Raw genomic sequence first — 529,836 nt, forward strand, 5'->3', positions numbered from 1 at the left:
TTGACAGGCCTGTTGATGATTGTGATACACGAGCCTAAAAGAAAAGTTATGGGAGAGGCACAGAAACTAACTTTGAACTGTAAGCCTTTCCCATGACCTATGCCCCCAAAATAGTAGCTCCCTGCCAACAACCATCCGCAGCCTTGATCTGACCCTGCTCTGAACATTTGGCATGTGGAAGCTGGCCCAGCTGTCACAGAGCAAGCAGATAAACTTCCCAGCGTTTACCGACTTCTCTCGGACTTCTGCATATCCTCGCAATAATCGTCACATAAAAACACAAGTTAGAATTCAGGAATGTGCCAATAACAATTCCCTCATCACGGGCTGGGCTAGATCTCCAAAAGCCTCAGATTCTGAATGCAGCTTCTCCAGGAAAGGTGGTAAGCAGGGTGCCGGGGGGGGGGGGGGGGGGGGGGGCGGGTACAATTGGGCCACCTCTGTTCTTACCTCTTGCCCCTAAGCCCACCTCACTCTGAAGCTCAGGACTGGTCCACTGCAGGTCAGGGAGATAGATATAGGTGTGGGGAGGGTGGGTGAGGAAGGTAATCTCACCTTTTACATCAGCTTCTCCTAACCTTCCTTTGCCTTGGAGGTCCTGCCATTGTCTCACGTTCCCTGTCTCCCTCCTCCCCCACCCAAAAGACAGATTTCATAAAGTTTCATGTAGAAATCATTGAGCATCTCCCTCTACACCATTTATTCTCCCTCTGCCCTTCTTTCCCTAAATCTCCTCCATAACATGAGTGAGCATCTAAGACTTCGGCTGCATGGAGATGTTAAAAAATGTATATTTTTAATGTAATGAGGAAAATGATATATGAAATCTTCCATTTGAAAAGAGAAATTGAGAGTGGCAATGTGGTTTATTTAGGGACCCTTCCCTACAGAAGACCCAGGCAGAAGTCAGACCAGTTTATGCTGAAAAGCATAATACTAATGTATTTCAGTACTTTAGGGAAATTCAGGGGGAAAACCCTCAACCTAGTGTATACAGAGAATTCCCATCGAAAAGACTGGGGTGAGGACAGTAAGGGACGGGAAACCAGAGAGCCCACTGGCCAGGTGAGGTGGAGGAGGTGCTGTAGTTAGATGCAGCAAGACTTTCATTTTTCTTAGAAGGGTCCTCTGCATGAAAGGGAGGCTTGGGCCAGCTAGGGGATTGCCATTTATATTCTTCAGCAAACAGAGTGTCCTGTCTTTGCCGTGCACGTATTAGATGTGGAGGATACGGGGGGGGGGGGGGGAGCAAACAGATGGGGTTCCTGCCCTCATGGAGCTACTGTCGGGAGGGTTAATGCCAGATCTGAATGATGAGGAAGAGTTAGGTAGATAAAGAAGGGAGGACAGGGAGTAAGCTGGGCAGTGAGGCTAGTGCACAGAAGGCACTGGAGTAAGGACAGTGGATTCGAGTAGGGAGAGTGAGACTGGAGGAGTTCAAGGGCACAGATCAGGAAGGACCTTGCTTGTAGACCATGTCCAGGATTGTAGTCTTTATCATACAAGCAATGGGAAGCCATGAACTGTTTAATTGGAGGTGGTGGTCATGGGAGTGATGCGGGATATGTTCGGATTCGTGTTGGAAAAGATTTTTCTGGCTACAGTGTGATTAGGGGTTAGAGGAAAGGGGTAGATTCAAGGCAGAAAGAGCAGGCAGGAGTGTCTTTAGTAGCTCAGGCAAGAAATGATGGTCACTCGGGCTAAGTAGGTGGCAGTGATGGGAAGAGAGATTTAAGAGGCAAAATCCACAGGGCTTGGTGTGTGTGCCTCCCTTATCACCTTCCAGCTTCCTCAAGTGTAAATCTAACAGGAGCCTGCAGGGAGCATGCCCACTGGTGCATGAGAAGGCAGGTCAAAGCTAAATTACATTTGTCTGAGCAAATAGCACTGGTGCTGGATCCAAGGAGCATTTTCCAGCCCTCCTGCATCTTCAGCATGAGCAGACACTGAAAATGCAGTGCGAGGAAAGGAAGCAGGCACCCAGGTTATTTTTAGCAAGCTATAGGAAATAGCCAGCATTCTAATATGAATGCTTCTCATTAAAACCCAGAGCCTAACCCCACCCAGTTCTTGCTTCTAACATCTGCAAACTTCTCTTTTTCCAGGTAATTGACAATAGGCCTCCATGGAAGTCTTCCCAGCATTTCTGCAAAAATTTAGGAAACATTAGGTTTGACACCATCATCGTGTTTGCCAAGACAGCAAAAATCCCAGCCGGCGAAACTTCGAGTGTGATGAGGCGGGACAGTGAGGACAGTACGGAATCACTGATCATTTCAGGATGTCTGTAGCAAGGGTTTCCAATGCGGGAGTTTTCCATCATCTCTGAAGCAGCAGCAGTGGGGCGTGGCTCCTGTGGGGACAGCCTTGGCGATGTAGCAGGGTTTCCTCCTCTTTCCTGCCTTTCCTCTCTGCCCTCAGGTGGTTCTGGGAGTTAAAATTATTTTTTAATACTTTCATTTAGCAACAATAAAAACTTTTTAAAAATCCATTAAGGTGAAAGTGCATAGAATAGTCAGTGTCTCAATTATTACTGAAGCGATCATGTTGCCACCCAGGCCTGCCACGTGCTTGACCTGGGGCATGTTATTAGCTTCTCCGGGTCTTGATTCCCCTGCCCGAGACGTGAAGAGGCATCGGATTAGCTCAGCATTTCTCCAGCTTCAGTCATTTGGGAAACACCTTCATGGTATTTGCCTTCTTGACTTTTCACTTACATAGTTACTTTCTTTACATTTCTCCTCTAAATTGACTCACTTGTTTACTTAAGTCCTTTTTAAAAAATAAGTCATGTCTATCATATCTAGGAAATCATGGGACAGATGTGATCATGACTTTGCCTAACATGTGTAAGCACACAACTAAAATTAAAAAGGGTTCTGCATATATATAAAATCAAACTGCACTCTACCATGATGACGTGTGGGCCCCACTCTGGGAAACTTTGGCCACGCTGATTTCTAAGCTCTCTTGGAGTGTTAACATATGATTGTTCACATCTGGCCTTACCTAACCAGGCTTATTTCTCATGGCTTCCTAAAATAAAACCTCAGGTTTGGACCAATCAATGTCCTCGTTGCTCCTTGTAGACAGTGTGTATGCATTCTGGTTCCTTCATCTAGAATCAATAATTTACTCTGGAAAGAAAACCCTGATGTAAGTAAGAAGGAATAAATTGACAAAGCACATGATTGGATGAACAAACTTCCCTTGACTGCTAGGTCAAACAAGTCCTTAGGGCTGGCATTTATGGGTAAAAGTCAAGGAAGATTGATCATTTATGGGCTATTATTGTTTCCTTGAAAAAAGAGGGTTACCTATTTACTGGGCAAATTTACTGAACAAATTTCTGTGTCTCAAGGGTTTCTTTAACCTCATCTAATAGAGAAGAGATCTGGTTTGAAAGTCATTGGTGAGTAATCACCAACACATTTGGGTAGAGAAATAGGAGGGAAGGGGAAATAACCTACATGGTTTGTGATGGCCCCACAGACCATCACAATAATTACTATAGAAATTAATTAAACAATTAGTTAATTTACAATGTGTTTATTCCATGCTAGACACTGGATATACAATGATAATTAAGACAGTTCTCTACTGTCTAGGAGCTCAAGTTTTGCAGGAGATAGCAAGTAAATAAGTGAGCATGATAAGGCATCACAGGCCCCCAAAGCAAAAGTATGTATAGGACATAATGTGACCAAATGGAGAGGGAATGTCAGTTCTATTGGAAAATCAGGCAAAACGTCCTAGGGGATATAACCTTCATGGTGGGCCTTGAGTTATAAACAGCATTGGTTAGTGCAGGGGGTAATGCCCTTCCAAGGAGAATAAACAGGCAAAATTATCCTGCATATTCAGAAAAGTGAATGCAATTTATTAAGGGTGGAACATCTAGATAGCTGTGTGTGTGTAACAGAGAGAGAGAGAGAGAAAGAGAGAGAGAGAGAGGGAGGGAGGGAGAGAGAGAGAGAGACTGGACTCCAGTGTATTTGAGAAGCTTTTAAAGACTTTTAATCAAGGTGGTGATGTGTTCAGAACTGCGTACTGAAAGCCCACTCAGGCAGCTGGGTAGTGGATAACTGGGTTGAGAGAGGTTCCCAGACTACAGGCAGAGCCCAGCTGAAACACTATTACAAGGGTCCTGGTGAGAGGTGATGAGGACAGCAGCAGTGGGTACAGAGAGGGGGAACAGATCTGAGAAGTTAAAGAGGATACGCTAATGGGAGAGTGGGAGATGTCTAGGAAGATGCTGGGATTTTCAGTTTAGGTGACTGGGTAGTGGTGCCATCCTTTGTCCTCGGCGTGGGCACACAAGAGCAAGGATGCAATTTGGCCAAACAAGAATTTCTTTTGGAACTGGATTCCTTGGGGCCTGCAGAGCACAGTGACAGGGTATGGAGGGTATGGAGCAGTGACACCGGAGTTTTCTCTCCAGCTCTGTCGGTATGACCTTGTCTGACTTTCCAACATCCCCGAGTCTCATGTCTTTGTCCATAAGATATACGGCCAGCCTTGGCTGGATTTGACGTCTCGAAGAGAACAGATACGTGAAAGTGTTTTTGCAAATGTCTTCATAAATGTAAATATTTATGTCTCCAGAAAAGTACAAGATGTAAAAAGCAGAGTCATCAGCACACTTAGCTTATAAATAGGCTGAGCGAGTGGCTGCTTTGCATTGTGACAGAGCAGCCAGCAGAGATTTCTCTGTGAAATTGCCAATATCTCTGCCTGTCCTCTGACCACAGCGGCTTAATTCCTGTGAGACTAAAAGGTATTACTTTGCTCTGCAACAATCCAATTCAAGAAACATCACAACTGTTTATTTTTTCTAAATCTCATTAAATTGCTTCTTCATTCCCACTTGCCAGGGTGGCCAAAACATTCATCTTCAATCACAATCGAGATTCCCACTGGATCGCCCAACAAGCCTGTTTTTCACTGGTGAAATGAGTGGGGTTCAGGATATACCGGCTAGAAATACTACACAAGGAGCCCCACACTGCATCAACAGGGTATAGTAACTGTTCCAGGTTTAGGCAAACTTGTAACACCTGTTAATTCAGACCCAAGGTCTTTGAGATCCTTACCCCCAGAGCTGAGAGGGCATCTGTGCCAGAGGTTTACATACCCAAGACAACTCAGTAGGAGTATCATCCAGGACAAAAAAAAAAAAAATAGGATCTACTTTTTGCTTGTTATTGTGTTCAGAGTTTTCTGGGGAATAATCATGTTCCTATAAATGAGGAGAGTTGTAATGTCAACAGTGTGGGGAGGATCAAGATGGAAGGAAAACCCCCAAACTGTACAGCGGATGGTGGGGCTGGTGAGGAGCCTGAGGGTTGAGTGTACGTGATGGAGCTGAAGTCTGCTGTCGAGAAAGAGGTATGAATAAAGATCTATCTGGAAAAGAGGCCAGCATGGAGAAAAACAGGAATCAGAAAGCACTTTGAGTTAATTAAAATGAACTAAAAAAACCCTTAGTTTATTATCCTTTCTTGCAAATTGAGAAACGTTTGACTTGGAGCCACCAACCTTAGAATAAACATTTCTGGTCAGAGTATTTAAAATGCTAATTCACCTCCTGGGAGGAGAGCGAGCCCACATCTCTCAGAGCAGGGCTTCGAGAGTGACATACGGGTCCTGCTAGTGGCCTGTGAGATGACTGGAGATAAAATTTTAAAACATTTTTCTGTTTTAATAACTACACACTTTTTTGTTGTTTTTTTTTATACTGGTAAGTTTATTTTTTTTCACTTCACCTTTTTTTCTTTTACTTTTTAAAAATATTTTATTGATTATGCTATTACAGTTGTCCCATTTTCCCCCCTTTATTCCCCTCTGCCCTGCACCCCACTCCCACCCTCATTCCCCCCCTAGTTCATGTCCATGGGTCGTACATATAAGTTCTTTGGCTTCTCCATTTCCTACACCATTCTTAACCTCCCGCTGTCTATTTTCTACCTACCATTTATGCTTCTAATTCCCTGTACCTTTCCCCCATCTCTCCCCACTACACCTCCCCACTGATAACCCTCATGTGATCTCCATTTCTGTGATTCTGTTCCTGTTCTAGTTGTTTGCTTAGTTTGTTTTTGTTTTTTTAGGTTCGGTTGTTGATAGTTGAGAGCGTGTTGTCATTTTACTGTTTGTATTTTTGATCATCTTCTTTTTCTTAGATAAATCCCTTTAAAATTTCATATAATAAGGGCTTGGTGATGATGAACTCCTTTAACATGACCTTATCTGGGAAGCACTTTATCTGCCCTTCCATTCTAAATGAAAGCTTTGCTGGATACAGTAATCTTGCCTTGCCTTTCATGACTTTGAATTCTTCTTTCGGGCCCCTTCTTGCCTGCAAGGTTTCTTTTGAGAAATCAGCTGGCAGTTTTATGGGAACTCCTTTGTAGGTAACTGTCTCCATTTCTCTTGCTGCTTCTAAGATTCTCTCCTTATCTTTAATCTTGGGTAATGTAATGATGATGTGCCTTGGTCTGTGCTTCCTTGAGTCCAACTTCTTTGGGACTCTCTGAGCTTCCTGGACTTCCTGGAAGTCTATTTCCTTTGACAGATTGGGGAAGTTCTCTTTTGTTATGTTTTCAAATAAGTTCTCAATTTCTTGCTCTTCCTCTTCTCCTTCTGGAACCCCTATGATTTGGATGTTGGGACATTTGAAGTTGTCCTGGAGTTTCCTAAGCCTCTTTTCGTTTTTTGAATTCTTCATTATTTATTCTGTTCTGGTTAAATGTTTATTTCTTCCTTCTGCTCCAACTTGTTGATTTGAGTCCTGGTTTCCTTTCCTTCATGGTTGGTTCCCTGTGCATTTTCCTTTATTTCACTTTTCATAGCCTTTACCCTTTCCTCTATTTTGTGACCATACTCAACCAATTCTGTGAGTGTCCTGATTACCAGTGTTTTGAACTGTGCATCTGGTAGGTTGTCTATCTCTTCATTGCTTAGTTGTATTTTTTCTAGAGCTTTGATCTGTTCTTTCATTTGGGCTATTTTCTTTCTGTTTTTGGGTACCTGTTACATAGTAAGGGGAGGAGCCTTAGGCATTCACCAGGGTGGGGGCAACCCATCATGGTGTATGTTGGGGAGGGGCCCGAGAGCGAACAATTCCACTTGCTCGGCTCTTGGCTGGCTTTCAGTAACTTCCTCCATTACCCACAAGCAAATTGGGCCCTTCTGGTGCTGATTTCCAGGTGGGTGGTTTTATGTAAGTTCCAGGACCCTGTGGATCTCTCCAACGAACCCTCCTGTGAGGCTGGGAGTTTCTCCTGCCACTGCAACATCCAAAGGTGTGTTCAGTCAGATGTTTTGAAGCTTTATTTCCCTGTGCTGGAGCCCTGGGTTGCACTGCCTGTCCCTCTCCCCGGTTGTTCCTCCCGGTTTATCAGCATGCAAACATGGGACCACTCGTTCTGCTGCCTCACCTGCCCTGGTCTTCCAGCCGCCATCTTGCCATGAGTCCTCTCCACCCAGCTGCCCATCTCCACCCCTCCTACCGGTCTAGATGAATGTTTCTTCTTTAACTCCTTGTCAGACTTTCATATGGTTTGATTTTCTGTCAGTTCTGGTTGCTTTTGTTTTTAGATTTGTTGTTGTCCTTCTTTTGATTGTGTGAGGAGACACAGTGTATCTACCTATGCCTGAAGTTTCCTACATATTTATGACTGTCATCATTTCTCACAAGTCATGGTGTTGTGTATAAGGCAATGACATGACATCTTATTTTAAAATAAATTTGTTTAAGCAAAAAAGTGAGTTGACTCACTTTAAAGAAAAAGTATTAAAAAAACAGGTGATAGAGTATTAAAAAATAGGTAGTGTTAGAATGACTAAACCTTGGGAAACATCAAAAATTGTGATCCTTTGGGTGGAGAAGTGGGAAGGGACATAACCTGCATGGTTTATGATGGCCTACACACAGGTACTTTCTCAGTCAGGTGATTTCCATGGGCTTTTCTCTCATGAAGATTATTCTCTGAAAATGCAAGTAAGCCGAGGAGAGGGTCATATCATAACAAATGATAAGCACATTTCTTTTTTAAAAAAGACTTTATTTTTAGAGAGAGGGGAAGGGAAGGAGAAAGAGAGGGCGAGAAATACCAATGTGTGGCTGCCTCTTGTGTGCCCCCACACTGAGGACTTGGCCCACAACCCAGGCATGTGCTCTGACTGGGAATCAAACAGATGACCCTTTGGTTTTCAGGCCAGCACTCAATCCACTGAGCCACAGCAGCCAGGGCTGATAGACACATTTCTTAATGATCTGCTTATGTTGTGACCAGGACCCGTCTGCAGGGAGAAAGGAAATTCCTGGGCTGCACTGCAGTGAAGGGGAGCGGACTCCAAGACAGCTTTTCAACCTCACAGTTCCGTCCATGTCTTGAGTAGAGAGAGCCCTTGGGTTGTAGCACTTACCTAGCCCAGTGCTGACAAGTGGAGTGAATTCAAATGACTTGAAGGAGATGATGCGCACTCCTTAAGGGTAAACTTGAGGCAGTGCAGCCTTTTTTTTTTTTTTTTGTATGTGGGCGCTGCAGCCCCTAGAACAGTGTTCTGCACATACACAGGTGCTCAACAGTTGTGAAAGAAAAGAATGAACCACTGTGAAAATTGTGCAATATTTTACATATATATTTACCAATGAGTAGAAAGAGCTGAGGTTTAAAATGATAAAAAACTGAGTTCACATCCCGTTTCTTTCCTTTATTTGCTGTGTCAGTTAACCTCTTTGGACCTCATCTATGGGATGGATCTAATCCAGTGGTATTTGGTAAATGATCTGCAACAAGCTCTCTAGGAAGATGAAAAGCTCTGTACTTGTTGATTTCCATGGTATAAATCTTCCCATCAAGCAACTGTTTAACACCTAGCTTGGAAAATTCCTGCAAGTCAGCTCTCGTGAGCCACCAGATACAGATCACCACCTCAGGTAATGGCACCAACCTCAGGGATGACCATCATTCTCAGAGCACTGCCTACCTGCTAAGCTCTGTGCTTGGATTATCCCATTTATTGCTCATAATGATGCTATGAAGTAGATACTATTATTTATCCCTATGTTATTTTTTAAAGATTTTATTTATTTATTTTTAGAGAGGGGAAGGGAAGGAGAAAGGGGGAGAGATATCAATGTGTGGGTGCCTCTCACGTGCCCCCCACTGGGCACCTGGCCTGCAACCCAGGCACGTGCCCTGACTGGGAATCAAACTGGCGACCCTTTGGTTTGCAGCCCATGCTCAATCCACTGAGCTGCACCAGCCAGGGCTATCCCTGTTTTAGGGATAAAGAAACAGTGTTGGAGAGATGAAGAGATTTGTGAACGAACACACAGCTAGCCTGTATGCTATCTACCAGACTGCCTCCCCTGCTCCCTGGAAGTAATCAAAAAGGACAAGTAGCACAGACAGCATTTGCTTATTTAGTGTTACGTTCGTTTCTCCCTTTACCATTTATGTGAAAAATATGTTAGTAGAAAATGTCCTGGACCAGATCCCTGGGAAGGTCTAGTCATAGAACAAGACTGGAAACATTGTTTTTTATTTTTGAGAATTACCTTAGGTATTGGGGAAGGAAAAAAAAAAACAACAATGAAAGAAACTGTGAAGCTACAATAAAACCCAGGTGGATTTTCAAGTAGTGTTTCAAGGATTGAATTATTGTTTAATGATCCATTTTAACAAGTCAAGGACTTGGAACATGGATGCTTACCTCCTCCAACTTCCTGCCCAGTAGAAGGGTTTGTAATGATCTACCAGCAAAGTACTTGAAGGGAGGATGACCATGTGACCGACCCAGTTCTGCCAATGAGGCTTAAGGGAAAGCATGCTAAGGGGCTTCCAGGAACTAGTTTGTTTGCTGAAAAAAAGCAGAGAAGGGCAAGAATAAATTCCACATCTCCCTCCCTACTTTCTTTTTTTTGACATTATCCTCTAAAGATGACAGAGTTGGCGTCTAGCCAGGTAGATGACCTGGAAGTGCCTACCTCTCCCTTTATTATTAGGCAACATAAAGAAATCTTATTGTTTGAAGCCTGTTGCTTTGTATTCTGTAATTTGCAGCCAGACCATCCTACAGCAATGATTAAAATGGATTATCAAATTAACCTGGTTACTAAAGACCCACTATGTCTGTTAGAAAGCTTTTTGCTGTCAGTCAGTCAAAGTCCTGAATCCAACTGGCTTAACAGAGGGAAGTTCGTGACCATGTGTAGCAGGAAGCATGGAGTCAGGGTGGGCTTCAGGTGGCATGCATACCCTTGCTCTGCTCCTCTGAGACTCTCCTATTCTGCTATCCCCTCTGGATGAGTTTGGTCCTTAAGTTAGCTGACTGAAGAGTTCTAAGCACCATGAGCCAACAAGACAATGTCTAGTGGAAAAAGAGGAATAGTCCATTCACGTGTCTTTTCTGGGAAGTGAGGAAAGCATCTTTGTCGGCCATGGTTCATTTTCCACCCTTTCCTAAGCGAGTCCTGGCAGTTGGGAGCAGGATTGCTACCATCCTCCTGGGCTGTATCGGGGGTGGAATGGATTCAGGGGAACCTACAATAAGGAACCAACTCCAAGAGTCAATTGTCTTGTTTTTCCTCTTCTTGGACATCTTTCATGGACCTCAGTGAGGTTGTTTTCTACTTGGAACCTCTGGGAGCCCTAATGAATCTTTCTTTTCTTTTTTAATTTCCTTCTTGGTTTTGAGCATTATTTCGCTCAGGTCCTAGCTGACAGTGTTTCTTTCATTATATTAGTTGGTTTCTCTTCAAAGAATCGACTTTGTTTTTGTGTCTTAATCTCTCCCAAAGTTACAAAACAGTTATTATTTTCTAAAGGTGATACCAGTTTCTTCACCGAAAAAAAAATCTAGATATACACACTACTGTTTTCATGGTTAAAAATGTTTTACTTCTCCTTTGTTTTGAGAATATTTTTATGCTCACAGAGAAAACAGACACCATACCTTTAAGAATGGGTACCTGTCAGATTTTTAAATTGCTACAAATTTACTGAAGGATTAGAGTAATTAAATGTGAAGAAGCTGTTACCTGGGGAACTTCAAGGTTCAATTGGAGGAGTTAGAGGAAAGAAACTGTGTGCCAGGTAAACCCCTTCTTCATTCGATCGAAGCTGTGCCTTCCCACTACCCCTCCTGTCGCCTTTACCTGCATTCAGGTGTGGCCGATTAACCACCAAAGACTTACTTTGTACCTGATTTATGTTGCTTTTAGTCAGAGAGATGCCTGTGAATCCCCTAGAACAGGGGTGTCAAACTCATTTTCACCAGGGGCCACATCAGCCTCGCGGTTGCATTCAAAGGGCCGAATATAATTTTAGGACTGTATAAATGTAACTATTCCTTAACAGTTAAGCGAGAGCTCAGTGCTGCTGCTGGGTAGAAACAAGGTGGAGGACTGGGTTTGGCCCGCAGGCCTTGTATTTGCCACCGGTGCCCTTAGGTGAACCTGGAGCTGGAAGAGCTGTGTCAGCCATTGTAACTCATTCCTCCCTCCCCCCGCCCTAAGGAGACTCAGTGTCCACCATGCTCCAAACAGTCTGTGTTACTGAGGGACTTCGCCGCCACCTCCAACTTCAGGGTGGGATTAAGTCAGTGCGCCTGCAGTCATTGGTCCAGGGGCAGGCACGTGACAGATGTGGTCCAGTCAGGATGACTCTAAGGACTATTTTGCTCAGAATGCTACGCAGGCCCATTCTCCCTCCCTCTGTGGTATGTGGATGGGGAGTTGGGTGCTGCTTACAAGATGGAAGGCTGGGTAGAGACTGAAAACAAAACAGGAAAGCAGATGGAGAGAAACTGAATCAAGCCAGGTCTGCAGCCTGACCTGGCTCTGGACCACCCAGTGATGGGGGCCAAGAAATCTCTTCCTCATTGATTGAATTTTCCTTTGGCAGCAACTTAGGGCCCCAAGATAGAATGGCTTCTCTCTTTGTGTTTATGCGCTGAGGAAGAAGCTGCCCTCAAGAAATTTTGGTAAATAGGTCTACGTGTTTTATAAGTCCAGGTTACTCGAGGTAAATATGTTTTATTGCCCAAGAAAGGGAGGGAAATGAATCCTTTGTGTTTTGAGGGTTGGAAAGAAAATTAGCCTGATTTTAAGCACAGAGCTGCAGGCCTGGGGGACAACAATGTTTTAGGAATTCTCCAGAGGCTGAGCCCGCACCCATTCGGAAGCAGCACTGCTGAGGCATGGGGTCTCTGAGGGGACTGTCCCAGCGGGGGCTTGAAAGGAGCAGGCAATTAGGGCCCAGACGGCTGGGGTGAGCCTGGTGGAGTGGCCATGGAGGTACCTGCCGGCCTGGTCAGCCTTGCTCCCATTGTGGGTCAGCAGTGCAGGGCAAAGGGTGGGGGACCGGTGATCCGCAGTCACGTTGTTTGTTAAAATGCAGAGTCCCAGGACACGCCAGAGTCACTAAATCAGAACCCCTGGGTGCACAGTGTCCCAGCTAATTTTTAGATGAGTATCATTTGAGGATCCATGTCTTGGTGTGAGGAGCATCCAGCTGAAGAATCACAGTTCAATTGTCCCTGGCCAGGCAGGAGAATGGCTGCTCGACACAGGCAGCAAGAAAGCCCATGGCGGGGCTCTAGCAGCTCCAGAGACAGGATGCCACAGGCCAGCACTGTGGGCCTTACACTCATGGGTTAGACCGCCTGCCAATCCTGGGACAGCAAGGACTGTTAAATAGTGCGGAGCAGAGCTTTTCAAACTTTTCCATCTCATGGCACACGTAAACTGATTACTAAAAATCTACGGCACACCAAAAATATAGTTTTTGCTGATCTGACAAAAAATAGGTACAATTTTGATTCATTCACACTGGTCGGCTATTGTTGTGTTCACTGTAGTCATTTTTTTAATTTGACAATCTAAGGAAAAAGAGGTCAGTGCCCCTGACTGAATAGTCAGTTACTGCATGGTTTTTAAAAAATATATTTTACTTATTTACTTGTAGGCAGAGGGGAAGGGAAGGAGAAAGAAAGGGAGAGAAACAGCAATGTATGAGATGTATCAATTGGTTGACTCTCGTATGCCCCCAGCCGGGGACCTGGCCCACAACCCAGGCATGTGCCCTGACTGGGAATTGAACTGGCAGCCTTTCGGTTCACAGGCCAGCACTTAGTCCACTGAGCCACACCAGCCAGCGCAGGTACTGTATGCTTTAAGAATTCTTGCAGCACACTGATTGAAAACCACTGCTTTAGAGTTAATTACCAATTCTTTTGATATTAGGATCACTTTTAGTGTCTCCAAAGACCTTAGACTTTTCTCTCAACTCACTGGATTGCCCTGCCAGCTTTGATGGTGTGGAAATGTGGGATGACAAGCCCTGATACTGTCAGAGACCCCTGGCCTGTGCCAGCGTCACACAGTCCATGCAACAGACCTCATCACAGAGAGGGTGCTAGATCAATGTCATGTACCATTGCCTCCTGCCACTGCTTTGAAAAGTACATACACAGCAGTTTGGCAGGGGAAAGATTTTTACCATTGTTTACGAATGCAGACAGAAGCATTGAATTATTCGACTACTCCAGTCAAGAAACAGGGAGTTTGGGGACATGGGAACCACAGTGGTTTCTACCTGGGACCCCTCAAGGTTAATAATACAAGGCATGGCCTGGGTGGCAGATCCCCATGTGGCCCAGCTGCTGCTTCTTCTATATTTTAGTCCTGAGTGTTCTTCAGCTAAAAAACAACACAAATTCAACAGCAGCAAAAACTTTGAAAAGTGCCATTAGGAAGCGCACAGGGCTGGGACTGGGAGAGCCGATCCTGTTCCAGCTGCACTTCTGTGGCATGCCAGGGTTCTGTCTGGGCCCGCTTCCTCATCTCCAAAGTAACTAGCAGAAACTCACTGCAAATGTCACCTAGAACTCCTAATGTTAGTGTTTGTGTTTTCTTGTCAACTTAAGCCTCTCTAATATAAGGTGATTGGGAAGAACGCTTTAATTGCGCATTTTGTACTGGCGGTTCTAACATTTTTCAGCTTGAGTTTATCTCATTTGGAAAACACTCCTGATATTTATCAACACAGGGAAATTAAGGATGAGGCTGTACTCACCATGTGCAAGCTGGTTTCCACTTGCTGCATTAAATGAGTTGCTAAACCCTGATCCCGTGAAAGGATTAGCTAATAGATTCCTTTTCTTAATTTTGCCTAATTTTAGAGGCCTCCCAAGAGAATGAAAACACATAGTTTATTGGCATTGGGACTTTATTACTGAAATTCTTTACTCGTTATTTGAGAGGAAAGAGATACAAACAGAGATCTAGTTTATCCCCAAAATAATTCTGTGTTCCTACTTGAGTTGATAGAGTAGTTTTAAAAACAGAGCCTCCTCCTTAAAAATACTCTCTCAGTATAAATATTTGTGTGTATATTTTCTTAAACCTTGATCTTTTTCCATTACATGAAATAGTTCTCATTGTTGGTATGCAATTCTGTTAAACAACCCATCATCCTCACAAGAAAGAACGCTGGTAGTTTCCTTGGGGATCAGTTTTTCATCTTCGTTTTAGTCAATTGTTTTATTTTTCTAGGGATAATATGATTTGACTGCCTACAAAGACATGTATTTGAGTAAAAAGCAAACACGATGCATGGTGAGCAGTGAGAGAGTTGACTTACTATGATAAAGGGTTGTCTGGAACTCACCTGACGCACAGAGCAGCTGTGGTTTCTAGGCACTTGTAGTTAAAGTACTCAAAATCTTCTCCTCTTCATGGTTAGAGAATAATTTTTCTTTTTCCCAGAAAGTGAGGTTCCCAGCTGAATCCCACATGGTCTGCCCCAGAACTGTGGTAAATAGGAAAGAGACAAGGACCCACTTCCTTTGCGGCCATATGCCTGCAGAGGCTTGGGAAACTCCTGATAAGGATTGGGTTCTGTCATCTGCAGCTCATAAATCCTCAGGAGTTCCTCCCAACGTCTCCATGGTGGCCCACACAGGCTCAGCGTCTGAAGGGGAGAAGAACGTAGTTGGTTCTTCCCCTGGCTTGTGCAGTTTTCGAGAGTAAGGGCATGTGGGGGCCGGGGCAGGGCTCCCCCTCTTCTTCCTCTCTACAGCAGGGGTCCTCCAACTCTACGGTATATCAGAACCACCTGAATTACCCAGAGAGCTTGTTACATTGCTGGTTTTCAGGCCCCAATGCCACAGTTTCTGATTCCATAGACCTTTGGGGATGAGTTACCTGCATTTTAACCTGCATGCCAACAAGAGGTATATGGGTTAATTAAGTTCAGATAAGCAGGCAGTTAGTTGATACTTGAAATGCCCTCGTCAGAATGCCTATTCAAGGAGTAGTTAGGGAGTTCATAGACACTCTCATCTAGAGCTCGTGTGTGCCTGTGTAGGGGGTGGGAAAGCAGCCTCTGTTATCTTTATCTCCCGTCAACACCAGAGGATTTGTTAGTGAGCATAATGCACTTAGAAATATTTTTTCATTGGTGAAATGAGCGTGGTTCAAGATATGTAGCTAAGCTATCATGATCACGCAGCCATCCCGCTCTTGCCTGAATAGGGTATAGTCATTGCCATAGGTTTAGGCAAACCCACACCACCTGTTCATTCAGACCCAGGTCTTAGAGATCAGTTGCCCCTAGGGCTGAGGAGGTGAGTCTGTGGTAGTAGCTGATCCGTGCTAGTGGTTCACATACCCAAGACAGCTCAGCAGCACGATCATCTAGGTCAAAAAATTTAGGGTCTACTTTTGCTTGCTATTTACTGTTGGCTGTAGAATAATCTCATAATGTTTTAAGTAAATTTACGATTTTGTGTTGGGCCACATCCACAGCCATCCTGGGCTGCATGTGGCCTGCGGGGCCGCAGGTTGGACATCCCTGCAACTGATTATAAAAAACAAAACAAAACTGTGGAGAGCCCAGCATCTAGCACACAGGTGGCAGACACAAGGCCCATGGGCCAAATCCAGCTCTCCACCTTGTTTTATCTGGCCTAGCACCTTGTTTCTACCGGCGGCAGCGCTGAGCTCTCGCTTAACTGTTAAGGAGTAGTTACATGTATACAGTCCTAAAATTGTATTTGGCCCTTTGAAGGCAACCACAAGGCTGATGTGGCCCCCGGTGAAAATCAGTTTGACAGCCTTGATCTAGCAGGAGGGTAGAGGGCCAGGTGAGGAGCAGATATTTTTGGCTGAGGGGACCTGTCCAGCACTTTAAGTCACATTACACAAGCAAGCTGCAAGTTCTGCCAATTCGGACCACAAGATCCTGGAGGGGGTGCCTGAGAGAGCGCCTCGGAGGTGATCTGATGGAAAAGCTGGGTCCAAACAATTAGTGTGGAGAGAATCGCGTAGTTATTTTGGGGCTGGTGTAAGCTTTTAAAAACTTGTTATTGTTTATATAAATTTTCTTCCATATGATTAATTATACTTACACATACCCATGCATCTGGATTATTAAGCACTGGGACTTTGTAAATATGCATTCCACTCTGATAGTAACATTACTTCTGATTTTCAAAACATGACCGTCCCAGCACCACGATATAAACACAACCATTCCCGGACACGCACATGATTTTCAAAGCTGCAGGTCACGTGCTGAACTGTCAGACTGAAAAGAGAAAAAATTCACTTCATGTTGTAATCAGCTTGTCTGCCGCAAATTCCTCCTAAGAAGGGGATTATGCAATGAGTAGTAACAGAACTACTGGGCATTCTCAGAAGTAGCACCCCACATGTTGTGGGTTGGTCACAAATTTTTGGAGGAGGTCAAGAGGATGTGATCACTGGTTGACCCCCTCTCCCAGGGACCCAGGCAATCAGAGGCTCCTCACCCCCTGGTCTGTCCTTGGAATGTACTTCTGCCCACCGTGGGCAGAAGTCACAGTGTTCCAAGGGAGTAAGGTATGGTTGAGACTCAGTGGATGGTATGTGTGTGTGACGGAAACCCAGTAAAGGAACGCATACATATACTTTTAAGAATCTGGTGGGCGGGTGTGGAGGTCTACTCATCTTGCCGCCACCCAAGGCAAGCCTCGTGGGTAAGTTCGCTCGCTTACTGAACCTGCCACCTACCAGTGCGGAGTGGTCTGCCTCTTTCTTTGGTCTCTTGCTGCCCTTTGTGCACCCGCATGTATGCCTTCTGCCAATCAACCAGTTTTTGTTCACGAGCGGATTTCTGGGTCCCATCACTAGAAATTTCAACTCAACAGGTCTGAGATGGGGTTCAAGAATCTTTATTGCTAATAAGTACCCAGATAATATAGATACTGTGGCCTTCAAGACACCCTTTGAGAAAGACCCTTTTCTAAAATGTCTAATCAGGAAATTTATTTCCGTTCAGGATTTAATGGGAGGCAACATCGATCTTTTGCTTTTAGGCTTCCTTAGTGGACGGAGCTAGGATATGTATCAATATATATACACACATACCCATGAACATACATTTTCTATCTACTTACCTATCTAAATTAGACACAATTTCACACCATCGCCTCTAAGTTCAAGCAACACCACTGGGTTTATTCTAATTTCCCCCCTTTCTGTATCTGTAATTCTCTTCCCCAGCTATGTGAAAGCTGCCTCCCAAGATCTTTAATGTATTTCCTTGTTTGCTCAGTTTCCCAGTATGTAAACCAATCTGTCGGCCATCTCAACAAAAAGTATGGCCTGTCTTTATTAAGTAATGTTTATCACTATACATAACATATAAAAACTATAATTATGAAAATTATATATATCAAAAATATGTGTGTATGTGTATATAATATATGCACATATATGTACATATAAAATACTTTATATATAAAATTAAATGAAATGCATTACATATGTATATAAGAAATTATGTAACATATATTAGAAATCCCATATAATACATAAAATATATCAATATAACTATATATATATGATTTCATATGTGTTTTTCCCCAGCTCTGTTACAATATTTTTGACATATAACATGAAGCTTAAGGTATACTATGTGATGATTTGATATACATATCCAAGGGGGGGGACCCAAAAACCCCCAGAATTTATTTATAAAAACTTGTGTATTTATTTACATGTTTAAACTTCAGTCACCTTTAAAGTGCTCTCCATTGACGCAAGATGTGTTTTCCACTGCTCATAACCGTTTTTGAACTCGTCGACTTCGATGCCTTTTAGTGCTTCTGCAATTTTTTGTTTCACCACTTCCACATCAGCAAAATGTTTCCCTCTGAGGACGTTTTTTCATCTAGGGAAACAAAAAAAAGTCACCCCAGGGCGAAATCGAGTGAATAGGGAAGGTAGGGCATGGAGGTCATGTCATTTTTGTCCTGCTCAATACTCAGCACAGAGTGGGCATGTGCGCTCATAAATCACCCATCATGAAATGCGCAAACGGTTGAAAGTCTTCAAAAAAAATTCACAAAGTTGAACGCAGCCTCTCACAATGTCGGCTGGTAACACAGATGGGTCCCTAGAACACTCACCTAGTGGGGCAAGCCTGTACTACAAGGGGCCTGCCCTCCAGAACACAATTCTGGGTGTTTTGGGGTCCCCCCAATATGTTGCAAAAACCATTACTACAATAAGGTTAGCTAACAACACTTCATCCCCTCACATAATTACCATTTGCATACATGGGGATAACATTTATGATGTACTCTTCATCCATTTCCAGTGTTTAGCAAAGGGTCTAACATAGGGCAGGTACTAATTACTGTTTATTGGGTGAAATAATTAATACATTCATTAATCAATACAGAATGGAGGGAAGGGAGATATACATAGGAAAGGAGACCTTAGATTTCAACCTCTGACCCACATGGATGAGAACAGTCCAAGTCTCCCATCCTTAGAAGCCTTTAGGTAATTTTATTTCAAGAGCCCCTGCTCCCAATATAATTCAAGAATAAATCTTTAATTTATTCTCGATAGTGATAACATTGGTATTGCACACCTATCCTGTGTTTACGAGTTCGCACCAACACTCTTTTTTTAACTTCTTGGATCTTTAACTAAACATCAAATTATAAAGCTCCCACATTAAAGAATGTCATCAAATCAAGTTACCATTTCTTATTCTCTGTTAACTTTTCCCAAGAATATCTGCAAAGCTAATTTTTCTCGAAAGTTCTTTTGTGGTGTTTCAAATCCAAATAATCACAAAATGCTCCAAATACGGCATGTGGTGTGAACGTTGAATCAATAAAAATGACGAGGTTAGTAACAATATCCCTGACGGCTGCGGTGGCCCGTTTTAATTTAGAGGGCGCCAGCTACACACGTCAGCGAGATTCAAAGGCTATCGTGTAAACCATTCCGAACCAGGCATCCCTAAGACAAACCTGACGCCAGTGAAGTTTCCAGACGCACCCGGTTCTTGGAACTGACGGAAGGAGCCTTCGCAGCGCTGAGCCAATCTGCTAGTTTTCTTGGCGGCAGATAAAGTATCAGAAATTTCTAGGTTTTCTGTTTCCAGGGGCCCATCGCCGCCTGCACCTTCCGCGGCGCTGGAAACAGGTGAGCCCAGAGGCGGTGCGGAGTAGGGGGCGCGCTCTGTGCTGCGGCCCCGCCCCGCTCCGCCCGGCCCGGCCCCGCCCCATCTGGAGCGCGGGGTCCCGGCGCAGGTGCCGGCGCCAAGGTGCGCGCGGCTGCAGCTCCACGCCACACCCGACAGCGGGCGCCGCTGCAGCGGCTCCAAGCGGCGGAGCGGAGCCGCTTCGCGAGTTGGGGCAGCTCCTACGCGCTCGGCCCGACTCAGCGGCGAGAGCTCCGCCCGGGCGCCGGCTTCCCACGGCTGCGCTCGCCGGCAGGCGCCGAGGGGGCAGACCGACTTCCGCGGACCCCGCCAGTTTGGGGCGGGGAGAGGCGGGCGAGGGGCGAGCGCGGGGGAGCGCCGGGGAGCGCGCCGGAGACCGCCGAGCGTCCCGCGCCCCGGCACCATGCGACCCGCCGCGCCTCCTCGCCGGCCCGGGGCTTCGCTCTCCGCTCGCTGAGCCCCCGCACTCGCCACCCCTGAAACTCGCAAAGACGAGGCGAGACGTTGGAGAACAGCGAAGAGACTGACCCAGACGTCCCCTTCGCCCCTAAAGAGGCTGCGGATCCCCGTTTTCTGGGCTTCTCTAGCTTTACCATGAACCCGTTGCAAGATTGGCTTTAGGACAAATTCGGAAGCCGGAGGGGGGAGTCAAGGCAATTCTTTGGTTGCTAAGGTAATTGTAGTTGTGACAACAATGGGCAAGAAACTAGTGGGGGAAAAGGTGCTTTAAAACGGCATGCCCCCCCACCCCACCCCCAATTCCTCTGTGTCGATGCCTTCTCATCGCCCGGGTGTAGATGCTGGTCTGTGTCGGATGCGTGACAGGTGTCGGGCGTGTGTGTGCGCCGTTTGGGACTGTAGGGGCACGAGCTTACGTAAGTGGCAAGGCGAGCTGGCGGGTGGACTTGTGTGGGATGGGTGCAGGTCTGCACAGAAACCGCGTCCCCGGGCCTCGAGGGGTGAAGCGCTCACCGCCTGGCAGCGGCGTGCGGCCGGTACGTGCCTTTAGAGACTTCCAGTCTTCCCGTGATTTGGGGATCGCAGGTAGGGCAGCCTTACTTCAAAAGCAGACTGTAATTAACTTTTCCGCCGAATAAGCTCACCCATTTGTGGTTTGGAGGAAGAGAAAGCGTGTCGTAGGGATGGGAGCCCAGGTCTGGTTTTGGGGAACTGCAGCAGGAAGGGGAACCGAGGTGTTCGCTCCTGAGAGGATGACAACTAAGCTGATGGCCTGAACCCCGTTATGGTCACTGACAAGCTGCGTAGAAAGTGGCCCAGAGAGACAGGAAAAGTGACCCAGAAAATTTAAATTTGTTCAGAATGAACGCTGCTGTATTTTTTTAAATATGATGGGGTAGGGAGGAATATTATTTCTTTCTCTCTCGTTAAGAGGAGTGGCATTTCCATGCTACAAAATGAATATTTTGGATTTTATTGTTGGCTTGGGATTGTTCCCTTGGCATTAACTAGTGCTTAGGAACTGGATCTGCAGGTAATTTCTAATCAGTACCTTCTAGCAGCCCCGATGTAAAACTGCCAAATACGCAGGATTAGGTACAGCCTAACATTGGTACTTTTTTCTTACCCAGGCGGGGGTGGGGGGGGGGGAACAAGTGGAAGAATGAGAACTGGGCTTGTAAACGTCCAAATGGAGTGAGGGACTGAGCTACAAGAGTGTGTGTTTTGTCAAAAGGTGGTAGGCAGAAAGGTAGCTGCTAGGTTTAGCTTAATATGTTAAACAAGGCTTTTATAGATTCATTTTCATAGGCATATGGGTCTTTACATGGAGTGGGCACTGGGGAGCTGGTGGGAAACTTTCTGTGAGTTGCATATTTTTTATGCTATTTATTCTGCTTATTAATTTACTCATTTTGCAATGCATGGGACTGCCTCGAAGTGAGTTGAGGACGGAGGGGAATGTGGCGCTCTTTGGAGGGTCACCTCTGTCAGCAAAAGCTTGCATGCCGGACAGAGAAACCAAGACTGTCTTTCTGGGGTCTCTGATACTACCGTCAAGCTAAATCGTCGTGTGTCTATGTAAACATCGTGGTACACATATACTCCCCCCCCCAATAACTTGTCCTTGCTTGACAGTGTTGGTAAAGTCTAGAAATGTCAGCTACTGTGAGGTATTTTGATAATGTAGGTAGCGGCTGGTATCTCCTTTCTTATATTCATTACATTGCTTCTTAACTTTACTTCTCTGTCTCCTTCAAAAAACTTAAATTAACATTCACTGATCTATCCCTGAGAGTTTCAGTAAAACAATGCTAGCTTTTCCTCAAGCGGCAAGTTTTTCTTTTCAAGAGAAACACTCATTACAACAGTGCTTTTATTGTTGAAACGTCTCTTTAAATGAGACCGTTATTTATTTATTTATTTATGAATGATTTGTGGAATAAGATAACCAGCATAGATATATTTTAAATAAACAAACATTTCTCGTGAAAGAAAAAAAAAACCAACCATGTTTTACTTGAGGTACAGTTGACATACAATTTTATATTGGTTTCAGGTGTCCAGGGTCATGATCGGACATTGGTAGGCATTGTGCTATGATCAATAAGTGCAGTTACCCTCCAGAAGGATATTTAGGACAACAGAATTTGCCAGTAATTTTGGATGTCTGATGCTCCACAGGGACAGAATTTAATGTGAAAGTAGGATCATTCTGTTTCTTATTTCTCCGATAATCTCCCCTGTCTTTTATCCCCTGGACTTCTCGGGCTTTGCCAGGAACTGCTGAACATTCCGTTTTGTGCCAGGGGTTAAGTGTCAGGGAGATGTGAGTAAGGAGCTCTGTGTCCCATCAACATTTCTCAAAAGAGATGCCCTCCGAGATCTCAGTGCTGGGATTAATTTTCCTTTAGCCTCACAGTTAGCTTGTCTTAATTCATGAGGCTTTGAACCTAGGAAGGCATTTAACCTCTTCATTTTGAGTGCCAGCTGGAAGGAATATATTTACCGAATTTCATCTTCATTGTAACATATGGCATGATATAAATAATTACTACACACACACTGTCCTGCTGTATGGAGAGAAATAGAATTACAAAATAAACCTTCGTGTTCAGTGATATGGATTAACATTTCAAAAAAAACCCAGTGTTACTTTTTCTTTTATTTACCAAAGTAACATATAAGCATTTGGAAATGGCCAGGAAACTACGAAGAAAAAAATATTACTTGCAATTCTCCCACAGATGGCGAACCACTGTTGACATTTTTGCATACGAGATCTTCTTCCAGACTTCATTCTGATCACATTATTCGTTGGATTTTTGCCCCTCCCTTGAGCCCACCCCCAAGTTTCAGATCTGTAAATGGAATCCGGATATGTGCTAAAGGTTTAGAAGATTGCTGCTAGTTTTCTGGGTGGTTTTGATAGATCAGGTTTTAATTTTTGTTAGTGGTCCTTATTTTCAAAGAGAGTAGTTCCTCTGTTTATCCATTTTCTTTGAAAAGCAAGATTTGCACTTTGAGTCAGTAATACTTGAGACTCCCCGTAAGATTCAGGGATTAAAGCTTCAGAAAGGAAATAGAATATTGGCCATTCTGGGCAGGAGGCCTTAGTTTTGGTTTCAATCCCTTCACCAACTCACGTGGCCTTTGGCCTCTGGGCCTCTGGTTCCCCAAAGGGCACGTGACAGTTTCCGATGTAGCTCAGTAGGCTAACACGGTATTTGTTGTTTTTCTGTGTGTTGAGGATAATTTTTGTTTGAAGTGGGCTTTTTTAAACACAGATGGCTGGGGGGTCACCCCCAGAGTTTCTGCTCAGTGGGTCTGGAGGGGAGCCTGAAAATGTACGTTTCTAACCAGTCCCCACCGACTCTGCTGTGAGGGGGCCACACAGAGAACTGCGAGTAAGCCCCTTGGGGCAGCCCACTGTTTGGTTTTTCTCTGCATCCCCCTCTTCCATGCCCAGCGATGCACCTGCCTGCCAGGTGGCGCTCAGTAAGCATTTGTTGAATCACTATCAGTTTTTCTCTACGGGGGAGAAACTTTCTGAAGTGGTCAGAGAAGGGAGATCATCATCCAGCATTTGGAACTATGAAGTCTGTGATGAGAGTAGTGATCAGTCGTGAAACGAAGTTCTTCAAACTGCAAGAAAAGCAGAAATGCCCACAACTTGGTGGTTACAGTGAACATTAGACCTAATGAGGTGCGTTAAATAACAACTCGGAGTACCTGCTTAAGAGGTGACAAACCACAAGGCTTACCCAGTGCTTCACTGGCACCTCCCTGAGGCAATTCATTTTCTGCCACATCTACACTCCGGTAAAGGGAGAGGGAGGAAGTTCGCTATTAATTACTCTAACTACCAAAGCAGCAGCTAAAGAAAGCAGGAGTGCAGGCACCACCCCCCCACACCCCTACACACACACACACACACACACACACACACACACACACACACACACACGGCAGAGCAGTGCCCATCAGGGCACCACAACCGTTCTGTGAGACAGGTGACTTAATTTCCCATTCTCTGAGGAAGTTAAGGGAGTGCATTGTATAGCTAGGAGGGTCCAGGAAGCTGAAATACCCCTCTTTTGGTCATCCTTGTGTGGCTACTTTGTATCTAGAAAGTGAACCCATCCTTTCTACTTAGGTGTTAGACACGTCAGCCATTTTTATATAGGTCAACCTTAAAAAATGTGTAAATACAGGGTCCAGCGCAAATAACACCTTTTTCATTACATAAAAATCTTTTATCACAAAATCATAAGCATGTAATTCTGTAACATAACTCTATCACACTCAAGCACACCATGTGACACGTTAGGTGAAATGTTCAAACCGCTGTCCATCTCGTGCGAGACATTCACGCACCCTGCCAACCACGCTCGATGGCGTTGCTTCTGCCGGACCCTGTGTTTGAGTGTGAGCCGAGCAGCTGCTCCTGCAATGGAGGTTACTCCAGTGAGTTGTGGTGGGGACTCGCTGTCTTGGCCTTTCTGAACACTTAGGTAAAACCATCAAAGGAAAAGCCATCTTGAAGTCCCCGTATTCACTAGTGTCTGTCCTACCCAAGATGCTATTTTCTCGCCCAGGGGAACGTGCACATTAAACAGACCCTTCTGAGACGAGTGTCCTGAGTGAATGTGAACTAGCGGTGCCCCCCCCCTCGGAAATACTCGAGTTGCCTGTGTCGCACTGAGACTAGGCCAGCCCCCAGCCGTGGCAGAGAACTGCGATCAATCGCTCTTCAAGTAGCACAACAGCCCTTTCGAACCCTGTTGTCTTTCTGAACCTCAATTTCCTCACCTGTAAATGGGAATAAAAGTATATTCCTTGCGTGTATGTGGCTACGAGGAGAAAATAGTACACCGTGTAGTGTACAGGGCCGAAGAGGCATAGTAGCTCGAGGAGAAGGACCCAGTCACACTACACTATTTTCCTAGTAATATTAATAATCAGTTGTTGGTTTGCAACCTCAGGAATTCCCTTGGTGAAATCCAAACCCGGCTCCCATACACCGAGGGCAAAGAAAGAGGCAGACCGCTCCAGATTGGTAAGAGGCAGGGGTAATAAGTAAGGGAACCTGTGAGGCTTGAGCGACCGGAACAGTAGATTTCCACTCCTGCCGCCTTGAATCTTAAAAGTTTATACGGAGAGGCCGAGGTTGCAGGCCAGGTCTCTGGTTGGGGTCCATGCAAGAGGCAACCGATTGATGTTTCTCTCCCTCTCTCTAAAATCAATGAGCGTGTCCTCAGGTGAAGATTAAAAAATTTTATTTTAAAGTTTATATAGAGGCCTTAACGGGGTTCAGTCATACACTGACCAAGTGGTCTCAACAACACCTTATTGTGTCAAGGCTGTGTTCTTGAAAATGGCTCCCCTGTGGGAAGAGTGGGCAGAATGATCACTCTAAGATCAGGGAGGGACGGGAGCTTCCAGTTGCAGGGAGCTCGCTCTTGAGTTAACCGACGGTCACATCCTCTCAATGACTTCCTCCATAAGGAGTCTGTTGGGAGATAAGGATTTCAGGGTAATGGTTCCCCGCATTTTTTCTGTCTCTGAGGGACTCCTGAGTCCCTGGGAGAACCTGTTCCATGGTTGTAACAGTGGATTTGAGGAGGCTGTAGAAAGCAAGTTGCCCAGAAACTAAGTGGAGAGGGAGGAGTGGGGAAGGTCGTAGTTGGTGGTAGCCAAAGATGTGTGGGTTTCCTGGAGCCTCAAGGCCACTGTCACTGGAAGGAAGAGACATGAAGCGCAGCGACTGCGGCTCCATCGCTATCTCCGGTGCCAGACGGGGGCCACTCCTGGAGCAAGGCCGTGTCTGTTTTTTTCTATGCCCTTTGTATCTCTTACAGGCAAGGCACATGGTAGGAGAGGATAAACGTTTGCTGAGTTACTGACTTTCAGAGCGGCAGCCAGGGGTGGGTGGAAATGGGAGGAAGGGTGGACTAGTATTGGTGCAGACACATGGGCTGCTTCCAGTGTAGGTGTGTGTATGGCCTGGTCTGTGTGCAGGTACGTAGATGGGTACAAGTATGGATGCGTGGACTGGTACAAGTGTGAATGCAAAGTGCAAATGGTTTTAACCCCCATTCTCGTTTGCCTGATACTGCCTTGCTAGATCCATCTCAAATCCTGTTTTGTAATTAATTATACATTAATCGTTGGTGTTTCTCTTGGGGCTGTGGTCTGTTCTATTTTTTAACCATCATTTTATCCTGTCCCAACACAAAGCCACACACATAGTAAATGCTTGAGAAAAAAATGGTTTCCTAACCAAAAAATTGCCCAGGCTACAAAACTGTGGGTCTGTCCTATAGCGATGGACCGATCTTATGAAATAACAGCACTTATAAAACTTTTTGCAAATCAAACCCTTTTAAGAAGAATTAGGTGGTTTTACTCCCACTTTACAAATGAAGAAACCAAAGCTGAAACAGATGTTCAGCACTTGCCTGACATTAGGTAGTTATTGAGTAGAGAAACCAAGATTTAAATTCAGCTCTCATCTGACCGCAAGTCTCGAGTGTCTCTGATATACCACAAGGTGGCAAATAGACAGAAATCCTACCCTCGAGAAAATCATTTCAGTTGTCTTGGAAATGATAGAAACAAACAAATTAACAATAAAGGATACTAAGTGAAAAGAATATGTGGAATTTTGTAAGATTAGATAGCAAATAGATAACAAAGGTAGTAAATACAGTTCAATTCAAAGAGAAAACATTGTATACTCAGATCTGGAAGAGACAGGCTTTGGGAAATAGAAATTTCATGGTTGAAGAGAGGAAGAACAGCAAGCTTTTCAGGTGAGAGGTATTGATGATAATTGGTTGTTAAACCAATTATTGTTTGCTTTCAGAGTAAGAACCAAGTGTTTGAAACATGAGACCCTCTAATCCATTTTGTATAGAGACACTTTTGTTTTTCTCTGAAAGCCCAAAGGCCACCCATGTGCTGATGAGTGGCATCAGGCACTGGATCCCAGGGTTGGGCAGCGTTAGGGCTGGGGGAGGGCTGAGTTAAAGCAAAGAGTGTACTGCTCCCTTGTTGTTGGCATGTAGTTGTAATTGTTAGCAACTGATTCCGATTAGAACAATGTTGTGTAGATCTATATTGCCCGATCCAAATCAAACACTTGTTTGAGCTGACTGGGTTTTTTTTTTTTTCCTCTTTGTGACTTGTGGAAGAAAGACGACAACTTTAAAAAATGTCCAGTGTATTTTTCTCTAAAGCTGCTATGTACATGCTACTGTGTTCAGATTTCAGACCAAGCAGGAAGATGCCATTTTATTATTTTGCAGGCCATGTGTCCTAAAACAAAGACTGATTCAGCAGCTGGCCAAAATAGAAAGTATGCATTCACAAAGAAAGAATAAGTATATTTATTGTATTTTATATTTCTTTAGGGGAAGGCACTTTAACTTTCAGAATGGCAGGTAGTTTAGGGGCTTGGCTGGTAGTTTCTGCCCCTAACCAGGGGCGTGTGGCTTTAGACAAGCTTCACACTCCTGGTCTGCGTTCTCCCCCGGTGCAGAAGAGGGCTGAGAAACTGTGATTGCTTTGAAGGCATTACTGAGAGAGACAGTGTTCCTGAACATCTCTGGTTTAGTCCACTCTCAGTCTGGGGGTAGCGGGGAGAGTGGCGGGGGTTCCTACCCCAGGTCACCCATTGGTCTAAGGTCTCCAGTGCTCTTCCCTGCTCCTCGCTCTGCTTATGCACATTGGTAGTAAGTCCAAAGAACTTCTCTTGATAATGATGATCAGATATGGCTGTTATCAAGAAGTTTAAAATTATGTAGGGGGAAAAGATGGAGAAGCAGAATGTGGTAGGACAGGCACATGGAGATGGAATGAGGGAGGGGCGACTTCCCACTGAGAGATTTCACTGAAGAGGTTGAATGGATGAGTTGGACACTGTAGGACCAATGGTTTTGGTGGCAAGAGTGTGCTTGAAGCACCTTAGTGTAAGTAATAGGAGAGAGGTACAAAGAATTTTTAATACCTCCTACTGAGAGTCAGGTCCTTAGAAATGTTTCAGGCAGGAGAAGTCTGTTGATGAACTTAAAATTAAAGGGCAAACAGGGATGGGCGAAATGTATGTTGCAAGCAAAACTGTTTAATAAATATGTTTACTGAAAGAACAAAATGAGAAAACAAAGTCGATTATGAGTGGCATTTACCTCACCTTTTGTTGATAATAGAGGATGTGCCACAATGAATTGCCAGTTACTTCTTACTGTTTTTCAGGATATCACTCCCCTGCAGTGAAATACTTTTGGTGGTTTTGCTCTATTACAGTCAGTGCACAATTCCCATGCCCAGATGTTCAGTGAATGCCTTTTAGAGTTTCAGATGGAGAGGTTGACCACCGATGCCTGGATCTTCCCATGGCTCAAGGGCGAGGTGGATAAATCTTGGGATACACTTTATATAACATTCTTGCTGGCTGATGAAGGAGCTCTCAGACATCTCACCACAAGCTCAGGGTGTTTAGCTTCATGTCAGTGTTCTATCAATTCCAGATTTTTGTTTCTTTGGCTTCCTTTAGCTTTCAAAAGCATCTCTGCAAAAACCACTGTCCTTCCCTCCTATTTCCCTTACAACCCCCTCCCCCACTTAAAAAATCTGTTTAATCCCCAGTTTCTTATATTTTCTAATTTTCTTTAACCAGAGCAACCAGTGGGCTCTCAAAAGTATAATTGGAAGTAGATTAGTTTAAGTTGCTTTGCTTACTGGGAATTCATGGGGCGGGGAGAGTTTCCTGTGGTTGAGATTGGTCATGTTGTTAGTTATGTGACGAACAGTGATTGACAGGACTAGAAATGCAAATTAGGGTCAGTTTATTGAGGGACTTAAGTGCCACAAAATGGTGATGATGATGATGGTGGTGGTGGTGGTACTGGTGGTGGTGATTCGGGGCTTTCTTGTATGTGGGTTAAAAAAACTGAACTAAAGCAAAATTCAAATCAACTCAAGCAGGAAGGAGTTTATCTGACTCATATATCTGGGAATTCAGGCATGGCTGTATCCAGGGACTTAAATGATATCTCAGCACTCTTACTTGATATCTCATCATCTTGATTTCCTCCTTCCCTACACTAGAGAAAAAGTATATGGTCATTAATATCTCCACTGTTACATCGTTTCAACACAGGGATGGGATGTTTTTTACTATAGTGTCCTTATCTCAGTCTCTGAGAAGGACCCTGATTAGTCCTGATTAGAGTCAGATGCCTACCTCAATCCAATCAGTGTATCCAGTGGTACAGCATACTCTGTCCAAGATAGTTCACAGTCCCACCCCTCCCTATCAGAGGAGCATATTTGAGAGCAAAACAAATAGTAACTGTGTCCATCTCCTAAACTGGCTGAAGGACTTTGGGCTTTATTTGCTGGGCAGTGGAAAGTTATTAAGAATGAATGTAGAGTATTTTAACCACTCTGAAGTATTTTATAAGAGTTAGAAGACTTTTATTATCAAAATAAAGCTTCTGGATAATATGAGGCATTCCTCCAATGGTGTGTTTCTAATACCCTTTCACTTCTATACCAGTTCTCTCATTCAGTGATTGTTGCCTCTGATCTGTGCACAAGCATCAGGGTGAGTGCGTATAGTGGAGACAGACGCAATCTCTGGCTGTTCCACCATCCCTGTGACCATATGCCTGCAGCTGTATAATTTTTTGCATTGCTCTTTCTGAGATGGCTGAAGTGCCACCTTGCAAACAAGAGATGCTGTATCCTTCTTCCAGAATATTTGCGCTATTAGTTTTTTAAACATAGAATTCTATTATACAACATATTTACAGGAAAGTACATGAATCATTGCTTAATGCATTTTTTTTTATTTTAAACATTTTATTTATTTTAAGAGAGAGGAGAAGGGAAAGAAAAAAAGAGGGAGAGAACATCAGTCTATGGTTGCCTCTCACACGCCCCCTACTGGGGACCTGGCCTGCAACCCAGGCACATGCCCTGACTGGGAATCAAACCAGCGACCCTTTGGTTTGCAGGCTGGCACTCAATCCACTGAGCCACACCAGCCAGGGCAGCTTAATGAATTTTAAATACTATATACATCCATTCTTTCAGAATATTACCATTCTGTCAGAAACTACCTCATGCACCCTCCCAGTAACTACACACTCTCTTTCTCCACTGTGACTACTAACCTGATTTCTATCACTGTATATTCTCATTTTTGAAATACATGAAATACCTATGGAATTATATATATGTATATATTATTTTTTGGAGCTTTTCATGCAAAACATTGTTTGAGAGACTCACCCATGTTGTGATGTATAGCAGTAGTGTATTGTTTTTATTGCTATATAGCAATCCACTTTGTGATACTTCACAAACTGTTTATTCATGTACTGTAGATAGGCATTTGGGACATTTCCAGTTAGTTTAAGGCTCCTGTGAATAACATTGCTATAAACGTTTTTGTATGTGTCTTTTGGTGCACATATAAATACATTTTTGTTTTATATTTACCAAGGCTGGATTGCTGGGACTTGGAGTACATATGTTCAACTTTGGTAGGTAGGTCCTTACAACGAGTTTTCCTAAGTGGTGTATCAATTTATACTCCTGTCATTAGTTGATGAGTATTTCAATTTCTCTACATACTTGTCAACACTTGGGATTGTCAAACTTTTCAATTTTAGCCATTATGTTGGGTGTGTAGTGGTGTCTCATTGTGGTTTCAGTTTGCCCTAGTGACTGATGATTATGTGCCTTTTTAATGTTTTTTTGTCATCTTTATTAATCTTTTGTAGTCCCTATACAAGTTCATTTCCTTTTTTTTTCAATCGGATTGTCTATCTTTTTCTTAATGATTTGCAGGAATTTTCTTTTTTAATACAAATATTTCTACCAGTCACGTGTACTTAAAATAGCTTTTCCTATCCTGAGGTTTGACATTTGACTCTCTTTTGATGAATAGATATTACTTTTAATGTAATCCGATTCATCTGCCTCTTCCTTTATGGTTATTTTTCTCTGTGCCTGCTTAAGAAATTTTTGCCTACCCCAAGGCCATGAAGCTCTTCTCCTAATTTTCAAAAACCCTTTTGTTTTGCCTTTTATCTTTAGGTAAATGAACTCACCTGAGGTTGATTTTTATCTATGGCATAAAGAGGAGATCCGTATTTATTTTATTCTTACACAGGTACAATTAACCCAGCATTACTTATTGAAAAATCTCTTCTTATCCACTGTTTTGAAATGTCACCTTTGTTATAAATCAGGTGGTTATTTATATGTGGGTCTCTCTCTGCTTTCTAGCCCCTTTCATTGTTCAATTTGCCTATTATATTAATGCCACACTGTCTTAATTAATATAGCTTAATAGTGTCTCGATACCCAGTGTATGTCCTCCAGCTATGTTCTTATTTAAGAATAGCTTGGTTATTCTTAGCCATTTTTTTTACTATATAAATTTTAAAATTATCTCTTGATGGGATTTTGATTGGGACTGCCTTAAGTCTCTAGCCCAAATTAATGTCTTTAGAATGTTGGTTATTTCAATTCATTAATATGCTATATCACTTCATGTATTTAGATCTTTCATTTCTGTTAGTGCTTTGTATTACTCTATGTTCTAAAGGTATTGTAAACCTTTATTGAGATATATTTCTAGTATTTAAAGTTATCTTATACTATTACAAATGGTATCTTTTAAAAACATCATTTTCGTTGGTTTGTAATGGGTGTATACATTTTTATATATTGACCTTATATCCAGTGATTTTGCTAAGTACACTTATTAATTCTCATAGCTCCATGTAGGTTATTATGGATTTTCCATGCATGCAATCAAATTACTAGCAAAACAGTGTTTACTTTCCCCTTTGCAATAACTGTGCCTTTTATTTCATTTTCTTGCATGTTGCATTGGCCAAGACCTCTAACATAATGGTGAATAGAAGTGGTCATAGTGAGCATCCTTGTCTCATTGCTAATCTCAGTGGGAAGGTTTTCAAAGTGCAACTATTAAATATTATGGTAGCTGTGTTTTATGCATATCCTTTATCAGATTAAGCAGTTCTCTTACACTCAAAATCCACTAATATTTTCATGAACACATGTTGAATTTGACCAAATGGTTAAAGCAACATTTGCTTGGGATGTCTGGCTCACCTCCTTTTTCCTCCTTTTCTCTTGGATCTTGGTCCCATATGTACTCATTGCCTAGGGAGCTCTCTTTTTAAAACTGTATCAAGCTTTTCTAATTCTTGAGGGTTGTTCTCTTGTAAGTTAGACCCTCATTGCAGGAAGTAGTACATTGTAATTATACTATATTTGTCTTCCATCTACATAACATGTAGAGTAAAACTGTAACAAAACTGTAACAAAAGACCCTCAGACCTATTCACTTGTTATTTTTTGACCAATATTGCGTGTGCCTGATGAGCTTTATGAATATATTTTTTGTTGTCGTCTGCTGTCTGCAGCAGAGGAAAAGCCTACTGTTGCTGCTCCAAGCGCATGCCTCATGGATCATAGCAGAGATGCACTGGTATTTAAATGCCTAGGTTTAGGGGAAAAAGATACTGTTTTTACCTGTTCTTTTAAAAATGAAGGCAGAAAACAACAAAATTCCAAGGAATAAAACTGACATTCTTTTTAAAAAAAGCCAAGAGGAGTGCCTTTCTTCGTGGGTCCTGGGAACACGTCATCCTCTTTACCTCTTAGTCATGCCCGTCTCGTGTATAAAAACTGGCAAAGCTTCTCTGTCACTCCTACATCTTCTCCAGCAATCGCACAAGCTTTCATGTAAAAGAAAAGAATAATAAAATGTTACTTCTGCAGTCCCTAGAGTCAGTAGTACTAGTTAGACAGTATAATCTTAGAACCCATACTTACAAAATGTAAGTTCCCTCATGTGAGAGGAGAGGCATTTAGGATCTCAAGACCCACATTCTAATTCTGGTGCTATTCCTGACTAGCAAGATGACATTAGACTATAACTCAGTCTCTCCAGGCCTTAGTGTTATCCTCTGAAAAATTAAGTGATTGGGCTTGTGCAGGAAACACAAAATCATTTTTTAAACATATTTCTGCTTTCATTTTCACAGAACCTTTTATGTAAAGGACGAAATAGTAAATATTTTGAGCTCTGTAGGCCATATGGTCTCTGTTAGAACCACACAACTCTGCCGTTGTAGCATGAAAGCAGTCACAGACAGTGAGCAAACAAACGGGGGTTATTTATAAAACTTTATGGACACAGAAATTTGACTGTTATGCAGTTTTCTTGTGTTATAAACACTATTCTTCTTTCAACTTTTTTCAACAATTTAAAAATGTAAAGACATTCGTAGCTCATAGGTCGTACAAAAGCAGGCAGCAGGCTAGGTTTGTCCCTCAGGCTCCAGTTTGCAACCTTGAACCAATGACGTCCAAGAGTGATTCTGGAACTCTGTGTTAGACGTTGATATAGTCGTCTTTAAAAAAAAAACATTATTTTTTCTTTCCCATGAACATTGCCCCAAAGAGTCTTACTACTTTCTCTTAGATTAATTAAGAAATAGTAAATAATAGCTTTTATTTTTCCTTTGTTTCTTCCTTGATGCTTCTTCTTCCTTTTTGTAGACCCAAGTTTCTGACCTATATAACAGAAATCCTGCCTGAAGAACTTCTTTTTTAGCATTCTTGCCGGGCAAATTTGCTGGTGAACTGACTCAGTTTTTGTTTGTCTGAGAAAGTTATTTTTCCTTCACTTTCAAGGGATAATTTCACTAGATACAGAATTCTAGGCTTGTGGGTTTTTCTTTCAACATTTCCAGTATTTCAGTCCACTTTCACTCTGGTTTCTTTCAAGATTTTCTCTTTGTCTTTGATTTTCTGCAGTGTTTTTTCTTTTTTTTAACCTTATTGGTATTTTCTGATCTGCCTGGATCTATGGTTGGGTGTATGCCATTCACTTTCCAAAGCTGTCAGTCATTATTCCTTCGAATAAGTCTTTTACTGCTTTTTCTCTTTCTTCTCCTGCTATTCCAATTACACTTCGGTTAGTTACATCTTTGATATTGTACCATAATTCTTGGATGTTCTGTTCCATGTTTTAAAAATTCTTTTTCTCTCTCATTTGTAAAGTTTATATTGAGCTTCATTAAAATTCACTGATTCCTTGGCCATTTTGAGTCTGCCAGTGAGCATTCTTAATTGGTCACAGTGTTTTTGACTTCTGGCATTTCCCTTTTTAAGGATTTCTTTAAAAAAAAAGAGAGAGTTTCTGTCTCTCTGTTTTAATTACCATATACTTTTCCCATTATAGCCTTTAACATATTTAATCATAGTTATTTTGAATTTCCTTTCTCATTTTTTCAAATCTTTACCTAAGGATATGTTTATTGATTGAGAGTGAGAGAGGGAGAGGGGGAGAAAGAAAAAGAAAAACATCAATGTGAGAGAGAAACATTGATGCGAGAGAAACATCAGTCGGTTGCCTCCCATATGCACCCCGACCAGGGACCAGGAATCGAACCTGCAACCTAGGTATGTGCCCTGCCCAGGAATCAAACCCACAACCTTTTAGTGTGTGGGACAAGGCTTCAACAGACTGAGCCACCTGGCCACTGAATTTCCTTCTGATAACTGCGACATTGTGTCCTATCTGGCTCTGACAACTGCATGAAAGCCAAACATGATGTGTCAGATAACAGGAGCTGAGATAACAAGGCCTTCAGTGTGGGCTTTTATTTAATTTGGCCAGGAGTTGGGCTGTGTTTAATGTTTGCTGTAGGTGTAGGTGCCAGAAGCTTAAAACTCCCCTGTTTTAGTCTCCTCTCTTGACTTCAGTTTCCTAAGTACTCCTCAGAGAATTTGGGTTTTGGAGGTCTTTCTGCAGTAATTCACTGTGTTGAACTAGAGCCCCATTGGTGTGGTGGTAGAGTGAGGGAGGAGAATTGTGCTATAACCTTCCAATGAAGAGCAAAAGTGGAGCAACTTTTCTTTAGTAAATGCAGCAACACCACCTCCATTGCAATAGGAGGGAAGACCAAGGACAGGGTGGTTTAGGTGAGGGTGTCCCAGGAGACTTGCCTTCTGCTGGCTCCCATTTCTTCAGTGAAGTTTGAAGTGACCCCATCAGCTGAGACTGTGTGCAAAGTTTGAACAAGCAAAAGATATGAGATAACCGGTCCAGAAAAGAAAATCAAACTTGGTAGGAAAACATTTTTGATTTGGTGAGCAGTATTGATGAACTCATTTAAAGTTTGTGCTCATGAATTTAAAATGCCACTAGTCAGCCTGGTTGTGTGATTTCCTCCTTACCCCTACCCACCCCCCCTACCCCCCAAAGTGTTCGACTACTTAGATGTGAACTTGGATATTCAGGTACTGTGTGGAATTGTGTGGTTCCGTCAATGCTGAGACCTGCCGGATACGTGACACAGAAAGGGGGAGGTGAGGGAGTGAAGGCTGTTTGCAAGGGAGCGAGTGAGTGATTGACTATAATGAGCCAGTGAGAGAAGAAAAAAATTTTAAAAGTTGTAGGTTGACTGTCTGAATTTGAAGAGTGTTTGCAGTGAAAGTAGAGTAATTGAGCTGTACAGTGGGGAGGGGGTAGGTAGGCACTGGTGATGATGAGGTTCAGCACGTGGCTGTGTGAGGCGGTGGCCGAGGGGGGGGGGGGGCGGCAACCGGGGAGGGGGCGTGAAGGCAAAGAGCTCAGGTGAGGAAATAAACAGGATGGAGGAACCAGGCTTTCAATTAGGTCTTTGATTCTGACTTTACCGTCCCTGAAGTTGACTAAGGAGTAGAGTAAACCTCTGAGAACTGCAACCAGAACCCTGTCTTCGGGGAATGAACAGGCATAAGCAGGAGGGAGGTGGGCCACAGCAGTGACCACGGGTAGGAAGGGGCGTAGCCTTGTGATCTGAGCGGCACAAGAGCAGGGACCTGCATAGGAGGGTGGGAGGGAAGTAATTTAAAACAACAATGGACAGCTGGGAGGATGCTTTCCTTTCTTTTCTAGTCTTGAGATATATGGGGTGAGAACAAAGGTCTGCAGGGGGGATGAGTTTGGGTGAAGCCAGTTTTCCATTAAGGTCACAGAAGGTCAAAGTTCAAAGAGAAGGCAGAAGGCCACAGGGGGCATACTGTATACAAAAGAAGAGTTCAAAAGGCAGGAGGAGCCGGTGGGGAGTTGGCAGGGTCTGAGGGTGTACACAGCAGTGTGGGGCTCAGAGCCCTGGTAAGAGGAGATGCCTGGGTGGACCTGAACTTCAAGCAGCGATTGCGTTAAGAGGACTGGGAGGTGCATCCCATGGCCAAGCCCATCCTGTTATGTGAAGAACTTTCTCCTTCTCTCTCCCAGCTTAATTTTTAGGATTACTGTTTAATATAGTGAATGCAAAAATGTTTTTCTTTATTAGTGGCTTTGATAGATTAGCTTGTTTAGGCTGTCAAGCAGCTGTTGGCAACCCAGAGAAGATTGTGTTTATTTATATGTCTTATTTATATGTTTATAGGTCCACAAAGGAGTTGAGGACCTACTATGTACCAGTAGTACCTACTACGTGCTAAGCATTTTACAGTTAGGTATATACTTAAATTTTGTGTATTTACACAATTTTGTTTTAAATTCTTTATATAGATGATTTTACTGGAGACCAAGGCCAACAGATTGCAAAGTCTGTGGGCGCTGGAGTCAGCCCTGAGTTTGAATTTTAGTTTCCTGACTGGCAAGCTGTGTTACTTTGGGCAAGTAACCCATGTTCTGGAACCTCAATTTCCTTATCTGTAGGGTGGGAACAATAACATCCACTTGCTACAGTCCCTTCAAACTTCACTGAAGCACCGCCCAGCTGCTTCTGACGAGCAGGCAAGGCTGAGAACCATCGATATAAATGAGCATGGCAGTGAGTTGCTCACGGTCACACGGCACTAAAGTGAATGGCCAGGATTGAGAGCCAGCTCTTTGATGCCATGACCCTTGCTTTATTCATTACATTGAATTTTTGCCTAAATGCAGTGGAAGTTAAAGGAGCCCTACCTCAGCATGGCTGCAACCTGGGACTGGAGAGAGGGACCAGGTGAAGAGAAGGCGGGCTCCATGGAATCTAGGTCAGTGGTTCCCAAAGTTGCCTGCGCTTCCAAATCAGCTGGGGAACATTTAAATCATAAATCTCTGGGGACCACGCTAGGTCAACTGGATTAGGATTTCTGGAGCATGGGAACCAGGAACATGTACCTTTAGAATCTCCCCCAGGTGATTTTGAGGCTGCTAGTTTGCTTCAGGTCCTTGGATCAGCTTTTGGGAACCACTGAATTCTAACTGAAGTCCTGAAATGATCAAGCAGTTATATCCCAGTAAAATACTGGGTGCCTGGCATTGCCACCAAAATTGGCCCCTGGGGGTTGAGCTTGGTCACCTTGCTTTAAGATCTTTGGTGCATTACCTGAAACAGATACTCAATCTGTCATTGAACATCTGAACATTTGAATATATAGGAAATGTCAAGTAGGTAGTCCCTGCTATAACAGGAAGAGTTATTTGTTCTTTATAGCTGTTTTCTTCCTTCTTCCCCCTTGAGGTTCCTGCCCACTCAGTTAGATTAGAACTATATAAACAAGCTTGTACTACTGAGCTAGCACACATATTGTAAATTTTTCTTCTGAAGTGCTTAACATTGCTAATGTCAGAAAAAAATCCATTGAGTTTTAATGGGCTGAGGCAAACAATGTGAATTTGATGTAGACAGGGGAGAGGAAATAACGTCAACAGAATTCTTATTTGGCAGCATAAATATTCAGACTGTGTTACAGTCAGCACTTGATTACCTCTCCTACAAGATATTTCCCTGAATAGAGTTTTGAGGGCTGGGCAGTAGGAGTGACATCTTAAGGCTTTTAGCTGCATGTGACAACGATTTTAGTGGCATTGTAGTATAATTGTAGTGGTCTCTCTCTTAGGTGAGCATCAAGATTACCTGAGGAGCTCACCTGTTGGCTTTATCTTGTATGTACCCAGTCAGAATACCTGAGGGTGGGGAAGGGCTTCTCCAGAGATTCTGGTGCAGGTGGCCTGGGAATTTCACTTGGCCAAACACTTGGCAGAGAGTAAGACTGCTGGTCCATTTCTACATTCATCTTTTGCTAGAGAGTTTATATGGTTTATTTTATTATCTCTTCAAAAGCAGCCCTGCAAAGTAGAGGGTTCTCATCTTCCAGGTGAAGAGCTGGAAGTTTATGCTTGGGGTGTGGCCTTGGTGTGACCAGAGCTGAGATGCAATTTCCGGTTTGACTGCAGAGCCCCTTCCTTTTGCACATCATTGGGCCTTTCCTACCTGCTCTGCTCAGCATTGCTGTCTGCTGGACCCCAGGCTTTGATTGCTATAGAGAGGCTGTCATTACAAAGGAAAACACCTGGCATTTGTTAGAACTGTGAGCCACAAATGCAGCAGAAGTTTGGAGTAAATTGCAGTTCCGACTTTCAGAAGATTTATTAATCAGAGTTTGAGTCAGAGATGCTCAGTTGTTCTGTTATTCAAAGGGTCTCACCTCACCACACTTCCCAGCCTCCCACATATTCCTTCTTCACTAAATTGCCCATGGGTTCCAAAAGTGGATTCCTGAGCTCAGAGCTGAGCCATTATCAATAAACCCTGGGGAAGACCTTCACGTGTGATTCCATCCATAGGTCTTTGTTGAGAAAGAGTCTTCTTTATTGGGCAGTGTTAATGCCTTATTATCTAGATGAGTGTTCCACAAGGAGTACACTTGCATCTTGGTATAATCTTATCAGTTCTGTCATTTATTCAAAAATATTTGAGTAACAGCTATGTTCCAGGCCCTGTTCTAGGTGCCAGGGATAGATTCTGCCCAGGCCGAACTGGCTTGCTGGTGAAGGAGACCCCCGATGACCAAGGAAACCAAGTCATGAATCCAGAGGGGTGGGAATCCCTGCTATTTCACTCCCCGCATTTGGCTGTTCTCCTATTTAACGTCCTTGAGATCAGATCATTCCCATTTTTTTTTCTCGAGTGTCCACTTCTGGGTCTTCAGATGTCCATGCCTCTGTTGTCACCTAGGCTCGAGTGTCTTCTTCTGCCTCCCCCAGACTCCTCTTGGTCCTTCTGCCCTGATCTCAATTGCCCCCTCCTCCTGTTCTGTATTATCATAACTGAACACCACACATTACAATGTCCTGCTTTTGTGGACATGTCTGTCACCCCTCCTGGACTCTGGACACTTTAATAAGAGCATCAGTGTCTGATTTATCTTTACATCTCCAGGGCCTAGCATGGAGCCTTGTGCGTGGATGCTCTGTTTGCTCCAAGAATAAGTGTTGAGTCCTATGGCACCTAGTGGTGGGTGATGGTATTACAGGAGTTGCTTCAAGGGGAGGAATGCTAAGTCTGGGACAGAAAGCTTACCCCCAGTTCTGTGATTTTTTGTAAAGTTCCACATGAGTGCTGTCATGAATAGAGGCGTTGGGCTAGGATGTAGGCAGCGATGATGGCAGAGAGATGGCATGGAATATTCTGGCGAGTCTTTGAAGGAAATTTAGAAGTTTGAAGTTCTGAGCTCTAGGTCAGAACTGGAGGGAATACTAATGGTGTTGGGTTTTACAGCTACCATCCAGTTGGGGTGCAGAGGAGCTGTGTGGCTTGACTTGGTTCCAACAGCTATTTAGTTGCCGATCAGGTGGGGGAACCAGGCCTCCTGGTCCAGAAGGCTTTCTACTATGCTGGGACCGAGGTTTGTGACAGGTAAGGAAACAAAGGCACAGAGAGGTGAAGTAACTTGCCCCAGATCGCTCAGCTGGTAGGTGGTGGAGCCGGGGTCCAGACGTAGATCTGCCTGAGGACAGAAGCCAGCTTGTAACCACTAACCCAGCTTGTCTCTTCCTGGAGGTTAAGAAACGCATATCTTAACACGTTTTCAGTTTTCCTCTTTTGTTGGCTGTACGCCATTATAGGAAAAGAATATGAACATGTTTCCTTTCCATTGAAATGTGTGTTTTCAGAGAAACACTCAAATTCTTTAGTTATTAAAACCAAAGTCCCTGAATTATTTACTGTGTGTACATACATGGAGGATACATAAGTAACATGAAGGTTTTGTTTTTCTCTACCACTCAATTAAAATACTCCTATTCCTATTGTACGTCATTTAAAAATAAATATTTTATACTATGTTGTAATGAATGAAAATCTATTACTTTAATTTCATGAACTCCAGCTTTGTTGTCAATGAATTTATTCAGAACATCTTTACCTATGTAGGTTTTGCATCCTGTTCTTCCTAACAAGTGCTGACTTAGGGTTAGAAAGTGTTTTAGAAGTGATTCTTTCTAGACGCAGGAAAAGTAAATGACTTGCTTGAGTTTCAAAGTGAGTTGATGGAGCAATGAAAAACGGAAGCTTGTCTCCTGCATACTAGACTCACTGAAGTTCCTGGCTGCACTCACTCAGCCGTCTAAAGTCCAGAGCCCGGGACGTCAGCCTGTTTCACACACAGACGGGCCGCTGGTGGGGGCAGGGAGGAGAGTCTGGGACAGGCAAAGGGAGCGCTGACAGGATTGTTTCTAGGTCACTTCCAGCCTTACTGTCGCAACACAGTTTTCTAGGTGGAAGATAATATACTCATTAAAGTGGAAGTGTTCATTTTAAAATAAAGCAACAGGAGCTCAAAATGCCTCTGTTACATAGACAAATGAGCATACATAAATGGACTCAATTTTTGTTTGTCATGCACAGTCATATTCTATCTAAGGCAAAGGAGTAGGTAAATAAGTATGAATAAAATAGTGTGTTCTTCATTTAACTTTAAAAGCCACTGATTAGAATAATAATCACTATATCCATAGAAATACTGATATGGCCATGAGTAGAGATGATAGAATGATGCTCTTTATTGCTTCATGTAATCTAGCTTTTAAAATGCATCCTAATTCATAAAGGATGAAGAAAGCAAACAACAGGATACAAATGGGATACTTTGGGTAATTAAATAAATCACGAATTCCCATCTCTTCCTCATTATTTGCCCAAACTTATTTTTATGGAATGACCTTTGGTACCAACTTATTTTCTAATAAAAAAATTGTTATGGCCTTTTCTGTCAAGTATGGTATTTATAAAAGTTTCTTTGATGAAAAGCCTGTGAATTTTGTGCAAATAACCCAAGCAGGTTCTTAGATTAGTGATAACATTTGTATAGGACTTTTATAGCTTTATATGATACTTTTACATTCAGATTACTTAACTCTTACCTGTGAGTAGTCAGTAAAATTCACATTTTACTGATGAAAGCAATGTAGACAGAGGTGCCTTGGCATGGTTCTGGGTACAAAGCAAGTGTTCAACATATATATTTTAAAATAAAATTAACATAGGGAACACAATTTCCAACAGGTTATTTAATTTGCTTCAGGTCACCCAGCAAATATATTGTCATACCAAGAATTGAACTGGCTTCTTTACTCGAAAATTCCGTATGTTCTCATTGTATGTTCTCATTCCGTATGTTGCCTCACTGCTGTCTTTTTAGGCATTTTAAAAGGTCAAATTAAAAATAATCATTTTTCTTAATCGAGGTGAAATTCACAAATGTGTGAGTTTTTATTTTGCATCTTAGTCGCCTCTCTTCTGTTATGACTGCCTTTATCATAGCCCACCCCCTGTATTCATAACAGCGCTCATAAAATTAACCATTTTAAATCACACATTTCAGAGCACTTAGTGCATTCACAGAGTTCTCTGAAGCCATCACCTCTGTCTAGTTGAAAATGTCTTGATTATCTGCAAAGGAGACCCCATTTCCATTAAGCAGTATCCCCAATCTTCTCTCCCCAGCTGCTTGTAACTACAAATCTGCTGTCTGTCTCTATAGATTTCCCTATTCTAGATATTTCATGTCAATGGAATCCCATAATATGTCCCTGTTTTAGTCCATTCAGGCTGCTGTAATAAAATACCATGGACTGGGCATCTTATAAACAACAGAAATTTATTTCTCACTATTCTAGAGGCTGGAATGTTCAAGACCAAGACTTGGGCAGATTTGGTGTCTTGTGAGGGCCTGCTTCCTGGTTCATGAATGGCTTGCTCACTCCTAACCATCTCTCTGGGATCTCTTTTGTAAAGGCACTAATCACTTCCCAAAGCTTCTACCTCGTAATACCATTACATTAGGGGTTAGGATTTCAACATGTGAGCTTTGAGGGGACATAAACATTCAGTCAATTGCAGTGATCTTTTGTCTCTAGCTCCTTTTATTCAGCATAGTGCTTTCAAGATTAGTCTATGCTGTAGCATGTGTCAGTGATTTATTATTTTCTGTGGCTGAATTATATTCCATTGTAGGGATGGGCCATATTGTGTTTACCCATTCACCAGTTGATGGACATTGAGTTATTTCCACATTTTGGCAATTGTGAATGGTGCTGTTGTGAGCAGGCATGTTCAAGTATTTGTTTAAATGCCCATTTCCAGTTCTTAGGAGTGGAATTGTCAGGTTATATGATGGTTCTATGTTTAACTTTGTGAGGAACCACCAAAGGTTTTCCGTTTCCCACCAATAGCATACAAGGATACCAATTTACCCACGTCATTTTCAGTGCTTGTTATTTGAGGTTTTGTTTTTATTACCATAACCTTCTGAGTGGGTATGAAGTGGTATCTCCTTGTGGTTTTGATTTGCATTTCCCTGATAAAATATTCATATTTTAATGCATAGAATTAATCATAAGATGAGCTTTGGTAAAGCGTAAAATCAGCCTTAAAATGAGTGGTTTTATTTGTGTTCAGGAGATTACTCAAACCTGGTATATTATTACCCCTGGAGTGCATAGTTCTGGGATTAAAAGTAAAGAGCATGCTGCTTTGGGATTAGAAGGATGTATGTGATCAATAAGACCACAATCGTCCCCTAATTTTTAAAAAAATACTGTTTAAACTTATGAGGCAAAATAAGAAATTCCATCATGTTTTGTTTTCATGCCACCTGCCAAAAGATACTTAGATCTTTGCATTGTGGAGTTCTCTTTATATGATCTCGCATGTCTTAATGGCCTGTTCATGTATTTTTGCAGTGCAAGTGAAGACTCCAGGATGGCTCAGGGGTCCGGGGATCAAAGAGCGGCGGGCACTGCTGACCCGGAGGACAGCACTCCAAACATGATAGTCTACCGCAAAGTAAGGCGCCTGGTGAAGTGCTGCAGTGTTGCCTGTGCGTGTGCGTGCTCTGTGCGTGTGCGTGCTCTATGTAGGGTTGACCGATGGTTGACAGCTCAACAAAACTTTCTGCCTAAACTGCCTGGACTGATAAATGAATGTCGTTTTCTTCTCATGTCCTCTGGTTCTCCAACTCTAAAATTCCAGGAAGTTAGTTTTATTCATACTTGGTATTGAATACTTTACCATTATGTGATTTTTTTTTTCTTTAAACTCAAAGATCGCCTCAGTAATACAGATGGAGATATATTCTCCTTTGGTATAAAGGCCTTACAGTAGCATTTGTTATTCGAGCGTTCTTCGAGCTCATAGTATGTATAAGAACTGGTCTAGATGCTATGGGAGATACACAGGTACGTTTATGTTCAATGTTTACCATTGGTGAGAGATGTAAGATGTACACAGATAACTGTAATAGAGTCCAAGTGTTCATTTCCAGAAGAGAAGTGCAGGTAGATTGTTATATAATCTTAGAGGAGGGAATGAGTACTTCCGGCCTCAGAAGTCAGGGAAGGGCTTGTGGAGGAGTGGTCTTTGAACTCAATTTTAAAAGGATGGATAAGGTTGCTTATGTGGACAGAACATTCCAGGTGGTGAGATGTATTCTGCAAAGGCAAAGAGCTGGAGAAAATGAACAGCAACCAGAACTGGTTAGCTTGCGTGTAGGATGAACTACTAGAAGTGGAGGTAGGATTCTGGGAAGAGAGGCTGGATGGAGCCAGATTTTAGAATGTGAAATCACAGGCGATTTAATCATGGAGAACTTTTATGCTGGGAGTTGTAAAGTCAACAGCTCTTTGGGGTTATGAGTCTTGCCCCCATGTGGCAAATGCATTGATATCAGGGTAGATTGGGAGCTCCAGAAGGGATATTTCCATGTCTGTGGGAAAGGCAGGGAGGACACTAATCTAGCAGGGGACATGCCCTGCAGAACTGAGCAGGACTGAGCAGAGGGACTAAAGAGTCTGCATTAAAAATGACTTGGAAACCGGATGGATATGGAATTAGGAAGTGAACAGAGAATCAAAGACGACTGGGTTTTTTGACCTTGGGTTATAGAAAGACATTGATGTTGTTAATTCAAATAGTGACATTTGGGAGAATACATTTTAAAGGAAGGAAATATAGCACACAACTTTTATTTGTGCACATATCAAATTTAAGGAAATGACTGTGTCTTCTTATATAACTTTTCAATGTTTGTGAAAATTTAAACTAACTGTATTACATATTAAGGAAAACGAATTAATGTTCATTCATTTTACTAAATATTTGAGTTGTCTGCTGGGTTCTGTGTATTCTGTGTGACTGTGTGCGATCTCTGTTAATCATATGAGCAATGCTGAACTAGATATTTCTGGATGATCAGTATGATGAATTTTTCTCTTTTCTGCATAAAAATAGAACTCTCAAACTATTTCTGCTTTGAGTATCAAATTCCTTAATTCTTTGCTTTGCAAGAGAATGCTTTGATGATCTTCTTCTAAGAGAGATGTTTATTAAGTTGTGGTAAAGAAAAAAAATAGTTTAATGGGGCTAGCCAATTAGTGAATGATACAGAATATTAGAAAGACTTTTGTTCATCATTACCTTCTTAATCCACCTCAGACTGGGAGACCCTGGGCCTGGCCTGTAGAAACATGGGTTTGGAGTTAGACCAGGGTTGAAGCTGCAACTCTGCCACTTCTAGAGGTGTGACCTTGAGTCACTTATTCAGCTTCCATCAGCCTTAGTTTCTTCATTTATAAAAAAGAAACATAACTCAGGAGGAGGGATAGTGCCTTGTGAGGTTATTGTGAAGATTTATTTAGATCAAGTAAGTAAGGCATCTTAGCTCCTGCTTGGCCTGGGGGTGGTCCATCATGAATGCTTCTTTTTCTTTTATCTCTAGGGCTTGCAGAGACAGTGATACTGGAGATGAAATACATTACAAAATGCATAAATGTTGATGCTGTTAATAAGGTGACTAAAGCAGGTTCATACAACGAGTAGCTTTTTGAAGACACAGGAAAACATTACAAATATATTTAGTTTATTTAGGAGATTGCAAATCAATGGATTATTAAAGGTTAATAGGAAATGTAAAGGTCATACAATTCAAACACCTTTCCCCTGGAATGTTTGCTGTGATTGTGAAGGGGAAAATTTCTACAAGTTTGTGGGAACTTGATTTTTACGCCTTAGGCAGTAGCAGGGAACTCTTGTTTTTTTTTTGGGGGGGGGGTTAATTGAGAAACAAAGTTGTGAATTGCTATCGTTCTTTAGAGAAATGACGACTAGTCATTTGTTTTTTATATTGGAAATGTATCTTGCTTCCTCATGAGGAATTTGTGGGCAGGGGTATGCATGTGTTCGTTATTTGCCATGTTAGTTAATTGCTATAGAAGGGACATTGGGTATGTTCAATCTATTAGAAAGAGAGGAGACACGCTCATTGCCCAGTATGGGTCCAGGACCTGGAACCCTTTAGAACTAGTTCGGCTGACTTGCTTAAGCCATGGTTGTGGGGGCAACAGAATGTTCACCTAGTTTCCTCTGCTCTCAGTGCTGTAGACTAGCTGTTGGCCAAGGCCAAGACATACCTACTGCAGGACACTGTCCTCAAGGGGTAGATAGAGTGATCCTTGAAACCACAGTCAATTCAAAACATTTTCTGTGGACATCCTCTGTGGAACAATGTGTTCAAGGTCGTAGCTATGAAACCAGACCTTTACTTGGAGATCTGCAACAAAAGTTTACATTCAAAACACTGTGTAAATAGTGATTTCATCTATGATTTCTTTCTCTCGTTTGTTGTTTCTTTCTCTTGTCAGACGTTTTCAGTGTGAAATTTTTGCTCGGTCTATGCCGTGTTGGTTTAGATGCTGACATTTTAAAAGCCACATCTAGAAAAATGGAGCTTTTGGATAGACTTCCAGGTAATAAGCAGGATGATTATGTCCATAATGTTGTGTGACTTTCAAATGCCATTGAGGGTGGTAACCTTCTGACATATGAGTAATGATGGGTGTGTTTCCTAAGTTCACACATTTCAGAATACTCTTCATTTTCTTTTTGTTTTCTATGTCACTAATTGTAAGAAGTTGTACTTTCCCAAGGCATGATTTATTTATTGACTTGAACAGACTTTTTAATTTAGTTTTTCATCCTTCATATTCTCATTTCAGATGGGAGGTGTGTATGAAAAGCGTATTGGCCCGATTAAAAATCTATTTAAAAGAAAAGCTTAATTATTCATTAAGTTGCCTGGACCTGCTAACCTTCTTTATATTCCTGGGTCGAAAAGATCCTTTGTCATTGAACTGATCAATGTAGTAATGATATTTGAACCTGGCTGTGTATCAGATCATTTATGAAAATTATAAAAATGCTGATCCTTCAAAGTATTTTTATTTGATAGATCTGAGCTGGGTCCTAGGTATCTGAGTTTTAAAATGTGGGCATCTCCGCAAAAATTTAAAACTTGAGCTGTATTATGACCCAGTGATTTCACTTCTGGGAATATATTCAAAGAAAACCAAAACACTAATTCAAAAGAATATACTTACCCTTATGTTCATTGCAGCATTATTTACAGTAGCCAAGATATGGAAGCAGCCCAAGTGCACACCAATAGATGAGTGGATAAAAAAACTTTGGTACGTTTACACAATGGAATACTACTTGGCCATAAAGAAGGAAGAACTCTTACCCTTTGGGATAGCATGGATGGACCTGGAGAACATAATGCTAAATAAAATAATTCAGTCAGAGAAAGACAAGTGATTTCACTCTTATGTGGAATCTAATGAACAAAATAAACTAACGAAATAGAACCAGACTCACAGAGAACAGACTGACAGCTATCAGAGGGGAGGGGAGTTGCAGGACTGGGTGAAAAAGGTGAAGGGATTAAGGAAAAAAAAAAAAAGCCAAACCTCATAGACACACTAAAATAAATAAATAAATAAAACGTTTTCAGGAGAATCTGATACCCAACTAAGTTTGAAACACACTTATTTAGTATCTTTTACAACATCCAGGTGGGGTATGCATTACAAAGAAATGGGAAAGTTGGCATTTTGAAGTGGGTTTTGGATTTCATAATTATTTGTACATCTCTCAAGATGTAGAAGAACCAGACTCTTATCATAGAGTTAAAGTTAGGGATTTTAATGTGGGAGGTGGGGACGGGGGTTGGGCAGGGCAGGGGAGAGCAATGGGGGGAAAATAGGGACAACTGTAATTGAACAACAATAAAAAAAAGTTTTTAAATGCACAAAAAATTAGGGATTTTGGTAGCTTCATCTTAAAGATTTTCTAGGTAGGACATCAGTTTATAGGTGAGAAAACTACAGTGTGGAGAGGATGAGAAACTTGTTTAAAGTTCCTCAGCAATTTCCCAGTGATTATGTCCAGGCAGCTGGCGGCCTACTTGCCTCCCCCCTCCCCTCATTAAAATCTTTTTTTTACCACCATAGTGTCAACTGCAAACAACCATTACCGCATTGTTGTGGCTCAACAGACATTGGTGAAATTAAATAAGTGCAAATACTCTGCAGCAGATCTTTTGTTTTTGTGCTTATTCTTGGAGAATTGACTTGGGTTACCACTGAACATTGTAATGCTTAAACCTTCATTCTTCTTGCCGTACTCTTGTTTCCTGCATAAAGACTTTCTGAAACGTGTACTTTCTTTTATAACTGGAAAATTGTTTTGAGTAGGTTACTTTCTGATTTTGTTTGGTTCCCTAGTGGTGTTAACAATGTCTCCTGACACACTGCCAACTAGACTAGTAATTTGATTTGGTAGAACTCAGGGGTATGAGATGGTAGGCGGACAGAGAAAATTGTAGCTTAATGTGACCCAGGCTTGGGTCAGGAGGTGGAAGATGCCAGACAGGGAGCTGAGAGCTCTGGGTATCTGGTCCCAGCTCCCATGCCTACTGGCTCTCTGGATAGGGAACCTTCTCTTCTTGGTCTGTGTCTTATTTTGCCTTCTTCCTTTCCTCTTTCTTTTTTTCCTTCTCAATTATGCCACTTCTTACACACAACGGAAGTAATATATTCAGTGTTCATGTAGGTGGAAAGAAGCATAATAAAATGAACCGTGTGCACTTATCATCAAATTAATAAATAAAATGTTACTTTGGCTTCATTTTCTCCTCTGTAAAGTGAGGGACTTAGAGTAAATAATGTACAAATACCTTTCTGCAGTGATTTCCGTTTTCATTCTGTAACTTTTTAATCTTTTAGAAGTCGATAACTTCCCTGATGTCAAAACAATATTGTGAGACTATGTGTACGTCTTTTGAACTTTTCTTTTGGAAATATTTTAGACATTTCTAGGTAACCCAAATTGGATTGACATCAAACACAATGTAATCAGACATCAGAAGAAAAAAAATTTTAGTTGTAATAATTTAACATTCAACAGTTAAGGTACCTTCTTGGTGGTGTCGTGTTTGGTTTGCTAACAACATTTAAGGTATTTGTTCGGTTATCATTTTGCTGTGCTGATTTTGTGTTAGACGGAGAGCAGCAGCAATGTTTAAACAGCAGCACTGGACATTGTCAGTAATACATGGTGTCATGGATGGATTAGGAGTTTTACAAGAAGAAGAAAACCCAATATTCCTGGATATCAAAGGGATTGTGAAATAGCGTGCCATTGCTAGCTTCTGTTGATTAATGCCTTTTCTGCTAGAAGTTGGTTCTTACCTTTGTGCTGCTCTGGTACCCCAAGGTCACTTTTCCCTAGTGATCCAGGACCCTTGACGTCCTGGACAGAAAATGGGTTAGGCATCCTTCCAGAAAGTAAACGTAGCACTATTTTAGTTACACCGGCGGTGGTCCGCACCAAGAAGGGAAAAATCTAGCTAGGAGGAGGCAAGGGTGGGGAGAAGGCTGGGAATAGGGCGTTATTCTGGAATTCACACAAGGCAGTTGTAGAGGCCAGCACAACTGAGTCAGGGAACCTGCAGGCGCTGGTGCCCATGGCGTGATGAAAATTAGAAACTAATCAGCAAATGTGTGTTGTCCTTTGTGTGTCAGACACTGGAAGATGCTAGGAATGCAAGACGGGGGCTATTCCCTGAATGAACCCACAGGCCAGTGGGGCAGAGATGGGTAACTAGACAACTGCAGTACTCGAGGAGGCCAGCTGAAGGGTCTGGGGGGAGATAGAAAGGTCATGAGGTCCATATCAAGAGAGAGAATGATGGTGTCATAGAAGACAGAGGCTTTGGCACCTGCTTTAAAAATTCTTGAAATATCATTAGAATTAACCTGGCAGAGAAGGGAAGAAAAACTGTAGGAAGCAGAAGGACCAGTGCATGTAAAGGGACAGCGTCGTGATGTTTTAAACCGAGTTCTGGAAACGTTAAGTGGCTGTTCAGGAAGCTACGTTTCCGGATGAAGGGCTGAGAAATAGACCTGGATGGGTAGATTAGGGACAGATCATGAAACCCTTATACATCATGCAAAGAGTTTGGAGGTTGTGCAGGTGTCTTCCCTTCTCACCTCCACAACGTTGCTCAACTTCTCTGTGTGCTGCTTGCATGTGGACACCTACCCAGCTTCTGTGACCTCTGACTTTCAGTTGAATTTGGCCAGTAGAAGCCTGGGAAGAGATGGGAGGGGGGAAGAAGAGCAAAGGGTATTTCTTCCCCTAACTCCTTCTTGACAAGGTCTTGCACTGGCTGTGTCCCTTGACTGAAGGTCATTGTTCCTCTCAAGGTAGATACTCTCCTCTTCTGGGTTCTGACACCCCTTTCCTCCACTCATGCTTTTGGGCCTTGAGGTCGTTCCAGTTTCTGTTAGTTACCTATCTATCTGTAGCAATTTACCCCCAAACTGAGTGGCCTACACACATTTATATGTCATGGTTTCTGTGGGTCAGTGATCCTAGTGCAGATTAGGTGGGTCCTCTGGGTTAGGGTCTCTCATGAAGTCACGATGAAGATGTGGCCTGAGATTGCAGATTCAGCTGAAGCCTCAGTTGGGGAAAAGGTCCAATTCCAAGCTCACGCATGTGGTTGTTGGCTGGATTCAGTTCCTTGAGTGCTGTTGGAAGGACGGCCTCAGTTCCTCACTGGCTGTTGGTCAGAGCCCACTCTCAATTCCTTGCCATGTGTGCCTCCCCCTAGGGCAGCTCACAACAAGCTTGTTTCATCAGCTCGGGCCAGGGAGAGGAGCCAGAGGGGTGGGGATTGGTAGTGGGAGTCTCACTATTTTATAAGCTGATGTTGGACATAGCATCTCATCCTTTCATTAGGAGCAAGTCCATCACTAGGGGAGGGTTTCTGCAAGGACAGGAGTACAGGGGGTAGGGATCTCTGTGGGCCCCTTAGAAGCCATGGACCACACAGCTGTGCTTCCTCATGTCAGAGCTTCCCGAGTGCTCCCTTACGGTTCTCCTGAACCTTTATACTTGGTCCTTAATGAAATAATTCTTCCTCGAATTGTCCCATGTTGTGTGTGCCCTCTGTTTACTGATAAGGCTCTGACTCAGGCAGGTATCCCCAAAACAAAGGGTAACCATTGAGACCGTTTTTCTTCATAAGGAAATTCTCCAGGAAAGGATTTGAAAAGGCAAGCCATTAAGATGGAGAATAGGCTTGTGGAGGGAGAGAAATGATAGGATCGTAGGTAGAGGATAGTTTAGTGATTTTACAGGAACTCAGGTGAGGAAAAAATGATGTCCAAGCCAGTGACAGTGGTTAATGTGCAATAGAAGGGATGTGTTTGAGAGACAGTTTAAGGTACTAAAATCACCAGGATTCGGTCACTGATGCGACACAGGGAGGATCCGAAGGTAATAAGAAGGAATGAGGAAGGGTCTTTTTACTAGGTTGTACCTAGGAGCTGTTTGTTAAAGGTCTCTTGGGACCAATGTGATTTCTGAGCCAGATTCTAACTATGGAACTGGATCGCCTGCCCCTCTTTTGCTTGTATGTAGATAAATCAAGAGTGTCAGGGAAAGAGTATGTAACCGGGCCAGGGTATCTGGGTATTTATTGTGGCTGCACCACTAGTTCACTTTTAGCTGTGCACAAGTTGTTTCCATGTTTCAAGGTTAAGTCCAGTTCTGTCATTTGCAAAGTGAGAGGTCAGCTAGGTTGGGTGATCTCAGAAGTACTTCCAGTTCTAACATTGTAGGTCTTTTATTAACTCAAGAAATGAACATTTTATTATCTGTTTATTCTTTCATAGCCTCCTTTGCTTATTTGCTTTCTTTATGGTTTTCTTTAAATAAGTAACCCAAGCAAAGTTTTAAAAACAAGTAACGCAGTATGTTTAAAGTAAGTGTTTAAAATTTTGGTCTTGACCATTTAGGTTTTTCTTTTATTCTTCTCTTTTTTTAACATCAAATAAAATTCTCAAGACAAACTTTAGAGAGTGTTCTGGGTAACTAATTTAATTTTTCAATATGCATTTTAAGATTCCTTTCATTAAATATTTTGAAGGTTTTTTATTGCTGTAGGAAAAATTGTTGTTTTCCTCTTCCCCAAGGATTAACTTGGCCAAAGGAAAAACTCCCCATCACATTATCTTTGTTGGCAGGACACAGGAGAACGGGCAAGTCTGAGACCAGTGGTATCAGTGTCCGCAGACGAAAGGGATGCTATTTTTAGTGCGGGGAATAGCTCAGTGTGGTTTTATGATGCATTTCCATGAGTATAACTTTCTAATTTGAAAAGCCTTTGGTGTGTTTAAGGCTTCATTTCTTTTTTTTTTTTTTTCATTTTATATCAGAGTCTAAGATTTTACATTTTGCTACTGACACTCCTGTATCCTTACACTACAGAGAACATGAACGGAGCAAGTTCTCCATTCTGAGGAGTTTGAACAAGAAAGACTAAAAGCTAATAATATCGGTGACTGGACAATGAACGTGTTAAAATCATTGGGGGGTAGGAGTATTATATTTTAAAAATCTGTTAGCTTGCCAATACAAATCAAAACTTGAAACGGACAGATTTTTTGTCAGCATTTCCACTTCTAAAAAGTTACTACAATAAGGGAATGAAAAAATATATACAAATGTAGAAATACAGGTGTAAATATTCATCTACTCCAAAAGAATGTTCATGCCTCTGTGGTGAGTGACACACAGAGATGGAAATAAATTGAGTATCTGTTGAAAGGGAATTAGTTCAATAATTGTAGTGGGATAGGATTCATGTTTGGATGACCCCACCGCGAGGTTCTGGATTTCTGTGTTGGTGGACCTAATTATCTTGAAAAGAAGGTGGTGACTGACATCCTGATATATGGTCATATTGAACATTGTTTATTTTAAGACCCTCTAAGACTTTACCATTTTTGTTTTATAAAATTTTGTTTTAGCCCTGACCAGTGTGGCTCAGTTGGTTGGGCACCATCCTGCCAAGGGAAAGGTCGCTGGTTTGATTCCCAGTCAGGGTACATGCCTGGGTTGCGGATTTGGTCCCTGGTCAGGGCACGTACGGGAGGCAACCGATTAATGTTTCTCTCCCACGTCGATGTTTCTTTCCCACATCGATGTTTTTCTCCCTTTTTTTCTCCCTCCCTTTAAAAATAAACAAATAAAATCTTTAATATTTTTTGTTTTATTTACTAAATATAATGGTTGTATGTATTTACTAAAATTATTGTTTCATTGCTCTTTGTTGTTTTCTGAATCTCTGTGCTTCCATCTGGTATCATTTTTCTTTTGTCTGAAGAACTACAATACCTTTAGTATTTTTTTTTAAATTTTTAAAAAAGATTTTATTTATTTATTTTTAGGCAGAGGGGAAGAGAGGGAGAAAGAGAGGAAGAGAAACATCTATGTGTGGTTGCCTCTTGCTCACCCCCTCCTGGGGACCTGGCCCGCAACCCAGGCATGTGCCCTGACTGGGAATCCAACTGGCAACCTTTCGATAGCAGGCTGGCACTCAATTCACTGAACCACCCCAGCCAGGGCCCTTTCGTATTTTCTTTAGTGCAGGTCTATTGGAGATAAATTTTCTTGGTTTAGGTTTGTCTAAAAATGTCTTTGTTTCATCTTAATTTTTTGAAGGGTGTTTTTTCTAGATACAGAATTCTAGGTTGCCAGTTATTTTCTTTCCATACTTGGGTTTTGTTTCTTTCTTTTCTGTCAGTCAGTTAGGCTAGGGGCAGATCACTTTAATCTAATTAGATACAGAGATTACATGCAGCCGGATTTTAGTTCTTGTTAGGGCTAGTATATTTCTAGATCACCTTTACACTCGGAAGTGAGCTCTTCCGATCCCAACCAAAACCCTGGATGTTCACTCCATCTCCTTATTTTTGTCTCTTAAGCTCCGTGAGTTGAAAAAGAACTGATCAGCTACTCAGTTGTGTCTTTTGCTTAAGATTTTGGCAGTGACCTTAAGAGGAAAAGCAGCTCCAATTGCTAGCCTCACCTTCTTAACTGTCTTTTTTCTTTCAGATCTTGGCCTCAAAGTTCTTTGTCTCTTGATAGCTCTTTAATGCCTTCAAACATATTTAAAAAACCATTTTCAGCCTTTCTAGTTACTCTCAACAGGAGGGTTACTCTGAAACATTTAGTCAGCCATTGCTGCAAGAGAAAATCAGAACACTGGCTTTGAAAGAAGATGGATTTGTCTCTATAGCCTCACTTTGCTCTTAAATTGTTTTAGAAAAGAGATTTCCTGGGTGGTTTATTGGTGTAGGATGGTGGTAGTGGTAGAGATGAAGAAAGATGAGAGAAACTTTCAATATATTTAGGAAGTAGAATTGACATGGGAGGTGAGAGAGAAGGATTCAAGGCTGATGAGCAGAATTCAGGCCTGGGTAGCTGGGCGGGTGGTGGAGCCAGTCACTGGAGAAGTAGTAATAGGAGGACGACACTCAAATGTAATGTTACCACGGAATCAGAATGACGTTTGTTCACACCAACCTAGTTCTTCAGAACTCTAGAAAGGGGGAGCATATCAGGTAAATAACTCTGATATGAAATGGGCCCGAAAAGAAGCTTTTACTAGAGGAAACCTTACCTGTCTCCAAAGACCTGGAGAACAGTCTGTATGACACTTCTGAACAATATCGTATTAGTTTCCTAGGTTTGTTATAACAAATTACCACAAACTGCATGGCTTAAAATAATAGAAGTTTATTCTGTTATAGTTGAGGAAGCTGAATGTATGAAATCAAGGTATCAGCATGGCCATGCACCTTTCAGTGCTCTAAGGAAGAACCCTTCCTTGCTTCTTCCTAGCGTCTTGTGGCTATCGCTTATCCTTGGTGTTCCTTGGCTTATAGCTGCAGCCCTCCAGTCTTTGCTCCCATCCTCACGTGGCCTTCTGCTTCTGGAGTCACATGGCCCTTTTTTTGTAAAGAAATTAATTTATTGAATGCTTACTACATACATTTTATCTTAATGAGTTCTCCCTCCAACATTGAGGGTAGTATTATTATTCCACATATCCATTAGAATGTTTGGGACTATAAGTTTTGGACCAATCTCAAAAGGGCTCAAGCAATTGAAGGCATGGCTCCCTTCACAACCAGAAGTCAAGAACATGGGGTGGTTGATCCAGTTGCTCAACAGGCTCATCAAGGACCCAAGATCCTTCTGATTCTCAGCTGATGGTCTTCAACAGATACTAGTCAATGGATTTAGGATCTACTTGAATCCAGTCCAATTCAGATCTCATCTTCACGTAACTCATTACATCTGCAAAGACCTCCTTTCCAAATGAGATCACACCACAGGTACCAGGGAGTAGACTACAGCATACTGTACATTTTGGGGAATAGAATTTAACCCACTGCAGTTTCTAATTTGTCTCTGCCTGAAGCTTAGTGTTCCTTGCAAAAAACACATCAACACATAGTGTATTTGTTGAGCCTTTGCTCTGGCACTGGCAGGGTGCTGTACTTCATTCCCTACCCACTGTTGTATGGGGAATAAAAAGTGGCATAGCACACAGTCCCTGTCCTAGACAACTTTGCAGTCTAGTTGGGGAGACCAAGAATGGTACAAGACTGAGCAAGAGAAAAAACATTTGTTAGCTACCAGCTGTATACCAGATACTGTGCTGGGTGCTGTACATACACTGAATCATTTAATCGTCAGCATGTCTTGTTAGGTAGCTGGTGGTCACTCTGTTACACATGAGGAAACTGAGGGTCAGAAGAAGTACATAACTGGTGTTGGGGTTTGAATCTGGTTTGCTTTATGTTAAAGCTGGTGGGTTTTTTTAAAAAATGAATTGGGGAGAAAATGCAGACAACTGTAATTGAATAACAATAAAAATTTTTAAAAATTTAAAAAGTGAATTATGTCAAAAAAAGATAAACAAAAGCACTCTCAGGCTGTTTGTAATTAATGACAAGAGAGTTGGTGTGGACAGGGTGGGCTTACAGAGGAGGGAGAAATTGGAAAAGAAATGAATTTTGTCTTTAAGAAAGGGTAAGATTTGGCTTAGTAGAAAAGAGCTTAGAAATAATTTTAGGTGATGGAAGTTGTATGGCCAAAGGTGCGATGACAGAAAGCATAGGACGTGTAGGAAACATATCGTGTTACTAAATTTAGGAGTTATACCTGATGTAATAATATCCTCCTTCTTCCTATGGAAACCCTGAAGGAAGAAAACAAAAATTCTTGTTAATGAAACTCAGATGGTAAAATATTGGTAAAGCTGAGCTTTCTGCCAACTGATCTTCATTCTTCCTTCTCTTTGAAAAATAATTGTTTTCTATTTTAAAAGTAATAATTCAATTCTAAAGAATCACAGTACGAACTATAGAAAAAATGTCTTGTATTCCTACCACAAAATATGACTACAGTTAACATTTGTCTATTTCCTCCCAATCCTTTAATTCTTATCAGTAATATACTGTGCATATAAAAATATGATATCTAACTAACATATAATATATAATATGCTATCCTAGTGGGTAACCATAGTGTATGTACTTTATGTATGTATTTTACGTTTCCCTGGCATGTCCTAAGCATTAATCTGAGCCATAACATATCATCATAATCATTGTTTCAAAGGTTATGGAATATACTAAGTGGATAACATACCATAATTTAAGTATTCAGTCTCTTATTTCTTATTAATAGCAAAAGTTAGAATTCCTAGGTCAAAAGGCATGAACTATGTCACAATTCCTGATATACATTGTGTTCTAGAAGGTCAATTTTTTTTTCTGCATAGGCTGGGCTTCCCTGGGTGATTGTTAAAACTCAGTGTCATGAAACTACAGGATGAGAGCGAAGGGTTTTCTAATAATTGGGGCCAGTGTGCTCCTTACTACCTACCTCTGAACGAGATCCCCATCCTAGAGTCTGACTAGCCTTGCAGGGTCACCTTTACCTGAAGAGTCTCAATGCTGGGGTGTTCAGAAATTTTCAACTTGGAATCTCTCTAAGCCATTGGCTATTTCATTCTTTATTTGTTTTTCTCCAGCAACTAACTAAATCAGAATAACATTTCAATCTCTTCCCACTCCCCACGGCACTTTTCCTGCCTGCAGCCACTTCTCCCTGCAGTTTAACCATGGGGTTGCTCCTTATATTTTAAAGCTGAATACAAAAGCACAGTTCTGAGAAGCAGCCAAGTTCTGTAGCCAAGTTTGAGGAATAAAACTTTAAAACAGCTCTTCTGTCACACACTTGAGATGGGAGGCAGGCTTTGCTATAAATAAGTCACATTCCATTTCTATCTCATCCTTTGCAGTCCTCTGGGGTAATGCTTTTTGTATATGACTCTAGCATTCTCTAGCTGCCCACTCACCCCTTTCAATCTTCTGTTTCATATCTCATTTTATTTAAATGTTCAGTAGTTCTGGAATTTAGGGACCTTAAGCAAGAGAAGAGTAGAACTTTCCTTTCATTCTACAGAGTTAGGTATCATCAGATCGAGTGGCTGACTTGTTAGAAACTACACTTTCTCTGTAACATTTTTAGTCGCTGCCTGTATTAGTTTCCTGTGGCCGCTGTAACAAATGACCACAAAACTAGTGGCTCAATACAAACAAAATTCTCTTACAGCTCTGGAGGTCAGAAGTCTAAAATGATTTGATAAGGCTGCCTTCCTTCTGAAGGCTCTAGGGGAGAATACATTTCCTACCTTTCTCCAGCTTCTAGAAGTTTCCCAGGTTCCTTGACACATGACCTTGCATCACTCCTACCTCTGCTTCGGCCAACACATCTCTTTCTCTGACTTTCACCCTCCTGCCTCCCTCTCATTGGAACTTGGGATTACACGGAAACTGCCCAGATAACGCAGCATGATGTCCCCACCTCACAATCCTCACTTTAACGACCCTTGCAAAATCCCTTTTGCTGCAGAAGGCGGCATATTCACAGGTTTGGGGGATTAGGATATGGACATCTTTGGTGGGGGAAGGTATTCTGTATTTATTCTGTCTATTACAATGTTTATCGTAGAAAAGGGAAGGGAAAATAATTTTGAAGTTTTACCTTTTTTTTCATAGCTAGGGAGAAAACGTGCTGAAGGATTGGTTTTCCTTTCAGTGTTCTGGGTGTAGATGTGTGGCAAACCTAAATTAAGTCTGGGACATCCATTTGGATTGGCTGAAGTCCATTTGAGGGCAGCAGAGAGGAGCCTTTCAGTGACCAGGAAGTGAGGAATGGGGGATGGATGTCTACATTAAAAACCTTCCTTCCCTCCTTTCTGCATGCCCATATTAGGCCCTGCTTGGGGCACAAACAGGGCCTTGTCACTGAGGGGAAATGACCAAGCAGGTACATGCAAAATAAGTGAAGGAAAGTCTCTTTTATTGCAGCCCCATGTAGTGTGGCTTCCTTATAGGACTGTACTGTCTCTAGTTACATTATATTTTAGAATATACAACAATTGTGGTATTGAGCAATATAATTAATAAACATGGCCCTCATAGCTGGCCAGCCAGTACAGTAGAAGATTATGGCCTTCTTTTTTTTTTTAAGCAATGAAGACAGTGCTGGCAAATGCAGTTCCCTACACCAGAGAGGAACGTGAGTCTGCTTGCTAACTCTCTGGAGGCCTCTCTTTCTACCATTTTTCATGTGCTGGTGACACATCATGGCCAATAACAGGTGCACAAGTGATAGTGTTGGCAGGAAAACTGCCAAGGAAGAGCATGACCCTGGATGCTAAAATGACTCAAGGCAGATGAGCCCCTCCAAGGAGCTAGCCAAGGAAACAGATGAAAAAGGCTACCTGTCAGTGAGGGGATAGAGTGAGCTTTTTCTATGTGAAAGGAATTATGAGTATCATTAACTTCACTGCCTTCCCAGGAAGGAGAGGTCAGGAATATCAAAAGCCGTCTGCTGTCTTCTGTGGTTGATATGTTGTATGTTTAGGACAGTGGTTGGCAAACTGCTCACCCTTGGGCTTCGTCTGCCCCCGTGCCAGGTTTTGTACGGCACCCAAATTACAGACAGTGTTTACATTTTGAAATGGTTGGGAAAAAAATCAGAAGAGAAGCAGTATTCTACAACACTTGAAAAGTGTGCGAAATTCAAATTTCAGAGTTCATAAGTCCAGTTTTATGGAAACGCAGCCATGCCAGTTGCCACTTGTTTGTGACTGCCACGGAGGAGTTGAGTGACTGTCACAGAGAGAGACCACATAACTAGCAAAGCCTAAAATACTAATTAATTGGCCCTCTATAGAGACATTTGCAGGCTCTGCTCTTGCGGATTTGGAAGATACTAAAAAAGCATCTGTGGACGTACTTGTTGGGACAATATTTCCATAGAAAGCAAGACCCAGTGCTTCATGGCGCTGACTCATTTCTAGGAGCGGATGGAGGAGCCAATGGGAGAATGGGTGTACAAGATAACTCAAACTGGGGTACATTCACATGCTCTAAATATCCAAGTCCTGCCTTTACCGCCTCAACAGTATGTTTCCTCTACGGAAGGGTCACAGAGTTTATTCCCGTACATTACTGAAGATATTTTGGGATTTGGTTGTTTGTTTTTTAAATTAAAAAAGAGCATATTGAGCTGCTGGAAGTGTTGAGCTATGTTCTGAAATACCTCGGTAGGATAAGTGCCAGCTACCCACATTTCAGATGTGGTGTCCAAATGGCTCTCGTTTGTCCAGGACCCACCTGGTCCAGGACCCACCTCATGCAGGCGTTGGGCCAGTGCTCTGACACGTGACTGCTCGTGGGGACAGTGGGGAAGCCTGGGGTTCCACGGCAAGTGCACAGCCACTTCTTCACAGACCACACCCTCCTGGAAGGAACAGGCCAACTACCTGGGGAGCTGCTTAATCGTAGTCTTTTTTCTAGGCCAGAAGGGCTCTCAGGACCTCATAAGGAAACCGCTCTGAACGCTGAGTTACAGTACTCAGTGATACTACCTCCGTCACTTTGGGTTGTTCCTATATCCGCATCATTCTGAACGACGCTGCAGGAAACACGGGAGTGCAGGTATCTCTTTGAAGTGCTACCTTCGTTTCCTTCCGATATGTACCCAGAACTGAGACTGCTGGATTTTATTGTAGTTTTCTATTTTAGCTTTTTGAGGAGTTTTCGTTGTACTTTTCATAATGTTTATACCAGCTTACCCTTCCACGGACAGTGTATAGGATTCCCTTTTCTCCAGATCCTCACCAGCACTTGTTATTTCTTGTCTTTTTGGTAACAGCCATTCTAACAGGTGTGAGGCGATGTCCCATTGTGGGTTTGATTTGCAGTCACCATAACCAACATATGCAAACAAGCGGCGTTGCCCGTGGATGAATGAATAAAGACAATGGGTATGTGTATACACGGCAACATGATTCATCCAAAGCAGAGGAACTCCTGCCATTTGCATTGACATGGATGAAACTGGAGGACGTTATCCACATGCAATAAGCCTGACAGAGAAAGACAGATAATGTATGATTTCACTTACATGTGGAATCTAAAAGAGAAATAAATTTGAACGCATAGAACCAGAGAGTAGAGTAGTGGTTGCCAGGGGAGGGGAGTGGGGGGAAGGGGAGATGTTGGTCAGAGGGTCCAGCCTTCCAGGTCTAAGTTGAGTAAGTTCTGAGGATCTGATGTGTGACGTGGTGATCACAGTTAATAACGCTGTATCGTATGCTCGGAAGTCGCTGAGAGAGCAGATCTTAAGCATTCTCGCCACACACACGTAACTACATGAGGTGATGCACGGGCTAACTTTATTGTGGCAAATATTTCACAGTGTATATGTATATCAAACCATCATGTTGTGTTCTTTAAATGTATGCAATTTTATATGTTGAGTACACTTTTTAATAAATTCAGAAAAAAATAAAATTCCATTTTTAGTTCCTTCTAGCGCTTCATAACTTTCATATTATATTCATGAAAGCTCTGAGCTATTATTTTTCTGTACTTTGTAAATAAGGAAACTGAGACTCAGAAAGGTTAAAAGACTTGTCTAGGGTCAACTAGCCTTGAGTGGCAGAGCCAGACCTTCTGACCTGGGGTCTGGTGTCCTGTACACTACTTCTATCACTTCAGGCCTTCAGCCCTAAGGCCATGTCCCTCAAACATGACCAAACATAGCAGAGGACTGTGCTAGCCAGGGGTGTCCAACCTGCGGCCCTGGGCCACATGCATCCCAGGATGGCTATGAATGCAGCCCAACGCAAAATTGTAAATTTACTTAAAACATTATGAGATTTTTTGTGATTACATGTCACAATGTATTTAATATGTGGCCCAAGACAACTCTTCTTCTTCCAAGGTGGCCCAGAGACGCCAAAAGGTTGGACAACCCGGCAGGCATTTCGTATTTAGGTGTATCCTAATGGTGGTCACCAGCTGACCTCCAAAGATCAATTTCACATCCTGGGTGTTTGGGGGCATTACTTTAAAGTTGTGACTTTGATAAATATAGGGTCCTGTTGAATCTCTTTTTCTTCACCACCACACCTGTTGCTTATGTTTCAGCCCCAAACAAAACAAAACATAACCAAAAAAATGGATTCCCCTTCATGTTCCTCTTACCACATGGCTCCAAATGAGGAAGGGCATAATGCACATGTCCTGCTGAGCAAAAAAGGCTGGACAATTGTAGGGAAAGGCATTGTCAAAGAAGCCTTGTATTCTTTGGGACACGGAAATACATCATTAATTACAACTGCTGTTTCTAGCTGCACAGTTTATTAAAACAGCCTATCTTAGGCAAATTTTAAATACTGGAAGAGAGAGTTCTTGAGCACCTTAAATAAGCACTGTGCACTGGTTTCACCCTGATTTCTACACATTCCTTCTCAGTCTTCATCTCTGGAGTAGCCTCCACCCACCTATGAATCCTTGACTCCCTCTTCTTAGGAGTGCTGTCCAGGAGCAAGTTTTGCTCTCTATACACTGACTTGGGGATTTTCCAAATCACTGCCCCCTCTCCAAACTCTAAATGCCTACATCTAGCTGCCAAAAGCGCATCTCTGAATCTTCATTTACTGCTAACTCAACCGTTGAAACATAACTCCTTGTTTGCCCTTCTGAAACTGTTCTCTCTTTGGGGTCCAGTGGTTGGTATAACATAACTCACCCAGTTAGCATCTGAATAAAAATCCAAACTTGATTCCCTTTGACAAGAATTATCACTCACCCCTCCATGCCATGTAAATGTTTTTATTTTTGTGCGTGTTACAATTCGTGTCTGTTTCCCTGTGATATTGTACATGTTTGGCATCAGGTGGGCAATAAATTCATGTTTGGTTGATGGAACCATTGATTAAGCATTCCTGAAACATACCCTCTTTTCTTTCCCAGATGAGATTTGGTGCCACATGACTTCTTACGCTGGGTAGATGGTGTTAACTCATCTTTGGTGCATAGGTTGGTAGTGTCGAAGCTTTGCAAACATTTATCTTAAGAATGATTGAGCCTGGCTGCCATCCAAGTCATGAAACAATTCTGCTATCACATTCTTCTCCTTGCTTCTTTCTCCCCCCTGCCCCTGTTTTCCACGTTCCTGTCTGTAGGAGAGAATGAGAAGAAACAAGGACAAGAATATGAACCCGTCGTTCTCTCCCCAATTAAAACTATCTTCCCATTTTGTTTTACTATTAAATGAGTTACTTATCTTCTTCCTATGTCACAATTAAAACCATTTCTTCTTAGTTTCTTTCCTTAATTTTTATTGCAGACATGATTCATGTTTACTATAAAAATCAAATTATAGATAAACCAAAGAAGGAAATAAATGTATAATGCCCCCCACACACATTCAGAGAGTTATAATTAATTATTAAAGTCCCTACTCCCATATTTTTTTCTATATACCTATTTTAACACAAATGGAGACAAATATACTTACTATTGGGAAACTTCTTTTCACTTCATAGATCGAGAAGATTTTCCCATGTTAGTAAATGCTCCTTTAGGTCAGGGTTTGGCTATATTTTTCTGTAAAGGGCCAGGTAGTGAATAATTTAGGCTCTGTGGGACGTACTGTTTCTGTTCGAAGTGTCTAACTCCACTGTTGTAGTGAAACGGCAGCCCCAAACTGTATGTAAATGAGTGAGCACGACTATGTTCCAATAAAACTTTATTTACAAAAAACAGGCAGTGGGCCAAATTTGGCTCGTGGGCTGGGCTATAGTTTGCCTATCCTTGCTCTAGAACACCATTTTAAATAGCTAAACAAGATTCTACTTTATCAATACATAACCAATCAGATAATAGCTAATGTTGTTTGAGGCCTTAGGCTGAGGTTGGGTTTGTTCTATTTCCTTTTTCTGCTCCCAACCCTATGAAGTGTAAGTGCCATTCTTTCTAATTGACAGAAGAAGACACTCAAGAACAGGTAGGCAATTTGCTTAAGGTTAGACAGCTTGTAAGTAGAAAAGACACAATTTAAATGTTTTATTTTTTTAGGGTGCAAGATCTTAACGACTTATTATAATTTTATGTACACTGGTAGTTATTTCCTTAGGGTGAATCCCTGGAATTAGAATAACGATGCATTTGAAGCCTTCAGTCTGTATGGCCATGTCGATGGGCAAGGCTGCCGAGTTTCTGAGGTGGTGTGCAACAGGGCTGTGCTCCTAACACCGTTATGTGTGTCACGAACTCTTTTAAACTTTTGCGATAATACCTCTTCACTTTAAATCACAGTAAAAGTTATAGATGCAGACGATCACTTACCTTATGTTTATTCCTCATCTATGTTTCTTCTTAGGTGCATTTCTCATTTATGCCCTTTCCCCATTGTTCTGTGAGAGCATCTGTCTTTTCCATTGATTTGTTGGAGCCTTTCATGAAAGGGGCTCCTTTGTGGTTTAAGTTGGAGTTACATTGCTTGTTAAGAAAATGGCCCATTTACTTTAAAGAGATATTGTCATACAATGGGAGAGAACTAAACAGAGGACTATGCAGTTTTAACGTAATAGCACTAGCAGACTTCTGGAATTAAACAAACCAGCAAACCCCGCTCTAAGATAAGAGAGAACTTACTTCTGTGGGGAAGCTTGTCCTTTTAGTTTTCATCTGTTAAGTCACTAGGATTTGTGCTCTTTAATTGGAACTGCTGCTTTGCTGTGGCCATGGCAACACGTCTGAGCTGCCACGAACAGCACACACCTTGACAAAATATTTTTTTAGCGAGTGACTTTTAGATGGAATTTATTATCGAGCGTATTCTTGGAGAGTCTAGATGAATTAATGGGTGGTAGACCCATAATTATATAATAATAACAGTAATAAAAATAGTGAAATTAACAGTTGCTATCTACTCCTCACTTACTGTATTCCAGCTACAATGTTAAATACTTTATATTATTTCATTTGATCTTCACAGTAATCCTAGGTCATAGATATTACTATTATCCTTATTTTATATGTGAAGAAAGTGAGACGCCACAAAGTTAAGTGGCTTTTCGTGGGCTGTGCAGATGGTAAGTAGTGGAGCTTGCCACTGGCCATGACGTCCTACTGTCTGAGTCCTACAGGCTTACTACAGAATGATCTGGGGGGATATGCTTACTTCAACAATGGTAGTATGTGTGGCAAATATCTTGATTGACAAAGCTCCAGTCAGCATGCTACACTAACACAAAACAGGAATCCATGGACGTAGTGAGTCTGACCCAGAATTTTATAACTTGTGCTCTTATAAAGATCAGGGTTATTATTGGATTTAAAGAGCCCGAAGGGTAGCTGCCCCAATATATTCTCTTGGACTTCTCCTAAGGGCCACCGAATTGGAAGAGGGTGTCTGATGAGGAAAAGGCGGAGTTATAAGGCAGTAGGACAGAAGAACCATCTTTTTTTCTTTCAACATTATTGAGGTATAATTGACAAAATTATGTATTGTAATATTTAATATACTATACTAAATATTATATATGGTATACAACATGGGTATTTTACATGTATACATTGTGAAATGGTTACTATCATCAAGGTAATTGAAACCCACTACCTCACATAGTTAACTTGTCTGTTGGTGATGAGCATACTTAGTATCTACTCTTAGCAAATTTCAAGTATGCAATACAGTATTATTAACTATAGTCACTATACTGTACATTAGATCCCCAGAACTTATTCACCATATAACTGAACGCTTGTACCCCTTGACCAACACCCTCCTACATCCCACACCCCTCAGCCCCCGGTAACTACCATTGTATTCACAGGTTTTATTATGAATTCAACCTTTATTTTTTTAAGATTCCCCATATGAGCCAGATCATACAGTGTTTGTCTTTCTCTGTCTGGCTGATTTTACTTAGCATAATGTCTTCCAGATTCATTTATGTTATTGCAAATAGCAGGACTTCCTTCTATTTTTATGGCTGAAAAATATTCTGTTTTATGTGTAGACCACATTTTCTTTGTCCATTCATCTGTTGATGGACAATTAGGTTGTTTTGATATCTTGGCTATTGTGAATAATGCTGCAATAAACATGGGGATGCAGGTATCTCTTTAACATACTGATTTCATTTCCTTTGAAAATATACCCAGGATTGGGATTGCTGGACCATATGTAGTTCTATTTTTAATTTTTTTGAGGAAGCTCCATAATGTTTCCATAGTGACTGTAACAATTTCCATTCCCACAACAGTGCACAAGAGTTCCCTTTTCTATACATCCTCACCAACACTTGTTATAACTTGTCTTTTTAACAATAAACAACCCAGCAAGTGTGAGGTGATAACCTCATTATGGTTTTGATTTGCATTTCCCTGATGACAAATGATGTCAAGCATCTTTTCGTGTACCTGTTGGCCATTTGTATGTCTTCTTTGGAAAAATGTCTATTCAGGTCCTTTGCTCATTTTCAATCAGATGGTGATGATGATGATTTTTGCTATTGAGTCGTATGACTTTCTTATATTTTTAGATATTATTTATCCCTTATCAGATATATGATTTGCAAATATTTTTCTCCTAACTATAGATTACCTTTTCATTTTATTGATTGTTTCCCTTGCTATACAGAAGCTTTTTGTTATGATGTAATTCCAGTTGTTTATTTTTGCTTTTGTTGACTCTGCTTTTGGGGTCATATCCAAAAAATTATTGCCCAGACAGTATCGAAGAGTTTTTTCCCTGTGTCTTCTTCTAGGAGTTCTATGGTTTCAGCTTTTACATTTAAGTTTTGAATCAATTTTGAGTGGTGTAAGTTAGGGATCCAGTTTTACTCTTCGGATGTGGATATCCAGTTTTCCTAGTACCATTCATTAAAGAGACTGCACTTTTCCCCTTGTGTGTTTTTGGTGCTCTTGTCAAGTATTACTTGACAGGATATGCATGGGTTTATTTCTGGGCTCTATTCTGTTCCTTGGTCTATGTGTCTGTTTTTGTGCCAATATTACTGCTTCAATGACTATAGCTTTGTGATATAGTTTGAAATCAGGAAGTATGGTGCCTTTAGTTTGTTTTTTCTTTTTCTCAAAATTGCTTTGGCTATTTCGGGTCTTTCATATGAATTTTAGGATTTTTTTATTTCTTTGAAAACTGCCATTAGAATTTTGATAGGAATTGCATTGAATCTGTAGATTGCTTTGGGTAGTGTAGACATTTTGTTTAGTATGGACATTTTAACAATATTAGTTATTCCAATGTGTGAACATGGGATATCTTTCTATGTATTTGTGTCATCTTCAATTTCTTTCATCACTGTCTATACTTTTTAATATACAGGTCCTTCACTTCCTTAGTTACATTTATTCCTAAGTATTCTTTTTGATGTTGTTGTAAATGACATTGTTTTCTTAATTTCTCTTTCAAATAGTTTATTTTTAGTGTATAGAAGTACAGCTGATTTTCGTATGTTAATTTTGTATCCTGCAACTTTACTGAATTCATTTATTCATTTGTCAGTTCTAACAGTCTTTGGGTGGAGTCTAATTTAAAGGATTTTTTAAAAATATGTAAGATCATGTCATCTGCAAATAGACATGATTTTACACCTTCTATTTTAATTTGGACCCTTCCTTCTTTCCTTCCTTCCTTCCTTCCTTCCTTCCTTCCTTATTGTTCTGGTTAGGACCTCTAGTACTAAGGTGAATCAGAGTGGTAAGAGTTGGCATTCTTGTTTTGTTACTGATTTTAGAGGGAATGCTTTTAGCCTTTCACTGTTGAGTATGATGTTAGTTGTGGGCTTGTCATACATGACCTTTATAATGTTGAGTACATTCCTATTGTACTTTTATTGAGAGTTTTTCTCATGAAAGAACGTTGAATTTTATCAGATGCTTTTTATGCATATATTGAAATGAGTATATACTTTTTGTCCTTAAGTCTGTTAATGTGGTGCATTACATCAGTTGATGTTGAACCATCCTTGCATCCCAGGGATAAGTCCCACTTGATTGGGGCATGTGAGCCTTTTGATGTGCTATTGAATTTGGTTGGCTAGTATTTTGTTGAGGATTTTTGCATCTGTCTTTATCAGGGATATTGACTACAACTTTCTTTTCTTGCAATGTCCTTATCTGACTTTGATATCAAGGTAATTCGGCCTCATAAAATAATTTTTTTGGAAGGGTTTGAGAAGGATTGGTATTAATTTTTTAAATGTTTGGTAGATTTGACCAGTGAAACCATCTGGTCATGTGCTTTGCTTTGTTGGGGTTTTTTTGATTACTGATTAAAGCTCCTGACTCCTTATTGATATTTTATTCTTTCTATATCTTCATGGTTTAACCTTGGTAGGTTATATGTTAGTAGGAATTTATATCTATTTTTTCTAGTTTATCCAACTTGATATATAATTAATTGTTCATGGCATTGCTCTGTGATCCTTTCATTTCTGTAATATGAGTTGCAACATGTCTTCTTTCATTTCTGATTTTACTTGTTTGAGTTTTCTCTCTTTTTTCTTAGTGTAGCTAAAGCTTTGTCAATTTTATTTATATTTTCTATTACTCTTCTAGTCTCCTTTTTTTTCTACTTTGATTTTTGTTATTTACATCCTTCTGTTAACTTTAGGTTTAGTTCTTTTTCTAGTTCCTCCAGGTGTAATGTTAAGTTTATTTGAACTATTTCTTGCTTCTTAATGTAGGTGTTTATTTCTGTGAACTTCTCTTTTAGAACTGATTTTGCTGTATCCCATAGGTTTTGCCTTTAAGATTCTGTCCTTCTCTTTAATCTTGGGGAATGTAATGATGATGTGCCTTGGTGTGTGCTTCCTTGGGTCCAGCTTCTTTGGGACTCTCTGAGCTTCCTGAACTTTCTAGAAGTCTGTTTCCTTTGCTAGATTAGGGAATTTCTCCTTCATTATTTTTTCAAATAAGTTTTCAATTTCTTACTTTTCCTCTTGTCTGTTTGAAGATTTTTTAAATTTCCCTTTTGATTTCTCCTTTGACCCATTGGCTCTTCAGTAGTGTGTTGTTTAATTTCCACATATTTGTGAATTTTCCAGCTTTCCTTTTGTTACTGATTTTTAGTTTCATACCACTGTGATTGGAATAGATACTTGATATGAATTTAATCTTCTTAAATTTGTTAAGACTTGTATGTAGCCTATCATGTGATCTATTCTGCAGAATATTCTGTATACACCTGAGAAAACTGTATTCTGTTCCAGTTTGGTAGAATTTTCTGTATATATGTTAGGTCTATTTGATTTAACATGTAGTTTAAGCCCAGACAGAAAATCAGTAAGGGAACATTGGACATCCAATTTCCTTCCTACCATTAACTGCTCTACTAACTAATCCCAAACTGTAATTTTAGTCTCCTAAAATTATATGAAGTATTCTAAAATTACATGACATTCCTAGTTCTTTGGGCAAACAGACCTAATCCAACAAGCTTTTGCTTCTCTTTCTCCTTTGTTCAACCTGTTCCATATACTCAGAATATCTTTCAATTTCTCTGCCCCAACCCTAAGTCTCCATCTGTCAGAATTCTGAGCCTCCTTCAACACTGGGATCAAATACAGTTGACCCTTGAACAGCTCAGGGGTTGGGGTGCCAACATCCTACACAGTTAAAAAGTCCACATATAACTACAATTAGCCTGCTGCATACGTGGATCCCCAATTGCAGAGTTGACCCTTGGATGACATGGGTTTGAGCTACATGTAGTCAATTGAAAAATTTGCACACAAGTGGATCTGTGCAGTTTGAACCCTCATTGTTCTGGGGTCAGCTGTACTACCTAAGGATCAATGCCTGACTTTTACACTCAAAAGTGACTTATCTCCTGCTAGTTGATTCTTATGGTATTCATATTACTTTCAAGTTAATTATAACCTACTTACTTGTAGGATAGTTTTTGTGCATGTCTTCTCCCTCCAGCTCCATTGAAAGACCGTTAGGAATTAAGATTTAACTCATATTTGTATTCCCTGCTAGCATGTTTCCTTGAACATAGTAGTCTTCAGTGATAAATGATGACATGCCTTAATCCTGTTCTTAGGGTTCCTGACTCTGGAAGAAAGGAAGCCTCCATTTAGAGCTTTGTTAAGGATTGAACTGTGCCCCCCGCCCCCACCCCATCCATCCTCCATAGCCACGTGTTGAAGTCCTAACCCCCTTTACCTCCGATTCTGACCCTATTTGGAAATAGAGTCATTGCAGATATAATGAGTTAAGATGATGTCGTACTGGAGTAAGGTGGACCCCTAATCCAATATGACCGGTGTCCTTATGGAAAGGGAAATTTGGACACAGACACACACAGGGAGAATGCCACGTGAAGATTGGAGTTGTGCAGCCATAAGCCAAGGAACTAGCAGAAGCTGGGAGAATAGCCTCAAAGAGATTCTGCCCTAGAGCCTTCCGCGGAAACTCCACCCTGCTGACACCTTGGTCTCAGACTTTGGGTCTCCAGACTGTGAGACAGTCAATTTCTGTTGTTTAAGCCACCAGCGTGTGGTACTTTGTTGTGGGAGCCCCAGAAAAGTAATACCAGCTTGGTTTTCCCACCATCCTCACAACAAAAAGAGGGGGTGTTTTAGATGATCATTTTCTAGGTGGAGCTGAGAATTGCAGTGGGGTGGCCTGGGAGCAAAGTCACCAGAGCCTTCTCTGTTTCCTGCAACCCTGGTTGCCAGCTCCGGCCCCAGAGTTTTCACAGTCTCCCGGCTTCTTTAGTACCAGCAGCTCTGCACACAATCTTTTATCTCCAAAATCCCCTCCTCTCATAAGCCCATCTCCGTTATTAAATACTCTTCTCAGTTCCTCTGGCTAAAACCTGTGATCCCTCTTTATTCCATCCCCAGTTAAAGAAATGTCTGGACACCTGCTGTCTTTTGAAAAACAGGAAGATCTGGCAATATCAGACCCTCATTACTGCACAGCGGTGATTGACTAAACCAGAGAGTTTTAACTGGTGCACTGCACGAATTTTTAAACCATGCAATAGCTGACTAACTACTTAGGGGCACTGACCTCCTTTTTGTTTTTTTTTTAGATTGGCAAAAAATTAATATATTTTTTGGTGTGCTGCAGAATTTTGGTAATTAGTTTATGTGTGCCATGAGATGAAGAAGGTTGAAAATCTCTGTATCTCTGGACTAGACTGATGAGCTGCCCCTTAACACAGAGATCGTGTTCTCAGTCTGTCTGTAGCTCAGCTCCTCTCCTGCTGGCACTGGACACTGGGATACTGGCAGGGTACAGGTGAGAACGGTGCCCCGCCCTCCCAGGGGTGGAAGTGCAGAGCTGCCAGTCCTGGGTTCTGAGTCCTACTGCAGGTTGGCATCTGGCTGTGACATTAGCTGGGATGGGGGGCAGCCATGGGAGGCTCCTTAATCTTACTGGGCCTCAGTTTACTAACCTGTGAATGAGATACTAATGGTTCTCACCTCATGGGGGCCCTGACAGAATTAAATGATGCACATGAATAGCACTCCATAAATGTTTACTTGTATTGTTGTGTATTCAAGAAAATCTCTTCAGCATTTATCCAAACTACCTTACTGTTTTTTATAAAGGATGTATTTACTCCTTAGTTTTTCTTTGCTTTGGCCCACCCCCACTAGTTCCACACATACTCAGAAATGTGGTGGTAGTTTACACACACACACACATACACACACCACACACTTACTCATGGCTGGCCTAGCAGGGAATTTAGAGGAAAGCTCCTGGGATCTAACTTGGCTGAGCTCCTGGGCCTCTCCTGGATGCCAAGTACCCAGTGCTTACCTGCCTTCTATGTTTTTTAGGTTCCAGTGACCAAGGGTACAGCTTGGTGACTGGCCTCTGGAGGCCTCCGGAGTTGCCAGGGGGTGCCTCTAATTAGGTACACTGTTGGGCACACAGGTATTTATCCCGGAGGCAAGAAGGGCTGCTGGGAATAGCTGCTTAACATGAAAGCTGCAGTAAGTCCACTGTTAGTCAGAAGCAGGTTACCTATGATTTGAGGCATCCACAAAACCCAGACAAGGAAACAGTGAGCGCTCCTTCACCCCAATTGTTTCCATTGAATTCCCCCTACAGGGCCACTTCCAAGCAGAGCTGACTCACTCAGCTGGTGTTTACTGACTGAATTTTCCTAACCAATAGGGATTGATTAAGCAATTCCTGAGTTCCAGGTACAGTATCAGGTATCACCAATAAATGAAATGATGGGTGAGATATAGTCCTACTTGTAAGGAGTCTATAGTCTGGTCATTGGGAGAGATGGATGAGCCAGTAGTGGTGGTGGGGTTGGGGAATCACAGATGTGGGTTATGGAATCCCAGAGTCAGGGATCTTGGCTCAGCCTTGGGTTGAAACTGGGAGCACCTGGGGGATCATCAGACTTGTCATTATTGATCTAATGCCCCTATAAAATTGAGCTTTGTCAGGAAAAGGGTCGTGATTGTCCGTTTCTAGTGCTAGCCCAGTTGGCTCATAGTAGAGGCTCAAGAAATGTTTGATGAATACGGGAATTAAGTGGCATCGAAGCTGAGAACTGAAGGATGAGGGGTTAGCCAGGAGGAAAGTGCGTGTGTGGGGGGTGGGGGGAGATAAAAGTGGGGAGCAGTAGGAAATAAGGTAAGGAGGAAGTAGCATGTGCTCCTTGCGGGTGACTAAGATTGTAGTTTTGGGAACCAGAAGCTTATATGGTTGGGGTGAAATAGAGTCATTTTGGGGAGGCATGGAGACGGTGACTGTGAGAAGAAAATGTGGAATTATTAAAGGTTTTAAACAAAGGAAAGACATTAAATTTGATGTGCAAGTTTTAAGGTCCAGGAAATGGATTAGAGAGGACATAATGGAAGCAGAGAGGCCAATTTGATGGCTTCCGCAGCAATCTTGATTAGGGATGGGATGGCTGGACAAATTACTGTAACTGAGATGGGAATGTGGATAGATTCCAAAGTGGCTGGGGGTATAGAATTGTCAGGACCTGGTGACTCTCTCTGGAGAAGTAAGCATGATGCCCTCACCTTTAGAGGGTGCTCGAATCATTCACTTACTTGATAAATAACAGAGGAAGAGGAGCAGTGGGAAGATAAAATCACATGTGGACTCACTGCGTTTGAGTTGCCTGTGGGAAGTCCAGTGAGCCGTTGTAAACATCAGTCTTAACCTCAGGAGAGTGATCTGGCTTGAGATACAGGTTTAGACACTCATCGTACGTACTTAAGATCAGGGTTTTATAACCTAGAGGGTCCATATGTAACAATTCAGAAGCCCCATGAACCTTAGAAATTATGTTGACATTTTATTGCATGTGTATTTGTTCTGGCAAGTTAGCTTTGTATCAACTTCTACAAATGTCCATGTCCCCAAATAAGTTAATTTTTGATCTGTGTGGTTATGGAAGCTGGAAGGAGAGATAAGATTTCTCAAGTAGGGTGAGAAGGGAAGGGAGCGGACTGTGCTGTGGGGAATGCTGTTTCGGGGTGGGGGAGGGTCAGAGTGTGGGGATCAGAGGAAATGTTGGCTGAACTGTTGTACAGCGCTTTCACACATTGCTGTTTCATGTCTCCGCAACTCAACTAGATACTTATCGTTTTGCTCTGTGTCAGTTAGTGTTCAGTACATGATACAGAAACTTGGCTACACATTTTAAACAAGAAGGGATTTAATACAGAGAATTGGGTGCTTACAAAACCACTAGAAGGGCGAGCCTCAGGAAGCGCTTTCCAGAACAATAGAGAACCAAGTTCAGAGCACGCCCCTGACGCTGGGACACGGTGGCTCTGCCGCTGCTGCACTGCTTCTCGACCCGTGGAAGGCTGGAGAGCGTGCAGGGACACAGCTGTAGTTCAACGGTCCCCTGTTTCCATGACCTTTCTGGACAGCAGTGAACAGTGCCCCCCATCTTACTTCTACCTTTTAGAACTCTTTGCATGAGTGCATGTACTTAGTGGAACCCAATTCACCCCTGTACTTCTAGATTCATGGAAGTTTGGAAGATATTACTAACTATATCCCTCTCAACCTTATATATAGTGACTTGGAGGAAAAGAAGGGTATACATAGTAAATATTTTAGTCTTAGTGGGCCATGTGGTCTCTATTGTAGCGACTCAGCTTTACCATTATAGTGCAAAGCAGACATAGACAGTACAGAAATGAATGGGCCTGGTTGTGTTCCAATAAAACTTTATTTATAAAAATGGGTGAAGGGGTGGATTTGGCCTGTGGGTCGTAGTTTGCCCACCCCTCTGTAAGCAAGTAAATTCACAATGATTACTGTAGGTTCTTGTTCCAGATGAAGAAACTAAAATCAGAGAGATTCAGGGTCATTTAGCTAAGTGCAATTGAAAACATATTCTGGTTATTTTGGTTTCAAAGTTTATGCTCTTTTTAGCAAACCATGATTCTGAGCCCCCTCCCTTTGGGGAGACTTGTGATGTAACAGGAAATTAAATGGGTGCTTCCTTGTTACAGGCCAGGTGAAGAGCCCCAGGAATGGGGCAAAATGCATTTGTGTACAAGGCCTTTTGGGCAGGAGAAATCAGGACATGTTTCATTGTGAAGTAGTTTGAGCTACGCGATGAAGAAAGATACAACTTTAACAGGTGGAAATGTTGGGGTGGGGGTCGGGGGAACGTAGGGCTCAAAAGAGCATTTCAGATAGAGCTGGAAACTTTAAGGTACGTTTAGGAAAACAGGTAGGAACCCAAACTCATCTAACATTGTGACCTGGGTGTTAGCAGCGATAAAGCTGGATTAGGGAGAGCTTTAGATGCTAGGATGAGGAATCTGGGCCTGAAAAGCAGGAGCGCTGGCATTTTTGAGCAGAGCTGGGATACACACATTACTTCAGGAAGAGTTATCTGGTATTGTGATACAGAATTTTTTGAGAGTCAGAAGATACTGCTAACAAGAGTCCATGTCAGAAGTTATTGCAACATCTTTGCATGAGACTGCACACGAAGCAGTGGTTGTGAGGGGCGTCTGAGCCGTTCCTGGGACTTGGAAACTTACAAATGTAGGCGAAGTAGAAGGATTGCTTTGAAAGTGAGAAATGGGAAGAATAGCAAAACTTGGAAAGCTAGGAGCAGGGGCTTGTTTTCGTACGAAAGCTGATGGGTTTCATCTCGGATATAAGGTGGTGAGGGGAAAAATGGAAACATGGGCCAGGCAATTGGAAATGTGGTCTTGATCTTTGAGGGGGAGATGGTTGGGAGGTGTCATGTACAGCTGGACATAGAGCTGCAGAAGAGCTCAGATGTCCCAGGGAGTGAGGGTAGTGGAGGACGCCCAAAGCAGAGGTAAGGGGACTTAGGCAATCAAGAACCAGGAGGCACTGGGGAGAGGAGAATGGAGTAGGTGGGGTAGGCAGAGTGCTGGGATGGGTGTTGTACTCTTGATGGGAGTCAGGGGAGGAGCTGTTTCCAGAAAAAGGAGTGGCCAGGGGTGTTGCATGCCACAGGGAAGTCAGGAAATACTCACGAAAGTCTGTGGACGTGGATCACACAATCATGGTGGGTGACTGCTGAGAGAACTAACTGCACAGCGTATGGTGAGTACATGGAGGCAGAGGCTGTAGTGTGGACTGTTCTCTTGAGGATTCTGATACCGAAGAGAGGAGAGAAGATGGCAGGTTGAAATATTTGTTTGTTTGAAGTTGAGTAATTCCTTTTAAAATCCTCACCAGAGGTTATATTTATAGATTCCAGAGAGAGAAACACTGATGTGAGAATTGCCTCCTGTATACACCCCGATGGGACCAAACTCAAAACCCAGGCATGTGCCCTGACTGGGAATCGAACCTGCAGCCTTTCAGTTTATAGGATGATGCTCCAACCAACTGAGCCACACCGGTCAGGGCAAAGTTGATTAATTCTTCAGGGCGTGAATACCACAAATGGCTTAACTTTTCAGAATATATCCTGATTTCTCCTTTCCCCCCATCAGGACTTCCTAAAGAAAAAGCGGTTGAAAGAGGAACATCATCTAGTTCTCTCTTGATTTCAGGATTCATTTTGTGGTCAGTTGTTTGTGTCTGACTTGACCCTGCTTTTTGGCTCTGCTGGTGACCTCTCCTGGCAACCTGGAGGTACCAGGCGGATGTGTGCACTTGTTAAGCAACTGCCTCTAGTGGTTGTGGCTCTGCTAACTTTGGAACACATATTAGTCCCAGTCTAAGTCTTCACTCAGTGGGGGGGAAAATAAGTCCCCGACTTTGAAATTTCAGAGTATACATTTGTGGAATATAAAATCAGTGGGTTGATGATTTTTGTCTCACTTCACAGAATTTCTTTAAAATCCACTAGAGAATTGCTGTGCAGCGCTGTGAAAATTTAGTTCTCTCCAGGATCTTTTCTAGGAAAAAAATAGGTGTGCCCAAGCCCCAAAAGGAACTGAGTATATTTTGTATATCAGTGCTTTCTATGGTAATGAACAAAAATAACACATAGCAACAGAAACAGCAAACCAAACAAACTCTGGAGTTTCGGATGGGAATGATTTTTATCAGTCTCAATTAAAGACACATTCTAACTCTTACTTCCTTTTACACCCTGGTCTGTGGATTCCACAGGAAAATCAGTTTCATCTCAAATGGGTTATGACAGGGATGCCAGAAGAGGTAACTTGGATGAATATTTTTTCCTCAGTGGAATTCCTTTGCTCACTCTCATATTTAAACAGCTGTGGTATACTGAAATGGCCCTCAACTGTGTGTCTCTGGAGCTGTTCGGGGATCAGAAGTGTACAGTACTCTTTCACATTTGTATAGAACTTTGGTTTTTGAAGTGTTCAGACATCCATAGATCTCGTTTGACCTCACAACAACTCCGTGAGAGAGGCAGCACAGTGTCACCAGGAAGCCCATATTGCAGATAAAGGAGCTGGGACTCAGAGTGGTTAATCAACTGGGCCGGGGTCATACAGGCTGTGAGCAGCAGATTTAAGGCAGAAGTTCAAGTTTCCCAGCTCCAAATTCAGTATTTTTTTTTTCATTATGCTTTGGGTGGCATTTTGATGTGTGTGTTTTCTTTCATTGTTAAGCCTTTCAGTCTGTCACATCAGACTGGTTTCTCGTCGTACATTGACTGTGGAGGGCCACGAGCAGAAACCACAGACTTTAAATGACAGTTACTCTTATTGGAGGTCTGGCCTTTATTGATCGGAGGTCTCTTGTTAAGGGAAGGTATACATTGATATAAGAGGCTTGTCAGTCTTTCAAACAATGGAAACCTCTGGGCTCCTTGGAGGTGGATGGCTAATGATGATAATTATGGAAGAGTTTGCAAATGTGAAGTACTTTACAAGGCCTGGAGGAGAGGCAGCGGACTGTATGTTTCCGGGGGAGATAGGTTTTTGCACCTGTTATTCTCTGGACACTGCTGTCTTTGGCCCGTTGTCGTCATTATAAATACGTCTGTTTTGCTTCTCTTTTAGGAATGGTCTGTTACGTGGCCTTGTGGTGGCTTCCTGTATGTGTGAGCTTGTGCTTCCGTTAAACTGAATACTTGTACAAATGCAAAACCAAAGTGAGTGGCGTTGCCAATATCTTAGCCCTCAAGTAATCTTTAAATATTCCCAACCCTGGGAGCTGGCCCAAGAAATTGCTTATTCTCTTCTCTGCACCACTCAGCACATAAATCCTGAAGTACTGCTGATCAAAGCTACATAAAGTACAAATCAATAAGCATTTTGTTTCCGTATTTTAGGGAATGAGACAATGGGTGAAAGAGCACTCCTCGATGAGGGCTTAAAGGTACTGCCATTGTTACGTGGATCGCAGAGCCGAGGCTGCTATTTTGCTCGTTTGTTGACTGCGTGTCATCACGCTGCAGTGAGAGGGTTTTTTAAGGCGTTTTATTGAGCTATAATCCACTATCAACAAATCACCCATTTAAAGTCTCCAATTCAGTGGATTTTGGTATATTACATTATTAATTTTTTGAAAATCAAGGTACAATATATACAACACAAAGTCCATCATTTTAACCATTTTTGATGTACAATTTAGTGACATTAGTTCCATTCACGATTTCGTGCAATCATCACCACTACTTCCGGAAGTTTTTCACCACTCCACTCAGAAACTCTGCCCATTAAACAAGAGTGCCACCAGAAACGAGGTTTTGATAACTACCTTCAGCTGTGTGTCAGGGCTTTGAGGAAGGGTTTATTTATTCTTTAGGGAAAGTTCATTCTTTCAGGGGAAGTGCCTGTAGGATGTGACACAGGTTGGGTTCCTTCAGGAGGCAGCCCCTGAGGTCAGTAAGCATGACATGCTCAGGGGATCTCTCAGGGTCAGCGCTTGTGGGAAGGGGAAGGAGGCAGGACTGGGCAGGAGAAGATGGGCTGCCTCATGGTCTTAAGGCCTCATCCTACCCAGCGGGAATGCTCCAGGCTTAGGATGCAGCGGGCCCAGGAAGAGCCACGAGCAAAGGCAGTTGGGGAGGGCGCTGACCGCTCAGTGCAGGGAGCTAGCAGTAGTCCCCGCTGCTGGGGGATGAAATCTTCAGTGAGTTGTTCTCAAAGGTGACTGACCTCTGGAATAACCCAGGCATCCTCAGAAATACTGTACCTGGTTGAACTGACATGGGGCTGAGAAGTGGGCTTCAGGAGTTTTAAAAGCCTCCCCTGGTAATTAAACGAGCAGCAGTTTTGGAGCGCCTGCTTTCAGTCCCAAAGACACGTCAGCATCCTGTGCATCACAATGTGCAGTGCCTGAACTTGGGAGTCAGGAAAATTTGAACGTGGTTCAACCACGTACTGGCTCTGTGAGTCCTTATTTATGTTCTGCTGGTAAGGCATTGCTACCGGGCTATTAGAAGTATGAATAGATGTGCATTTGGGTGGCAGGGCACTTACAAATCAGTACAAAAACAACGAACACGTCCATGAAAATTTGGCAAAAGCCAAGAATGCACAATTAACCAAGAAAATGTTCAAATGGCCTTTAAACCTTTGAAAATGTATTGTCTTCATTTGCCTTTCGTGTCTGAAGAAATGAAAATTAAGACTCTGCGATGGTGAAGGTGGTGGCTGGAGACATTTTAGATTCTTGCTGTAAGTGTGTGTTGGTGTAACGCGTACGGCGGAACGTGCAGGAATATGCACAAACAATCTCAAAAAGTGAATGTCTTTTGACATAGCAAATCTACTTGTAGAAGTTTATTCCGAGGCGATAACAGATGAATGTGTAAAGATGTTTGCGCACAGGTGTAAGTGTTGAGCCTCGTTGGCGACTGTGGAACGTGGGGTGCGGCACAAAGCTCAGTAGGGTGTTGGTTAAATAAGTTATGGTACATACCTGTTCTAGATGGTACCCACATTAAAAATAATGTAGCTGTGCACATATTAACAGAGGAAGGGGGCCACCGTGGACTTGTAAATGAGAGAAGCAGTTAACAAAACACCCAAATGTACTTTTGCATTAAAATCATATTTGCATTGAAAATGTCTGTAAAAAAAATTTCAGATGTTAACGGTAAACTGTTTTATCCCTGAGTAAGAGTTACAGGTGAATTTTACCTTCCACTTCCTATCTCTCCATAATATTTAGACTTTAAAAACATTACCCATATATGAATTTAACTTTTATGAGTTAATTTTATATTCATGAAAAACATAGAGCCATTTCTGAAAATTACGTATTTCCAAAATTATGTGTGCGTGTTTATGTATGTATGTATGTATCTCCACCTATTTTTTTATTTTGAAGATTTGATTTATTTATTTTTAGAGAGAGGAAGGGAGAGAGAAAGAAGGGAAAAGAAACATCAATGTGTGGTTGCCTCTCACATGCCCCCTACTGGGGACCTGGCCTGCAACCCAGGCATGTGCACTGACTGGGAATCAAACCGGCAACCCTTTGGTGTGCAGGCCGGCACTCAATCCACACCAGCCAGGGCTGTATCTCCACCTGTTTATCAGCAGTCCAAAAAGGGAACAGTAAACAATCCAATTAGTGGTTATCCCTAGAATTTGGGGCCACAGGTGATTTTTCTTATGTTCATTTATACTTTATAGATTTTTATAATGAGGTTGTATCATCTTTATAATGAGAAAAAGAGTGGCTTTTATATTCCAGCACCCTTGCCCGACCTACTTTTCTGTCCACTTTTGCATCTGTTTCATGAGAAGGGTCCTTTGGTTAGCATTTCTTTCTCCATGTCTTTCTTCTTGCCTTCTTATTTAAATAATCGCTGTTACATGTTGAATAGTTATGTGCATTATTAAATTATGGACATTTATTCCAACTCTCTCCTTTGTTATCAAGCTGTGCATTTTCACTTTATTCATCATCCCCCCCAATAACTTTTGACCTTTAGATGAGGCATTTCCAAGGACAGCATCTGTCATCTACCATTATGCTTTTGATTTATCTATTATATGATAATATGTCCTCAAAAAATATTGATATTAAATTAAGTCCTTCCCTACTTGCTTTCAGGAAGAGCTTTGAGGTTATCAGATGCACCAGGCAGGTGGGGTACACCACAGAGAGAAGCACTGAGGGCTTCCGCAGGTGAAGGTTCATTCATCCCTTCAGGCCCCAAAGTAAATGTGGCCTCCTCTGTCACCTCATCTTGACTCGTCTGGGGCAGCTGGTGCTGACGGCTCATATGCTTTTTTATGGCTCTTATTAAATTTTATTGTATTTGTCGATATCTATTACCTCATTAGACTTCCAAATAGAAAAGGTGGTAGCTATCCACCAAGATGGCCCCTCAGTGGTCACTGCCTCTTGGTTTCATGCCCTGGACAAATAGATTATAACAGAAGCGGTGATAGGTCATTTCCAAGAATAGGTTATAAAAGACTGAGCTCTTTCTCTTGGGCCACTCAGTCTACGGAAAGCCAGCTCCCCTGTTATGAAGACAGTTGGGCCATATATGGAGAGAAGTTCATGTGGCAACAGCTAATAAAAAAACAGAGGCTGGCCAGCACCCAGGTGAGTGAGCTTCGAAGCAGATCCTCTCCTTGTTGAGCCTTTCGATGTTACAGGCCCTGCCATCAGCACGACTACAACCTCATGAGAGACCCTGAGCCACATCTACCCAGCGAAATGCTTCCCAACTTCTGACCCTCAGAAACCATGTGAGGCAATAAATCCTTGTTATTTCAAATGCTGAGTTTTGGGGTAACTTACTGTGCATCTGTAGGAAACTAGTAAGATTTTGGTACTAGACACGGAGTGTTGACGTAACAGAAAACTGAAGTGTGGTAGAGGCTTTGCGTCTAGGCAGTGTGCCGTGGGGAAGCTGTAAGGAGTTTGAGGAACATGTTCATAACAGCTTAAAGTGCTTTGAATACATTCTCCATAGAAGTTTGGACTTTGAGGAGGCTTCCAGTGAAAGCTTAAAGGAAAATGAGGAAAATCGTATTGGAAACTGGAAAAGGGAGAGTCTTTGTTATACAGCAGCAAAAAATTCAGCAACACTGCGGCCTGCAGTCATGTAGAAAGTAGAAAATTTACCTAATGAACTAGATAATATAGTTAAGGAGGTTTCTAACCAGAGTGTTGAAAATGCCTTCTATTTTTTTTTCTTGTTGCTTATAGTAAAATTTCAAGAAAAAAGAAACTGAAGGCAGAAGTAGACAAAAAACAGCCAGGACTTGCTGTTTTTTGAAGATTTCCATCCTCTCCAGATGGCACATGATGCTAAAATTAAGAAATGGCTTCTGAGCAAAGATCAAATTTGGGGCACTTTTAGGAAAACAAATTCCAAACAAGAAGTGAAGAATGTGACTGTAAAATCTTTTCTTAAGATTGCGAAAATCAAAGATGGAATCTCAGAGTACCGTGCAGTCAGCCAAAAGGTCTTCTAAAGAGATTAATGGTTTGCCTTATAGATCCTCTCAATCAAAAAACAAGACTTCTCGGAAGCTGAAGGATATTGTCCCTCAGCAAAAGCCCAAAGTGAGGAAGGACCACTGCAAAGAGATTTATGGGTATATCTCTTGTCCAATGGAATGAACTCTCAGAAGACACTCAAAGTTGTAGAGAGTTATACTTGAAGATACAACATCAGCTTGGAATGAAAGGAACATGGAGAAGACAGAACGAAAAGGGACATTTGGACCCCTAAGTATCACCAAGTAGGAATCAGGCTGAGAAAACCAGTGAGCTGCAGACACTGCCTTTAATGAAAATGGAAAGATGACCAAGAGGCCAAAACTAAGAGTCCAGAGAGCAAAGTTAAGAGTCACAGAGAATATTCTGAGACCTTAACTCAAGACCTCATCAGGGAACTCAAAACATTTACTTGGCGGGATTTCAGAACTGCTACCTCTACGGGCTTCCCATTTCTCCCTTAGTGAGCAGAAGAAGTGGCTATAGCAGTTACCCTCTGCTCCTCCCACCATTGAGTGTTGAGTGGGTGGGCACAGATAACTTGTTGCATGTGTACATGTCTACAGATTGAGAGAAACCATATTCAAGGATCTGTAGTTCAGGAACTACACTCAAGGATCCTTATCTGTGCCTAGACTTTTTTTTTAGATAATAAGGATCTGGACTTGGAGCTGATGCTATGGGGGGATGAGACTTTTAGGCACCATGGGAGGAATTAGTATATATTGCATGTAAGAGATGTGAATCACTGGGAGCCAGAGGTTGGAGCTATGGTAGGCAGCCTCCAGGACAGCCAGCCCCCAGTGATCTCTGTCTCTTGGCATTCAGAGTCGTTACTCCCCTCCCCTTCCCACAGTGGAGTAGGGTTGGTCTTTGTGACCAAGAGCAGATGTGATGGTATTTCACTTTGAGGTACTTATTGAAGACTGCAGCTTCCGTTTGGGGCATACTCTTCCTCTCTCAGATCACTCGCTGTGGAGAATGCCAGCTGCCATATGCTGAGGATGTTCAGGCAGCCTTGTGGGGAGCCCCATACAGTGGAGACCTTGCAGCCTCTAGTCATGGGAGTGAACTTCCTTGTAAATGTGCTCTCCAGCTCCAGTCAAGGCTTCAGATGATGGAGCCCCAGCTTACAGCCTTGACTGCTACCTCCTGAGATACCGTGGAGAAAAGAATCAACACAGAAAGCCTCCAAAGGGCCCATTTATAAGATTGGCTCTTGATTGGCATCTGGGAACTTGGACTTAGGGAGGGTTCCCTCCAGTCTCTAACTGATGATGAGTGGTTTATTGTGCCCAAACTGTGCAAACAGTGTTATTTATGATAAACACCTGCTTGTAACTTGGAGTCTGGAATTTTGGTATGTGCTAGGCAGAGGGTGTGTGTGTGAGCAGCCCCAGTGGGAACCCTGGGCACTGAGTCTCTAATAAGCTTCCCCAGTAGACAGCAGTTCACCAAGTGTTGTCATAATTTGATGTTGGAGGCATTAAGGCTGTTCTGTGCGACTCCATGGGGAGAGGACTCTTGGAAACTTGTGCCTGGTTTCCTACAAACTTAGCTCTATGCACCTTTCCCCTTTGCTGATTTTCCTTACATCCTTTTACTGCAATAATTCATGAGTAATATTATGTGTGAGTCCTGTGAAGCCTCCTAGTGGTCCCTGAACCTGGGGGTATTCTTGGAGGCCCCCAACACAGAGACCTTGAGCCAGAATCACCTACTCAGAAACTGTGAGATAACAATTGGTTGTTATTTGAAGCCACTGAGTTTTGGAGTAGTTCCCCTCCCCACAGCAATAGATAACTAATACAAGAAGCCAATCATTTCTCTCTCCCCATCACTGAGCTTAGTGTCTGGAACATAAGCATTAAAGAAATATTTGTTAAGTGAACTGCTATTTCTGCCTTTAAAGAGTTTTATATCTGGTTACTTTGCAGGAGAAATTTAAACCCTCCCTGGCTTGGTCATATGAAGCAGACTTTCCTTCCTTTTGTTTGGAAGAACCAGTCCTGGCGGCAGCAGCCTGCCTTACATGGGTTGGCCAAAAAGTTTGTTTGTTTGTTTTCTGTAAGTTGGCTCTTGTAGTACTTAGTTGTCTTTAAGTTTACTCAAAAAAGTTTTGTTAGATTGTTGTGACAGCTGTCATATCAGCAGGCATTAAAAAAACTTATCAGAATTGGTGAATTTTTTGCAAAGCCATTTTAATATTGACAGTAAAAGAAATAGGCAACATTTTCATCATATTATGCGTTGTTATTTTAAGAAAGGTAAAAATGCATCTGAAACACAAAAAATATTGGTGCGTGTATGGAGAAGGTGCTGTGACTGATTGAACATGTGGTTAGCGAAATTCTGTGCTGGATATCTCTTGCTGGGCGATGCTCCACGCTTGCGTTGAAGTTGATAGCAATCAAATCGAGATGTTAACTGAGCACAATCAATGTTCTCCCATGTGGGAGAGAGCCAACATACTCAACATATCCAAGTCAATAAAGTTATTGGTGAAAATGAAAAACGTGTCTTTCTATTTTATGGAAAAACTAAACAGACTTTTTGGCCAACCCAATATTTGTTAGATTCTGCCATCTTCCTTTGGGATGAGCTCCATGGCGTAGGAATTAGTGTGTGACCGTGCTTCCTTTTTGCTACTCACCTTTTCTCACCTTGCCTCCCCCCCCACCCCCATGCCTTGGTGGCATTAGCTATTCTAACTGTTGGAATAAAACCTTCTTCCTGCTGAAAAATTAATTACCCAGTGTTTCAGGGCCTTATAAGATATTAATATTTCTCTACTGAGTCTTGCCTCTTTATCACAGACGGGCCTCGAGAGAAGTTCAGGCAAGTGAGCTTTCTGCTGCTCGTTTTACACCCCCTCCTCTGCACACTACCTTGCAATCGTCTTATATACAAAGACAGCAACCATTCATGTTCAGAAGACCTTAACGTGGGAGAAAACCCTAAAATTTATACTAGAAGTAGACTCCTTAGAGGTCTGTACAGTTTCTTAAAAGTATTTTAATCAGAGGGTATGTGCGCTCGTGCGTGCACACGCCCCGTATTGATTCCTGTGACTCATCTTTTGGTGGTTGTGGAACCTTTTCCCCGCCCTTCAACTTTCCGTGAGTCTTTTCTTTTTCAATTTTAATTTTTATGTTTCAGCTACGACTGGCATTCAATATTATATTGGTTTCAGGTGTGCAGCATAGCGGTTAGACATTTATGTAACTTACGAAGAGATCCCCCAATAAGTCTAGTACTCACCTGGCACCACCCATAGTTACTACAGTATTGTCTTATGCTTCATTCATTCATTTTATTTTTAATCACATTTTATATTCAACATCAGTTTGTGTCAGTCTCAGGTGTACAGTATAGTGGTTAGACACTCATGTATCGATACTTTACAAAGTGGTCCCCCTGATATTTCAAGTCCTCGCCTGGCACCATTCAAAGTTATTAAAATATTATTGACTATATTTCCTATGCAGTACTTCACATCCCAGGACTTAACAGATGACCTTGGTTCCTGTTTTCCTGATCTCAGGGAGATCTAATAGGAGCTCTCTCATTTGATCTCTTTGCCACTTAATTTTTAATAAGTCTTGTCTTGCATCAAAAAATTGTCTATCTTTTTGTCAAAGGATTCTCCTCTCTACCCTTTACTCCCTCTTCCTGAGCATTACCCTTCTATTATTTTGCTTTTCACTCTTGCATTTTCTTTCTTCCTCTTACCAGTTTGTATAAGGATGCTCAGGTTTCTCTAACACTAAGTAGAACACCATCCTTTTTTAAGCTTCACTTTCTCCTGGACCTATAATTCTATGTATTTCCTTTGTTTCGTTGCCAAGCTTCTCAAAATTATTCCCTTCTGCTGACTGCCTCAGCTTCCTCATCACCCACTTAGGGCTATCACGTAAAACCCAGGGTGTACCCCTTCCCACCCTGAAAGTCCCCTCCACCGTATTTTCACATCCAAATCTCTTAACCCTCCACCCCCACCTCACACACAGATGGTTAACTTTCCTGAAGCATTTATTATTGTTGTGGATGCCTTCTTTGAAACTTCTTTTTCTTCTTTATTTTTCTGACACATTTGCCTTGGTTCTCCTAACTACATAGCTGATTATGGACTAATGGACCAATCAACCAAGACTTATCCAAACTGACCAAAATTGGTTTCTGCAATAAGTGGTCCATTTACAAAGGATATGTTTTCTCCCCAGAATTTATCACTCCCCAGAGCTCAATTGCTTACACGGAGTATGAGAACATTGCATCTGAATGTGCTGTTTAGGTACCGACAACTGCAGTCTTATTTATTCTATTTGGATATGACTCCAAAATTCTGTATGTCAAGCTCCATATTTCAACCAATAGGTGAATGAATACCTTGAGCTCATCAAATTCCATGTAACCCAAGCCAAAGTTTTTGTTTTCCCTCCCCCAGACAGCTCCTTCTTGTGACCTATTTTTTTCTGATCCTAGGGTCTGGGTCCACTTTTGTTCTCTCTTCTACCCTCAATTCCAAAGTCCTCGAGCTCTAAATCAGGAGTTCACACACAATATATTTCCCCTATTTTATATCTTTCTATCCCTACTACCACTATTACTTTCTCCTAACTATTGTCTGTCTCCAGCCCTACCTTCAATCCCATACACTTGGGCCCAGTGGTTCTTTCAAAAGTGAATTTCTCACCCCCCTTATGTAACACTTAAAAGCTGTCAGTGACTGTTTCCTGAGGAACAGATGGGGTCAGTGTCCCTCCCCCACTCCTCCCCTCTGCACCCTGTGCCCTCTCCCCTGCCCTGGCTTTCCTGCCTCCGTTGAGCTCATGGCAGCCCCTGAGGTTAGCTTATGTGAGTAGAATCCGGCTTTGAAGGCAATTCTGGGGATCAAACAGACAACCAGGAGTCTGGAGGACATTAACGTTTGCTCAGAAACTTGGGCGTGCCCATCACTTTTGCCTGTTGAAGGCATCCTTCCCTTTGAGCTGGTGGGTTTTTCTTTCTGTGGAGGCTTTCGTGCTTCCCCAGCGATGACACCGAGTTCTTCTGTGTAACCTAGTCGTTTGTTGCTAGTACTCTGACGACACGGTGTGTTTCTGCTCTGCTGGTGCTCAGGGTCTGCGTATGATAATCCGTTAGGACATCAGAATATGATGTTAGGACTGCTATTTATTTAAAAAACTTCTATGTTATGAAATTTTTAAATGTATGCAAGGTTAGAGAGTATATGTAATTTCAAAAATAACTAAATATTCATGTATTAGAAGTACATGCTCCAATTTTTAAGTGACTGGGGAAAACAACCAAAAAGATTTGGAGGCCAATGACATTTATGTAGTACAAGAGATTTTATAAATAGTCTTTAAGATTAATTTTGCATATATTGACATTTGACATTGAATTGACTATTTAAAGAGTTTCTGCTGCCCTGGCTGGTTTAGCTCAGTGGATTGAGCGTGGGCCTGTGAAGCAAAGGGTCACCAGTTCGATTCCTAGTCTAGGGCGCACGCCTGGGTTGCAGGCCAGGTCCCCAGTAGGGGGTGTGCAAGAGGCAACCACATGTTGATGTTTCTCTCCCTCTCTTTCTCCTTCCCTTCTCCTCTCTCTAAAAATAAATAAATAAAATCTTAAAAAGAAAGTTTCTGCTTTGTAGAGAAAAAGTTTAAAATTTAGAGAACCATAAGTTAATAAATTAAAATAACTCATTAACTTTTATTAATTATTAACTTTGTATTAATTTGACAACTCATACATACCTATTATTAAAATTTTATTGTATATTGCAGCTAGTTCTACACATATGGGTATTATTTTTCTTTTAAAACAGGAAAGATATTCATAATTTTCATAAATTCTGTACATTGCTTTTTGAACTTTAAAGGATGTCATAAACATTTTCTTTTATACTAAATATCCTTTTAAAATATATTTTAATGGCATATTTTATGAAGATATGAAAATAACTCATTTAGATAACTTAATTCCTGTACTGTTGGATTTTTAGGCTCCTCCAGTTTTTCCTTCTCTTTTTGCTATTTAAACAGGTCTGCAACACAGGTGCTATTAACCACATTTTATAATCTGGGATGTTTTCTTAGGAGAAACTCGTAAAACTTGCAATTCCCTTTGGGAGTTAAGGCTTTTCACCTCCATCCATTTTTCTTTTTCGGTCTGTTTCTGAGGCTATTTTGTGTGGTGGTAAAGAACTGGACCAGAATTTGAATCAACCACTTACTAGTTAAGTGACTTTGGGCAATTTGCAAACCCCTGTTTGTATCATTTTCCCTCATCTGTAAATTGGGGATAAAAATAATGCCCACATTTCTGGGCTGCTGTGAAGATTAAATGAGTTAAATGGAAAGCATTTACTAGTGCTTGGCATAGCCTAGCATCAGCAAAAATAAATTTTAGCAATTATTACTAATGTATGTCCCTTGTCAAGTAAGCCAAGTTAATGATCAAATAGGTCTATCAAATAAAGCATGATTACATTTTTCAATAAAGCGTGATTACATTTTTCAATTAATGTGAAGCACATATTAGTGACTTCATTTTATCAGTTCTAATATCCAGGAACCATTAGCACAGAGATCTCAATGAGTGGTAGTTTATAGGGAGTGTGTAATCTTGCAGATTTAAAAGCTAAGTAGAAGCCCTTTTGTAGGCAGGTTCATATAGTGGCAAAGGAGGAGGAGATTAAAGCCTTGTTAGAAGGAACTTTTCATTTGTTTTGTGAACAATGTAGTTCATTTACCACATTCTTGATGAAAGCAGGGAGGTGGCTGTTTCAGTTTACATTTGTCCAGCAGCCCAGCGCTGGGCCACAATAGGCACTCAACGTATATTCGTGAAATGAGTCGATATTCGTGAATAAAGAGGTCTGTGCTCTGTTGAATATCTTTCAATGTATGTTGCAAACATAACGAAGGCTTTGTATGATCAACTGACAGTTGACAAAAGAATTCTTGTATGCCGAGAGGGATAGGGCCTCCCCGGCTTTTGTCCTGATTGTTATTGGATTTGGGGGCGAACCACTCAGAAATGATGCAGGTGGCCTTTCGTGAATGCCTCACTCCATGCTGGTCGGGTTCTCTGATTCCTCTGCCCTTCCCTCTGTGTGCTCTGGCCTTATTGCAGCTGCTGGATCTGATCTCGCTGTGAAAATAGTGTTTCCTTTCTGCTGCCCCATGGGGCTCAGTGTTTGATTAACAAGTTTTCCCATTTTCTGAGCAAAATACCTAGGCGAACGCCCCTTGGTTGGTGCAAGGATCTGCAATAATTTGCAACCACCGTGTGAGCTTTGTGTTGAATGGCATGTTCTTTGTAAGGAGGTGGTGTCATTTATAATGCTGGTGTCACGTCCACTGCTTGGGCATTCTCGGCGCGGTGTGTTGACTTCCATGTTGGGTAACGGTGACAGTCAGGAGAGGAATGACTTTGGTTGTGGCTGGCTAACTAAAAAAAAAAAAAAAATCAGACTTAACATATAGATGGATTTTGCCCTCTTCAAAGTGGTGATCTTGGGATAGATGTAATCCTTTGATACTGCCATTGATGTTGTCATTGCACCAAACATTTCCAGAACCCTTCTTTTTAAGTTACCTTTGGGGCGTATGGCCCATTCTCTTGAATATTTTCGAGGCTGACAAATATTCATTCTTTGTAGGAGGCTTTGATTTTTGGATAAAGGAAAGAGTCATCGGCATCGAATCCAGCAGCTGAGGTGGATGAGACCAGAGAATACTGGTTCCACTTGAGGCAACCTAGGGTTTTGGATGCCTCCCTCCCTCACTTCCTCCCTCTGTGCCTCTCATTCCATAGTCGGACCTCTGCTAAAATCTCTATGCTTCATCCCCAGGTGTGTTTATGCCTTTCCGAGGGAGTGTTTCAAAATGTGCACCCATTGGATTATTCTGTGTATATATATCCCTAAGACGTTTTTGAGATTTATCCATGCTGTTTTGCTTTAATTGCTCTATAGCATTCCAGGATTTGAATAAATCAGTGTATTTATCCAGTCACCCAAGAGAAGGTTAGGATGGTGCCACCTTTTTGCTTTACAAATAGCATTGCAGTAAATGTGTGTACACATCTGCTTAGCAAAAGGTGTTGGAGATCGTCTAAAGCAAGCACCGAGAGGAGACACTGCTAGGTTCTAGAACATGCACGTCTTCCGTTTAGGGGAGGTTTCCAAGCTCTTCTCCAAAGCGGTAGCAATCACGCTCCCATTAGCTGTTGCTGCTTCCCTGTGTCCTCCTGGTTTATCAGATTTTTAATTTTTGCCTACTGATTGGCATGGAATTGTGTCTCATCATTTTAATTTGCAGTTCTCTGCGTGCTACTGTGATCCAGCGTCTCTTCACCCATTTAGTGGCCATCTGAGTTTCCTCTTTTGTAAATCACCCATTCATAGCCTCTGTCATTTTTTCTACCGTCATTGGCCTTTTTACTAATGATTTATAAGAATCATTTATATTCTATATATTAATTCTTTCTCAGCTGCAAATATCTCCTCTGCTCTGTGGCTTATGTTTTCAATTTCATATGGTGTCATTTATTCAACAGAAGTACTAAATTTTAATACAGTCATATCGATTTCTCATTTATGGTGTGATTTTTAAAAATATCTTATTTATGAAATCCTGCTCTCTGCCCCAATGTCATAAAAATAATTTTCTATACATTCTTTTCAGTTTTGCAATATGGAATGTGCTACAGTGACCTAGAATTGATTTTTGTGTATAACATGACACTGGAGTCTACTTTTATCTTTTTCCATATGGATGTCCAGTTGTCTCAGTTCCATATATTGAACGCCTGCACCGCCGCCGTACGTCACGCTGCCACATACACGTGGACGTGTCCCGTGGCTTTGCGCTCTTCGTCAGTGGTGTGTTTGTCTCCTATGCTCCCGCTCCTCTAGTTTAGTTACTTTGGGCTTCTAGGTCTGGGTGTAGTTTCACCTTCAGAATGTCCTGACCACACTAGGCTCTTTACACGTCCAAATATGCTGCAGGAGGTGGAAGCCTTGTTTTGCTTTTGTTGGAATTATTCAGCTGGTTTTCAGATGCATCGTAAGAATTTGTCCTCTTATTAGGCTGAGTCTTCTCACCTTCTATAGACATAGTATAGCTGTGTGTATTTAGTTTTTAAAACGTCTTTCAATAGAATTTCATAATTTTTGCCATACTTTTTACTTACTTATTTCTGTTCAATGGTTTCCTAAATCTCCCGTAGTCTGTCTGTATTTCTGTTGTTAGTGGCATCTTTTTAAATCTTTTCCTGGTGTTGCTGGTGTATGGGAACATCATTTGTTTTTATATACCTCATTGACCTCTCATTAATTTTCACGGTTTATCTGTAGATACTCTTGTGTTCCTACGCAGATAGCTATCTAATCATTTGATAATGACAGATCTTTCCCCTTCAGGTTGTGACTAAAGGAAGACTGTTTCTCCAATCACATATTTCTGACCAAAGGCAGGGGGTTCCCCACATTTCAGCTTTCCGGGTCTCTGTGGACACAGACCGGCTGTCCTGCGATATGGTTCAGCTCTGGCATTAGCCGTCCGGAGTTAGCACAGACCCCACAGCTTAAAGGGCTCAGTTCCACAAGACTGCCCCTCTTTCGCTGCCAATGGCAAGTCCCAGTTTCCCACATTTCTGACCAGATGGGCTGCAATCGTGGGTGGCCATGTCCCCTTCCTCGGGCTTGATAATTTGCTCAAAAGGCTCAGGAAAGCTCTTCACTTATTATTGCTGGTCTGTTAGAAAATACACAACTCAGGAACTACCAAATGGAAGAGATGCATAGGGCAAGGTATGGGGGCAGGGAGCACATGGAATTTCTGTGTCCTCTCAAGGCACACTGCCCACCTGTCACCTCCGCGTGGTCACCAACCCAGATGCTCTCCAAACCCATCATTTAGGGTTTTATGGAGGTCCCATTACATAGGCATGATTGAGTATGTCATTGGTCACTGAAAATCTTCAGCCCCTATCCCAACCCCTCTGATACCCAGCACCATCCCGCAAGATTCACCTTATTGGCATAAACTCAGGTATGGTTGAAAGGGGCTGATTATGAAGAACAAAAGATGTTCCCCTCACCTCTACCATTCAGGAAATGCAAGGGTTTTAGGAGGTCTGTGCCAATCACCAGGGACAAAGACCCAAATGTACATATTTTATTGTATACAGTATCACAGTGAATTTTACTTATTTTTCTTGTATTGCTATACTGGCTTGGACTTCTACTATGCCACCTGTTTTTATAAATAAAGTTTTATTGAAACGTAGCCACACTCATATTGTTTATGGCTCATTTTGCATTACAATGGCAGGCTCGACTAGCTTGGACACTGACTTTCTAGTTTGCAAAGCCTAAGTGAAGTATTTGCTCTCAGGCCATTTACAGGGGGTTTCCCAACCCCCTCAACATGGTGTTGAACAGAGGGAGTGACAGAAACCTTCCTGTCTCATTTCCGACTTTAAAAAAGAGAGCTATAATGCTGTGCCTGTAGGTTGGGTGGGGTGTACCCTTTATTGGGTTAAGAGAATGCCCTTCTATTCTTGGATCTGTAAGAAGTGTTTTCTTGCTTGTTGTTTTTTTTTTTAATTTTAAAAGCTAATTGATGAATGTTGAACTTTGTCAAATGTGTTTTTGGCATCTCAGAGGATTTGTTTTCCTCTCCCTTTAAACATAGTTATATTCTCTTTTAGATGATTCTATTTCCAGTTCTTGGGGCTAGAATCCTCCTGTTTAATGTGTTTTTATAACTTGTGAGCTCAGTGGGCCTGACTGTTCTGTGGGAATTGTCTGCAGTGTGGGTTGTAGGAGTTTTTCTCTAGCTCTTCCTGTGCCCATCACTGGCCCAGGACCGATTTTTATGTTAGTTTCCCAGGTTGGGCATTTCGGGGTGTGCAGGTAGCCTAAATTTGTGCCCCAGACAGTCCGGAGCAAAAGTCTGGGGTTTAAATTTTGCAGGCAGCATTTTGTTCTCCTCTCCTGGAGCCAGAGACAGACAAGTGATCAGAGCTGATGGGAGAATGCTTTCCAGCCCATTTCCCCCCTAGTTGCAGCTCTTTGAGGGGCCTCCTGTTGGGCAGCAGCCTCCTCCCTCAGGCAGGCCCCACCAGCTTTGCCTTTTGTCCCCGTGCGCTAGTTCCCTTACCTCCCCTGGATCAATAGTCGTTCTACTCCTTCTTCCTCCCCCGCCCCCAGGGGCAACTGCCCAGTTCATTCCTCCACTTACTTCTGGTTTTCAGTTCTGCTTTGTTTTGGGCACCTGGTAATTTGCCCCTCTTTATTGCAGATTTAACTACGCACTTAAAAATATGCCTGTTATTTCCAGGTGCTTGTAGCAGGAGTGTGTGAATGTGTGTGTCGTCTTAGTTCATTATCTTGCTGGAATGAGAGGCTGCTCTGTAATGCAATGTCATCATTCATCACACAAAAACAAAAACAAAGCAAAATCTAATAAAACAGAAAGCACCCCCCAACCCCCAGTGGGATCCCTAAAGGAACTAACCATGAGCCAGGCGGCGTGTGCAAAGTCCTTTGCTATTAGCTCATGCAATGCTTTCAAAGACCTTATACCTGTTTTTACACAGACAAGTCAAGTAACTGGCCCAGCAGTTTGTGGGAGGCAGAGCCAAGCAAGAAACTCAGCTTTACCATTCATTCCTCTTAAGTGGTCTGAACAGTGGTAAGACTGGGTATTAAGCATGCTCCTTCTCAAGGTGACTCCTGTAAAGGCCAACATTATTTTCCATCTAACGTTTCCAATATATTTACACATTTGTCTCATCGGGTGCTTCTAGAGTACAATCATGATTGTGCTTGTCTGTGAGAATTTGCAGTTGTGGGTGGATTTAAAGAAAAATCTGAAAGCAGTTGATTAGGAGTTTTCAGCACCTAAAAAAGGAACCACAGGGCCATCACTAGTACTTCTTTCTGAGCAATGCAGAGCTCCAGGGAGTCAGTAGGCACCCATTGTTTTTCATGTTGCCAAGATTTTAGAGACATGTACCTTGTTCCTAAGTCTCCTAAGACATATTTTAAGGCTATATTGTCATGCATGTGGTTTCAGGAAGGTCACAGAAGAGATAGATCTTTATATTCCCTCTTACTTTATTTACTCGTACTGTGAAATCAAGGACTCTGTAATGATGGGATCAGTGATCATTATATTTTGTCATGAGGGGGATGAGGATGGCTGACATTTTAATCTCAGTAATGGCTGAGGGTAGACACTGGGGTAATTACTTCACCACAGCTCACCCTTATTCACGATCTGATTTAGCAGCGTCCTGATCGGAGTTGAAAGACAGCCTTGGGAGTTTTTACTCAGTGCTTGTGAGAGCATTCTGGAACACTGAAGGTTTCCTGTTGCTGCCTGAGGGGAGGTGCTCGGGCAGTCCTGGCTTTTTTGAGCCCTGACCCATTTTCTGGGAGAGGTTGAGAAGTGATAGAACTTCTATTCTACCAGCAGCGTAAAGCTATATCACTAAGCTATGAGGTTGTGTTAATAACTTTGCCAAGAATTTTCTCAATGCACTGTAGGCCTATTTGCTGGAGGAGCTGATCTGGCAATCCCCATATATCTGGAGCAGCCAATTATGAATCTGCTAATTAGCTTGATGTTTGGTCTCCCAGCTAAATGAGCTCCTGTGAACTCTGCCAGAATCTGTATTTCCGAATGATCTAATAAGAGGAAAGAGAAAGACTGGGCCAAAGAGGTCATTGCAGGTCAATTTCTTAAGAGTCAGAAATTTACTCAGTCCAAGCGCCTTCCTTTTCTTTTCCCCCAAAATACCAGTTCTTCATCTTTCACAGCTACAAATGTGTCCCTAGGATGAACTAGTTTTGTGGCCCTTTTCTGTTTTCAGGATTGACACTTGGAAAAGCCTATGGCTACATGGCTTGGGGTGTGGCCTCCCCAGGGGGCCAAACTCACCTCTCAGCCTAAAGGAGACCCGCATTTCTAACCTTGGTAACTCCAACTGCTCTCTTAATTCTTCTCCTCTTCCTGGTCAGCATGACTTTTGTAAGGTTCGGCACTTCCCATCTGCTTTTCTTTGTGCGGTTATGTTTTAGATAATCATCAACAAACACTCATGTTTATTGAATGTTTTATATGCCACACACTTTGGAAAACCCTTTAATAACAACAGCTGATATTTATTGAGCATCTACTGTGTGCCAGGCACTGCTTTAGTTCCTGGGAATGTGGAGCACACCAAACAAAGGCTGTTCCTCTTGAAGCATATGTTTCATTGGGCCAGCAGCGAGGCAGTAAAAACCACCAGCAAACAAACATATACTGTGTCAGGTAGTTACAGGAGCTCCGAAGAAGAAGTGGGGGTGGAGAGGTACAGTGTGTGCAGAGGCCGGGCAGGGGAAAGCCTCTCTGATGAAGGGATCTTTGGGAAGAACAGAGTCTCCAAGGAAATGAAAGAACAAGCCCACTTTCATGTCTTCCCCTCCTGTGTGGTGCAGACTCAGAGCCTGTCTGATGTGGAGCACCTCCCACGCTGCGCTGTCTGTGCTAATGGCAGTGCTTTCTCCCAGAGCCCAGCCTCTGCACCTGCACCCTGACCCTTCCCTCCCCTTTCCTTATCCAATTGCCAAAAGCCTTTGACTTGACTTAGAAATATTTGTGACCATAAAACCTCCCTTTCTCCTTCCTTACAGAAAGGAAGCCACTGCCTGGCTGAGCGCTTTGCTGTTCCATTTCAGAATTACCATTGTAACAGCCTCCAAAGTGATCTCTCTTGGCTTCTAGTCTCTCTCTTCTCACCGGTCTGTTACCACCCCAACGCTGGGACATGGAAGCATCATTTAAGAGCTTACTCTGTCCAGGCATGGGATCCTCACAAGAACTTAATGATGCTGTTACTATTATTATTCCTGTTTTACAGATGAGGAAACTGATTCTCTTATCGTCACTCACTGACTCAGTAAGTGGTTAAGGCAGGATCTTCACTCTGGTCGGACCATATCTGAAGGCCTGTCCTAGCCACTCGCCTAAGCTGCCTCTACCCTGTGGCTACATCTGAGTGAGAATCTGCTTTGATCACTTCCTGCTTAACTCAGAAGCCTTTTTTTTAAATCCTCACCCAAGGATAGGTTTATTGATTTTAGAGAAAGAGAGAGAGAAACATTGGTTGGTTGCCTACTGTATTCACAACCTAGGCACGTGCCCTAACCCGGAGTCAGACCCACAACCTTTGGTGTACAGGACAACGTTCCAACCAACTGAACCACCAGCCAGGGCTTGCTTCAGATTCTTTTGTGCTTCCCATCATCTGTGGGGAAAAGTCTTAACTGTTTCAGAATAGTGTTCAAAGTCTTTCATAACTCAGCCATGTTTTGCCTGTCTTCCGGTTTTGTATCTGACAACTGAAGGGGAGCAGAATATACCACCCAAACTGTGCCACTTTGGCATGTGCATTATTTGGAGCTGAAGGCAATCAAGACCAAACAGATTCAGAAAAAAAACCCTTACCTCTCCCTTAACTACCCAAGAAGGAGTTAGATGAGGGCACGGCTCGGAACGAGAACTGTTACCAGCAATACATTTGTATCTGAACGACCTATCTGCATGGCAGGGAACATTTCTAATTACCAAACATCTGCTCTTCTCTTTGTCTTGTGCCTTGCCCAGGCCCCATCCCATTCCTTGGTTCAGGAGGCACATGAGCCTCAACTGCCCACCTTGCCCTTGGCTCTTACATCTTTGGGGCTCCCTTATGTACAATGTGAAATGAATTGTTCTTCCTGTTACTCTGTCTTACGTCAATTTAATTAGACTGGCCAAAGAACCTAGACGGGGGGAAGGGAAAGTTTTTCTGCCTTTACACAACCAGTGCTTGCTGGGAATACCCAGCTGTGTCACGCAGGTAAACACAGCTGTAACTGTGCTCCCAAGGTGGGCATGTTTTCATTCTTTCTCTGTCAACTTACCCTCTTTATGCCCCAGCTCCGACTCTACCTCCTCTCTTACCTTCATCCATGTGCACCTTTACCTCCAGCCTGCTTCCGCTCATTTAGAAGAGGTGTCTTGCCTGTTTTAGGCCCATCCACTTTCAGAAGATGCACGGGGCCTCCTCTGGACCTCTGTAGCTCTCTGAGTCCTGATCCCCAACTTGCCATCCCCCCTGATTTCCCTAGCACTTTTCACGTGTGATCACGAGAAAACTTACACATCCAAAGTGAGTGTAACTTTTCCAAGCAAGGGTCTTGGGAGTCTAGATACTTATTTCACTCAAGCTCCTCAGAGCTCGAAACACATTTAGAGGAGCTCCCTTTTCACCATTGCCTTCCAGCTACCCGAGAAAGTCAATTTTCTTCCTTAATAGCTGCGACTCATGTTCGGGCTCATGATGACATGAACCCAGTCCAGTCACACATCTGAGTCATCAGTAGGGACCCCATTTAAGATTTGACTCTATCCCTAAATCAAATCGGTCCTCCAGGGATATTCACTAGAATGCGCACAGGAAGTTTTGAAATGAGAGTTCTGAAAATGTTTGTTTGAACTGTCAGGGGATGAAACTGGGAGAAAAGCAGGACCAGAATGCTCCTCTTATTTCTTAATCCATTGCCCCTCACTTACCTGCTTCTTAGAGAAAGCAAAGGGAGAAACGGGAAGCATGGGAATGAAGGGGGAAGCATTCACAGGCGGTTTGAGTCACGGGGAGCAATTAAAACCCACAAAAGAGAAAATGAACAACATTCCCTCCTCAATCCAAGCCCTCCTCAGGAGGACTGAGCAGGAAATTTCATTTGGAAAATGGAATGAGACCTGGTCTGGCTCATTGGAAAGATGTATGGTGGGAGGCAGAAGGAATAAGGTAGAAAGACCTAGATGCACTCCTGTAAAGGAATGGCACTTATTTGCAAATAATTCCCCCAAGGTAAGGATGAGAATTTCACAGAGAGGGAGACTGGGGAGTAGAGGGCTTGGTCCAGGTTAGACCGGGATCTTTGATGGACTTTCTTTCACTCTTAGCTACGCGCAACTCCATCGCTCAACGGATGTCTCAGCAGTGCGCTCACTGAGGGCTGCCGTTGAATTTTATTCTGCTTTGTACATTCAGCACTTAGCACTTGTTTGGCACATAATAAGGGCTCAATAAATACTTGCTGAGTGAATAAATAAATAAGTGGTTGCTGGAAGAGGTTCAGAGCTGCATTGTCATTTCTGGTAGTGGCCACCAGGTGGTGCCTTTGTAAGACCAGGAGCAAATGAAATCAGTGGAAGCCTTAGGTCTCACCCAGAACCAGGGAAGAGCATGCCCTCCAGCGATTCTGCATGCTTCTTATCTCTAGTGTTGAATGTGCACCCAGAATGCAGGTAAGCGGCTAGCACTGCCTGCTTTCACTTAGGTCAATTTGACAGGAGGCCCACCAGAATCCTTCAGAAAGTGTTCATTTACAGCTAAACGTTGGGATGTGACAGCAATTCCACCCCAGGCCTGCACAGTGTCAAGTGGGTTCCAGTTGTTCCTAATTATCCCCTGTTCTCCAAGAGAACATATCTTCCCATTGGTTCAGTGTTTCCTCCGAGATTGTTCCCTGAAGCCCTTTGTTTTCATTATTCTGAAATTCTTCCCCCAAGTCATTTATACAAGGCTCAGGCAGCCTGTGGGTGGAAGTATTGGGTACCCCTGCATAATTTAAGCTGCTACCTGGTGGGGACCTGCTCTGTGCCTGTGGCTTAGATGTTGAAATTCTCAGGATGGTTCCACAAGATGGGCATGGCCGAGGCGGCCAGCTCAGCAGGCTTAGGCAGCTTTCCCAGAGTGCCACAGCTAATAAATGGGAGAGAGAGGATTCCAACCCACAGGACTTGCTGTGATCTTTATTGCATTTTATAGAGAGTGGTTTAATTTACCTGTATTAATGAGATCCGGGGACAATAACAATATAACAAAATTCAGATAATGTGTGGCGATGTCTCATAGAGGGAGTGTAGCTCACTATCAGTGTGAGCAGATGCACACAGCCTTGTCAGTTTTCAGACAGTTCCAGAGGAGTAAATACTCAGCCTGAGGCTCCTTGGTGCCCATAAACCTAATTAAATGTACTAGAGATCCTGACTGGCAAGAGCTAGAGATGGAGATGCTGAATGTTACTGTGTGTATTCCTGTGTGTGTGTCTGTGTGCAGGGGGGAGAGAGAGGAGGGGAGGGGATGACCTCTAGAGCCCTCTGCCCCAGCAGGGCCAATTTTGTGCCTGATGTCCTGTTCAAAACTTATCTGTCCTGTATCTTGCTCTCTCAGGTTTCTGGTATACAATAAGTTGCGGTGAATTGGACAAGGTAAATTAAATAGGTAGATCAGCATAATGCAGTTGCTGAACAGTGTTCCTTTTGGGAGAAAATGATGTAACTCAGTTAATGTATCCGCAGGCGTGAGAGATGTTAGTGTAGGGAATATCAGCAGTGACTGACCGGTGAGGGAGGATGAAGGGACGTGAAAACCCAGGCGGTGACAGGGGCTGTGGTTGTGAGAGGATGGCAGGAAAGGGGATGGGAGTATTTGGGGTCAGGAGCACCTCTTGGCATCTTTTATTTCAGACCTTACTCTGCCTTTCCATAGTGCTAAGCCTGATCATCCTGGTTTTTATTATCTGAAGTGTCTTCTTTGAGCCTTTTAGAAACTTTCCAAGTAGTACTGTCTATGATTCATACTTCTGAACACGTAACATGCTAGAACGTGGGCGTTATGTCCACAGTCCTCAGAAGAGCCCTGGGAGGCAGACCCTGATATTCTGTACTCTGACCTTTCTTTTAAATAACGAAATGGAGTTTCAGTGAGGCCATAAGCTGGTTAAGGGCAGAGCCGAAATTCAGAGCCAGGACTACGTGATTATAAAGTCACGCTCTTAACCGCTGTATTATGCTGTGAGAATAGTGGCAAACCGTAAAAGAAAAGCACTCATTATCAGTAATCTGGCAAAACATTTGTTTATTCATTTAATGGTAACTGTGCCAGGTGCTGTAGTAGGAATTAGGGATATAAGATAAATAAAACAGACAAAGTGGGTTGCCATGGAATTTACCTTCGGAGAATACGAGAATAAAAAAGTTTCAAAAACTCTGAAAAGTCCGATTGTTCTGTAGCCATGGTAACAAGTAGCCATCAGAACCCCTTTTAAATATGTTCATTTGGTCAACAACAACTTGCCTTAGTGAGTGCTGGTTTCAAACGCAAACCGGTGTCAGGCCCTCACTTCTGAAAGTCAGCCAGTCAGGGATGGACGCTGTCCAGAAAACCTGCCTCTCAGTGCCAGCCAACCCACAACTGCCTTACCTGAGCACTCACCTGTGCCTCTGAACATCCACCAATCACAGAACTCCATGCTTTCCAATGCCCTCTAGGAGAGCAGCCATCTGTTCTGCTCAGGAAGACCTTCTCACCAGCCTAGGCTCATCCTTATTATTGTGAGCAATCAATTCAGTTGTGCGGTTTGATTTCAGATAGAGTGGTAGGCCCATTGTCCTTTGACAAAACAAACAAGTACACCCATGCAGGTAGTGTCTGGTTACTGGGAAAATAGCACAGGTAAGAGGCTAGAGCAGGACAGGTAGGAGCTGTTTTAGATAGGAAGCTCATCTCAGCCCCTTTGGTGGCAGAATGTTTGCGGAGAGACCAGAAAGGTTTGAGAAGGGTCCGGACATGTATAGAGCGAAAGGTCCTGGTAGGAGAGGGTGCCTGTGTGTTTGCGGAAGGAGGAGAAGGTAAGGCTGGAGAGGAAATGAGTAGAGCTTGGGGATTCGGATTTTGCTCCAAATGTAATGGAAAGGCAGGAAATACCCAGGAATGGACCATGTCCACTGCTTTAAAAATGACGTGTGTGCACATGCACATATATATACACACATAAACACATATTTTGAAGTCAAGTGCAAAGATCCTTTAGACCTGTAACAGTGTGTCTATGCCATTGAACACGTGAGTTTGCACACCCTCCAGTGTCTGCTACCGAAACTAGAACCCTCTCCTACCAGGAGCCCCATAAATGAGGTGATTTGACTACTACTGATGTAGGCCAGTGGTGGGTTGTTCACTTCATTGTGAAGCTTCTGTATTGTCTCAGGTCCTTCTCCTGGGGAGGCTGGGGTCAGAGTAGGGCTCTGAACTATTGTGAAGCCCACCCAAGTCAGAGGAGGGGTTGATCTACTTCCAGAGATACTAGCCAATTATTTTCCTTAGTCATTACCTGCAAAGCTCAATGTCTGTATAAATCATGATTTATCCTGATCTTACAGATGGGGACAGATGCCAATCAAAAGACCAAAATATGCTCATTTTCTTCCTTTTGCACAGTTGTTGCTTCAGGGGCACCCAACTGTCTTTTGTTGGGAGAGTTTTTGTTAGTTCATTCTTGAATCATGGTTTAAATTTGCTTTAGGATATGAATGCCATATATGCTCGTTGTTTTAGTTTGGGGACTTTTGCTGCACTGGGTGATGGCATGTTTATGCTGCTGGCTCTTGCTGGCATTGACATTGGGTTTACACTGTGCAGTAAGGTTGGCCTCACAGTTTTGTGTGAGTGGGTAGGCTACTTTTAATTCCTGGCCACTTTGCTCTTCCAAAAGCATGATCTCAAATTAAGCTGAAAATTACTCGCTTTTTCATCCATTCCAACTATTGAACCTATTCCTTCAGCCACCCTCCAGACCATCTTGGACACTTGGGAATGGGGTTTGCTTATTCGCATCTGAATGGCAACCTGACTTGTGGGTGATCCCTCCCTCGATTGGCAGAATTCTGAGAACCAGTTACATTGAGTAGCAGGAAACAAAAAGACGAGCAAGGAACTAGGATAGCCAAGAGGGCCGCCCTTCCTCCTTTTTCCTTGTTAGTACATCTTTAGTTATCTCTGGAAGGGGAGTTCATGTAAAGGTACAAAATGCTGCGGATAGTGACTTTTATTATTGTCGTGGTAGTAGCACTGCTAATGCTGCACTTCCAAGTGCTGTGAGTAAACCGTTAGAAAAATATTCTCGTAATATGGTTCCAGAGGAGCTGCATGCTGCCGGGACGTGTTGCTAATGTAGTTGTTACTTTAAAAAAACAAACAGCTCAGAGAGACCCTATTCTAAGCCTGCGTCTGTGCTCCTCTAAGTCTGATGTGATTCACCGTGGGCAGCTGAAGTAGCTACAGACTTACTGCTCCTTTGACTTTGTGGTTCTGGTGAAATTCTCAGAATATGCAATTGAAAAATCAGCATGACGTGACTCTCCTCTTTGTTGCTTTTGGTTGTCTAGTAAATCAACAAACAATGTAGTCTTTTTGATGTCTTTCTGACAGTTCCTCCTCTATAGCTCAAGTGGTAATTGAAATATGACATAAACAGTTGTGAAGACAGCTATGACACGCCACTTAGTTTCTAGCATAACACTGACTTTCATAGTTTGGGTTCTGCTGGTAAGTAAGGCAGGGTTATATTGTGTTAAGAATTTGTTATCATTGGGAATAGTCAGCAAGGGAGGGATACTATGTCTTGGAAATGGACATTGCTTGTAAGTCACGATGCATCTGTGAACACTATTAAGTGTCACCTGTAGCAGGAACCAGTTTTTCAAGATCCCTCTTGCAGTGACCACTAGCTCGATCTATACCAGGAAATCCTACAGTACAGTTTCAAGTGCAGCAGTGACTGCATAGTCCTTGCTACCCGAAGACTGTGGGCCTGGCCAGAACTTGTATAATGATGGCCTTGCTGATTATGGACCTTCACTCACCTTGTCACTTGGCCAGGTAAGAAAATTGTAGCCATTCCTGTGCCCCCTGAATTTGCTTCAACTCTTGGGTTTCTTGGTTATGGAGGTATCAAGGTCACCTGGTTTTGGTGATGTGACCTCCTATGAAAGTTCCCAGGGCTTATTCTGCTGGGTTTCTAAAGTTATGTGCTTACAGAAAGGCCCTTCCTTTCACACAGTCCGCATCCAGCACTCGAAAGGGCTCTCGTTTGCTGCAGGAGCAGGAACTGAATTGAACTGCAGATGTGGTGGGAAATGTGTTGCCTGGTTCCTGCTAACTAGTGGTATGATGTGATAAACTGTAATGCAGTACCCGTGGAAGTGCCCTCCACATGTATGTGACGAAAAGCATTTCTCGCCCATAGAGGGAGGGGATTTGGATAAAAAAAAAAAGTGGTGTTGGACTTCAAGATGGGGAGAGGAAGATCAAGTGTTTTGTTCTTTCTGTGATGAGAACCAGGTCACTGCAGAACTGAAAATGTATGCTGAGTGTTATATTTACACTAGGGGCAATGTCAAAGTAGTAAGTAATGATGGAGTTTGGGTTTCTTTCTTGAGTAGGCCAGAAGCCTGCTGTCACAGATGGAGGATTCTGAGCTCCAGCCTTTTTTCTTTCTTTAATTCTTCGTCCTGTCTATTGCTCCCTCATCATTCTAGAAGGGGTTAAAAGATAAGGAGTTCTAAGGTCTTTTTGTTGTCTGGGAAGAAGTAGAGATATCAATCAGTGTCACTGTTTGATAAGTTAAATAACCCCTAGATCACAGGTGGCAAACGCAAGGCCTGCAGGCTGAATCCGGGGCCCTCCACCTTGTTTTATCTGGCTCAGCACCTTGTTTCCACCGGCTGGCAGTGCCAGCTCCTTGCCCCTAGTTAAGGAGTAGTTACATGTATAGAGTCCTAAAATTACATTCAGCCCTTTGAAGGCAACTGCGAGGCTGATGTGACCCCCCGTGAAAATGAGTTTGACACCCCTGCCCTAGATAGTAAAACAGTGTATAACTTCCGTGCTAACATGTTAAAAATAAGATAATTAAAAATAAGCCAGTGGCAATAAAAAAAAGAGGAGAATTTCAACATCAGGACAAAAAGACTGCATGCAATGGTAGATATAAGAAACCCAAATATTTCAGCAATTACATTACATGTAATGGACTAAATGCTATAATTAAAAGACAAAGACTGTCATACAGATTTCTAAACATTTTTAGACAACATTTAAAAGATACGGAAATAAAAGTTTGAAAAGTAAAAATGTGGACAAATACATCATGCAAATACTAGCCAACGAGAAGCAGATGTCGCTTGACTGATATCAATGATCGGTGGACACAGTTGATTATGGTATGGGTTTATGCTTTATGTTGTATGTCTTCATAACATGTTGTATATGTTGTATATCAGAGTGTCTTGTAGTTAGAAAAAGTAAAATAATCAAATTTTATGATTACTGGAAAACATTTCATAATTGTAGCTGATTTTTTTCTTTTTGATAAAGATGTAGGTTTGTGGGATGCCCCGTCCTGCAGAGCTCTCCCAGCCGCCGCAGGTGAGAATAAGTCATCCCGGCCACAGTCTGTTGTTCTGGTGGGAAACGGTGTGGCGATTCCCTCTAGTGGAGAATGCCCGGAGCCCTTCTCCAAACGGCTTTTATTGGGATCGGTAGGGGCAGGGGTATACAGTGTGCATGCATAGCTCATCAATCAATGTCTAAAGGCCGTAGTTACAGAAAACAGATATTATCTACAGATAACAATTGAGGAAACACAGAGATCTACCTCAGGTCAAGGTCTGTGAGACATACTGACAGCAGATGGTTGTAAAGGCATATTTCATGAATCAAGGGGTTCACTCCCTTATGCTTTGAATTTAAACATCTGGTTTATATCAACAGGGCTATACAAAGCAAAGCAAGTTTCAAAGGATACAATGTATTCTTCAGGCCTGATTTCCCAAGGGAACCCCCAGTGTTAGTACTGGGTCATGCCTGCCTCCTGCTTTCCCGGCGTTGCGGTCAAGGCTTACAGGCCTCTTTCAAGGCCTTGCTCACATGGGGCTACAGTCTCTGATACCACAGAAAGTGGTCCCCAGCATAGGTTTTTTACTGCATCTGAAGAAGCTTTTTAATCATAGTGTAAATGATGTGCCATTATGGAAGGTAGGTATTAAAATAGAACATACATGCTTTATTTAAACAATTGTAATTTAATTGAAAACATCTTGTGTTAATAATACCATTATTTCAATGGTGAAAGAGGTGGAGAGAAGGCAGTGGAAATCAAGCTCTCTGGGGATTAGGTTATGCAGCCAAAAGTAGAGTCATTTTTTCCTGACCAGTGACTTAGTTTATTTCTGAGTAAAACAGGTCATTGATGTTCTCTAACTAAAGCAAGCTCTAATTGGGTTCATTTGTAGCTTATAAGAATTCTGGGGCCTGAATAGCACTTAGTTATTAAACTGGAAATTTAGAAAGGAGAATAAATAAGACCACTAGCACCAAAAAATTCTAGGGTTGGAGATTTCAGGGGAGCATATTTGTGCAAAGGAATAACTTCTTTCTGGAAAATTGTAGTTTATAAGCATTAAATAATAAAATTTCCTTCTGAACAGGAAGAAAGGAAAAAAGGAAATTTTCCTTTCCTTTTTAATTGTGACTTTTATGCTCTTTAAGGAATGTTGTTTTACCCATTAGAGATAATCTATGAATACATGCTATTTAAAAAACAACGAGGGAAGAAATATTTCCCATATGCCTGTCAAAACATAATCATTATTAATATTTGGATGTTATGCCCAGTTTTCCTTGTTACTGATATATTAGTATGGTAATTTTGTCCTAATTAATGAACCAATATTGATACATTATCATTAACTAAATTTCAAACTTTAATCAGATTTCCTTAGATTTTACCAAATGACTTCTTTTTAGTCCCACGATACCATCTTACATTTAGCAGTCCTTTCTCCTTAGGCTCCTCTTGGCCATGACGGTTTCTCAGACTTCCCTTGTTTTTGGTGCTTTTGACAGTTTCAAGAAGTACCGCTCGTGTATTTTGTGTAATGTCCCTCACCTGGGCTTTCTCATGGGCTTTTTTGAGGGAAGACCACAGAGATAAAGTGTCATTCTCAACACATCGTATGAAGAGTGCACACTGTTAACATGAGTTATCACTGTTGATGTTGACCTTGATCATCTGGCAGAGGCAGTGTTTGCCAGGTTTCTCCACTGTAGAGTTACTCTTTTATCCCCCTTCTTCATCCCCCCTCTTTAGAAGGAAGTCATTATGTGCAGTCCATGCTGAAGGTTTGGGGAGTTACGTTTCTTCTCCATGATAGCAGAGTAGATACATAAATTAATTGGAAATCTTCATGGAAGATTTGTCTCTCCCCCTTTTACTTACTTATTCAATCGTTTATTTTTAACAGTATGAACTCATGAATATTTATTCATACTTATTTTATACTTTGGGTTATAATCCAATACCACCTCCTTTTTTGTTCCAATTTGTCCAGCTTTGGTCATGGGAAGTTCTTTCAGCTGGCTCCTATGTGCCTTTGGCAAACCCCTATCATTGCATAGACATACGTGTGTGTTTGTGTATTTGCTGAGCACTTTCTACGTTTCTGCATTAGAAACGTAGTTGCTACAGTTGCTTGTCTATTTTCTGCACAGCCATAGAATCTACCATTTCTCCAAGGAATTTGGGGTTCTTTTATTGGAGAATGGTATTGAAGCTAAGATCTGGGTGCTGGATATTCTATTACCTTTTCAAATCAAAATTTAACAGAAACTTGAATTTTTGGAGAAATTTTATTTACAAAATGAGCTTATTGCAGATTCTCCATATTTATCCAACTTCTCAGGAGGCCTAGTAGTCCAATAGTTGTGTATCTTCCCTATGCCAGCCCCTGGGGAGGGAGCAGGAAGTGAGACATTTTAGTGGCTTTCTGGAAGCATGTATTCTTGTTTGTGTCTGATGCAGGGGTGGGGAGTGGGAGAAATAAACCAGTGAATAATTCTAATGAAAGATAAGCAAAAGATAAAGAAAAGGTTAATATAGAGAATGACTTGGGACGGGTGCTCCTTAAACAGTAGTCACTGGGAGGGGTTGCCCGTAGGGGCTACTCTGCGTCACTTGGGTCATGCAGAGGAGGCAATCCTCAAGATCAGGGGGAAGGCTGTTCCCAGCAGAAGGAGCAGTGAAGGCAAGGAACTCATTCAACACGTTGGAGTGACAGAAAGAAGACCCATGGAAGAGCAGCTGGACGGTAGTGATTGAAGAAGAAGGTGGCGGGAGAGGAAGTTAGAGACAGAGACAGGGGTAGCGGTGGTCATCGCGGGGGAAACTAGGTCGAGCGATGTATCATGGGTTACCATACTTGGTGTTCAAACCACTTCACCTTCCCCCCACCCCGGACTTTGCCCCTCTCCCTCAAGCCCTGAATGTCATTACTTTCAGGTTTCTTGGGGGCATTTTGGCCCTTGTCTGCTCTCTCAGTCCTGGATCAGAAGACTTGCTCTGGGAAGTGGCTCTGTGTTGAAGACAAATCATGTCTTTGGATTTGGAAAGTTCTGAATTCGAATTTTGTGGGACCTTGAGGAATTTACTACCTTCTCAGAACTCCATTTTTTTTAGACACTTGCAAGGTTGGAGGTGATACATGTAAAGTGCTTTGGTGGTACACAATGGACGGGGTTTGTTATTTGTAGTCAAAAGTTAATTGTATACCCTGAGAAGAAGTTTCTGGTACAAACTGTGCGCAACTGAATTGTAACTCCTTAAGAGTCACTCCTGGTTACATATTCTCACAAACTGTTAAGCAGATACAGAAACTTGGTTTAAATTTAGAAGTTATCCTTATAGGGGCTCCTGGGCAGTGCTGACTTGCCATTGACCCTTCCCCACCCCTCCAGCCCCCAGCTTCCACTCAGCTTCTAGACCTGCTTTTTGGGTTGTCTGAGGCTCACCTGCCTGCGTTCTATAACCTGCTGCCCACCTGCCTGTGCTGAGTCACTCATAGTCTGCCTGGCACTGGGGGTCCTATCATGACGTGTGCTGTTTGTGATTCCCCGTGTGCTCACCAAGCATTTTATAGGTTCAGAGACTTCACTGAAAGCTAAGGGGGGGGGGGCCTCAAAGAGGGCTGTATTCCCTCCTGCTGGGCCTCCCTCCTTTCCCTTTGTTCCTCTTCTTCCCACTAGGCTTCGGGCGCAAACCACCTCCTCTCCATCTTTCTGAGTCAGCCCTTTGAAGGCCCCATCTGCTACTGCAAATTGGCTAACCAAGACTTTTCTTCCAAAAAAGAGATTAAATCTCCCGAAGAAGAAATTCTATGATTAACATTTTTCTCCATCTTTTTTTTTTTTTTTCTGAACTTGGCTTCCATGTTCCTTGAGTGACTGCTCCAATTTTATTTCCTACAAGAGACCTTTTCTGATTGTCCTATCCAATAGCTTCCTTCTTCCCCACTGACAATGCTTTTCCTCATGGTGTTTATCACTGCTGGGTGCTATTTTATGAGGATGTTTATTGCCCCGTGAGCAAGAACTTTGTCTTAGTCACTCTCACCAGAACACTGTAGGTCTCAATAAAGAGTCAAATACCTACTCTTTGACGGTCCATTGTACCAGGCACACAGAACATAAAGATGAATTAGACTATCAGGTAGGTCATGATTTAGTGTAGAAAAAGAGACAGCCACACACGCACAGTAGATGTTTGGTGGGAGTGTGTGCCACAGGGACCCAAAGAGTGATGTGCTTAGTGTGTTATGGGTGAAGGAGATGAAGGTCTATCTGTAGGAGAAAACTTATGAACTGAACTGGTGGAAGTCTAGCATCTCAGTGGAAGAAACACATTCTAGACAGTGCCGCCTGCACGAAGACATGGAAGGGTGGTACTACTTGCGCTCTCGGGACTTTTCAGATGGAGGGAGCAGGGGAATGTGCAGGAAAGCCAAAGATACAGCTTTTCGGGATGGAACTTGGTGTGTATGCTGAGATGTTACCTCCCAGGCTCTCACTCTAGAAAATTGGGTCTCCTTACCAGGTAGGCCTTATTGGCCTGGACTTCTGTACCTTAGCCCCTAGATTTTCTCTTAACACACGCGGAGATTCTGTTCTTCATTCACGTTTATGGATTCCACCCAAGGCTGCCTGTTGCACCACACCAAGGGGCATTCCTCACATGGTGGCTCTGATTCACCTCTCTTCCTCTCTTCTGCCAAGGACAGACCCCCTGCCTTGGGTCCTCTTTTTCACTTATTTTATGTTTTACATTGTGTTTATATGTGGGGTCTTTGCCTTCCCTCCTGCTGTTTCATGGTTTCTTTGGCTCTCACTCTACTGGTTGCCTTTTGATAACTTTGCATTATCAATGGACTGAGTGCTAATATATGTCTATCATTTCTTTCTGTCACCTACTTTTATATTTTAACAGGGTCACATCAGGTGGAGTCAAGAGAGAGTAGATGAGTAGAAGCCAAGATAGAAGCAAGTTGGCAGAGGAGACGCACACTGGATTCGAATACGTCCTTTGGTGCTGTCCCAGAGGTGTTGCTGCTCTAAGCAACTGAAGCACATGATGCAGTCTTGACTTAGGATGACTATGGTTCTCGGGCAGGTCCCAAAAGGCGGGCTGCGTGCCTTTGTGAGCGTGCGTGAGTGTGTGTGTGTGTGTGTGTTGAGAGGGTATTGGGGTATTTAAACTCTTCCCCAAAGAGTTTGGTAGCTTTGAAGTTCTGGGAGCTCTTAAGTGTCTCCTTTGGTGCTCCAGAGATTCATTGACATCATCCATTCTTGGTTACAGAGGTCAAACTGTAAAAGTCAGCATTTCTCCAGGGAATATCTTTTTTTTTTTTTTCTTTTCAGACTGCCAGGCTAGTGTTAGAGACAGATTTGCAACTTGAATTTTGTTTTTCTTACATTTCGGCTGTACGGTTGAAATTTCAGCTTTGGACTTTTAAACACAGCACATACACACACCTCTCAGTTTATTTTATTTTAATTGCTTTTTAAATTTCCATGTTCAGTGTCTATTTTTAATCTTATGTTTGGCAACCTGAAACTTTTTATTTCTAAAATTAATTCTCTAATGATAGAATTTACATGGCTTGTGATGAAGACGTCAGTTAGGGAAAGTTTAGTATCCACCTCTTAGTGTTTTCTCTTGTTTTGTTTTTAAGAGTAAATAACTTATTTTGTTTGATGTAGGAGGGGGAGGTTGAAAGGCTTTGGGTGTGGTGTAGTGCGTGCATGCATTCACCAGACCGAACAGCTTCCCCCTACCCCCCCATCCTTTTCCTACTGCCTCTTCCCCGCCTCTACTGCCCCACTCAAAGGAGTCATGCTATCGTTAGAAATATCTTCTAATGACTATCTTTTCAGATGTTATTATCATTTCAGAGTTGGCTAGCTGATTACAGGGGGTTCTAGGACAAATGTCAAATAGGATAAGGCTCTTTGAGTCCAGACAAGGCAAGAAACTTATCTCTCTATTGAAGTCATATTCATTTTTATCCATACTGAGCAACTCATGGTCTTCTAACATTAACAAATAATAAGCATTGACTCTACATAGTAACACCATTACTCCCCTAGTCTTGTGGCCAGCTGTCTGATTTTGCTAGATGATCTGATGGCTGAAAAAATGCTCCAAGACTGATGCTCAGACAAGGAGTAAATCCCCATTTTCACTACAGTAGTTGCTTTCTCCACAAAACGCCAGCTTTAGTAGCAGTTTGAGTAGCCAGCTCTTTACATTGCATTGTAACATCATGTACAGCAAGGACTGGGGCTGCCCAGGCACTCCTCTGCTTTGGCAAACTCTGATATCTGGGATTTCTTCTTAGCAACTTTGGATTGTGAAGCCATAGAAGTCCATGATTAAACTGTGGTGTTTCTGCACAGAATAATGGAATCATCAAAAGTGGCTTTTATTTAGTGAGCACTTCCTGTGTCCCAGGTCCTGAGCTAAGGGACTTCCGTGTCTACTTTGTTTAATCCTCACAACAAACTTGGGAGGTGTTACTTCCCCTTTGCACATGAGGACACTGAAGGCCAAACAGCTAATGAGCAGAGCTGCTAATAGGTTCTTTTCTAGCCTCTAATATCTATTAACTCCACCATACAGGCACACTTTGTCCGATTAGTTAGCCAGTCAAGTGACTGTTGTGGGAATGGGTCAAGCGAGAGCTAAGTAATGCCTGAGGACACAGAGTAAAGATAGTTTCATCTCTTGTGGGAGGGTGAGTCTGGTGTTATTTGAGATAACGTCTAACGGATATGGCAGCAACAATGATTAATAGACATATTCCAAATATGATATATATGACCTTTATCTTTCCATCATAGTTTGAGTTTGCAAACTTCAGATGAGGACACTACCTCATGTGTATAAAACTTGCCAGTGGGTGAAGCTGTCACATTTGGAACCTGAATTCCCTGGTAACCACCCTGTCCCCTTTCCCCACTTACATGGGCGCATAGACCACACTCTAGGATGAGTCCCAGAACCACAGTCACCACAGATCGTGATGGTAGTGTTTGCTTCGGTTCCTTAGAGCAGCAAGACCTCGGATGAGATTTGTTACCAGGGAGGAAGACCTGGTTCTTCTTGCCAGTGCCGTAAAGAATTACAGATCAGCCAATCTAATGGCATGCAAGCAGGGTTTATTGGTGGGCCTTGCCCAGGGGAGGGGGTGAAAGGCATAGGTTCAGGGCAAAGCAGGGTAAGGGCGGCAAAGGTAAGGGTGGTGAAAGTAAGGGTGGCCAAGGCTGGGGTGGCAAGCGTGTCTGGTCCTTTGTTCTGAGGACTTACATAGTTGTGGGGGTGGGGGCGAAGATGTTACATGTTGATTACAGGTAGAGCTGTAGCAGCTTTGGGGGGGATACCCAAAGGTGTTTATGGGCTTCATTCTTGGGCACCGTGGGCATGAATACCCAGAAGTGTTAATGGGCTACTTCCCTTGCTTTTAGCCTCCTGTATTAAGTTTTTTGTTAGAGTGCAATAGTGAGGGCCCTGCCTTTATTTCCCTTCTGGCTGCTCATTCTATGGTAACATTCCCCCCTCAAGTAATCATGTAACAGGGTACAGCCAGGGTCCCCCCAAAGCGGGGATTTGTAATGGGGTCCAGAACTCAGGGTGTTCCAGGAATATAGGATATCCCCACCCCCACAAGTCTGGCTGGGAAATGGAACCCATGCAGCAGAGCCAGTGAGAGTTATTTTGCATATCAGTGACAGCAGGATAGCTTCATACCTGATACACAGAAATGGTTATTTTGCATATCAACAAGTCTAGCTAGGGAGATGGGAGTGACTTTGACCCATGAGATAACTGGGAGGCAGCTCCCCTTATAGCACCTGCACAGATGGTTCACTCCACGCATGGGGCCATGCCTGTGTGGACTTACGTAGGCAGCCCAGAAAGGCTGAAAACTGCGGGAGTGCTGGTAGGTGTAGCCGATTATGAGAGGAGTTGGAAATGGAGTTACAGAGGAAGACTCACACCAGGATTTAAGCCCAGACCCAGCAGCCATGCTGAGCTTAACCATGTGGTTTGCGGAGTGGAGAGGGGGCTCCCTTGACCATGCAGCTTAGGAAGCAGGAAAGCAAGATGTAGCAGCCATGCAGAGCTCTCTCTTAGTGATGTGATAGGATGCAGGAGAGACAATGCAGGATGAGGGACAGAGACGTTACAGGGGGACAGTGCGAAACCATACGGGAAGAAAAGGGGTGAGAGGATTCTCGCTGGTGGGCCATGAGAAAGGCCATGTGGTTTTGGATTAAGAACTAGAGATGGCAGCGGCACAGCTGATGGTGCTGGGAACATGGGAGGCCTGCTCAGCCAAGCACGGATTACAGGGAGGAACCGGGAGTCTAGCTGGGCTATGGAATTCTTTTTCTTTTGCTGAGATGGGAAACCCCTGATTGGCTTGACTGGCCTGACTGGGCAAATGTGGGGAAGGAAGGGCTGTGTGTGTCTGTGGGTGTTTTAAACTTTGGAATTTTTAATGGTGATATTCTGCCATTACTCTAAACCTGTATAACTTTTGAATAAATAGTTTCTTTCCTTTTCACCAAACTCTGGCATTGAAAGCCATAATTCCTAACACCTGGCAGTGGGCAAAGATGAAGCTAGTACAGAAGGACACTGGGGGAGGGGCTTGTTTTGGTAACAGTGTCTGGGCCCCCCACAGGTCCATTCTGTAACAATAGGAGCCCAAATCTTTGGGGACTTTGGGTCAGGACTGCTGGGTTGGTGGGTGAGACATGCCTCCCTCCTCCTCCCTGCCTTGGCTCATTATCCTACCTAACATACTGACCCAGGATTTCTCAGGCACAATGAACCCTGATTCAGATTCTTCTATAGCATGTCCTAGGGTGAGTGCTCACTAAATTATTACCCATCTCTAAGTGCTTTCACTTTAACAACGTTACCAAATGTCGCTTTAAACCTAATGTCCCAACAAGCTTCAGAACCACGAATTTTTTCTTAGTCTGTTCTAGGGTTATTTGAATTAGGGAGTCCTTTATTCCACTCTCCAGGTACCATGACTCCTATAAGTCCTTTTTTTCCCCCAAAGGTGAGTCTATAGCACCTTCTTTTCATATCCTTTTAGTGGGAAGTACTTATTTTCCTGGAGACGCTACCACTCTCTGCCTTTCCCTGCAGTGCAACAGACATTGAAATCATGCAGCACTATGAAATGGGGACGTTTCTGGCTGATTTTCCTTTTGAATCAGATTGGAGATTTATGGTCATACTGCATTCCATCAAGCATTTACAAGTTTTTAGGCAATCAGTGCTCTCTTATCAGTGGTCCTCACAGGCAGCGGGGTTAGCCTGCTGTCAAAGTAGACTGACTGCCCTTTGTTACAGGCGCACTTTTCCTTTTGGCAGATTTTTTTCTAAGCAAAGGAAATAGAGATATAAAGTCGTTTCTGTAATCTCTAAAACAACAGACCAAACCAACATCATTCCAGTTTTATTTGTTAAACTTTTTAAATTTCACCAAAATTACAAAACAATTATAGAACTTCTTTTAACAATAGAGAAGAGCTAAAAACCAGTAAATAAAAGCCTCTATAATCCCACCACTCAGAGGTAAGTTCTGATTCTATTCATCTCATAAGATCTCTGCATCTATCGCATTCTCTGTTGCCTATTCATTAAATATTGGGAGACTAGTATTACTTTTATTATTATGGTGTTTTAAACGTAATTGTCCAGAGTTAATCACAGAGATTTAAAATTATGACCATGATAGAAAGTCAGGATTTTATTTTCTCAATTGGAAATTAGAGAATAAAAAATGTAGCAGTGAAAAATTTTTTTCCAAGTGTGTATTTGTGTGAAGTGTTCTAATTTCAACTCAGAGAAAAGCTTTTAACTCCTGCCTCCTTGATTCATTGTTAGGAATAAGTAGAATTGTTTTCCCAACAAAACCTTGGAAAACCCCCAAGTAGAGAGGAATTGTGATAGCAGGAGGAATATGGGAGTGGGAAATGGCAAGTTGAAGGATTTGAATTTAGAAACTGCCATCTTTTGGAATACAGAAGAGCTGGCCGTGGCATTGGCCCCAGACTTTACTTGTCCTTAATAAGGGTTCAGAATGAAGAAGGGGCTTCAAGACACAGGTCAGGATGTAAGGAAAGTTCAACATGATGTTAAATCTCTTATGATATCTTAGGACAATAAGCTTACAGCTTATTGCTTCCCCTGAAGTGAAAAACAGATACAATCTTTTGCAAATGTCCTGATTCCACCAGTAAAGGTGAAGGAGTGAGTGAGCCAGGAGCAGTCAGTGAGAAGCAAACACATGGGTTTGGACATAACATCCCAATAGCCCACACGGAGTGACTGGCTACAACATTTGCCCCTGGGATTGCCTTGGTGATTGCAGTTAAATAGAGCTGGAGATTTGTTTCTGAGCTTTTTCCTCGTGTAGTCATCTGCCTCGTTTTCTGATGGGTTTCTGTTCTTGAAACTCTGAAAGGAAAAACTCCTGTTGACCCACCCTTCCTGTTTCGACAGGAAAGGACTAGCAATTTTACCTTCCATACATAGTCTCTGAAATTTGTTTTGAAGATTTTATATATAAAAAAAGCAATTTAAGAAAGTGGAAAATGTGATAACTTAAACAGAAAAGGGACACTATAAAAAGTACAGCTGAACAGTAGACCCGGACAAAATTGACCAGCTACTTCTGGTCAAGATGACAGCGTAGGCATACATGACTTGCCTCTTTGCACAACCACATCAAAATTACAGCTAAAATATAGAACTACCATCACTCAGAACTGTCAGAAATTGAGGTGAGTGGAAGTCTGATAACTACAGAATAGAAGAAACCACATCCATCAAGACTGGTAGGAGGGGAACAGACATGGAAGGGACTGGCCCCTTACCCGTGTATGGTGGATAAAAATTCAGGAGGGATATCTTGACAGTGAGGAGTCCCAGCCCCACACCAGGCCCCCCAGCCCAGGGTTCCAGTGCCAGGGAGATAAGTTCCCCACAACTTCTGGATACAAAAACCAGGGAGAATTGAGTCGGGAAGAAACTTCTGGAGCCTCGTGCAGTTCCTTTTAGAGAACCCACGCTGGACTCACCTACTCAAACTTACTCCCTCTGAGCTCTAGCACTGGGGTAGCAGCTTGAAAGGCACCAGTGATATACAGGGAGAACTGAAGTATCTGGCATCAAGGTGAGCAGAGGCCATTGTCCCTTTTGTAAACCCTCCCCCCAAAGAGCTGGCAAGCTGGTGCCATATCTGAGATTCCATCAACCTGGCTAACACTCTTGGACCTGCCTTGAAGATCCCCAAAGACTCTGCCCCACCCAACTTACAAGCCCTCCCAAGCTGTTTTTCCATATGAATAACTATCTTGGCTCCTGCCTCAAAACTTCCTAAATACTATCAAACAAACAGTAGCCAGCCTCAGTGAGTCTCAGGCCCAACATTAATAGCAGCCAGCCTAGATTCATAGCTTGGCTTTGCCTGGGAATCTCCAAGCCCAGAACAAGTAGCAGCCATCTCAGATTGCTTTATAGGCCAGGCAGGGGTTCCTGGGCAAAACACAGCTGGGGGCTGACCTTGGTCCGCATCACCCAGGAAACCCCAGAGACTGAGCACCCAGTGAATAGCTACAGACCATGCTGGAGTGCCAGCACCCTGCCCCTGCATAGCTGATCCACCACAGAGGGCAGAGGTTGGTGGTCAGTGGTCCCAGCCAATCCTTGCCACTGACTGGCCTGGGTAAAATCCCTACTATTGATCTGCCAACAACAACCAAGGCTCAACTATAAGAGGAAGGTGTACTTTGCCTACAAAAAGAGTGCATTTCGAGTACTCAGCTTGGGTGATAGGGGAGGCTGTGCCGCTGGACCCTATGGGACACTTACTATATTAGGCCACCCCACCAAGACATGGAGTCAAAGCAGCTCTACCTAATACATAGAAACAAACACAGGGAGGCAGCCAAAACAAGGAGACAAAGACACATGGCCCATATGAAAGAACAGATCAAAACTCCAGAAAAAGAGTTAAATGAAATGGAGATAAGCAATCTATCAGATGCAGAGTTCAAAACAATGGCTATAAAGATGCTCAAAGAACTTATGCTCAGCAGCATAAAAAAGATCCAGTCAGAAATGAAGGATACACTGATAGAAATAAAGAACAATATACAGGGAAACAACAGTAGAGTGGATGACGCAGAGAATCAAATCAATGATTTGGAACATAAGGAAGCAAAAAACAAGCAATCAGAACAAGAAGAAAAAAAAAGAATCCAAAATAATGAGGATAGTATAAGCAACCTCTGGGACGACTTCAAGCATTCCAACATTCACATCATAGGGGTTCCAGGAGGAGAAGAGAAAGAGCAAGGAATTGGAAATCTATTTGAAAAAATAATGAAAGGAAACTTCCCTAATTTGGTGAAGGAAATAGACACGCAAGTCCAGGAAGCACATAGAGTCCCAAACAAGATGGATGAAGAGGCACACTCCCAGATACATCATCATTAAAATACCAAAAATTAAAGATAAGGAGTGAATCTTAAAAACAGCAAGGGAAAAGCGTTAGTTACCTGTAGCGGAGTTCCATAAGACTGTCAACTGATTTCTCAAAAGAAACTTTGCAGGTTAGAAGGGATTGGCAAGAAATATTCAAAGTCATGAAAAGCAGGGACCTACAGCCAAGATTGCTCTATCCAGCTAAGCTATCATTTAGAATTGAAGGGCAGATAAAGTGCTTCCCAGACAAGGAAAAGTTAAAGGAGTTCATTATCACCAAGCCATTATTACATGAAATGTTAAAGGGACTTATTTAAAAAAAAAAAAGATGATCAAAACTATGAATAATAAAATGACAAAAATATAAATCTATCAACAATTGAATCTAAAAAACAATCTAAGCAAACAAGAAGAAGAGAGACAGAATCATGACTACCGAGAGCATTTTGATGGTTGCCAAAAGGGAGGTGTGTGAGGGAATGGGTGAAGAGGTGAGGAGATTAAAATCTGCAAATAGGTAGTTACAGAGTAGCCATGGGGGTGTACAGTACAGTATAGGGAATGGAGTAGCCAAAGAACTCATATTCATGACCCACAGATAAGAACAATGGTGGGGGGAGTGCCTGAGGGAGTGTGGGGTGCTGGGTGGAGGGGGAGCAAAGGGAGAAACATCAGGACAACTTAATAACATAATCAATAAAATATAATTTAAAAAAACAAAAAAAAATGACCAGCTAGATGGTCTTGATAATGGAGTAAAAATATGTGTTTATTCTGTCAACAAGAAAAAAAGAAAGGCAATTAGAAATTCTTGGAAAAACAAAAAGTTACAAAGGAAATTCCAATTCAAGTATAAAGTAAACTAAATGTGAAAGAACTCTGAATAACTGAAGAGGCACAAGACAATAGAATACCTGTGGACTTGATGCTTGGAACTGGTATAGTAACAAAGGATTCTGTCTCCTTTAACTGATCTAGTCTCACTGGCTGGATCTGAGCGAATAAAAATATTTACCTAACTGTAATGTTAGAATCATTTTATTAGTTTTCAATTTTTAGTATTAATCTGTATGCAAAGCATGAAAGATAAATTATATTTACTGAACAAAATGGAAGTGCCATACAGCTCAACATTGTAAAATAATGCTAAAAGTGATAAAATGTGGGAAATTGAAGGGGCTGGAAGGTGGAGTGAAGCACAAGGGTTTACATTTTCTCCTATTTTGTAGTGGATAGTCGAGTGGTACTCTTTGGTTTTGATAAATGGGTAATAGAGATTTAGGTGTATAATTATGTGATTAAAGTAACCAATAAAAGATTATATCATACCGGTGACACAAGGGAAGGAGATACTATATCCTGAAATCTTTTTCTCTCATAATAGGCAACTAATACAAGCACTTAGAGTTTATAGAGGCATACATGGAAGCAAGGCAAGCTCTTACTTCCCACTTTATGTCTTTGTTTAGTTTGTTTTTTTAAATACACATGTGTATCTTTTGAAATTAAAAGATTAACCCAAAGGTAAATGTATGATCTATAAAAAACTGTGATAAGCACTTACGCTAGCAAAAATTTCCCTGTTAGAAGAAAGAGTCTCAAGTGCAGTAAAAAAGCACAATCTGCCTCTGCGTTGTTGACAGGACAAGTGCTTGAATGTAATGGCCCCACGTTTGATAATAAATAGGTGCCAAATCTAGGCAAGTGCAAGCAAAAAGAAAGCGGGCCTGACGCTAGCCTGGGACAACTTCAAGGCAGAACTCATTAAGTGGGCCAGTGGAGATATTTTATAATAATAAAATTTATAGCCCACCAAGAAATTACTATCATCATGGGTCTTTATACATGAAAAACCAGCATTGCATTTGGTAAAGGGAAACTGCTAGGAGATGAAAGAATTAAAAAATAAGGTAAGAGCATGTTAGTACCCAGAAAATTAGAATAATAATTAAATGACTCCATTTAATATACAGGGGGGAAAAAAAGAGTACACTTAACAAATAGTCTGCATCTGTAAAGGAATCTTGAATGGCAGGGCATTTGGCAGCTGGGGTGCAAAGGGGTAGAAGCAGTTTATCCAAATCATAGGTGTTAGTCACTTTCTAGTAGAAGGAAGTTAAAGTTTTATTCCTATGACATTTTCTTATGGTTAAATTCCATAAAATTGAAAACTTTGAGATAAAGATATTATCAGGAAATACTGTCATGATTTTTAACGTGAGCTATAAATTCTGTTCTTCTCACCAAGTCAGTGAGAAGACTGCTGATTTTCCCAACTCAGTGAAACAGAGTGACTCAGCCCAAAAACTATTCTGTTGACCTTCATTTTTCTCCTCCAACCCTAACGCCCTTCCTGCTTCTATAGATTCCAGTCAACATAAAAATGCTGGTGGCATGGCTCACTTCCTGTAATGGATGCAAGTTACCTGCGCAAATGTCAGGTCGGGGGGGTGGGTAGGGAGGAGGCAGGTAGGGGACTGAGAAACATGTGCTTTAAGCCCAGGAAAAGCTTTTCTGGCACTAGAGACAGAAGAAAAATCTACATCTAAGCCAGAAGAGTTTTTTTTTTTTTAAATAGCTTCCAGGTATATACCCGTTAATCAAATAGGATCTTATTACATTCTTAGGACAAGAGATATTTTCAGTAGTACATTGGATACTTAACATAGAATGTTAATGTGCTGCTTTATCAAAAACCTTTAAAGGAGTTTATTAATGGACAACCAGAATGAACATTCATGGTAGCAGTTCCTTACTCTAATCCCTCTCTCCCTCTACTTTCCATAATGTACTGATTTGAAAGATTTGTGAAATCAATACAGACAAATTAACTTCTTGAGTGACTACTCCCCGGTGTCTGGCTGCCGTGCTGAGAAGGCTCATTCTGGGTGGGCTTGATACCAGATGGTATACAAGGCTTATTCTGACACATGGACTGAAAATAGGGCATATCAGTGGTCTGAATCATACCTGTTTCGATGTCTTAATCTATTAAGATCTCAAAGAAGTAGATTTTCCAGTGTGAGGAATTTTTCTTGCTGGATTTTTAAATGCCACTGTTCAGCAATAATTTATTTGAATCCAAACATCAGGGGAGCTTAGTTTTCCCAAACGAAGGAAAGTAGCATTTTCAAGCTGCTAAAACTAGCCCAACACATATTTTTGCTTTTGATTAGTTCCTTAAAAAATTATAGGTAAGAAGGCTGAGACCATTTTGCAAGTGTATTAAGTCACAAAGGCCACAAGAGTATCTTTTAAAACTTATTGATAAAGTTGAGTGGATACAATGTCAGATCCCCAGAGGTTCTTTCAGTGTGTCTAATGTCCAGGACAGAGCATATGCTTATTCAGATTTTCACTGAAAGTTATAAGAGGGGTCTCTCGCATAGAATGGCTCAGAGTGTTCAGAATGCAGGTTCCTGGTTCTCTTCCCTAGTTTCTATTTAGTATGTCCAGGGCGATGCTTAGGAATCTGTATTTTAGCACAGTTTCCAGGAAGTCTGCAGGCATCATCAAGGCTGAGAACCACTGCTAAGGGCCATAATGTTTCTGCAGGCAAACCTGTTTTTCTGTTTTCATTTTATGCCATACAAAGTAGGAGTTTAAGGATTTATTTTTGGTAAAACTGGAACACTGTCTTCAAATTAATAAGAGCCTTGTTGTGTAGGAAAAATAGTCTCTTCACAGTTCCTCTATGAAATTGATCTCAAAAAGACCTGCTGACTCAAATGCTGAACTAATCTGTCCTCTCTCCGGCGGCTGCCTGTCATCACTGCTGACCTTTCGCTTATGTATTCAAATGCTTCCTGAAAGTTAGAACATATTTTCCAAAGTTCCTAATGGAAAAGAACTGAGCCTGTCACTTGGTTTTAAATGGAAGAAATTGAGATAAGACAAAATGGTTTAGATAAATTTTACATCACACAAGGAGAGAAAGAATAAACATTTCCATAATTACTGTCAACTATCTTTCAGGTGAAGGTTTGTGAAATAAATACCTCCTCCCTCCCCAAGCAACAATAAACACTGGATAGAGCCATTATGCCTAATGATTCCTGCTGTGTCAGCGATGAAATTACATTAATTTCTTATAGAAATAGGAAGAATACAACCCTTCAAAAACTGGGAATTGTGACATCAGATCCTGGATTTATTTTTGCCAGTATTTGGAAGGTTTTCTTTTCCCTCTTCGTCCTAACAATTCTTAATTAGCTACATCAGAGCCACCTCTGGCTGGAAGGTGAAGGAGCCGCTGTGCTTGAAGGTGACAGTCTGTACCTTGGCCTGACAACTGAGATTCTTACTTCTAAAATAAGATGAAATCCGGAAGATGGAACGAGTCTAGCTTATTAGTATTTGACTTAGAATCATTGAAAATGCTCCCCGGGAGCATTTGAGATCTTGCTTCCAGGCATGTCATCAGTATAGCTCAGATAAACTCTTATAAAAATGAAAAAGAAAAAAATGTCTCCTGAATTTCCTTCTCACTAGTATTGGGTTCTGTTGTCTTTACTGATAGAATTTTCTTTATCTTCCATTCTTTGGAATTCTAGTGCACAGAATTAGAATAATCCTAATTCTTGGCTCATGACGTAGCATGAACTGTCCATTCACGGCCTATTTTTATTTTTTAAATGAAGGTCTGTGAACACATTGTCTAATCCATGAAGTAACACATTATTTTTTACATCTATTTCTGTAATCCTCTTTTGTCTTCTTCCTCTGCCTCCCCATCACTCTGCCACCAGAGGAGACCACTATTCTCATCATTGTTTGTCATTCTCTTGCTTCATACCCTCTTTGTCTACATGTATGCTTAAGTGATACATTGTTCATTTTGCCTGGCTTTGCACTTTATGAAGAGAGATCATCTCTGGTTGATCCAGTTTCCTGCGACTTGCTTTTTCATTCAGTGTTACATCACTGAAATTCATCCACGGACCTGTCACCGCTGTGGAGTATTTTGTTTTGCGGCTCTACTGCATTTCATCCATAAATTATCACATAATTTATGCTATGATTTATCCATTTTTCTGTCATTGGGCATTTAGGGTGTTTCCTGCTTTCGCTTCCATGACCAGGGCTGCAATGCGGTGCGTGTGCGCCGAGGTTTTCCTTAGGAGTGCGTCTCAAGGTAGCCTGGCAACCTCAGCCGCGCTGCAGGCTGTAGAGTGTTCGGCTGCGCAGGATAACGCGCGAGTGCTTTCCAAAGCGCGTGTTCCGGTTGATACTCCCACCAGCTATACAGAAAAGATTTTGTGAATCCACATCTTCACCAAGCCTTATATTTTCAGACTTACTTAATTTTGTCAATATTGTGGGTATAAATATACTGATATACTTTTAAAATATTTTGTCTAGCACATAGGAAAAGGTAGACAATAAGAGTCATGAGTCCCTTCATGCGTAATTTATGCCTCGTTAGTCTAATGGCACTCAAATTTCTCCCCCCATTATCACTGTATGTAGTTGACATTCTTTTCTCATACTCACTAAAAATATTCAAATCTTGCCTGTACAGTGGAATCACTTGGGAAAGTTTAAAAAGTATTAATGCCTCTAGAGACCCTAATTTATTTATCTGGGGTGCAGCCTTGAACATGGGGGGAAGCAGGGACAGGTGTTGAAAGCTTCCCAGGTGATTCTAATGTTCAATCAAGGTTGAGAATCACTGCTTTAAATTATAGAAATCTTGATAAACAAGTGTAAGCTCAGGGTAGCCTGATGCTGTTAATTTTTCCCCTCTTTCCCAAAGTATACATTTTGGGTTGTTTTGGAGCAGTCTCTTGAATTTGAAATTCTCCAATTTCAAATTTCAAGTTCAGCAACCTTGGAGACTTGTATGTGTGTGTGTGTTGGTGGTAGAAGTAAATGGATGTTCAGTCACAGTTATTATGGAGTAGCAACTGTGCTTGGCACTTATTTATATTTGCAACTGTGGATCTCAAAGGTTAGTGTCTATAAGAGTCACCTAGGAAGTTGTTTTTTGTTTGTTTGTTTGTTTTTGTTTTTTTTACAATGTAGACTTTGATTTAAAGGTTGTGGCTTTTAGCCCAGGAAGCTGTGTGACCACAAGCATGTCAGGTAGTTATGTTGCAGGTGGTTCCTGGAGCGCGCCTGGAGAAAAAGTACCTCCTAATAGTCCTGCAGGGTGGGTGGTGGTCTCCTTTACAGATGAGAGGGTGTGGAGCTCAGAGAAGTTAAGAAACGTGCACCAGGTCACACGGTTACCTACTGATCAGCAAGTCTTCGCTTCGTTTATCTGTAGCCCTGCTCACAGCAAGCTTCCAACAAGGCCCCAGAAGGCTGGGAAGTTTGGGACACCTGTTGTCTCGTCTGCACTTATGCTCATGCTCTTTACTAACCTAGGGATGGCGCTGTCTCTCCAAAACAGACAGACAACAACAACAAACCCCAAAAACTTGACTCTCCCATAAAAATCCACTTCATTCCTGTGAACCTTCAGGTGGGCTGCATTCTGACAGTTCTGGCGTGTCTGGCGTGACTCAATCCGTAGGTTTATAGCCAAATGTTTTCTCTTAGACTTGCAGGTAAAAGTTGCATTTACTTCTGGATATTGATGACTTGGGGCACTTTGAGTTGCAAGGGAGCGAATGCCAAGCCAGGCAAGCAAAAGGGAACTTAATGTAACAAAGAGCAGGGCAAGGACGCCGTTGAAGATCAGGGACGTCTCAGCACTCAGGTCCCAGGCCTCTGTCCCTCTCTGCATCCTTCTGTGACTGGCTTCTCCTACTTAGCAGCAGGTGTGGCTTTTGGTAAGAGTATTGACTTGTCCTTCCCAGCTTCACTGGGAAGGGAGAGCTCTGCCTATCCCAGCTCCTGAGCATCACCTGGGAAGGCTCTGGCTTGGTGTTGGTTCCCTGCCTGACCCAGGATCACTTAACTGTGTGCAGAAGGTGGGCCGTTATGACTGTCAGCCCCTGGTGGGAATGGTGAAAGGAGCAGTTTTCCTGTAAAGGGGGTACTGTGCCCTAGATAAGGAGTTAGGGGGGCTGCTGGGCAGTCAAACCAATTGATGTCCAATTTAGTGTTTCTGTGGCTAATTCTGGAGGGACATATTGACTTTATGTATTTCGCTTTTTGTAGTGAAAGTGTTGATCTGTCCGTGTATACCCATCTCCACTGACAACCAAAGAGAAGGCTAAAAATGTTTTCCTGCCTGCCCTTGGCTCAGAGGTCTTCATTTTGATTTTGAGGTGGATTAATTTTTCTGAGAAAACTATACATAGACAATTGTTTATTAAAAACTAAACTTGCAAAAACATGTGTTATATTTTGATTTATCATTGGCCCTGAAACAATGGCTTCAATTGACAATGACTCCCATGGAGCTTTAGGAATTATTCCTGAACTCATGTGCAGCAAATGGAAATATTTTCTGTGCATGTTTTAAAAACTTACACTCAGTGCATGTTCTCCCCCCAGACTAGGACTTGATCATGAAACTGGGGGCTTCAGCCTGTGTGTTTTAAATTCTGTTCATCTCGCACTGGGTCTGCAGCCGCCTGGAATGCAGCTGTGCTTGTCTGCATGGTGCACAGTGTTGCTCGTGCTTGTGTTCGTAAAAACCTCAGTCTCTCTCAGTAGTGACAGCTCCTTCTCCTGTTGCCCATGAGATGTGCAGTGCTGTTACATGAACTGGCATTGTGATATATGCTCTCCATATACAAAGACGCTCCTCTTGAGAATGTTTGCTACTGGCGGCACATTTCTGTCTGCGCCACATGACATGTCAAAGGTGTATTCCAGTTTGTGTCTCTAGCTGCTGCAAGAAGTGTGTCATAGGGTCCGCGGTTACACTCTCGCCTGCTTCTCTTCCAGTTATTTACCAGGTCGTATGCTGCATAAGAGCCCCTCTTATTGTTGACTGTGGGCGAAGTCTGTCCATCTGTCGATGATGTTCACCATTACGATACTCATTGCTGAGCTGCTCCGTAGGAGGTTTTGCTTCACCATCACCCTCACCCCCTTTAACTGTTCTCATTTTAACTGGTTATCAAACTGGCAGGCTTCAGTTGCAGTGAATTCTTGAATGACTTCCCAAAGACTTCATTTCAAGGACCTTTTGAGGGTCATTTTGTGTTTTGACTTAATGCTCAAAGTCAACCTCTCATAAAACAGCCCAGTCACCCATGACTTCTCTAAGTTCTCAGTATGTTCAGAAAGTTAGAATTTCATTCTTTGTAGTGTCTCCATCTGGCCTGGTGATTACTGCTGCATTAGCTGCCCACGCTTTCTTGGAGTTTCTCGTAGGCTGTGCTGGGTTTCAGGATCAGACCCCCTCAGGAGACTGAGGCATGAATGATATCTATGAGTGACTGCCGTTAAATTTGCCATGATGATTATGTTCGCTGCTATAGGATGCTGCTTATCATATTGTCAGTTCCTGGTTCTTTTTGCGTGTCATCTTCCATGTGCGTATTTCCAGAGCACAGGCATTGACTTGCAGAAGGTGTGGCTGTAATCAACCCAGTTTTCCAAGCCATGCTGAAGCTTCAACAAGGGTCTTAAAAACTTGTTGGACCCACATCTTCAGAAAATTTTCTTTGAAGCGGATGCAATGAAACAGCTGCTGACCGAGCATACATTTTGAGGGGTTTTCTTTGAATGGGAGTATATGCATATCCTCGCTCCCTTTCCAGTGTTTCTGTGTTATGTATTTTAAGAGAGCTGGTTAGAGTTGAGAGTTCCTTCTTTGGTCACAAAATGTTGATAGTAAAACTCTAAAATCACATAGTTATTCATCATCAGGAGCATTTTTTTCATCCGTTAACTCATTTATTCTTTATGACAGCCTCTGCAAGGTAGGCATAAAATGTGTTTTTGTGGGGTTTTCTTTTTTAGCTAAGTATTATTTAAAAGTAATCATAAAACTTTAAAAAGGAAGACCTACCATATTTCTTGGACTATAAGATGCACTTTCTTTCACCCCCCCAAATTTGGGAGGAAAATGGGGGTGCATCTTATAGTCCAAATGTAGCTTACCTGGCTCTCTGGAGGGGGGTGGTGGTGGTAGAGCGGGGCTTTTTTTTTTTTTCCTATTTTCTTCCCCTAACACCAAGGTACATCTTATGGTCCGGTGCATCTTACAGTCCAAAAAATACGGTAATTAGTGGTTGTCCACTCTGATTCCTTCACCTTACAGATGAAGGAGCTGTAATCAGAGAAATTAAGCCCCTTGCTTGTGATCCCATGGCTAGTTGTGGTCCAACAAATGGTTTCGCATTCCAAAGATGGTTTGTGGATAAAAAGCACATTGTTGGAGACCTGATTCTCATATTTTTGACTGTGTAATATTGTTCCAATATTTCACATTTCTGGGCCTTTGTTTCTTTATCTGTGAGATGGGTTATTGTGAATATTACATTAAACTATATCTAAAAAAGCAATTAACCCAGTGCCTAGCATTAATTAAGTATTTAATTTATGTTAGCAGGTCACAACTAGGCTTGTTTTCAATACTCTTTTTCTCAGGGACCTTGGGAAACAGAATAAGATGGTAATTTTTACTATGCCTTAGTTTGGAAGCCTCGCGCGCACGCATTTGTTGTGGCATGTGAAGCTCTTCTAATGCAACTGAGAAGGATTTACCCTGGGAAAGGAGCAGGGACGTCGTTTGGGAGAGTCTGATGAGAGAGAACTTTCTGTGTGTTGGTTCACTCAAAAGCTGACGAGGCCATTTTTCTTATTGCACATTTTCATTTCACTGTTAGGTACCATGACACTTAAAACAAGCTACTGCGTTGGGGTTTTTTGTTTTGTTTTGTTTTGTTTTGAATTTTTATTGTTATTCAATTACGGTTGTCTGCATTTTCTCCCCATCCCTCCACCCCGCCCTATCCAAACCCACCTCCCTCCCCCGCCTCCACCCTCCCCCTTGATTTTGTCCATGTGTCCTTTATAATAGTTCTTGTAAACCCCTCTCCTCACAGTCCCCTCCCCACTCCCCTCTGGCTATTGTTAGATTGCTCTTTACTTCAATGTCTCTGGTTATATTCTATTTGCTTTTTTTCACTTGTTGATTATGTTCTAGTTAAAGGTGAGATCATATGGTATTTGTCCCTCACTGCCTGGCTTATTTCACTTAGCATAATGCTCTCCAGTTCCATCCATGCTGTTGCAAAGGGTATAAGCTCCTTCTTTCTCTCTGCTGCATAGAATTCCATTGTGTAAATGTACCATAGTTTTTTGATCCACTCATTTGCTAATGGGCACTTAGGTTGCTTCTAGTACTTGGCTATTGTAAATTGTGCTGCTATGAACATTGGGGTGCATAGGTTCTTTTGGATTGGTGTGTCACCTGTTCTGACTATTAAAGGGGATCAAAGATGTACCCCTATAGTTAAATAGCTTGTGATGTAACTGGGCAGAGAAGATGCATTTGCAAAGTGAAGAAAGAACTAGGCATTTCACAGTACCCCTCATTTAGCCATACTTACTGCTGAACAAGAGAGGAGCTGAGTATCATAAGGTTGAGATTTTGAGCATACCCCTGAGACTAGTTTCAACTGGGAAAAATAGCTTTTTCTCCTCATGAGACTTTCAGATCACAACTGATCAAGACAGCTGTGCAGGGGATTACGACTTTCTGTTAAATTGCCGGTGGATGCATGATATCTTTAATGTGGAACTGGGGGTAAGAAGACCAATGATGAGCAATCTCTCTATTCTTTCTATTTTATTACCCACCTAGGAAATAAATGAAGAGTATTGAAAACAATATAGATTTTCTTTGTATTTTATCTCTTTGGTATATGGGGACAGCCTGCCTTATTGCTCATATTGGTTAAATTGGTAATTTGTTCAACAAACATTTATTGGGCATCTGGTATAAACCCGACCCAGCCCTAGATGCCATGGGTACAATGAGAAATAAGACAGAGTCTCCAACTTTACGAATCTTACATTTTAGTGCGGGCATTAGGTAATAAACAAGTAAGCATGTAAAGATACAGCATAACCTCAGTGAATGAGCGCTATGGAGACACATAAAACAGGGTGGAATAGAATGGCAAGGTGCGTGATTTCAGACAGAGTGGTCAAGAAAGCCCTCTCTGAGAAGGTTGAGCAAGAAATTAAAGGAAGGGAGGGGAAAAGCCATGCCAGTGCCCTGGGGAGGAATGCTTCAGAGGAGACAAAAATAGCAATTGTGAAGGCAAGGGACATTGTAGGGTGTTTGGAGAATAGTAAGGGGGCCATTGTGGCTGGAGAGGGGTGAGCAAGGGAGAATCTGGGAAGAGATAAAGCTGAAGAGGTGGCCAGCAACCAGAGAACCAGGGCTTTCCGGGCCTTTTCTGCATCTGGTAGGAAGCCATCAGGGTTTTGAGTGGGAAAGAGCCATGATCGGCTTTCTGTTTTATTTTATTTTATTTTTTCACATTTTTTAAAATTGTTGTTCAAATACAGTTGTCTCCATTCCCCCCTCCCACACACACACACTCCACCCCACCCAGCCATCCCCAGTGGATAACCCCTGAGTGGTCTGTAAAGGGCAAGAGAACAAAGATGAAGACAGATAAAGAGGCGTATACACGAGTCCAGGTGGGGCTTGGGTGCAGTTGGTAAGTGATGTGGTGAAAGGTGGTTGGATTCAGGATATGTTTTGAAAGTATTGCTGTTAGGGTTTGCTGACTGGACGTGGACTTTGGCCTGAGCATCTGGCTGAATAATGATGTCATTTTCTTAGATGAGGAAAATGTTTGAGATGCTGTTACATATTCAAGGGAAGGTGGCCATTGCCTATATGAGCCTGGAGTTCCGGAGAGAGGTTAGGGCTGAAGGAATAAGGTTGGGTGTTTGGGGTGCTCCCAATTTGGGGACATCGAGGAGCTAAAGAAGAACCAGTAGAGGGGACTGAGAAGGAGCAACCGCTGAGGATGGGAGGACAATCAGGAAAGTGAAGAGCTGTAAGGAGAGAGGGCCGAGAACAAGGGAAGAGTGAACTGTGCGGTTGCTACTGAGAAAACGAAGACCTTGACCCCCACTTGGATGCTGGGTGTCACAGCGTGAGATCTTGGAGATGTGAATGATGTCAGGGTCAGTAGTGGGGTGAGGGCAAAAACCTGATTGGAATTGGTTCAGGTGGGAAGGAGAGATGAAAGAGGCTGATGTGTAGTTCGAGAGATTTTTTGCTGTGGGAAGGAGTGGGAGCAAATGGCATATAGGATATGAGGTCAGAAATATTTAGCATATTTTTTAAAGATGAGAGTTATTATAATGCATTTAAGAACTAATGGGAATTATTTAGTAGAACTAAAGGAGAAGAGAAGGGTCTCCTTAAGTAGGCAACAAGGGATCTAGTGTATCAAATGGTAGTTTGGGCATTTTGGCTGAAACTAAAGCTTTGCACATTCTGTATTTGTCCAGATACGTATAGGTGAGTATACCTTGCTCCTGTTTTCTAAGAAAAATAAACATTGAGATCATCAGATGAGTGTGAGGAAAGGGCAGAAATATAAAATCATATTTTTAGCCATAGGGGTGCCCGTTGGCCAGGGAAGTTGGTAAGATTGTTGAGCAGAACTAAAAGCCTTTTGAGATTTGTGTCCTGTCTTCATATAGAAGCCTGCCAGTGTAGTCATTTATTCTCTCCAGATGGGGTAGTTTCTCTAGTTTAGGAAGTAAATCAAGGATAATTATAATTAACCAGCATTGCAGTTTTGCCAACTGAACAATATGGAAGTAGAAAGAGGCAGAGATGGATTGGGGACAAAGGCAAGAGAGTAATTATTGTGGAGCATGATGGGCCAGACTGGTGACAAGGAAGGCGAAGCCATGAGGCAGGTAAATGACCGTGAAGAGCTGGTCAAGTCAGTGGATTCAGAGGCCACTGACATTGAACTGGAGAAGTTCAGGCACTGCTGGGAATGACCTGAAAGTACCTTTGAAATAAAATGCTGGCAATTTTCCTCAAGCTTAATCTCAAAAAGAGACCTTCAAAAAATTACTTAGTTTTGCTGCATGCCTGGGGGAAAAATGTATTTTTCAAATATGAATTCCACTCATTTTGTACCAGGATAGTCACGCTGATATTCTTGGGCAGGTCATTAAAATTAGGCAACTATTTCTTTGTCTTCATCCATAAAAGGAGATGAGTAATAAAGCAGAACTGAATACTTAGTAATCGTTAGATTCCACTGAATTCCACTGCTTTGTTGCAGTTTAACTGGCAGGCTAGAATTGCAGGGATGTCCTTTCATTGGGCCACCGAGTCTCACATAAGGAGATAAAGCAGGAAGAGAAGGTCTTGGTTGGCACAACAAAAGCAGCTTTGGTTTGTCACAAATGAGAGACCATTAGACGGATGTATCTATTTGGTGTTAAATAATAGCACACAAAGAAATTGTCCTCCTGTGGATCTGTCACGTGTGTTTATCTTGTGAGACTTCAGTGAATTAAAAAAAAATCTTGCTTTGAAAATATAAAAATGTCTTCATCAAAGATATGACAACTATGAAGTATGTTATATATGTAAATATGTATGATATTACAGATGAATCTTGTCATTTTTATACTCTAGGTTATTACTGGCTAGAACTATTACAATAATCCAGTTTATTTCAACATGTTGAAAAATCTACTGTAAACATTTTCACATACATTGTAGGAGAAATTTACCAATGATTAACATATGTTATCTAGGAGAGTTTTCTGAATTGAAACTGAAATATGATAATTATCACTTTTAGTGAATATCCAGCTGACACACTTTAAAAATGTTCTCTCAGCATCTAGCGTTGGTTTTATTTTGGCCTCCAGCTCGCCTATTTATTTCATTCTAATTTAGGGAATGGAAATTCATTTTTTTCCTTCCATTACTGGTTTTTATAAAATAGTTCACAGGTCAAGGTTTGTGGATCTGTTGGGGGCTTTATCCCTTGGTAACAACTTTATCCCTATTGCCAGCAACTATTTTTTGAAATAATTTTAGATGGATTCCTACAGTAATATATGTTTGGGGGTGAACCAATGGTGTGCAGTATCTTAAGTCTTAATATGAGTGGTGTTTAATTTGGTAGAGGTAGGAGATTCACTCATTGTTTAATTCATCCATCTCTGACATCCCAGTAACATTTCTCCCTTTAAAAATGATCGTTCTATCCCACATATGAATGAAACCTGGTTGTTCTTATCCTTTTCCATCTACTTATTTCAGGTAGCGTGATACTTTCAAGAGTTGTTCATGTTGTTGCAAATGCCAGTATTTCAAAATTTTTTATGGCTGAGTAGTATTCCATTGTGTACAAGTACCACCTATTCTTTATCCAGTGGTTGTCGGAGGACACAGAATGCAAAAAACGAACAAGCAACACAAACTTAGAGACACACGCAACAGTGTGGTGGTTTCCAGAGGGGAAGGGAGGGATGGGGGGGATGAAGAGAGCCAAGGGGGTCAAATATGCCACAATAGAGGGAGACTAGACTCTGGGTGGTGAGCACCCCGTGTAATATACAGATGTTGTATCATAGAATCGTACACCTGAAAGTTATATAATGTTATTAACCAATGCTACCCCAATAAATTTAGTTAAATTAAAAATGTTTAAATGATCTTTCTATTGCCATACTTTTCTTATCCTTGAAACAACTAAAACCCTCAAAAATCACTGGGATCTTCAGGATGTTTATTTTCAAACCTTTGACAGAGCCTCTCTTGGACACTGAGGGTTTTCAAATGGACTATTTTATTTTATTTTATTTTTCCTTTCAGTTGAATTGATCGGGGTGACCCTGGTTAACAAAATTGCACGGGTTTCAGGTGCACAGTCCTGCAACCCATCATCTGTGTATCACACTGACCTTAGAAGGGGGCAGGGAGTGCAAGGCACTTGTGCATCCCGTGGCTTTTGAAAGTGGCCCTCCTTATGAAATCATGCCCCGTGATTGATATGTTCACTATCGTTTACTTTATGGACTGAGGTCACAGTGTCTGCTGTAAGTGGTTGGAAGTATGTCTCCTTTCTGTGCAAGTGAGATTTTTAAATTTGCCATAGAACGTGCAGGGATTGCAAAAGAAACAAATGCGGCAACACCTGATGTGACCACTTTATTGCTGCCTCCGAAGGACGTTTCATCTCCGATGGTGTGTGGTTTGACCGTGGGGAGGGAACAGGTCACGGGTGATTTTACCTTTGCTGCCTCTTCAGGTTTCATGCTTTGTGAATCAAAGGTAGATAACTGTTTGGAAAAGCCCTGTATGGGACCAGAGATTTTTCTAAAGGTTTTTATATCTATCTATATATAGCTCCGTGTGTTACTACTTCAAACTCAGCGACTGGCAACTTTGGTGCCCCTGTATGGTGTTTTCTTTAAATACAGAAGATAAAAGCACTGTCGTATGACTTACGTTTTACATAGATGTGCTTTATTTAATTGTATCATAAGTTTTTCTAGCTGATGTTAAGCTAATGTGGCGTCTCTCTCTTTTCAAAGAATGGCACATCTGAGGAGAAAGCTCTGCCTAGAACATGCTCAGTGGCTATCCACTTAAAGGCTAAAATTAGGTCAGTGTTATTTTGTCTTCATGTAACAAAATTAAAACCCCAAGTGAGTAATGACTTGGAATTTTACTTCAGTACTTAATTTCCTGAAAATCAGATTTTGAGACTGAATATTTATTGTACTAATGAGTAATTATATTTTCTTCCTCCATCCCAGTATTCTTACACTTATTATAATGGGCCCCCAGTCCCATACCCAAAACCACTGGCAAAGCAATTTTTCTTTCTTTCTTTTTTTCTAGAGAGAGGGGAAGGGAGGGTGAAAGGGAGAGAAACATTGATCAGTTCGTTGCCTTTTTGCACAACCCGACTGGCCAGGAGCCAAACCCAAAACCTAGGCACGCGCCCTGACCAGGAATTGAACCGGTCGGTGACCTTTCGCTTTGCAGGACGATGCCCAACCAACTGAGCCACACCAGCCCGGGCAGGGCAGCACTTTTTAATCAAGCACACTAGGATGTCGACAGTGAAAGCCATGAATATTTACACTGAGATAAAGACTGTGATAAAGGGAAGGTTTTGCTTCCTGTGGAGTCTTGGTATCAAACTTAAAAAACCAACCAAACAAAACTTCTGAAGTTTGGACTTGCAGTTAACTCCTGGGCCTGTCCTTGCTTTTCTCTGTGCTATATCTACCTTAGTTATTAGTCTATTTGTAAAAAAAAAAATTAAGTCTACATTGACCATATACTCCAAGTTTGTGCTACTGAAACTGTGGTCCAGAGCTAGCCGCATCAGCACTACCTGGGAGCTTGCCGGAAACACAGACTCACTGGCCCCGCCCCAGAACGGCTGAATCAGAATCTGCATCTTAATAAGTCCCCAGGCGATTCTTGGTGCACATTAAAGGTCAAGTATTACATTGGCTTTAACTTAGAGTTCAAGTGTGGCAGAGCAAAAGCTCACATGGGAACATTTTGCTTTTTAAACCCTTGGAGAAGTAAGTTTTCTGTGTCTCCCCCCTTTCCCATGGCATCCCCTTCTCTCCTAACGACCCTATTTCCTTTTCCTTTTCTTTTTTTAAAATCATTGTGACAACATTTGACTTTTAACTGGGTCATCTACTCCATTTTTTCTTAATGAATTTGGATTTATCTCTTTCATTGTGTACTTTCTATGTACTCTGCCTTGGTTTCTTTCCTTGAATTTTTCTTTAGATTGATAATGTTTTTCTTATCACATTTCTTCCTGTGCTAGTTTGTTACATATTTTATTTCTATATTTTAGCCACCATCCTAGAAATTTTAGTATGCATACTTTACTTATAAAAGTCTAAATTTAGTCAATCTCTTTCCCCTCTTCCCCTCTCCCCAATAACACCTTAGAACATTTTAACTCATTACTCACCCTTGCCATGTATCATTGTATATTTAGTCTATTTAAGGAAAATTATTAGTCACATAAGATTGTGTTATTGTTTAAAGAGGATGTTTATCTACATTTAGCCACATATTTGCCATATTTTTGCTTAATAATGTTTGCATTTTTGACCGTTTATCTGGTATAACTTTTTTCCACCAGAATTTTGTAGACTTGCCTTAAGTGTGAGTCCCTTGGTGACAAACTCTCAGTTTTTGTCTGAAAATGCTTTTATTTTGCTCATATTTCAATCTGTTGTTAAATCTGTCCATTTTGGTTTTTATTTTAATTTCAGTATTTTTTTATTTTTAGAACCTAGCAGGTTTTTTTTAAACTTCTTAATACTTGCTCAGTTGTTTTTTGTAATAGTATTTTATGACCACGTTTTCAAATTTCTTATTGCTTTAAACATATGAAACCTATTACTTTATCGATATATTCTCAATTTGACAATTCCAGTGCCTGACGTCTTTGTGAGTCTGATTCTGCTGGCTGTTACTCTTCTTGTCTTATTTCCTAGCTTTTTTGTGTATGTGTGGATTAATTAACTAATTAGTTGATTCATTTAAAACTGTCAGCTACTCACTTTCCTCATGACTTTATCTGTGGGGATCCTTCCAGGACTGGGTTATGGATGGATTCTTCCAGAAAATATTTGTTTGCTTCTGCTGGGTGCCTGAGGTATTACCAACCATGACCCTTAAGATTAAATTTTCTGCTTCAGGGTGTTTGGGGACCCTGTTTTTTTTTTTTTTTTTTAATAAATCTGTGCTGCAAACGTGCATGAGTTTTGGTTTGTTAGAATAAATCCTTAGGGCTGATTTTTTGTCTTCTTCTTCCATCCGTGGCCAGGGTTTGAGACAGGCACATCTCCTTGCATTCCTCTGGGAGCATGGCTTGCTGAGCAGCTCTTGGTGGTGGCTTTGGGGTGCTGGGGGGATCTCCCTTAGCCACCCTGTCTTTGGAGGGCCCTGGGCCTTGTTTGAGAGCCCTGAGACTTTCGAGCAGTGCTTCTGCTAGCCTGTACGGCTTCTGTGTGAGAACAAAAAGGCTGCACTCTTGTACATGTACTCTAGTGGGCCCATGTGGGCATGCAGCTTGGTAAAAGGGGCACCGGCTAGGTCTGAGCAGCTTTCCCATTTTCTGGGGTCCAGCTGGCTCGGCCTGAAGCCAAAGCTTAAGTACTCTGGAGGTGAACAAGTGACGTCCAGGCAAAAGCCAGCTTCCGTGCTTTCTGCACAGGAATCATACTCTGATGTGTGTGTGTACATATGTGCGTTAAGTAGTCACTTAACGTGGTCAGTACGTTTTTGGAAACTACGACTTTAAATTAAACAACTTCTAACAAAATCAGTTTTGCCATAGGCTAATCGATATAAACAGGAGTTAAGTTCCTAATGGAATATTTCTGGTCACAAAAACATCACCAAACTTCAAAATAAAGACCCAAAACCCTTCTAATATTAAACACTAAAATAAATATGAGCTATATATACATTTAAGAAAGATGAATAACAAAATAATATTGAATATTAACTATAATTGAAAAATAAAATTAAAAAAATAAAAAGTAAGTTGGGGAAACAAGAAAGATGAATAAAGCAAGCAATATGATTCTTCTTTGACCAACCTATTCCAGTCCAGGGTCTTGGGTGCCTGGAGCATCTCCCACAACTCAGGGCTCCTGGTGGAAAGCAGCTCTCGCCAGGGTGTCCTTGCACGGCAGGGCACACTCATACCCACACCTGCACTCCCTCGGACTGGGGCAATGTAGACACGCCGGTTGACCTCATGTGCACAGCTTTGGGACATGGGAGGAAACCGGAGTACTCGGGGAAAACACACGCAGACATGGGGAGAACGTGCAGACTCCTGCAGACAGAGGCCCAACCAGGATTTGATTTTTCTCATCAATGTTATAATGTAACAACGTTGAAGGAAAGGACCTTATTTGAGGACCTTCTGTATACATAAATGTATATGTGTATATATATGTATATGATACTATAGGTATATATGATCTATAAATATATAGCTTACGTACAGAGAGAGAGCAGGTAGATGTAAGAAACATTTTAAAGAGAGAATAGTGTCAGGGTGATGGGCAATGGAATTCGATCCTTTTAGCGCTTTGTAACCCATGAGCCCATATTCATACATCTATGGGAAGCCTGAGGTGTTTTAAATTAGGAGGCAGAGGCTCTGTTCTGAGAAAGCAGTGGTTTACGGTCCTTTCAGGTAATTGCCAGCCTTCCATTCAATTAGCAACTTAATGTGTGTTTTATAAATTAAGTTAGTTTCAAATTGATGTTAATTTTTATGTCAAAATATATTAAGCAGATCACTTTAGAGTTAAGGTTGACCTTGTAATCATTAGAGCAATATAGCATTGTGCTGCGGTTCTCCAATTTGGCTGTACATTGGACCTACCCTGGGAGCTTTATAAATACTGCTGCTTGGGGGTCACCCCCAGAAACCATGATGCATCTGGTCTGGGGGTGGCCTGGACCATCAGTTTTAAAAGTTCCTAAGTGCTTCTAATGTGCAGACAAAGTTGAGGATTACTTGAAAATAGTTAATTATTTAGGTGCCATATTCAAATCCTGGCTCTGCCACTCACTAGCTGTGTGACCTTAGGAAGTTTCATAACGTGGTTCCATATCATCTGTACAATGAGGAGGAGGATGATAATAGCATCTGTATCTCAAAGCACTGTTGCGAGGATAAAATGAGTAAAATATATGCAAAATGCTTAGAGGAATGGCTGGCACAAAACAAACATTTATTATTGCTATTATAAATAATGCTCTTTATAAATATTGCTATTATAAATAATAACTGATAAAAAACTATTAATATTATTGCATATTTTCTGTCACAAAAGCATTTGTAGGAGACTAAAAATTTAAATCAAGTTAAGTTTTGCATAGTACCAATGTAACCTTGGTGTTTGGTTGGTTTTGTTTAAACTTTTTGTTACATAATTTTATTCAAAAGTTAGTTCTAATCACCCTCTAAATTTAGGCAGTATCTGCTGGAATTATTTAAGATATTTGTTTCCAAAAGACTGCAGAAATTAAATCGAGGTATTTGCAGATAAATGATTGACAGCTTGTAGGTAGACTGCAGAAAGTGCTCCCTCTGTAACAACAAGAAAAGTATGCGACAGGGAGCATTTCTCTAAACTGGAAGTCAGTGCCTTCATTATAAATTAACATACGCCACTGTTGATGAAAATGCTCAGAATTTCAGAGGAAATCTTCAGTAATATACAAGGTCTGTCTGGAAAAAGTCCAGCCATTGTTAATATAACAATAACAGGTTGCATGAAATCAATGTAAACTGGCAGCCATGGAGAGTGGACTGGAATGCACGTGTGTGAACAATGACGACTTCACTGTACTAGTCAGTGGGGGCAGTAGACACCCTTGAGTGAGCATGTGTACAGTGTGGCCGTAGCATTCAAAATGACTGAGTGAGTAAGCAATGAATCTGCATCACATTTTGCATTATGCTTGAACATTCCTCTGAGGAAACTATTTTGATGATTCAGAAGGCTGCAGCAATGGGCAACTGGTGATTGGCAGCTTCATAACGACCATGTGCCCGCTTAGGCATCATGTCTCGTGCAGAGTTTTTTCATGAAACATCAAATCACCCAGGTGACTCAGCCCCACTACTGCCCAGATTTGGTGCCCTGGGACTTCTGGCTTTTCCCCAAACTAAAATCACCTTTGAAAGGGAAGAGATTTCAGACCATCCATGAGATTTGGGAAAATAGTACCAGACAGCTGATGGTGACTGGGAGAACTGTGTGAGGTCCCAAGGTGCCTACTTTGAAGGGGACTGAGAGGTCATTGTTCTATGTACAGTGTTTCTTGTATCTTGCGTCTTCTTCAATAAATGTCTTTATTTTTAATATTACATGGCTGGATGCCTTCTGGACAGACCTCGTACATTATATTAGTTTTTGAAGTTGTATTGGTGCAAAGAACCGCACGTTAGGTGCTAGTTTCTCAGTATTTCCTGTTTTTTCTATCCTATATCCTGTATGAGGCTTTAAATGTTTTGTGTTCTTGGTTTTATGTTTATATTTCTCAAATGGATAGAAAAAGTCATCAACAGAGGTTGAATTTGTAAGTCATATGCTGTTTTCCCATTAAATTATTTGGCAATTTCAGAGAAAATTTATTTCCATTTTGATTTGTTTTCAACTAGCAATGCCCCATATTTCAGGTCCTTATATTTAGTTTCTGTTCCTCCTGATGTGAAAACAAGCTTTTTTAAAAGATTTTATTTATTTGTTTTTAGAGAGAGGGGAAGGGAGAAAGAGAAGAAGAGAAACATCAGTGTGTGGTTGCCTCTCACTTCGCCCTACTGGGGATCTGGCCCGAAACCCAGGCATGTACCCTGACTGGAAATTGAACTGGCGACCTTTTGGTTCACAGGCCAGCGCTCAATCCACTGAGCCACACCAGCCAGGGCATGAAAATAAGCTTTTAAATGAACTACCTTTTGACAGAAATTTTTTTAGTAAGGTGAAAGATCTCTTGCCATGTGTATAATGCTTTAGAATTTCTTTTTTGCCCTGGCTGGTGTGGCTCAGTGGATTGAGTGCTGGCCTGCGAACCTAAGGGTTGCCGGTTCAATTCCTGGTCAGGGTACATGCCTGGGTTGCAGGCCAGGTCCCCAGGAGGGGGCACATGAGAGGCAACCACACATTGATGTTTCTCTCCCTTTCTTTCTCCTTCCCTTCCCCTCTCTCTAAAAATAAATAACATCTTTAAAAAAAAAAAAGAATTTTTTTTTAAGAAATCTTCCATGTTCTTTCATGTTCCTTTTAGCCTGTGCCTCCATACTAGAGGTGCCTTTATTCATGGGTAAAGGCATGTGCAAATATAATTTCTGATTATTTATCTCAGTCTGATTTCTGCAATTAGATAGCATTATCATTAAGAAAATTGGTTCCTTTTCCCACTAAATTTAAAAGAAAGCCAGGACTTGTGATATCATGCTAATCAAAACATTTATGAAATATTATTTAATTTCTTTGTTCTCATTGTAAAGAGTCAGTTCCATTAATTCATAAATTTATTTATTTATTATTTCTATACCCCAAAGATAGTATGATACAGCCTTGCACTTAAGGATTTTATAGTCTAGGGAAAAAATCCCCCCCACACACACACTCCTGTGTCGAAAGATATGAACAGCCGTAAGATAAAGGTGAAAACCAAATCCGGCTTTTTTACATTTGTGTTCCCTATAATGTAGTCTGTCTTTTCTTTCCCACAAAATGGGTTACTTTTTATTTTAAACATAACACATGTTCCCTGTAAAACAGAGACAAGAAAGATAATATCAAAGAAAGAGAAAATCACCTGAGATCTCACCACCTAGAAGTAATTAACTATTGCAAGCACTTTGTCATTACAATTTTTTGTGTGTGTTGATAGGCTGATGTTTTTCTTGCAGATATTTTCTGTCTCCGTAGGCTGCTGTTCCAATCCCACACCAGCCTATGCAGGTCATCAGGAGGAGCTCCTGTCACTCCTCAGTCTGGGGTACATTGGGTGTCCTCAGACAGCTATGCAAGTGTTAGAACAGGTAGGTTGATGGGATCATGCTAAAACCTAATTGACCGTCTTTATTTATCTGACTAAAGCCAGTGGGAAGAACAAGAAGTCAGCGATATTGAGGAATTCTCCCCAAAGCATGGCTCCAGTTAATTTTGATGCACTCCCCAAATTCTTCTTTCCAATTCTAAGACTTTGCTTTTTTGGAGGAAAACATACTCCCAGACTCCTACCTAGACCTTCTTCTCTCCAAGAGGTTCTGGCTAGAGCCCTATGAATTTACCTCTATCTTTCAAGCATTTGTATTTTGCTTCTTTTTTTTTCTATAATGCCATTGCTAGGGGCAGTGGAGACCACCGCCACAGCCAGCTGGGGGTGGGGTGGCGGCTCCTTTTGTGATCTGCACAGGCACTGTGACCCTGCATGGCTGGATCCCACTCTGGTCTCCACTCCACGGGGCCAAGAAAGAATAAAATGTTCTGCAGCCATACTTCTTTCCTGTTCGTGTTTTGCCTTCCTCACCCTAACGTTATTACTAATCTTGCTAGTTTTATTTGTCCATTTAGTAATCTAAGTTCTTTTTATTTATCCTATTTAGTATAGTTTTAGTTATAGCATTGGGTCATGTTATACTTTATGCTTCCGTCTGTTTACGTTTTATTTTTTGATGGACATCTCTCTATGTCATTGTAACTATATCAACATAGTTTTTTTTAAAATATATTTATTGATTATGCTATTACAGTTGTCCCATTTCCCCCCCCACTCTACTCCATCCTGCCCACCCCCCTCCCTCCCACATTACACCCCCCATAGTTCATGTCCATGGGTCATACTTATAAGTTCTTTGGCTTCTACATTTCCTACACTATTTTTACCCTCCCCCTGTCTATTTTCCACCTATCATCTATGCTACTTATTCTCTGTACCTTTCCCCCCCTCTCCCCCTCCCACTCCCCTATTGACAACCCGCCATGTGATCTCCATTTCTGTGGTTCTGTTTCTGTTCTAGTTGTTTGCTTAGTTTTCTTTTGTTTTGGTTCTAGGTGTGGTTGTTAATAACTGTGAGTTTGCTGTCATTTTTACTGTTCCTATTTTTTATCTTCTTTTTCTTAGGTAACTCCCTTTAACATTTCATATAATAAGGGCTTGGTGATGATGAGCTTCTTTAACTTGACCTTATCTGAGAAGCACTTTATCTTCCCTTCCATTCTAAGTGATAGCTTTGCTGGATACAGTAATCTTGGATGTAGGTCCTTGCGTTTAATCTTGGGTAATGTAATTATGATGTGCCTTGGTGTGTTCCTCCTTGGGTCCAGCTTCTTTGGGACTCTCTGAGCTTCCTGGACTTCCCGGAAGTCTATTTCCTTTGCCAGATCAGGGAAGTTCTCCTTCATTATTTGTTCAAATAAGTTTTCAATTTTTTTTCTTCCTCTTCTCCTTCTGGCACCCCTATAATTCGGATGTTGGAACGTTTCAAGGTGTCCTGGAGGTTCCTAAGCCTCTCCTCATTTTTCCAAGTTCTTGTTTCTTCATTCTTTTCTGGTTGGATGTTTGTTTCTTCCTTCTGGTCCACACCATTGATTTGAGTCCCAGTTTCCTTCTCATCACTATTGGTTCCCTGTACATTTTCCTTTGTTTCTCTTAGCATAGGCTTCATTTTTTCATCTGTTTTTCGAACAGATTCAACCAAGTCTGTGAGCATATTGATAACCAGTGCTTTGAACTGTGCATCCGATAGGTTGGCTATCTCTTTGTCGCTTAGTTGTATTTTTTCAGGAGCTTTGAAGTGTTCTGTCATTTGGGCCATTTGTTTGTTTGTTTGTTTGTTTGTCTTGGCGCGTCTGTTACTTTAAGGGGCGGAGCCTTAGGTGTTCACCGGGGCAGGGTAACGCTGGTCAATGCGCTGTGATGCTGTACGTGGGGGAGGGGCCAAGTGGGAGCAATGGCGCCCGCCTTACTCTCCTCCGGATTTTAATCTTTCACTCCGATACCCACAATCAAACTGGGCCACTCTGGTGCTGGTTCCCGAGTAAGTGGGCCTGTGCACACTCTAGGCCCCTGTGGGTCTCTCCAACAACCTCTCCCGTGAGGCTGGGAGTCTCTCCTGCTGCCGCCCCAACCCCCAGGGGCGCTTTCAATCAGAGGTTTGAGGCTTTATTTCCCCGAGCTGGAGCCCTGGGTTGGGCGGTGTTTCGCTCCCCGCCGTTCGTCCGGTTTATCTGTGGGCGAATGTGGTACTGCAGGGTGCTACCCGCTGCTCTGCCTGCCCGGTTCTCCGCCACTCTGAGTCCGGCCCTCTGGGTTTATCTGTGCAAATGTGGGGCCGCAGGGTCTGCTAGTGCTCGGACTGCCTGCGCCATTTGTCCCACACTCCGCCAGTCTCAGTCCCGCCACAGCCACGCGAGTCCTCTCCACCCCGGTGCCGTCTCCGCCCCTCCTACCAGTCTGGATGAATGTTTATTTTCTATTTCCTTGGTGCCGGTCCCCCTTGCTGTTCGATTCTCTGTCAGTTCTGGTTGTGCGAGGAGGCGCAGTGTGTCCACCTACGCCGCCATCTTGTTTCTCCAACCTCAACATAGTTTTTAATAGTTACATAACATTCCACTGTATAGCTGTGCTCTTACTTATACAATCAACTATTGGTATAACAATTTAATTATTTTCAGTTTCTCAATATTCTAACTAACACCACAATGAATGTTCATTTACTTGGGGCTTATTTCTGCATGGAAGACTGCTGGAATAAAAGAGGCATCCATGTGAAATATGTATCTCCAGGTCATCCTGCAGAAGAATTGTACCAATTTCCATGCCTGCAAAACAGGGCATTACAATTTTCTTTTCCAGGAGCCATGCCAAAACTGGTTACTTAAAGTCCTTTCAAGCTTTGTAATTAAGATAAATAAAAACATACTCATATTGATTTATAGTTGTTTACGGGTGACACAGAGAATCTTACATTATCTTTCTTAGACTTTGTATGTTAATTCCCTCTTTGTATTTTTGCTCACTTTTCTGTTGAATTGTTTCCCTTGTTGATTTGTAAGGGCTCTGTGCGTAGCAAGAACATTAATCTTTTCCTAGTTTACGTCCTGCAAATTTTCTCCTCAGTTTTCCATTAGTCTTTTAACGTTAGGGTTTTTTCCTTCCAAATGCTAAAATTTATGTAATCATATCTTTCAGTTTTTATTGTTTCTGGGTTTAATGGTATACATAGAAATCCCCTTCCCATCCCAAAGTTAATAAAACTATTGGAAAATGTTAAAAATGCCACTTTTAATACTAAGTGCTCTGCTGAAGCACTCTGACTCTTCCTTTAATCTGCCTGTCCCTCCCTGTGTCTGCTCCACACCGATGTGAGTCCAGCCGGCTACCCGGTTACATCTGCATGTAAAGGCATCCGGGGCTAGCAAACACACCTGTTACTCTTCTTGAAATTTTTTTAATTCTATTCTGGGATGCTTATCTTTTAAATGAATGTTAAACATATTTTTAAAGTTCCAGTGAAAATCTCATTGGTATCTGTGTGTAGATATCATTAAATTTTTTAGCCAGTTTATGGGAAAATTGGCATCATTGTAGTATTAGGCTCACAAGTGGGCATTGTCAGCCTTTATCCCCCTTAAGTGTTTTCAATTTCTTGGTGATGGTGTTAAAATTCTCAAATCCCCCTCCGCCAGGACCCCTCAATGTCCTGGCCTGAGGCCCCACTCAGACTTCCCTTCCTAACTCTTCCGGGCCCCATCTCCAGCTTCACCTGCCCATCCTGGTCGTAGCTTATACCTTTGACTTTGTTTCTTCCACCTTCCGTAATAGTTATTATTTTAGTATTTTCTTCTATACTTTTACTGGTTTTATTATCAGAATTTGTACATCTACTTTACCCCTAATAATTTGTTATTCTGTCAATTAAATATACCTATTTTGTGAATTATCATCTTCCTATTTTTAACAGCCATATATCAAACTATATTTCTCTTCTCATATGCCAAAATTAAAGGAACTCTTAGATACCCTCCCCCAACGGAAGTGTTTATTACCATGCCCCAAACCCACTGGCTCTCCCAGAACTGAGGTAGGGCATTAGGAAGGCTTTTGTGTCCTTATCTCCTCCACCCGCAAATCTGGGGCTAATTGCATTAATGTAGAATTTTAGTTTTAAAATACTATTAACATTTTTCTTTTTTGTGGCATGCTTCCATTGTTTAGCAAATCAAAGCTTTTTAAATGCATTACCAGTTACACTTACATTAATCTATTTTTAATTGTTGTTCAGTTACTGTTGTCCCACCTTTTTCCCTGTTGCTCTCCCCTGCCCCACACCCCTCTGCAGTCTACCCCACTCCATTGTCCATGCCCATTATTACTATATGCGGGTTCCTTGACTTGCCTCTTCCGCAGTCCTCCTCCCCAACCCCTCTGGTCACTGTCAGTTTGTTCTTTGTTTCCATATCTCTGGTTCTATGTGGCTTGCTTGTTTGTTTTGTTGATTAGCTTGTTTGTTTTGTTGATTAGGTTCCACTTATAGGTGAGATCATATGGTATTTGTCTTTCACTGTCTGGCTTATTTCACTTAGCATAATGCTCTCCACTTCCATCCATGCTGTTGCGAAGGATAGGAGCTCCTTCTTGCTTTCCACTGAGTAGTATTCCTGTGTAAATGAACCAGTATTTTGATCCACTCATATACGGATGGGCCCTTAGGCTGTTTCCAGCACTTGGCTATTGTAAATTGTGCTGCTATGAACATTGGGGTGCATAGGTTCTTTTGAATTGGCGTTTCAGGATTCCTAGGATATAATCCCAACAGTGGAATTGCTGGGTCAAAAGGCAGTTCCATTTTTATTTTTTTTAGGAAATTCCATACTGTTTTCCACAGTGGCTGCACCAGTCTGCATTCCCACCAACAGTGCACTAGGGTTCCCTTTTCTCCACATCCTCTCCAACATTTGTTGTTTGTTGATTTGCTAATGATGGCCATTCTGACTGGTACACTTATATTATCTATTTTGATTTAGCTACATTATCATATATTTAACCTATTTTCATTAAAAAAGTACTGCTCAGCACTAATTCTTACATTCTTTATCTTCCCCTTGAAGTCTTGCTTTTGTTTAATTTTTACTCAATTGGGACGCTTTCTTAGAGCTCAGTGTTGGCACCCTTTCTTGAGTTTGTTTCCAAAAATATCTTTTTTCCTCAAATATGTACTTCAGCTGTGTGGTCTTGAATTTTAGCTCTTTTCCTTCACATGTGTGTAAACACTGTTTCGTTGTGATCTGCCCTCCAGTATTACAGATGAAAAGCCTGACGTCAGATGAGTTATTTTTCTTTAAGTTAGTTGGCTGTGTCTTTATGGAAGATGGCAGAATTTTCCCCTTTGTCCTTGAAGAAATCTCTCCAGAATATATGCAGATGACTTTTTAATTAAGCCTAGTAGGATTTCTGAGCTGCTTTGTTCTGAAAGTGCAAGTCTGTCTTCAACTCAATAAATCTTTTCAATCTGAAAACTGAAGTTTTAAAATCAGCGAGGCTCTCTCTACTTAAACAATTATTACCACACATATTTGTTTACCTAAACAACAGCAACAACCAGAAAGCAAAGAAAATCATTAAGTTCTCATTTAGCTCGAGCAAGAGTTAACTTTTTGTCATGTTTGTTTCAAATATTTTTTTTAAGTAGAGTAGATTTTAAAATATTATCTAGAAGACTGGAGTTACAGTAGCCCTTCAGTCATCCCTTAGTAGTTGTGAATTTGAGGATAATGAAATAGGAGGAGTGTCCGAAGCAGCAGAAAGAAGTCTCAGGGGCGGCGGGGAAATAAGCATATTTTAAGGTGTCATGGGCCTTGGATCCTGCATGTGAACATTATTTTCTAAATATTTGCAGCGCACAGCAAGCACAGTAGGAGTATTGCATCGGGATGGTTTGGCTGCAAGTTGCAGAACAACCCTGACTCAAATTGGCTTGAAGTAAAGAAATAGTGCCAGGAAAATGGAGACAACTGTACTTGAACAACAATTAATGAAAAAATAAGCAATAGTTGCCCTATGATAACAAAGGCTACTCAGCTTTGCCTCAGGCCAGGCCCTCATACGGTCACATTGTGGGTACAGCAATTCCAGGTGTACTCACACGTGGGGACACGTCTCCAGACATACGTGTCCTCAAGGAGGAGAAATGTCATTTGCCTTTCATGTTTCTTATGAGGAGTGAGAAAACCTTTTCCAGAACGCCCCTGGAGAGCTTGCCTGTGGGGTCTCAATAGCCAGAATCATTCGCATGTGTAAACCAATCAGTGGTAAGAAAGAACAGAATTTCCAGGACTGCCATAGATGAGTGGTTCCCAACCAGAGATTACTTTATCCCCAGGGGACACTTGGCCAAGTCTGGACCAGACAACTTTGGTTGTCACAGTCGGGGCACAGTGTTGGCATCTAGTGGATGGAGACTAGGGATGCTGCTAAACCCCCTGCACAGCCCCCACAACAAAAAAGTCATCCAGCCCAAAATGTTAATGGCCCCAAGGTGGGGAAGCCTTGTGAGACAAGTCGGAATGTTGCCCATTGGCGTGGAGGGGAGTGCTGTTAACCCAGTGCGGAAGAGGGCATGCGGGTGTCGTCGAGACCAGCGAGAGAGCCCACTACACCCGTGCTCCGCTGATGATGCTGGGCTCCTGCGCTGCTCAGAGAGGGTGCCTCAGAGCTGTGGGTATGAGGTACTGTAAATCTACCAACCACACTGACTGTCATGCTGTTCTGGAATTCATTCCCAGTCTTCTGGTTTGCCAGACTTTCTGCTGAAGATATTTTTAATAAGTTAAAGAGGTAGTTATTAAAAATATCTGAGAGCGTGTGTGTTGTTTGACTAAGGGCCAGAAGTGTCACATGGGGAAAATGTCCTAAATTAGACAAGATTGCCCATCAGTCTTGTACATGGAGACTGGCAGGGTCTGGAAGTCAGATAGGGAGGTCACTCAAACTTCGAAACAGAGAAATTTCCTTGTACTCGCACCTCTGAGCACGGGCTTGAGAATTACCAGAAGTTCTCATCGCCAGAAATGGCGGTAGTCATGTGATGAAATTCCACATTACATAGGCCTTTGCATTTTTTTCCTCCTAAGAACGCAGTGACCTTGGTATTAGGAATATACTAGAACATTTTAATTTGAGCAGGAAAGGAACTTCTGCAAATCCTAGCTTGCCCACTCAACTCTAGAGGGTGACTATTTTCCGCTTTGGGTACCTCACCTGTAGAATAAAGAAATTGAATCACAAAATTGCACAGGTCCAGTAATTCCCTTCAGCTCAGATAAAATATAGATCCCTTTCTCCACTGGCGAGAACGAGTGGGCTTTGACGGCAGCTACGGTGAGCATATGCTCATGCTCTTATTGTTTTCAGCAATCAATGGGAGGAGCATTAGGTAAAATCTCTCAAGCCTGCATATATGTGGTCAGAGCTCACTTACTGATTTTTTCCTGCTGAAACTTGAATATATATATATATTCAAAGTTAATTTTCACCAGCTCAGTGTATAGTATTGTAAATAGTATAGTATTGTCTCCCTGAATCCCAAGTTGTTCTCAAATAATAAGGTAAGCTGGAAAATCTTGAAAACTTTGACCAGGTGGGAAGCCCGTATGGAAGAATCATAGGTTTGTGTACATAATGTTTAATCTCAAATACCCTGGCCGCATCCTTGATTTGTTTCCAGGGGAAATCTACCACCTTGGGCAACATTATCTCTTCCCTGTCAGCATGGATGTATGCTAATTACCTTTAATATGCCTTATATGAGGAACTTCCTTCCTCACAGAACTTGGTGGAGACTCCATATATGTAGAATGGCTGAGAGTAATTATCTCTGTGACAGCAGGCATATGGGCAGGGAATCAAAAATGCAAAAGGAAAAGAAATCAACATTGTCAAGTGCCTGCTACATAACACACCCCCTGAGAAATCTTATGTTAATCATATTAGGTCATTATTATCACCTTCATTTACACATGAGGAAATTGTTGCCCAGAGAGGTGAAGTAACTTGCCCACCATCTCTTCATATTAATTGGCAAAGCAGAGACCCCAGCCCAGGCTGCCTGGCTCCGTATGGTTTGATCTCAGTCTCAGAGCACCTGGGCCCACCGCGTATGAGACAGGGTCCCCCTCCAGAGGTTCTCCTGGGCCATCATCTCTTCAGCAAACACAGGTTATTTCCAAAAGTGCAGAAATTGGGGCTGTGCTTAATAGGATGAGAACCACCGCCAGAAGGGTTTAAAGGACCCTTGGGAGGAAGAACTCTCCTGACTCATAGCATGTTGCCTTTGCTTCATTTCTCAGTAAATGAGGAAAGTTTGCCTTCCTCGGGTTCGCTCATACTTATTTCCCTCCTCTTCTTGCTTATAATGCCAAGGTTGTGGTGTTTATTTCTCCTCTTTTTTCTTAGAGATATACTAATGCTGTTTTTAAAAAAATCTAAGGCATGAACTACGCTGAATGATTGCTGTCCTAGAAAAGACTCAAAGTAAGTTGTGTGCGCATCCAGAAAAGCAACAGGGCCCGCCCATCTCTGCCTCCAGCTCCCCTCCTGATGAGACACGAGGGGACAGAAAGCAGTTTTCTCAAAGCATGCTCCGAGACATCAGCTGGAGGACACCTGTACCCTCCCTTGGTCTAAAGAGCTTTTCTCCTACCATGGTTGGCTTTGTTATTTTTAAAATACGCAGCCTGATCATTGGGGGTTCTTCTCTTTGCATTCATATCTGACTCCTGACCTCCAAAAGAAGTGACACAGATGCTCTACATTAAGGCTGGCATTTCTCCTTTGTGGCACTGGCAGTGTTCTCAGCAGTATTTTGCTGTCTGTAGAGGCTTTCTCCCTTCATCAGAGCATATTTACTTCTTCTCCCCCACAAAAAACCCGCACCCACAACACTGACCAGGAGATGTACGGGTCTGTTTCCGGGCACGCCCCCACACCACTACGGTCGACAGAAAAATTTCTTGTGAGCTGGTTCTGAAAAGCATGGGCTAATAGAAGATTTCTAACTGGAAGTGAAACATGGAAGTTTTCCTCTTGACTCAGTTTCTAATCAGCTAAGTAGTGTCAAATGGATATTTATAGCTAATGAGCAAGGCCCCCAAGCAGTTAGTTGTCCTGACTACTGAATACCTAAACCCCCTTTTCCCTTAAGTATTTATTACTGTGTGTTCTTAGGACCATAATTATAAAATACTCAATTAGGAAGACTTAGAATATTTTGCTCTGAGTGTTTTTGTCTCCATCAGATAAGAGGAAATGCGTTTTTTTGTGTTTTTTTTTAAATAGGAAACAATGAACCATTATGAAATAGTGAAAGAAGAATAAAGTGTAGATACACTCAGCATGGATAAATCTTAGTAATGACTGTGAATGAAAAAGGAAGTTCCAGAAAAACCCAATGAGTATGATATAATTTTTATAAAATTCAGAAGCATGAAAACTTCAACAATACCATCCTTTCCCTCTTTTTAAGAAGGAAATGAACGTGAAATTCAAGACAGTGGTTAGGTCCTGCGTGGGGGTGAGCCCCTAGGTAAACACTGGTAATGTTCTAGTTTTGGGGGTTAAGTCATAGGTTCATGGCTCTTTATTATGTTACTAAAACTAGTTCCTTTGAAGGTGCACACGTGGACCGATGACCATAGTTTCCCCTGATAATGATCAATCTGTTCTGACCATCTAAGATCTTTTGAAATAAGTCACGTGGATGAGCTCATTCATTCCAAATTTGGGGTTTTTAAAGTTTCTGCTGTTCCCTCTTCTTTGCCTCTATAACCATGATCCTCAGGGAGCTGTTAAAAATTATTTAGACACTTGCTAAGTAAAGATGGTATGGACAACTTTATTCAAAGGGGCCTCCTACAGTGGGGTTTTGCAGTAGGGGAGAGACATGGGGCCCAGTTCTGAATACAGCAAGGAGAAGCAGGGGTGTTTATCCAAGGAGCACAGTGAGGGCCAGGGGATGGAAAATTATGAAGGGGAAATGTCAGGGATAAGGAAGATTCTGGCTGCACCATGCAACAGAATTCTTGGTGAAGGCAGACCAGGGCAGTAAGACATTGAAGGTGGGAGAGGAGGAGTTTGATCAGATATTGAGGGTGATCAGATACCAAAGGTGAGGGATTTTTGCTAAAGTATCTCAGCAGGACCCTTAGTAAAACTGGAATAAACAGGCCAAGGATAGAACCCAAGGGTAGGGCCTGGTCAAAAAGATGACTCAGAGGAGCCTGACTCAAGTTTGGTCAAGGAGAGAGTTTTTGTGAGGGCAAGAGGGCCTCTACCAATGGCAGAAACAAAGGTCAGAGCAATCTTGGTGCCACGGGGCAGGCCGGGTGCGAATGGGCAATCCAGTAGGTAGGCGCCTGGGAGGAAGAGTTTGTGCTTTGGACTGAGCAGAGAGAAGACCAGAGTCTTTTTGGAACATCTATTTCTCTGCGTTTAAGATTAAACTGAATTGTTAAATAGAGAGGCAGTTTCCCCACCCCTCTGTGTCACCCGCAGCCTGAACTGCCTTTGGTGGCAGGGTTTTGATTAAATGGTATGCTTTGCTCATCAGCGATCTTTGGGGCACATTTCGTTTATAAGAAATAAATGTGGGTGCCATTCATTTGACTCGAGACTGAAACTGCCAGCTTGTAATGCACTCCTGCTTCCCATTTCCCCCTAAATGTGCTTTTGAGTGTCCGGCTCCTTGTTTGCACAGGCTGCTCCACTGCTGGCCGAGAGGTCAGCTCAGCTCAGCATTCATCACGTATCGCTACGTTTCTATTAAGGCTTCTGCTCTCTTTGGCAGAACTGAAGTGGAACTTCACTGGAAGTGATTCACTGAAATGTTACAAAGGGGAAGGAAACCATCTTACTTACGATTATTGACATTAAGTCGCCATCATCTTTTGTCTGGACAACTGTGAGGTTTCTCTACTCCCATCATGCCCCCACCCCATGCCTTCCCAGCCCATTTCTGTCTCCTCCGCCAGAGTGATCTTTGAAGGCTTAAATTAGACCAGATCATTCTCTCACTTAAAAACTCTCCAGTGGTGTCCCATTGCACTCAGAAGAATATCCACATTTTTATCATGACTAGTGCACTCACCTGTGCTCCCCATGATTAGTGGGCCCCTAATCTGTGGGCCCCTGTCTGTGTTCCCTACCCAACTGGTGCCCCTTTCTCCTTGTTCATTATGTTCTTATCACCCTGAGCTTATTCCCTCCTCAAGGCCTTTGTACATGCTGCTCCTCTGCCTAGAATGTTCCTGCTCCTAATCTTTACAAAATTGTTATATTCTCATAGAAGGGTCTTCCCTGGCCATCCTATCTAATGTAGCCTCACTATCTTATTGCCCCTCTATGTTATCTTCCCTGCATTTACCGCTGAAGTCACGGCAGTTTACAACTGGCCCATTGAGAATGAATTTCCGTGAGGAGAATAGGAATCTCGATTGGGTCACCATTGAGGTTCTGGTGCCTGTTACACAGAAACTGTTGAGGAGGTGAAAGCAGGACTGAGGACTGGAACTCACTCCCTCTTCTGTGTGTCTATCACATACATAATCAAATTAGGTGGTTTCCACTGAGCATGGGGGGACCTTCCCATTTTTCTGTAATGATAGGACACAGTTTGGAAAATAAGTGCACACAGCTGGAAAGACACTATTACTGCTGTGACCCACTCGTGTACATTTAAATAAACATTGCCAAGCGAATTAGGCCAGCATCAGAGTTTATATTCCTGCAAATGGTGTATTCATTTCCTGATGATCAAAACTGGGTTAATTAGTCTACGTTATGTCTTTCCTGTTAGGGATATGATGACTATCTGTTCTATTCAGTTCTTTTTTACTTAGCTGAGAAATCACTGTTGAATTTTAAAAGTGACCCGCCTGGCCCTGTTTCCTAATCTTTTAATGGAATTGGTGTGGTGGGAAAAAATATTTATTAGAACCAGATAATTATATTGTTTTATGTATTTTTCATATGCTAATGCCTTTTCCCTCCTTTGAGGCATAACTCTGTGGCCTAAAGCAGAACGAGCAGGATGATTCTCATCCCTTGCCCCAGCCTCCTTCCCTGGCCAGGGCCAGAATTGCCGTTTTGTCTCCAGCTTGCAGTTGAGCTGTGGTGGGAGCTTCTCTGGTTTCCACGGAACAGTCCTTCCTCCCCCTTTCACCAATTCCTATCTGCACACTAGGACATCAGTTCCCAGTGGGCTGAGGGGAAGGGAGATTGGAAATAGCTTTACAGTTTACTGGTACTTAAACGAGGCATGTTGTAAGATGTTGTACAAGTAGAACACGTCAAATTTTATTAAAAATAAAAAATTAAGGAAATTAATTTCTACAAAATAATGCTCTTGGATTCTCATTACACAGATTTGAAAATGAGGGAATGAGTAAGTGACCACAGTAGCCACCTGGTTGGTCACTATCCACCGGGAGTCAGATAACCTGAATGTGAGTTCTAGGTGGAGAGGAAAGGGAAGGCGTTTGCATATGCTGAGTGTTTGTGCTTGGCTCTCTTCTCGGTGTTTGTACATCTCAACTTGGTTCGTCCTCATGTCTGTCTAGGGCAGATGTTTCATGTCCCACTTAATAATTGTGCAAACAGAGGTTTGGTGTTTAGATGCAACCTGCTCCTAGGTGACAGTGCTAGCTAGGATGGGCACTGAAGTTTTGCAGACAAGATCCACCCTTGGTCCATATCATATACATTCTTTGGCTTCATCACTTAAAAATTAAACTTCTTGCACATCAGTTTCCTCATGTTTAGAAGGGGGCTAAGAATGCTCCATGACCTACCTCCCAAGGTATTTTAAGAACCAAACACAATGTGAGACAACTTTGAAAACTGTGTGGAGCTCTGCAAACGTAAGAACTAACAATAAACAGCTAGGAATTATTTGTAAAAGTCAGAGCCTACATCCTACCGCAGGTCCTTCTCCCTTTCCTCTCTCCACACTTGTTCTCCTAACCTTTCTGTGACTCCTCTGAATCCCTCCCTCCGCAGTGACAACACCCTTCTTTCTGCCAGTTTCAATTGTCCAGCAGGAGGACTGAGCTTAGACGCAGAACGCACCCTCTGTCTCGCCTCCTGTTTGGGCTTCATCTCCCTGTGCTCCCTCCACTCCTCTGAGACCACCAGTTTCTTCACAAGCATATTTGGCACCTTTGAAACAGTTAGGGAAAATGCATCCCTTCCCCTGAGGGGGCGATTTCGCGAGCACAATGCATGCCGGCTTTCTCTTTTGGGCAACAACATGTACAACTCTGTTTGGTCAATGAACTCTGCTTTGGCAAAGGTTGTCAGTGACCTCCTACTGGCAAAAGCCAATAGACACTTTTGAAACTTCCTTTTAAGTCCTTTTTGATATTTGACATTGCGGAAAATTCCTTTGTAGAACCCGCCTCCTTTCCTCAGTGAAGCTGATACCACTGTCTCCTGATTCTCCTCCTGAAGGTCTGGCAGTTTCTCTCAGACCCCTTCACAGCCTCCTTGTCCTCTGGCTGCTACTAGGTGGTTCTGTCTGACTTGAGCCCTCTTTTTTCTCACTCCACACCAAAAAAAAAAAAAAATCTTTAAAACGCCTCAGTAGTGGCTATACATAACCCGAATCCTTTTAGATATCTTATAGCACCCTCGTAATTCCTTTGCACTGTGGGTCTTTGTTGGCAAAGTTAATTGGTTTTTATAGGCAGCCCTCCTTTAAATGGTCAAACTCATACATGGACCAGTTGAAAAAGCGGCTTTTGCTAGAGAAGGTTGAAGGGGAAAGTTCTTTCTATGGAGACCTCCAGGCTAGTGTACTTGGTGGAGTGGAGCATTACCCAGGTGGAACTTGACCTTGCTCATGTTTTTCAAGTGCCCTTGAAATCCATGCAGGATTGGCTCATACCTCCACTGCCACACTCCATGAAAGTCCTCCCTCTTCCCCAGTTCCTCTCACTTCCAGGGGCCCTTCTCTGGGTCATCAGGGCACAGAAGTCCCACTTCTGCTATTTCCACCGAACACACAGACCACTCTTGCTGAGCGTTTGTCAGTGTGGAGGACTTCACTAATGACAGGGGAAAGGGAGTGAATGACACAGCATTTATCAGGCACTAGGGCAGGAATGTCAGTACCAATTTTAACAGACCCTCCAGCCACCCTACCATAAGGAGGGGACTTTCCATTGGTCACCTCCCCAGAGACTCACACTGCACTTTCCTTGTCTCAGCCCCCTCCCTTGCCTGCTCTCAAGCACAGCCCTTGGGCCATTCCCCCTGTTGTATTGGCTGTGCCCCTAGCTCAGACCTTTTGCTGTCAGCAGTGAGGCTTACATAGTTCCCTCCCTAAGAAGAGCTCTGGTCACTGCTGAGGTCACATTTTTCCCTTGCTCCCATGAGGAGGACATTGGGTGCCATTAGCTTCTGTAGGGGCGCTGTGGAGTGAGGGGACCTTGACCAGATGACTGCACCTCCCCAGACTCTGCTTAACTCTCATCAATAAATAAGGAACCGCAGCAGCTGAGCCCCAGCTTCTTTCTGGCTCTACATTTCTGTGACTTTCATCTCAACTGAGGCTGGCTTTGAGAGCGCAGTGTCTTTTAAATACATCGGCATCCATGTGGTATACTCGTATCTGTTGTGGAATCTCTTTTCACTCCATTTCACTTTAAAGAGGATGTAAATAGTTTAGCTGCACTTGGCTATGAAAACGACCCAAGCAAGCAAGACAGAGAAGCCGCAAGGAGAGAAGTTGGGGAGAGGGAAGAAGCCAAGCCGGTTAATTGGTGGTTTGCCGTAGGCCCCTGTTCTCAGATGCCCTCGCTTCGTGGGAACAAGATCACGTTCGACTGCTCTCCGGCCCTCCCAAGAGGCGAACTTGAGCCTTCTGATATTTGAGGGAAATACAGCAACCTAGGGGATGTATTAACTTACCGTTCTCTAAATTCTTTTCGCTAAGTTAGATCATCAAAAACCAACACATTTGGACTGTATTATCTTAGCTGCCCATAAAAAGGCCTTTGCTAAGCTTAGTAGGTAGTTGTAGCTTATGCCCCTTATGAAGCATTGCTGTAAGATAGGGACACTTGTAGAGTGTTTTTGTGTTGTTTACTTTTTAAAAATAGACCTATTAGAATGGTTTTAGCTTTATAGAAAAATTATAACAATAGTTCAGGGATTTCCTCATATACTCTCCATCTTGTTTTTCCTATTATTAACATTTTACATTAGATAGTGTATTCGTTACAATTAATGAACCAATATTGATACATTATTGTCAACAGGAGTCCATACTTCTTTCCTAGTTCCTTAATTGTTACCTTACGTCCTTTTCCTATTCCTAGTTCCCACCCAGATGACCATAGTACATACACTTAGTCATCATGTCTTCATGTCTCCTTAGGTTCCTCTTGTCTGTGACAGTTTCTCAGACTTTGTTTATTTTTTAAGTACAAAAGTGTGTGTGTGTGTGTGTGTGTGTGTGTGTGTGTGATCAGTACAACCACTGTTCAGTCTCGGAAGCAGAACATTGCAGATGACGTTGAAGCCCCGCGTGCACCCTTCTTAATCCCATTCTCCTTCCCTCTCCAAAGGCACCGAGTATCTTAAATTGGATGTTTTGTTCCATGCCTGCTGTGAAACAACTATATATAGTGTTGTTTTGCACATTTTAAGACAATATGAATGTTACCCTGTAAGCCTTGTTCTCTAGTTTGCTTTTCTTTCATAACATTTTTGATCTACATTCTCCAATTTATTTATTTTAATTTCTCAATCAGATGCCATGGTGTGAACCCACTGTCTTATTGAGAGACATTTAGGATTTTTTTCCTCTTTGTTGTTGCTATGGTCTTTGCAAACAGTGCTGAGCACTTACACCTAACACATTGCCCTATGCACATGTGCAAGCATTCTACCTTGGGGTTGGGGAGGGAGGGTTCTGGGTTCTAAATTTTATCTTTGACAAAATAGTTGGCTCACTTATTCATTCATTAAATATTGAGCCCCTGAAATGGTCAAAAACTGATCCAGGGTCTCGAGGTAGCAAAACAGAAACAAACCCTCCCTTATCATGGGACTTAGTGTCTATTTGGGAAGACAAACAGTAGAGAAGTAATTAAAGATATATATGTACTACACAGATATATTATTAAAATAGATCAATAAATTGTGTTGTGTGCCATGAAAAAAGATCATGGTTATTACTGAGAGTCAGTGAGCCTTAGTATTTCTTGTATAATAAATTACCAAAAGAATCCCTGCCAGGAAAAACCTACTCTGAATAGTTACCTTTAGTATATTTATATTTTGTCTTTTTAAATAAAGGGTTTTCTTGTACTTGTATGTGTCTTGTTTTACATACCAAATCATTTTGTTAGTAACTAAGGTAAAAATAAATCTTGGAGGGAAGACAAGATGTTGAAAAGCTGTTGGTCACCCCCACTTTAGCTTTTCAGAGACAAGCAGTCTTCCTTCCCTTGGCGTTTGGAACGTTTGTGTAGGGATCTCGCTGTACCGACATGATTGCTTGATTTCAATATGCAGTCTCCCAATTAATTTACTATCCACCCATCAAAGCAATTTATTCCCTAAATATTCCACTTAGATGTTGATTCTTCTTTTTAATCACCACCAACGCACACACAAACAGAACTCCTTAGCAAGTCCACGTGGCGCTACTGCTATCTTTAGGAACATTCTGTCTTGCCTTAACTACTCTCCTTTTAAAGATATCTAGTTTTCTGTGACACTGTTTACTTTCATTATGCCTTAATTATGGGATTCTGATAACCATGGAGGAGTAGAGAGACAATAAATGGGGCTTTGTGGGTGATTAAATGCAAAAGCAAAACTGAGATGTTTGATAACCACAACAGTTGTTCCTGCAAGTGTATTCCAAAGAGATATTATTGCTATTATACAATAACACAAGCGAGGCAAGAAAAGCCTCCCACAGATCACTCTATTTTTCTCAACGATTGTGCTTTTGAAAGTCGAATCCTCCTCCATTTGATGTTTTTTTATTGTCTGTCTGAGTTGTTGGCTCTCTGTGGCAGAATGCTATTGAAAGGACAAGTTCTCAGTGTGACTATGTCACTTATATAAATGACTGGTGGAAGTGGACAAAAGGTACCTCATTATGAACCATGTGGACCGTACTATATTGTTTGCTGAAGAAAAATTATCCTTGAGCAGCTATGATTGAGCTCAATCTTATAAGGGCATATTAGTTTTTAATGAAAAATTTAGCACTATCAAGCAGAAGTGCATTTGGCTGCAGGTAATAGAACACCGAGACAATGCTGATTTTAACAAGTAGGGTTTCTTTTTTTCTGTGGCAAAGCTAGAGATAGGCAGTTTCTAGGCTTCCTCCAGCTGCATGGCAATGCTGTCAGAGACTGAATTCTCATGGGCTTTCTGCTCTGCTCATCTTAATGTGTTGGCTCTTATCCTATACTTATGCCTCATGGTTGCAAAAAGGCTGCTGTTGTGACTGCAGGCATCATGTCCATATTCTAGGAGTGAGATGTGAAGTGGTGGCCCTGGCCATAATTCTTCCCCTTTATAAGGATAGCAAAAAGTCCCTTCAGAATTCCCCAGTACAGTTGCCCTTCAGTCTGAATGGCTGGAACAGTGTCACATGGCTGTGCCAGTTTTAAGGAATGCTCAGAAAGTCGGGTTTTTAGCTGACATTTTAAGGTTTCACACAAAGTGAAGGACATTACCAAGGAACACACAGGGAATGGATGCTGATGGGGCAACTAACTTCCACTCATAAGCCTACCATATATTGCACATGAGTGCTTTGCTAGTAAGTATCAAAGGTAAAAATGAATGCTATTACCCTGAAAATCAAAAACCATTACATTTCTAATGTCATGCCAGTTCCATGGTTAAAATAAAAATACAGGAAATGCTGGTGCATTGCCCGTATCAATGCACTTGATTATTGACTGCATTGTGTAAAGGATGCTGGTAGAGATAAACTGATTTTGCTTTGTTTCGGAAGATTTTGCTTTTGCTTTTCCCAGCTAAAAATTGAATCTTGAAGATAATTAAGAAAAGTAGACATATGAGCTGGAGATTGTTAATTCTGTATATTTTCTCAGAAAATGAATACTTTGACGCCTTGATTATCTACAGCTGATGACCAGGAAAGGGGCCAGAGGTAATTAATAACTATACTCAGTCTAAAAAAACTCACTTAGGCTGCAAATTTCAATCTAATTTTCCATGTTGCCATGGGTAGAAAAGGATGTTCCTTAATTTCAGGTTTCTCTTTTCTTTTATTCCTTTTCCTTTTTCTTTTCTCTTTTTTTCTTTTTTCTTTTCTTTTCTGTTCTTTTCTTGGTGTTCATCATCTGATTATGTCTTGCTATGTAATAAGCTATAGTTCTGTGGGTTGACTGGACTCAGCTGGGAGGTTCTCACTGGGGTCGCTCATGTTTTTGCTCTCACAGGGTGGCTGGGGCAGGGATCATTTGAAAAGTTGGCTTAGCTAGATGTCCAAGATGACTCGTGTGGCTGGTAGTTGATCTCAGGTTAGACTCCTGCGCATGGCCTCTCCCAGTGGCATGGGCTTCTCACAGTCTGGTAGCCGGGTTCTGAAGCTGAACATTCCCAGAGATCGAGAGGGATGCCGCAAGGCTTCTTTTGATCTTGCCTCAGAAGTCATGTAGCATCCACCTTCCACTGGTTATGCAGGACAGCCTAGACAAAGGGCCACAGGAGTCATGGGCCACCTGGGACCACCTTTGCAGACAAGCTACAACGATCTCCTAGTTTTCCTCCCCTTGGGGATTCAAAAGCCATCAGCAGCCAGTCATAAAGAGAAGGAAGAAGTGAGGATACTGCTGCATGTAGCAGCTAATGGACCCAGGATCCATTAGGGTGGCTAGGGGCTGCCACCCTGTACCCTAGCCCAGGGCATCCTTTCCATGCCATTGTGAAATGTGGCAATGGTGGTTGTGAGTAGAGCTGAAATCTTTCGCTTTATACCTGTACAATTTGTCCTTTCCAGAGTGAAAAGAAGTAAACACTAATTAAAAAAAAATCCTTTTAATATGAATAGTTGCAAACAAAACACAAAATATATGACAACTCTTAGCTCAAATCAAAACCAACACTGAGCTTCGATGTGCGATTTCTATTCTTTATATGCGAGCATCTCCTCTTGTGTTGGAAACCAAGCAGAGAACACTCTATTCCAAAATAAATGAGATCAAAATTGACTTTATTAACAGCATTGTCTTTCTTTGTGCCAAGGCTATAGGGACGCAGATATATATCTGAATGTAATATAGGCTCTTAACTGTGGTCTTGGGTTTTCATCTTTGTTGCCATTTCATGCGAATGAATGGCAACCACAATGCAAATTTTAAGAATCTTTAGGGTTCTTCAGAGATTCCCATCTTACTGAGATGCAGGCAGGTGGTAATTAGCAAACAGACCAAGAGTGAAGAGGTGGAAAAGAGGGTGGGTGTTTTTGCTGCTACAAACTACTAGCTTTCACCATTCGAATGCCTTGGCCTGTGTTGCTGCTGCTACCTGGAACACCCTTTCTCCCCCTTCTCTGCCTGTCAGACTCCCACTCACCCCCAGATGCAGCCCAGCTGGCGGCTGGGCGGACAGGGTGCTCCACAGCCCTGATCCCTGTGCCTGTCACCTTGTATCAGTATTATTGACTCCCTCATTGGACTGTGGCTTCTTATGGACAGGGGCTACCTCATAGTCTGGTGCCATCAGCCAAGAATGCATAGTGTACAGAGGCTCGGGGAAAGTTTGGAAGAAGACATAGTCAACTTCACCAACATTTGGTCACATTTATGATGATTGGTGGCAACTGTGTTAGGTGGCTTATACCTTGCCCTGACCCAAATGAAACAAACAAACACGAAGAACAACAGGATCGTACGAACTTTTCCAGTGTCAAGGATGGGAGAGATGTTGTAACAAGCTGAGATAGTTGTGCTGTTGCTCATTCACCTCTATTGCCTAGAGTGTACACTTCCATATTCTCCAAAGGCTCCTCCATCCTTGTGGTCCGGCTCAGAACCCCTGTCCTCCTTGAGGTCCTCTTGGAGTCTCCCCGCCAGCCCACCCCCAGATTCCTATGGTGTGTCTAATGGGTACCACACAATTGATCAGTTATGCATAACTTAACATTTGCTTTCATTTCACTTGCATATGTCTGGCCTCTTTGCTGACATGTAAGCTCCTGTCCTTAAACGTTTTCTCCATCCCCCAAAGGTGGCTAAGCAGTGTGGATACGTGGCAGACACTCACTGGAACTGCCCTCGACTGCCTGCAACCTGTGCTGTGTGTGGATGCTTGCTGAGCACTAACATTCTTTACACTTTCACGTAGCGGGAATTGGTTCTTTGGAAGGTGCGGGCTCTGGGGGATATCGGTTTAGGGGCATCGTTTTTCTTTAAGCTTAAAGAGCACAAATTGTCAAGAGTTCAGCTAAATTTGTCTCATGGATATATTTTGTTTGAGCTGCACAGGGTCTTTTTAGAAATGATTGAAAGAGTTGTCAACATTTAATGACCAGGAGACTGTATGTAAGAATCCAGAGTTCTAGCATCTCTTAAAAATTTGGAAGATTTGGGAAAATTGGACCTCGATTCCCAATTAGCAATAGCTGATTTGAACCAAGTGGTGACTGTTCCCCTCTGACAGAGGGCCAGCCTCCCTTTCCTCACCCCCTGTGAAATTGCACCTACGCCCTCTTCTTTCATCTGTGTTACCTTGCTGGTTCTGAGATTCATTATTCTAGAAAATGCCTGTTAAATGTACTGTTGTACTACCAAGTACAGGGAGCCCCAGCAGACATGGGCCTGCCCAAGGAAACCTGGCAGGCGAACAGCTTAGCTACGGACTTCTTTCTTATTGTACCCATTTTAGGAGGTATCGGGACCTCTGTGCATCCCTTTGACTTGCCTGTTTTTTCCATCAGGTGGTTTACTTAACAATGAATATAATAGCTTCCTTTTTTGTTGAGAACTTACTATGTACTCATTACAGTTTGAAGCATATATTAACTCATTAATCTCACAACAACCCTGTGCAGTAGAAGATTTATTATCCTCATTTTGCAGATGAGAAACTGAGACTTAAGTTGCCGGCACATGGCCAGGAAGTGGCCTAGCCAGGTTTGAACTCCAGCGCAGGTAGAGGGAGTCACACGTCTTTAAGATTTATCTCCAGGACAATATAACTTTCTTTGAGTGGCGGTTTGGTGGGCTTTTCAGTGAGCTCGCAGATACAGTCATCTGGTGCTTGGGAGTAGTTCTTGCTGCTTGTCCACAGTGCTAATTCATGATGTGAACAGGACACATAGGTGACTGTGCCGAAGTCAAATCTGTTTTGTTGTTGTTGGTAAGCAGTCTGCTCTGAAGAAAGTTAAACTTGGGTGGGGGTCGTAATGTTTAAAGTATTCAATTAATGGGCCCTTAGAAGCCACAACCTTTATTTGTGTGAAATAAAAGAGGAATTAGTAAAGAAAGGAATTTAGTTACATGTTTAATCCTAATCCTGTCTTTGATTCTTCCCTCTGAAGCCACCAATTTGTAGTGCGGAGTCCCCGAATGCTTGGTGGATGGTGCTCCCTTCCCTCTCCTCCAGCTTCTCCTATTTCCTTGGCTTCTTTCCTTACTCTTCTCCTCTCCCCCGTCTTCTTTTCTCTTTCACCTCTGTCTCTGTTTTGAAAATCTCTGCCAAACCTTTATTGAGTGCCAGTGCTACAGGGAAAGTTATGATTGTTTCTACTCGAAAAAAGACTTAGTTACTGGAGGCAGGTATACATACATAAAAAAGAATCACTTTAAAAAAACTTGACATGGTAGCGCCTCATTTTTCATCTGTTAACACTGCTCAAGAATACACACAGAAAAAAGATTCCTGATGCTGGCAAAACAATAATGAATTAGGTCCTCTTATATAGTACTGGTATTAGAAAATATTTTTTAATTTAAAAAGTATGCTGATTTCATATAATCCAAAGTACAAATCAAACTGTTATGTACTCCAAATATATTTTCACTTAAAACACATTAGTCCATTAAATTGTAGGCATATGTTAATACCCTATCCATGAGAAAGTTCCCTGGAGGGAAAAGGGGACACCAAGGTACACCTAAGGGCCAACTTTTGCAGGGAATCCTGGACCAAGGTAGGATGTTTTGCGGTCTATTGGCACTTTGTGTTGCTGCAGAATAGATTTTTTAGAGGCAGTAATGTAGACAGCAGGGAAACAACAGTGGGTAGGTTGAGTCGCTGCTTTGCTTAGAGTAGATAGAAGGAGAATGAGTTTCTTAGAAAATAATTGAGATAAAAATGGATACATATGATAAGAAGCGTCTATATTCTTATCAAAAATGATCTGACAGCCCTGACTGGTATGGCTTAGTTGGTTGGGCATCACCCTGTAGAGTGAAGGGTCGGTCACTGGTTTGATTCCCGGTCAGGGAACACAGCGAGGTCTCGGGTTTGGTCCCCAGTCGGGGCGTGTACGAGAGGCAAGCTGATTGCTGTTTTCTCTCTCACTGACGTTTCTCTCTGCCTTTCTTCCTCCCTTCCCCTCTCTATAACTAACTAAATATATTTAAAAAATGATCTGATAATATATGTCCAAAGCCATCACAGTGCCCATTCTGTTTGATCAAGTAATGCAACTTCTGGAAATGTAATTTTAGGAAATATTTCAAAATATGGAAAAATCCACATGCATGGAAATTATTCATTTTAGTTCTGTTTATAATACCCAAAGTAGGAATTGTTTTTCCTATTGTTTTTTTCCTATTATAGTAAGCCCATGTCCTCAGTAGGAACATGCTGAAGTAAATTAAAAACATTTCCTTGGTGGAATGTTATGCAACAATTAAACGATGATCTTGAAGACTGTGAAGTAATTTTTTAAATGCTCAAGTAATTGAAAAGTATGGAAGTAATTGTGCACTGTGACCCAAACTTTGTAAACATGCATAGAAAAAAAAAGATGGTCAGGAAATACAACTAAATGTTTACAGTTGCTGTGTTAGATGTGAGATTGTGGATGTAAAGTGAATAAACTGTGAAATGACATAGATTTAAACGTTTAGCACTGTGGCAAGTGTCTGACAGAAGCAGGCACTGGAGCTCAGCGTGTTGTGGGAGGAGAGTCAAAGGCTGCTTCACCTGGGAGGTGATGGTGTGGCTGAATTAGGCAAAAGGTCTGGCTTGAACCCAGGGGTCCAGGGGACAGACGCAAAAAGTGCCGCAGAGGTGGGCACAGGCCAGATGACGGCGTCCCCACTGACTTCAGAGTGAAATTTGACCTGTGTCTGCATCCAAACCCTATCCTTTTCACGGCCGGTTTGCCAAAGGGAACACTGATTTTTCTCTTCCTTCTTTAGAGAATTTCTTCCTCTTGATTGCTTTAGCAGGTCTGGGGGTGCTCTCTTTGGGAGCTGCCGATGACCTAGCAAAAAAAAGTTGAGCCGGATGTAGTGAGATGTCTCTGCCACTGGTCTGGTGAGGGACTGGCCTTCTCTCTTCCCCACGGCTTCGGCCAGGGTTACTGTTTTTGGACTCAGTCCTTTTCGTGAATGGGACAGCGGCAGCCGTCACTGTGCAGTCATGGCCGAGAGCACCGACAGTGGCACATGTTCTAGCGCGCACTTTCAAACCTACGGCAGGCATTTTCATTACTCTCCTACTTTATAATTGAGTGTGCAGGGGCTTAGATACGTTAAGTAATTGACTTGAGATTATACAATAAGTCAGTGACTGAAATACAAGTAACTTTAAAACACTTGTTTATTCTTTTTAAAATATCATATTGGCTTTAAAATTGGCTATCTAGTATTTCCCCCTAAAAGTCTACTTGTTTGTAAAATCACAAGGGCTGGGAAACCCTGGATTAGTTTCTGAACCTGAAACTGGAGGCTCATGACTAAGAGCCCATGACTTGGCAGTGGAACAGAACATTTAACATTGAAAATGTTCCAGAAAATCCAGACTCCAAGATTGCCCAAGTTTCTGGAGAAGAACCAATGACTTGGCTCGTTTCTCAGAGTTGAACACTGTGTACAAAATATCTTAGGAGTATTCTGAAAGCGCCATTATTTAAGAGTGAGGAAAGAGCCCTTTCTTGGCTTTCGTACAGTCTTACCTGTCTCTCAGCAAGCCAGGCCCCTTCACCACTGTGGTGCCGCCATTCCAGGCCGTCCTTTCCCACGGGAATCCACGCTGCGATCACCTTTCCGAACATCTCTGTGCCGCACGGTGGGGACTGCTGAGTCAGTGGCGTGCGCTGTATTTAAGTACCACTTAGGAAGAAAAGTAAAAAATCCTCAGTACTTTGAAATGAGTTTTAAATGAATGTCTTGGTGAAAAGTTCTTATCTATGCAATGAAATCCCTTTTGTGCAATTTTAGCTAAGTTCTTCAAAACACAGGAGGGGAAACATCAACTTTTCTTTGTGTCTCCTTTTCTCCCAATAGCAGCAATCAGCAAGCTAACTCTGACCCCTTCCCGTTCTCTTCCTCTTTTCTAAATAGTCTCCTATATTTTGTACATACAGCAACTTAGGGTAGAACATAATAGAAGAAGATGTTTCCCCTAAATAAAAGAATTGCAGAAAATCATTACTATAGTACCCATTGAGTAAAGCAAATCAAATTATGAAAGGTTTTTCTTTTCCCCAGACTGAAATGAATATGCTTGCGCATGTTCCCAAGGCACAGATAGGAAGGGTTCTCAAGAGTGTGCAAGGTCACTTGAAGCCTAGACTCAGAAATGGCACATTAGCACTCCCAGCACATTCCATTGCTCAAAGCAAGCCGTGAAGACCAGCCAGATGCAAAGGGTGCGGAGTCAGGTTCCACCTATGAGAGAAGGGATGCAGCCATTTTTCTTATCTACCGAAGGAGTAACTTTGTCACAGGTTGTTAATAGAGTTAAATGAGTTAATGTAAGTAAAGTGCTTAGAAGAATGCCTGGCACATAGTAATTGTTATTTTGCTGCTATTATTATTATTTTTTTTCTAGACATTTCCCCATTGCTTATTGAGTAGCCTTTAATCTTAACTTTGTTTTGTGTTTTAAAATGATGTAGGAGGAACAGCAGTATCTTTCCAGGCCCTAAAAATGTGGCTGGGAAGGGACATCTGGAGGGGCTTCTGAAGTGACTGGCTATGTTCTGTTCCCTGACCTAGGTGGTAGTGACAAGATGTCCACCTGACCAGAAAGAGTTCCCTAAGCCAGTGGGTCTCAAATTCAAGCACTCATGGGAATCCCCGCTTTGCTGTTTCTCCCTCTAGGGGGTGCTGTCAGGGATTCCCGGGTAGCCTATATTTTCATGCTTTTTCCTTTCTTCTCTGTCAAAACTAATTCCCTTCCCTTGTTCTTACCCTTGCAGTGTTTATCAAGTATGAGTGATATTTCCCTCTTAAAGGAAAGCGGTCTTGTGAATATAGGTGTCGAGTTATATTTCTGTTGTATATGTACAAACAAAAAGCTATAGATAATTATGCTTGCTTATAGCTTTTATGTATCCATACAAGTTTTAAAAATGGAAAATGAAATATTAACACAACATATTTGAAAATTAAAGGCAAGACAAACTTCAGACCTTTAAAATAACAGCATTAACCTAACATGAAAAAAAATTACATTTTTACTACAATGATACCCTGACTCCAAGCACCCTGCACTGTGATACCTTAGCTTTCCTACAGTTTTCTCCGTTAAGATGACTGTAAACCCTTCCGTTTCACAGTGTGCCGTGGCATTACCCGGTCTCTGTTTGGCATGAAAGTATCATTTAGATACCAAGTCCATCTCTGTTCACTTCTCTTTAGCCTGCAAATTGGCACGGCACCTCTTGGTGTCCAGTTGATTATAAACACAAATGTGAACACTGGACTCACCTAGCAGTGCTTGGCTATAAGATCTAATTTAGAGCCTTTCAAATTTTAACGTGCAAATGAATCCCTGGAGGAGCTTTGTAAAAATGTCCCTTGGTTAAGGAGGACTGGGGTGGGGTCCAGGGTTCTGCATTTCAAACAAGCTCTTAGGTGACACTCCCACTGTCGGCCCAGGGACCACTTTGAGTACAAGGGTCTGATTATGCCAATATACATATTTTTAGATTATTTTAACAAAACACACACACACATTTGTCAGTAGAAAATTCACATGTCTAGGAATACGTCCATGGTCCCCTAAGGATCACTGCATTGGAACCCAAAAGGCAGCTAGGTTATCAGAGTGTTACAGAGGCCCTGGAGGAAGCAAGTCCTGCCCCCACATATGAAGCCACAGGTATTGAATGTCATCAGCCAGGAAGCTACATAGGAGGAAATGAGGACTATACAAAGTCCTCTCCGGACGTCCCAGACGTGACCCGTAGGTGACTCTCCTACCAGCGGTGCAGGCTAACTGTTTTTGCTTCTAATAAATCAAATCTCCCTCATTTTACCCGGTCAAAAAATTTTGTACCTTTCCTTCATCACCACTCACACTTTGCCTGGTCTTAAAGTTAAAGATGCATGGAGCTTTCCTTTTCAATTTTAATGTCCTGAGGGCAAGGATGATGTGCTGTTCATTTTTGTGGTTTCACACAGCAGGCATATAAACAGTTATGGAGTTGAATTTATTAGCTGGATAAGTCTTGTGAGGGCCCTTTGCTGTTTGTATAACCAAGGTTTGATTTTCTTAAAATTCTATTTTGCTCTCCCTTTTACATTTCAGAACTTAGTACTTTATTTACTATGTCTGCTTTTTGTTTTCTAGGAGATGTTCCTAAAACTGAAATGACTTAAAGCTTAGTCTCTGATATTTGAACACCACAGTTTCACTCTTGGCTCTCAGGCACACTTTGCCTTTCACTTTGGTCTGAGGATGAAGGTAGAGGAGATAAGAAACATTTATAGAGATTTAGGTGATAATTTGTGTGACCAGGATTATTGATCTTTTCTAAACATTCTCATAGTAGTCTTCTGGAGAGAAGTCCTGCCAGAAGCTACAAGTTTCTTATTAAACTTGTCTTTAATAAGAAAGTACAAGATTATAGAGAAATAAAATGTCTTTTCTATGAGATCAAACAAAACCATGCCGACCTTATCAATTTACTGTTACAAGATGTCTTCAGCATGGGTACAAGTACATTTCAACTCTTCTTTAGGATTGAGAAACGCTCAGATACTGATGAGAGAAAAAGATCCAGAGGTCACAGTACACGCAGTGGGACACCTAGCATATGTGTAAGTTGCGTAGCACTCACGGAACACAGAGAGACCAGGTATGTCACATATGAGTGGTAATGCAATCTTCTCGTGGTATTGATTTGATTTTTATCTTAGTTCTGTCTGTCTGCCTGTCAGTCTGTTTTCCTTTTCATCTACCCGGTCCACCCAGTCCATCTACCCCACCCACACCTACTCACTCAACCCATCCATCCATCCATCCATTTATTAAATCATTTATTTAACCTTTTATTGAAAAATAAAAAAGGCTTTAAAAAACCTACACAAAACAAATATAGCTTAATGCAAAGATTCTTGATGTCTGGTATAGCATTGGCGTGGTCTTAGAACTTTCTAGAAATACACATGTTTGAGCTTCTATGGAGACTTATTAGAGTCTGATAGTTCATGAACTTTGGAGGCAGAGCCTCTTCTTTTAACAGACCTGCCAGAGGATTCCCGTGAGTGCTTGAATTTCAGAACTGCTGGCTTTAGGGAACTATTATCAGGTGGACATTGTTGTCACTACCGCCTAGGTCAGGAAATAGAACATAGCCAGTCACTTCAGAAGCCCCTCCAGTGCCCCTCCCCAGCCACAGCTCCTTCCTCCTTCCAAAAAATAAAAACCCCCAAACCCACTATCTTGAGCTTTATGGTAATTGCTTCCTTGTTTGTACGTAGTTTCATTACTGCATCGCACATCCCCAGAAGCTATGGTTCGATCTGTCCCATCGATATCAACATCTTGTCCGAGGATCTGCAGGTTCCCCTACCACTGCCTTCTTCTCCGTGCCTGTAACTGTTGAAGAGCCCGGCGACCGGCTGGAACTTCCCAGAGTGTAGGTTCGCTGGCTGCACACTCACAGTGTGGTTCAACACGCTCCTCCGCACTTCCTGCATGTTAGCAGCGGAATGTAGAGGTTTTATGAAACCAAAGCTGGATACTTTTGCCAAGACTATAAGTGGCGTTGAGTTTTTTCCTCAGAAGGCACGTAATGTCCAGTTTTATTGTTCCTGTGTGTTAGCAACCATAGATCCTCGATTCCTAAATCTATGTGGAGGTATAAAGTAGCAACATTGTCATTTTATTTTTATTTATTAGCTGGCATAATCTATATAGAATAAATACATGCCACTAAACAGCTTCCCAGTGATAGATTCTTGCATGGAAAGCGGCTCAAACGCTCGTCTTTCCTTCTATTTACCTAGTTTTCAAGACGGTGAATTGCTTCCCTGTCACATTTAGAAGATGGCTGATTTTTAAAAATGTATATTGTTTTGAACTACTAGGTTTAAACATAGTGGGAGGGTATCAAACAAGAGCAAATCTTACCCTTTTTTAAGGCTCATATCGTCCCATTTTGGGGGCAGTGGGAGCCTCTTCACTTTGGTTCCTGATTCCCTTTGATGTGACTCTAGGTCTCTGCTGCCTTCCTTCTTTGTTCCAGGCTTATCTTGTCCCTTTTTTGCCCCAGACCAGGAACCAGCCATTTCTTCAAGAAACCTCTGTCTCTCTTAGTGGGGAAATAATAACTAAAACCACAGAGTAGGCACTTCTGGCTACTTTGTCCTTTTTTCCTGCATCTTTTCCATGATGAAGCTAGGAAATATTTATATCTGTGTATCTTTTAATACCTGTATACAGACACAATTTATTTATATATAGTATAATTAAGTATGTATAAAGGTAAAATACTTAATAAGTCTATCCTGATATTTACAGTTCAGGACTACAGGGTTTTTACTTAACCTGTTTGATATGCCATCTGTACCTCCCTTCTTCCATCTTAAGAATCTTGGTTCTCAAGAACAGAGAGGATGCTAAATTAGAATACTTTGTAATTTACTCATGTGCTCTATTCCACATTATGCACTCAACATTATTACTGCCATCACCAGATACAATAACTAAACAGTTTACTTTTTTGTGCATATGCTATTTTGTTTTTCCATAATACTTTATAGTTATACTCATCTTTGTTATCAGATAACAATTATTACATGCTACATTAAATATTCTCTCTGACTTAGCCCTCATTTAATGCTAATTCTTAATTTTACATATACAATGCTTACTTACCCCCATCTCTGTGTCAATGAATCTATAGTCCTTTGGTCATCTGAAGCTCATTCTTTAGTAGATTCCTTAGGAAGAGGGTCTGATTCAGTTTGCTTGAAATACAATATCCTAGGCTTATTTTCTTTCCTCGAGTACCCTGGATATGTTACTCAATTTTCTTCTGGTATAGATCATTGCTATAATCCAGTTTTCTTTCTCCTGTAAGTCGCATTCTCTTTTTGCCTAAAAGCCCAAATAATTTTTTATTTTTCTTTAAAGCCCTGATATTTTCTTAGTGTATATCTTGGTGTTGGTAGTTCTGGGTCATTGTTCTCACACATGTAGTTTCTTTTTTAACTACATATTAATATGTAGTTTCTAAATTTTTTGTGTTTCAGAAGTTTTCTTCACTAAAATTTTTGAATTTCTTATGTTTCCTTGTTCTATTTTTTCTTTTCAGAATCTCTTATTATTCTTATATTGCATCTTATTTGCTTATCTTGAAAATTTGTCACTTTTTCTTGTAGCATTTTTATCATTCTTAATTTCTTGTGATTTTTAAAACCTTCCATTTCCCCCTCCTATTTATCTTAAGTTATTATGTTTTAAAATTCATTCTTAGGTTCCTTCTAATTAAGTCTTTATTTCTAAAATATCTACTTAAGTTTTGTCACCTCATTTTGAATTTTTTCCAGTTTACATTTATTCTTGTTCCTTTATGTCTAGTATATTTTCTAAGTGTCTTTTGGCATACTTAGAATTTTTTTTATAGTGGTAATATGATTTTTGAACCTATTTTTCTTGGTGTTCTTTTATCGTCTGTGGAAATGTTATATTATTCTGTTTTCTCTTTTTTTTCTTATAAGTAGTATTGTGTGGAATTTGATCTCATTGCTTTGCTCATTTTCCAGAAGTTTTAGAAACTTTACATAGCTTTTTCTAACTTCACTGAAGAGCTTTCTTCAGTTCATGTAGTGTTTTGTTTTTTTAAATTAAAAAAAACCACTTGCCATCTGAAATTTCTTGGTTTCCTTTTCCTTCTTCACTCTTATTTGGATCTTCTGTCTTTTTCATCTTTCTTATTTGTGCTTTGCTCAATTCCGACTTTTCTCCCGGTAGTTTCTGTCCAGGGTGAGGTCTTGTGCTGGGAGCAGGCGTGGGCTCGTCATGGCCCTGTTGGTGGTGTAGTCTTTCCTGCTCGTACAGGGTCCGGCACAAATAATGCCCCTTTTTTATTACAAACTCTTTTATTACAAACTCATAAGCAAGAATTACTTGCAAGTAATTCTTGCTTATGAGTTTGTCACACTTAAGTAATGTCACACTTAAGCACACCAAACGGCATTTTAGGTAAAATGTTCACATTAAAACTATAAATTATTACACCCACATTATTACCCTCCCAGCCACACTCAAGCAGGTGTTACTTCTGCTGGACCCTGTATTTTGGTGTTTGTGGAGTTATCGTGTCACCTAGTTTTGTTTAAAATGTTGTCCATGAATTTTCAATTTTCTGTTTGTTTTCTCTTGTCTGTTTATATATGTGGATTCTAGGAGATCAAAAAAATTATGTTGCTGCATCCACCGCCATCACAGAACTCCCCAGTTTTTAAAATGATGATTATAGAACTTTGGACTCCAGAACTTGAGAGAGAGAGCATTTTTGGAGTTGGGACAAAAAATGTCATTATGAAAAGTAATAAAAAGAATTGGCTTCTGAAATGTAATGGATTATAATGCACAGATGGGTAAACTTACTCTCTTGGTCTTACCCAACTACAGAGCAAAGGGATAATAATGACGATACAGAAGTAAATGTGATCTAAGGCAGAAGTAGGGTAATCAACGCAGGTTAGTCTCCTTTTTAGGACATACACGTTATTTATTTCTTCATCAAGGGAAGAAATGTATGTAGTTCCTTACAATGAACAGATACTGTCTTGAGTATTTAAAAAACATGCCAACCCTTGCCTCCCTGGCTGCTCTCACAACGCTCTCACACACCAGCACCATGTACAGGGGACCTGAGATGATTTGGCAAAGAGAAAGGAGAAGGAAGTGGCTTGCTGAATGTCACTCAGGTGCTTCAAGAACTAGACCTCAAGTCAGCATTTCCTTGACTCCCCCAAGCTTCCTTACTACAACCTTCTGTCTCATCACTAAGTATCAAGAAAATGGGTTCACTGGCCAAAAATAAAACTTGCTGAGGGGGAATGCATGCCATTTTTTAAAGAATTACCCTTTTGTAAAATTCAGCGTTGCCGCTATCACGGTAGAGTGTTTTTGTTCCGGCTCACGCGGCTGTCACCGCTCTTTGACTTGCTGTCTTCCAGACCTCACTGGCTGCTTTGCCAACAAGTTCTTGTTTATGTTCACTGCTGGCAAAGTACTGCCACCGTCCCTGGTTTACATATGCAAAGACGTAATACAATACAGAGTGTGTTGCCCAGAGTTACCCTGCAGATAAACTGAGGATCTGTGGAAACAGACATTCTTTTCTTTTTACGTGTTTTGGGCAGCAAACAACAGCCTCTCTTCTTCCACTGTGGACACGCTGGTCTGTGTGCTGCAGTGCCCTTTCCTCTCCGCTGTACACCACACGCACATGCTTGTACACACACAAATGCACGGCGAGGAGGGGTAGGGGAGTATCCTGCATGGATGTCTTGCGGGGAGGTCTGTCTTTCTGATGGGTCTTCTGGAAAGCGGCAGCCACTTCTGCTTCCCTGCATTTTCTCTTCCCATTTCCCTCCATACTGAGCAGTTAGTTCATTGAGAATCAGAGTGTAAACCCAGTGTCTTCTTTGCTCAACATGTATGGCCTTGTGCCATTTTCTGTACAGAATTTCTACCCGAAGTCTTAAAACCCATTGCTTTGGCGTGTAGGGGTGTTGAATCAGCAGCAACTAAAAACAGACATGTTTAGGGAAAAAGAACTTTTTGTCTGATTGTTATACACATTGGCCCAAGTAATTGTCCAAAGGACTACATGAGGCTGGGGGGCAGGAGGTATGGCCCACACTTTGCCAGGCCTTCATCTTTTGAACAGTTAGTCGCATGCACTAGCTACCTCTCATATCTCCTTGTCTTAACCTTCATCTTTCTCAAATCCATGACACACACTAACCAGCTCAGGCCCTAAAACTCTTGTTTTGATAGGACACGTTCCTACCTAGACCCACTGATGCTTTCTCATTGTTCCCAGATCAAATCCAACCCTCTGCCTGATTTTCATGGCCTTCTAGCCCTACCTTACTGGACAGAGGCTCTAGGGCTATAATGTTCTGTAATCCTCCTCCTCCCACCCTGCCTTCCTCTGTCCCCCTTGCTTTCACTGACTAACATTTTCTTTTCCACAGTTACTGTAAAAAGAGATCGATTCTTTTTAGCTAATGTGAATTGCATCCAACTCTCCTTACATGGAAAAAAGGCACTAAAGTGCTGACAGATACCATCTTGGGGTGGGTGGCGTTCTTGCTGTTTTTTCTCCAGGATGGTCAGAAACAGACTTAACTGCGGAATGGCCATTCCACATGGAAGAGGAGTGGTAACGGACGCTCAATAACTATACCTCCCAGTAGAGTTCACAGCATTGTACATACGTTGCCGCTTACACATTAGAAATCTAGTAGAATATCAAATGGGAAGACAGGATGGGTCAAATACTCTGTCCCCGTTTTTAAAGTACAGCTTGAGTGACAGAGCCGCATAAACATTTTAAAAGGCCTATTAACACTTTTGAAAACATGAAAATAAAAAGGTCTATTAAAAGGAGACTAGAGTTTGGGGGGGGGACACACAGAAGAGTATATAGTGAATTGTATATCTGAAATTGACATAATGTTACTCATCAATATTAATCCAATAAATTTGATATAAAGATTTCTAGAACATAGTAGGCCCTCAAAAACTCCAATCGCCATTATGTATTATTCACAACATCCCCGACAGGGTGTTGATAAAATACCTTTTCCTAACAGAGGTTATCACCTCCAGAGGTGGAGAGATCTGGTTAGGACCATATTTCTATGTGTGTGCCCAATAGCACAGGGGTGGGGGGTGCAGGGGTGGAATTGGGTACGTGGCTTGAGGGAGCTCCGATAGTGTGTACTCAAAAAGGGAGCCTCAGAGAAGCATTTAGATCATTTTTTAAAATCAATGTATCCCCGTAACAATTAGAAGACCTGGCAGCTTAAACCAGTGGTCCAGGAGTTAACCCAGGCCCAGGAGGTTTCTAGTTAAAAACGTTAAAGGAGCTGAATGGGTCACTCTTTACTGCCAGTTTCTCCGTTCTGCTCTCCTCCTTGGCTACCACGCTTCTTGTCTCTTTGGTATAATCCCTCTGTGAGGCCAGAATCCACTGACCTGGCTCTGGGTCTTAGAGCCATGTGGCTGTAAAATGCAGGAGGTTTATGCCAATGGAACTTGTCACACTGGGCAGATGGTGCCATTTACCATGTTGATCGGCGAGGAGCGTTTGCAATCACAGCTGCAGATGGACCGGGCAGCATCTCAGCAGCATCTCAGCAGCATCTCGGGCAGGCAGTGCTCTCAGCGGCATCGCATGCATCCCCTCCACCACACACCGTGGCAGGTAGTTAGCTGCTCTCCTTCTTCGCTCCCAGAGCATTGTGCTTGTGTTTCATGCCACCCATTGGTGGTGCTTATGCTAATCTGTCTTCATGCATGTCCCCTAGGAGGCTGTCAAGTCTTCAAGGGCAAGGGACCTGACTTCTACTCCAGGGATTCAGAGCCTCTGCACTGTGCTCAAGGTCACCACACAGCTGAGTGGTGTTGATGCCAGGTTCCAAGCCTCTTTCATCAACCTCCAAAGCCCAGGCTTTTCATTAGAAGGCCTGGCATGCCATAGAAATCATTATGGTCTTCTGAGGGCAGAACAATAGGCGTGAAATAGTCCATCATCCAGTGATAATTGCAATAGCAACTGTTTATTGGGTTCCATTTCATGGACATTACTTTAGTTAATCCTTCCAAAAATCTTATGCATAGATCATGTAAGCACTATTTTTGGGTGAGGAAACTGAGGTTCACAGAAGTTAAAAGACTTGCCAGCCAGGTCACACAGCTAGGAAGTAGTTCCAGCTCTAACCCAGATGGCTGATAACAAAGCCCTGGGCTGTCTGCTAAGCTTTAGTGCCTGTTGGCACAGATGGGATTGGACAGCTGAGAACAGCCCAGGCGGGGCCCCTCCTTGGTGTTTCTCTCGCTTTGTTGAAGCCCCAACTCTGTAGAGCATTTGTTGCTGCTTTGAATGTAAGAAAACACACAAAGGAATAAGCAGACTTTTAAAACTATATATAACTTGTCATACACCTAAGCCCAATTGTAGAAAATAATTCTCTTATCTGTTGTCCCACTTTTCGTTTGAAGTCAGTGGGGAGCCTGGGAGGGATGGTTGAAGATGATCAGCTATAGCTTCTGTCAAACCCCCAAACTCCCCATACTTTTTACTTAGATTATAGAGAAGGGACTGGCTCTGGTAAGTCCACCCCACCACGTGGGTGATTCTGGTGGGAGTGGGGGTGGTGGTGATGGTGGCAATGATACCCTCTATCAGAGTACTTTGTATTTTCACACATGTTTTAATTTGATCTATCTCAGAGGTAGGTTGACTGACCATTTGCATTTTTACTCCCTTTTTCCTCACATAGGAAGGAACTGAATCTCTAGGGTGTTTACATGGCATGGGGTGGATTCAAACCCAGGACTTCTGTTTTCTGATTTAGTGCACTCCCTGCTAAAGTGGTAGTTTTCAAACCGTGGTATGTGGAGGTGCCTCAGATACTCTTGTAATGAGTGGGGGCAAGAGGGCTTAATGACCTACATCCTGCCTCAGATGGAGTAGCCCTGCTTCTGTCTGATTGACTGATAGGGGGTCTATGTGTGGTTTATGAAAGGGTTCTGGCATTGTAATAGTCAGCTATTACTGTGTAACAAACCACCACCAAAATTTAGTCAGTTGTTACCGTGCATGCATGTGTCAGTTGGAAGGGGTCTTGGCTGGGCTCTGCCAGGCTACTGTGCAGTGGGGCAGCTCTGCCTCCTATTGCAGGTGCTGGGTCAGCTGGGTAGCTCTGCTTCATGGGCCTCTTACCTGCTTGGACCAGTGGCTGGCCAGGGCATGCTCTTCACTTCGTCTTCCAGGCTTAGAGTTGGAACTGGCACACTGTTACTTCCGAAGCAAGTCATATGCAGGGCAGTTCACTGCTCATAATGAGGCTGTGACAAGGGCCTGGAGGCAGAAAGGGGTGGAGAGTTCGGGCCAATAGTGCAGTCTACCATATCTCCCCTTAAACACAGTAACACCACCAGACTGTCTAAATCTGAGAGTGACTAAAATTCTTCAAGCCACCTGTACCGGTAGGATCCACAGGAGGTGGCTGCTGTGTGGTAAAGGACAAGAGATTTGTACCCAGAAACAATCAAGTTTGAGGGATGTTGCTTGTGAGCGACTGCCAGTTTGGGTTGTGGTCAGTGTCATCTTTTTATTTTTAAAAGAGAAAAGACTTTTTAATAAAAAGATTTTATTTGGTTTTTAAGAGAAGGGGAGGGAGAAAGAGAGGGAGAGAGACATCAATGTGTGGTTGCCTCTCAAGTGCCCCCTACTGGGGACCTGGCCCACAACCCAGGCATGTGCCCTGACTGGGAATCAAACCAGAGACCATTTGGTTCGCAGGCCGGCACTCAATCACTAAGCTACACTAGCTAGGGCTCAGTGTCATCTTTTTATCGCATGCTCAGATAGGTCGATATTTCAGTATGTGTGTGTGTGTGTGTGTGTGTGTGTGTGTGTGAGACACAGAGAGAGAGGCTCAGGATACAAAGGTGCCTCTATCAACCTTTTTAGCTTCCATCCTTGTTTTAGCTTAAAGCTTGATTCCACACTTTCCCCTCCCCTCCTGCCCCTGCTCTTCCTCAGCATTCATATTGTTGGTCTATAGAATTAGTTTCTTTTCCACCACTGTCTCCTTGGTGGCTGCTGTCAGCCACACCTCTGAGCTCTAAGCCTTTACCTGCTGAAAGCCCTTCCTTAGTGGTTTGTACCTTCTGACCCTAGCCTGGCTAATTTGCCTTCCGAAGCTGTCAGATTCTGCTAAGATCATTTAATTCTGTCTTCTTCGTAATGTGGTTCAAGAAAAATGGGTAAGAGACCAAACAATGAGAAATCTTCCCTGGAACACAATGTACCCGCAGCGCTGTATTTCATCACTGAAAAAGTAGTGCGGGATTTACCAAGTAGAACACTTCCTAAAACAGATTCCATGCGGTGTTTATGAAGACAGATGCAAGGTATTTAAATGTGCAGAGTTACAGTCACAATATAAAGATTAATTCTGGAGGATTGGGCAGTCAGTCTCCCCATCTTAGTGGATCCCAGTAAGTTTAATTACTTGGGTGACAGTCATTAAACATTGCAGGTCACACATGCCAAGCGACCCAAGACATCTGAGTGGGACCTTGTGGGACAAGTGATTATGATAAAGGAAATAAGAAAATCATCAGGTGGCATGAAAAGGCGTGCCTGCATTCAGTTTAGTCAAAATCACTTTCGATGACATTTAAAAAGAAGGAAAGAATCATAACCATAGGCACTCTATAAGTATGACCACTTTATCTGGTTTAGCAAGTCATTTTCCAATTATCTGGTGTCAAAGCTGAGCGCTGCTACCTGCTAAAATCTATTTCCTTCTAAAAAGATCCCATTCACCTAGATCTCAATTATGTGGCAGTCTTGTCGGAATATGGCAGGATGTGAGAAGGCCACCAGATTGTCACTCCTAGTGACTTAGGGTTTGAGCAGAAAATCTGAGCCACCGGGATTTATCGTCCGGATTCCAGTTGTGCAGTTGTGGGATCTGGTTAAACAGTCAGTGGAAGGTTTGCATCCGTGTCTGATACTGGAACCTGAGGTTGGCGGGGCAGGCAGTGAGAAGGAAAGCTGAACATGAAATGGAGGGAGCAAAGATGAACTTGAACCCTTGAGGACAAGCTAGAACCCATGGGGATGGCTGGGAACCCACACTGGTCTCTTTCTGCTTTTAAGCAGCTTCCGTGTTGGGGACGACCTTCAGGAGAAGCACACTGACCTTCATCAGGGAACTATGCATGTACCTGGCCAGAAGACAAAGAAAGTGAAAGAGATGTTCCAGAAAGGGCTGGACCAGCCCCTTTGCTGCCTCTTGACAACGAGGTGGCCAGCAGATAAATGATACACAAGAGCTGCAACAGTATCTGGCACTTTTCACTGACCTTTCAAATGCCAAGATTGCACCTGCTGCGTCACTGCCTTCCTTCCAATCTCACACAGAATGCCTGTGTGGCCCATGTTAACCTAGAACTATGCAGGAGAAGGAAGCGTGGGAAACACGGTTCTAGCCTAGATAGGCTAACACGATTTAGATCTACCATAGCACATTTGTCACATGGGGTCCACCCAGACTGGAATAATCCCTGTTGATCCACCATTTTATAAGAGCCACTTTTTACCTAGTTTGCCCATTTGGGGCAAACATCAGTTCTGTATGCCTGTTAAGGCTCTACTTACCTAATAAAAGTCTTTTAACTCTTGTATTTGTAATAACATCAAAAGGATTGCTTTAGAATAACTAGTGATACAGTGTAGCACACTGCACTTACAGTCAAATGTGATGTGGCAATGCATAAGTGAATATGAATATTATGTACACATATGTGCACAAATTCAGTACAACTGTTAACATGGTCTAGTCACGATGCCAGACAGTCCCCATCAGTGAAACTCAGAATCAGCAGTCGGTTAGTCCATTGACCAATGTTGATTGAGCACCTTGCTGGGTGTCAGGTGGTTAGTGCTAAAGGCACGGGATACAGCAGTCATGGAATGGTGTTGGAGCTAAGGAGCTTACATCCTATTCCAGGGCTTCTCAGTCACAGCCCTGTTGACATTTTTGGCTGAATGAGTCTCGGTTGTGGGATTGTTCTGTGTGCTGTAGAATGTTAAACAGCACTGTTGGCCTCTGCCTCTACCCACTAGATGCCAGTAAATTTTCCTCTCCCGCTTGAGACAACCCACAATGCCTTTGTACATTGCCAAATGTCCTCTAGGCAAAATCACCCCATTGGAGAACCTCTGTATCAGGGGGAAAGACAGATAGTAAATGCCACTGAGATACTTTCAGGCACCAATAGGTGCTATTAATAGTATAATGTAGGACAACATGGTTACATGACCACGTTCCAAGTGGTTAAGAAAGGCCTTGCGGAGGACTGGCATTTGGTTTGAGATTCAGGCAGCCCTTCAGAGATCTGGGGGCACCATTCCTCAAGCAGAAGGAAGAGCCAGTGCCCAGGCCTGGGTGGGAACACACTTGGCATGTGGGGAGCAGAAATGCTAGGAGCCTTGAAGCACACACACAGAAGGGGGCCAGGAGTGGGTGGGCCTGGACGTGGCGACTTTGTTACAGGGGGCATGGTGCGGAGTCTGCACTTAACCCTGGCTACTCTGGGCGGCTGTGGGAGAGATTTCATCAGGGGAGTGATGTGATCTGATTTATTCTTTAGAAGGACCATGGTGGCTGCTGTGTGGTGGGTAGCCAGATGCCTCATTGTCCTGCAATGTCAGGCACTCTGCTTCCTCCATCCAGTGACCTACGGGGATCCGAGATAACCCCCTGCAGCTGGGTGTTTCCCTCTAACAAGACTGATCAGCGATGGTAGAAAGTGTTGTGTCTCTGTGTCTTCCAGTGGTCAAAATTGGACTTGAAAATAGGACACTTTCATCATCGACATTTCTTGCTTGCAGGCTGCTTCTGTTTATGGTGTGTGTGTGTGTACACAGTAATATCCTTACTACAAGGGCTGCACCCCGGCCTCACCCCCACTTTTAAAAACAGGCCCCCTGCAGCCTTTGGTGAACATCAGCTTCTCCCCAAGGCTATAATTGGGGGACCCTATAGATTTTGACTTTGAATGAAAGAAGTCTGCTGCCCAATTCTGCCCATAATATTTTTTTTATTTTTGATCAAAAAGCCTATACTCTGTGGGTTCTTTCTTTCCATCTACTTCCCTCCCCCCCACACCCCATACCTCCATGAGGTTTCACGCCTTATGGGTTTTATGCCCATTTATATTTGAAATACATAAGCAGAATCATTCACACTCTTCACTCATAGAGGAGGCACTCTGTTTCTCCTGGGCAAGTGATTTACTCTCTTTCTGGGCACCATTCGAATATACCGGGTAGTCCGAGCAGCAGCAGAAGTGCCGAGGCAGGAAGGGTCCTGCTGCGGGCAGCGACGAGATGTGGCACCTGACAGTCTGTGAGCAGGACGGTAGACCCAGCATTCCGAAACACCTCCCTGAGGTCGTGTGTGATCACCAGCCCTGGACACCACCGCACCAAGTCATCCGGGGGCATGTTCTGTGTGGCAGGCCGGCATGGCAATGGGTTTCCCAGTAAAGATCGTGAGACACTGAGGTCAAATTATATATATAATTTATATATAAAATATATTTAGCATAGTTTGTTTAGCAATGCAAGAAAACGTTACATTTTTTAGTTATACTTTACTTCAAAATGATAAAAAATAGGAGTCGTTTTAGTGTGTAAAGAGTTATTTGGGGGGAAAAATTGATCGTCGGAATACGTCTCTAAAGGTTACTCCTCCAAACTTTATTATTTGGCATAGGTTTCAGTGGAATCTTCCAAAAGACATTAATCCATTCTTTTGCTTCAATGCATATTCTCTTGATGGATATTACCTCTATTTCTGTTACGTTGTAAGGTTTCCAGGACACATAAAAAATGGAAGATACATGGTCGATGCAAAATAACGCTACAGAGTAATGACATTGATTTGGGGAGTAGTTTATAGAATACAGATGCCTTTCTTTCAGTTTTCCTGAATAGATATAAAAAGGAAGGGAAGGGACAGCATCTGAAGCTAAGGAGGGGAACATGTGAGCTGAAGGGTAACTCCATAGGAGTCAGATTGAACTTTTTGACACCGTTCCGGAGAGTGGTTGGCTTAGGCCATGGGCAAAAACTAGCGCTGCACGCACTTAGGAACATTTTTTTGTTTCGTTGCATGTTATCGGGCCTTGACAGGAAATCATGCCGCAATCGTCCTGAAGGACAATCAGCACTAGTTTTCCATGGGCCATTTGTGCCAGTGGTAGTTTTGTGGGAGGAAAGATTTACAAAATTGACCATGCATTTGAAAGGTTATTGAGGAGGGTAAGCTTGTGAGTACATGTCCCACGGCTGTCCTTTAAGTTTTGCCCTTTCTGTGAACAGCCTGAATTTTCACGTAGTTTCAAGATTTAGGAAAATAACAGTCATCCATACTCACCAATCAAATTCAGCCAGTATTGACTTTAGCCTTGTATGAGCAAGAACTATTCCTGGTGCTCTCCATGAATCAAAGGATGGGGGAGAGGGAGACGGGGAGACTGACCGCTGTGGCTCTTGTGATTTCTAAGTGAGGATAGAGGTACATGCGCCAGTGACTGTGATACTGCACACGTGTGTATTCTAATGGACATGCAAAAATAACCCAGTGTGTTCAGCAAGGCTTCTAGAAAGGCATAAGTTTCAATCTGGTCGAAAATCAAAGGGTAGAACCTTGGCAGATGAAGCCAGCAAGAATATTCTGAGAGCAAAATTGGCTTGGGCCAAGGTGCAGAGATGGAGATTGCCTGTTTTGTCTTGCGGGACAAGGTTTCTATGATTGGAGCAGTGGGGCAAGTGGACGCTTTGGAGGTAATCCTTGAAAAGTAGCCAGACAGACTTGGAGAGCAATTGTGAAGGTCTCGTTAATGGATTTCTGTTGTATTTTCCATGCAACGCAGGGTCTATTAGAAGGATTTGAGTAAAAGATTGTCATGGAAAACTTAGAGGATATAATTTAGATACAAACTGAAAGAATTTTCCTGAAACTATTGAAGTGTCGTAGATTCTTGGAGCTAAAAAAGGGACAGAGGTTATTCATTAGGTGGTTTTCAAATATTGTGGGAAGCGCTTCCCTCAAATGACATCTTACACAAATGCCTCGTCTATAACACAAATGGAAGAGTCTTGCATTTGCTGTTTTCTCCTTCCTTCACCCCTGTAGCATTCCCCAAGACGTCTGCATAGGAAGCTCAAACTCCTGGGACAACCTGTCTTTTTTAGATGAAGGAGTTCAAAAGCAATGAAAACATATGTTTACAAAAAGACAGGTACAATCATGTTACTAGCAGCCTCATTCGCACTAGCTGGGAACTGGACCCACCCAGGGGGATTAGGCGAACAGACCATGCTGTGCTCAGGCAGTGGAACACTGCTCCCCAGTAGAAGGAGCGACCTCCACATACACATAACAAAGAGGAGGAAGCATGACTCAGCAGAGTGCACACTCCGATTCCATTTACCTGGTGTCCAAGAGCTTGTTAAACTAATCTATGGGGAAAGAAATCAGCTAGTGATTGCTGGGTGGCAGGGGGAGAATGGACTCAAAAGCGGCACAAGGGACTCTCTGGAGTGTTGGAAATGTTCTGTATCTTGTATTGCATAGTTACATTTGTGTGTTTATTATTCATTTGCACCAAAGATGTGCATATCTTACTGTATGATAATTATCCCTTAATAAACAAAAGTTATCAAAAGTCCTGAGAGGCAAAGTTGCCCGGTTCTCATAGCCAGTTACGAGAAAGAGTATGAGAAGCCAGAGCTTCGATTTCCTGCAGTTTAGGTTTGCTGGTCTTCACTGCTCTTCACCATATCGCCCTCCCTCAGAGCCCTGCAGCCTCTTCACCAACATCACAACATCACAACATCTAGGCTGACTCACCCCCACCCCCACCTCCACCTAGCTCAGAAACTTCGCTGTTACTGACAAGCATCAATGTGAGCACCCTAGAGATTCTGACTCAGCTTTTTAATTTCCCCATGGTGAGATCAGAAGTAGCAAAACAACCACACTTTTCTTATACCATGCCTCCCCTGTACTGCCAACCCTTTGGTAAACAGCGCTCTATTCCAAAGCCGTGAGGGCTTGTGAGATTTAGCCAGGCTGGATGGGAATGGGGCAGGGGAGAGGGCGCTGGCAGCTCTCAGTGGAGCCCTGTCTCCCCTGGCGGGCTGTCAAGTCTCAAGGTGCGCTGTGTTGTTGTATAGTGCACAGGCTCAGCTCCCCACACAGGTGTGCAGTTGGGCTCCATTAGTGAGCAGCCGCCGAGTGCCACATGTGGACTCACTGTGCGGCCTGTCTATGAACGGCATCCTTCCAGGAGGAGCGGGGAGGTGGTGGGAGTTTAATACCGCCTTCTCAGCCGTGGAAGGGCTGGGCAGCAGGGCAGCCCCAGTGGGTTTCTGACTGCTCTTCAAGAGGATCTAGTTCTGAGCCTTTGTTTGTGGTCTCTGTGCCTGGACTCTGCTGGGCTACATTGCTCCTTCATAACGTCACACATACGCACATCAGACTCTCTCACTCTCCCGAGAACTTTTCAAGGACTGGGATTGTATCTCCATCTTCTCTGTGTTCCCAGTACGCATTCCCACTACCGTGCCTTAGTCTGGAAAGATGGATCTTAACTGGGAACTGTTTTGCCCCTAGCACCCCATTAAGGGGACATTTTGCAATGTCTGGAGATGTTTTTGGTTGTCGAAAACTTGTGGCAGGATGTTACTGGCATCCTGTGGGTAGAGGTCAGGGATGCTGCTAATCATTCTACAGTGCATAGGACAGCTCTCCACAACAAAAAATGAGCTATCCCAAAGTGCCAATAGTGGCAAGGTTGAGAAACCGTTAAGTAGCATCTGCTTCACCGTGCCGAAGATAATAGGTCAACAACATCATGGACTCTTTGCTTACACAGGGCTGGGTGCGGCCAATGCTTTCCATTATGTTGAATCTCTTCGCTTGAGCTACCATTTCTGATTCTCTAGACATCTTAGTCGAACTCTAAGATGGGGAGCGTCTGAGTAAGGGAGTCACTAGCCAAACTGGGATAACCTTTCGGCAGAGCTGGAACCAGTCCATCTCTTAATCCAGAGTTGCCTTGACTCTGGTTTGGGTGTCTCATTCATTAATCTAGAGCCATGATAATAGTAATAATAATCATTGGCATGAATTCTGGATATTTGCCCGGTCTGCTTACATGGAGTCTCTAGGGCTGGAAAATGAACTCAGATGAACCTTACTTGCCCAAGGCCACACAGCCAGTATGTTTTGGAGCCAGATTAAAATCCAGGTTGCCTGAAGGCTCCCAAAGTCGTCATTTGTCACATATGTTTCCTTTTTAGCTTTCTTAAATTTCACTGAATATCCTCACCTCCCTTTAATAAAATTGATTTTCCCCTTGTCACAGATCCTCTGGGAATCTTGGTCTATGGCTTAATAAATGCAGGCGGGGACATCACCTAAACCATAGAATCCTCTGTTCTGAATCCTAATCAGGCGAGCACTCAGGGTTCTAGCTTATCTTTTTCTTCCCTGTCTACATTTCCTAAGAATCTTTTATTTGTTTAAGGTAAACATTGAAATATAGGGAAAAATGGAATGCAATGAAAAACCAAACACTTTCTAGTTAGGTCGCTAATTATGTGGACTAAGGGCAAGTCACTTACAAATCTCTTATATTTAAAATGATAAACAAGATTTCCTTTCAGATCTTAAAGTTTATCATCGTAGGGCTAATTGTAGTTTTTCTGAGTTTAAAATTTCAGTATTCAACAGCTTAAAGTGTAGGAATTAAGAAAGAAGAACTGTTCATCAGCAAAAATGACAAGTCTCAACACAGTTGGTAGAAATCATGAAATACAGTTTTAAACTGTGCCTGGGGAAGCTACTTCTTCTTGCTCTGAGAGCACTCGCTTCTCCGATGGTCTCCGCCTCAGAGTCTGCGTGTTTTAATGAGGAGACCCGGCGCAGATCAAAATCATGCACAACATAGTATCATCGGACCGAAAGTGTGGCCGGGACTTTGGAAACTATTCGTGGCAAAATCAGACTTGGAATCAGGTAAAGTAGGAGTCACCTTGTGTTTCTGAGATTGGAAAGTATTTGTAATCCTGAAAAATTAATGAGGTTTCCTTAAAATAACAGACCCACTTTGAATTTTAAGCACTGCTGTTTTCAAAAATTGGATCCGCACAAAACTTTTCACGAGCACCTTATATAAAGCAAGGGTGGTGTATCTTAACGGAGACATAAATGTTCCTCGAAACTTTGAGACATATTCAGAAGCTTCAGATGAAAAACATGGAAATGGAAATGCCCTTTTCCTGACTCCATAATTGATGTCCCTTGTCCTTAGTCTTTTCAAGGACTGGTTTATCCCCAAAGTGGCCAGAGCTTGCTTACTTCGGGTAATGACTGTAATGGCCCCAAAAGACCAATAAAGTGACAGAAGATACAGAGTCCTGGTCTATAGCATCCACTTAAAACTTCCCCTCAAACTGCCGGCTGACTCACTAATCGAGGCCTGAATCGGAAGCCAGGTGACCCGTGCTCTGTGGTCTCCTGCAGCCTGAGCACTGGGTGGAGTTCTTCCACGTGCTGCTAATAATAGTAACCGGTGTTTAATCTCTTTGTCAATGCAGTCTCCTTTGCTCTATTGTGTTTTGTGTTCCTTGTGAGCTTTCCATATTAGTTATAAAAATGTCACTCCATCTGCAGCTGCATTTTTCATTGTATAAACTCCCAGGGATCTCATCAATTTAACCTGCTTGTACAGTTGGCAGCCAACCACTATAGGCAGGGACAGGCTTAATCAACGGGTTTTTTTTTTTCTTAATAATGAACTCAATACACAGGGAAGCATAGCAACAAATGAGCCTGTGATTCTAGGTAAAGACTTATTATCTGAAAATCTGTATTTAAATTAAGGGCTTTGTAATGGGATTCTTAACTGTGCAAGAAGATTCACCGTAGGATGTTTCTAAATATCAGTGTGTCCTAGGCATTTGAAATAGAGTTTAATCTGTAAACAGTTTACCCTGGGTTTTAAACAATTCATTGCTGGTGAAAAAAATCTGAATTCTTTAAAATAGAAATAGAAAAGCATTTGCAGTAACTGGCCACTATTGTAGCTACAGAAATACAAAGTGATTTCCTTTTGTGTAATTTTTGAATTATAAATTGTTTATCTTCCCTTAATAACTTTCACTAGAGAAAGAAATCTTTTCCTTTTTCAGTTTGCGTAAAAGTGTCTGGAACATTCTGTGACACAGAGGTTGGAAATTAAAGACTGAATTCAGACTAAAGCTTTTTACCCCACCGCCCCACCCCCACACCCTTATCCAATGTTAAGTACAGGCCTAAAGTCAGACAAAATGATGTGAAAAGAGGAGGTGACAGCGCTGGGGACAAGAATGAGGCTGTCTTCTATAGTGGAGAGACTCCTGTTGACATTCGCCAAAAATTTTTAATGATAATCATTTCCCAATGTTCTCTTTTTACTAGTCAACAACTATAAATTGTATCAACTCCCTTGAGACTCCAAATGCTTGTAACAGAATTAGAAAGTACTCCAGCGTTTCCTTTCAGACATCCTTCGAGGGAAGTCCTTGTTGGCACCCCAGGCTGAGTCGTTCATAACACCCGAAAAGGTTGCCTGCCTTCAAAGGGTGGCATCACAGGGGACTGAACCACCCATCGGGGGCTGAACGGAGCTTTTCCAGGTGACGCTAAACGGTTGGGTGATCATCGTGCACCTTACGCCTCATCAACAGTGCTGTAAAAATGCTAAATCACCTGTTCGTGTATTACGTTTGGGTGCTGAGCTTGTGCCGGCGGGCTGCCTCCTCACCCTTCCCAGCAGCCCAGGCCCCCACTCCATCTCCCTTTCAGGTATAATAGGCGATCTTCTGCCCAACACGTGCAGTGAACACATGGGATCCAGCTACTTCTCTTACACTTTCTGAGAGGTTTAGGGTGAGAATCTTTCTTCCTCTTAGTTTCCCTTTTAGAGACATAAGTCCTCACTTTCCTTACATGTTCATTAGCCTGCATTTCCTAGAGGTTTGTGGCAAGTGTGCTGGAGAAGGGCTGCCTGTTGGGTTGGCTGACCTCCTGACAGAGACCACTGCTCCGGGATGTGGCTGTGCCCCCTGGCAGCCCCATCAGCTGAGAGAGAAAACCCCCGTGGGGTGGGGTGGGCTGCGCCTCCACAGGGACTTCTGGCCCCGACCATCGGCCCCTAAGCACAGGGCAGTGCACAGTTAGAGCGGCTGTGTCTGCTGGGAGTTGTCCTGTGCCTTCTGGGGGGCTCCCCCTGCACACTCAGAGCCTGTGGTGAAGGGGGGTACTCCTTTGCACAGAGCAGACCTGACGATGGCTTTCTGTCCTGCAGGTCAGCCCTGTGGCGTCGTGAGCGCTTTTGTCTCACTGTGTATTCGGTTAACCGATGCCTTTGAATGCCGCCATGCTTTGGGGGAGGGCGCCGTTTGGGCAGTTCTTACTAAGGAAATAGAAAACACGTGAGTTCTCTCGTTTGCATGTGGCAATCTTAAATCAGGGTGTTGGAAGTGACTGATGGTAGCCAAGTGACTATGTGGCTACTTCCGTGGGGCTGTTTGGATCAGAAGAACATTTGTCCTGGCTGGTCTGATGCAGCTGAATCAACAAGGCAAACACAGCTCTTGCCGCTGGCTTGCTTGTCTTTTGAACGACTATGTAAGGTACAAAATGGTCCCCCTGCACTACTGCACTGAAGCACCCAGCCCTGACTCCACACCCCATCACGTCTCATCTTGTCTGTCAGCTTCGGTCCATCCCGTGGGTGGGTGCAGGGGCAGCGTGAGGCTGAGGCTGTGTGTGTGGATTATGCATTACTTGGGAGAGGAAAACGGAATGCTAACTTTTTTTTAGGTTTACTAAGAAGTCCCCAAGTCAAAAGAGCAGCCTTAAAATGATCTTGTTAAAATGCTCCATGCCTTTGAGTTTCCTGTTTAAAGGGACCGCCATGAACTCTAGGGCCTGTCCCGGCGAAGGTCTTGAGAATGTGATTTAAGATTAAAATGATAGGGAAAGTGAAAAAAATAGGAAAAAAAGAATACTTTGGCTATAAAGTCACCAACCTATTAAGCTACCTTGAAAGCTGTGGGTAGAAATAGCAGTATTGCTAAAAAAAATATGAGAGTTGTTATCTTTACTTTGAAATTAATATGCAAAGGAACATTTTGTTTACTACACTAAATCTTCATTTTTCATTTTTAAATTATGAGATTTATGTCACCTAAGTACAGCCTAAATACATTTTAATATTTGTTGTTTAATTTTTTTTCTTAAGCCCTGATTTGAAAACAAGTGATAATTCTTAGGCTGAGTTTCTTGACTTTGAGAAACAAGAATATTTTCCAGTAGAACACGTTAATGATTATAAAGTGTGAGGTAAGGAGAATGCAATATTCACTTAGAGTTTCAGCAGAGTTCTAGCGCAGAAGACAATTAACCAGGACTTTTTAAAAAAAGTTAAACTTGTCATTTTGAGGTAATTGTAGATTCACTTGCAGTTGTAGGAAATAATACAAAGAGATCCTTTATTTCCCCCACACCGACTGTGGTAACATTGTACAAAACCATGGTGCGGTATCACAGCCAGGTGTGCTATCATAACCAGCTGCAATAACCAGGGCATTGACATTGATACAGTCAAGTACAGATCAGTGTTGATGGTAACACAAGCTCCTCTCTGAGTTCCCCTTTTATAGCCACACCCCCTCCCTCCCATGTCTGACCTCTGGCAACTATGACTCTGTTTAGTTTCTATAATCAGTCATTTCCAGAATGGAATCATGCAGTATTTAATCTTTTAGGAGAGTCCCCCCGCCCCAGCACAGTGCCCCGTGATTTCTTCACGCATGAATCAAGGGTTCACTCCTTTGTCTTGCTGTGTAGCAGACCGTGGTGTAGGCGCAGCACAGTCCGGTGAACCATTCGCCCACCGAAGGGCATTTGGGCTGTTTCCCATTTTGCCTGTCTAAAAAGAAAGCAAGCAGGACTTTAAAAAACAGTTATTGATATGCTTATGATTGTGTCTTATTATGGAGTATTTATTGGCTGGGTAGAGTAAGATTAAAGGCTTAGAGTCATTAGGACTAAAATAAATGTTATAAACTATGACAGTCTAGCACAGAATAGCTTGATTTCATAAATGTACTTTATTTATGTATTTAATCAAACTTAAGTTTATTATCAGCCAATGTCCATCAATACAATTTGTAAATGGTTATACTGTGCCTCTGCTTTCATTTCTGTTCTCAACCTAAATAATTGCTCAAAATGCACTATAAATATTCACTTTTATTAAGCATTGCTCACACATCTTATTGTTCCTAGCAATGTGATAGCACACGATTGTGCTGACTTTTCACTGTCAAGCCCAATTGGTGGATGTTTAAAAACATTAAATACCCATGTGCATTCGGAGTCTCTGATGAAGAGGCTTAATTAAATAAACATTGCATTGTGAACAGAAGTGCCAGCACGGGAACAGTCTGTGAAGTTTACAGCTTACTAGTGGATGGTAGGCAATTAGTTGAGGAACACTCAGAAACATGTGGTTCTGTGGGTAGGAAGTAGGGAAGGCCTGTCTGTATCCCCCAAATATCTGTGTGCACCTGTTCACACTCCACGTTAGCCCTGGGGGGGACAGAGAGGCAGGGTGACTTAGGTACACAGTCATGGGGCCAACCCAGATCCAAAGGGAGGGGAAATGAACCCTGCCTCTTGATGCAGCTCCACTGGGCTTTTCCAGCAACCCCTGGGTATCCTACGGTCCAGCTGAATTCTGACATTAACTACACGGAGTTAGCGCAGATCCCACAAGTGAAGGGTGAGTCCCCCGCTTCAGACACCAGCCACAGGTAAAGTATCCCCAAGTTATCCACACTCCGGGAAGCGCAACCTGTAAGATTACAGTTTACTAGAAAGACCACAGATGAACATCCAGATGAAGAGGGAAATGAGGTGAGGGCTGGAAGGATCCTGAGAGCAGAAACCTCTGTCCCCTGGAGTTGGGATGCACCACCCTCCTGGTACGTTCAACAACGAGGAAGCTCCCCCAGACCTCATTATCGAGGCTTCGCGGGCTGGGCATGGTTGGTTAAATCATTGGCCATCAGCAGTTCATCTCAGTCTCCAGCCCCCCTCACCTGCTCAGAGGCTGGAGCTGAAAGTGCTAATAGACCTGTAATCACAGGTGTGGCCAATCCTTCCCTTGAAACTAAGGGCCCACCTTGTGTCCCCTTGGTTGCATAAACACAGGTGTAGTCCAAAGGAGCTCGTTATGCCATGACAAAAGACACTCATGCCACCCAGGAAATTCCAAGGGTTTTTGAAGCTCTGTATCAGGAACCAGAACTGGGGACAAAGGAAAAATATTTTTCTTCTTATACCACAGGGCAGGGGTGATGACAAAGAATTTGTGGTCTCTCTTAGTCCACCACACTGGTCCTCCACAGACTCAAGCTGGCTTGTTACCTTATGCAAAATGGATGGAATTTTAAGCGATTGTTTTCCTATCATTTACCTGGAAAATGACCCTGCAGTCTATTCCCATTGCCATGGAGTAGGCCCCTGGAGAGCTGATGTTGCAGCTCAGGTGTGCGTGCCAGACACACAAACGGAGTTTTCAGAAAAAGCTGTCCAGTTGATGTGCAACGCAGGGGAGAGGATGGTGACGGGAAAGCCTTTGGGGGCAGCCCTCAGTGTTGGACTCTGGTCCCCACTCAGGACCCCTTGGGCAGCCACTTTCCTGATCCCCTCAGTTCTCCCTCCCACTGGGAAGGAGAGCTCAAACTCCTCTGCTTCCCTAAACTTGACCGTTTCCATCATCCCCCCCCACCCTTGTGCACCCTTGTTCTGTTCACCCACACCTGACTCAGACCTAGCTTTTGCCTATTTGTTTTCTTTTGCTCACAGACTATGTTCCCTTGAGCCAGATTCCCAGGTCCCACCAACTCAGAAAACAAAGGAGAGGATGTTGCTAATGACATCAAAAAAGAAGGATATTTGCAAATGTAAGGGAAAAGTGGTTGAACTGGTTATACTTGTCCTTGGAAGGTTTAGCATAGATTTTAGGAAGTTACTTTAAAGATATGCAGTAAACGTTTGCTGCCTCAGTTCAGGGTGAGGGAGTTTTTAGCAAAAAGCAAGTCTCAAAACAGCCTAGATACAATGCAGGCCTGATTCCCCACGGGAGAACCTATCCGTGGGCGTGGGTCCCATGTGCTGGACCTCACTTTCCACTGGCCTCTCTGAGTGGGAGCTGGGCCCACACCATGCAGAACGGTCTCCTATACTGGGCCCCATGGAAGTCTGAGTTGTAATTATAAAGATAAGTTTTTGAAGTGTACAGTAAAATCCTAGGCAGTCTTCAGGCTTAGTCATTCTCTTATGTATTACCCATGCAACTTTTTGCACAGCTACACTACAACTCCGCAGCGGGAACTATTGGCTTCATTTGTTTCTTCCATCACTTTAAGCATCTGATTTGTGCCAGGCACTGTATTTGGTCCTAGTGTTTCTAGGAATGAGGACAGTTCCCAGTTTGTATATATTCTGTATGTTTGTTGCGTGTGTCAATCATTTCGCAGCTGCATCAACACTTTTTTTTTCCTACTTGACAATGATTGTGTAACCATATTCTCTGAGCTTCATATCACATCTCTGGTCAAAGGTTTAGACGCTGGACATGTTTTATTTGTAGTCTTTTCTCTGTCAGTCACAACCTGCCCCGTCAGCTTCTGACAAACTCATTTAGGCCAGAGACTTGGTTTCATTGATCTTAGTATCACAGCGCACCTTTGGTTGAAAGGTGTTTGGCATTGGACTAAAGGAAGTCTGCTCTACTTGGCGTTTAAATCCCTATGGTTTGTTTTCAAAGCTGTATTGTTGTGGTGATTATTGAAAAAGTGACTGACTTTACAAGCACTGGGATGACTTCCTCTTAGAAGGAGGAACCTGGGAGTCTAAGGGGATGTGGCAGAAGCAGAAACAACAGGTGCATCTCTCAGGGAGTAGGGACAGCCTCCATTTATCGGTTCCTGCATCGCCTTGAAGATGCCTTTGCAGCTCTTACATTGGCCGCATTTCTTTCATCTTGGAATTTCAAGATCTCTGGGAGTATTTCCGTCCTGTACCTTGTTCCTACCTTACCTTGCTCTTCATTATTTCTAATCCTTTCAGTGTTCCTGTCCTCTCTCATCTGCTGTTTTGTTTAATGGATTTTGAGACATACTGTAGTTACCCTGCTTTATCTTAGAACTAAGGAACTGAAGGAGTCCAGAGTTTCCCACGAGGTACCCTTTGCTGCACATGAGAGGACCCTAAGAGGAATGACGGAGGCCGCAGCAGGAAAATCGGTCACTGCTGACCACGCTGAACAGTGAAGTCTGTTACTATTGTACTTCCTGGCTCTCTCCTTCAGAGAATTCACTAGACTTTCCCTCTCCCAGACTTCACGGCTGTGCCCAGGCTTACAGTAACCCTCTTCTCTTTAAAAGCCTATGCCTTATACATATGCCTTTTCTAAGTGTTTCCTCCATTCAGAGGATGGGAAGATACTGTATGTGGGGGAGCCACAGGGTCTGGTTGGATGGACAGAACTGAGGTTGCCAATTCTTTTGCCATCAGGTAAGTCCCTAAATTTGGTGGCTCCACTACTTTCTCTGACTACCTTCTGACATGAGCCAAGCTTGCCTGTTAGAGGGAAGAACACTAGCATGCTTGGTGGCCAAATCATATTGGTGCTTTCTAGAAAACATCTTTTATGTGTATATCAAATCTGTCTTTTTACGTTTACCAGTAACGCTGTGGTCTAGACTTCATGGAACTGGGTTTCTCCATGGCAGGTCCTATTACTCTTTCCCAACATAGGCGTAGCATCTCTCTCAACACAGAGTTCTAGGCAACCGCTTTCAGTTGGCTGAAGTCGTCATTCAGAATGAAGCCCGTTTGGCATTCCCTACTAGCTACTCTTCTCTTGCCTCGATCATTCCTCTGCACGGCTTTCCCAACCACTCAACCCTTTCAAGTTTAACATTTAGACTGCTGCCATGATTCCCCTTCCACTGGCACCTGTACCTACATATTGACGCTCTCTGGTGATTTCCTGCCGCAACCATTACCTTTGAGTGTGTTGGCCATTTGCAGAGGATGGGTGTCACGTGTTCCCGCATACACACTCCCCATTCACAAAGGCTTTTGTTCTTTTGTCTCTATTTGGCCCATACCTCTGTCCTCATATGTGGTGGCCAGCGCACCATTCATTAGAAATGGTATTAACAACTCCCTTCCCTGAAGGCCACACATAGTTGTTCTAGAGTCACCTGGCACGGTATTCTAATACTTCAACAGTATTGAGGCTTCAGAGTTAACCCTCAGCAGCATTTCCATTTTCTCTGGTTCTTGGTGCACAGACATAACCATTAATTACATCTCTGGGCACAGAAAATGAAGCTGGAATGTGCCATTTACTATGCTTCCCATGTGTATTAAAAAAGTTTAATGTTTTATCTTGGGTTGCAGTAGCTCATGGACATTGGTAAGGGGCAAGCTGAAACTTTAGGGGCTCCCCAAATTCTCAGATGCTACAAACTAAGGAGCAACTGCTGGGTATCAAGCTGGGTTTCCTCACTAGTCTCAGAATTCCAGTTGTCCCCACACACATTCGAGCTGGGGGCCTTCCATGGATTGTTTCATAAAATCCTTCCTACAGTACCGTCTGTATTAACACTAGTGGAAAGCACTGCATGTACAGTTTGCACTCCAAGAATAGAAGACAAATTTATAGAACCATTGAATGCCGAGGGCCTGCCGGGTACTGTGTATGAGGACATTAGTATGTCGCCTCCCGTTGAAAACCAGAAAGCAAGTGTAAAATTGAGCAGGGCCTCTGCAGAGATACCTTTCCAGTGGCATCACAGAAATGGATATTGTGAGTACACTAAGGAAGCCCATTCTTCCTGTGGTAGAAATCGTGTTTGTATCCTCTCTGATAGAAAGGGATACTTCACTATAATGGGTCTTGACCTGTTTTTTTTTTCTTTGAGGAAGAGTCCTTCTAACTTAGAAGCTGAAATGGCTGGATATTTCATCTTCCTGCTCCCTGGAAAGAAGGTGGAATACGCTTGGCCAATCAGCCCTCTCATTCTGGGCTTTGGATCAAGAGGAAGTGATGCAGAGAGCGAGGAATGCATGCGACAGGTTTCAGGGCAGGGGCATCAAGGACAGTGAGAGAGTGTCCTGGAGTCCAGTGGCTCGAGCTGGCTGCCGCACCTCAGACTGGAAGCCCCGGAGGCAGCCACCCTCAGGGGCTGCCCGATTGTCTAACATGTCTGTCAATTCTCTGTTCTTTCATCTTCTTCCAACACATTCCTTTGCTGCATAAGTAGCCGGGCAGAACTTGTGTTGCTCACCAGCAGTGACCCTGTATAATTCAGTCACTTGTGTGGCTTTGCTGAGTCACCTGGCATACACTACCTTCTGCTTGGACAGTTTAGAGACATCCACAGTCCATATGAATTACTACCTTTTCTTCTGTCTCCGAGAATGTTTGAAAGTTGTTTTATTTATAATGCCAACTTTTAAAAAATTGCTAAAGTTAACTGGATGATAAACTAGGTAGAAATCACTTTACAAGAAGAGGGAAAGCCCAAAATGCTACTTACTATAGAGAACCCACAATTCAGGGTTTTTAAAAAGAGATTTTATTTATTTATTTTTAGAAAGAAGGGAAGGGAAGGAGAAAGGGAGAGAAACGTCGGTGTGTGGTTGCCTCTCAAGCGCCCCCTACTGAGGACCTGGCCAGCAACATAGGCATGTGCCCTGACTGGGAATCAAACCAGCGACCCTTTGGTATGCAGGGTGGTGTTCAGTCCTTGAGCCACACCAGCCAGAGCCCACAATTCAGTTTTATTCAAAGCAAAGAGAAACGAACTATTTTGATCATACTGGAAGAAACTCAGCCACAGGTTTGGAGTCTGTACCCAAACACATGCAGTGAGACAGTGCTCTGCTGATGCAGGTGCTTCGCTGCTGCATTGCCCACTGTGTACTGCTAACCATTATAAACAGGGCCGTGAACCTAGTGTTTGGAAGAACCCTGACAGGGCTACAGTGTCAGAGACAATGTTTCACTTCTCTTCGCACTGCGGGTTCTCTTTGTCTACCTGGGCTTCCTCTTCCGAATGGTTAGTTTTGATGTTGAAGGTCTTGCGAATCCCTTTAGGAGTTCTCCCCTTGATCATATTGGCGACAGTCTTGCATGTAGCATCAAACAAACCTTTGATGTCTAAATAGTTTGTGTCCAGAGTCAGTTCAAAAAGTGTTCCTTGGTCAACTTTCAGGAATTCTTGGTCGCATACAGGGATATCGTCTGCTCGTTTTTCTTTGTTCTCCTCCTCCTCAGGAGGAGGAGGGTCATGCTTGTAGTGGGTGACCACTGGATGACCTTCGCTAATATTGCTGCGTTACCATTTGGTAGAGGAGCTGGGCCATCCTCACCCTCACCATCCATTCCCGTCTTCTCACATGGTCTTGATAGTCACAGAGTGTTTGGCAATTTCAACATCAACTTCAAATACCTCTCCATCGGAACTGGCGACTTAGTTGCAGGCACGGTGCTCAATGTCAGGGAGAGAGCAGGCTGGAGACTGACGAGAGTGAGGCAGTGTCAGCAGAGACACCAGGGAAGGGCAGAGAACGAGGTCCCTCTGAATCACTATTAATTTAACTTTGTGGTGAAAACTTGTCCCATGCAGGAAGCAGGATTATTTTGATTTGAATTTGTTTAACAAGAAGAAAACAAAGGGAAAGAAATCCTGTTGGCACTGACGATTAAAATATAAGAAAACAAAGATATTGATATGGTTTCAGTGAGGCTCCAAAGGTTTATTTCTTAGTTTGTTTTCTCTTATTCATTCAGTAATAGGAACTGGCGAAATCCATGGCAAGGAGAAAACAAGGCATCAGAGAGTATAAAATATTGAATTGGAATAAGTATTAGAACCCAGAACACGTAAATCTTTAACATTCAATCGGAGAGTACTTCACATTTCTCAGGTCGACTTCTTTCCCCACCACTTTGTATTCTGTGTCTACACTTGCATATTTAAACAATAATTTAAAAATCACATAAAAAGTAGTCGGGACTTTTTTCTCATTTGACTCTCAGTTATTTCAATTTGATGGGACTTGTTTAGGAAACCATTTAATGTTGTAAATGCCACCAAGTCATTCCAAAGTGCAGATTAGAAATTCTGTCATCAATTCCAAGTTTAAAAGGTCCTGACATTTCTGGGTGGAACTGGCCTGTGATCATTTACCAGTGACATCTCACGTCCATGCAAGTGGCTTCCCCTGGAGTGGGCATGGCTTTGCACAAGGTGGAGAGAAGCTCATGGGCGCCAACAGTCCTGAAAAGCAAATCACATTTACATGTAGCTTGAGTGCGAGGCAAGATCTTTTTGTAGTGAGAAAAGGAACTATATCCCTATTACTATTTCAGCTTTTATACATCAAGTCTGTATAGTTGAAAAGGGCTTTATAATCACTTCAATTAGTGGTCGCTTACCTAAGCCCAGGGTGTGACGTGACTGGCATCTTTTTCTACAAAAACCGTAGTTAGTTGAATGGAACTGATGCAGGATGCTAACCAGCGGTGAGCTGGTGATGGCAGCGGTCTTACTCTGGACCCTGCAGAGCCATGCTGTTCCCGACCTTTTTAGAGGTCTGGGTAGGGTGAGGGAAGGAGTTGATTATGATTGTTATGAGTGAAAAGGGCACTTCAAAAGCCTCATTGGAAATGTCGACAGAAGTCTGTTACAGAGTTAAAGCAAGGCTTCTCAAAACACATACCTGTGGGAAAGCACCCTTCATACATTAGCCAGCATGCAGCCAGCATCTGAGATCACATTTGGATTTGCCCCTTTCCAGAACTGGCCTGAGAACCTTCAGCTGGGCTTTAGCAGGCTGGATCTTGACCCTGGGGATAGGGGAGAGCTAGACATACGGTTTTGAGGTTCTTTGCAGTGGGCTGCCAGCAGTCCTGTCTCCATCTTTCATGCATAAGCATGGACTTGACCTCCGCTGTGTTTCCTTCATGTGGGGAGAGGTAGGCTTATCATCCTAACTCTTTTCTGTATACAATGTGCAGTCAAGGCATAAGGAACTATACTTGAACATGGCTTTGCCGTTTACTGTTGAGTTCAGACAGTAAGTTCTGTGAGGGCGAAGACCCTGTCGTTCTCTATTTGTGTCGTGAGCAGGCGTGCAGAGGCTTGGGTACATCCTCAGTCTGTATTATTGATTAGCACCTTCACCTGGAGTTTCTGGGGCCATTCTCCCCCTGGTTCGATGGTGACAGGCACAGGGAGGGGACAACACCCAGTTAAGGAGCGTTCACACAGGTCTTTAATACCCCAGCTCCCGTTTTGCTGACTCATCTGTGACCCAGGAACTGCGGTCTTTGTGCAGATCCCATGGCCCTGAGGACTGCGTTTAGGCATTTGGCTCCTCAGCAACCCCAGTTCTCTCTGTCCTCTGCATCCGGCACCAGACCTGCTGCATCTGGCAGTCTTTCCCGTTGCTGACTTTCTCCGTCCTCTCTCTGGTCAGTGGCCAGTCGCAGTGCCCCAGTGGGCCCTTTGACACAACTCTGAGTGTCCACCCCTCTTCGTAGGAGTTGATTTTTCTGGGCAATATCTTAAGCTCCGGAGCTGGGAGAGAAGTAAATATCTGATAACTCCCAGAGTTCGCATCCTTGTGGCTCTCCTCGAGCTTGTCCTCCACTGGACAGTGAGAAAGGGCACAAGGCCAGTCAACGCCCTTGACTCCAGGTGAATTCTCAGACTTGATGCCCTTTCCTGGTGTACTTTTTAAGAGCCCATCACATATTGGCCGTGTCCCCACTTGGGGTCCCCCAGCATGCAGAATCAGCTCTGAACGTGTTCTACTACCTTCCCTCATAGGGCCTTGGCGCCTGTGGTAAACCTTTATACCAGAAATGAGCTCAGGTACCCGTGCTCTGTGTAGTTCCTTATGGACTCAAATTATATTCCTAGATTATGCATTTTACAGTAAAAAAAAAAGAATCCTCCAAAGTATCCAGAACCACACTGGATCCTTAATAAATGCTTGTTCATGATGGGACACCCATTAAATATATGTCGAAGTAACTTGTTTTTCTCTGACATTTCTCTCTCAATCTCCACGGTTAACTGTCCTGCTCTGGGAACCACCTGCCAGTGCTGCTGAGAGAGAAGAATTGGGGTATTTAACGGTCATCAGAGAGTCACTGTTATGGTGCCGAGATTTTAAAAAGCTGCTCATTGTACTAGCTTAAGGGTAAATTACATGCTCCTCTCTTTATGCAACGGTGGTAATGATTTTTTAAATGCTGGTGGGATAGCACTGTAATTAGTGGACACCAGCTTCTATTTTGGTAACAATTTGTTCTTATACCACATTTAAGAGGTTTCTCTTCCCTGTGGTTATAAAAAGGTAAAAAGAAAAAAAAGTGACTTCCTTTTTAATAAGGCATCCCAAGCAGTGTAAGTACCTATGAATTATAAATGAAAACTTCTCAGTGATTAAAGTAAAATACTGGCGCAGTCCCCTTCTCTGCGTCCCTGCTTCATGAGGCCTGCGTGAAGATCACTCAGCGGAGGTCCCGAGGGTCTCTGACATCGCTTCCATCTGTTCCACTCGTTTCTCTGATGTAAATCAGAGGGGACTGAGCACAGCAGAATTCCAGCTGGTGTGAGGAGAGGGGCTCACTCCTCCAGGGTTGTTATCGGCGAAGTGCTGGGGGTTGGAAGGGCCCTGGGCTCCAGCTCTTCACAGACTGGTCCTTGTAGTGATGGCCTGCTACTATAACCCGATCCGTGTTTTGTTCCCTCGGGAATTAATTTACACCACTTAATGCCCAAGGATGCTTCTGTTCCCTCTCGGACATGGGTGGGGCGGTACTGAGCGGCAGGTGAGAGCAGGTGCTGGGGGAGATGTTTCAGCGGTCTTTTACCTTCCAGGAGAGACCTGTAAGCTGAGGAAGCTTGACGACGGTTGCTCCGAAAGAAGAGCTGAACACGATCTCAGGTGGATAGTAGTCAATATTAATTAATATCATTTAGAAGAATCCTTCTTTCCAATTCCTCAGACTCAGCAAATCTCATACTGCATCCATGGTAATGGAGTAAGAAGTTGGTAGTAGAAAAATAGTTCTCAGGGTCCTGAGGAAGAAGAGGGGAAGCCTGGATAGAAAAAAATCTTCTAGTTCTGTTTCTTCCTCGCTGCCCTCCATTTGCCTTCTATTTGATCAGTTGTTGATTAAATAACATTAATTTCTGTTGCAAAATTGTATGTAAGAGACTACTGGCCTCATAATAAAATAAAAAGTATAATAAGTATTACAGGTCATCAGTTCTAAAATAGCTTATTTTGTCAACATGATTAACAGGTTTTGGGGAGCAATTAATATCCAGGCAAAACTAATGAACCCTTCAGCAAATGGAAATGTGGCTTCTGAGCCAAGGGAATAGTCCCTTAGCCTTTCAGAGACTTTTCTCCTGTCAGGTGATGTCCACATTTCTAACTTAGAGTCTCTCATGGGTTTGTTTAGATTATTAAATCATACTTTTCTCTCAGCAATATATGTAACAAAATATAATGCAGGAAAGGTGGTGCTTAATAAAAATCTCCTGTTAACTGTTGATATTTGTTGGCATCAGATTAGAATCAAGGTAACCTCAGGTTAGTCAGAAGCTTTTCAGTCACAGGACTTTCAGCAGTGATAGGTAAAGTAGACCAAAGAAGAAATTGAAGAGACACAACTGGACTCATCTTGGGAGAATTTCAAAATCATCACTAAGACATCGGCTAAACTGGAAAGTTATTTCTGAATCTTTAGCCAATGATGCCCCATGATCAGGTCATTTCGCCATTATGTATTTAGAGAGTATGATGCTTCTTGGTGTATTTAATCTATAAAACCTTCACCCTCAAAAATTGGAGAAGTAGTACAACTATAACAAACACGTCTTAAATGCATGGATTCATGAGGCCACTCTCTTATCGCGTCTGACTGTTTAATGTTGGCTTCAATGACTGCCCACTTACCAAGGTTTTAAAGCCATAACTGACAAAAACCCGAAAGCTATTAGACCTTTAAGGAAAACTTCGCGAAGTTACATCTTCTGTTTTTCAGCACCTTCCCTCAGTGAGCCTTGCCACACCCCCAGGAGAACCTGCTCTTTCGTGAGCTTGCAGATCAACAGTTGGAAGACGGTTGTACTTTTGAGCCTTGAGGTTTTATGTTTTCTCCCCTAAGTCTTTTATCCTGCAAGCGCCCTTTGGAATGATTTGAAATAGCATTCTCCCTTCATTCATAATGTATTGAAAATCTATTTGGAGCAAGGTATTGTGCTAGATTTAAAGATGGACTTCATTCACTGCAGCAAATATTTATTGTGTGCACACCACGTAGCTAAGAACTGGGAATAGAGTGGAGAGCGAAAGAAGACCCCATTCCTGCCCTCTTGGAGTTGTCCGGTAGAGGAGACAGCCATGAACCAAAAATCGCACAAGTGAACGTAAAGTGAACAACTGTAGTGTGTGGTATGAAATGTGAAATGGGAGAGACGCGTCATCTGGGGGCAAACGACTTCCGTAAAGAAGTGGTATTGAGGGGAGCCTGAAGGATGAGGAGATGCTCAGTAAGGAGTGTGGTGCAGAGCCGTCTTGCCGGTGGAGGCAGCAGCTGGTGCCAGCGGTCTGGGCCAGGGAGAGCACAGCACCGCTGAAAGAGCGAACAGGGCCGCCGCTCCGGAGCCCGGAGAACAAGGGAGCTCGAGGGGAAATGAGTGGCATGGAGGAGGGGGAGACCGTGCAGGACCTTACAGCCACTTTAAGGGTTTGGAGATGGGTTTTCTAAGAACGGTGGGAAGTCACTGAAGGGTTATAAGCAGGAAATGCGGAGGGAGCACCAGTGTGGTTTGCAGAGAGTACTCTAGTGCCATTGGAGCGGAGTGGTAACAAGATCAGTTCGGGCAGCAGGCATGCAGGTGAAAGGTGACAGTAACTCAGGTGGACGTCGTGCAGAAGGGAGCCATGAGCGTAGTCTAGATACGTGGAAGAGGTAGACCCGAGAGAAGTTGGAATTTTTCGAGTATGGCTGGGGGCAGGGTTGTTAGAACAGCCCCAAGTTTGCTCAGTAGGATGAAGCTGTGGCATTCACTGAGCTAGGAAGCTGGCATGAGATAAGAATTGTGGGTAAAGCTGAGTTTTACCTTGAACACTTTGAATTTAAACTGTTATTCAGTGTCATACAGTCATGGCTTTTTACATAGTCTAAAGAAATAAATGGCTTTAAAAAGGTCAAGGTGACTAGAGGTAGAGTGAGTGCTCCAGGTACCTCATGTTGCATAACACACCTGACAGTCACGGTTTAAAGCAACATCTGTTTGGCTCCAGTCTGAAATTTCGGTAGAGCTTGGTGTGGACAGCTCATCTGTGGCCCACTTGGTGTCAGCTGGGGTAGCCTAAAGCCTGGGGGCCGGAAGCACCGGAAACCTCGCTCACTTCTGTGTATGGCAGTTCCGTGTATCTCCCAGTGCTGGTCTATAAATTATGGATCCAATGTCCCCCAAGTTAAACTGCTAACATGTTCGAACCCTTTCACTGGGCTTTGTGGTTTGCCTTATTGCATTTGGAAAAAAACAACAACAAAGCATGCCTGGGACTGGTGTCCCTGTATGAACAGGCGAGGACACAGGGACAGAAGGACGAAGGCCATGTGCAGAGGCAGACACTGGAGCTATGCATCTATAAACCAAGCATTGCCAGGAGCCGCCAGAAATTAGGAGAAACAAGGATTCTCCCCTGGCCCCTGTGGTGAGAGCATGACCCCTGGACACCTTGACCTCAGACTTCGGGCCTCCTGAATCGAGAACACGTCTCTGTTGCTTTAAGCAACCAGTTTGTGGCGATTCGTGATGGCAGCCCACGGAAACTAACATAAAGGAGTTAGAGTCAGGATAAAAAACACGGGTAGTTTGTCTGCCGGATGCCAGATAGAAACAGTTTTGAGCCTATTGATAATTGTGTATTATTTTTACTACTTATACCTTCAGGAAATGAGAGCCTAGCATATTTCTTTTCTTAATGTAACAGCTAAGTATTTAGACTGAGAAAGGGGAAATGAAGAGCAAATGGGGTCCCACCAACGTGCCCTCACGTAATGGGCTGGCCCTTCCGTGGGCGCTGGTACTGGTAGAAGGTCACAAGAAAGGAAATGGTAAAACGCAGCCTCACGGGTACAACCTGAGGGCTAGCAGAGTTGCTGCTGCTGTGCCGAAGGGGGAACCTGCTTCCTCCTCTCTGTTATGGTAAATAGGAAAGAAAGCCAGCCTTCCTATGGCAACGGGGGATTTTTAATGAGGTAAAGGAGACAGAAGAAATGTCCCAATGGAGAATGAAGTGTGTCAAAAACAGATTGTGCACGTAATTACTTTCTCAGACCTTCCTGACATTATCAGCAAGATTGGTGTTTTGTTGAAAAAACTTAATTAAAACTTAATTTTTTAAAGTGGAAAATATTCAGCGTGGTTACAGGAGAATTGAAATCAGGGCACTGTGTAATTTTAATTGCCTTTAAGAGATGTGCTCCAGGAAGACTGTTGTGGAGAGGAGGAAGCCACAGGGACACAGTCACAGGTGAGTGGCCGTGCTGAATCCCCAGCATTGGTGAAAGAGCAACCGCTCCACGTTTGGGTGGGGTTCTTCCCTCCCCACCCCCCACCCCCCCCACCCCCACTCTTATGGGTGACAGGACATGAGCTCAGGTTCTGTGTGGACCACCTCAGCCCAGAGTAAGGGGAGCAGCGGATCTGTTGTGCAGTGTCCGGGTCAGGCCACACTTGGGTATACATTGCAGGAAGAATGTTGATTTTTAAAAAAATTAACTCCCCCCTCCGCTGCCTCCAAGATAGAGAAACAGGAAATGGAGGAGGCTAAATCTCACACAGGCAGAAATTTTGAAATGCTGATCTCTGGATCAGTTCTGTCAGAACCATGGGCCTGGTTCTGATTCATTAAACCTGTTTGAGAACCTGTGTATTTCTCTCTTTCTGAATAAACCTCCCCAGGGGATTCTGGGAGTCAGGTTTGGGAACCGCAGGTCTGCAGTGAAAGGAGCAGGGCCATGAAAAGAAGTAAATATGAGCTATGCCTGTTGCTTCTTGAGCCGATGGCTCAGCTTCCTCCATCGAATCGGGGTAATGAGCTTACCTGGTGGGGTTTTGTGAGAATCAGAAAGAACATCGGTGAAGCGGCTGAGACATAGTAAGTGACTAAAAATGATAAAACTGTGTAAGGAGAGATGAGTCAGGCTGCTTGCTAAATTGGGAGACAAGGCAGCTTTCTTCAAATATTTAAAGGGCAGCTGTGTGGAAGAGGTAACAAACTTATTTTTGGTGACCTTTAGAGGTAGAAGTCACAGGGAGATAAATTTTAATGCAGTATGAACTGGAACTTTCTAACGAATGGTCCAGGGGTGACATTGGCTTACCTCAGAGGGCAGCACCTTCCGAATCACTGGAGCAATTATGGCAGCTGCCATATTGGAGCAGCTGCCAGGTGACCACCTGGGTCAGCTCTGTGACGGGATTTCTGGCTTCCTGTGGAGCGGTGGCCAGCATGCAATTGTTTTGCAAACTGTCAGCCTTTGCTTGAAGGAAGTTTTAGCAGAAAGCACATACAAATAAGACATGTAAGAATAGGGTTGCCCTTTCAGGGGTCTCTGCCAAAGACCTTATTGTCACCTTCCCTCGGGGACTTTCAGAAAGGAATGGGACCCTATTTAGGTTCCCCTAAGGACTGGGGAGCTCTACTAGCATTTTAGGGGTGGGAGCTCGATCTATGAAGGATGCCGAAATGCGTCTCAGACAGTGAGAAATTATCCCACCCCAAACGCCAACGCTGCTCTGCTGAGAAACGCTGCACCTTGTCGAAGCCCAGATGGTCACCCCGAATCAGCCCCTGAGGGTTCTTTTTTGGAGCATAGTTTGGAAACCTGGGGTGTGGGAGGGGCCTGGCTGAAGAGTTGCTCCTCCTTCCATCTTTGCACTCCCTGGTGACCACCCTTTCAAGCAGAGTGTCAGGAAGAAGGGGGGCTGCGCCCCTGGCTTAAAGCCGAGTGTGGTGACAATGGTGGGAGGTGAAGGCGGTTGACCTCCTTTTCACTGGGGGCCATGTTTGGATGAATGCTGACCCACTTTTGAGAAGCACAGTTAACTGTTTTCCTGGCTATCCCTCTTGTTATGAACAAGACATTGGGGGACGCTTTGACGTGGGTTAGGGGAGCAGTTTGTGTGCATGGAGTGGGCTTTCCCCGCATGGCACTAACTAGGCTGTGTGGGGAGCAGACGTCTGACTTTGGCCTTGGCATCGGGCTCCAACCAACTCCCATGAAAGTAATTTTAATTAATTTACTATTAGTCCCAGCTAACTCAAATTTCCAAATCTTCCCTGCCTAAATAGATAAATGATACTAGGCGTTCCTTCTGACTGCCTTATTTTTTTAATTATTTTTTGCAAATGCCCGTCTTCAGCTATTATGTTGTTTGCTCTAATTGCTGCTTTCCCAGTAAGCGGGAGAACCCCACATCCCTGCTCCACTGGTGTTCCCCGGTGAGGCTGGTTGTCACAGGGGCCCTTGATGAGTTACAACGGCATGGCCATGTTACCAAGCAGCGTGCAGAGAAAACACTTCTCAGTGCTGCTCTGCAAGCTTAGGAGAGGTGACACAGCATTTGGGCGTGGACAGCAGTAAAAGCCTGGAGAGAACTGGGTGCCCTCCACGAAGGCGGTCCAGAGTGAGGTAGACATTTCGACCATGACGTGGTTCACTCTGCAGGCCTCATGGCTGGCTTTCTGGGAAGCCAGTAAACCAGGCGGAGAAATGAAGTGTTACCTCCCGGGTACAGGGGCCCCCTCTCACCCACCCAGGCCTCCTGGCTGTCACTTTGAGTCACACCCCTGGCTTTCTGGAACTGGAATGATTGTCTCTAGTTAGCTCAGATCTTGCAGCAATGCCAAAGCCAACCTATGACATTGTCTGAACAGCAGGGCACTCTGTTCTCCCGACTTGGTCTCGTCCTGCGGAGCAGCAGAGCAGTGGCTCAGGCAGACAACAGGTCATTTTCTTCCCAGCATTCTCTAGAAGCCTGAGGGGCTTATCACCTGGAATCAAAGACTTGCCTGCACTGAAGAGGATCTTAAAGATCAGCTTCGTCAACCTCCCACCCAGGATATGTCTTCCAGAACTAGCCACCCACCTTGCAGATTAGTAACATCACACATGGTTACTCGATGCATTTGTGTCGTTGCGGGAGAAACGGCTGAGCCCCAGGTGTCATGAAATCCATGGTAGTGAGCTCAGTTCTGATGGAGGTTTACTCTGGTTTCCAGCCTTGATCATTAGCGTTTGGATTCCTTAAGCTTATGATGGGTTTTCTGATTAACAATTATGATTCACTTCATGTTATTTTTTTAAGGTAACATGAAGCTCTGATCCACCTTCAATAGCACTGTGGCAAATGTCCAATAACTGGCAATTTCCTCTTCTACTATCAGCCGTTGAAATCACAAGCATTGAGATGTCTGGAGACGACTCTATCTTCATTCCCTCGCTGCCGTGTTATTTTCTGCAGATGTCATTTCCTATCTAGGTGCAGCTCTGTGCCATGCTGGGAGCTCAGCTCCATGCCAGTGAGGGATGAGGTTCAGTGGGGAAAAGGCCTGAAACAGTTGTTCTCAGACTTAACTACACATTAGAGTCACCTGGCGACCTTTCAAATAATGCCGATGTTTGGGTCCCACTTCTTATATAATTGGCCTTGGGTACAGCCTGGGCTTTAGGAATTTTATAACAGTGTGCAGGCAGGGTTGCAGACTAGCGACTGGAGAGACTGGGCTTCAAGAAGGGCAGCCCAAATGGTGGTGACCAAGGGGGCTTACAAATGGAGTTGTGGTATGTGATAGCGTTTTCAACCTCAAGGTCTAATTGGGTGGAAGCAGGAGTTTTGGGGAGGACGCTTGCTCATTACGTGGTGGGGATTCAGGGACACGATGTGGCTGTTAAGGGTTAGATTGACGGCAAAGACTGGGCAGGTTGACAGTTCTCCAGCAAATAAGGTGGAATCTGCAATTGCAGCAGAAAAAGGTCAAATAAGAAACTCGGACAAGGGCCAGTGGTGTGGGCTGTGTCCAAGCTGTGGTCAAGGGAAAGGGCCACAGCCTCATTGTCCTACTCTCATCGGGCTTGCCGCTCTCAGGGACAGCGAGGCTGACGGCACAGCCTGCCTTCCACCTGGGTGATGGGGATCCTCATTTATCTGCAGGCTCAAAGCTGAGCCTTCAGGCAAACAACGACTAGAGATGCTTATGTCAACCAAGACTGAGACGGTCAGAATCTGCCAGCCTGGGAACAGGGGGAGGCCTAGAGGAAAGGCTGGCTCTGAGTCTGTTGTAATTACGAGGGAGTCAAGAGGACTGACTGGAAAGGTGCAGACGTACTTTGTCGTGTCTTCTCGTGAAAGCAATTTCATCTGCCCAACCAGGCTAGTAACACTCTTCAGCTGTCATATAGGGTGCGTTGAATTAGATAATGTCTCTAAAAATCTCTCTGGATTCCTTAAGAAAAAAACAATCATTTGAACACCATGCACAGGCATGAAAGAAAATGCAATTTAAGCACTGCGCCATGCATAGTGTTCAGTATTCACCTCCAAGTGGACCCCTGGCAACTAGAAGCAAGGGATTCAACATGAGAAGGCCGGATATCTGGCGAGTGGAGACAGGGATGTAGCTCAGGATATGCAGCGCTACAAGTTCGAGATTCTTTTGATTTCCAGGTGCTTATGTCTGTTACTCACTTGACGGCGAGGCGCATCTCTGGTGTAGAAAATCTTGCTTCCTGCACCCTCGCAGCATGGGTGGTGTGCGTAGCACTTCCTCCTTGCTCTGGGAGCGGAGCTCTGGGTGTCCTTCACCGCAGGGCTGTGGATGCGTGCTGCTGTGGTAGCACATTTCTTATTCCGGGGGTTAGCAATGACATGGTATGTTCAGGACCACTTGGGAGGAATTTGAGCTTTTGCCTTGAGATAGTGGGGACCTACTGGAGGTGTTTGGACAGGCGGACAACACGCTGAAGGAAGTATTTTCGGAAAATGCACTTGGCAGTCGTGTAGGTGGAGGATAATAATACTTAACCACTGGCTTGTGTGAAGAGTAAATGAAAAGATACGAGTGAGCGTGAAGATGCAGGACCCCCTTCCCCGATCCATTCTTGGACTCTCTCTGTGGGCTGGTACCCCCAGGGACACACACATTCTCTTGGCCAGTGTCATTAGTTTTCTAGTGCTGCCATAGCAAAGTACCATAGACTGGGTGGCTTCAACAGCAGACATTTAGTGCCTCACAGTTCTGAGGCTGGAAGTCCAAGATCACCACGCTGGCAGCCTTGGTTCCTTCTCAGGGCTGTGAGGGTAGGTTCGGCTCCAGGCCTCTCTCCTCAGTGTGTAGATGTTGTCTCATCCCTGTGTCTTCATGTCCTCACATGGCCTCCCCTCTGTGTGTGTGTGTGTGTGTCCCCAAATTCCCTCTTCTTCCAGGGCATCAGTCCTAATGTGTATGGTCCACTCTAATGACCTCATTTTAACTAAAGTACCTTTGTAAAGACCTCACCTCAAAATATGGTCACATTCTGAGGTCCTGGAGGTTAGGTCTTTAACATATGAATTTAAATGTGAGTGGAAAGGGGAGACGTAAGTCAGCCATTGGCAACTAGTTTTTTTGGAGACATTCTCTTTTAGGGCCTTATACATAGGTAATTACAGGGTACTTAAGTGTGTTTCAAGAACCAATAACCCCCTCGTCTACACCCTGTAGGTCCAAAATTACATTCATCATCCTTTGGTACCTGTTATTCCATCACTAGAACTACTCGGTTAAGTAAAGCAGTGTTTTAAGGTAATTTCTACAAACATGCACTTCTTTTACATTAGAGGAGTAATAATAGCAGCCAGTGAACTGCTGGGTGCATTTGTTACAAACAAGTACTAGTGTATGATCTTTACTTAGGGAAGCTAAGATGTGGGTTATAGTAAAGAAATTTTAGAATATTCCATACAACACTATGGGAAATAACAAGGGTGGTTGGGGCCAGTCTGCCTGGGTTCAAATCCCAGCTCTGTCCTTTTCTCTCTGTGTGGCCTTAGGAAAATTACTTAACCTCTCTGATTGTCTTTCTTCATCTGAACAATGGGCAGCATAATAGCGCCTCCCTCCTTGGTTGTTTAGAAGGTAAATGAACTAACACATGCAAAGTGCCTCGTCTGTAGTCAGGTTTTGGTCGATGTTAGCTGCTACCATCGTCATTATTGTGATGATGCTTCATGAATTACAAAGCACATCCCTGCTTTCTTCTTTGTCCTTATGACGACCCTGTGGAGTATGAGGAAGTAGTCCTGTCTCACAGATGAGGAAACCAAGGCTCTGAGACATTAAGTGAACCATCGCAGAGTAGATCACACTGAGGATGCTTCTTGGAAAAGAAATAGAACTCAAAAAATACAAGCTTTTCCCCAGAAAGGTGAAGCCAGGTGTGGGCCTTGGAGCAGAGCAAGGGTGTAAGCTGCTAGGAGTGAGGCATCCTGGGAAGAGAAGTGATGGAGAGGCAAACGTGGGGTGAGAAGGATCTCAAAGAACTTGGCCTCTTGGTCAGTGCATCACAGGTTGTGATGCTGTCTAGTGGCTGCACTTTGAACCCTTCTCTGCTATTTGAGGCTAAAGGCAATCTTTGAATGTGATGGTTTTCTAGATGTGGAATACAGTTACCTTAGACTTCCCAGTGCTGGACCAGCTCCACCAGGTAACCTCCACATGTGGGGTTTATGGTGTTTCCAGTGTTCACCATACAGCCCATGATTTTTTTTTTCTAGAATTCCTAGTGATACACTTAGTGCACTCAGCTGAAAAAAGCTCCTCCCTATTTTCTGAGGTGTGGTCCTTACCAAGGGGATCCATATTGCATCCTCTAGCACGCACATTGAAAATAAATGGGGGAAGTCACTGTTCTCTTAGTGATGAGGCAGGATCATAGGAGGACATTATTAATGTGACCTGTATTGCCAACTTAGAATTTTGCAAATGACCGTAAAGTTGACCAGTCTTGCTAATTTCAAAATTTTAAATTCAATGTAAAGTGCTTTATAAAGTTATTTTTATCATATTGAGTTATAGTCATTTATTCATATGGCTTTTAACCCATTGGATTATGAGTCAACTCATGGGTGAGCACTAAGACCTACCAGAGAGCTCAGTAATACCTGGGAAATAGTAGTTGTTCATAAATGGTAAATATTGTTCAATTGAATTAAGAGATTAGATACAATCTAAACCACCTCCCCAGGAATGCCTTGAAGCACAGTGAATTCAGATTCAAGGATAGGAATTATTTTGACAAACCCAATGTGCTTTGATAAAGGGAGAATTACAGCTATTTCTGTTTCCTCTTCCTATCAAACAGCCTATGAAATTGGAAGCTAATGTGAGTCATCAGGTGTCGGACGGGCACCAGACTTATTGGGTGATTACTTCGTGAGGTATATAAATGTCTAATCACTATGTTGTACACCTGAAACTAATATGTGATAATACTGCATGTCAACTGTAGCTGACAATAAATTAGAAATTATAAATAACTAAATAAATGTCACCAAATGCCATAGAAGAAGGGTGCCATTTGGTTGACAAATGGTTCCTGTTGTTTAATTGCATGTGGCAGAAATGAACAGAGGTGGTGTAAGGTGAAGAAAGACTCAGTCTTGTTGGTGAGTTACTTATTTTGACCACTGTTGTGGGCTGATTTGTGTCTCCCCCCCAAAAAACTCATATGTTGAAGCCCTAACCCCCTAGTACCTAGGAATGTGTATATATTTGGAGATAGGGCCTTTAAAGAGATGATTAAGCTAGGGTGGGCCCCAATCCGATTTGACTGGCATCCTTATAAGAAGAGAGCAGTTGGGCGCATAGAGTGACACCAGAATGTGTGTGCTCATAGGAAAGGCCACACAAGGACACAGCAAGAATGTACCATCTGTGAGCGAAGGAAAGCGGCCTCAAAAGAAACCAAACCTGCCAACACCTTGATCTTGGACTCCCAGCTTGCAGAACTGTGAGAAATAAAGGTCTGTTGTTTAAGCCACCTAGTCTGTGGTCTTTGGTCGTGGCAGGCCTGGCAGACTAATACGGCCACCCACTCATCAGCATTTGCAGGATCCAAGGATTAGAGAATGTGAGAAATAAAGGGGGGTGATGGTAAGGGATGCAGACCTTTGCTTGTTTAATGGAAGTGTTTTAAGTGTCACCGTGGACCATGAAAAAATCTGTGTGAATTTTACTTGTATGTCTCAATTCTGATCCCAAGAACCAGTCTTGGAAGAGGCTGGGTGAGATCTTCCATACAGGTGCCATGAGCTAGGTGGCTCAAAACAGAAACTGTGGCAAAGTCATTGTTAGACTGTTCTGTTCCCAAGAAGTTTCTGCATGTTTCTGGACCCTCCTCCTCCAACTGTAGCAAGTAGTGAAACGACTGGAGTGCTGAGTAACGAGGCCTTTCACGTAGAATCTTATTCATGGCCAGCCTTGCCTGAATTAAACTATTTCACCATATCTACCAACTAGAGTGCTGGATAATGAATGAGAAAAACTAAATGGGAGTTCTTTCTTATACTGTATAATGGTATTTCTGTTTCCTTTGTTTTCCTCATACTCTTACATTCTGTGGGGAACACATGGGAAGTGGGAGCTTCTATCCATAAGTGTTTAACTTCAAATCATTTCATCTCTTTTGTTCTTCCTCTCAGCTCTTCCACTGTTTTTATAATATACTCAAGGGCTAGATTAATAGCACGGCAGAATTCTGCTATGAAATTTGAGTGATGTGAATTCTTTATCAAGATTTCAAGAATAAAATCTTTGACAATGATAAAGCCCATAATGCCTGCTGTATGCACTTGACATTGTCGATTTACATTAACTAGAAAAAAAAATGTTTAATTAGTACAGCAGTAAAGGGGGGAAGTGGAGAAATGACTGCTCTTCTGTTACCCATTTCGACTTATTTCAATTCTTTAGGAAAAATACCTTTGATGGGCTTTTCAGAGTGTAAAAAGAATTATCAGGAAGGATGCTTCAAAATAGAGATAATGCCGAATTACTCTACAAAATGCAATCGGAGGAACTTATGAATTATAGAGAGTGGGGAGGAGAGAGGTGAGATGTGACAAGAATAATGGGTCTGGCTGACGTGACGTCTGGAGTGAGGGACAAAGGAGCTCAGCCAGGAGAGAGTCCCTAAGGTGCAGGACAGGGCAGCAGAGAACTTTGCTGTTTTTTCCTCCGCCAATCACACTCCCCAAAGCCTTAAAAAAGACTACTCTGCATACTAGAGCCTTGTTTCTGGAAAATTAAAACCCTGAAGCTTTCCAAATTAGAGTTAGTATGAGGTGGCAAGAAAAGAATTCTTGCAGGAGATGAAATGCAAATGAGGTTCTGTGGGACCAGCACATGGAAGCTAACAGATGACAGAGACTGTAAACCCACCAAGAAGCCACACGAGTATGTGAGCCTGGGGAGGGTTTGGGTTGAGCCATTAAATATTCGTGCATTAATAGTAACACCTAGAAAGCTGGAGACCTTGGGAAAAACCCAGGCCAGGCCACAGACTCTTGGGCTTAAACAAAACTGGAGTCATAGAAGCTGTGAAATCCCTACTCTGAGGGTAGGGAAAGAGTACGCTTCTGTTCAAGTACCATTTAAGACAAAGGCTATTAATCTTTTTTGGGAGATTGTGGCAAAAGGAAGGCATGCAAAGCAGGAGGTAAACAAGATGAAAACATTCCATGTGTTGGCGGTTAGTCATCTAAGAAGGTTTTAGGAAAGAAAAATAAGAAGACCCGTTGCAGCTGGCAAGCTGGTTGATTAAACCTGCGGTTTTCCAGAGTCCGCTGCCCCTCCTAGTCTGCAGCCTGCCTTTCAGTCTGTAGCATGTTGTACTCTTTTATGCAAAGAGATTGCTTGTGAGGGTCAGGGGGAGCCCAGGAGTGGATGGTATTTCTTCCTTCTGCACCCAGGGTTTCAGAACTCCACTGCTCTGCGGTGGTAGAAAGCAAGCCAAGTCTTTGGGTTTCAGATTGTTTGTTTTGCTCACTGTATCAGGTAAAACTCAGACGAATATTTCATCCAGCCCCTGTGAGGATGCTCACAGCAGCCCCTGCCTGCCCAGCCATGGGGGAGGCATGGACAGGAAGTGGGAGGAGAGAGGAGGGAGAGAGAAGGACCTGGAATTCATTGTTGGAGACCTTCTCCACGTCAGTCACCTTAATATGTCATCTAATGGAATCCTCTACATTCTGTACTTCATAGATGGAGAGACTGAACCTCAGAAAGACTGAGCAAGTAGCTCATAGTTATGAAGTGTCATTTCCCCGAAGCAGTGTTCTGTCAGCAGAGAGAAATTTCATCCCCGAACCCTCCCTCTCTCCATTTCTCCATTCCTCCCTCCAATCCCCCTTCCTTCCTTCCTTCCTTCCTTCCTTCCTTCCTTCCTTCCTTCCTTCCTTCCTTCCTTCCTTCCTCCCTTCCTTCCTTCCTTCCTTCCTTCCTTCCTTGTTGTGGTGTATCTTGAGATGAATAGTCGTAACTCTTAGGTAGTTAGAGGTACATTTTGAACAAATAATAACTTATTTAAATGGGTAGCCAGATTTTATTCTAGAATTTTAGCAAAGGTAACATGTCTGAAGTTACTTTTCAGTAGGCCTGAAAAGCTGCTGTATGACGGTGACTGTGGTCATTTATTTTCTAGTCACACATTCGGGGTAAGTTGGCAAACCTCTAAAGAGGACGTGGCATCAGCAATCAGCGAGGGCCGGGCTGGGACCAGAGAGGAGGGCGCTCGTTATAGTTCCACCTCTTCTGTCTAAGGGGCACGTACTTCCACATTAGCTCAGCTAATACTTGGTGAGTTCCAGCAAGCAGCCAAGAACCGTGCTAGGTGCAGAAAAGCAAAGAAGCCAGGGGTCTTCTTTTGAGCTGCTCACCATGTCTGGAACATGAGTCAGGCTCAGGCAAGGAAAAATCACGTAACCTGTGTGTGTGGCAGTCTAGAGATGCAAGAGGGGCTTTCTGGAGACTTTGGCCCAGCAGGTGATGCACTTTTACAGGGACTAAAGTGTGAGAAGGAGGAATAAGCAGTTCAGTAGTTGCTTCATGAGCAGAGATGTGCAGCAGTAGTTTCTTTTGGCCTCAACCAGTGGGCAGTGTGCACGTAGTGATGCCTCATACCCAATAGCTTTCTCTTGGCTCGTGATTCAAACGAGTTCTGCTGGGTTTCCTCCGGGGCCCTGCATTTATTTGTTGTGGTCTGGTGGTTTGTTCTGGCAAAATGTACGGCATGGATTTTTATAGCTTGCTTTGTACATGGGCATCCTTCCACCCAAGCAACATGTTTACAGACGCCAGCCCTTCGTTTTCTGAAAATACTGCTGAAAAGAGCAACTGTGCTGGGACGTGCCATGTGTTTGGGGAGACCAGGCAGCCAACCACCAGAACTCGCTCTTCCTGATGTTTTTGCTCAGAATCACTCTTCGTCGTGCCTGGCTCTCCAGCATTCTGAAATCCCAACAGGGCCTGTTTGCTGTTGACACACTGTTATTTTGGAAGTTAAAACCCTTTCAGGCAATTCCTGCCATGCTTAATGTAATAATGCACTGATATGGTCACATACTCTAGAAAACCCCTTTTTATAAACTCCTTGTATTACTGACTTTCAAAACTCCTTGGGGTGCATATTCTGAGATCTTTGAGTTAATCAACAATAACTAATCTGAATTTTTAAAAATCAATCCTTGCCCGAGGGTATACTTATTGATGAGAGAGGAAGAGAGAGAGAGAGGAACATTGATCAGTTGCTTCCGTTACACGTCCCGCAGGGATCAGACCCACAACCTAGGTGTGTGCCCTGACCGGAGATCACATCTGCAACCTTTTTGGTGTACGGGGCAGTGCTCCAGCCAAATGAGCCACCTGGCCCGGGCAACTAATCTGAATATTTTAAAATTCATCTCTCCTATGCAAGTCCCTTCAAACTACTCCCTTTTACTATCCCCATTTTTGAGAGAGAGAGAGAGACCCCTTCACACCTTACTGGTTCTCAACAATGGTCAGATAATTTTCTCTTCTCTGTGACTTCCATTATCCTCCTGCCTTCAAAATCTTCACTTCTGGTGTAGTTTCCTGTTTCTTTTACTATATTCCTTACTTTCAGAAACATATAGGTAAGTGGAAATTAAACAACTTCCAATTGTTTGTTACATTTGTAAGCTCCTTTCTCTGTGTATTTATCAATGTTTTCCCAGTGTTGATTTTTTAATTTCTTTTCTTCAGAGAGAGAGAAGGGGAAGGGGGGAGGGAGAGAGAGAGAAAAAACATTGATTTTTTTTGTTGTTCCACTTACTATGCATTCATTAGTTGCTTCCTGTATGTGCCCTGACCAGGGATTGAACCCACAACCTTAGTGTATCGGGATAGTGCTCTAACCAACTGAGCTACCTGGCCAGGACTATTTTCCCAGTATTAATCCTGAATACAGACTAGCAAGTTTATATGGAAGAGGGAAGTTATAAGGAACTGTGTTGTTTCATATGCTCAAGAGGTTCCCAATTCAGGAATTGTCTGGCCAGGGAAGATTTTACTATCTGGTGACACCAGCTAGCCCAGCGTAGTACTGAAGCTTATCTGTGATAAACTTCAGAAATAGACCAAACATGGAGGAAGTTTGAGAAATCCAAGGAAGCATAGGGGCCATTCTTAAGGTTTGAGGTAAAAAATAATTGGTTGGAGTAGGTCCTTCTCATAAGGAAAAAGAATGCTATTTCTATGTACCTATTGACATCAGCACTATAACCCAGCTGGTAGAGGGCAGCGATCATCCTTCAGACTACCACCATTCTCTTTTCCTCCTTGTCATATGTTCTTAATTTACTGTGAACAGTTCCTTTACCTATTACAAACAGTCAAGGACAGAGGCCCAGTTTTGACCATGGGAAATGCGGAATGTTGGGGACTTGTCGCACTCGACTGGGTGCTCCTTAGAGCTTCGTGGATGTCTCAGATTGCCCACTACCCTGTTTTGGAATTAGAGTATGCGGTTCTCCCCTCGCCCCCGAATGATTGCAGACCCTGTAACTAGCCTATGCTGCTGCTGTTACTATTTTTATCAGATTTTGAAAGCAACACCCACATCCCTTAATATTATGGGTCTGGATTAAGATACAACAGATGACCAAATCCCATATGGCTAAATATTTAAAAGGTATACATCAAACCAACAGAAGAAATGTACTCTATCCTCCAACCTTGGCAAATGTGCCTTTATAAGGACCTGCAGGCCAGGTTTGAATTTAGAATTTTGGGGCGCTTTCAAGGCTAGTTCCAGCCCATGATGGGGTGGAGGGAGAGCCTGAATCCTGCCTCCCTTCTTTTTCCACCCCTGCCCATCCCTCACTGAGAAGTGCCTGGCACACATTGGTAGGACCCAGCCTGTATTTTGAGGCTCCACCCACACGTCCCTTAAACAGCTGCTCTTTGGTTCCCCTTGGACATTGGAGCAGGCTCAGGAGAGGCTCCCTCGGTCTCTGAGAGTGGACTCGGGATCCTGTTGGCAGGGAATTCCAGGGCCCATGACCCAGACCACGTGGCCATTGAGCACTAGATGAGATGTGCTGTAAATGGAAAGCACACACTGAATTTCGAAGACTTAATGTGAAAAGTTAAAGACATAAAGATCTTACTAGTATTTTCACATTGACTACATGTTGAATTCATATTTTGGATATACTGGGTCAAATGAAATATATTATTAAAATAAATTTTACCTGCTTCTTTTTAACTTTCTAATGTGGCTACTCACAACTTTAAATTATATGTGTAGCTTGCATTTTTGGCTTCCCTAGCATTTCCATCGGGCAGTGCTGGTCTAGAAGGAGGTCGTGGGGTCTGCTAGGGCACGTGCCCTTGGTGACTTGGACTCCTTGCCCTGTGAGGGGGAAGACTTAGAGCAGAACCTCTAAAGCATGGGGTCCCAGGCAGGGGCCCTCTCGCCCAAGGAAGGTTTTACTTTAAGATTATGTTCATAATTAATTTGTTCTCCTATCCTCTCATGGCCAAATGGCCTCCAAATTTCTCTCCCCTTTACTCACAGGTGGTTTTACCTGAAGCAAGAAGTTAGTCCCCACCACCACCACCACACTAAGACTTTAAATCAATATTCACCAGACATAGGAAGTTATATATTAAGAATTATCTTTTGCCCCAGCCGGGTGTCTCAGATGCTTGGAGCATCTTCCTAAACACCAAAAGATTGTGGGTTTGATCCCCAGTCGGGGCACATACGGTAGGCAGCCTATCAATGTTTCTCTCTCACATCAATGTTCCTCTCTCTCATCCTCCCCCATCCTCTCCCTCTAAGAAGCAACAAAAAAATGTCCTTAGGTGAGAATTAAAAAAAAAGAGAATTGTCTTTTGAGAAGCTGTTATTCTTTGGATGAGACAGAGTCCAATCAGCAAGCGATTCTTTGTAGGCACTGAGCCCTCTTTCTCGTTCTTCCTTTAGTTTGGAAAGCACGTTTGTCTTTCTGAATTGATTCTTCTAGAAGAATGATGACATAAGGATCAGGAATATTTCTTGGATTCAAGGGGTGAATGTTTTTCTGTATGTGTTAGGGGTTAACATAAACTCTGTTGAATTAAAATACAGATACTTTCTAAGAAGAAAATTTATTCCTCCAGTCTCCAGAGGAAGAAACTTTAGACAGTCCCTTATGACTTGTTTAAGGAGTTCATGTTAATGGTATATTTCTTTATGACAGCTTCAATAATTTACAATGAATGCTTAGACTATGGCTTTAGAGTTTCAACAGAAACAATGGCTTATTTAAGCTCTTGCTCCTGAATAAATTTAATTGAAGCTTACAAGTAGGAAGGATTAATGATTTAGATGTTTGAAGTCTCTTTTAGTTTATTGCTTCTTTTTTTATTGTGACAGAGAGTGGCTATCTATTAATAAACCTGTTTTTCCTCCTGAACACAAAGCTGGATGACATTACCCAGCCTCCCTTGCAGTTAGGTTTGGTCATGTGACTGAGACCGGCCAGTGGATATTAGTGGAAGTGATGTAATCCTGTGCAAACAACCATTTACTCTTTCTTCTTTTTTTCTTCTGCCTGTGGATGCAGAGTATCCAGGGGAGAGATTTGGACTCTGCATTTTAACAAAATTCCCAGGTGATACCTGTGCACATTACCATTTGAGAAACGCTGTCCCGGGAGATGACAGAGCATCTAGTTGGAGGGAGCATGGGTCCCTGCCTTGTGGCTTAAAGGAGAGCCACCCAGGAGGGCTGCCCCTAGAAATATACCTTAGATTGGCACGTGTGTTAGAAGTGAAATTTTATTAGCATTACCGCTGAGATTTGGGAGTTATTTGCTATAGTGTTGCCCTTCCCTGGCTAGTATACTCATATTTTATTAATTCCTAGTATAACGTATAATCCAATCAAGAATAATCTGTTGTACTATGACAGGTAAGAAAAGCCCTCAAATATCTGCCTATAGTGCTGACCAGTATGGCTCACTTGGTTGAGTGTCATCCCTCAGCGCGAAAGGTTGCTGGTTCAATTCCCAGTGAGGGCACATGCCTGGGTTTTGGGTTCAGTCCCCATTTGGGATACATTCAAGAGGGAACTGATTAATGTTTCTCTCCCTCTCTTTCTCCTCCCTTTCCATCTCTCTAAAAAGATAATAAATGAAATCTTTTTTCAAAAAAGATCAGCCAGTGAGGCGTAGAGAAGAGATGTACTGATTTCTTTTTCATTCCCTATAGATCTGGAGAGGCAAGGTACTCACAGGGTGGATGAATTCATTGAGCGCATGTGTGTGTAGCTGAGTAACTGTGCTGGGTTGTGCACAGCCCACATTTAAAAACCTTCATCAGAATTCCCTGTATTTATACATTTTTAATTAAAAAATCTAGGTAAATTTTTGCTTATTTGCTTACATTACATATAGAACTCAATTATTAAAGCACAAGTATGTATAAGCCTAATAATTTTCCTTCATTAGACACATATGTGCACACACATACATACACATGTAAACACACACCTGCATGTGTACATGCTCCTCTGCACACACCCACGTGCTGGAGTAAAAAGAAGGACAAGGAGCTGAACACACATAGCCCTCAGCTTCTCTTCTTTTTTTTCCCAGCCAGTCATTCATTGCAGAGAGGGGTGACAACTTCCATTGGTTGCAAAATTCAGGCAAAGGATGTAATGTACAAGAACCAGCAGGTCTAGTGGTGGAGAAAAGAAGATTCTTTGAAGCTTTCTGCAGTCAGTCTAGGCTAGAGATTGACAAGTGCTCCTCATCATGGGGATCCGTGCAGGTGTTGAAGAGATTAGGTACCACTGGGGGAGATGTGTTACCAAATTTTAGCTTTCGGTCACTTCTCGCCTAAAATATCTTGGGGATGATATGCGAAGGGATTTTTTTAAAAGTAGGAGATGTCTCTTTCTGAAGCAGGAGGAGAAGGAAATGCATGTTGTAAGGCTGCATAGGCGGATGCACACCTCAGCTTCATTGTTACTATCATTAGTGTCAGAGGAGAGGAAACGGTAAATAACCACAAAACGTGAGTTCAGTTAGCTGAACTTTCATTTTGAAATCTGAATTATTAACAAGTGCTTTATGTACACTTTCTCATTTAATCCTTGCAGCAACCCCTGAGGTGGGCACTATTATTAGACCATTTTGCAGAGGAGGAAACTGAGGCACAGAGAAGTTAAGTAACCTCCCCCCACCCCCAGCATCTCTTAGGAGGCTAGCCCAGAACTTCTGGCTCCAGGAACTGGACTTGTAGGCACGCCCCTGTAGATGATGGGCTTGCCTGTGCCTCGTGCCATTCCCTGGGGCCTTGCATTTTGTGATTCTGTGTCTGGCTAACTCAAATTTGGAAGTTTCACAAAGATTCAGACTGCTTAGGGATATGAATTGGCTTGTAGCAGCATGGGGCTTCCATGGAAATCAATTTCATTCCCTTCCTAAGGGGCCGTGCTGTTCTGCAAAAATCAAGAACTATGATGATTTAAGATGCATTTGAACTCGTTTAGAGTTCCACAGAGCCTTGCTCAGCAGTCCTTTCGAGATGATGTCATAGTTCTTCTGTGTAAGCTAGCAATGCCTTCCAGGGGAGGAAGCCAACATGTTTTACAAATGTTAGCTTATCCTTACAATACCCTTGAGGCTTTGCGAGTGGTATTTAGTTACCTTTGGGGGACTGTAAAAATGAGGTTGTGGTTTTTAAAGTTTATTTTTATACCAGAACTCACACACTTCTGTGTATACACTGTCTAGATATTATTATATATTATGTCTTACATGTTATAAGTATATACACATGTATATACAAAAGTTTCAAGAAACTTCCTCTTGGTACAGGTGACATACCTCTGTGTATTACATTCTGTTCCATTCCTTTTCACCAGGGAGGTTGCTGATTGTGACCCACAAAACTGAATTCACTACCTGTGAATGTGACATAACCTACAGTTCGAGAAGCACGGCATGGAGGGACTCCCCAGCATTTGTGGATGTGACTCAGGCTGTACCCTGCTGCCTCTGTTCTGATATTTGGCAACTACCACCAATTGTGACTTTAAAATGCTCTTTAGATACATGAGAAGTTAGCAGTTTGGCATTAGATCTAGCACTGTGTCCTCAAGTCCTTCTCACGTGCTCAGGGGATATTTAATGAGCGCCAGCAGTATGCCAGGCCCTGGCATCCCTGCGGTAACTCAGGCAGAGTTATTCCACCTGAGGACCTGACCATCTAGTAGGGGGGTCAGAGAAGAAACAACCGTGTCATCTACCAGGTGGTGGAATGCGCTTCTGACGAAAAATAAAGTAGGCTGAGCTTTGGTGACATTTTGGCAGAGGGCTCCCAACTCTCACCTTTCCTGAGGGTGATTCGGGCCTCCTCGGGGACATTGGAATATCTGTTGTCCCAGCTGGGGGAGAGGACGGTGCTGGCATCTTGTGGGTAGGAACTTGGTGTGCTGCTAACCTCCTACAACGCACAGGACAGCCCCTGCAATGAAGAATCACCACGCTCAGAATGTCAGGAATGCTAGAGAGAGAAAACCTTACTCTGGAGCATGCTCAGGAGTCCCGCAGACTCCCAAAGTGGGCGTGCAAAGGCAAACTCCTTTTCCCTGGGATCCCTTTTTGTGGCCCGGGAAAGCCTATGCCATAACCCGTCTCAGTGCAGACGGTGTTCCGTAGAGTGCCGGTGTGAGTGGCACTGGGATGCTGCTCTGATGCGTAGCCTTGCCAAGGAAGCTCACCAACAATGTGGGCGCACAGGGAGAGAACCGTCACGACAGACCACAGTGTTTTAGTTCTTCTGCATGAACCTTGTGCCTTGAATAGGCAATGGATATTCCAATAGGAGCTGGCTATCTAGATTTTGGACCTCTCTTGTGAATTGCATTTAAAATACTCCACGACCCCAAGATTCTTGGTATCTAAACAACCTATTGCCACTCTCCTGCCCCCTCCACTCAATATAATGGTTCAGTAGAAACATCCTCTTTGTTATGGCAATGGCTGCAAAAGAACATGAGAGATTCACTTGTTTTTCAAAAGCACTTCGTCCTCCTCTCCTTTGCATCCTCTTGAGAGCCGGCCCTCCACTGCTAGACTCTCCCATCCACAGAGTGATCTGAGAGGATGCTCGGGCCACCTGCCTGAGGAAACACCCCTTTAGACTTCTAGGGCCACAGCCTCTCAGGCTGTGCGTAGAGCACACAGGCAGGCCCCTCTCCTGCCCTGAGTGTGCAGGAGGGAGGGCGCCTCCTTGCAGACGTGCTTCAGCCCTTGCTCCGACCACAAAGGACTGCTAAGCAGCCTGGTGCAGAACCAAATGCGAGGTCTATAGATTCTTGGGAACAGTCTCTGAGACTCCCAGCCAGCAGGCCAGAAAGCTCCAGGATGTTTCCAGGAGTAAGTTTGAGAAGGAAGTCTCAGAAGAACAAAAAAAAAAACCTCCCTAGAATATCTCGTATAATTTAACTCTTGGGGTCCCTGGAAATACCACTCTCTGTAGCCAAGCTGGAGGTAGACCTGGTCAGGGTGTAGGAGCTGTTGGCTAAGATTTATGTTCCTGGTCTCTATCCCTGCTGCAGGCCTGGAGCCTTTTCAACTACCCCCAGATCAGGAGGGACTTGGCACCTGATAGAGCTTCAGTTGACCACCAAGCCATCAGGCTAATTCATCAGGTGGTGCGTGGCTCTTAGTCTGAAGGTCACAGTGGCATCAGGAGGTGGCAGCTTGGTGGCTGGTAGCCCTCTCAGGGGCCTTCTTGCAGAATGGACCTATCACATTTTCCTCACTGGATATGAAATGGGAATGGATTCAGGATGTTTAATTTTGCACAGAAAGGCAAGCAGTCAGCATGGTTCCCTGGGCCTTCAGGTCCCTAGAAGGCCTGTTCCCTGGGGAAACAGTAAGTTGATTTCCCCTGCCTGGGAGCTGTTCCAAATGTGCTGGAGGGACTGTATTGTGTATCATGGGGAATGGCCATTCACAAAATGCAGCGTTTTCTCCTGCATCTATTAAGTGTTTCCCTGGCAACTTCTTTGCTTTGACTAGGAGTTGCCCCTCACCCCCACCACAATCATCCCCTGAGAACCCTGGATAATTCCCTCATTTTGTCTTCCATTTTCATACCTTACACCTAGACCTCTTATACTCTGGTAAATATTCCAGCAAAAGTAGGCAAGAGAGGGTATGTCTGAACCTACTGTTACTTTCAGAATTTTCAGTTAGTCGTACTCATGGCCTCACCTTTGTTTTCTCACTAGAGGCAAAGTAGCATGGTTGCATCTGCATGACTTGCTTCGTTCCTTGATGCATACATTCATTTACTCACTCAGTAAAACTTTGTTGACTGCATATCACGGTCTAGGCATGGGGCTGTGCTGGCCCAGTAGGAAATAAAAAGATGAAATTAGACACATCCCTCCTTTCAGGCAAGTCCGCGTGACATGGAGAAGACTAGAAGTGGGCTGGCAAACTGTACGCCACCCTGGCAGACGGCGGTTCCGCAGGAAACAGGCACTGCGCAACGTCAAATGAGCGCCCAGCAGTGACACTGGGTGAGAGGTTTGCAGGGGGTGGGGCTGCTGAGGTGTCGCTGTACTGCCAGCGCAGTGCCTGGGGGCTGGTGCAGCTTCAGAAGTGTCAGCTGCTCTAGTAGTGCTGAGGGGGAGGGAGGAGGGAGATGTTTTCTGGAATGGTCCACAGAGGATGGGGAGTTGAGACTGGCCTAGGAAGACGGGCAGGGCTGGTCCCCACTCTTTCTTAGTCTGGTTATTAATAAACTCTCAGCCCATGGGGTTTGAGTGAATGTGTTTGTACCTTGATGCCATGAAGTATCACTAAGAGTTGCCCTTCCTTGCTCCCCTAGGTTATAGCCAAGGCTCCTCTTCCTCCCCATCTCAGGACTAATAGGTTCTTGTGGAGGGAGCTCTCAGTTGAAAAAAGACAATAAATTCCAAGTGGCAAATCTCATGTGGAACGCAGAGTCTTACGATCTACACCTTGGTTGGAATAAAGTAGAATGTGTTTGCTGTCCCATAACAGCAAAATAAATCAGTTGTTTTCAAGCATTTTGGTTGAGTAGTGGGGAAGCATGCATTTTGGAGAACCACATTTGAGACACCCAAAAATATGATGCATTGTCCCTTCTCGCACCCCTGTGGAAAGGGATGACACAAGGCAGGCTTCCCACACAAGCTGGAAGTCTCTGGAAGAACGGGAGGATGGCTCTCTGCTCCTTGACTTAGGTGTTTTGAGGGTAGGGCCTGCAAACCTTCTCTTGAACCATCAGAGCTGCGGGGAAAGACCACAGAAACAGAGGCACCAAGTGGGGCGAGGAATCCAGTCAGGGCACAGGGCCAACTGAGGACATGGCCGTGAACCAGCTGTGCTGTGTTCTGTTTCCACTGACATGCCTTTACTCACATGCCAGACTCTCCTCTGTCTTTGCTGCCAAGAAAGAGCAAAGAGCAAGCCTGCGGGCTTCTGGGAATTCAGGCACTAGGAAGTGGGGCAGGCGACTGGGAAAGAACCAGCGTAGGGCTGTGAACAGTGGTGAGGTAATGAAAATATTTGAATCTGCCAGAAGTTTTACCAAGAAAGAGTGTTTTTAAAATAGAAGAGGCTGAAAGTACAAAGTGCACTAATCTTAGCTGTGTCAGTGCACACGCATGCGCACCGCCCCCCCCCCCCCCCCCCCCCCCCGGTATATAACTCACTTGGGTCAGGATATAGAGCATGCTACCACCCCAAATGGATCCCTCATGCCTTTTTGCAGTATCTCTCCAAGATAACCATTTTCCTGACTTTTTCCACCATGGATTACTTTTGCCTGTCCTTTCCTTGAACTTCGCATAAATCGAGTCGTATACTATATACTCTTTTGTGTTTGGCTTCTTCCTCTTAACATAATGTGTATGAGATTTTTCTATGTCATATGTATTGGTAATGGGTTTTTTTTCCTTTTTAATGGTGTGTCTAATTCCATAGTATGAATAAAGAATAACTTGTTTATTCATTCACCAGTTGATGGAAATTTGAATTGTTTCCCATTTTTGGTGCTTTTAAACGAAACTACCGTGAACATCCCGTGCATGTCTTTTGGCAAACAACAGCACTCCTCCTCTTAGCTGTATATCGAAGACTGGTATTATGCATTGTAAGGCAGGCCTAGGTGTAGCTTTACACATGGTTGCTTCTATTTTTCTGCCCGGACAAAGGCAGCAAACAGGGTGTCTGAAAGCAGTGAGGTTGGTAAGGTTCTTGTGAGCAGCATGAGTGGACAGCTTGCCCGGGGGCAGAGGAGCAGGTGCTGGGAAGACCCCAGAGGAAGCCTGATGCCAAACCAACCACAGGTGCTAGTCCATTTCCTCCCCAACTCTCACTGCTTCAGCCACTGCTCCTGGCTGGTCTGCTGGCTCTTCGGTCTCACTCATCGAAAACCATATCGCAGGGTGGACACGGGTAGGCAGACCATTTCTTTCCATCATTCACCTGTTCACAAAGTAACTCCACTTATGGCCACTGCAGCCAGCACCTTGCACACTGAGCCACCTGATACTCTTCCTGACATTTATTTACGGCCATGCCCCCCCTGCCCACTCCCAAACATGGCTCTCCCTTCTTGACTGGGGCCAAATCACAAAAAAAATCAGGAACTCCCAGAAGGCACTGCTGTTGCTTCTCTCTCAGCCTGTCAATTCAGGGACTGGAGAAAACAGTTCAGTCCCAGTCTTTCTGCTGCCCACCAGGACTGAGAAACAACCCTCCTGCCAAGATAGGAGGGGGCTGGAGAAATAAAACGGGTCCCAAAGGGGTTGCTAATCCACAGCCTCCTGGATGGAGCCCACACTTGTGACGCCTCAGGATGCTTCTTCTGCTCAGAACCCACCCTCCCGCGGGAGGGAAACCCCTTTCTCCTAGGACTTCCCTGCTCCTGGGAATCGGCATATGTTACCAGGGGCTATTCATTCATCCTCACCTCCTCCTACTTGAGAAGTTCTAGACCTCACAGAGTTCTAGTTCTTTCCTTTAAGAGCTACATCAAAATATCTTCACAGCTTGTCTTTATGCTTTGTGGAAGTTTAGCTATTTTTGATAAAGAATTATATTTGAGATAAAGTAAGGGCCGTATCAGTCCATCTTTCTGTTCGTGGCTCCTAGCTTGATGACTGGTGTCAATATATACAAACCCTTCATGTGGAATAAAGAGAAAGCTGAAAGTAGTTTTGCAAAGAGCCCCACTCAGGCCTGAGAGATGCTTATGTATTACTGCCCCCGGGTAACCAGGCACCTAAATGGCAGGAATGTGCAACAAGACAGGACCTTGACAGTGAACATCTCAGGTGATACCACAAAGTGTTTAAAGGGGAAAGGTCTTTGTAATGTCTACAAAGGGTTTAATGTTTCAGCTTTAAAAGAAGATAGTCCTGCGCTGTGGCAGTTCTTGCAGGTCAGGGTATATTCGATATAAGCAGAACTTGGGGAAAGTCTCTCCTGTAAGTTTGTTAAAATCTGATCTCTAAACATTTATATTCCACATTTGGTTGTGTGGGATATAACACGTTGTTCTGATCTGGTAAAAGCTAAGAGAAGAAGCTTGGTCATAAAAATAATTAGAAAATTAGAAAACAGAAATCGGGCCCAAAACTGTTTCATGCAAAAACAAGATGCTGCTTTGAGAAATGAATGAAGACAGATAGCCCTGGCATTGGAACAGATTATTCCAAAAATTGCCACTGAAGATCTTTTATCTGGTATGCAAATTTATCTCCTTTGCTCCTCTTCTAGGGCTGAAATACAGGGCCCTGCAGAAGAAAGGCCTGCTTGAGTATGATTGGTAGGGTTAATAATATGGGTGTAATGACTTATAGTTTTAATTTGAACATTTCACCTAAAATGTCATATGGTGGGCTTGAATGTGATACTGTTATGTTACAGAGTTACATGCTTATGATTTTGTAATAAAAATTTTTATAATAAAAAGGGGCGTTATTTGTGCCAGACCCTGTGTATGCTTGGTCTGCATCTGAGTGCTGGCCCCAGGGCGTGGTGGGCCTTCTGGGATCCCTCAAATCCAGCTGGCCTGGTTAAAAAGGGCTATCAGGCTACATTTCACATTCAACAATTTCTACCCAGCCACCCCAGACTGGCAAGCACTGCTCAGTGTATAATAGCGCCTGGCACGTGGTGGGTTTAGTGTTGGTTGAACTAGTAGATATTCCCAACAGGTATAGGCAGCAGCATTGGTGAATGGCATTCACATAGCCCCACGACAGGGACAGGAAAGGCAAGCTGTCTCTGAGCCCCTGCTGCGTTTAGAGCACAGGTGGCAAACACAAGGCCCTCGGGTGGAATCCGGCCCTCCACCTTGTTTTATCTGTCCCTGCACCTTGTTTCTACCCAGCAGCAGCACTGAGCTCTTGCTTAACTGTTAAGGAGTAGTTACATGTTTACAGTCCTAAAATTACATACGGCCCTTTGAAGGCAACCGCGAGGCTGATGTGGCCCCCGGGGAAAATCAGTTTGACACCCCTGGTTTAGAGCATGTGTCTGGTCACAGAGGAAGTAGGGTGTATTCAGTCAAATATTTGTACTGACTCCTGCTAGCACCAATTTTGTATGACCTAGCTGTTCCCCTTCCCCACTGTGCTGTTAACACCATATTTGAAGAGGCCCTACTTTTAGGTTATTTGTGAATGGGATCCTGTAGTATAACAGTGATTCTCAAAGTTTGCTCCCTAAGTCAGCAGGAGGCCATCACCTAGGAATCAAACATTGGGGTTTGCGGGGCGGAATAGCAGTGTTTTGATGGGCCCACCAGATGATTCTAATGCACAGTGAAGCTCATGAACCACTGCCGCGTGGGGATCGATACCATTCCAGCATCAGTGTGAGAAGAACACGACTTTCAACTTATTTGTTCTGATAGGTCCGGCGCTCTCTGTGTTGGTTCTCCCGCAGATCTTCTCCACTGGTAGTTGCTTGGATTCTCAGAATCAGAGGTGAGAAATGAGTGGGAGGTTAAGAAGGAGGTTTGGGCTTTCATTGGTGGGAGAATCATAAGCCAAGTTTATTTCTTCCCCATTATTTACATGACAACTAAAACTGCCAGAACCAATGTGACCAGATAACACGTCCGCCTTCATTTAATAACCGAGTTTATAATGACCCGAGACAGGCTTTTTAAAGAGAGAAGTAAGAAAGGCTATGTATCATAAAGGCTAAGCTCACAGTTGTCACCATCTGTCTTTTCTGAAGTTTGGAGTGAGCCCCCCAACAAGTGCGTCCATTTTATTCGGTTAAACAAACATTGCTTGAGCATCTTTTACATTCAGTCCCAATAGCAGCTGCTACGCTTGTATGTCTCGGGTCATTATCAACTCAGTTGGCTATCATGGGAGGTTCTGTCTCAGAAATGCCCCCAGATCTGTTCTCCTGAGGCATAATTAGGTTCATCGTCAATTTAAAAAATTGAAAATTCATCCTGGCTGGTGTGGCTCGGTGGATTGAGTGCTGGCCTGGTTCGATGCCCAGTCAGGCCACATGCCTGGGTTGCGGGCCAGGTCCCCAGTAGGGGATGTGCAAGAGGCAACCACACATTGATGTTTCTCTCCCTCTCCTCCCTCCCTTTCCCTCTCTCTAAAAATAAATAAATAAAATCTTTTTAAAAAATTGAAAACTCATGCTATGTATTTTGAATAGCCAAAATAGCCAGGTATAGGAAACCTCCTGTCTCATAACTCTCTACCTCTATTTGTATTAAGGTGATGTCTTAATTTTGGAAAGTCTGGTCAGAGGATGGAAACTTGACATCGCAGTGCATCCATTTAGTGTCTCTACAGTGTTGCTTTAATTAAAAACACTCCGTTTTATCTGTCCCCCTTCAATAATAATTCACATCTTAGAAAGCCATTGCTGGGTCTTTTGGTTAATTCACTGTAGGAAATGGTTATTTCCATCCTTGACCTTCATGACTAGGTGAGGAGCAGATGAAATAACTTGCTTTGCGGGGTGGTTATTATTGCCACTGGGCCAAGTGAGGCTCTGTTACCTGATGTTTTGATCTAGACGCTTGTAATTGCTGTGCAGACACTGTTCAAAGCCGAGCCCTCCTGACCGTAAGGTGCCGACAGGACACTCATTTTCGCCATCATTCACAGCTCTGCAAGAGAGCAAATTGCTTATTACTTACCTATGTCTGCCTTTGAAGAATAAAAAGCTGAACTGACACTGCTGGGACTTGGGCCTCCAGGTGTCGGGTTTGGGAAACCTAGGTATGCCCTGGAACGTGGCTGAGCAGGACTAAGCTGATTCCTTCAGCACAGTGGTCTGTATCCTGGCCTGCGCCGTGTGGAGTGAAGACCTCTTCCCCGGATTTGGAAGAGGAGCATTGTCTTGACAGTATCTCGATGACGCGGTAAAGCCATTAGGTTCTCACTAACCTTGAAAACAAGCAAGCTGCTTCTTTGATAATTCTGCTAACAGTAGGAGGTTCTTTATTCTCTGACCGACCTTGGAGTGCCCTCCATGTGCCTGATACAGGATGTAAGAGTAGCTCACATTACCATCAATGTGAGTTGCCAACAATTTGTCTGTATTATACAAATATAATGATTGTCAGTAATACATGTTTATACACTCACAGATTATGCTAAGTGACCATCTCACCACAAAAAAAGAAAGGAAAATTACTGAGATGTGTTGCTTTCTGCTCCTTGTTTTGCAAGTAGGTTGAGTTTGGCTTTTCCCAACAATTCAGGATGAAAATTGTTCTGTCCATAGTGATATCAGGTTTAAGTTTCTGTCTAAAATTTTTTTCTTCAGAACATGTACAGCTTATTTTTCTATCAGGTAAAAACGCCCAAAATTTAAAATGCTAGGTTGGGGCTGGGGTGCAGTCCAGCCCTACTGTGCTTTTTAATTCACTGAGGGAGAGATGGCGGGGGGGGGGGGGGGCATTCTGGAAGATCTCAACGGGAGCCTCCATCCACATGGACAGCTGAGTAGAAATCTGGTCCAGATGAGAGCAGATTAAAATACGGATGATGTTTTCAAAGAAGAGAAGAGAGAATCAAGGAAGCACACAGACGTCATGCATGAGGTCAGCAGCAATTTTCTAGGATCTAAGAGGGAAAATCCACCCTGGGGACATCTGCCAGTGACTGTTTTTGGTAAAGGTTAGAGTGAGTAAGAGCTAGTGGAACATTACACAGTATATTTTGAAGCACTTTAGTAAATAAGTCATCTAGTGTTGTTGCCATTGATGTTGGTTTTTTTTTCATACTATGTCTTGTTCAGGTCATATGTGAGTGAAAGAAAGAAAAATGTAGTCTCAGGCCACTTTCCGTGGACCACCTTCAGCTAGTACTTTCCTCGACCACATTTTTATTATGGTACATTCACCGTAATATTTGATGGAGACCACCCAACGCAAAGGTAAATGCTTTTGTGGCTGTGATTTTGGAAATGGATTCTTCCTGGCCTCAGATACACTCTTAATTACAGGTTCAAAAATTCTCTTCTGTTTGATCTGATAGGGTGGCCTTCCTTTATGTCACCCTGAAATGAGGACAAGCTAAGTGCTGCAAGATGTAAAGTGTTCAATGGCAGTTTTCCATGTCTGCAGAGACAAAGAAAGCCTGGCTTAGGTCATCGCTTTGTAATGCTCAGCGTGGCCGAATCGCTTCTGTGTCTGCAAAGCTCCCTTCTGTCGTTTCCATTCACAACATGCATCTCTCCTGCACGGAGACCCAATACCCAGTGTAGCCACTTGTAAAATTTGTATAATCAGTGAGGCCTGGGTCTGGCCTGTTACTTGTATAGTAGGTCTATAAGTAATCATAGTAACATAGGCATCGTTGCAGGTACATTTTTATATCTGTCTGGTTCTGGGAGGTTTTATATGACTCATTCACTAAGAACAATTATGAATCTTTAACCTCAAGGCAGAACACACAGTTCCGATTCCGCACATAAACAAGTACAGCAGTTTACAGTGAGAAGGGGGAGGGGCACAGTGTAGTTTAAGGGACATAAAATAATACACTAAACCTGGAACACGGAGGGGTCATGCAGCAAGCGAAGAAAGAGATTGCAGAGAAGTTTAAAAGAAAAGAAATATCAAAAATACAATAAAAAATCAATTTAAATTTTGTTAAATGCCAAGTCTTAACAGTAGGGTTAAACTAGCACTACTCACAAACCTAAGTGGGTGTTCACCAGTGTCACACGGCATCCTGTGTTGCAGAAAACTGTCTTTATACATAGAAAAATTGCATTCTACACCAACAAAAATAGAGTAAATAGATGAGCCAGGAACACAGTCGTCGTCACCGTATCCAGCCCTCGGCACCGCACACAATTGCAGGTGCTGTATTTGTACACGACTGGCAGCGCAGGTTTATGTGCTGGAGCGTCACCACAAATACGTGATTCATGCACCGTGACCGTATGGCAGCTGTGATGTCACTAGTTGCTAGAGACTTTTCAGCTCCATTAAAATCTTGGAAAACCTCAAAACAAGAAAAACAAGTGTGCTCACATCGGAAATTAGACGTGAGGAATTTTTTCCCGTCTGTGAGTCGGAGCTGGCTCTGTGGGAATGCATGTGCCTCGGGCACCACGGGTGTGGTGGGCATCAGGAATGAAGGCTCTTCATCTTCATCTTGGGAGATACGTTTGTTTGTGTTGGGTCAGCTCTGGGTACATATTCTAGGTGGTCGATGTACAAAAACCTAATCATTTATGGGATTGTTTACACACATTTAAAGTGTTTTCTGCCAGCGTGTGCCCTTTGTAGATTCTATAACGTTAGAGACAAAGGTTTGCTTTGGAAAGGAATTTTCTAGACAAAAGCAACTTTGTTTTCCCGGTGACTTGTCTCTCTGCAGCTCCGTCTCACACATTCTTTATGGTCCTGATCAGATGATGTTTCTCCTTCATGAAGCCCCTTGCGGGCAGGAACTGGACCGCATTCACCTCTTCTATCTTTCACAGTGCTCTCCACAAATATTTATTGAATAAACGAAGCATACAGTTTACAGAGAGAGTCTATAAGGCTTACGAATACCTTCTTTAAGATATTTAATAAACTGATAAAAGTACTGGCATTTAATGATTACCTATTCATATAACAGAAGTATTTTACCTACCTACCTACACACACACACACATTCACACTTAAGGGCAACCATAAAATGATATAATTGTTGCTAGTTACTGAGTGTATGATTCATTTGTACTTTCCCCTGAATACATATTATACTCATTATGTAACAGCTGCATTAAGTAAACTATGACTGTTTCTGTGCCTCTCACAGCTATCTCAGACCCTGAGATGCTGTGTTTGAAAAACAGGCAGGGCGACTTAGGGATATGCCTTTATATCGTTCACCTTGGGTTTCTTGTGGAGTAGATGCAAAAATGTCACATTTGCTTTTCTGTTATTAGGCAAAATTTATTATTTGCCTAAGTGCAGAAAGATACATACTTCCCTCCACTGGCACAAAGCATTGTTGGCACGAATGTAAAATTCTCGTAAGCATATTTATATGTATACTTCTGAGTGTTTCTGTTAATCACGTGCTTCATTTTGTGACAGGTCTAACCCTATGAAAAAGTCCCAATAGAAAACTTGATAATACTAATGATTAAATCCACGACAATCTCAGAAACACATGTTTTGCAATCAGTATCAATATGTAATTCCACAGATGACAATGGCAAATGAAGAATAGGGTGTGTTTAGCACCCTGTAGCATGCATTATTTGGACTGGATTGTGAAGTCAATATAAATGTTCCACATGAAAGAAATTTCAGTAGTTATAAATTTAAAAATTGGTATTTGTACACAATTTTCTGAGCTATCGACCACTTTCCAAACAGCATGGCGTGGATCCTTGAAACGGTCCTGTGAATAGTTATGATCTCTTTTATAGAAACGGGAGACGTGGGTTTCTAACAGGGGATTGGCCTTTTGGCAGCTGGTGGGGGTGTCAGTGATTTGAATCCAGTGCTCTTGGCTCCAAAGCCTGGACGAGAGAGGTCGGCTCCCGCCCTTGCTCTTTCACAGGCCAGAGCGCCTGCCCGCCTGACCCCATCTCTCTCCCGCTGAGCCAGACGGAGACCAAGAACCCTCCTCAGTGTAGACAGAATCTGTCTGCCCTCCTGCCCTGTGTTCTTTCCGAGCGTACTTCGCTGGGCGTGGTGTAGATGAAATACAGCCAGAGTTTGCATAATAAGTGCACAGTACGTCACCGCCCTAACGTGAGCCTGCAAGTTGTCCTTGGCTGAAGGAGGTAGATTCAAGCGAGTGGCTTTGATGTGTTAATCTTCTCCAGGAATTTGGGTCTGCCTCCTTGGGGACCAGAGAGGTCTTCTGCTCAATATCGACTCCTTTTATTTCTTACTTCACAAGGACTTGATTCTAATTGGCCAACTTGGAGCGTGCCGAGGCAACCTAGTTCTGTCTGGGATAACAAAACCATTCCAGATGACTGACGTCTTACTGGAGACAGTGTGACCCGACTCAAACCCTCCATTCTGCTTGCCAAGCAAAAAGATCACCGACAGGCCTTAGCTCCAACCTTTTTAAAACTTCACCCACATTATTTTCCTATTTTCTTATTATAATAGTGGACTTGTCCAAGTGCCTAAGTCCCATGGCAGTGAGTGCTATTTAAATAGATGCTGGCCCCTGTGCCCCAGCTTCCGCGAGCATGCGTGCATGGGAATGATGTCTGTCTGTGTCTGGGGCGACAGAGCCCCTTTCGAACTCTTGAGAGTACTGTGCTCAGACGCAGAAAGACATGGTCCGGGGGAGGGGTCAGTTTTGCCCTGCATGGAAAATGTCCCAAAACATGGCTATTTGGACTCCCTGCCTTGTGACCACAACAAAGGCCTCGAGAAAGAGAGAGTGGACAGGAAAGCCTTCAGGAGCTCTAAAGAGTTTGAAAAATGTAAAGCCATTATTATTGGTTTATGTTTTTTATCTGCCTAAGTAAATGTCCTAGCTTATTCAAATATATGTATTGATTTTTTTAATATGCAGCTGACATTAAGGAGCTTGATCCTAAATAAACGAACCCTGCCTTACGGGATCCTGCCAAACATGCCCCGAATATGTTGGGAAACCACGCTGCTGTGCACACTTACAAATGCAAAACGTGGCTGATCTGAAGATGACAGTTTCCAAAGATGTCTCTGTCTTGTGACTACAAGCGTGTTGTGCTGACCCTGTCGCTCTATAAAGCCAGGGCACACGGGTGGTCTGTTAGCACTAGTGGTTATTAGTTCCGCCATAAAAATGTGACTTGGCTCCTTAGATTAGATTTCTTCAAAGTTGGCAGTGAACTTGAGTGTCTACACGTACGCCGAGATGAGCAGCTTTTTCCTGGGTCGCAGTGGGCAGGGAAGCAAAGAACAGGCTTAAAATTTCAGCCACAGGTAAGTTCAACCTTAGGAAGGACTTCCTGATTTTAAACACTCACTCATGTTCCCTGAAAAAGGTCTTACACACCTTCTGACCTCTCTTCCCCTCCCCGCCCTTCTTTCCTCCCGTTACCTTTCTCTTTTCCTTTCTTCAGTTTCCCCATCTGTAAAATGGAGACAATAATAATACAGGGTGGGGCAAAACTGGCTGACAGTGGTGAGTATGCAAAACACAGAATTGATTCTTGTATTCTTATTCATTAATTATTGTATTATTTTCCACACGAACACCTGTAAACCTACTTTTGCCTCACCCGGTACATTTGATCCTTGTTATTCACAGATTTCACATTTGTAAGTTCGCTACTCACTAAAATTTATATGTAGCCCTCAAATCAGTGCTTGCGCTGCTGTTGTGCCCTTCTGCAGATGGCACAGGACGGTGAAAAATTCAAGCCACTCAGTGTGCGTGTTCCCAGTGAACTTGAAGAAGACCCTCTGCTGGTTTCAGCTCGCATGCTATACATAAGTGTCCTTTTCTCTATTTGGTGCCACATATTTCACATTTTTGTGCTTTTTGTTGGTGATTTCACTGTTCAAAGTAGCCCTCAAGCATGGTTTGGTTCTGTGCACTGAGTGGGGAAAGAGAGAGACAACATCTTAGAACTTGTGCGCGCAGTAGATTGTGGGAGACGGCTCTGCTCCTGGCAATACGGCCACTCCCAGGATGACCTGGGTGACTGTGGCCGAAGAAGAGGTCCCTGGAGTAATTGCCCAGCAGCAGTTGGTCAGCCCTCCTGATACTTCAAAGGCAGTGGAGAGTCAGCAGGACACGTCCCAGACCCTGATTCTTCACAGACTGCGCTGGGCCAGGGTCTGGGCACCTGTATGGGGCTTCCTGGATGAGATGTGTTTGTGCACATATGTGGGAAAAGCCCATACGATTATAGAATTACATGGAGGAGAACTTGGGGGTGCACCATGGGGCCTGAGAATATGAGATATATAGTTTATTACTGTTGATGTGATCCCAGCTTTCCAACAGGCTGTGGGCCCATCAAAGTGTGGATTACATGGTTAACATGCAAAAATGCCTGATTGCACCTCTCTTCCAGCTGTTCAGTCCTTACATTAGTCCCTTTGAAATTTCTTGTAAACCCTTGAGATTAGAAATGCAGGTTGTCCCATACAGTGAACTTGTCAAACCACTACCAGGTATCAGGTAATAATAGATTTCTGTCTCCTCACTAACGGTATGTTTATTTTCGCATGATGGTGAGGAGAAAAATGAGGCCATCACCCTACAGATGAGGAAGATGGATCTCAGAGAGCTTCACTGCACTGAGTTGCTCAGGAGCCTGGAGCACAGCAAGAACTCATCCTGAGTTTTGTGACTCTGAGCTTTGCCCTCTTTCTACCCCCACTAAGCTCACTCTTTCAGGAGATTCCCCTTTTAGTTTCCAGCAAAAAGACAAAGGAGATTAGGAACCTTTTCTTAGCATTAATACCTTGCCACATTCTCAATCTCCTTTTCCTGTTAAGCCCTTAAAACATACAGTTTGCCTGTCTTTGCTGTTAGGGGCTGAGGGTTCGGTGTAAGTTTGCAGTGAATAAAAGGCTATAAAATAAATAAATACATAACAATAACAGGCATCTCCTGGTAGAATATCACTTTCTTTCTCTTGTTCATTCTCTCAGGATTATTTTATCCTCTGAACCACGAGGGCCTTAATTGGAACTCACTTACTCTCCTTCAAGTTAAATTGGCATCCACAGAGGCACTGCCTCCTATTAGTCTTGTTCGCTTGATAGACCTTTGCAGAAGTTAAACACGGACTGAAGTAGTCATTAGTGTAAGGACCCACACTTGGTCTGAGTTGCTCCCTGTGGCCACGGTAGAAGTCCTTCCCTGCTGTTTGCACTTCTGCCGGAATCCTGCTGTGGTAAAAGGTCAGGCCTTGGAAATCTTCCGTGGGTCGCGATCCCTCTAATTCAAGGCCACATTATTTCCCACATAGACAGTGCATGCCCCGGAGAGAAACGGGTGCTACCTCACTGGGTTTCCATTCATTCATTCAACAAGCATTTACTGAGCATCCACTATGTGCTTGGCATTTCTAGACTCTGTGGACACACGGTGAATAGCTCAAAGATTTCTGTCCTCTTGGCGTTTACATTCTCATGAGGGAAACACTCAACGGACAAATAATCAGATAAGTTTTATTTCCAATAAAAGTACTATGGATAAAAATTAATTAAGGGGGAACAGGGATTGTATTTGATTGAGGTGGAAGGTGGCAGATGGGATGGTCAAGAAAAGCCTCCCAAAAGAGGTGACGTTTGAACAGAGGCCTGAGTGACGGGAAAAGAGAGCCACATGACCAGACACAGAATGGAGCATGTGTAGAGCCCTGAGTCCACAGTAAGACTGAGTGTTCAGCAATCAGCAAGAGGCTACTGTGGCTGGAAGGCATGAATGAGGGGAGGGGTGGCAGGAAGTGAGACCAGAGATGTGGGCCAGAGCCAAAGCAGGTGGATGTTATGCAGACCATAATCTGCTATTGAAAGGCATTGGAGACATATGAGCAGGGGAGGGACATGATCTGCTTTATGCTTTAAAAGACCATTCTGGCTCCTTTGTGCCATCGAGAATGGCTTCTTGTGGAGCAAGACAGGAGTGGGGCAGGGAGGTCTGGGGAGAGGCTACTGGGATAATCCAAGTAGAAGATGATGGTGATTTGAAATACATGTTAGCAATGGAGTTGATGAGAAGGGGTCAGAGCCTTGTGCATGTCAAAGGTGGAGGCTATTCACAATTGTTGCTGGGCCAGATGTGAGCTACGAAGGGGAGAGATGGGTTGCTTATTAGTTCTTTTACAAATATACAGGGTCCAGCACAAATAATGCCCTTTTTTATTACAAACTCTTTTATTACAATATCATAAGTATATCCTTCTGTAACATAACAATATCACACTCAAGCATACCATATGACATTTTAGGTGAAATGTTCAAATGAAAACTATAAATTGTTACATCCATATCGTTACCCTACCAACCACACTCAAGCAGGCCTTACTTCTGCCGGACCCTGTATTTACTGAACACATATTACGGACCAGCCTTTGTTCTGTGTGCTTGAATACCTACCAGTGAGCAAAACAGGCAAAGATCCCTGCCCCTGAAAAGCTTACATTTGTACAGGGAAAAGATAGAAACAGAAAAAACATGCAAAATATAATAAATTACAATGGCATATTCAGAAGATGATATATATTATGGTAAAAAAGAAAACAAATGGAGCAAAGGAGGAACCCAGGGAGGGGAGCAGTTGCAATTTTAACTTAGGAGGGCAGAGCAGATCTGCCTGGTTTTTGGCCTGGGTAGTTAGATAGACGATTATGCTATTTAATGAGATGTCTGAAGGAATAAATAAATAAAATTGGAGGAAGGGGCAGGCTGGAGGTTTCGGGTGATGTAGATAAGCTGTTGCTGTCTTTTAAGTATTGAGCTTGAGCTGCCTGTTAATGAAGACATCAAGTAGGTAATTGGATATTCAAATCTGGGCCTTAGAGAGAGGTCAGAGCTACAGATATAAATTCCAGAATCATCAGAGCCTAGAAGGTCTTTAAAACCGTGAGACCAAAGGAGATCTCCAAGGACATGAGTGTAGAGATTGAAAAGACAGCCAAGGGCTAATGGGTCCCCTAAGGGGAGGAAAGAAATGAGGAATTAGCAAAGGAGACTCAGAAGGGCAAATGGGAAGGGGGAAAATGAGGAGTTGCAAGATAGTGAAAGGAGAGCTGAAGAGGGGAGAGAAGTCAGCCATGTCCGAAGCATCAAGGGAGATGGTGAATGAGCCGGGAACCTGAACAAGATCTTTCGTGCAGGCTAGTTCTTGGGCGGCAAGTAATCGAGTAAGCATGTTGTCGCCATCTAACTGTGGTGTGTGGCATCACAGAAAGCTGTGTTCTCACCGTGTGCCCAGGGAAAGAAACCTTGGGGCTGAGCCCTTTGTGGGGGCTCACTTGAGGTGGCTAACTTAATAAGTGCTTGTTCCCCAAAGCTGTGCTGCAGGTCCGGATCCTGGGCGACTGCATGCCACACAAAAGGTTGTGTTCTTAATTTCACAGGTAGTGGGGATTTAGGTAAGATATTTAAGCAGGAGAGTGACATACTCTCATAGCATGTAGCTATTTCACCGAGATATTTGGGGGAGCACCAGGGAGGGTAGGATTGAGGTGGAGGGTAAGAGGTAATAGGCTGGGTGACCTAGTAGGAAGAGGGTTTTGGTAGTTGAGACCTCAGTTCAGGGGGCCTGAACTAGAGGAGGAACAGGGAGAAAACAAAGGGGAGGATAGACAGGAGCGACCTTAAGAAGGTAGATTTGACAGCCTTTGATAAAGAGATGGGGGCTGGGAAGTTAGTGAGAGGAGATACTGAAGACAACTCTTGGGTTTCCCCTTGTGTAACTGGGGGAACAGAGCCCACTGTGTAATTTGCTGCGAGATCAAGGAAGGGGCTGACACATCAACCAGTTTATGGATTAATTATTAAGACACAGCAGGGACCTGGGAGCTCCCCTCCTCACTAATTAGTTAGCTGGTAATTAGGCGGTGGCTGATTAATACTGTGCCCGCCCCCTGTGGTGTGGGAGGAGAGGAGCTGAGCCACCCCCAGAGTTGCTGCGTACCTAAAGGGATGGGGACTCAGAGCCTCTGCCATTATGTGACGTCCCCTCTGCTCCTCCCAGAAACCATGAAGGGGTATCCTTGACATCAAGTGGGGTATCCTTGACATCAGATTTTTTCCTTCTCATAACTGTTCAGGTGATCTTTGCCAAATGGAGAAAAAGCAGAAAGGGGAAAAATGTGTACTAAGGAGTTACCATTCTCAGTAGAAATGTTTTGCAAAACTGCCATGGCAACTTTCCTCTTCAAATACTTGGAATTTGATTTTCATTCGTTGGTCAAGTGCACATCCAAGTTTAATTTTCCACTTTGGAACTGCGACATGGGTTCTGCTTCTCCCATCTTGGGCTTTTGTCCTCCTGAAATGTGCTTGTTCTAATAGGAAATGAAAGTTTCCCTAAGGCTGAGGTAGCAGCTTAATGCTAAGTGTTGGAGAGAAACTCTGAAGTGGAATTTGGCAAATGCTTTTGAAATCTAAATTCCCCAGAGACCTAAGTCCCTTTAATTCACGAAGTACATTCTGATCTCCTGTTAGAGCCATGTGAATACTCAAGAAAAGTCGGTGGAACTGGAAGAAGTGTTCAGAATCCCCTTTCCTAGCCCCCTACCTGCCGAGCAGTCTCCGATATTTTATTCAGATACCTGTGTCAGCACATCTGTCGGAGACCTCGTTTAACACATCTGTCTCAGGCAGGAATCCTGCATCTGCAGTGTTCCCCATCCTTCGACAGACACAGCAGCAGGACACTTCGCCAACGTAAGAAGAAAAGGCCCAGCGGAAACGTGGGTAAGGAATTCAACCCCCTAATCTGCAGATGGGGAAACTGAGGCTAAGAGAAGAGAAGTGACTTCTGGTCGCACAATTGTAACTCAGGTTAGAACCTGGGCTTCCAGAGGGTTGTCCTCCTGCCTTGATCTCTAGTCTGAAGGAGCCAGTGATCAAGGTAGAGGAAAGAACAAAGCAAATGCCAGTGTCGCCTGGCTGGTGAAAATAAGAAATTCTAGAGAGGTTTTTGGAGGAGGACAGAAATCACTGCAGAACTATGCTTATGTAATCCAGGGTCCACGGCAGGGCAGTCTTTCTCAAACCGGAGTGCCCAGCTGCATTCTCAGGGAACCTTGGGCTCCCGTCAAAAACAGCGAACATGCATCTAGTCTGATCACCTGCTGCTGAGCCGCAGGGACTTTGTTTGTGGGTCTGAGTGGCATGACACTGTCCTCGTCAGTGAGGGGGAGACAGAAGCCGAGTGACTTGTGAATGATGTGTATGCACTAATAAGGCCCCATGGTGGCACGATGATGTTCGCTGCAGTTCAGGGCTGTGGCAGGGACATGTTCACATTGCAGACAGACTTAGTGACAGCAGAGCACCGCCATCCATTGCATGACGTTACTGCACTTGACCGCTCCTAGTGTTGTATTTGCTTTTTACATTTATCTTGGCCTCTGAGTTATAGAGGAGCTATGAGCAAGAGCACTTTGCATGGGCTTGTGTTAGTTTTGTGTCTATTTAAGCAACAGTGCAGTAAAAGTAATCTAAAACAGTGCTGAAGGTCCAGATTTTCTTTTCGAAAGGAGCCTATGCATTATTCAAGGTGGTTGTATACCCTGACTTCCTTTCCATTTTCGTTGAAGTCATGAGAAACTATTGGCAAGGGAGAGAATTCCTGTAGCATGAGCCCTTCTGTTGTCAGAGTGAATTTCTTAGAAGGAACCCGGTAGGAGTGACTATGCTCTTCCTTCAGCGGGGGGCTATTCCCACAGGCAATTCTAGACTCTAAGAGGCAATTTGTTTTTGGTTTTTTCCCCAATTTCATTTAAGTTAGGAAAAACTTCTTTTTTCCCTGACTTCATGTAGTTGGTCACTCCATCCCCTGAGACAGTTTCTTCATTTCATTTTTTTAGTTTTCAGTTGTAATTGACACTTGATATTATATTAGTTTCAGGTGTACAGCATAGTGTTGACACATTTATGTAACTTATGAAGAGATCCCCCAATAAGCCTAGTACCCGCCTGGGACCATACATAGTTATAGAATATTACACATCTGTGACTGTCTTGTAACTGCCCATTTGTACTTCTTAACCCCTTCACCTTTTTCACGCAGCGCCCTGACCTCCTCCCACCTGGCAACCATCAGTGTGTTCTCTGCATCTATGAGTTTGTTTCTGTTTTGTTTGCTTATTTATTTTGTTTTTTAGATCCCACATATAAGTGAAATCATATGGTATTTGTCTGACTTATTTCACTTAGCGAAATATCCTGCAGGTCCACTCACGTCTCCACAAACGATCAGATTTCGTTCCTTGGGTAGGCAATCCCACTGTATACGTGTACACATCTTCTTTACCCAATTGTCTGTCAGTGGGCACTTAGGTTGGTTGCATGTCTGGGCTATTGTAAACAATGCTGCAGTGAACATAGGGATGCATACGTCCTTTTGAATTATTATTTTGGATTTCCTTGAACAGGTAATTCTTACTATTGTTTTGCTACAATTAGAATCTGATTCTTTGTAAGATGATATGATGGACAAGGTCGGAGTGGTGAAAAAATGTATCTTCCGTTTAACGTGATGTAAGCTAGAGGTCAGCAAATTACATACCTCTTGGCCTGCAGGCTGTTTTTGTCAATAAAGTTTTCCGGAAACTTAGCCACACTGATTGTTTACACGGTGCTTGTGGCTGTGATAGAGACACAGCGGCCCACGAAGCCTGAAGTCTTTACTATCTGGCAGGCTCCTGGGGTCTGCCTTCTAAAATACAACAGTTTCTGCACTGTGTTTTCAGCTTATGCACATTTCAGTTATCGGATTCTCTAAAGTGGTTTAATTAATCTGTCCTGTTTTTACAATTAGGAAATTCTAAATGGCTGTTGCTTTGTGTAAGATTCTTTGATTTCTCTAATGAGAGAATCTCGCTGATTCTCAACATCGATTGCTGCTTTTTTTTAATAGTCAGGAAATTGGAGGCTGGTGAGGTGCTGCTGTAATCATCGACACACACCTGGTGGAGCAGGCCTGGAGCGGGGCTGTGAATTAGGTGCTGGTTTTCATCTGTCAAGCCTCCCTTGCTGAGTCTCCGCCTTCACCATGCCTTTCTCTCACCATCTTTGACTCTTTCTTGCCTCAGCCACATCAACAGAGACTCTAATACTTCACTTTTATCTCCATTTAAATTCACGTAGTCTGTTCACTTCTTATTTCCTCCAAAAGTAATTGCACTTGAAGCTTTTTATCCCTGCCACAAAAGAAAAAGCTTTGGCCTCCCTGAACGATTGGACAGACTCAGAGGTGTTGAGGGGGATCTGGAGGTCAGAGGAAGCACAAAGACAGAGGCTGGGGACAAGGATTTCCCCGGAAATGGTGCCAGTCCCCTCTCCGACTGCGTGGCTCAGGGTCTCTGCTCCTGAAGCTGCTGTGCAGATCAGTGCCCGTGCCTCCCTCACCTCAGTAGCTCTGGATCTTTAAGGGGATATCAGATTTAAAAAAATTCTCTCCATATGGTTGGCTTATTTAAGACTAACACAAAAATCAGAAGACTCAGATGCTATTTGGGACACTCGACTAGAAATGACTTCTTTCTTAGACATACCTAGGGAAATCATCAAAGGACTTGGGGTATATGGTATGATTTTGGGACAGTTCCGAAAAGGATATATTTACTGGTGAATGTGCTTTGCAGAAGGGAGGGAGGGAGGGAGGGAGGCAGGCGGGAAGGAAAGGGAAAGAGAGAGAAGGAAGGGAGGAAGGAAGGAAGAAAGACAAGAGAAAAAGAGAGAAAGGAAGAGAAACAGAAAGAGAAAAGAAATCATTGTTGAGAGCCACCAAAAGGCCACTAGAGTTTGTTTTACCAACCCGGGCCATTCCTGATCATACTGGCATCGCTTACCCTTCACCCTCTAAGGATTAAGTCAGCCACAGTGCACACCTCTGACTGACAAATGATTTAAGAACTAGTATACATCGGTACATTTTAACATTGGTTTAAAATCTAGATAGATTCAGGTTTAAATTAAAATAGAACATTCACCTCTTCCATGATAAATATTCACGTGGTTAGCCTGCCGAGAAATGTTTAGCACTCGAGTCTATCGTGTTCTGACGTATGCCTATTTATGCAAATCGGGGACTACTAAATACCTGTATCAAGCCAGTTGTCTTCAGCAGGAGAGTAATAAAACCCAAACCACTGATGAGGGGGTGAGAAGGAAAGAGACCAGGCACCACCCCCCTGCACTGCTAGGGGAAGGGCCAAATAAGTAAGCTACAAAATTCCTTTCTTTGGAAGAGGGGTGTCCAAAGAGAGTAAGAGCACATGTAGTCTATTCAGGAAAGTGTCCCTTGCCCTCCAGATCCTCCAGCGGGCCTGCATGGAGCCCATCCTGCAAGAGACCTCTCCTGGCTCCCAGAAGCTCAGTTCTTACCCTTCCACACACACACACCCCTTTTTAGAGACTTTGGGAAGAACTTAGACAACCAGTCTATGCCCTGTGTTTCACAGAACATTTTAAAGGAACTGACTCCTGTTTCTGTAGCCAAACTCCATCGGCAAGGCCTCTTCCTCCTCCAGGAGAGGAAGTAAGACCAGTGCACTGGTGTCCCTGCAGTGTCTTTGCTTCCAGCCTTGCTGCAACCTGTAAAAGCTGTTTCTCTACAGGGATTGGAAGGAAGGAAGGGGGAGAGCAGTCATGTGCTCACAGAGGTAGCAGATGGAAACATGTATGGCTGCAGTTGCCCATTTCTGTGTAAATGGCAAATCGGTCCCATGATAGGAAGTCATTAGGTGGAATGGATCCTGTTTGGAAAAAGTAGACTATTACTCCATCACTCCATGCATTATCTCTAGCATGGTGCATACCAGGTGCATAGACACATAGATACATTTTAGTGAGTGAATAAATGAGTGAATTAAGGCCTCAGACTCTGGGGACAGGCAAAATCAGATCTAAATCCCAGCTTTTCCAGTTAATAGCAGTTAGTTATCTATTGCTGCACAGCACATCACCCTCAATTTAATAGCTTCCATTACTGTCTCTGAGTTGCTGAGGTTAAGCAAGCTGGGCATGACTGCCTTCAGTGGGTACCTCTAGCTCAGGTTCTCTTCCAGGGCTACATTCATCTTGCGGCGTGGCTGGGGAGGACCCATTTTCAGCCTTCCTCCTGTGGCCGTTGACAGGCCTCAGATCCTTGTGGCTCTTGGCCAGAGGCATCAGTTCCTTGCCACTTGGGCCTTCCCAACAGTCTACTCACAACGAGGCAGCTGGCTCCCCCCAGAGAGAGGACTCTCAGAGAGCACCCAGACAGAAGCTATGGTGTTGCTGTTTATTTTTTGAAATTTTTTTGCTGTAAAATATATATATAATACAAAGTTTGCTATTTCATCTATTTTTAAGTGTACAATTCAGCGGCATTCAGTGCTTACACACTGTTGGGCCGCTACCACCACTGTCTATTTCCAATACTTTATAATCACCCCAAACAGAAACCCAAAACGACAGTGTTTTTTACAACCTAACCTCAGAAGTGGCATCATCATTTCTGTCCTGTTCCTTGGAAGTGAGTCACTAAATCCAGCCCACACTCACGGGGAGGAGATTGCAGGGTGAGACTACCAGAGGACGGGCATCCTTGGGGACCATCCTAGAGGCTGACCCCATAGAAGTATGTGACCTTGAACGGGTTTCTTAACCTCTGTAAGCCTCAGTTTCATCCTTTGCAAAACAAGGATAATACCTACCTGGTAGAACTATGCTCATATTCAAGAGGAATACCACCAAACTTTCTAGTCATCAACATGACATTAAATGCATGACCTTGAACCATGAAGTTCGACCACCTTGGACTCCAGATTATGTCTTCCTGCATAGCTTCTTGGATTCTCCATGATGGTTCAATAATTGTTACATCTTTGGATCCTGACAGCAGGAGCAGAAAGAGGACAGAAGCAGAGGCAGAACCATGGAGATCTAGAATATGGTCCATAAATATTCATAGTATAATCTTTATGCAGAGCAGCGCTTCCTCTACAGAAGCAGCCTGCCCTGGACAAAGCTTAGCTCATGTGTTCTCATTGTACTGCCTCTGGGAATTGGGCCACCCCCCCCCAGTTGTTCATATTCAACACCAAGATTCTATCAGCATTTCCATTATGGTTTCTTCTCTTTCTTCATGTAAATTCCCAAACATCTCTTTAATGTATCTCTTCTCTTTCCTGGTGAGCTCTCCTGTGCTCTGAATAAGAAACAGCCCCTCTGGAGCTCTATGCATGTGATTATGCAGTGAGCAAGCAGGCTGCTTTTAAAACTATTCTTTAAAAATTTCCAAAGTGGCAATATATACGAGTATTTCTGTTCTTGTCCCTTTCACAGATCATTCCAAAAACCAGCTTGCAGGCATACTCTGGGATCACCATACCTTCCTTCCAGCTTTACCTTTGTACTTCTTCTGCAGTCCTGTAGGAGACTGTTGATTTAAATCTATAACTTATCAGCTACAAATTAATTCAGATGATGGTCCATTTAAGTCAAAGAAGTTAATTAATATTCTGTACAAAGGTTTCCAGTGATAAGTATTTTGGTAAGACTATTAAAAACTTGTGAAACAAAAATAGTTTACTGGCTAATACTCAAATCCCAAGAATATTTACTGAGCAATGTTTTCCAAAGTATGTTCTGTGGAATAAAATGCTATTTGTTTGCCCACTGACCAAAATGAAATGGATAATCTCTAGGTTTAATGAGAGCGGGGTGAGGCGGTCATGAACTGCCGGCTGCTGGGAATATCAATGAGGCTTGTCTCTTAGGAGTCGGTGTGGCCGTGTCTGCCAGAATTCAAACTGTACATGCCCTTGGGCCCAGACAGCCTTCCCAAATTAATCTTAAATCATCTTTGCACATATGCAAGAGGGGATACACACACACACACACAGATACGTACACACACAGAATTTCATTGCAATACTGTTTTTAATAAGAAAAACTTAGACACAACTCAAATGTTCAGCAATAATAGATCGGGTAAATCAATGACATGACTTGAAATCATATATATGATCCATCATATTTATATATGTATAATATTATATGTGAACCCAGATCTGGAAGGATACACATCAAACTATTAATATTGGTTACTCTTCCTCTTGGGAAAGGAATAGAATTTTCTAAGGGATAAGAGAGTTAGTTCCCACTTCACTACATATACTTACGTATTGTTTGAATTGTTTACAATTAGCAATGCCTTTAGAACTTCCATGCAACAATTTAAAAATTGCCTTTTAAACTTATAGAAGTAACATGTTTATTTTTAAGCAAAGAAAGAACCCTATGATCCCTCCACCCAGATACAATTACCATAATCTTCCATACCTTTTTTTACACATGTATTATTTATAATACAAAATGTAATTATCCCATATCGACTATTTTGTATGCTACTTATTTTAGTTTAAATATATATGGTAAATGCAACTATTTCCTAAAGTGTTACATAATAAACACATTTATGTGTCAATAGATATTCAATTATAATATGTCTAATGGTTCTCATCTTACAGTTTTTAGGTACATGAGATTGCTGGAAACTGGGGATTAAAAATGGGGCAAGGTAAACTTTTAATGCAGGAACCTGTTACCTGGTTCCTGGTGTTGTCTTGTCCCCTGTGCCCACACTTCCCACACTCAATACCTACACCCCGTCAGCGTCTTGAATAAAATCTTCCATGGCTGCCCATCGCCCTCAAGATAACATTCTACCTTACTTACATGGATTGCAAGGTCCCTCATTTTCCGGCTCCGTTTACCCTCCAGTACATTTTTGGTCAACACCTTTACCTCCAACCCCTGTCGTCCTGCCCCTGCACCCTGGCTGAGACTCACTCCGCCTTCAGTCTTCAGCTTCAATTCCTCCGTTTCCGACTCTGGTTTTCACTGCACCCCGCACTTCCCCTCATCCTGGGCATCTCTTGTTTGTGCCGTTCAACAGGCCCTCCCCTTTTCCCTGACAAACTAGCTCATCATGTGTGCAGACTGGAGCCAGGTTATTAAGCAGCCTGTGCTTCAAGCTCATCATCTAGTAATAAGATAATAGTAGCATCTATGCCCTAAGGTTGTTAACAGGAGGAAGTGAATGAATGCATGTCGGTGGTTTAGAAGTGCCGGGGACATGGTAACAGCTCTGTGTGTTTGTGGCTATTGTTTCTCTTATCAGGATCACCCTTCTTGAACTCAGTCCATCTGGTTAGGCAGAGATTGGTCCTGCCTTCTGCTCGGGAGCTAGGTTCCTGATTGGCAAAAGTGATCGGCTTCTCTCCTACTCCTAGATTGTGTGGTTGGCGCAGGAGAGGACACGGAACCCAACTGAAGCCTATTAGAGTCACCACGAAACCGTTACTTCTTTGAAAGAGGGACACTTTCTCTTTTTTTTCTAGGTTTGCACATAATGTGTGCCAGGCTTTTTGCTGCTACAGCCAGGAGGTTGCAAGTGGGCACCTCTCTGAGTGCGGAGCCGGCACAAAAGCAAGCAGAACAGGCACAAAAGCAAGCAGAGCAGAGCAAAGAGAGAAACACTGTCCTGGTCACACAGTGTGGGGAAGCTTTTGTGACGCTGTGCCTGACCAGCCCTTACTTCGACTCCTCAATCATTTGAGCCAAAATTAAACCTCTTGGGTTTGGGTCTGCTGTCCCTTGCAACCCAAAGTTCCGAGGTGTGTATCCCAGGTCTGAGCAATATTCTATCTTAATGTAATACTCAGTCTCTTGGCCTCCCCTCCTCATTACATCTTAAGCTCTGTGAGGAAGGGCCTCGGTCATTTTCACCTCTGAATCTCCAGCCCCCAGCACAGTGCTTGAGAATGTTAGCTGCTGTGTATTTGTTGAGTGAATAAAACGCTCCAGAGGCTACCTCGAGTGTTTAACACAACCCGTTCAATGCTGTAGGCTTATCCTGCCTAAAATCCTGCTGATTCTATCGGAAAGATGTAATAGGAGAGGGGGAAGGAATTAACATTATTGAATGCCTATTAGGAGCTAAGTGAGGTATATTTTATTTTATATTATGTATGTCATTCAATCCAGAAGCCTAATTAAGCTTTCTCTTTTCCTGCCTTCCCATGATAGGTGAGTGATTTTATCTATCAATGAAATAAGAACAAAATATGAGCTTTCTTTAAGCATCTAATAAGAAAAATGAAAGGCCAATAAAAAGTACACAAGTTCTCTTCTTTAGGGGAGATAATTATTTGAGTCTTTTGAGTCCAAGATGCTAGGCTTTAGAAATTACTGTTTAAAGGGTGATTTCACTTCAATATGCTATTTTCATTGTAAAGCATTTCTATTCAAAAACCCCTTAAGATTACAGAAAGTGCTGTGCTTGCGTCCACCCCTTCATCAGAGAGGGGAAGTGACGGAGTTGTCCACGTACAGGCCGAAGGGAGAGGTCACAGAAAACTCTCTCCCCTCTCCAGGCTGCCAGCCCATTGTCCCTAACTTGGTAACATTTAGCTTGGGGACAGGTGCCCAGGAGAGAAACACCGGACAGCCTTGCCTCCACTTCCTTGTGCTTGTCTCCCTTCTCTAGCTCATGGAGCATGCAGTAGTAAGAACACACCTACCTTATAATGCTTGGCCTCTCTCTCTAGGCAACTTAATTTTTTAGGTTAGTGTTTCAGAGCATAAGATTGAAGATTGCAGTATAGCCCAGCTCTTTCTTGTGTAAGTGCTCTTTATAAAGCAATCTACAGAAGTATATTGACCAAGTCAATATAGTCATTCGCCACTCAGGTATCTTTATAATGATGTGTAAAAGTTACTGAAACTGGTTATTTTATCCACCTCGAGGCCTCACTGCCATGACTGCTAAGGCACAAATCCCTGGGCAATGCTTTGCGGCCATGGCAATGCTAATTATGCTAAATACCCATGACTAGCTGTCTAGTCTTATTTTATATTGTTCATTTAACCTAATCAGAGCCTCACTGCGGCCAAACTGACCTTACTGATTGCTTGTGTTGACAGCCAGCAGTTTCATCAGAAAGGAAGGTAATGGGGAAACCGGAGGCTGATTGTGTTATGATTTATGTGAGGCCACAGAGGTGGTGTTTTCTGTCAGTGGGAGCTGTGAATAGATTCTGTGGGCGGCTGGATGTGGTGGAGATTTTTTAAAAAATTGGCAGGCATGTTACATTACTTAATCAATGTTTGTTTCCCCGTGTATGTTTGTCACTGTTCTTAATTTTGGAAGGTACAAGAAAAACCTCAAATGAGTACATGCCCACTAGGAGTGATTCTCCGGTCCTTTAGCTGGACACAAACCCACAGAATAATTCCTTTTGTAGGCTCATGCAATAATAAAAGAATTCAACTTCTCTGATGGTGAGGTGGCCAAGCTCCAATGATGTCAGTTGGTATCCTCTACATCAAGGGAGGAGTAAGAGCATCTTCTTGACCCATTTACATCATTTTCTGAGTGGACTGAAAACATCCAAAGTCAGGACCATCCACGGGCACTAGGCCATTGGTCCCTATAAAGAAATTGTATTTTATTGCCTAGGTAAAGGAGTGAAGTGGAAGGGAGTGGAGAGGAGACCAAGGTTGGTGAGACCTGCAATCCCCTGGATTATTTTATAGTTTCTTGTGTCAATCCTAGGGACTTATTTATTAGGCCTGGGGTTAACTAGGTTTCTTCTTGGGGGAAAAATAGTCTTCCAGCATTTTTTGCTGCTTTCCCAATTCTTAACACTACTCCTGGATAGTCCCCCTCGGAAGCTATGTAACACGCAAGATGGCCGCTCAAGTCTTTCTACGAGTGCCTCTTTGATACTACTTCTGGGAGCTTCTGAAATGCGTCAAGAGAGATGCCCTGAAGCCACAACGTGCCGAGGTGAAGTCCAAACTCTTCTCTTTCCCACCGCAGGCTGCACTCTGTTACATGGTCCATCCGGGCAGGCCAGAGGCTCCCATGAAGCCCTCCCAGGCACAGCACTATCCAGTGGGAAAGAAGGCCCTTCTTCTCAAAGACATTTGCTTCGTCCTGAAATTCTCATTAACAGCATCTTGAGAGACAGAGTGCGAGGGCAGACTTTCAGATTATTATCAAAACTGTATTACATTGGCAGCTGCGTTGCCTGAAGTTGACATAGCAAACAGTTTTGGTAGGTGAATCCTAAATATCAGCAACTTTTGGTTCCAAGGGAAATTTTTCTTAACTACAGACAGTGTTGAATTTCATCTCAGCCCTGTGCTTCTGTCAAAAAAATAACCATTAAAACATTTCTATACCCTTTTTTGTCCTGAGAAACTGCTTACTGTAGCCACCTCCCCCAGATGACTTCCATAAAGCCCATGGGTGACCCTTTTGCCCACTTATGACAAGGCCAGACACAGACCCTCCCAAATCCCATTCTTTGTCTCATAAATGATTGGAAAAATGTACCCCATTGATCAATCTGGACAAAATGCCTGCTACTTTGACTTGATCAAACTTTAGTTACCTCTACAGGCCTCTACTTACCACTGAGGTTAAGTATTAGAATCCAGAACAATCCATCCTTAATAGCCCTTCCTGAGAATCAGCTGGCTGCAAAGGAAACTGTCAGATGGCGCCAGCTGCTCACTCCCTTCCCCAGCTCCTCCTAGCCCTGCTTCTTCCCCCCTATTAAAAGATAAGCCCTCTTTGCCTGACCTTTGAGATGCTTATAGAGCTTAAGGTCACAGCAGTCTGCCTAGTACACTAATTCTCCTCTCCTTTTGAAATAGTCTTTTTTAAATAAAGCCCTTCCTTATCTAAGTCCAGATTTATTTTTATTTGATGCTCTCTATATTTAATACTGAGTATATTGAACGTGACTTTGCCTTGATGACCTTGCTTCCTCCTTGAGACCGTAAGTCATGGCACTGTGCCAAAGAAGTAACTGTCGATGGTGAAGCCAATTCTGGGTGGGAAATTAGCTGGCCTGGCACTAACAATGAGCCGTTTATTTCTGGGACAGAGCAACTACATTTCTGGCACATATCTCTTTGAGTTACATTGAGCTCATTTGTAGGATATATTGGGAACCTTTCACTTGGGCAGAACAGAAAAAAAACATTGTTTAAAAAACAATCCTAGAGTTCACACTTTCCATCTAATTATCTCTATTTGTATCTACGTTACTTTTTTCCTCTGTTTTCCTCTTTCTATGCTTTTCATGAGACATGTAATTTTTTACTTTGAGCAACAAGGTTTCAATTATTTATGATAATTACATAAACTGATAACATGCTTGTTTTCAGAGAAACATTTACTTTCCAAATGTAGAAAAGAAACAACTAACTTTGATTTTGTAGTAAAGGTCACCAAGTCCATCCTTCAGTAATGGGGAAAAAATAGGCATCCCGGGGATGTGGGTCTCATTTGATAGTGACACCTTCTCCTAATGAGAACCTGGAAAGGAAGCTGATGAAGTTACTAGTTCTGGGGCTGAAAGCAGACCCTTGTCTCTAACAGCTTGCAGGTAAGGAAAATCAAGATGTCCCCGGAGGGTTAAGTGAGGGTAAACCCACACACAATGGATGCCATTAGCCATCTGTGGTTGGAAAGTAACAGATTTTCAATCAGGGCCTGGTGAAAGAATTGGAGAACCCCCGAAACTCTAATCAAGGTGATAAGGGAGCCATTTCATGGGAGTAGCACCGGATGATGGCTGCATGGAGCGGTAACAACCTCATTAGCTGTATTTCCGCAGGAAGACTGTGCGGCTAGGAGGGCGATGTCAGCTCGGAGCTGGGTTTCTCACAGTTTGATGCGGAGACCAGTAGCCAGAGAATCTCCTGAGGCATCTGAAAATGCAGGTTGGGCCTTCACTGCACAAACACTGGAAATTTGGGGTGGAGTCTGCATTTTGTTGATTTACATTCCCTTGAACTTTCTTTTTTATATTTTCCCTTCAATGTTTTTTTAAAAATAAAAATATGTATTCATTGCAAATAAGTGCAAATAGGATGAAAAAAAAGTAAGTCTTACCCGATGCTTCTCTTTCCTCTACCCTGAGATAGTAGCACTAGGAGCCTGCCGAGCAGCCCTCCACCCCATGCTCCACACCCCTCCTGCAGACGTATGTACAGTTACTAAAGGGTTGCTTTCTTTTTGCTCCTGTTATTTATTTTTATAACTTGGGTTATATTACACATGTTATTTTCAAATCATAATAGAAAACCCTCCAGGCTTAAAAACATATGTATGATATTTGTATACATATGTATACATATATACACACATCAGGTTGCCTGGAAATGCAGCTCAAAATAGATGGTTAGCTCCATCTAAGGCTAAATACTGGCACAATAGTTAAGAACTATGATGGAAAGTTGAGAAGAGCCTTGAAGAAATGTGTGCGTGTATGCGTATATGTAAATGTGTAAATTCTTTTGATTTGTTGTATAATTTTCCATGGTATGAGAGGGGCTATATCAAGGATTTCAAGCATTGCCCCATCAACGAACATTCAGGCAGTTCCCTATTCTTGTTGTGTTTTTATCTTGTTGCCATGGCAAAGAGTGCTTTTATTTGGGGGGTGGGGCTTAGATTTGCAGAAGTGGTATTTCTGGGTCAAAGTAGGCACATTTGTAAATACGGGACCCACAAGTAACACACGTGGACTGTATTCCCACCAGCAGCGTGTCTGTCATGCTCGTTGTCCTTCACCTTCACTGTTATCATTGGTCAAGTATTTGTGAAATTTTTGTGAAAAATGTTTCTCTGTTGCTAACTCCTAGTGAGACTGAGCATATATTCTTGAATTTATCGTACGTTTGAGTGCAGTCTTTAACCATTTACCAGTTCATATGCTTTGCCCTTTTGTCTACTAAGTCACTTATTTTTTCTCATCAATTTTTAGAATCTTATATTAACATATACAAGTGTTATAAAGCTATTTTCCCATTCTGTTGCTTGTCTTACTTTGGGTTTGAGTATCTTGCTGTATTTTCAAATAATTAAGTATGTATGTCTCCCTTTTGTGACTTAAGTTCTCCTGTTTCTGTATCTCCAAGATTATATAGACTTCAAATTTTTATTTAGATATTTTTGTGATATAATTTGCCTTTAAACCTTGAATCTTTCTAGAATTTTTTTATGCATGGTGTCAGATGGGGTCTATGTTTGCTTATTTTTTTTTCCAAATGAACATTTTCCAGTTGTTCTGTTGCTAACTACCTTTGAAAGCAACCAGTCCATGGGACAGAACATAGAACCCTGATAAGCCACAGGTCGGTAGTACTCATTCAAGCACTGTGCAAAGGAGGGAATACCCGAGCCCAAAGGTACGATCTATACATCTGCGTGTATCTCTTAAAGCAATTAGGATCTCACAGTGCAAAATTAGACGGGCAAATTCAAACGGCATGACTAATGACAAATTCATCCACTCACCTCACTGGAAAATGCGTATGATCTAGCAGTTCACTGATGTTTCCAAAGACCCGGTTTCTTTCTACTTGTTCTGCCATCTTCCATGTCAGCTTTAACCTCAAGTTGGCTTCACTCATGCCCTTAAGTGTTTATCAAGAGCCCCGAGGGCCGCATTCTTCTTCATTCATGCACAGTGGTGGACCTACGTCTGCATGGGTACGACTTTTTTCTCCGGTGGTCATGACTGTGTTTTCAGGACCCAGAACCACGTAGCACTGCTGTCAGTGTAAGTCAACAATGTGGTTGAGTGTTTTTTCCTGTCTGGGCTGTTCCTGGAGCTGCTGCAGCCAAGCCAGGTTCCTAGGCCTTCCCTGAGATTCTGTGAGCTACCTCATAGCCTTTATTGCTCTTTTTCCACTTAGCCTGGTTAAAATAGAATCTGTTTTTTGCAACTAAGAATAGTAATTGGTACTGGAAATGTTTGCACCTAACAGACTGTCAAGGAAATGGGAACCTGAGATTAGTTATTTGACCTAGTTGGGTTTGAAAGCACGTGGAGTGAAACATTTTCTTAACCATTGTGCTTAATTGGAGTGAGTTGGAGTGGATTGGAGTGTGCTTGTGGAAGGCAAGGCTTTGGTGGGCTTAAGTGGCTATTTCTGTGTAATATAGTTTTTAATGTGGTTGTACTGGCTATATATATACATATATACATGTATATATGTACATATATACGTGTGTATGTATAAATATAATTGTGCTAGAGGGCTTAGAAAAAGAAGCAGGCTCAAGGTTTTGAATTCTTGCCTCGATGTATGCCCAGAAAATGAGAATCCCTATGACTGGCCTAAAAGAATATTATCCTTTGTAGCCACAAGGTTGATGAAGCTGAGCATCACACCTAGGCTCTGATCCTGTGGTTCGTCCAATTATAATATAAAATGAATTCATAGACTTGCTAAGTTCCTTAAGCGAAAGCTTAGACATTGAGAGAAAAAGAATGGGACTCCAAAAATTGAAATGGAGACATTTAGGAGAAAGCAGATGACTCATAGCTCACTCATACCTAAAGACCTTGCCTAGCTTCTAAAAGGATGCTGATTCCTCATTACCTGCTCCTCTGACCTCCTCATTGCTTCCATTCATCTGAAGTCAGGCCCCAATATGTCCCAGAGAGCTAATCATAAAGTCATACCTTGGCAAAAATATTTATGTTATTACTGTTACTGCTATTGTAATTTTTTACATGACAAAAAAAATTGCATGATTCTTTCAATGTATATATAAATCCTCAAAAATTCACATAATGTTATCTGTTATACACCTTCATTTTCTTCTTAACCGGAGCACCTGGGTTCTTTCCCATGGCTCAACTAAAATACTACATTTACCCAACTTCCTAGCATCTAGGGTGGCCATGTGGCATAGCCAATGAGACACGCTGTAGGTCAGCTGATTATTTCTTTCAACATTTTGCTTTCCAAAGTGTTTCTCTTCTTTCTTGTGCCTTCCTCCTTCTTACTACCTGGACATGGTCATCATCTCTGGAACTGTAGAAGTCATTTTGTGCTCAGGAGGGAAAGGCCAGCAGAATTGACCTTCAGATCTGACCTTTTTAAGCCCCTGGGCAGATGACAGCAATCACCTACTACTTTTCTTATTATTTGATTGGGAAAGGGGGAGAAATAGAATCCATTTAATCATTGTGTAGTTGAATTTACTCTTACATTCAGCCAGACACAGTCATGAACAGGTAATGTGGTAGATGGAAAGCATCTATTTCCCCTTTCAAAAAAAAATCCTTCATATCACTGATTGGGCCAATTTAGATCTCATACTAACCCTGCGCCCGATTACTGTGGCAAGAGAAACGCTGTGGGGTAATTGGCTGAGGCCAATTTCATTAAACCTGCTTGTTTGCAGCTCCATGGGGGAGAAGTGCCACGGGAATAAGAAAGGGAGGTTTGGATGTGAAGTGGGCAGGTAACATTCCCGCTCTGTGCCTATTGCGGATATGCCATTAAAATTTATTACTAATTCCTCTTATTCTGCTGATCGCTGAGCAGTCTACTGGTTAGATTCCATTCCCATGTGATTTATACCAGAGCAATAGGCACTACTGATGTGAGCCATGTGGTCTGATTGCCAGTTTAGTTAATACATTTCATTCACAACTTCATGAGTCAGCATCTCTGAGCTTAGTTAACCTGAGCCCTCCATTCCCATCTCCAAGATATGGATCTGGTTTGCCTGTGAGAAACCATGTCTTAACTCTGGGAGGCTGAGGGCCAGATCCTGGACTAGGGACTTTTCCAGGTAAATGGTACCTTGTAAGCCCTCCTGGCATTGAGCTGACTTACCTTCTGGGGATCTCCCTCTGCTGCACTTCTTAACGTCTACTTGAACTCTTTAAACTGTTATAGATGCCATGAGTGTTATGTTTTCTACATGAACTATTTTAGCATTAACGTTTGCCTCCTATCCAGGAGAACCCAAGATACCATATAGGGTAGGACAGATCCAGTTTACTTGTATATTTTCATTTTAGAACCTTCACCACTGCAAGTTCGAATCACATTGATTAGCTGTAATTCAGGTTAAGAGTTCTGTGACAGAAAAAAAAACAGGATACTACTAATCACAAAAATGTAGAGTGATTTTGAAGAAAAAAAGATTGATTCTGTAATCCTATGTCACCAAGCACCCTAGCAAAAAATCTGGGCTGTCGGTAACTGGCTAATATTTATTGAGTGTAATGAGATAGACATCTGATTAACAATATCAATAATAAGTAATAGGATAAAGGGAGTTGTGGATTTGAAAGGAGAAGCCCTGAGTGCTCATTTTGTTTACTGTGGGAACAACTGTAAACAAATCACCTCCTTTGAATGATCCTTAGGTTTCCTGTGAGTTCCAAAACTAAGAAACCATTAGAGGTAAATATTTCCTGAGCAGTTTTATTTATCTCATTTACTTAAAAAGACCTTTCTTCATAGCACAGAGTCCAATTTTATTGTGGTTTTTTAACAAATTGTAACAAATTTTGTGTTCATGGAATCCAAATTAATGAAGTTCAACTGTATGCTCATTAAACTTCCTTAGAATTTTATAAAGACTTTCCCTTCAAGAGGTCAAGTTTATTGATGAAATGTTCTCATTAGGCTTCACAGTAAGTTTGGGAAACAAATGATCAGCCTAGCAACCTTAAAAAAAAATGAAGTTAAATTTTAAAAAAGCTCTGACTGGTGTGGCTCAGTTGCTTGGGTATTGTCCCACAAAGCAAAAGTTCGCTGGTTCGATTCCCAGTCAGGGCACACGCCTGGGTTGCAGATTCGGTCCCTGGTCAAGGTGCATATGAGAGGCAACAGATCAATGTTTCTCTCTCACATTGATTTTTTTTTCTCCCTCTTTCTCCTTCCCTTCCCCTCTCTATGAAAATAAATAAATAAAATCTTTTTAAAAATTAAAAAAAAACCCTAAGATATTCTTCCCAGTTTTGATTGTGGAAGGCAGTGACAGAACAGCGTAGAAATCTAGCTTTCTGTTTTGACATGTTGCAGGAAGCTCACTCTCTGAAAGAGACTCTTATAATGATTACAAACAAGCCGTGATGTTGCAGTGGTTGGGCCTTGGTCACATCCCTGGTTGTCACTCCTAATATACTGAATTAAAGTGTTTATTCATTGTAATCACTAGTCCCTGTCAGTTATAAGAAGAAATGTTTGTGTTCAACTTGTAATGAGTGTGTTAAGTGGTGTCTATGCTTTGAACACACGTTGGTTGTGGTTCGGAGGGTGGGGTGGGGGTTGGCCTATTTAAAAGCCGCTCGTGCAGATGCAGCCTGGGAAGTTTAGCTGGAACAGCTGAGACAAGGCAATACCACCCGGTCTCGTAACAGAAGAGGACAGTTTAGAAGGCCAAGTATTCCAGAGTCTGAAAGGAAAGTGGTAATTGCTTCAATCCACCCAGAAGGGGCTCTTGCGATGGAAGGAAGGGTTACTTACATCAGGCCAGTTTTACTCCAAATATGGTGGGAAGACCACCTCATCAGAATTATTTGGGAAGCTTGTAAAAACGTCAGCCCTTGGGTCACACTCCAGAACTCTGGGGATAGGGCCTGGAAATCTGGGTTGTTAATAAGCCTATCAGATTTTTCCTAGGCGCACTCAACTTTGAGAACCACCACATCAGAGCATTTTGTAATAAAGTATTGGGGAACTTTCAACTTGTGTTTATTATTGGGATTTTGCCCTAAATCGCCTGAGATGAACTAAAGGGTCAAATTTGTAACAGGTCCTAAGAGAGTAGATTTTTTTTTCCGTCATTTAGAGGTTTCCTTTTTTATTTTCTTGCTCTATGTGGTCTTGTTTAGTTATGTGTATTTGAGTCGACGCATAAAATAATTTCTGCGTTTCTTAGCATACATGTAAGAAACATGAATATGCTAAAATGTTTCTACTTCTGAAAAGTCATGCATCAGTAATTCACAGTTGTTGTTTTTTTTCTGGGTACTTTACAGTTTGAGAATTTGATGAAAAACATGGGTTGTGATTTCCACAAATGCGCGGACATAAATGTGTAAAATTTTACATTTAATTTCTGCAGTGATTGGTAGACCTTCCCCTTCTGATCCATGGAGTCCAGATTAATAACCTTGGTCCTGAGCCTAACTAGTCACCCACCAACTGCTCTACAAACTCAAGAGGCTCCACCTACATCACACAGCCACAGCAAGAAGGAAAAACACATGGCTTGTGTGGAGCAAATGGATGACAGCAAGCCTGAGGAATTCAGCATCCCTCAAGACCTTGACCCAGACCTTCAAATCCATCAGAACTGTCATAAAAATATTTGCTTCCCCACAAGAATATTAGAGGCTTACCTATCTTGGGTGGCAAATCCCAGGTTTCCCCCTATTGGCTCATTAGGTCCTAGAGAGAACCAAAATGAAAGGCAGTGTTAATGCATGTAGGACTCTCCACTAATGACAATAGGCTCCCGGTCAAGCTTAGCCTCTGTATTTATATTTTGCTGCAATAAATAAGAATGATGTTTAGCATTTGGATTTTGTAATCTCAGTTTAGTCTACGGATATGTGGGAGGGGCCCTCAACTTACTCTGAGCCCATTATAAATTAGAGTTTTAAAAACTGTTCACTTTGGGGGGGAAAAAAACTCAAATCTCCCATGATACCACAGCCCCAAACACCTAATACTACTATTTTAGAGTGTGTTACTCTAGCACACAATCTATACTTCCCCCCCAAAATAAGGTTATACTATACTTAGTGTAATCAAATCTGATTTCTTTCCTTAATATGCCTTAAATATCTGTCTATGTCAATAAATACTTTTATTTGATCATATTTACTGCTAGCTGGTATTCTCTAAGATTCTGCATATACTTTACTTCACTAAGGGCCAATTAATGGATAATTAGGCTCATTCCATAAATTGAGCTTTTTAATATCTCTTTGTGCTTATAACCATTAACATTTGGGATTCTTGCTGCTGTTATGGTCTCTGAAGAAACAAGTGCTTTGCAGAGTCCAATTTTGTTGCTTACAATCAAATTCCTCAGAGTCAGGGGTGTTTAGATGTAATTTTCACTTTATTCTGGAAAATTAAAAATAAATAGCACTCCAAATCTATAACCAATGCCTACCCCCCTTTGTGAAAGTAATCAGCCTCAGTCTCTGAAATTTCAAAGGAGAAAAACTGAAAATGCCACTGAATTCATTTTTAATTAGGCATTTAGCAGCTCCTACAGCAAGTTATAAATTGGCCTGCAAAAGCAGGATCTTTAAAGAAGGGAACGTATCCATTGGTATATTCTTGTTCAGCACATTATATCAGATGGTAAAGTTTTTTAGAACTTAGATGTCATATCAAAGTGTACCAGTATAAGAGTATGACCTCTGTCTTCTAACAAGCTAAACCACAACACATAATTGGATGTCTGTGTGGTTCTCTGATAGAGAAAGGAAGCTCTTCTATTAGTTATGGCTTCACATCACTTCGGGCGCTCAGAACTACCACTTTTCCAATGGAAGCCCTATAGAGCCCCAGGACTCAGAGTGTGGTCCACGGACCAGAGGCATCAGCATCACCTGAGAGGTTTCCCCCAAAGTGAACCCCACACCTCCTGAATCAGAATCTACACCTCAGCAGCATCCCCAGGAGATTCTTGTACACTTTAAAGGCTGAGAAGCACTGCTGGAGAGGACACCCAATAAATCAAACTAACCAAATAAACACACACCCTCCATCTATTGTTCTCCATTAGATATTGGGTTGGCCAAAAAGTTCATTTGATTTTCTCCATATAATGGCTCTAGTAGCATTTGGTTGTCTTTAACTTCATTCAAAGTGATTTTGTTAGATTGTATTGTGACAGCTGTCACATCAGCGTGCATTTTTTTTAAAACTTAACAAAATTGGTGAATTTTTGCTCAGCCATTTTAATATTGAAAGTGGAAGAAAATATGCAACATTTTTGGCATATTATGCTTTCAAGAAAGGTAAAAATGCAACTGAAATGCAAAAAAGATTTCTGCAGTGCATGGAGAAGGTGCTGTGACTGATCGAATATATCAAAAGTGGTTCGCAAAATTTCTTGGTACTATTGACATTTTGGCCAAGTAATTCTTTGCTGTGGGGCTGTCTTATGCATTGGAAGATGTTTAGCAGCGCTCCTGGCCTCTACCCACTAGAAGCCAATAGCTGGAGATAGCTAACGTTTGCAAAATATCCAAACAATAAACTTATTGATGAAAATGAAAAATGCGTTTTTTATTTTACAGAAAAAACTAAATGGACTTTTTAGCCAACCCATATATAGCATTCCTTTCGAAGGAATTAATACTAGCAGTAGCGTTTATAAAGTGACTTCAATATGAAGGTGTGTGTGCCTTCATATAGGAATGCGTATGATCAATCACACTGACATAAAAAGATTTACGATAAAAAATTATGAATCTCACATCTCACTTAATTTTCATCATATATTAGATGTCTGCAGGTTTTGAAAAATATCTCACTATATAGTATTAGGATGAAGAAAAGAGCAAATTAAGGTGCTCGCCAAACCCCTGGCATTCTGAGTAACTGTTCTTAAAGGCTTTGAGCTGCTTCCCAACACCAGCCATTCAACAGACTACTCACAAGCACTCACTGTGTTCCAAGTACTTCATTGGAAAGGAGGGAGAACAACTCATGCTCCGGTCGTTCTAAAGATAGACGTGTCCTGGGATTGCAGGAGGCACCTAATTTTATATGAAGACAACAAGAAAGCCAGACAGTAGAAGGGGCATTTGATCTGAGTCTTGCTCAGGAAGCAGGATTTCCCCCAGGAGAACCAGAAAGGAAGAACATCTCAAGTAACTGTAAGGATGCATATAAAAATACAAAGGTAGGTTGCCATGTTAAAAAAAAAAAAAGTGTCCTTTATCCTCTTGATAGTAAGGAGCCATTGGAGGATTTTAAGCAGAGAAGTGACATGATAAAATTTGTATTTGAAAAGTAATTCTGGTGTTCAGCAGAAATAGAACAAGGTGAGGTCAGAGGTAGGGAGAGCAGCAAGGAAGTTTTAGCAACAATGTGAGTGATAGAAGATGAGCTTGAACTGTGGCAATATATAAGGGCTGAATTCGGGGAGGTACTCGAGATAGAATTGACAGGGTTAGAGACAAGCAAAGAGATGGGATAGGGAGAGTAAAAGAGACAAGAAAGATAGGAGATTCTCGCTAGGATAACTTGATGGTTGTTGGTGCCATTAAATTAGGATGGCAATTTAAGGTGTTTATCTACTTTTTCCACTTTTCTTCTTCTACGATTGCTCCTTGCCTGCAACCCCTCTTCCATGTGACGTCATTACAAGTACACTCGTAGGAAATATTAACACAAAGAGATCGGCGTACCCTTAACCCAGTGTTAACATCTTATAAAACCAGCCCCTCTAACAATGTTATCCTATGTGAGCACTTTTGAGTTAAAAGTATCCATATATTTTCATGGTTTGTGCTGATTTTTAAATACTTCCCTAAGCTCCCCATGCCCTCCGCATCCAATGGCTTCCTGTCTCACACTCTTCTGATGGAGCAGATCTTGACCCTGATGGGCAAAATCATGCCCCTGGTAGCTGCCAGATACCCAGTATCCTTCTGGTCCCTCCAACCAGCTGGGGCTGGCCCCTGAGTCTCTTATGGCCCTTCTTCCTCATTTCTGGGAAATCTGTTCCTATAGTAGTTAGGACTTCAGTGTGCAAGTGACAGATACACTGATCAAATGGACTTAAGAGACATAAGTGTATTTAGCTCACTAAAGTGGGAAGTCCAGGGGTAACTAAAGAGCCCCTTCCAGATTCCTGGGACTAAAGTAATATAATCAAGACTCTCCCCTCTTGCCTGTCTGTTGACCTCTTGCTCTTCATGTTGTGATTTACGTGGCTGTTGGTGGATCTGGAGTCATGTCCTTACAGATCAAAGTGATGCTTGAGGAATAAGACAAACTTGACTGGAGAAGAGCTCTATTTGGCCTAATTTACCTCCAATGCCAATCCCATGGGCATATAGGATATCATAAATGATTCAGCCTGAGCTATTTATCTATCATCTGTTGGTCCTGGGATTGGATGACCAAGTATGCATCCTTGATAGATCCAGGTGGAAAGGGAGCAATGATTCTTCCAGAGGAAGGGCTAAGGCTAGACTGGGCCAAACACCTGATGTCCGTGTGAGGTCGGTTGGATGGGCCGTCTTCGGTGGTGAGGAGCAAGGGAGTGTCATGTGGTGCCATAGCTCTCCATTCTGGGAATCATGGTCAGTGCCAGGAGGAAGAGGCTGCAAGCAGACAGAGGTTGCTATGTGTGAAGGTGGATTTGAAAGAGTGCTCTTTACCATGTCATTAAACACGTAGCACGAATACTTACAGCACTAATACTGGATTTTTTGGACTATAAGACGCACCTAGGTTTTAGGGGAGGAAAATAGGAAAAAAAAAACCCTCCGCTCCACCACTGCTGCCCCCCTCCCCCGGCAAGCCAGGTAAGCTACATTCTGACTATAAAACGCACCCCCTTCCCCCCAAAATTTGGGGGTGTGTCTTATAGTCCAAAAAACACAGTAGTTTTAACTGTCTTTATGAAACAGAAAACAAAGTCACCTACTAAAGAGAGTAGGGCAGAGTGGGGAGCATGCAGAGCTAGTTGAGGGTTTTGAGGAGCAAAGGGTGTAGATGATCAGGGGCAATGAAAAGAACTGCTCAGAGATACCGGAGACCCAACTACGACTGAGACTGAATCAGTCAGGGTTCTGTAGAGAAACAGAGCCAGCAGCACGCATGTACATGTAGACACACAATAGGATGTAAATGTAAGTCTGTACATACACACGTGTGTGTAGTCTGTACATACACACGTGTGTGTGGACAGAGAGATTTACTTCAAGGAATTTGCTGCTGCAGTTGTGGAGCCGGCCATGCCAGACTCTGCAGAGCAGGCCTGCAGGGTGGAAACTCTCAGATGGCAGCAGATGCTGCCGTCCTGCGCCAGAATTTCTTCTTCAGGCAAAGCCTGTGTTTGCTTTTCAGGCCTCTCTGCTGATTGGATGAGGCCCAGCAACATTACTGAGAATAATCTCCTGTACTTAAAGTCAACTGATTGTCGGTGTTAACCACATCTACAAAATGCCTTCACAGGGTACTGTAGCCTGGCCAAGCGGACATGCACAACTACGTGTCGCGGACATCATAACTCTGTGTGGATCAGTCGGCGTGGTGCTTGACTACTTCCTTTCCTCTTCCGTTCAGGAGAGCTAAGCACCCAGCCTGTAAGAGCAGAGAAGATAAACTGTTAAACTGATTTGAGATTGTGGGTGTTTTCAAGGTGGGGCCACTGGAAGCTAAGGGGCAGGTGAGGGGAAGCTGCTGTTAAAGAATTGTTGAGTGATGTCCCCCAGGGTCAGGGCTGGACTGAGAAGTCAGTACCCCAGCTGCAGAGTGGCACTAAGATGAATATCAACCTCATAGGTTAAAATGAATAACACAGGAAAAATACTTAGGTTGGGCCCTGAACTAAGTACTACATTAATTTTAAAGTGTTATCATTGTTGTGGTTTCACTTAACTGTCAAGGAATTGACAGTTCCATAACGTCAAAGAGTAGATTTAGTAAAAACAAGAGAATGAGGTAAGTGTGGTCTACTGGAGTTTATGTATTCGTTTGTTCATCCAATGATCATTTAGTGAGTCCATTTATGAGCCAGGCACTGTTCTGGGTGCTGGAGATACAGCAGTGAACAGGACAAAGTCTGCCTGCCCTCATGTGGCTTCCATTCCATTAGTGGGAAGAGATACCGGCTAATAAGCAAACAACTTCGGTAAACAAAAGAGCAACCAGTCCTGTGGTGAAAGTGCTGAGATGAAAAGTAAATAGAGTTAGGCAGTAGAGAGCGATGGGGCCAGGCAGGGTTGGTTGGGGTGAGATGATAGAGTTACAGGAAGCCTTTGTGATAAAGTGACATGCAAATAGGAGCCTGAAGGAATGAAGGGAGAGAGTGTTCCTTCCAAGGATGGAAAGTGGCACGTGCGAAGCCCCTGAGGCAGGAGATTGTTCCTCGGGCAAGGAGCAGAGTGGCAGGACAGGAGCTCAGGAAGAGGAGGTGCTTCTGTCCTGACCACCGGAAGCCCAGGCCACCTCTGCTGTGTAGAGACGACAGCCCTGAGTGGCCAGGAAGCCCTCCTGTAATCACTGTGACTGACCGCCCTGAGTCAGCTTGTGGTTGAAATCAGCTTCCTTTTTTATTTTTTCTGTTTTGACTCTTCTTTTTATAGGACAAAAATATCAAATCCCAAAACTGTTTGAAATAAATAAATAAATGTTTCTTCTGCTTAAAAAGAAAAATAGGTGGTAAGGAGCCAGGTCAAGTTGGGTGTGGTAGGTCATTCTAAATTCTCTGGCGTTCACTCTGACTAAGGCAGCAAGCCAAGGGAGAGTTTTGAGCCGAGAAGTGACACGATCTGACTTACTTTTCATAAAGGTCACTTTGGAGGTCATGTGAGGAATGGACAACAGAAGAACAAGGTAAAAGGAGAGCAACTAGGAAGCTGTTCCCATAATTGAGGCAAGAAGAATTTGTGATTTAAAAGCAATACTAGGTATTAACAGGGGCAGGCTATGGCAATGGGGACACATTTCCCAAGTGCTTGCTAGCAAAGATCAAGGTGGTCCAGGACCTTGGAATGGCATTTCTGGAAGGGTCTTCTGCATTGACATGGAACTTGGACATGGGGCGGGACGGATAGAGGTGGGGAGAAGGACTGTGATCCAGGTCCTAAAGTCCCTCATGAGAGAGGGGTGTAACAAAGAAGGTGCTAGAGGACAGCTGCAGAAGGTATAAAGAATGGGTTTAGCTGGATGTCAGGTAGGTTCTTGAAGCTTCTACCACAGGACCTTTACACATACTACTTTCTTTTTCTGGAATATTCTCTTCCTAATAGCCACATGACTTACTCTCTTTCTTTCTTCTTTAAGTTTCTTTTAAAATAGATTGTGAGACTGTTGGTCAGAAAATAGAAAGTGTAAGAACCAAGAAAACAGTCCTGCCTCTGTCCCGACATCAGCTGGCATGTGGAGAATGAGCACTCTCCACCTGAGAAGTCTGACACAGAAGTCATGTCTTCAGGGAAAAGGCAGGTCCAGGTTGGGGTTGGAGGTGGAGGGACTATCCCGTGAAAGGGGTAAGAATTCCAGGGACTTTATTGACCATGGACCAAGAGTTTCAGCAGGCACAATGGGGATAATTGTGTCTGAGGGAGATCAGTAGAGGGAAGTGTCCAACAGGGAGGAAGTAATGAGAGGACTGGAAGGAACAGGTACTGGAACAGGAGCTTAGGAGCCCAGATGGGGACATCAACCAACTTAGAGCTCCTGGTAAGACTGAGGCTGGTAGTGTGTACAGCCTACACCCTTCCTGGGGCACCAGACACAACATGAGTGTCTGTGAGTGGTGCTAGTGAGCAGTGTCTGAGGTGGTGTGAGGAGTGACCAGGTGCTAAAGAGCGTGCTTTCTAGGGGGGCCTCAGGATGCTGAACTACTGAATGGGCTGTGACCTGGGAGGGCTTGAAGGCTTCAATCCAAACCAGGAGGAATTGGCATAGGGGGACCCAGCCCAAAGGGGTCTTTGTCCACAGGAGTCAAATTCTTCATACTATCACACTTTGGGAACCTGACCTCTTATTTTCTTCTTTTTTAAAATTTATATTTCAATTACAGTCAATATACTTTATTACATTAGTTTCAGGTGTACATGAACCTCTGCATTTTCAATGCAATCATCTTTGCCCTTGTATTTGCAGAGAAGTGAGTTTGCTATCCTTGAAGGTATCGTAAGCAATTAAGTGGACAGCTTCTTGGAAGGAATGTAGAGGAAGGAGATTCAAACATTTCTTGGGGGCTGAACTAGGTAACCTGTATTCTTCCGCTTGGCCTTGAGCGCCTGTCGTTCTCTGGCTATCAAATGCTGCCTTAGTATTTACCTCCGTAAGGGTAGAGCACAGGCAAGTTGCAGGTGAATAAGTAGTTTATGGAATGCAAGGTTTGCAGGACTTTAAAAATTATTGATAAATACGGAAATTGTATTAAAAATGAATTGAGATCAGCAACTTCCACAACCTTTGAATATGAAAAGTTGCTTAAATTTAAATCCACACCAGAGGATGGGTTGGCTCTTTGCATACTTACAATTAGCACGATGCGTATAGTGCCATATTCAGGAAATGTTTTTTGGTGTGTGTTTGGCAAAGCTGGTTATATATTAACCTCTAGAGTGAGTGGAGGGACAGCATGATGCCTCCCTCTGTGGTTTCACAGCTGGCTTTAAGGGAGAGGGTCACGAGTTTCTGAACCATGATCCTGCATGAGCTTTGGCGAAACTGGGCTCTGTGAAGGGTGAACCCTGGCTCCAAGACCATGGCTTTTGTGGTGATGGTAGGAAGAGCACAGCAACTAGAACTCTTGTCTGAATGTCTGTGATGCAGGGAGATTCTCACCATAGCATTCAAGGGCGGTGGCCATGCCTAGGGTTGGTCAAAGGGGTGGAGACCATGGTTGTGGTATGCTTGACAGCAAAGTTTGCTGCCCAGATGGGGTGAGAGCCGAATCCTTATAGTGCTCTGTGGCTTATATCTTCCATGGAGCACCTACTATGCTCCATGTTCTGATATGCACTTAGCATGCATTGCCTTTCATTTTCCCAATCATTCCATTTTGCACTTGGAGGAAGGCAAACAGGCTGACCCCCTGACAGAATCCCACACAATGACTATATCTCAGAGAGGTAACCATTTCCCAAGGCCTGGGTCCCAGCTGCGTAGGCTCAAAATTCTGAGTTGTATAAGCAGGTGTGAATGGGTGTTTGGAAGGCCAGCGTACGGTCCATGGCACAGTGTAGGTGCAGGCAGACGGAATAAATACACGTCAGACGGACGAGCGATCAGACACTCATCCCAGGTCAGTCTGGCCCTAAAGATGCTGTGTCGTGCCCGACCTGTTTGGTGAGGGGATGTAGGAGAGGGAAATCTGCGAGTACCGGAGCCAAAATGAAAACCGGGTGACTACCCAGGACATGTTCTGGGGAACATCTTACAGACCCGACCTGGCCTGGAGGGGACTGGAGCTGGTGACAGCCTGTGACACAAGAGTGTTGCGGGCTTTTCTCTGGCATGATTGAAACAAGCTTTGATGCTAAGAAGGAAACAATTTGCCCTTCTTTTATAATACTATCTTTTTAGATGATAATCTGGAACCAGAGGAATAATTTACAGTTTCTACTTCCTTTATCATTTTTATTTTGAGCATTTCCATCTACAGTGCTGCTTCCAAAGGTGACACTACTTGCTCGGTAGCCGTTCCCTGCATTTCAGGCATTAATATCTAAGAGAAAATAAATTGGCTCAGAGTTGCCTTTTTTGTAACCCTAAACCCAGGATGTGATTGTGTGGCTCCAATAGAGTCTGCTAATTTGCTAGTTGTTAGCCGCTGGTTGACGGATATATGTGCATATTCTGCATATTTTATTCTGTGACTAACCCACCAAATTTTAACTCAGGTCCAGTATTGCCTATGGAATACATATCGGGTACAGAGATACATCAACTCTAGAAATTGTCCAGTATTTACTGTATTGCAAAGTGGGATTATTTTCTCTAAATCTTCTTAAATGCCATTAAAATATCTTGTTCCAAATCAAATGGAGCTACTTACTGCCAGAGAGTTTTATGCCTCCTTCAATAATTAAAGAAAGCAAGCAAGATTTATAGACAATACAATTTTCATGATGCATTGAAAAAATGTGTTCTTGCAGCAGCTGTGATTATTATGCACTCTCATTTTCTTAATATTTTGTAATTGCTTGGCAAAATGAAAGGGAGGGGAGAGTGATCAGGGTCCTTCCCATCGTTTTATTAGGATGATTTTTAAACAAACAGAAAATCCGAAGGAATTGTTCTTATGTACCAGCCACCTATATTTTACAATTACTGTTTTGCTATAGGTCTATCACAGTCTGTCTATCTATCCCTCTCTCCATTATTTTTGATGTATTTTAAAGTAAGTTGCAGAAATCGGTATGCTTCATCACTGAACACATCAGCATGCATATCGTTAACTAGAGTTCAGTATTTGTTTATGGGGGTTCTTCACATAAAATTTACATTCAGCCCTGGCTGGCGTGGCTCAGTGGATTGAGTACCAGCCTGTGAACCAAAGGGTTTCCAGTTCCATACCTGGTCAGAGCACGTGCCTGGGTTGTGGGCCAGGTCCCCAGTTGGGGGCGTGCAAGAGACAACCACATACTGATGTTTCTCTCTCTCTCTTTCTCTTTCCCTTTCCCTCTCTCTAAAAATAAATAAATAAAACATTTTTTAAAACTTGCATTCAATGGCATACACAAATTATAAATAAATATTCCCTTCCACTGAATTTTGACTTGCATGCACCTGTGTAATGCCAACTCTACAAAGGTAGCCAGAGTTCAGATTTTTCTCATGGCTTGGGTAGCCTCTTTCAGAATTTCATACAGTTCTAGAATTATAGGTCAATAGTACATATTATTTTGGATAAGTGATATGGTATATACTATTTTGTATAACCTTCCAGTGTATTTTTGAGGTCCACCTTTTTTATAAATCAGTAGTTAGTACCCTTTTTAGTTCTGAGTATTCATCTGTATGGCTGTACCACAATCTCTTCATCCTGCCCGTTTCTGATGGTCACGCAGGCTGTTTCCAGATTGGAGCTATTCTGAATAAAGCCGTTGTGAACATTATTGCACACGTCTTTTTGTAAATATGTGCTTTTTGCTCACTTTTGAAAGCCCTGGAATATGTGGTTTCACACCAGGTCTATGCAGAGTAATGAATGTTTACTGACCCGGCACAAAACATACATGATATGCTGGGTTTTACAGTGTGCGTGACGGGCTCTTTCTTCCCCGTCTGGTCTCACGTGAGCTTCATAACTCTGGCAAAGAGGCAAAGGCAGCCCACAAAGCGGCAGCTGAGAAGTGAAGGCTCTTGCTCATCAGCTGTCAGAGAAACCCAGAGCCTGGGTTTCCTGTGTCCTAGTCCAGTGCTGCTCTGACGGCCGTCGCGGGGCCAGACTGAAGGTGTTCCACTTTACATGTTGCCTTTCTTCCCCCAAGCACTTGCGCTGCACCGTGGTTATGGCCGTTAGCAGTTTCTGCTTTGTACTTGAGCAAAACAGAAAACTAATGGTTATTGCAATTTAAGCTTCTGATTACAGAACTTAAGGACTTTTTCTCCTCTACATCACCTTGTTTACCCACTGCTAGGCCTTCCCTGTGCGAAGGGGCAGCGGGGAGTCTCTGGAGGAGGGTGATGAGAAGTGACCTGAGCCAGTCTGGCGGTTCTTGTCTGTGGCTGTCATTTACCTCCGATGAGAGAAGTGAGGCATGAGGACCTTAAGTCTTTCTTCCTCACTGCCTCTCCACCAGCTGGGTGTGACAATACAAACCAGTCTCAGACCTGATTGTACCAAACACGGAAACATTTATTATCAAGCAGATTCAAAAGCACTCAGACAACCTGTTCTGTAACCTCCAGGAGTCCCCCAGCTGTCATTTTAGGAGCTCCAGCGAGAGCCTCTATTGGCACATGGCTCTGACAGCAGCTTCCACTCAGGACAGTGGGGCAGACGGAGCTTCTAGACCTCAGCCTTTCTGAAAGCGTTAGGCCATCGGGCTGGCCAAGCCTGACAGCCCTTCCATTCAAACCTGGAGGTTTCAGCTCAATCCACCCATCTCTCATATTCCTCCTTTCATCACTGAAAAATGATTTCTGATATCCCTTCATGCTAATCAATGAACTTTCTGGTGTTGATTTGGGGAAGGGGGGGTGTCTGAAGCTTTTATAGGAGCCCCTCTTGCAGCATGCACTTTGATTGCGATCTTTCCAAAGCTCACCAGCACCGCTGCCTGTAGCTTCCGGCTTAGGGTACTTCATGTTCACTCTCAGAGGGGTGGCTGAACGGGGTGAATCCACATACACAGAAAACTCACTGTTGATGCTGAAGTATTTCAATGTAAAATGCCAATTATGTCAGGGAGGTAGAAAAATCCATGTATCCACCCTGCCCCCCCTGCCTTACCCTCCCTCCCCACAATGTCCCTGTGATACTAGCATTTCTGCTGGAATCTCGAGTTTTCAGATTGAGGGAATCCTTTATGTATCATTTTCTGCCTCTATATGTAATGTGATTAGAGCTTCGGCCCTGATGCCAATCTCCCTCATCATCGCCCACCCTCATGGTCAGCGAGTCAGTGAGTAGGCAAGCTGACTGTGAGTTAACCAAGGGGAAGGATTTACCGAAATTTCTTCCTGGGGGATTCTCAAATGCAAGTCTGATGTTTAAATGTAGCGCTGATTATGCTTCTTGGCTATCAGAAGTGACTCTCATTTGGGTAGAGAGCACAGAAACTGAGCAGCAGCAGAACGCTTCCAAGAGACTCTTCAGGCTATTAAAGTGCCACTTGTTTTATAACTATTGCTGTTAATTAAGTTACAGCCTTATTATTAGTTTCTGGCTCTGCTATTGTTATTAATTATGTTGATATAAATTTAAAGCAGTAGGCCATTCCTCAGGGAATTTTTTAAGTTGTCTATTAAAATTAGAAATAATAAATATTTAAGTTTCCTTATCAATGTACTAATAGGTTAGGGATTTTAACCCCAACACTCTCTACATTTGAAAGATTGTGTGATGGCTTGAGAGTTGAGCCTTTAATTGCATTTTTTCCTTATTAAAGTTTTCTTTATGGTTTACAGCAGAAGTTTCTATAATAACATTTAACCATGTGGTTTAGTACTTCAGTGTTTAACCCATTCAGTGATAACTTGTGGCAAATTCCAACAATTAAAATTATGCATTTACAAGGAAAGGAAAAGAAAATCCTGGTGTGGGATTTTGCATACAGTGGGAACTCAAGTGCACTGGACATATATGGACGTAAACAAATCCACTTGTATCCCCCAACAGCCAACCCAGTTAACAGTACTATGTGCTTAATCCTTTCCTGTCCCTTGATCCGGCTCTCCAGACAATGTTTCCTAACTGGGCTCATAGGGTTTGCGTTTGTTTGTTTGTTTTGTCTCACATTAAGGAGAAGAAAAAATCATCTATATTCTCCAGGTTAGAGAAAACAACTATTGGCATTTTGATGTTTTTCTTTCTAGAGTCCTTTCCAAACATATATGAGGTCTGTCCAGAAGGTATCCAGCCATGTAATATGAAAAATAGAGACATTTATTGAAGAAGATACAAGAAGCATTCTACATAGGACAATGATGCCTCAGTCCCCTTCAAAGTAGGCACCGTGGGACCTCACACAGTTCTCCCAGTCGCCATCAGCTGCCCTGTCTATTTTCCTGACTCTCATCGATGGTCTGAAATCTCTTCCCTTTCTTGGGTGATTTTAGTTTTGGGAAAAGCCATAAGTCATAGGGAACTGAATCTAGGCTGTAGAGGGGCTGAGTCACCTGGGTGATTTCATGTTTTGCCAAAAAACTTTGCATGAGATGTGATGCATTAGTGAGTACACTGTTGTGATGAAGCTGCCAATCACCAGTTGCGCATAGCTGTGGCCTTCTGAATCATCCAAATAGTTTCTGCAGAGGAATATTCAGGCTTAACACAAAATTTGATGCAGATTCTTTGCTGTATTCACTCAGTCATTTTGAATGTGACAGCCACACAGTACACATGCTCACTCCACTGCATCTACCACCCCCACTGACTAGTACAGTAAAATCATCATTGTTCATGCACACGCATTCCGGTCCACTCTCCTTGGCTTCCAGGTTAACTAGATGCTGCACAAACCATTCTTGTTATGTTAACAATGGCTGCACTCTTTCCAGACAGACCTCCTAAATCAAGCGTAATTTAGATTACATGGTTTTTTTACTTTATTTTACCCCTTAACATTCTATTTAACTCTTTTATTGAATATCTAAGTTGCTTGTAATTTTTGTACTTGTAAAAATAAATATATATTGTGTTGAGCAGCTCCTTAAATAAATATTTGAGAGCATCTCTAATTATCTTTTTAGATGCCTGGAAGTGAAGTTTTTATGCCTAAGGGCATGAACATTGTTAAGGCTCTTTCATACATATTGAAAAGTTGCTTCCCATGAAATTGTATGCATTTCCAGTCCACTAGAAGCATTGCAGAGTGTCTGGCTCACTGCAGCGATACCACTTAGTATATTTAATAATCTAATAATAATATTCACCTGTTAATAGTTTTTAAATTCAGAAACTTGATGAATGAAAGAGACTGAAATATCAAGTAATGACCTATTTCTTTTTAAAGCTTCATTTTGCTTTTTCTGGAAGGGAAAACTTTCCTCTTCCAACTTGGGTCCAATGGTTGGCATCCTGCAAATTAACTAACAATAGACAAAGTAACAGGAGAGAAGACAAAGTTATTTATGTGTGCATGTGGGTGCTGCACACTAATGAAAAACTCACTGAATATCCAGAAATAAAGATTTATATACTAACTTAACAAAGGGCTGGGGATTGGGGATGAAGTGTGTGAGGGCTTCAGTGGGAAAATATGCAAGGTCCTATTGGGCTTTCTGATGCTATTGGAAGTGAGCAATCAGTCTGCCAGGCTCCTGAATTTGCAGAAAACTCCCTCAGAAGAAGGTTAATGGCAGCTGTATTTTCTGGAGTCTCTGCCTTAGTCAGATAAGGGAAGGTCAGATAGGATTTCTTTCTGCATCTTTTGGAGCTCAAATGTTTTCACTTTAAAATAACCTTTATACCAACATTAGGAGTCTGAGTGCAGGCATTCCAGGAGCCTGGGGACCTGCGGGTCTGTGGCCCACTGTGGGTTCTTGGCTTGGCACAGGAAAGAATTCAAAGTCAAGCCAGCATAGAGTTTAACGTGAAGGAGAGTTGAGTAGTGAAGCAGTGGGATAGAGAGAAGGTTACTCCACAGACCGACCAGTCCCTCCCTAGTGCGCTTTACTTCTTTTATTGGGGCTCATTTAGCCAAGGGGTGAGGCATTCAGTGAGGGGGAGGAATATTCAAGATCTTTAGGGGAAAAGGGCAGAGATTCCTTGGAAGAGCCCCATCAGCCATGTTGTGTCCTTATATGGGCTTTTCGTTTCTGATCACGATGACACCAGTTGGGTCCTTCAGCATTCTAACGTGTTACAATGAGTGTATAAGGAAGCTAGGGGTGGACCGAGAGGTGAAATCAGTTGCCTTGTTGCATCGAGCTGGTCTCTGCCAGTTCTCAGCCATCAATCCGTTGGGGCTGGTCTTGCTATCTCCTTGACAGTCCAGGTAGCCCTTCCCTGTCACAGCCGTTTCACCACATACCCCATCGCACTCACACTTTCTGTCTTTTTAATATCACAAGTAAATGTGCTCAATGACAAATAGGTTTTTATTTATCATTGCATTATGCTGAGGATTAGTTGAAGGGTGTTTCCTGCCATTTTTAACAGGTACAAATGTCCAGTGGGAGATGATAGAAGAGGGTAGAGAGGAAAAGCAACAAGGTCCCAAGGATAATTTTTATCACAGATATAAATATACTTTCTTGGGACTGACAACTCCTTTTGGAAGAAAATTAGGCAGAAATGGACTCTAGTGTATTGGGATGAGTAGTTGTTGCATTTCAGAGAATTGTTAACATACCTCTAGCCACAGTATTACTTGGCTTTCATTTATTTAAGGTGCATTCATGGAAGATGCTTAAAACCTGAGTTACACCATTTGGGATAAATAGACATAAATATCAGAGATGGAAAATCTCTGATATTAGATTGATTTCCCCTTGTTTTGATATTTACCTAGGAAATAGTTTGTTCTGCAGATATTATTCAAGGTGGTCAAACTCAATTCCTTGAATCTTGGCTTTTGCAGCAGCCCTTGATTTGAGCATCCCCTGGCAGCTTTGTGGATAATGCAGTGTGAGAGACCTAATTGAAAGGCATGACAAGTGAGAAAATGGGTTACATACCTCAAAGCAAAGGCTCATTATACATGACAATGTGATTCATGTGGGCTCTCCATTGCAAACCTGCCACATATATTCATTGCCTTCCACCACTTCCCAGATCCTTCTGCAAGTCCCAAATGAATTAATCACTTGAGTTGGAGAATATTTCCATTTCAACCAGCTGCTAAATGCATTGTTTAGAGTGAACCACCTTGTCTCCTTGTATTTGAGGAGGGGAGGTATTTAAACATTTCCCCTAGGAAAAGCACCTTTTTTCTTGAACTTCCTAACCCTGGCATCTGATGTCACGGATTCAGTTATTCAGTCTGGGACAAAGTGGCTTTCAAGTTTCTAGAGCTATGAGGTAACTCTAAAGGGAATACAATTCACTCTGTTAGAGAAATAACAGTCTGGGAGCCCAGGGACCAGAAATGCTATTCTCCAAAGGTCTGTTAGAGCTTTACTTTGAATTCTATTCCTCAACATTTTTGTTGGCTTGAATCAGTGACTCTAATTATATATAGAAGATAGAAACAGCAGATATATTTAGCAGGTTGGAAAAATCCACACAGTCTAGGAAAAGCTAAACATATGGAGCCAACCTGAGACTCTGAAGACCCCATTTATTCCCTGAGAGGTATTGACGATTGCTATCTGGAGCGCAGGAACACGGCAGAGCTGGGACACCAGACGAGGCCGGTCTTCCAGTAACACCTGCAGGAGACTCCCCAGCCCCCACCCATGCTTTTGTTTATGATTGGGCTAGCTTTTTTATTTTTTATTTTGTAGACTTTCTGTTGCAGACTTTCATTACTTTCCTCCTGTCAACCCTCCCTCCCTCTAAGGGAACGACCTACACACACTGCTTCCTGTGAAAACTGTTACCAGGTGGGTGACAGTGCCCGCTGCTTTATAATCCAATCTATCCCTCAGCCTGAGCTTCCCACCTGTCCCTGTCTCCACGGGGACTGGCTGTATTCGATCTCTTGGCGTCAGTCATCCCTTGGGGCTCCCCTGGGAAGTTCACCCAGAACACTCACCCCACTGGCTCCTTCTCTCACAACAGGAAGCCAATTAGAGCCACAAAGTAACTGCAGGGGAAAAAAGATAAGGGAGAGGGAGACCCAGAGCAAGCTGCCCCCTCCCTGCACCCTACCCTCATACTCCTCCCTCCAGGGTCCCAGCCTGTGGTGGTGAACCAAGGTGAGGCCAGGAAGGCCATCAGCCCCAGGCAGAGGCAGTAGGGGTGCATTGTCATTGCCTGTGGAAAGTTCTAAAACAGTAACAAAACCAACTAAAAGTCAGTCAGCTTTTTACCACTGTGCTCCAGTAATCCTCAGTGATGTCAGTGACATAATACTCCTCCCCAGAAAGCTCTTTTGTAGGCCTAAGTTCTAAACAGTTGCTGCAATGATTATTAAGTCAGTAACAATAATAATAATAATAGTAATAATAATAATAATGCACATTTATGACTTATCCTTTAAGAACTACTGCACTCTACTTAGAAGTTAACTTGTAGAACTTCCAGTTACACCGTTTGACTCCCTACACACATAGATTGAGCCACACCCAACCCACTGTGTGATGGTTAATTTTATGTGTCTGCTTCCTGGCCATGGGGTGCCCAGATCAAACATTATTTCTGGGTATGTTTGTGTGAGAATGTTTCTCAATGAGATTAGTATTTCAATCCGTGGACTCAGTAAAGTAGGGTACCCTCCCCAATGTGGGCAGGCATCCGCCAACCCACTGAGGGCCTTAATAAAACAGAAGGCAGAGGAAGGAGAAATTCACCCCTCTTTTCTGCCTCGCTGTTGGAGCTGGGACATTGCCTCTCATCTTCTTCTGCCCTGGAGCTAGGAGTTGTATCTTTGGCTCCCTTGGTTCTCAGGTATTCAGACTTGGTCTGAACGATACCACTGGCGTTCCTGGGTTTCCCGCTTGCAGACAGCAAATTACAGAACTTCTCAACCTCCATAATTACAATCAATCAATCAATTAATCTACCCTCATCATCTTCTATGAGGTCTGTCTCTCTGAAGAATGCTAATGTAACATTTAATTTCATAAGGGATTATGTGAGTTTGCTACCAGCACAAGTTTATGTCTCTAATCCCTGGGACACCACACATTCTTGTGTTTGTTTAAAGGGTAAATTCAAAACAATGATAACAGAATGGTAGAGATAAAGAAGCAAGGCCAACCTTACTTACCACAGTTGTATGTGCAAAATCGTCCTCTGAACCTTGTGAAGTTTACTCCTTTCAAAGTGCTTCTTTTTTGTGTCTCTAAAGAAATACTTCCACGTAATTAAAAATTATTAATCCATTACTTCCCCTCCTTTTTTTCTATTGCAGTGGCTATGGTATAATGCCCACTTATTATGCCCAAATTTTGGGGGGAAAAATAAGGATGCACATTATACATGGGTAATACCTGACATACCTTGTATCTATCTGTTCTTATGTCTTGTAATTATTACATAAAGTTTCTTGTGCCATAACATGTTCAAATATAAATGCCAAAATTCCTTTATAGTATAAAAAACAAGCATTTAAATATAAATAAATAAATAATTGAATTAAAACAAAAGATATTCTTCCTGAAAGTTGGGCCAAAAACATGGGTGCACATTATGGTCGGCACAATACGATACTGTCTAAATGTACACACAACATTTAATGAGACAATTTTCTGATATTTTCATTTCTTCTCTGGCCTTTGTTATGACTTGTTTTATTGAAAGATCAATTTCTGAAGATAATCTGGTTGTATAGAAGCAGTAGGTGAGGTGCCGCCCTGCCCCTATCCCCACCACCCCATCCCTGCTCTCTCCCTGGTCCTTCCTTCCCCATTCCCGTGCCTCTGGAAACACCTAGAAAAACTTTACTTCTGATTATTCTACCTCCTTTCGTTCTTTGAATTCCTCTAACTGTTACGGTTTCCCATAAGATGTAGCACGTGGTTGTTTGCCAGTTCAGCTTTCTTTCTAAGATTTTTTTCTGAAATAGGACGTAAGCACCCCAAAAGCCTGCGTTATGCCTCACATTTCCTCTTCCGTGTCCCCGCAGACCCTCCCACAGCAGCTCCTCTGCCCTTAAAAACTTCATTGCACTCTCAAAACCTTACATGACCAATTTTTAAATCAAGTTTTCCTGAACTTTGATCTGGGCGACCAATAACAGCTTTTAACTTACCTTCAAGGAACCAGGGCTTGCTTCACGTGTTCATTCGAAAGTCACCTGAAGGGAGGGAAGGGGAATCGGTAGCCCCAGTGAATTCTCGTTTTCACCCCCAATATAGGCACTTGTACGACACCCAAGAGGAGCTCATTGAAGAGACACTAGCAGACTCTCAGCCCTGTCAGTGAAAGCCTTCTTTATTTCAATCCCTCACCGTCAGCCAGCAGTTCTCCAAGCATGATCCAGGGACCCCTAAGAGTCCCAGAGACATTTTCAGGGGTCCCATGAGGTCAGATGATTTTCATAACATTATCCAGACATATTTGCCTGTTGCACGCCCCTCCCGCAGGAGCAGAGTGGTGATTTCCAGGTGCCACGTGACATGCCGTCGCATGAGAGATTAAGTGTGGAAGCAGACACGACAATCCAGCTAGTAAAGAGATTTGCAAAGAATGCAAAAACAGTACCAGTCTTCTCACTTAATTTCTTGTTTAGAACACTATACTTATTAGTCCTAAAAATATTCTGTTTATGTTAACACGTCATGGGTTGAACTTTAAATAAATTAATGTGTTTTGAAGTCCTCTTGTTTTAATTTTGGTATTGTTTTCTTAAATTTTTATTTTTAATTGAGATATAATTGACATATTAGTTTCAGGTGTACAACATAATGATTCAGTATCTGTCTATATTGCGAAATCCTCACCCCAGTAAGTCTAGTTAACATCCATCCCCATACGTAGTTACAATTTTTTTTCTTGTGATGAGGACTTTTAAGATGGACTCTCCTAGCAACTTTGATATATGCAGTGCAGGACTACTAACTATAGTCACCATGCTGTACATTACGTCCCCATGGCTGATGGCATATTCTCGAGTAACGTTTTGTTCAGCGTTGGTTCCCTCCCAACAACCCAAATCTGTGTGCATCACGTGAACTGGTGTGTCTATATTGTCCAGTCTGAGTGGGTGTGGATGAGAGTGTGATGTGCCCAGCAGTGGAAGGACATCCTGTCCAGGGCAGGTGCCCACCTGTGCCCCAGCTGCTGGGTGAGGCTCCGGCCACCAGCAGCCCTGAACCGAAATCAGTGGGCTAAAAAAAGAATAATCTTACTTGTTTTTACTCATCTTTCTTAAATGTATGTCTAGGTCACATTAACTTCAGTGTTTAACCTTAGAACTGTTTTGAGGTCTTTATTTAGAAGTTTAGTCATGTTTTTGTGGCTACAAACACGCCATAGGAACCCCTTGTTTACATCAGTTAGCCTGTGATAAAACTGGCTCCATTATACATTGTTTTTGCTTAAGGCTGCAGTTCCCAAAAACCTATTGATGGCATTAAGTGAGGATTTACGTATTTATTTCATACCTCTAATTTTGTACCTGAGGTTTATACCCTCAAGTTTTAATTTTGAACACAATAAATAAAGATATAACCCACACAAACAAAAGCTCTTTGGGACCCCTGAAGAGTGTAAAGACCCAAAACTTTGAAAGCTGCTGTTATAGACCAAGGCAGATATTTTAAGGCATGTATTGGGTTGGCCAAAAAGTTCGTTTGGGTTTTTTCTGTACAATGACTCAAGTAGTGCTTAGTTGTCTTTAACTTCATTTGAAACAATTTTATTAGATTGTATTGTGACAGCTGTCATATCGGTGTGCATTTTTTAAAATTTATCAAAATTGGTGAATTTTTGTGCACACATTTTAATATTGAAGATGGAAGAAGATACACAACATTTTTGGTTTATTGTGCTTTACATTTTAAGACAGGTAAAAACACAACTGAAATGCAAAAAAAAAAATTTGTGCAGTGGCTGGAGAAGGTGCTGTGACTGATCAAACGTGTCAGACGTGGTGTGCGACTTTTCTTGGTACTAATGACATTTTGGCCAAGTAATTCTTGGCTGTGGGGCTGTCTTATGCACTGTCTTATGCAAGATGTTTAGCAGCATCCTGGCCTCTTCCCACTAGAAGCCAATAGTGGGAGATAGCCAACATACTCAAAATATCCAAATCAATAAAGTTATTGGTGAAAATGAAAAATGTGTCATTTATTTTATGGAAAAAAACTAAACAGACTTTTTGGCCAACCCAGTATTTTTTTAAAGTTTTGTCTTTAGTTGCTTAGCTCCAAATCAAATCAATTTATTGCCTCTGAATCCAGCAGAAAGATTAATTAGCTCTTAGGTTAATTCTTCGGCCTTGCTACTGAAAACCTGGTCTTTGGACCATTGGCATCTGTTAGACATTTAGAATCTCAGGTCTTGCCTCTGACCTACTGAATCAGTGTCTGTATTTTAACAAGATCTCTGGGTAATATTAAATGTGAGGAGCACTGTTCCACTTTGCCTTCCTGAACTTTCTGGCATCTATTTCCAGCTTCTTCAATCAACTCTCTTCTCCTTTGATTCTCCCCTAATCAGATTTTCAGCTGTAACTCAGCAATTGTATCCTGGTAAAACTTACCTCCTAATGAAACCTGATGAAGGGCTGACCTGTCTGACATTTATATCACTTTGCAGTGTGAATGGAATGAAGGATCAGATTGCAATTGTATCTTTTTCACGGCCTTTGGACCCATACAGTGGACAGGTGGGTGGAGCTGACACATGACGTCAGGTGAGGAGACAGGGGTTAGCACCTGTCAAAAATGCCTGTTTCCTTCTGTGTCACGATCCTCGCAACCTCTCCCACAAATTATGTTTATGCATATTCTCCTAGAATCCCTCCACCTTGAATTTACAAGGGCATGACCTTTGCTTTTACCTGAAAGCCAGGTAATCAAAAAATCCCAAATGACATCAAAACATTGGCAAGATTCTCTTTGAAAAAAGTTTACATGGTATGGTTGTGATAATAAAAGAGCTTCCCAGAATCTGACAAAGAAAGAAGTATTCTCACTCTCAAAACTAAACTGTCTCATTTAATCTTGGAGTAATAGTCATTGATATGTGCCAGGGGGGTTGACATTGGATACACACTAGAATCTCCCGCTAGCTTTAAAACAAAATACCTATGGGCCATTGAATCAGAATCAGGTAAGGGCCAGGCAGCTCTCCTATATTTTTAAAGTTTTGATGGGGTGATTCTGCTGCACAGTGAGGATTAAGAACGGATGACACAGTCGAATATGTGAGCAGATACCCAGCAAAGACTATAGTTTTTAAGTGTGTGGATTCAATCATTTATTAACTTAGCCTCTATCCAGCGCTATGGCCCGCCTGCAGATTTCAACTGAAGTCCTGGTTAACACGTAAACATTTTATGACCTTACAGGCTGATTGTTTGCCCCATCGGGAAACTTGTTCACGGTGGGAGAATTTTGCTCAGTTCCTCATTTATACTAGTTTTCCTCTCTGGGTGAACGGTGCCACTGTAACGAAGACTCGAAACTGAGCTAGAGGGAATATGTTAGAATAGATTTTTCCTTCAGCACGGATTTACCTGTGTTTCTGTGGGCCAGTGATCCAAATTCGTGGACCAGAGACCCTGGAGGGCAAAGGAGATTGTAAACGAATGCAAATTTATTCAAACACAAACATTAGCTGCCAACTAAACATGTCATGTGATTTACTCACATGTAAGTTGGCCGTTCTTTTTCAAATGCGTGGGCTTGATTGACAGACAAGGTAAAAAAAATGTTAAAAGCATTTGGAACGTACGATTCCTTTTATCAATTAGTTCAGAAATACTTAATGAGCATCAATTGTTTACTAAGTCCCTGGAATACACAATTGAGCAAGACAGCCCCAAGACCCAGAGACACACGAATTAGCAGACGATGGCCATCTAGTGAATTCAATGTCAATCCCGTTACGTCTATCTGTGGCATGAATTTAGGTGTCTGTAATTCTAGGAAAACTGCCTTTAAAGCCAAGTGTGTCTGCTCCCTCCTCCCTGTGAGCCTGTACAAATCTGCTCAAGTGTTAATTAGCAATCCCAGGAGAAAAGTACTGTCATTCATAATGGTCTCAGAATTACCTTTAGGCATAGTAAACAGTGTCTTGGAATTGATGGATGTCATGGTTTTAGCCAAATGCCTTTTCTCAGTCTGTAGTCATTCAAAGGAGAGCAATAGCCATGGTGACGCTCAAAACGCGTTGACGGAAAAGATTGAGGACACTGACGCAGTCTGGTTGTCTCGTTTTACAGGGCAGGACCCTGAGGTTCAGAGAGCGACAATGGTTTGTTGTAAATCCACTGTTAACTCTTTTCACAATAATGAGCTGGCTCTAGCATAATGGGGTGCCTTCTTCACATCCTGTGCCAGCTATCGGTGCTGTCCCCCCAGACTGCTCATGTGGTAGGGATGGTCAATTGCATCATTGTTCCCTCTCTGCAAGAGTATTACACATCCCTGCACTTCGGGAGCTCACAATGCCTCTTGGGGGTGCGTGGAGTACATTTCATTATCCAAGATGTCAGGCTGGGCCATGTGACTATCAGGGGCCAATAAAATGTGAGCAGCAGTGATACAGTTGTGCACATCCATGCTAAAGCTTTAAGAGCCGGTGTGGGGTGCAGCCATGCTCTTTTCTCTCCGCCATGGGAATGGCATATTGTGACAGGAAATGTCTATCGGCCTATGAAGAAGACCCAAATCAAAGCCATAGCCTGCCCACAACCGACGTGTAATATGAACGAAAAATAAATCTTTGTTTTGTAAGCCTCTGTGATTGGGAGGTTCTTTGTTGCTACATACCGCCTAGCCTAGTAACAGCTAACTAGTACAAAAGGCCAGAGATCTGCACACTTTTTCTAGAAAACCAGAGAGTAACTATTTTAGGCTTGTGGACCACATACAGCCTTTGTCACAGCTACTCACCTCTGTGGTAAATGCAGCCATACACAATTTGTAAATAAATGGGTGTGTCTGTGTTCCAATAAAACTTTATTTACAAACACAGGGGAATGTCCTGCAGGCTGTAGTTGGCCAACTCCCTGCAATAGGATTTTACTTCCCTACCTTTTAGGAGTTGGATGTGGCCATGAGGTTGGGTGTGACACCTGCTTTGGCCAGGGGATGGAACGCACGCTGTTGTAAGAAGTAGTGTAAGGGGTGGCTACTCTCTCAGTCTGCGTCTCGAGAGAGAATATTAGAAAAGTTGAGTGCCAGCCAACTCATGATGAACGTAGAGTGTAACTAAGAAATAAACCTTATTGTTTTAAACTGCTAAGACTTGTGGGAAGTTTGTTACCACAGGATAACCTCACCTATCTTTACTGATACAGGTCTGTCTGGCATTACGTTTTAAAGAACCCCTGCTCATTACCGTCCCAGTGGACCTCATGTGACATTCTACATTATTAACTCCTTGGTAACGTGTGGGCTGTTGGTCGTAATGATAGAATTCACTTAGATGATGTTTCGATTGTGGTGGACATGTGTGCGTAGAGGGGATTGTTCTATTGAACCAACACGACTGCAGACATTTTACAGATATGTCAGTTAACTTTTTGAGCCCTCGAATATTTTCAAAAATATGACATCATCTGAAATAATTTTTAAGTCAAATTGGTGGTGGACAAAATCTGCTAGCAGTTTGGTTCACAAGGCTGGTCTTTGAAAAAGCACAAGTCAGAGACTGCTGCACCAGCCACGTGTTCCCTGGTGTGAAAAGATTATTTACTGGAATGTCACTTGGTGGTGAAAACGCCAGTTCATTGAAGTCATCACATGACATGACCAGAAGCAGCCTTTCTTCGACACTGTCAGGTGTCGGCCTTTGCGTGATGGTCTGCGTGCACCTGTGGCTTCCTGTCTCCTTCCCTTTCCCGTGTAGAGCCCCATCTGCTTCCTGGCAGTGCGTGTGCGAGAGCGTCCTTTCCACAGCCCTGTCCCTACCCCGCATCTTGTTCATTGCTTCTCTGTGGAATGTGTTGACCAGCAGCCTTCAATTACCGTCCCACCTGAGCCTGCCAGAAGCCCTTCTGCACCTACCCGGTGAGCTCCACTGTTATTTATGGAAAATTCCCAATTCACAAGGGGCCCTTTGCTTCCCTTCTTTATGCCCAAGTGAGAAGCAGCCATTCCTCTGTGTCTCTAACTACAACTCCTGGATGGAGCCACAAAATAAAAGGCAGAATCTGTTGTTGCCCAGAGACCATCCAGCCCCGGGGCGGCTCTCGCTCTCGGTGGGTCTGGGCTCACTGGGCTCACTCCTTCTCGCACCTTCCCATCAGTCTTGGAGCCTTCCTTTGTAGTGAAAGGTTGTGGACTAGTGTTTTAATCATTTCCTTGGGTGAGGTGTGGTGAGTCCAGATGCAGATTTAGAGAAAGAGGAAAAGAGTTTTATAGTTTCGTGACACCCTGAAGGGCCACTCAAGGAAAGCACCAGATTCTGTTACCAGGCAGAGGGAGGTGGAGGAAACAGGTCAAAATTTGCTGTAGTTTCCACCAGAAGAAGAGGCTGAAGCAGGCAAGTAGGTTCAGAACTAGGAGTACTTTCAGCAGCCCCCAGGGCAACGGGCCTGCACTGTCCCTGCTTGTCCGGTACCCGACACCAGGACATTGGGGTGGGTGCTCAGTGGCCCAGAGTGTGACGGCCCCATAGGGAGGTGGATGGGCATGTGGGCCTAATGGACTGTCCACGAAGGGGAACTGACTGGCCTTTAGCTAGGACCTCAAAGCTGGGCGGGGACAAGACAAAAAAACTAGAGCACAGACACCAAAATGCCAGGGACCTTGCCCCCGCCCCCATTATTCCATTAACTGAAGCCTTGTTGTATCTAGGAGAAGGAAATTAGTGGGGTATTAAGCTGAAGTCTGTGTCTGTGTAGACAGCTTCTGAATTTGTTGCCTCACTGGTCCCCAGCGATGGACTGAGACGTGCGGAAACCTCAGCAGGTGAGGGGGGAGGAATAGGGCACTAACATTCTTTGTTCAGTTGACCCTTTTTAGTGACAGCTTCCAAGCTGATTTGCTATTACTAAAAACTGCATACTTTATGTTCCAAGTAAGTATTTATCATGTACACTACGTATAAAAGAGCATTTACTTATTTGGAACACTTTTATTTTTATTTCATACTTTCTATCATTCCTTACTAAATTACTTGCTCACATTCACTAGGGATAAAACTAAGTAATAACTGATAATGAAAGTCTTATTCAAATATGTATATATTTTTTCCCTGGCTTTTATGTCAGTACAATGTTTCCCCTTTTGTGTAGCCTTCCTCTGCGATTTCTTTTGTGATTTTGGAAATATACAACATCTTTTGACACAGTAAATGTTTTAAAATTTAAATGGTAAACCACTTGTTCCTGGTAAACAGTATTATCTTATGCTTTATTCAGTTTTAGAATTTCAGTTGCACCTAATAACTCCAGGCAGCTGTCAACTTACTGGTTTGGGGACTGGGCAAGACCTGTAGCAATAAATACGCAGTGAGATATACGTGCCCCCGACAGCGTGTCATAGAGATGGGTTGACAACAGCAAGAGGAGTGCTTTTTAAAATTTTTCATGGGAAGATGCTTCCGACTTCAGTGGGAGTCTTGCCGGTGATGTTAGAAGTTGCTGTGGAAACCAGAATTAGCTGGCGCTGTATTTCTGATTTATTCCGGTGATGTTATATTATTCCTCATAGATCATCGCCCCGGCAATTACTAGATTGACAATATGCCTTGAAAAGGAATAGTTTCTGAGTCACGTTCTATGGAACCCAAACCCTAAGATTCTTTTAAATTAGAGGTTCCCCTAGACTTTGGGATCGCATTAAAGCAGGCTTGATAATAAGACAATAGCTGGGGAAGCCTGAGGGTTGGCCACCCTGGAGGAGAGAGGGGAGGGGTCAAGCTGTCTTTACACCTGCTCTGATCAAAAAGGGCGGCCACCCAGGGCCAATCCACTCCTCTCCCTCCCAGCAGTCACCCCGGCATGGAACACCAGAGTTGCATGAAGTATTTAGGAAAAAAAAAAAAGTTCTGCTTAAAATGTTTAAAAACCATTGCTCTAGTGTTGTTCATGAGAAAAGAAACTAAGAAGGAGCACAGTACTGAATTTGAACTACTAATTTCTTAAGACCTAGGAACATCCTGTGCCTTTCTACAGTTATAATTTAATCCAAATACTTTGGAACCACGCTATAATTCAATTCTAGGCACAGAACAGAGTTTTGTGCATAGCAGATTCATTCCGGAGCACTCTCCGGGGATTTGGTTACAGAAAATCCAAAGGGTTTCTTTGTGTTCTCTCACTCCTAAAGCCACCCCCAGCCCAGACTTAGGAGACAGCATTGCAGTGACGGCCTCTCCAGGACTTGTCGAAGGAAGCACCACCTTTTTTCCACAGAGCTCATTTGACTTGTGTTGTGTATGTAGTGTGCCCACGAATCAAATTCGGCCAGATTTTATAGCCTGGTTCTCTCACTGGGACTCCAGTGCAGCCCCTTAATTTGTTGTTATTTTTAGCACAGTGGATGGAACGCCTTCAGAAGGGCCCTGCACTGCACCGCTCCAGGGGCGCCCTGTGTATTGCGATCCTGCTGTGTTCTAGGGAACTGCTGTGCCCCTTCCCGATGTAGTGGCTTTGGGTGAGGCCGTCTCCAGCTCCTACAGTCTGCAAGTCTGCATTGTGACTGCATTGGGTTTAAAAGTCAGTGTAGCCCTTGACTGGGAGCCGGAAGAGATAGGTTAGGTCTTCACACTTCCCAATTCGAATGTTGGCTAATTATCAAGTCAGTTAACCTTGTGGAGCCTCGATTTATATTCACCTGTCAAATGGGACCAAGAATGTCTATTTCACAGGGGTGGTTGTGAAAAATCATTTATACCTTGCTTTGTTCCAAAGAGGATTTAAAGTGGACCTGTAGTTTGTATAAAATGCACCAAAATGACATATGTCAAAAGTAAATGAAAAAGAAAAAGAGGGCAAATGTATAAAATGGTTCCAAGTAGTTGTATTTTCTGTCCAGATCTGTGTGCTTGCAAGGAGTGGGCCACAAATTTGCATCTCCGCTTTCTGGAAGCCAAGGAGAAAATGAAAGCTTGGTTGTCATCTTTACTTCCAGTGTCCAGAAGCTCAACAACAAACTAGGAGCTCAGGAAAAATGTTCCTCTTCCAAATATCTGCAGGAGACTGCCCCACCCCCAGGGTCTGTGGAGAGAAGACAGTGCATAATTCAACCAACATTATCTGTCACAAGGAAAGGTCACAAATTGACAGCTCACAGATGTCCGCCTTTGTAGGAGTTCTGCTTTGTTTTGGCTTATGTCTAAAAAATTTGACCCAGTGTTTTCAAACATCAGTAGATTTTATGAAAAACAAAATTTAAAATTTTCTTTTTAAAAAACTCAGATGATCAGAAAACATTGGAACTGCATGTCAAAGTCAGGTGGCACTGGGCAGCAGCTGCTTCCTTTTTGAATGCAGCGTGTGATGTCAGGTTTGCCGCAGTCCCCACCGTTCCCTGCTGTTCACTTCCTACGTTATATTATTACCTGCGTGGTAACGTAGGCATCTGATTTAGTGACTCTTATTCTATCCTATGACATCCGTGCTGTAGGCTCAGCAATGTGTTTTATCCCCAAAAGGACTGATTGAGAGAGTGTGTGGGAAAACGCTGGCACACGGTATATATCACTACACCACACCGGGAGTGGAGAATGTGGTTGTTATTAGTACTCTGTAATCAGGTCGCTGAGGGTAAAACAAACATAGTTAATGAGTAAGAGTTTCAAATAGCTAATTAAAACAACCTCAGCAAAGTCATAAATCTCCCAGAGTGCTCTGCTCCTAGCAAGTAGCTTATCCAGACTCTCTTTTCCATTTGCTCTTTAATCGAATAAAAATTTAAGAATATTGTTGTATATTTTAATCAAAAAACAATATGCTAGCAAAGCACATTCTCTGTATGCTTTACATGTATAACGTTTGACTGGTGGTAATAGTCATTACTGTCAGCATGGAATCCCTGGGAGGCTGGTGTTTTAGTCAAGGTCCACTTCTGGCTTCTATGCTCATTGAATTGGTCAGCTGTTTTCAGTACTGAGTTGCTAATTTTCTAGAAACACAATTGGAAATGAGGATATTGAGTGGGACTTTTCCAATTATCAGGGGGAATGAATACTCCAAAGTTGAAAATGAGTGCTGAGAATCTAATGCTCTAAAACTAGCACTAGACATGGCTAGGGAGTGCTTAACAGAAGGTGTCAAATCGGTCCAGTGACTACCAGCCCCCATGACAGCTCTAGCTTACAGTAGAGATGACTAGTGACTCAGAAGGAGAAGGAAGAGAGTCATCTCCGGGAAGAGTCATGGGCCTTGTGAAGAGTGCCAAGGCATTTCCTCTTCCATTGCCATGGGGCGAGGAGAGGAGGGCCAAAGGGGAGATGCTCTAACCTAAAGATTGGCATCATGGCAACAATGGGAGGGGAGCGCCTCCCTCCCCACGCGGATGCCTGCTGAGCTGCATCTGGCCCGGCAGAGCGGAGCACAGTGAAGAGTTTGGGGGTATGTGAATAGAGACAGGTGCCTGCTTCCCACGCAGAGAATTTGGTAGCTGGGAAGTTGCTAACTCAGCTGTGGAAGTGTTAGGCAAGGAGAGAAGTGTCAGCAGTGGCAAGCCCAACTCCCAGCATTTGGCAGAGGGAGACGGGTATGTTCTCCTTGAGACAAGCATCATGGGAAAGGTAGAGTTCGAACAGTTATTGCTGATGCCTTGTCCAGAAGGTAGCCTTTTGGGGTGAGGTGACCCAGGTAGTGGACCCAGACTGTGAAGTGCATGCTGAGGTAGGGGTGTGTGTGTGTGTGTGTGTGTGTGGTAGTGTGTGGGTGGCAAGGGGGGCATCACAAAAGTCCTGTCAAGTGGTTCTTCGACCATGTTAGGGAACTGGGAGTGAGGAATTTCATGTGGGGCCTCTGAAGAACCTCAAATGCGCCGTGTGAAAGCACCAGTGTGTGATTGCTTGCCTCACACAGATGACAGTGACAGCCGAGAGAGAAGTGCAAGCAGCACAAACTGATGTAAACAGATATTCAGCACCCCCTCCACTGATATCACTTCCCCTGTGTTCACCCCAGAGGAGCTACTGCAGCAGGGCGACAGGGGGAGCAGTAAAAGGGGTACGAGAGACTGAAAGGAAAGGCCATGCCTCCCCACCACCCAATAGAGGTCATGTAAGATGGAACAGCAGGAGACTAACTTTGAATTGGCTGATTGAAGTTTTAATATGAGATCGCTAGACCTTTAATTAAATGAGGGAGTTTTAGCTTCCACAAATAAGACCGTTCTTATAATGAAATAGAGACAGACTCATAGAGAAAGAGCAGGATGACAGCTGGGGTGGGGGAAGTAGGAGGTGGAGGGATTGGGCCAAAAGGAGAAAGGACTCATGGACATGGACAACAGTGTGGTGATTGGAGGGGGTGGGGGGGAGGTAATAAGAGGACTAAATGGTCATGGAAAAAATGCAATAAAATTTTTTTTAAAAAAGAAAGTAGTTGAAACTGTGAGGTCTTCCTGAGATGCTGCCCAGTCACAGGGAAGGGAGATCCAACAGAATAGATGCCAAAGGTAATGATGAGAAAAAAAAATAAAACCATACCTTTAAATTCCCACCGTTCATTAAACCAGTTACCCACTCCATGGGACACTGAGACATTATTTGGTGAGATTCTAATATGAATCTTCCCTTATAAGGAGGCTTCTTCTCTTACCACCTTAGATATCTTGTAACTAGTTTTTGGTGAGTGTTTCTTATTCGGAATTGAAGTCTTGTAACCAAAAAGTAAAAATCACATTCTTCTAAGCTTTACATGAAAATATTTTCTCTTACAGTTGAATTAAAGCAAATTATCTTCATTAATTAGTGTCCAAGGTGCATCTCTTCTAGAGATCATTTTGAATCATAATAGATAATAGTTACAAACTATATTTGGATTTTGATCTTCAGTCATGGTGATTTCAAATGAGATTACTAAGTCACTGTAACTTCATGTTCGGTGGGAGATATGAAGAAATTAACCTAGAACATCTTGGATTGCTTTCTTTATTGTGCTACAGTCACTGGTGCCTCTGGCATTCACAGTGTTTGGGAGGCCGGCCCTGACTTCCTGTTGATTCTCATCATGGCTCTCCCTTTTGGGGGCAGTGGTGGTAGAGAATGCAGGGCGGAGGCTGACCCTCGCAATGTGGCAGAGCGCCGAGTTGGCTCCATCGGAAACTTCCCAGCGAGTGTACCAGGGAGCCTGGTCAGGCTGCCATGACAAAATAACCAGACGGGCGGCTTACAAAACAGACATTTATTTTCTCACAGTTCTGGCGTCTGCAAGTCCAAGATCAAGGTGCCCTCGGGGCTAGTTCCTGGTTAGGTCTCCCTTTCTGGCTTGTAGATGGCCACCTGCCCTCTGTGTCCTCACATGGCCTCTTGTCTGTGTAAGGAGGGGGTGAGGAGGGAGACTGGGCCGCCCTCCCCCTCTTACAGGGACATCAGTCACATCGGATTAGGGCCTCACTCTATGACCTCGTTTACCTCTAATCACTTTCTTAAAGGCTCTGTCTCCAAATACAGTCACATTGAGGATTAGGGCTTCAACATAGGAATTTGGGGAGGCCATAATTCAGTCCCTAACAGGGAGGAAGGAAGAGATTTGTTTAAAGTTTTCTCCTCTTAAAGTTGACATCTCTGAAAACCATAACCTCCGAATTTAGGAGACTTCTAGAGCCAGTTGCCGGTGGAATTGTGACTAAGGCCCAACCCAAACTGACTGAAGCAAGACTGGACATTTCTTGGCTCACAGAGTGCATGGCTGAGGGTCCAATATGTCAGCCACAGCTGAGTCCAGTGTTTCCCGGCGCCACCAGGTCTCTGTTCTCACCCCCAGCCCTAGTTAATATTGTGTCAGCTCCCTCCCCAGGCGGGTCCTCTCCCTGGGGGTGGCACTGATGACTCAAGGGAGCTCCAGGCTGACCTGGTCCTTAGCATTTGAAGCTTTAAAAAGAGACACCTTGTCTCCCAAAGGACAACCCTGACTGCCCCTGCATGGAGTGGGGACACTGGCTGGCAGCCTGGACCTCTGTGCTTGTGGGCTGACGGCCCCAGCAGGTGGCAGAAGTCCAGCTCTCACACAGAGAAGATCCCAGGCAGGTTAAAGGGAGAGACCTGCCACAGTCTTCCCTTTCTAAGTTTCGGAGATAAGACAACTTATTTGTACTGTAACTTCTATAATTTTATAATTGATACTTCAGAGAAGGTTCAAATTAGTTCATCTTTTACACCCTCTAAGAGATTCTATTTTAAGGTCCTTGGAATCTTTTGGAAAGCCAATGGGTGTCATGTTGACCTTTACAGGTGTCTCTCTGCAGACCCTTCAGATGACACAGCCTTGTCACCGTCAGCAGATACGGTTCTAGCATTTTTGCTACCTGCCAGCCTTTGATAGGATGCCCTTTGTCTCTGCCCTGCTCCTCCAACCTCCCCCTGCCCTTCTCCCTTCTGCACAACCGAGGGTAGCCCCTCTCGTGTGGGTGCCGGTGCCTGATCCCTCAGCCGAAAGTCTTGGGGTCGGATATATTTCTAATTTTAAAAAGGTCACCCTGTACATAGACTGTATGTACTCTCAGCAGAATCTGGGGGCATCCCCAGAAATCCAACTGATACCATTTCTGCAGAGCAACCTGGGAATGTTCACACTGGGTGAGAATAAAGAATGTCTCTAGGAATAGCCTTCCATTAGGTTAGGCCAGGTCTGGCTACCAAATGAGTCATGGGAGATTTGTTTGGGGGGCTCTCTGTGTTTGAGACGTGTGAACAAGAGATCCTAGACCTCTCTTGGCTTATACAGGGCAGGGGCTCAGGAATACATCTGTTGGAATTTCAGTTGCTCTGGCTGGCTTCCATGAAATTGAAAACTGAAGGAACATTTTATCTGAAAGCAGCTAAAGCAGCCCTTCCCAGTGTTTAAAGTACAGGTGTGGACCTGTGCGGGGAGGTCAGTGTCAGGGAGGACAGGCTGTGTGTGGTCGTCCTAGGCTTCTCTCACAGCCTGGCGTGCAGTGGACCTTTGAGAGCATCCTGGTTGGCAAAGAGTTAGAAAGCCACAGTACCTGAAACTAAAAGTTTCCATTGATCCATTGCTTTAAAGCACGATTTCCTGCCCAGGGGAGAGGAAAGCACGCACCCCAAAGCAGTCATTTCAAATGAACTGAGGTCAACACGAGCCTTGTTCAGGACTCTCCGTTTCGACCCCGTGGGGTTTTCACCAAAAGCATCTCCAAATCCTTTGTCTTCGAGCACAGAAATTAGAGAACACTTACCAGGAGTGAAAGCAATTCAAGTATCCAAAAACAGATTGAATTACCACTTGAAATCATGAAGTTCAAGAGAATTTTCTAGTTTACGATGCTTGGTCTCTCCCAGGGAAATGCAGAGGGCAGAATTAATTCCGGTTTTGCTAAATGATACTGCCGGCTCATGTCAGCCATTTACCTTCGTGATGTCTCAGTTAGCCCATCTGTCAGCTCGAGGAGTCCTTGATGTAGTTCAATATACCATGTTTTCAGGAACTTTTCATCACTGCATTCTGGTGCTTGGCAACTGTCGTGGGTGGATTGGACGCGCCTCTCCCTGACGCCTGCGAGGAGGGAGCTGGAGGGGTGGCTTAGAGAAATCGGCTGGGAAATCCAGATGATCACATATGCCCCGCATCAGTGTGGGAGAGTGGCATTGGGGGTAGCTGTCTTGTAGGACTGTGGAAATTTACTGTCCAAATGCTCTGTACGAGGGCAGCAGGGTTGGCCAACTGCGTGTGAAATGTCCTCATCTGGAAAACACTGGGACTGATCGAATGAGCGGTGTTTGAAATGGGGTTGGTTAGGGTGGTAGCACAGGACTGCGTCTTTGCATAAATGAGACACCAGAAAACTGGCAAGCCAGGGACTCTGCCAGCAGGGCAGGATTTTGGGTCTGAGCCCATTGACCTTGTGTCTCTTTCCACATTACATTTCCACCTGATTCAGCCACAGGCCTGGTGGTTGAAATGGAGCATTTCCTGCTGGGTGCTCGGGGTACTGGAAGGCAAGGCAGAGCCGTACAAAGCTCTGGCTGTACGAAGCCTCCCGTCCTATTCCATCCAGGCCCCAGTTACTTTTCTTCCTATGGCTTTTCCTAACTACACAAGCCCATGTGGACCTCTTCCTTCTCTGAATTTCAGTCATACCATTTTTGGGGGTGGGGGTTGGTAGAGCACATCCCTTCACATGTGTTTCTTTGCTTACTTATGACATGTAACACACTACCCCAAAATTTAGTAGCTTAAAACAGCAACCATTTTATCAGGTCATATCTCATGGTTTTGTGGATCAGGAATTCTGGCAAAGCTCAGCGGGGAGATTCATTTGCTCCTTGTGGTATCAGTCAAGGTTACTGGGTGGTTTCAGTTGGCAGAGGGATGATCTGGAAGATCCTACATGGCTTCACTCACATGCCTGGTGCCTTGCTGGGGATGGACAGAAGGTGTGCTCAGCTGGAATGTCCCCTGGAACACCTACACCTACACCTACACTTGGTAGTCTTAGACCTCTTGCCTGGTGGCTGCATCCCCAGGAGTGAGCATTTCAAGAGAAAGGAAGTGTAAGCTACAGGTCTCCTAAGCTGGGGGGCCACTTCTGCCTTATGCCAATGGTCAAGCAATTACAAAGTCCTACCGGTTTTAAAGGAGGCAAACCTAGACCCCACCTTTTAACAGGCAGTATAGCAAAGTTGGCTGCCATCTTTAATCTACCACACTTGCCTCCTTTGTTATCCAGCCTTCAATATTGTGCTGCTTTCTCCAAACTAGACTGTCTCATACATTTTTGGTACTTAAGCCAGGATTCAAGAAATATTAATTGAAATGAAAAGAGTTGAAGGAAAGAAGGTTTCTCTCTTTGACCAGTTTCTCAAAGAAATGTCAGGGCATTGGGGAACAATTTGTAGACACATCCTCTTGTCTCATGGCTTGGGGCTCAGAATTGTGATAGTCATTTCCGGACTTCTTCCCAGGTACGTCAGGCTGGGGGATGTGAGACACTTTTTCTACGCAGAACTCAACCATGTCAAGGCCGAGCCAGGGAGCGGGTCTCCTTGTCAGGCTGAGTGCAGGCTCTTTGGTCGTACCTCCCAGGGGAGGAGACCAGCAAACCATAGCCCGCAGGCCAAATCCAGGCTGCCTGCTGTTTTTATATCACCCATGAGCTGATTGGGTGCTGATGTGGCAAGGGGGAAAGATGCAAACCGTTATGAGCATTAGCAACAAATAAATTTTTTTGTCATTTCAATTCCATGGAGCAAATGATTTACTGAAAGTCAGAGAGGAAACTAATTACTTGAACTGGGAGAAGAATGAAAGACTTCTGTCATTAGAATATTCTTAATATTCGAATCCTTTCAGCTCACTGTATATTAGTGATTCTTAATATAAGCAAAAAAAAGAAGTACTTTTGTCCCCTAGCCAATTAATTTCTACCCTGAAGCATAGAATATGATTTCTGTCATTATCGTTAGTTTCCAGAGCTACTGAGGACTCAGTGACATTCGGACGCTCACACATAATCGCATGCACACATGGGAGCATTTATCAGAAGGATCTGACCTAACTTTTACAAGTGATAATTTCCCCCTAATTATCCTACCAGTGGTTTCTACAGTAGTTATATTTTATAGATGACAACTGGCTGGGATTTAGGCTTGCCTTGTAGATGGTTATTCTTGTATCCAAGGCGTGGTAGGAGACGTTCAGAATAGCCCCCTCCGGTTCTGGGTGAGCTCACCTTTCTGAAACACCACCGATCCCTTGGGTGGCCTTCTCTTGTTAACCCAAGAATGACAAGCTGAGACCTGAAGCTGAGTTTTCCCTAAGATATGGTATTGAGAGTTCCCTTTCCCTCCTCTGTGCTATTTTTTTAATTCCACAGAATTTTTGAAGACCTCCGTGCATGGTGTGATAGGCGGTAGCTTCCTCTCATGGGCGGTTCCCACTTAAGGGCACGGAATAGCACACCCCGCGGCGTTTTCCTTACTTCCTCCCACTCTTCGTTATGGGTCACGGAGGCAGAGGCTGCATCCATGTACTTGGTGCCCGCCCGCTCAACAGCATGTGTTTTCAGTCACTTTCCCCTGAAATAGGGTTTCATTCACCAGTTACTGGAAGTTACTTGTGACTTCTCATAGACTTTGCAGTGCTGATTCACCCTTGGCTCAGAGGGAGAAAGATTTTAGGTGAAGAAGGGTGGTGGCGAGTAGAGAGATGGGTGGCAGAACAGCTGGGGCAGAAACCCTCCCAACAGGCCATCTCAGCGTCAGTGTTACATGCTTTGTACCAGGAAAGGTACCACCTTACACGTTCTCTTGCTTGAACCTGACAACTACTCTGTAAAGTGAATAGATATTACCGAACACAGAGTCGAGAAGTTGAGGTTCAGAGAGGTTAAGTGACTTGCCCAGTGACGTACAGCAGCACACTAGACCTGACCTTCCTGCCAACACATGCTCCCTTAGCCTCCCCCATGCTGAGTGTCAGGGCCGTCTTTCCAGGTGCTCCTGCCAGACACCTTAGTGGGATTCACTTCCCCGGTGTTCCTCCTGTAGAGTATTGTACTTGCAGCCCAGCAATGAATCCCTGCGGGCTCCACTCTTAAAATGTACCCAGAATCTATCACCTCTACTACTCCCATCCCATCCCAAGCCACCATCTGTCCCCCTGCACTACTGTGACATCCTTTTACCTGGTCTCCCTGCTTCTTCCTTTGCTCCTTTAAAGTCAATTCCCAATGCACAGGCACATAGATCAAACTTTTGCCTGGAAGTCCCATTTCATTCTGAATAAAATCCATACAAGGGCTACCACCTGCCTCCTAACCCCCATGACCCCCTTGGCCTTATCTGCCATTCTTGCCCATGTGACCTCATTCTGCTGCAGTGACACTGGTTTCCTTACTGTCTTTTAGTTAAAGGGCCTTTGCACTTGCCATTCCCTCTGCCTGCCTGGAACAGTCTTTTCCCAGGGAACGGCATGATTTACTCCCTGACTTTGCTGAAATGATGCTTTTCCAATGACTTTCCTGTGTAAAAACTTTTCCAACTCCCTCCCACCACACCCAGCATTCCTTATTTCCTGTGTCATCTTTACTTTTCTCCATAGCATTATTCACAGTCTGATATACTGCATATTTTACTCATGTATTTGTTTATTGTCTGTCTTCTACTGGAATGTAAGCTCTCGAGGGCATGGCTTTTGTCTGTATCCCTGGTGCTGGGTCCCTGGTGTCCGTCACATGGTGCATAGCAGATGCTCCATAAACTTGAATGAATGAATGAATGAAAGAAAGAAAGAAAGAATGAATTATTCAGTCTCAGGACTTGTAATCCATGCCTCTCTGCTCTTTCCAGATCCCATGCTACTGGTTATTTTGATATGATTACAATGATAGAAAATGGGTCATTTTTAGGAAGTAGCTGAAGAATTCCATGTATAGGAGAGGGAATTGGGTCCTGAAATCCATTTGGACTTTGATAATCTGTGATTTAAAAGGCTGATTTTATGATACAAAATTGTTTATGTGTCCGAGGATAGGTTTCCCAGATATGAAGTGTCCTTAGCTACGGATTTCATCTCTTTGGTCCTTAGCTTTCTTCCCTATAAGATATGCAAGTTGGTAGGCAATCATTACCTTTCTTTCCACTTCAAAAATGACATCATTTGCTCCACTGAATTAAATAAAATGCCCTGCTGTGTAGTTTGTGTTGCCTTCTTCAGAAAGGCTTAATACACTTTCTGACAACCAGAACTAAGTTTTCTTTTTCTTGATTTATTTTCTCACAGTCCCAGATGTAATGTCCTTTCCGCAGCGGCATGTCAATATGCTTTGTTGAAACAACGAAAGACACAATTAGCTTGAAGTCTCTTGTTTGATGAGTCAGTGCTGAGAGCAGGTCCTTGTTGCCAGCGTCAGAGGCCACTGCCCTTCTGGGCGCGTGTGACTGTGTCCACAGGCACTCCAATCAATCAATATTTCTGTCTGGTGCCGTCAACGTCACATGTAGATTCACATCACAGGCTACCAGGAACTACTAGAAGTAGATTGGAGATCTTCATGCTGGAAGTCTTAGGATTCTGTGAATTGGGAGGAGAGTCCAAGTTCGAGAGCCGTCTTAAATGAAGAGATGAATGTTAAAGATATCAGCTTGGCCTCAGCACTGAGGGGCTATTCTCTGTTACGATGGGTAAGAGGAGAGTGTGCATGGGGACGAAAACACTCCTCGGTGCCCGAAGTCCACAGCCTCAGAGAGATTAAGGTATTCGAGATACTAAAAAATGGCCTAAATCCTCACGAGCCTCCAATGACTGTGACATTGTTCCTTAGATTTTTAATGATTAGCAACTCAGAACAGACCTATGTTAATGTTACGGTCAGCACATTTGAGGAAGAATGTGTTGGTATCCCCTTAATTATGAGATTTTGAAAAATGTATATTATTTTAATGTATTTTATAGGTGATATGATATAATAGGATAGAATATTTTTCCTCCAAAGGAGCACTTCCTTAATTTTATAAAGAAAATACATATGAAAAGGAGCTCCCATTCAAGTACTCTCTCCCCTCCCCATTTTATAACTTTGAAATCATTCATTGAATATGGTCTTAGTCCCTAGCTTGCAAACTGCGTTGTAGGGAAATGAGAGGACAAAAAGATAAAGGGCATGTATGCCCTGCCCTCAGGAAGTTTACATTTTGGAAGGAGGAAAAAATAAAAGCTAGAATGTGTTGCAGCATAATACACATGCCGAAAAAAAGTTAGGACTGAAATGCTGTGTGGGGAGAACCATTGGGCAGAAATCTGCAGAGGTTTCCTAGAAGAGGGGCTGGAACTGGACAACTGGCCGATGGAGTTAGAGCAGGTTCCCTTATGCCGCACTCTCTTCTTCGCATCCAAAGCGCTTTCGTTTGCAAGACTGCGGCCCACGTGCAACTTCTCTGGCAGCCAGTCACCATCTGAGACAAGGTCCATGCCCTCAGCGCTGGTCCGTGGAAAAGAATGAGACTGGGTGACAGCCAGAACAAATGGAACCCGCTAGGGTGGGGAGGAAAATAAAGAGAGAAGAAATGAAATGGCATACTCCCAGGAACTGCCAATGGGAAAGTGTGGGAGAGAGGACAACTGGCAGAGACTCTGGCATGCTGTGTGTTCATTGTCAACTGTCCAGCCTCTCAGGTGTCACCCGAGGACACCGCCACAATTAGCGTGCACCAGACCCACACGATGACTACACATTTTGGCTTAGTTGGTGGCAACAGTTGAGTCTTAAACAAAAGCAGTTTCAGTGGCAGACCTTGTGCCAGGCTTTCAGAGAAGGAGAATAAATTGGTTTGCTGTGACAAGCTGTTTCATTGTTTCAACTAAAGTTTGGACTTCCAGCACTGCCTGTCCACCAGGCCCTAAAATACATCTTCATTTGTTGTTGGGCAGGTGGGGAAAATGAGTGGGTAAAGAATTTTATAATATATCAAAGGCCATGATTTCTACCTTGTACATAGTCATACCTTACCCCAGCCCTCACCGTTCCACAATAAACAGTTTAGAGTATAGGAAAACTTAGAACGAATGCCTGTCTTTTACTGAGGAGCTCTGTACATATTTCTTTGAGAACTGCAAAAAGACTTAAGATATGAATTTCAGTTCCACAGACATTTATCGACCATTTATCCTAGGCCAAGCCTCATACTAGTTGATGGATGCAAAAGTTGTGGTTGGAAAATCCATGTCTTTGATTCAGGTTAACCGTGCAAGAGAAGTCACATCCACGCTGTGTTTGGGAGGTCAGGGGAAGGAGAGGCTGTGCTGTCCAGCGAGTGAGAAACTGCCGCACCCGTTCCCCTCGTTTCCGTTGTAGGTACGACCAGGTTCACACCTGGTCAATAGGCAAAAGGAGCTGGCTGGAGAACCGTGCCGCCCCTCCCACGTAAGCGCACAGCATTTCCACTTGTGATCGATTTGTGTGGAGTCATTCCAACTCTGTATGGGTTTCCTGTGGCTGCTGTCACAAATTGCCACACACTTGGTGGCTTAAAACAACCCAAATTTATTGTATGACAGTTCTGAAGCTCAGAAGTCTGACGTGGGTCCCACTTGGTGAAGATCCAAGTGTTGACAGGGTGTGTGCCTTCTGGAAGCTCTACGGGGAATCTGTTTGCTTGCCTTCTCCAGTCTCTGAAGACTGCTCGTGTTCTTTGGCCTGTGGTCCCCTTCCTTCATCAAAACCAGCGACAGCGAGCCAGGCCCTCCCCCACAGCATCACTCTGACGTTTTTGCCCCTCCCACTTTTAAGGACTCTTGTGGTTACATTGGGTCCACCTGCATAGTCTAGGATAATCTTCCTATTTTTAAGGACAGCTGATCAGCAACCTTATATCCACCTGCAACCTTAATTTTGTTCGCCATGTGACCCAACATATTCACAGGTTCTGGGATTAGGTGTGGACATATTGGGGGTGGGGCGGAGTATGACTCGGCCTACCACACTCTCAACCAGTCTCCAAAACCACAGCTAGGGATGTGTACTCTGGGCTCAGGAGAGAGGAGGGTCACCCGGCCTTTGTCAGGAGTGACTTCATCTCACCATACCTGGTGCAGCTGAGGTTACTCATTCAAGAGAGAAAGGATGGACAACCTGTTACATAGAAACACCACTCGCCTTGTTATCAGCGGACTTGGCTTTTGGTTTTTCTTCTGTAAACAAACTGTTGAATGACTACAGGCAAATCATTGAACCCTCCTGGGCTTCTGTGTTGTCCTGTGGAGAACAAAGGGGGTGGATTCAATATTCTCAAGGCCGCTTTTAGTTTCCAGCCCTCCTGGACTCCTCACTAAGAAACATACTGAAAACGGAGAAAGGCTGGCCTGTTGAAAATGGACTGCTGTGATTTCAACTACAACACGCTGGAATAGTGTCCAAATGTTGTCTCTCTACATCTCAGTGTCTGTACCATTTTACTCCCTCCTGGGTCCAGTCCCATCCCCCTGCCCCTGATGACTGTAATGCAGTTTCCATCCCCAGTCCTTTTTCCCCTAAATTAGAAATTATGCCAAAAGAGTAATGCCAGCAAATTAGATGGATTAGATCTAAACTTGTGGCTCTGCAGTTGAGACATGTCTTGAAGAAAATCGACTTGGAGATGTATGAGGTCACATATCATGGAAAGTGAGCATTCTAGAGTGACTTGAGAAGGTTGACTCGGGCTTTCAAAGCTCGCTTGATGGGTAGGAAACCTGAGCCTAAAAAGAAATGATACGCATGGGGGTCCTTAGACAACCTCCTCCCTCAATACCTTTTTTCCTTTAATCAAAGAACTCTACGTATGCAAGTAACTGGATCACCTCTACTTCTCACCTTTTTTTTTTTCTTTAATCACAACTGAGAGGAGAGTTTCCAGCTGGGCATTAAATTGGGTCAATAGCTACCACAGCATGAGTGCAGACAGCAGGGACAGCCAGTGGTATATGCATAGGAAATAAACGGCACCGCGCAGCCAGCATCGATAAGCTGTTGAACAGTGCAAGGACCCTATTAAGATTTAAAGTAATAAGAGATGAGAAGAAATACAGCTACCAGCAGCTGATAAACTCTCCTGCCTTATGGAGGCATTCGTTTCACTTACTTCTAATGCCTCCAGTATAATCTCTCATGGTAACCTTTATCCCCAGAGCCAGCTTAAAGAACACCTAGGAAATGTCACCTTTGTAGTTGCTCAAAATACAACTTTGGGTGGCTGCGGGCAGACCTGAAAACATTAACTATGGCAGGGACATGGGGTTGCATCCATTTACAAAGGCTACCATTAATGCAGCTTCAGAAGATCTAGAAAATGTGTCCTTGACCCTGGTATGTGCAGCTAGAAGCGGAATTTTATCAGGTGTGTACGTGGAAATGTGCCCAGCTGCAAAAAGGCAGGTATTCTCTGCTCAGGGGGATAGATGGTTTGGAACCATTTCTTTGTTTCTGAACAAGAACTTTTTGGCTAGAACTTCCGGAAAGAACACAGCCCTGCCATTCGTTTCAGACTTCTGACCTCCAAAACTGTGAGAAAATAAATTTGTGTTACCTTAAGCCAGGTAGTGTGTGACGATTTATAATAACAGCAATAGGAAACTAATGTGGTTTGCTTTGTTCCCTGCCTCAGGATTAACCTCTTTATTAGTTAATTAACAAAAGTGCATTCATTTCCTTCAACAGAAAACTTACCCTCAACCACCAGAATGAAAGTTTGCCACTTGGGTTCCACTGAATGCCACAAACCACGGCCACAAATTAGCCCTGAGCAGGTCTACTTGTCTGCTACTGTATTTTTTTTCATATTGCAATTAACAGAATGTTCGTTTGTCTTATGTGGTGGTTGTATTTGGAGGTCAGCTACTATTTCTACTAGTCTGATTTTCTAAACATGTTTTTAATGCATATTAATTTTGTGATTAAATGACATAATTGGAATTTTTTTCAGGAGAAAAGAAATTTGTCATTTCTCTAGTGCCCTAGTGTTACCGAACCATTAAGGGGAATATGAGTCTTGTTTGCCTAAGTAGAAAGTGAAGGAGAAAAATAGAGGAGCAGTCTCATCAGTGAACGCCATTAATTACCTCTTATACCAGGAACAGTGCACACGGGCGAGTCTTGCCTGTAGATTTCCAGACTGTCCTGAGTTCAGCAGACAGAATTGTGAGAGAGCCCCTAACCCCTACCCTGCATAATCTCTGGGTCTATGAACATGATGCATTTTGCTTCTATGAGTAGACAGGTTATGTGGCCCCAACTTTAACAGGGGATTATTTGGGTGGGCCTGACCTAATCACATGGACCATTTAAAAGCAGAGAATTTTCTCTTGACCAGTAGCAAAAGAGGAAACCAGGCTTGAAGCATGAGGAGGGTTGTCCTGCCATTGGTGGATTTGTAGGATATATTAGTGAAGCTGCTGTGTCACTTCTGTCTTCTAAATTTCACACATGAAAGTCTCCTGTGGCCCATTCTAGTCAGGAAGCTATAGGACAATTCTGGAAATATAACTAAGGAATTCTGGAAAATATCGTTGAGCCTACCCACGTTGACATACTACAAAGCCCCCAGAGTCGCTGAAGAGTTATGTCTTGGGTCAGGGGAGGTGGGGGTCATTAACAGTCTTAGATGAGCAATTGATGGCTCAGGAACAGACCCATGTCCTTTGGCCCTGTATTTGTTGGTGAAAAACTACATCCTTGGCTATTGGTAAAAGCAAAGGAAGGATGCTGTGGGGATGGGGTGTTGGTTTAGAGTTAAAGACCTGAGACTGAGAAAGAAGGTGTAAGGGCAGGGATTGTGATGGCCTAGATTAAGTATAGAAATACAAAATAGGGGGGGAAGTCCCCCCACTCCCCCCAAAAAAACCACAAGAGTCAGAGTATATTAATGCAGAGTAAGGCATATTTATGTAGCAAGCCAAAAAGTGAGAGATCAAACAAGATTCTTAGGGCAAGAGAAAACCAGTGGGAGTTAGTACATTCATTTCATGGACTCACTGATGTTGAGTTTCTACTACTAGAGGTGCCCATTAGAGGTGCGTTTGGCGCCCATTGAAAGGATTAACCTACGACTCCTGTCCCAGATGGTTTGAGGAAGGGGTTGTGAAGTCAGCACAGTCCCCATTGCCCGCCCCCCACGCTGAAGATATTTACCTGGGTTTCCAGCACGATCCAAAAAGGAAAGAATCTTACTCTTGTTGAGGGAGCTGGAGACAGTGGATAGATGCAGAACTGAAGGGTTGAAACATTGCAGCAAACATCAGAATAGAGAGAGGTGTTTCTGACAGAATGGGGGGTGGAGACAGGAAGCAACTCACACAGTTTGTTTTAGAATTAAAACTCTGCGAGGCAGAAGGAAGCAGCATGAATGACCCCTGAAATAGGCTCTATATATAGAATTCACAGTTTAAATCTCCTCAGTCTCTCCACTTATGTGTATTAGATTGTTAGATTCGTCTGGGTTCTCCTGAGAAACAGAACCTATAGGATACACAGTGTGCACGAGAGAGAGAGAGATTTATTATAAGAAACTTGCTTATGCAATTATGGAGGCAGACAAGTCCCAGGATTTGCAGTGTAAAGTCAGCAGGCTGCACCTCCGGGAGAGCTGATGGCATGATTCCAGTCCAACGGCCAACAGGGCCCAGACCCAGGAAGAGCCAGTTTTCAGTTCAAGTCCAAAGGCAGGAAAAAAAATGTCCCAGCTCATTGGCAGTCAGGCAGAAGAAATTCTCTCTTATTCAGGGGAAGGTCAGCCTTTTTGTTCTATGCAGAGCTTCCACCGATGGGATGAGGCCCACCCACATTAGGGAGAACACTGCTTTCTGTGGTCTATCACTTTAAATGTTAAACGCACCCAAGAACACCCTCACAGACACACCCAGAGTAACATTTCACCAAACACCTGGGCACCCCCATGGCTTAGTCAAGTCAACCCATAACATTAACCATCACATCACGGTACAAAGAATGTGCTTGTTACAGTCATCAGGCCTTAGCCTGGCCATACTGGCCAGTCTTCTGGAACCTCACTCGTGAAGTGGAGAGGATGTGTGTATCTCCCAGCACAATTGTGACAACCAGCTGCCAGTGTGCTTACTCAACAAACACAATGAGCACCGACTGTATGCTGGGCACTGCTCCCGCACTGTGGACAGACACACAAATGAAGAGAGAGACCACGTTCTTGCTCTCATGCAGCTCACGGTGTAATGAGAAGAGACAGACCAAAGCGAATAAATAAATAACTGATTGTTTAATCTCTCAAGGCCCAGTATCAGAGACGTTGTACCTTCCTTTGCATCCTGGGAAATAGTTATCAGTTCCTTTTTACAAATGCTGAGGCAGAGGTCACTTGCCCAAGACCTCTCCACTGCCAAGTGGCAAAGGTAAAACTCAGCCCAGCTCTTCTGACCCCACGTCTAGGACTCCTTCTGCAGCGAAAGCCCTCTTCCGACCGAAAGGATAAAGCTGCAGTTTTCACACACTTGCAAAGCTTAAGTAGAGTACGTTACCTCAAGTGGACAAATGGTTACGACATTACATACTAAAAAAAAACCTATTGAGGCAGATGTTCCGTTGATGACAAGAATTAAAAACATGACCCTAGTTAGTGGATTTGCTGAAAGGTGCTGGTTGCACTGAATACAGAGAGAGTTATGGTGTACTGATGCAGAGTAAGACGTACGCAGCAAGCCAAAAAATGAGGAGTAAAACCAGATTCCTAAGGCGAGAGAAACAACTAGGAGCTAATTTATTCCATGAATTCAAATAACACTGATTTTCTACTCCTGGAGTGGTCATTGCAATAAAGATAAAGGAGGGGGGTGGGGTCAAGGGACTAGGGGAGGAGGCCTCTTTATTCGGTTGGTCAGGCAAGGCTGCTGTGAGAAGGTCACCTTGAGACAGGGCCTGAGGAGACACATATGCAAAAATCTGGGGGAAGCCCACTGTAGGAGAGGGGCTGCAGTCCGAAGGCCCCTAGGCACAGAACGCGGGTGGTGCGCTTCGGAGCAGAGAAGAGTGGCTGCAGGTTGGTGAGCAAGTGGAACATGGTAACCCCTGCATCTGGGGAGGGAAAGGAGACCCAAATCCTTCCGCGCTTGCAGCCCACAGTGGCGATTTGAGTTTCAGACAAAGTGCAGCAGAAGCCATTGGAAGATTTTTAAGCAGGACTGAAATGATATCAATTTGTGTTTTTTTTTTAAAGTCACTGAGGCTGTGTTAGAAAGGTGTCACCACCCAGAGGGCACTTCGAGGCGTTTCACTCTTGTGAAGATTGTTGTGCCCGGGACCCACAGAGCGGAACTGGGGAACTTCCGGAGCAGAGAACTGCTCGGACCCTGGCCATGGCGCAGACCACTCAGTGGTGGCATCCCTGAGCAATGGGTGTGATGGCAGCGTGGTCCCGCTTGTCACGTTTGCCACCCAACGTGCCTGACTTTCCCACGGCCCTTTCCATCCACTGCTTGGTAATTGGGTGACAGGAGATTAGCGTTGACTAGTTTCCAGGTCCTTATGACAGACAGTCCATGTGTCACCCGTCTCAGGTAACCGTGTTCCTTCAGCCACTTGAAATGCCCAGACTGTCATAACGCCCCACGTGTGGCTCTGTCAGAGCTGGGATTGCCGAGGCTGTCCCATGCCACAAGGAGAGGGGTCGGCAGACAGGACGGCACACAGAGGCAGCGGTGCCACCTGCTCTGTCCATACCTGTGCTTCCCCTGGTCTAAGACCTGAGCCAAGATTGCTCTTTAGCTTGTAGGGTAACACAAATGTTATATATGTGTAATTTTATAAGTCAAGCATTACCCTTCAAAAGGCAATGAAAACTCAATTCTTTTTTTTAAGGCTGTTCTGTTTTTCTGGCCTTTTGGCTTCTTAAAGTAATGCCTTAATACTGAAAATCATTCCATTATACCATCGAAAGAAAGAGATTCATTGCTGGAAACAGACTTTATATTTGACCAGGTACAGCCTCTAATACTAAGATACATTGGCGGGGGGCTGGCCCCAGGGGTGATGGGCAGGTCACAGGGTAAGAAGGTCACACTCTGGTTGGGATGGACAAGGAGTCCAGAGTCTGCGAAGTCAAAGTGGTAAGACGAAGCCACAGGCTGGAGAGAAGTCAGTCGTCAGCTGGGAGACCAGCCTGTGTGCTGGGCTGGAGAGACAAGGCTGGCGGAGAATGGTGGGTGGCAGCGAGAGTCGCTGGCCGGGGAGCTTTGGAGAACGGAGTGAGGAGTGAGGCCTGGGGGGAGAAGGCAGGCACTTCAGAAGGCTGAGAGCTCTCAGAAGCATGGGCAGGAGTGCCTGGAAGGAGGGTAGCACCCTGAAGGCGGTGTGTCACCGAGCTCTGTCATGGCGTCTCATCCTGCCACAGTGTCTTGCTACCACAGAATATGGGGTCGGGGGGTATTCAGTAGAATATTTTATTTCAAATATTTTTATGTATTTACCTTCAGATTAGTTTCTTTTTTATTTTAGTTTTCAATTACAGTTGACATTCAATATGATTTTATATTAGTTTCAGGCATGTACCATAGTGGTGAGACAATCACATAATTTACTAAGTGATCCCCCTGATATTTCCAGCACCCACCTGGCACCACGCATAGTTCTTCCATATTATTACCTCTATTCCCTACATTGTCCTTTAAATCCCAGTGACTACTTTGTAACTACTAATATGTACTTCTTAATCACTTTACCTCTTTACCCACCCTGTCCCTGAACCCCTCTTTCATCTGGCAACCCTCAGTTTGCTCTTACCTCTATAATTCTGATTCTGTTTTGTTTGTTTTATTCTTTAGATTCCACATGTAAGTGAAATCATATGACATTTGTCTTTCTCTGTCTGACTTATTTAACTTAATATAATACCTTGTAGGTCCATCCATGTTGTTACAAATGGTAAATTTTATTCTTTTTTACAGCCAAGTAATATTCCATTGATATATGTACCACATCTTTTGTATACATTCATCTATTGATGGGCATTTCAAACTAAAAAGTTTTCATACATCAAAGGAAACCATCAATGAAACAAAAGGGTAATGTGATGGGTGGGAGAAGATATCCACTAATGATATATCTGGTAAGGGTTTAATATCCAAGATTTAAAAAGAATTTATAAAACTCAACACCAAAAATCTAAACAATCCAATTAAAAAATGGGCAGAGGACCTGAACAGACACTTCTCCAAAGAGGACACACACATGGCCAATCAACATGTGAAAAGATGCTCAAGGTCACTAATCATCAGAGAAATGCAAAGGAGAGCCACAATGAGGTATCACCTCACACATGTCAGAATGGCCGTCATCAATAAATCAGCAAACAGCTAGTGTTGGGGAGGATGTGGAGAAAATGGAACAGTTGGGGGGAATGCAGAGTGGTGCAGCCACTATAGAAAACAGTATGGAGTTTCCTCAAAAAATTAAAAATGGATCTGCCTTATGACCCAGCAATTCCACTTCTGTGTATACATTTGAAGAAATCCAAAACATTAATTCGAAAAGATATCTGCACCCCTCTGTTCACGGCAGCGTTGTTTATAAAGCCAAGATACAGAAGCAACCCAAGTGTCCATCAGTAGACCGGTGGCTACGACAACTTCTGAAGAGACTCAGCTCCCCTGGTTGTTTGTCTCATTCTGGGCACCTGGGTCTTGATTCTAAGACTTAGATAAAGCCCACTTGGTCTAACTATTTATAAATGCCAAATCCAGGGGAGTCCTTGAAATAGTAATGCTGTGAAGATAGCCAAGGGCTCTACTGAGCCGTTAAATCCACATTTTGAAATGAGGATTGTAACCAATGAGTCCCTAACAAACTAGAAAAGATTATACAGTGTTATCTGACACCAATCTGTAAATTCTCTCTACCAAGGAATTGGTGTTAACCCCTGAACAGCAGCTCTGAGAATCACTTTTAGTCCAGGGCTGGTCTTCGTTTTTGTGTCTCCTCTACTGTCTGATGATTGATTTTTACCCACATGATCTGGAAGGTGCTGGCTGGGGCCAGATCTCTTAACCTGCATGCTCTCCCCATCCCCCTTTGCTTTCTTTGGCTCCCGTGTTCTCCTAGCGGGTAGCATTCTCTCTCTCTCTTCTACGATGTTGAGGGCTCACTGTCAGTAGGAGTCCTTTATTGCTTAGAGCTCCATCTGTCAATGAATTGCCCATTTCACAGCAGCATAAATGTCATGCTGTTTCCTGGACAACACAGCTAAGTGGTATTCCCCGCCCCTCCCCTTAGCAAAAGTTCCTCAAGAAATTATTGTTTTGCCCTGGCTGGTGTGGCTCAGTGGACTGAGTGCTGGCCTGTGAACCAAAGGGTCATTGGTTGGATTCCCAGTCAGGGCACAAGCCTGGATTGCGGGCCAGGTCCCCCATAGGGAGCGCATGAGAGGCAACCACACATTGATGTTTCCCTCTTTCTCCCTCCCTCCCCCTCTGTAAAAATAAATAAATAAAATCTGTTAAAAAAAAGATATTGTTTAACCTCTCAATGCCCAATATCATAGAAGTCATACCTTCACTTGCATCCAGGGAAGTAGTTACCAGCTCCCTTTTACAGATACTGAAGCAGAGGCCACTTGCCCGAGACCTGTTGGGTACCGAGCGTCAAGGGTGAGACTCAGCCCAGGCCTTCTGACTCCACATCCAACTCTCCTTACGCAGTTAAAGCCCTCTTCCGACAGAAAATAAAAGCCTGCAGTTCTCACATACTTGTAAAACTTAAGTAGAGTGCATTACCCCATGTGGACGGAGGGTTATGACTTTATATACCAAGGAACCTTTTTAGGCAGATGTTTAGTTTTAGGCAGACGTTTAGTGGATGCCAAGAAGTGTAAACATGACCCCGATTAGTGGATTTGCTGAAAGTTACCAGTGGCTCCTTGTCAGAACTGTTGTTTTTGCTGTCACTCCCCAGACTAAATACCAAAAAAAAATTAAGAAGGAAGAAAACTGGCATTTAAAATGTGTTTATTCTTCACTATCAAGCTAAATAGAACTTTTCATTCCAAAAAGAAAGAACTTTTCATTGTGGTGTGGGAAATCACAAATAAGAAAAAGAGAACAGAGAGATTAGAGGAAGATCCATCTCTCTTCAAACAAAATGAGGAAATGGGAGAAATGACTCTTTGCAAAGAATGCCACAGGAGCATAAAAGCTCAGATTGGACTGATCTCCGACTCAAGTGTTCTAGCCAAAGTATCATAGAAACCCTATTCACTGTCTGGGTTCATTCTCAAGAAGACAACATCATTGCCACGATCCCCCCTTTTACTAGGCCACCAGCTGTTCAGGCAGTCCTCTGTCTGCCTCCCCATTCCCTACACCTCCACAATGACTGGGGTCGCTGCAGACCCAGCAGGCGGCGGGGGTGGGGAGCGGGGAGGGGATACCTTTAGACCTCCTCCAGCACCCCCTTACTCTTTGCCCCTTCCCTGCACCCTCTAGTCCTTTTTACAGCTTCAGGTTAAGGCAATTTGGAAGCCCCTCTGAACTGATCCTTGCTCAGTAAACCCTTTTATTGAGTCTCAGACTTGAAAAGGTTCTTAAACTCACAGGATTCCCCCTTCTGGTTGACACCTTTGAGGGCTGATTTGCAGATACATCAGTGTTGCTTCTGTTGCTGCAGAAGCAAGGGGGAGACAAGGCATGCAATGGGAGAAAATGCACTTATTTAGAAATCAGTCCTCATAGAGGGTCTTAAAGGAATCATTCAATTTGCTCCTGTCTTACCACATCCTCACACTACTTCACCCGGAGCATCTACTCCCACCAGTGGAACCTGTATGGCTGAGTTGAATTGTCTCCTGCAAGGGGAGAAGCGTTTGTATCTGACATCTCTTAAATGCAGAAGGTTCTTTCAGTCTGCAGACTCTGGGCGCCAGCACCTCAGGGGGCAAGATACGGCAGAGCAGTTGCATGAATTTTCCTCCTACTTCCGCCCTCCCCAGGCGACCATAGAGACTCTCCCCTCGGTCTTCCCTGCCTGTGCTCCCACTCACGCTCTCCCCGTCCCTGTCTACCCTGACCGGTCTAGCGCCTCGTTCTTCTAATTGATCTCCCAGGTCCAGTTGTTCAACTTCTCATGTCCTCTGTTATTAAGATCAAGCCCTTGGCAAGGCATTCCTCTGTGACCTCCCAGTGTCTGTCTCCACGCCCCTGTCTTTCCCCGAGTTTAGCAGGCAAGCTGCAGGGGACAGTTGCTTGTCTCTCTGCCCTGTTCCCAGACCATCGTTTCCTCACCTCAGGAAATTCTGTTAATTCTGCGTGGCTGTCTTCAAATCCACCTCCCTCTCTCCCTGGTAAAAGTTCATTGCTCTTTTTTAATGCTTCTAAAGCACCCCTCTTACACCAGCAATGCAGCAGGTTGGTTCTTCTCTGTATAAAGTAGTTTGTTTGTCCTTTCTCCCCACTGAATTTAAAGTTTTCAGGGGTTCGGTCCGTGTCTCATTCATCTCTGTAACCTCACGGTACCTAATAGAGTTCTTTGTACAAACCCAATGTCGAAAAGTGTTTGTTGAACTGAGAACAGCAGGCCAAGCTTTCTGATGAGCTAAAAAGATACGGGGAGAAAGGTGGCACAGATTAGCTTCTCTGGAGATGTGAAGGGCGAGGCCAACTGAAACCTTGGTCTGAGAAGGATTTTCTTTTAGCAGCCCCCTCACTTCACTGTAGCAGGTTTGGGAGGGGGGTGGGGGAGTGCTGAGCTCATCAGTACTTACTGAGTGCATGAGGATACAGGGCCAAGTATGGCATATAATGAAACAGTCATTTAAAGAAGGAGGGTTTTTTTATTTTTTAACTTTAGGAACTGATCATTTTTCAATGACTTTCATCCAAGGCCCCAGAGTGCTTTCTGTTGTTAACCCTGATATAGTTGTACATGAATGTCTAGCTACACACACACACTGGTATATATGGGGTCTGTCCAGAAAGTATCCAGCTATGCGCTATGAAAAATAGAAACATTTATCGAAGAAGATACAAGATACAAGAAACATTGTACATAGGACAATGGAGCCTCAGTCCCCTTCCAAGTAGGCATCTTGGGACTTCACACAGTTCTCCCAATTGCCATCAGCTGCCCTGTCATATTCTCCTGCATCTCATCAATGGTCTGAAATCTTTTCCCTTTCAGAGGTGATTTTAGATTTGGGAAAAGCCAGAAGTTGCAGGGCACCAAATCTGGGCTGTAGAGGGGATAAGTCACCTGGGTGATTTGATGTTTTGCCAAAAAACTCTTCATGAGATGGGACGCATGAGCAGGTGCATTGTTGGGATGAAGCTGCCCATCACCAATTGCCCATTGCTGTGGCCTCCTGAATCATCTGAATGGTTTCCGTGGAGGAATGTTCAAGCTTCATGCACAGTTTGATGCAGATCTGTTGCTTTACTCAGTCATTTTGAATGTGACAGCCACACAGTACACATGCTCACTCAACAGTGTGTACCACCCCCCACCGACTAGTACAGTGAAGGTGTCATTGTTCACGCATGCACATTCCAGTCCACTGTCCTTGGCTGCTGGGTTACATCGATGTCATGCAAACTGTTCTTGCTATATTAACAATGGCTGGACTTTTTCTGGACAGACCTTATTTATATATATATATATACATATATATATATATAAAGTAACAATATATATATCATCAAGATTTTTTTTTAATCTGGTGTTATGTAGCACGTTTCAAGGAACCCAAGTCTAAGAGACAGGACACAGTCATTTGATTGAACCCACACTACAGAGCAGCATAAATCAGACTGTCCTGGGTGAAAGAAGCTAAGGGTAGAGATCCTCGCCCAAAAGAAGTGGAGCCTGCTTCCCCCAGTTTATGTTTTCCTGATAACACAGAATCAAGTGAATCCCTAGCAGGAATTCAAGCCTTGTATTTAGTACATTTATATTCGAGTCACAGCACAGACCTGACATTTTCTGTCTGGTCACCTCCAACCGTCGTCTGCCCTGCTCTTCTCTCCTCTGGCACAGAAGCTGGAACCTGCACCTCAGATGTCACAACACTTCACTTTTCCTGGCCACACACACAGAGTGACAGCTACATCTCCCACTGCCAGCAAATACAAGGAGGCAGAAGGAAGGCCGAGCCTCGGCGAGTAGGGAGTGAAGTTAAAAATGGCTGAGGAATCCCATATACATAGAATTATCCTTATCTGCGGGCTCTGTTCAGTTTGCTTATATTTTCTCCATCATGCTGTTTTAATAGTGCCCTCTACAGGCTGTTTGCAAAACTACAGTGCTCTCAGGTCTTAGGTGCCTCCATTCACTTCTTGTTTAGGAATTCCTTGGGCAAGATGGGCTGAACCTCAAGCTTTCTTGACGTAAGCAATACATTACTGACTTGTAGCTACCAAAGAGCATAAAAGTGAACCATCCCATTCCACTGGAAGGAGGGACTCTTACCCTTGTAAGAGATTTCTTTGTAAAGGTCCACTAGGATTTGAGAGTCTCGTCACCTCCTGAACTGCAGAGACAGGCCCCGAGCCGCCCTGCAAGACGTGGCGCAGAAGAACCCTGACACGGGCTAATGGGTTGAGAACATTATAGCATTTTCTGAGCCCATCACTTTGCTGACAGCTCTCAGCTCCTATGAAATGCTCAGTCTTGTGTGCTCTTGCAGCATACTGGGTTTTCTCTGGTGATAATTTTATTGTGGTTCTTCTGCATTTGTCAGCACTTCATCCCATTTTTACTCGTTCCTTTGCCAAAAAAAAAGTTGCTCTGGGCTTGTTAGCTTCTTTCATCCCCCTCGAAGAAACTCTAAACAAAACATGCATACAGTTATATCAAATAAGTGTTTTCTTACTAGATATTCCCATCAGAACCTGCCCCCCCCATCTATTTTGGCTCATTTTAAGCCACTACCATATAAGAAATTCAAAAATATTAGGATTTTATACTGTTGTTATTCATGATCTGCATGTTGAAGATGATTGAGGCATTATAAAAAATAATAATAAAGCAGGAAATGAGGCCTACCTTCCAAAAAACTAAGGAACAGATGCATAATGTCTCTCAAAGTGATTGGGGTGAGGCTTTGAAAGTTTCTTCTGCGGGGCTAGCTTTGCTTTTGTTTCCTCCTCACCTGCCCTCCCTTAAATAGAAACAGAATTACACATATTCTTATAATCAGTAAATTGATTTATCCTTCCAGAGAGCACACTGCTCAACATTTGGGGGCTGGGGTGTGGGGAGTGAATTCCTACCAGGTCCCAGCATTGGACTGTTTATAAGCAAATGTTTACCCAGTGGCCCAAGTACTCATTCAATTCCAACACTTGAGTTTTATATTCTGTACTGAGTAGCAGGTTTATTTCATTATTTAGGAGTATGGATCTAAAGAAAATGAATATCAGACATGGGCTAAGCCAAGGGTCAGTGAACATTTTCTATAAAAGGCCAGATACTTTCAACTTTTGAGCCATATGGTCCTTGTTGCAACTGCTCTCAATTCTGCTTGTACAAAAGCAGTCACATACAGTAGTAAACAATTGGGCATGACTGCATTCCAGTTAACTTACCTACAGGAGCAGGTGGCAGGCTGGATTTGGCCCACGTGCCCTTATTTGCCCACTCCTGGGCTCCGCTATTGCAGGGCCACTACTGACAGATGTGCAGGCAGGTCCCTGCATGACAGTGCCCAACCAAGGGGGAAAGTGGGACTGGAAATCCAACCCATGCTCTGCTTCTCCCCACCTCCTGCCACAGGGGGCATTTGTTACAAGTTGCACAAAGGTACCATCTTCTCCCAGACTGTGTCCAACCAAAAAAAAGCACCTTTTCTCCAGAATTCGTCAGAGTTCTCCAGAAAAATAGGGCCAATAGAATGTGTGTAAACAGAAAGAGCTTTATTATAAGGAATTGGGTCACACAGTTAGAGAGGTTGGCTAGTCCCAAGATCTGCAGTGGGAGTCAGCAAGCAGAAGACCCAGGAGAGCTGACCGTGCAGCTCCCATCCAAGTCTGAATCCTTGAGAACGAGGAGAACTGGTGTTTCAGTTCTAGTCTGAAGGCTGGCAGGCTCAAGACCTAGAAAGAGCCAATGTTTTGTCCTGAGTCAAAAGGCAGGAAATATTTCTTCTTACTCATAGAAGGGTCAGGCTTTTTGTTCTAGTCAGGCCTTCAACTGATTGGATGAGGCCCACCTACATTAGAGAGGGCAATCTGCTTTAGTCAGTCTACTGAGTCAAAGGTTAATCTCATCTAGAAACACCTTCACAGACACTCCCAGAATACTGTTGATCAAATAGCTGGGCATTTCATGGCCCAGTCAGGTTGCCTCCCAAAAATTAACCATCACACTTAATTTGCAAAAAGGTGCCACATGTGTACAGTAGTGCCAAGTACCTTGCTTTCCCTGGTGAGCTTTATTTTCGAAAGTAGGCTGTCACTGCATCTGGTTTAGTGCCCACATCACTCTTTATAGACACAGTTATTGTGAGCATCATCACCAGGGCCATTTGACTGCAGGGAGTAGAAACCCATTCACTCCCCCAAGTCAAGGAAGGGTCTAAAAAGAAAGGAGGGGACAGAAGATAAAGCGTAGTAGTCTATATGGCCTGGGAGGTGACATCGGTGTCCTCTCATGAAACTACATATGGTCCTCCTTATTCTTGCCTCTTTTTATTTTTTCATTTTTTCTTCCACTTCTACTTCAACAAGGTCTACCGCAGGCCTGCCTCAAAGGGCCCTTTGATTTCAGGTATTGCGTGCTCACCTCCAACTATCCAACTGGTCTATTGCTTGCTGTCCCAACCCCAGTTTGAAGAGAGAGGGACCTGATTTTCCTGGATTAAGATTAAGGTCAACCTTTGATCCAATGGGATTCTCATACAAAACACTTAGTCGTGAGTAGTATATAAATCCAGCTGGAAAAAAAATACACACATATACGTATTCCCACTCAGTACCATCCAAAAAGGGGGCACAGTATTTACCTTTAAATTGTTATAGAGGGAATAAAATAGAAAGGAAAAGCCACTTGCCGCCAGAGACCTTGGAACCTTTGAACCTTACTCATTCCTCTAACTGTAGACAAAATGGTATCAGTCATCAAGCCATTTCATGCATTTTGCATTTAACCTCAGAATCTTTTGCTTTAAAAAGCCTCTCTGAATAGGGATAACAGAGTGAGTGACCTTCGTGTTGGTGTCTGGTTTTATCTGGGGTGGAATGTCCTCTTGATTTTCACTTCCTATTTTTAGCTTCTCCCTATATTGTGTTATGTGTTCACTCCCACTCTCTACCCCCACACTCTGGAGATTCATGCACAACCCCTCTACAAGTCAACATGAAAACATTTAATGTGGCTTTGGAGCTGCTTTGTGGGGGACCTGTCATCATTAGCCTGCTAGCAACTCCCTACCTACCTCCTCAGTGGCCTGAGTGAGAGAGGGCACAAGGAAATGGAGGTAGGAGCTTGAATTCTTGATTCCTTAGGTTATAAGCCGTAATAGGAATAAAAAATGTATCGAGGCCAGGAGCCTTGATTTGACCCCTGAAACCTAGCACACTGGCTGGGTCGTGTTTGGCTCTTACTAAATGCCAGTTCAATGCATGAATAACTATGGGCAGTGAGTGAGAGAACACGCTTGTGTCTCAACAGGTGTCGGGCCGTGAACTGACTCAATGGCTCTTCTAGTCTTTCAATATGATGAAGTTGGCAGCTTGCACGCTTGCACTTGGTTTACAAACATTCCCTTAACCCGGTCCTCATGCACTAGTGTGAACTTTAGGTTGGTTACTCGATAAATATGGTTTTACTATTAATTAATGCATTTGAAAGAGCACATGCGTTGAAAGCAGCAGTAAGTCCTTTTAAACTCTATGTTTTCATGGAGAAAAACCACTGGTGACAATGGCAGCGGACTGGCCCCGCCAATCTCTGGTCGTAGTCCGTGGGGGAGAGAGCCCACTGTTACCAGCCACTGGTATCGTCTTGTCAGTGGTTGGCCAAAGTTGCAGTATCAATGTCTAACTTAAAGAATGGCTTGGGGATTGGAGACAGACTCTGGACATCGGGCCTGCCATTTTGTCCCAGCCTTCATTTCCTGGCACTCTCATTCCTTCCCCTCTTCCCTTGCCCCACATTGGTGTAAACTGAGTTTTGTGGGCACACAAATGCCTGTGTCTGTTCTCCGAGAGGTCAGCTTCTCTCCTGCTGCCTCCCCACACTCCCCTCTCCACCACCTCTTCACGGCACATTGGTCATCCATTATTGATGACCCTGCGGCACCTTTCCACCCTGGAGCTCCCGAAGGCCTTGTGCACCGCTGAGCAGAGACAGGTGCAGGATCTGGTGGGGGGCCAGGACTGCAGCTCCTGGCTGCTGGGCTCCTTTCTCTTCCTGGCTGCCAGAGAGGACGCCTGACACTGGAGATTGGACGGCAGTGGTGGCCGCAGCTGGTATTAGGGAGGGTTTATTTCTCTCCTCTGTTCTCTAGGAAGCAAAAGGTTAAACTGTTCACTTTCAGAGACCCCCTGGGTATAAAATACTGAGCTTGGTGTTTCTGGAGTGGGCTGATTCCTGGGCTGTTGACCTTTACTCCAACACATCAGCTGTCCATCCTGAGAGTGGTTTTCCCTGCCTTCTGTTTGGTCAGGACGAAGGAGGCTAATGCGTGTTGTTAGCTTAGTCATTGGGGGCAAGCATTGGAGAAAAAGAAACTGCAAGTGCCCTACCCTCTTACTATTCAACCAAGTTTTGACAAATTACAATCGAGTGAATCATTTCTATAGAATGCCCTTCTGAAGCAAATTCAGAGAAAGATGGAGCCATGCCACCAGGACATGTCCACCTTTACAATTGCGCGCATAATTTACACACGCCAGTGTCCACAGTTAGCCTCCCCTGGGGCTTCGCAGCACACGCTGCTTTAGGGAATGTTAGCAACCAGACCCTTCTGGGATTCATCTGACAGGCTCCTCCTACCGTGGTCAGATTGCATCTTGGGAAATTCAGGATTTGCTGGGACCAGGATAATTTTAGGAAAAGAAAAAATCAGATATCTACCTCCCAAGTTCCAGAAGTTAAAACAGGTTTTTTGGGGGGGGGGGTTTTGACAGAGTAAGGAAACAGGACCCTGCTGTGTCCCAGGCACCCAGCAAACTTGCCTTAGAATTATTCTAGTACGTGAGAGCGAAGACCTGATCGCGCCCAAGGAGCACACACCTACCGCTTTCCCAGCCTGGCTCAGAGTTCTGTCACAAAAGGGACGGTCGTTTGCTTCACAAAATATATTAAGGAAAGCAAAACAGACGAAGAGCCTCCTGTACTTCTTTCCGCTTATTTCACATCTTCAAAGACCTTTAATAATCTCTGTTATGTGGCGATGTGATTTTTATCACACAATCTCAGACTCTTACATTTTTTAAAGAATTCACCAGCAAGAACCAATGTCAGAACTAAATGCTAATGAGATTTGGTCCAGGAGACTAACATGGTAAGATTGTTAATGTTTAATGCACTCACATCAAAATGGGATAATCCTGCTCCTGAAGGTCAAGACAGCCTTTTTTTTCTTTTTTAATAGAAGAGAAAACATTGTAGCTGTTCTATTTTTCGCACTCAAATGAATCTAGCACAAACTTATTATATGCAAGCCCAGGTTAGACATTTCCTGGTGATCTGGCAACTTCCCTTGTATTGTTCATGTGCTTTGTCTCTTTCCTCTTCCTCTTTGCTTCTAATGATCGTGATGAAAAGCCTCTCTGGAACATGCCCCGTCTTCCCAGTGCTGCTGTCGTTGTCACGCCAACAGACCGCCGTTGGGCTGTATTCCGGTCACTGATATGCACAGTTAACTTGCACAGGAAACTGTGGTTTGCTTTCAGAGCAGTGGTAATGGAAGGTGTTGCTTCCGATGGGAAAAAGGAGAATGACCTTCAGCGATGCAGTAGGAAATTGCAGAGTTCTGCTCCCAGCTCCCTTGCTAAATCAAAAGCTTGCACGGGTCAGGATCGATTCCTTCATTTTCTTTAAGCAGCGTTCTGAAGAGGCCCCAGCAGAAAACTCTAGCCCTAGGACTTCTAGTAATTGAAAAAAGAAGCAGCTGTTGGTGGGTACTGTGTGATGCCCCTCAGAGGCCACCAGCTCCTGGGGGCAGCCTGGAGGTGCTGGGCTCAGTCTGCGTGTTCTGCGCGAGGATGGCCCCTGCAGAGTTTCTGCCGGGGATGCGCTTTGGTGTCAGAATGAAGCTTCTACATAAGCTCGTAGACCTGCTTTGTTAGGCTGGTAGTTTTGTGGGGGGGGGTTTGGCACTCTGCCCTAATTTTCCCTGGTAACTACTGTTCCATGGCTTTGAGATAAATGCGCCCCTTGAACACTGTGGAACAAATTCTCATGCAATTCTGTTATCACTCATCTTTTTTGCCAAGAAGCATTACTGAACAAAGCTGTGAAGTGGTTAATTAAGTTTTTGTGTGTTTTGTTTGTTTGTTTGGCCTTTTTATCTTTTTGTGGGAGAAGAATCCATCGAAGATGAAAGGACCAGGCTCTGGTTTAGCTCTGTCCACCAACTTAATGTGTTTCTTTATGCAAGGTCTGAATATTTCTGGGAATTAGTTTTTTTATTTGCCAAATGGAGCTAAAAATACCTGCTCCCACTGACCTATACATGGTAGCATGGACAAAGCAAAAGCACAGATGTGAAAGTGTTTGCAAGATGCTAAAATGTTTAGACAGCATTACCTCATGTGTCAAGGGGGGTGATGAATTACGTTCCTACAGCAAAAAGACGATCATGCGGATGGAATGTGAGAGGGCTTAGTAGAAACCCTGGCACGTAAATAGTAAATATTCTACAGATAGCAGCAGGAAGACCAAGCATTCGGGGTATTTCCCCTGAGTCCCTTCCATAACCTCCTTCCCAGTGAAGCAAAGAAACGTAGCTAGCCTCCAAGATCAGTTCAATGCATGTACTCTTTGGCTTTGGAGATTTTGCTTTTTTGGAGCCTCACATTCCTGCTTTCTGGACATTTGCAGAGTTTAACTGCCCTACTGAAAGGAATCCAGCATCAACAAAGAGAGACCTTGGATTTGGAATGACCTTGGAACTGGAATGACCTTGAAGCTGTAGCAACTTGTGTTGGAATTCTAGCTCTGCCCTGACTTGCTGGGTGGGATCTTTCACCTTCCTCAATACTTGGTGCCTCTGCTTTTTTTTCTGGGGATGGTGTTATACTGTCTGCTTGGAAAGGAAGCTATAGCTTGAAATGCCACCAGTGCCAGAGTCAGAAGAGGCTACCTAATGTGCAGGGCCCAGTACAAAATGAAAATGCAGGTGTCTTGTTCCAACATTACTGAGAAATTCAACATGGTGACAGCAGAGCATGAAACCAGGCCTGGGGCCAGTGCAACTGCACAGGTCACACCCACGAAGCTGGCCCTGGCCCAACGCAGCCTGCCAACTTGCAGACACGCGGTAAAGACTGTGCGCTATTCTTTCTTTCTTCTCTGTTTTTCTCTCATCTTTCCTTTATAGCTAGACATCCCTAGGGAGAGTTGGTTTCATTCTTTTATTATTATTATTGTTGTTCAAGTACAGTTGTCTCCATTTTCCCCTCACCTCTCTCCCGCACCCACCCGAGCCATCTCCACCTCCTACCCTCAATCCTACCCCCCTTTGGTTTTGTCCATGGGTCCTTTATACATGTTCCTGAAAACCCCTTCCCCCTTCCCCCCTATCATCCCCTCCCCCCTCCCTTCTGGTTACTGTCAGTTCTTAATTTCAATGTCTCTGGTTATATTTTGCTTGCTTGTTTGTTTTGTTCATTAGGTTACACTTATAGGGTGAGGTTATATGGTATTTGTCTTTCACCACCTGGCTTACTTCACTTAGCATAATGCTCTCCAGTTCCATCCATGCTGTCGCAAAGGGTATAAGCTCCTTCTTTTTCTCTGCTACGTAGAATTCCATTGTGTAAATGTACCATAGTTTTTTGATCCATTCATTTACTGATGGGCACTTAAGTTGCTTCCAGCACTTGGCTATTGTAAATTGTGCTGCTATGAACGATGGGGTGCATAGGTTCTTTTGAATTGGTGTTTCAGTATTCTAAGGGTATAATCCCAGCAGTGGAATTGCTGGGTCAAAAGGCAGTTTAATTTTTAGTTTCCTGAGGAAATTCCACACTGTTTTCCACAGAGGTTACAATCCCACCAACAGTGTACTAGGGTTCCCTTTTCTCCACATCCTCTCCAACACTTGTTGTTTGTTGATTTGTTTATGATGGCCATTTTGACTGCTGTGAAGTGGTATCTCATTGTGGTTTTAATTTGCATCTCTCTGATGGCTAGTGATGCTGAGCATCTTTTCATATGTGTCTGGGCCCTCTGTATGTCCTCCTTGGAGAAGTGTCTGTTCAGGTCCTTTGCCCATTGGTTTTTCTCTTAAGCTTTGTACTGCAATTTCTCTCACAAGCCTCTTAAGATGGCTCCCTCTGATGATTAAACTGTTTCTCCCTTTTTGCCCCTGAGATCAGGGAGCCAGGCGGTAGATGGAGAGAGGAGAGCTTACCTACACGACTTTCCCATCCTTGTATCTATATTTCCTAAGTTCTTTAAAAGGCAGCCCAAGAAGATAAAGAACTAACAGCATGGTGATGCATAAAAAGAGCCTAGAGAGTGTATAAATGGATATACGAGGGGAGGGTGAAGGAGGTAAACTGAGGCAAAGAAAAAGAGTACAGGAAAATGAAAGTATTAAGAAGGTAAAAGCCTGCACTCACAAAAGACACCATTTTGCTATCATATCTCTAAGTACAGTTGACATGGACTAGTTGAAATAAAGCAACCAAACGTTTTCTGAGAGCTTGGTTCCCTTGTTTCTAAGTTTATCATTGACAGAGTATTTTGCTATGCATTCTTTTATTCAGAATGCACAGTTACCTGTGTGTTTGGGTATGCTACTTAGAGCTTCATTTTGTAGAAGGGGAGATAAAGTGACCTTCCATGGTTACTGTGTCAGTTGGGAATACTTCAGCTCCAAGTAGCAGAAAACTTGAATTACTGTGTCTGTATTTGGGGGGAAGAGGCCCTCCTAACAGGAGGCTTGGAAGCAGATCTCTGCCACAGGGGTTGGACAGCTCACACATGTCACGGTTCCTCTCTGCTGTTCACTTGGCCTTCCTTCAAGGTCACAGGATGGTTGCTTTGGCTTCAGGTGTCATGGCCATGGTCAAAGGATGAAGAAATGTGGGAAGGAGCCGTATGAACCATATTATCTCCTTTTCTCACGAAGGTTAAACTTTCTCAGGCATCCCCTGGCTTGCAGATGTCTGCTTATGTCTCACTTGCCAGAACTATGTCACATGGAAGTTCTGGGCTACTTACAAAGCTGAGAAAGTGGATGGTTCGCTGTCCAGCCTTTACGCAGGTGGTGAGAGAGCAGGGTGGAGAGACACCTCGTGGGTGAAGCCAACACAGCGTAGGCCCTCGTTACACAGATAGTAAGTGGCAAGGACAGAGACTGAACCCGAGCCCTCCGATCCTGAGTGGAGGGCTCGTACCACCCTGCTGCGCTGCTGTTCTTTTACAAATGTGTTCAGCACCATCTGACTCAGCCACTTCCCGCTGAGATGAGCAGACGGAAGTCACTCCACATCATGGAAATTTTAAAACAGGGAATACATTTACTATGCCTAGCCTTGAGCTTCCTCAGAGAATCTCCTCCAAGGTATGTAAAAAACTGAGAGATATGTGGCCTATAGAGAATTTATTCCTCCTATAAGCCATCCAGTGCATCGGAAGTTCCGTGGAACTAGTAGTACATGAATACCCCCTGTAGTCCACAGGGATACATTCCAAGACCCCCGTGGATGCCTGAAACCACAGAGAGTACCAACTTCTATATATACTGCGATTCTTTCCTATACATGCATACCTATGGTAAAGTTTAACTTATAAATTAGGCACAGTAAGAGAGTAACAATAATACTAAAATAGAATAATAATCATAATGTACTGTAATGAAAGTTATATGAATTTGGTCTTCCTCTCTTGCTCTTTCTCTCTCTTAAAATATAGTATTTTACTGTACTCACCCATCTTCTTGAGATAATAAAATACCTTATTAGGTTGAGAACTTTCACCTCTTCATTAAAAGGAAGCACTTTGTGGCTTCTCTTTGGCATATGCAAGTTGCCGGGATCACTGCTCCTGGGCTTTGGGGCCGTATTAAATACGATTAGGGCAACCGGAACATAAGCACCACGACACCAGGACAGCCGACCTGATAGCTGAGACCACCGCTAAGTGACCACCGGGGCGGGGAGCTGGGCGGGGCGGGGGGGGGCGCATGAGACAGCATGCAGATGCTGAACAGAGAGACGATTCATGTCCCGGGGGGGATGACGTGAGATGTTATCTCCTGCTCCAAACAGTGTGCAAATTAAAACTTAATGAATTGCTAATTTCTGGAACACTACATGTGCTACTTTCAGGTCACGGTTGACCGAGGGTAACCAAAACCACAGAAAGGGAAACTGTGTACAAGTGGGAGGGGGACCTCCTGTGTCTGGAAACACATGACAGAAATTGCGTGAGGGCTCTGTGCCCTGCCAGCCCAAAGCGGCCCCTCCTCCCACCATGGGGCCCGTCACAACCAACTTGTTTGCTGGTGGGAACTGTTTACATTTGAAGATCAGGTGGATGCCCTTAGCAATTTCTTACACTCCCTTGCTGAAGCAAGACCGGCATCATAAACATGCATTAACGTCAGTTTGAGAGATGAGAAACAAAAGCCAAGATGGAATTTCTCTGCTGTAATCACCAAATGCACTTACCACAGCAGGGGAGCTGAGCTGTGTAATCCAGTCCAGGGCAGAGAAATAACAGAATCTGGAAATGTAAATACGTTTCTGCTGGAGACACTTAAAATAACATTATTGTCAGCTTTTCTTCTTTTTAGCTGGGGAATACTGTGTGAGGAGTTTCTGTTGTATTTTCTTTAAATGCTACCAGCAGTAAACTGGAAGTATGGTACCTGCTAAATGTTTAGTCAGTAGTAGAAACATTGAATAAATCATGAAATCGGTAGGGAACTGAATAATAGCTTCCCTGGAGAGAATTGTAATTCAGTGTTGACAAAATAAATCCCCTTGCATTTTCCCAGAAAACCTTTTATTTTTACCAAGGGTGTGTGGTGCTCCTATGTTAATTAAGAGTTTTGACAGGGAACGTTATTGAACCTAGTGGTAATGTTTAAGAACTGCTGTTTATGTGCTAGGCATCAGGCTAGGCAATTTTATAAGCATTAGATCATTAAATTCTCACCCAGCCTGGTACAGTGCTTAGCTCTGTTTTTCCAGATGAATAACCAAGACCCTGCGAGGTCATATAAGTTGTCCAAGACCACAGCTGGGAAGGAATAAAGTTCTTCCACCTCTTAAGTTTTTTCCCTGGCTGTGTGGGAGAGCCAGCATGTTGGCTCAGGTAGCCCTTATTACGACCTTCTTCTGTCTTGCCTATTTCCTCCGCAGAGGTCCGTGGAATTCCCAGTCTTCCTGTGGCTTGGCTTGGGATAGCCAGGAGACACAGTTCTGTCCAATGATGTGTAGCAGAATTCCCTGGGAAAGTGTCTCTTCCCCCCAGATAGGAAACGCTGGACCAGTTGCACTAGCCCTGGACTGCGTGATACTGGATTCCTTGTTATACAAAAGAAATAATAATCTCGTACTGTATTCAGGAAGCGGTTAATTGGTGTTCTGTCTCCCTGCCCACCTCCCCACCCCCAAAGCCAAATCAGTAAACCTGCACTTCTGAAAGTGGCCATCTGGTAGCACCTAGTGTGTAGGTTTTTCACTAGGAAAGCAGATAACTGGGAAAGGTCACATAGGGTGATAAGATTCGGTGTTGCTTTTAGAATTAGACTGCGACCTTCACTGAAGTGATGGTATAAATTGGATAACCGACAGTTCATAGTGACTAAGGTCGAAGATGTATTAGGCAGGCAGATCTGGGTTCTAGTGCTGGCTATGGCACTTGTTGATTATGTGACCTTGAGCGACTTAGTTAAACTTGTTGCATCCCAGTGAGGATGATAATAGTTCCACCTCCCAGGGATTTGGGGGGCATTTGGCACTGGTTCAGGCATGTAACCAACCCTCAGCTGGTGGTATCATTGTTGCTGACTAACAATAATAACAGTTATAGGATTCCTGAAGACTTACAGATTGAGGGAACTTTGCAAAGTATATGACAATGGAGGTAAAAGTGTTCTAATTTTCTCTCTCTGGACTCATCTGTTATGGTCTCTTTTTAACTTAATCTAACATTAATATCCTCACAGAATTAAATCAATTTTTTTCTTAAAGGTCAATGACTTCTCATCCTGGAGAAGCTTCTTTGGGGCCTTTTGAGTGGTGACAAGGTGCACGTCTGCCCCTTCTCTCTTTTCCATTGTCGAAAGCCTCGGCTACTTTGCCTAATCACTGGAACCGACTGTTTCCTGGCTCTCCTAGCAACTCAAAATTCAACACTTGATTTGGTTTCTTTGGACTCCAGTTCCCTGTGTTGTGTTGATTTGTAAAACAGCTATTCTAAATGCTAAACTGGAAAGAAGACCAACATGAGTCTGCTATACACTTTGGAAAAGTAAAAACAGCACGATGCACTTTAAATTTCAAGATGTCATCAGAAAGAAAGCTCTCCCCCATTTTCCTCTTGAAAATCACAAATCAAAAATGAGAGTGAAAAGCATAAATTACATTTTCATTTTTTGACTTATTTTTATTGTCGATGCCGTTACAGATGTCCCCATTCCCCCTCCCCCTGTGTTGCCCACCTCCACCCACCCCATACCTCCCCTTCCCTCTGGCCACCACCACACTGTTGTCTTCATCTATGAGTTATCCATACGTGTTCTTGGGCTCATCCCTCCTCCTCCTTTCATCCAGCCCTCCTCTCCCCACTCCCCTCTGATGGCTGTCAGTCTGTTCCATGTGCCCATGCTTCTGTTTCTGTTCAGTTCATCAGTTTATGTTGTTCATTAGATCACACATATGAGTGAAATCATATGGTATGTGTCATTCTCTGACTGGCTTAATATGACTTAGCATAATAATCTCCGGGTCCATTCATTCTGTCGCAAAGGGTAATATTTCCTTCTTTTTTATGACTATGTGTATTCCACTGTGTGAATGTACCACCACTTTTTTATCCTCTCACCTACTGATGGGCACTTGGGCTGCTTCCAAATCTTGGCTATTGTAAATAAAGCTGCAATGAACATAGGAGTGCATATATTCTTTCCAATTAGTGCTTCAGGATTCTTAGGATATATTCCCAGAAGTATGATCACTGGGTCAAAGGTGTAAATTCCATTCTCAATAAAGCCAGACGATTCTGTGTCCACAAGTGACAGTATATGGTGCAGGGCTAGCCAAGTGTAATGGAGCAGGAGCTCAGGAAGAGGTAAGAGAAGACCGTGACCAGCCTGGAGATATGGACAAAGCAAGCACAAAACCATGTCTCCAAAACTGCCACACCTTTGAAAAATGGCAACAGTATCGCAAACAGAAGCACCCTTGTAACCTACCTAACCTCCATCTGTAGTAGCAGATGAAGCTGAAAAGGGAGTGCACAGTTATGCTGTGTACATAGGAAGCTGTCTGTTGGTAAGGTGTGACTGCAGCCTGTTGGCTGAGAAGCAATGGGTAAAATAATGGCTAAAATAAAGAGATTTAATAGTGAATCAGAGTAAAGTTTTACCCACTCACAACATCCTGCCTCTTACCCAATACAAACTTCTTCCAAGTATCTGGATCAAGAAAAACCCTTTTCATTTAATTGCAAGCAACAATGAAAAGAAACCAGCACAGGATTCTATAACACACTACCTGCTACTACAAAGATATTTCAGTGGAAAAGGAGGGGAAAAAAAGGAAAGCCAATGGTAAATGCAGAACACTCACCATCGGCGGTTCTAACAGACAAATGATAAAATAATGTGACCGTGAACTCACACAGATTAAAAACACCATCAAAGAGCTCAGAAACAAAGAATACGAGGTCAGGGGTAACACGGCGAAACAAGAAGAGAAGCATAAATGATATAGCTCACCAAAGCGGTGAAGGAGGAAAATCCTCACAGATCAGAAGATGATGCAATAGAAACGCTGCCGAAAGTAGAACCGGGGGATCAGGACAGGATTGTCAAAGCAAAGAAAATAAAATGGAAATAACAGTTTAAAAGGATTAGAGATAAAATGGTAGACTTGAGTGACAGAGACGCTGCCAAAATACATAATAAAACATCTCTGAAGAAAAGAACTATACAAAGGGAACTCGAGAAAAAATCATCAAAGATGCAATTGTATATAACTATAATGAAATGCAAGATGCCTTGAATTTCTAGATTGAAAGGGTATACCGTGTTCCAGGAAAATTTGCTAGAGAGTCATCAACAGTGTGCTATGTTTTAGGAGTATTAATAAACTTTAGAAATAAGAAATAATCATTTGGTCAACCCAGCAGGAACACCAAGACCATGGTTTTTTTTTAAGTCAGGCAAGCTACAGCTCCGTGACAGAAGCATTCAAAGATAGCAGAGACAATGCCTGTGAAGCCACCACCACCAGCACCACCGCCAACGGGAACTGGGTGGGCTCCGAATTTGTACACAGCCAAACTGCCGTTCAAAAGAAAGTCAATAGATGAAACGTGCCCAACATTGAAGAGCCCCGAGAAGACAGCTTCCCACGAGCCGTTCTGTAAAAACCGATCAAGGGAAGACTTGCTAACTGAGAGTGGAGCAGCCCTGGCGAAAGAACTTCCAGTGAACACTGACTCTGTTCAACTTTTGGACTAAGTCTAAAATATATATGGAAATATTTTTTACAGAAGAAAGTATGTTATTGGCCCTTAATGTGTATAAATATTATAACTAACGTAATAATAAATATAGAAAAGGAAATAAGTGGTGTATGTTGATTTTTCACCATTTATAGATGAAGATAAAGGATCTCATTTAAACATGATAAATCAAGTAATTGATGTATAATTAGATATACAAAGGTAAAAAGTGTGAGAAGGTACAGGGTGGGCAAAAATAAGTTTACAGTTTATATGAAAAATAATGTGATAATTAATAAAACATAATACAAGAATAAATTGTTTTGTGCACTCACAACTAGAAACCTACTTTTGCCTACCCTGTATGTATACATTAGTTTTACATATATAATTACATGTGTGTTTATGTAAACACACATATATATATATTTAAACAAAATTCAGGTGTTGAAAGGAAAAGAAAATAGAGTAGAACAATTTTTATTATTCAGAGTGGGAAGTTAAATGTCAGTGTTTCAAGAAATGATTTAAAATAATTGAATAAAGGTTAGTTTAAAAGGTGAAGAATTAATCATAGTACAAACCTGCATAAACAGTACAAGGAATAGACACAAAACAAAGAAAATATAGGCTGGAGTATAAGATTTAAAAATGATAAATCAATAGAAACATAAAACATGACACAAAATGTTGCAAATTAAGAACAAACCTGTATGTCATATTAATAAATACAAGTGGGCTGAACGCACATATTAAAAGAAAAAGATTCTCAAATTCAGTAATAAAGTAAACTTAACCATGCTATATACCAGATATATAACTAAAGCAAAGTGACTCAGAAGCTTGAAAAGAAAAGGGTGAAAAATGAATATTATTAACTGCCAACAAAAAAAGGAAAGGAAAGGCCTTGTCTTAGTATAAAACAAAGTTGAATTTAGAGCACAGAGCACTGAGCAAGAAAAACAAAGGTCCTTTGGATGGTAGGGGTGTCTCCACAAGGGACATCTAGCCATCGTCGGCATTTCCGCACCAGCCAGTACAGCATGAAAGGTCACTGAGCAAAGCCACAGATACAGGGAAAGGTAGAAACTTTAGGAGATTTAACAAATAAAATGAACCAAAAGAAAATAATGATATAGGTGGCCTAAATAACATAATTAGCAAAGTTACATATATCAAACTCTACCCCTAAAAACTGATAATACTTCATGCTTTTTTACATCCATAGAGCATTCTAAAAAACCGACTATGCCACACAGAAAACTTAAACATCCCAAATCAAAAGTAATATCCTCCAATCATTCTGAATCAGAAAAATGACCTGAAATTACAGAGTGCTTCAAATGAATGATAGTGATTATAACCAAATTTCATATTCTGTGGGAGCACCTGGAGCAGTTTACTCTAAGGAAATTCATAAACATAAGTATTTAAGTTTCTGGACAAAAGAGATAGGAAATCGATGCATTGTCTTCCACTCATGAGCTAAACACAAGAAAAATAAGATTAATCTAAAGAAAATAGAAGGAAGATATGAATGATAATAAAAGCAGAAAACAGTAAATTAGAATAAAAAGAACAAATAAACTTTAGGGGGAAAAGCCATAAATCATTTGTAAACTAACCAAGATAGATACAAATAAATCATTTTATAGATTTATAAATTACCAAGCATGACCTTGGATAAAAAGAAAAAAAAAACTGAACTAATTAACATAGAAGAAGTACATGGCCAAAAAGGAAACCTCTTTACAGAAAGCACCAGACCCAGAAAATTTCAGGGGTTACTTCCATCAAACCTTACGGAAAAGATAGGCCCAATATTATTTACACTCTTTCAGTACGTACAAAAGAGAAGGCCTCCAAATCCTTCCTTTTTTCTGAAGCTAGCATGCACCAAGCACATATTTATAAAGAGAGCACAAAAAAAGCAAAGTAAATACCATTATTATTGATGAATATCAGTGCAAAATGTCCTAATTAAAATAATAGCAAACAAATCTAAGAGCTCACAGAGGCAAGAATTTACTATGACCAAGTAGGATGTATTCTTTTAAAAATGTAAGACTATTTCAAAATTCAGAACCATCTTAATTTAACTTATATAGTATTGTCAAAATTTAAAATCTAATTTCTATAGAGGCATTTGATAAAATTTATTTTTTATCTCATAATAAAATGATACACACAGAGACACACGCGTCTGTTCTTACTTACTTGTACTTAGTGACATTTGTCCCCAAAGCTACTCCTGCAAGCACTGGCGAAACAACAGAAACAGTGCCATGAATGTCAGCTGCAGGAAAAGGTAACTTAATCAACGGCCTTAGTTAACATTACCGCAGAGCTCCTGGCCAGCCCAACTGGAGAGAGGCAGAAACAAGCACGGAAATTGGAATCAGGAGTTCAAATTATCATTATATGCAGTGATATGACTACATACGGTAAAACACAAAAGCAAATGAAAAATATAATAAACAATAAGGAAATTCATTAAGGTGATGGAGTACAAAGATACTACTAATCACCTTTCCTATACAAACAGAAATTGTTTAGAAAATACAACTGAAAAGATTCCTTTTACAATGGAAATAAATATAACAAGAAATGTGCCAAATGCATACAAGTAAAACTGTAATGGTACCGAGGAGAATAAAGGATGATTTAAGCAAATGAAAAGATACTCTGTTTAACCTAAAGATGTCTTATCTAAACTAAACCATAAATGTAATGCAATGCATTCGAACACCAATACGTGTTCTTGGACGTAGTCAGGATGGTTCTAAAGCTCAAATACGAATAACAAGCACAGCCTGAAAATTTTGACAAAAAATATTGAGTGAGGATTGACCCTTCTCATGTTAAAATATCTGATAAAGCTACAGAAGTTTTAAACTACAGAATAGCCAGGAAGATCAATGAAGGAATGGTTAGAAATAAGCCAGACAGCATATGATAAATGTAGTGTTACATGTCAATGGAAAAAAGATTATTCAAAATGCTATGGAAAGTATTGGATACCTCTTTGGAAAAAAAACAATAAAATTGAATTCCATTCTCATAACTGACACCAAACTAAATGCCAGATGACTCAAATATTTAAATATTAAAAATAAAACCACAAAGGCACTAGCAAAAAAAATGGAAATATTTTATTAGCCTGATGAGAAGATCTTTCTATTTTTTACTGAAATGCAAACATCATAGGTTAAAATATTAATAAATTCTATTATTAAGAAAAATATTTCTAGATTTCAGAAAACACCATAAACAAAATAAAAAGAAAAATGACATACTGACAAAAATAATTTGGAAACGACTTCTTAACATATTAAAAATCATAGTTAATTCAGTATTATGACTCAGAAATTCCACTTCCAGGACTGTATTCTATATTGCACTTGTGTGCAATTGTGTGCACTTAAAAATACCCATTGCCTGACACCTTCGTGGCAGTGAGCACACCTCGCTTCCAGATCTTGATTCTAGTATATCACTCCCCACTACAAAGATCTGGGTGTCCGTAGCAAAGCAGCCGAGGCCGGGGCTGGGGCTGGGAGAGTAAGTCTGGACCATCCCGTGCCAGGCACAGAAGCCAGCTTGAAGGAGCTCCACTGGCCACATCTGGAACCATCTGAGCATCAGAATAAGTAATGTAGTAATGGATTATAACCCACTGAATAAAATCAGCATCCATAGACACATATGGGCATAAGTAAAAAATAAGGGAGAAGGAAAGTCCCTTACAATGAAATGTTAAGTAATACACGCAGAAGGAATGACAGCGTTTAAAAATCACTGTCTGACAATCGTTGCAATGATTTAATTCAGGCGAGAGCCTTCAATGTCCTGTAAGGAACAGGATATGCACATGACTTCAGATGATCCCCCCACAGGTTCATCGTTTATCACAAAGGGGAAAGTAGTCACTCTACAGTACAGAAGGTTGGAGGGCGTGTTCAGGACTTGGTAATAAAATTTAACGTCACCAATATGGGGACAAGTCACAATCCCCCACTACCCGACAGGATCAGTAAGATCACAGTGTTGCTTCTGCGGGATTCCTGCCACCTATGCATAACCCGACCCTAAAGGTGCCAGACAAACCCAAATCGAGGGACATTCTACAAAATAACTGGCTCCAGCTCTTCAAAATGCCAAAGTGGAGGGACTAAGAAAGGCTGAGACTGACCCAGATGAAAGAAGGCTAAAGAGACGTGGCAAGTGAAATGCCACCAGTCACCCGGGATTGGGTCCTGGACCTGAAAACTCCCCCCACAGAGGACAAGTAGGGCAGTGGGTGAAGTCGGAACAAAGCATTGGGTTGGCGAAGAAGAACATTCATCCCCACGTTGCTTGTAAGAACAGAAGATTATAAACTGAATGGCGATCAGTACGGACGCTTTACCTCAAAGACCTGCTCCACCTGCCCCAGGGAATACTATGTCCTCTGAGGGTCCGAGCTCCAAGAAAATAAGGTGCCGACAGTTCTGTGGGAGATGCTGCCATTGCTGCACACAAGTGGCAGTAATAATAGAGCACCCTGCGAGTGTACCCGTGAGCCTGATAACGGTGAGTACCTCTTGAAAGGGGGCTTGGCTGAGGTCAGTGCTGAGAGGCCAGCTTACCTCTTCTTAATGTGTCCCCTTTCTATCTGCTTCGTTTTGTATCGTGTGTCTGCGTTACCTATTCAAAGAGTCCTTTTTAAGTTAATTCAGATCCAAATGCAAATCCTACATCTGCTCTTTCCAGCTTGGTGACCTTGAGCAAACTACACCCCACTCTCGGGCTCCGTAGAGCAGAGCTGATTGATGATAATCCCCCTCCCAGGCTGGGATCTGGGATCAGAGGCGCAGGAGATAATCAGGGAGAAGCAGCCTGCTTGGGGGCCTGGCAGTGGCATGCCGTTGCTTAGTAAACGTCAGCCACCTCTTTTCCCCAAGAATTAAAGTGAGTCGCATCTAAGTACTGCAACTTAATAAGCTGCATAATGGTGCTTTGCTCTGTTTTTAATTATCTTTACAACGCATGAATGACTTTAAGCATCTGGCTTCCTTAGCCTAATTAAATCAGAGGGAGAGCAGTCTATACCAGGCAGGTGTACTTGCTTCCCTCTTGTAAAAGTAACACTTTTATTTCCAGAGGAGGGTCTAGGTGGTAACCAGTCACTGGCACAACTAGAATAAGATTGAAAGGACTGGTGCTGTGGAAGCACAATCATGTACTCGCCTTGGACTTCAGATACCTGGGTTCAAACCCGGGCCCTGCCACTACTGACTGCCACTCGGCAGCTGTTTATCCCGGGAGATGGTTTATTACTTCTCTGCCTTTCTGTAGCATCACTGTGTAATGGGGATGACTACTTTGCCGTGGTGCTGTCTAGATTAATGAAAGTCGGTCTAGAAAGTCCCCTGATATATACTCGATGAACAAATATTTTTGAAGAAGTGTCAAACAGCCGCTCTGAGCAAAGACAATAGATTTCCCTCCTTTCAGAGTCCTTACGAATGAACAGGGAGACAAAACAATGGCTCGGCTGAGTCCCAAGCCACTTTGCGGTAGGAAGTGAAGTGAACAGGGTAAGCAGGAATGATACAGGGTGACGCCCCAGAGAACCTGTGGCACGCTGACTCACGGCAGACAGAACAGCAATGAGGAGAGGCACCAGCATCATGACAGCCAGCCCTACACACTGCAGACCACCCAAGGGCCCTGGAGGGTCCCAGGGCTGTTGGGGACAGGAGGAAAACTGGGCTGCGATTTAAATAACAAAAAGCAGAGACATTTTAAATTTTTCTGTGACTCCGAAAAACGTGAACTATAAACAACACTCGCACACATCCACTTACTTGTTATTTTAGTTGTTGGAAAGGTTCGGTAAGAATTCTCTTGCTTGCTCGCACTCCCTCATGGGCACCTACACACACACACACACACACACACACACGTGCCCATGCACACTAAGGGACACATGCTCCATGCTGCTTCCTGCCACTGATGGTAACCTGGTGAAATCTTGGTGAGGACCAATAAACCAAGTAAAACCCCCGTGCCAGGTGTCTTGGGGCCCTCACACTCTAGGCAGCGAGGCAGCAGACACGGCACTGCCCGGTCACAGGGAGTGTTCAGGTGAAACACAGGGGCAGCTCCGAGCAGACGCTGTCCTGAGCAGGCTGACACTGGCATTAACTGTCCAGAAGGTCCCTGTGCAGATTCTTTCATTAGGAAGGCAAGTTTCAACAAATTAGAAATATGGGTTTTTTTTTCATTTTAGGAAAAGAGGAGGGCGCTGGAATTACAGGGCTTTGGATAGGTTCATGCACATGTCGCTAGTGGATTGGCAAACCCCCCGGTGTGGAAGCACTTTTAAGAAAGAGCATGTCAGGAGGGGCATGTAAGTGAGGTGTGAGGGGTCTTGCGGTGGGGGGGGCAGGTGGGGACAGCCACCAGGGCGGGGGGCACTGGTAGTACAAAGGAGGAGGAAGGAGCATGCAGGACAGTCCCCTAGATGGGGTCTTAAGAATTGCCTTTCTTAAAGTCACCACTTTGGACTACCCGACTTCCTGCCTCTCTCTACATGAGGAATTTGCAGACCTGAGGCCTCAGAATCAAACTTCCAAGTAAAGATTCCCGGGCGATGAACAGCAGAATATAAACTCAATGGTTTCCCATGCCTCTGAGTTCCCTACAAGCGCGCAGTAAATGTTAGTGAAGGACTGAGGTTGCAGGTGCAAATGTATCTCCAGCAATGGGGCCCCAGCCCCGGGTGATGGATTTAAACTTCTGGCTCACTTCTCTCTGCTGTGGTCGGTCTTTGTCAGGGACAGTGGATGCAGGCAGTGCCTGTAACACTCAGCCAGTGGGTGTGAGGGTGGCTCTGCAGGAGGAACAACACCTCTGCTACAGGGCAGATTTTCCCAGCTTCTCTTCCTTCCTTCGCACGTCTGTGATTTTGCATACCCTGCCGCACCCTCCGCTGTAAGGGGTGGAGGTAAATATAGAAGAAGCGTGTGAGAGCCCGTGTGTGCCCTTGGGCCAGCAGCACCCCAAGCACCCATGAACTGGAGAAAATGGGGCACCTGAGGTGGATGAATACCTTCTTAGCCCACTTTTCCTGTTCCATACCTGGGAGGTTGTTGGCAGGTTAAAATGCAAGGCTTTTGCCCTCTTTCTCTCTGAGTCTGACTCATGTGCAAGGCATTAATTTTTCATATACTTCAGCTAAGTGGTGGGGTTTAAACACCTGTGCCAGTGATGGGATGTTTAATTTCAGATCCACAGAGCCCACCTCCAAACTTAACATTGCATGCGTGTCGCGTGTCAGAATGAATTGCAAACCTCTCCCAGCCGCCCTGCACGGGACCTAGAGGCTCCTGGCCAGACCCGGGCTGCGGGGGTTCCATCTCAGCTTTCAGCTGCACACCTGCAAGGATTTTTTTTCTGCGATGACATTTTAAAAGTTTTTGGTGTTCATCGTCCCAGACAACATGAGAGTTTCTGTCAGTACCCTTTCCGAAGCCTAGTGGTCTGCAGGGGCCTTGGAACAGGGCTTCCTCTGCCCCCAGTTAATCAGTTCTTCATAGATTAAGCAAACAGGGCTTCTGGCCCAGGCCACCAAAGCCGTTCAGCTGAGTCCATACGGAGGGTCAGTGTGGAGAGGGATACACCCAAGGCAGCCAACTGGCCCAGGAATCTGCTAGACACTGAGAGGAGGCCATCTGTCCAAAAGCAAAGGTCAGAAGACTCAAGAAGGGGCTATGGGTCCTTCTGTTACCTTGTGTCTTAGCACCTGCACTGGCTGGCTGTGCTAATCCACCCCTGGGCTTAACACCACCCAGTTCTTCAAGAACATTGAGCTGTTTGCCCTTGGGGTTTGAACCCTTCCCTACTGAGGATAGCAGTGTGTCAGATTTCATTTGTAATCTGGGAACAAATACCAGCAGCTTTTTTATGCCTTCTGCTCTGCAAGATGGGACTGCCCAGTTAAGTCCATATTACCGGGGGTCAGACAGGATGGCATGGTCGTTAGAGGTGACTTCTGGGCACATGGCCTACAGAGGGGCAGGCAGAGACTCCTGACTTGGAGTTTCAAGGTGCCTTTCAGACCAAGGCTCCAAGGTCAAGGGTATACAGCCCTCCTTTTTTTCCCTCAATCTCTCCTTTCCACTCACTCTTTCTCCCTTCTTTTCCTTCACCGCTTTTGGGGGCCTTGGAGCAGAGGGCAAGAGGTACCTCCCACTGGCCTTGAGAAACTCTCTTTAAGGCTACTCACCCCAGGCAGAGGAGAGAAAGGGAAGGTATGTCGGATTATTTTTGTTAACAAAGTCCCAGTTTTGTTTTTCTCCATGGGCTACAGGGATGAATGCTCCTTTTACAGTTAGTTTGTGATATTTTGTTCCTTTGAGAAGAAAGCCATTACAAATGTGAAATTATTCTGATTATTACTTGGCAATGCAAAGAGTTAAATGATGCATGAAACCACCTGTCCGCCCACATTAGACTGGCCTGAGTTTACACACCCAGAAGCGACCTGTGAATTACTTAACAGAGTGGACCCTTGGTGCGGCATTTGGCTTGAACCCAGACGGGGCTCAGCCTGACTTACTTTGGCGGTGCCATTTGCAGCCCCGAGCTTCCACGCGGCTGAGGAGGCCGTGGCAGACACCGCGGGCTGTTGCCAGGACGGGTCTCCTTGAGAACAACTTGAAGTAAGCTCCCACGGGCTCCAGATGGCTCGCAACTACTGCGGAGCTTTGCAGAGTCCTGAAATCTTTGCCAAAAAAAGAGAGTCGGCGATGTTTCGATCGAGTCAGTGGGTTAGCCTTCACACTGTGAACTCCAGGGTTATGGTTAGGGTCTGAGGGAGGCCATTTAATAACACCCCCGGTTCCCATCAGAAGGGAGAACAAATGAGAGGATGAGGCAGATGAAGATCGAAGTAGCACCTTTATTAGCAAATGATGTATGGGAGAACAGTGTGGGGAGGGGAGGGTTGTAGGAAGAGCAACCCTGGACATCCTGATTTGGAACCCCAGCGGGGAGGCACACCCCTCACCCAGTGCTGGAAACCAAAAGTCTCACCTCGTGGGACAGGACCTGAGTTCCTTTTACCCTGGGGCAGGGAGCAGCGATGAGCCGTAGTTTCTGCAAACTCCAGACTCCTGAGAAGCAGTGGCCAGGAGGCAGTCCGTGGCCCATACTCACCTTTCATCCGCTTTCTCCGTGGAGGAAGGGCAGAGACTGTGGCTGGAGGCAAGGAGGCATCGGGAAGGAAGCTCTTCAGGGAAAACAGCATTCCCCTGTGCCCTGAGATGTGACAAGCTGTGGATTTGGAAGACAGAGTCTTGGAGATTATATAAGAGCTGGAGAGGCTGTTAGAAGCCATTGAAACCCTTTTCTGAGCAGAAGGAAACTGAGGAACAGACATGCCCATGGTTACACAGCCAGTCAGGGGCAAGGTGGAGTTCGGTGGCACTTGCTAGTTTAACCACACTCTGTCCCCATGGTGTGAAGAGCACCTGAAGGATGGCACAGCAGGGGTTGTCACACCAGAGTCTCACCAGGGCGGGGTGGTGGGAGCACACTACCTCCAGCCCATTGTGGGTCTCAGGCCCAAGCCCACCCTCATCTGCCCCCTTGGGGGTGCGATATGCTTTGAGGATGCACAGTAATCTGACTGCTATTCCAAGCAAATTTTAATTTAGAGGAGAAAAAACTATCTTAATATCATGAAATTGAATTAAATAGAGGTGTTTGTTGGTGCTTTGTCCCTGAGCTTTTTCAACTCTGGATGGACAGCTGGGGATGTGACCAGCTCCTGCCTGAGCCAGAGGGTAGGACAGCCAGCTTGGGGAGGGGCTGGGGAGGGACGCAGACCTAACTGGTGTGTCCCTGGGAGAATGCTCTGGCCTCCCAGGCAGGTGGGGATCATTGTCACGCCTGCCACTGCCAATGCTCAGGACTCTGGGCAGCTCTGTGGCATCTTTCTGTCCTCTGGGCACAGTCCCCACTACTGTGTTTACCTCATCGACAGTTCCCACTGTCAAAACCGAATTTCTCCCAGCCACTCCCTGCATTGCTAGATTTGTGCACTATCTTTTGTTCGTCTGGGCTTGGGGCTCAAATCCTGAAAAGCTTTAGGCTGGTCCCCAGGGGGCATGTATGCCGTGTGCCAGAGATCACAGGAGAGGGCCCTTTGCCCTATCCTCCTTGGGGAGGATAGCAACTTTGCCATCACATTCCCCCCCAAAAGACTCTCATTTCCTCCCTGCTGAGGAGCAACTGAAATCTAAACGCCCACTGGCTCAGTTTTATTTCCAGCCCTGCAAGGTAACAAGTACAAACACTCACACACATGCACACACCCCAGATTTCCATGCCCATCAAATCTCTGCATCCCCAAATGACCTGCACGTTGGCAAAGGCTTTGTAACTGTCAGAGTCATTATCAGGTGGGAGTTCTCTCTCTCTCCACTGCACATGCATTACTGCAAACGCGGGTTGTGCACTGTCCTCCCCATCTCCACCGTCCCCTGCCCTAACCCCTCCGCCTCCCGACCCCCAAGGCTCTGGAACGCCCACGGAGAATGTCCAAAGCCAGCATGTAACCGGTGTCCAAAAGAAGGACCCCTGAGGACAAAAAGGACACTTTTGAGAAACCTAAACCATATTTTTAATGGTGCTGTCCTTCTGCATGAGGCTCAGTGCTGGAAAGCACCCCCAACCATGCCAGAGCCCCGCCCCTTTCCAGGGGCATCGGGCCTGGGAGCTGGACCAAGTACAGCTGCTGTCAGCTGTTGAAAGAGCTGCCATCTACCTCATTTGAACCCTACACTAACCTGGGGAGGAGGCCAGACAGGTGGCTGAAAGGTTAAGGCCACAGGGTAGGTGGTTGGGGAGCCCTTCTCCTTTCTTACTTCTCCACCCCTCCCCCCATGGAACGATCATTTGACCTTGAAGGCAGAGGGAGGAGGAGTGATGCTGTGGATTGGCCTGAAAACACCCAGAAACCCAAGTAGTGCCCACTGATATGCTCGGATTTCAGGGAAGGGAGGACTGTCTGCCTCAAATATTTCCTGCGAAAATGTAGAGAGGTGACTGAGACCGCAAGGGGAAGCTGGCTCCCTGTGCCAGACAAGGGTACAAACCACACTCAGAAAAGCCACTCTGAGGGTTTGTGAGGTGAGAGCCTCATGACACCCCCATTCAGCATCTCTCTACCCTCCTGGACATCCTCTCTCCCCTCATGGCCTGGTAATCTCAGAACTGGAAATCTCCCTAAACATGCCAGAACCTCCCAGAAGCTCCTGCTGAATTCCCAGGGTTCAGGCCCAGTTGTCCCCAAAGAAAGGCAGGGCTCAGCATGAGCCTGGATCTGACCACCCACACCCCTTTCACCTGCAGCCCCTCACCTGGGCCTGCCTGTCTTAGCACTCCAGCCTCAGACTCCACCCCTCCTCTCACCCCTCACCTCTCCCTTCCCCAGGCCTTTAGGGTGGCCCTGTTACCTGGTGAGAGTTAGCTCATCTGATGAACTAGTTCATCCTAGGGAGGACTAGGCTAAGAGGTGAACGAGTTTCCCTTCCAGAGTGACTTAGCTGCATTTTAAAGTACAAAAGTGACTCCTAGGGGCCAGGCCTTGGCTCTGGAAGTGCTTCTAGAGCTGGAGAAGGGCAGGTCCAGGATCTCTGTATGTTGTAGAAAGGGCCCAGGGCTGCGGTCCTTGCTCTGGATGCTGCATTCACAGAGCAAACACGCTTTTTACTGGGACCGTGGTTTTACTTTAGTTGATAGGTATGCCAACCTCTGCCCCTGCCATTGAATGCTTCCACAAGATCTAGGTCATGGGCTCTACGCTCACTGCAGTTTGTGGATGTCCTCTGAAGTCTGGGGCTGGAAGAGCCTGGGTATTCCTGAGTCAGGACAGATGAGGGTCCTATCACCTCCTTCAGTCAGTGGCTGGTTTCTGTCAATGTATCCTAAGACCAAATTACCTTTTTGTTGTTGTTGTTGTTGTTGCCACATTATATTGTAAGTTTTTCAGTTGAGTAAGATGTGCTGCTAAATCCTTTCTCTACTACTCTCCATGTGGTGTTCCATCTCCGTACCTGTGCCCTAAGTATGCGTTCATTCCTTACTACAGGTAGTTTTGGAACCAACAAAAGACCAGCACCAATCATGGCATTTCTCACTCTTGACTCTGGAAAACAGTGTCTTCCTGGCCTTGAGTCAAGTCTAAGAATCTGGTGAGCATCCTCAGCCCTAATGTCAGACACAGTCTCGGCTATTAGAAAGCCAGAGCTTTGAAGCTGTGTGTGTGTGGCTTCCTGGGAATTAGACAATACACAGAATATCAAATTAGTCAATTTGGCATGTGGAACACTGTCTAATCTAGAAATAATTAGTCATCGTCATCATCGAGAAAGAGAGAGAAAGAGAGAGAGAGAGAAGGGGGAGCTGGTGGAGAGGAGCAGGAGAGAGAATCATCGTCATTGTGTGTTGAACCAGAAGACTTGGAAAACAGTCTCTGTAATCTGTCATGAGGGACGTACCGGTCTGCCAGGGCTGCCGTAACAAAATGTTACAGGCTGGGTGGCCCAAACAACATAATTCTATTTCCTCAAAGTTCTGGAGTCTAGTAGTCCAGAATCAATGTTTGAAATCAAGTGGATTCTCACATTTGCATCTCTCCTCTCCACCTTCTGGTTCCCTGCATCTTCTTAACCCACAAGCAGAGGAAGGAGAAAGTCCCTTTCATGCAGACACAGGGGCTCTGTATTCGACCTTGCGCTCTCCTCTCCCTCCTGCTGACCGTGTGGGGCAGACAGCAACGTCTCCCTGTAAACGTGAACTTAGGCTGGAAAGGCAGTTTGATGCGGAAGACAGAGGACCTTGAATTCCACAGTCAGAAACTTGGCATTTATTTTGTAGCAGTAGGGAGCCACAGCGGGTTTTTGAGGAGGAGATAATTTACATAGACTATTCCAAGCTCTGAAATTCACTCCAGTTGCCAGTTCAGCTGTTCAGCTTGGAGTAGAGGAAGGTGTGGAGGAAGAGTCAGAAAGGAAGTGAGTCAGAAAGGATGAGTGATTCCAGAGTCCAGGATGTCCTTGGGGTCAGAAGCAGGACAAGGATTTATGTTCCTTGCTTCTCTCCAGGAGCAAAAAAATGATAATATTCCAGGACACTGAATGGACCAGTTTTTCTTTGGAAGCAAAGATACTGATTGGCCTCTCTCGAGCAGTGAGGGGAAGGTGGTATACATGTTGAAACTAGAATATTGCTGTAGAAACTTAATATGAAAGGCCTCATGCTCAAATCTGGAGCATTTTACGGTGCTGGCCTAGTTCTTTGGGCTGTGTTGCCACATGGCGTTCCTTGTACACTTCTCCTTGGTGGGCTAGGCTGAAGATTGTGGCAAGGTAAAATTTGAGGTGGGAAGTAAAAAGGATATTTGCTTTCCTATATGTAGAATGTGGCGTTGGAGTTAGTTAATGAGCTACCGTGGCCTATTTAAGAAGCTCCTGGAAATACCCTCTGAGCCTCCCATCTAATTGGTCCCAGATAGACCATAACCTGAAGCATATAAAATGCCATGGAAGCAATTATTCAGATTATAGACAGACTTCTCTCCTGTCCTCCCCCCCGACTTCTCCCCCCCATGCAGACTGCCGCAGCTCCTGGCTGACCAGTGGTTTGGCTGTTAAGCCGTTCAGAAGGAGCAGAGAGCAGTGGAGTTAGAGGAAATTCACCCACCCTTTCCCCAGGAGGAAAACACAGGAACCTGTTTTGGAAACAATGCAAAATACTCATTTTCCAAACAGCTATCCGTGAGTAGGAGGTCACTGTATGTATTAGTTTTATGTTGTTGCTGTATAACAAGCTACCACAAGGTTAATGGCTAAATACAACCTATATCTTCAATCCTGTAGGACAGAAGTCTGAAATGGGCCTCTCTGGCCTAAAATCAAGGGGTTGGCAAAACTGCATACCTTTCTGAAGGCTGTCAGGGATGATCTTTTTTCCATGCCTTTAATGGCTTCTAGAAGCCACCTACTTTCCTTAGCTTGTGGACCCTCCCTCCTTCTTCAAAGCCAGCAAAGTCCCACCTCTCTGATCCTTTCTCTATGGTCACATCTCTCTCTGACTACAGCTGGGAAAAATCCTTTCAAGGACTCATGGGATTAGACAAAGTCCATCTGGATGACCCAGGATAATTGCCCCGTCTCAAGTCCTTAACCTTATCGTATCTGCAAAGTCCCTTTGCCAGGAGAAAGAACATATTTATAGGCAGGCCCCACTGACTAGGATGTGGGCATCTTTTGGGGGGACCAGGCTTCTGCCTTCCACACTGTGTATTAAACTTTGCAACATAGAATGTGGGCCCATCTTCTGCATCGTCTTCCACTTAGCTAAAGCCTTAGATGAACTGAGGCCTCCCCAGGAACTGCCCTGGCAGCTGGTGTAGTGAGCCTGGGAACCGGCTCAAGAGCAAGACTGCCTGGGTTTGATACCAGTAACCTCATTATTCACCAGTCTCATTTGGCCTTGGACAATTTACTTTCCCTAAGTATCAGTGTGTTTATCTGGAAAGGGGGGGCGGTTCCCAATAAACAACAGATGACATACTCAAATTAGGGTAATTTGAAGAGATCATAATAAAGAGATTTTAGGTGCTCGGATATTGCTAGAGTGTTTCACTGGTCAGTGCTCATTTTCCTCGTCTGCATCGTAGCTGGCCTTCTGCAGTCAGAGATTCTTTATTCTCTGTGGTTTGCATGAAGGACCTGCTCCACTCATGTTTCCAAGCAAACAACAGATTCTTATGCAATAGAAACAGTGCCTTCTAAGGCTTGGGTAGTCCAGGCGAGCTCAGAGGAAAGTAATTCCCCCTAAGGCATCATCAAGAAGCCATTTGTTCACTGACCTAGAACGTCATTCTTGCCAGCTTTTCTCTCCATTTAAATGGAGAAACACCCTTTTCCATAAAAGTAATTTATGAAGCAGTACATACAGTAATATTAAAAACGTAAAACTAAACCTCCAGGAGACAAAACAAATAACACTGCTTCATCCTTCTCCCCTGGCACTGCCCTGGGACGTGAATGTCACACACGGTACTTTGGGGAGCTGGCTCCCAGCTCAGCTGGTACTTGGGTGCCTGTGAAGCAATTCCTTGGACATTGTCGCTAAGGTTTATGGAATCTTGAGACTTCTGTTTATTTAACCCATTTCCAAAGCAGAATGATCTTAAAAACGTAAATAACAAAGGACAGGTACCACCACTCCTAAGGTACTAATATGTTAAGCATCCCATTCAATGCAGGAATCCAAGATAAAATTCTTTAAGAATACAGCACTCAAGATATTCCTTCATTCATTCGCCCATGCATTCGTTCAATAAATATTTACTGAGCGCCAACTATTAGGATTAAATGGCAAGAAAAACAGTCTAATAAAAAGTGCGAGTACACATGAAAGTGAAAATTGGTGTAGAGGAAAGAGAGGTAGAGGAAATAAGAGCTTATAACAGAATCGGAGACAGACTTGAAGCAGGGGAATTACATGGTCATGCTTTTTCTTAAGAGTGTCACACAGGCTGAAGTGTGGAGAACAGATCAAGAGGTATCAAGGCCTACCCAACCATCCTTTATGAATGTTCTGTAATGCAGGGTCATTGTGGTAAGGCCGTGTTACTTGGGTAAACCAACCCATTTCCATTATCCTCTTCCCGTGCTTCCATGTGGTGTAGAGACTAGAAAAGCTAAAAATACCCTCTTCCCAGTTTCCTTTGCAGCTGCATGTAGCCATGTAGCCAGAATCCTATTCTGGCCAATAATAATGGAGCAGAGATCTTCTAGGAAGGAATATGTTTTTCCAGATAATAGGAACAAGTACAGTTGTACCTGTGCTCCCCACTTCTTTCCACCTTTCTTCTTCTTTAACACAGAAGTGATGCCAGGAGCTGGGGCAGCTATCTGGCGACAATGAGGGAAAGGCCGAGATGGTAATTCACACAGAATTGAGTACATACAGATTGCTTGTTATGTGTGAAAAATAGCCCCCCATGTTTGGAGGTTGCATTTTTTTTTCACTTTCTATCAAAACCATTCTAGACATTAATCATTGTCAAAGCTAGCACCAGGTATCTGAAAATTTCCTTCCTGTTGTTGAAATCAGACTGTTGAATGTGGTGACAAAAAAGGTAGCGAGTCTTTGATGGCTCCCCTTCCGAGGACCTCTGAAAGTGTGGTACTCCTTAGTATTTCACCTGCCAGCTCCTTTCGAGCCCGTACTTGGCTCTGCTGTTTCCAACACATCCTTAACGGTGAGCCTAGATCCCTGAATCTTTCTGAACAATTTTAGTTCATGATAAAGGAGAACAGATTTTGTCTTTTACCTATTTTTATTACTACAGTAACAAAACAGTGCCTGGCACATTGTAGGTGCTCCATAAATGTCCACTAAACTAGTAAGTGAAGTTGAGTACACTTACAAGTTGAGAATAGCAGTGTGCTGTGTTTTTGAAAATAAAAATGAGAAATGGCCCTATCTTATGGAACCCATATGGGACACAGCACGCTTAGTGAAGCGTGCGTGTTTTGGATTAAGAAATATGATTATCATTCACCAGTTCTGATTTCTGCCTCCAGGCAGATAAGATGTGTCCAAAGAGTCATTTTCACTCATTCACAGATACCAAAACAAAAGGGTCTTTAATGAAATACAGGAGCTGAGCTGACCGTTATTAGTGGCTAGAAATAGGCAACTGATTGCAAAGTCAAGATGAAACGCTTCAATAAAAAAGACTTCCATGCCTGAGGCGTACTCTGCCTTCTTTGCTAAGGTTGTGGCTTTTAAAAAGAAATAATGATGATGACAACAGAGTTTGCCTGTTCTTAAAATTTTTTAATCTTCCACTGAGGCAAAATTGGAGGAGCTAAATAAATGAGCTCATTGGATAATTAATTTTCAGAAAAAAAAAAACTGGCCTTGGCCCCTTGTCATTTCTGTTAGAAATGTCATCTGTATGAGCAGAGAGGTGCAGGTAGGGGCTGGTCAAGAAGGAGAAATGTCAGGGCCTCGTTGGTCCATGTCTCCATCTGGCTTCTGATGCCCTTGGTCCAAAAGGATTTCTCAAAACATCAGAACTTTGTGGTCCTGTCCAGCACCCTTCCCTGACCTCGTACCTCTTAGCCCCCGGAAGCACTCGGCATGGATCCACCTGGAAGATAGGCCCCATGGGGAATGGGAACCCCGAGGTCTGATTGCCTGTCCTACCCTTTCCTCACAGACACAGATTTGCATTTGTCAAGTCAGACAAGTCTCCTGTGTTTTAGAACAAGAAGCCTTACTTAATAACCAAACCTATTGCTGTAGAGGTAAGGAAGGTGAAGTCCAGAGAGGTTAAGTGACTTGTCCAAGGTCAACACAGCAAGTCAGTGAAGCTGAGGCTAGCATTTCTCTTGGGCCTCAGACCTACTGTCCTGCTGTCCTGCTGTGGCTTTAGTTTGGAAAGAGAGGATTGCTACTCCTTACTCTCTCTTATACCCCATGGCTATCTCAGTGAATTATCTCTATTGTCTCATAGTATTCCTCTTTTCAAAGAAAATGTACCCTATGGTATAATGATTTCTGTTTTTCCTGCTGTTTAGAAAAATGTTATACCTGCATGTCAGCGTGGAGGTTTGAGCCCCTTGAAGAAGGGCGTGCTGGTTGTTGTGACCCATCCAGGCAGAACCAGCCAAGCTGGCCATGTGGTTTCTCTGCATCACTTGGCTGTCAGATAAGGGTCACCTGCTAATTGATTGGCACAGTGAAATGTAGGTCCAACATGCTCCTGAATGTCACAGAACTTCATATTAGAGAATGTCAAGGTATTATTGACGTTGCTCTTCTTCAGGAACAAAAGATGTCATAAATTAGATAGACCTGAACAGTCAAGAAAATATAAGTGTCTATACTTCCCCATTTCCCTGCTCCCAACCCAGAAGATGTAATCTATCAATAGAAGGTAAATCCAACTAAGTCCTTGGGACAAAGAGAGAGAATGTTGAGCTCATCAGTCATTGAGCCAAAATCAATTCAGAGATGGTTGATAATCTGATTATCTGGATCAATTTCTGTTTCCTGCTCTACCCCCTTAGGACTGAACTAAACTTTCTCTTCAATACAAACTGTATTAAGTGCCTGTATCTGAAAAGCATGCTGGCAGGCACTGGTTAAGGATGCAAAGATAAATCTTACATTTGATAGACAGACCTTAGGCATTGGAGTCAGAAAGACTTGGGCAAGAATCCTGGCTTTGGCCCTGACCAGTTTTGCTCAGTTGGTTGGGCATCGTTCTGCAAAGTGAAAGGCTGTCGGTTTGATTCCTGGTCAGGGCTCATGCCTGAGTTGCGGGCTTCATCCCCATTCAGGACTGTACAAGAGGCAACCAACCAGTGTTTCTCTTTCACATCGATGTTTCTCTCCCTTTCATTCTCCCTCCCTTCCCTTCTCTCTAAAAATAAATAAATAAAATCTTTTTAAAACATAAAGAAATAAATTTTAAAAATTGTAAAGAAGAATCTTGGCTTTTCCACCTACTAGCTTTGTGTCCTGGGATAATCCCTTAATCTTTCTATGCCTCAATTTCAACATGTTTACTAAGTAAATTTTAAGGGTGAGAAATAAATAAGATAATTTATTGAAAATACCTAAGACAGTATGGATCATAATGTAGGTGTCCTGAAAATGTTTGTCACTATAATTTATGCAATTTCCTGGGAGCTCATTTTTAATTTTTTGATATGTCTGTACTCTTAGCATTTCTCCAGAAACCATGACAAAAAAACTTCAGAGACAGTGTTATTAGCTGCTGTTGGAGTGGCCCGTGCTCCAGAAGCAAACTCAGCTCTCACAAATGTGCCTGACACAGCAATGGAATGGGCTGTGGACTACATATACTCTAAGAATTTTTAGTAGGTAGTGAATGGTGTAGATGGAATTTCTCCATTCTTAAAATGGGTTGGATTCTAGGAGATCATCTAAGATTCATTGATTGTTATTGCCAAGTATTTGTTGTGGCCTCAGTGATTTTTAGTAAGTGCATTTTTTCAGGGTGCTGTTGAACCAGTCAGCTATAGCCACAATTTGGCTGCCTAGCAAACCACCTCAACCTCAGTGGCATATAACAAGAAGCATATACTTCTCGCTCATGAGTCTACAGGGCAGCTGAAGTTTGACTGATCTAACTAGGGGTGGGTCCCTTCCTCTCCAGATGCCTCTCTCCTTCCTTGGAATAACAACTATCCGATGCAGGAGGGCAAGAGTAAAGGTAATCCTAATCATGCAGGTATACTAAAAACCTCTGTTCCGGTGATGTTCAATAACATCCCATTAGCCAGGAAAGTCACATGACCAAGCCAAAAAGTCAAGGAGCAGACTCTGCCCTCCATGAGGCCAGAGCCAGGATTTAGGTATATAATAATAATACAGAGGAGTCAAGAATCGGGGACTGATGAAACACTCTTTTACACCTTTGATGTTGTAAACTACTGCTGGGATGTGACGCCTCTCTGGTCCGTTAAAGAGATTGTCCCTGTCATCTAGCGGTGACCTCTGATGAGTGGTATACCTCTTGGTACACTGTGGGCCAACAGAAGAAGATAGGTCTTGGGTGATCATTTTGTAAGTTTACACAGATGTTGGATTATAATGTTATACACCTGAAACTTATATAATAATAGTAAAGATTTAATGGTGTGATAAAGCAATGAAACAGAGCAGAGGATAAGAGAAGCATGGGGTCTTCCTCTGCACAGCCCATCTTTCCATCCAGCTCACATCAGCAGAGAATGGAAATCATCACCCTTTAATGACAAGTCAGGGTCCCCACTCAACTGAAATATTGGCTTCCCTCCAATTCCCCATGATTTTCAGGCCATTTCATAAAAAGCAGCAATGTAACTCATATGTTGGGTTTCAGATAGCATACTAGATCAAAGCATAGATTACTTTGAAAATGTCCATTTCTCTAGGAATTGCTCCCCTTGACTATCAGGAATACTCAATCTACTCAAAATCGTTGGGTTGAGTTTAGAAGACAAAGGGCGGGGCACCAACTGAAGCTGTAACATGAATGCGAGTGAAAATCCTTCTGTTCCTGGTGTCTGACGGAGTGCAGGTCTTTCAAGAATGGCCCCCTTTCCTAGCTGATATGTCCATCCGCTGCCTCAGGGGTCAGAAGCTTCAGATTCTCTCTCACTAGTGGTACCTCTCAGAAAAACCCAGAAATATCCAGGGGAGAGTGGTCTCCTTGCTTGGCTGGGTTTCTGGGGGTGTTCATTATTGGGTGGCAGATCAGCCCAGGGGTTGGAAGCCTGGAAGTCTATGGCTGGGTTCAAACTCAGATCCACAACTGGGCAGCTATATGACCTCGGGCAGGTTGTTTAACCTCTGTGATGGCCACTGATGCTCCTCACAGGTGGTCAGTTCCCCTCTCCTCCTGGCACCTAGAAGACTGGACCCCCTGGCTCCTTTGTAGTTGGGTGGTGCCATGTAACTAGTGCTGGCCAAAGAACTGTGAGTAAATGTGTTCTGTATACCTTCTGGGCTGTAACATTTAATAACCAGTGCAAGATTCTCCAGAATTTTCTTCTGTCCCTCTTACACAATGACCAGCAACATTCAAGATGGTGGCAGCTTCGTCAGCCTGGGTCCCAGAATACCTACAATTAGCATAGTCCCTGGTGACCTGCAATAGACTTGGAGCATGAGAGAGAAATAATCGTGGTTTTATTAAACCATTGTGATTACGAGGGGTTTTTGTTACCACAACTTAACCTAGATTGGTACACCTCATTGAATCGTGGTTACTTTATATGAAAATAAGGATAAGAGTACAATCTAGTTTATGAAATAATTATGAGGATTAAATAGGATACTATGTGTACAATACTTAGAATAGTACCTAGAACATAATAAATTTTTAATATATTTTATCTATTATCTATTATTATTATTAAGTTATGCCATATCCAACTTTGCCTCTGGCGAGTTATCTATTTATTTCAAAGAGGTTATTAGTCATATAACTGAGAAACTCACCCTCAAATTGCATTACTAGTATGTTAGACTAGGTAAGCTACAGCTTTAAATTTCTAGATTTAACACCATGTGACTCTATGATGGAAGCGTTCAGAAAACCCATCCTGGTGTTTCAAAGATACCCTATTGCTCAGGGGAAGAAAATCTGTGAGAAAACTAAACATTATCTTCTCCCCTTTTCCAGGTGCCTTCCTCCTCTCTACTCACCAAATAAACAAACCAACCCTATGTCCTTGTTTCAGATTTTTCTATAAACTATTCTGAAGATTTCTGCCCAAGCTTGTAAATTCTTAGCTATAAACTGGCAGTCTGTACCTAAGTTTCCCAGTTTAGGTACCTACCTCCATGATAGTCCATCCCCTCTCTCTGTTCTGTTTTCAATATATGTACATAGTATCTGGTCTCTTTTTTAAAACTTTTATTTATTGATTTTTAGAGAAAGACATCAGTTTATTATTCCACTTATTTATACATTCGTTGGTTGTTTCTTATATGTGCCCTGATCAAGGATTGAACCCACAACCTTGGCATAATGGGACGCTGCTCTAACCACCCGAGATGCCCAGCCAGGGCCCATCATATCTGGTTTCATCAATAAGATTGCACCTGGCTCCAGGCCCCAGCACACCCTGGCCTTTCTCCTGAGAGTGTGGTCTTCCTTAGTCCTAAAGGACAGGAGTCTGTCCTTGCTCTCCATTGGCCCTGGCTCAAGGTGGCCACCCTCACACCACCACCACTCACAACTACTGACACTTGTCCTCCAGCCTCTCAATTTCAGAGCTTTCCATGTCTTGATTTATAGTCTTTTTTCCTCTTATGTGACTCTGGCTGGATCTTTTTCTGATCCCAAAGGCAACTCCGTCCATACTTTCTACAGCAGTATGTTACTATATTTGGTTAAACTATAGGAAATTGCCATTGCTCTAGGTTGAATATGGCAACTTCATGTGGTTGAACCTGTATGTGAACTTAATTTGAGAAGGAGGAGGAATTTCACCACATATTGAATGACATGTTGTATCCCATCCAGAATCCTATGTATTTCTCCCTCCTTACCTTGTGAAACTACGGGCTATCCTTACAGACCGTGCGTTATGCTATTGTAAATAACGCCCTACCCTCCCACCCACAGCACGCGGTCCACAGAAGATCCTGCTGCTGTGTTTACTGACTGGCCAGGCAGAGGCTTTTCCTGATATCTACTGTTGGCATCCATGTTCCCACATTTTGACTGTTTATGAAGATATCATTTACTATTACTTTGTGGGAGACAATAATACTTCTTTTCTCTAATTTCAGATTGAAGACATCATCACAAAGATGCAAGATGACAAGACAGGGGGTGTGCCCATCAGAACAGTCAAGAGCTTCCTCTCCAAAATCCCCAGTGTTGTCACAGGTAAACCTTCTTCTTACAAGATTTTGGTGGCAACAGGGAAAGGCTACTGAAGAGATGTGTAGCCTTGATTCTGACCCGGCGGGGGGGGGGGGGGGTGGTATCTCCGAATTTGCGAATAGTAAAGATGAAACCTTCAACAAGCTCCTTCAAGTTGAGTTCTGGTCCTGGTTTCTAGGAAGAAACTATTCTTTTTTGATAAGGACGGTCTTAGCATGCATGACCAGCCCCCTGTGTAGAGGGTAAGGCGCTGGGAAATAACGAGCACGTTAATAAACAGCTCAGCTCACCAGCAGTTTGATGACATACACAAGCACAGAAATATTAAAGAAATTGTTTTAGTGTCAAACAAGCTTTAAGAAAGTCTGATGTTGAAATTTTACAAAAAGCTTTTAAGTTTTTTAACTCACTCGAACTCCTAAAAGAAGAGGTTTTAAAATGTTTTTCTGCATTACTTTGGGGGGTTAGGGTTATGTGTTTTGTTTGATCATTCACCAATAAAAGAGGAGTGAACATTTTTTAAAAATGTTATATCTGGAGAATGGATCCTTGGTCGCCAGGGACTGGGAGTTGGGGGAACAGTGTAATGACAAAGAAATAGCAGGAGGGAATTTTAGGGTGCGATAGGACTGTTCTGTATCCTGATCGTGGTGGTGGGGTAGTGACCTAAATCAGCAGAAGAAACTGATGAGTTACTGGAGACAAGGAAGAAAGTAAGAAGGATATGATTTCTTGGAAGTCAAATTTTCAAGAAAGTGATTTAAAGAACAATGAAGCTGATCTATTAGGTCAAAGAGTCAAGTAAGATAAGGACTGAGAATCAATGATTGAATTTAGCAACATCACACTCCTTGCTGACCTTGATAAGTGTACATTCCATGAAGCATTGAGGGCAAAAAGCTTTGTTGGAATTGGTTCAAGTCAGAAAGGGAAAAGAGCAATTTGAGGTAGTGAGTATAATTAAGCTTTGAAGAAATTTTCTTTAAAAGGAAAAAAATTCAGTGGTATCTAAGTGGGCAAATGGGGTCAGGATTGTAGTATTTCAAATAACATGAATGTGACAATATGTTTATAATGATAGGAATGGCTCACTCAAGAAAAGTGGTGCAGGAGAAACAGGGAGAACTCAAGGAGTGATATCAGCTAGTAGGTAAGAGATTGCGTGGGTAGCCTTGGCTAGGAGCAGGTACAATTTACTCATAGGAAGAAAAGGGAGTCATAATAGATGCACAGAGGTGAAAATAAGCATAGAAATGTGGTAGGAGCTCTTAGGAGTTTTCAAATTATTTGTTTTCTTCGTAATATGGGAAGCAAAGAGGGTAAGATGTGGAAGGTCTGGGAAGAGATTAGAAGCTATCAAATAGTCATCTAGGAAAGTAAAGAAATTGACTAGGTAAATAGAGTTTTGAATGGTAGGTAGCATTTAGGATTCTCCTGAGATGATGAATATTTATGAATTTAAAGAGAGGCAACTCTTTCTGCAGCCACATTTAGCTCCCCAGATTTGGGCACATGACTTCATTAAGGCTGGATCAAGTATGAGAGTATGCTAAATCAAGAAAGAGAGAAAAGAACACCCAAGATGATTGACCATTAAATTTTAACTGAATAAGAAGGCAAGTAGGAACGAGATGCATGAGGAATGGTGAAGAATAGTGACTGCAGTAAGTTGTAGGCCCAGTAACGAAGGAGTTTCGGAGTTGGAGGTGAGAGTAAGAGAGCTAAAGATACATGAGGTAGAGATTGGACAGTGGGATATCTAGGCTGCAATATATCGGTGGTGATAAGGGGTCAGGTCTGACCATGGGAGTAAGTGACAGATGATGTGGAGGTCAAGATCTTTGGAAGAGAGGAGGTCGAGGGACTATGAAGCCATGGTTGTGGAAGACTGAGCTGTCTGGACATTGAAATCACTACTGGGGGGGTGTTAGAGAGGGTGGTTGTTGACCTGTGGTTAAAATCTCTCTAAAATCAGCGCTAGAGGCCTAAGGATCAATAAATGACCTTTTCTTCTCATGGCACACATACACTGATTACTAAAATTCTATGGTACACCAAAAAAAATTATATATTTTGCCTATCTGACAAAAAATAGGTATGATTTTGATTCATTCACATCAGACAGCTATTGTTGTGTTGCCTGTTGTCATTTTTTTATTTGACAATCTAAGAGGAAGGAAGTTAGTGCCACTGACTAAATAGTCAGGTATTGCATGGCTTAAAAATTCTTGCAACACACCGGTTGAAAATTACTGTTCTAAACCATTTGTGATGTTGGTGGGAATGCAGATTGGTGCAGCCACTGTGGAAAGTCATATGGAGTTACCTCAAAAAGTTAAAAGTGGAACTGCCTTAATTAAAAATGGAACTGCCCTATAATCCAGCGATTCTACTTCTGAGAATTTATCCAGAGAGACCCAAAACACTAATTTGAAAGAATGTATGCAGCCCTTTGTTCATTGCAGCATTATTTACAGTGGCCTAGATTTGGAAGTAGCCCAAGTGTCCATCAGTAGATGAGTGGATAACAAGCTGTGGTACATTCACACAGTGGAACACTACACAGCTCTAAATGAGAGAAGGGAACCTTACCCTTTGTGACAGTATGGATGGACCTGCAGAGCACTGTGCTAAGTGGAATAAGCCGGTCAGAGAAAGACAAGAACCATATTATTCCACTTATATGTGGAAGCAAATGAACAAAATAACTAGCATGCAAAATAGAAACAGACTCACAGATACAGAAAACCGGTGACAGCTGTCAGAGGAAAGGGGGCGGGGCAACTGGATGAAAGAACTGAAGGGATAGAGCAAAAAAAGAAACAACTCAGAGACACAGACAACAGTAGGGTGATGACCAGAGGGCATGGGGGGTGGTGAGAGGTAGAAGAGGGTAAAGGGTGATGAAGACTAGACTTGGGATGGTAAACACACAGTACAAATACAGATGATGTATTACAGAATTGTATACTTGAAACCTATATAATTTTATTAACCAAGGTCACCCCAATAAATTCAATAAAAATAAATAAATAAGAAATTACCAAAACTGACATATAAAGAGTTTTAAAATTGAATAACTCTATACCTATTTAAAGGAACTGAATTCATAGTTCAAAATTTCCCCCAAATTAAAACCATAGTCCAGATTGGCTTCCTAGGTAAATTCTATTAAAGATTTAAAGGAAGAAATCATACTAGTTGTACATTGACGAGGTGAGAATACTTCTCAGATCATTTCATGGAACTAAGATTATCCTGATACCAAAATTAGACCAAGACATTACAAGAAAAGAGAAACAAGTACAATGCCTCTCATGAAACTCGCTGCGAAGTTTTTTAACCAGAATATTAGCAAATTGAGTCCAATAACATATTTAAGTCAGGAGTTGGCAGACTGTCTGCTAAAGCCAAGTGGCAATATGGTGGGCAGTGGGGACCATACAGTCTCTCTTGTGATTATTCTACTCTGCCCTTGTAAGGCAAAAACAGCATAGGGAGTATGTAAATGATAGCAGTGGCCGTGTTTCTATGAAACTGTCTTTATAAAAATGGGGGGCAAGTCATAATTTGTATCTCATAAACAAGATATTGAGCAAAAGAAGGCAAATGCAGAATAACATACACTGTATGATTCCATTTATATAAAATTCAAAAAACAAACTATGGAATGATAATATTGAGGGATCTATAACAGGTGACAAAAGTGACCAGAAAAGTATAGAAGTGACTACCAGTTACCTCTAAAGGACAGTTACCTCTACCTCTAATTATAATTAAGATAATATATTCAAGGAACTCCTGGAGCGTCGGGGAAACTTTTTTAATCTTTGTTATGGTAATGTGAATGTCTTCTTTGAATAATTCAAACAGTGCATATTTATATGTAATGTCTTATGATTTTTTAAAGGTTTTTTTCCTTTTTTAAAGAATATAAAGTAATTTGAAGTCAGGTTAGTGAATAAGGTCCAGGAAATGCCAATTGCCAATGCAAAGTGCCAATCTTGGTTTTAATAAGGTATGACTCTGCATAAACGAAGCTGGTTTTCTCATTGTCCCTATAAACTGGTTCATAAGTTTAATTCCAAAAAGGATTTCCAAAACCATCTGTGGCACAGCCGACACTAATTGAAATAAGGATATAGCCTCCAAGGGGCCAACTCTGAAAAAGACAAAGCTTAATTAAATATTGACTATGCTGTGTTTGCCTTAACAAGTATAACTCAACTATAACGCATTTTCTTTAAATGCATGCCTTTTTTTAATTTTCTTCTAATGAGGTTCATTTTAGTAACAACATCCTAAAATCCCATCAAGTTATACTGTGAAAGCAAAAGGCGTAACTCTGATATTCTTGGCCTTTATGCCATTAAAATCTGACTCTAAATGTCACATTCATTCATCTTTTTCACATTTTTCTTCTTGGATGTTTTTCCCTTTGAGAAGAAATGCTAAGTGGAATAAATGAAGGAACAGGCAGCTCATTTATTAAAAGGGAAAATACACCAAACAACCCTCTCATTTGTGCTGTAGAATGTCTTTTTTAAACACTTCTATTAAAAAGTCTGTTTCAGAGCGAGATAAAATTTAAGAAGAGACTCAAATCCAGATTAATTGTAATTGACCCAGGGTCACTGAGACTTTTTAAAGGGAAAAATCAGGAAACTAGTGTGGGCACCGGGCCCTGTGTGCAACGAAGGATGGTGCGGGAGCCACAATGACTATCGACTTTATTGAGCCAGCTGTTGCCTCATAGGATTCTATCCACTAAACGGCTGGGTGTGTGGCTGCGAGGAAGACACTAGCAAAATCAGGTTGCTGGTAGGAAGCCTGTGTGGAGATCGGGAACAGGGAGACCTTTCATTTTCAGCTTAGCTCCGTATGCAGTTGATTTTGTCATTTTGTTCTACTGAGCACAGTGGTACCAGACAAAGCTATACTTTAGGGAAACACAAAACATTGGCAATAACATTTTTAAATAGTTACGGCATGTATTATGTATTTAAACATTTTTAAGCCAAATTTAGATGTCATTGTGTCATCTATGAAGGGTTTCTTTTCTTAAACATACCGACTTCAATAAGGCATGTTCTGCACAAATAAAGCCTAATTCTACCTTCAGCTGCAACCAGAGGAAATTTGAAGTTATTTTTATATAAAACTTGCATTGCCCTGGCCTATGTGGCTCAGTTGGTTGGAGTGTCTTCCTGTAACCAATAGGTTGAAGGTTTGATTCCTGGTCAAGGCACGTACCTAGTTGCAGGTTCAATCCCCGGTCTGGGTGTGTATGGGAGGCAACTAGTTGATGCTTCTCTCTTGCATTAATGTTTCTCTCTCTCCCTTCCTGTCCCCCTAAAACAGGGATGTCAAACTCATTTTCACTGGGGGCCACATCACCCTCATAGTTGCCTTCAAAGGGCCAAATGTAATTTTAGGACTGTATAAATGTAACTGCTCCTTAACTAGGGGCAAGGAGCTCGGCACTGCTGCTGGGTAGAAACAAGGTGCCGGGCCGTATAAAACAAGGTGGAGGGCTGGATTTGGCTTGCAGGCCCTGTGTTTGCTACCTGTGCCCTAGAGTATCAGAGAATTAATGATGACAATATTTGTCGAGTTCATCATAGCTAACACTTGAGTATCAAATTGTCTAAAACATTCCCATCTTCATCCTATGTATATAAGCAGGCTGCTGGGGTGGGGGTTGATTGGAGAATCCAAAGAGGGCACTCTATGGAGTCACTGTTCATAAGTTATCCTAAATACTCTGTAAATCCAAGTATTTCCTTCCTCTAAACCAAGTGAAAAGGGCTAGCAAATAGGGACCATAGTGTGCTGTGATGCCCAAGGAAAGAGATATGGAAAACACTAACCCCCAGAACCCCTGTGACCCCTGGAGTCTCAAGGAAGGACCTCAGTGGAAATAGAAGAAGAGGTAGAGGAAGGAGAAATGAAGTAAAGCTTACCCTACTCCACCCTAAGACCCTCTAACAGGGCTGGTTGAAGGGAAAGCCATAAGAGTTAAGTTGGGATTTAAATTTTAAACTGAACTACTTGCAAGTAACCAGAAATCTAAAATATCTAAGACATCATTAAATAAGAGCAAATGTGATTTGACTTTTCATGTTTGAGGACAGTGAGTAGAGAAAAGTAAAGTCATTTCACGTGCATACTTCACTGAGTTCATATTGTTCAATAAACTGGATAAAATACTTAATGGCGAAAGGAATCTGGGCCTCCTGTTCCTCCTTACACAGCTGACTAGATGTCAGAAGAAACCCCTGTGGCACAGAACATTGAACTGGTGAGACAGGGTGCACATCTTCAGAGGCTGTAACCTGGAAAGTGAGATTCCAGAGAAGTAAGCCAGTGTTGGATCAGCCTTTTCTCAGAGGACGTCTGTCAGTCCAAGGTGGTCCTGAGCCTGGATTTTAAGAGTTCGTGCAGGTGGGTGTCAAGCAACAAAACTGAGAGGGAGACAGTGACTTCAGCACCATCACTGGGTGAACCAGATGGAAAAGGGCCTCCAAAAGGGAGGTGAGGGGAATATTGGTTCTAGTCTTGGTTACTACTAGAGTGAAAGAAAGGAGAAAAAAATATCTCCCTAGATAATTTCTAATTCCAAATTTCTTGCTGGTTTGTTGTCTTACCAAACCCCATGTGGCCCAAAAGAGCCAAACAAACATATAAAGTTTCCTTTGTGGTATGAACTTCTATGTCAGAATGGCCATCGTAACCAAATTAACAAACAGCAAGTGCTGGCAAGGTTGTGGAGAAAAGGGAACCCTAGTGCACTGTTGGTGGGAATGCAGACTGGTGCAGCCACTGTGGAAAAGAGTATGGAATTTCCTCAGAAAACTAAAAATTAAACTGCCTTATGACCCACCAATTCCACTGCTAGGATTATACCCCAAGAATCCTGAAACACCAATTCAAAAGAACCTATGCACCCTAATATTCATAGCAGCACAATTTACAATAGCCAAGTGTTGGAAGCAACCTAAGTGCCCATCACTAAATGAATGAGTGGATCAAAAAACTGTGGTACATATACACAATGGAATTCTACGCAGTAGAAAGAAAGAAGGAGCTCCTACAGTTTGCAACGGCATGGATGGAACTGGACAGCGTTATGCCAAGTGAAATAAGCCAGGCAGTGAAAGACAAATACCATATGATCTCACCTATAAGTGTAACCTAATGAACAAAACAAACAAGCAAGAAAAATATAACCAGAGACATTGAAATAAAGAACTGACAATAACCAGAGGTGGGGAGTGGATAATGGGGAGGAAAAGGGGAAGGGTCATCAAGGAACCTGTATAAAGGACACATGGACAAAGCCAAGGGGGTTAGGATGGAGAGTGGGAGGTAGGGATGGGTGGGGCCGGGGAGTGGTGAGGGGAAAATGGAGACAAATGTACTTGAACAACAATTTTTTTAAAAAGAAAAGAAAAAAAAATAAATAATATATAAAGTTCTCTATATCAGTTCTGCCCTAAGGTACCTGGCAGAAGCAATGACATCTCATCTCTGGAGGAAAACACTTTAAATATGAGCCTCAAACAAAAATCCCTAGAAATGTAGGTAAACGAACCTACATGAGTGAAAGTCAGCAGAAAGCACAAGTAGCAGAATCCAACGCATGAAGATTGCAGATGTTGGAATTATTATGTACCCATATATAAACCAATTGTTAGGACAGACCATGTGAAATTGCCGTTTTTGTAGGTCAAAACTGGGCAATATCAGAAATTTCACATATTTAACCTAATATTTTGAAAGAAATGAGCCCTGGCCAGTGGGCTCAGTTGGTTGGAATGTTGTCCTGTAACCAAAAGGTTTCAAGTTTGATTCCTGGTTGGAGCACGTGCCTAGGTTGCAGGTTTGACCCCCCAACTGGAAGCATACAGGAGGTGACCCATCAATACTTCTCTCTCGCATAGATATTTCTCTCTCTCCTGCCTCTCACTCTAAAAAAGAAATGAAAAAATGTCCTTAGGTAAGGATAAAAAAAAAAAAGAAATGAGAAGGTATTATAAATATAAGCTTTTAATGAATTTTTTACAATACTCCCACATATAAATTACCAGTTGTTTGCACCTGGGTTCTGCAAACATTTGATAAACAAATAGATTCAATCTTACATAAACTTTTAGAAACAATAGAAGAAAAACTTGGTAAGTCTCCAACTCATTCTACAAGATTAATTCAACCCTAATATCCAAACTAGACAGTGCCAGTGTGGCATAGGGAAATTACAGCCCACCTTGTTTCATAAACATGGATTTTTAAAATCCTAAACAAAATAATAGAAAATTCAATCTACAAACTCTAGGGAGGAAAGAGATCACAGTTCTTGTGGAATAAAGAAAATAGAAACTCGGGGGGAACCAAGATGGCGGCGTAGGTAGACACACTGCGCCTCCTCGCACAACCAGAGCTGACGGACAATCGAGCAGCGGGTGGGACCGACGCCAAGGAAATAGAAAATAAACATTCATCCAGACTGGTAGGAGGGGCGGAGACGGGCACTGGGGTGGTGAGGACTCGAGTGGCTGTGGCGGGACTGAGACTGGCGGAGTGTGGGACGGATGGCGCAGGCAGTCCGAGCACTAGCGGACCCTGCGGCCCCACATTTGCACAGATAAACCCAGAGGGCCGGACTCAGAGTGGTGGAGAGTGGGGCAGGCAGAGTGGCGGGTAGCACCCTGCGGCACCACATTCGCCCACAGATAAACCGGACAAACGGGAAGCAGACCGAGCAGCCCAGGGCTCCAGCTCAGGGAAATAAAGCCTCAAACCTCTGATTGAAAGCGCCCCTGGGGGTTGGGGCGGCAGCAGGAGAGACTCCCAGCCTCACAGGAGAGGTTGTTGGAGAGACCCACAGGGGCCTAGAGTGTGCGCAGGCCCGCTTACTCGGGAACCAGCACCAGAGTGGCCCAGTTTGATTGTGGGTATCGGAGTGAAAGATTGAAATCCGGAGGAGAGTGAGGTGTGCGCCATTGCTCCCTCTCGGCCCCTCCCCCACGTACAGGGTCACAGCGCAGGGACCAGCATTACCCCGCCCTGGTGAACACCTAAGGCTCCGCCCCTTAAAGTAACAGGCGCGCCAAGAAAAACAAACAAACAAACAAAAATGGCCCAAATGACAGAACACTTCAAATCTCCTGAAAAAATACAACTAAGCGACGAAGAGATAGCTAACCTATCGGATGCACAGTTCAAAGCACTGGTTATCAATATGCTCACAGACTTGGTTGAATCTGTTCGAAAAACAGATGAAAAAATGAAGCCTGTGCTAAGAGAAACAAGGGAAAATGTACAGGGAACCAATAGTGATGAGAAGGAAACTGGGACTCAAATCAATGGTATGGACCAGAAGGAAGAAATAAACATCCAACCAGAAAAGAATGAAGAAACAAGAACTTGGAAAAATGAGGAGAGGCTTAGGAACCTCCAGGACACCTTGAAACGTTCCAACATCCGAATTATAGGGGTGCCAGAAGGAGAAGAGGAAGAACAAAAAATTGAAAACTTATTTGAACAAATAATGAAGGAGAACTTCCCCGATCTGGCAAAGGAAATAGACTTCCGGGAAGTCCAGGAAGCTCAGAGAGTCCCAAAGAAGCTGGACCCAAGGAGGAACACAACAAGGCACATCATAATTACATTACCCAAGATTAAACGCAAGGACCTACATCCAAGATTACTGTATCCAGCAAAGCTATCATTTAGAATGGAAGGGAAGATAAAGTGCTTCTCAGATAAGGTCAAGTTAAAGAAGTTCATCATCACCCAGCCCTTATTATATGAAATGTTAAAGGGAGTTACCTAAGAAAAAGAAGATCAAAAATAGGAACAGTAAAAATGACAGCAAACTCACAGTTATTAACGACCACACCTAAAACAAAAACCAGAGCAAACTAGGCAAACAACTAGAACATGAGGGTTGTCAATAAGGGAGTGGGAGGGGGAGAGGGGGGGAAAGGTACAGAGAATAAGTAGCATAGATGATAGGTGGAAAATAGACAGGGGGAGGGTAAAAATAGTGTAGGAAATGTAGAAGCCAAAGAACTTATAAGTATGACCCATGGACATGAACTATGGGAGGGAATGTGGGAGGGAGGGGGGTGGGCAGGATGGAGTGGAGTGAGGCGGGCGGGAAATGGGACAACTGTAATAGCATAATCAATAAATATATTTTTAAAAAAAAACATGCAAACAAAACACACGTAATTGGAGGCCTGAAAGGCCACCCGTGTAATTAATAGCTCGGTTTGCCCTCGCAGGGAGCAGTGGACTTGCAAGCGGTGAAATTAAACATCGCTTTGTGCTCAGTGTTTTGCGACATTTGATCTGAGCCAAAAGACCGAGAAGCGAGGTGTGCTCAGTATTTTTTTTTAATTACAGTTATAATAAAGTGACTGTATTGCTTCTTTAATTAAACAAATGACCAAATAAATCAATAAAGATGTCCTGTTTTAATAAAAGCAAAAAAAAAAAAAGAAAAAGAAAATAGAAACTCAAAGAGCGGGCCGAGCTCTTACAAAGAGCAGGGACACTGAGCACTGGCAGAGGCCTGGGGTCATACCGGTGCTGGGGTCACGTGGACTGGGCCATGCGTCTGTGTGTCATTTGCTCATCCTCATACACTTAACACCAGAACTGTTCACAACTGCGTGGTGAGGTCCATACTTTAAGTCTAAACTTCATACCTTTTGTCTATATGTGTATTTTTATGAAGATATCATTGACATACAACATTATATTCATTTCAGATATTTATACATTTTGTGAAATGATATGTCTAGTTAACACTACCACACATAGTTACAATTTTTTCCTTGTGATGAAGCATTGTAACATCTAGCACTTTCCAAGTATACAAATGTTATTATTAACTATAGTCACCATGCTGTACGCTACATCTGATGACTTATTTAATAACTGTAAGTTTGTACCTTTTGACCCATTTCCCCCACCCACACCCCCCATCTCTGCCAACCACCAATCTGTCCTGTTTCTATGATAATCCAGTTTTGGGGTTTTGTGTGTTGTTGTTGTTGTTGTTTTAAAATTCCACGTATCCATGAGATCATAGAGGGAGCCTGAAGGTCTCTCTGTGCTGTAACAAATGGCAGGATTCCCTTATTTTTTGTGACTGGACAGTGCTTCATTGTGTGCCTGCACCACATTTTCTTACCCATCCGCCTTCCTTTATGTATATATTAACCATGCGTCTCACAATGGAACTTTTGGCGTGTATAACTGCATATAGTATATATTATCATTACAAGCATGTAAAAATTAAGTACACGTGCACATAGGAGTGTGTATGGATATGTGTGGGGGGAGAGGGAGACAGAGAGAGGTTTTAACGGAATGTAAAATAGAAATATATCATGAGGTGGAGAAAACAGAACATGTGCAGTTGTAGAAGATGAACTTGACTTGGCTGCGCTCTTGGATTTTACCCTGCCTCCAAAACCTGGCTTTGGGCTTTCAGCAGACAGGAGACCACTAACAACCATTCAAGCTCATGAACTTCCAGACAGGCTGTCTTATTTTGGGTGTGGTGTGTTTGCCCCACGTTGCCAAGCTTCTGTAAACAAACCTGCAACACGGTCCACCTGACTGCTCCCTAGTTGTCATCCAATTACCACCTATCCCGCTTATTACTGGCCTTAAAGAGCTATGATCCTCCGGTATGGAGCTGACACCCTCCCTTGATAGGTCACAAATCCCACTCCAAGCCAGACTGTGAGGGAAGAAAGCAGAGAACTTCATCTTCATTACCAAGTCCTCTCACCTCATTTTTTCGGTTTTACTCCTTCCCAAGGAAGGTCATTTATCCTGGCAGAACCGAGGGCATGGCTGCGGGAGCCATCCACTCCAAATACAGGCTTTCAGTCACTCTGCCCCATGTGACTACCACGCCGTTCTACATAATGCTGATGTTAAAGTACTCCTCCCCCCCCAAATTATTTTGTTGGTCTAAGAGTTTTTAATTGCTACAGTTACTATCGAGTTATAATAGTATATATGTAAGCTTCAAATTAGCACATTTTGATTACCTATTCTTTTTTTAAAAATTTTTATTGTTATTCAATTACAGCTGTATGCTATTCTCAACCTCATATTCTACATGGAAGTTAAGGCATGCACTTAGCGACAGGCATTCATTTTGAGAGTCAATGCTCAAAAGTTTAGAATGAGGAGCAGTTCTGTTTGTACCGCCGGTTGAAGTACAAACGGACAGCACAGTGACCGTAAAGATGAAGAAACAACTTCAGTGGTTTTAATTCGGTCGTTCTGTGTAACCACTTGCAGGGCATAGTCTTACTTAAATCTACTGTTTGAAATTAAAAACAGTAAACCCTTCAAGGTGTCATGGTTTTGTTTGGTAAATATAAGTTTCAATTCACGCATTAAATAGTTACTGAATTTTACAAATAGCTTTAAAAATGAAGTTTATTTTTTGTCTTTTTTTTGTTTTAAAAGTAACCAAAAAAATCAAGCAAATGACCCACGATGTTACTGAGTGGTACGACTTAGTGGCTGCCTAAATTGTGCCTTTTGCAGATGTTCCATTTTATTGCAGTTCACTGATTGGTTATTTATTCTCAGTAAGGAGAAAGTGTTAAGTGTGTCCCAGGTATCATAACACAGGGACCCTCCTTTCCTTTCATCTCCCCCGGGTGCTGGCGAATCTAGAGCTAAGGGAAAGAAGAGGAGGAGTCCTTTAAGGGGAAGGTACGTGGCTTGGATAGTTTTGAGGAAATCTTCAACTTCCACGTGTGTCCCTCAACGTGGCCTGCCTGGGAACACGCCTCGCATGTCATTTTGCTCACATGGTGATCCTTTTTTGTAAACTGAATGACTCCAATCTCCCAGGTTTTGTCAAAAACATATGAGAGTCTTGGGGGGGGGGGTCATATACATTACATCTGAAATTACATCCTTGTGGCCACTTCAGCATCTTTTTACGTGTTTAGATGTTATGTTAAAAATAGGTAACAGGCTGCCTCACTTCTCGAAATCCTTTCGCAGGTAGCAGGAGGAAAACTCTTTGAAGGCTGCCGCTGTAAATTGGTGTTAGCAGATGGTGCGCACTGGGGAGCCTTTCAGTCCTCAGTAGCCAAGTCTCCTCGGTGTTTCTTGGGGAAGAATTCTTGAGAAAGAAATTTCAGGCATTTGGGATGTATTCCTTAAATCACATAGTAAGGAACCTTGTTGTTGGGAGCTTGCTACTGGTTAACCTGTACTCACGTGTTTTCTTATTTAATACTCCCAACAGTGCAGTGAGGCATAGCTCTGTGGGGCCCTTTTGATGAGGATGAGGCTGGGGGTGGGGGGACTGACTCGCCCTGCCCGGGGCTCCAGGCTGTCACCCAGCGGGCCATGGGGATCCTCCCCACCTCCTGTCTCCTGGTTTAGGTCTGGCTTTGATCTTCAACCTAATGCTGAGCAAAGAATTCCGATGGGACGAGCGGAGAAGGCAGCACATTTCCCAAACTGCCCTTTGATTCGTTAACACGGCCAATATCTGTTTTCAATCTCGTACATTTGCAGTCATGAGTGAGGGTGGAGAACGCTTTCGTCACAAGTTGACCTTTCATTTTTGCTATCGAGAAACTCCTCACGAATGTCCTGAAAGAGAACTCATTCTTGCCAGGGGGCCTGGCAAACCCTAGGAATTTCATGCTGTTGGCTGAGTTTTCGTACTCTGGGTGACAGGCATGTGCAGGAGGTGGATGGAAGGAAGGTCACTGTCACCTTGGGGCAGCAGCGGCTGCCTGCCTTCTATTTCCAGTCCTGGCACTGACGGCACCCCTTATCTCTTTGTCTCACTTCCTTCCACATGGAAATATATGCAGAATCATAACTAATGGTGACCTACTTTTATAGCAAGTGATACCTGGGGGATTTCCCCAGAGCACTGGGAAGCATCTGGATGTGAGCAAAGTCAGTGAGCGAAGGGCCAGCCAATATAAACCCGGCAGGAGCTCTCCTGGATGGCATCCCTCAGACAATCTCATCCTGCCTGGGCTCCAGTGCACATGTGTCACTGCTGCATCCTCTTCGTTCTGACTCCAAGGCCTCCGGAGCTAGACTCCCTGGGTTTGCATCCCTGCTCCACCCATTACTGTCTGTGTGCCCTGGCCATTTCACTCAACCTCTCTGTGCTTCAGTTTTCTCCTCTATAAATTACAGCTATTAATAATAATAATAATAATAATAATAATAATAACAGTATCTATTTCATAGGATTATTGAGGTGATTAAATTAGCTGATACATAAAAATATTTAAAATAGTATCTGCCTGTAGTAAAAGCTGTATGTAATTTGTGTTACCTGTTATTAAAATTAATAGTAGTATTGTTCTTGTTATTTCATGGGCTTCATTGGTGCTTTTTTTTGGAAGAGTTTAAAATACTAGATTGACCCCTCTGAGCTGTGAGAAAGTCTGCTGAGCATCTTGGGTAAATCTCCTGGACACGGTATTTCTGCTCGCACACCAAGCTAGGGATTCACTGTGGAGCTGGCTCAAAGAGATGTGGGACCTTGACCACTGTTTGTATGTCCCGTGGGAGCTGGAGTAGGGCTGTATCAACTGTGACCCGTTACCAGATCCCCAGAGCCTGACACAGGTCCAGGGAACACTTGGAAACTAATTGTCATGAGCTGTAACATCCTGAGCGGTATAATTTTTACTTCCCAAGATCCATCAATACTTACAGGATTCTTAGTCATTTAGTTAGGGATTTTTTAAGTTATTTGACACAAACTGTTTTTCAAGACTCAGTGGGGGTAGATCTCCCAATGAAACTGGGCAGCTTGTATTCAAGTTTAAGTGCTTTGTATAAATTAGTGAAGTTGAAATCTACCCCATGTGAATAAAAATCTCAGTGTCACACTAATTAAATGAGTCTTTTGAATTCATTTTCATAAATTCTTCCAATTCAATTGCACATCCTCAATTTAACAATAAAAGTCAGACTAGAATTTAAAGTTAGGGTCCAGGGGGAGCACACGCTGAATAAACAGACTGGTGTAGTCAAAGACCCATCCACAGATGGTGGGGACAGGAGAGCGTAGAGAAACTGCAAAAAAAAATCCTTAAAAAGTAAATGGGTCCTTAAAAGAGATGAATGCTGAATAAAACAGAAGCGTGCAAATAGCCATAGTTCTTAGTGGCAAGTGAAGCCTTTCACATCAGCAATCATGGTAATCCAGAAGAGGACTAAGTATAGGTGTGATGAGAAGGGTTAACGGGGAGAAGAAAGACGACATGGGGACAGTTATGAACATTTTTATTTTTTTATTTCTTTAAAGATTTTATTTACTTTATTTTTAGACAGAGAGGGAGGGAGGGAGGAAGAAAGGGAGAGAAACATCGATGTGTGGTTGCCTCTTGCGCGCCCCCTACTGGGGACCTGACCTGCAACCCAGGCATGTGCCCTGACTGGGAATCAAACTGGCAACCCTTTGGTTCGCAGGCCGGCACTCAATCCACACCAGCTGAGCCACACCAGCCAGTGCAAACATTTTTAATTATAAACCATAATTGTCATGTAAAATGAAAGTTTGGGGACACTTTCTTGCAAAAAGAATGTTATGCTCTGATTTAAAATGTTTCTGTGGGAAATGTTCAGAAGTAAAATGTTTTCAGGGGGAAAAGTGTTTCAGGGAAGCTCAAGATGAGTAGTAATTTCTTAAATTTAGCTATTACACTATTCTTTGCGAAAGTTGTTGTATTTGCCCGGTGAAAGCCATTGGCTGTGACTGCTGCCAGAAAGGGTAAACTTCAGCGTCACCATATATGCCCTCCCTCAACGACCTGCTCCTCTGGGCCACCTGTCTCCTTTCCAGGCAAGGCAGTGGAGACTCGGAGAAGTTGCTTAAGTGAGCTCTCCAAGGTCTCATGCTGGAATCAAGAACTAAAACCAAGTTTCCTACTTCTTTTTGGGGCCACAGATCTTCTAGAACCTTCCAATCAGACCTCATGCTGCAGGGTTGTATTCAAAGCTCACTAGGCTGGACGCAGAGACTGTGAAATTCAAACATGCCTTAGCAAATGCTCGTGCATGGATAAATCAACCAAAATCAGGGCAGAAAAGTTTATGTGAATTGGCTTTGAAAAACCAAGGTGAAAACTTAACCATAATTCATGAATGTATCCATTGGCTTTTCCTCCCACACTCGCTAATTTATTCTGAAGGGAATGATCCACCTCCAAATTGCACTTTTACGTTAAAGAAACTCAGACTTCAAGAAAAAAAGAAGTTGAACACTGTGTTGTGATTGCTTCAATACTTAAGCATATCGGCTGGCATGACTTTGAAAAGTCCTTAGCAAAAACTGGCCACAGGAAAGGGAAATGTGTCTCGTTCACAACAAACATTCATCTTGCATTAGCAATTCCTGATCTCTTGTGTGCTGTCAGGGCCAGCTCCCCACAGTGGCCAGCTCTGCTGGACCCCAGGCCTGGCTGGTCTCCCAGCCCTGACTTCCTTTACCTCTCTTCCCCCCATCACTTCCTGCTGCTCCTCCTCCATCTCCTTCATCTGTCTAGCATCTTTTATTTATTCATTTATTCCACTGATACTTCTTGGGCCAAAAAGAAAAGTTAATTGCATACCAAGCAATGTATGGGGTATAGAGAAAATACAACAGAAAGCAAAAAATAGCCCTCCCTGCCCTCCTGGAGCTTAGAACCCAATGGAGGAAAGAAACATTAGACAAGAAATCCCAAATAAGTGAATACTCATGCATGCGGGGACACTCAGAGGGGAGATACACAGTGGTACAAAAAACCACACAGGAGAGTTAGACGAGGTGTGAAAGATGAGTTGCCAGGTAAAGGGTTAGCTGGGTAAAGACACCTGAAAAGAGAGGGCCAAGCAGAGGGCACAGCATGTGCTGTCCCTATTCTGGATGCGAGCACAGCAAATGCATGGGACTAGATGACCATGATGGCAGAGCAGAGAGAAGGCACAGTATGGTGTCAGGGTAGAGGGCGAATGGGGGCTTTGGTCCCGAGAGCAGTGGGGAGAAACCACTGAAGTTTGAAATAGAAGCGATGTGAGCAGACAGGAATTTTGAAAAGGTCACTCGGGTCAATCAGAGAAGCAGAACCACTGGGATATGGCATTATATGCATTCGTCTGTGTGTGTATATACATTTACATACTTACAATGATATTCATTATATCATTATATAATATCATCATATATAATGATATATATACATGTCATTGTAAGTATACATATGAATATTCAGGGGTGGACAAATGTAGATAAATTACCAGCCATCATTACCTAAAAGATAAATCATAAGTAAGGATAAGAAATAATAACAATAATAAGACAAATAATACAATAATTAATAAATAATAATATAAGAATAAACTCTTGTGCTTTGCATACTCATAACTGTAAACCTACTTTTGCCCACCCCTGGATAGATAGATGATTGATAGATAGATAGATAGATAGATAGAAAGAAAGATAGATAGATAGAAAGAATAGGAATTTGATGTTATGCAATTATGGTTGTTAGTTAAGCAGTAAGGCTGTTGTCTTTACATCTGGTCATCTAATGTTGGAGCTCCCAGTCCACAGGACAGGCAGTCAATGAGGGAAGAAGGAAGTAAAGCAGGGACAGCGAAGACAAGCTGGGGACCACACACACACACTCGGCCCCATGAAGACCAGCTGAATCAACCCCCATCAGTTTCACAGCCTCCCTTGGTGATGTAATTGTCCTGCAGGACATGCTGGCTCCATCATCACAGAGATGAGCACACACTGGCCCAGGAGCCAGGGGAAGGTGGGGCAGTTGCAGGCCTGGCTGTTGGCCCCCCAACAAGGTGAGCCTGCAAATGTGTGAGCTGCAAAACGCCTGCCCCTTCACTTCTGTTCCGCATTCTCTGCTAGCAGTGTCTCTTGTGGTCCACCCTCACTGGGGAAGGGGGACTTGGGGAATGTGGTTCAGTCTAGCCAAGCCGACACTTTCCAAAGCTCCCCAGGCAGCCTGGCTGTGCAATGTGGGGAAGTGGTGCCCAAAGCCTTCCACATTCCCCACCCCGGCAGCTCCCACCCAAGTCTGCTGGGTCAAGTGTGTACTTGCAGGGGAAATCGCCTCTCCACTCTGCCATACCGGTTGTACTAAGAAAATTTGGAATTCCCAGATGAGCCGCCAATGGGCCAAGGTTGGGAAGCAGGCGCTAATAACATTACAAGTCCATTTGGCAGCGATGCAAACCTCCACCATCACCATTAGAGCAATTGCAGGGAAAAGAGACTCTCTTACTGGCCAAATCAAATTAAAGGTGGCATGCTTCCAAAGATGATACCAAGCCCTACGTGATGTGTCAGTGGAACAAAGAATCTGATGTCATTTTATCCTCAGTTCATCTGCTTAGACAGATGGGATGTTTTTCTCTCTTCTCCTACCTGAGGATCTCTGAGCCACACACAGGGGAACCTGCTACAGTTTGGCCACCACTCTTCTTAGAGTGTTAAGGAGCCAGGACTGAGCCTGCAGCAAGGTGTTCTGTGATGCAAGGTGAGACCTGAGAAAAAGGGCATTTTGGTGGTCAAGTAGCTCTGTGGTCCTTAATCCTGACTGTACATTGGAATGAGCTGCAGGGCTTCACAGCCTGTTTTGTGTCTAAGCTCCCAGACATATTTGGAAGCAGGCAAGGCTTTCGCTAGTTGGTAAAGCTTCCCAGGTGATTCAAATGTGCAAGCAGGTTTGAGAACCAGGGATCTAGTCTCATCCTCCTGTTCTCAGGTAATAAAGCTAAGTCGTAGAGAAGTTCGGTGTGTTGACCAGCAGCGTACAAGGAACAGAACTCAAGTCTCCTGACTCTTAATTAAACTCATCACTTTCTGCAAAAAATGTAAATTAAAACAGCACTCTCTCCTGTGTCCTGAGAATGGGGTGATTCTGAAAATACATGTTATTTTCAAGAAAACAGGTGGTGAGTCTGCCACTCGGTCATTCACTCAAACTCCTACAGCAGGTAGACAAACACATGTGATCCCACAGTCTTCATGCTTCCCAGCGGCCCCAGTCTATGAGTTTCCCCGGTGCATAGCATGAGGAAGAAAAAGGAAATCGGACAAGTCTAGGGATATATTGTTCAGTGGAATGCATTTCGGAATGAGTCCATAAATTACAGGAAAGCCTTAATAGCCACTAATTAGGGCTCCTATAATGGAGCCATCCTGGTCACATGCTCAGACTAAAATAGACCTGAGCCAGGAGTGTCTATGGCAGTGTGCTTTGGAAACGAAGACAATAGGGAACACGGCCTGGTGAATTGGATTAAGAAGGCTTTTGTAAACAAGCAAGGCAACATCCAGCCTACCCTCTGTCCTCATAATTATCGTCAATTATTTCTTTTAAAAGAAACGAAATCCAGTTATTGGGCATTTTCAATCTGTGACAATAATATGATATACCAGTATCTACTATTACTAATTTCTTGTTTTATTCTTTAAAAGTTCAAAGAAAACTGGCAGTATTGTCTCTATAAAAACCATACAGGGTTGGGCAAAGGTTTACAGTTGTGAGTCCATGAGTTTATTCTTGTATTATTTACCAATATTACTGTATTATTTTCCAAATGAACAATTGTAAACCTACTTTTGCCCCACCCTGTCCATACACGTGTTATATATAATACATACACATATTATATATGGAATTTACACACCTGGACACAGTGAAAGAAAAAGCTGGCTGACAGGCTAGATAGAAAAACTATAAAATTGGGATCATACTCAAATGCCTTTTTAAAATAGCTTCAGATCAACTTGACTTATATACAGAAGTAAGGGAAACTGAGCTAACACTGGAGGAATTCTGAACCTCATGTAAGTGTTTCTTTACTATCCAACATACTGTTTTTTTAAAGAAGCCTTAACAAAAGGCTATGAAAGAGGCTATAAAAGAAGAATATTAACACTTCGCATTTCTCCATCCCCCACCTCCCAGTGTTTGCAATTGATTCTCATTCTTTCATTCCACGGGTGTTTGTTGAGAGGCTACTTTGTGTAAGCCGCCGTCAAGGTGCTGGACCCATCGCTATGAACTGTAGACGGAACAGATAAAATCCTCACCCATGATGGTTCTTACATTTTAATAGAGAAAAAATAAATTACAGTTCTGATATTGTGCCTATTCTGTTCCCTAGCCATAAACCTTGAAATTGCTCAGTATCATTTCTATACTCAAAATCATTCCATACATATGTAAGTACAAGCCTGGAAGACTCAAGAGATGGCCAACATACTTTTATGAAATGGGATGATGCTATAAATTCTCCTACAATATTAAAAATCAGCCCCATCCTTTACTTCTTACCTTCGTTTTCCCCCAAGCCCCTCTCCATTTCTGCTTCTTTAGAAGAAAAAGTTCTTGCCTTTCCAGATTCATAAGGAAGTTTCCCCATTATGAGGAATCCCAGGTGTGCTTTGGAGGAAGAAGGATGAGAGGGAGACAGCTGTAAGCTGAGCCTTTCTCCACCGCTACTCTGCAGAGTGTCCTTGACCACCAGCTTGGAAGCATGTGGCATTATGTTATGTCCCTCCCATTTGGGGTTTCTGCTGATAAAAACTTCAATTAGCTTTTACTATTTTAATGTTGTCATTGTTCATTTTACTAATTATTGTTCAATTATAGAAATGTTGTGAGTGACCTTTGCTGTCTTATCTTTACCCAAATTCTAACTCTTTACTTTAAAATACATTTAACTAACTCAAATTCCTGATATAAAATCAAACCATAATGTGTTCCCGGGAGTAGGGGCAGAGAGAGATGTTAACTAAATCTTCCTTGTCTGCTCACACTGGATCAATTCCTAAAGAGTAACTTTCACTCCATCTCTCTCCAAGCTCTCACTGATTGTCCCTAAGAGCTTCGACACAGTTGGGGAAATCTTTGATAATTGCCTAGATTCACAAAACTTGTTGCAACACACTCCGTCATCTGTGAGGGTGTCTCAGCTATCTTGTTAGTAGAAATAAAGAGCAAAATTGACAGTGGTTTTATATATGTGAGATGCGGCTCAAACAAAGGGATATAAAATGAGAAGCGGTCGCCTACGTGACTCCCAGGTCCCTTCCAACCTTGAGATTCTGTGGCAGTTGGGCATTCCCAGATGATTCTGATGAGAAGGAACGGGGAAAGTATCTAAATAAATCAGCAGTCCATAGGAAGCTTTCTGAAGAGCTCAAAGAGTAAAAGGATGCATGTAGCAAAACAAGGAAGGTGAGGAGAAATAAACATAAAGCATCCAAGCTGAGTGACAAATATTCAGACAGGCCAATGCGGAGAAAGGTCAGGGTCTTGTGAACTATCCGGAGGTCAACGACAACCACAAAAAGAGACAGATTGGGAATGACAAGCAGGATGAATCGAAGGTCTCAGAGGAAACAGATGGTCCACTGGGGACACTTGAGGAGATTTTAATGAAAGAACTTCTAAAAGGTATGGGTAGAGTACGGGAAGGTGCCAAGGAAGGAGCAAGTTGGAATCTGATGACAGTAATTATTTGGACAGGGGCACAAGACAGAAACAGTGGCTCTGGGTGGTGGAGCCCAGCCAATCGCAGCCAATCGCAGCCAATCGGGCAGAAAGTGAGCTGGCCCCACTGCCTTCATTGCCCCGCCTCCCTCTGGTGCCGCCTCCCATGGCCTAAACCCAGAAACCAGAGACAAGAGAACCCAGTGCTCCTGTCCACCCAGGACAGCCCCTCTGTCTCAGAGCAAGGTGGATAAAGGTAACATTTCAGGAGAGATGAAAAGAAGACCCCAGCAGAAAGGACAAAGCAGGGACAGAACTACTAACTACTCAAAAAGCTTGAGTTATACGGTATTGTACTTAACAATGAGGAAGCAGATGAATTCAGTATCTACTTTACATTTATCTGTCCTATCAAGGGCCGTTATCTCACTGAAAAGAAAAGAGCAGACAGGATCAAAGGCAAAATGAAGCCCCAAATGGTCGAGACAGTAAACCAACACTTAAGTACTTTCAGCTGGCTCAGTCTGTGGACCTGTATGAATTTTATCTAAGCGTGCTGAAAAAAATTATGTTGGATTTCCAGACAGAGTCGAAATAGTCTGTTATTGAATCTGTAATAAAAGTACTGAAATGAAAAGGAATGTTAAAGATCTCAGGTATCTTAACTCCAGGGAGGTATTTGATGGCGCCTCTCCCAGTCTGGTTGGGAATGTTGCTGGAGAGATGTTCCTACACATTCAGGGTGCAGTCACCCCAGGCCAAACAGTAATGAACCATGGGTGTCAATTAGCAGTGATGTGTGCATGGCATTAAGGAAATGGGGCTCGGGGTCCTCTCTGTGACCCGCTCCTGTCAAGTTTTTGCAAAGGACTCGAATAAAGGCAGGAGGGGTAGGCATATCAAAGTTATGACCAATTCAGAGCCAGAAGCGGAAAGCAATTCTGAGCAACCCCCTTCAGATGCCTCGGAGTATGATGCCGTGGGAGGGGTGGAAGTGCGGGGTGGATGGAAAAACACTGCCTGAAGCTTGAGGGAAGGTTTTGATGGAGTTTGTCCGATACGCTGTGGGTGGAACCAGAGCCAGAACGTTCCTTCTACGCTGGACTAGCACTGCCTCTGAACTGCAGATTCTAGCTCCTGAGAACGGCCCTCCACCCTCAGGGAAATCCCTGTAGCCAGTCCCCCTGCTGCTAACCAGAATCCCAGTAAGCTGTTCCCAGGAATGCCAAGAAGCTGCTAGCAGCCCTGCCTGCCTCGGAACCTTCTCTGTGTGTGGCCCCACAGGGCAAGTATGACAAATAGGCCAAAATTTTAAGATCCCAACTGATGGGCCAAATGAAATGGAATGTTATGTAATGGGTTTTTAGGTCTACAGGGCTAGTTTGTCTGTCATATGCTAAAGATGGCCTCAACGAAGGCCAGAGGAGTGACAGGGTGGCCGCGGCTGCGACTGCCCCTGGTGGACTCACAATGTCTAAATTAAGACCAGTCTCGTATTCTGACGAAGCCAGAGCACATCAGAAGTGCTGTGAATAAGATGAGGCATCCATCTGAAGAGAATGATGACAAATCTCAGCCTCTCACAAGGAGAGGGACCAGCGGGGTAACGCTGGGAACACTGTCAAGATGAGGAACAGTGAGAGGAAGTGCGGACCCCAGAGAAGAGAAAAACTGGAAGGGGGTTCACACGAAGTGGAGGGGGCAGAGCCAGGTGAGAGGAGGTTGCAGGGAAACTGGTTTCAAGATCATTGTAAGGAAGATGGGCGAAAAAGGCGAAGGGATTAAGAAGGACGAATCGGTAGTTACAAAGTAGTCACAGGATGTAAAGTACAGCATAGGGAATAGAGTCAATAATATCGCAGTAACCACGTAGGGGGCCAGAGGGTACTGGAAATATCGGGGGAGCCCTTTGTAAGGTGTAGGACTGTCTAACCACCATGCTGGGCACCTGAAACCAATACTAAATCACATTGACTGTAAACTGTAGTTAAAAAAAGAAATTTTTAAAAATGCAGAACGTTATGACAGAAATGCATTCCCATAAAAAAAAAAAGGAGATAATGCTTTGTAAGGTAAACCATTTTCTTAGTAACGATACTGAAGTCATAAAAATAAAACTGTCCTCCTAAATAAAAAGTTTTTTAAAAAAAGATCAGCTTAAGGGAGAAAAAATTCTTGGGCGATCAGAGATGTTTCAAAACAATCACAGCTTTTGGAGAGGGGTCACTGTGGTGTGAAGGTAGAAAGAGACTGGACCCCGGGCAGCACCCGGGGCAGCTGGGGGTGGTTTCTGCAGGGCCCTTCCTTCCTCCTCAGTCCGCTCACCGGAAGCCTCTAAATCGCGAGGGGTGGTGGAAGGTGGCATAGGAAAGGACTTTTTCACGATGTTTTATCACCTTTCATTTTTCCCCAAAAAGTGACTAATCAGTCTACTCTCAGCAGGATAGCAAACTGCCCCAAAATGACCACTACATAATAAGATAATCCCTTACACTTGTTTAGCTCTTTAAACTTCTGAAATGACGTTAACAAAGCAAAGAACAAAGAACTCACTTTCATATGGACTGGAGTCAGAGCCTGGCTCCACCGATGATGAATGGTGTCATCTCGGCCAGTCCCCGAACCTTACCTTCCTTCCTGGGGAAGCAGAGCTGTCCCCCGAGGGAGGTCGTTGAGACCTTCGACACAATGACACAGACGATACCCGTATGTGTATGTATATGGACCTGTGTGTGTAAACAGTGGCCACCTCTAACCGTGCAGCCGCATGTCATCACACGCAGCTCCCCGTGACCAGAGTTTTGCGATGCCCAAACCGTCATATTTATTTGGGTCTCCTTGCCTGCCCCCTTAGCTGACGGAACTTCCTCTTCCAGTTCCTGAAACGCAATCAGGTTTCACTTCCGACGGTGGCCGCTGCTTTGTCCCTCTTTCAGAAACTAGAGTGTTGGCCCGGGTTCTCGGGGCTACTGTTTCTTTATTCAACGTGGCCCCCTTCTTTTCAAGGTACCCTCGGGTTGTTGGGGAGGCCTGAATCCAGATTTTCATGTCAGTGTAGACAACAGTCAGAAGGGGAATAGAAGGGGGTGTTTCAGTGGTCCCAAAGGCCTGTGGGAAAGGCTTGTGACTGCAGGAGAAAAGGGGACTCAGCAGAACCTGGGCTCAGCGTTTCGCTGTGCCCACCGGGGTGTGAGCTGCTGTGAGGACCGAGGGGGAGGTGGCTGTGGACCGAAAGGGCACAGAGGCTGTCGCTCACTTAGGAGGGGAGCGCAGGCTGCTGCTGCTCGTTTCTGTCACCAGCCATCAGCGTCATCCCAGAGATGGACAAAGCTCCGCCTGTAGGGACGGCTCCAGTTTTGTGTTTTCTTTGCGTTTGACAATGTCTGTTCTCTCCTTGTAGCTGACGTGCAGCTGTGCAGGTGTGTTCACCTATGTGTTTCAGGGCCAAGACTCACAAACCAGCCACCATGCAAAGGTGTCTGTTGGTTACAGGAAACAGACTCAGGGAAACGGGCTTCCATAGAGCTGTGCCTGTTCAGGCGGGTGGTGGGCGGGCCGCAGCCGCCTCCTTGGTTTTCCCACGGTGGGCATCAGTCCCGATTTCATGGTCGAGTTGTCCACGCTGTTCAGGTAGCTACGTGTAATATTAACTCTGTCTTGCTGACAGTAACTCATGAGAATAATGAAGTCGCATTTGGTAATGAAAACCATATACAATTTTCTGTTGTTACATTGACACTGTTATATACTGTTCGTAATTAATTATACTGATTTGGATCGTGTCATACTGCTTTGTAGGTTCTAATACCAGGTCCCGTGGTCTTCCTCCCTTAGAGACCAGTGACCACCGGGACCTCCTGTGACAGAGCACTGACACTTCTGCAATGTTCTGGGTCCTCTCCTGTGTGTCTCACAGAGCATTGTCCCACGGCAGGGTTTCTATATTTCTTTTTTGCGTGTGTGTGACCTTCTTAGTCTTTGCTTCGCGCTTGTGTAGGAAACTATGGTGCAGTAATGGGTCCGTATTGGTTAATGTCCATGGGAGGCTTTGCTTCTCTCTGGAACACTCCGGTGTCGCTGTCCCCTGTCCTTCTAAGTGCTGCCCTTGAGTGCCATATTCTTTGGCTGCCACTCTCACCCCAGCATGTCAGTGTTATTCGAGGTGGAGAGCTGAAGTAGCCCCCTTGGTCAGGAAACCTTACTTCCTTTTACAACCTGACCTTGTGTGAAATGCAGATGCCGCGGCCTTTCCAATACAATGAGTTTAAAATTCCACCCCGGTAATTGAAGCTCAAGGGGAGTAGCTCATTGCTCTCATGGCAGAAACATCTCGTGGCCTCTCAACAGATTGAGAACCATTGCCATTGTCATTTTTTAGCTTGTGCTTCACTGTGGGCGTAGCAGTTGGTGCCGTCTGTGTTACACGGGAAGGTAGACCCTTGTAGGAAAAGGAGCCCTAGACTTGAAATGGTACCACCAACCACTGAACCTCCGGGTTAGCTTTGCTTTCTGCTGTCAGTTAGGCAGGCTGCCCCTCCACTCCACTGGAGAAAACTAGAGGTCTTGGCTCTTGCTGCATGTCAAAGAGAGGCTCCCCCAAAATGTTGTGTTTAAACCAAGCCTTGATAAACTGACTCGTGCTTATTGACCCACTCATAACACTTACCCTTTAAAGAACATATGGAAGAGTCCTTGTGTGTTGTTCCAGCCAGAAGACGGACTTGCATTAAGCAGTTGTAGATTGAATGAGGCTGCTTATCCTAAGACCTACGGATCCCCGGTGGTTCTCAGATGGCTTGAGGGTTTGCAAACTCTACTAATTTTTTGAAGTTTGTGTTTTTGTTTTTATGATCATTGTCTCCAATTTTTATGATAATCTTTTCGATGTTTATGAAGATTATATGTACGAGGTCTGTCCAGAAAGTATCCAGCCATGTACTATGAAAAATAAAGACATTTATAGAACAAGATACAAGAAACATTGTACACAGGACAATGATGCCTCAGTCTCCTTCAAAGTAGGCACCTTGGGACCTCCCACAGTTCTCCCAGCATCTCTTCCACTGTTCAAAACACTCTGCAAAATCTTTTGTTGGGATCACCATCAGCTGCCCCATCGTATTTTCCCGAACCTCATCAACAGTGTGAAGGCTCTTCTTCCCTTTCAAAGCTGACTTTAGTTTTGGGAAAAGCCAGAAGTCGCAAGGTGCCAAATCTGGGCTGTAGGGGAGCTGAGTCACCTGGATGATGTGATGTTTTGCAAAAAACTCTGTGAGACATGATGCAGGAGCAGACGCGTTGTCACGATGAAGTTGCCAATCACCAGTTGCCCACAGCTGAGGCCATTTTCCTCCTATTGCATCTCTCAACAGCTGAAGACCATTGAGGTGGTACTCCTTATTAATTGTTTGGCCTGGAGGGACGTACTCATGATGGACAACACCTTCCCAATCAAAAAATGCAGTTAACATGGTCTTGATCTTGCTGCGACTTTGCTGCACCTTCTTTGGCCGTGGAGAACCAGGCGACCTCCATTGGGACGACTGAGTCTTTGTTTCCAGATCATACTCATAGCCATAGACCCACGATTCACCTCTGGTGATGACCTTGTTGAGGAAATCTGGTTCATCGGGAGTGGTTTGAGCCAAGTCATTAGCACCTGCAGCACTATGTTCCTTCTGCTCTGGTAGCAGAAGCTGCAGAACAGATTTTTCCATGACACATTTCGTGCCGAGATCCTATGTCAAAATCTCAGACACAGTAATTTTTGGAGTCCCCCAGGTCAGCTTCTAGTTCTCACACTGTCAGTGGCCAATCTTTTTTGATTGCAGCCCGTACATGTTCAACATTCTCAGGTGTTCTGCTTGTTGCAGACCTTCCAGAAAGTGGATCACTTTGAACAGATTCTCGACCATCTTTGAAGAACTTGTGCCACACTTTTATTTGCACTGCACTCATTGCATCATCCCCAAAAGCCTTCTGAATCATCCGAATAGTTTCCACAGAGGAACGTTCAAGCTTAACATAAAATGTGATGTGGACTTGTTGCTCTACTCACTCAGTCACTTTGAATGTGACAGCCACACAGTACACATGCTCACTCAACAGCATCTACCACCCCCCACTGACTAGTACAGTGAAGGCGTCACTGTTCACGCATGCGCATTCCAGTCCACTCTCCTTGGCTGCCAGGTTACATCGATGTCCCACAAACCATTCTCATTATATTAACAATGGCTGGACTTTTCCTGGAAAGACCTCGTATATATAACCTAAACTACCACCTTGTAACTTAACACTGCCATGAGATCTTAGCACCTGTGCTCTCAGTCCTGCTATTAACCTAGATGTCATCTAAACTACCATCATTTAACTTGCAATATTTGCAAGGCACACCAGACCACCTCGGCTGACAAGATCCGTCTTGTGCTCATTTTGTGCTGTGGTGAGTCTATCACCAGGTGCAGAAGTAAAACTTCTCCTTTGCCATGACAGTTCACAGTTGAATGACATCTTTAGAGACCAGAAGTATCGTTTCTTAGAGTGGTTAATAAATCAATTTGGCATCATGGAAATTACATAGCCCATCACAGTCATATACTACAGGAAGTGCCACAATCTAATGATAAAGGACAGAAAAGGGCACATGAGGTAATTGATACACGTCTGCTAAATGAAGTCATGGCAGGCTGTTTCACCGTAATCTGGAAGGATGGCACCAATGGGGGAACCGAGTCAGCCCTGTAGCCTGGTGCCTGGTTTACCCTGCTAGCAGATGTCTTTGGTTCCATCTTGATACCTACCACAATAGCAGAAAATACAAAACAACCCTTATTTTGTTGACACTAAGTTTTAAAGTCATATATTTCAAGGTACACTTGGATTGGTTCTACAAAAGCTAGGATATTATTTAAAAAGTCAAGAAGAATGATGGAGACTCCACCGAGGAGGTCCACCTCGTTCAGAGTCCAAGGATTCAAGTCAAGAGAAATGAAACGCATGAATTAATCTCTACAACCCACAGAAATGGCATCTGCCTGTGGTTTTGACCTAAGAGGCACAAGGGTGGCAATGTGGTGTCAGCAAAGAGACATCCGTCACAAGAACTGATGCTTCTGGAGTTGTATTGTGTGCATCTGTGTCTGTGTGTTTATGCTCATTGTCATTGGGTTGGAAAGTCGCATAAGAACTAAAAGCATAGAAAGTGTTTCTTGTTTCATGTTTGTAACGTTGAAGTAAAAATAACGTAAATCAACACCAGAGCACCACAAGAATGTGTTCATTAGCAGAGTTCTGTGTACATCCCTCGATTCTGAGGAATGTGGATCTGAATGCTGCTTTTCCTTGCAGACCCCAAGCCCTGGGAGCAGGTGTTAGGGCAAGTCTCCTTTCCTTCTCGTTGCCTCTTGCAGCTCTGAGTGGGAGAAGTTTAGCAGATACGCCAGTATTGCGTTTGAAGCCTAAAACCCATAAAGTATGTGTAAGATGTGTAAGTGATGTTGGTGCTCTTAACTTTAATTTCTCAAAGTCTTTTAAGTTCTTTAAGTTAACCCCACCACTAAAAGAGACCCCCCCCCCCCCGCCAAGAGTTAAACTTCAGTCATTCTGTTTAGTATCCTAGGCCTTTTGGTAAAACTCCATAGCTGCTCTAAGGAGGTAGCAGGAGAGGCCTGACGTTAGACTGGCATTAATAGAACCCAAATCAGTAGCTGCTCACTGCGAGCCCAGAGCTGACCCGTCTCCCTCCCCCAGACTCAACCTCAGGAGAAGCCAGTGCCTCTCTCTCTGATTTCTCTGGGGCGCCTGGAGAGCGTGGGTAAGAGTATGGGCTTTGACAACAGTCCAGTCTACCTGTGTTCAAACCCCGCCTCCCAACGCCAGCTATGTGGCTCCTAATTTCTCAGAGCCTCAACTGCAAAATGGGTTTAATAATAGTGTAAGTACCCCCATGGTGGTGGTGTGAGCGTTAAACAAGTTAATTGATACATATAAAATGCTCAGAACAGTGCCTTCAGTAAAGGTTCCTGCTCACATCACTATTTCTGTTACCATTCCTACTGCTGCCTCTGTATAGAAGGACAAAGGAACTTAATTAACCCTTCGGGTACTTAGCAGCCTTCTACCCTGAGTGTGCCGTCTGCATGCAGGGAAGAAATGGATTGGAAACATCCAGTGTCTGGTTTCAGGAATGCTCCCTGCCAGCTAGATTGTGTGATGAGCACCAGGCTCTGACAGAGCTGGAAAGATTTATTGAGATATTGATTATGTCACTGTCAGACATTCCCCGTCTACTGTGAGGCCTGCTGGCTGGTAAGCCTGGGAGGGCCCAGTCCTCAGATCCCTTATTTATTCTCTCGCATTCACTCCCTCACTTGCTCCCCCCGCCCCCATGGACTGGGGTTAAGTGTGTTTGGGAAGAGGCCTCTGTGGAGCCTGGAAAGGTGGCTTGGCATAAAGCTTAGAAGGGGCAGGAAGCCAGGCTGAAAAGCTTCAGTTTATTTTTTTCCAGACAATAGGGAGCCTAGATTTGAAGGCAAGTAGTGCGTCTGGACCCTCTGGCACTGTATTAACAGTGCACTTAACAGATAAATCACTCCTGGGAGGCAGGATAACAGGGGAAGAGCCCAAACCCCAGAGCTGGGTCTGGGTTTGAATGTTGGTTCTGCCGCTCTTTGGCCAGACGATCTTGGACAAATTATTTAGCAAATGTGTACCTTGGTTTCCTCACCAACAAAATACATGTGAAATAGCACCTCATAGAGCTGTTACAATGTTTCAATGAGTTAATCTGTGGAAAGCACTTGGAATGCTGGCTGGCACATCATCAGAGCTGTGTAGGTGTTCACTGTTTTCACGTCTCTGGGCCTCAGTTTCCACATCGGTAACAAGGAGCAGTGGGGCTGCATAATTGCACGTCCTCTTGTACTCAGGTTTTTGATGGGCAGATCTAAGGCAGTACTTTCAGCTTAACACGGCTGGAGGAGGTGTGAGAGCTCGAAGACAAGAGGACGGGTGAGGCTACCCCTGTTTGCACCATTCTCCCTCCTTCCCTCCATCCCCACCCCAGGCTGCACATCCACACAAGAAGCCAACCCCGGTTTAGGGGACCCAGGTCGCGTGGGAGAAGCACACGGGGCAGACGTTGCCAGGAGTGACACTGAGGGAGGCAGAAGGAAGTGAGAACAGGGTCAGAAAGACAGGAAAATGTGGTTGGTTTGCTTGGTTGTTTTTTCTGAAATAATGGGGCAGCCAGGGTACAGACTGAACGGACCCAAGACAGAAGGCACACCCAGGGCTGAGCTCTAAGCCTGAGAGAGAATGTCCCAGACCTCCCTTCATGGAAGGTGACTGGAAACACATTTATTCTGCTGGGTTGTTTTTCCTTCTCACTTCTCTTCTTCCCTTTTCCCTGTCTCTGTCCTTGAATCCCAGCAGATAAAAGCACAAATCTGCTGAGAGGATACATGTCACAAGTGGTCAGGTGAATTACAGCCAAAACACCACATAGATAAGAAGCAAGGCTGGCGCCTGGGCGGGCCTGGGAGTGGGTGAGAGGGCACTCGCCATTATCAAATTGTGCAATTTAGCAAATGGCCGGTGGCAGGCTGGAATGATAGCAAGTTAATCTGTTTTCCTTGCACTCCAGGCCTTTGCCAAACGTACTCTGCAGACGTGAAGCTGGAGCCCACCCAGGGAGTGGGCTGGCTGGATGACCTTCCCAGCCGCTGCAGAGGGTGCCGGTAAAATGAACCAAAGACAGGAGCAGGCACAGAGCTCAACGCAAGGCGATGTTTTTTCTTACCATGGAAGAAATTTACTGCTAGTTGGCAAGAAGTCCTGAGGTGTTTGTATTGTAATCAGTAATAAAAGTACTGTTCAAAGCTAGCATTTATGAGAGCTTAATTTACATTGGGTACTTTTTCAAGTGCATTACAGGTTATAGCTCATTTTTTTAAAGTTTGTATTTATTTATTTTTAGAGGGAGGGGAAGGAAAAGAGAGAAAGAGGGAGAGAAATATCAATGTGTGGTTGCCTCTCACACATCCCATATTGGGGATGTGACATGCAACCCAGGCATGTGCCCTGACTGGGAATCAAACCAGTGACCCTTTGGTTCATAGCCCATGCTCAGTCCACTGAGCTACACCAGCCAGGGCACAAGTTGTAGCTCATTTTATCCTCAGGGAATCGCTGGAAGTGGCTGCTATCATTTTCTCCACTGTGGTGATGAGGCAGGAGACACACAGAGAAGTTGTGTAACTTGCCCAAGTTCACACAGCTTCTTAAGTGGCAGAGCCAGACTATGAACTTGGGCAGTCAAGCTCCAGAGTCTGAACACTACGTTCAGAGTCTGACCTCTGCGTTCTTGCCCGTGCTGTTGGGGAGACACAGCGTGAGGACACCAGGGACTAAGTCCTGCCAGCTGGAGTTGGTGTTTAAGTCAATTTCAGATCCTTTACCCAAAATACAACAACAGTTTGCACACAAATGGCTGTTAATTCGAGCAGCCATTTCCTGGGTTCCTGCTGTGTGCTGGTCACTGGGCTGGACCTTGTGGGGTGGATGAATCACAGGCAAACCACGGCCTGAGACCTCATTAGAACAAAAAAGGTTCCCGAAATCATTATAACAATGGCAGATGCTAGAAGAGAAGTATATATCTATATTTATGAATTCTGCAAATTCATAAAGAACGGGGAGACTATTTGTACCCACGGTATCAGGGAAGGTTTCTCAGAGGAAGTGGCTTTGGCACTGGGACTTGAAATAGTAGTAAAACTTTGGAAATGGAGTGGAGGTTAGAAGGACCTTCCAGGAAGGGAGAGTTGAGCGAAAGTGAACAAACAGGAAAAAGAGGTTTGTTCAGGCACAGTAAATGGTCCGATTTGGCCACCTGGAGGTATAAGATGAAGAGATGGTCCGGAAGACCAGGAAGGCCGTCACCTGTGCGCCAGGTGAGGGGAGGAAGGGGTGTTCGTTAGAATCAGATGGACTCAGAAGGCAGATTAGCCAAATTCCTCCATTCACAAACGATGAACCCGAGACACAACCTATTATTGGTCTGCACAATGCAATCATTAGTTACTGGCAGAACTGAGTCTCAAACCTAGGGCTTGCCCCCAACTTTTCTTTTCACTTCTCAAGGGGTGCAAGCATGTGGGTAATGAGGACCTCACAATGCTGGAAGAATTTTACTTTTTTATAAGACTATTCTTTATAACACTATTATTTTTATAACACTATGAAGGGTCTCTAACTCCATAGCCTTTAAGTATTTGAAGTCAGTATTAGCCAAATACTACACCTGTCTGCAGGCAAAGGTATGCACCCAGTGAATAATGGCAGAAGCTGAGGGCTGAGGGAATTCAGGTTTTCTGCAGATACTTTGAAGAATCTAGGACTCAGGTCCACAGCCCCCTAAACTCTGGAACTGCTGGCGTAATTACACTTCTTTAATAACCAGCCATCGATGCTGCATAATTTACAAGGCCTGGTATAACAGGGTTCCTGCTTGCTTCAGCTAACTCTGTGCCTCCCCCCCATCTCCTGCCACCACTGCCTTTAATAAATCTAAAACTTCACTTTCCTAACCACTCATTTTTTTCCTGATAATCTTTTGGACCACCACAACTAACGTGTTAATTTAATATGAATAACCTGAAGGTTCAGGAACACTTTTAAACTCAGGAAAACCTGCACAAGTAACTTCAGCTGTAACCAAAGGTTGCCCTTGGCTTTCATTATTTAGCCTCCGGAAAACTCTATGAATGACATTGAGCAGACTTCAGAGCTTTACATCTAGAACTAAGAAATTAAGCAGTTATTCAGAATACCAATGATTATTAATTCAAAGAAATAAGAAATCAGTATCACAATTCTGGATCCAGGCATTTTTCCAGGAAACACGCTGCCAGCCACAGCACTGTCGCTTTCAAGAGCCACAGCGCCTCCGTGTGGTAATAGTGTGCATTGCACCTGAGCAGCTATTGGAAACTTAAGGCGGGACAGAATGCTGGCCTCCAGCCAAGGACCCGACTCACCCTCCCCCCACAACACACACCACATAACTTCTGCTTTAAACCAATAGGCTGTTTCTGCCAAAAAGATGGGCGCACTTAGATTTTATCGTACTGATATTCCATCATCAAACTTAGAGAGGATCTCTTTTTCCCTGTGAAACCAGGAAAAGAGCAGGCGACAGGGTGGGTGGGTTGAAATTCCCACGGTTAGAAAGCGTGGGGGGAGTGGAAGGAATGGGACCGGGGAGGGGGATGAGTCTGCTGATGGCCTGAAAATCAGTACAGAGATGAGGAGTCGCAGGCTGGGCTAGGCGACAGGAACTGCATGAGAATAAGATTTACCTGATAATAAGAATTACGGGAAATGTCATAGTTTGTCTTTTAAACAAAATCAAGGGCTGCATAGAAACATCTTGCACCCAGAGCAGAGAAATAAAGTGGTGCCGGCAAAATGCAGAATTCCCAGCTACAGTGTGATGCCTTTGGGGGCTGCCTTCCCACCTCAAGCTGGAAAAAAAAAACAGATTTCATTCCTTCCAACTGTGAGCTGAATGCCAGGCACCCTAAACTCACCTTGCCTGGCTCTCTGAGGGGCCAGGGTGGAGAAGGACAGGCACTGGGCTTGAAACCCCAAGGCTGGGCTCAGTTCCAGCATCAGTGGGGTAGCAAGGAGAGAGGGCATTCATCACTGATAACTTTATCATCCTTAAATTCTCTTTGGGCAGCACACTGATTGCCTGTACCCCTCCTACAGGTAGCTCCCGCCGCCTCCTCCCTTGGAGGCCGCTGTACAATTTAACCTGTCCCAATGCCACAGGGAAACTGGGGCCCTAGTTTCCCCATCTGAAAAGTGGTGGCCTTACAGCGTCATTTCAAGGAGTGAGCCAGATGTAGGGGTGGAATTCTTGCCTCACTATAACTGTAATATGCAGCTATAGCTGATTGTAATAACATGCCCTATACATCTAATATGAAAAGATACCTAATATCTTTATGTTATAATAAAGGGTGAGATGATTTAGTAATTCTTGCTAGTGGCTACACTCTTGGGGGAAACCAAATCTAGAGAAATGAGAAGTCTAAAATTGTGCTGTGGAAAGCTGCCCCTGGAGTTAAAGGGTTAAAGTTAAGTGAGTGAGAGAAAGAAGTTTCTCTCTCTCTCTTTTTAGGAGGACTCAGGTCCAGCTCAGTGAGCCAGCCCTGGAGACTGGGAGTGCCCTGCCCCTGTAAAGGTGGGGTGGGGTCAGAGTTAAGGGGCATCGAAGGGTCAAGTACACTGATATCATACACGGAGGAATTTGCCATTCAATAGGCATGGGAAGTCAAGTACAAGTGGACTCATTTATTAAGACCATAAAGAGGACCAAAAGAAGACAGCCACGTGAAGACAGAGGCAGAGATTGGAACGATGTATCTGCAAGGAGCGCCCAGGATTGCCAGGAACCACCAGAAGCTGGGGGAGAGGCAAGGAACAGATTCTCCCTCGCAGGCGCCAGGGAGAACCATCTCTGATGATGCTTTCATTTCAAACTTCTGGCCTCCAGAGGATGGTCTTCCAGCAGCGTTTTAAATGAGGAACACAACTTTAGAAAGATTATTTCAGGAGTCACGAGTGTCAGGGCTGGCTGTAGACTAGATTGTCTAATAGGCAGAAATGCATCCTGTTTACAGGACCTTCCCTTTTCTACCCATATTCCTCCCACTAGTACCCACCTGTCCCTCGTGCACAGGCTGGATGGCCTCGGGCTGGCTTTCTCATCTCAAAAGCGAATGGCTAGTCCTTAATTCTAAGATACAAGGCGAGATAGAAATAACTGGCTGCAAAACAAACAAGCGAGCAAAATAGAACCAGAGACATGAAAATCAAGAACAAACTGACAGTGACCAGAGGGGAGGAGGGGGATAACAGGGAAAGAAGCAGAAGGGTCAAGTCAAGGAACACGAATAGAGGACCCATGGACAAAGACGATGGGGAGGAGGGAAGATTGAATGTGGGAGATGGGGGTGGATGGGTAAGGCCGCGGAGAGTAATGGGAGTAAAATAGGGACAACTGTAATTGAATAACAATAAAAAATGTTTTTAATTAAAAAAAAAAAAAAGAAAGAACTGGCTGCAAATTATTCATTCCAAAGAGTCTGATCCCTGCCCCCTAACTAGGAATCCACAGACTAGGTGAAAGCTTCACTCCCACCCATCCACTCATTCATTCATTGCTAGACGGGGGTTATAAGGAGCAAAACCAGACCCTGTCCCCCTCCTCATGTGGCTTCCAGTCTCCTAGAGACATGTACTCAGCCAGTGAAGCCACACAGACGACGTTTGGGGCATGTGTTGGTTCTATAAATGGAGGTGGGGTGTCTCCTGGGGTCGCCACCTGTGAGGGGGTTTCCTGGAAAAGCCTGGCTCTTGGCCTGTATGTAGACACACACGTGTGTCCCCTCCCAGGTCGATGAGGGTAGGCGAGCATCCTGTCCTGTTCAGTCTCTGCTAGAATGTCCCAAGTGTCGTCGGCTCAAGGCCTTTACATTTCTTACAGGACACTAATTTTAAGGTGAGTTTTCTGGGACTTCATTATGTTTTACTTCAAAATAAAAATGGGGGCTGGAAAGACGTAAAGGGTAACAAATGATCAGAGGCTCGTTCATTTTGGAGTTGGCAAACCCAGCAGCATTTCAACTTTTCTCAAGTTGATGAGGTCCAGCCGAGAGGCCATAACCCTGTTATGCTATTTCTCGCTAATAAGCCTTTCTCTGTGAAAATCCTCAAAGGAGGGGTAATTCTTCCCTTGCTGGGACTTCCTGATTCAGAGAGCTTCTAAAAAGAGTCCTTGGAGCTAGAGAGTATCAGTATTTAACTTACTAATGAAATGAGAAGCTGTATCAATGCCGGTTGCTCCTTTGGGGCCCCTGTGTCATTTCACACCTTCTGCTTCATGGATGTGGCTGTTTCCTTCACATCGTTGTGCTTATGTAGGTTCTGTTCAGTGTAAGACGCCCTGAGCTCCAGGAATCTGAGTTCTGGGTGGCATTGCCAAATCTCCACTCAGGGTCAAAGTCTGCTGTGCGGTGGGTCTTGCAACATAGTCGGATGTGTTTTGAGTTTGTACTTCCGGTTGTAAAAGCATCAGTGATCACCGTTCTTCTTCTGGGTTCAGCTGTGTGCTTTTGATGATACTCTGGGTCTTCGAACAGTGCCTGGAATGTAGGAAGCGTTCAGTAGGTATTTGTTGAATGAAGGAACAAAGAAATGCAACAAAAACTCATAAAAGCTCATCCCTTCAACTGTCTAGACAATATCGCAAGCATGACACCAATGGCAGAAACTGTAAAGCAAAGAGTTGATGGGTTTGAACGTGAAATATTTGGAAATTCTGCCACTGGCTCTGATTGGTGTGGCTCAGTGGGTGGGGCATTGTCCTGCAGAACGAAGGGTCGAGGGTGCTACTCTTGGTCAGGGCACGTGCCCAGGCTGTGGTTTCGGTCCCCATTTGGTTGCTTGTTCTCTCGTACATTGGTGTTTCTCTCCCTCTCTCCCTCCCTCCCTTCCCCTCCCTCTAAAAGTAAATAAATAAAATCTTTTAAAAGTAAAACTCTACCACTAAAGGCATCTTCATTTGGAATAACAAATGGGAGGGGGAAATTGTATGGTACAACTTTCAGATAAAGTGTTATATCCTTAATACTTAATAAATTTCTATTAATCAATATAAAAAGATGGGTACCCCAGTAGAATAAAAACAAATGGTCAATAAATGTACTAAAATCATTTAAATCTCACTCATACAAGCATTATTTTCCTAGTGAGCCACCGTTTTCTCCCCGCCAGATTAGCAATGATAACCAACAATGCAGACACCCAGTGCTGATCAGGGCACAGAGACAGAAGCTAGAGGGTCCCCTTCCAGGGGAAGGCCAATTGGGTTCCGCGTGTTCTCAAGGCCAGTTGCACAGTAGGTTCTGAAGCCTTGAAAATGACCCAAAATTTCACTTGTAGAAACTTATTTCAAGGAAATCATAGGAAATAAGAAAACAGCTGTGTTTTTTCTATTGCAGCCACTACAACTTACCGTCAATTTAGTGGCTTAGCACAAAGCAATTCAAATGTGTTATCTCACAGTGCGGGAGGCCAGGAGTCTGAAATGGATCTTGGCTAAAATCAAGACAGAACTATGTTCCTTTTGGAGGCTCCAGGGGAGAATCTGTTTCCTTGCCTTTTCTAGCTTCTAGAGGTTGCCTGCATTCCTTGGCTCATGGTCCTTTCCTCTAAGTTCAAAGTCAGCAGCTAGCTGGTGCCCTCCCCGCAATACACACATACCTCTCCTCCTCCCCCTCCTCTCCCTCCTTTTCCTCCTCTTCCTTTTCCTTCTCCTCTTCCTACCCCCCACCCCGTCTCTCTCCCTGTCTTCCCCCCCACCCTGACCTGATCCCAACACTCTTACCTCTCTCTTATAAAGATCCCTGTGATTGCATTGGTCTTACCTGGATACTCCAGGATAATCTCTCCATCCTGAGGGCCTTACTGTAATTATATCTCCTTTTGCCATGGAAGGTAGATGACACAGTTCTAGGGATTAGAATATGGATATCTTTGGGGAGGAGCATTGTTCTGTGTATCACAATGCATAAGTAGAAAATCGGACTTCTGGAAACTACGGTTAAAGGAAGGTGTCTCCATTGGGAAAGGCACTCTTTAGCTTTTCTGCCTTTCCTTCTTCCTCTTGCCTGAAGCTGGGGTATGATGGCTGATGCTCCAGCAGACAGTTTGAACCATTAGGTGACCTTGGGGATGGAAGCCTCACACTGGGAAGGCAGAAGAGAAACACTAAAGCACGGCTTCCTGAGGTCCCCATATAGCCATCTACAGACTTCTTTAACCAATACATTTCTATCTCGTTTAAGCCACTGTCATTTTGTTGTGTTTGTTTTGTTTTGTTTTTCTGCAATGTCCACCTAAACCTAATCCAAATCCATCAAAACGATACACAGCTCACTTCTTAATACATTCGGAATCTGGCTCTCTCAGTCTACTACTCTCTCGTCAGCATGGACTGGCCACGCTGAGAATGCTTTGGAAAGGTGAGCAGTGTTTTCATCGCACGTCGGTCAGACCCAGCCTTTAGGTCTGCCTGCCTGCCGTCTGAGCCGGACAACCTCAATAGTCACCTGGGCTTTCGGCGTCATTTCAGAGCTTTGGCCGTATTGCACTGTAATACCTCCAGGAGAATCAGGACGGGCAGGAAGGGGCTACTGATGTATCAAGTTCTAGTCCTGAATAACTTAAATAAGGCCGTGTGTTGGCCACCACTTCTTTAACGCACACAGTCCGCAACAGCAAATAGCAAGGTAACTCCCCACACCAATGATCTGGTCTGTCTTACTATCAAGATTCAGAAGTGGTCCCAGGAAGTAACCAACTCCATCAAAACCAACATCTGGAAGAAAAACACAGCACAGTTATTAGATACTCCAAAATGCACGTGATTGATTCTGACCGACATTCTCTAATAGGTTCATCAGGTGTTTGTTATCTCGGAGACAGAGGGACTGGGATGAGACACTGAGGAAGTGACGAGGAGGGAGCCAGCCACAGCAGGCCTCAGGGACCTCATTCTCCTCCCTTCAGAGTCTCTCCCTCTCCCCACATGTGGGTGTGTTACTTATCCGAGAACCTGGCCTGCAGAAACCAGAAAGGCAGGTATGGAGGGCAGGTGTGTAGACACTAACAGCCCCATTCCATCTCCGGTGGCGGGCTTCACTTTCTCTCAAGTCCTCCAAAGCCAGACCCTGATACCTTATTTAAAGGCCTGAAGAAGAAAAGGATTTAGGGATTTCAGGAGGAAAGAGTGGGGCAGGAATGGGGGCAGTGTGGACATACCCTGGGCTCTCACCACCGACCATCCTGTCGGCCTCTGGTTATCCGGGGCCCCTGCCAGCCCTCAGCAGGCTCAGGACATGCAGGCCTCTGACCAGCTTCTGTCACTCACTCCCGCCACCGCTCTGTCATGTGGTCCCAGACAACTGCACCCTCAGGCCTTCCAGCTCTCTGCTGTTGGCACTCAGGGCTGTTGTTCGTGGTGGAGTCAAGGTGAAAGGTCCTGGGAAGGCAAGATGTCACCAGACGCCAGAGAAGCCCAAAACTGCTGAGAGATGGGGAGCTGGGGAGACAGTGATGAGCTACCGTGCTGCTCACAAGCCCTTCTAGGTTGGGGGGGCCTCAGTGAAGCTCGAAAGGGGCTCTGGACTCCAGACAGTGACCGACAGTGGAGGAGCAGAGGCGGCAGACTGGCCCAGCAGCACACCACCGACCAGAGGCAGACTACAGGGAGGGCTCACGGCGATGCTGGCCGGGACCATGAGCCCCAGGATGAGAACAGGGGTGGAGGGAGGGACAGGCCGCATCCCGATGCCGGGAACTTGTGAGACCATCGCTCGGCAGCTCTGAGGTCATTTCCCTTTAGCTCTTAAGCTGGTTCTTCTGACTCATGCTTGGATCTCAGCCCCTGATGTCCAGCACAGTGCTTTACGCACAGGTGGAGCCAGCACACACTGGTGCCTTTTGGCCTCCTAGGACCCCTTGCCTTTTCACAGAGACTTGATGTTCAACCACTTTGATCTGGATGTAAATGTCACATATCACACGGTGTCCTTGGTGAGGTTGCTTCACACGGCTCTGTGAGAGCCCTTGGCTCTACATCCAGTGCTCCTTGGTCCACCTCCTCTCACTGTCCCCACTGATCCCACGCACCCCCCTCTCTGTGAACCATTTCCCAACACTGAGTCAGCTGGAACTGGATACTCCCGGTCCGCAGCCCCATAGCACCCCGCAAATACCCCAGCCAGAGCCCATGTAGCCCGCTGGTGCACCATTTGTTTAAGAACAGAGCCATCGGAGAACCAAGATGGCGGCGTAGGTAGACACACTGCGCCTCCTTGCACAACCAGAACTGACAGAAAATCGAAAGGCAAGGAAGTCCAACACCAAGGAAATAAAAAATAAGCATTCATCCAGACCGGTAGGAAGGGCGGAGACAGGCAGCTGGGGCGGAGAGGACTCACGTGGCTATGGCGGGACCGAGACAGGCGGAGTGTGGGACGAACGGGGCAGGCAGTCTGACCACTGGCAGACCCTGCGGCTCCACATTCGAGCAGATAAACCGAGAGGGCCGGACTCAGAGTGGCGGAGAACGGGGCAGGCAGAGCGGCGGATAGCACCCCACGGCCCCACATTCGTGCACAGATAAACCGGGCAAACGGCAGGGAGCAAAGCAGACCGCGCAACCCAGGGCTCCAGCGCGCCGGGGTGGGGGGGGGGGGCGGGGAATAAAGCCTGAAACCTCTGATTGAAAACGCCCGTGGGGGTTGGGGCGGCAGCAGGAGAGACTCACAGCCTCATGGGAGAGGTCATTGGAGAGACCCACAGGGGCCTGGGGTGTGCACAAGCCCACCCACTCGGGAACCAGCATCAGAGGGGCCCAGTTTGATTGTGGGTAGCAGAGTGAAAGACTGAAATCTGGTGGAGAGGGGAGCGGGCACCACTGCTCCCTCTCAGCCCCTCCTCCACGTACAGCGACCAGCGTTACCCCGCCCCGGTGAACACCTAAGGCTCCGCCCCTTAAAGTAACAGACGCACCAAGACCAAAAAAAAAAAAAAAAAAAGGCCCAAACGACAGAACACTTCAAAGCTCCAGAAAAAATACAACTAAGCGAGGAAGAGATAGCCAACCTATCAGATGCACAGTTCAAAACACTGGTTATCAAGATGCTCCCAGAATTGGTTGAATCTGTTCGAAAACCAGATGAAAAAATGAAGCCTATGCTAAGAGAAACAAAGGAAAATGTACAGGGAACCAATAGTGATATGAAGGAAACTGGGACTCAAATCAATGGTGTGGACCAGAAGGAAGAAAGAAACATCCAACCAGAAAAGAATGAAGAAACAAGAATTCAGAAAAATAAGGAAAGGCTTAGGAACCTCCAGGACATCTTGAAACGTTCCAACATCCGAATTATAGGGGTACCAGAAGGAGAAGAGGAAGAACAAAAAATTGAAAACTTATTTGAACAAATAATGAAGGAGAACTTCCCTGATCTGGCAAAGGAAATAGATTTCCAGGAAGTCCAGGAAGCTCAGAGAGTCCCAAAGAAGCTGTACCCAAGGAGGAACACACCAAGGCACATCATAATTACATTACCTAAGATTAAACAGGAGAAAATCTTAGAAGCAGCAAGAGAAAAGGACACAGTTACCTACAAAGGACTTCCCATAAGACTGTCAGCTGATTTCTCAAAAGAGACCTTACAGGCAAGAAGGGGCTGGCAGAAAGTATTCCAAGTCATGAAAGGCAAGGACCTACATCCAAGATTACTGTATCCAGCAAAGCTATCATTTAGAATGGAAGGGAAGATAAAGTGCTTCTCAGGTAAGGTCAAGTTAAAGAAGTTCATCATCACCAAGCCCTTATTATATGAAATGTTAAAGGGAGTTACCTAAGAAAAAGAAGCTAAAAAATAGGAACAGTAAAAATGACAGCAAACTCACAGTTATTAATGACCACACCTAAAACAAAAACAAGAGCAACCTAGGCAAACAACTAGAACAGGAACAGAACCATAGAGATGGAGATCACATGGAGGGTTGTCAATAGGGGAGTGGGAGGGGGAGAAGGGGGGAAAGGTACAGAGAATAAGTAGCATAGATGATAGGTGGAAAATAGACAGGGGAAGGGTAAGAATAGTGTAGGAAATGTAGAAGCCAAAGAACTTACAAGTATGACCCATGGACATGAACTATAGGGGGGGAATGTGGGAGGGAGGGGGTGGGCAGGATGGAGTGGAGTGAGGCGGGTAGGAAATGGGACAACTGTAATAGCATAATCAATAAATATATTTTTAAAAAATAAAATAAAAGAAGGGAGAAAGAAGTTAAAAAAAAAAAAAAAGAACAGAGCCATCTAATTATCATTGTAGGTAAGTGGATGAAAATGTTCCAGTCAGAATAATGGCCATGATAATAATGATGAAGTTAACATTTACTGATCATGGGCTGTGTGCCGAAGGACACGGGGCTGAACCTTCTACAAGCATTATCCTCACGTTCATGCTCTCAGACTGTGCTTTTCTCGTATATTATAGAAACTGGAGCTTAGGAAGGTCAAGGCACATCCCCAGGGTCACAGAGCTGGTGGGGGGGGGGCCTGGATTCACACCGAGGCCACCTGCCTCCTGGCCACTCCCAGGGGAGAGGCCAGGCTGAGGGCTTGGAGGGACCTGGGATGGAGAAAGAGAGAGCTCGAGTTTCCTTGGGGTCCTTTTAGATGTTTAGCATCAAGAACTGGAAACTGGTCTGGGAGTAAATCCTCTGCTGAGAGAGAAGGTCCCAGACTGATGTTTGAAAAGATGGGCTCATCTGTCTGCATGGAACTGAGACACTTGAGAGAGCCAAGTTAGAATAAGCTCCAGACTGTCCTGGGGACAAGGGGGCAAAAAGGCCTAGCGCCAAGGTGGGGCTCTGCCCAGCAGACCAGCTCCAAGCCAGACTCCACTTTGAGCAGATGGAGGATGTGCATCAGTTAAGTGGCAAAGGAAGGACAGTAACCCACATTCGATGGTGTGCCCCAGTTGGGGCCAGAGACTGCACCAAGGGTCTGTGCCATGTCCTCATTTTTATACTTAGAATCTAGGGTAGATTCTGTGAGTGGCCCCATTTTGCAGGTGGGTAAACGGGCTCAGAGTGACTGAGTAACTCATTGGAGATGATGTCCTAGCCCGTGACAGAGCTGGGATTTGAACCCAGGTCTAAGTGATTACAAAAACCAAGTCTATTTCACCAAGATGGAGCTCCAGGGAACCAGAACTGGAATCGGCGCAATGCCAACACAATCTTTGCCTAAGAACCAGTGTCCCGGATTCTGATCGGAACCCAGCCCGCTCACACTCCCTGCTGGCACACCTCGCCCATCCCAAGGTGAGCGCAGACGTCCAGCGCCCTTTGCAGGCCTAAGCCTTGAAGCACACTGTGGACGCTTATCAGTATTATTGTCCTGGGGGTGGGCGGATCCCATTCCAGGTAAGTGACAACAGCCTGCAGACTTGGGCGTCACAGAGCCTACCTCTTGACTCTCCTCTCTTCCTCCCCTCAAGAAAGCCTCAGTCCCACAGATTAATTTAAATATAAAATGTCCATGAACCATGTTTTAGATTCAAATCTGTACAAATGAGAGGCCTGTCAGACAACACTGGAAGGCAATCAAGTTTCTGATGGCCTCCAGCCACTGGGTCCCCTCCAGCCCTCCCGGAAATGCTCAGCAGCCTTCAAAATATTTATAATGCTCTCTGATGCCACTGGACACCTGGCATTAGATCACTTCTCCCAGAAGCCACAGCTCTGCGCGTTTGTTTTTCATCCCTGCCTTTGGACTGAGTAGAAGGCGGGCATCAGTGGCAGCCACCCTCAGGGAACAGAGGTCACACCCACAGTGGCCACGATCCTCCCTTTCCCTTCGCTGAGGCTCGATCAATGCAGCCACGTCCAGCCTTTTCTTTTTAATAAGCTGGTCGTTGGGCTAAATCCCGAGCGCTCTGCACCTCGCCCTGGATGCTGTTGATTGACAAAACTAATCTCTCCCCACCCCCACATCTGCCACTGCCCACATCCTCTTGCAAATCATGTACTGGGCTGCTGACAATTAGATAGAAGACTTGGGATTCAGACGCAGGAGGGTTATGAGGTTATGAATCAATCGTGGGGGCTGGGGTGAGATAACAATCCGGGGGAGCCCGTTCCAGACGCCTCACCACAACCCTCAGAGCCTCCGGTTGATTTATGAGTTGGTAATAACCTCGCCTGGTCTCCTGCCCCCTATTATTTTTCATAATGCACACGGAAGCTTTACATTTCAGAGAAGGCGGAAGCACAGGGGTTGGGGGGAGACGGCCCACCGGGGGTTTTCCATCAGCTGGTTGCTGGTTGTCTTTCCTGCTGTGCGGCCGCGGGGCGCTGGGGGCGCAGTTGCCACGTGGCCATGGAGGACAGGCAAGCCGGTTTGCCAGGCCTGCTGGAAGACCCCAGGGGGGTGGCCCTGACGGGGCCTGGTTTTAAGACTGGATAAGGCAGTGATGTTTGGGTATCTCTGGGTTCAAAATCATACTCCGTGTGTCTGGATTTAATTCCTCCAACCTATTTAAAACCAAGTCAGATGCAGAAGGCATCCTGTTAAAGAAGCGAGAATCACACACGGCCAAAGTCAGTTACAAGACAGCGGAAACTTCACAGTCGAGAAGCCAGTGGGCCAGCAGCAGGGACAGCAGACAGACAGTAGCGGTCCGTGTCTTTGGGACCCTGCAGGAGAGACTGGAAGACTTTACCTCTCCTTCTACTCGCCATTCTCTTTAACTGACATCCAGCATTGAATGAGGGGGAAAAAACAGTCTGAATTGCCACCCAACAGTTTTTAATGCATTCATTTTTTTGAGATTTCTTTTTGCCAAAAAAAAGTGACATTTGAAAGAACATAATGTTAATGGATGGAAACCCCTGACCTGTCGTCTGAAGCAGTGGTTGCAGAATGCCCATCCAAGGTCCGTGCTGGTCTGTGATGAGGTTTCCATGGGCCACAAAAAATTGAAAGAATTTTTAAAAATGTAGTGAACATGTACATATGGATGGAGATATATTGTGTGGTGTCTATTTGAATGTAACTATTGATCAGCAAGCATTTATGAAACCCCAACTCCATGCCAGGTCTCTGCTTGGTGCTGGAGGTGGAACAGCATCGCACAGTCCTCCTTGCTCAGAGCTGCAGTTCGGGCAGTGCTATGGGTTGAACTGTGTCTTTCCAAAAATTCTTATGTTGAAGTCCTAACCTCTAGTACCTCAGAATGTGACCTTATTTGGACATAGGGTTCTTGCACCTGTTAGTTAAGATGAGCTAGTTAGGGCACGCCCTAATCTAATGTGACTGGTGTCCTTATGAAAAGGGAGAAACTGGACTCAGAGGCACGCACACAGGGAAGAGGCCACATGAAGATAAAGGCAGTGATGGGGTGACACATCTACAAGCCAAGGAACACCAAAGATTGCCAGCAAACCACCAGAAGTGGGGTGCAGGCGTGGCGGGGGAGGCGCGGGACAGACTCTCCCTGACAGCCACCAATGAACCAACCCTGCTGGCACCTGGATCTCAGACATCTGGCCTCCAGAACTGTGGGACAGTAAATTTCCATTGTTTACACTGCTCAGTTTGTGGTACTTTTATTACAGCAGCTCCAGGAAACTATACAGAGAGAGAGGCAGGCACTGATCAAATAAGCACATCATAAATGTCTAATTCCAAACCAAGACAAGTGCTCCAAAGAGAAGGAGCCCGACCCCTGCAGATGAGAGCCAGAGGGCCTGGACCCGGTGTGGAGAGCTGCGAAAGCTTTCTGGAGAAGGCAGGACCAGAGGCCTGCAGGAGTCAGCGGGAGGGAGTGGTGGACTGGAGAAAGGGGGGCACATTAGTGGCCCAGGGAACAGTGTGTGCAAAGGCCCTGCAGTGGGACGGAGCAAAGTCCTTCTGGGAATAGAAAGCTGGTCCATGAAGCAGAGGAGAGAGGGAGGGAGAAGAGGTGTAACGTGGTCACAGAACCAGAATGATGCTCAGTTTGTCACATTCTACTGAATGACAGTGGGGTGAGGGCACCTGTTTGGCTTTCTGCCCTCAATTTCTGGGAAATGTGCTCCAGGGGAGCAGGGGCAGAAAAGCACCAGAAAGGGGACCCACTTCCTCAGTGAGGCCCCATCAGGCTCCTAAAGCTTCCCAGCCACACCTTCCTTTGTTTCTCCTTCCCTCCAACAAGCTGTCCGTCAGCAGATCACTTCCTAAAAGCATCAGAAGACATTTGAGATTCTCTAAGGCCTAGAATGCAAAAGCAGACAAATAGCACATGCATTTCACCTTGCCACTATCTCTCCCAGCCACGCGGATGACTCAGTTAGACCCTTGGCTCCAATACAAGGGTCCTGAAACATGGACCGCATCCGTAGCTGCTGTGTGTGACCAGTAACGGTGCACCAGCACTGTGCGAGCATCACGGCATACGCCGTCCTGCCTTTGACCCTCCGAGCCAGTGTGGCAGGTCCCATCGTTGTTGTCCTCACTTTCATCTGGGGAAATGAGGGCACAAGGAGACAGGCGACCTGATACCAAACAGTCCGTTTCAGCAAAACCCTTTCTGTCCCCCAGCTGACTCGTGAAGAAATGGAGAGTAGGTGGGTGGCGGCCAAGAAACCTGCTCAGGGTCACAGAGTTTGTCAATGACAGAGCTTGAGTAGAATCCAAGTCTGTCTGACTCTATAAACACTGTTTTTTATCACTTCATGTGCTCGGTAAGCACGTGTGTATCTGTCAAATCTGTCATGTCTTTCCTTGGGAGAGCTCAAGCCCAGGGACCGAACAGTGCGCCACAGCATTGCCACGAGGCCCTTCCTCACACTCGTCCTTCCACCTGCTTCTGTCTTACGGCCAGCTGGTCGTGCACCCACCTCCAACGCCCAGTTTGACAGTGCCTCTTGCTTTCTCTGCTAGCTGACTGTTGCATTTTTAAAGTCTTTTTTAAACTAAGGCATAAAAGAAAGGTCTAAAACTATAAAGACTATCCTCCCTAGACTGTCCTTCAATTTATCTATAAAAGGAAAGTAATTTATTTACATCATAGGATTATTATAGTGGGATTATTCCAAAGTCTGGAATATAGAAAGTGCTCAATAAATAATAGCATAGAGTAGCAATTGTTATTATCACTAAAGTCATGTCTCCCCTTCAGGGGGAACAGTCGAGTGCAGAAGATCGCTTCTCCAATTTTTCTGTGCAGTATTCAGACAGTTATTCAGAGATAAGAGAAGCAGAGTGGTGCAGTGGAAGTAATGAGATTACTTGGCATGAGATTGCATGGATTTCAACCTTTGCTCTGATAGGTGCTAGGATGTGGCCTTGGGTCTCTCTGGGCTTAATTTGTAAAATGGGTGTAATAGTCATTACATCTTCCACAATTATTGTCAGGGTGGTACGTGATAGCAGGGTCAGGTGCACACTCTGGCCCGGTACACAGCGGGCACCCAGGAATGTCGCTCCCCCTTCGGGACTGTTGGCCTGCAATGGCACCTACATGCTTGATGAGGTGGCATAAAGCTGCCTTCTTCACGCACAGGTGCAGCTGAGACCTTGGCAGGTCTGTGAGAACCCGGTGTCAGACTGAGTCATAACCTTGACTGAGGAGCAGGAACCATCTTATCTTTTGCTGGGCTCCAGAAACCGTTTACTCAAACGGAAGTATCTTTCCCTAATGGCGAGGATTGATAAGTAAGTTATCAATTGCCTCAGTTATCAATACATAAGCTACCAAGTTTTAGGTAACTTGGAATCTGCAGGGGACTGGAACCAGTCTGTTTGTCAAGTTTGCATAGTTTAGTCTGGGCTCAGACTGACACAATACTTTGGGAAGAATGGAGAGAGGGAGTGTTTCTTGTAGGATATGCTTGTGTTCCGACTTACTTGGGAAGAAGTTCCATGTATCAGTATCTCTAAATCTTCAAGCCAACTTAAAACACCTGAAGACAAAGGCCAGCATAGAACCCTCTTATAATAAGGGTGTCCCCCAAACCAGAAAGAGAACTTAAAATACTGGAAGATCCTGCCAGCTTATTCAAATCCAGTTTGCATTGATCTAGAGTTACTACCACTGGGGAAGTCTCGGGGGAAGAGACCGCTGAACCTCACTCCACACAAGCAAACAGGAAGCAATGGGCGGGGACTGTGGACAGTGGGGGGGTGGGAGGGACAGGTTGTCTCCCTCCGCCCAGCACTATGGCGAACAGTCTGAGCGAAATCTGCAAAACGCCACGCTGAGGCTCTGGGGCCGGTCAGATGGCCAGGGAGAGGGACCAGTTTGATGCCCGTGGGAGAGCCTCACTCTCTCCACTCCTCAGGAAAAAGGCCGCTGTGCGAGTCCTGCCTTCGTTCCCCCGTGTGCGTTCTCCGGGGAGCAGCAGACAGCTGGGGGTAGCGTTGGGGGTGCAGGGGAGTCGGCGGTAGTGCTCAGCGGGTCGTTCCTGTTCCCGTGCCCTCTCCTCTCCGAGTCTGCAGCCCGATTCTCCGCGTTAGTCTCAGAGGCCCGGTCTTTCCTTCCTGCTCTTTAAAATGAAGAGTATTTTTCTCAGTGCAAAAGTAATATATTAACCTTCTATGAACTGCAGTTATAAGGAAATGTAAAGAATAGAAATTTCCTATAACGTGACCCTCCCACCTCCCAAAGATAACCTAAAGTTGACAGTTTAAATACACTTTGAGAACTTTTCTTCTCTGTTATCTGTGTAATCAGTAGAATATAAATACAAGTATATAGTTTCTATTGTAAAGATGTCACTTTATGATCTACCCTTTTCAATGTGCTTTTTATTTAATATAATAGGTGTTCAATAAATACTGTATGATGAGCCATAATTATTTACACAATCTCCTACTCCAGAACTTTTGAGTTGTGTCCAAAAACCCTTCCAATAAACATAATTATATATAGAGAGATACATGCCATAATGGAAATGCTACATATTATACCCATAGAAACATAGAGCATTCCTGCGCGTAATAAATATGTGCATAAATATGCTAACAAACCACTGTGTTGTGAAGAAGTGTCTCAGTGCTTCCTGGTGTATTTCATAGAAATCCCTGGAATGTTTGCTGATAAATTCACCTCACCTTTAGGCGAAGAGTTTTAGGACCTTTGGGAATAAAGGGTGACTGTCCTACCTTTGTTCCTAAGTTTTTATATTGATTTTTCAGCCCTTGGCATAGCACCTTGACTAAGACAAGAACTGGAGCCCATCAGTGATTACAAAGGTCGACAATTAATTGTGGACAGAAGGGAAAAATAATCACTTTGAAATTCGTTTTATAATAAAATGGAAAGAATGATTGGGGAAGGGTGGAGAGAAAGATGAAAGGAAAGAGAGAAGAAAAGGAGAATGATTTCTCCTGATGGTTATTTGGACTATTCTCGTCTAATTCCACAGTGGAAGAGTTGCAGGTCTTTTCCGGGAAATAATATTATGACAGATTTTTCTTCCTGACTTGTTCCTGGGCCTGAACATGCAATGGTTTACTCTTGCCACCAGGCTGGAGGCTGGCCCCTCTGGATCAGTCCTCGGAAGCCTGGAACACCCCACGCCTGCAGGAGCAGAGTGTCCACAGCCCTAGGCACTGTCGTCTATGCCGACCACCACCACGGGGTGCCAGTGGCGTCTGAGGGGTGGCCAGGAGGTGGGTGCTGCTGCCACTAGAGGGCAGTGGGCCAGGACTGCTGGGCAGCAGCACGGCCCTCTGCCAGGGCAGGACACTCACACCAGTCCCCAGATGGAGACCCTGACTGTCATGGTGGCTGCACTGGGGACCAGAAACTGAGGCCTGTGGTCCCCGCAGGGCTAGGAGAAAAGGAAAAGGGCCTTTGTGACTTTCCCATTTTTACCAAAAAAAAAAAAAAAGTGTTTAAATGGGATCCTTCAGCTCTGTGAATGCAGATGGGGCCTGGTGGACTGGGGAGACAATTAGGCTAGACACTGAGCCCAGAAAGCCAAAAGGGGGGAGCAATCCAGACAATAGTGCCGCGGGCTGGGGTGCGGTGGAGGGGGAACGGATATGACAGCGAGGAAGGGGTTTCAATGTGAATGAATACTAATTAGTGACATGGATATTAATGATGACAGTAATTAACAGGGGAAAGGAAGGGCTGTCATTGTCCCAGGGTGAGTAATCAGTCTTGGCAGGTGATAAATAATGGTTCAGCCAGCTCAGCAGAAAGATAATCCCCCTGCCCGGGGGAGAGCTGTTGCTGATGCTGGAAACCTCTCCGTTTCTAGGCAACCCACAAAAGAGAACTATTTTTCTTTTGAGGAAAAAACAGGTTAGAGTCTCTCCCCCACCCTCAACTTGGGATTACAGTTCTTATTTGATTTCTGCTTTGTTCTTCATTTCCGAGGACAAATGTTGAACTTGTATAATTTGGCGGAAACGGGCCCACACGCACAAGCACACGGGCAGACTCTCCCTTTCCCTCAAAGAATGTGAATGAGGAGGAGAGTGGTGGATACAAAGTTTAGCTCATAGATGTCAGAGCGGGAGAAAGCTTAGAAGTCCTGCTTCTGAGGTTGAGAAGCGAGGGGCTTGCAGGCCAGTGTCAGGAGGCTGGTGCTGGGGGGTTGGGGGCCCACAGAAAGAGCAGGATGGGACCCTGGCAGTTTACTGTGCAGGGTTCGTTGACCTTCCAGAGAGCTGGAGAGAAGCACAGAGTCTAGGCACTCAGGCCTGACCTGGTCTCTGCTCTGGCAACCGGTCAAATTTCTGGAAACCTTATTTCTGGGCGAAGGACAGCAGTCAAACCCCTCTGCCGGCTCTCCAGCCTTGCAGCTGGGAATCTGTGCCAAGGGAGCTGCTGGCAGGCCCTCTCCCTCCCATCAAGCCTCAGACCCACGCCAAGACTCGGATATCTAGAAATGTTGCCCTTTCAGGCTGTTTTCCAGCCCACGTCCTGTCCTGAAATGACAACGCCACCTTCGAAGGTCTGCGTTCATTTAAAGTGAGGCATGGGGGTGACAAAGATGGACTGATCTGAAGTTCAGAACCCACCAGAAAATTGGACTCCTCTACTCCCCCGTGAACTGTGCTGCCCTAAGAAATGTTGGTTCTAGGTGCCAGACTGTCAGAGGGAGGTAAACAAAAGGGAATTGGGACCAAAATGGGGAGGGGCTCCAGGGCCTGTCGTGCAAGGAAGCATTGAGGGACCCAGGCAGCCTTCACCTGGAGGGGGAACTCAAGGAGACATTGATAGTGTGTTAGGTGAACGACCTGAATATTTGAAGAGCTGTCTCACAGAATGGGAAGGTCTGGGTTTGTTTCTGGTATCAGAATGCAAAATTGAGGCCAAAGAGAGTAAGTCTCAGAGGAAGTTGTGTTTCTGCTTGTAGAAGTCAGAGATGATTTAACTGGGACAGGCTAGCTAAGAGGGATTTTGTGAGTTCCGAGGTTCTAGAGTTTTCTAAATGCAGATTACAGTAGCTTCTTGTCCAGGGTGTTGTGGATGGCACTCATGTAATGGCTGGGGTGAGAGTGGATCAGCTTTAAAAGTCCCTTTTGACTCTTAAGATGTTACATTAGTCAAGATAATACTAAATGCCAAAATAGGTAAGCCCCAAATTTGGGGGGATTAACATGACAAACTTTCAATCAGGTCAGACCCCAAAATGGGCATCAATTTTCATGGTTCTTCAGAATCCCAGGCTCCTTCCACATTGTGGCTCTGCCCGCTCCAGGCCCTTGACGACCTCTCCATTCAGCCAGCAGACGGGGACAAAAGGGTATGGGGCTGTGGAGGGTCATGTGGGAGTTTGTGTGGTCAGGGCAGTGACGTCACTGCCACTGTCAGAACTCAGGCCCCTGCAGCAGAGTCTGGAACTGTAATCGAGCCGTGGCCCAGGGGATAGGCAAATACATAGAAGTCACTCCCAGAGACACAGGGGTACTTTCTTTCAGGGTGGGCCCACGCTGGAAGAAATTAGAGATTCTTTCAGGAACCTGGTCAGCCCTTCTCAGTAAAGGGTAGGGAGCTAAAGAGACCTCTTCCCACAGGAAATAGCCTGAAGGCCGGGCATGATCAAACTTCCCCAGCCTGCCTCAGAGAAGTCATCCAAGTCTCTATTCGCAGGAAGTCCCCTCCGTGTGCTCCCTGGAAAAGTGGACACAAGATCCTTCTAGTGATCAAAGTGGAGGTTTTTTGGAAAAGATGGGGTTATGACTGTGGAAGTGAGCTGATGGGTGGAAAGAGTTTGCTGGGACAGGAAAGCAGCTCTCCAGGTGTTTGCTCATTCGAATTAGGAGTCTCTTAGGTCAACATGTTTCTTCTGCCGCAGGGCTTAGTGCTCATGAGGTCTTCAGTTGAATCGCTTTATCGTTGCAGGTACTGACATTGTGCAGTGGCTTATGAAGAACCTTTCCATCGAAGACCCAGGTACTTGACCCTTGATCCTGACTTTGTCCCCCGTGGTATCAGTAAACATCTCATAACCAAGTTCCAGACTAGATTCTCCTACCCTCCTGAGGACTGGGCTTATAGACGCAAATTCTAAAATGTAGGATCGCTCTTCTTACAAGTGAAATTGATTTGTTTTCTCTACTGAATATCCATCTTTAAATTTAAACCACCCTTTGAGAAAATGAGCAACCATTGAGAATGCCAAAGAGCCCAATACAATATCATGTGAAATGAGACGAATTCTCATTAGCCACAGCAATTAACGATAAGTTGTAGTGCTGTTAGGGAACAGCTTTTGAGAGCCGGATCTTAAAACTGGATTGCCTGATCCACAATTAAGATGTTTAATTATTTGCCAAGATGCCTTCTGTTTTCTGTTTCTGCAAGTAGTGAAGGAATGATTTTTTTTTTCAACTTTAATTGTGCATTTCAATTAGGAAAACCTTACCAGAAAAACAACAACAAAACTCTGGCCAATCAAACAGTTTCCAAATCTGTCCTCCCACTAGTAAATAAGCATTAAAATTTATTTTATAGCATAATTAGAAAATAAGGAGTTCCCGAAAAATGAAAATTCTAGATAAGTATAGCTTATTACCCATGTGTTGTTAGTTAATACTTTTCTGAATGTCCTCACTCCCTGTCTCAACTGCGTGTTCTTGGTGCCCATAGTTCGTGTTTATAAATACCCACATATCTGTATTCTGATGTTCGTACGTGTTAGACCTACTTGCCCCAAATTAAATGGCCTCCAATTGTTATGCTTTTTAGAGATTTTTTCAAGTGCCCCTTCTAGGTGCCTGTTCTTCCGCGGTGCTTCCTTGCTGGGGTCAGGATGTCAGCTCAGGCATTCCTGTATTTTAATCTGATGCTCCTACTATACTATTGACTACAAAACAATACAATTTACATAGAGTTTGATTAAATGCAGTTGCCAGAAATCCGAGTGCCAGAAAAAGCAGGTCATTAATGGAAATGACAGTAGCCTTTTTCACCACCTTGATTAATGACCATTCTCATGAGTAGTGAAAACTCTTAATTCCAGTCAAGTTCTTTATCCCCAGGGGAAAACTCTACATGCTAATCCTTTTAAGGAAAGAAACTGAATCAACTCCTCTACGTGTTTTTCTTATGCAGCCTGGACTTTTCCTGACTGTCCTCTTATAAAAACTAGACTGAATAAGTCTCTACTAAAACTAGACTAAAATACAGTTTAGTTCCATGTATTTAAAGTCAACATTTCTTTTGATTACAATGCTACTAAACAAGGACCCCCTTTCTTCACAGTGGTCTCTTCTCCAAGAGCACTGTTTTCTCACCCTTCTAAAATAATCATTCTATCACTGACATATTTTATTATTGTTGTTGTTATTGTTGTTAGTAGTAGTACTGATAGCAGCAATAGTAGTAGTAGTAATAGTCGTGGTTAGTAGTAGTAGTGTTCTGAGAACCCTGAACCAGCTGGGGTAGGAGAATAGGTTCAGGAATCCTCTCTGGCCCTGGTGTGAGAAGCTTCTGTGAAAGGTCCAGAATGACCAGGGTCATGGCTAGAAGGTCCATTGTACTCTAATGCCCTTGAGAGGACATCCAGGTGTTGGCAACTGTTGGGGCTTCTAAGAAGTTCTTCAGCAGGAGAAGTTAAGAACAACTAACCCTGGCTGGTGTGGCTCAGTGGATTGAGTGCCAGCCTGCAAACCAAAGGGTTGCTGGTTCAATTCCCAATCAGGGTACATGCCTGGGTTGTGGGCCAGGTCTCCAGTGGGGGGCATGCAATAGGCAACCACACATTGATGTTTCTCTCCCTCTCTTTCTCCCTCCCCTCCCCTTTCTAAAAATAAATGAATAAAACCTTTTAAAAAAAAAAAAAAAAGAACAATTCACCAGCTGGGAACAGAAGGGTGGAAATGAGACAAAGGCCCTGGGAAGCCAGGCCTGTCTCACTTCCACCCCCCTCTCTCTTCCTTCTTCCTATCTGCCACATATCTAAGCAAAAGCCTTTTTGCCTGAAGAACGAAGTGAGTTCTAGCTCCTAGACTGGTGACAGAAAAGTCACCTTCTTACTGGAGTTTGCTCTTCCTTTCCTGGGAAAGGAGCAGCTGCAGGTGATGAAACATCCCTTTCGTGCTGGACCCGTGGTTCTTAAAGCAAACGGGTCATCACTAAGCGAGTAAACTAAAACTCCTTTCTTTTGATCCCACCAGTTACAAGTATATGTTCCTTCTGAAGCAGGCAAGGTGCTTCTTAAAAAACAAAACGCCTAGATTATATGCAACCTCTTGAAAAGTTGACAAGTAAAGCCAAGACAAGTCACTTAAAAAAATTAGAGCTTGTGAAATTAATAATTCCTAGAGACTCTTCTTGGTGTCGATAATTTCCACCTCCAAAAATTAGTTTTTACCAGTAAGAGTACTTTTCTGTTTGTGAAGAATGCTTTTATATGATCATGCATGGTAGAATCATTTAAATTTATTGTTTTCCTTAGCTCTTCTCAGAATATGCATAAATATAAGTTCCTAATGATTTATGTGAATGTATTTATGGTTGGTGCTAAATTAACAAACCATGTTCATTGTTGCAAAAATATAAATATTTTTATCAGACTGGCCTCCCTGTGCCATTGCCCACTACACAAGTCACCACAAAATTGAGGTTTTCCTTTATGTTCAAAAGAGAAGGGACTGTCACATGAGGGAATGCCATGTGAATTCAAAGTCTCTACGGGCAGGGAGGCTGCCTGCTCATTTCTGAGGGTAACAAGAAATGCTGACAATAAAAATGTGAGTCAGAGCTGCCTGCACTTAATGAGTACTGACCCTGCACCAGACACTGCTCAGCACTTCATGTGAAATATCTCAGTTAAGTACCAGTTTATCGACACCAAGTCTCATGCTCTTAACCATGAGCACCTTCTTCTGGAAGTCTTGGTGGCGGGGGAGGTTCCAGCAATGTCAGCCTCACAGTTGGCATCCAGAGAAGTCCCAGACACATGGCAGCACTTCCCAACCATTGACATCTTCCCCCAGCCCAGTGCAATCATACCATAAAGTTATCAATCAGTCAGTCAGTCATGCAGTTATCCAGGGGTGATGAGAGTTGACTTCGGGTTGCCTTTCAGCTCCCACAGCCGACATTCAGCTAAGTAGCCCTGCACTCTGACAGCTTCCTCATTACTTCTCTCTCTTACGCCCTGTCCCCACAGGGGAAGCAATACACTTGGGAAGCCTCATAGCTGCTCAGGGCTACGTCTTTCCCATCTCGGACCATGTCCTCACCTTGAAGGATGACAGCACCTTTTATCGTTTCCAGGTAGGCCCGCCAGTTCCTCCTCCCAGAGAACCTTTTCTTCTCGTCACCCTCTGGTCGCGGTTTAGAACCGCATACAAATACTGGGGGCATTGAAGGGAGCAACGCTTACCTCCCACCAGCTCTGGGAAAACCGAGAAAACTTTTGTCTGGGCCATTTATTGCTTCACCCAAACAATACAAAAAAGCCCTCATGGAGAACTTACTATTTATTGGGCAATTTATCCATATTTCCTCATTTATTCTGAAGAACAAGCATCTAGGGGACAAATGTCACAAATGGGAAAACTGAGGTGTTCAGAGAATTAATGGGGCACTTGGTGAATCTGAGAGACAGCCTTGATTTGAGCCTAAGTCAGCCTGATAGCAAAGTCCGAGATGTTTCTACTGTATCGTGCTGACTTCCTGACGTGACATTTTTGTTAGCTACCTACTAACCCTTCACACCCATTTTCCACTGTTTTTCTCAGATCCTGTCCTAGATCTGGGGCAGAGGATAAGGGGTTGTATCAAGGTCAAAACCAAAGGGTTTGGAAGCAGAGCTCTTCAGACAAGGCCAAAGGGTATCTTGGTCTGTTCAGGTCACCATAACAAAATACCACAGACTGGGGGAGGCTTACCCAACAGGCATTCATTTCTCACAGTTCTGGAGGCTGGAAGTCCAAGATCAAGGTGCCAGTAGTGTCTGGTTTATGGTGAGCACGCTCATCCTGGCTTTCAGACAGCTGCTTCTTGTTGTGTTTGAGAAAGAGCAAGAGAGATGCTGTTTCCTCTTATAAAGGACACTAACCCTATGGGATCGGGGTCCCACCCTAATGGCCTCATTCAACCTTAATTACTCCCGTACTCCAAATACAGCCACACTGGGAGTTAGGGCTTCATTATATGACCTTGCAGGGACAAAATTCAGGACCTTGGGGCTTGTACCCAGTAAACCATGCCAGTCTGACTTCTGTAGTTAAACTTCTTTTGTCTCAGGATAAGAAATTTTTGCCCTGTAAACTAAGTTTCTCACTTTCTCATTTATTTTGTTTACCTGGTTTCATTTCTCAACACCTAGATTAAAATATTGACTGGCCTCGGCTGCATTAAGAGCAGGAGAGGGTTGGGCTGCGGTGTCAGCATGAAGAAGAGGGAAACAGGGCCTGTCCTGGGTGCAGGGGAGGGCCAACCTTGACCCCTAGGCAGGGGCGAGCAAGTGCTGGCATGCTTCTGAGTCCTGACACCTCTGCTCTTTTGCAGGCTCCATACTTCTGGCCTTCGAACTGCTGGGAGCCTGAAAACACTGACTATGGTGAGCAGTGAAGCCACAGCCCACACTTAGTGTCACTCCTGGGCGTGCAGAAGACAAATGCCTGGTGTCTAGTGACCAGCGTGCAAGAGGAGGAAGCCCTCTGCCCTGCTTAGCCCTTTGTCGTACACTTGACATGTAATAAACATCCTGTTCCACATAATGAAAAAAAGGCAGAGGACCTTGAAAGATGCAGCCGTTGGAAGGAAGTGGGGGGGAGGAAGAAGTCTATCAAGGGTGGCCACTGTGTTCATTCTGTGGGACCATGGAACATTGGGTCCTGGGTAACACTGTAGAACAGTAGCTGTTGACTGTTCCCTCCTGGGAGGACTAGATCAAGAGGCCACCTCCCCCTGACCCTTTCTATTCTCACAGACTTGCTAAGGCTTATTGATAACTCATTGGTGTTTTTGATCGTTGGAATTTATGCAAAAATGGAGACAGATCAGAGAGGGGTGTACAGCAGTTACCCTGGCCTAGGACAGCAAACAGTGGGTGAAGTTGGGAGCTGGGTAAGCAGGGAGTTACCTTTGTAAAGGGAGGGGTCATTAGACTCTTGCCGTATACTCTCTGTGGAGACTTTATTTCTATGTGCCAATCCTCTAAAGGAGTAATATTGACCCTCTACTTCAGATAAAGAACCCGAGGTCCAAGAGGCCACCTCCTCACCCTTATCACACTGTGTTCTACCTGTCTGGAAGCTCCATGGTGGTGGGACTATTCCACCTACTTCACTTTCTTATCCCCCAGTGCATGCCAGAGGCATAGCTGGTACTGAGTATTTGCTGATGGTTCTGGTTCCTTATTAAAGGTTCTTAGCAACAGAGGAGCAGAATTTGACCTCAGATTGAGTGGCTCCAAGGCCCATGCTCCTATCCTGGTCTCGTGCACAGCATCATCACAGCAGCACCCACCCCTTTGCACAGCATCCTCATCACTGACTTAGCTACTGGGCAGTCCACAGTGGCTCTCCTTGGCCCTGTGACCCCTGATGAGAGACCTGCAGCCTCTCCCAAGGCAGAGTTAGCTGCAGTGGGTGGGGTGGGGGTGGGGGCCGTCTGGGAGACCCATGCGATAAACTACACCCTCTGGATTACCCACGTGAGGGCAGGGTGACTAGCAGTTGGAAGCAATCCTCAGGACGGAATGTGGATAAGTCACTGCCTAATCAGGATACAGATGTTCTTTTTCCAAGTCTGGAAAAGGGCCCTTACCCAGAGGACAGACCCCTCTGCTGTCTCATCAGCTGTCTGCAGGCACCATGTGGGTCTCTCTGGGCCTGTGCTGTGCCCTAAATAATGTGAGAAGTGGATCCAACAAGACTCCTGGCTCAGAGTGGGAGCTGCATTTGGCTGCTCATGAAACAAAGTGTTTCTGAGGCTGAAATTTTGCTAACAAAAGCCCAACTTGGAATTTGAATAATTGTAGCTCAGCTTCACGCAGCAGCCATGTGCCCTTGTGGATGTGGAAGCCAACATTTTTCCAGGCAACAGGGAAGGTGGGAGGATGGTAGACCAGATAACTGGGCCCAAGTAAGATTAAAATATTTACTTAAGTATAAAACATAGGCCATCTGACACTTCATACAACAGGCATTATTTCCCTTTCTCTACAGATTTTCTCCGTTTTGTAATTTTAGTTGTGTAGCACACATAGGAAGAGAAATAACAGCTTATGTCAGGCTCTCATTAAAGCAAATTATTTTTTAATTCCTATGTCTCGATTCTGGCAAATCAGATGAAGTTAAGGTGCAGGACTCAAAATCACTCACAGCATTTCCAAAGCAGTTTAGTCAGAAAATAAGTATTTACCAAGAATTCAGCACAGTGGGCCCTACATTGACTAGCTCCACTAGCTGTGTGACCTTAGCAAGTTACTTGACCTCTCTGTGCCTCTGTAACCTCATATTAAAAGCAGAATGATAATAGTAGTTGTCTGCTAATGTGGTTTTGTTAGGATTAAATGAAATGCAGGTGAGGCCTGGTGTGTGGCACATAGTTGGGAGTCCATCAAACCACAGTGGTGGTTGGTATTGTTACTCCCAGGTTGATGTTCTGTCTTATTGGTTCTGTGGTGGCCCTCTTGCCAGGAAGGATCTGAAACTGAGGCTAAGAATTCAGAATAGGTATGGTTTGGAGTGGCAAAGAACCAGGAATTTTCATTCATTCAACAAACGTTTCCTGATCACCTCCTCTGTGTCTAGTGCTCTGTCACAGGTTTAAGTGAGTCACAGTCATGCCCTCCAACATTCCAGGGAGGTGGCATGTGGGGGTGAGAAGGGCATAGCAAGGAGTCTGATCTGCGATTCAAAGGTTTTAAGTTGATGAAGAAAGATTGAGAAGGTTGAATGGTTTGGGAGGGGCAGATTTATTTAAAAAGCCTTCATGGACAAGGAGAGACATTTAGAATGGATCCAGCAGTTTCAGGGAGCCATTGTGGATCCCCAATAGTGGAAAATGACCCAAAAAGGTTTCTTCATTTATGAAATGAGGATAATATCAGAACCCACTCTGTAGTATTATTAAGTGGACCTGTGAATGTCAGGAAGTGCCTGGCATTCAGGGAGCTTCATGTACATGGTAGCTGCTATTAGGGTGATTTCCGCAGCACCTAAAACAGGGCTTGGCACATAAGAGACATTCAATAAAAATTTTAATGTGTAAATGAATAAGTAAATAGGACAATGAATGTCATAGTAGAAAAAGCTCTGAACTAGACCTTAATTCTATTTCCACCTCCTCCACTAACTAACCCGTGAGTAAATCAATTCACCTCTCTTGGCCCTTAGTTTTCCCAGCTGTCAATGAGGGGTCTGCACTTGATGGTTGCCAAGGTTACTTGCAATGCTAAATTTCCATTGTTCTAGAAAGTAATCACAGAGTATGGGGAAAATAGAGAAATACATACTTTCTACGTTCCCTAGTTGAGGAGGTTGAGGTAAATAATGATGTCGTCACTAGTAAAGACAGTTCGGAAAAGGAGTCAGTTTTTTAAAGCACACTGAAATAGGATGAGGTCCATTTTTTTAAATGTTTAATTACACATGTAGCACATGAATCCATTCTGTCTATAAATTGTGTTCTATTTTTTGACTTTATATTTTAATTTTTAATTTTTAATTACAGTTTACTTTCAATGTTATCTTGTGTTGGTTTCAGGTCTACAGCATAGTGGTTGGACAGTCACATACTTTACAAAGTTTGCCCCCCCCACTTATATTTCCAGTACCCAACTGGCACTGTACAGAGTTGTGACAATATTATGGACTGTGTTCCATATGCTGTGCTTTCCATCCCCGTGACTATTTTATAACTAGCAGTTTGTACTTCTTAATCCCTTCACCTCTTGCACCCAGTCCCCAGGCGCCCTTCCCTCTGGCAACCACCAGTCCGCCCCCAGGAGCATGTTCTATTTTTGTCATGGTGATACACCGAGAGCTTGTGGTGACAGTGGGTCCTCCCAGTGAGACGCCAGTCAGGCAGCAGTGCCCGGCGTGAGGGCAAGAAGACAAAGATTTTTTTATGAGAAATTAAATATCCAAGAAAGACCAACATCTGAGCTTAAAGCCAGTCCCCCAGATGCCCTGTTACAGGACTGGCTGTTGTTGCCAGCAGTCATTTGATTGGTCAGATGTTAGAGCAAGCATGGTTGAAGGCACCATGGTAGTGCAGACAAGCCTGAGGCCTGTGCCAGGGAGAGGTCTGTTCAACAGCTACATCCTACCCCCCTAGTTTTGGTGAACAGATTCCCTGATATGTGACATCAGTCACAAGGGAAGTGGGCCAAGCTTCCTTCTTTGGGTTGCCTCCGGTTCCACAGACCACCTAACTGGTGGTCCATGAGAGGTGCCTTCATCAGACACAATGGAGAGCTGTAGCTGCTCGGTTCATTGAAAAAGTTGGTAAATAGACAATCATGAAAAATGATATAGACATACCTTAATGACTTCATATTAATGTAAGATATACAAAGGAATATTCATTTGGCAGCCTTTCAAGGTAGGACCAAAAAGTCACTTTGATTATGGGTCCCAATAATTTGTTTTTTTCTTAAGTAAACCATACTCAAAATAAATCATCCAGTTTGGGCATCTTTAAGGCACATAAAGGATTTAAAAACACTTTTGAAATAACCTGTATGTTACCTCTCTGAAAATTCTTGTAATTTTTTCTCATTTTTTTCAGTTATTTCACCTGTCCCAAATTCATCAGCTGTTGCCCTAGCCAACTCCTCTTTATCAAGTTTGCTCTGAACCCTTCAATTTCACAAGAACAACTCTCCCTTCTCACATTCATTGCATCAGCATGTGTAATATTTAGGGCACTGACATGAGTAAAATAACAGGCATGCCTAACATGAGCAGATTTGAGAACAAACACAACTGACTCTCATCCACCTACAACTTGACTGGTGTGAGCAGAAGTGTGGGCAGACAGAGTAGGCTGCTAACTACAAGGTTCCGGCATATTCTAGGCTGCTGTCAGTAAATTTTTCAGACCACATGGAGGAGGTCATTTAATTCAGCCAGGAGTTGACTAGGTGTCCTAGTGTACTTAAGTTGTCAAACAACAAATAGGTCCTCCCCAGCCTTCCCCTCTGATTATTCTATTGTTCATTCATGCCACTTATCTCTTGCCTTCTTTGGATTGGTCTATGTGGCACTGGAGACAAAGGGAGATACAAAAGGAGCAGAGGTAGGAAGTGATAAAGGTCATGTTTGAGGAAGAATGTCCTGGCAACTGAGGGCCAAGAACCTGTTCCTCCGCTTGGGAAGAGAGACCTGAATTGCCCTCTGTTCATTGGCTCCAAAGGCAGACCAGGCCCCAGGCTAGGTAGGACACAGCCTCTGCCCTCCAAGAGCCTTCAGCATAGAGCGGGGCACCGTCTGGGAAGCCCACTATTACAGTGCACTGGGATTAGGTTCCATGGTTGAGGATGGATAGATGTGACACCGAGCTGTCTGGAACACCACGCTGGGTCTTCAAAGATTGGTAGGAGGTGGCCAGATAGACAGAGGGAAGGGAGAGGGGAGAAGGAAAGGGCTTTTGTGGAGCAGACACATTTGCAGGGGACTGGAACTGAAAGACATTTGGTAGTCTCACATGCCTGAGTGAGAAAGGAAGAGACAAGCATACTGGATCTTAAAGGACCAAATACGCTACTCAAAGGAGCCCAGCCTGTCTTCTGATGTCACTGAGGAGTCAATGCAGGCCTTTTAGGCAGGAGGGTAACATGGTTATATTTTAGAAAGAACACCCTGATGGAGCATGTTTGGGGTAAAGGAGAGTGAGGAGGACGGAGGGGGGTTGTCTGAATTAGAAGATAGGGTCCTTGCCTGATCCTGACCTGCAGAAAGACTCCTAGAGATGGGGTGTCATGGATTCTACATAGAAACATGTTCTTCACAGCACAGTGCTAGGGACTTAGCCAGCTGGGCTGGCTGGATGGCTAGATGGCTGGATAGGTAGATGGATGGATGGATGGATGAGTGGATGAGTGGATGGAAGGATGGATAGATGAGTGGATGGATGGATGGATGGATGGATGGATGGATGGATGGATGGATTTGTGATTCCACCACACATGTGTTGTAATTTCTCTTTTTCCCTCAGCCATCTATCTCTGTAAGAGGACAATGCAGAATAAAGCAAGGCTGGAATTAGCTGACTATGAAGCAGTAAGTATGATTATTTTCCAGAGTGGGTATGGGAGGAGAATACAAACATATCTGCAACTGGTATTGGCTCACATTTTTCCCTCTTCCACACCCCAATCCTTTCCAGACAGTGGAAAGGAAATCTCTTCTATTTTCCCTCACTTGTTCTGAGATCCTCTTACCATCACAATAAAACTGCATCTTCATGTAAAGGACTCTCAAAACTTGGCAAACAGAAAACAACTAAACTTATAAATGGGCAAAAACTTGAACAGCCACTTCACCAATGAAGACAGAGGGATGTCTAATAAGCACATGGAAAATGTTCAACGCCATTCATTAAGAAATTACAAATTAAATCCATGCTGAGATACCACTACACACATATTAGGATGGCTAAAATAAAAAGTACTGATAATGCCAAGTGCTGATGAGGATGTGGAACAACTGGAACTCTCCTATACTGCTGGTGGAAATGCAAAATGGTACAGCCACTCTGAAAAATGGTTTGGCAGTTTCCTATAAAGTTAAACATATGGTTACCATATAATCAAGCAATCCTATTAAGTCAGAACTTAGGCTCACACCAAATCCTGTGCACTAATGTTCATAGTAGTTTTATTTATGATGACCAAAAGCTACATACAACTCAAATGAACTTTACCAGGTGAACGGTTAGCTAACCTCTGATATGTCCTTACAGTGGAATACTACTCTATGGTGAAAAGGAACAACCAAGTAATATATGCAACCACTTGGATGAGTATCACAGACATGTTGCACAAAGAAAGCCTGTCTCAAAAGATTACAGATTGTGCTATCCCATTTATGTGACATGATTTTAAATACAAAACTATCATGAGGGAAAACAAATCAGTGGTTGCCATGAGTTATGAGTGGAAGTAGGATGTGGCTATAAAGAGATGGCATGAAGCAGTTTGGGGAAGTGAAGGGACTATTATGTGTTCTGATTGTGGTGGTGGTTACATGAAACCATACATGTTTTCAAATTCATAAAACTGTACACCAAAAGGAAAGAAGTAAATTTAGTATATAATGATTTTTAATTTACTATATGATATATTTTTAATTTTAATTGCATCTTTATACCCAAGTCACCTTTGCTTGGCAGTAGATGCAGAATCTGAAGATCAAATTTAATCCAGAAGATAAGGTAGATGAATATCATATGAAGTATATACTTTCCCAGCTGCCTCCTCCTCCCCCTCCTTCCATAAGATGTGATTCCATGCAAGAACTGGAGGCCCACCATCACATTCATATCCATTCCCATTAATGGAGCCAGTCTCAAGAGAACTTGATTTTCACAAATAATTTTTTTAATATTTTTAATTTTTGCTGGCAGAATATTTCCCCCAAACCAAACTTTGTATGGGTCTCTGAGAGTGGGGGAAATGGGCTAAATTTTCACAAACCGTCCAGAGGAGGTGCTGCTTAGCCATGAAATGACTGATGGGGCTGCAACTGGGAGGAGGGGAGGCATTAAGGGCAGTGGGGTGTTCTTCTCTGGATAATCCAGCACTGGCAGCACCTTCAGACCCTCCCACCCACCAAATGCTTCTCCTGCTCTCACTGCCTCAGTCTTCCAGAGCAAGCACGATGTCCCACTCTGCTAGACCTGCCCCTCTTGGGTCCTGTGCTCAAGCCAACCAACCTACAGATCCACTGCTCCCCTCTCCACTGCCCAAGAGGAATATTCATGCCATCCGTGTCACAGGACCTGGGCATGGCCTTCCACCCCCTTTGATCCCACTGGCATCCCAGGACCTGTGCTTGGGGGAAAATAGTGAGCGAGGATGTGGTACAGGCGTTTACACAGAGCCTCAGAGCCTGGCTAAAGTCTGCTTATTCGTGGGAGCCATTAAACATAAAAATGTTGGAACAGTATGATCTCTCCAAGCAAATCCTGGTATGGCTGCTCTGTTGATCTGAGCATCCTGGGCACCCAGTCCCTGCCCCCATCTCCCTCCTGCGCCCACAGTCACCCCTCTTTCAGAAGACTGCTGTCTTACCCTGTGTGCACCCGGTGCAAAGTGCTTTAACCTCGCCGTGACTAGGTCCCTTCTCTAACACGACCTATAGAGAAGACCAGACTGCAGGAGCATGTGGCCCTCCATCCTCTGTCTCTCTTCCTTGTTTTTTCCAAGTTTTAGAAAAGGTCCTAAACAGCAACAAGACATCATCACCTCTTAATATACTTTATTCACTTGTTTCTTCTCTTCTCGTTCTACTTTGGTATTTGTGAAGAATATGTCATTAACATGTTTGTTCAGGTTGAAGTTCTGTGTAAACATGCTTAGAAACAAAAAAAGTATTTTGTTTCCAAAATGCAGTAATTTTATTATTACATATTCTCTTGGTAAAAACAAACATTTAAACAGCACAGAAAGGAGAGAAAATAAGTTGCAAGCCATCTCCCCAAAGCTGATTCCTGTACATACATTTTTTTTCTTTACAAAAAGACGTGAACGATACCATAAACATTATTGTGCAAGCCACTTCTTTCCCCAGTCTTGTACTGTAAGTATGTTGAGATTCTTTTCATGGAAGTAATAATGATCTACATTATCATTGTAATGGCTGTCTAGTATTCCATAGTGTGACTGTGCCGTAATTTATATAACTACTCCCCAAGTGACTGGCATTTAGGCATTACCAGCTTTGCTTCTGGTAAACAATGGAAGAATCAAAAGGACAGTTTTTTTGAGGTACTTGTACACGAAGCCTAAATAACTGAATTTCCATGTGTTGATCTTCAACTGAGGCTCCTTTTGTGTTAATAATCCACTAATGGGAGTAATCAATTTGTGTTGGCATGAGCTCTATGAAAATACATAGCATAATGTGGGCTCCAGCCCTGCATTCCATCAGCATTAGGCAGATCAGTAGGGGACCTGTCAAGCGCCCCTCCTCACTGTCCTTTGTGCCGCTAGCTAAGTCTACAGACGTAGAGAAAAGGCTTCTTCCCTCTTCCTCTCAAGGCGGCTCTGGCTGCCTTTTCTTTCTTTCTGTTTGGGGGTTTTCCTTTCATGAACATCACAAACATAGATCTTTCCTTTTTTCCCCACTGCTGAACCTGGACTTTCAAAGACATTAGTGCCAAGTCCTCTGGGTTCTTTCCTGCCCCCTTCCGAGACCCCTGCTGGGAGATGAGTCTTGAGAAATCCATGCTTAGGTTTGCTCTCGGAGATGTCCAGTAGGTTGCAAAGACTGCCTTGTCCCTTCCCCAAACCCTGCATGCACAGCCACAAACCAGTTACCCGCTCTTCAGTAGCCTTTATGACAAAGGCTGCTTGAGTTATGTTCTTGCAAAGCACACGGAAAGAGAGGCATCAGGTGAACCACAGAGACTTCAGACTTAATGGGTATGCAGATGAATATTAATAGTCATGCTCCATACAGCAGGGTCTGGTGCAAAGTCAAATTGGGTTCATGTCCAGTGGATTTAAAGTGGGGCCCTGCTATTTTGTTGGGAATAACCAAAATAGATGGCTGCCCTGTAATAAGCATAGTCGTCGATGTGCAAACTTACGATGATTAATGCCTTCTCGTTCATTTTCATTTCTTATTAGGAAAACTTAGCAAGACTGCAGAGGGCCTTTGCAAGGAAGTGGGAATTCATCTTCATGCAAGCAGAAGCCCAAGTGAAGTAGGTGAACTGAATAGAGACCCTTGCAAAGAGAAAAAGTCTCTGGAATTTGGAGGTGGTGTGAGTGTGGGGTTGCCAAAGTTCTCCTTGCACGGCTGGCCAGTTGTGGTTAGTCACTGCCATCTCTCTTGAGAGCATCTGAGTAGAAATCAAGGTCATCTTTGTAACCAATGGCACTGTGAAATAACTTCAGAAATGTGTGTTCCCCCAGACAGTAGCGTTCCTCCCAACTGTAGACCTTTGGTTATAAGAAGATGTACTTATTCCCCAAAGAGATGTTCAGTTCTTCTGTGCTCAGAGGCTGAAAAGCATCAGGCCTGTAGATCTGGAGGTTGTGGCTTCACAGGAAAACATAGTTTTAAGGAGGCCAACAAGTAACCCCTCACCCAATTTCACACCCCCCCTAAGGGGTTCAGAACCAATCAAAACTAAGGTATGGAAGTCAGACATTTGGGGTTCAAAATATCAGATTATCACTGATAAAAGCTAGATATATAGCACATGACTTTGGATCCGTGGCCATAGACCTCTACCCTGGAATTAAAATTACCCACGTGGGGCAGAGCTGGATGTCCACAGGCACCCCCACCAGGACAGAGTTGACCCTGGTAAGCTTACTGTGTGGAGAGAACAGGCATTCAGAAAGAACCAGCCTGAGCTTGCTCAGTTTCTTCTTTCAAATCCTCGAAAAAGTTAAGTCACTCTTCCTGCCCTGGAGTACAAGAAATGAAAAGAGAAAAGTCAGAGTGTTTTTCCCATATTTTTTCCTCCCAGAGAGTATAGTGGAAATTCCCTCCTCTCTAAGGAAACAGGAGAAGTGGGCAGTGAGCATCCCCAGCCCACACACACGGTTGTCAACCAGGTTCTTTCAGTTCTGGACCTTAGACTTGCTCAGGTTGGATTCCCCCTTAACCTTTCCCCCAGGGGTCTGTGGCTTAGTCAGGAGGGTTAACAAAAGAACTGGGTCAGAGGAGGGGAGAGAAAGGAATGCTGAGCTGGGCGAAGGTGAGTACCTTTTCTCTGGGCACCATTGCACCTGAGCAGAGCCCCCCTTGGGGTCTTCAGGGGACCCCCTTTGCATTCTCTGGGCACTGTTGCAGCCCATCGCCCGGGGCCAGGTCTCCGGCTGTGTGGGTGAGCACTGATCACGGGTGTGGCTAAAAACGACCTGAGATCATCGGGTCCAGTGGCCACCACAGTGCCATGGCCCTCACCCTCCCTTTGCAGTCTCTGCCTTCCTCCCACACGGGATTCCAGGCACCTGCTGCCCACCCCGGTGCTCCCAGCAGCCTCTAAAGGAGATGGGCCCCAGGCACTGGGTGCTGAGCTGCATGCAGCAGGACCCTGAGGAAGGAGAAAGTGGGAGGGTGGGTGAGTGGGTAAAACAGAGGCAGAACTGAGCCTATATACTCAGAAGCCACCGGGAAGCAGAGAAGAGCTAATTTGTGCCTTTAGGATCACACAACATAGCATGTTGTAAAAGGTGGGAAGATTGTCACTTTGTACATATATGGTATTTCTTGATTAACTTTTTTATTAACTCTGTGATTACATTATAATTGTGGGCCATTTAAGTGCATGGTAATTATCACAAAAATCACAGGGTGATTATGGGTTTATTTCAGTCCAGTAAACTAAATTGCTCCCAAGGGAACCAAGAACCAGAGGTTACGTGGCAATTAACCTGAGTTACTTTTTACGCAGGGAGATGATATGAAGTAATACAGGCTTTTGTATTTTAAAGCCTCTTATCTATATTCCTGATCAGCACATAGAATCTGTCTTTGTCACCTGCAATTTCCCTCCACAATCTGTGCCTCCCCCAGCTGAGGCCAGCGATACTTGCCTTCTGAATCTCGTCACATGCTAGGGCTATTACTCTGCTTTTAGAAAACCAGATGGTTTAAGTGACTCTTAAAACACATAATTGCAGCATTTTGAAGACATTTCCTACTGACTCAGAGTCTAAAGCTAACTTTCAGATTGAGGATGAAACACTGTGAGCCTATGGTTAGTCCTTCCTGGAATTTGAGTACACAGTATCCACTTTTGATTATCAATGGGTGATTCAGTTCTCAATAATCTAAATAACGACTCAAATGGACAGGAGCATCCCTGTCCTCCCTTGGGCCCACCATGTCCATTTCACACGTGTGGGAGTTAGCAATCTAACCTAAAACAAGTTCTCTCACCCTGTGCAGACTTCTTGAGGTTCCCGTGGGGGACTTGTCCGCCCGTACTTTACCGCTCTGCGCAGAGCAGGGACCACGCAGGTGCCCATTGTCCTGTGTGCGCTCAGCTCACGGCAGCAGGGGGCACAGAATACGAAAGATCCAATTTCCTGCCCTTTCTCTTTCAGGATTGATCGGAAAAAGGACAAGACAGAAAGGAAAATTTTGGATAGTCAAGAACGAGCCTTTTGGGATGTCCACAGGCCAGTGGTGAGAAAGCCCTGCTTGGTTCTCTAGGTTTTCTTCTTTCCGCACTTCCTTCTTGTGAAAGAAATGACTATCTTTAGCCACCAGATGTCTCATTCTTTAGAAGATTGCTAAGGTTTGTGAAGTGGTTTTGCCATTGTTTCATATAATCTCAGCAGATTTTCTGGAATGTGTGCCAGTTCTACCTTTTATAAATCATCCATCCATGAAAATACGGAATTGAAATTGGGAATTCCACCTGGGACCTTGGGGCCCCAGCAGTTTACAGTCCCAAAATAAGCAATCTCCGTATTTACTGTTGTTCAACTCTAAGTCTTAGAATATTCCACTTCACGTGCAGCCGGTTCTTATTATTCACAGTTACGTTCCATGAAATGGCTGCAAACACTGACTCCGCGAATGCGGAAGCACTGGTTTGAACCATTGCATCAGCGGATCGAGGCCTAACCGTATTTAATGGGTGTTTCTGTCTAAAGACGCCTTACTGTATGTTGTGGACTCATGAACATCGAACTCACAGCCAACAGCGCTAGGTCTCGTGCCAGAGTGAAGCTTATCTAACACACGTCTTTTATCCATAAGGCGCGTAGGAACCCTAGACAGCCCTTCAGCACTATGCTTGGCGGCCATTTTGAACAACAAAACCACCAAGAAAAAAAACACAGAAATGTGCAGAGTGGCACTACACAGACCTTGGAAAGGACACTTACTGACAGTATCGAGAGTTCAAACAAGGAGGCAGAGTGTCACCTTATCTGACCTCAGCTGGGAACGCGCACAGTGGACGACTCCAATATTTGCGACCCTGTCAGTCCACAAATGACCACAAACGCACCCCAAGTGTTGATTTAGGGGTTGTAAATAAGTTTTAGCAGGTAGGCAAATTCACAAATACGAAATCCATGAGTAATGATATCTGACTGTATTTCTGATCTCATATCACTAACACAAATCTTGCATTTCCCTCATGAAATGGAACTAAAATGAATAAACTATTTCAGCCATCCTAAAAACGGGTTAAGAGCAAAACTAAAGAAATAGCTGATATTGGAACGTTTTTAGTTGGTTAAAAACTTGAAATAACAAAGGCTGTGACTGAAGCGACCTTGTCTCTTCGAATAATGCGTTTGCTCTTATAAACTGTGCCCTATACTTTACATAGCATCCTGAGATGAGTAAGCTTTTATATTTCCTATGAGAACTCTACACAGGAACACATTCATGTCTTTGTAAAAAAAAAATTGTAAATGGCAAAATGGAGATAATCATGCAGTATACGTAATGAGAAAGATAAAGATTGGCTCTGATGCCGTCACTTGGGCTAAGTTGGAAGGGTGATTTTGACTCAGTAATTTATGTGATGATTCTTTTTTCTCAGCCAGGCTGTGTGAACACCACAGAAATGGATATCAGAAAATGTCGACGCTTGAAGAACCCGCAAAAGGTTAAAAAGGTTCGCTAGTTGAGCTGAATTAAAAATTTTTGATGTGAATGGCCCTTGACTTCAGCTATGCATTGTATATACCCTTTGGGGTTTTGTTTCTTTCCCAAAGCAAAGATCGTCTTTAATCTGTCTCTAACACTAGGAACAGCTTAAAAAGTAGCCATAGCTGTGGGCGGGCATGTGAAGAAACTGAGGCTAGAAAACTGTTTAACTTAAAAGCACAAAATCTGAAACCCTGCCATCTCAAGTTTGTCCAGATGGGCACATCATGTGCAGGCCAACGGAGAATCTACAGACCTTTGTGCATAATCTTCCGCAATTGTTCGCAAACTGGCTTGTGTCTCAGAATCATCTGGGGCAGTTGAGAAACATACAGGTTCTTAAGCCCCACCCACAAAGATTCTGACTCAACAGGTCCACATGGGGCTGGACAATGTGCATCCTTACCAGGTGCCCCAGTGATTCTTTGCAGATGGTCTATGGACCATGTTTGGAGAAACACTCGTATACAAGGAGACCATTTCAGCTCAATAAAAGGACGGACCTTCTAGCAGTGGTAACCCACAGATCAGGCAGGGCTGCCTTAGAGACAGAGTTCCCACCGCTGGAGAAATTCAAGCAGAGGCTGATCATTTATTGTTGGGATGTCAGCGTGGGATTGGAAGCAGTGGATAAGTGGTTGAGCTAGCTCACCCCTAAAGCTCAAGGGTGCGTGACTCTGTCTTCTTGCTTCTTCTGTAGTCGGTGTACGGGGTGACAGAAGAGTCCCAGTCGCAGAGCCCTGTGCACATACCCAGCCAGCCAATCAGGAAAACTACAAAAGAGGACATCCGGAAACAGGTAAATGAGTTGGCTCCCCCGCTCCCAGGAGGAGATGTGGCAAGTTTGAAACCCTTTTAGTGTTCATCTCTGAAATGTTAGTGAGCTTTGAGTTCCTGGAAACCACAGTGGAACCCAGCTGTGGGGGATTTGAGCCTTTGAGTGCTGTGTGTGAACAGCCCATGGAAGCCTGAGAGCAAAAATTCTCTACCAAGGTCCTTCAGCAGTTAGGAGAGAAGGGCGTAAGTGAGTTATCGCAATGCCGTGGGGTGACTGCTATAGTCGGGTCTCCCCAGGAGCTGGAGCAGGGAGGGCCTCATGTTACAGGGTCCTTCATAAAATTGTAATGTGCTTCCAGAGTAAGCTAGTCCAGGACCACTGACTTATTGCCGTGATATAAAAGGACCGTTTACGAATAAGGTGAGCTCCACTCCCAAAGCCATTGCAGTATTATTTGGTTGAATGTTATGTCATGATGAAGAGTTAACTGGTCAACCCAAGTTAGGAGACAATAGCCTGTGATGTTACTCCTTTCTGAGGTTCACTGATAATGAAGTAACTTCAAGTCTACTCCTTACATTATGCTCTACTGGCTTCTGAGCGGGGGCACCCCAAGGAGTTAAGTGCCTGCCCTTGTCAGTGTATTCTTGGGTGGGAATGAGGAAACAGATGTATGTAGAACAGCTATTTGATGATTATGTCAAGTACATTGATCACATGGGTGTGACGTAGGTGTGAAAGGCGTGCCAAGGAAGATCACTGGAGATTAGTCAAACCAGGTGTTACAGTGTGCGTATCACCTGTCCATGCTGTTGCTGAGCTTTGTAGAATAGGTACTGCCTTCAAGCTTGTGATCACTTTTGGGGATCAAGACCTCAGCTATAGCACAGCACTGGAGAGTACACGGCAGAGGCTGAACTGTGAGCCCCGATGGCAGCAGGAATCTTCAAAAGGGCAAAAGGGTTGCTGAAGTGCAAAAGTGGAGGGTTGAAGTCTGTCCAGAGGAGGTGCTAGGATCTTGGTAGAAATACAGGATTTGGGTTCCTGGGATAAAAGGAGAAAAAGAAATTCTAGTTTGGTCTTAACACCTCTGTTATGTCTTTCCCCAGATAACATTTTTGAATGCACAGATTGACAGACATTGTTTAAAAATGTCAAAAGTGGCTGAAAGGTATGTTTCCCTCAGTAAAACCACTGCTCTCTTCTAACTTAACCGAGGAGAAGTGTTACGGGGTATGGCTAATAAGTGTGTACCATGCCAAGAGGCAGACTGGAGGCATCCCTTAAACTGATGGGTGAAAGGCCACAGGGTCCAAGTGCAGAGCGTACAACCGAGACAGCAGACCTCCCCTGAGTGGCATCAAGAAATGTTCTGCTGCTGAAGCTTTTCAGGACCTTGTCAATCAAGGTCAAATGTCCTTAAAAGCTACATAATACTCTTTTGCCTTCAGCCCCTTGATTAATTTAAGTGGAATGGCTCCCTTTTCAGCTATAAAACGCCCAGATTCACTTTATAGCAGGAAAGAAATCGTGTGCTAGCTGTGCAAACAGGAGGGGCCTGAACCATCAGGAGGCGTTCTGCCTCCACACACCATCAACCACCGAACTGCATCAAATCAACTGCAAAGAAAATATCTGGCATCTCCAGCCTGGCTTCCGCACAGCATTTGTGCTACAATCTGTGTCAGGAGCTGGTTCCACTCTGTTAACTCGTGGGAGACTCAATTTTGTCAACTAAATGATCTGTTTTTGAACTCTCAGTGAAGAGGGGAGACCACCTAGGGAATCTGTACGGAATAAATCTGATTGGGCAGCATGCAAACTGAACGTTTTTTCGTCCATGAGCTACTGTTAAAGCGATGACCAATATCTGAAGGATCAAGGGCTTAAGTCGGGTCCTAGTATTTATTGGCTCTGAGAGGAAAGTGGGTCTTTAAGCCCAGCTCACACAGGGGGCTGGATATGTGTCCCTATAAGCCTTTACCTGCTGGTCCCTTCCTTCTAGATAAATAACAAACTGAGGCTAAGAAACCCTTCCGAAACTCAAAGCCTGACTTAGTGCCCTGCCTTGAGGGGCCCAAGGACATCCTGGATCAGGGTTCATGTCTTTGATGGCGTCTCATACCTAGCCCAGCATTTCTCAATGGTGTCACTATAGACATTCTGAGCTGAATACTTCGTTGTGGCAGGAGGTTGGCCTGTGCATTGTAAGATGTTTAGCAGTATCCCCGACCTCTGTCCACCTCACAGTTGTGAGAACCAAACATGTCTGAGGACATTGCCAAATGTCCCCTTGGAGGGCAAGGTCGCCCCCATTGAGAATCGCCGATACTCCTCTTTTCCCCAATGCAAATGCTTCAGGAGGTGGCCGTGGCTGGAGCTCAGCTTACACGGACACCAATCATTCTCTAGTCACAGTTTCGGCCAACTCTGCAGGCTATGGAGCTGCCTCACTCCACTGTCACAAAGTGGGGCTTTGGTTTAAGTTTAAACCAAAACTTGGTTTGGTACTCAGTTTAAAATTGCTTTTTAAATCTCATCGTGGTTGCCTTTGTCCTGGGAGGGTACTGGTGAGTGGCATAGCTGGGATGACCTTAACTTCTTTGATGTGAGGAATGATGAGCTACTTTCTCTGTGAACAAGGGACAAGAATGGCCGTCCCAGGATACTGTGAGGGGCGGTGCCAGCACTGCCTGCCTTCAGAGGGCACCTGAGAGTTGGCAATCCCAGGAGAGTGTGTGTGAGAGCATCTTTCCCTGGTGCTAGCTGCTTGGGTCCAGTAGTTTTGAGCATGATGATCCAGGGGAGGGAGGGGGATGAAGCATGGAGATCCCCAACCCTAGCTCTGGGGATCTGGAGTCAGTGGTTCCAGGTAGATCTAAGGAACCTGCACTTTGTATAATGTGCAAGTGGACTGACCAGGTCTCTGAGGACTAGGTGAAGCCATTGTCCACCACTTAGAGCTCACCTTGGAAGGGACACCCAGCTTTATCTTACCCTTGTGTTCTTGGTGGAAGTGGGGCTCTTGCGGTGCTAACGGAAAAGAATTTCCTGAGACCCGCACAGGAGGGTGTGGCTCTGTGGTATGGTTTATTGATGATGTACAGTTAAAGGGGCTCCCCTCCTGACTTTTCAGTGTCCCATCTCCACCTGTCTGGCCATGGAAAAAGTCCGGTCTTGTCTTCAGTAGGGCCAGGACAAGCCACTGTGCAGAATTTCTGCTCCATATTGAAGTACAGTGCAGTCCAGCTTCCGGCTAGCTTAGGTTTTCCAGCTGTAGTCCACTGCCACGTTGCAGTATTCAGGCTCCCTCTTGGAGGCCCCGGGAGAACAGGTGCATGCAACATGTGAGTGTGGGTCACAAGCAAGAGGGCGAGCTTCTTTGTCCCCCTGAGTTATTACCAGGAGCTTGGGTTTGTGTCAGATCAGGTGCTTTCTCAAAATGATCAATCAGCTTCCCAAGTTTCCGTGGGCTTTGGATAGGGTCCATTCCCCACTTAGACTGACAGGCCTCTATGGTCCAGCATATCGCCATGGACTCCCCAAATAATCCAACAATCGAGAAGAGTGTTAATTACCTTGGTGGAGCAACGCTATAATCCCCTGGGGTGTGAAGCTGTTGCTACCTGTCTACAGCTTCCCAGTGCATTAAGCTCAGTGTCTGGTTCCTTTGCTCCCCTTTCCTTGCTAAAACCTACAATAACACTTGGGGTGTGAGGAAACAGCCTGAACCAGTCAGCACTAGGGAGGCCCATGCAGGCTGGTGTGCTGATAAGGGAAGAGAGATGGCCACAGTGATGGAGGGGAGCCTGGTACGGTCCATTGTTTGTTTGTTTTCTTGCTGTCGGGGGGGCCCCACCTGGTGCCATCTCATTTTGCTCAAGAGGCTACTCGCTTTGAAGAGATTATTCCAACAACCACTCTTCCCTCCCCAGTTTGAAACTTTCATGTGTCTCTGCCTTGCAGAGACTGGATTTTATGCCCAGCAGCAATAACTGGCAACTTTTCAATGTAATACAAGGGTTTTTCATTAGAGTCACCAGGAAACTCTCAGATAGAGAGGAGGAGGGAGAGGAACGGGTGTTAGCAGGAGATAAAGCAGCCTGGAGCCTTGGTCTGCTGTGGGCTGTGCTGGGTAAGGGGCAGGGAGGTGGCGCCGGCAGCTGGCTTTGGGTACAGACTGCTTGGCCCCCCAGAGGTGAAAGCTGAGCTATCTCAGGTGGGTGCACACATCCCCATGCAGGACCTGGTTTCCTGGCCTGCTTCAGGTGAGCGTGGTAATTAGCCAGAAGCCATCAGTGAAAAGGCCTCATCCCCCTGAGAACAAGTCCACCCCACTCTTCACTTAGTCCCCTGGGCACTGATGTCGGGAGAGGTGGGAGTGCTGGTGATTGTGAAAGGCCAGTCCTAAAAAGTCCTAAAAAGGTCAGGGTTGGGTCAAAAGGTGCTGCCAGACTCAGTCAGGAAGGGAATAAGAGAACTCACAAACTGAAGGCACAGAACAGAAGTTTAGGGGTGGGCGTGGAGCCAGCCATTGGGTTTGGATCCTCCCTCTGTAAAGGGGAGAGAGCAGTAATACTTAGCGTACAGGGTTAATGAGTTAACCCTTGGCATGAGCTTGGCACCAACCACACATACCATGAATGTGAGTGATTATTATTATTGTCCAGTGTGGGGCTAAACAGTGCTTTGGAAAGGAGCAAGTTCAAGGACATGAGATAGAATGAACTGGGTGTATGGTGTTCTGAGAAACAGAGGAAGGGCAGGCTGAGGAGTGAGGCTGGACCTACAGGTGGCAGCTCTGTGCCAGTGTACTTCTTCCCTCCCTCTTTCTTCCCAGTCTCCTGAACAGAGAGCCCTGCCCTGCACACTGCCTAAGGCTGGCCCTGCCATCCACATGTCTGCCCCCCTGTCTGCCTCCTATGGCACCAATAACGTGGTGCCTTTGGGGAGGGTGAGGCCGTGCAGGAAGAGGCTAGTTCTTCTGCACAGATTTTCTCCGGCCCACTCAGTTTCAACTATTCTGCCCCCATTGTCCCCACAAGTGGTTAAATGTTTCCGAAATGCCAACATCCTGGCAACTAAACTACATTTCCTAGGCTGCCTTTTATAGCTGGAAACAACAGTACAAAAGCCAGTCTGAGGTGTTACCTAATTTTTGCTTCAGGAAGTACAGTCCCTGCACACACAAATGAATTCTCCAGATAAATAACGCTTAACACCTTAAGCTTTTTATTGACACTCTTGTAAACAAGAATCTGTCTTCATTGTGGTTCATGCGCTTGCCTTCTTAAAGAAAGGACACACATTTCAGTTAATTTTTCTGGATGGCTCAGGGTCAGTGTTCTTACACTGCACTTTAAAATTCTGTCAGCGTTCAGGGTCTTAAAAGTGCCACAAACTGCTTCCCTTTCCCCACAGCCCCAGGCTATTGTGTCCTTTGAGTCTCTGCTTCTGCTTTTTAGTTGTTGGATTGTATTCTTGTTCCTGTCAACCTACTTGTCTCCAGTAGCCCTTCCTGCTCCCTCAGCAACTCCCATTGCCAATCTGTGGCAGACCACATGTAGCAGATAGCTATTGCTGCATAACAAAACACCTCAAAAAATGCAGTGGCTCCAAACAACAGGCAACTTATTGCTGCTCACGTGTCTCTGTGCCAGCTGCCTCTGCTGGGCTCCCCCCAGGTGTCTGCATGCAGCTGTGCTTTGGGTAGGCAGCCTGGTGATCTTGGATGGGCTGTCCCACATGGTCAGCTTTGGCTGGTTTAGAATGACCTCAGCTGGGACAACTGGGCTCACACAGTCTCCCATCCTCCAGCAGGCTAGTTTCACTTGTTCACATGGGGGCAGCAGGATTCCAAGAGAGAGAGAAGCAGCATGTCCAGTCTCTTGAAGCTTGGAACTGGCACTTAGTCACTTACACTGCACTTTATTGGCTAAAGCAAGTGACAAGCCGAGAACAGGTTCAAGGGCTAGGGAAACAGACTTCATTTTTTTACATTGATCTACCACACTCGGAAATCAAATAACCAAGTTCCTTAGCCTTCATCTCAACACAAGAGTTCACTGAGAGATGCGCTCTTCCGAATAACAGACAATGAGCCTTGAGGCATGGAGCTTATTTCACTGTGGAAAGAGGCCCTTTTGCTCACATATCTCACTATGTTCTCTCAGCAATTTAAGTTGTCTAATAAAAGAGGCCTTACTCTTCTTCGTGAGAGTCCTCGAGGAGCCCCTTCTTTACTCACCCAAGCCTTACAGCACTGGACAAACCAACTCTGAGAATGCAAAAATCTACATTTCAGTTCCAAATGTTCTGGAAAGTCTCTGTGTTTGCTGGGTGTCCCCAGAGATTTCTCCCCACCTGTAGTGGCCCTGCAGGAATCGCACCAGACTGCCACACATGGAGAGATCAAGTTGTGTCCTTGTATTTCTGCTCCGGTGCTCAGCTCGTCCTCACCCTTCCCGGGGAGCATCTGTGCCTCACAGCTGACAGCTGAATTGATTTTTTATCATCATCTTGCCCGTCTCAAGATTGCTGCTGCTCCCTGAAATTGGATGCTGTTTCCTCCTCTGCCTCCTGACCCTCTGTGATCATGAAATGTAATTAATAAAATGAGATAAGACAGCAAGGGACTGCGTACCCTAAGGGTCTATTAAAAGCCTTCTAGGGTGATAGAAGTCTGTGAACTTAATGTCTAATGATAGTTTCAGGGAAGGGAAAAAAAGGAGCTAAGGAGGTCATTACAACTTTACTTTTATGGGATTCCAGAGGCTGCGGGGTTCTTGCTCCTCTTTTCTCCCAGCCCTTCTTAGGTGACAATACAAAATATCAGAGGAAACATTACAGCCAAGGTGATTGCCTTCAGACAGTGATCTAGGAGGGCTGCTATACCTGGCCTAGCATACGCTCTTCTTCCAAAGGGCTGAATTCACCTTCCCATCCCTCACTCATCCTGAGATTCTCTATTGAATACATTGTCTCTGACTGACCTGCAATTACGGAGTTCTTTCTTTATAGTCTCTCTCCTCCCCCACCTTCTACAGTGTGAAAAACAAATTAGATTAATGAATCCATGAGAACTAAACTTTCTTCTTTCCTCTCTGTGATGCTGCTCTGCTTTTTGTTTCCCTTTCCAATTGGACCCTCTTTCTGTTGTTTTGTTTTTTTTAAATCCTCATCCAAGGATATGTTTATCGATTTTAGAGAGAGGGGAAGGAAGGGAAAGCGAAAAGAAGAGAAACATCAGTGCAAGAGAGAAACATCAATCGGTTGCCTCTGTTGTATGTGCCTTGACTAGAGACCAAATCTGGAACCCAGGCATGTGCCCTGACCAGGAATCAAACCCCCATCCTTTCGGTTCATCAGTGATGCTCCAACCAACTAAGCCACAGTGGAATAGAGTCACATTTAAGATCATTTAGTCACATGATCTTAAATGTCACAGTCAAGAGTCACATTTAAGTCACATAGAGATCATTTAAGAATTGCCTATGTTTGCTTTTGTGCAAAAAAAAAAAAAAAGGCTACTAGTTGCAAAAGACACCATCTGGCCCTCAAAGCCTAAAATATTTATTATCTGGGTCTTCCCGAAAAAGTTTGCCTACCCCTGCTCTAGAGAAAACTAGATGTCCCCAGAGGAAAGATGCCAGATCCCTCGTTTTGAGCTTTAGTGGAAAGACTGGCGAGCCACCCAGTGACCCGACAATGAAACCCGTGAGGGGGCTTGTCCTGTCCACACACACACGGAGCCTCCGAGCAGGTTTTAGTGCCTCACTCTTAGGCACAAATGGATGTCCACTGGTTTTCCAGATACTCAAGAAAAAACCCCAACATGAAGAAGTGAATCAAAACAAACAAAAGAAGGGACTTGGAGGAACCAAAAACTACTCAAGAAACTACTACTGAAAATAAAAATATAGAATAATATCCTCAGAAGTATGAGAAGTAGTTCCACTCATAAAACAAGAACTAGATACTATGATAAAGAAGAATGAACTCTGGAAACTTAAGAAAATGATGGCTCAAATTAAAAAAAAAACAAAGTTTGGAAGAACTGTCAAACAAAAAGACAAAAAGATGAAAAAGGGGAAGGAACATTTAGGAAAATTAGATTATCAATCAATTCAAGATGTCCAAGATGTAAATAAAAAGGATTATGGAAAGGAAAAATAAATGGTATGACACCAGCAAAGAAGTAATGTTTATGGGAAATATATTGCATATTGTACTTGGCACAGTGAACCAAACCAACCAGCAAGGGTCATGGCAAAATTTCAGAGCACTATAACAATAAAGAGAAGATTCTAAGTTTCCAAAGAGAACAGAAACTGTGTAGAATCAAAGTGGATCCAGACTTCTCAATGGTAACACTGAATAGAGAGAAAGAGAGAGAGAGAGAGAGAGAGAGGGAGAAAGGGAGAGGGAGGGAGAGAGGAGGGGAAAGAAAGAAAAGAAGAGAAAAGAAAAGATCAATGCCTTCAAAATGTGGACAGAAAGTTAGTTTTAACCTTGGGTTCCGTGGCCAGCACTGTAATTCTCAGGAAACTATTAAAGGATGTGCTTCAACACAATCCAATAGACAGACGTGGAATCCAGGAAACAAGGGCTTCAACACAAACATGAGGGAAGCCCCAGGATGAGGATTTTGCATGAAGCCTGTAGAGCAAATAGTCCAGATTGGAGCAAGAGGATTCAACAATTCAGGGACAGGGAGATAGAACTGACCGGTTACCTGATGTGTTTAAGATATGGAAAAATCACTGCTAGATGTTTTACAGATTTGTAGAACACTTGAAATAAGTAATATGTTACTTTGCTCAGCAGTGAACAACTAGTACAGTAATGTGGATACTTACTATTGATTTAACCAAAATTGTTATATAAGTCTATTTGGAGGATCATGGGAGTAAATGGTAGGAGAGTTAGGACCTAGTGAGCAGAAAGTTAAATGCTCATCTAAAATTGATGATGAAGAACAGGTATAAAAACATATAATTTAAAAATATACAGTAAATGCTAAAGGAAACAAGGGTAGAAAGTGGATGTCCCTGTGAGAAGGGATAGAAGGAAATAAAAGCATTGCTACTGCTTTCTTTGTACATGAAAATCATTTAGTGTTATTTTATTGTTTTAACTATATCCATGCATTTTGATAAAGTTTTGCTTACAAAGATTATGTGGCTATTTAAATTATACCCAGAAAAACTAAGTTGTTTTTTGGGAAAATGCTTATAATATAGTAACTCCTGCGGCCTGCTGGGATTCTAACATCTTTTCAAGCTGGAAGTGCTAGGCTGAGAGCCTGGAGGAACCGTAGCGTGCTCTGTGTGTCCCAGATGTCTTGAGATCCGTAGCCTGTGTCCGTCACAGAGAGCAGTGTACAAGCGGGTGTGCACCAGTGCACCAGTAAGGCTAGCACAGCCAGGGAGGGAGGCACCCAGGCTCGGGGCAACAGCAAGTGGGAAAAAGATACAAAGCACATCTGTGTGCTGTGACTGCAGTAATGCAAAAGGATGTGTTCAAATGAGAGGGGACAAGGGCAAACGGAAACAGTCCAGTTTGTCAAAAGTGGGAGTGGGGGTGATTTTTTCCTTTTCATTTAGAAGTATGATAAGACTGATAGAATGTTCCTGTGAGACAGAATAAAAGTTTTTGCAGGAAATCGGTGGCATTCTTTGCTCTGCTTTCCCCATGCAGCCTAATGGCTTACACGGAGCAGTATGCGGAATACGACCCCTTGATAACGCCGGCCGAGCCATGCAATCCCTGGATCAGTGACGATACCGCATTATGGGACATGGAGAGGAGGTAAAAATAAAAATAATTTTAATGATAATAACAATTGGGAGGGAGAGAGATGGGGAAAACAATTAGGAGATGGTAAGATTACATGACCCCCTATCTTAATTTGACTTCATCACTTGAACGGAAACCCCTCAAGTAAACCCCCCCACTGAGTTCTGCTTACTCGTGGTTTCTGCCTCGGTATAGTTTGGCTTCTGCATGGACCCTTGTGCCTTCCCTCTGCCCTCTCTCTGACCCTTTGGATATCATAACAGGGACAGTCCCTCTCATGTCCTGGCTCTGATTGCTGGAGTTAGATAAGAATCTATTGGCCAAATAGTTTTATATATATGTGGCAGTAGCAACAGTAATAGTGTGTGTCTTACGTGGACTCCCACAATAAGTAAACGTTATTATTCTCCCCGTGGAACAGATGAGGAAACTGAAGCACAGAGGAGTTAGTGACCTTGCTCAAGGTCACACAGTGAGTAGGTGGCAGAGTCAGTATTGGACCCAGACAGAGGGCAGCCATGGTTTTCATCACTGCCCTTTGGGAGTCACCTGCAGGGGTGACTCCATCCAGGAGCTTCTCACCTGTGAGGGAAGCCAGTGTGTTTTCTCACTGGCTGTGGAACCGGAGCCCAGAGGGACAGGGACCACATTCCCAATTCCAGAAGGAGATGCACAGACGAGTCTGCTGCGGCGTGCCTGGGCCCCTCAGCCCCTCTGTCCCTCGTTTCTTTACATCTTTCTCCCTCACTTTCACTCATGCTCTCTTTCTGGATTCTTTTGTTAAAATGGAAAAACTTTATAAAAAGTAGTAAAAGTCATAGACGCTTATTACAAAAGTTTAAACTACTTAGATGAAGTAATGAAGGAAGTTCTCTCTTCCTCCAACCCAATCTCACTTTCTAGAAAGAACTTTGTTTAGAGTCTGATGCCATGGTTCCCGAACTGCACCAGGGCACCTGAGCCACTGCAGGGACCTCGCAGGGTCACCACAGGACAGTCTCAGTCTTCGAGGGAAGCGCAGTGATGTGTGACATATGGCAGATGCTGCGTAAGCTCCTGGTTAAGGTCGTTCCACTGGTCGTTTTCAACATTAGGTCCCGTTCCACTCCCTCCAGTGGTGTCATCTTCGTACATCTGGGTTTTCAGAGCCGTTAGCGGTGATGAAAGCAAGTACCATGCAAAAAGCGTGAAACCGAAACAAGGGTGGCAGGGTCCAATCTGAGTCCAAAGTTTAAGAAGATGTGTGGTGCTCAACAGCTCACGTGTGTTTATTTAAGAATGAAGTATATATGTTCTTTGTCCTGTCAATTTATAGGTACTTCAAACAGCTACTCACTTGTTAGAAAATAAATAAATATCAAGTTTGTTGGACCTGACTTTTTAATAAATAAACATGCCCTAGGTCATGCCTTCTAATCTGATCCAAGAACTTAAATCTTTTTTTAACTCAGGATGTTTTCTTCCCATTTTTTAAGTCACTGCTATGCCTTTTTTCCATTCCATCTTCTCTTTTCAGGGAGTCCTTTTGTAGGAATTGTGGGACCTCTGGGATGGAGCAACTGTATCTCTTACCTTTTCTCTATTACCCATTTTATTCTACACTCAAGGATAGAATTCCTTGAATTACTCTTCAGAGTCACCAGTTTTGTTTTCAGTGATGTCCACTCTGTGATGTTTATACTTTAATGAGTGTTTCTTTTCCCGCCGAGTGTTGGGAGGGGTGATGACAATCTTGCTTTTCATTTCCAGGACTTCTTACTCTTTCCTGGACTCCTTTCTCTCAGTGGCCTCTCTGATGTTTATCCCCTTGCATCGCCCTGAGGGTGGGAGACAGGATTTTTTCCATATTTCTCTCCTTAATTTCTGCAGCTTAGCCTGCTTCCCAGGGGGTCACTGATTGGCGGCGAAGTGTTGTTTCTCATCATTGTTTCATTGTTCAGAGCAGATCCATCTTTTCACGGACCCAGAAATTTGGGGGACTGCAGGTTTTCATAAATGAAGGTCTTCACTTTCCACTCCGGCTATGTATTTGACTCACCTGGGGCATTTCTGGGGAAAAAAAAAAAAAAAAACATTGCCCAGTGCCCTCCCCAGACCAATTAAATCGGAATTTCTGGAAGTGAGGCACTGGTATTTTTTTTATATCTCCCCAGGTGATTCTCGTGTGCAGCACTGGTCCAGATGGACTATGTCAGTTGCTGGTGAGGGTTCCCTCTGCAATTGTGTGGGTCACTAGTTCTTGAAACACAGGGTGGTCAGAATCACCTAGGATGCTCATTAAAAATACAGCTGCCCTTGGGGTGGTTCTGGGTATCTGTTTTCAGCAAACTTTACAGTCAATTCCGAGGTACAGTACAAGTGAAAATTCCAGGTGTGGCTTACAGAGTTCCCCCAGCAGGCTCTCCTCTGAGCAGTTCTTGTTACTTCCCCTGAGAATATTAATGGGAGGGCACAGGTAAGTTCACAAGGTTCTGCTCCGGGTCCTGGCTCTGCAGTGTGAGAACAGGTGGAAAGACTGGGTCCTCTCTCAGAGTGGGACTGGCGACTGCGGGGGTCCGTGAGTGGTAGAGCCCCACCTTTCCTTAATGATATCCCTGTAGCCAAGTGCTCCGCCCCTAACCCCTGATAGGGTTTCTGACGTTCTTCAGTTTCCTCTACGTGGTGCTCCCCAGTGAGTCCACTCTTTCTCCTGTTGAGAGACCTTAGGGGAACCCAGTGAGATCTGCAGAAGCCAAGAGAGACAGGAAAAAGCTGGCATGTCTTTAGACGCCTCCCTGCTTTGCCGAGGTGCCTTCCCCCTGTATTTGCTGTTCCACTCCTAGGTTACAGCGGCACTGCCTGGCTTTAGTGCCGTATTAGAAGCTGGCCAGAAAACATCCCCCCTTTGCTTCAGAGACCCTCTCTGCCGTGGGGAGACCAGGGTCCTCATTCCTGAGTCTCTTCCACTTGCCCCTGTCCAATGCCCGCCGGCAGCTCCTACCTTCAGCCCTGCGGCTCAGAGCCCGGGGTTGCCCCAGGCTTCTGCTAGGAACACCCAGCAACTTTCTTCTCAGGCGGACTCGCTGAAATCAGGCAGCTTTCCATCAGTTGTCACCAGTTCAGTTCATCTGCATTATTCCTCGCTGGAATTTCTCATAGTTTGTCATCTGCTCGTAGAAACTTTCTTTACCTTGACGTACTCTAGTTTTCTGGTTCGTTTTGTTTTGTTTCACTGAATGCCAGACTCCTGCCTGTTGTGTATTCCCGGACCGCTTCCCCAGGTCCTCACGTGGCTCACTCCTCTTCTCATTCAAGTCTCACTCAGCACTGGTATCCCTTCCTCAGAAAGGTCTTCTGTGACCGCCTTATCTATCGTGGCCACCCCATCCATCCACTCAATCTATACCACATCCTTTCCCACTGGTTCTCTTTCCAAATAGAACTTAAAATTATTTTAGCTCCTTGACCCAGGCCTGGCACATGGAAGGCATTCAAAAAGTATAGGTTGAATGGAGGATAGACAGAGTAGCGACTCTTTCTTTGGCCACTTCATTGGTATTTGGGAAAGGAGGGAGAGATATAAGTACATGAACTTGATTCACCATGAAAACACTGGGATTCCCTCCTTCTTTCTTGAAAGTCAACAAAGAAGCATGTGGTAGTTTGGGGAAATGGCGGTCACCTGACCCATTGGTTTATTCCAATCTGTCAGCACTTTGTCCCCAGGAGGGTGCTACCTGCCCCTACGACTAGTGCTCTGGTCGCTCTTATTTTTCTGTCCGCCTTTGAGCAGAATCGGGTTATTTGGCTACAAGTGAAAATGAGGAGAAGCTGTGGAGACCTGTGTCTTCTCCCAGGTGGACGTTCCAGGCACTCAAATGCTGGCAGTGGCCAGGGACTGTCCTTGGAGGAACACAGTTGGGGAGGAGTACCAACGTCCCGCTTTAGCCAAGAGATGGTTCCTGTCCATGGCACAGAGGCCTGCGATGACCAATAACATAAGCCATTTTTTCTTAGTTTAATGCAATGGACCTACTATGGGCTATGTTCTGAGTTGGTAGATCAGCAGAATGAAAGATGAACTCCTGCGGAGAGCATTTGCTGTGTGTTGGTTTGAGCTGCCCAGTGGGAGTCAGGAATTTGGGGAGATCAGTGGGCATGGAGGACAAACAAGAGTTAGGAAAAGACATCCAGCTAGCAGTTAGAAAACGCTGTCAGGAGAAAGACACATCACCCACGTCACTGTGCACACTCCTTACTGATTTCCTCTTCCTGTTGAACGTGCTGTGTGAAAAGCACTATGGTGAGTACAAAGGCACAGGAGACATGGTCTCTGCCCATGAAGAGCTCACACGACAGCTGGAGAGACAATCACATAAACCCTTAAAACGCTAAATGATGACATAAAACTATAATAAGAACATGTCATAAGGAAGCATTTCTGCACAACGGATGGAAATAAAAGGAGCTCTGAGTTCCAGGGAGTATTTGTCTGAGCTGGGCCAGGGAAAATTTACTGTGCTAGTCACCTGGGGATGAATGTCTGGAGGGATTTTAATTTTCCGAATCATTTTATAACCACAGAGACCATTCAATAGTAGCAACATGTTCAAATCTGATCTTGAACCTTAAAGGGGATGATGTTTGGAAATACTCAAGTAATGCAGATGACACACATATAGAGAAGTTTTACCCAAGAACCTTTTAACAGAATAGGTTCCAATGGCCAAATGTACTAGAAAGATAAAGGAGCAGAGGTGGGGCCTCTAGGTATAAAAAGAGGATTTACTGTGAATAATGGATATTTGAGGGAACCCACGTGTTCTGGGTTGAATAGTGCCACCCAAAAACTCATGTCCACCCCAGAACCTCAGAATAGGATTTTTTGGAAAATAGAGCTGTTGCAGATGCAATCAGTTAAGACAAGGCCGTACTGGAGTAGGGCAGGCTCCTAGTCCAGTGTGACTGGTGTCTTTGTACGAGGAGAAAACAGAGACACAGACACACAGGAAGAACGCCATGTGACAATGGAGACACAGACTGGAGTGATGTACCTGCAAGCCAAGGAGTGCTAGGTATTGTTGGTAACACCAGAAACTAATAGAAAGCTATGGAACAGATTCTCCCCGGGGGCTTTCAGAGAGAGGTGGCCCTGTCAGCACCTGGACTTCAGACTTCTAGCCTCCAGAGCTGTGAAAGAATAATTTTCTCCTATTTTAAGCCACCCAGTTTGTTGGTACTTTGTTGAAGTAACCCAAGGAAACCACCACGCCAGGGCATCCTGTCTCTCTAGACCTCCTTGTTTCTGCTGAAGGCTGCTGTCCTTGCAGCTTCCTGGGTGTCCCGACCTCTGTCCTAGGCCTCTGATTCTCCATCGAGCATGACAACCCAAGCTTTCTGGCCCACTCCCCAAATTCTGGCCCTTCTGCCACCTCTGCCACCCCCGATGAACCTGGAGGAGTGAATGAGGACTCTTAGCTTGGGTACCAGGAAGTAGTGGCACTGGTGGCGGGTGTGTGTCCAAGAGGCAATCACGACAAACATTGAGAGACTCTCCATACCTGGTGTCCAGGCAGAGCCTTTGATCTGGGTGCAGCTGCCACCAGCACCATCCCCGCAGAGCCCTGCCACCTTGGCTGGCAAAGAGCAGGTGGCTGAGCCCATCCCAGGTGACAGCAATGACCCTGGCAGAAAGAGATGATATCCCATAGTTCTCTGGGGCTTACATTTGCTGCTAGCCTCAATCCTAGGGGGATTTCTTTATAAACCAGATGTCTTGTCTCCTGCAACTCTATCAAGTGGGATTGGTTCTGTGACTTGAGTTTGAGAGAACCCAGGACCCGTCATCCTGGTTCATAGTAGAAAGCCCAGCTTGGCGCTTTGGAAGAGATTTTTCATGGTTCCCCATTGGTTCACCTGGTGGACTTATTCTTCTACTGGAACTCCCCTGGGCTAAGCTGGAGATGAGAGTGGTGCACGAGCGCTTCCCAAACCCAAGCACGTAACTCAGACTTGGAAGATCCTGCTGCTGCTGGTTGCATCTAATGGTGCAGACACAGACGGGCTGGCCTCGCATCACATATCTCCACAGCTGTGCTTCCCAATAGAGTAGCCACTAGCCACGTGTGGGACTTAAATTTAAACTTTAATTCTTTAAAATTAAATATTCAGATTCCTGGTCACACTACCCACATTTTCAAGTTCCCAAGAGCTCCATGTGGCTAGTGGCTCCCATAGGGGAGGTCACAGACAAAGACCATTCCCATCATCACAGAAAGTTCTGTGGGGCTGCACTGGTCTAGAGCTACTTGTTTTTCCAAACCTTTCAACACACGTGCTTTTGTTCTCCTTTACTAAGTGTAATTTTCTATGATAAATATTGAGACTATGTCAACTCCCTAACACAAGGAAATGATTTCATATACTTAATGTCTGTTAGAAATAATAAAACCTATGTGTCAATTTTTAAAAAGAGGAAAAATAAGTATTGCTATACCAATGCCCCCTAGAATTTAATGTGCACTGAACTCACCCAGGATCTTATTAAACCATGCATGCTGATTCCCCCTGTCTGAGACAGGGTCTGACGTTCCCCATGCAGACCCACAGGCCTCTCCCTGTGTGGGGGGTTACAGCGTGTGACTTGGGAGCTAGGGCCCTATTGCTGCTTGAAGGGTTGGGGGAATAAGTACAGCAAGTGAAGTGTAAATGGAAAGACAGAAGCTGAAGGAAACATTTGCATCTTCCAACACCAAAAGAATAAGACCACCAAGACCCCTCCCCACCCCCCACGCTGGTCTGCGGAGGACCGAGTGGATATGACGTTGCACAGCAGAGTTCCAGGCAGGAGCTGCACTCAGAGTCACAGCACCCGGACTTGAGTCTTGACTCTCACTTTCTAGAGTGTCCTTGGGCAAATTATCACAGGCCTCAGCTTCCCTATCTGTCCCGTGGGGATAGTGCTAGTACCTGTTTGACAGAATAGTTGTGAGGACTCCATGAGCTAACAGATGTAAAATGCCTAGAATCTCATAAACGCCGTGCAGGTAGTAGTTCAACCAATCAACGAACACGACATCCTGCTTCCAAACACGCAGGTAGGTTTTAGCATGATGAGTTGTTTCCCTTCCCACCAGTGGCAGGACACTTGGGTCCAAACAGGACCCTGATTCTCCCCTGTGGATTGAGGAAGGGGTGCGAGGCGAGGACGACATCTCTGATGAAAGGTTGGATTCACAAGGCATTGTCAGTTATAACAAAAAAAAAGAAGTAAAAAGTGACAGAGTCCAGTGTTGGTCCTATACCTGACCAGAATGGTCCAGGGAAGCCGAATCAGGGTGGTGGTTGTATTTGTGACAGACAGGAGCCACTGGGCATGGCTGCTGGTGACGCTAACCTAAATGTCTTCCTTAAAGAGACTTTCTACCATTGGCTGATGCTGGTGTACCGAAGTCTGCATGTAGAGTCTGTACAGGTTTTATGGACTTTATCACTTAAATTTGTGAAATTGCCCTTTGGCGTGTGGCAGCAAAATAGATTTGACTTGCTAGAGAGAATGTGACACAGGTTCGTGCCTGCTATTGATCCTTTTTTAAACCTTTGTCGTCCCTCCCCCCTCCCGACAAAAGCAAAGAGCCCAGCCAGCAGCGAGTGAAGAGATGGGGCTTCTCGTTTGACGAGATGCTGAAGGACCAGGTCGGGCGGGAGCAGTTCTTACGATTCCTGGAGTCCGAATTCAGCTCCGAAAACCTCAGGTAAATCTCTCAGACGTCTGAGCTGTGCGCAGGGCGTGTGTGGGGAATGTGCGTGACCAGCCTCTCTTTCTGCCTCCCCATTTCAGTCAAGTGTAGTGTTGAAACTCGAATTCCAGCTACTCTGGCAAAGGCGGAAATGCAGACGAACAAACTTTATGTGCAGCTTTGCGATCACCATACTAGCACGCACCAACACCAGCATTTACTGTTCTTTAAGTCCCGACGACATTTCTTCAAGTTACTGGATGCATGTCTCTAATAGCAAGTAAATAGTCAAATGGATTTGGTGACTCCGCCCTTTAACTAAAACCATGGAGCCAGGAGGCTTCAGCCCGAAAGACAACCCAGACACCTTCTCCTTGAGAACTTCCAAGTCCGGGGTCCTGAATATTTAACAGGCCAACCAGAAGAAAACGGGGTGTGTGGCCTCGTTTCAGAATTTCCAAAAGCAAGAATAAACACCACTCAGTAACGGAAGACGTAACTGTAAAAGCTAATGAAAATGTGCTTTGCTTTGGGGGAGAATTCTGTCAGCTCTCATGGTGATTATTCTGGTCGCCAGATGCCAGCGAAACATCTGACTGTGTCTATTGGTCTACGACTCATCAGATAAGGGAAAATGTATTCGTGTATTAATAATTACTGTCCGGTAGAAAAAATAAAGCTCTCAAAACATGAGGTCCATTGAGAGAGGAAGGAAAGGGGGGGCATTAACAGGGAAAGGGCCCGTGGTTATGAAAAACTGGAAACTTGTGGTTTACTTGGGTTTTCGTTGTACTCGGTGTAGAAGCAGAGACCTATGGGATATGTAACTTAAAAGACCCTTCAGGGGTGATCTGAGCCAACTGGTGACTTCTCGGTAGGGAAGTTGGAAATCTCTGGCTTTTTTCTTGGTACCACATTTTCTTTTATATGCAGGTTAACTCCCATTTTCCAATGGTATTTTTTTCAAAGAGTGGCTTTATGAACTTTTTAAAACATTTTGAACTTTTATAAGTCAGAACATACACCGTGGGTAAGAAACTGTCCACTCCAGTGTTAATGTGCGAAGTCCTTGTTATTTATTCGGAGGGAGAAGCCATATCCATCCCTCACATCAGTCAAGTGATATTTATTCACACCTGCGCCACACCAACCCCACGAGGGTTTGCCGAGGGATGCAAGGAAGTCGAAATGCGTGATCTTCGCCTGCAGCCACCTTGTAGGTCCTTGAAGAAAAAGGACCACAAGAAACTATTAAATCGTCACATGAATCTAAACAAGTAAAAACTCTAAGAATCATCTTAGAAGTGTTCTTACAAGGGAGGGAGGAGTGTAAGAGTAGAAGCACATGCAGGGTACCCATAGATGAAAAAGGGAGAGGGCGTGTTCTGAGCTGGATGATTGGGCCACGAAGTCCGGGGAAGACGTGTGGATGCCAGTTAACTGATGTCTTGATGCCCTTCTGGGAAGCCGAGTGCCTACTGCAAACCAGATAAGGCTGAGTGCCGGGTCTCAGGTCATGGCACCAGAGCTCTTTCCTTGTGCTGAGGCGTTAGGCTAAACGCAGCTCAGACCTTTGCTTCCGTTCCTAATCAGGTGTTTGTGACGGAAGGCTTAACTTCAGCAGGGTGGTGCTCAGACCAGCGTCGCAGGCTGGGCTGGATGTGGGTCCTGCTTGGGAAGCCGTGCCCTCTGTGGCCAGCATGAGACATCAGGCAGCCTCTCTGCGTAGCCACTTCAGCCCCAGGGCCCAAGCCCAGCTTGCTCCCCGTGAGCCTCACAGATCCTCCTGGCTCAGCACTGCTTTGCCCACTCTGAGTGTAGCCACGCCCACACGACGGCTCAGACCAGTCTTCTACAATGGGCGTTACATTTACAGCCAGAGTGTACGCAGGTGTTCAGCGCCTGAGCCTGCCATCACCTCTGGGCCTCTGCCAGCAACTTCCTCCTGTGCCAGGAGGGCCACCCTCAATCTGGGGTGAAAGAGTGTGCCTGAGCACCTGTGAGTGAGTGTGCCGCTGACCAGTCTACATGTGAATGCCTACATCCAGACTTAAGGAGGGTCCCCCCTGATCCACGTTGGAAGAGAGGATCAAGAAAATATAGAATGGCCAGAGATGTACAGGACAGCCCAAGAGCTTCTAAAGGCCTCTCTGGAGGTCTGAATTCCCCTGGGGTGACATTCAGCATAACTGGATACGTGAGCACGAAGCTCAGTGTTAGATCACACGGCTTCAGGACCCTTCAGTCACTCGTAACCAGGCAGGCCCTTCCCCTTCCCGTGGTATTCATTCCTTCAGCTGCAGATATTGGCTTAGTGCCTGTTGTGACCCTGGGCCTGAGGACTCAGAGCTGACTACGTTTTTGCCCCTCGCCCAGGTGTACCTCCACTGTGGTCCTCATGCATGGGGGACCCTGGAGCTGTGCAGTGTGGCACGGCTCAGGGATCCTGCCCATCCATGGTGTTGGCCATGCTGGGGTCATGTCTTCTCCCCAGGCTTGGTGAAGATCCCAGGCAACTGGCACTGGAGCATAGCAGGAAAAGAGAAAGACTGACCGGAACTCAGCTGGACGCAGGGCAAAGGGCCTCCGCACGTCGGTCTCCCTGTGCTCCCTTGCATCTCTCCAATGAAAGGGAACTAAGATCATTATACCTTTGCACCGCACCTGGAGTGCCAGCCGAGTGGCCAACTGGTTGAATTTATACCAGAGCTTCAGAATGCAGAATGGAGGTGCTCCAAAGAGACACAAGAATTGCTGTCACAACAGCAAAGGGTCACCCAGGCTCCTTTAAGGAAAGATGTCTGTGGTAATACAATGTAAGTTGAAGTCCCCTTTGGTCACTTCTTGGGGAGTGAGCCTATGAGCCAGGGGAGAGGCATCATTTCCAGGGCCCGCAGCGGGATGGCCAGCGCATTTTGCTGCAGATGGCACAGCATGTGACAGCACACTGTCCGTAGCACCCGGAGCTGAGCCCAGGGTCTGTTTGGACCGAGTGACCCCCTGGAGATAGCTGTGTGCTTGGGGCCTTTGGAAGGCAGGTGGCCTCTCCTCCCCAACGTGGGGGCCTCCTGGTCCTGAAGCGGGGACTTCCAGTGGGTTACCTGATGTCGCTCTCCTCCCTTCTCTGCACGTTTTCCCAGAATGATGACAGGAGCCTCTGCCACCTTTGCCCTTGTCCATCTCTCCTGCACAGATCTTTGTCCTCCCCAGCTCAACAGCCTCTGCCACACAGCAGGGCACGAGTTAAAAATCAAGACCCACAGCTATGAGCATCCCCCGTACATTTTTTATGAGCTGTACCGCCTCCAGAGGGAACAGGGTTGTTCTTCTAACCTGCAGATTGATTATCCTGGTTCCACAGAGCGTCGGCTGAGGGGAGAAGCAATTAAACACAGCTCAGGGGAGTTGCCAGGTTTGCGTGGAGAGCCACCCCTCTCTGACTGTGGCTGCAAAAGTCCTGGAAAGACCTCGAAAGGTTCACCAGGCCTGGTGGGATTCACCACTAACCAAACACATGATTAATTGGGACAAAGGTGCCTCACGTAACACCGTGACAATCTGTGGCATTTCAGCCACAGCCCATAACTCAGCTTCCATGGTGTGGTGCTTGTGGCCTCATGAATGTGCCCAACCAGAGCCTAAGTTGGATCCCTTGTTCCTGAGTCTCTGTTGGCCAGCAGAGGGCACAGAAAGCCTTCCTTTTGCATGGAGTTTGCTGTTTCTCTGCAAACAAACTAAAAGCTGGCTTTTTCTAACCCATGAAAATCCTAGTTTATGAAAAGCTGTGTAAGCTAATGATGGAGGGGCTGCCCAGACCTCCTGGCAGGCTTGAGAATACTTTCCCTTGTTCCAGCCAGCCATGAGGAGAGCCGCCCACTGCCCCTCAGCACCGCGAACCTGAGGGAGCCAGCACGTCCAGCCCACCGCTGCTCAGCCCAGCGGTGTAGAGCCCAGGCTCCCTCCCCCAACACCCGCTGTCCGGCCTACATTCCTGAGCCATGGACACCGGTCACATGCTGGCACACGGGCCGCCTGCCTGTGCTCTGATGACTCAGGCCAGGCAGGACAGGTGGTCTCCCTGATACGAGGGAGCCCGTGCGGACTGCCAGTCCCAGCAGCCCTTCTGCTGCCCGCCACAGAGGCTTAGTGCAGGATGGCTGGGTTTGCTGCCGCCAGCAGCCTCCCCCCTGCTGGCGTCCTCCCGGAGCAGGGATACCTGCAGGCTTTTGATAAGGACGGAAGCTGCACAAGCCCCTGTGGGCCTCCCAGCCATTGGTAAATGTGTGGAGGCGAGCTTCTGGGCCTCTTTCGGGGAGGGTGTGACCAGGTGGCCGGGCGGCCAGGCTCAGAGCCCCAGCTCGGCCCGTGGGCTCACCGGCGGCAAAGGCAAACCAAAGCCTGCTCTGAATCTCAAATTGACTCAGAGCTTCTTCAAAGCCGTGATGGTAAACACGTGTGGGTGTCAGAATGCTGCCATGACAGCACTTTTGCAGTCACCTGAGAGGGACGACACAGGTCATGTCCAAGGCACACAGAAGGCTGAGAGGGCCTCTGTGCGTGCAGAGAGAGAAAACTATTGTCAGGGAATGTCATCCCTCTCTTTCCCCTCTCCCCTTCCCTTCCTCTTCTTCCTCTGCTTCCTCCTCTCCTCTTCCTCCTCCTCCTCCTCCACCGCATGCCCACTGTTTCACGGGGCCTGACAGCATTTCAGACTTACACCTGGATGGGAAGTTCTTCAAATGCACATCGCATATCTCTCCCTCCACTCTGCATCCATTTTACAGGATGCCTGGAAAGATACAATCCCAAGACAGCGGCATAGCCAGGATGGGGACAAAACTGGGCTTCCTCATCTCTCTCAGCTCAGTGAAGTTATTAAGTCTCCTCTGCCTTAAAAACTCATGCTCTTCAAAGTCACCAAGGGAACCATGATGGTTTCTTCAAGGAGGTTATTAGAATCCCAAATGGCACACCAGGGGGAGAGTTGGAGCCCACGGTGCGCACAGGTAGACAAGCACGCACACACGCACGCACCTGTCTTCTGCCCCTGTGGAAATGGAGCTGCATTACCTCAGTTGCCCACTAAGTGGTGCCTTTGGGCCACACACTTGGCTTCACAGACAGGTCTCTGAACAACAACAGAAAAACACGCTTAACCTTTTAAAAAACAAGTACATCTTACTTTGGGTGAAATTCAATGACAGATTGAAAGCACTTTCCACCATGTTGTGTTTCAGGTTTTCTCGTCCCTGCCCTTTTGTTGACTTGATTATGTGTGAATCTTGTGGCTGTGGGAATCCCATGGGGGGGGCGGGGGGGACCTGTCCACATGTCTCATTGATGGGGAAACTGGCCTGTCCTGTTCACGGGCACAAAGTGCACCGCCCACACCTGGGCCCTGCGGAAAGCCCTCCCCACGCTGCATTGGAAGCTGTCCTCGGGACCTGAAGAGCTGTTGTCTGAGCTTTGGCTCTGGTTGCTGCTGCTCCAGCAGGAGAAAGCTCCCACCCAGCTCCCCCAAAGGCTGCGGCCATGCTGACACGGAGGGATTTATGACGGGCAGAAATGGATGTGAACAGGAGGGTTTTCTCTCCAGCGCTTCTGGAGAATCTTTTGGCAGAGGTTCCCCGTGGATGCCCCTTGAGCTTTATTGCGGATGAGCTCATCCTCGATCCACAGCCATTTCTTGAGTGCCAACCACATGCAAACACCACGCTGGACACTGGTGTTGGGAATCAACTCATCTGTAACAGGAATAGCTAGGTCCTTCCAGCTCAGACGTTCTTTGTGATTTCAAGATTCTCCCTGTGTCCGTGATCTTTCATTTTGATGCCTCACACTGATCCCAACCAGATATGACAAAGGAACTCACTTCTGTCTGCGCCGTGACATCTCTGCACAGCAGTGGTCCTCAGCCAGGGCTGATCTTACCTCCCAGGGAACATGTGGTCATGTCTGGAAACATTGTGGGTTGTCACTACTTGGAGAGGGGTTGCCACTGGCGTCTGGTGGGTAGAAGCCCAGGTTGCTGCTAAACATCCTGCAATGCACAGGGCAGCCCCACAGTAAACACTTATCCAGCCCAAATGGCAATAGTGCTGTGGCCGAGAGACTTTCAAGTAGAGAGAGAGAGATCTCTTCTTGTAACCAGAAGCGTAATGATCTTCTGTTGTGCATGACTACTTGTCGGTTCTCCACAAGAGCGGAGCGCCCGTCGTGTTTTCGGCAGTCCCTACAGTCTGTTACCTGAGTAGAGGCAGCAGGGAAGACTGGCGGATGCAGCAGAATGGGTCTCGTGGGAGGCCAGTTCTGGGACCATGTCTAGCAGAGTCCACATGCTAAGTCCCCTGAAACTGACTGTCTTTCTACTTCCACTCAGGTTCTGGTTGGCTGTCCAAGATCTCAAGAAACAACCCCTACAGGACGTGGCCAAGAGGGTGGAAGAAATCTGGCAGGAGTTCCTGTCTCCAGGGGCCCCAAGTGCGATCAACCTGGATTCTCACAGCTACGAGATAACCAGTCAAAACGTCAAAGATGGAGGGAGATACACATTCGAAGACGCCCAGGTTCGCTTAACTACTCTAATGATTCTGTCAGAAGGTGGTCATTTGTCCACTCCACCACCCCACCCTTTAACACAAGTTCAAGGCCTTGTGTATAGTTAGAATTCCAGGTTTTATTATTTGTAAGGGCATCAGTGGAAACCATTCACACAATGAAATTCCAGTAGTGTTTTCCTAGACAAGTTACGTTATTACATAGAAAAGTACAGATATAAGCATTATCTTTTTCCAGGAAAATCTCAGTGTTTTACAAACTCCGAAGTCCCGCAGTAAGTCGGTAGTAGAATCCGTAACACAACATCATCAAAGTGGGTGTAGAGCTGACAGGGCCATGGGTCAAGTCCACATCTAACCGTGAAGCCCACCCTCATAAGCACCACCCTACACTGCATCTGCAGTGGTTTCCAACTACAGTAGTCCCCCTTATCCACAAGACCCCCAGGGGGTGTCTGAAACCGCAGATAGTAACAGATCCTATATATACTGTGTCTTTTCCTAATCACACATACCTGTGATACAGTTCAATTTATAAATGAGACACAATAAGAGCTCAACAACAATAACTAATAATAAAACAGGACATTATAACAATATACTATACTAAAAATTATGTGAATGTGTGCTTATGTGTGATCGCTCGCTCTCGCTCTCTCTCTCTCCAGCAAGTTTTATTTTTTTCAGTCCAATCTATTACTGAATCTGTGTGACCGTCCCTTACTTGCAGCAAATGGCTTAGTGTCACCTGAACAATAGAGGGTTCCTTGCAGAAGTCTTTGCATTGGCTCAGCACGTTGCCATAGTCTGGCACACATCCTCTGTTGGTGCTCCACCCACAGATTGAATGCCTTTTCCATCTTAACCAAGCACTTACCACGCTCTGTGGCCGTACCTTTCACAGCTTGAGGTGCAACAGCCAAACAAGCATGAATTTCTGTTTTCTTCTTCACAATTTCATGATAGAAGAATCATTCTTACTAAAGATCTTAGCAACCTCAGCACAGCAACCTTTTTTCTTTGCTTTTAAGGCGAGAATTTTCACCCCTCCATTTAGAGGAAGCACTTTGCAGCTTCGCTTTGGCATGTCCAAATCGCCAGCATCACCACTCTTCCACTTTAGGGCCATGATTAGGTACAATAAGGGCGACTTGAACGCAGGCAAGCACCGCAATGCCAGGACAGCCAATCTGGTAACCCACACGGCTACTGAGTGACTCCCAGGCAGGGAGCGTCTACCGCGTGGAGATGATGGACAAAGGGATGACTCACACCCCAGGGGGCACGGAGAGAGACAGAGCAAGATCTCATCCTGCCGCTCAGGACAGTGACACTGTAACACTTCTGAGCTGTTTATTTCTGGAATTTCCCATTTAACATTTTTTGCGCCACGGTTGACCACAGGTAACAAAACCATGGAAAGTAAAACCGCAGAGAAGGGGGGACTCCTGTAATGTCCATGGGGGGCAAAGTGCTCAAGTTCTCTACCAGACCCTGCAGGTGAGAGAAATCAAGAGAGCTGAGGAGATCAGAGCAAAACCTGAAGCCCTGTCCCTGGCTGTAGGATGGTAGGAGGAAATCAAGTTTAGAGACGAGGAAGTAAGAAACCGATCTGATGCTTAATGTTTGAAATGGCACCTCCCGGCTCTCACTTGCAGTGTAGGGTGGATTATGTGGCTTCTGTTTCTCTCGCCAGCCTCCCTGGCATCTGCGCCCTAATCATGCCACAGAGTTAGGGATCCCTCCTGTGGGCTTCCTTAAACCCTGGCGCTCTCCCCTTTGAGGCACTTCCTCCATTGGCGAAATTGCCCATTTCCTTGTTATTTCCCCCCACTAGGCTGTCATCTCCTTGAGGGCGGGGGCTTTTGTCATTCTCTGTTGCATCTTATCACATTGCACAAGGCCTGGAATATCAAGGGGCTCCCCAAATGGCAACCACATACAGTGGTCCCCCTTGTCTTCAGGTCCACTTTCCACAGTGTCAGTTACCCTCGGTAGCTGCAATGTGAAAATATTCAATGGGAAACTTCAGAAATAAACAGTTCATAAGCTTTTTAAGAAAGATTTGATTTATTTATTTTTAGAGAGGGGGAAAGGAGGAAGAAAGAGATGTTGCCTCTCGTACATCCCCCTCTGGGGACCTGGCCCGCAACCCAGGCATGTGTCCTGACTGGGACTTGAACTGGTGATCTTTCTGTTTGCAGTACAATGCCCAACCCACGAGCCACACCAGCAAGGCAACAATTCCTAAGTTTTAAACTGTGCACTGTCCTAAGAAGCATGATGAAATCTCATGCCACCCCGCCCCCCTCCCCAACCTAGGACATGATTCATCCCTTTGTTCAGTGTATCCATGTAATAGACACTCCCTGTTCATTAGTCACTTAGTAACTGTCCTCAGTTATCAGATAGTCTGTCATGGTATCACAGTGCTTTTGTTCAAGCCACCCTTATTTTACTTAATAATGGCCCCAAAGTGCAAGAGTTGTGATGTTGGCAATTCAGCTATGCCAAAGAGAAGCCACAAGGTGACTTCTTTAAGGAAAAGGGTAAAAGTTCTCCGCTTAACAAGGGAAGAAAAAACATAGTGTGCTGAGGTTGCTAAGATCTACAGTAAGAATGAATCTTCCATCCGTGAAATTGCAGAGAAGGAAAAAGAAATTCACGCTCATTTTGCCATCGCACCTCAAGCTGCAAAAGTTACAGCCACAGTGCGTGATGAGTGCTTCGTTAAGAAGGAAAAGGCATCACATTTGTGGGTGGAGCATGAGCAGAAAATATGTCCCAATTGATGGCAACGTGTTGCACCAGAGAGCACAAGTCTGTACAGACTTCAGAAAGGGATCCCCTGAAATGAGTGACACCAAGCCATTTGCTGCAGGTCAGGGATGCTCACACAAATTCAGCAATAGGTTTGGGCTGAGAAATAGAATAATTACTGGAGAGGCCGTGTCTGGGGATGAAGGAGCTGCTGTTGTATTTCCAGCAGAGCTGAAGAAGTTGACTAGGGTTTGTTATTTATGTGGTTGCAGACATCCACTAGGGGGGGCTTGGAAGGTACGCCTCCCCACCCCCCGTGGATACAGGCAAGGGGACTAATGTATTAACTAATTTAGGAAACTCAGAGGCACCAATGCAAATAATGGCATGAAAACACAACCAGTGTCCCTCGTTATCCAGATTGGCCTTGTCATTTGTTTAGAACTTCAGGATGGACACACCCACCCACCTCAACACTCTAACTATCTTTCCTTCCACCCTGGTCATAAACTCCACCGAATGCCTGTATAAGGAAGATTTTAAAGCTCTGTGGAGTTCAGTGTCTTGCACGAAATCACCAGCCCCTCACGCCATTTTCAGCATCAAAGCCAAATATTTGTCATGAGAAATCTTTTTTGGCTGATGGTTTTTGGTATGTGTACATGAATATGCTCCTGAGCCCGTGTCCTAAAGGAGGGGTGTGGAGAAGCTCTGTAGGCGAATGGCCTAAAGCACAAGGCTCAACTCTTCAGTATTCCTGAGACGTTAGGAAAGGGATCCTGGTCAGAACTATGATGTGCTAAACCTGGTGTTCGCTCTCCGAGCATGACATTGGGAAGGATTTATTTTAATGTTGTGTTATGAAATGTGTAAATGTTGGAAAATGGAAAGAGCAGAGCAACAAGTCTTCATGGACTCTCTCCCAGCCTCAGCAATCATCACTACAACACCGATCTTTCTCTCTGTGCTCCCCTTGCTTTTTCACCTACCACTGGGTTAAGCAGATTTAAATATATCTATGCTTAACCCAGATTTAAATATATATAAAAACCCAGATTTTTTAAAATATATTTTATTGATTATACTATTACATTTGTCCCATTTCCCTCCCTTCACTCCACTTCACCCTGCACACCCCCTCCCTCCCACATTCCCCCCCTATAGTTCATGTCCATGGGTCATACTTATAAGTTCTTTGGCTTCTACATTTCCTACACTATTCTTACCCTCCCCCTGTCTATTTTCTATCTACCATTTATGCTACTTATTCTCTATACCTTTCCCCCCTCTCTCCCCCTCCCACTCCCCTGTTGATACCCCTCCATGTGATCTCCATTTCTGTGGTTCTGTTCCTGTTCTAGTTGTTTGCTTAGTTTACTTTTGTTTTTGTTTTAGGTGTTGTTAATAACTGTGAGTTTGCTGTCATTTTTACTGTTCCTATTTTTTATCTTCTTTTTCTTAGATAACTCCCTTTAACATTTCATTTAATAAGGGCTTGGTGATGATGAACTCCTCTAACTTGACCTTATCTGAGAAGCACTTTATCTGCCCTTCCATTCTAAATGAAAGCTTTGATGGATATAGCAATCTTGGATGTAGGTCCTTGCCTTTCATGACTTGGAATATTTCTTTCCAGCCCCTTCCTGCCTGTAAGGTCTCTTTTGAAAAATCAGCTGACAGTCTTATGGGAACTCCTTTGTAGGTAACTGTGTCCTTTTCTCTTGCTGCTTCTAAGATTCTCTCCTTCTGTTTCATCTTAGGTAATGTAATTATGATGTGCCTTGGTGTGTTCCTCCTTTGGTCCAGCTTCTTTGGGACTCTCTGAGCTTCCTGGACTTCCTGGAAGTCTATTTCCTTTGCCAGATTAGGGAAGTTCTCCTTCATTATTTGTTCAAATAAGTTTTCAATTTTTTGCTCTTCCTCTTCTCCTTCTGGTACCCCCATAATTCGGATGTTGGAATGTTTCAAGATGTCCTGGAGGTTCCTAAGCCTCTCCTCATTTTTCCAAATTCTTGTTTCTTCAATTCTTTTCTGGTTGGATGTTTCTTTCTTCCTTCTGGTCCACACCATTGATTTGAGTTCCAGTTTCCTTCCCATCACTATTGGTTTCCCTGTACATTTTCCTTTGTTTCTCTTAGCATAGCCTTCATTTTTTATCTAATTTGTGACCAAATTCAACCAATTCTGTGAGCTTCCTGATTACCAGTGTTTTGAACTGTGCATCTGATAGGTTGGCTATCTGTTCTCTGCTTAGTTGTATTTTTTCTGGAGCTTTGATCTGTTCTTTCATTTGGGCCTTTTTTTTTTTTTTTTAATCTTGGTGTGCCTGTTACGTAAAGGGGCAGAGCCTTAGGTGTTCTGCATTGCGATGCTGTGTGTGAGGGAGGGGTCCAAAAGGGAGCAATGGCGCTTGCTCTGCTCTCTGCCGGTTTTCAGTCACTTACCCCGCTACCCACAAGCAAAGTGGACCCTTCTGGTGCTGATTCCTGGGTGGTTGGGCTTGTGCATGCTCTAGGCCCCTGTGGGTCTCTCCAACGAACTTTCCCATGAGGCTGGGAGTTTCTCCCACTGCCGCCTCAACCCCCACAGGTGTTTTCAGTCAGTGGTTTGAGGCTTTATTTCCCCACGCTGGAGCCCTGGGTTGCGAGGTCTGTCACCGGGGCCACCAGCTGCTGCCTCACTGCCAGCTCCAGCCTGGCCTGTCCTGCTCCACAGCCCGCCACCTCTCTGGGTCCGCCAACCACTACCTTGCCGCAAGTCCCCTCCGCCCCAGCTACCCGTCTCCTCCACTCCTACCAATCTGGGTGAATGTTTCTTCTTTAACTCCTTGGTTCTCGAACTTCCATACAGTTTGATTTTCTGTCAGTTCTGGTTGTGTTTTGTTTTTAAATTGTTGTCCCTTTTTTGGTTGTACAAGGAGACACAGTGTGTCTACTTATGCCTCCATCTTGGCCGGAAGTCCACCAGATTTTATATATTTTTTTTTCAGATATATAAACCGAGGCATTATATAATTTTATCTGTAAATACTTAGGTATATATCTTAAAAAGAAACTGACCCTTTCATTGCGTTACCATAATACCATGATCGTATCTTAACAAATTAGCAATAATCTCTTAATATCATCAGAAGTCAGGCAAGTGTTGGAATTTCTAATAGTTCCATAAATGCCTGTGTTTAACCCTTACTTAAAGTCAGAATTCAAATAAGGGCCACACATGCCAGTAGATTGACATGTCTTATACACGCTTCTTAATCTACAGGTTTCTTTCACATCCCCTCCGCCTCCCCCTGCCACCTTGCAATGTATTTGATGCAGAAACTGGACTCTTTGTGCTGTGGGGATTCCCCCAGTCTGGATTTGCCTGACTGTAGCCCTGTGGTGCTCTTTGACATGTTCTTCTTCCATCTGTATTTCTTATAAATTAGGAATTTGATTTAGATATTTAATCATATTTACACTTGATTTTCATGGCCAACACTACCTCTGAGATTGGATTGTGCTCTTTTGTGAGGGCATCACAATGCCTAGTGGTCTCTCTTTCTTGTGGTATTAGCAGCTGCTGGTATTTATTGCTTATATCCACTAGTTAATTCAGAGTTATAAAATGGTGGTGTGCTAATCCTATCGTTCTTCTTTTATTAGCTGAAATATAAATAATCAAATACCTCTATCATTTGGTTACCTAGTGATATAGGAAAAATAGGATAAATGTTTGATTCTTTCCCTTTATTTGCCAGTTTTCAAAATAATAAGTGGTTCACTATCATTGTCCAATGGTGGCAAATTAGGACTTTCTGTTGTGTTTTTAGTATCTTTTTAAACTCGTAGATTTAACCATAGTTGATGTGCTTTAACCCATCTTATTTATTGTATTTATTGATAGTTGAATTGCACCGTCTCTGGCCAGTTGGCTCCTTCTCATGTGACCCTAAAGTCTGATGTCATCCTAGTAACAAGGAAGAAGAGATTCCAGGCCCTGCCTCAGACCTGGAATCGGTCATTCCTCCAAGGATTCTTGGTTTCCCTTAGAGGAAAATGGTTTTTAGAGACCATAATCTGGGCACTTGGGGATGCTCATTGTTTCTGAGTTGGTCCTCACTTCTGGGCCTCTTCAGTGGACGGGGCTGGGAAATACATGGTTGCTGGTTGTGGTGAAAATACACCCTGCATTCAGGCTGTTACTTTCTATTCAAATTGAAAACTCCAGAGGATTTTTTTTTTAATCTCTCCTTTCTCACATCTGTGTCCCCTTTCTCTATGCAGAGAATCCCAGTTCTCAAGGATGCTGTGGATGGTAGCACTAGTACCTTATACAAGCTCATTAGCTTTATCCTGCATTTCCACAGAGCAGTCTCAAGATCATACTGCCAACACCAGCAGCAGCAATATGATTCTTGCCTGGTTCCTTAATTGCTCCATAGCTTCCATTGTGTGGGATGACCATAGTTTGATGAATCCTCTCTTCTTGACATTTATACTGTTTCTAATTCAAGAAGGATTTGATGGGGAATCTTGGGAAGTTGGCAGATTGTGCCCTGACAAGTTTCTGAATAACAGCCTTCATTGGTATAGTGCTCTGCCATTTCTCAGGTGCTTCCAAATACATCCATCATACCTTATTCTTGAGGATACCCTGAGCATCTCTAAGTTCCTCGTCCTCTGTTAAAATTAGTCTCCTGTGAATGCAAACAAAATGCTCTTCCTAAACCAATTTCTGTTTTCAGCCTGTTCCCTTCTGTTTGTGTGTTCCCACCATAAATGTACAAAGTGCTTCTAACTAGTGGTATGACCCTGGGCAAGTTACTTACCTCTCTGAGTCTTCCTTTCCTCATCTATAGAACAGAGATACCTATGCAGAGGGGTAGAAAGGGGTTTAGGCGAAGTGAACCATGTCAACAACTAAAAATATCTGACCCACTGGAGACTAGGACAAATATTTACTATTTCATTTTCCTAATGTTAATATTTTTATATTCTTATGCTAAACATGTTTGGTGAAAAAAATCAAATAATTGCATGTAACCTTAGCTCCCAGAGATAACCCCCATTTTAGTGTATTTTCTTTCTCAATTTCAGTATGCAGGGTGATTATGCAAATAGGGTGATTCTGTAACCTGCCTTTTACACTAAACCAGGGGTGTTGGTTAAAGACAAAACTTTCTCTGTAAAGGGCCAGGTAGTATAAATTTAGCCTTTGTGGGTGATAAGGCCTATGTCATTACTTCTCCTCCATTCTGCCTTATAAAAACAGCTGCACTGTGACAACATAACAATGTAAATAATACAAAAGAGTGGGTGTGGCTGTATCCCCCAAAAAAAACTTGATTTATGGACACAGTTCAATTTTATATAATTTTTCATCAAATATTCTTCTTCTTTTGATTCTTTTTGGCCATTTAAGCTTGTAAAAATCGTCCTTAGGTCATGGGACTTAACAAATGGCCGCCGGACTGGCTGTGAGCATCAAGCCACAGATGAAGACCCCTGTGTGTGAAAATCGTTGAATTGCTTTGAGAAATCCGGAAAGATCAAAGATAAAGGGTTGGGAGTGGGGGTCTTCAGTTTACAGGGGAGAGTAGATTACAGGAGACTTCGTCCTAGCGTGGTGACAGCAACATACCAACCTGCAAAGGGCTGAGAGGTACAGAGTGGACCTAGGACACGCCAGACAGTCCCACAATACCCTCTCTGCCTTCCCCTTCCTCGCCAGCATTGCCACCTGCACCAGCTTCACAGCTGTGATTCAGAAGTTTCCAGATAATGAAAGGAGGTTAAAAATCCTTAGCAGCCCCTGAACAGCCAGGACTTGCCCCCAGATGTCCCCACTTACTGGCCAAGGGTCTGCTGTTCTGATCACACTGCCCCTGGATGGTTGGTGTCGAGGGCTTGGCTGTTATGCTGGGAGCTGGAGAACTCTGGTCCCCAGAGAAGGGCCCAGAGCCGAGGAGCAGGCTTGGGTGGTGTTTCTGCCATACACTTTGTCTAGGAGTATACATTTAAGTCCTTCCAGCTTGCTCTTCTCAGTTTGCCCATCTGCAAAATGGGCATGGTAACACGTAAGGCCCTACCACACCTTGGATCAGGAGTTCTAGGTGGCTTCCTCAGCTGATCCCATTGGGTCTCAGAGGCCCTGTGCAGTGGTCAGAATGCTGACGGAAGTGTGAGCATGTGCCCTATTATTAGGGGTCAGTAGCCAGAGGAAGGCCCAGACAGATTTATGGACTCATTTGAAATGGGGACTGGGGTTGGGATTCAGGCTGTGCCTGAGGATTTGCTTTATTTGACCGCGTGCATTGTTACAGCGAAGTTAATTGCCTGTGTTTGCTTCCTGTGGAAATATCACACAAGCTCCGCTGTCAGCATGAGCCCAGCATTTGCACTTGTGCTTTGCTGATCCATTTGGCTTTTCTGAAAATTTGGGCCAAGACCAGATCTTCCATAAAGGTCTGTGGACTGTGACCAGAGCCCTCAGCTGTGTGCTGTGTTGTTCCAATTTCACAGATTTAGTCTTGTGAGGGGAGAAAAAAAGAAAAATGGGCCGTGATTTTTTAAAGCACGCAGTTCTTTATGCCATTGATTGAAATCTCTATTCTCAACCGTGGGGCATCAGACAACCTGCATTGCCACCCCCTTGCTATGTGGTCTCAGGGAAAGATCTTCACCTTTGTACCTTAGTTTACTCATCTGCGAAATGGGGGTGGTGTCTTCTCTTCACCACCTCTAAGGATTTTTGAGAAATCAGATGAGCTAATAGCCCTGAAAATTCTTTGAATAAGTAAAAGTGCTAGATATGTGTGCATGTGTACTCACGGAACTGAATGGCTTTAGTCTTCCCTGAGATCTCATAATTCCTAGCTAGGTCAAAAAAATTCTCCCAAGAAGACACCTGCTCTTGAAAGTTCTTGGTAGAGGGTGGAGGGGGAGGGAAATGCAGAAAAGTATATAGGAACCAAATTTGTGGGGCCTGGAGTGTCATCATCCTAGGAATATGCACTTTTCACCCTGAAGACAGTAGGAAAGCTTTGAAGACTTTGGAGTCAGATGGTGGTGGGCAGAGTGAGCTGGAGCCAAAAGACAGCCGAATCCTGGGGCAGGTGGTGGTCAGCGTTGCTGGTGGGTTTTGGAGGACAGACTGAAACCACAGGAAGCACTGGGAACCTAGGGCTTCCTCGTAGGGCAGTCACCTCTTTCCTGAGGCTCCACCAGCTGCAGAGGGAGAAGCTGGCTGGCGCCGTGGCCACCTCACTTCAATTTTAAAAGTCTGAGTATCCAAGGATGTTGCAAGGACTGTATCACTGGGTCCATTCAACTCATCTCTCTCCCCTCTATCCATTTCATGAACATCCATTCTCCCATTCAAGTTGGGAGACCTTGACCTGTGGGCTATGAAATTCTATACTGAGGGAAATTGCAAAGGAAATAGAAGGCCCCATGGCTTTTTGCCACTAGGCAGAGCTTGTCTAAGAGCACATCATTCTTTACAAACAAAACAAAACAGGCCTAAGAAAACACTTCATTGAGATTGGATTGGATTGGATTGGATTGGATTGGAAATCTGTTCATCAAAATGATTGACAGTTGAATAGGGTGGACCAATCCAGCCCATTGGCTTTGTTCCCTGAAGGTTCTCACATAGGCTCCTTAGCTAACCAAGCCCCACTATTTTCCTGACCCATAGTAGATGCTGAGTTGCCTCACCCCCCCGCCCCGCCCTGTCTCTGCAGTACCTGAGCCTCTAGTGCCTCTAGATAGAAAAGTTCTTTGATGGGAGTAGGCATTTGGTCTTCTTTTCCTTTTATAAGCCCCTACAACACTAAAGTAATGCTCTGCACATGGCTAGGCTTTTAAAATATATTTCCTTGATAGCTCAGCTCAAAATGATTCTTGGCTCTACCTATCATTAAGAGGGGGTAGGGGCGATTTGTCCCTTGGCTTTTCACTTTGAAAAATCTTGCCAAACAACCTTAGGGAGCATATACAGGTGATCAATAAATGCTGCTTAAATTAAATTTCTACAATGTGCCAGTTCAGCAAAATTTGGAATAACCGTAAGGTCCAGATGTTCTAGACTCTGAGAACACACAGATACATAGGAGGGCCCCTGCCCTTAAGCAGACCTCAGTCTAAGTTACTAAAACTCTGCGTGGCCATCATGTATGTGTAGAATGATCAAAAAAGCAACCTCAAGGCCAAAATGAGGTCAGCATAGCACAAGAGCTGAAAATACACCCCCTATACCCACCTGGAGCAGACAAGAAACCATTAGTCCACTGGTTTTATTATCACCTAAACTTAGATATTTAAAAACAACTTGATTAAGGAAGGCAAGGCTTCTCACATTTGCATTGTTTAAACACCAGAGCCCAGTGGAGCACGTGTTTGTGTTCACGCTCATTTACCCAGAAGTCGAGGTCTTCTAGCCTGGTGACAGCTGTTCATCTTTGCCCCAGTGGTGGAGGTGGTGGCATTGTGTGCTGGTATCACAAGACTGCACCAAGTTTCCTGATATTAATCCTTCATTGGAGGGCATTTCCTGGCAGACTTCCCATGCCAAACATATTTTAATGAGGAGTGCCCTGGCTCTGCCTGCTCCAGAAGTTACTCATTTCACCCTGTGGGTGGTTTTATTTAGGGGAGAGGAACCGCAGAGGGAGGGATGCATTTTGAAAAGAACAAATCAGTTGTTTGTGGTCGGGTTCTGTTTATTAGCACACAAACTGGTAGTTCCTGGAGAGAAGGCACCAGAGAGCTGAATTCCACAGTGTCCTTGTCGAGCCTTCCGAGCGTAGTGTTTCTCGCACCCAGCCCCGTGACCTTGAAAAGGAAACGAAAAACATCGAAGTTGACACCCCTGGTATCTGGGTAGGTAAGAGGCAATGTGCAAAGCTGTCTTTGAAGCCTCTCTTATCTAATAGGGACAGAGGTTGCAGAGCATCAGTCTACCGTGCCCTTTGGTCAGAGGCAAATGCTCATTTACTCTTGCGACTAGAACACATGGAAATGGGCCCCTGTGTCCTGCTTAGAAGGACCAAAAAATCCAAATGGGGGCTTCTCATTTAAGATCCACATAATCCTAGGATTATCATCCAAAGCTGCATCTGTGAGGACAAGCAGCTACTATCTTAGACTCAAGTGGGTGTCCACATGTTCGTGGTTTCTCTTCTATTGCCTCTTCTGTGTTTATTAAGTAGACACTGACTCAAGATCCACGCCAAGTCTTGACCGCTGTGCAGCTCCACCCTCAGTCCTCCTGCAGGACCCATGTTGAAAAAATGTTCATTTTCCTTAGGCTTCAGCTCACCATGCTTGAGGTCTGAAGACCTCTGGGGGAAGGTATTCAAGAGTCTCTTGAAAGGTGAGACTCAGGGATCTTCTAGGTAAAGTTCTTTGATACAGACTTGCAGCTTATGACTTCCCAAGGGCCGCAGGGAGCCCTCAGAGCTTTGCCAGGTTGGGGCCTGCCTTCTGGTATGAAAGACAAGTTGTACACGGTCCGGAGGTGAGAAACCAGAGCCTGTGTCACCCTGGGTGACCTGTCCGTTGCCATCACTAACAATGGGGTAGTGAATGGTGAGCAGTGGCTGCATCTACTAGGATGACTCAGATTAGGACCCGAGGGGGGGCTCTTAACGTTTCTGCTGACCACACTGTGAGGACTTTGTCTCGGCTCTGCAACACTAACTGCCCTTGAAACTCCAGCCCAAGGGCAGTGAAGAGCACCACAGTGCAAGGGGAGTGTGAGCTTTGGGGTCATACAGTTCAGGGTTCACATTCTAGCTCTGCCCTTGAGCAAGTCACTTAACCCTTTAGAGTTTTCCTGTCCTCATCTGTAAAATGGTTTGTTTAAACCTAAGCACCGATTCAGAGCAAACGACAACAGCGACTGAAATAATATAGCTGGACTCTGCTCCCATTCCCTCCTCCCCCAGGAGTCTTCCGACTGTGGTCTCATCCCCATGCCATCTCTGGCAAGGACAGCCACACCATGAAGGCTGGTGATGATAACTACCTCATGCAAATATAGTTTCTGTTATACTTGCACTTGTATTTCCTCGTTGAATTTGTGTGACAGGGCTGGAAAAGGGTGGAGTCAGGACCTGAATCCAAGCTTTGGGCCACCAGCCCAACTCCCCTTCCACTACCCCACACAGCAACACCCCACTCTGCCCCACAGCCTCATCTTCCTACAAGGAACAACACAGGAGCCGAAAGTTTCCAAAGTCTGCATGTTGTTCCAGGAAGCTTGGGGATGGAGGGCAGAGATGAGGCACACACACCTGCAAAAAAGGAAAAAAGGACACTTGTAATCACAAGAAGGACTCTTAGCAGCCATGCAGTGCTCCAGCTGAGAGGTCTCCACCCCTGGAGGACAGTCTAAAGCCGGGGAATGAGATCCTAGGTGCTTTAGGAACCTGCAGCAAAGAGGAGACATAAGGACGTTCTTAAGTAGTTCAGCTGCTCCAGCAAGCGTGGGGCCCAAGGCCACAGGCATTTGTCTGATTACCTTCCCAAGGCTTGTGAGGGTCACTGTGTTTTATCTAAAAATAAAGGAGATTTCCAAATGAGTACTGTCCCAGCAAAACATCGGCTTGTGCCAGGTGGTGGTTCTGAGACAGCTCGCACCGCTCACTCTCCCCAGCTCCCACGTGTGTCGTGGGCTTTACCAATTCCAGTTGTGTTTGCTTCCACTTAGCGGCCCAGATAATCCAAGCTCCCTGTCCCAGGGCCAGACCCAAGGAGGGAAATGAGGGGGCAGAAGAGACTCCCCCCTGAGAAATGTGGTTAGGAGGGTCCTACCGGACTTAGAGCCCTGGAGTGTCCATTTCTCAACCTGTGGAGAACTATCCGCACCCTGGAGCCGGTGCCTCCCCCTGTGTCAGGACCACAGATGTGGGCCCTGGTAGTGCCGCTTGTTCATAGCCAACTCAATCATCTCTTTTTCAGGAAGAGAGAGGGAGAAAGAGGGGGAAAGGGAGAGGGAGCAAAGAAGGGAGGGAGAAAGATACAACCAGGAAAAAAGAAAGACAAGAAAAGAAACAAGATTTTTTTTAAAAAAGCAAAGAGCAAACTCCTTTTCCTCTAACCCCTCAGGAATTCTCTTGGGGGCAGCCAGCTGGTTTACCAGTGGCTCTCTTGCTCTTTGCAGATTCTGAGTATACATTTCCCTTTAAGACTGGTTGTCTGCAGAGCAGGGGAAACAAACCAGAACCCCCCATAAATCAATAGAGGTCACTGCCAAGAGCTTTGTACACTTGCTGTCCCTGGCAGTGATAAACTCATTGCATTTGGGAACTGGCCAAAGACCCTGGGTCCTATCTTAATTCTCATTCCCAGAAAAACCTCAGAGCTCCATTCACCCACCCCTTTTACTGTCTTTGTGTTTCCAAGACAAAGCTGGCGAGGAGGAAGGAACAGAGTTCCATAACTGGGTACATCAAAGGCTCCATTTCTTTGCTTGGGGGAGGAGAGGAGGGTGGAGGAGTCTAGGGTCTGTAGACTGTGGGAAAGGAAGGCCCAGACCAGGGGGGCCTGGAGTCACTGCCCTGCAGGGGGCACAGGAGATCTGCAGAGGTTTCTGGATTCTGTCTTTCTCAGACCATGCCCTGCATCTGCTATTGTTGCTTTGGTTGGTTGTTCCCTCATAGGGTCATTTGAGACTGTCCTGGTGATGGCCAAGGGCTAGCAACAGGGCTGGCAGAGTATGGTCACCTCATGCAACCCACCTTCAACAGGTCATGTTCTCTCTACTTTCTTCCCACATCACTGCCATCTTGGTTCTGGCTTTGCAGTTGGCCGTGTGGCCTGGGGAGGACAGCAGTGGTGCCCAAACTGCTCCTCTGGCCCCCATCACTGCCCCTCCGGGGGAGTAGACCGCCACTGTCTGCTGCTTCCTCCTCCCTGCCCGTGGATCGCCCTTTTTGCTCTGGTTGACCAAACTATACAGCAGCAAGACTGCACCGTCCCACCCTCAATTTCCATGTCCATCTGCTAAGATCTTCCTACCTTGATTAGGACCCTTCTGGTTGATAGACAAGAATTCCCCACCTCTGGCAGCATAGGTCATCCCATTTACACCCATTCACAACACTCTCTACTTATACTTCTTTGTGGCCTTTAGCTCAAATATGCCCCATGTTTACACAAGCAGTGTGCACCCCTGCTAATGGGAATGGGCCCACTGCAAGGAGTCAAACACAATTAAATAGCAGCTAGGGTCTGAGACGACTTGGACAGCAGCAGTCAATGACCTTTGCGCATCAGTCGTGCCTACTAGAATCTAAGCTTTACAGCAGCAGGGACCTCGTCTGTCTTTTCAGGTTGTAATCAATGCCTGACACCGTGTCTGGCACCTACTAGACACTCAATAAATAATTGCTGAATATTTTTGTGATTAAATGTGTAGGCATCTGCTTTATCCTGCTCTTTTTTAATTGATACATTCTTTCTTTTAATGAGCTAGGCTTTTCCTGCCCATGATGAAGCTGGAAGAATTAACTGGATTGGGGGTGGAATTCTTTGCCAAGGCCAGCAAGGTTGGGCTAGGAGAAGCTTCCTTACTGCTTTGGGGGTAATGGGGTATTTTGTGAGATACACCTGGGAATTTAGATTCCTCTGAGGAGTCAGAACAAGGAGCAGGGCCCTGTGGCCTCAGACAGGGGTGTGGAGAAGGTCTGGGCATGACTGGCAGGCCTCTCCAGATGACCCAGGAGCCACCTGGCTGTGTTGGCCAGACAGAAGTGATGCCTGAGGCGAGAATAAGGAGACAGTGAGTCATTTTTACTCTGGGTTAACATTTTCGCCTAAGATTTAAACATTAGGACCATTTAAAGAGACAAAAAATGCAAACAAAGACCATGATGGCCCTCAGTCTGGGCTCTGAGACCATTAGGGATGGGCCAAGAGAGATGGTCTCCCTGAACTTCTTGGGAGCTGAGTGTGACCCCCACTCCCCTTCCCTACAGAGAGCAGGAATCGATCCGGTCGTAAACCAAAACAAGTATCGAGCCTGCAAACTTGCTGAACCTTAGATTCAAACAAACATTTCAGTGAACCAAGAAACAATGTGAGTTCCACTAATAATTGACCCTGGGTTGGATGCTATGCATATATGAGATAAAAACATATTGTTCCCTTGAGGAACTTAAAACGAGAGTGGGTTGGATTTTTGTCTGAAATTTGCAGAGAAACACTTGGTGAGGCATGTTCTCACTAAATGTATTAAATCAGAACACATCTGGACTATCAAAGTAGGCTCCGATCCAAGCCACTATTTAATTTTGCTTGGCTCCTTGCAGTGAGCTCATTCCCATTAGTAGGGTTGCACCCTGCTCGTGTGAATATGAGGAAGAATGAAGCTGATGCCAAAGTAGGCCTGCTTATGGTCCAACCGAAGATGGGCGGAGAGAGATTCACATGTGGCTCAGGGGTTTCTTGCTTTCTGCTTTCACTTTCTTCTGTGGTGGGGAGGGAAAGGGTCTTGGTAAGCCTTTGTCATGCCCCAGCTTCCCTGAGATGCGCCAGCAGTCTGGCCAGGTATCTCTAAAATGTACCTTACCCCCCACCCCCCACCAGGAAGAGTACCCAAGGAAGAGGTCCTTCATGACCAGTCCAGTGCTCAGCTGAGCACTGTTTCCTCACTGACCAGCTCTCCATTCTCCCGGGCACTGGGGCTCTTATTGAACTTCAGAGGATGAACTATGTGTGGACATCAGGGAAGACACTTGCTTACCAGGCCAGCCTCTGCCTACCAATCCCACCTCCCTCCTCACAGGTCCTCTCTTGGAACAGCCAGGCTTCCCTGTGCAGCTGAGCTGTATTCCATTTCAACTGATAAGTAACCCTTTTTCAGTGGACAGACTCCCTCTTTTAATGAACCAGGCTTTCTCTGCCCTTCGTGAGGACAGATCTTTTCAGAAAGGACCAGGAGGCAATAGGGATTAGCTGGAAGTCACGGGTGAAATTTGTTGCCCAGGCCAGAATGTAAATAGCTCCAGGAGCGCAGGAGAAGGGAAGGCGGCATGCCACAGCATCTGCCCTCCTGGATGGGAGCCTCAGGAACATAAGCCTCAGGAGCCACATCTGCCCGTGTGCCCCATGCTCTGGTTCCCAGGGCACCCTTCCAGGATGAGATGGTGGCCTTGACATAACAACTGACCCAATTGTATCATTGCACGTGGCGTTTTTGTTTTATTAAACTTTTTATTCTAAGGTGCTGCTCGACTCACATGCAGCTGAAAGAAAGAATGCAGAGATAGACCATTTGTCCAGTCGTCCCGAGCAGTAACTCCTGCAGGGCTACAGCACGACGGCATGGCCATGACAGGGACATTGCCACCACACCCACTGGCTCTACCAGATTTCCCACTTTTGCTTGTACTCGTGTACAATGTGCGTGTATTAGGTTATGTACAACTCGATCACATGTGTAAGATGTGTCCATATACCGAGCTCTTCCACCACCACAAGAATCCTTCCCATTTTCTTTTAACCACACCTCCCTCCCCTCTCCTTATTCTCCCATCCCTAACCTCTGGCAACCACTAATCTGTTGTCAGTTTCTATAAATTGTCATTTGGAGAATGTGACATCAACGGACTCATGCAGTATGTAGCCTTCTGGGGCGTTTTCACTCATTGTAACTCCCTAAGATTCACTCAAGTGGTTGGGTGCACCAATAGTTTGTCCCTTCTTATTGCTCTGCCTGTGGTTTAGTTATGAAGCAATACTGCTCCCTAACTTGGCACCAAGGACATGATCCTCAAAGATCTTTTATTCTAAGAGATAAGATATGTTTTGTTTGGTGTTTCTGAGTGGGACTAAACAAAACAAAAATATGGTGCAAGTTTCCCTAGGTACACACAAGCATACCTCGGTCTGTTTGTTTCTTTCCTAAAACAGTGGCTGGTTGGGTGGTAATTCTCTTTTAGAATCAGCTGACCATTCCTTCTTGTGTCCTCTGCCTCCTCCCTCCCCAGGAGCACATCTACAAGCTGATGAAGAGTGACAGCTATGCCCGCTTCCTCCGGTCGAATGCTTACCAGGACTTGCTGCTGGCCAAGAAGAAGGTATCTTTGGGAAGGGCAGGCTTGCCTTTCTTAGCACTGTCGATCCTCGCCTGCTGCTTGCTGCTGGTGTGAAATAAGAATATCCTCCCTTGGGTTTATTTACTTTCTCTTTTCTCCTTTCCCTCCTCCATCTGCTCCCACTCCAATGGAAGACAGTTAGGATGGTCACCACCCCAAGGTCCTTGGTGTGGCATCCTCTCTCCACATGCTCATTACCTCCATCTGCGCGTTCCGCCCACAGCAGGGAGTGTGACCAAACACTAAGGCCCCAGTGGCTCAGTCAGGAGTACTGGGCTGCCAGGGCCACCAGTGAGTCCCTGAGGAAACTAGACAAAGCCCCTCACTACAAAGTCCAGCCTTCACCCCGTAGACTGTCTCTCCCTGACCAGCTCAGAGATGAGGAGGACGCAAGGATTGGGGCAGCCCCCTCACTGGATAGAAAACCTTGTAGGTGTCCAGGGGGCCACTGGGCTCCTGAAGTCATCACTGGGATTGTTCTGTCCTTGACACCCACTCCCTCTCCCTCACCCACTCCACAGTGTTCATGTTCTCTTTCAATTAAGTCACCACATCCCAGCTCCTTCCCCCTCCTCTACTAGCCCTTGGCACCTGGATTGTGGGGCCCAGGGACCCTCAGCATGCAGATGGTGAGGGGTGACTAAAGCAGGGGTGAACTCAGCTGGGTTCCTGGGAGGAGGGAACAGCTGGGAGGGGCATGGGGGCTGGGAAAGGACAGGCAGGGGAGATGGTCCATGATTCCAGTATGCCTGCAAACCCTCTGCACTTTTCAGCTCTGATCTGAGGCCCACATGTGGTTAAGTGTGTCTCTCCTTGCACCAAATTCCATGACTTCCATGCCATGCCACTCAAGGAACATAAGCATCTTCATCCTTTCTTCTCCCCGCTCAGCCTTCCATCCCCAGGCCCCAAGCATGTGACTGTCCATCAACATGCTCTCTGTTGGGCTGCCTCTCAGCCATGCAGCCTTCTCTCTCTGTGTACTGTCTACCTTGTGTGCCAGGACCCTGTCTGCATATCTGGTTGGTACCACGTAACTCCAGAGTCTCAATGAGCATTTACAGTCTGCTCTCCTACCCTTAGGGAGCCCTGAGGACATCCCTGGTAGTCTGAAAAGCGGTAAAGGACTTCTGGGGTACCCAGATGGTCAGAAACGCAGCTTTCTTGGTTGCCTGTACCCCCTTTCATCAGGTGTCATTACTTTGATGGAAAATGTGAGTCTTGGCCTCTTACCAGTTCTCTTGCAAGAGGATGGAGGTGGAGGAGCTCCGATGGAGGGAGCTGATACTCCCATAAATGTCTTTGATGCCCATTTTTTCAAGGAAGGTTGTGGAGACTTTTGGTATCTCCAGCCCAAATCTCACAGGAGAACGTCAAAGTAAGTGTTTCTTATTTCTTGTGGCTCAAGACTCTGAACTGACCCCAATTTGGGGAAATTTGGAGGCTCTAGTCGTCTGACCAACCTGGGCCTGTCTACACATGCAGAAGCCAGAGGCCATGCTGTCTCCCTGTGGGTTTGAGCACTAAGAGGAAAGGCAGCCCAGCTCAGGGTGGCGGGGCTGACATACCTGTGCCCCCAGGTCCTCCCATAAGAGGATAGAAAACCTCATAGGTTCCAATGGGGCCATCAGAGGTCACTTGAACAAGGAAGGAACTCGTGGCCTCCCTGTGAAATGTTACAAATGAAATTCATTAGAAACATCCTCCCAGCCTCCAAATTAAGGGACGTTCTTGTGACAGAAAGCCCTCGCAGATGCCGGCAGTTGTTTCCAAAACCAGTGGCAAAACCTACTTTTTCCCCCATTTCTCCCTGAGAGCCTCCAGGTGTGGACTGGATTTGTAATTCAGCACTTTCAGGTAGGCCTAGAGCAACTTCTGACTTCAGGGTTACCATGTGATATGAATATCCAGGTCACTAGAGGTATGTGAGAGTCACAACCTCCTGCTGAGAGAGGGGATATGAATGGGCCTCACTTTTCTGCTGAGCGAGGCCCCTGATGGGTCTGGGGACACAGCCTTCTGATCCTCATCCCTGACTCACCTTCTGTGCTAGTACCTCCAATGAAAAGGTTAGTCACTTTGATGTGCCACGTTCCCAAGGGGCAAGTGAGCTGAGTTTTGACGGCTCCTCCAGGACAATATACTACCAGTGACAGCGATTGTCCATGGCAGCTCGGAGGGGCTGTGCAAGACAGAGAAACTTGACTGAGTCAGTGCTGATGGCTCCCCTCTGCGAGCCACAACTCTTGGGCACAAGAATGGTAGGCACAGAATGCTAGCTGCAGGGCCTGGCACCAGCCTGCCACAAGCTAAGTGCACGCCCCCCAAGGCTGCCTGCTGTGTTGAAACTGAGTTCTGCCATCCCCAGAGTGGAGACTTGGTGTGGTGCTCAGGGCCCAGTGTGGATCCTTTGGTCCCTTGTGCAATGAGAGAGATGAGCCTGGCTCTGCAGTGCTGGGTAGTTTATGTTGTGTTTCCTTCTGCAACATCCTGTCTTCGGGCAGCCAGCTGAGGGGAAGGGGGCATGACTGCCGAGGGCTCCCTCTGATCTGTCCACGGACAGATGGCCACCCTTTGCCTGCCCCTCTGCTCCCAGCACATCCTGCTCACCCACAGACACCTGGCTGCTTCTTTAGCTCCCTATTTTCCATTATTTGCCGTGTGTGTGTGTGTATGTGTGTATCCATGTGAGTGTATATTCTCTCCAAATTTCCCAGTCTTGGGCTCAGAGCCCTGGGACAAGGCTCTAGGACAAACAAGCAGGTATTGGGGGTGTGATTTTCTCCCCACAATCCTTGAAGAAGCAGGAAACTTGGGAAGAGGGTCAGTTGCACATCAATCACACCTGTTCCTCCTGTGGTAACAGTGAGCAGCTGGCCCTAGGGCGCACCCAAGGGCTTTGCCTCCTCTTGCCCCAGCTGGGGGCCCCTCAGCTAAGAGTTCCCAGGACGGTTCCTAAACCTCCTGCAGCCTGCCATGAGTACACCTTGGAAGGGGTCACCTGCCTAGGTACTGAGAGAGCATTTTCTTTCCAGAACATTCCTTCTGAAGCCCAAGACCCTTTGAAAAGGACATGGGTAGACCTTCCTTACTCTAAGGATGCAGAATGAGAACCACTGGGGGCCATTAGCGAGTTACCGAAATTAGTAAACTTTCTAGCAGCATCTGGGTAGAAAAATCTGAGAGAGTTATAACCTTCAGCCACTTCTTGAATTCCCATCAGCATCCCCCACACACCTGCAGGCCCTGAAAGTTAATCTGCTCTGTGTCCCCACTGGGGGTCCCCAGGTGGCTGCCTGTGGTCTCAGGGACCAGAGGCTCCCCGTGCACAGCCACTAGGGGCCCCTGCCACGGGCAGTGCCAATGGGAAGCCATGAGCAGGCAGCTCGGAGAGCTGAGGACGATGAATGCCTGTCCCCGCACCCCCCAGAAGCACACACCCCTCTCCTCACTGTTCCAAGGAGGAAGCATCATTTCCTGTGGGCTCCTTTTTTCCTGTCTCTCCCACTGACCCTATCATACAGCGCTGGCTGCTTCTTTTTCCTGTTTTTTGCGCCCTGTTTCGCTTCTTTGTTCATTAGCTGCCACTGTGCTGTTTGGAAACCACGTGTAAGCTGAAGATTTTTTTTTTCTGTATTTTTCTCCCTACCTCTTTTTTGTTTGTTTGTTTTTCCTAAAGCCAGAAAGTGAGCAAGGTCGTAGAACTTCCTTAGAAAAGTTCACTCGCAGTGTGGTAAGTTCAGCTGGTTTTGTTCCCTCACATTTCTTTTGTTTTTCTCATTTTCTCAGTTCCCCTTTGTTGTCATTTCCTTCGGGGTGGGAGGGAGTCCAGTGCTTCACCCCTCAACACATCCCTTTTCTTTTGCAAGTGTCTGCAGCTTCACTTCTAGGGATGGATTTGCAAAAGACCGGGCAGCTCCCTCTGCAGAAGGTGCATACGCGACTGCCCAGCCTCCAGCTTCAAATTTGACCTTCAGGTCTGAGTCCGGAGGCTGCGCAGTCTGTGCATCTTCTGCAGTGCCCCAGGGAGAAGGCCATCGAAATGTCTCATGAAATAAATTGGCTCAGAACCATAGCACATCTAAAAAATATTTTCCAAATTTCCCTCTGTGAACTCTGGCAGTCACATGGGAGCGGGTCGCAAGCTGATGCTGCTGTGTAGGCGGCTTTTGTGTGTGCAGGAGGCGGCCATGCTGCATGGGATTTGGCGATGTGGTCTAGCTGGAGTGTGTTAGTGGCCTCTGCATGAGTCACAGCCCTTGTCAGCCTCATTCGCATAGTGTGACAGGGAGAGGACGACAGGTAGCCCTGGGTAAAGGGAGAAGCAAGTCCCTGTGCTGTTGCTGTGCTCTCAGGAGCTAGGCCTTGAGGAAGTCACAACAGGCCACAGGTTCACTGTCCCGGTAGGGAAGTGGCCTGGCCCTGTGCACAGTCGGTTTAGATGGAGTAGAGACCTGCACCGTGGCACATAGGTGACCCCATGGTGACAGGTGAGAGTGCTGAATGAATAGGTCTTCCCCATGGTGCACGGCAAAGATTCTGTGCTGTGGCCTGTGGAACAGCACAGGCCCGTCTCCCCTTTCCACACCGTCTCGGGCTTTGTGCGCAGGAAGTATTCAATCCGCTCATTCACTGACTTGTTGAAAACAAGCTGCTGAGTTCAGGGCCCCAGCCTGCACTGTGAATATTAAACCAGAGGGAATCAATGCGGCAGCCAGGAGCAGGGAGCCCACAAATGGAACTGGCCACACTTCTCTTCTTAAAGGTAGAAACCCACTGATGCCAGCTTGCCCTCCTGCCCCTGCCCCCACCCACCCACCACCCATTGAAGAGGAAAGCCCTTGTAAAACCTAACCACTGTGTGATTAGTATCTTTATTTATTTTAATATAAAATCTAAGAATTCAGGGTTGAAAGCAACCTAGTTGTTTACTTACCATAGCTACATGCATTTTAACTGAATTTAAACATTATTTTGAATTTGCTAGATGTAAACCCATAGTGGGTGGCAATTAAAACATGGGTGCTCATTTTTTCTCTTCTGTGGTCTTCTCTCTCTATGAGCTTTCCTCATGAGAAGTCATAACTTGGCAGAATGCATGGCCTGCTGGTCCGCTGTCTGTCTCCATGGCCACGTGGCTTCACACCCCAAGAAGAGGCCACAGGTTGTCAAAGGCAAGGCTCCTGATGGCCTGATAGAGAGTGGTCAGAATCCACTCCTCTCTGTCTCTTTTGAGGCCTGCTTGTGTGAGGGGAGGATGTTTAGGGATTTTATTAACAAGCCCAGAGTGTGCTGTGGGACAACTTGGACTGTTGGTGCAAACTGGGAAAGCAGAACCCCCAAGGGTGTGAGAGAGGAAGACGGGTACTCATCTCCAGGCTGCTTCTCATGAGGAGTCAGGAAAGGCAAGAATGACCTCAAGGAAGCTCTGCAAAGAGCATGTATTGATGTCCCTTCATCCCAGTTGGTTCAGTGCTTCCCCAAGGCCTGTTAACAAAGCGTTTGGAATGAGAAAGCACCAGACACCTTCCCAGCATCTGAAGTTAGCAACTGGGAGAATCTACAGAGATGTTCTCAGGACCAGCTGAAGGAGAAGAATCTCGCAAGCTCCCAACATTTTTAGCACCTATATGATAAAAGGCCCAAACTTCAAAAAAAATAGTAAACTTCCTACTCTTCTTTTATGAAGACTCCAGTGGGTGGTGTATTCTGATGTTTTAGTTCCAGTGGTGGAAACAAGATGGATTTGCACTGATCCATTTTGCTCCTTGTGCTCTTGGGGTGGCACCACATCCCCACAAGAGGCGGCTGAGTTCAAGGCAATGGCCCGTGGCCATAGAGAATGGCAGCTCTTGGGGTATTTGAGGCTGGATCCCAAGAACCTGGTCTCAACAGCCCAGGGTTCTAATCAAACAGAATTAAGGAACCAACCAATAGGCCTTGCAATTTGATAGCCATTTTCTAGATATAATATACATAAAGTGCTTGATTCTGTCAAAGAAGTTCTACATGAATATTTCATCTGCTACATCCTGTGAGCTATAAAACTCAATGAAAGGTTAGTTCAGTAGCATTCTCATGGTGCTGGGAAAGATGTATAAAAAAGACCATCCAGTCGTGGGGCTAACAACGGAAACATGAAGGAGCAAAACCGGGCAGCTCATGGATAAAGGATGGGAGACCAGCTGCTATTTAGGAATAATTGATGGCAAGAAATGTTGACTTGGGCGTTTGGTTCGCTCAGTCAGCTTGCTTCTTATTGAGACTGAATCTGAATCCAAAATTTCTCCATGCCAATGTCCTCTCTTTTCTTGGTAAAGGAGGAACATTTGGAGAAAGCAAATTGTTCTTTCCAAGTCTCAGGTGTATCATGAATGGAGGGATTACCTGATGAAGGTGACAGATGCCCCCTTTTACATGAGACCCAGGAGAGCTGTTTAATGCAGTTCATGGACATGCTAGGGCCATGCTCATTTGGGTGCAGAAGGGGCCTCGCGACACCCCAAAGAGGCAGCGTTGTGTGAGCTTCTCCTTCCAACAGAAGTTTCCTCCGAGTCACCCAGAACTTGAACATACAAGGCGGATATGTGGAGACACGCTGTGCCAGGCACTGTGTGGCTTAGCAGACTGGAGACACCGAGACTGCAGGAAGCCTGCTTATTTGACAGAGAAGGCCCATGTTCAGAACCAAACATAACCCAAAGTCATGGCATGGTGCAACTAGCCCGAATTTCACCTTTATCAAAAACAGAAAACAGGACTCCCTCTGACGGGCCCAGCCCCACGGATGCACAGCTGGCAAAGCAAAGCACAGGCTGGATTTCAGCCACTACTTGACCCTCAGCTGCCCTTGTACAATGAATGACTCACGCTACTGTACCTGGTGGCCCTGGCCTGAGGAACCCCAATCTCAGGAAGAGCTATAACACATAGCAGCTTCTCAAAGAGGGCCCCAGACATGGCCTCTAGGCAGTTGAATGGAGCCTGTCTCTCCCTGGCCCTGTCCACCGAGAAGCTTCCTTTCCTGGTGGCTATAAAACACGAAAGCCAAAACTCTGACCAGTGCGGCTCAGTTGGTTGGAGTGTCATCCCATAACTGAAAGGTTGTGAGTTTGATTCCTGGTCAGGGCACATGTCTAGGTGGTGGGTTTGATCCCCAGCCCAGGCACTGATTCCTGGTCCAGGCGCATATGGGGGGCAACCCACGTTAATGTTTCTTTCCTTTCTCCTCTCCCTCTCTCTCTAAAAGCAATGAAAACGTGTCCTCTGGTGAGGATAAAAAAAGCAAACAAACATGAAAGCCACAGTAGGAAACATCTGGCCCATCACTGTTGGTTGCCTTTGCATCCCCTGCCTTCTCCTCTTCAGGTGCTCTGGTGGGAAGTCCCAGTCATTACTAACAGACTGGGGGAGGAGGAAGGTTCTCAAACTAAAGACCACTTCCTACCGTTCAGTGTCGACCAGCCTGCCGGTCTCTGCCATCTTCCTGACTTTGCGGTTAGCAGAGGAGGGTGTGAGGGTGGCCGGAGCTGCGAGGTTCGCTCTCCCCCATCCTCTCAGGCATGCTCATTACTTCAGGGTTTACCAGAGTGAGAAGGGCCTCACCAGGAGCTGACTCAGACACGGGGACCAGGGGGACCCATGGGAGGGGGTGAAAGGAAGCAAAGGGCCTTTAGCCAAGACTCAGTAGCAGTAATTAGATTGTCCCTTTTGGGATGGTGGCCAAACTCATCCAGTGAGAACTCCAGCCTGGGGAGGAGAAGCTAGAGAAAGTCCCCTGCTCCTTGCATACAGTTCCATGGAGTGATGGCACTTAAATTAGAAGTGGCAACTCCAAGTGATGCTGGCATTAGCCTCCCTGGACACCTTTGCCTGGGAACTCAGTTGAACCCTCAGCTGCCTTCTTAAGAGCCTCATCAGCTGTAGCCTGGGGCTCCAAACATGGGAAATGGGGTTACTGGTGCCTGAGCCAGCACCATAGGGGCCGCAGAGGAGAGCAGAGATTCAGACCAGGGCCTGGTGTGTTTCTCCCTGCCTAAGAGAACGTCACAGTTGAGCTTTGTCAAGGTGCTCCTTGGAATTGAAACAGCAAGGACCAGGGGCATGGGCTGAGTGGTATCTCTGCGACTGGCATTTCTGTCCTGCCTGCCAAGAGTGTGGCAGGAAAATCAGATGGAGACCAGGAAGCCAGCTGTCACCCACCCCCCCCCTCCCCTAACAACCCTCCCTCTCCCTCTCTTCCCTCCCCAGCTAGAAGCCAAGGAAAAGCTAGTTGAGAGCCAAAAAAGTCAGTAGCTCATCCCCTCCCCCACTTCCAGGTAGCTCTGCAAGAAGACCCCCTGCTCCCAGCAGGTGGGGCAGAGAGCAGACACCCAGGGTGCTCAGCCAGCCTGGCATTAGCGGCTCCTTCCCAGAGGAGGTTGCTTCCAGGCCCCCTCAGCCAGTCGTGGGGAGCAGCCCTGCACTCTGGTGGAATGAATTCTTAAATACCTAGACCCAGCAGAGTCTCCTGAGGGCTTCGACCTCAGCTGAAAAAATACTTGCCAGCCTTCATCAAGGGAAAATTGGCTACAAATCTTTACACAGGGTTGGTTTTGATTGCAAACAGGCCTTGGGCCCCTTTGGGACCACTGGGTCATGGACTAGACTGCCAACATCTCACGCATCGGAGACCTGAGATCCAGTGGTAGTGCACCCCCAGCCTGCCTGGAGATGGAGGTGGACTCCATGGCAGGATTTGGGAGGGAAAACATGGAAATCGTCCTCCGTGGGGCAGCGAGGACTTCCCCTGGGACTCTGAAACTCCTCAGCAGCCCCAGGCAGGGTGGCTCCTGCTTCCAGCCTTAACCTACTAGTTGTGTGGCCTCAGGCTAATCACTAGCCCTCTCTGAGCACTGGTTTTCTCTTTCATACAATGGCTTTGACTGGATAGTCTCCATGGACTTTTCCAGCTGGAAGTATCTACAGGCCTGTTCTTCTCTCAATCCTGAGATTTTTGAGCTAAGCATTCTCAGGATGAGAGAGGAGCTACCCTCCTGCCCAGGAAGTGGCTGCCAGCCCTGGAGGCCAGGAAATAAGCCATGGAGAGAATTGTGTGGGATGTGTATTTAAACTTTTTTGATAAGGATTTGAGGTTGAAGCACCAAAACTAAGAGTACCTCAGGCTACCTAAGCCACAGGCTGCTCCCTGCATCGCTCAGGGCTCCCTCCCATGCTTATGGCCCCAGGAGGGCAACTTTGTCACTTCTGTAGTCCCCTCCATTCTGGGAGGGACACCAGCCTGGCATGTAGGGAGGTGGGGGGTGAGGTCAGCTGGGCAGAGGAGTGGGCTCCAGTGTGGGGTTTGGAAAGGAATGACATGTGGGCGTTTGGGGACCTCAACATCACGCTGCTGCTCACCCGCCTGAACACTTTCTGGTTCCCTGGAGAACTCTGGGCCAGCGTGTCACTGTCCTCACTCAGAACTGGGCAAAAAGGGGTTAAAGAGCCTGTGGTAGGTTAAGTCTCCTCTGGTCTCTATCCCTCCCTCTCTATCTTGGTTCCAAGTAAAGTTTGAAAAAGCATATTCAATATTACAGTCTCGCAGCTGAGAAATGAAAATGTCTATTTTTTATTAACAAACTGTAAAATGGAAGATGACCGAACCAGCTTGGCTGGTGGCATACAGAGAAGATGAAATGATGAAGCGATTCAACATGGCGGGGGATGGAGTTTCCTTCTGAAACTCTGGGGAGGAGTGAGATTTTTACTTGTCAAAAAGGGTCAGAGATTGTCACTTTTGAGTAAGTCAGCCCTAGGACCTGCCACTTTTGGGGAAAAGGACCAACGCCCCCCACCCCCCTGCCAGCGGTTGCAGTTGATGGTTCAACCTGTCAGCCAAAAGTGATCAACTGCACCCTCCCTGTGGAGTGCCATTTAGAGAAAAAACACAGCGATGACCCAGCCCCTCACACACGGGGACACTTGGGGTGTGCAAGGCTCCGCTGGACTGCTCCCTGCCTCCCCTCCCCCACCCAGGCCCTCTCCTGCCTCCCCGGCCCCACTGTGCCGAGCAGTCAAGTGAAAACCACAGTCCTCGGAGGCAGAAAGGCACAGCTGTGTGCTTACAGCCACTGATTCAGATCCAAATCGCATCCCCTGCCAGTCTGCGCACGGAGGCTGCGGGCGAACCGTGTGCATGTGCCAGGCAGGAGTCTATTTCGGGAGGTGACCTGCAGCCCTTTGCCATCCTGAGCCTGCCTCCCATCCCCCACGCAGGAAAGACAGCCTTCTAGAAGGAGTTCTCACTTTAGAAGTGGCTTATGGGGTTGTGGGATTTCAGCCCGCTCCTTGTCACTCGTCCAGTCAGACTTCTGACAGCTCTGCGCTCCCATCTGTCCAGTAAGAAGACAGAGAGTGAAGGTGACCACGGTGCCTTCAGCAGGGTGGACAGTGGGAAGTGCAGACCACTCGGGGGGCAGGACAGAAGCCACCTCCATGATGCCTGGGGAGCGGCAGCACCACCCAAGGGGCAGGAGAGAGAAACCACCAGGCGTTAGTCAGGAATCTAGGAAGGGGACAAAGCTGCCAGAGACAAAGTCAGGGAGAAGAGACCCAGCTCTTCCTCTGTCCAGACTGGAAAGTTAGAAGTCAGAGAGCTCAAGGTCAAAGGACTTCAAAGGCTGAGAAGTGAGACCGCCACAGCATCCTCCTCACAATGAGCTCCTGGTGGAAACCACTCGGGGTCTTCCCCTTTTTAAGCAGCAAATGTGGTTGTAAGCGCATTTGGGAAGCATGGCCTTCTGGAAGGAGGGCAGGGTACAAATTCCGTAGGTAATCTGCAAACCTTGCCTTGAGGCAGAGTGGCAAAAGGGACAATGACAAGAGCTCAGGGCAGTGGGATTTTCAGTTTAGTGATGTTACCGAAGGCCATGAGAGAAGGCCCTTGGGTGTTTGTTCACCGGTTCCTTAATGGATGGGAAGGTGGGCAGGATTGGGAGTGTGTGGTCACCTCTGCAGGGGCAGGGCCAAATGGCAGTGGTTCTTCCATGGCCCCTGGTCACGGTCCAATCATTCCGTCCTGAGCAATGGCGCCACAGCCCCAAACAGGAACGGGCCTTGTTGGTGTCATATTTGGCAAGAACTTCCCACACCCTCCTTTCAGCTTACCACACAAGGATGCCTATCGTAACTACATCCCCTGCTCCAGGGAATACTTATCTGTGAGCTGATATTAGAGCAGTAAGGTCAAAACCGATGTCCACTTCCGCCCCCCTTCCCCTCACCTTTGCTCCCTCTATGTTTGCCGTGATTGGTAAAACAATATATCCACAGTGTCTGAATGGCTGGTAAGAGGGCAAATCCACAGCTGTATGTCAATGGGAAAGGCAATTTCTGGTTGCGGCTGCAAGGGTCCAGCCACAGCCCTGTCCTGTCCAACATCCTTTTTGATGACCGGGACGAAGAGACAGACATGCTGATCCTATTCAAAGACCCAGATCTGAAAGGTGTTGCTCACTTGGTAGATAATGAAATTGTATTTGAAAAGCATTTCCTTTGGGTGGGGTGATGGGCCAAAAACAGCTGGATACAATTAAACCAGATAAAATTTATGTCAAAAAAATTCGGTCTCACAACTACAGGATGGCATTTGAATCCTTCACTGTCATTCAAGTTCGTGGGGTTGTAGTCAACTACAAGCTTAATATAAGCAAAAGCAGGCTGGTCACTATTTTTTTTTTTTTAACGCAACGTTAGGCTGCAGTGACAAATGTGGCATGGTCAGGAGACAGAGAGGCGTGGCACTGCTCTCTGGGTTGTTCTGGACCATGTTGAATCTCGGTTCCAAGCCCCCACATTTTATCAGGAACTTGAACAATCTAGAGAAAATTTGGAAGGGATAGCTGGGCGGCTGGGAGCCACGTCAGCTGAGAGTGAAATAGGTAAAGATGTTGAACTCCTAAGGAGACTCGATAACCCTCAGGAGCTACACTTGTTTGTCTTCCAGAGTGAGTGGACGTTTCTGGATTGTTCCAGGCAAAGCTAGAACAAATGTGGAGACTATATGGGGAGGGTCGCTCTACTGAAGCGTGGTCTAACCGCAGCAACTTCCCAGCGGTGGAATATGTCACCTCAAGGAACGGGGCACTCCCTGGAAACACTCAGGACCTGAAGGGCCAAGGATATTGTAGGGCAGTTTTCTGTGCTGGATTCCGTCATCTCTTCCAACTGGAATCCTGAGATGCATTCAGTATCCGTTAAATGGAGCCCACTGCATTTTACTCCGTGGTTTATAAATAAGCCGTGGAAAAGAAGGGTGGGTCACGTGGAGGGAATTTGCTGAGAGGGGAGGACAGGGATCTAAGAGTCAGATTAGACACTGCCTCGAGGGTGAAAAAGCCGGATGATGACACCCTCAAAGCCAGGGACACTGTCAAGGAGCAGAATTACTGCCTTCACATGTCATCCTTGCCTTTTGGAGGTTTCTTGTGTTTTGCTTTTTTTTTTTTTTTTTTTTTTAACCAATTGCTGCTGCAGCAGCTGAGCTCTAACAGCAGGGCTCCTCCCCCCGCCCCCTCCCTGCCCCCCCCCAACACCTAAAGGGAGGTCAGTGAGCAGAGCACAGAGGCGCCTGCTGGCACAGGGAGGCCGAGCCCCACTGGGGTGGCCATGGGCATAGGGCGCCCTGGCTCTGCATTGGGAAAAGCTTGGCCTGTCATTATTCCCATCCAGAAAAGGTGTTTTGTTGAAAGCAGAAAAGATGACAAAGCCAGTTGCAGATTTCAGTCGGCAAGTTGCCACCCACTGCATCTCTCCTGGCTGGGAGCAGAACATGCCCCCAGAGGCCTTAGATGGGGGAGAAACTGCCCTCCTGGGGCCCGTCTTCCTGGGCCCTGCCTTGAGGACTTACCTTCAGCCCAACTCAGGGCAAGGGAAGTCCTCTCGACTCACACTCTTTCCAGCTGTGAGGATCAGCCCGATTCAAAACACTCTCCTCTCTCTCAGGCTTCACCAGGGCTGCTTTCAACTCATCATGGGATTGTATAATTATGGTGATTATAGCTTATGGCTTTTTTCCTCTCCTCATCTTTTGCTTTCAAATACTTTGAGGCTTCTCATTAAACATGGTGATCCCGGTAAAGTCAGTAAAGTTTTAATAAGACATTTTTTAAAGCTAAAGAAAACCCAGAGTTTATTGTTACTGTATTTTCTCAAACACTCCTTTAAAACTCTGTCAGGCACGACTGGTGCCGGGATGTAAGAGGTAGGGGAGAGAGGTTTGGGCATCCAGGGGACACCCGTACTTTTTCACAGCGTTGGAGAACCTCTTTCACCCTCCCCTGGCCTTTCTCATTGGCACTAAGAGCATGGTGCCCCTGAACCCCCATGCCTAATGGGAAAAGACAGGCCACCAAGCGAGGATTGAGGGCCGGGCCTTTCCATCGCTGCAGATTTGGTTGGGAAGTGGAGATGGAGCAGCCAATGAAAAAGTCAGCCCAACCTTGTAAGCAGCAGCAAAACCAGTGAGGAGGTGCTGGAGGGAGGTTTCCTTGGTAATGAACGGCACAGCTGCAGATCCCGTCATTTGCAAGCCCTCAATCACAGCTTTCCTAATCACCAGGAAGAGGTGCAGGTGGGGTGGTGGCCACCAGAGAGCCCCCAAACTGCCCTTCAGCTGCTTCACTCAGGTTTAATTTGTCAGGGTCCCCTTCCTTTCCATCCCACCCAGGACCCCACGGGTGATGCACAGTGAGGTGGAGAGGTGCATCTTGGCCAGGCAGGAGTCTATTTAGAGAGGCTCCGATTGGCCACCTTGGCTGCCTGCCGCGAGCCGCCCAGACTTCCCTAAATCTGTCAGTAGCCAGCCATGTGGGGTATGACTGAGCACTACCAACCAGCTGGGGTTAAATGTGTTGTCGAAAACATGACAGCAACCTTTTCCCCCAACATCATTCTCATCCCCTACTGAAGATGACCTACTGGCTTTGCCCACTGCAAGCAGCGTCCCTTCCCCGCCCAGTAGAGTGTAGGGCAGCGAGCTGAGTTAGACGGGCAGCCCCAGTTGAAAACTATTTCTCCACCTGGCATTGGAGTAAGGCCGCAGCAAGTCACTCACTTGCCCGATGGGTATGACGAAGTGTACTGCACCAAGTAGCATTGGCATTAACTGAGGGTATGGCAGCAGTGGCTTCCATTTCTTCGGGGCTCATCGTCTTATGCTGTGGGGGTCCGCATCACGTTGGGCGCTGCCTGAGAGGAACTTTGGCTCTACTCCAGCTCTGCCATGTGGCTGGGTGACTTCGGCAACTCAGTTGCCTCTGCTATAAAGGAGAGCTAAGGGCACATGATTAAGTGGGGAAATACATAAGGTGCTTAGCCCCGTGTTTGCAGCGTGTGTGCTCCAGCATAGGTCTTCGTATTATTGTTTTCGTTATTATGATTATCTGCAGCCCATGCTTAGCTCTTACTACCTTATTTAATTAACAACAATATTCTGCAAGGTGGGTATCGTTATATTTACTTCATAGTTAAGGATGGGTAGGTGGGTATCTCGTACATGACAATGTGTGCAAAGCACATCTGTTTATCACTATGATGCTTTCAATGACCTGTTCAATAAATCCTGGCTATTACTGTTGGCTTATTTTTAAGGTTGACCCAGAGAGCCAGTTTCTCTGCTTTCCCTGGGGACAGAGGGACTGTGGAGCCCAGCAGGCCAGCTTCTGCCCTGTGGTCGATTCCATGGGTCCCCTAGAAGGTGTGGACGCTGTGGGGCTCATAGCTGTGTGGTGGCAGGAGGTGGCGAGAGTGACTGTGAACGTGACGGACATTGTCAGGATTGGGCATGTGCCCCCCCCACTGAGGTGCAGGACCCTAAGACGCCTCCTGCTTCCAGACACAGATCAGGAGTAGTTCTCCGCATGATAGGAGCACGAAATCCAATCCTCTGGAGGCACCGCTCAGCACGGCAGAAGGCTCTTCCCGGAGACCTTCTCCTCGCACTGTCTGCCTGCCTGGAGCCACCCTGAGCAATACGGCCTCACCCAGCCCCTCACTGGCTCCATCTGCCAGACAGACAAAGGCTCTTATTTGTAACCACTCACTACCAGGTGGGGCTGCTGGTGGAGCCAGGAGCAGGTGGCAGAGGATACTCTGAGATCTTAGTAAGCCAGACCCCTGGGGTGCACGCTCCTACTGCTTGTAGTATTGACAGAAACAGACGCTGAGAGGTCATTTCCACGGACACAAATGGCTTTTCCCTGGGGGGAATTCAGTGTTTATGTATGTATCTTAAGGTAAATGCTTTAAGGTCGCAGTGTTTGTCAAAGATTGGCACCTTAGGAGCCCGATGTTAAAGCGCTACAGCCAATCACGCGGTTGCTTTTGCACCTTGCATGAGACGCTGACCTACGCGGCTGGTGTCAACGTGCACATGGACATGTGCACCACTGTACACACGGGTGCCCGTGCTGCCTGCCACATAGACGCCTCTGTGTTCAGTGTACAGTATGTGTGTGGCATGCGCTGCAGACCTGCATGGCCCCCGTGCATGAATCGCATGCCCACCGCGGCTGTGTGAGTGTCTGGGCAGGGGCTCCCCTAAAGCCACAGGTCTTCATGGTTTCAGCTGGATAAGTTATTCTTCACTTCCCTTCCTAAAAACACAATTGCCTAGTGCTGCTGGCGCAGAGTCAGAATGGCCGCTGCATTTCACCCCCGAGGTGGCTTCCTTCCAGCAGTGGGTGAGTGACCCCGGCGTCCGCACTCTCTAACCTTCCTTGGGATCCTTCTGCACAGAAGGTGCTCCAGAATTCCAAAGAGATGATCTGTTTGTCCCTGGCCTTGTCTCCGCCCTCCACTCCCATTTTCACACCCTCCTCCCATGGACAGCAGGAGGCACCCATTGTTTGGTGTCTGCATTTTTCCTGCACGTTTTTGCACCTATAGTATTTTCTTCCTAAGAAACAAGGAGCAGAGGGGTCCAGCAAATGACACTGAGTCCCTTGTCCCAGAGACAACACACAAATAATGTCATTAGGTATTGATCCTTTAACTCACTTCTCCCGGACCCCTAGCAGAACAGGCCGGAAATGCCCACCACATTTGAAGGTGCTTTTAAATCCAACGGCAGCAGCCTCAAGCTTCCTCTCCTGACACAGCATCTATAACCCTTCCTCCGTGGCCCGCAGCCCCGTCCTGCGGAAAACATGGTCGTCTCAGTGTGAATAGTCAGTTCTAAGTGGAGTCAGGCAACTCTGCCTGCCCCTCCATAGGGGACAAGGCTGGCAAGCCACCCATCCACTGTCCCACAGGGACCAAAAGCATCACAGCGGCACATAGAAAGGGTCTGTAGGGAGATAAGAAGGTTCCCTGTGGCTAGGAATTCCATGAGCCCAGGTTTCTATCCAGAGAGCTCTTGAAAAATGCTGCTTGACCTGTCCCCTGCTGCACTTTCTCAGGTTGGAAAACATGTCTGATTAGTGGCTGCCAAACTACATTCCTGGTGGGAGGGAGGAAAGGGAAGTGGCCCAGCCCTCTTTGTGTACGTGTCCAAATGGACATGGACTTTCATGGAAGATTATGCATCTGGGCGGTGGTGGCAGTCAGCCTGTTGACGTCCTGTGTCTTCAATGCTCTGCCATGGTGGCTGGCTTAACCAAAGTCCCCGGCCAATGGGCTTGTTTGGAGTGACTGTGTCTGCAGGAGATGAGACGTGCCCTGAGGAGGGTGGGTCTAGAGTCGCTGTGGGTCCTCGGGAGAATCACACACTGCCCAGCAAGTGATTCCTCCTGCTGTCTTGTCCACTGAACTTCAGTGACACTCACCCCTGTAGCCGTAGCCAGGGGTCACTTGAACTTCCTAGTTGGAAGAAAGTAGCATCAAGTTGTTGCCAATAGCAACACAGCCATGTCCCTGTTTCCTTGAGTGTTTTGACCTTTGCCTAATTTGGAGTGAACCAGAGCTGCGATGCCAAAGTCCATTTGGAGAGGAGGTGGAGAAAAAGAGGCAGGCCTTGCACGGGCTACCAGAAGGCAGGCTACTGAGGGGACCTGCGAGCGAGCAGATGGCCCAGCTCCACTCCGCTCCGGAGTCCAACAAGGACTTCCTGCAAGCTGAGTGTAGAAAGAGCGCCTGCCTCGTCTGGTCAGAACTGGAGGAAGGAGACAAGAGAGAGCCAGTTGTAAAAGGGGGGGCATTTCTCCTGCACAACAAGAAAAAGGCAGGAAAGCGGGAATGGGAAACTGGGAAAGGAGGCCAGGGTGTCTGCACCTGGGCACTGTGCCACCAGGGCGGGGCACAGCTACTGAGCCTCTGTCACTCCTGGCATGCCCGCCTGGTGCCAGATTTGTCCCTGCACTGTGGAGGCCATGAAGGAAGGTTCCCCCCCACCCCCCCGCCCCCGCCCGCCCGCCAAAACTAACAGGCAGAGGCTAGCCTCAGAGAGCCTTGTAAGTGATGGGTAGGACAGGAGGCAGAGAGGCCAGGAACAGCACCCAGGGAGGGGTCCCCTAAGCTGAGCCGGGACACCCCAGTTTAGGCACTGGGTTCTTACTGGAGTAAAGGAGCTCTGCCTGCCCCTCCTTAGAAAGGTAAACATCGCACCTGCTTCTCTCCTCCCTGAGACAGTTGCTATGGAGATCCCAGAGGCATTGGCACCAACAACACAGGGCCCCGAACACCAGCGGTGGCTCTGCCTAGCCTGTCCCACAGCCACTACTGCTGTGTGGGCGGGCATGGAGGCCTCCTTAGTCCCTGAGTGTTTTCAGCTGCCTCCTTTTTAAAAAAGATTTTATTTATTTATTTTTAAAGAGAGTGGAAGAGAGGGAGAGAAACGTCAGTTGGTTGTCTCTCACACGCCCTCTCCTGGGGACCTGCCCTGCAACCCAGGCCTGTGCCCTGATGGGGAGTCGAACAGGCAAGCTTTCATTTTGCGGGATGCTGCCCAACCCACTGAACCACACCGGTCAGGGCCATCTGCCTCCTTTGCTGAGAGTGATGGTCAAGAACAAAGGAGAAGGTTTCGAGTCATGAAGGCCGACCCACTCAGCTCTGCCACCAACTAGCTGTGTGCTCTCGAGCAAGTGGCTCAAGCTCTACTTGAGCCTGTGCCCTCATCCGTCCAGTGGGGGACAATATAACACCTACGTGGTGAGCGTGGTATGGACATTAGCACAAGAGCCTGTGACATATCTAGCGTGCTTGACACGCAATAGCTGCTCAATCAACGGTAACTGGACTCTTGGTAACTGGCCTCAGTAGCCAACCTGTGTCCCTGGTAATGAGACCATCCCCACCCTGCCACCGCGGTCTGGGAGAGTTGAAGCGGAGGGCACTTGAGAAGGGAGGTACAGGAGATAACAATGCCACCCCACTGGGCAGGGATACGAAATTCAAAGAGCAGGTCCCTGGGAGATCAGGGGACAGGCTGGTCCTTTCAAAGTTCAGACAGGAGGACTGGCAACTCACCTTTTGTAAATTAAAAAAACGTTAAAGGAAAACAAGCGTGATAGTTGACAATGCAGGCTAGAGTAAGGTGTCTGGACCCGCTGCCGCCCCAGCGACACTCTGTGAGAATTGCTTTCAGAAGACGAGACTGCCGGCAGGTTTCACAGAATGGAAAAACCTGCTTGTTTGTAACACTGTGCTTTCCGTTAGGTGGTGAGTGTTGCCAAAGAATCCATTATTTTTACTTTAATCGTAGTTCTTATTTTTAACAAGCTTAAATATACATGAATTATATAAATTCTTCAACCAGTGAACTTTTTTATTAATTTAATTTTCACCTATTTCTTGATTTTTTTTTTAAATTTGGGTGTTGTTTTATGTATGTGGTATCTTACTTTTAAAGAGTCAAATAAAGAGAATATTTTAAAACCAAATAAAATGCCCTTTAGCTCCCGAGAGAGATCAGAAAGCTCAGCAAGGACCCGGGAGTAATACAGACTCCAAGAGCGGATCTGGCCGCTGGGCTCCTACCCCTCCGGGCTGAAGAGCGAGAACACCAGGCCCCTCCCGGTGCTGCTCTGCCCAGCTGCTGTGGGTCAGCAGCGCGGCCCAGCACAGGTTTTCCCATTTCATCTGCCCACCTTGCCTCACAAAATTCCATAGAGGATGACTACAGGTCGAGTTGAAAAGTTTTTTGAAAGAATTCTAAAAAAAAAAGAAAGAAAGAATTCTATGTTAAGTATTTTTCTACCATAGGGGCTGGATTTTTCTACTATCCCCCAGAGTTTCTCACACCTCTAAACTGTCCCAAGCAAGTGGCACTCTTTCCCCCATTTTAAACCTCGTGGAGAAAGGAGATGCCACAGAATTCCTTATGCTCCCTCTTGAAATCATTTCTTTTGCTTTGTTCGGTGGAGAAGGGGGACCGGGGGCACCAACCTGCAGGAAAGTCACCTGAGGGTGTTAGGTCCTTGGCTTCTCCCCCTCCTGCCAAACCCTAGTCGGGGCTCTCACCTTCCCACTGGGCTCTTAGGCTCCCGACTGCTCTTCTCAGCAAGTTCCCCCAGGACTGCGATTCTACGCATACTCTTCACTTCCGAACTTGAGCATCCTCTACCCCTAGATGACCTCCAGTCTCCTTGGGAGGACAGCTCATCTCTGGGGCCTCCCACTTCTTGTCCACTGAGGTCACTCGGGGAGCCCTGTTCAGCAAAACAGCATTTTTCACTAGCGAGGGTGAACATGCCTGTGCACCGGGACAAGGTGGCCAGTCTGAGTCAGCGGGGACTAGAAGCGTTGTTCCCTACGCATTCTGTTGCGAATTCTAGTTCCTCCGACAGGAGAGCCTAGGTTTCCCCTGTACTGGAGGGAAGCGCTGACTTTCTCTAAAAGGCAACTGGGACAGCAACTGAGTAAGTAAGAAGTGGGGCATTTCAAAGCAAAATATGATAACTAGGATTTTTTTCTAATTTTTTTCTTTTGAAGGGTAACTACATGTAGCAAAATGAACACATCTGAAATGTGTTGTTCAATGAATCTGACAAATGCATGCACCGGTGGAACCCACACCCCGTCACCCACACCCCACTCCAGTCCGTGTGCCCCTCTCCCCCAGAGGCAACTGCGGGGGAATTCCCATCCCCACACTAGCGAGGATGCAGCTTTGGGGGGCCTCAGGTCTGTGACTCCGGTCTTAGGTCATACCTGGGCAAATCAGCAAGAGAATCTCAGCAGCAGCTCAGATGTCTTTACCTCCCTTAGCATTGAAAAGAGTCCTGCCTGAGCCCTTAGGGCGTGGCTCCGCTGCCCCCAGGGTGCCATCTGACCCCAGGGCTACTCTCTGAGCCATGGTCCTTCTCCCAGCCAAACAGTGTAGCATCAGTCTCCCAGGTAAGTGGTGACAGGGCTTGGTAACCCGGATGTGCATGTTTAGTACCTGCAGGCGCAATGCAGAGCCACAGCATGTCAATCAGCATGGTGATTTTCCTGAAAGCACTGCCCAAAAGGGAGCCATTCCTTTTGTGCCTTTCCTTTTAGAAACAAAGGATTCCGTGACCACCTTCTTGCAGGCTTCTAGCTGTCAAGAATGGCCACAGAGCTAAAATGATTAGCCAGGGTGGGAATTGAACATGTGTTTGTGAGCCCAGAACGGAGCCTGTGGTCCATGAAACTGAAGGATCCTAGATTCCATTGGATTAAACTTGGCCAAAGGTCTGGAAGGTGAAAAGCGCTTTGTCTGTATGCAAAGCTTTGATGTCCCTGGAATGTACCTTCTGCAGCTCAGTCCTCAGTCACCGTATATTTTTTCACTTGGACAAAGGCTGCCTGCTAATAGCATTTTCCACCACCCTCAGCTGCTTCGCTTAGCTAGGCTGAGGCCTCAGTCTGGGCCAGCTGCAGCTCCCTGACACCATGGTTGGTTCCCAACTGACTGGCACTGGGGATCATCACACATCCAGACCCTGAAAAAACAGCTTCCCCTGTAACTGTGCTACATGGCAGGCAGAGGCAGAGGCAGAATTACTCCTTCCCTTGCTAGGTGTTTCCTACGGAATCACGTAAACTGGAGGCAGAGAGAGAGGGGAAGAGGAGGGAGAGCCCTAGAGGACGTGGGCAGGAGTTCTCCTCTCTGGCCAGGACAGCTAGCTCAGGGGCTCCCAGCAAGCCCCTAGTGGCAGAGACCTTGAGGCAGCTCATCTCCAAACACAGGTAGCCTCTGCTGTCAGACCGTACTCTGATCCCTGGAAACTACAGGAGTCTCAGCTCTTCAGAAGGGCAGCAGCTGCTGAGCCAGAGTGATTGCAGGATTTCTTCCCTGAAGCCCAAGGCCAGGAATCTAGCCCTGCCTGCGTCCTGCATGAGTAACTGCCTTCCAGCCTCACCCAGGAGGTCACTGCATAGAAGACAGATTGCAGCTGGGCTGAGCTGCGCCCCGCCGCCACCACCAGCCGACCAAACCCTCACGACCTCCTTTAGTTGCAACTGGCATTTGGTAAATGCGTGAGCACAGGAGTGGGGAAAGGCAGAGAGAAATGCCAAAGAACACCACCTGGACTGCTGAGAGGGTGGAACAACCTCAGGACCTGTTCTCTGGGCTGGTCTTCTGCAGCCCCTGCCCCTGCCCCTGCCCCTGAAGTCCAGAGAAACAGAAGCAGAGGAGGGGAGGGGAGGGGCAGGACTGATGGGCTGGCTGTTGGTCGTCCTCTGAGCCAAGGCAGTGAGGCTGAGCTCCAGGATTTAGGCAGGAAGAGATTAATTAGGGCCTCCAAGCCCAGACCTGTAGAACTCACTCTGTAGAACTGGGAGGTATGGAGGATGGAGGAACCTCAGGGTCAAATTCAGCTGAAACAAATAGATAGTCACACAAATCTCCAGAAATGGAGCCTCCAGCCTCCCTCACCCCACAGCCCCCTCTCCAGCCCAAATGACCTCACTAATGAGGAAGAAGCCATAATGAGGGCTTGGAAACCTGGTAAGCCTCACCTTCTTTGTCTCTGGGCTTTTAACATACCATTGGACAGACTGTTATGCAGAAGCTTTAGTGATTTTTTTTTCACATTCACTGGCTAAATCAGAGCCCCAAATGCTGTGGATGGCAAAACTGGAATTTATGTATTTGGGGACATAATGTGTAATTTGTGGGCCTGGGGGCAGGGGGTGGCAGTGGGGGGTGGGGGGGGGAGCCAGTATTTGGTGTGTGGTTACCACCGCGATGAAGAGCACCAAGGGGAAAGCAGAAGTCCTTGGTGCCTTTCCTCTGAGCTGGGATGGACACCAGCAAACAGGGTGGAGGAGGTTTGTCAGAGCTCTCAGCCACGGGGTCCCTAGACTCATCAGCACCACATTTCCCCAGAGAGGACCCCCCACAGACACACACACACACACAGCCATGCTTTCTGCCTTCAGGCCTGCTTTGAGAAGGCACAGTCCCAGGTGAACCAACTGAATGACAAATGCCTGGAGCACCGTCTAAGAAAGGGCAGTCAAGGACGGTGCCAGCCGAGTGTGCCTGAGAATCCGGGGCTGGGGGAGCCCTTGAAGGTCAGCCTCTGCCTTCTGCGAGCTCCCAAGGCACCCAGCCCACTCTCCACAGAGGAGTAGCCGCCCTGCTTTTCACGATTGACGAAGACTGGCACTGCCACCCTCTAGGATTTTTTTAATCTGATTTAAAAATCCTCAGCTTAGTATAAATGTATCCTGCCGCAGGCTAAGTTTAGTATATTTGGAGATTCGGATGAGGTTGGCAAAGGGGAGATTGTGTGTGTGTGTGTGTGTTTTAAGGTGGGGAGAAAAAAATGAAGGTTGTCTCACTCCTGAAAATGAGGAGTGAAAGAAAGTGACGAGGTGAAAAAAGGAAAGAAAGGGGGAAAAAAGAGCGGGAGGAGGAAGACGCAGACTTTCCAGGCACTCCTGAGAACAGTCCCAGATCTGGACAAGCTCCCATCCACGCCATCAGAATTCTCAGAGTCTGGCTGCCACGTCCCTCCGTGGAGCGCTAAGCCAGATGACACATTGTCCTGCATCCAGCAAAGTCACAGCCCATGTCGTCCGTTTGTTAGATATGCCCATTATCCATCAATTCATCAATCAGCAGGTTTATTGAGTCCCCCACCAGGCTTCACAAACCTGATCAATTTTTTTAATTACATCCAGCTTACACACAGCCAAGCCCAGTAAACAAGCTGAGGCCTCACACCCCACTTGGAAATGAACGTGAGGGACTGCTGGCCCTTGTAAACACGGCCGCCCATGCTGCCGAGCCACCGTGCGCTGCCCTTTGTGGATGGCAGGGGTGTCACTGACCCCTGTCAATAACAGGATGGGTTCTGAGTGTTTTCTCAGACACAGTGAGGACACAGTGACCCAGCCACCCTCCCCTCTGGCCCCTTCCTGTCCAATGCTATGGATTTCTGAAGAGGGGACTAGGAAATGGACGCAGTTACCTCCTCCCAGGCCTCTCGCAGGCCCTCTGTCCCTCACGCACCAGGCCTTGCAATCCAGGTCATTGTCTGTCTTCTTAGGAAGAACTGCTACGCAGGCTGTAAGGGAAGAGCATGCAGCTTTCCTGAGGGGGAGGCCCTGGGCACCTCAGAGTGGGGGCCAAGAGCATAGGAGATGGCAGGAGCGCACTGTCCGGGGCCCATGGTGGCGCCCGTTCACCTGTTTCTTGACCCACGGCGAACCCCACTTTCATTGTCTAGAACCAGGTCATCAAGAGGACCTGAAGCCTGAGCATCTCTCCTGCATTTCAAACAGGATTCCTAGGTCTTCTGCTAGTTCGTTCATTAGTGTGTAATCACCCAGATGCTTAGCCAGCATCTATTTGGGTCAGCCCACCCTCCCTGATCTTGCTATTCCCAATCTACCTTTTCCTTCCTTGCTTGAATAAAATCAAGTTCAGGGACAGCCCACAGGCATTAAGAGATGCTCTACCTAAGAGCTGAAATGCCTGGTGTGAGGTGAGTAAAATTTCCACACCCCAGAAAGAGTACAAGCTGCCCGCCCTCTGTCCCTAGCCTGCCCCAGCCTCCGGGTTGTTCCAACTGTCTCCAGTTTGCGGTCCAAACCCAGAGATCAAAGGGGTCAGTTTGCTAAGTCATTTGGCCTCCACAGCTCATGCAACAATTAATCACCTACCCGGTTCTCTGTCTCTGTCCTTCTCTGTGTGTGTGCACCTGCGCGTGCCTCTCTGTCACCTGTGTCTGCAGGGAAAGTCACTGGCGGGCAAGCGCCTCACCGGCCTGATGCAGTCCTCCTGACGGTTCCGACCACAGGCCCGGGGCCGGGGCCCGAGGACCACGAGGGCAGGAGGCGGCGCTCCACATCCGTGGATGGAGTTTCCTTACAGGGAGATTCGGTCACTGTGAAAGAGAAAGAGTGAGGGTGAAGGAGGGCGACCATGGGGAGATCCAGTGGGTGAACGGGGGGACCTGAAAGAAAGGCCACAGAACCGGCGTCAGCCTGGTAGAGGCCCCTGTTTACAACCCTCCCGTGCTTGTGCACTTGTGCGCTGACACCCCATTTTCTAAGAGGTCCTCATCCCTAACTTATTCAGGGGAGAACATCTTGTGGGGTGTTGAGACTGTCACTGAGAGATATTCTTCTCATCATCACTGCTCTCACTGTCTGGGGGATGATGCCATCCAGCAAACACAAGAAGGACCAGCTGGCCCTGAGCACAACCTGTGTTATGCCCCTGCCCCTGTCTCTCTGGTGCACCCGCAGCACCCACCATAGTTACAGCCACTGTGTCCCCATCACCTCCTGCCTCCCCCATCTTTGTGGCCACCTGCCCTCACTCGGCCGGTCCCAGTCACGTCGTCATCAGCACTGAGCGACCTTGGGGTTGGCTGCACTGCAAGTTCTTTCAACCCTGTTAGATATGCCCATGATCCATCAGTTCATCCATCAGCAGACTTCTGACAAGGTCTCCACAGGCGTGCCGCTGCCCTCTGGTCCTGACAAATGTCTCAAGGGTCCAACACCAGAAGAAACACCAGTGTAGATGAAAGAGCTCGTGGTTTAACTGATTCTGACCATCTCTTTAAAAATTCATGATTTCATAATTTATTGTTTTTGCCCCTTTTCCTTGGTCTGTTCCCTCATGTTTTACTCAAAATAAACATGGCCATGAACTCAGGGGCCCTTGGGATCCTCTCCTCCAGCAGCCCCAGGTGGAAGCTGGGAGGGTTCCCAGCAGGGGTGGGGGGGTGGGATCATAGGGCTGGCAGCCCCCCACGGGATGGGCGTGGCCAGGCTCCCGCTGGGCCAGGTCTCAGTGGTATGTGAAGCTGCAGGAGGATCTGCTACAGAGGGCCTAGGCCAAGGCCAGACAGACCTCTGATGGCCCAGCAAACGCACCCACTAAGCAATGCCAGGCATCCAGGGAAAAAGCAGACAGAAAGCAACACCTGCCAAAACCTGCAAGAGATCCACTGCATTCCCTTTGTGTGTGTGTCAGAATGCCCACCTGCCAACTTGGCTGTGACGTAATGTATGTAGAGCACTGAGTCACGTGCCTGACGCATAGTAGGTGCTTAGCAAATGGTAGCCATTGCTCTCATCGTTGGCATTCCCATGTGACTCCCAGGGGCCCATGGACAGAGCAGTGTTAAGCAACATGGTTTTGAATTCAGACACTCACTCCCCCACCTGCTATGACCATCCTCCTTTGGTCTATTTTTGACCATAGGTGAGAAATCTCCCTGGGGAGCATATAAACAGCAAACACAGAAGCAAAAAATCGATCACTGGTATTTCTTCACTCCTGTAGGCAAATTCACCACTGACAACCAAAGGCACATGCGCTCATTTGCAGACCCTGCCTCTGGGGTGCTCCCAGGACCACCTTTCCAACCCCCACCCTAAGCCATGTGGTATGTGTGATGCTACCGAGCCCTGTGCCCAGGGCCCCAGCCTTTCAGTCATCGCAGCGGAGCCACTGTGGGTTTTAGAAGTCTTGGTTAAGGTTATACCCTTGTGGGTTCTTGATCACCATGCCTCAGTTTCCCCTACTGGCAGTAGTTGCTTTCTCTGTGAGATACGAACTAGAATGACACACGCTGAGTCATCAGAGTGTCTCCAACGGTGGCATTATTGCTTCTACACAACCTCAGTGCAGAGCCTGGCACCTGGCAGGCATGAGATAAAGACTAAAATGAAGGCGTGCCCCCATGTTACGGGGTCTTTTGAGCCCTCCTCTCCTCCTTCCCCCCTTTTTTGTCTTGTTTCACACAGACCTCCTGTTTCAGAACCAAATTGCAGCTAAAGTTCCTCTGCACCCAACATGGCCCAAAGGAAGCTCCTCTCTGCTAAGGGTCCCCAGGCTGTGCTGACTTCAAGGCATAGGGTATGTGGGGCCTCTCTGCCATCCATTATCCAGGGCAAGGGCCCAGATTCCCGCTCTCCCCCATAGCTTCAGACAGGACAGGGCTGGCATCCCCTTGCCCTGTCCCTTGTGCCTGGCTGCTGTTCCTGAGTGAGGCTGGCCTGAGACCTGGCCCGCCCTGGAGGTCCCCAAAGGGCCCACATAAAGCCAAGTGGACAACAGCCTTGAGATAGAGCAGGCTGACAGCTTTCTAACACCTCTGGGGACATCCAGAGGAGAGGGCCAGCCAGCAGGCTCAGTAGCATTAAGATCACTTCAGATGGATTTGAACCCAGAGCAATAACCCCCTCACCTCATCTCCCAACCAGGCACACTCAATCCCATGACCACCTCCATGTGCTGCTAGTAGATCACGTCTACAAGTGAAGGGTGGAACAGAGTTGCTTTGCCCAAGTTGGCCAGTCCAAGGTCAGTCTACTATGCAGAACTTAGAATGAGAATACACTTGGAAAATCTGGTCTTGACCAGTTCCACATTGGCTTGTTCTGCATAGCCAAAAATTCAGGTCAGATTAGACTTTTGAAGGCAGTTCTGCAACAAATCATGTTCCCCTGCCTCCAGAAGCTTCCTTAGCTCCCCTTACTGGTTACAGCCTCTGGGCCCAGAGCCCTTCCCACTAAGGGCTCAGAGGGCAAATATGTTGGCAGTCCCATGGCCAAAGCATCAGGACAGCCTCAGAAGTGACCACCACGCATCAGGACAGACACACAGACACGAGGCATCGGGCATATATGCCTCCATGGGAAGAGTAAAAGTTGTAGACTGACACACGTAAATGCCCAGCAGCAGCCATAGGACCTGCCTGCGCAGCAGGAACTCTCTGGGCTGGGGACAGGGCTTCTGCCCTTCCAGATGGTGATGCTTTGGTCTTCTGGAAAGGTATCACCATGCCCCAGGAACCTAGCGGGGCCCAGCCCCACAGTGCAGTCACTGGCCGTGCTCTGGGCCCACCACTGCCGAGGTCAGGTATAGGGCAACACCCAGGACATTACCCTCACCACCCTGAGTTGCTTCTTGGACCAGTGAACAGCTGGGGACATGCTCCGGGGGCGTTTCTCCCAGCAGGATTGCTGGTGTATTCAAACTACCTCACCGAAAGGACATTGAACTGGGAGCCTGCCACCCATCTGGCCCCCAGGCTGGTTGTAGAAGTGGATATTTTTCCTAAAATGCATCCCTCCCCTTGTGCTCCAAATGCATGGACTTCAAAAGCCAGCACTAGGAAACCTTTCCAGAAGCTGGAAAGGATTGTGGGCTGTTGCAAAATATATTGGAGGGAGGTGTTCCAGAAAGGTCCAGGAGCTGGAAAGCCCTGGAGTGGGGGAGGTAACGTGCCATCAGCCTCCAAGGGGCTGGCCAAGTTGAGTGTGTAGCAAGGATCATGTGTGGCACAGTCTAACAGTGGCCAAATGAACCCCTGACAACTCACCATGGCACCCTCTGAAGAGGCCTGTGCTCATGTAACCATGGCAACAGCAGACGCCAGCAGCCTACTCATCAGTACCACCCGGTGATAGACATTCCCTGGGCACAACCCAGAGGCCCTAAAGTAGCAAAGTAGCAAATGTAGCAATAAGAGGCCCAGGGCCATAGAGGGATAGGGTCCAAATGACCCAGCCTCGGCCCTCTTCCCAACCCGATGAGGGCTCAGAGCCAAGGGCCGTCAGCTGTCCGGGGAGGGAGGCCCTGCTCCGTGCCCAGGGCTCCTGGTCTGTATCCTCCGCCCACTCACCGCATGATCACGGACACGTCGGAATGGCCTTCTCATAGTGCATGTGGTTCTCATTAGTTTATTTTTCTGGAATTTGGGGATTGGATCCCAGAACCAAACATGCTGGTACAGTCTAAAAATAAATGACTTGAACCCACTATAATGCAGCTGTGTGGCTTCTTGGTTTGGGGGTTCACTGCACAGGATGTACCTGAAGGTCTACAACCCCTCCCCACTCGTCACTTCTCACCCTGCCCTGTTAACGCATGCACCCACACACACAGCCTGGGAGCGAGGGGAATGGCTCCCAGGCAGGATGCTGCACACCTCAGGAAAGCTGAATCTCTGGGACGAGGCACTCATCCTGGGAAGTAGAGACAGTTGTACCACCAAAAGGCCGAGGCCCCTGTCTCTGCCAGGGGCTCCTTGGCTGAGTGGTCTCTATGCCCCATTGTCTGTGCGCAACCACAAAAGCCAGTGGCCTGACAAACGGCAGCAGTGGCCAGGCACCACCATTAAATAAAGTCCCAGGATGGATGTCTGCAGCGTGTAGACTGTGCTCCTTCTATGGAATCCCAGTTTCCTGAGCGACAGTCTCATCTCCCACTAATGCGAAAGCAGTGGGACTTGGAGAGCCTGGAAATCAGGTTGACCAGAGGAGGAAGAGAACACGGTGAAAAGAAACTATGATACTGTGATCCTATTAACAATGAGGCTGGTGCCTGGCAGCTCGCTTCAGTGGCAGAAATCTTGCTCCCAAATGTAGAAATGATCTCAGAGGCAGAGAAATGGGTCTTCAGACACATTTGCATAGAAGAGAATGTGTCTCCTAACCCCTGAGCCAACTCCCAGAGCAGGACTTCCTGGCCCACAAAGTCAACACCATGGTCACACCTGTAACAGCACCTGAAATGTCAGGTCTGTAGCATACCCCACTGCCATGCCCTGGCCCACCACAAAAAAATCCATGCCTCCCTGTCTTCCTTGATCATGGCCATGACCTCCAGGGAACCTGGAACTCCTCCTACCCCACTAAGCCATCTGGCTTATTTCCAGAATCTTTGTTTAGCAAGCTGTCACTGTGTACACACACGATCCTGCTGACCACCAAGAACAGAGATCTGCTTCGGGTCCAGGGTGGAGGTGGGGACTACAGGCTCCCGGTTATAACACTAAAAGCTGTGTCTTTCCAAAATTGTCTGAGGTCCACCCTTACTGCTTCCTCTCCCCTCACATGCTTTAGGGGACGTGTAGCATAAAGAGCACGTGTCTGTCCCTTCCCTTGGTGCCAGCTTCTGATGGCCCATTGATCCCAGCCTCCAAAGGACGATCAGGGCCTCTGATGGGTGTGTCTGATCCTAGCTAGGACTCTTCCTGGGATGTGGCAGCCTCCAAAGTCTGGCTTAGAGAAGCATCCAAGAAGCCCTAGGAGAGACATGTCCCTCCTGCCCCACAGAGCTCTGCTGGCATGCTTTCCCTCAACCTCCCGTCCTGAGCAGAAGCCCCCACATGAACTCCCAGCTCCCCTTATTGGGACTTCTTTTATTGCCTGCAATGGGGGTTACAGGGTCTGTCCCAGACACCACACATGGAGAGGCAGGTCTCCCTGGCCGAGGAGAGGCTTTGAGATCTGGCTTGTTTAAAGAAGCTCGGGGTGGGAGTGTCACTGGACTTGACCTCCATCTGGAACAGAGCTCTCTGTTATGCTTCTGCTCCCTTAAAAATATGGGCTCCGTCTCCTCAGAGCCTTGGAACACACCCAGCCAGGACTGGCTTATTTCAGCAGACAAAAAACAGTTCCTGATTGAGAGGCTGAGCCACACACCTCAGTCAGAGCGCGAGTTTCCTATTTGTAGAACAGCAGTAAAACGTTGGAAATCTTGAGGTGGTTGTGAATTACTACAGAGGGCCTAGCCTGTGCCCGGCACAGACTGCGCACTCAGGAAACGGGTGCTGGGACCAGCTGGTGCTGCCCCCGGGAGAGGCTCTGAGAGGTGGCGAAGGCGGGACACGGTTGCAAATCCCCACTGGGCAGCTCGCCCCACGGCCAGCCCTGCGTGCAAGTGGGAGGCGGTGGGCTTTGTCTGGGCCATAGCAGCCTCTCCTGCTGTGACAAACCCCTTGCTTTCTTCTTCCCAGCTGGGGCCTGTTTCCCTTACTGTCTGTCACTTCCGGACTCAATCAATAATCCTGCGTCAGGCTCAGTAAATAGCAGAACAGAAGGCCCGGACTCCTCCTCCAGGCCCTACATGGAAAACGGAAGTCTGTGCTGTCCCTCCAGACCCCCACTTGTCTGACAGCCTGTGTGGCTGCTTCGTTGGGATCTGGATTCTGAGCTCTTGTTCAAAAATACTCCAGTTCAGGCCAATAACCCAGACCCCGTGCCTAGGATGAGGGGCCTCTCAGGACATCCAGCGCGCACACAGACACACGTGTGCCTTGTTCCTAAAGTGGCCAATCGAGGAAATGAGCTTCTTTAACCTCTTTCTCCCGTCACATTATGGAGGCTCTTCTGAGTTGAGAGGAGTAGGCGGAATCAAGGAAGGAAAGTTGAAACATAAGACAAGGCCCTGGATACACAGAATCGGGCAGAAGGAAGGCCTGCTTGAGTGTGGTTGGTCATAGACAATAACATGGGTGTAATAATTTATAGCTTTAATTTGAACATTTCACCTAAAGTGTCATAGGGGGTGCTTGAGTGTGTGTGATATGTTATGTTACAGAACTACGTGCTTATGATTTTCTGATAAAAGAGTTTGTGATCAAAAAGGGGCGTTATTTGTGCCAGACGCTGTATCTCTTCCTGCATCTCCTGCCCATGGCCTTCACCTCACCCTCAGCAGAGAATCAGTGAACATTAGCACCGAGAGGAACTGCAGGGATTTTTCGGTCCCACAGTGGCTGTGTGTGTTTACATTTTGTTTGCTCATTGAGCTATAATTTACACGTAGGAGAATTCACCCTTTTCAGATGTAGTGTCATGAATTTTGACCAACTTATACCAAAAATTAAGGAAGCGAGTAATTCTATCATCCCTAAGTTCCTTGGTGCCTCTTTGTGGTTAATCCCCTCACCCCACACCCCTGTTCCAGACAGCCATTGGACTGTTTTCTGACCCTATCGTGTCTTTTACAAAAAATCACATAAAGGGAATCATACAATTCGTGGCCTTTTGAGCCCAGCCTCTCTCACTTAGCACAGGGCACATTGTTGCTTATGTCAGCAGTACATGTCTCAGTGGTTTGTCTTTATACATAAAGAAACTGAGGCCCAGGGGGAAGGCAGAGAAGAGATGGAGGAACAGGGCCTAAAGTCCAGGTCCCCACAACCACCCACTCTTCAGGCCCATGGACCCCAATGTCTTTTATTAAAAAATCACCTTTTTAACCTCCCCCAAATCCATGAAACCCTGTTTGAGAAAGCACACGATCACAGAATCGGCACTGAAAAAAAAAAAAAAGCATTATTATTCATCCTACAGAAGCTACTTCTGGGAAACAAAGGGAAGCAATGGTGCATGTCAGAGTGAGGCATTATTTATTCAGTTAGCAAGCAGTGCTTCACAGACCCCTACCAATAACTCCGGAGCTCTCCCATGCTTTCTCCAAATAGATGAGCACAGAATAATGAAGCATTCAAAGCTACCTGGAAGCAAAGTGCTGGAACAGACCCAGGGACAGAGGGATCTAGGTGCCGTTGTGCAGCCATGAAAACCAGGTCAAGTGGAGGAGACAATCTAGAGATCTCAAAATCCAGAAGTTGCAAATAACTGGAGTGTCTATAAACTCATAAATTTAAAGATATGTAGTTTATTTCAACCCATCTCATTTATTTTCTTTATTGATGTCCAAAGTGTTCCATTTGGGGCCAGTAAGAACCTCTACAAGTTGGCTCCTGAATTTTTTAGACATGACCTTGGCAGTCCAGTTTCATTGCTATCTGGTATGGCAAGATACTACAGAATCATCTGATACATTTGCTGTCTAACCCCTAAGTTCCAAGTGAGTGAAAGTTTAAAGAATGCTTTGCAATAAAATCAGTGTTTCTGTGATAGACTTTGTCTGTGGAAATTGAGGGCCTAAAGACGCTAGAGTCTCCAGGGGTGTCCAACCTGTGGCCCCCAGGCTGCACGTGGCCCAGGATGGCTATGAATGTGGCCCAACACAAAATCATAAACTTACTTAAACCTTATGAGATTTTTTTGTGATTACGTGTCACAGTGTATTTAATGTGTTGCCCGAGACAACTCTTCTTCTTCTAGTGTGGCCCAGAGATGCCAAAAGGTTGAACACTCCTGCTAGACTATAAGAATTGAAAATTCGAGAGGGAACCAAGATGGCGGCGTAGGTAGACACACTGCGCCTCCTCGCACAACCAGAACTGACAGAGAATCGAACAGCAAGGGGGACTGACACCAAGGAAACAGAAAATAATCATTCATCCAGACTGGTAGGAGGGGCGGAGACGGGCACCGGGGTGGAGAGGACTCGCGTGGCTGTGGCGGGACTGAGACTGGTGGAGTGTGGGACAAATGGAGCAGGCAGTCCGAGCACTAGCAGACCCTGCGGCCCCACATTTGCACAGATAAACCCAGAGGGCCGGACTCAGAGTGGCGGAGAGTGGGGCAGGCAGAGTGGCGGGTAGCACCCTGCAGCACCACATTCGCCCACAGATAAACCTGACGAACGGCGGGCAACGAAGCAGACCGCTGCGCAACCCAGGGCTCCAGCTCGGGGAAATAAAGCCTCAAACCTCTGATTGAAAGCGCCCCTGGGGGTTGGGGCGGCAGGAGAGACTCCCAGCCTCACAGGAGAGGTTGTTGGAGAGACCCACAGGGGCCTAGAGTGTGCGCAGGCCCGCTTACTCGGGAACCAGCACCAGAGGGGCCCAGTTTGATTGTGGGTATCGGAGTGGAAGATTGAAATCCGGACCAGAGTGAGGCGGACGCCATTGCTCCCACTCGGCCCCTCCCCCACGTACAGCGTCACAGCGCAGCGACCAGCGTTACCCCGCCCCGGTGAACACCTAAGGCTCCGCCCCTTAAAGTAACAGACGCACCAAGACAAAAAAAAAAAAAATGGCCCAAATGACAGAACACTTCAAAGCTCCAGAAAAAATACAACTAAGCGAAGAAGAGATAGCCAATCTATCGGATGCACAGTTCAAAGCACTGGTTATCAATATGCTCACAGACTTGGTTGAATCTGTTCGAAAAACAGATGAAAAAATGAAGCCTATGCTAACAGAAACAAAGGAAAATGTACAGGGAACCAATAGTGATGAGAAGGAAACTGGGACTCAAATCAATGGTATGGACCAGAAGGAAGAAACAAACATCCAACCAGAAAAGAATGAAGAAACAAGAACTTGGAAAAATGAGGAGAGGCTTAGGAACCTCCAGGACACCTTGAAACATTCCAACATCCGAATTATAGGGGTGCCAGAAGGAGAAAAGGAAGAACAAAAAATTGAAAACTTATTTGAACAAATAATGAACTTCCCTGATCTGGCAAAGGAAATAGACTTCCAGGAAGTCCAGGAAGCTCAGAGAGTCCCAAAGAAGCTGGACCCAAGGAGGAACACAACAAGGCACATCATCATTACATTACCCAAGATTAAACGCAAGGACCTACATCCAAGATTACTATATCCAGCAAAGCTATCATTTGGAATGGAAGGGAAGATAAAGTGCTTCTCAGATAAGGTCAAGTTAAAGAAGCTCATCATCACCAAGCCCTTATTATATGAAATGTTAAAGGGAGTTACCTAAGAAAAAGAAGATCAAAAATAGGAACAGTAAAAATGACAGCAAACTCACAGTTATTAACGACCACACATAAAACAAAAACGAGAGCAAACTAGGCAAACAACTAGAACATGAGGGTTGTCAATAAGGGAGTGGGAGGGGGAGAGGGGGGTAAAGGTACAGAGAATAAGTAGCATAGATGATAAGTGGAAAATAGACAGGGGGAGGGTAAAAATAGTGTAGGAAATGTAGAAGCCAAAGAACTTATAAGTATGACCCATGGACATGAACTATGGGGGGGGAAATGTGGGAGGGGGGGGGTGGGCAGGATGGAGTGGAGTGGGGGGGGAAATGGGACAACTGTAATAGCATCATCAATAAATATATTAAAAAAAAAAAAAAAAAAAAAAAGAATTGAAAATTCCTTTAACAATCAACTAGCCTAGTGATTTCATTCTACAGAATAAAAGAGAGGCCCAAACATAACAAGTGACTTACATAAGGTTATACAGGACTGTGGCAGTGCAAAGATTAAAGACTGGGCCACCTGAATCCTGATCTTGTGTGATTCCCACAGCCCTACCTCTCCGTATATGTCCTCAGCCCATCTAGTCAAACCCTTCCACTCAAGCCATGTCCCAGCCTTCACTGTGTGTGCCGAAAGGTGGAAAATCCCAATTTCAAAACTTACTATAAAGCTGCAATTATTGGGGTAGTATAAGAATAGACCAACAGACCAATGGAATAGATTCAAGAGTCTAAAACTAAATCCATTCATTTATGGTCAATTAATTTTTGACAAGAGTACCAAAGTAATTCGATGGAGGAAAGAACTGTCTTTACAACAAACGGTGCTGGAAACTAAATGAAATTGAAGTTAAAAGAGTAAAGTTGGACCCCTACCTCACACCATATACAAAACTTAACTCAAAACGGATCAAAGATACTAATACTGTAAAATCCTTAGGAGAAAATATGTAGATAAATCTTCATGTTCTTGGCTTAGGCAACAGTTTCTTACATATAACAAAAATACAAGTAACAACAAGAAAAGTAGATAAAATAAATGTTACCAAAATTTAAAACTTCTGTGCTTCAAAGGACACCATCAAGAAAGTGAGAACAACCCTCAGATTGAGAGAAAACATTTGAGGAGTATATAACTGAATCTACAGCACAGCATATAGAGAAGGTTGAAAACTCAGTAGGGTCAAGACGGCAGCATAAGTAAATGTGGTGCTCACATCCTGCCACAACCACAGCAAAATTGCAACTACACCATAGAACAACCCTCATTCTGAACTGCCTGAAGTCCAGCTGAATCAAAGTCCTACAACTAAAGATATAAGAAAAATCCACACTGAGACTGGTAGGAGGGGCGAAGACAGGTAAAACGGGCTGGTCCAATACCCAGTGTAGCGGATAAAAATGGGGAGGGATATCTTGGCTGTAGAGGTCCTCCCTGAGGAGTGAGGGGTGCCCAGCCCCACACCAGGCCTCCCAGCCCAGGGTTCCAGTGCCAGGAAGAGAAGTCCCCTTAACTTCTGGCTGTGAAAACCAGTGGGGATTGTGGCCAAGTGAGATGGAGGACTTCTAGAGTCCCAGGCAATTCCTCTTAAAGGCCCACACACAGACATACTTGAACTCACTCCCTCTGAGTTCCAGCACTGGGGCAGCAGCTCGAAAGGCACCAGGGACATATGGGGAGGAAATGAATTGTCTGGCATCAAGGCAAGAGCTGGAAATGCAGCTTTCTCCCAGAAAGAAGTGCTGGCGGAGGCCATTTTCCCTTTTCTGAGTCCTTCCCCCACAGAGCCTGCAGGTAGGCGCCATATCTGAGTCTCCAACCTGGCTATCACTGTTCGCCCTACCCTGGTGATTCCCCGAGACCCTTCCCCACCCAACAGGCAGGCCCACCCAAGCTGCTTCCAGTGGATTTTCTACACAAATGACTTCTCTTGGCTCACGCTTCAGATTTTCCTAAAATCTCTCAAAGAAGCAGCATCTGGCCTCAACATACCCTGCACCTCTCCCTGTGTGGCCCCAGGCCTGGCACTAGCTACAGCCAGACTTGGTTCACAGCTTGGCTTTGCCTGGGCACCTCCAAGCCCAGCATAAGTAGCCATCTACAGATTGCTTTGTAACTCATGCTAGGTGGTCCCAGGCAGAACACAGGCAGAGGCTGACCTTAGTCTGTACCTCCTGGAAAGCCTCAGATCCAGCACACCTGGTGGATAGCTTCAGACCATGTCAAAGAACCACCCAACCATTTCCACAAGCAATACATTCCTGGGGTGGACTCAGAGGGCACCAGAGCCCTGTTGAAGTAAGTCCTGCTCTGTGGGGTGGGCCCCTGCACAGCTGATCCTCCAAAGTGGTCAGTGGTCACAGCCAGTCCTTATAGCTGATTAGCCCGGGGGTAAATCTCTCCCAGTAATGTGCCAACAGCAATCAAGGCTAAACCACAACTGGAGGGTGTACACTGCACTATTAGGGAGTGGGGGTGCTTCTTGAGTGCCCAGCTCAGGTGAACAAGGAGGCTTTGCCACTGAACCCTACAGGATACCTTCTACATAAGGCCACTCTACCAAGCCCAGGGGCTGTAGCAGCTCTACCTAATACATAGAAGCAAACACAGGGCAGCTACCAAAATGAAGAGACAAAGAAATGTGTCCCAAAGGAAAGAAAAGAACAAAACTCCAGAAAAATAACAAAACAGAGACAAGCAATCTACTAGATGTAGAATTCAAAACACTAGTTATAAGAATGTCCAATGGCCTTGGGGGATGAGTAGATGAACTCAGTGAGAACTTCAACAAAGCGATAGGAAACATAGAAGTGCCACTAGGAAGAACCAGTCAGAAATGAAGAATACATTAACTGAAATGAAGAATACTTTATAGGGAATAAACAGTAGAGTAGGTGAAGCTGAGAATCAAATCAGAGATTTGGAATATAAGGAAGCAAAAAACATCCTATCAGAACAGCAAAAAAAAAAAAGAATTTGAAGAAGTAAGGATGGAATAAGGAGCCTCTGAGACAGCTTCTAGCGTAACGACATTCACATCATGGGGGTACCGGAAGGGGAAGACAGGGGACAAGAAATTGAAAACCTATTTGAGAAACTAATGACAGAAAACTTCTCTAACCTGGGGAAGGAAATAGACATACAAGTCCAGGAAGTAGAGTCCCAACCAAGATGAACCCAAAGAGGTCCATTTGCAACAACATGGATGGACCTTGAGGACGTTATGCTGATTGAAATAAGTCAGACGGAGAAAGACAAATACACTATATGATCTCTTTTATGTGGAATCTAAAAAACCAAACTCACAGAAACGGAGAACAGATTGGTGGTTGCCAGAGGCAGGGGGTCTGGGTAAGGAAAATGGGTGAAGATGGTCTAAAAGCTATAAACTTCTAGTTGTAAAATGAATCAGTCCTGGGGATCTAATGCACAGCATAGAGACTATAGTTAACAATACAGTATTGTATATTTGAGAGCTACTAAGAAATCTTAAAAGTCATTATAAGAAAAAAATTATAACTGTGAGATGACAGATGTTAACTGAACTTATTGTGGTAATTATTTCAATATACATCCAATCATTATGTGGTACACTTTATATTAATACAATGTACATGTCAATAAAATCTCAATAAAACTGTGAAGGGGGAGTAATCCTAAGTGATTCTGATACACAGTCAGATGGGAACCAATGGACTAGATGCTTCCTATCATTTTTTTTCAGCCTGATAACTGCATGGAAAGAGAGTTTGAAGTCCAGAAAAAGCCCTGCCTGTATCCTTTCCAACCAAAATGCTCACCTCCGTTCTCCACAGGACAAAGGTCTGTGCGCTGTGGTCTGGCTGCACCCAGAATTTCCCTGAACCAACTCCAACCCCCTCTGCTGGCTCTCCACTTGCCACCCACACAAAGCAACCTGGAAGAAAGGTTCTTCATTCAGGGTTAGGATAACCCGTGCATGTATGCACACACGTGCACACGTGCACACATGCACCTGACTACGAGCTGAATCTAGTGAGCAGTTAAATGCTTCTATTCACGCGGGACTTTGCCAGAGTGAACTCGCTGAGCCTGCAGATGAATGCGTCAAGTCAGGAACAAAGGGAAAACATTGGGAACCAACCAAAAGATAAATTACCAGTTGGACCAGTGGCTCTTCCTCTCGTTCTGCTGTGGAGGCATGTTACTAGCTGTCAGAACATGCCCACAGGCTGGCAACACCCCCAAACACACACACAACATCCACAACCTCCTCCCTGGTCAGGCGGGAAGCAGAGGTGACTTTGACACTTCTCCCTCCTAAGCCTTTAGCACTAAAGTTCATGACTGAATTCCAGATTCTGAGATTTGGGCAGGAAAAAACAAACTTTCCCTTTGGCTCATGCACATGGTACCAGCTGGCGAGCCCACGGAACTTCTGCCAGTTCACTCACACAGTGTTCTGTGCCATTCCCCAGTCTCTGCTGCCCCTCCCACCCCCTCCACAGCCCAGCCTCATGTTATGACAGAATAGGAATGACCACCCAGCAACTGGCCCACAGAGGAAGGAGAAGCTGGCAGAAGGCAGGAGGGCATCTCCCCCAAAGAAGATAGGTGGGAATGAGGTAGGACTGTACACGACCCAGAGGGCAGGTCTGATGGAAGGCACATCCTGGGAAATTTAACTCTGTAAGTGCTTATTGAGACTGGCCCTGTGGCAGGTGTTGCGCTAGCTGCTGAGCTTATGGAGTTGAGTAAATATGGTTCTTGTCCTCAGCAGTGACATCTAGCAGAATATACAGACATGTGGTCAACCAAGGGGACACAAGACAGAGGGGCACAGGTACAAATAAAATGCACATAACAAGGGGCAACTACCACTCCCTTAGAGGAAATGAGGAAGGAGGTGGCGTGAAAATTGCTGCCCCATTTGGAGCAGTGAGGGGCGCCTGTGATGAGCATGCAGAGTGTGGAGGGCTGGAGTGGGACCACAAGGAAAACAAGTCAGAACTGGAGACCAAAGAGAGACGTCATGATGGTTCGAACCAGGGCAGGGCCTCGCAGTGAGGACAGAGGGAAGGGACAGGGTCATGTGATGCTGTGGTTAAATATAAAGCCCCATGGTGACTCGATGAATATGGGGGGTGGAGAGGAAGAGGTGAGTGTTGACTATCTCAGAAGATTCAAATGAGGGTGGAGGAGTGGTGTGGAGTCAGTAGACCTAAGACCCATCCAAAAGGGCGTGAGGGTAGGGCTGGCAGGCTGGGAGCGGATTTCCTGGGACTAAAAGCAGAGAAGGGGGTGAAACAATGGGAGGTGGTGTTCAGAGTTTATTCTTTCAGAGACAGAGGAATTCTGAGGCATCCAGGGTATGGCCATGGGGGTACCTGAACTGGAGAGGGTAGTGGAGAAGGTGGAGAGCATCATCCTGGTGAATGCTGAGGTCACTTGGAATGACAACAGGAGGTGGAGGTGGGGAACGGCCTGGGAGTCAGTGAGTAGGGTCCTCGTCTCCGGAATACAGAGATGTGACCAGGAGGTCCATAGAGGAGGGAACTGAGGCTAAGGAGAGGATGGAATAACCCACTGATGTTGTTTCCTCAGAAGGAGAAGGGTTCCGAGACAGAGGTCACAGGTCAGTGGCCTGAAGGCAGCAGTGAGAGGGAAGGGAAGGTCCTGTCTGTGTCCAGCTGCACTCGGATTGCCCTTAGAAGTACAGCTGGGACGAACCCTTCTCCACCAGCTTCATCACTTCAACAAATAAAAGCCAGCCCCATTCAGAAGCCGATGCCATGTGTGGGGGTCTGTGCAGAGCAGGCCCTGGTGTGGGCGGTGACTTCTGCTCTCACTCCTCTCTGGGAATGTGTTCTAGGACAGCTCAAGGCTCCCCATCCCAGTCTTCAAGGGCCACCTGGTGGGACTGCCTCTTGGAGAAACAGTCCAATGATGATATCTCTTTGACTTTTCAGTCATTAGACCCCTCCTCAGGGTTCAAGGCGAAGTGTCTTACACAACCGTGCTCAGCCTCCATGAACGCGGTTGAGGAAGATTTTCCTTTGTTTGCGGTCCCCCTGTCATCTTTGGTTTCCCTTCCCATGCAGGCAGCACACATTTTATTCTCCCCGTTTTTTCTATTCAGGGCATTTCATCCAGTCCTACAGAACCAGCACAGGTATGTGTTTAACCATGCGAAGGCGGGCACCTCCACATGTGGGCCCACCTCGTACTGAGTCCCCAAAGCAAGATCGTGTCATTCTCCCACAGAGTACCTGCAGCGTCTCCATGGAGTTGCATCGTCCTATAACTGTAATAGAAATAACATAAATGATGCTGCTCTACAGTGAAGGGACCTGGGCCTCCCACATGATAATGGCATCCCTTTAATGCACTAGTAAAGCAGCCAGCAGGTTAGAGAACCTCTGTAAGTTCACAAGGTGCTTTCTTGAAGCGTAAACCCTTTTGTCTGTTTTAATGATTTGCAACAGAACTGTTTGCAAAAATGTCACCAAAATTGTATAGTTTTGTGACACATTGCTACCCTTAGAGCCATGCTGTGGTCCCACGATGCAGAGAGATTTGGGGATCGGGATCTGGCTCTTCTCCTCCTCATTGTCAAACTGGGGTTCTCAGCCTGATGGGTCCAACTGCCCTTTTCCAGGCCCTCAGCGGCCCATGATACCTTGGGAAAAATAGGTGGTTTTTGAGGGAGATCTGATATCACGCAAATTTCATTAGTAATATTAATTTACACCAAATTCTAAATCCGGGCCCCAATTTGAAAGCCAAAGGCTCCTGGATGCCTTGTGCTTTTCTGGTGGAAATAAACACATGGGCTTTGTGGCAGCACCGGCTTCTGTCCATAGGGCCCCTTCCTTTCCTTCCTGGAACCACTGGCGTGGCCTGAAGAGTGAGGCCGCTGGGAGATGCCCCCAGGTGCGTGAGGCTGGGCCCCGTTGTGTCTGTTAAAGTCATCTCCATGCCTATCTGCACAGAAGGTCCCAACCGGGGGCTGTCGCAGGCAGGGATATTATTTGACAGTAACGACAAAGCCGTGAACTGTGTCTAGTCGGGGGTGATACCAATGCTATCAGTACTTTTCTCTTGCCCAGAATTCCACATTCACATCCACATGAAATTCTTATCTGTAAGAAAATCTTTGGGGCAAATACACTGAGAGGTTGAAACGTTCTATGCCGAGGGTTGTCTATGGTGCCTACACTTGGAACATTTGAGCAAAATTTCTTGGAGAAGAAACAGCATTCTCTGTGTTCACACATGGCCAGGGTTCCACACTCCTGTAGCCTTCACCAGGTCTTAGCACCTCCCTCTGACCTCTGTCTGCCACCCTTCTTCCCTCCAGAGCTGGCCCCTTTTCACCTCTGAAAAGCACATGTATTTAACGTAGCTCTTTCTTAGCATGACAAGGCAAGAGCTGAGATGTCACCAGGGAACATCATGATGAGTGTTATTTGAAGAATCTGGGGTTGTCCATGTGGGTAATAAAATACACACAGGGACAGGTGTCTTCATACCACACACCTGCCTGAACCGGACACTGAGCTCCAGCTACATGTGCCATCTGTGGCACCAGCTACCACTCAAGGCTCAAAGGGGACTTAGGTTTTCCTGGTGTATAGGGAACTGGTCCGTGTGGCAGTGGCAAATGGAGCCCAGCCCCTGAGTCAGAAAACTGGCGGGAGCGAGTAGGCACAGAGGAACCACGCCCACAGACTGGTTTTCCTGTGGAGAATCAGGCCTGCATTGTACCTAGGCTGATTTGAGGCTTGCTTTTTGCTAAAACTCCCTCACCCTGAATTGAGGCAGCATATGTTTACTACATATCTTTAAAGTTACTTCCTAAAATCTGTGCTAAACCTCCCAAGTATAGAATATAACCAGTTCAACCATTTTTCCCTTGCATTTGCAAACATTCTTTTCTTTGAAGTAATCAGCAACAGCCTTTCCTTTGTTATCTGTAAAACGTAATCACCTAAAGCGAACCTGTGCATAGTAAATGAGGACCATCCTCGATGTAATGTTCCCAGAAAAGCAATCAAAGCCTGTCCAGGCAGGCGCTGGGGCCCTCTCTCACTTAGAGAGTAGCCACGCCATCCCTTTTTCTCTGCAGGACTTCTGCCATGCATGTGAATTTGTTCGTTGCGGCCACAATACACAGACCCTGCTGGCCAGAGTCCGCATCACTGGTGTCCCTGGAAGGAGCCCAGCATAGCCCCCAAAGGAGAAAGTCACTTCCTCATGTCCCTGAGCTGCTATTTCCAGATCTGAGGGACACAGAAAGAGCTCACATGAGTGGCGATCTACCTGGGTCATCAGCCCAAGTAACAGATGGACATTGCTTTCAAAACACGAATCACATCTCGCTTTAAATAGAGGAAGAAGTCAGAGTGTGTCACCGTCCAGTGAGGCACAGAGGCTATATGAGTGGCCTGGGAATTGGCACAGGATAAAAGCCTCTTCTCTCCCTCCAGGAGCCAGAACTCTGGCCCCTTAAACTGCCCCAGCCCTTTCAGCAAATAGTTGAAATTCCCTTAAACCTGCATTTTGACCATGGCTTGAGTACTTCTTTCTTCAGCCCAGAACACAGGCAGCCCATCTACCTGCTCCAACCATTAGAGCTTAATTTCCCTCATTTGAAAGACCCTCATGTTACTAATTTGGAAAAGGAAATGGCCTTTGAATTTTTCTTTGGCTTGGGTGGGGTTTCTTATCTTCTGGGATGCACCCACATCCTCCTCCTCCACTGTGACACGCCTGCCTTGATGATACCCCACGGACCCCGTCCTAATGCCTCGGAGTAAAACTCTAACCTTAATCCTCCAACCTCCATGCTCCACCTGACATTGAATCCTGTTGATTCTGCTTTGCTCCATTCTTTCCTCCTCTGCCTTAGTGGAGGTCTAGAGCTTGACATTGATTGTTTGCAGTAACACCCCTGTCTTGGGTCAAAAGCCTCCAGCACTATCAAAATATATCCATTTTCTGCTGAAAATGTCTCAGTGGCTCCCGATGGCCATCGGCATTCACTCAGTTCGATTTCACAAATGTGTATTGCACACTCACAACACGCCAGGCTCTGGCCAAGGACACAAAGGCAGAGGAGGTAGAGCCTGCCCCTGAAAGGGTTTGCAGGATTCTGCCAGTGGGCCAGACACACAAAGGAGAGCGGCTTTGTGTGGACAGTGCTGAAGTGAAAGGAATTATAAACCATTCAGGAACGCTGGGGCCAGAGGTCGGAAGACACTACAGAAAGCTGGTGGCATTTGAGCTGAGGCTTAAGGGGTAAGTAGGCATTTGTAAGTGGATGCTGACGAAAGAGATGTTGAGGGATCTTTCAGGGAAAGGAAAAGACTTGGACAAAGGCACAGAAGTATGGAAGCCCCTGGAAGGGGTGAGTCAGGGATCCAAATGGGTAAACCATTGTCCTGGGCCATCCCTGTTAATTCCCACTTGCACTATCTTTAAGCAGAAAACCATCAAAATTAGGCCAGACTGCTACTCAAGTGGGAATTCAGTCACCCAAATAACAAACCCAATTCAGAAGGTAGCCCCCTTCCCACAGGCCGACTGAAGGGCTGTGCGCAGGCAGGAGGGAGGGGGGACATCCAGCCCTGACGCCCAGAGACACTGAAAGGAAGGCTATGGACCTGTCTTCATACCCAGTGACCACAACCAGCCCCACTGATGTCCTGGAGACCCTTCCCTCAGAATATTGGCTGCTCGGCACTAACCAAGCCCTGCAGGGGACCATGAAAATAGTACATAAAGGGCATTGTGCCTGACCATGAGCACTTACAGTCTCAGCGTGTGTGTGAGACCCACACAGAGCAATGAGTGAGCATGGCGGCATATAATGAAGTGCCCAAATGATGGCCACAGCAGGGACATAGCTCTTCGGATAGTGTAAGTCAGAACACTTCGGGCTGGAGTCATCAGGCATGGGTTCAAGGAGTAAGTGGGTAAGGTGTGAGCTGAACCCAGGCACTTGGGTGGGATTGGGGTAATAAGAAACAGGGAACACTATCAGCTGAGGCAAGAGCCAGGATACCTAGCCCCTTAGAACTGGAAGCTGTCTTGGCGCTGGTCCATGCAAGTTCTCAGCCACCATTAACCCCTCCTGTAGCACGCCATCCAGCCAGGCTCTCAACTGGGCACTGTCAGAGAAAGAGAAACGAATTCAGTGGAGGGACCTTGTGGCAGACACAAATCCCTCTCTGTGCCGCCTCTTGTGATAGTGACTCCTTTCTTCAAGAAGCCAGCGTCCTAAATCTTAAAGCATCTTTCCTTGACACTCAGGGGACAATGCTTCCCCCTGACCCTGTATCTCAGCAAAAATGTCATCCCTGCCCAGGGTGACAGATTTGCCCTGCAGAATACAGCAATCGGCCTCCATCTTCAGCATCCATATTCATGGGAAGTGCTCATGCTCTGACCTGGAGCTTGTGCGGGATGTCAGCCTGGGAGCCAGAGCTGACGGTCCCCAGAAGTGCACTTCAGGAATTAGCCCACAGCCATCTGCCTCTCCTCCAAGTAACTCGGGCCCTGGGAGGAATAAACAGCTGTTGTCATTGCTGTCCCAGAGAAGCAGGAAATCAGGCAAGGAGAAAGGGGGGTGGCACCTTTCAGAGCCAAGGCTGCTCCTGAGAGTGTTTGAAGGTTATTAGTGTGGCTCTAATCAGGCCATTAGCCAAATGCAGGTGGAGAATGTAGTGGCTTTGAAATTGCTTTCCAGAGAAAGCAGAGCCTGTGTTGGTATAATCTATGCATATGACCCCTTTCAAGTAGCTCTTCAGCTTCCTTCATGACCAAGGGACTAGAACTCAGGTCTCCAGCTAACCTCAGTCAAAACTCCCCACTTCTTTGGCCTTCAAAAGGCAGTAGGGCCCACCAGCCAAGCCCTGTCCTCTGCCTCTTCCACCTGCCCCATATGAGTCAGAGTCCAGAGACTCAGTTGGCTCATAAACACTTCATTTTAGTTCACAGGCAGCTGGCCTCATTATGCACCCCATTGTATGCTGTGTCCAGTGCCCAATGCCCAGTGTGGCCATCCTGTCCCCCTCAGGCTTCCCAAGGAGACTCACCAGCAATCTGATTTCTAGGGAGAGATGAGAGGGGCATCTTCAGAGTCCCCTGTAGATGAAGCTTCTTTTTGAGGCCCTTGGGAGCCACTTGGCTGATGTAGGCCTTCTCCTTCAGAGGCTGCAGAAAGAGGAAGGAGTGTTCCCACATGCTACTCCTTGTGGCTCCTTGTCTTTGTTTATGGCACCTCCATCCATCCGTTTCCCCAAGACTAAAGTTTGGTTCTCATCCTTTCATTCAACCTCCTCTACATCCAATCAATTACAAATTCTATACTTATATCCCTTCAGCCCAATCACCCCCTTCCCACCTCCCTCCAGTTGTTCGTAGATTCCAATACAACAGCCTGCCCAGGCCCTCTGCTTGCAGTTCTGTCCCTCTCCTATCCATTTTCCACACTCCAGCCGGGACCATCTCCCAGGAATCTCAGGTCTGATTCTCTAATGTCCTTCCATAGCCCTCATGGTCCTTAGGATGCTGTCCAAACACCTCACCTGACCCCTTGCACCTCTGAGAGTCCACACTGCGGCCATACTGAAACTGCTCACGGGTGCCCACAGTTCTGCACATCCCACGAGGAGCCTTTGCACATACTGCTGCCTCTGTCTGGAATGCTTTCCCTTCTCTCCCTATGCAAGTAAATTCTATTCCTCCTTAAAGTCTGGCTCAGGTTCCCTCTGCAGGAACCTTTTCTGATCCTTCTTTCCCCCAAGTTTGGGAAAAGGGCCCCTTCTTTTGTACTCACTGCACTGATTATTCATACATCTTCCAGCCCTGCCTGTCTCCGGGTTCCTTCAGGGCGAGGCTGCCATTGCAGTCAGCTTTGGGATACCCTATGCCTCTTACAGCACAGAACACTGGAAAAGCATGTCAAAGTGTCAAGTGGATGAATTCATGAGAGAACAAATAAAATAATGGACGAGGTTGCAGACTGCCCAATGACCCCATGGGGCAACAGCTTGGGGTGAGTGTAATTGGAGATAAGGTGGCCGAATCATACATGGAAACCACACATGCAGAACTAAGAAACGTTTTCAAACAGAGTACCCGCAGCTTCACCTCAGAGTTTCCTCTACACTTTTGACAGATGTAATCCCCCAGACCTATCCAATCGAATGTGTTGCATCTTGGTTCTGTGAGTCTTATCACTGACCTAAGTAACAAGTTAGGTAATTAGCACATCACATAGCCTGACTCGTGTTGGATGAATGACTTGGCTATGACACGAGGACTAGGAGCATGCACGTAGCCTTCATGTCATCGAGTTCCCTGGCCACGGGAACTTTGATGTGCCAGGGTCATCCCTGGGTTGGGTAAAATAACCTTTGACACATCCGTCCATTCTCTTCAGAGTGGTTTGATGGGAGTGAGGCAAGAATGCTGTCTTCTGAGCTGGTGTTTGCTGGTTCCATGAACAAGTGAAGGGAGGCCGATTGAATTACCGCCTGACTCACAAAGTGGAAATGGCTCCATCTGGCCCAGCCTTCTTCTTAGGTCAGTTTTTCTATCAGTCCTCCTTGGTGCCCCCCAGGCCTCCCCAGGTCTCATTCACAAGCTGGCAGATGTATTCGATGAAATGCTGGCAAAATGACATACAGATGGTCACCCATATGGTGCCAGTTTTGATCTGACTCCTGGAGAAAATTCTGGAAGCCCACTCAGCTATGAAGGACACCCACCAGCTTCCTGCACTAAGGTCCAAAGCTGACTGCTCATGGGGACACAGGTGGGAAGCAGGTGTTTCACATAAATGGACCACCTTCTGCTAATCACCACCAATCAAGCCAGTGGTGCAAGAGAAAACAAAATGAGAAAGAATTATCATCCAAGAGATGAAATGAACTAGTAGCCTAGGAGACAGGGGATGAGTCTGGATTCCCATAACATAAGTGCTCATATTTCAGGCAGGCTTTGCCTTAAAACATGCCAGAAACTTGGAGACAGAGGGTGTGAGGACTTCAGATTTAATTCCACTTGATGCAATATCTGGGGATGTCCAATCTAATAAGAGACCACAGCAGCCAAAAAACAAATTCATTCAGCCAGTTGTTCATTTTTTTTGATCACCTACCATATTCCAGGCATTTATTGAACACCAACCATGTGCCAGGCACTATTCTGGGAGCTGGGAACAGAATGGTGAATGATTCCCATAAGGACCCTCCTTTTTTAGAGATGGGCATTCCAGTTGGAAGAAGACAGAGACAAACCAATAAGAAAATGTCAGATAGTAATAAGTACTATGCAGAAAAGTAAAAGAGGGTGATGTCAGAGAGAACTGGGTGGCTATGGGAGATTGGGTGACTAAGGGAGTTCTCTCTGAAAAGCTGGCATTGAAGCTACAATCTGAATGACAAAGAGGAACCAGCTAACCACACAGGCATCAAGGAAATAGAACAAAGGCCCAACGTGATGCAGACTGATGCTCAAAGAGAGTGGAATAGCACTCCCCTGATAATGGCTAACTCTACAGACTGAAACTCTAACAAACAGTGAAGGGTTCTGGAAACTGATATAGTCATGGGTTGAAAGCATCACCATCTATAGCCAAAAGTCTGGAGAAAGCAGGAATTGACAGTGGCTAGATAACAATATTTACAATTGGGATGCTCAGAATTCTAAGAGGGATTCACACCAGGAGTAGGCTTGGCATTGAGTCATGGAGACAGGGAGAAAAGCCAGGTCTTGGGAAATTGGGTCAAGGCTAAAAATGAAGTGGGCATATATAGGAGAGGCTGGCGCTGAGATATTTCTGGAGGGTGGGGTTGAAGCAAGACCAGGGTTAGATTCTAGGTAATCAGAAATGAAGGCAGAATAACTCAGTGGATCAGGAACTCAGAATGAAGTCAAGAGCTAGACATGAAGCCAAAGACTAAGAAACTCAAGGATCATGACATTTCCAGTCCCAGGAAATTTTGGGCCAATCCAAGACTCAAACTAACCCCAGAACACTAATGACTTCCAAATCTTTACTTGCGGTCTACACATTTCTCTTGAAATTTAGCCCCAACTCCTGGGAAGTCACAGGAAGTTAAGCTCACCTTTTCCAAAGTTGAACTCATGATCTCCCCCCTTTTTCTATATTCCACATATCAGTAAATGATGATGCCATCTACACCGCTTACAGGCCAGGAGTTGGACATTATCCACTGCAGGTTCAGGTTTCCCATGAAGCAGCATCATAGACGAGGACTCGCATAAGAAGATGTATTGAAAAGTGCTCTTGGGATCTGCACCTGTGGATGGGAAGGGAGGAAAGCAGGATTGAAAAAAGGACATGGAGCTGCAGTGAAGTCTCAGCTAAGGTTTCAGCCAACCCTTCAGGGTGCTCCAAAGCTGGGATGACCCTTGGAGTTGTCTGGAGGTGGGACAAGGGATCTGGGATGTATCTTTTATACCCTAATGTTGACCAGTCATTGGATGTGGGCTATCCCAGAAGAGTCCATGTGACCTTGGACAAGATACCTGTCTTCAGCCAAGGGCAATTCTTCTAGCAGCTGGAGGAGTAAGTCCTTTGGTCTGAGGGGTTCAGGCTGGCATATCAAAGCATCTACTTCTTCTCCCCTTTGCCTCACTCCATCATCATATGGGAGATGAGACATGGCCTAGGGGTCAATCTTCTCCACCTCTCTCCTACCCATCCTTTTCTCTTCTTCCGCCTTGACACCAGTTCAAGTCTCAGAATTTGTCACCTGGTCTAGGTCTTCAATCTGCTCTCCCTGGTCCTTTCCAGTCTGTCCCCCACACGGCTGTCTTATTTTCCTCAGACACAAATCTGAGCCTATTACTCTACGGTTTAAAACCCCTCAGCAGCTATCTTTAGAGTAAAATCTGAATTCTCTTCAGACTGAAATCTGAATTCAGATCACAGAATTCCAGATCTTTCATGAACTGACCCCTGTTGAGGCCTCTCTGTCCTCCTCTTTCCCCACCCCTATCCCTGGAGTCTACACTTCAGCTGTTCTGCATAACTTGGTGTTTTCTAAGTGTTTCTTAGGACACGTGGCTCTTTGACCAAGAAGGCCTCTCCAGCTCCACCCTCTCTGACCTTTAGGATTCATTGCAGGGCTCACTCTATCCTGAAACAATACACCCAACACAATCCATCCCCACTCTATCCCCCACCCCAAGTCATCTTGGTCTTCCCTTTATCCCAGTGCTCTCTTACAATGAGCTACGTCTCATCCCCCTTCCCTGTGACACAGCAACATCCTTAAGAATAGAGACTGTATCATATTATTTTCAATATCCCCCAATAATTGACAGTGCATGGCACATACTAGGTATTCAGTAAATGATTAATGAACAAATCAATTAGTCAACAAATGAGAAAGAGTTAGTAATGTTATCTGACTATTTAACACCCAAACAAGGTAACTCTAAGGACTTTATCTACCAGTAGGGATGTAATAGGCACAAGGATGGACAGATCGAATCCACATATCAGGGCAACAGCTCCCAGAGTGTCAGACCTGCGTGCGGCCATGACAGCCCTTTCTCCCTGATTACAGTTTCCACATTAGCTGAGGGTCAGCCAAGTCTGTGTGTTTCTGGTAAGGTGTCAGTGGGATGTGTCCACCGCGGCTCACCCAGCACACCAGACCCCTCTCACCTGCCTTCCTGCACTAGGGAGACGAAGACCTGAAAACCACGTCCATTTCCAGAGCCAAGCGACCCACTTTCCACCAAGCAATGCACCCATCAGACAGTCAGAAGATGAAAGTGAGTGATGCAAGGTGGCAGCCACACTCTGCGAGACCAGAGCAGGTGACAGAGGTGTTCGGTCTTTGAGAGAACCTGTGGTGGAAGCTCTACCGCCTGGTCCCTGGCCTCAGAGGTGACAAAATGGGTCCAGGTGGGCCTGTAAGTGGGTTTCCACTCCTACTGTCATTGGGCATTTCTCCTGGCTGGTTCTGGACTCTTCAGGAACATCGACCCCCTACTTTGTAATACATCCCTTTATTAACCTGAAACTAGCAACTGAACAATACACTCCCTTACAAGGAGGCCTCAGATTCTCCTTGGACAGGGTTCCTCCTGGGGGGAGAAGCAGGCGATGCGATGAACTTAACAAAACAGCAAAAAGCCTCTGTTGTCAGAAGGATAATTCTGTCCTTTGGATGTGTCCCCTGGGCCGGGCCACTAAGAAGCCTGTAAGAATCCCACTAGGGGCGGGAAAACTGTCAGCAGCAATAGAAAGAACTGTCGACTGACACTGCGGAAAACACTGAGGCGCAGCCAGCCCTGCTTGGCCCCTCCGACAGGGGGGAAAGAGGACTCTACCCCACGTTGCCTCAAACCATTCTGCAGCTCTGGCATCACAAAGGATCTTAGTAGAGGGGACACTGTCACCTACGATGAGACAGCAGTGCCTGGTCAGACATCCAGAGGGAGGCTCTCGGACACGGGGAGCCTATAGCTGAGGCTGCACTGGAAAACAGAGGCCTCATCTGTGAACTCAGGTGCAACTCTCCTTGAGGACCCCCAGGAATATTGGGGTCAGGCACAGGCTGGGGTGCAGGTATGAGACACTACCTAAGGACCCCACTAATATTGGGTGAACGCTTATCGATGAGCCCCTGTGAGATACTCCTGGGAGTTCCCAGGAATACTTGAGGCAGATTTGTCTTTGAGCTGATATATGGGGCTCCCCAGGGACACCCATAAATGTTGTCAAGCAGTTTCTCACATGTGAGCGCATGTGGGATATGCCCTGGGGACTCCCAGAAAGACCTGGGAGGGTCTGTCAGGCCTGTGCTCAAAAAAAAAAAAAGAAATCGGGGAGCATCCTGCACGGTCAGTTTGAAACACTACCCAGTGAAATCTGAGGATCACAACCCACAGGCACTTCTTTTCAGCCACAGGCCTCGGCCATTTTTACACTCACTTTGATTACTGAGAACCGCAACCCCGCCCCCTCCTGAGGGACAAATCTATTATTTAGGTCTCGCAATTCTCTCGTTGAGGTTACCGTCAACAAAATGGCCTGGGAGCCATTTTGCCCCTGTCTGATGACCTTACATAACACTGCAGTGCTCCATTAGGCAACAAAGTTACAATTTAACTAGCAGGAGGCAAGCTTTTGTTCCTGCTTTTCTGGGACCTCCACCAGCCCCCATCCCACCACCCGCCCCGCCCTGCAGTGTTGCCCCCTAGCTATTTACAGAACGAAATGGAAGCTTTCACCGACTGTTTGGCCTGTGTTAAGAAAGTCAAGTGCAGGGTGCTTGGGTGTCCTGGGCACCCATCAGTCCAGCGCCCTGCTCTCTGGTGGACCACCCGCACACTTCCCTCCTCCCCTGACTGCGGTGCCCAACACTCCTACCACCCACTGCAGCTTCTTTGCAGAGTCCGGAATGTGCCTCAGAAACCCATTTGCGAACAAAAAGATATAAATAAACAATTCACAGAGGAGGAAAAATAAATGACTACTAAACACTTGGAAAGATGTCCAAGCACACTAATAATTTAAGAAATGCGCTTAAAACAACCACTTCAGATACCTAGAGCTGGCGGTGATGGTTTAGCACTGGGTTTCCGCCTGCTGCTGGCGGCACGTAAACTGGTGCAGAGCTTTCGGGAAGCAGTCTGGCAGGCCTATCCAAGGTCTCTAATATGCTCTATCTTTCGACCTGGCAACTTTGCTTCTAGGAATCTATTAAGAAACAAACCAGGATGGGCATTTTACTGCTATTAGAGCAATAAACAACAAAACGAAGTGCGAACATAACTGTCCAGCAATAAAAAAAATTCCAAAATAAATAACAATACACCTATATGGCAGAATATTAATAAATATTAAATATCATGTTTTCAAACGGTAATTACATGAAGACTCTCTTACCTTACAATATAAAGTGGGAAGACATAGGGTTCAAAAACACATAGGGGCTATCTCACAAAAAACCTGACTCTGAAACGCAAAATAATCATATACCTGAAAGGGCAGTTAGGATCGAGGGTGGGAGGTGGGGAAGGGTGTGGGGAGGGGTGGGGGGGGAAATGGAGACAGCTGCACTTGAACACAATTTTTTTTAATGTTATAAGAAAGAAAAAGAAAAAGAAAATAACCCAACTAAAAAGTGAGCAAAAGATCTGAAGACACTTCACAAAAGAAGACAATGTGAAATGAATCATATGCACAGGAAAAGGCGGTCAATGTCAATAGTCATCAGGGAGTGCAAGCTAAACCAATGAAATACTGCTCCGCACTCGCTAAAATGTCTAAAATTAAAGAGAGTAGCAATAGCAAGTACTGCAAAAACGTGGAGGAACTGGAACTCTCATTTATGGCCATTGGGAGTTTCAAGAAGTTCAACAACTTTGGAGAAGAGTTTGGCAGGTTCCCCTGAAGTTAAACATTTTCTTACATATGATCCAGCCGCCCTGCTCCTACTTGAATGTCAATGTTCATCATCCCCTCATCAAAACTAGCGACACCCAAATGCTCACCAACAGGTGAATGGATAAACAGACTCCGGCCCCTACATACAACAGAAATTACTCAGCAATAAAAAGAACACAGTACTGATATGTACAGCAGCCTGGAAGAATCTCACAAACCTTACACCCAGAAAAGGAAGCCAGACGCCAAAGTACTAGTTACTTGTGGTGGGTGAGGAGGGGCACGTAAGGACTGAGTGGGAAGGGGCACCAAGGAACTATTTGGAGATGGGATATTCTGTATCTTGACTGTTTGTTAAACAGTCACATTTGTTAAAACTCAGTGAACTACCATATATTGCCATGTATAATACATACTTTTTTTGCCCAAATTACTGAGGGAAAAATAAGGATGCACATTATACATGGGTAGTCTAATTCCATATCTATATAAATGTTTTTAATTCTTTTATTTATGTTTATTGCATTGAAAGTGTAACTCTAGAAAGCAATAACTATATCCATATTAAAATGAAAGATTTTTTTTCCTGAAAGTTTGGGCCAAAAACGTGGGTGTGCACTATGCACAGGAGCATGTTACACGCAACGAAATATGGTATTCGCTTGGAAGTGGTGCGTCTTCATCTTTTAACTGTACTGCAATAAAGTTGTTTGTGAAAAAAATTGTATATAGAGACTTTCAGTAAAAGATGATCCATTAATTGCATACATCTTTCTCCAAGACCCCACTCACTGATAATAAAGGAAAACAGAGCAAGTAGGGGACCCAATTTCAAAAGATGTGGGCAAATTGAAAATGGAGTGGGAACCGACCCAGCAAGGGGCATGGGCCACTCAATCTAGAGCATGGGCACTGAGTGATTTGGCCAAAGGAATGAAGCCAGGGACTCAGAAACACCAGTGTGAAGAAGGGCAGCCAGACCATGACTGCGGAGGAATTAACTGAATATCTGCAGGTGGGACAGTTCGTTCCCTTCGGCACCACGTGGTGGCACAGAAAGCAATCCAGTACCCCCTCAGCCACCCCAAAGAAAACATCGGTGTGTTCCACTCTTAAACACACACACACACACACCCCGAGATATAGACATATGGGTGTAAAAGACCCGGACAGAATCACAGGAACTCTCCGTAAAAGTGAATCAAACTAAAAACAAAGAAACAAAAGATAAGGAACTCAGGGCTCAATCCAGAAACGACACATCCAAACATTAGGAAGGTGCAAGGACTCAAAAAATTTGCCTCCTTTACAACAAGTTTTCGGCAGTTCCTCGAAGGACTGCACGCAAACAGAAACTTAGATAAAGGGAGACACAGAATCCACGACCAAGAGGAGCCAAGGGAGGGAGCGAATGAGAGGAGGGGTCAGCGGGACCCCGAAGCCGGCTCAAGGGCCGTGGGTCCAGACCGGGCTGTGGGTCCAAATCAACAACACAAGCTTGCTGGATACCTGATGGGGTGAAAAGGTTGGCGTGACGGAGAGAATTTGATAAAGACGAAACAGACCATGAAAACCGAGGCAAAACAGAGCCGCCCAAGCAGCAAAGGCCCCCTTGGAGCACTTCTTGACTCTGCCACGGACCATAGTGGACACAGCCACAGTGACGAAAACACCGTTTACTGATTCTTAATTTTCCAAATGAACCTATAGGAAAGGTAGAAAACAACACTGTTGTTGTGGAACGCCCTGTAAAGGTTGACATCAAAAAAGCCAAAGTATTGGGGACAGCAGGTGGTCTACAGAGTATGGGGAGGAAAGCCGGAAGGCCGGGGGGGGGGGGGGGGGGGGGGGTTGGGGGGGGGGGGGGGGGGGGGGGGGGGGGGGGGGGGGGGGGGGGGGGGTGGGGGGGGGGGTGGGGGGGGGGGGGTTGAACAGCCTCCCTACAGGAAAGGAAGGGTCAAGATAACTAAGATCAACAGAACAAGACTAAAAAAACGTGTTAGTTGCTTACAGGAAAAAGTAACCAACAGAGCAATGATCGCCACAGAAGAGACAGAAGAGACAGGGAAGAGAAGCCGCGTCGTGAGAGCAGGAAGTCTAGTGGACAACGTCCAACACTGAGGAGCGGGAACAGTGGTAGACCGTGTCAGCTGGAGACGCAGGCCGGCCTGACCCCCAGGAGAAAATACCAGAAGGGCCAATAGTAGCTGCCTCTGAGGAACAGGACTGGGGACACAAGGCATGAACAACACTGCTTTTCATCCTATGCAACTCTGCACCATTTTTAGGTAAACATGCGCACACGTTATTTCACTAAATTAAAAACAAAATTAAAAGAACTGTATGTGCTTTATGGTTGCCAATAATATAAAACATACAAATAAATTCAGAGAGAGAACGTGAAGGAAATACGGGAGCTACATCTGGGTGGAAGTTATATAATGCTAGTTAGCCCCTTTAAACTCTTCCATCTTTCCACAGTGAGCATCCATTATTTTTAAAACAGGGAAAAAAAAAAGTTATATAAAGAATCAAAACAATGTTTAGGGACAAATTTTAAATGATATTGAAAATGAGATGAAGGAAACAAAATTGAATATAAAAAATGAATTCAATTACTTAAACAATATGCATGAATGTAGAGAGATTTAAAAAATATTAACGGTCATTATCTTGGTGGTGGAATTATGGGTGACTTTTGTCATCTCATCTTTCCTTTTTTTCCCCAATATATATTTTTTTATAATTAGCACATTAAAGCAGTCTGGGCTGGAGAACTAAATTTGATCTCTCCATTGACTTCAGACCGAAATAATTATGTAAGGCCCGTGTGTGTCCTGCTGACACCAAAAATGCCCTCAGGGAACACGTGTGCCATTAACCAGCCTCAATGTGAAGGAGGTCCTCTGGTGACTTCTCCTAATGGGCCCATTGGCCTTCGGTCACTCGCTCAGCGTTCTGTGCCTACTGTGTCCAGTGGCCTGCAGAGGCCGCGTGGGTGTCGGCAGTGGAGGGTGCCAGCAGACTTGTGTGGCAGATCAGTTTGCAGAAGAGGATGAACACCCACATGTGAAAGCAGATGGAAAACATGCCCCCAGCTACAGCAAATGGCTACATGTAGCCTGACATAGCCTGGGTATCCCGTCCAGGCCAGCCCCTCCTGCTCCTCCTCCCATCTCCTCAATGCCCACTCTCCGCTTCTGCCACCTAAATCCAACAGAGACCCTGGGAAGCCAGTTCCCCTCCTCCTCCCCAGCCCCAGGAGATGAGAGTCCTCCGAGTGTGAGAGGGAATGAATAGCAACAAACATCTGGGATTCCTTACCGCCCAACCACACCTGATAGGCTTAATCAGTCTTCCCAAGGAGAAGCAAGAAAGCCAATGGGGAAAGAAATAAAGAGCACCCTGAGCGTGCCTGACAATGCTCTCCAAGGGAAGGCTGAAAACTCACCAGTGCATTCTCGGGCTAAGTCCATTCCCCAGGACTTGCTGATGATTCCAGCCAAATTTGCTGGTTCCCAAGAGACTGTCAACAATAAGAAATGCATGGCAGGACACAGACCCAGAATGGTTTTTATTTCTTTGGCAGCCCCCATCTCCACCTGCAACTGCATCAAGACCAAAGTAAATGGAACAACATAGTGAAGTCCAACTTTGCCTGAGGCACCACATCACAACAGATGTGACATTCTGATCTGGTGTCAGAGACACAAAATTTCAAAGATCCGAAAATTTGTTTCAGAGCTCAAACTTTTTACCTACACCCACATTGAGGGTATAAAATGGTCTGGCTTTTAGAAATTAAGGTACACAGGGTTTGTAGAGAAAATATATTTGGAAAAAAATTACTGATGTGCTGTGAGCTTCACCCCTTCCAAAAGGGGAAGGTACCTGCCCCTTATCTCAAATCTAGTGAATGTGTTTTCAGAGGACTTGGTACTCATCCTTGTGATTGGTGGAGGGGGTGAGGGCGGGGGCGGGGTGGGGAGTAGGGGTGGGATAGAGTGGGCCAGTGTTGTTAGATTAGCCTGGAAATCTAATAGGCAGGGAGAGATGGGCTGACCGAAGGAGAGAGTTCTGCAGTTTGGGGACTGACCTATGAACCTCCACAGCATGTCTGGGCAGGGACACCTGAGTGTTTCCATTGGACCCCGTGTGAGCCAATCGTGCAAGAGAAAGCAGGTGTGGCCACTTTGGACCTTGCCTGAAATGATCTCCAGATCCTTGGGGCTATGGGAAGAACGTGGGAATGAGCTGCAGGACAGGGGCCACCCTGGACAACGGAGCTGAGGGGTGGGCTCTAGTGATGGGGAGCCTCCTACCCACACAACCATACCCTTCCCTGCTGCTGACCAAGTAAGAGCCTCCGTGCCCCTCTCCTCTCTTCTCCCCTGCCTGCTCCAACCCAGGCGGGACCTTAGTTCTGACTGGGGAGCTAGAGGAGGAGGAACTGAGACAGAAAGAAGAAACCCCTTCCCCAACCATAATCCCCCGCCGGCAGCAGCCTTGCCCTGTGGAGTTTGGTTATTGCAGGGCCCTGACCATTTGAATTTCTGGGCTGGGACAATGTGACTGAGATGACTGCGGGACTTTTACTATCTAAGGGGGAGCAGAAAAGTCATGGAACTGCCTGCATTTTCATCAGAGGGGAAGGGAAGTTCTTTCCTCCATGAATACATCGAAAAGGACAATGGAAAGGAAAATAGCATCACTTCTTGCTGATATCTCAGGGGCCTCGATTGTTCCACCTTCGCATCACTCCTTCTGCTGTGGAATCCACTGCTTCTTCAAAACCAAAGAGCGCTCCCTCTGCACCATGGAACTGAGTTTCCGTCCTTTCCCTGGAACCATCGGCTGGTCAAAAAAATATTCTGAGGACAGAAGAGGAGATGCCAGAGAAAGCAAGGAGCATCATGAATGCAACAAACCATACAAAAAAAGGCTTAAGGCCACTCAAACCTTCATTACCGTCCTCAAAACAGGAGGTCCAGAAAGTTCTACCAGCTCTACCAGCAGCATCAAAGGAAAGTAACCATGGATAATTATGATGGTAGGGGGAGAAGGAAGAAATGAAACTAACATTTTGGTGAGCACTTTACATGTGCTGGTAACTTTTACACACATCTCACTTAATTTTTGCCATTGTCATACAAGGAAATGCCGGTATCCCCGTTTTGCAGAGGAGGCGCTGGGACTCACAGAAGTTGAGACTTGATCCTGGATGCTGTGTGTTTGTACAGCCCATGCCCCTTCCACCACACCAGGCTGCCATTCTATATTGTTAAAGAGTTAGGTAGTGACTCTAACGGGGAATGCAATGTGAGAGGCTATGGAATGCTTGGCTGATGGCTCGTTAAGTGATGCCAGCAAACCAACACAGAAAGACAGTGTGTTGGGTGGGCCAAGCCCTTGGAAGGGAGTCCTTCCCACAGCTCTTTGCCGAGAGCAGCAGATCCTGGACCCTCAACCCTCATCTCCAACCACTGTGCTGATTTTTCCAGTGGCTCCCAGCCTGTACAGGGGCCAGAAGCCTATAAAGAGATCTTGTATCAGTCAAGGTTCTCCAGAGAGACAGAACCAATAGGAGAGGGAGAGAGCAAAAGACAGAGAGAGGTTATAAAAAATGGGCTCACACTATTATGGAGAAAGAGAAGTCCCAGATATGTGGTTGGGGAGGGAGAGACCCAGAAGAGCCAGTGATGAGGTTACAGTCTGAGCCCAAAGGCCTGAGACCCAGGAGAGCTAATGATGTTAAGGGCCAGACCGAGGGCAGGAACAGACTGCTGTCTCAGCTCCAGTAGTCCGGCAGACCAGGTTCCTCATTTACTCAGCGTTTTGTTCTATTTGGATCTTCAGCTGATCAAATGAGACCCACCCAGAGGAGGGAGGTCAATCTGCTTTACTTGGTCTCATCATTCAAATGCTAATCTCATCCAAAAACACCCACCCAGACACAGTCAAAATGTCTGACAAAATGTCTGGTTATCCTGTGGCTCAGTCAAGATGACACATAAAATTAACCATCACATATCTGGAACAAAATCTCTACCCAAACAGGACAATGGGGATTAACCAGACCCGTTAGATTTTCTCCAGTATAGAGCAAGAGTCAGAAAACAGTGTAGGAGCAGAAGCCAAAAGGTACCCAAAGAAGCCACTATGCAGATGCCCGCATAAGCAGAAACTGGAGAAAGAAGCAGCTATGACATGAAGAAAAGATACTGGCCACAGAGGGCGAGCTGGTTGATTGGCAGTAGCAGGGCAGCAGAAGTGGAAACAGGCGTCGGATCTCCAAAGTGGCAAGAGAGCAAGAACCCTTGCTGCTGAGGAGGCAATAAGCCATCCGGTCCTAAAGGATAGCCTGCCATTCCTGAGCCATAGTCCGAGACCCAGGAGGCCTGGGGATTCTGCTCTTCTTGCCTTCCCATGCGATACCCGTCTTCCTTTAAAACAAGCATCAGAAAACTTAGGCCCATGGGGCCAATCTAATCTGCCACCTGTTATTATAAATAAAGATTAATCGCAACAGCCACGCCCTTCTATTACAGTGTTCTTTACAGCTGCTCCCACACCGCCGCGACAAAGTTGAGTAGTCGTGACAGAGACCATGTAACCCATAAAATATTTGCGCTGTGGCTCATTACAGAAGGTTTGCCTTCAGATAACATTTATTATTGAGTCTGTCTCTGTGCCAGATGCTGGTGTTCTTGGTGCTTTCCTTACAAAATCTCACTTTGCACTCCCAAAGCCCCTGTGAGGCTAATGCAGTCCTCTCACCCAAATTCTGCAGATGAGGAGACAAGGGCCTAGGAAGGTTAAGTAGCAATTTGCTCCAGGTCACACATGGTAAAGGCCAATTCGAGTCTCACAGCCTGAGTCTGGAGTCTGTTCTTTTCACTCTGAAGCCGCACGGCCATCCTGCCACCATTCATCCCATGCAGCTGCACCATAAATACCCGTTAGAACACAAGCATTTTTATGTCAGAAACATTTTTTTTTGAAAGATGGTCCTAAAAGAATTTTTTTAACATTTTTACCCGGAGTAATGTCCAAGAACCGTGTTCATGTGCGTGAGGTGGTGTGTACGCTGATGGGTTGATCAGCCAGCCTGTGTCGTGGTGGGTGACTCATGGACACTCCCGTCCCCAGGAGCTGGGCAGAGCTAGACAGAGGACAGTGGGCCGTCCTGGGGACATCTCAGAGGCTGTGGTCCCCGGGAGGGAATATCGTTGCTAGTAAAAACCTTCTACTGTACCGAGATGAGCTGAGGGGCGACTCCTTGCCATCAAGAGTCTAACGGGCATTCAGAGGAAGGTGTAAGACATACCACCGCCAAAAAAATAAAAACAAAACGAGCTAGCTAGTAAGACCACATCAAAGCAGCGAAACATTAGGAAATCCATGCATTGTTTTTGGTTTCAGCTTCCCCTCACAAGGTCAAAGTAGGACTTCAGTATTGCTTTAATGAAGGCAAATCGGAGCGACACTGAAATATTTATCTGACAGCTGTGTGGCACAGTTACCCATCAGCCAGAAGTGTGGGCAGAGACCCCCTGCGTGCGGTGTTAGCCCCTTGATGACTGGGTCATGCAGAGGTGGGACAGGATCCTGGGAGAGGCCGCCTGGGAGAGGCCGCCAGTGAGAGGCTGGGTTGGGACCCTACAGAGAGGTGGGGGCACCAGCCTCTTACCAACTGCATAGAAGCGTTTCGTGGTTGACGCACAATATGGCCAGACCTGTGCCTCCGAGCTGAACAGAGGCTCGGGATGGAAATAGTCATAGACTTTAACCCCAAAGATCATTTGATTCATGTTTACCCAACATACCTGAGCATATGAATCACCTGAGGTGCTGGTCAAAAATGCAGCTTTCTAGACTTGCTGGAAAACTGTATTTTTGCATCCACCCTAGAACTCTTAACATCTGATATGTTCAGAAGACAGTAATCCCAGTGTTTCCCGAACATCACTGGTGACAAGAAACAAATCCCTGGGTCTATCCCACCTTTTCTGAATCTGAACGTCCAGGAAAGGGGCCTGGGAAGTTGCGTCACTCAGGGAGTGTGGGGGCACTCGGTGTCCCCCCCATTCTATCATAAGGGACTGGGTTAGTGGTGCAGATGGGACCAGACCGAAATCTCCTAACTCCCCCAGGGATAGTAGTAGCTTGTCGTCCCACAAGCTTCTCTCTCTCTCTCTCTCTCTCTCTCTCTCTCTCTCTCTCCCATCCTAACAGGGTAGGATTTTGTGAGGTAAGTATTTTGACCCCTACTTTACAGAGGAACCGGGAACAGGTAAAGTGACCTATTCAGGATCCAACAACTCAAAGGGGTGGATCGGTTTTCAAGCAGGCCCTCTGCCCGAGGGCAGGCCCCCCCTTCCTCTCCCACCACACACGCCTCTGCTGCAGGACGTCTGCCGAGATTCAAGCACACCTGCAAGAAACAAATACACTTCCCCTCAGTTACGACTGTAAAGGAAACAGAAAGCCTAGGTCAAAGTGTACCCTTGGGCAAACTTCTGCACTGTTCTTTAGTTAGCTGATTGCTTCCCCCTAGCCTTCTAGAAAGATCTTAACAGGTTCTATTTATAGTTGACCCAGAGAGCACCAGCTCCCTCCTTCTTTGGGCTCCTGAGGCCCCTATCATTAGGCTATCACAGCTGCCATACTCTGAGTGTGGGCAGAATGGGGATTAAAAACTTTTTTGCTGGTTACCCAAAAGCCTTGATAACATCACAACATCTTTTGCAGACTGTGCTAAGAAGAAACCACTTCCTCCCTCCCCTGAACTGCTTGCATATTGAAAAGTTAATTGCCCAAACCTCAGCTCTGTTGACTTAATTGCCTCCCTGTTCAGCTGACATCATCCTCCTCTGGCCTATTGTGGGAATATGAAGGAAAGGAAGGCAAGGGACCCCTCACAGCTTGGGGACCACCACACAGTGGCTTCTGAAGGCTGCCCCCTAGGGTTCAGCCTCTGCCCACACATTTTCCCTTCCACCCTGAAGGCTTAAATCCTTCCAGCAGGTCCAGCCCTGTTTCTGTGGTCAGTAGTCATGCCTGAAAGCCATCCAGAAATAGTGACAAAATGCCCTTAACAGCCATATTTCCATAGTCTTTGCTAAGCATGGTGTCTTCCATAAATGATTCATGGGGGGACTCTAAGTGCATTTCATTTTCTGATACCCATCTCTGCCAGTCCATTATAGATGAACTAAGATACAGAAGAGTGGTGAACCCTTATGAATGATTACCCCGTATGTGCCCAAAATGACCATGCTGAGCTTAGCAATATTAATCCCTGGCCCAGTTTTTGCTGAATACGTCACTCACATCCTCAGGTCACTGGGACTCTGGTTCAGTGTATCTTTCCACCTGTATTAAGTAACCGGTATAAATATGTTTAAATCATGAGTGTGAGTGTGCAGACACACTCACAACACTTGGATCCCGGAATCAAAAGATGGCAGGACCTGTCCAAAGTTCTTCTAATCCATCCCCTTGCCTCCAAAGGCATTGGCTAACTCATTCTAGACAGACTTATGTGTAACCTGTTATTTAAAAAAAAAAACCAAAGTAACAACAACAACAACAAAAGTGTTAACCCCGGAAAGGAGATGTGAATCCCGTTTCCGTAGTCTGATTTGGTGTTTAGTGGGTCTGCGGAAGGTCCTCACACCATTGTGATGGACTTCCTCCTTTTTCTTCAGTGTAGACGGAGAACAGCCCACCCAGTGAATAAGGCTGATGTGCCGTGAGTAAATTATGAGACGGTGCCTGTGCTTACACTTCTATTTTCCATCAAGGCATCTGTTGATTTAATTGATGCCCTCTGCCTTCTTTAAAGGTTACTCTGATATTTAGCAGGGTGTTGCAAGAGGCTGAGGAGTGATCGATTATACCTGCCTTTACTCTTCTCCATCATCACTGTCACCATACAAGTAAAAACATTTGCAGCCTGGACTCCACCTATTCGGAGCTGCTTAGGTCGCTTAATTTTACGGAAAGCCTCTGGTGAACCAACGATAGTCAGATTTACTGATCTCTCCTTCGTTCTGATATGGCTTGAACTCTAAACACTCATGTGAGGAGCCCTTGAAGGAACCAGAGTTATACAGCCTGGGTGAGAAGACCCTCAGGGGAACAGGATATTGGGTTCAAGAACTTGATTTGCTTGGAATGCCCCCTGTATTTGCTTTCTATTGCTGCTATGACAAATACAGTGCCTTAAAACAGCACAAATTTATTATCTTTTGGTTCTGAAAATCAAAGGTCCTAAAATTAAGGAGTCAGCAGGCTGCATTCCTTCCTGGAGGCTCTAGGGGGAAATCTACTTTCTTGCCTTTTCTAGTTTCTAGAGGCTGCCTGAATTCCTTGGCTCTTGGACCGCTCCTCCATCCTTAAAGCCGGCAATGGCTGTTCAAGTCTTTCTCACATCACAGCCCTCTGAAGCTGACTCTTATGCCTCTTTCTTCTAACTTCTAAGAACCCTTGTGATTATGTTGGATCCATCTGTATAAACCAGATTAATCTCCCTATTTTAAGGTCATCTGATTCACAACCTTAATTCTATCTGCAAACTTAATTCTCCCTTGTTATATAACATAATGTCTTCCGAGGATTAGGATGTGGACACCTCTGAGGTGCTGTGATTCTGCCTACTGCAGCCCCTAACAGGTAGGCTTAGGGCTGGTAGATAGAAGCTACTGAGAATCCAATTCCAGGCTGTCCAAAGTTCAGGAAACAAAGAACATTTTAACGGAGCTGCCTAAAGGTAGAACTGACTCTAGTAAAGATACTGAATCCCCAGTTCCTACAGGACTTCAAGCATAGGCCAACGGGCCATTTCTTCATAAATAAGTGGTTACCACATGTCAAGCACTCCACTAAGCCTTTGTCACAACTTTTATCACTTAATCTTCACCCGAGTCCTACTGAATAGATGTTATTGTTTTAGGCAAGATAAACCTGATGCACAGACTCAAATGAGAATCCCAGCTCTGCTGACCTTAAGCAATTTCCTTAACCTCACCAATCCTCAGGTTCCCCATCTGTAAAATGGGCAGAATAATGGAATCCACCTCAAGGGAGAGTTATAAGGATTAAATGTGATAATAGCACCTAATCCATTCATTTGTTGAATCTTATATGAAATATGTTTAGCCCAGTGTCTATCTTATTGTAAAAGCTCGGTAGCTCTCACTATAATTCAGCACCTTATACTTGGTAGGGTGCAGTGGACTCCTTGGGTGTCTGCCCAGGACCCAAAATCTCCCTGAGTCAGATCATGGGCCTCAGGCAGCCATGTCTCCCTCCTGTCCCTGATCTCCTGGCCATGGCTGATAGGACCACAGGTGGTCACCTGACTCAAGCCAAACCAATCAATATTCTTCCCCAGGAGTCTGGAATCCTGGCAGACATTTGACTCAGTCACTTTCCCTGGTCTTGGTGTTGTAGGATATTCACTTTTTCACCAGAGAACACAGAGGAGCAGAGAAAAATCGGTCTTGAGAAAGAGAGGATTAAAACAGTTGCCCAGAAAAGAACATGAGAGAAGAGTCAGCAGGAGCGGACAGCACCCCACACCCTCCTTCTCCTCCCCTTCTGGAACCACCCGTTGCCACTCATGTGTTCTTGACACACCCTTGTGTCCTCCTAATATGTCCCTGTTTCAGTTTAGTAGCCTTGAGTGGGTGTCCGTTATTTACAACAAAAGAGTCTTAATGTACAGGGGTTCACAAATATTTGCAGACAGTTGGAGCTGGAAAGGACCGTCAGCCCCTCTCTTTGTTTACCCATCGGGGACATTGTAGCGCAGAGAGGTCAGGTGGCTTATCTCAGGCAACAGTGAACCAGTGGCAGAGCCAGGACCAGTTCCTAGAACCTCCTGGCTGCCCTGGTTGAACTCTGCCTATAACCGAAACGCAGGTCCGGCTGCCTGCCTTACAAAAGCCAATACTGGAGAGGCAGGCGCTGATGGAAAGGAAAGTGGTTTATTTGCAGATGTTGACCATCTGGAAGATGGAGACTCGTGTCACAGAGCCCATCTCATCTTCTGGAAGATGGGGGACTCACATCTCAAATCCCATCTCCTCACCTCAGTGGTGGCAGAAGTCTTTTATAAGGAGGGAGAGGGGAACAGAACAAAGAGATCGAGGGAGGGGGTTGCAAAGTTCTCTGCATGCAGACGAGCACAGTGCATTCCGATAAGGCAAGTGATGGTCCGGGGTGCGTCATCCTGGTTTAGTCATCCTGGCTGCACGTCATCCTGGCTCCAATGGTTGAAGGTCAGCAAATCTCCCGGAGCTGGGATGCCTGAAGGTCAGGGTCTGTACCTTTTGAAACTAGTTCCGAGGATTCTTAAACAAACATACTGTTGATCTACAAGTCACATGTTAGTCAGAGTCAGCACTTACAGAAACAATGTGAAAAGAATGGTGGGGTGGGTTACAATTTCCCACCGTTGCGTGCCTACCACCCATGGCTGTCTCCAAATATGTTTCTTCGGCTCTAATTCATAGGGTTTGGGAAGCTAACATGACTGGCAGGTGGTGCAGTTGGGGACTGGGAAAGGTCGCAGGGTTTTGGAAGAAGTTCAAAGGAAATTTCACATTGGGAGACCAAAAACCTAATTTTGATGCAGAATTTGGGACTCTTCCAACAGCACCTGGGCCTGCCTGGATGATGCTGGGAAAGAGAGGAGCCAGGAGTTCATTTGCATATATGCAAACAAGGCCTTCACAGCTGTCCAGATGCCACCTCAGCTTGGAGCACCCAGCTCAGCGGCTGGGGCCAGCTTTCATCTATCTATCCACTCAGCCTTGGAAGAGAGCGATGGGCTTGCCAGCGCTCCCCACCAAGCTGACAAGGACGCTGAATCACCCCCAACACCCCTGGGCTGGAGGGGCCAAAGACTTACACCCCCAGAGCCTAAACTGGAGGTGTCCCTGCCTCTCACCCTTACCCTGGACAGGTAATGCAGAAGGCATGACCGACAATCCAGGATTCTAGTGGTGGGACTGTACCTGCAGGAGACCCCCCCCCCGCCCCCGCTTCCTGGGGCTCCCACACCACACGGGCAATCCCTTCTCCTCTGTAAGGCTTCTCCTTCCCTTACCGATCCCAGGGAGAACGAAGAGACCAGACCCCTGGCCTGGAGGCAGGGAGGCCTGACCCAAGACCCAGCTCAGCACTGGATTCCCTATTATCTAAGTCTCAGCCTTGGTTTCCCATCCATAAATTTGGGGGAGGAGTGCAGGGAGCTTACAACATGTGTTTATAGCCAAGGAACTCCTTCCCCAACAAAATTTTCGGTGGACCATCCATCAGTGACAGCTGTGCTGCTCCGGTTGTCACAGCACCAGTGGGAGAGGGGGCTGTCACTGCCTCTGCCCATCAGAGCACATTTCAGAAACCACTGGGCTTCTTGGTCCCTGAGGTCCCTTCCTGCTGGCAGCATCCATGATTTCAAAGTCAGGAATGGCCGCCTGACAAGAGTGGGGAAGAAAGAGACAGTGAGGCTGAAAAAGAGAGAAAAGGAATATTAACGGCAAGCCCCAAGATCAGCCACAGTGCTGTGTTAACACACGTTCCGCCTTCAAGTTCTGTCTGTGGAACAGCCCTCAAGATAACCCTGGTGGAGGACCTCAGCCTCCCTCCACCTCTGACCCAGCCCCAAGGCCTTGGGCGGACTTCCTGAGGTAAGGAGGGCTTGCCCAACTTGTGTGTCCCCAGGCTCACTCTCTACCCTCTGCGCTCTCTCTCTCTCTCTCTCTCTCTCTCTCTCACACACACACACACACACATTCTCTCAACTTGCTACTGCCTGCTATCTCTCTCCCTCCTCTCCCCTCCCCCCTCTGACCACCCCCAGTGACCCAGCCCAGCCCAGCCCAGCCCAGCCCAGTCCATTCCTGGGAAAGTACTTGAACAATACCTGGAGAAGGGGATCAGGTAACCTGGGGTGGGGGTAGGGGGTAGCCCCTACAAAACACACAGATGGTTAATCCCTGGGCAATTCTGGACTTTCCTTTCTTTCCCTGCCCCCTCCCTCTCTCCTCTGGTTCCACTCCTGGGCCGGCTCTCAGCACCCCTGCTCTACCAACAGGCAGGCTTGCCCTGGATGGCAGTTAGCTAGTTGTGGGACCAAGTGAGTCACTCTCCCTCTCTAGGGCTCAGTTTTCTCACCTGGAAAAGGAAGGAGTTACACTGACCAGGGGTGTTTAAGCTTTTGGGATGTCACAGACCCCTCTGAGAATCTGAGGCAAGCTGGGGAGACAGACACACACACAAGTTTACAAACAAGTTGGAAGCTCATCCATGGACTAGAGAAAGGCCATCCAGGGGTCTTGACTCTGCTCATTTTTTGAGTCCAGGACCCTAGGTCTAGATCCTCCACACCAGCCAGCTGCACCTGTTCCTGAGACACCAAAGGAGTCCCTTGGCCATCCCTCCCCCAACCGTGCCCAGCTTCTCTTACCTCCTCCGCATCCCTGGCAAGAGCCCTGCTCCCTGCACACCCCCCTCACTTGCCTTTAGCCCTCGCCTGCCTGCTCAGCCACGTGAAGGAGGCGAGGAGGAAGGCAGGGGAGGAAAGGTGGAAGAGGATTGGGTCCCTCAGCACACACATAGAGAGCGGCCTCTGGCCCCACCTTCTGAGCTCCCAAACCCTAGCTTGGGGACTGTGGTCTGCAGCATGCCCACAACACACCCATGGCATCTGGACATGGCCCAGCAAATCTGGCCTGTGACCATCAGCAGGCTCTAAGTAACAGGCCCTGATCTGAGCGAGAGCCAGGGGCCCCTCGCCTCTCCTCGAATCCACCTGCTCAGCACCATTCACACCCCCTTACTCGGGACCCATTAGCAGCTTCCAACACTCTGTTCCATCACTGAAAGCCTTCCAGCCCCGGGTTCCTGTCCCATTGCCTAGGACCCCTGTGCACACTGGCCAGCCCGGACCACTTGCCACATTTTCTTCTCTCTCTACCCACTCCCATTATCTAATGTCCAACTTAGCTCATAGGCCACCTCCTCTCTGAAGCCTTCCTAGCTTTCTGCCCAGGTGGAGGTCCTCCCTTCCCTGAACTCTCGGGAAACATTATCTGACAGCTCTTGTGGCCTGTGCCACATTCCCCTCATCCCCATGAGTAGTAAACTCCACAATATGAGGGAATACGACTATTTAGTGGGTGCCAGGTACAGGGCCAAGATCTTTACCTAAGTTGTCTCATTTAACCTTCCAACAACGGTAAGCTATAAGGTAGATGTAATTATCTCCATGAAGAGACAAACAAAAGGCAAACCCAGGTCCCTCTGACTCCCAAGCCACACACTTTCCTTGGCCCTATTGTGCCGCCTTGGTTTTTTAAGGAAATTTACATCTTAAGGGCAGGATCTTATTCATCTTTCCTCTTAAAATCAAGTTATCACCACATCTGTCCTTAAAGGGCGGGTAAGAGAGTGGCAGAAGGAAGAGAGGGGGAGGCCCCGTGTGCCAGGCACGGTCCACATGGGATTGTCTTTAATCTTCACAGCAGCTCTACCGAGTGGGGCTCATTATCCTCATTTTACAGATGAGGCAACTGAGCCTCCCAGGGTCACGCAACGTGCTCCACGACCGTCACTGTGAGTGGCAGCGCAGGCCTGCACTCCAAGCCCCTGCGCCGCGGTCTCAGCGCATTGCACGCCGAGGCAGGAATGAGCCTTCCCCGTGCCTCCCTCCAGTCGGGAAATGGGTCCACACGTGGCAGAGTCCAGTGACTTCTGTACTGAAATGTATTTTCTTACTGACTTCCATTGTGTAATTGGATCTGCATTCCCAGGAGTCGTAATTCTGGCCTCAAGACATAATTAAAAGCATACAGGAGTGCAGTGTATATTTTTAAAACGGCATCACTAGAGGAAAGCTAATGATTTTATGACACAAGAAAAGCACAACTATAAGGTCATCCCAGGAGCTGCCTTCCATCCCCACCCCCCAAAGTTGGAGGAAGATGGACCCTAACGCTCACCGAGGCCTTTCAAATCCAAGGGTAATTACGAACCACCAGGTGTAAGCCCTGTACTTCCAGGTGCTCTTTATCAGCGGCTTGCGCCTGTAGTCGTCTGTTTAGGGACTAACCTAATGTATGTTTTCAGAGTCCTTTGTGAGCTTTAAAGAGAAAGCTGGTCTTTTTGCCCCAGAGAAGCTTGGAGATCCTGTTCGTAATTTATTGTATGTTTCTTTAAATACAAAGTGGATTTCCTCTAAGAGGAACCCAGGGCAGCCCACTTAACACAGATCCCGTTAATAATGCAGTGGGACTTAAGGATTCGGGTTTTAAGTGGGCCGTGTACCCAGTAAAGAGAGATGGGTAAAGGCTCAGCCACCCTGTTCTTCTCACCCAACAGAGCCACCTTCCCCCTCCAGGGCCCAGGGACCCTTGGCCGCAGTCTGCTACTGGTTTTGCCAGGGTCTTGCCCCAGGGGGACAAAGACCATTGTCTGCGCTCCACACCCCACCCCCCTTTATTCCCTCGGGTTTGTTTATTCATTCATTCATTCATTCACTCGCTCACTCACTCACTCCCCCACTCACTCCCCTATCCATCCAGTCATTGAACACGTACCAAGGCAATTGGGATTCGGCAGTGAACAAGACGGAGTCTGTGCCCTCGGACTGGTCAGTCTGATGGGGAAGGCAGAGAGCAAGCGGACAGATGGGGCAGAGAGTGCCAGGTGCTGCGAGAGAGGAATATACCAAACCTGGCGGGGGCTCTGTGGATAGAGTGGTGCTCCCCAGGCAACTCGGAAAAGAGGAGAGAGGGCTGCATTGAACCTTAAAACTGCTATCGGTGGGGAGAATGTGGGTGCAAGTGTGTGGGAGCACGGAGAACTGTGGCATTCTAGACAGGACACAACTCAGTCCATTGATGAAAGACAGTGGAGGGGTGGAGAAGCTGTGAGTAGCTGTGGACCATGAGGATCATAAGAAACCACTTAAAAAAGATTCAGACTAAGGTTTAAAGAGCTGAGAATAGCTTAAGGAGCTATCTTTCCGAGGATGCACAGAGGGTGGGGAGAAGGAGTAAAAGCACAGGCTCTAATCCCACACATCAAACACAGTGGCAGGAGAGCAGCTGGGAGGCCTGGGCCCCAGCTCTCACAGGCTACAGGTTCTGAGGGCCTGACACCAGCCCTCAGCTTCAGAAGAAGACCCTCAGGGAAGGCGCAGCGGCAACTGGGGCTCCGTGGGCGAGTCTGCACTAGGTCTGGGATGTAGCCCCGGTCTCAGTGCCCAAGACATGAGTCCCAGGCCAGCCCAGTGTCCCTAGAATAAGGGGGCGGGGACTTTGCTCACATTGCCTCTCCAGTTGGAAACCCACCCCAAGCCCCAAATCACTGCTGTCAAAGTCCTACACATCCCTCAAGGCTCTGCTCTGATGCACCTTGCCCTTCTGAATGTGCTCCCCCACCGGCATGCATTCAGGACCATATGTCGTCCGATTCACACCCTGAACTGAAGTCACTCGTGTACCTCCTGGTGCCCTCAGTGGGCCCACGGCTCCCTGTGGGAGGCTCTACTGCTGACAGCGAGCTTCGCGTCCTTGAGTCTGCAGCCAGTAGTGGGCGGTCAAGTTGTGTTCTTCAAAAATGGCTTCCATAACCCCTCTGAGCATCTCTGTAGACACAGAGGATGCAGAGGACCCAGAGGTGTGAGGGGAGCAGAAAGGGGTAATAGCCAAGGGTCTGCATGCACCCCTTTTGGGCCCTCCTCAGTCCCCAGCGCCTGGGAGGCCCTCCGGAATTGTGTTTTCCCTCTGTTTGGGGTTGAGCCTGTATTTAGTCCCTAGAGGGACTGGCATTATTTTCCTCAAGGTTTCAAGGGGGTTGAAGAGCAGTTCATATTTCTCTGTTTGGCAAATAATCTGTCCCCTGCCTCTCCTCCCAGCAATCAGGAATCCCAGAAATTAAAGCCAGAGGGACTCAGGTTTCTTTCTGAGGAGGGGCCGAGGCACTGAGCCTGGGAAATCCGGCCAGGAGGTAGGAGTGTGGGTGGGGGGCACCAGACCTTGGGTTTTTTCGTGGGGAGAGAGGGGTAGTAAAAGAAGGAACCATCCTGGATAAAAAGCCCCATTACTCAGAGGGTAGGCTCAGGTTCCCCACCCAGGTGAGAATCCTTTCTTTCAAACCTAAGTTGGGCCCAGAGGACCAGCAGCAGCCATTCCCCTCCCTCCTGTGGACACGGTTCTCTTGGGGTTGGAAAGGAGAGAGAGCAGACGCCAGAGCTGTTTCTGTGCTGGCGAGGGGCAGGCAGGAGTGAGTCCCAGCTGAGAAAGGCAGGCCGGGCCCAGATGCCAGCAGACAGGGAGACGGAGCAGGGGGAGGGATGGAAATGAACCAGGCCTGTGAACAGAGGCTTGGAGATGGCCGGCGGGCGCTCGCGCTCAGAGCGGAGCTGACACCTGAATCTCCGCTTGCTTCCCCCTGGAGAACACTTTAATGAGGCTCACAGCTGTAATATCACAGAACGAGCATTAACAATGCTAATTACCTAAAGTTTAGCCAGAACATTCTCAACCCACCAGCCTGGGGAACACATTGTTGTTCTGGCCCCAGTAAAGGCAGTGCCTGGCTGAGGGTCCTGTTGAGGGAGGTGCCAGCAGAACACCTTGGTAGGCCAGGATGTGGGGGAGGAGGAGGCTGTGTGGGGAAGGGGGGAAGTGAGCACGGCAAGGTGCAGGGACCCCCAGGGGAGGAGGAAGTGAAACCTCCTTGTCACGATGGATGCTCCTCTGCTCTGCGTAAGAGAAACCAGGGGGAGAAGGCTGGGGGGAGGCTGCCCTTTCTCCCCTTTGGAGAAAGCTAGGAGCAGAGAAACTTCGTCCATTTTTACCTGGCAGACAATGATGGGGTCTGGTGGCCACAGGGGACACCCCTTGAGCCCCTCCTGCCATGTAGCCCCCAAAGTGGTTTAAAATTGTTGCCTTTTTTTAAAGCATTAGAACCAGCACTGTATAAAACCAGAGTTGGAAGATAAAGATAAAACCAGAGTTGGAAGTTGGAGCTCAGGAATGTTCCTTCCACCCTGGTACCCCAAGGTCTCTGGGCCCCAAAGTCCCTCCCGTCAGCCTAGGCCTCTGCAAAATCTCCTTGGCCAACCAGCATTGTAGAGCAACCTGACCCTCTAGCTTCGTTTTGTCTGGCATTTAAAGCATGGCATTCGAAGGGGCTGTATAGGGAGGGGCTGTGTCAGACGGCCCCAGGGCCTCTGACACAGGTGAGCTTGGGTGCAGCTGGGGCAGCGCAGGGACAGCCCTGGGTGCTCGCATTCAAATCCACCCAAACCAGCCTCGGTCTAGGGCTGGCTTTATAAAAACTCATGCTTGTACCTACAAATGCCCAAAATGACCCACCTTGATAACATAGGACCCAGAGCTCCTTACTCCTCTCCCGTGTCCTTTCTGCCCCCCAAGAAGGGAAACCACATTATAGATCTGCCACAAGGCCACTCCCTTAGACTCTCTGTAACAAGGGTGCTGTCCCATCGGTCCTGTCCCTTCTTCTTTGTACCACCCCCCCCCAACACACACACTTTTTCTTCTCCCCAAGGGAAAAACAAAGGAAATCCATTCTGCTCTGAGTTTGCTGGAACATCATCTGGGTCCCTCTAGTGTGGCCCCCCCGTGTGACTTGACTCCCCGGTCTGGCCTGTGTTAGATAACTCTCCCAGGCTCAGTCTCCCTTGCGTATCTCTTGCCCTCCTCCCCCCAAACCCTCGCAGCAATGGGGGGAGGGGTTGACATGCAGATGCAAAGGGGGGTTCCCTGGGGTCGGAGTGGAAACATCACAGCCTTCCACACACAAGAAAGGCCTGTGCGTGGGTGTCTGTGTGGTCTCTGCCGTGAGCCTAAGTCCCCCCACTGCCGGAATGAGCAGCTCAGAACCACCAGCCAGGCTCCCACCTGGACTTTCTGCTCTGGCGCCTGGGTGGGGATGTGGCTCCTTCTGTAGAGATGGCTCAACAACCTGCTCAATGGCCCGTGTCTGCAGCAACAACCAATGGCTCCTCTGCTGGAAATAACAACCCATATTATGCTTCAGAAAGGAAAGGCTGAAGTCACGCAGTGACTGTTGAGGAGCAGGGGAGCACTTACTAAAAGAGGGACCAAAAGCGATCTGGCATTTCTCTGTTGCCATATCCACCTATGTCTTCCTGAGAGGCCCAGGTAGGTTCCCACTGAAAGCACACACACTGAGACCACAAGTCCCTG

The 529,836-nt window shown here is 44.7% G+C and overlaps 1 protein-coding gene, 1 long non-coding RNA gene and 1 pseudogene across 16 annotated transcripts; 1 reads left to right on the plus strand and 2 right to left on the minus strand.

The window, feature by feature from the left end:
• Nucleotides 1-14,236: 14,236 nt before the first annotated feature.
• On the minus strand, nt 14,237-19,462 carry LOC123480467 (uncharacterized). 2 transcript variants are annotated; one of them, XR_006656493.2, is made up of 4 exons: nt 19,324-19,462; nt 18,074-18,227; nt 16,429-16,601; nt 14,237-14,984 (listed from the first exon to the last, which is right to left on the minus strand). It is a non-coding gene; the product is annotated as an uncharacterized lncRNA (long non-coding RNA). The 2 variants fall into 2 exon arrangements; XR_006656492.2 differs by having other exon boundaries at nt 14,237-15,229.
• Nucleotides 19,374-484,160, plus strand: RGS6 (regulator of G protein signaling 6). Of its 14 annotated transcripts, none has more exons than XM_045201344.3 (19): nt 19,374-19,498; nt 43,036-43,138; nt 344,102-344,201; nt 396,745-396,795; nt 400,019-400,125; nt 401,365-401,416; nt 407,026-407,090; nt 410,663-410,739; nt 413,099-413,180; nt 414,556-414,630; nt 415,363-415,461; nt 416,550-416,611; nt 425,140-425,250; nt 432,846-432,971; nt 439,336-439,522; nt 457,254-457,343; nt 461,041-461,094; nt 473,017-473,083; nt 481,496-484,160. In XM_045201344.3, the coding sequence occupies exons 2-19, from the start codon at nt 43,055-43,057 to the stop codon at nt 481,666-481,668; spliced, it is 1,662 nt and encodes a 553-aa protein (XP_045057279.2). In that variant the 5' UTR covers nt 19,374-19,498; nt 43,036-43,054; the 3' UTR covers nt 481,669-484,160. The 14 variants fall into 14 exon arrangements, 13 of the variants coding, with proteins under 13 accessions (XP_045057279.2, XP_053783846.1, XP_053783848.1 ...); XM_053927871.2 differs by lacking the exon at nt 19,374-19,498 and adding an exon at nt 19,641-20,190; XM_053927872.2 differs by lacking the exon at nt 19,374-19,498 and adding an exon at nt 20,374-20,392.
• On the minus strand, nt 192,484-194,406 carry LOC112311552 (S-phase kinase-associated protein 1 pseudogene; annotated as a pseudogene).
• Nucleotides 484,161-529,836: the final 45,676 nt, after the last annotated feature.

The sequence above is a fragment of the Desmodus rotundus genome, chromosome 7 (assembly GCF_022682495.2).
Source record: "Desmodus rotundus isolate HL8 chromosome 7, HLdesRot8A.1, whole genome shotgun sequence".
Taxonomy (NCBI): Eukaryota; Metazoa; Chordata; class Mammalia; order Chiroptera; family Phyllostomidae; genus Desmodus; species Desmodus rotundus.

Excerpts from the sequence above, each read along its gene's own strand:
- RGS6 (XM_045201344.3), top strand. The coding sequence starts at position 43,055 with ATGGCTCAGGGGTCCGGGGATCAAAGAGCGGCGGGCACTGCTGACCCG. Across the intron at positions 396,796-400,018 it reads CCTTTCCATCGAAGACCCAG|GGGAAGCAATACACTTGGGA; the intron begins GTACTTGACCCT and ends CTGTCCCCACAG. Across the intron at positions 410,740-413,098 it reads CAAGCAGAAGCCCAAGTGAA|GATTGATCGGAAAAAGGACA; the intron begins GTAGGTGAACTG and ends TTTCTCTTTCAG.